A 538,834-nucleotide genomic window follows, 5' to 3' on the forward strand; every position below is an offset into this window, starting at 1 on the left:
GCTTCTGGGTCCCACTGTGACATATTAGTAATAAATCCTCAGAGCCCATTCATCAGTGTTGTGGGGGGAGGACTTTGTGACAGGAGTACTAAGCTGCTGAATCGCAGCATGTCTGTGCTGTGAAAAGGTAAGAAAATGGAACTGACAGCAGCTCTGCTCTTGGCAAGGCAATGAGGCTGCCTTAATTAAAGCTAATTGTAGCTTTCCATCACATTAAATTGTAACACAATTTTTCAGGTTAGTCCATAGGCAAGTCGCACTAGCTGGTCCCCCTCCCCCACCTCAAAATGTTAGATGACATATTTGTTTTTCTGCCTGTACAATATGCAGAAACAGCCACTCACAAATGCCTGCATGGACAGGATGCCCCAAGGGCTGTGTCAGCCAAACACGATCCCTGGGAACTGAGGTCTGCAGGTTCAGACAGCAGTGTGCTAAGAGCCAGTTGCACATGGCAAGCACAGCTCCTGCGAGCACTGAGCAGGGCTGCAACGCTGCTGCATGGGCAGTCACATCCAGGAGAAGAACTGAGCCCTGCAAGCTAGGGAGGAAGAAGCTTAAGGCAGGTTGGGGGAAGAGTAATGCTGGTCTTCCAAGCATTAGTACAGGTTGGCTCTGTCATCTGCCTCCTAAACGAGCAAGAGATGAAGGTTTGGGTCCACTCTCATCAAAGTTTCATCATGACTCTGGATTGAGAATCTGTCTCTGTTCAGGTTTTAATGTGCAGTGAGCATCTGATCTCTGCATCGCTTTGGGGCCGTTACTTAGCTGAAGATTTGAGATCCTTCCCAGGAAACAGAGTCAGTGCTAGGGTGGGTGCAAATGCTGCTTTACCAATGGGATCTTCTGTAGCAAAAACATATTCATGGTAGATCTACACTCTTCATGGAGAATTTGGGCTTTTGCTGAAATACTTTAATGTAAAAAACCTTAAAAGTTTTTTTTCTTTCAGCCAGAAACACATGGTGGTTTCCCAGAGTTTCTTCTTCTGCAAAGTGCAGAACAGAAAGAATGATTCATTCCCCCTCAATACACAGAAAACTTTCTATGAAGAAGCTCAAGACACCCTAACACCAGACACATCTAAAGAGTTCCTGCCCACATCCCATTTCCAGCTAGTTTTGAATGATACTTATTTGCCTTATGGTGGGACCTAAATATGCAAGGCCATAGAGGATCAAAGCACTGTTATTTATAAGATGGTATCTTTTCCAGGCTTTCAGGCAATGTAATTTAAGACCAGACAAACATCTGTTTGTTGGCAATTGCTGTTCATGGTCAGGCAATTCTGTTCTGGCTCTGTCTGTGTTCCACATTATGCCTCTGGCAGATACTTTCTCCTCTTTGTGCTTCTGTATCAATGCTCACAGACCTGAGACAGGAACCCAGCCTAATTACAAGCATCACTACAGATCAGTTGTAGACTTTGTTTCCTGGCAGGATGGCCAGCCGAATGGACCACTTTGTCTTCATCCTGTGCATTTGAACTGTGGCCAAAAGTGAAATGTTAAAAAGGAGAGCCATGATTTTTATTTAATAAAGGAAGCAGTAGGTTCAGCAGAAAAAGCATCTTGCTGCAGTTGCTCATTTGATCCGTGGTGGTTGTGCATAAATAGGATTTTAAAGAGTCCAGGCAGTCCAGGGGAGGTCTTTGACTGCAATAACATTGGTGAGTGTCACCAGCAGCTTTTCTCTTATGTTCCTCTTGTGAAGGAGAAAACACAGTCAACCCCCTGACAATTGTCACATTGACCCCATTTGAACTAGCCTGGAAGTCATTAACCTAGCAGATTCTGAATGGGGGTCATTGCCACTCCCCGGAAACATTTCAAGGGACTGGTTTTCCATCACAGGCTAATTTCTCAAAATCAAGATGTCCAAATAAAACTGTTTGCCTTGTTTCTTATCAGTTTTCCAGCTATTAATAGCATTTCTCAGAGGCCAGTGGGAATTGAAGAGCTCAAGCTGAGTGCCCTTCGCTGCCAAAAACTGATTTTGCAAGTTGCTTAGACCTTTCTATAACAATTCCCTGCCTGCCATGTGGAGATGAAAATCTTGTGCTGCTTCACAGGTTGTTTCAGCTTCTGAGCATTTGTACATTGTATATTTGGCATGTTGCTTGAGTGAAACTTTTCCTGCAACAAAAGGGTGTAGCTCATGGTCTGCAGTGAGTAAGATTTCAGAGCGAGAATATATGCATATTCCACTTTCACTTTGAAATGCCCCCCAGTGCTCCTTGCTACCCCTTACATGGGCCTGCTCTGAAAGAGCTGCTTCTGTGCATACAAGTTATTTCTAGCCTTGGACTGTAACCTCTTTTGGCTGTGTAGTGCTGAAATGCATTTGAGGATGGATGGGAGCTGCACTGGACAAGCTGGGAAGGGCACCAGGAATGCCACTGTCATGGAGAGAATGTATTGCCTTCCTTCCTTAGAAAGGTGTCTCCATTAAACTTGCTAAAGAGCAATAGAAATGACAGTTAGCCCTTGAAACAGTGCCAGTCTGCTGACAGTCTCTAAAGCTGCAGTGGGGAGGTGTGGGAGGTCTTGAGATTTATTCCCAGGTCTGCTGCTGCTGTACTGTGCAGACAGAGAGAAATTATTTAACCTTTCTGTGTCTTAGCTCTCCCACCATAAAACAATTACCCTTATACTGACGTTCTAGGAGTGGTCTCAGGTGTCATGATGTGGCCAAGAAAAAGTTCTCTTGTATGCTAAAAATACTTGTGTTATATGTCAATGTCAAGCATTCCCAGAGATCACTGTTAGATGCTGCCCTTCCTCCTCTTTTTCTGCAGGTGCAGGAAGAAGAATGATGCCTTTGACCACTACTAGCTGTAGATACAGGGTGCAATACTGAGTTCCTCAGTCTGGTGGCCAGCATGGAAAAAAGACCTGTGTTGTCCTTCCACGCCTGATCCTCTTACTGGGTTCATCTGAGCAAACTATTCAAGCTGAATGATCAGAGAGCCCTTCCCATGCAAATCTTACACTACCAAAAGCATTGCATCTGCTTCCTAATGAGATCTAAATCAACATGAAAAAAGAGTCTCCAAAATTATACTAGGCCAACCCAAGTCACTACTCCCTGCTGCCCCAAGCACTTGGATTCCTGTCTAATGCATTCATGGCCAAAGCATGTCAGCTTAATGAATCACATGTGTCATTAGAGTCATATTAATTGTCTGCATGAGTGCTCTTACCTTGGCAAGTACGAAAGATTGAAAGCATGCCAGTGGAAAGATTTAAGTTCATGTATTTCCCTCTGCCTTTGATTTGAGCCAGGAACATACACATGACCAGTTACAGTGGTAAGATAGTTCTGTATTCCAGCACTGAACATGCATATCTAACAAACTGCCCAAGCTGGTCCTGAGCTTTGTTTCTGTGCCCATCCTGTCCCTGACTTGCCTGAGGACTTTTCTTTCTGTGTTCCCTTCAACGGCAAGGTCTTCAAAGCAAAGACTTTTTTCTTGGAGTTCATGGCACTCAGGAGGGGTCACCTGAGGACAGCAAAAAGGGGACCTAATAAGTTTTAGCATCAAATCTGTTTAGAAAGAACATTCTGTAATTTTTTGTTTAATTATGAAACTGCCTTGTCTCTGATTTCCTAACATGGATGCATGATTTTTACTTCTACTTTTAAATCACAGGCCCTCACTCTTTGAAAATGCTCAGGCTAGGTATTCTTTAAAAGTTAAGAGCAAATCACTGTCACTTAACAAAATAACTTCAGTTTTAAACCGTCAAGAATAATTCTCAAAGGAACTGATTGGATAGCTTTGGTTTATTGATATCTCAATCAGCGCTTCCTAGCTGCTTCTGTGATTGTCAACAGGGGATCAAAATTCACCAATAACTTCAACTCTGTCTGAAACAGAGTAGGAAATAAGTGTGAAGCATGAAAAGTGATAGTAAAGGAGAGTTTAATAGGATTGTGAAGCTGGACATTACAAGAGGATCCGTGAACAATCTTAGAGCAGAAGTGCTCCCAGAGAGATCAGCAGCGTGAGCTTATCAGGATGAACAGAGGGGAAGGAAGAGATGGGATGCAGTATGAAACCTTCAGGCAAAGGTTGCATGAGCCCTTTTGTGTTGGGAAAAGGTCTGCAAGTATGACCTGAAATGTCAGTGTATTGATTGCACTGGAGTGACTGACACATGTCAATACTCTGCCAAAATCATTGGGACTGAACTCAACATGCCAGGCAATGCATTCGCAAACAAAGGGGGTTGTCTGGATTCATCCCTTGCATTTATCTCCCTGGGGAAAAAATATTGCAATCTATTTTCAGTTTCCTTTATAGTGCAGGAGCCAAAAGAAAAGTCTTAGGTGAAAGGTGGGTTTTAGACTGACATTTTTATGAAGCAATGAGTGTGTTAGAGGCCTAATCCTAGAACGTGCTGAAACACTCTCGGACTCCTGAGGAAGGAAAACAGACAGGGCAGACAGTCGCTCTCACCGAGCATGGGCAGGGGGAGAATGGTGTTCCAGAGCCCAGTGATTCAACCAACAAATACTGTTTTAGACATGAAAATTAGAGATTCAAATAAAAATCTGTGAAGAAAAAGACTGTCCATCATTTTTTACTCCATTTTCCACAGCCCATCTTACTCTCAGGAACTTTTAGAGATTATTCTGGGAACATACATGCGCATCTCTGTGGAAAATAGCAATTATTATATGCTACGGGGTTCTACCCATCATTACTTCTGTATAAGTAGGCAAGGTAAAGCTATTTCATTCAGCCTCGCAATTAAATGAGCCCAGTTGCTGGAACGTAGAGCAGTGGTGTGATGAATGACATACCAAGTGAACCTTACCAAGGGATTAAAGCAAACTTCCAAGTCATTTACAGAAAGGTAGAGCACCATTTATTTGCTCTGTACCATATAATTACAAATAATCTAAAAACTGGAGAGGAAATTAAAGTGAAAAATCAAAGCTCTCTTTTGTTCTGGAAACAAAACAACAAAGAGAAATATTTTCCCTTTCAGCTCATTTTGGTTTCTGTACAAATATAGTCAGTGTGATAAACCTATCTGAAAGCTAAACATGGTGGTATGCCAAGGACTTGAGTTTAGCTATTCTGATCTGTGTCCATCACTGGACTAGATTTTTAAATAACCTGTCTCTAACTGCACGCTTAATTTGCTCATGCAGTTTCCATAATAGCCTATGAAACTTAGATAATGGAGAGAGCAGTACAGAAAATGAAGAAACTCTCCCAGCAGGGGAGGCCATGCTGGTCGTAGATCCTGGATGAGCCCAGGCCGAACTATCCCTCGTTAGCCATGCTGTCATCTAATTGGTGGCAACTGCAAAAAATACTGCAATTTAGAGGGGTGTCCAGGCACTCTCATATTCCTGTATCTAGTCTGTCCCACAGAATCACAGAATAGTTGGGGTTAGAAGCAACCACTGAAGACCACCTGGTCCAACCCCTGCTCAAGCAGGGTCACCTAGAGCAGGTTGCCAAGGACTGTGTCGAGTCGCATTTTGAATATCTCCAAGATGGAGACTCCTCAACCACTCTGGACAACCTGTTCCAATGTTCAACCATCCTCACAGTCAAGAAGTGTTTTCTTATGTTCAGTGATTTCACCAAACACCTGGTGAATAGAATTTGAGCTTCATGGGCATGAAATGCTATTAGGTGTATCTATACATGCAGTTTAATCTACTTCTTCCCATTACACAGGAAACAGGTTACCAGCTAGTTAGAGACCTAGAGCTAGACACTCTGAACTCCCCATGAGATACTGGAACAAAATTCCCTACAACAGCTCTGCAGTCTCTTTAATCCTTCTGTAAGTGTGCCTATATGTTTTTCCATTGCTATCCATGATTATGTGGCTTATGAAGGTGTGTGCAAGGACTTGGCTCCCATATGGAGCAGATTCCAATACAGGAGGACTGGTTTGTTCTGCAGGATCCTGGATAGCTGGAGCAGACATCAGACCTTTACTTTCCTTGTTAAAGAAGTACTTTTATGGATATGTCACTAGAGGGAATTTGACTATCACCTTAATGGTGAAGGTCATAGCTGGGCAATAACCTCTCCACAGAGCAGCTCTCCCCTCTGCCCAGAGCAGGGCAGTAGGCAGTGCTGTCGAGTTCGAGGAAGGGGGCTTCTCGCCTTTCAGCATGATTTACTCTGAAGAGTTGAAGGAGAGTATTGTGCATCTCTTGTGCTGGTAGAGGACAGATGCAAATAAAGGACTCATGGTTAACAGTCAAACGATCACACTTTTGGATGCCAGCTTGTACTGTTGCTGCTCACTTGCATTCTGCAAACAGTGATATGCCCCCTATACCTTCCTACACAATGCCCAGTGAATCTAGATGGTGTTCGCTGGCAAGAGTCCAAACAGGATGGGAACCTGAGAGTCTAAATGGTAGGATCGGAATTCGTTGCCTAATATAACTCTAAATAATGGGGTTTTAGAGGAAATTAACAGAAAAAAATCAAGCAACCTTTTATCTTACAGGGTGTGAAACTTCCATGATGTATGCTACAAACCTGAACAAACACACTTTGCAACGATGAAATGGAAGCTATAAGAATGGCTACAAAACTATGCTGGTATCCCCAAAAGGTAATGCACATAAACAGACTAGATAGCATTCCCAAGGCATACGTAAAGCCCTGAAAGATTGGCTAATGCTAATCACAGTAAAACCACGATTTAAAATGGATTTATGCTCTAAGTCTGGTCTAAGATTTTATTCAGCATAACAAGGCTACTTCTTATTCAAAAGGAAGATAGATACAAGGCGAAATAGATATTGTATTTATGCTCCCTGTAAGTCCCATTTCTGTTTAACAAAGGCTTAACTCAAAGCCAAGATTCAAATCTTTCAGGATTTCGAAATGTAGATTTCAGAATAGGGCCTTAAATGTCTAAGGCTTGACAGATTGTAGATGAGGTTTAATCATGAATCAATGTCACAGCTTACTATAGCTATACTGAATTTTAAGAGTATCATTTGGGTATTCAGAAGGTTACTGGAGAAGTTGGCCTAGCTCATTCTGAACAGGCCTCATCAAATCATGCCTTGTTAGCCCCCATGGCAGGACAGATCATTTGTTCTGAAAATGTTGTTGCAAATGCCAGGCTGACTTTATGTCACTTTCATTTTTTAATTAAAAGGTTATGACCAGTGTTTTACAGAAGTCTGTGTACCAGCATCAAGTAAACTTGTAATATATAATAGAAATTAGTTATATGAGATCCATTTCCCACAAGTCTTGGCTGATTGACATTAGCTGCATTACCCTCTGTTAACCCTTCATTAGAGATCATCAGCAATTCTGTTACTTTGACAGGTTCGCTGCAAGGTTGATTAACCTATATTTATCCAGGTCATCTCATTTGCCCTTTTCCAATATTGGTCTGTGTGAGCAGCTGTGCGAAGGTTCCAGCAGCCTGGAGGAAAGCCACCCACTTCCCCTTTTTACCTATTATGTATGGAATTTTTTTCTCTTCCAGAAAGCTTTCATTTCCCCTCTGAGCCAGGCTTTAGCTGTAAATATTTTCTCACTCTGCTGTGAAATCATAGCTTTCAGGTTATTTAGCAAATTATTCTTAAGCAGTTCCCAATTATCATTCACATGCTGCTGCTTAAACTCCAACTGGCTCATAATTATTTTGCCTTTGTACAATTGGGCTTTTGAAAGCACCACACACGCACGCATGCACATATATGTATATTTTATTGTATTATATTATGTTGGTGGTTGTGCATTACTATATTAGAGGCCTTGAAAAATCTTCCTCAGCTATCTGGCTGGTATGGTAGTGCATGGAGAAGTGCTCTTCACTTTTTCCGCTTGGTTTTAGAGTTTAGCACAGTCAGTACATTAATCATATCTCTGCACACACTCTCCCAGCTCCCCATGCATCCTTTCTGTTAGTTAAGCATCAAAGTTGTCTGGCTGAATTTTGTGAATACCAGGGAGTTCTTGTGTGCCAAAATTACACCCCAGCAGAAAGCCAGAAGGAAGCTTAGTTTAATATTTAATGTTTCCATAGGAATCATCTGTGTGTGTCTGCCATGTGATGCAGAGGTTGTCATGGCACAGAGCCTCAGCCTTGAGCAGGAGGAGAGAAAGCAAACACACATCACTCTCACTGAGTTTAGCATGTGGAAAAATCCATACAAAACACACCTTTTCATTTAAAGAGCTGGTCACAACTCAGATAACTTTCAAAGGCACTGTATATAATGGCTCAAGTTAAAAAACAACAAAAAAAGTGCCTTCACTTAAAAAAGGAGAAAGCCCAAGCGTGTTTGTGAACACTGAGTAGCTCAGATGTTTCTAATGCCCGTTGGGCTTACGTTACGAAAGTAGAGCTGCAGCTGTGGACTGACCTCTCAAAGAAACGAACTTGCAGAGTGCGGAGGCATTTCAGGCTATGGAGCTGGGCTCCAGCCTCCTTTCATGCCTTCAGAGACCCAAAGTCTCAGGTTCAACAGACAGTCACAAATATTCGCTACCTGGAGCCAATGTCTTGTGCATGTGTGTGTGCCAAAATTACAACCCTGGACATACTTTCACAGCCAGATTATCCGCCATCCCTCAAAACATGGGGAAACAGCCAAGAGAGAGGTACACCAGTCCTTTCATGAGGATTTCAGGACAGCAGCAAACAGGTCTGGTTTTCAGCATCCCAGTAGGCAAGTGGAGGAAGCATTGCCTCCAGGATACATATTTTGACACCCACACTGTTACTAGGATCAGCTTTATTCCGCGTTCATGTTCACGTGCTTGGGGCAGAGCCATGGATGGGCTGTGGCTGTTTTCGCTGCATGGGCAATGCACAGAAGCCAGAAGCCACAAAGGCAGGACAAGGCACGGCTTCAGGAACAAAAGCAAGAGGCAACTGGCTTTAGCATTGCAAGTTTGCAGGATGAACCCAGTCAAGAGGAATGACCGTAGCCCTCCAGGGTGGCGCAACCCAAGGGCAAGACCCAGAGAAACTCTCAGGAGCTGCACGAACTTTGCCAGCATTCGGACTGCAGCCGTAGCGTGAGGCCTTTTCTTGTCGTTCTTCACAACTGAAACCCTCACCACTGGCTGGGTTTCCAGCAGCATAACAGAGAATTGGGTGCATCCTTTAACAGATGTGGAAAGAAACCACCTCCCAAGTCCAGCTCCTCGAGCACGTGCTCCCAGACAGGCAAAACTCCTCTTTCTGCAGCAGGAAGGCAGAACCTCTATAACAATCTAGACACTCTGTGCATTAGAAAGAGACATTCACTCCCTTGTAGAGCAAACCCGTTTTAGCATGCCAAGGCTGCAAAGAAAACAGCAGTGGGTTTGCAGGCTGATCATTTGCATCTCTTAAATTCACCATAGGTATGTGCATTTTCTAGCTGAGTCTTGATTATTCTCCTTTTTCAGGGAAGATATGGCATTCATTGCAATAACTTTGCCCAACCTTCTCTATAGAAGAGAGAAGGCACACAGGCCCAGCATGCCCTGAACTCCTTACTGTATAGCACACAGAGTTTCTTATTAATTTGCTGCAAGCCTAGAGCAGTGTACGAAACTGTTTTTTTCCTCTTGCTCCCTGCGTGAACGAAAGCCAAGCTTTATAAATCAACTGTGTAAACAGAAATATCCTTCTTCCTTGAATACAATTATTATTTAGAAAAAGGAGGCTGTCATTTTAAGAGGCAGAAAGCCTGTTTAATCTGGAGGGACTGGCTCTGATGCCAGACGCTAGTTACCATAACAGTTTTTCTTCTGTCCAAAGTTTCAGGGTAAAAGTAAAAATATCTCATATAGACTGTTTTTGTACATTTTTGCCCTGCTAAGATCATTTTCAGTGCCCCAAACACTCTTTCTATTGAATTTCGTCTATAAACTATTTTTATATCCATACAGAAATGCACTGCAGTGGCTGGCTAACACCCCTCTATGAAACCAGAGCTCTGTTCGGTCGCACTCAGATTATAGTCTAAAAATAGGCAGAGAAGAATGGGAGAGGAGATGTGCCATCGTCGTTAGGGAGAACAGGAGCTGATCCAATGTCCCACACAGCTGGCAACAGAGCCAGGAACCAAACTCAAATCTTCAGGGTGCCATCCCAAGGCTTTTTGCATTTCTGTTTGCACTTTTGTTTGCACTGGTTCTTGTTGCAAAGACATACTCGTTGCAAAGCAGCTTCTATCTCTCAGCAAGGCTAACAGACATTATTTACTAACTGTGTATTAATTACAAATATTTGCCAGAGCCTCAGAAAGAAAAGGAAGGAAAGAAGAAGAGGAAAATTTCTGTAGTACCCACGAGGTGCTCTGTGTTGGTCAGGTTCCCAAGCAGGACTTCTTCCAGAGGCAACCTTAGCAAGACACCTGAGGAAGTCTCTCCCTTCCGCTCAGCACCTTGAAAAAGGTGTGGACCGAAAGCCAAGAGATGGAGCAGGGCACCTAGATATAAGGATGGATGGGACAAGACTAAACAAATGTGAGGTTTTAGCCCAGAAAAGAGGCAACGGAGGGACAGCAGGAGAACAGTCTCAGCAGAACAAAGGTCCACCAGCGCGACAGGCAGCGAGACTGCCGGACTGCTCGCACACGCTCTCCCTGCCCGGGTTCATCCCTGCAGAAAGCCCTGGGCCCGGAGACAAGGAGCGCTGCTCTCCGCACGGGAGCTGCGCGCGGCAGCGAGGGCGTTGCTCCAAGCTGCATCGGGATGCAAATATGGAAAGTTTCACCACTAAATACAAACTATTGGGACTTGCGAGTTGTTTCTGAGCTACCTCCAAGGATGATTTCAGACTCCGTTACTGAAAGAATGGAAAAGGAAAATAAAACTCTGCACCAGCTACCAATTCACCACAAAAAGGCAGGTTCTTGGTTGATGTTAGTGAGAAGTCATTTCTTTTCTGAGCGACTGTTTAATGTCCCTCCAAAAAAGAGGCTGATAGAGATATATTTTTTTCCTGGCTGCTTTTGAAGGCCTGTTGGCGCATTTTCCCTCCTCCCTGCGCGGACACTTCATTTGCCTGTTTCCTGGCGCCTTGTGCCTGGCATCTCCTCCCCTGGCCCATCCGCGCGCTTTCTTCGGGCTTGGGTTGGAAACCGCCGCTGCGTCACCCGCCTCTGCGGCGGGAGGGGACGCAGGCTGCGCCGCCGGGCCGGTGGGTCTCCGGGAAGCGTGGGCTGCAGGACTCCGGCAGCAGCCCCAGAGGGTGAGTAATGGAGAGCTGGCTGCCGGCTCGGGGACAGCAGGAAGCCTCTGCGTTTTCTCCTCCTCGGGCCTCACCGTCAGAGACGCTGACCACGGGAGCAGCAGCACGTGCGATGCTCCCCTCCCCTGTCGGTATCGGGGGGACAGTCCTCAGCAGCCACTGCGCCAGCTCCTCATCCCTCCTGCTGCGAATTTTGGAACTGAAAAAAGCGCAGTGCATTTTAATCACCTGGTAGCTTTATTTAACAACCCTAGCATAAAACCATCTCCCCTCAGAAGTCATCTGCAAACAATTTGAGTTGTTGATTATATAACCTGGTCCACCTACAGCTTTAAATGTGTTTTTTTTTTCCTTTAATTCTGCAAAGATATGCAAAAGCTCCTTTTCGCCTGCGATTGCTGACTTCCTGCCTCCATCCGCGCCTCCATCTATCGCCGACGGCCAGCCTCCGAGCGCAGCCCGCTCGTCACCTCGGCCCTGCGTCGGGACAGGCAATGTGAGCCGCAACGCAGAACAGCTGAAGACAGATTAAAACGCCCCGGCGCTCCTGCATGCCAGCACCTGGAGTGGAGGCTGTAAATCCTTCTGAGGACCTCAGCTGAGATGTTACCTGCCAGACTGTGCCAGGGAGCGACAGGGAAGCTCTGAAGGGGTTTTAAAAAGGTAGAGAAGTCCTCAGGACTCTCTCACGCCAAATCCTTCGTTACATAAGGCAGAGACTGTTTCCAAAAAAAGAGACATGGCCTGGCAAGCGTACAGAGCAACACCCACGCAGGCTGGTAAGGTATCAAAGCGCTACGGTCCAGTACAGGATGCGTGGCCGTGCGGGGGAACTAGCTGGCAGCTGTTTATTTAAAGCCCTGAGCGGTGGCCTTAAGTGGGGAAGTGCACCCACTTTTTCCTTCCTGGTGTTCCCAGGGCAATCAAAAGCATTGCTGTTCCTGAGGCTGAACGTAGGGACTATATGGGAGCTTGCACTAGGTAGGCTTTTTGGGTTTTATCTTATTCTTTAACAATTAATGGGAAGCAGTTAAAGAGACAAAGAAAGCTCACTTTAAACAAAAGCCACCAATGTGCTTTTTTTCCAAGGGTTGGAAATAACCAAGTTAGGAAACATCTGATAACGAAGCACAGGCACTGAAATCACACAGCGATGGTGCAGTGCTCTTTTGCCCACAGTTGGGGAGATGTGTGATTTTTAGCACGCTCTCCAACCCGGGTGCCTGTTCCTCGCTGTCCCAAGTGACTTTGCTTTTTTGCAAGGGGTTCCTGAGACAGCCAGGGCTATGAAGTACATTATTTCCCAACCAAAGGTCTGGGCCACGCCAGCACGCAGCAGCATGCCATGCTGCGTTTTGTTGTACATCTTCCACGCTGCCGCGAGCGGTGGGGAGGCAGCGCCTGCAGCCCCTGCCCTCCCCCAGCGGGATTCGCACGCTGTCCGGGTGGGCGCGTGCTGCACCAGCCAGCGAGGCTGGACGCTGCTCAGAAAATGCCCTCAGCTCTTCCCGCTCCGGAGACCGTCTCCCCACCTCCCCTCCTGTGCACGCCCTTGGCACGCACTGCCTTAATTAACTGCAGTTAATTAGAGTAGTCAGTGATTTTGTCATGGAGCTGTTTATGTGAAATAGTGGCAACTTGCTGCCTAGCCCTTTCTAGGCTGTCAATGGAAATTTTAGTGCGAAGCATAACATGAGGTTGGCCAGCAAATAGGTAGGGATGGGAGAGTGCTCTGGAAACGCCGCCTGAGAAAGGGGCACCTCTGCGCCCGTGCTGCGCTTGACCTTCGCATCCTTCCCCTTTTGTGGGATGCTAACAATTCTGCATCCTAGCATGGATGATCTGGCATAATGTTTTATCCCCCCAACTTCTGAAGCAGGGAGAAGATTTACTGTAGGAAAATTAGGATACTTTTCCAATGGGAAGATACTGCAGCTGCACATCATCTTCCTGAGATTTGCTCCAGTTCTGCTTTTATAGGAGCAAAGTGATATCAGTTGTTTTTCGGTAGGGATCCTCTTCTAGCACTTGTCCTTTACCTGAAGCCAGTGCAGAAGCAGTTTCCATTGCTGCACCACATCAAGGGGCTTCGGCCACTTTTGCAGCTAGTGCACAAAAGCCAGAGCTGCTCTTGTTCTGTTTTTTTGGGGGTTGTTTCCTTTCTCCTGCCTTAAAAGATGCTGAAATTGCCCAAAGAAAAAATATTTCCATCTGATCACAGCACTTTCTCCCTTGGCTGGAACACTGACTGTGGTTTCACGTCTGTGGTTTTTACTTTTTTTTATTTTTTTTAATTCACGAATTTTTTGGTCTTTGTTTCCATCATTGTGAGAGGCACTGTGCGACCCGACAGACTAGCTGCAAGTACTAAAGAAACTATAGCAGGACAAAAGATCAGGAACCCAGCGCAAGTTGATGCAAGTAAAGAAACAAGAAAAAAAACCCTGCTTTTGCGAACAACCTAGCTGCTGGGTTTCATAAGGAGTCGGGCTGACATTCAGTGTTTCATTTGGACTCCAGCTAGGAAGCTGCAGCAGCCACTGAAGACTAAAAAACCTGAATGAAAGCAGCTTTCATATTATGAATCTTTCTAAGCAGCAGTAAGGAAACTAAGAGACAGGGGATTCTGACTCACAAGGTAAGTTAAATGGATCTGATTAAGTTGGGGAAAAAAATGCCATTGATATAAGGAACAAAGTGTTCCCGCCCTGCAGAAGCAGGTTGCTTGGGTGAATCATAAAAAAGAGGTGGTCTCTGCCTGTGCTGCTGTGTCTCCCCTTTTCTGCTTCTGCAGCAGGCAAAATAAGTGCAAGGCCAGGTTATCGCTGACCTGGCTTTAATTTGTTCCTACTAACACTCCTCATTTCATTAATCACCCTTTGCACGGCAGAGCGAACGCTTCTTTATAATCTGATTTTGCTCTTTGCTGCAGCTGAGCGGTGGGACGGTCGCGGTGCCCCGTCCCTCAGGGTCAGGACGCGGCTCCTGTTTGTCTGCCGCTTTCCTCTGCTGCCGTGGCTTTCTCAGCCCGCGGAGAGCCCAGACGGAAAGGGACGAGCTGTTTCCTGGAGCCCTCTGCAGACGTGGAAACTTTCAAAGGACTGTGCTGCTCCCGCCTCGCCGGGAAGCTGCAGTTATTTGAAACGCGCCGCTCTTTCCCGAGCGGCGAGCAGGAATGCGCCGCGGTGCCAGCAGAGCCTGCCGGAGCCATCGGCCAGCGCGGAGGAGCGCCGGGACGGCCCCGCGGCACCCAGCACCCCTGCAGGGCTGGGAACCAGGGTCCGGGGCAGCTCCCGTGCACCTGAGGCAGCAAAGTGTTTTCACTGCCAAGGGGAAACCTCTCCTCGTGCGCTGCTTAGGCACGTAGAAAGCAGAGTCCCCAGCGCGACTGAGTCGGTGATGGCAAGTCACGGAAAAATGACGTTTCCGCTGGAAAGAGCAAAGGAGCGTTGGGTCCAGGCCAGCTTACTTCATCTGAGAAGTTGTCCTGCAAATGACTTAACTGTAACGTGTCTTGTGGCTCTGCGAGGCAGGGCTGAATCACCGTCTGGGCTTGCTGTGAAAACAGGACCGCTTTCAAGGACCCACCTCGCCTAGAGCAGGGCCACTTCCAGGACGCTGCAGACACGCTCCTGGCGCGGGAGATGCAGGCGGGGAAAGGAGAATAAGAGCAAGAATTATTTGTTTAGGAACCAGCAAGCTTCCTTTTGCTCCATGTTTGTGCCGAGATAAGGGTGACAACGGCCCCTGTCACAGGCCAGGAAATGCAGCACCATAGGAGGATTTAGGTGCCTGCATGCACATAAGCACTTCCATGCCTACACGCCCTGGTTTTCCATATAGCACCTGTAGGTCCTACGTGAAAGCCATACAATTCATGAGTTTTAGATATGTGCAGGTAATAGGAGGGGCAGTTTGCTCAGGAGCCTCATCGCTCCCAGTGGGCAGGATGTGCATGGGAAGACATGGTTGGTGGGACATGCAGTGACCATCAACTGCTGCTGCTCGAGGGCCACACGCTGGTGGAAGTGAAGGCATTTTCATAGGGATGTAAAAGCAAGTGCAGCTCCTCACTGGACACAGGGATTAAGGCAATTTACCCGCATTGGAAACAGGCTTCTGTTAAAAGAGCACCAGAAAATAGAAAAAACTACCCAGGTAATTAGAAATGGAGCAATAAACTCACGGACCTGTGGCTGACTAAATGCTCACCTAGCCCCTTACAAACTGCGGCTGCAGATCAATATTCCTGCATCTCTCCGTGGCCAGATCCTAGCTTTGCCTCCGTGCCTGCCCAGGGCGCGTTTGCTGCATGAGCCGTGGCCTTGCACTGCCTCAGCTTTCCCAGCAGCGTTTCCAGCGCCTATTCCGAAGAGCTCTGGCATGTTGTATAAACACTGCGGTCAAGAGGGCGTTAATGGAGGTCATCTGCAAGTGACTGCGGACAGTGGAAATTTTTAGACTACATTGCTTTTGGGGATCCAAATACTCCTGTCTGCAAGCTCTCATGGCTGCAGACGTGCTCCTTAAACTCCGTTTGCACTGAGGATCTTGGCTGTGGCTCTGGCTGAGGCATCGCGTCAGAGAGGAGCTGCCCCGCGTCGTGCCGCGAGACGCTGCGGTCAGACGAAACTGCTGAGCTGCTCGGGCTCTGCCTTGGAAAAAAGTACAGGCTCTTTCAGCGTTTCGTGGCTTTTCTACCATGAATTGTTCATGAAGAAATTTTAGATTCTCCTGGGGGAAAAAAAAATCCCATACAAACCGCCTCCAAGAGGAAGTCCAGCGTTCAGACGCAACCAGCCCTACCGATCCTTCGTTTCCTGCCGCTGAAGATGCGAGGCAGTCTGGAGCACTGAGGAGGTTGGGACTTGCAAGAAGACAAAAGGTAAAAAAGCAGAATTGGAATATTTTCCGTCTTTGGAATGATGCCGAGGTTCGAGGCTGACACATCCATGTGTTTTCCATCTCCACTGTACAAGAAGGGTTTTAGTCTTAACTGCACTCTTGGGTTGCGAGTCAAGATTTATCACTAATTAAAATGGGCAGTGGCTGATGTTGTCCTGTGTGCAGAGAATTTAAAGCAAAGATAGTCATAGATTGCTTTACCGAGTGAAGTCCTAGGAATAACAGAAAGCAGAATGTTAGCAGAAAATTAAAGAGCCGTTCAGGGATCCAGAAATTCTTTCTGCCTCGTGAATCCTCAGTATTGCAGTGTGCGATCTCAGCACACTTATTAGTGGCATTTATTCTCAGGGCGTCCCTGCGAGGGAAGGCCACGCTTCCCCTGCGCCCAGTGAAAACGCAGGCCTGGAGCAGGTTAGGGCAGAGCTGCGCCTTTAACGTGCGAGACGACAAGACCTCCGAACCCCATAGGGGCTCGGCTGCTTGCAGTGCTCAAGGTAACGTGTTATGTCTACAAGGCAACGCAGACATAACTGTCATGTTTTGGCCCAGGGTTAGGGTTAGAGTTGCCGACCCTACGTTGCTAACTGTGGGGAACATCTCTTGGTCAAGCCTCCGGGCTGACCTGCTTTGCATCCGATGGACACAGAGACGCAGGATCACAGGGAAGGAGCCCCGTTTCCTCTGTTTGCAGAGCAATTAAGCTACTTTTGCAGGTGTTCCTGGGGTTTCTTATTGTTTCTATTGCCCAGATTTGTTGTTTTATATGGAAGTGTTAAAATTCTTCAAGTGCAAGGGGTCTTTAAAAAGCTCTGCATGAGTAAATACATCTCATACATAAACTGCCTACTTTGAACTTTAAGATTAAACTTGATCATGAACTATCAAAAAAAAAAATCAAGGTGCTCTCTCTAGTTGTAATAGTGTCAAGAAAATATATTTGAATAAGAAGCTGCACACAGGAAGAAAGAATCACTTCATTTAACACGCTGAACTGGAACTAATGGTTTCTGCACTTCCCTAGCAGTGTTTTTGTGGCATCTCAAAAACCCTGCATGGAAAGAACTTAGCTTTTTTTGCTGGCACAGACACTGGGAATGCCAGGTGTTGCTGGAAAATCAGCACTTCGGATGCAGGTTGTTAATAGCAGGCAAAAAATGGGTAAATAAAAAGCTTGTTGGATTATGCTTAAGGCAGAGTACTTTCAAGGTCAATGTAGAGCAAAAATATACTATTCAGTCGTATGTTCTGGCTTGGATTGAACTTGATAGTAATGATACAGCAGTGTCCTTAGTGCAATAGGATCCTCACCAGTATTTATGCCTGGGCCCTGCCAGTGCAGGAGGCGTTAATGGGTTTGTATTGCTAGTTCTGTTTAGAAAGAAGGGCACACGCGTACAAAAGGGTCTGAACAACAGGAATGCTTGAATTTAATGCAAGAAGACAGACATTTTCATTAGACTTTTTCCTCCAGCTTTGGGCCAGGCAGAAATACCTGAGCACATCCCTTTTGTTAATATTTTAACATTGTCTTTCTATTCAGAAATTCAGAGGAGAAGAAAAGGGACAGAAGAATCAAACAGTATTTTTAAACCTTAGCTAAAGGGAATTTGAATCAAAGGAACTTTTTATTGCATTTAAATAGTCCTCCTTCAGTAACATGTATTCTGATTTTATAATGAAGACAAACAACCACCAACCATCATCATTGTCATATACCCCCTGAGCCATAATCCATTGAAATTAATTGCCTTTTCATCAGGTTCAGATGTCTCATTTCATGGTTCATAACTTTTCATTTTGTTTGCCAAAATATTGTTAAAGGCAGATATGGCCATTTAGCACACACAGAATTTCTACTTCCTTAATATTAGATTAAATTTACATTTGGTTGTTGGTTTTTGTCCTGTTTCTGCTTCCAGAGGCTGTGGGCTGTGCTATGTTTCATGCTTTTGGAGTGAGGAGGCTTTAAAGTGTTACAGGAACAGCAAACTGTTCACCTTGGAATTGTCTATTGTAACCGAATTAACTGAGAAACAGCATCAAAAAGCTTTTTAGCGAAAATCTGATGCCCCACTTTTATGGTGAGGATGCATCAATGTCAGAGCCCACAAACAAGTCTGCTTTGCTCTCAGATAGCAAACATAAAGGAATTAGCAGCAAAATCTCCAGCTGACAAGAAGTTTTGGGGAAGTGGGAGCTCCTCAAAGCGCAGATAACAGCTCCATATGCCTTTCCATATATTATTTCTGAAAATCAGTGTTTGACATGAGAGCTGGGTCTAAAGGGCAGGACCTGAATGCCCAGCGCCTGGGAAAGTTCAGAGACATAGAGCTCTTGTCTGGATGTGCAGCGTTGCACATGGCCTTCTAGTGAACTTCCTGCGTTGCAAACATTTTGCAAAAGTTTCAGAAACCTCAAAATAATCTCCTTTTTTCTACATATTGCAGCAAGCTTTTCAGCTGAGACATTTCAAACGGATCATTAATCAAGTATTTCAAAATGAACCCAAGCTAGAAAAGAGTCAAAGAAACTGAAATGGAGAGAAAAAAACAAACAAACAAAAAAAAACAGTTTTGAGAGAGAGAGAGGGCTAAGATTATCTTCTGGTCCTCAGGTGAAACATTTACAGACTCCAAAGTTTCTGAAGACAGGAGACCAGTTTTCCTCCCAGCCATTGCATTAAGATGTCTGTGCTTGTTGTCATCTCTGGGTTTTTCCTCCTGACAGGAAAAACGAGTTCTGAGACAAACCAGGTTGCAATTTGCAGGTTCCTGGTAGGGAAAGCAAAGACAATAATTTATACTTCCAGTTTTGATCAGTTGCTTTCAGGATGTTCCTGTCTGTCTCTTGCGAGGTATCGTGAAGGATGACCGAGCAGGAACGTACTCAGCTCTGCAGTCTCAGGGCATTCAGTGCGGTACTAATGCATCATTTTCGGCACTAACGAGCATGTCACATTGGTGTGTGAAGGAGGATAGATGTCCCTCCGGTGCAGGAATCTGAGTGATGTTCAGAAGAGACAGCCTCCCAGATCTGTACTCTCTGGTGAGGCATGCCCGTATTAGACCGAATCAAAGTCTGTCGTTTGCAGTCTTCTGGAGAAGATAAACCTGCTCAGCTGAAGTCAAATCCATCACTGCCACACATGACAAAATAAGGTCACAATAATTATCTCTAAGGAAAAAACCCAAATGGCTGAAAATGATCCCTAGCTTTATCTCACAGATCTTATATTTTTAATTCCATCTTCCTATCTTTTACCTCTTTTTTTGAGGTGTCACATTTGACTTCCCTACCACCATGAGGGTTATTCTTGCTTCTCCTCTGAAATTCAGCTCAAATCATTTTTCTCCGGACTGATATGAATCCCTTACAAACCCAGGTTTGTTCCCTTTGCTTTTGCACATTTTGATCCCTCTGTTCTGAGGTTTTTCCTTCATCTGATCTCTGGTTTTATGCTAGATGTCTTTCAAATCTAATCCTGTATTGTTGAATTCATTTTATTTTCCTATAGCCATGACTCCTTTCTCTCTCCACTTCTTTTTTCTTTTTATTTTACATCTTCTCCTGTCCTCTTCTAACTCTTATGAGTAAAATTCTGTTTATTGGCATCTATCATTAGGGTTTCACCTAACCACAGATGTTGCAACTAAATACATGCTTCTGCTACTTCATTAGACTACTCAACCACCTTCAATATGCAGGATAATGGTTGATATATGCACAGAAACAAGGCTTAGGTTGGCCCTACATTCACAGATCTGACTATTTCTGAAAGATTACACCATTTTGGAATGTAAAAGCATGAAGGAAAATGGGGAGGGGGGAAGGAGAATCAGCTCTAGGATGTTCGGAACTGATTGAGGTTTTTGTCTGGTTGGCCTCATTTTTCCAAAAGTAATTTCTAGCCAATAACTTGAGTTATTATTCTTCATGAATCATGCAAGTAACCACGATTTCTTCAATGGGTGCTCAGATTATAGTAATATAAAATGTGCACAAACTGAACAGTGATTTTTTTACCTAGACTTTTTTTCTTTAAGTCACTTGGTGTATGACTTCTAAAAATAGGAAAGTCATTCATCTTAAGGAGAATAATGGCCTATAAAACATGGAGGTAATTTCTTCATATTTATGAATTCTTTCCCTTCCACCCATTATGAATACCCTTCTTAATGAATACTCTTTCTCCTTCATGAAGGTATTATGAGCAAGTATGTCCTCATATTTTAATGTTCTGATAATGTAATCAAATGCCCTATACTTCATTCCCCGGTTTTTGACTACCCACACTCCTGAGAAGGACTAAATACTTTCTAATCCCATGGACAATGTTGGTCCCAATTGCCTGGAACTCCTAGTGCACATGGGATCTTCCTTAGACATTATGCAAATGCAAAAACTCCAGTCTGCTTCAGAATAAACCCTTAAAAGAGTTTGTGGAACCCAAATGCTCTCTGCAGTGCAAGCTTTCTGTTTTGGTCCCATATGGGTTGCTTAGTTAGGGCCTTCGAGCCATTTAGACTTACATAACACCTCTGTTCCTATTTGGCAGCACAAAGATGGCTTAAAAAATGGAATGAAAATTAAAAAGGACTTAATGAAAATAAGAATTCAGGCCCTGAACACTGATATAAAAGGAATATTAATCCCTTCTCAGACTTGTACCTAGAATGAGGTGCAATTATGAATAGAAAGATCATTTCAAGTTATGACAGATTTGATGAAAGAACATTCAACTGCTGTCAAAAGGAAAGTTATTATATTGCTGCTAATAAGTATTCATCAGGTTTCCGGGGAGTTAAATTACACCAAGTAATAAAAGGTGTGAATGACAGTTCTTTTGGGGCAGGTAAGAACTAGAAGAAAACATCTCCCAGGAATGCCGGTATAATCCAAACACCTTGCCCCTATTGACACTTTTTTCCGTATTCTCTTGACTAGTCCATTTTCTGCCCAGTGAAGCTTTTGTAAAGCTCCAGCCTAGGAAACCCTCCATCCTCTGCCTCCTTCACAATGGTCCAAAACCCAGAAGAGTCCTTTTGTGTGCACTGTGTTCCTTCTGACACCTAGGACATCTAGCCACTAACTTCTCCACCTATCCCAGGAATTAAAGTTAGTATGAGAGGAGCTATAAAAGCCTGTTCCCAGCCTGAAGTCAACAAGAGCCCATCTGACTAATTGGACTTCGGATAAGGTCCAAAAAGGCATAATTCCAAAATCTGTCTTGTGTGAAACACCACTGCAATCACTAGAACGACACTAATTATGCATGGTATGAGGATGCCTTCTCCTATCTCCGTCTCTGTTCCCGTTTCAGGAAGGAGGCTGATGAGGAGCTGGTGGAAAACTCTCCTCCTGTTCTCCACCTGAAATATGTTCTGTCTGTTCATTTCATCCACTCTTCAGGGTCTTTGGAGCTTGCCAGTAACAGCTGAAAATATGATAGCAGAACTCGAGAACTGGTGTTTGTGCAGAGCAAATCCCAGTTTGGTCTGTGTTTGTTGTAGCTGTTTGGCTTTCCACTCTGCACACTGAAAAATACAAATAGAAAGTTTACACAGAAATTCTCCTAGAAACAGCAAATGGATATGGCCAAAACCACAAACTACTTGGCTAGGTCACCTTGGAAAGCAGTTACCAGCAAAAGATAGAGAAACTATTCAAAGAGATAAATTCTTTTCTTTTCTTTTAGTTTAGTTTAGTTTCTCTTCAGGTTTGTCCTCCGAAAAATCAGAGGGTTTGGTGGGTTTGGTTTGATCCTTATTTAAATCAAGTTTCATTTCCTCCATCTGATTTTGCATTTTTCAGGATGGTGACACAAGAAATGGTAACTAACAGTAACGCTTTGTGTATTTTACCCAGTGCCTTTTGCAACAGCAAGGCAGCATGCGTGCCTTGACCAGAGCTTGCTACCAATTTCTTCAAGCATCTCAGCCTTAGCTTCTTATCTCAACAGTCTTTCCTTTTGTGTACCTGCACCTGTGTGTGTACCTTTTGTGTGTCTTTCAACAGATACTTCAGTTGCAAGTAATGCAAGATGGGGATCGTCTTTTCTGTTGCTTGTAAACAGCACACAGTGGGGCACCACTGCTGCCCAGGGTCTCTTGGTGCCACTACAAGATAAGCTAATAATTAATCAGAAGTGCACCTTGCAGTAACATTAACAGATGGCCCATCAGTTGCTCTGATTTGAATCACCACATTAATCATTTTATTCCTTTGCCTGGTCCAGCTGGCTTAGCTGAAGGAAGATGAGTGCTGTGTTTCTCGTGCTCTTGGTGTCCACTGCAAATGTCGGTGCCTTGCTGGAAGAGGGCCAGTTGAGACGGGAGCCTCGGCGCCTGTCGTGCGTGCGGTGCTGCCGGCCTTCAGAACAGCCCGTCCCCATTGCCTCCTCGCGGTACACGAGGATGAGCAATGACCCTGCCTATTCGCTTCCCAAAGTCCAGCCCACAATAGATATCACCATCCTCAAAGGTGGGTAAAGCTGACTACCGTGGTGACGTCCTTTTTTCTGTCTTACATGTTCACACTTGTTTTCCAAGATGTGCTCCTCCCCCATGCTGAGAAACCTGTTTTATATTATTTACTGAAAAAAAGGTCAAGGGGTGACATGACAGAGGCTGTAAGTGTGTGCAAGCGAGAAGAGATGGCAAAAAGCTCTAATGCATCAGGAAAAGGCAATGTGAAACTGCATCATTGGAAGCTTAGGTTAGACCACACTAGAAACCAGCTGCAAATGTTATCTCAGAATTACTGAACAGTAGAATAAGGTGTAAAGAACGAACGCAGACTCTCACTCACTTTTTCCATGTCACTTTTTTGTCTCATTAAGGCAGAGCTCAGAGAAAGTTAAGCACGTCAGAGACATCACAGGGAGTTCTGCAAGCAGGGATGTGCAGATAGGACAAACCCAACAGCCCCCAGGCCTAAACCAGACCTCAGTCAAATCTGTAAATTTTTCTTGCCCTTCCCTCTGCACAAAGGGGCTGTTGATCTAACGGGATGCCTGTAAACAGTCCGGCCAGGCAGTGGAGTTTCACTATTGGAATTATTTTGAACATTGACCTGACCTCAGTGGAACCAAGATTTCACCTGGCATTTTTTTCCTTTTTGTTCCATTCTGCTGTTATTCATCTTTGCATTGGCATTTTTTTCCTGTCCCCAGAGAAATGGACCTAAACTTTGTAGATTAATGCCAGAATGGAGGCACTGTTAAAAACCTCACTAACTAGGAGCTTGTCAGTATACTTAGAATTGCCCACGCCTGGAAACTACAGTCAGAAGCGGCTTGTTCATATAATGAGTGGCCAGTCAGTGAGAGAGCATCATCTCACAGTGATGCAAAACTGAAATTTAGAAGGGGGCCAAGTCTGACAGATGTGTCTAGATACCTGTTTTTGTCAAAATGGTATTTTAGCAGGTACTTTGATAGTTGTCTCCAGCTGGATGTGTCTGCAGCTAGGGCTTCCCTTGCTTGTGTTTGACAAGGTTTCCCTTTATGCTCACAGGTGAGAAGGGTGAAATGGGAGAAAAAGGGTACCCTGGAGCAGTGGGAAAGGAAGGAGAAAGAGGGCTACGTGGCTTTAATGGACGAAAGGGCCAGAAAGGCCAGCCTGGCCCGCAAGGCCATTCCTGCAAGCAGCTCTATGCTGCTTTTTCAGTGGGTCGGAGAAAACCCCTTCATAGCTCAGACTATTTCCAGCACGTCACTTTTGACACAGAGTTCGTGAACCTCTACAAGCACTTCAACATGTTCTCGGGGAAGTTCTTCTGCTATGTGCCAGGAGTCTACTACTTCAGCCTCAACGTCCACACGTGGAACTTCAAGGAGACCTATCTGCACTTGATGAAGAATGAGAAAGAGGTGGCCATCCTCTATGCCCAGCCCAGTGATCGGAGCATCATGCAGAGCCAGAGCCTGATGCTGGACCTGCAGGAAGGAGAGGAGGTCTGGGTGCGGATGTTCAAACGAGAGCGAGAAAATGCCATCTATAGCGAGGAGTCCGATGTTTACATCATCTTCAATGGCCATCTAATCAAGCCCGCTGTAGAGTAGCCGTTCTTCAGCTTTAGGCTCCAAGCTTTGGTAGGGTTTTGTCAGATGCATTACTGTTTTCCCTCTTAGAAGTGCACATGTCTAGCTCCACTTGGAAAGATTGTGGCTGGCAGCGTCTTGGCCTGCAGATGGGGGTGTCTGTACAGGCCGAGAAGAAGGTGCCTGTGTGGATGGAGGGGGTGGTGTTTCGAGGCGATGCAAATTGTGTCAGTACGGAGAAGGCTTTGGCCCTTACGTGCCCCTGGAGATGAAGCACACAGAAGGCCCCAGTCTGCAGCCCTGTAGAGATTCCCAGTAACATCTCTGGCTGAATAGTCTGCCAGGTCAGCAGCAAAAAATTAACCTCTTTGCTCTGCTTTAAAGAAGACATTTTAATTAGATCTAAGGACCATTTTCAGATACCAGTTATCTGGGTGCTAGTTAAGGAATGCAATTACTCCTACAACCTTACTAAGATATCTTTGCAACGTGCAGTAACTGCTAATAAAATGAAGTGTCCACCCACTGCCATTACTTACACCAGCTCTGCTCCACTCAGGGGGGCAAGAATGCAGCACCGTTAAGAAGAATATTTTGCACAATACATTCACCCTAAATTATGTTCTGTTCCATTTCATGTAATATTACATTGAGAACATAATACGAGAATTACATAAATAAGAGCATACTTATCTGGAAAATCTTTTTCAGAGGCACACAGTTTCAAGCATAGGTGTTGCCGCACGCAATAACTTTGCTAGACCACTGTATTCTTAACAACACTTCTCTCACAAGAACATCCAGCACTGGTGGAAACCTGTATTTTCCATTTCAATGAAAACTGTGCACCCTACCTTAGGATCTGATTTATGAGTGCTCATTGCCGAGTGGGAATTTAAGGACTTCAGCACGTCTGAACACTACTGTCTTATAGCACCCTCATTTCTAGAAATTGGAGAAGAAAATCAGGAAGAAAAAATACTTTATTGCACAAAGTGATTTTTGGTTTTTGTAAAATTTACTGACATAACAGTGGAAAGGTACATGCAGCAGCAAGAAGCCTTGTTTTCAGCAGTTCCTCTCCCCAGTCCCCCAGTCTTGTTTGCATTGTGAAACATTTGTATGAAAGACAGAGCAAAAGGTCTTGCTATGCAAACTGCTTCACTGCTGTACCTCCTATCCATGGCTGTATAGAAAAGTAGCTAAAATAAAGATACTGCTTTGAGTACTCTGCCTTTGTTTATCTTATTTCCACATGCTTTTCACAGTACAGGACTAAAAGCAGTAAACTGAACATCCAGTCCCACATAATCATCTAGGGTGGCAATTTTATTTACTTTAATGCCAAAGGACTCCAGAAGCTAGAGTGACACCTTCAGTTCCTTTCCTTGCAGGGCAGTAAACAGCCATCATCTGGTATCAAGATGGGGAGCCAGAGAAGTTGATGACCTCTTGCTGAAAAAACAGATACCAAACCTTTTAAAGGTCTCACAACCTTAGTGAAGATAGGAACTTTTAACTAGCCTATCTGCAAAGTAAATGCGTGGTGAAAATGGGTCCGTGGGCCTTGAAACATCGTGTCAACCACTGCTTCCATCACAGCCCGCAGCACCCCTGTGAAGGGAAAGTGGGAAACTCACAGCTTTAAAAATGCTCCCAAGGGGCAGCAAAGATGTTTTATGCAGATCTTCTCCTGACCTGCTGTCAGATACCCCAGCAGCTTAGGCCAGACCACTGCACAGCATTTCCTTTTTCTTTTCTTTTTTTTCCCCCTCCCTCCTTAAAAAAAGCTTCCTAATCGGCAGTTTCCATTAGGGTGATGGTAAAAGCCCTAAGGGCTGCATTGCTTAGTTGCAGCATGCCACTTAGCACTGAAAGCACTAACAGGGAGATGCCAGCCCCGAGCAAACACGCACAAGCAGAAACGCTCCCACCGCATCGGACTCAGCGATGGCATTTGCAGATTGTTTTTCCCTGGCCCTTCACCACACAGGAGAGAGCTTAAAAGCTTTTTTTTTTTTTTTTGCTTTGTTTCTACTTCTGACTCTCTCCCCAGCCAGGCCTAGATTTTGCAGCTGCGGAAAGTCCTACCTTTCTGCAGGGCTGGGTTTAGGGCACCGCTGGTGGAGGGACACGTGGGCCGCGTTGAGATGCCTGTGGCAGAGCGGGGATTATTCAGCGAGGCCGAAACCGCCGTGGGGCTGTCTAACATTCTTCACATATTGAGTGGTTTCACCGCAGCTTCGTCTTGCCCTCTCTGTAACTTGCCGCATTGACTATGATTAAAAAGAAAAAAAATGATCTAGACCTCTTAAAATGTCATACCCAGCTGGAGTTATTGACAGTGCTTAATCCAACGCTGGAAAAAAAAACACAGAGTGTGTTTATGCTCAACCTGCACTGATTCTGGACAAGTTACTTGCTACCAGGAAGCAAGGAAAAATCCATATATACATATCTATATATACATATGTATATCTTCCTAACACCTCCGTAACACACAATTAGAGAGAATCTGATTATCTAAGTGACAGCACACATTCAAAATGATCTTGACTGATATGTCAGTGTTACGAGCAGGTAAATCACTAAAGCCACATTAGTTTCAGGTGCAGAATAACCTTTGGAACAAATAAAAGTGGTTGCTGCTGTATGCACATTAATACTGTTAGTTGTTTATATTAAAGAACTGGAATTCTCACTTCACAACATCAGAAACCAAAAGAAAAAACACAACATGGAACTAAGGGTTGCACTGCTGGTGCTAAGCAGCCTGTGCTGCAAACAAAGCCCCTGTTCAGCTTGGCATTCAAATGCACAGTTTCTAATATAGATATTTAGAGGATACAGATGCACTACTCATATTATAGAAATACACACATCAGGACAAAGTTTCTGTGAGGGCTTTATTGGCTCTGTTTACACATGCTTAAAAAAAAAGCTTTCCTCATTTTTGAAAAAAAAAAGAAATATCTAAAAAGCATCATGTACAAAGAAATTCCTGCAGCCACCTTTTGAATACATCTATCATTTTTTTCCAACTTCAAGGGCTGGAATAAGCATCCCTATTTGGAGAAGTTTAATGAGCCAAACCCAGAGTACAAATATTTGAGATCTGCTCATCAACATACAGGCAGGTTGCCAGGGCCTCTCATATAGTAGAATTGAAATTCCTTCTTTCCAGCAATACGTGGCATGGACAACTAGCCAAAAAAAAAAGCTCCAAGTTTTCTCTTTTGAGGAGAAAAAGATAGGGGAGGTTAGTGCTGAAATCTAAATGAAAAGAAAATAAAAAAATACTTAATTTATATTTCTTTTCCAATTATTTTCCTTAAATTGGCACTTTTCATTTCACCCTTTGGAAAAATCACCAGGGATCTGTCAGAATTTTCCAAGTCCTGCAGAGAACAGTATTACACACAGAAATGATGAAACTACCTCAATCACTGTAAATCCCAGATACATTTTATCAATAAATTTTAGCTCTCTTACAGGTCCCTTTCACCTAAGAATCCTTGCAGAAGATAAAGTCCCCATGATATGAGGCACTAGTAAACCAAATTGCCAAAATAATCTTTTTCCCCTCGAGCACAGCCAGAAAGGGCACAGGCAGTGAAGGTCAGAGGAACAGGGGAAGCAGGTGGACCGGTTTGAGCAAATGCGAAGAGCTGGGCAGAAGCAGCTGCAGAAGCAGGACCAGACCTTCAGAAACCAAAGTCACAGGTTAAGGAGAGCATCAGGTTAGAAGCAGCAACCTTCAGAAATCTCACCTGGTTGGCATGGGAAGATGAAAACAGACTTGGAGACACCACACCACTTGTTTTCCAACCACGTATCTGCACATTTGCACTTATTGGCCCAAATGCTGACTATGGGGAGGAGAGAAACTCTTCTAGCATCCTCCTCTGTTTCTTCAGTGCCAGAGCCCTCGGAGCAGCACATCCCAAGGAGAGAGTGTGTGCATTATCTGTCCTTGCTTGCAGTATGATGACAGATCGGGCTGAGTTTGATCTGCAAGATCATAGACCTAAAAAGTAATGAATGGGAGAGAGCAAGCAAATGACCTGCTCTGTATCCACCCGGGAGAGGGTGAGATTTATGTTCAATATTAGGGAAAACCATTTTGACTAAAAGGAGAGTCAAAGTCTGCAAGTGGCTGCAGCAAGAAAGATAAGCTCTCTATCCCTGGAAGCCTTTGAAGGCACCCTAGATCCTGCTAGAAATGATAAAGGTAGTACTAGGTGAGGACAAAGGAATGAACTATGTAGCTGCACAATATCCCTTTAACCTTCTTTTTCTGCAGGTTTAAGTTTCAGCCTTTTATTCTAGAGGAAAGTCTGAAAAAGCCACAAGAAATAATATCCCCTAAAATTTGCCATATGAGGAAGTTAAACCAAGCCTGCCTTTGCATTGCTTTAATGTGTTCCAGCTGTAATTTCCAATATTGCAAGCCCATGCATAAGAAACCCTGCAGCAAGAGCTCAGTAATTCCTGGGAATCTATCTGCCCCATTGAATCCTACGCTTAGGTCTGTCTTATGACTTCCAAATGTGCTCATTCATTATCCTTTCTTAGATGATTGCACCAAATGAAGCATTGCATTATGATTTGCAGGACTGCTGCACAGCCCTTACCTAGCTACATAATTGCTCTGCAACTTGCTTTTGCTCATTTTCTTAGTTTTAACTCCTGCACAAGTAAGATAAGAAAAAGCCCTCATGCCATGCAATAGACTTGACCTAAAGGAAACCATTCCTTCTAGTTCAAACACAGAAGCATCTAACTTCTAACAGAGCCTGACCCTCTTCCTATTTCCCTATAAACTTAAAAATAGTGCAGGCTTTTTCTTCTGAAGTCTCTTTTCCCCTCCCCCCCCCCATCTTTTTTTAAAGCAGAAGAGAAAAGAGGTGAGTGAGCTCTGCTTTATGCAGAGAGGCAGCAAATTACATTGTGCACACCTGTGTCTGCCTTAACGAGCTGAGGGACTAGATAAGGCAGCAGCAAAGCTGTGATGCCTTTTGGTGTTGCTGGGGGAGAGGAAGGGGGGATGCTAGGGAGAAATTGCAGAAGAGGATTTTCCCTCCTAATCTCAGAGGATTGGATAAGGTACTACTTCATTTACTACTTTCAGACTTTGGCTGCAATGTCTTTGCTGACTCAGCAAATAATTTGCTTTCCTGACTCTTCAAATAACTCAGTACTTCCTCGTGCAATCTTTAGATGATGCTGTAACCACTCAGAAATGCTCTCAGGAAAGAGGTGTTAAAGGGCTTATAAAGCTGGCTGTGACAAGCAACTGGTGTAAGGGTTAATAGCTCTTACAGTGCTATTAGCACTCAAGATACCTGGCAGAGGTGGTGACTGCACCAGCATTTAGTGGTCTCAATGTTGAATGGTAGCAAGGAAACTCAAATCTTAGTATGTTTCTTGTTTTCTCCCTAACGCTTCTGTTCAGCTCCTGCTGTTCTCTGCTGTTGCCCTTGTCTAAATTGATAAAACTTCTAAGCTAGTCATTGACTCTGTGAGACTATTTCAGTGAACCGCAAAATCAAAGCAAAACTCATCTCCTTTAACAGGCAGCACTTCTTGTAGCACTTTCCATACCTCAATATATAAAGCAGCAGGTGAAAATTAGGACTTAATCTTGCTGCAGAAGGCAGTAGGTAGGTTTAGGGGTTAATCTGAAGCATGGCTAATTGCCTTGCTTGCACCTCTGTGCTAGCAACTCATCCTGTTGTCAAAGCCAGGCGAGAACAGGGCTGAAGGCTGACTCAGAGTGGCCCCAGCCAACCACGAAAGTGATCTGGCTCCTTTCCAGCCCCTGGGGCAGCTCAGCTGATTTCTGGTGCTCTGGCTGCTTGTCCTGCCCCTGTGCTGTCCTGGAGCGAGGATGCCCTCGCCCCGATGCGGCTCCCTGAGCCAGCGGTTAGGGTCAAAAAGCCTCATGTCTTGAGCCTCGCTGAAGTCTTTCAGCTGTCCTTTACACTGATAAACCAATTCCCTGACTTGATTTCAGCCTGGAGCAATAAGCCATCCCTTAGTAATTGCTGTAATCAGGCAATTCTGTTGTTCTGGCTCATCATAAGCTCCATAAAGGTGGTGAACTGGTGTGATTCAGGCTTTTGCTAGCCAGATCAGATAGGTGAAATCCCTGCGCTGCCAACTTTCTCTCCAAATGTTAAGTTCCCCTGAACTCCAGCTTTCTGTATGTTGTTTTTTTTTTTCCTCCTGGTAAATACTCAGAATGGGGCCTGACAGCAACTGTGCTTCTCCCCAGCAAGCTTTTGTTGTAAAACCAGCCCAGAGCTCACCAATACAACGGTGACATGAAACAAGAAGGCTCAAAAATCCTGCAGGCAGCTTTAGAGCACAAGCAGCTTTTCTCCGGGCAGAAAACCAAGCTGGATAAGCATAATGCTAAGATACTGCTAACGGCTGCTGTAAGCCGTGAGCTTACATCTTAAAGGTTGCCCAAGTTGTCTCAATAGCTGTCAGATGTTTGAGCCACTGATCCCAGAGGATTTGTGGTATGTTTAGCTTTTATTTTTAATACGAGAAGTAAGCGAGGGTGGAAAGGAAGAATAGACACAGAAAATAGCAGTCATTCACAACAGTGTCTCTATTCCTTAGGCTGCACATGCCAATAAGTTTCCAAAAAAAAAAAAGGGTTGCATTAGAAATACAAAAGACCATGAAATCTGTTCAAGCCAGGACTTCCTCGAGGGATGAGCAGGCTGGGGTATATTTCATGGCCCTTTACACAGTTAATATAACTCTTCCCCGAGTGTCTTGGCACGTGCGCTCCGTGTAACTGAAATGCCATCGCTGACAGCCGCTTTCTGTGTCCTTCTCTCTGCTCTCTTCCTTCGTGCAGCACACGTCAAAGCTAAGCGCAAGCTCCGGCTCTGGAGCTCTGCTTGGTCGTGGTTCCCACGTGGGCAGCACCTGCCCGCCCCACTGCGCGTCCCCTCTGTGCCCAGCCTGGTTTTGGGTAGGGAGGCTGTCTCTGATGAGGTTGCATCCCAGTCCGTTGGGGTGAAGACAAAAGGAAGCTCTGCCCTCAGCAAACTGGCTTCTTCCTCTCCCTAAGGAAACCTCTTTTATTTTTATTTATATATATATATTTTTTTTTTACAGTAGGAACAGGCAAATAACATCAATGCAGATAAGGAAACCGGGCAACAAATAAAGCTAAAGGGTTGTATTTAGATGAGTTGAATGCAACTTAATGATTCTAGTAAGAACCTGTTCACTTACATAGATTTAAAGTAGCAGATAAAATGCAGCAGATAAAATATGGAAGTGTTAAAACAAATAGAAACCACTTACAAGCCAGGGGATAATATATAACCAAAAGGCTGGAGACTTTGGACTGCACGTGCTGTACAAGCGTTGATCTCTTCCCCCCCTTGCCCTTTAGTCCCCTTGGGTGGGAGGCTTTGAATGACAGTTCACAACCCCTTGGGCTGCATTTCAGCAGGGCAGTGGCGATGGTGACCACCTGCTTCCCGGCTCTTGCTGCAGAGCGTGTCCCACGGTGGTGCGAGCCAGAGCCTGGTGATGCCCCTCTTGCCCCTGCCCTGTGCTCGTTTGCCATTGTGGTTTTAGCTTTCGGGGCCAAGCAGCAGCACCTGTGAACCCGCGATCTCCCCGTATGCTTTTGCTCTCCAAAACTGGCAGAAGTTTTCCTGACAGTTTTCCTGATTCATGCCCCAGCTGAGAGCTGCTGCAGAAGATCTGGGCACCTCAGCAATTGCTGCCATACGTTGGGCATGACAACCTAATGCTATTTGCAACCCTTTTGTTCTGGGCAAAATTGCATTAAAGCCAGCTCACAAAAAAGCCCTGCTTCCTCCCGTGGTCGAGGGGGAAGCAGACACCTTTGTGCTGGTTCATGGTCCTTCCTGAATGCTGCAGGGCGATGGAGGGGCAGATCTCTTCACTTTGGCACTGAAAGACCGTTTAAGGACCAGAATTGCTCCTTAAACCCTCATTGCAGGAACAGAGGAATTACGCCAGAGTTTGGTTTTTCGCTGATGCAAAATGCCAGCAGAGTACGACAGGCGAGAAGCTGCACACGTGTGTATCCAGGGAATCGCGTAACCCTGTTTCCAAGCAAGGAAGGACACAAATCAATTACTTGGCAAGGTTATTCTTCCCTCCATTTTTCTGCCCGTGCTCTTCATACCTCCCTGAGGCAGAATCCTGTCTCTCCCACTGATCGCAAAGGCATTTGTACGGGGAAGTGTAAATCGCACCCTGCAGTGCAGGTCTCGGACAGCAGGTCCAGGCAGGCACCGACTTCCAGGGAAGCAAGCAGGGTCTGCCTGTTTTCCAGGACCTGCCGCTCTTATTTACGCTCCCGGATCCCATCGGTGAGAATTTCTGTGATAAAGCTTAGGTGGCCTGAGCAGGAACCGTCCTCGCTCCGGCTTTCAGTCCCAGCTAAAGGCAGCGGTGAAAAGAGAAGGGTAAAAAGCTTTGAGCAAACAGAACCGAACAGATGCCTTCTGGCCCCAAAACCCGCTCCTCTCCGTAGGAAATGCTCCCGCAGCTTGGTGCGCGTGTCGCCGGTGGTGGTTCCCCAGGGCAGAGGTGCGAGCTGACAGCGGTGCTCGCTGGGTGCGAGACTTCCCTGCTGGTATTTTTAAGATCCGGCAGAAAACAAAAGGGGAGGCAGGGATGGGTGCCAGGTCCTCCCTGTCCTCCGCTGCCATGCGGACACACGCGGCTTTCCAGGCCCATTTGGCAACGGTGCTGCGTGTCTGGGCTTTAGTGTGCATTGCAGAGGGCCTCGCTGCTACCCTGGGCATGGAAATATGTGGCTTGGAGGAGGAGGTAATGCAGGAAATGTGAAAAAACTGCTGGGCACGTTCACTCTGGGATGCTGCAATAAGCATGGTGAGTCACAGGGGTTCCTCATATAACCTTGGCTTTAACAGCGTTGCTCCGGGGTGGACGTGACTTCAGTCGCTCTCCCCCATGCTAAAGCAGGACCTGAACAGCTCATGCGTTAGATTATGTCTTATAAAGAAAAGGAAAAGCTTGGTGCTCTCAAGACCCGGAGTTGAGGTGGATCAGAGCTAAGGTCGGGTGTTGGCAACAACTTCTCCCCCCCCAGATCTGTGTCCATGTCTGTGAAGGTAAAAGGAAGGGTTGGTGCTGGAGTGTGTTGGCATCCAGGACCTCTCCAGGCCGGGGGGGGATTTCACTTCAGATGGTCCTGAAGTGGAGCCCATATCGTTTATTTGGTATATTAACCTCATCTAATTGAGTCTCTTTGCTTGTTAAGAAAAGCAGTTATAATTTATTGGCTGTAAAACCACCAAGCATGTCTGCTTAATTGCATTTATTAGGCGCTTTGGGGAAGGAAGCGGCGGGTGTTGGCAGCCGACAGACACCCCATGCTCCGTAAAACCGAACGGCTCCTTCCCAGCTCGGCTCTGCCGCAAAAGCGGCTCAGCTGCTTCGCGTGGCCAGAAAAACACTTCTGCCCATGCAAGGAAATTTTGGCGCTCAGCTCCCAGAGATTTCAGCGTCAACCTAATGCCGTCGATCCAGAGTGTCACCAGGCAAAGAAAACTAGGTGTGCTGATCCCGAGGTCGGCACAGCCCTGCCGCGGGTTCGCTGTGGCCTGTTCAGCAGCAGCAGAAACCGTCTCGCGGGTGCTGGGCTTCTTCCTTGCACGGCTGGTGCAGAGGTGGTGGGACAGGTTCTGCCTCACTGTCCTGGCTCGTGTCGCCTATGGCTTTGCTAAAAACCAGCAAAAAGAAAAATTCCCACGGTTTTCGTTGTTAGGTGACGTCTGTCAGCAGACAGCGTGGCTTGCAAGTCAAGTATTAGATCTTTAAAATGCAAAAAGAGCCGTGGCACTCGATAAACGATTTTCAAAACACATTTAGTCTCACACCAAGCAACACCCTATGGCTCTGCGTAAAACATCGCTCCCAAGCGCTTTACGAGTTCAGTTTGCTGCTGCTGTTGAAGTTAATTTCAGAATTTCCCTCCGTGTCTGAGATGCGTTTTGGACCCCAGGGCGGTGTCCTGTAACACCTCGTCCCCTGGCTGCTGGCTTGCAGCCTCAGCCGATCGCTAAGTAAAGGGAGCGTGTGTTAGTGCTGGTAACCGAGTTAAATACAGCACCGCTCTTCGTGCACGGTGGCTTTTTCTTGTTTTGCTCACGTAAGTCCTGATGCAAGGAACTACTTGAAGGAGGCGCTCGGAGTTGCAGGTGTGACAGCGTGCGGAGGGCGTGGAGCGAAGCGGTGCTTCCCCGGCCGCCTGCTCCGCTAGGAGTTGCTTCAGGCTGCGCGAACCTGCTGTGATCGTGACTCACTGGTAACGACATCTGCTAAACTGTCAAAAAACTGCCACAAATTTGTATTTTCATTTCCCTGCGAAATTCATTTTGACAGGAGAAGTATGAGTTAAAGCCTGCGTATACGAGCTCTTATTGTACTCATCACCTTAACACTTGGGTTCACGAGAACTTAACGTTAACAGGTGGTTTTAGTCTTTATCACTATCGGCAAACTCGGATCTGTGGTGTGACCCAGCAGGATAAACCCCCCCAGCAAAAATAACGCCTTTGGCCCAAACAAGGGCTACACTGAATTCCTGGTGGACCCCTACAAGCAAGGGTGGGCTAGAGAGGGCTGGACGTGCTTCCAGGTCCCAGCCTGAACGTTCACCATGTAATTCGTGTCCCCATGCTCAGCTGAGCCCAAATGGCCCCAGAGCGGGTTATTCCTGGTGCAGATCCGAGCCTAACCGCAAAGCGCAGGCCAGTGCTGAGCTGTGCTGAGCCCTGCTGACCTGCGCTGCCTCCTCCGAGGGCTGGAGGAGCCAGCAGCGAGCGTCAGCAGGACGTCGCTCGGAGCTAGAGGCTTTATGGGTCCGTACGGGGAGAGAAATATGTAGAAGCGGATTATTCTCTGTGGTTTTGGTTTTGCTTTGAATAGGCAGGCAAGGGGCAAAGTGGTTGATATCTGTGAATTTGGAAGTGTGAAAATCTGAAAGTGAAGACGGTGGAGTTGCCCAAGGGTTGGCTGTAGTAGGTGGCATGGTTTCTTCTCATACGTTTAGCGCCCAGGACCGCCTCTGACATGATGCGGTGGGCGCTCGCCTGAAGCACGCTGTTGGTATAACCCATGACCATCGTCACCTCCAAGGCTCATCTCTTCCAGGGCATGTGTTGCTCAGCGCTTGCCCGCTCCAGCCATGCTTTGCAGTGGCAGAAGCCCCTGCCCCATCCCTTGGGACTCGGCGGCAGCATGTTGTCACCTTTCAGTGACCCTCCTTCAACCAAGATCTCCCCAATCCCGGTGCGAATGAGAGTGCTGGCAGTGGGTGGTCAAAAATCTTAGAAGTATTAATCAGGCTGTGCAGAATACACCAGGCTTTGATAATTTTCAGCATTTTAATTAGATGATTAGGATGAGCTTCAGCCTTCAGGTTGCTGCTCTTATTTCAAGGGTTGAAGGAAGGGGGAGGGTTGGAAAGGGTGGGGGGGGAAGAAAGCGAAACAACTTTGTACGTGGGCTTTTCATACAATTTCCTTTTCCACATTCTCTTTTTGTGCTCTCTGGAAATTGCAAATGCTCTTTGCTAAGTGGGTCTCTCTGACAATGCCGGCTCCTGCTCACTGAACATTACCAAGGTGTTTTAATACCTTATTGGACAATTTCTCAAGGGGTTCACAAAGGATAAAATCTGCCCCCGTGCAGCCAGCCGGCACCAGGTCCATCACCGTGAGACTTGCGGTTCATAGACTTGGCTCTGGCCTTTTGCACAGCAGAGAATTTCACCTAAATGAACTGCCTGAAACGATCTGAGACTAAATTCGTGCTCGTTTTAGCTGGTATATATTAGGCAGGCTACCAGTGCTGCAGAGTCGGGTCGAGGATCCCAGACTGGAGAGGGGGGAGAGGGGCAAGGCTGATGTTACCTGTGATAAGTTTGTCCTTTGCAGGGGTGCAGAACCCCCTGTTCACACTGCTTGGCTTGGCTGTTATGGCCCAGCTGAGCTCCACATCTGCATCGTGGCTACTGCCAGCCTCAGCATTGCGGTACAGTTGCCAGCTCCCTCAACATAAGATGTTGGAAAAATCCAAATGCCATTTGGTGGCAGGAATTTATTCTGTGTAACTGTGCTATCTGAGTACTGGCTGGAGTAGACAGGCACATGCATGTCAAAGTGTCTGCACGCCTCGGGTGTGCAAGGCTGGCAGCCCCAGCAGACCGCTGTGTCTGTCACCTGGCATATGGGGTTGTGTTCGCACATGTGACAGCGGAAAGGGAATGCAGCCTGGGGTGTGAGCTGTTATGGTGGTGCAAACAGGAAAGCAGAACGAGCGCATTAATTCGGGAAGCCGCACAATTAATTCCCCCTGCCCCTGGGACCTGCTGTCATCACGCCTCCGCGGAGCCCGCGTTCCTGCTCGCGACACGGCGCTGTCCCGGCGCGCGCCGGCTCTTTGTTCTGTTTGTCTGGAGCAGGAGTTTTGCAGAGAGAAAGCCTGAGTGTGCCACGTGCAAAGTCTCCTCCGCTGCACGGAGCTGCCGTGGACCCCAGGTGCTGTGAACCAGAAGTGTCCGCCCGAGGCTGCGAGGGAGAGCCTGTGCGGTGCAGCGCGTTATTAATCTGAGAACATCTGTTTCCGTTGGTCCCGCTCCTTATTTTGCAATAGTGATAGGTTCATGGGTTAGATACCAAAGCGAAACACAGAGCAAAAGCCGTTTTCTGCTGGAGAGTGAACTTCAATTAGGGTCCTGGACGCCTCCAGCCTTAGCCCGTCTATGTGGTGCTGCAAAGGGCCTGTCGCCTCCAGCCTGGTTTTGTCTAAGCCCGGGGCAGATGCTCTAGGTTCGAGGTACCTGTACCTCTGATCCAAACACCCTTTATCTGCACAAGCAATATAAAAACCAGATTCCCATTTTGCACCTTAGGTGCCTGGTAGAGGCACATCCTAGCTGCATGTGAAGATATAGCGAGACACCCAAGCTGACAGTAACGCCAGGACCCCAGGTGACTGCAGGTCTGGCCTGTGCTGGGCATCCACGGCAGCAGCACTGGGATGCTGGAGCCGAATTTAGGTGCAGGCTGCCCTGTTGGCCTCACCTCATCCTGGATCACTGTGAGGCGGGAATATGCATCTCCTGCAGCACCTGCTTGTTTTAAGGGGTATTGCTCTTTCATCACCCATGTTTGGAAAAAAAAAACCACTTCAGCAGCTTTTGAGGTTCTCTCAGGCAAACAGACTAGTCCAAGGGATAAGGACGCATCTGATGTTTGGGAAGATTCATCACTTGAGCTCAGAAACCTGGATCAAAGGCTTAAAGGCCCAGGATATAGATGGTAAGAGAGCAAGCTGAGAAAGCTTTCACCTTTAGTGACTTTTCAGGGAAAGATGAAGAGATACAGAGGATTAAGTGTTACGAGATTACAGCTGGAAAGAGAGAGAACACAGAAACCCCAGAGCATCATCCATCTCATAGCAACAAGGCTGGATTTAGATAGAGATATTCAAACAACACAGAAATGCCCAGGAATAAATGTGATGCGAAAAAAAGTGCAGCTTGAGGTGACAGGCTGAGACGTTCAGGGTGACTGTGATGGAGCTGGATAAGCCCTTCTGGGAACAGACCTCAGGAGGCTAGAATGAGCCACTTCTCACCTTGCTTCTGACTGGTGGGAAGCAGCAGCTGGAAGGACTAGGTGAAGACCATGGTTTGCATGTGCCAGAGCGGCACAGACAGCTCATCGGATGAAGCCAGCCTGGTGCTTCGGGCTACAAAATAGCAAAGGCCCTGGTTATATCCTTCATCTCGTGAGCACCCAGCTTTGGGCAAGTTGTCTTAGATGAGGTGGTTTACTCACAGTGAGGCCATTTCAGCTGAATGCGGACCCTGGTGACCACCCAATGCCTGGAGCCAGCAGCATGCAAAGCCTCAGGGAATACAGAGCTGGTTGCAACAGATGGTCTCGTAGGTCACAGGGAGGTTTGCATTAAGGCATGCATAAGCAATATTGATCTCAGAAGTTAAAGTACATTTAGCTGCGACTCAAAGAGGGAAGCATTAAAAATATCACTGCTGGCTATGCTCTTACTTCAATGTAAATCTACTGGTCTCTGCAAATACTCCTGCCCAAGGCCCCAAGTCAGAAATGTGCCCAGACATTGCTTAACTTAGCAACCAGAGGGAAATTCTGAGGCTGGTGAAGTTGGTAGTAACCCCACTGAAATCCAAGGGGCCACAAGTGACTCACTAAACGTTAATTCCCAGGTCATTCCTGACCCCTATGAGAGATCCTCCTGGAAGCTGCCATTCAGAATTGTTGCATTCTGTAAACGGTGCTTGTATGTAGTGAGTGTGTGAATTTTTCCCTCACTTCTACCTGTTTTTATTAGAAGAAAGAGCGATATATTTAAGAAAAGTAGCCCTTTATCCCCGTTCATTGTTTGTTTTCCTTTTGCACATATACTTCAGCAAAGCCCCTTGTTATCCAGAGATTGAGAATCTGTTTATTGAGTGTCTACATGAATCTCAATGAATATTCATAATTGGGGACTTAAACAGAAATGGCAGTGAGCAAATATATTTTGCAATGTTGTGAAGGTCAGACGGGCACAGGGCAAGGTTTCCTCAACATATATGTGTGCATGGGAGTGTTTGTTTTAAGCAGTGCAGCGGAAGAGCTAACATTTGTTATCCTTTAATGGATCAAACAGTTGGCCAAGAAAGGAGTATTTAAAGCTGAATGGGAAGTTTTAATTTGCAGAATTGTCTGCTGAGGTATTAAAAATGTCAGTCAGTCCCTGAGGCTTAGAGACAGGATTTGGAGCATAGAAAAAAAACTATGTTGGGGAGTGTCTCTTCTGTCTCTTGCTTTCTGGGATCGGCTGGCTGGGAGGACAGATTTTTATCTGAATTTGCCAGTCTTTGTCAAAGCATGACACTCCTGGATGAAATGTGTTCAGGGATGCTGTCAGCTTGCCTGACTCCTCGGAAACATGCTGCCAAGCTGCTGGGGAAACCCCCGTCTCCCCGAGGGCAGGATATTGGCCTCGTGGAAGAAGTGAGTGGAGCCTCCAAAAGCACAACTCGGGGCTGAGAAAAGGAGGAGGACGGGATGCTATGGGGCAGCGGCTGCACGGCACCACAGGGATGGTCTGCAGGAACCATGGAGAAGACTTGGGAGGAGCAGAGCTGTTCCTGGAAAGAAAGCGCTGGGCTGGGGCAAGAGTGACCAAATTTACACTGACCAGCCTTATCTGGGCCACACCAAGACGACTATGCCTTAGAGCCCGCCAGGCTTTAAATCAGGGGCTCGGTTCTTCTTGGGCATGGGGTCCGTATGGAGACCCTATGTGCGCTATGGGCTACCGCTGCATACTGTGCTTCCTCCTCTAACCTCGGCTAGGGACAGGCATTCATTATGAAATTAATTCCCCAGACAGTCGTTTGTTGGAAAGGTCATTTGGCTGTCTTATCTGAAAATTGATGCATTGAAAGCTTTCCTAAATTTGCTCATTAAATATGATGCATTGCGATATTATCAACAAAAAACGTTGGCAGGCAGGTTTCTCCCTTGGAACATCTATTTCCTGGGCACTCAGGGCCCTAATCCTGGCCCGGGGGTGGTGGAAGCGGAGGTGGGTAGGTCTGGCCCCTGTTTGAAACCAGGAACGGTTTCTTGCCTCCTCAGACCGACTTTCTTTGCAAACTCTTGCAATACATGACACCGTGACTGTAGTTGGTGCTGTTTCCCTGTGACAAAGCTTCCTAGATGGCTTGAGACAGGCCTACAGATCCCTCCAAGGGGCAGGAAAGATGCAGAAGGAATACGACGGGGTGAGATTAGATCAAAGGAGAAAAAAAAATAGAAGAAAAAAGGGCAGAAGTTGCAGAAAAGACAACAGAGCTGGGAAAAGAGGTGGGGGCATGTGTGGGTGTATCTCTGGGAACAGGGAGGACCAGGTGCATCCTGAAGGAAAGGCAAAGCAGTAAAGGCAAGTGCAATGGGGAGCGAGGCACCTGCGGGAGCTCCCACGGGTCCCTGAGGTGTTTAAGTCACCACCACTCTCCTGCTCAACCTAAACTCTGCAGGTGCAGGGTGGTGATGTGAAAAGCTCTCCGCGCGTTCCTGCAACCCAAGCACGAACTCTGGCTGTTGTGTCCTCCTGCGTTGCATGCTTTAATTTAGAGGTTGCATGAGGCCTTTGTACCTGGTATATATGTCAAACGTTGACTGGCATGACTCCCCCCTCCGATGACTATTGCTTTTAAGAGTGACTTCCCGGCTCTCTCCCTTCAGTTTTCCTTCAGCATCCGGCAGCGAGCGCGCGGCGTTACAAACGGTGCCCCCTTCCCCTCTCCCCACCGCCAGCCTCTCGAAGCAATTTGTCAAGCAGCGTGAAAGTCAGGAACAGCACCAAAACGCTTTGCGTTGAGATTTTCAATTAGGGAACACAAAAGCCTGTTTAATAAACTCTTAGAGGCTTGTTAGCTGAGACATAATTAAGATTAATGTTGACTTGGGACCAGAGGAAACAGGGCTGGAAGTGAATCAAAGGCTGGTAGACAGTTTCCACCATTAGGATAATGGAAGAACAAGCGTCCTCCCGGCAAGAGCGAGTCGTGTCGGGTGCAAAGGTGATGTGAGAAATGCCGTGCCGAAGGGAAACGGCTTATATTTCCCCAGGCTGTTAGAAGAAAAAAATTAAAAGGGGCAATAAATGTTTTTTTCCTCTTGTTCTCCATTACACCAGATGGAGCATATCTCATCTCCAGGGTGAGTTTAATCTCTGCAAACACATCAGGCCTTCGGAGCGTGTTTCAGACGACGCTGGGGGCAGGCTGCGAAGTCTCCGTGGCTTTCGAGCACGAGTCTAGTGCGTTTTGCGAGGCTCCGGCGCCGCGTCTCGTCTCTGAGCAGAGCCGGGGAGCCAGTCTCGCGCCACCCCGGCCCCGCTCCCCTTGGGCAAGAAGGGCTATTTCTGGTCAAGAGGCACCGTGTGTGTGTGTTAGCAAGGCTTGGGAGCGTGGAAGGTTTCCCCGTGCTGCCTTTCCCCCCTCTCTGTGCAGATGAGCTGTGTCAGGGATCCCTGAGCGCTGCCACCCAAGCTGGCATCGCGGGCAGGCAGCAATGGGGACTTATCCCCTCCCCACGTGGGATAATTCCTGCCATCTCCTGCCAGCTGGGCACAAGGGTGAGGGACAAGCTGCCTCCTACCAGCTCCTTGTGCAGCAAAGGGGTCGGGAGTCGTGGGGGCTCAGAGATGCTTGCAGCTTTCCCACGAGCAAGAGGCAGGGGCTGTTTTTGCAACTTCTTTGTGCATTCAAAGCTCATGATATTTTACATTGAAATGTCCATCAAACAGTGAGGTGAGAGCAGGGCTGGAGTAAGCTTGATACTTCTGGTTGGCAGCAGGCTGGCTCTTCGGCCAATTGATTTCTAATGCTTCCCCGAGCTGTGATTGCTGGTAAGAAAGATGGTGAAATTAGGAGCTCCAGCACAGAAGTGCAATTACTGCCTACTTTATCACCCAGTCCTTACCCCCGCCTTAGCCAGCCTAACGAGGACACAGCTCCGCACAAGTGCCAGACAGACTGAGCTGTGGCCGTGGACGCAGAAGGACTTGGGGCAGGCATGATTTCTGCATCCTCCGCTTTCCTATCTGTTCTATGAACCTATTTTTTAGGTGTCTCTCTATTCCTTTCAAAGCAAACCTTTCTTGGCTAATTCCAAATACGATCAAATTCTCTGGAGGAAGGAGAGAAATAATCTTTGCTCTCTTAATGCAATGCCAGGTGTTAATTTTTTTCCCCCATACATCCTCATTTATTAAAGTCCCTTTCCGAGGCAGGAGATGTTCCTGGCTGAATTCATAAATCAAGCCAGGAGAAGTGGATGGTGAAACCCACAGGCAGCTACGCGCTGATGCCGGTGAAACAGCCCTGTCACTCCCTCTGAGCGGTATTTTCAGGGCCAGCGTTTGCAGGCAGTTATTTTTCAAGTTTAGCGTTTCACCATGTCACGCTTCCGCTGAAGAGGAAATCAGAAACACTTAGTACAAGACTTCAACTTTCTTGAACGGTGAAATTTCACATTTAGGCTTTGTTAAGGTTAAGCAGAAGAGGAAACACTTCACTGCAACCGTGTGCTGCTTCAGCTGACGGGGCTCGGTTGCCCAAACCTAGCGTCTGGAGCGGGTCTGGGCAGCCTGGTGCCTGCAGGTGATTCAGCGCAGCTCTGTGCGCCCGGGACTGGGACACGCACGTCTGCGCTCCCGAGATGGCTCCAGGTAGATGCCGTTTCACTGTTGTGTATCTGCACTGGGAAAGCAGGAGGGACGGGTTGCTTGGGGGATTTCTCCAGGAGCCCAGGGCAGAGCAGGTGTCCCAAGAACAGGAGGCGGCAGCAGGGACTAGGAGAAAATTCAGCCGGGACGTCTATTCTCCCCAGGGAGCAGCAAAACCCGCGAGTCGAATGCTGAAATCTGCAGCCGTCCTCGCAGGGAGATGGGGAATTGCTATGCCGCTGCTGCCCACGCTGCTCCCCGACTCCCCCAGAGCTCCGGAGAAAACAGCCCCCTTGCTGCTGGCTTGGGAGGCAGGAGGCTTTAGTCTTTTTTTTAAATTTATTTATTATTATTTGTTTTGTTACCTAGAAGCTCGAGACATTTCTCATTATAAACTATGCACATACGGAATGAGCTGATGGAAGGTTACTGATGTTAATCGCAAGCCGTGTGGAGACGGAGGAAGAAATAGATGAAAACTGAAATGCGTGCAAGCTGCAGGAGTCCTCCCCGCTGCCCGCCTTCCTGCCTCCCCCCCATCCCCCTCCTGGCTCTCGCATTTGCATCTTTTTCAGGTAAAGGCCAAGTGCTGCTTTATGCTTCCGAGGTGCACAAGCACACCAGTACCGCCCCGTCCTCCTGGGATGCCCCGCTGCTGCCGTGCCCTGCCCCACTCCGTGTTTGTGCAGCTCCCAGCACAGAGCAGCACCGTTCTCGGCGCACAGGTGCTACGGCAATAAACGTTGCTGAATTTTCATTGACATTAATCTTTTGCTGCTGGAAATCGGTAGCGACACCAACACTGACCGGAAACGTAAAGTCGCTGTCAAGGACAGCCAAGTTCTTGTCCACGTCCTTACGTGGCTGGACTTGCACAACGGCTGATTTAGGCTTTAGACAGGGTGATACAATCATGCCAGACCAATTTGCACCTCTGGTCTTTCCCATTGCACCTCCTTCTGGGTGGAGTCATGTGGCCTCCAGGGGCTGAAGTCTCATAAAATGGCCCCGTCTGTAGTTGCCCTTCCATTTCTGGATGGGTTTGGTACCCAGCTTAGTGCCATGCCATGAGTCGTCCCTTTCACAAAAATAAGGAGCTTTACTAAAATTCCTGTGATCAGCTCCCCTTCACTGACCTCAGGGCCAAATTCTCCTCTTAGCTGCCTTCTTGAAAGTCCAAGACAGTTTTCCTGCTGCTCTTGATTTGCACGGATGTAACCTGAGGACAGAGCTTAATTCACCGTGCACTGACTACGCCTCCTTTGATCACTCAGCCAAACTCTAGTGCATGATCAAAAGAGAAAGAAAAGAGAAAAAATATTCAGAAAATGGTTAAAAAAGGAGGCAGGGAGGGGGAGTGTGACTATCTGTCACCAATACCGTGTAATGCAAGAGCTGTGATAGCACTGATTTATCAATTGCTAAACGCAGAGGAAAAAAGCTGTACAAGAGTCACCAGCCCATTTCAGTCCAGACGAGCGTTTCTACAAGAAGTCTCTGCTAACCTGTCCAACTTGGGCTGCGATGGCCTAGGGAGGGCTCGCGAGAGCAGCAGGGAGCCGGGGCCAGCTCTCCAGCAGCCGTAGCTGTCTCAGGTGGCTGCACAGCTCAGGTCCCCGCTGGGCGATCTGGTCCTCGTGCTGCTGCGCGTGGCCGGTGCTTAGCGCATCCGGACCCTTCACGTGCCTGCGCTTTGCCAGCCGGCACGGGCAAATCAGCCCGGCTCCTGGGAGCAATCTCGGGAGTTGGCAAACAGAGCGTTAGCACCTCTGTGGGACCTCTTCCATCAGGTTCTTTGGATGGATGATGGATTTCATGATTAATAATATGCCCTTTCTCATCATCTTTCAGAGCATAAATCTTGCTTGCAGTGGAGCGAAAGGCTGAACAGACTAACGGCTGCATACAAATGCCTTTTGGGCTGGACAGGGACATTTCGGTGCTGCTGCTCAGTTTGATATGGTTAACAGTGGCCAAGGAAAAGAAATATCTGCTCTTTTGTTCCATCATTATGGAGAAAAAATAAAATTAAAATAATCTATATCCATTCCTAACTGGGCAGCCTTTGGAAACCTTGCTTTAGCAAGAAGTCCTGAAGCGCAACTGTTAGCTTAGCTGACTGCCCTGTGCTCGAATTTTAGAGCCACCTCACATGCCTAAGCTTGTCTAAATGGTCCTGATCCCCCATCACCTACAGTAGGAAGTGGCTAGGTGGGACAAAGTCCTTTTTAGTTTTCATTTGTGTGGAAACAAATGGGGGAGAAAGGGAGAAGGAAGGCTGTAGAGCCAGTTTTCCTCCCAGTATTGAGTTGGGTTGCAGCTGGATCTGAAAGCACTTCTCTTCCCGAGGTTTCAACTGTTGAAAGTATCTCCTGAAGCCCTCCCTTTAGCCAAAAAGACCTTACCCATTCATCCATCGTTCCAGATGTGGCCCTGCTCATTGCTGCCATACCTTTAATTTTGCAGGCTCGTTTGTCGCTCGCTGAGCTATGCATAATTGGGTGACTTTTGCCAGCTGATGGAAGCAGCCAGAAACGGCCCTCCGAGTCTCAGTTGTCCTGCCCTCCTCAAACCAAGCTTCCCTCTCTTAATTGTTTCCTTAATGGTTTAATTCATTAATGGGATGGCCTAATTGCAGTTAGCATTTCTTCACTGTCACCACTCTGTCAGAGGAAAAGCGACAGTCGTTGATCACGTCCAGCACCTTTGGCCCTCGCTGAAGGTGCCTGAAAGGCACAAAGAGGTCCCAGCAGCCGGGAAAGGTTTGCTCCGAGGAGGAGTCAGAGCCGGCTCTCCCCGGCGTCCCCCACCCTGGGCAGAGGCCGGGTACCTGTACGGCCACTGGCATTAGCTGAAAGGCTTCAGCTTTGCTGTGTGAGTTGCTGGATACCTGCAGCTTTTTGCTCTCTGAGGAGTCATTAGCATCTGTCGGCTTCTATTTTCCCAGTTGTCACCTCCGTGCTGCGTCTGGGGCCAAGCTTGCGGGTGGTGTAACTCACTGAAAGGCACCAAAGCGAGGCCACCTGGGAGCAGGGCCAAGCTGATCTCTCCTCCTGGTCCTCCCCAGCATGCTCCTGAGCTCTCAAAGCTGAAAGGGATGGTGCCACCTAACAAAAACGTCGTCTTTCCGTGCCTGGGCTGCCACGCCGGGTCGATTGTGCTCCTCGGTGAACGCACGCCTGCAGCTGAAGCTCTGGCTGTTCGCAGCCCCCGCTGAAGCTGCTGTGAGTCCTGCCCTCAGGTCTAGCCACAGCAGTTTACACTCTTTTTTCCTCCCTGTTCTTTACATGCCCAAGGAGTGAAAGTGCACCGAGAGGCCAGCAAAACCTGGATGTTGGGGTGCAAACCATCACATGTCTCATCGTGCAGCACTGCATCTCCTTCAGCTCAGTCCACAGAAATGTGGGCTTATAGCACTGGGGATAGCAGAGCTGGCCAGTAACGGCAGTTGCGTTATGCTGAGAAAGACGGCATGGACGCTCTTAAAATCAGGACTTGTCTAATGCCGGGGGGATTGGGTTGCAGCCAGAGGTGTGACAGACGGCCTTGCAAAGTGATGGTTGTTCTGTCTGGTCACGCTTTGCTTCCAGTGACACCCCGAGGACCATTGGCCTGAGCAGAGTTACTCTGGATTTTCTCGAGGGCACGAGAAAGCAGGGCTTGCTTTGCCCCCGCACCCTGATGAAGCTGGAGGCAAGGAGCAGCCCAGGGTTTATGAGCATGGCCTGTGCTCTCAGGAGATGAGTCAGTTCAGCTGAAAACCTGCTGCATGCTCTGCTCAGCCTATTTAACAAGAGACTCTGTTCTAATGCAAATTAGAACCCTGCCTAATTTTTTTAATGTATATAAAGAGAATTTGGCAGAAACATTTCCCTGCCTTTTTAATGTTATTTTAGCAACAGAGATGACTTATTTCTCATAGATCATGCTGTCACTTTATAATCCTTTCTGTATTTTCAAAACACAGTCATTTATTTGCCAATCATTAGCAGCCAGCAGAGAACAAAATCAGTCAATACTATTTAGATAAGACATGGTTGGTGCTGGCAGACTCCTTCCTCTGGCTCTGCCTTGAAATCAGTCACTGGTATAACCTGGAAAATGCTGGTTTGTAACTCACCTGCTGAAGCTCTTTGGCATTGTGGCCCTGTTGGAGAGAGTTTTCTTACTCCTACAGACTGGATGGTAGCAAGATCTCAAAACAGACTGCGGAAGAGTAAAAACTGTATTGACTTTGAATGTGAAACCTTTCATAAAGCCAGGCTGACTGAGTGCCCGGCTATAGTGGAGATTTATGGGGAGGGAGAAAGGCAGGATTCATTTTTCTCTTTAGTTTCAATTCAGACGTGTAGCACTTTTGAGGAATTCTGGATGAACTGTCTCAGCGTGAGAAGCCCAGCAGCACTCTGGTCACGTATGTCTGCTCGGAGGGCAGGAAATATGCCAGTGGCGCGGAGATAGGAAGGGAAATTGCAAACTAGGCTGAATGCGATTGAACACAGCAAAGAGATAAGACCGAGCTTATATCAAGGGTGAGTCTACTGCCTACAGAGCACCAACACAGGCTCCAGCAGCCTGGCTTTCATCCCTGTTTCAGCATTCAGTATGTCAAAGACGCTACTTCATGCTGTATGCTCTGATGCTCCTTCAAGTGGTTCAGAGATGTGATTTCCCAAGGCTTTACCTACCCATCTTTCATTCCTCCTCTTCTATCACCATGTACAAATTACCCGCATTTTCCCCATGAAATGAGAGTATTATTCCTAGCCTATACCCCCCACACGTAGATAATCCCTAAAAGCTGGCGGAAGCTACCTGGCTCATATGCCCTTTGCCTAATCGATGTTGTAGACATGGAGTATTGCACACGTCTGGTATCTGTGACACTGAGCGCTTGCACGGGGTTCAGCGGGGCATTGCTTGGCACGGCTTAGCATCGCCATGTGCCGCTGATGGATGGTGTGTGGACATGCTGGATGGCCCACGAGGGCTTGGGCTGTGTGATCTATTCAGTCCTCGGTGCCCCGACAGAGAGCCGTGCTGAAACCCAATTTTCTTCGGAAGTGGTCCCTCTTGGAGGGGTTAATGACAAGCGGGCGCGCAGTGCCCAGAGCAAGCTGCAAATCTGCTGTAGACGCGTTGTTGATGGGAGCCACCTGACAGTCCGTCTAGCACATCTTTCACCAGCAAAAAGCCCACCTGAGTATGGGAAAGGAGGTTTTAATCTCAGAGAGACACAAAATTAATGCACCAAAACTTTTCCTTTTCGAAAAAAGCGACTATTCTAGCAGGGCTGCGACAAAACAGACGTGAACTCAGTGCCACCAGGCACACTGTGAAGGGCATTTTATATGATATCTCGGCAGTGTAGGACAGGCGGGAGAAAGGAAGCGTTGGGTTAGTTTTACAGATGGAAAACTTTGGAGATCACAGCCTGCCTGACATCAGACAAGGCTTTAAGATCCTTCCTCTGGAGTCCTAAGTTGAGCTTTAAGCACAGGCCCCTCTTTTCTTCGCAGGCAGTGCATGACAGTACAGAGTCATCCTTTCTTCATTAGTTCTGATGCTTTTATAGGAATATACTACATTAAGTTAAATGTTTTCACAAAACAAATACTCCTTCTGAAATGCACGTTTATTCATTCACTGGAGCGTGACCATTACTGTCTGCTTAGTAAATAAAATTAGTTTTGATTTTTTTTTTAATTATAACACAAATCAGTCATTACCCTAATGGAAAGCCTTTTTCAATCTCATGGATAAATGCTGCACACATTTCTAAAATGCTATCTCTTTTTTTTTACGGCAAATTTAATAGAAGCCAGGCCCTGTTCCTCTGCTGCCAGTCAAGACAGGAATCAGAAAGAAATTAAGGCACTTCTGGGTTTCTCCACCTCCTGGTGCCATTTTTGCAAGGAGTTATTCTTCAGCGCTTTGTCAAAACAAGTCTCCTTTGAAATCAAGAGAAAGAGGATCGCTGGCTTGATTGGCAGGCAGATCATGCCTTTCAGCATCTTCCGTGTTCTTCTGATCATCACTTGTGGTCAGAGGATCAAACGGGCCATTGACAAAAACCAGGTGATTGGGAAAGTGTGTCCCTTCCTGCTGCCCTGCAAATCTGATTTCACACTGAAATCAACACTGATTTCCTCCACTTCTTTTCCGCCTTGTTCCGGGGCCACACTCCGGGCTTAGCACGGCCGTGCCGCCGGAGCGGCGCAGGGAAGCCCCAGCGCACCGGACGGCTGGAGTCTCCGTGTCCCCAAGCGAGCGGGCCTGCGACCCACGAACGGGCTGGGGCCGACACGACGAGCCCACACGGGTGGGCTGCCGCAGGTTTTTTGCAGTGGGGGAGAGAGCCGAGAGCTACGGTCGCAAGCGACAGCCAGATTGTTTGAAAAAAGGCTTTTTAGGACTTGGAAAATATGCAAACAATTTTGGGGTTGTTTCATTCAGTGCATAAATTGTATACTATTTCCCGAATGCTTTAACAGAGGAAGGTGAAGACAAGCTCTTTAATATAAGCCTGAAGAAAAGAACACGTTAGGTTATTAGCGCATGGTAACTCTCCATAATGTATGCTGACTTGACATGCATTCAGAGAAAAAAAACAGGGAAAATTTAGCTGGGTACACAGAGAGCTTGTAGTTTACACTAAACTCTTCCTCTATGGTAAAAGACGATGCTTTTGTTAGCACAATATTAATGTTTATAAAGCGCCTTGGCATGAAACACTGTTGGCTTTCCTTTCCGGTATGTTATAAAATCATCACGGAAAGAAAAACAGACCATCCCTAATGCACCGCTTTATTGTTACACTGGTATCTCCTGATACTGCACAGATTAACGTGACAGAGCAATAAAACGCGGGTTCTTCATCTGTCACGTCTCTTTAGCGCTCTCCCCTGCTCAGAGTGGTTTGAAATGAATATTAGTCTTTTCCCCTGAAGAGAAAATAAGAAGTTACCCAGAAATCATTGATATTTCAACTCTGTCAATTCTTACTCAAGCGTTGGTCCTGTGAGTATTCTTCAGTTCTTCTGTGTTCTTACCTAATCCACTGAAGAGTTTTTTTTTTATTTTCCTTGGTTCTGGAGTTTGTTCTTCCATCTGCTTCTCATTATATTTCTTAATCTCTAGGTGCACAATTTATTCTAGCAAAATGGTTTTGGTTTTGTGTTAAAGTGACACTCAGACAATCCCTGTGGCACTGACAGGCCTGAGCCTGAAATACGACTCCAAGGGGTGCACGAGACTCCGATGAAATGTCTGACGGGGCATTCTGGTTTTGCAGTCTGCCCTCTTTCTCCAGACCGCCGCTCTAACTCTCCAGGTAGTTTTGTCTGACTCTGAATTCCCCCTTCTCTATTTTGAACAGCCTTCTGGTAAGCCAATACCCCTCTAGGCCATAGACCGGTCTCTGTCCCAGCTGTAAGTTTTGTTTTGTTTTGTTTTGTTTTTAATGTAAAAGGCCAAGAATGAGACTGTTGTTCTTCAATTTGTGACCACGCTTTAATTCTGCACGAGGTGCTGCCGATCCCAGCCACGCCAAAGGTCTCTGTGGGACTGCTGGTTCCTAGGCTGTGGGGTGCCCCGCTCCAGGTTTGTCAGGTATCCACTTCTGCATTCCCAAAACAAAGCGATTTCCCTTGGAAATTAAGACTGAGATGCTCAGACATCCCTTCTCTCAGGTAGCCTTAAGGAAAATAATTGTGAGGACTGGCAGCGATGTTGCCCTTCCTCTTCTCATCCCCTACGCGTTGTCTCTCTCCCCTGACTGCAAGGTTGATGTAGCAGAGACGACCAGCTCTGATTTTCGTACAGCTCTAAGCACTTTGGTAGGAGATAACAAATTAAAAGCTTTTTATTTGATGCTTGCTTTCTGCCTTAAATGCTCTAATGGATGTCAGTACCATTATCACCACTTTTATAGACACAGAAACTGAGGTACAAGGGGTGAAGTGACTCAGGTAGAATCTCACAGCCTTCGGGACACATTCCTAAATCTCAGCCTGGCATTTCAGCTCTTCACTGCTACCTCTCTGCCCACTCCTCATCTCACAGCTGTCTTTTGTTACTTCCATGGCAAATATTAATATAGCACATAGCTGGCGAGAGCCACCAGCCTTGTTCAGCTTTGCTGCTATTGTGAACGCCGCTGTGATTTCTTTATTCTGCTAAATTCCCCTGTGCGGAAGAGCTCAGCTCCTCCAGAGGATCAGGCTGGTGATGGATGAAGGATGACATGGATGCACTCAGTAGCACACATTGATTTGAATCCTGCCTCCCTGCACCTCTGCAGAGCAGGCTACAAATTCTGGATATTCTGGACACCCTCCCTCTGTGAGAGCATTAATTATTACTGCTGCTTGCAAACTGATCTGTGAACTAAAATGGGTTTTCTAATTCTGTCACTGGAGAAGAACTTTTAGCTAATCATCTGGAGGCAGATGGAATTGGCAGAGATGGCATAAAGGCCTGCGCTAATTACTCCACGTGTCTCCAGAACTGATAAGAGACTTGATTTATGCCTGGAACAGCCTGATAATTCCGGAAATAATAGATATTGCATGACTTAATCAATGTAAACCTGGTAGCACTGTGCTTTTGTGTTACAACTGTGTTATAGCACAGGTGTGTGGAAGGTGGGTTACAGCAGCCGCTACCGCATGAATGTACCTACTAATGGCCTCAGTCAGGGACAAGGCTCTGGATTTAGTCTCCAGCTGTCTCTTACCACATCCAGTGGGCTCTTGTGCTTGGGGAATGTAAGTCTGGCCAGGTATGATGGCGCGTGGGACCCAGCCACGGTAGGCCAGAATATATGTCACTGACCAGAAACATATGCTTTTCCCAGCTATGTCAGGAGTCAATTAGCAATATCTTAGGTATAACCATAAATCCTCAAAAGGACTTGCCTGTTAGGGCTGATGGAAAGATAGATGGCTCCAGGGCCAGTTTTAACCTGTTAAGAGGCCTAATGACAAAGTGTCTGGGCATGGATTTAATTTCTCCTCCCAGTTCTGCTATTGGCAGGTCATGTGGTCTTCAGCAAGTCACATCATCTTTATGTCAAGTCTTTAAAATGAGGATTGTGATACTGCTCTATATTGCTTGCTTTGACACAGGGTGATGCTATAGGTTTCTGTAGCTTTAGATTTCTCCTTTTGTGTCAGATGTGGTCACAGGAGGTTTTGTGCTGTGAACACTCTAACCTGGACTAGTCACTGGAGGGGGAGTATGGTCAAGTTGGGAGGTTGGAGAGCACAGTGACAAGCTGAAAATGCTTTGGAGCCACTTCCTTCGCTGACGTGAGCAGAGGATGCTGGCTCTGAAACCTAACAGGCGTGTGTTGACAGTGGATGTTGTCTACTGCTTCTCTTCCTCCTCCATGGAAAACTTCCATGACTGGACTCCTTGCCTTTCCAAAATGCACTGCAGAGCAAGGCTGCCCACAGCTGAGCCCTTCTGGTCAATCAGAAAAGTTCTACAACAGTAGACCAGTGTGAAACATTTTAAGGGGAAGTGTTTGTGTGCCATAATGTCAGATGTTTTAATGAATTATACCAGCTTGTAGCACCTTACAGCACAGGTGAGCCAACACACGGGTAGATCTTGAATGGTGCATGTCAGAACATAGATGGCACTGAGAAAGGCAACCTCTTGAGAAGGACAGCTAAGAGAAGGAGCAGAGCTCAGCTCCCAGGGAGTTCTGAAGTCCTCAGTCAAGAGGATTCATGTGGAAACAAGCTACTGCAGACTAGCTAATAAAACCAGCTTGGCCTTAAAGCAACATTTTCCAGCTCCTCCTCTGAGCTCACATAGCCTTTTGGGAAGCAATAAGGCACAGACAACTGCAACCTGATGCCTCATCTTTGGAAGGTTGCCAAACTCCAAAATTTCAATAATTTCAGCCCTAGATTTACCTAAACACTTTCTTCCATCCTTCTCTGGGATGCAATCTAGGGGAGAATTATATCAGCATCATGCTCTGTTTAGAGCAATTTGAATAATCTGTCTTGCCTGTACAAATATCAGGCTTATATTTGCTGGTAGTACTGGGGCTCAGCCACATCCCCTTAGAGATACTGTAGAAGGTCAGCAAAGGTTGGAAGGACAAGCTGAGATGCCCTCTCTTCTTGCATCTACTGCCCTGCTTTCTACCGCATGCAGATAAATTTCCTTACAGAAGGACTGTTTGAACTGTGTGACTGAACTATGTGGGTGACAGCAGTGGCAAGAAGCTATTCCAAAACAGAATAAATAGTTTCTACCTGGGTTAAAACAAATCTCTAATTTGCTTTCCTCCATTCAGTGTACGAAGATTCCTCATTTTATGTGGCAGGTAGCCTGGATCGTACTGGGCAGGAATCAGGTCTGGATGCTGTTCCTAGCCCTCCTCACTCCGCTATATGGTCTTGCATTAGTAATTTGATCTCTATTTATCTATTGAGGTCACAAGTGCCACGAGGCACCACGACTCTCCTTTTGACGTCTGAGCTGGACAGAGCCCCACGGGTCCCTGTACTCAGCCCTACGGTGCGAACCTACATTGCATCTACGAGGAGGGTAAGCCTCAAAGACAGAGCATCTCTTTTTTGTGCAGTGCCTGGCAGTGCTTAGAGAAGCTATGAAATTGATAGTCAAAAGGGTATTGGACTTGTTTTAATTTCTGAAAATACAGTTTAAATTCACGTCCATACTTACATTCAGAACCAATAAATGTACACAACAGCTTTCCAGACTTCACAATCATTGTCACTTACATAATAGTAAAGTGGTTACATTACATTTTTATATGCAGTTTGGTATAGAATGTAAAAGTGTTAGGAATACATTGAGTCCTTTCAACATTTTTTTATAGTCTTGCTTTTATTCTTTCTTACTGCGTTTGAAAGATTCCTGAATACTATGAGTCTCTTACATGGGTTAATGACAGTGAAACAATGTAAATGGAATACACAGCACTGTAAAACCATGGCTTGTACATAATTCCAAGATCAGCGCTGTGGCTTATTTTTTTTTATAAATCTTCCTCTTAAGATACAGTGTTTTTCTTTTAAGAAATCCCCTTAGAGACTTTCAAAAATATTTTCAGCCGAATTATCTGAGCTGTTTTCTGCTTTGAGCTGATGCTGACAATGCAAAGCAACCATAAACTCAGCTTAACAAGGTAGTTAAAACAGGTTTAGTGTTGTTTTGCATCACTAGAGCAGTACAAAGCAAGCAGTGTGTACCAGTAAATCAGTTCTCTAGAGTATAGAAAGTGGTAACACACATCTGATGGCCTTAGCTAAAAATGCCATAAGAACTTCACACAACCCAGTATAACCCATAACACTTTTAGCTGGGAAAGGGAGGGGAGTGAAGAGAAGTCTATGTACATTTATTTTAGCTTGTGGGTCTCCAGATTTTAGCTTTGCTAAGATTTCATCTCTCCTTTAAGTCCCTAAAGTCTCCAGTTCTACAAATGCTTTGCATTTCCAAGCCATGCCCTTACACCTTACTAGTCTGCATATGTCCATTGAATTCAATATTTCTCTGGGTTAGCATTGATTCCTGCAAGCGACTGCTGTTCTCTTGCCTGTGTTCAATGGGGTCACCATCCTCTATGCCATTGCCCTTCCGGAGGCAAAGAACTTTCTGAAAACTCTGCTTGAAGTTGTCAGAAAGAAATCCATAAAGAATGGGGTTGGCACAGCTGTTTGCATAGGACAGGACCACCACAAAGAAGTACACCCCTACCAACACAGGGTCTTCTGGCAGTATAAATATCAAATTGACAATGTTCATCATGTAAAATGGGAGCCAGCAAAACACGAAGACGACCACAATGATCACCACCATCCTGGTCACCTTCCTCTCTGATCTCCTGCGTCTTGTAGACCCAACTCGGATCCCCGAAGATTTGACTTTAATCACAATCAGCAAGTAGCAAAGACAGATCACCAACAAAGGACCAAAAAACCCGAGGACGGATGTGTAAATGATGAATGCTGCTGACCAGATGTTGACAGGATCGGGCCAGTTCATGTTGCAGGTGTGAAAGACTTCCTGCACATCCGAAAAGATGATGACTGGAAGCACCACCAAGAACGAGAATGTCCAGACAGTTGTACTGATTAGCTTGGCCACTCTCGGACGTCGCCACTTGGTTGATTTGATGGGGTGAACTACTGCCAGGTAGCGGTCCATACTCATCACAGTCAAACAAAAAATGCTAGTGAACTGGTTAATACCGTCCACGGTCATAACCAGCCTGCACAAAAAAGACCCGAAAGGCCAATAGGAGATGGCATTCTGGGTAGCCAGGAACGGCAGGCCCAGCATGAAGAGTACATCAGCAACGGCTAAATTCAAGATGTAAATGTTGGTGACAGTTTTCATCTTGGCATAACGCAAAACCACGTAAATGACCAAAGTGTTGCCACTGAGTCCAACTGCACATACAAGGAGGTAAAAGATGGGAATCAGGACTTTGTGGATATATTTGAATGAGGGCAGCTCTGAGAGTGTCCCATTTTCTGTCACATTTGTCAGCAGTGAGGAATTTACATCACCGGAACTAATTTCCATGCTAAATGTGTTGGAAAAATATAAAGGATCCATAGTTTTATTCTCCAGTTTTTCCTTTAAGGCCAAGAGAGATCAAACTTCATGAGCATCTTGTTCCTAAAAAGAAGAAAAAAAAGGGGGGGGGGGTAGAAAGAGAAAGAAAGAGTGAATTCAAAGTAGACTAAGATTTATACACCATGCAATTTTCTATCTATAGCCAGAATTTGTGTTTGAATTATGCTGTTAGCATATGCGCTAAGATTAAGGCCTTAACAAAGGAATCCCGTGCTGAGGGAGCCCAAGTGTCCACCCCAGCAGATGATATTTTGGTTTAATTTTCAGGAGCTCTGGGCGGTGGGGATACAGGGCTGAATATGGCCATGGAGACGGGAGGCTGCACAGCAGTGACACGGAGCGTGCGTCCCGCCGGGCAGTGAGGGCAGACGGGGATAGCCCAGGCAGCCACTGCGCTTCGAAACCAGAGACGGATTAAAAAGTTCGAAAGCCCTGGCATTTGGGTCTTCTGGATCTAAAGCTTGTTGGTAACAAGACCAGTCCTTTCTCAAGAGAGTTGCTGATGATAAATTAATTCCTGCATATATCTTATGCCATTCGGCAAGAAAACTTTACTATTTGACTGTCTCACGCTCCTTAACCTGTCTCACAAACCTTTTCCTCCTTCCTGAAATCAAGGAGCAGGGGCAATATTCAGCTTGCATAAAAAACAAATTCAAAACCCACCTCCCCTCCTAGCTTTCTAATTAAAAACTGAAGCAACTGAAAACTGAAACTGAAAACAATTTAGGGAACAATTCTGCTTACAAATATGAATGTCTGAAGCACAGCTTTGGCGTTAGTGCCGCAAGCTTTAAACTCGTGCTTGATACAATTCTGCTGTAGTTTAGCCGAGGGTGCCTGGAGTGGCTGGGGGATTGACTCAGCCGTCTCACTCCTGCCCAAGCCCTGGGTGCTTTTATAATCCAGAGCCAAATATAGTTCCTGGCTTTTCGCATCCGAAGCTCCACTGAAATGTTTCACAGGTCTCCTTGTTTACACAGGAACAGTCTGAGCTGATACGTTCAAATGCCACTTACAGCCTGGCAGAACCAGTTGAAAACCCCCAGAGAACATCGGCAGCTGTGTAGGTGGGGAAACAAAACCCTAGGAAAAAATCAATGAACTCCAAGATGGAAATGACCATGCCTGAGAACATTTCTCCACTGGGCCAGTCCATGCACACACGAGCACAAAGACTCTGCAGCGGAAAGGAACAGACTGTTTCTTTTCCATCTCTCAAGATTGTCCTTACATTAGCGTTTCTGAATTCCTTTCCTCTCACCCCAAAGTGAGCTTTTTATCTAAGAAATACCTTTCTTCTGCCCTAAATCCCACATGCAGCAGGCAGCCTCTCAGGGCAAGGAGAGCTGAACTGATCTGGTGAAGGAATGTGTTTATTCGATAGTCTGAAAAGGGTTGACATTTCCAAAGCTCTGTCTCTGTGGTGCGTCTAGTTCATGTGGGTATTTATTAGTTTGCTCTTTCCCTGAACATGGTCTAAGTAGGTATAAAGATTTCTACTTTAAAATAATAGAAATGCAAAATACCAGCCTGACCCAAGATCTCTCCCAAATCTAGGCAGCTCTTCACACCAGCACGGTGAAGATGCTCAAGGAGGATATGCACAGCAACTGTTGCTCCCATAGCATGACGATTAGGTGACCATTACAATATAAGGGCATGAATGTGAATATAATGTTATGGCAAAAACAGCCAGCCCACATCGCACCTATGCCTTCAGGCAAAACCAAAATACAGCATCATGTGAACATGCAAAAGACTATTTGTCTCCAAGGGGAATGCAAACACCTCCATGGGCTGGTTGCTGTGCTTTCTCTTTCAGTGAGAAAAATGCAGTGGGTGAGAATAGAAGTTCCCCCAGCTACCAGTAGTAATCAGAAATATGCTGTTCGGATTTGGAAATGTGCAGATGGGGAGTAGGTGTCTCACATGTAACTCCATGGCTGGGGGGAGATGTACCAGAGAAGTCAGAAATCCAGGGGGGCTGCGATAGTAAAGCTGAGAAAGCTGCTAAAGCTCAAACGAATGCTGAAGATGGAGATGAGAAACAGGGGGGGAGGAACTGCAGGTTCTGAACAAGCTAGCACAGTGTTTTGGGTTTAGATGCTGTAGTCATGGGTAGGCTGCAAAAATCACTGCAAGGACATTGCAGTCCCTAGTAGTATGTTGCAGGGAGAGGCATCGGCTGAGACCATGTCTCTTGTGAATTAAACAGGACTGGACTTGGTACTTAAATAAGAAATGGAAAACTCTAAATATTTCTGCCCAAACAGTGGAGTTTAATTTTAAAATTAATGTCAGGAAAAACTTATTTTTATTAAAACTCAGGCTATTTGAGGGGAGACTTAGAAGAAGGAAAAGCAGCACCACACTCCTGGGCTGTTAGTGTTGTGACCATTGGAAGTGATTGAATTTTCTTTCAACCCAGATGCAGCGTGACCCAGCTGACTAGCCAGTATCCTTGAAGGGAAGAAAGTAAAGAAAATGGGAGGAGAGATGGTGCAGTCAGGGTTTATAAGCTCGCATTCATGAAACAACTGTGTCTTTAGAACTGAGTATGGCAATGAGGACGGAAGGCACTTCTTTTCACCTAGAGCAGTCCAGACTGAGCTAAGCAATGTCCAGTCAGGGCCAAAAACCCCCCACATTTTTGTTCAGGATTGCAAAAATAGCAAGACAGTTGAAAACAAAAACAGTGCTGTCATTCAGCCAGGAGGAGGTCAGGAAACACAGTGGCATGCTGCTTTCATCCCAAAACTTGAAAGGAAGGAGGATGTGTATCTGTCTTTTAAAGTTACCTCCTTTCTCCCCAAAGTACACACATTACATATCCTTGAAATGGTGCTTATAGAAGTAACAGAATAAATTCTTCCAGCCTGTTGCTTCTTCCACTGCATTTAGAATGAGCCTTAGAAAGGGCAGCAAGGAAGAAAAGTTCCTCCATGAAGTCTGGATGCTCTCAAATTCCTCGGGCCTCGGGTTCTTCCAGCCCTCTGTTGCTGGTATCCCCGATACACTTGAAGGGGTTTCTGAGGGAACCTTTGTGCATCTTCCAAGAGTGGGGGCAGCTTCTTCTGTCTTCTTCAATAGCATCCCCCATGGTCTGCTCCCCCTGCAGTGGTGTCTTCAGGGGGTAGTGGTACTTCAGCAGTATGCTGGTCTGATTTTTTTGGCATTTTGGGGTCCCTCTCTTGGTTTCATGCAAGTACGAGTCCTTATTCTCAGGGATTTTTGTTCCATTTGATGAATTGTGCAGTTTTCCCTTTAGTTCCAGGTGGATTCAGAAGGAAATGCATTTGCTGGGTCTATCATGCAAGGTCTTTAATCTTTCCAATGGGTGAAAGCCTGCAGGTTGGCAGCATGGACAAGGACCTGCCATCATCTGAATGTCTCCTGTATACTGGCTGTGGATATGATGCGCTTAGAGTCATCCAGACCTGAAAACTGAGCCCAGGTCTCCGGAGTCCCAGTTCAGCGCTTTATCCACTAAGCCATTCAAACCACATTGCCTTGTAGCCACTGATATGTTGGGCTTCATTGTAGCGTGGCAACAAAAAAAATTTGAACAGCTGCAACAGCGTGTTTTGCTGGCAGCCTGTGGCAAGCATAGATTTTTCCCTCTATCTAGCCGCTAGCCTTGCCCATCATCAGTGCAATTTTCTCTGAACATACATTGCCACTACAGCAGTTAATGTCTATGAACTTCAAAAAGGAATAGCTAGATATAATTAAGACATGCTGACTGATACGTTATTTGCTTGTTTTGGTATCCTTAATTAATAGATTAATGAAACACCACCTTTTGGGGCCTTCCACTCTTCCAGATTTTTTTCGCTTTGGCTGTTTGATCTGAAAGCCGTCACACTGAGATACTTCAAACATTATGTGCTTGCTGCTTAAAATACACAAACCAAAAAGGAGAATGGACCTAAGAACACAGATCCAAAGTAATCACTGGTGTAACTCCAAGCTGTCCCTTTACAGAGCCTGAAAAAACAGGCATCCATTGCAGCTGAACAAATTTGACTGCCCATGTCTGTGTCCAAGAAAATGGAAAGACAGAAGAAATGGCAGAGAAGTCATGGTACAGACCACGCTGCTCGGAACAAAGTGTTTAGACTTCGGTGTCCTAAACAAACATGCTTTTGCTGGGCGCAAGGGTAGGCGTCAATCTAAAAGCACACAGCAGCCCATTAGTGCCTGAAGCATCATCACTACATAAGGAAGATGAAACCTTAAAGCTTTCCAGGCAGATCAAGGTTGAAATTACTCCTGGCTGTAGTTACAATACCAAAACAAAAATAGCTCAGTGAAGTGCAATGCATCAGGGTAACAGTTGGGTATAGCTGGGATCAAGAAGGAATTGCATAAAGAAACATAATTTTGCATGACAGGATTTGATCTTGCTGCCTGGAGTCATAACTGTCTCTTATGCAGCATCAAGCATAATTGCTGTGAAGACAATTACAATAACAGAAAGGTAGATTACTGCTTCCAGGTGCAGAATAACTAGCAGGAAGAGAAAATGCTAATCCACACAAATCTGCCTTTAAAACAGATTGTCTTAGGACCAATGGGGAGAAAAACACCTGGATAAACAGCCAAGAAATACCAAATAGCAGCAAAACTTCATGTCTTTTCCACTGTCCCACAGAGCTGACCGTGACGTGTTAGTGGAGCTATTTGCTTTAGTGAAGAGAAGAAAAACTCTGCTAGTCCTTTAGTAAAACTCTGCTCTTTTGGGGATGAATGGTCATTGCCTGTGTCCTCAGATATAACCCTCAGGGTCCTCACGCTTTGCATTGCAGGGAAGGGGCAAGCAGGGGGTCTGCCCCGCTCCTTGTCTAACAGGGTTCCTGCTGCAGCAGGGAAAACAAGGTACTTGTCTCAGAGGACGGGCAGGGAGATGGTGGTGGAAGCTGCTGTGACCTGGTGTAGCCGCTCTGAAATAACACGAGCAAAGCCGAAGCAGGGGTCTGCCCGAGGGGAGTGAAATGCAGCATCACGCCAACATCCGCTTCAACTTCTTACAGCAGCAACAGTGTTCTTGCACTAAATCAGTATTTGCACAACAGCATAGCAATCTCAGTATTTCATACGGCAAATCAGTTAGGATGGGAAAAATTCTGACATTTTTATCCCCCCCATCCCACTGCCTGAGGAAAGAAAGCAAAAGGAATGGGAACTTCTTCCTTATTAAAATCTGTCATTTGATATTTTTCAGGGTGAGCTTTTCACTCCAAAAAATGGGGGTGATTGATTTTTCTCTCCAGAAGATATAACAAAAAAGCTTTCTTACACAACTTAGTTCTACTTTGACTAGCTTTGTTAGTACTAAACACTGATCAACTGAAATCAAAGCTGGGCAATACCTTGCCACTTTTAACACTATCAAAATCTTTAGGAATTATATTTTCAAGTTGGTAACACTTTCTTACCACCCTGCTCTGGCCAGCCTGGTGTTTCCTAGAGCACTCTGTAGATGTGTTACCTGATGACCTGGTCCTGTTTCTAGTTTGCAAACAAACAGCCCATAAAACACTTCTGCTTTTGTCAAATATTTGCTCAATACTTTTTTCTCCAAGCAAATTTCAGGCTCTGTCCTGGTCAGAGATTACTCACTTTGGTTGAGCTGGTGCTGTTACACGAACACTCATGCAAGCCACATGCTTCTGGTTTTGCTCCCAAATCAGTAGATTTAAACAACTTCAGCTGGAAAAAAAAGTGTGCAGCCTGACACTTCCGTGTTTGCACCTGTACAGGTGTGTTTGTGGAAAAACTCCAGCTACTGCGCTATCGGAGTCATCAGGGACTTTTAGAGAAATACTTCTCTTCTGCTCCTCTCTCCTCTTCATCCATTGAAAAGAAACAGATTTCAGGGATGTGCCAGATTCAAAGACAGCTCAGTCGAGGAACATTTTGACCACAAAAAAAATGCATCTGCGTTCAAGCTCGGTTCCTCTCTGCAGCACAAGGGGGAAGAGCTCCGGGGGAGGAGAGCCGGGGGGCCTTTCCCGGGCAGAGGTCCTGGTGCCCGTCGGAGGTGCAAGGTCTCCGGCTCGGAGCCGCGCTCCCCGCGCACACAGCGCAGGTCTGCTCCAGCTCCACGGTCCCCCGCGAGCTGCGTCTCCCCGTGTAAGCACGAGCCGGCTGATCCCCGCACCCTAGTAACTGGCTGCCTGATGCGACCTGCATGTCTCCTCCCTCGCAGAACTGTAAAAAGTCTCCAGTTTACCCCAACACAAGCCTGCAGTGTCGGAACACCGGAGCTGGGATATTTTTTTCCTGCTCTTTACTGAAAAGGTCTGGGCACAGCGGGAACAAGCCATAACCTGACTGAGGTCACTGGGAGCTGCAGTAACGATCAGCAAGGTGCAGGGACACACGGTGCTGCCCAGACCAGACGGACCGTGACTCCCGAAACTCCTCTTTGCCCTTGACCATCCACCTTTTGCTGACTGTCCTGGAACCCATCCAGCCCCCTGCACTGCCCTGCTCACGTTTTATCAGAAAGGGGCATCGTGCTTTCAGCTCTAGCCACCTACGACTTTCAGTGCATCGCGCTGGACTGGGAAGGATTAGGGGCTCTGCCCCCTTTCTGGGTCACGGTGTGGGCATCGAGCAGCGCAGAGCAGGATGCGGGGTCCGGCTGTCCCTGCGCATCCTCGCACAGGTGCCTTTCTCCTCTCTCTCAAGCGGCTGTTTTAAAGCAACGCTAACGAGATTGTCCTGCTTTAAACATCGCGTCCCCGATCAGCCAGCGAGTCCCTCTCCCTGCTCCGTCCCAGCCGGGATCCGGCAACTCCACTCTCCCGGTTGTAAAAGCCCCACAAGGAGAGAGGAAAGGAAGAAGAAATCCGGGATGCTTGGGGAGACCTGCAAACAAAATCGAACGAGACTCTCCCTGAGAGCAAAGGTGCCCTCAAAATCAGGGTGCGCTCGCCAAAGCCCGTGCCTCCCCGGTCCCCATCCCTCCCTGCCTCCCCTCGCCTTCCCATAGCCCAACCCTTCAGGGTCCCCCAACCCGGACCCCTCTGCCGCTCCCCTTCCCCTTCTCCCAAAGGCAATAATCACCTGAAGCTCCAGGGATTCCTCGCTGCCGCGGGAGGCATCAGCCGCCCGGCTTCCTCCGGGGCTGCGCGACGCTCCGGCCGCAGCGAGCGCGGCGCTGGGGGGTCCCTGCTCGCCGGGACAGCGCGGCGCCGGGGGTCGGGAGCCGGCCGGGAGCGGGGAGCCGGCAGCCGAGCGGGGGGAGCGGGCAGCCGGGTGCGGGGAGCAGGGAGCCGGGTGCCGGCCCCGCGCTCCGCCGCCCCCGCGCTCCGCCGCCCCCCCCTCCGCCAGCGGGCGGGGACGGGGCTGCTCCCCCGGGGGGAGGGCCAGGGCCGCCGGCCGATGCTGCCTCCCCCTCCCGGGAGACGGAGCAGCGGCAGGGGAGGGAGCCGGGAGGGGACAGCCCTGGGGCCACCCGCTTTGCCCCCCCCTCCGAAGAAAGTTGGGCTGCAGGGAGGGAGCTGGAAGCAGCCCCCGGCGGGGTGCGCTGCCCCCCCCCCCCGGCATGCCGATCCCCCCCTCCCCCGGAGCAGGGACACCCTTACCTGGCTCTGTCGCCTCCGTCGCCGGCCCCCCGCGGGGCTGCAGCGGGCAGAGCCGGCCCCGCCGCCCCCCTGCCCGGGGTGCGGGGTCTGCGCCGTGCGAGGGGGGCGGCTGCTCCTGGAAGGGGCTGTCACAGGAGACCCGCATTTCCTCCCCTGGTCTAGCTCCCTTGCAGCTCGGACAAGTCCTTTTAAAGACTCCTGCAGACTCGCCGAGCGCGATCCCCCCTCCCAGAGCGCAGGTGACTGCACTGCTCGTCCTCGGGAGGGGAAACACCTGATAGCCCACGCTCCTTCGGGGGCAATGAGAAGAGACTGGCGTGTTCATCGCATTTATTTTATACCCCAGCTCTGAGCACCGAGCGCAGGGGAAGACTGAGCGGCAGGCTCACACTACACATCCTGCCTCTCGATGGGAAGCAGGAGCTGAAATCCCATGTGGGGATGTTTTACCGCTGACTCCAGCTGGCTGTGAATCAGGCTCTAAGTTTATTAGTTAGCAGAGAGATGCAGGACTTAATATTCAGACTCTCAAGCATTTGATTTGCTCCCTCTCTAAATCCCATTGACTTCACTGCGGTTCTGCTAGGCAGGAAGGGGCTGAAATACCTCGTCCTATGAATGCAACAAGTGAATGAGGGAGTCTGTATAGCTCCCCCCCGTCTGCACCCCCCTCCAGTATTACACATGCAGACACTCACACCAGTTTTATGGAGTCCTGCTTGCTCAGGCGTTTGTCCCAGTGTACAGCAAGGTGTGATCCGCACAACTGCTGTGTGGTTAACCCAGCGCAGGGCTAACCCGGTCCCTGCCAGGCGCTCCTGGATTCATCAGCATGCACAGGGTGTCGCGCTTTGTAATAATGTATATGATCTTAATCCACTGCTGAGGCTTTTCAATTAGAGATCTGTGATTGAGTCAGATGTGTGAATGCAAAAAGGAGAGGCGAAAGCTGCTTTTGGCATGTCGCTTTCTAATTCAATCTGCTGATGTATTTATGGTCATGTATTGCTAAATTGAACTAAGACTCCAGTCTGCTCTTGCCATGACAATAGGGAGAGTCATCTGATAAAAATAGAGTTGGGATGATAAGCAGAAGAAAAGAGGAGATGTTGATTACCTTCTCTGAAAATGTGCCAAGCAAAATATGATACAATAGTCCCAGTGTGAATATCAGCTTGAATCAAAATAGGGCTAATTTAATGAATTTCCTTCATACACTGAATTATCATATATAAAAAGTTGCTGAGAATACACTGAAGCTTCTAGGTTTCCCTAAGTAAAACAAGTCTTCTACTAAAGAAACACCTGCAAAAGCATTTTTAACAGGTTCTGTACTATGATATAGACAGGATTTTCAAAAGCCCTCTAAGTTGTCTAATTCTTTAGTCACTTCAGTCCACAATGACACTCCGTTTCAGAGCTGAACGGAGCGAACACAAAGGCTCTCTGAGAACGCTACCTGTTATCATGCTTTTAATGGCTGAAGTCCATGCTCAGGGACTGAAGATCAGTTGTGACTGCCACAGAATAAACACGGGGAGGAAAAAAGAGCCCCTGCCGCACAAAAGCAGGCGCCTGAGCCCAGAGGGGCACGCGGCGCTGCGCCGCCCAATGCTCCATGGAGACCTTTAGAGGCGCGTGGGCAGTAGGATGGCCCAGATTTGTCTTGGCACGGGTTGACGTGTGAGGCGGATGAGCTGTGTGGAAGACAAGCATGTAACTGTGATATAACAGTACTTTTTTAGTTCTAGTTGGCCTATCATTTTTGCTGCATGTGATAATTTATAGCGGTATATTCTATACATCTTCTAGCATTTTTATGTTGTGCTTACAGAGAGGGGAGTTATCTTGTATTGAGCTGAAAGCCTCAAATTACATTATTTTGTTTTGTTCTGCTTTTTGTGTAAAAACACCTCTTAAAGAGCTAGAACTTGGATACAAGTCTATTTATTTTGCCATTCCTTGTCACATACAGAAATTCAGTGTCATAATATGATCTGTTAATGGTGGATTTCCTACTGTAGTCTTGAATGATGATGAAACTGCTGACAAATGTAGCAGTAGTAATATATTTTAAAATGGTGTAAACGTGCAATGTGGAGGAGGTGACTGCTCCAAGGGAGCTGTAAAGACAGGTTGAATGTGAAGCTCCTTCTGTGCTTTTGAAATTGGCTTGTCAAAATGCAGCTGAAACAGAAAGGATGAGTTGTGATCAATATTTTTAGATGGAAGAAGTCCTGGGGAACTTATGTCAACAGCCTTCCCTGTTGAACTTGGCAGCAAGGAACAGGGACTGATTGCCAGCCAGAGAGGAATTATTAGTGTATAAATCATCTCAGTGATAGACTTGGGTCCAGGCCTGACCTGAATTACATGCAGGTGTTGAACCGAGGCCTTGGGGTTGGATTGCCTCTGATTAAAAGGGTCAAAGTAGTGCAATGGAGGTACCTCTCAAATTCAGAGGAACAGGCAAATGAGAAGGAGCAGAAGACACGTGGTTTGCTCCCAGTTCATTTCTGGAGCCATTGCACTAAAAATTCATTGTGTGCTAAGGATTAGATTCAGGTCTTGCGTAGCCACAAGAGGATTATGGTCAAAACCAATGAAAGCAGTACCAGAAAGCAGGCATATCTGCATGGCTTTGCCTGGCTGGAAGAAGAATCCTTGGCTCTTCAAAATCTTCCCAAAAGGTGAAGTAGCATCTTCATTTTCCAAAACAGGTGTCCGAAGCACTGGTGAACACGGAAGCATGTTGTTGGTTGCATGGCCGGTCAGAGCTGGGAAGCATCAGTTCATCACCTCTCAGGACTCCGCGACGCTCGGAGTGGTGGTGTTGGCAAGGTATCAGCTCTGCCAGGCTAGAGCTGCTGAAGCTTCGAGAGTCAAGGGGGAGTGAAACTGTGGCTTCTGAGTCTCATTTCTGGCCTCTGATGAAGGATTTTTAACATTTTCTTTAACATTACCAGTTTGCAGGAAAAGGAGATGTATGGCATAAAAGTACTAATATACTACTTTGAATGAAAAGTATCAAGCTGCCTGGGTGAGAGAGGTTGCTCATCACTTGGAGTTTCCAAACTCATCTGAGATTTAGGCTATAGCTGAGCCCTGAGTTATTCATGTTACCATAGAAATAGATGGATCCATTTGCTGCCGTTTGCTGTTCAGAGCCTCAGAGCGCACTGGCTGCAAACATCTATCACCCTCCATCTCCCAGCGCCAGCCCGAGGCCGTGGCTTTGGGGCTGGGTCTCCACATTTTGTTTCTCCCAGGAACTCCAAATGCAGCAGGGATTTTTTTTTTTTTTTTTTTTTTTGATTGGTTTGTATTCATCTCAAACATTTTCGAAGCTCTCAGCAGACATGATTCAGCTCTGCTCCTGAGTGGAAGACAGTTACTCTATTCAATTACGTTCACAGTTTGGCTGGCTGAAGCCGAATGTTTTCACTTTGCCTACGGAATACGCTGTGAAAAGCCAGGCAGTGGGAATCACAGGGAGGCTGAGGTGTTTCTTTGTTATTCTCCTTAGGAGGAAGAAAAATCAATGGCTTTCAAATCAGTGCATTAGAAATCCTTCAAATAGGCTGTAATTACAGGCCCATCTGTTGTCGAATTGCTGAATCGCCTGAGGGCTGTTGCCTGCGGTAGAGACGCCTGAAGCTCTGTCCGGCTGGTCGTCACTGAGCTGCCCGGGGTTAATGCCACCGCAGATGTCCCCACCGACCCACAGACGTCTCTGCCTCTGGGAAATCCTCGCGAAGGAGAAGCTCGGCCCAAGGAGCTGCTCAGGTTTCCTCATAATTACCTCGAGCGAACATTGCTCAGCTATTTGCAACCTGATTAGGAAAGAAAACCAATTTTCTTTCTATGAGATTCAAATGAACTGTTCTCAGTAGCCACGCAGCAAACACATCACTCCTTCAGCGCTAGATCTGGTAGCTATAATGTCATTAAATCCTTTTTCCTGCCCAAACCTTCTGGTAGAAATATGTGTCTTTTCACAGAACTTAATCTGCTCTGAATAAACCTGTCTGGAACACTGTAAAGACATTTCAGCATTGTTTTCCCAGCAGTGAACAAGTCTTAATCTTTAGCTGGTAAAAGTTCACATACAGCAGTTCATTTGTATTAGCCGCTTCTTGCCTTTTTCAGCTGACGTATTTCCGGCATTTTAGTTTTTCAACAAGAAGCTAATTTTCCATCGAAAGTACTTTACCAGAAGGGATTCTTTCCTTTAACCAGCCACCAAAATCAGTGAACGCTTCCTGCTGCAGTGACCTGCTTGGATGGCAGGCACTTGAGCTGTTCTTCACTCTGCCCACTGATGATGAAGGCTCCTGTGAGCTGCCAGAGGTGCATTGCTGAGCTGGCTGGCAAGAGCAGAAAGGAGTGTCATACTGTCATGTGTCACATATTCACACTGATCCTGTTCCTTCTCCTTCTTCTGTCCTCAATGCAGTACTCTGAAGCAGCAAAAGTGGCATTGGGCAAACAAGAACAGCCCTGGAGCCCTGATTCTGTAATCTTCTGGGATCATGTTTTTTAAAAATGAATAATTCATTCAAATAATGTTTGCCATATCCTGCTTCTCTCTAATCTTTGTTTGGCACCCTGTAAGAGTCTCTCAGACAGGCTCAAGTGATATTTGAAGAAAATTTCACCATCACATTGAAAGGAAGAGGAAAACTGCAGGTTCTCAGCTGCAAATCAAATCCATTCAAAAGACTTTCTGGAGTTCCATCAAAGGAAAGAAGCAGGAAAAAAAATTAGAGGTGACCAACGGTTGACTGCAGAACATTTATAGGAAGAATTCTGGATGTATACATTTTTTCCCGTTTTAAATCAATGTATTTTTTCTGTATTTTTTGGAACAGTTTAAATAGGTTTTCTTTCATAGACTGTAGTAAAACCCAATTAGGTGCATTTTCATTTAATTGAGGGGCTTTGTTTTGAGTGAGATGGTGTCTAAGCACTATATTTTCTTGAGAATGTGACTTTCTTCTGCTAACCTTTTGCATACATCTGATAGGAGAAATGTGAGATGCTGTGTTTTAAAAAACAAGCAATTTTCAGACCTAGTCCTGTAGCTCTGATGAAGTCCTCTGAATTACATACCTTGTCCTTAGGCAGCACTTTTGTAAAAGGTTCTGTCACTCTGCATTATATGGCCATGCTAAATAAATGTTAGGATCACACAAATAAAAGGTATCCCACAAAATACACGGGGAGATCAGATCTGGGAGAGTTATGCCAAGAACAGACTGACCTTCCCCAAAGCTTGCTTGTCTCCTACCCGTGCAGTGAAGAGGCCGTTATCGTTAATAAGTAGGAAGCATGCAACCCTTTCAAGATATTTTCCCAGGACAGCTCAACATAATTGTTCAAGGTTTAGTTGGGTAAAATTTATGTCCTCCTCCACTAGCACATAAATGTTACTGAGGTTCTCAGAAACTGAAACGGAGATTACACTGGTCCTGGCACTTTCAGAAATTTCCTTCGTGGGCTGAGGACTGGAGCTGGTGCAATCAGCAGGTCTCTTGTGACCTCCGTGGGTAGCTTTTTGTTGTGCTTTTGTGACTAGGAAGCAAAAAGATGAGGTGAGTTACTTAATGATTCATTATTCATTTTGGAGTTATTAATGCGAGCAGCAGCTAGCATCTCAAGCCTCCAAACTTGTTTGGTTTTCTGCCAGATTCCTCATTATGCACATGTAAACACCGGCAAATCATTTAATAGAACAGCCTTTATTAAATAAGGAGAGAAGCTTTATTAAACAGAAAGCTCCAGAGCCCTAATGACAAATGTTTACAAGCTTGGGAACTTGTTGCCGGATTGGAAATGATAATAGCATCAAATTAAGTATTTGGTAAAATACTGCATATTTTAAAATTCAAATCCAGAACTTGCTGTTCTCTGTGAGGAGAAGGGTAGGAAGATGATCTTTGCCTTACAAGTGCCCTCCAGCTAAAAGACATGGAGTGTAGAAAAATATCGTTCCCTAGCATCCAATATACCCATAAACAAGCTTTTCTTCAGTGCTAGCAAAGAAAATCTCAAAGCTGAGCAATAATGCTTCCACTGATCCAAACCATTCTTTTTTTTTTTTTTAATTGTTGAGCCACAAAGACTTGCAAGAATTGGATTTTTGTTCTTTCAGGACAGCCCAGGAAGATTCCCAGGCATTCAGAGCTATCTGTGATAGACCAATCCATATCTCAACCAAGCCTGTACTGCAGTCTCGTTTTTAGGTACTCATTCTCAGGGGAAACAGGTTATAAGCTGCTTAGGACAAAACCCACGTCAAGTTTTTTTTGTGTGTGTGTGTGTGTACTTAGCATGTTGTCACCACCAAAGAGCAGTAATAACAAAAGCAGTACCAGCCGAGAATGAAAACCAGTAGGAAAGTAAGAGATGTTACAGGTATTACAAAAGCCTGCAAGGAATACCTGCATCCTCTGCGCTACGGGTGCATTAAAGGCACTTTGAGCAGTTCAGATCCGCAGTGATGCAGCCCATGCGCTTCCAGCACAAGAAGACCTCAAGGAGCCCTCTCAGAGAGCAAGCGAGGCAAACCAGATAGGCTTGTTCAATACTGATCGCTTCCCACGTTTTCCAATGTGTCGATGAAGAGGCAGCCGTGGGCTGGCAGATTTGGTCTCCTGCCTTAAGGAGACATACTGCCTGTGAGGAACAGCTGGTATTTTTGGCTTTTCTCTCGTCTTTAAAACAAAGCTTAGCCATTCCCAGGAGAGGTGGGAGGAATTAATGTAACCTACTGCCCTGACTATTTCAGGCCTGGGTATTAGTGGTGTGAGCTGATACGCTCCTACAGTACTGCTTGGCCATAGAGACTCTTCTACCTACCTAGGTGCACTTAGAGGGGACATCATCTTTTAAGGTGGGCTGCACAAGGCATGAGGGCCATGCAGACATCCATTTAGATCTTATTTATTTCCTAAAGTGACATTTTGGACACTCCTTCCGGATGTTCAAACACAGAGGACTACCTATGGCTCTTGCATTTGCGTCTCCTGCTCAGACAAGCTAGAAGCAGTCCTGCTCGTGTCTGTAATAGTATCTGCAGTATAATATGATTCACCTTGTGTTTTCTGCATGTATTCTTTCTCATGGTGTCTGCTAGCACTTTAACTGCCTTCTAATGGAAATGACTTTCAGCCTTTGGTCCTGTTAGGAAATTAGGTCTGAAGACAAATTCACTTCAATTTATTGCTTTGCTTTTAATGAGAAGCAGACACAAAAAATGAAATATTAAAAGCATTCTCTGTGCGCATGTGCCATTTTGTGGAATGTAATAGCCTCATTATTAAATTCAGCAGCCAAATTTGCTTCAGCACTGAAGTGAGCCTGTCTCATTAGCAGGCTAGCTATTGCTAGCAAGTGTTTAGTTAATAGATGGAATACATCTTCTTGGATTCTTCCCAGCACTTTTCATATCTTGCTGTATACAAAACAACTGTTATACAGCTTTTCATAAACTACAATGTCTTGTACTTAAAATATTTCCATTCACCTTTTTAAAATGCTCTATCAATACTTATTTATTTTCGACCCGCAGAGAGTGTTATGCTCATTTTGCTGGCACAGTTTGTTCTGCAAATCCAGACCGTGAGTTGATAACAATGCTAAAAAAGAATCACTGATATTTTCCCTAGCGCTACATAATAAATGTCAGGTGTTTACTGAAAAAGGCTCTATCGGAGTGATCAAAAGGTTTCACTTTGACGTTTGGAGTTTTTATGAGACCATGATTTTTGAGACCAACATTTAGAAAGCATTTTTGACTGAAAGTAGTAAATAAAACATAAATAAATATTTTCTTCAGGTTAAATTGGCATGTTTTGTTCAGTCATACTGATTTCTGGTAAGGTTTTGTTTTGATCTTTTAAGTGAAACCTCGTTTTTACAATTCTAATTTTGCCTTCTTATTTTATGCTTCAGGGATTAGAATACGTTCTCCTCTGAGAGACTAAGAGACAAAACTTTGTGATGAGGAATATATTTGTCCTTCTAATGTTGCATGAAATTACTTTGGAACAATGGCCCTTAAAAGTATCCAAAATTCCTACTTTTAAAAATGCATGGAAGTGCATTACCTGCGATTATTGCTACTGCTAATGCACAAAAGAGCAGGACTCAATTCTGGTTTTCAGAATATTTCTGATTTGCACAGCAGCAGCCTCAAAATACTATTTTTTCCTCCCATGTTGATAGCCTGCCTTTGCAAGTGGATTCAAGCATTTGGAAAACCAGCTGGGGGGAAAAATACAAATTCAAACATAGAAAACAGAACTGACACGCACTGAAGAGTTTGATGATAGGTGAAGGGCTGATCTTCAACAGTCTGATCATAATTTCCCCTGAAAAGCAACAGATGAGGTAATGCAATATACCTTTTTTGCCAGGTGTGAAGCACCAACCTTAACAGTTTTTAGCAATCACTCCACTGAGTAACCAAGATTTGGAGAGATTACTAAAACCTGTTTAGTTAGTGGGCTGTGGCTGAGGTCTCTGAGCTCATCAGAGGTATGTGACTATGTCGTTTGCCATGCACCAAAAAGGCAACAACCCAGGGCTTATCACTTAAATCCACATGGCCCAGCTGGCCGTCCCCAGCCTGCAGCCAGCGTATAGAGCTCCCTTCCCCTCTACCTTTTCCTTCAAAGGAGGAATGGAATAAATGCACACAGCCCAGCCAGCACCTCCCAGTGCTGGGCACAACCCAGCACCTTGAGCCCAAGCTGCTACAACCATCTCCCGTGGGTCAGCTGGAAAAAAGGCTCCTGGAAATCAATAGCTGAGTGCATGCAAAATGTTAGCTGGAATTAGGATCTGATCATGACGGATCTGTTGGACAATGAACAATCTAACTTCCTTTAGTTCTAAGACAAACAGCCTGAGCTCTTTGACATGCCTTCTTCTGTTGTATGAGTCTTTCAAGGCTTTGATTTCTGCATGCTGGAAGTGCTGTATGCAGGCTAAATATTGTGATTATTATGGTCATTTGCACTGAAGAGAGTCCTAATGAAAACATGAAGAGCCATGACCTTAAGCCAAATTAGCCAGGCTGCAGTAATAAAGCAGCAGCACATTCAGAGAGATCTCTCAGCCTTCACCTCGTCGTGAGTGTGAATGTAACACTTATTATTTCCCTGACAATGAATGAACAAGCTACTGGGAGACCACGACTCACCCTGGCTCTTCCTTGGATAATTAAACTTATTTTTATTCTGTATTTGCTCGCTGTTGCATCTCAGGAATATGTGTGGAGTTTAAGCCGTGCAACTCCTGCTGACTTCTATAGTCACTCTCTGAAAGCAAAGCACTTGCCCTCCAGTACGGAGGCTGGGGCGAAAGGAAAAAAGGCAGCACAGAGGGCAGCCTGCAGAAATGTGCAGTTTTTATGTTTAACGCTTCTTTCGTTTGCACCTTCCCCTCCTGGGAAGTTTTTTCCCCAGTTTTCTAGCAGTGAGCATTGCAGTTGGTGACAACAGGTGCTTTCCCTTGCTCTGCGCCCCATCGCAGCCTGGGCTGTTTGGCACAAGGAGGAATCTGGCCCTGGCCCTTGGACAGCCAGGACAGGTGGCGCAGCATGCTGGCTCCCCTTGCCTTCGAGGAGCCGGGATATCTCAGCAAGGGCAGCTAGCATTGCTGGAACGAGCCTGCCCTGTCGCACAGGAGGGCAGAAACACTTTGAAAGCGGAGATGATGTCTCCATGGGCCCTCTTCAGTAGAAGTTTCAATACCTGGACTTCATCCTCCACCTTCCTTCCTTCTTTCTTCCTCTTTCCAGCAGGCACTGTGTCCTTGCTGAGGTCCGGGTGCAGCTTAACCTTGGTCCTGATGCACACCAGTGTCTGCCATATGGGCAGCACTGCCTTAGTGCTCAAGGCACAACTTTAAACAAGTGTTAAGTCAACTTTATGGTAGACATGAATCTCTAGAGAAGGGCGTATCTAGTCCACATTCTTTTTGTTTTAAGTTTTGTTGGTTTTATTTCATTGTTCCTCTCCTTCAGCTTCGCATCAGTTAAACTTTATCCCTTGGCTGTTACACTTAAGGAGCAAAGTAGCTTTTCCCTTAAATAGAAGAAAATTGCTCTTGACAAGTAGGATGTGTCAGATAAGTTTAATTTGTCACTGTAACATCCTGTATAAGAGCACAGAGATTCATAACTTATATGTTTGTCTTCTCCCAGGTCTTGTTTTCTTCTTATTATAGCATTTCATTGAACTACTCTGGGTTGGTAATTTTACCACTGCTTATCTTTGTTCAGTTTTAACAGTTTTTTTTTCCTTCCCTCTTCAGAACAAATGTCACAAACATAATGACAGATTTCCCAATGAGATTCACACACAGTCAAAACAACAATTTCTTATAAAATAGTGTTTTCTTTAAATACTTCAGTATTTGCAACCTTCAACAGGATATTACATCAGGTGACATAGGATTTATTATAGTAATTTTGCTTATCCATTTTACACAACATTCCCACTCTGTGTTGAGAATCTCTGCTTTTTTTTTTCAAGAACAGGTAATCATGATAAACTCACCAAGTGCTATAACTTTTGTGAGCAACCATTTTCTATCACTGTTCAGAAGACAGGACATGAATGAGTCAGTGCATTCATTTCTCTCTTGTATCTCTTCCCAGCTTGCACTTAGCTAGTTCTTGCCCTTTTTTGTTTTCAGAAGTTTAAGACATGAGCTATCTAGGAGCCTTTGTGGCTCTCAGCATGTCAGTATTTGAGCATCTTGCACCTACTGGTATTATTTATACACCACTCTTGGGATCTGGGAAAGTGTTCTCCTCTTTGACAGATGGGGAAACAAAGCACAGAGTAAATTAATTGATCTCCCCAAAGACACACAAGAATTTTGTGACTTATCACTGTTTCATGTCCTTAGTTTAAGAAATTGGATAGAAAAATCCCTACTATTACTATTTGTATATGCAGGTGAAATGCAAAGTAAAACAGCCCTGAGATTTCTCAAATTATTTTACCTCCAAAGGTTTTATAGGAAGAAAGGCATTAGGATAGGACATAAAATATTTTAAAAATTTAAAATTTAAAAAACAAAATATTTTAAAATGGATATAAAAGATATTTAAAAGTATTTTCTACTGTACCACTCTCTTGATATTTTGCTTCTAATATTTTCTTATTCTTGTTTTCAAGTAGCAGGAGAGATGTCTCCACTTCCATAGAAACTGAAGTGCAACCAGTGAGAAAGGAAAATGTCAGGTCAGATCCTGGAGTGGTTTGCACTTCACTCCAGAGATACTTTGGCTTTGGAGCCTCTGCCACAAGCCAGGAGAGAACCATACAGTCTCGGCTGTTGTTTTAGTCCCCTGGGATCTTTAGCTGATTCTAGGAGCACTCATAGGTCTTCATACAGGGAGGCGAGTTATCTGGCCAGCCTCCTCTGCAGCAGGACAGATGCAGATGTTCTCCAAGGGTGGTCTGGACAGCCTGCCTCTAGATCTTGCTCCGGATCAGCTTGAGGGTGTCTTTTTATGTTTGGCTAAAAATGGAGCCCAGCACAGAAAACACCTGGGTTTACAGCCTAAATGTAGACAACACAAAAACTTTTCTATTGCGGCCAGCAGAAGTCCTCAGCCCATTTGGAGCCCGCCAGGGGTCATATAGCAAAGACAAACAGGTACGTGCTCCCATAGATTTAGATCCACAACAAGCACCTCATTGCTTCCATTTGAGTGACTTCCCTGGCTCTGTCACCTCCTGAACACTCTCAATATCCAGCAGGGAAGCAAATTTCTTCCGTGTTTCCCAGTAAGAACATACTGTCCAGTGCTGGAGACTACAGCATTTTGACAAAGCCTATGAAATTCTTCCCAGGCCCTCTTTGGAGAGTGGCTTCTGGATGGAGGCCAAGATAGAAGCAGCCATTTTATAACTAACTAGATTTGTTCCTGCTCCCCTCCTTCTCCTGCCTTCGTTCACAGCTTGCTGCAATGAAATTCAGTCATTTATTTTGTTTATGTTGAGGCCACGCTACCCAAAGGCTTATCTCCAAAGTGCAGCTGGAGAGAGAGTGGACAGGGGATTTGCCCAGAAGGAGGGAACCATGAGCGATGGACAGGGAAGCCACTAACGCATGCTTGAGAGATCAAAATTCGTCATCTAGCCCATCTCAAGCTGCCAAAGTAAGCATGTTGCAGAAGATTCAGGGGAAAATCTTTGGAGTAGTTTTTAGCTCAGTTGGCCTGAGTGCATCTCCTGTCAATCATTCTACAAACGCCTCCCGCTACCCTTCAGGGGAGCAGTGGGATCTGACAGCAGGTCGCTCTTAAGATCATCCTATGAGGAGGAAGGGTGCCAGGAAATATTGATGTGCTCCAGGGCTTGCTCTTGCTTTTCTGTGCTCACAAACTGGCAGGACCTTTATGGTACCAGAAGATGTCAGATCCTCCCCTGCTCTTTCCTGCTGTCCTAACGATGGGATTTATTCTCGGCCTCAGAGCGGGTGCTGGCAGCACAGGCGGCAGCACAGGCTGCTCTCCCCAGGGACAGTTCCTTGCCGGCCAGCGCCGTGTGGGACCACGCGGCACCGCAACAACCACCCGCGGGTGATGCTGCCACCTTCCACTGACATCACAAGCTGTCAGTGCCGGTGTCTCCCTCTGAAGCATCAGATCTCTTCAGAGCCCAGCCGTTTGACCGGTTTGAGTCTCACTGGAACAAAAGAATGAGAAAGTGGTGAAAAATCCGAAGGGAATAAAAATCAGGAGGGAATATAGATGATCCTCAGATGTCACATTCAAGCTGTTCTCTTTGAAGATATGTTTTACAAAAACAAAACCTCACTACCTATTATTTTATCCATAAGGTTTTTTTTCACATGTCAAGAAAAAAAGAACTTTGAAAATTTGTATTTGGTGTTTTAAGGTATATCCAGTTTTAGAATGATTGCAGAGTCTCCCAGCTACTGCTTGTTTTACCTTTTTCCTCTCTCTCTCTCTCTCTCTCTTTCTCCTTTGCATTTTGGGATCATAGTTTTGGTTTTACACAGCTGGAACAAGAGTACAACTGAGATCAAATGATGTCCATGCTCCCCTGCAGTCCTTCACACACCACTCTGCCAAGGGAGTGAGTGGAGTTTCTTACTTGACACTAATTGACTTTCTTTCTCTTATTCCATATCAAATCTAGCTTCCTTCTTCACCATTTTAACTGTCATCTACTTTGGGACTGTTTCCGCATTGCATTCACTAAGCTGGCAAGCCATTTTATTCCAGTATGAACTCAATTTGCTTAATGTCAGGCTGCAGATACACAGAAATTCACCCTGAATTTCCAGCTTTCTGGAAGACTAGAACTGAACACCAGCTAATGCGAACAGGCTTGCGTTCATGCTCTCTCCACTTTCAGCAAGGGCAGCTGTTTGACAGCCACGATTATTATCTGCCTCGTTTTTCTTCCTAGCTTTTATTTGGTGTATTGACAAGTTGGATTGGATTTGGAGGGGGACAGGGAGCCAAGCCTGAACCACCAGAAGAAATCCATTTGATCGGCTGAGTCACTGTACAGCTCACTCACCTTCGCTCTTCTCATAACTTTAACAGCACAGTTCTGAGTCGATAGCTACGCGGAAGAGAAGTTTGAACCAAAGTATTCAGATCTAGGGAGTGTCAGATTTTTCAGGGCCCAGGCGGCCAGTAGGATTATCCAGACTGCAGTGACACAAAGCAAGGAATTTCCCCAAGCAAGTCCTTTTTTTCAAAAGCATCCAATCTCAATTTAAATCTTTATAGTGTTGGAGAATCCACCCTAGCCTTCAGCAGTTTGTTTCAGTAGACAGGGATCACCATCACAAGAACACATGCCTTGTTTCTAGCCTGAATCTGACCTTCTCCAGCATTCAACATACATCTGGACTTGATCTTTAGTTCAATGCATTATACTGGGTAAGAGTACAAGGATGAATGAGATCTTTGAGAATCACAAGCTATTCTGCTGCAGACACTGACTGTGTTCTACCAAAGATATTCCAATTATAGCAGTTAATATTTAATTCATCCAATGTGGTGAGTAGTATAAAAATATCCCTTCGGCTATTTTTCTAAGGATTTTGTCAAATCCAAATTTTAAAATCCCACGTGCTCAATATTTTCCAGTACTTCTATCCCATTCTATCCCCTTAGTGATATCCTATTACATTATTTCATCTCAGTTCTCTCTCACACTTTTGGGTCATTTGGGTCATTCATTCACTATAAAAAGCACTTATCCCCAAATGTGCTAGATTTCAGTGGTACTTACATGGAATCCATCTTTCTCTGTGAGGCTGATCTCAACAATTAATAACATAGGTTTCAAGAGAATGACAAGTTTGAAAAAATGCTCCTCAGTACGAGTAAAGTTGCAGTATATATCAACTTTGAGAAATTTGTAGGGCATTAGGTTGCTTTTTATCAAGCTTAGTCAAGCTATGTTTTATTTATCTCAGTTAATCTTTCCTGATAAATAAATTACTTCAGACTCCAAGTCATGTTTTTGTTACCAGTGTGGGACAGCACTCTTAGTTCAAAAACAAAGCCCAACAAAAACACACTCTTATGAACATGAAGAGCCCTTAACTCTGTTCTCTCAAATACCACCATACACATCTGAAAGTCTTATCGAGCCCTAATGAAGGATGCTGTCTCAGTTGTGTGACCTGCAGCCATCTCTCAGTACCTTAGATCTGAAATTAGATCATGCTGAGACCAATGCACCAGAACTTGCCTTATTAGGTAATGTACAGCCTTGGCTTAAGGACCTTAATATGTGTATGTCTGCATGTGGCACTCAGGATAGAAGTGTGTATTTAAAAGATTTTTAGTTAAAGTCCATTAAGCCCAGGATGGATGTTCTTATTCAAAAGCACAATGTCTACATTAGTGGGGAGGGAAGAGGGGGTAAACCCTTAACTTTAACTCTCCAAAACTTTAACTCTTGCATTCAGTTAACCCAACTTAATTTTCCCATATCTTCTCACAGAGACACACTGGAAATGTAAACACAACACCACATATTTCATTCCTTGTTGGGAAAGGATGTCCATTTTTTTAAAGGATTCTGTTTACAAAGATTTGTATAATTTTGGTAAACTATAGGAATCTGTGCTTGAATGCAAAGAGTTTTGGTGTCAGTATTTCTCTGCTGCTGTAGGACTGGAAAAGGCTGTCCTGTCCTATTGCTCGTGTGCTTTTAAAGCTCTGCTGTCCTCAGAGTGCAGAGCTGTTTCATGGCTGGTCTTGAGGGCTGGGAGTTAGGAGCTGGCCTAGGCTCCACTGATATTGGGATCTTTAACAAGATCCTAATGCCTGAGGCTTTGGTTATGGGAAAAACAAGTTCATGATCAGGTTAAGTGGACAGGGTCCGAGACAGAAGATAAATGAAGTTATGGCCTGGATCACACTCCCATATATATTATGTATTTGCATTTAGATAGGAACACAAGTCCCATGAGACTGGAAGGGAACATCACATATATTCCCCTGCTTTCAGAGTCAATTAGTCTAGAAGGGTTCAAAAAAGATATACACCACAGGTTAGAGAATCCTGATATCTAATAGTAAATTTAAGGCCGTGGTAAAGATGAAAAGCTGCAATATCAGTACAATATAAATGAGAAGTATGCAGACAAAACACTCATTTTTATACACAATTTTAGATCTTTTTGCATTTCTACCATTGCATTTCAGAGTCCATATAAATATGCTCAGCTGCATCTCTTCATGTTCTTCTTAATTAACATGGTTGCTCAGATGAGTCTTGTACTAACAGAAGAATTACACTGTCTGAATGTTATAGCTGAAATGCAATACAGAGACTGCTGGTATTGGAAAGTTGGCTGTTTATACAAGGTCCGTGTGACCCTGCACTACTAATAAAATGTCACGCTCAGTAACACTATGATATTATCAGCTGAAAAATAATTACTCCATATCTACATACAAAGCATCGAAAGGGTAAGGGAAGAATATTCAATATGAGGCACCACTCACTGCTCCTTTTATCTGTCTTGCTGATGATGTTGAAAAGAAGGAGGAAACACAACTCATGTTCCTCCAGTTACCAGCCACTGCAGCCGTAATAAGAAAATATGTTTTAAAAGGAATAGAAGCTTCAGGCACAACTGAGGCAGTTACTGTGTGCATCCCAAACCAGGCAGGCAAAAATTTCCATCCTAAACAAATTGGAGACGATATCGACAATCTCAGTTGCGCTGTGGGGAACTGATTTGTCAGGAAACATGGGCAGAGCCGTGGGCAGTTTTGCTCTGTGGGAGGCTTCTACGCCTGAAAGTTTTTCCACTCCCCCTGCCAACTGCGTCAGCCAGTCTCATAAAAGACGTCACTTCTCCCTGCATACCTTGCCTCCGTTTGGCTGAGTGACAGATGATATCAAATGAAGGACAGTCTCCAGGTGTCTAGAGGATGCACCTGCCATTGTTAATGCCAGGCTGGGAGGCAATTAAGATATGTTATGAACGAGATCAACCCCGAATACGAAAAGGAATCAAATCAGGAGGGTTCAACACCGAATGGACCAGACATCTGGTGATGACCAGTGCCATCACTCCCATTCTGGGACTGCTACACTTCCAGCCAGTTTCTCTTGCATAAATTGTACAGGTTGAAAAAATAAAGTCCAAAAACCAAAAGACCCTGAACTTTTCTGCTTGCGTGCAACAACCTCTGCTACCCTCTCTATCAGAATTGAGAGTATAATAGGTGTTAGACAGCAACAAAAGATCCTCTAGGGCAAAAGAGCATGATGATCTTCCCAGGAGAAGCTTGACCTGCCCTTATATTCTCTGATTGTATTTGCTCAGCTGTAATGCTGTGGCTGTTAATTGCTCTGGCAGGAGGCAGCTCTGAACAAGCCCAGCCTGCTTAGGAGGCTGCAGGACACTGTGATGCCCATCATTGTTACTGAACATCAGTCTTGTTCTAACATGAGTGAGCAATTCTGGAGAGATTAACGGATCCACAGCAAGTGCCAACTGTATTCTTGCAGAAGGTTCTTTGTCTCCAGACCATCACTATACCTAAGGTAAGAGGCAGATACTAATGATGGTGATGGAAACTACAAGCTTGTCAGGAAATCCTTGCCTGAAATATCTCTGTGGTAGGGTATGTTAGAGTCTAATTTGGGAAATGACAGTTTGTTCATTCACAGCAAAAAGCTTGTCTGACTTTGTCATACACTTCACTTCTGTAGTTAGCCCCTGGGTAGTACTACATACTTGATAAACACTCTGCAATACAGAATGGATTAGAAACAGAAAAAAATACCAAGAGATTTTACTTTCAAGTTCAGTGGGATTTCAGAAAATTTCAGACCAAGATCCTCAGCTACAGTTTATTTGCTCTGGGGCAAAACTTTCAGTAGTATCCACCTGACTTACCATTTTCAGAAATGGCTTATTTAAGTTCTAACTTTGGATCAGAGTGATAAATCAGATTACTGCATATCAGCTGAGCTATTTGTATGCAATCTCTTCACTGTGAAATCAACTTAGTTTAGTCCTTACTGGCAAAGGGAGAAACTAAGTTATATTTTCCCACAGCATGCTGTGATTTTGAAAGAGTGTTTAACTGAGGAAATTTCCTGTAGAAAAAGAATGTAAGTCAGAAGTGCTATGTTGCTATGAAAAAAACAAACCCCATCTCTATGTATGAGTATTATATAATGCTTATATATAAAAACATGAAGAGAAAATACAACCTGCAAAACACAGGAAGTAATGCACTATCTGGAATATGGTTTGGGTATTGCACTTAAAGAAAGATGTGAACTGATTGGTGAAAATCCAGGAGAGAGACAGATGGGAGGTTCAGAAACAAGACCTACAAAGAGTAAATAGAATTAGTAAGGTTTGTTTAGTATAAAAATAAAGGACTGAGGCTGGACAAAAGTGGTCTTAGGGAAAAAAGAGAAGAAATTATTTTATCCCACCCACATAGCCTCACAAAAGCTCCTAAATCAGTCCCACCCGAGCTCTCTTCCACACCAAGAGGCACTGAAGAGCCACCAGTGGACCCCTTAGCAGCAACCCCTTAAAACAACTAATATTTTTTCTATTTTTTCCTTGATTCTACATGTTTTCAGATCATCTGAGCAACTTGGATAAGGACAATGTTTTGTCCAGTGAGTCATATGGAAGTTTCCAAAAGTTTGAAAGGCCTGTACCTATCCCACCTGTTTCTTCTAGTCCGTTTGCATCAAACTGTTCAGAGCATTTCTTGATAAGAGCTAGTGATGTTGAGAAACCTTGTGATTGAGTGGTGTTGCTTGAGTGCATGACAGCTGACTCAAGAACCATATGTCTCTTTCTGCTTTCACAACTGAAGTAAGGATGAGACATACTCCATCAAATTCAGACATGAATGCAGATTTTTGTCCCCTAAGTTATGCAAAAGTTACGCTCAGCTCATTCAAACTAGGGAGAATTCTTGGATCTACCAGATTAGTTTAGATAACTCAGTAAGTTTTCATCAGCTGACTATGGTTTTGCGCTTGGTTAGGAAAAATGCTGCAAAACTTGTGCTATTTTTACATTTCTGTATCTTAATCTTACCAATAAAATATGTAGGTCAAAGAATTTTTTTTCTTCTGGGGAAAAAGGCATTCAAATAATATTTTTAGTATAAAGGGGTGCATTTGGTTGGAGAATTTCATCCTTATTTAATGCTAACTGTTTTCCCCTTTTTCCTCTGAAGCAGACTTCAAGAATAGTTGAACGAATGCCTCCCAGAAACTTACTAGTTACAAGAATGGGATAAGTGGTCACAGTCTTATCAGTGATTTCAAAATATGCACGGTATTCCTTATTGTTTGTGCTCTTGGGACTCAGTCTCCCTAAAGAAGCAGATGACCTTTTTGTTTCTGTTTTTTAATTCTTCCTGCAGATCTGTCTTTCTCAAGTACATTGAGATGCAATCTTATCATTCTGAGAGAAGTCGCACAGGAGCTCACAGGAGGTAGTTAGAAAAAGACCAATGTACACTGACAGTCCTATAATTCAAAATCCAAGTGCTTTGGGTTCTTATGCCCTTGGATATATACAGGCATCTTCTTTTCTTGTTTCCATAAATGACTGCCTGAAAGATTCTGATAAGACCCGTTGTTTTCTTTGCAAGGCAGAAACATTTAGCAGATATATTTCAAGTGGCTCTGCAAATTTAAGATAGCCCCAACAACCAGCATTTGCTACTGCTGAAGATAAAAGCAAGAGCACAGGAGTCATTTGCAGCCATGCTCTGTGGAAGGGAAATCATTCTGTGAGAACATTTGACTTTCAAATGTTAATAGCCTTTGCTTAGTATTATTCAAGGAGGAGCTTTCCCCTGAATACGGCATGGGAATCCGAGAATTGGTGTTGCCAAGCAAACTTTGCCCCTGTAGCAACTCCTTGAAGGTGAAGATACTGTTGACACCGAGAGTCATAGGAATTAGGGGCAGTAAGTCAGTCCGTGCTAGCTAAAGTCAGAGCTCAACCCAGTCTAAACTAGTTGGTGACTTGGCCAAGTAGGGACCATGAGCCTACTAGGAGGGAGTTGTGGTCTTGTTTAAACAAACCCTTGATGATCTGGGGCTGAACTTCCCTCCAACTAGTCTTCAGCCTTTGACAGCCACCCCTTTTCCAGCAGAGTTACATCTCATATCCCAGCTTTTGTCTACGCTCCAGATGACTTCTCATGGAGACAGTTATTCTGTTCACTCTTTCCAGGTGATGTTCAGATTTCATAAAATGGGGTGTATAAACCTCACTGTTAGTCCATTTTGTTGTAAAGATACAAAAGCGTCTCAGTCACCTAAATGTGTCATTAAGGAATGATTTCCTAAACCTCACTCCAGAGGAGTTGAAAGTAACCACTCAGACCTGTTCCACTTCCTTTTGACCAACATGTAAGGAGATGAAGCTATATTCTGCCTACTGTCCAACTGAAATCTCATCTACCCGCCCTTAAGTGCTTGGATCCAGGTCCTGTCATTCTTCCTTATGTTCTCATCTAGTTAGGGCAAGATAACTGATTGAGTTGTCAGAACTGGCTTCAGGCTTGCTTTTGTTGCATTTCTTTTCACATCAGTCTCCAGCTACCAGGATGTGTTTGGTATGTTTATGCTCAAAGCCAAAAATATTATATTGTAGAACATGAGAGCGAATGTTCATGGAAGGCCTGTGCTTCAGGATCTTATTCAACACCATAATTAAATGTCACTACCTTTATCTGTGTAAGTGTTGTTGTTTGAAGGAGAAAATGAATAACATTTCAGCTCTTCTAACAATATTATTTCAGATTTTAGAAACATGGTGACCTAAGTATTTTATAGAAATATGCTCTAGGGTCAAATAAACTTCAGATGAAAAATGATTTTTCACTGAAAGGAAGCTAAGCTCAAGACAAAATTTGAATAGCAAAATAACAAGCTGTTTTTGCCAAAAGCAAGCAAATAAACAAAGAAAAAAACCCCATGCCTACTGAAGATCCCATCATAGGCCTTGTTTTCATCATTTATTGACACTTCCATCTCCAATGTAATTATAAAAACTTCAGCCTGTCTGCTGGACAATAAACATTCAGAATTATGGTGTTACCTTAATTTAGATGTTAGAGACCACAACTGACCCTATGAAGAAGTCTAGCATAAAGCCTGTGAGTCATTTAAAGCTCTAATACTGTCACTGTGAGCATCTGAATTTATTCTCTCCCTTGCAAGTTAGGACAGAATGAAACCTCATGGTATGCACTGTAAGATAAATTTCATTATGGGTATTTCTTGGTCCCACAGAATTCTAGGCTGCTATGAAAACAGTGTTTTTAAAGCAGTAATCTCATTTATTTATTTGCCAATTGAAAGAAGAAGATGTTTGCAAGTGAATACATATTCTGCTCGACTATCTCTACAGGTTGTTCAAGACCTAAAGAATTCATTGCTATGTTGGGTTGCTTTGTTTTGTGTTTTAATTTGGAAAAGAAAGAAAAATTGAGGCAGCGCTGCTGGGCGGTGCGAGCGTGCCGCTCTTCTGCTGTCCATGGTGCTGCAGCGAGCAGGCCCCTTAGCCAAATATGCCACTTTTGGCCACATTTTTACACCAGCTCTGGCAGTAGCAGTTTATTTCCGGTCTGAAATCTGCACTGACCTATCACCAGCACCTAGCATGACACGATGAGCCTTACTCCTGCTGCATTCCCATACTGTACCTGCTTTAAACTTCTTCAGACTGTGTATTATTTTTAACTTAAATTATGCTTCCAGCAAGTAAAGGCAAAGGCCTAGATGGAATTCATCTTCTAAAAATGTGTTTTATGCTTGAGGTATCTGCAACATATTGAATTTGTATTCACACAAGATTTGTATCAAGCTATTCTTACCTGAAATTTTTTAATATTCAATGCCCTTCAGATTGTATCTCTAAATACAGCAAAATTGACACTCATTAAAAAAAAAATCTTTTGTATAGTATCCTGTCTTCAGTGCCTCATAAACATAGTAGCACTTGTGGAAACATATCTGCTGCTGAGTTAGAAACTTAAAAAAAATCAATTATAGTTATGGTCTTAACACATCATGTTCAATTTTAAAACATTTTTTCCTCTGCATTGACCAAGACATTTTAATAATAGCTATTTGCATTCACATGCAATAACTTAATGTATGCCAAACCATTCTCTCCCTCAGGAGATTAACTATTCTTAAAAAGCTTCAAGTTTGAAATGATGCTCTAGATGGAGGATTAGTACTTTTCAGTGAAATTCAAGATAATTCAATTAGGTTTCTCAGACAAAATAGCTAAAAAGATTACAATGGATTTTTCCAAGGCCTTTTTTTTGGTATCATGTAACAATTTTAAATCAGCAAATATACTGCTTCTGACTCATTTGGTGGTGGATCAGGTCCCGTTTCATATGAAATTTCTCTCTTAAAAAAAATGTTCTGTTCTGTGCAGAGGCTAAAATCTGGGCGCTTCTTTCTGCAGTTGTTCATATGCATAGCCTAAGCCCTTGATTTGCACCCACCATTTCTTACAGCTTCCATTGGCTTGGCAAGAACAGGGCAGTGGTTTTTTGTTACCTTTGACTCCTTGTTCTTTTCAAAACCTTCTTTACTAAAGTTCTTAAATCCATATGTAGAGTTCTGAAATAAAGCCAGAATTCAATTAAATTCTTACTCATGAAGTAATTATGGTGTGACTTCTGAGGAGTTACTCACAGGTAGACAGTGACCACTTGGTCACATGGACTTGTTTACTGCATATTGTAATAGGGTGTAATTTTGGCCAGATTTGCAAAAGCACTAAATAATTTCAGTAACTACTTTCCAGAGTGCAAGCTGAATATGCCAGATGCTCTGAGGGTATGTTCAGAAATCCACTTACAGATTCACTAGTCTGCTTCTTAAAATCTCAGCAGTGGAAACTGTCCATCTTCTAAGCCATGCTTAAGAGGACATCTGGGTAGCCCTCCCAAATCCTGGCAAGTCCTTGCACCTGAGCATTTCAGCATCACTCATTTCAGTAGGAATTAAACTTACACAGGTCTACAGACTGTACTAACATGACATCTGCACCTGCTTCAAATCCAGGTGCTTGTCACACTGTGGTCTGCAGAGGCTCTCAGAGCACTTGAACATCTGGTTCTGTGAGGTCTTTTGAAAATCCCATTTCACTTGCCTCACTGGAGAAGTAGCAACTTTGCATAAGCTCAGGCCTTGGTAACTATTTTAAGTTGTTTTTTGAGGAGTTTTCTAAATTCTAAACTCTCAGCCTCATATGGAAAACCTAGTGTTATTCTGAGCTAGTATATTCACTCAGATTATTGAAAACAAGTGTGTGGGCATCTTTGAGAGAGAATAACAGGAGTCTATGAAAACAGTGTTTGATAAATGCTTTCCCTCACTGGAATTTTTAATTAATTTGATGGCCTGAGGCAGTTTAGATTTTCTGGCTTGTGATAAGAACAACAAATGATGAAGTAGTTTTTGTGTCAAGTTTGTTACCATTTGTGCAGTGCCCAAGGGGCAGTCATAAATTAACTACTCTGAGGAGCAACAAGATTGTAGTCACTTAGCATATGCATTATTATGGGACTTCCATCTGATGCTTATTCTCCTTTAGTCTCTGATGATACTAGAGATGAATACAGGCTGTGCTGAGGGGATCATATTAACTCAAAATCATAAAAATATACATAAAATTTAGCATGATCCAAAATGAACAATTGACTGGCACATGGAAATCTACCTGTTCTGAGTCAAGATCTTCTTTTGACCCTGAAAATTACCTTGGAAAATTCCCCATCCACTCCCATTTTGCAATACAGGAATCTCACCATGATCACAACCTCCTGGCAGCTTATCTGCACTTGCCCTGGGAGTTGACACAAAGCCATGGTCACACATATCAGCCTGTGCACGCACGACATGAGACCTGTAAATCGGAAGAAAAATCTTATTTTTGTTGTCATAGGTTTAAGATCGTTTTAAATGAGGGGCTTCATATAAAGAGCTCCCATTCATTCCTCTTGGATTTTCTATCCTGGGACACCTTGTCAAAATTTACTATTCCTGATATTGTTTGGTGCATGTCACTGCACATTCGGGTGGTAACAGCAAAAAAGATTTTTGGTGAGGAACTTTTAAAAAAAAAAAGAAATGGAATAAAGGGGCTGGATTCAGCTACACCAATAGCTAGTCACAAAAATTGAGTCAAAACATGGTAAACTTCCCAACACCTTGGGAGCCAGGATGAAGCTCAATTCTGTGTAAGTGGGAAGATTATGCCACCATATGGTTGATAAATCATATAGTTTTGCACGTGGTCCTTCTTCATGACAGAATAGTACTGAGGTCTCTTAAAAAATAACAGTGATTAATAGCAGCAAATTTCAGCCCAACCTGTATTTAAAGTAAAAAATGACTTTGAGGTTTCATTTTACACTTGTCTCCAGCAAACAAAATGCATCTCATTGCTTGTATGCTAAACATGAAGCCCTACTTAGCGACATCTTTACCATAACCAACAAGAGTTTGACTAAATAATAGGGTGAAATTTAGTGTCGTGCAGAAGGACTACTCTACCAATGCATTCATTCAAGACCATTATGCTGTCAAAACAGGACTGAAGGATTTAAATGGTGTGTAGATTGTCCTGTAGCCCTTTGCACAGAAATAACTTTGATCCATAGGGATTTAGTGAGTTTTACATCTTGCCAATTCTCTACCCAAGGTGAATTTCAAATAGAAAGAAAATGTCTGTGTGTACGTGCATAGACTTTGAGGGAGTATGGCCCTGATATTTGTACTAATGCCTCTTGTTGTTTTATAACACAATTCCATACTTTATTCCTCTGAACGGTGCTTTGATGTAAGGATTCTTGACTGAATTTTCTTCTGGCATTCAGGCAAAGGAGCTAACATAATTGACAAAGCAAACTTTCTCCATCATTGCTGTTTTAAGCTAGTTTAAAATGAAAATAGCAAAGCTGGCAATATCACAGATTTTGGTGCACTATATTTTAAGATCGAACCAGTCCATATGCTCTGCTATTGTAAGAAATTAATCTGAAATAGATCTCTCTTCTTGCCTTGTTTTCAGTTCTTTTTTTTTCCGGGACTGTCTGATGCCCTCTACTACATTAAGTCATCCTCTAATGTTTTTATAAATCTCTTAAAATTGATACAGGTAGATGTGAAGGATTTGTAGTCAGTATGAATATGATGGGCAAAATTAGCCACATCTACCTTTATACAAAGTAGAAGATGTGATGACACAAATCCACTGGAAAAAAAAAAAACTTAAGGTCTATTTGGAAAGGTAAAGCTAAGCAAAAAAATAAATCTATTTTATAGCTGTTTTCTTGATACCAGTCTTTGAAAATGTCATGGTCCTTTCTGGAATAAAATTCAAGCTACAGAATAACTCATTATCGACTGTCATATTTGATAGGAAAATTGGTGACTGGTTCACAACATTTTTTTTAAAACCTGGACAGGTTAAGAACTCAGAATTACAGCCCAAATTCATAAGTCTCATTAATTAGGAATCTAGAAGCAGCTGTAAAGTTCTCCCTACCCTCCTTAGAGGGGATTCCAGCCTTGCAAAGTAAATGCCATTGAAAGGGTTTCAGCTCATGGAAAAATAAATTCTCTCTGACAGAAGAGAAAATTTGAAGGCCCCAAGAGTGCAAGAACATAAAGTCTGGCCAGAGTGAACCAGATCTGTAATATATTAGACCTGAATCATAGTACTGAGTCATGCTTCACACTGAAGCAAACCAGCTATTTAGAGTTCGATCATGAGGTCCCCATGCTCAGATTTTACTCCAGTAATGCTCTCTTTGAGGATTATATGTAATAGGTTTACACATTTGCTTAAACTTACCCACTTACTGGTCATAACCCCCAGTCTGAGTAAGCAAGAGCAGCGATTAATACTGTTGGATATCAAAGGCTTCTGAGACGGCATGAAAGGGAGGTGAATGGAGAGCTCCACATTTTATCCTGGCCTGGCGTGTCTAAGTGTCTCAGGCTCTCAATCACTGCAGAGCCAAAATAGGAAGATAAGTGAAACCAGGAGAACACAGTATTTCTGTGCTTTATCTGCCCACAGAGATTGTACTATTATGTCTTTATTTTCTAGATTTTTTTTCCTCCCTACTCCTAAGCTATGAATTGTGTTTTTACAAAAGGATCTTGGCAGGCTGAATTTCAGCTTGCCAGCATGGTTTCCTTTGACAGCAGCACAATGCTTGAATTAAATACCAGATGTAGTCTCAGTTCAGTCATTCTCCTAAGCAGATTGGAGACCAAAATTTGAAAGCACTTGTGTTTTTGAAAGTGGAACACTATATGCCAGTTTACCATATCTGCTGTTTTTTACAGCTATCTCTATTTATTATAAGGAATATTTTCAGCCTTACAGAGCTAGTGTATATAAACTAATATAGAAAATGTATAGGGATATAAGTTTGTGTGTACAAATGCATATCACTGTATATAATTGTGGATCTATATATGTAAATATGTTAAAACGAGTAGGCCTGTGAGGAGCAGCAAAACCTAAGCCTGGTTTATGATGTCTTTTTTCCTGCGGGAATTTTCTGATATCTGATAAAAGTTGAACCTTCTAACCCTTCTTGAACAGAAACTCCAGTATACTCTGTCTTGCATCCAGTTTTTGCAAGTTTCTTGGGAATAAGTGACTGAATTGATCTGGGATCTCTCTCTTTCCTCTGGGTTTGGTTTAAATTAAAAAGCTGGTCCAAGAGTTACTGGAATCAGATCCACTTGTCATTCATGAATTCAGTACGCACTGCACTGCTCCTGTGAAGCCCAGTGCTGATAGCTGTGTATAGCTTATGAGTTACTGTACTCATTTTTGGTCACCTTGTTGCTAAACTGATGCTTCAGCAGGGGAAAGTGTGGTTTAGGGAGCATCTTTCAAACCAATTTGATAGATGGACTAATGACGCTCCCTGCCACATGCTAAAGGCCAGAAACAATTCCTTTAATGGAAAGTGACAAGTCTACAGTTTTGGAACACCTAATATCCTTAAAAAAATATCCAGGCTTGTTTCAATAGACAGAGGGGCTAGTATGTACATTGGTTATCTATGCAAATGTCTAATCAGCATCATTAAAAGTCTGAAGCCCCCGTAGCCTCTATTTGATCTCCTCATTGCAGGGTATAAAACCATGAAGGAAACATGGAGCTGCCATAGGCACTGGCTCTCTCTCTGATTTCAGATAGGTTAAAGAGCTCTCAGCTGTTCTGAAGTGTCAGTATTTACCCTTTTTCTTGGTCAAGAAACAGAACTGCAGTCTTTGCAGCTTTCCCCTTTGCTAGTGCTACAGCAGTGACATCAAGCTAATTACACTGATTACAAGAAGTGCAATTAAACTGCCTATCCAGAACCTGGCTCCAGTCTAACCCAAACAGCATTTCACTCAGGTCACCTTGTTTAAATCAGAATCTCAGCACACATCAGACTTAGCGAAAGGGGGTAAAAGAAATCACAGTGGTTCGTTGGCAGAAGGTAGCAGAGGAAATTCACAGACGTCCGATGTGTAAATCCAAGCTCTGAGATCTTGGCCACCTCGCAGGGATGTGCGAATCCTTGGATTAGCATTCTCTGCTTCAGCTGTCAAGTGACATTCAAGGAAGCACCACACAGTTTTATTAAAAATCGTTTCCTGGAGTACAACATGCATCAGTGTCACTGCCGCCAAGTACTCAGAGCTGTAGTTATTTGCAGCGTGTCGTACCGATGCACTAAGCTGTCCTTCCTTCAGAGCTTCAGTGGTTTCCACTTCAGTCCCTCATCAAAGTCAGCAGAGGCCTGCTTGTTCTTTAATGGGTTGTTCTGGTTTTTGTGTCGAATGGTGCAATAAGTGTAACTGGGCTGATTCCATGGCAGCCACAAGGCCTGGCAAAATGATTGACCCATTACAGTGCTCTTCGTGGAGGAGAGGCGCAAATAAAAAGCCGTTAATTCATTCAGGTGAAATTAAGCGACAGCTCTGCAGTTCTTGCTCACGTGAATGGAGATTTACTCAGAAAAGGAACATCTGATTCTACCAGGAGAGTCGAGGGATGAGTGCACCCATCGGCTCTCCGTCCTGCCAGTCCGGCTCCCCGACGCCAGCTGAGCAATAGGGTGCTCCAGCTGCTGCCCTGGGAACCAGGGTCCAAACCGTTTGGCCAGATTAATTTGATGCATTAGGCCAGAACTCCACTTGCACAACGCTTCTGTGTGGCTATTCAAGCACCTGATCTAGTTGTCATTGAGACAGAATCACTGAGAGCTCATATCTAATTCTGAGAAATGGTTCCCATAGACTGACCCTTAATTTAAATCAGTGATTACCAAGATGTGGCTCATAGGTTGCCATGAGGAATTGGACGAGAACTGAGCTGCAGGAATAGGTTCAGTAAGAAATTAGTTCAAACTAAAGAAACTGTCCAGGAAAAATCACTGTGATTTATGAGAGAATATCAGACCTATGAAGGAGAACTATGCCAGCAAAGTCCAAGAAATAGAGCAGTAAACACTGTGTTAATTCTAGGGACTGAGCAATAAAAACAAAATAATTAGCCTCTCTATTGCTGCAAAAATGCAGTATGCGCCAAAGAAAAAGCAATAAACATGTTCTGTAACTGGACTGCAAGAAATATGCAGAACAGGACAGAATTGTCAAGGGCAGCAGGAACATGCTTAGAAGAGAGGGCAAATACAGCTAGCCTCAGGCTGGGCTGGAAACTGCATGGCAACAAAGGTAAATTTGGATGAGAGTTAGACTATGCATATAAATACATCTTGAGTTTAAGCATGGATATAAGATCTGTTGACATTAGTGCTCATTTGCATTTAGAGACGTTTGAGCAATTTGTTGGTGTTGGTCATAGCACAGTTATCTTTAATAACTGTGCTCCCTTGGGAAGCTTTGCATTTGAGAAGCCCTTTACAGTTAACAGATCTTGCAATCAAAATTCAGTTATGATTCCCATGTTAGCATAGGTCGGTATTCCAGAGGAAAGGAAGCACAAGAGAAACATCCACAGGTTGACAAGGGTCTAGCGGTAGATTAGCAAGGCCTTCTTTGCTCCAACAAGAGGTTCTGCTGCTTATTTCCTTCTGTGTTGAGGTTTCTGCAGTTTATTTTGTGTTTTAAAGTCATCTTTCTGGAAGATTTACGTCTTCAGCCTTTAATGCTCCATGACCTTCCCGAGGCAGGCTCCAGACCCAGGCTCACGGGAAGAGGAGATGCGAGTGCAGCGGGTGCCTTGCACTGAGCCGGGGTGCCCAGCTACTGCTGGGCTCAGCAGAGATGCTGGACGCAGCTTAAAGCTGAGGGAACCCCACCAAAACACCACCAAATGGGCTTAGAAACTGCCCCTCTCCGTGGCCGCTGGGCTCCTCCGCCAGTGCTTGTTTGCGATGTTTCAGAAATCCATCCCCAAGATAAGAAAGCAGGGTAAGCTGGCTACATTAGCTGGGATTTCCACAGGAATTAAGGGATCAAGAGATCCGAATCCCTTAGGCTCCAGCGCAAACAGCAGTCTTTATTCGCTGCTTTCAACAGCGCTATGCATTTTTTTTCCCCTCAGTAAAAAAATACCAGGTATTTTGGAGAAAACAGATATAAGAGGGAACAACGTGTTTACCACCTTTGCAGATTTTTGCCACTGAATATTTATTCATAACACAATAGATCAATGTAGCCCACATCATCCTGGATTAAGTTTCATTTATTCCCAAGCAATTGTGTTTATTTAATTCTCTCCATTTTCCACATGTGGAATATCACAGTCCCGCTACCCGTCAGCAGCAGATGTTCACTGAAACCTGATAATACAATCACAGCAAGGCACGATGCTACCTCATATTTCACCATTCAGAGCAAAGGCTTGGTTTTAATTTGCTCAGGTTTTACCTTATTTAACATACCCTTCTTGTATTAGACAGGTAGGGAGAGCTCTTTACTCAAGCCTAGAAGAAAGCCAGGCTCTTTTGCTCGGCTAGGAAGAAGGCAAAGGAAAGGTAGGAGCATGACTGCGGCTTGCTAGAGAAACTGAATTGGAGCAGATTAAATTTTCTTCCACCCCAGCTCTACCATGGGCCTTTATGCTTCTAACTGCTTCAGAGGAAAGAGTAAATCTCATATAAAACACTTAATATTGAAATCATCAGCTACTGGGGGAAATTCTCACCTTCACCCCTGCTCAGGAAGTCTGAGGCAGAGGCATGCAGTGAACCAGGTTTTCTGAGTTCCAGCTGAGTTTCCATCAGCAAAGGCCATTCTTTTCCAAGCTGCAGCTCCGGAGTTTAGCGGGGTGCTTGGCCCCTCCCTGATAAAATATTAGTCGTTTGAAAATAAGGTTGACTGTGGGATAACTATTAATACTTTCCTGTACAGCCCCAGCGCATCAGCACCTAACCCCAGATGTAAGAAGCCACAGATCCTTGGCTCCCAGTATTACTTATTCTCTTTAGGGATCCAACTGTGACCTTTCCCACTTGACTTCAGAGGGACTCATGCCCTAAAAGTAGAGAAAAAGGAGAGCAAATCCTAAGTGTAGGGGCTGGGCAGCCCTCCTGTGGGTAAGCTATGGTGTGCACAAGCAGAGCAGGGCTGAAGGAACGCATGCACCAGGAGAGGGCAAGGTGGGCACTGGCAAGTGGTGGGACATTTCTTGTGCCAGAGCCCACCTCAGCCACGGCTCTGAGCATGCAACCACCCTGAATGAATGACCCAATGCCACGGCTGTAGTCCTATCTGTCTTGCCACACAGCTTGAACGGGGATCATGGTTGCATCCTCTGGCCCATCTCCCTCCCTGTGGGAAAGTGCCCTGCAGTAGCACAGAGCCAAGTAAAACCTGCTCCACCAAGAAGTTGCCCAGCTTCCCTATGGATTTTGCAGCCCACCGTGAGCTCTATGCCTGCTAGTCTGGGGCAAACCACAGGTTCAGCGAGAACCGTTGCATAGCCATGCCCTGCTCCTACTTCTTCCCCTGCCAGCCTTTCCCTCCCTCTGCTCCCCTCACCCACAGACCTCCTCCTCCTGCCTCTCACACTATTTAACTCTCTGTTGCAGAACACGACCGCTGTGCTGCATTATCACTTTGATAAAACCGCTTAATATCCAATTTCAGCTGCTGATTTTGCTTTGCTCCAAGATGCCAGTTCAGATTAGGAAAGGGGAGACAGCTTGCTAGCAAGAAAGAACATAAAAGCAAGTTTGTCGCACTTGTACTGTTCCTGAGCAATACACAAGCTTCAAACATTTTACCAAGATGTTGAGACTGCATTCTTGCTTAGAGGCAAGCAACGTGATTCAGAAAGACACATTAAAAACAGCCTCTTTATTCACTGGGGTAGAGTTTTGGACACACTTCCTCATGGTTCAAAATACCTGAACAGCCTCTTTGACTTCATGCAAGAGCTAACGCAGGCAGGTTTAGAAGCAGCTGGTCCAAAGTGTTCCACCCTGAACTCTACGTAAACGTGCAAATCATTTCTACGTCGGCTGTGCAATCAGTCCATGGCATCAGAGAGGCATTTGTGCCCCACCTTGCATGTGTGCTGCTCTGCTCAAGTGTAAGATACATTTACCCCGGATTTCTGACCATTCCTCCATCCATATTGTTGTCACCTAAAAATCTGGCAGATCACAGTCAAAAGCAGCAGGGTAGAAATTTACTGCCCAGTTTGGTAAAATCCTGAGATCCCTGTTCTCTTAGGAAGGTGCACTTTGGTCCCCAGCACGTCCAAAGCGCCTTAAGTCCTGTGCATGTGAAAGGGCAACATGTTACTCTGACGTCTTGTCCTGAGCAGCTGATCTTTGCTCCGTGGAGGATGCTCACCCCGAGCTGACAAGCTTCATGTGAGGCCTGACATTTAAACTTGTCTTGACATTTTGCTCCTCTGAGCAAGAACAAGACAGACATACAGTAACAAGAGTCAACAGGAATCTGCTGAACCTCTTGCTGTCTCACAGAGGCGTTTGCCGTCAGTGCTTCAGGCTGAACTGTTTGCAAGGCAGACAGTATAGCACGCTTCGTGAGCAGAACAGCCCGGACTGCAAAAGGAGGGCAGGAGAGAAGGGTCCTGCTCTGCCCAGCCAGCTCCAAAACAAGCACATGCAAATGACGCCCAGCTCCCTGGACCTGTGCACTGCCTTTCACGTTAGTCCATGCTGTATGTAGTAATAAGACGTCTGTGCCAAGACCTCTTGTGAGGTTGCAGTGAATACCAGTTGAGACAGCTACATTTGCAAGATGCAGGGATTCTAGCAACACGACACATGCCTCAGATTAGCCCCTTGATATCTGCCTGTAAAAGGATGCTGTTGCTCTCACAGAGCTGCACTCCGGCTGTGCAGGCTTCTCTCTTCCTTCATTTTGGATAAATCCACTTTGCCTAGTTCTGTTTTAGTCCTACGTGGGAGGATTCAGCAGACTGAAGAGGAAAAACACATCACTGATGGCCCGTTAAAGTTTGGAAGGTACCCTAAATGAACAAACACGTTGTCTCTTTAGGGGCCAGCTCTCCAGGGAGCTATGCACTGGTACAGCTGCGCAAACATCCGTGCACAAGCAGGTGTCCTCATATCACGCACGCCTTTTCTGATGCATAGAGGACGATGCCCTGGTTCAGGCTCCTGCTCGCGACCCCGCGCCGCATGCAGGCCTGCGGGCTTGCTTTGTGCACCCTGGGTAAACTCCTTCATCTCTCCCTGCCTCACTTCACAGAGGCAATGTAAGGACAAAACCACTAAAGTTTTGTGTTTCACTCATTCATCAGAGAAACAGGAGATGACAGAAGGATTCATATTAAATTTTTTTTTGGTCCATACAAAGTGGAGATGTGATAGACCCATTAGATCTTCCCCATTTGAGTAAGGTTTCATCTATTTATTTGCTAATGCTTGTCTACATTATTTTAGAGTGGTTCAGGTGGCAACATTCCCAGCCTTCTCAATGTAATCAGTGTAATGGGACAGAGCTCTTCAAAAACACACAGAGACTGACAAACCTGGGCCATTATTCTTTCCCTACAAGATGAAAATGGATTGGTGACACAGGTGTTTGCACTGCAACAATATTCCTGTATCTTACTGATGTTCCACATGCAGACGCACATGTGCTTTATAATGGTGCTCTTGTAGCAGTTTCCCTCCTGCCGTAGCATCACATCAGCCTGGTCCAGCCCCAGTGCCTTCATCTGCTCTTGTTCCTGCTCCTCTCAGTGTCTGCTAGGGGCGATGTGACCTCTTCTTCCATCCCAGCCCACCTGGATGCTCTCATACGCTTCAATGAACTTGCGGATGGTCTGCAAGCAGTAATCACTTCTGCAGCTTTTTATGTAGGTATTTTGCTTTCACTGGGTGCTGTGACATACAGTACAAGATACCTTAGTGAAGCTAGTTCAGTTTTCTGTTTGGGAACTCAGTCTCTATTTCACCATAGATTTCCTCTGTGGCCAGTTCTTGTATCCTTTCTGCAGTCACAGTTCCCATTTGAAAAACAGGGAGAATCATTATGTCCTGCTCTGCCACAGGGAGATCTTTGCCGATGGTGTGAAGTGTCTATAGCAAAGGGGACCATTTAATTACCTAAGACAGAGAGCATATTGCAACAGAAAAATCACACAGTCAGTTTTGGTATGTACATTCTGCAGCCAGGTGTCCTGCGTGCCAAGTCTAGCCTGCAATACCATTTTAAAGACAGCATTTTATTTCAATAGACTAGTGTTAAAATGTCACACACTATAATTTATGTCCAATTTTCCCCAGTTACTGAACACAACTGACTCAACTTCAAAGATCAGCACCTGCTCCCTGCCTTCCCTTTATTAACGCTTAGTGTTTACAGCAGTATCTTTCATCTGAGCTCCTCAAAATGCAGCTCTATACTATCAGCTTCCCTATTTTCATGAGTCAGGAGGGCACAAGGTGAAGTTTTCCCTCTTATTAGTGTCCCCTCAGTCTGACCCACTAGAGCCCTGATACCTGCATTGATGGACGGCTATGATCACTCACGGCTTGCTCTTAATTAACTACGCTGGAGACTGGGTATAGAGGTGGCAGCAAGACTGGCCCAGTCCTGCACAAAATAGAGGAGCTCTGGTCCAGGGGAATGCCCAATGAGGAGCCACCACCTGGTGGTTAAAAAGAGCCAGACCTCTCCTGCGTGCCCGCATCTAAGCTGTGCCCAAGTCCTGCCAGGGGAAGAGGCTGAGCCCGGCCAGCAGCGAGGGGCACGTCCGGGCTCAGCCTGCAGCGGGAGGTTATAGGAAGGAGGAGGCTCAGCTGTAGCATAAAGGAGGCTCAGTTATCCTCACCTTACCTGCTGGTTGCAGGAGCTGTGAGTAAAACCAGGGGGAGGAGACCCTGGGATTAGCCCCGTTGGTTTCTAGATCTTTCGACTTTCTTGCCAGGCTGAGGTTTACAAAGCTGAATTTCCTGCAAGTTTCTTTTCACGCATTCCCCACACCTAAACGGTAGGCGCCTTGGGTCAGGTCCTGTAAAGGAAATGAGAAGAAGTCTAAAAGACATTATCAGTGCTATCGTGTATCATGCACAAGCATAAGGAGCTGGGCTGGAAAAATGGCAAGCAGTTGCTTTAGCCTTTCAGCGCTTAACCAGGAGACATCCCCATGTGCATTTGTGGAGATGCTCTGACTTCTCTAAAGCAGTCCTCATGTGGGGTGGCCTGCACCTTTGGGACCTCTGCAGGAGGTATTCTGTAGACGCAGCTCCAGTTAAGGAGACTTTGCTCGGCTTCTCTGATGGCCAATATTACCGTCCTTGTCTTCCCAATCTCCTAAGCGTCCACATTATCTCTGGCACATATCTTGTATATTAATGAATTTATCCTTTATCCTGTGAGTTACAGGAATAGAATTAACATTATTTCAGAGACAGATGATATTATTTGCTTGACATCCAGCAGGGGACTGAACTTTGATCTTCTGCATTCCTGCTCTGTGCCAGAGCTATAAAGCCTGTCCTTCTCCTCTCTCATTATTTTCCACATTTGTAGCAAGTAGGATCTAAACTCATAAATACAAAACCTACATATAACCAAGTCAGTCTCTTCTCCCAAAGAGGTTACAATCCAAGTTTGTAATAATAGCAAGCAGATGGCTACAGCAGACAGTCGGGTAGCACGGGGTTTGCTGTTGTTGCTTGTAATGTTTTATTCAGTCCACGTCAATTATCATATGATCGGAGCCTTATCCTGAATCTCGGACTACAGTCGCCTGTGCTTCATATTGATTTGCAGCAACGAGGAAAGATTCTAGATTACAGGAATCTGTCTGAAATGGCAAGGCTAGGAGGGGAAAATGTTTTTTACTCTCTGTTCTTGTCTGTACTCAAAGTCCTTTGCTGTGCATGTATTTCCGTGAGAGCACACACCTGAGTTCAGAGAAGTCTGAAGGGCCTCCAATGTGCTCAATGGTCTGTGGTTTTGTGATGCTTTTAGTCAAACCACGTCCTTCAATGTGAAAGGCAAAGTGCATTAATGCTCTCCCTGTGCCTTCTGCATCACCCCACAGTGTCACGGGTATGTGCTACATAGCATTTCCACGTACTTGCTCTCCATGGCAGGTACCTGCCATGTTCTAACTACCTCCATATAGGCAGAAAAAACACAAAGTGTGAAAACTATGTAAAGCCCAGCTTTCATCTCCCCTTCCATCCCCAGCAAAATACCATGCAATAATGAAGGCTGACTAAAATTAGCTTTGCAAGAGCCTTAAATCAGAATTAATTCCTGTGAGCTGCACTTATTAACAGAACATCATTTAAGATGGGGAAACAAGGTTTGCAATTATTTAATTAGAAACCCGGTGCTGGACAGCAGAACAGGACGTGCCCTGGGCTAATAGCTGTCGGACTCACAGCTCCCCATCCGCGGCGTGTCCCCCCCCCTTCGGTGTGCCTCCAGGCAGAAGCACGGGAGGACAGGAGCCAAACGACACAAAGCCACGAATGCCTCACAGCATGTTTTATTCCCCAAGGAGCTGCTCTCACTTCAAGCCTGTTGTATTTTGGCCACATGTTGTGATTGAATTTTACGTGACATGGCTGTCCCCAAGGGAGAAACGAGGGCACCAAATGGGACAGGCTATTGCTGTGCAGATCCTTTCAACTTTAACAAACTAGAAGATCCTCAGATCATCATTTTCCCTTTTGAGGTTTTTTAATTGACCAAGAGGACTAAGGAAAGGTCCTGCAGACTCAGCCAGGGCTGCTCCAGAGCTGATGAGGAGGCTCTTTCCGGGCACTTTTCTTAGCCCACCTGCAACGCTCAGTGCAAAAGTGACTTTGCCGAATGGATAAAGCTCTCGCGCTGTAGGGACAGCTTGTTCGTTGGAAGGTCAGGGGAAGATCGTTGTGCACCTGAGGAAAATCTGGCTGGGTCATGCGTGACCAAGCACAGTCCTGGGACAGCTTTGCTTGCTATGAGCGAGTGGTGGGGAGCGGGCAGCGATTCGGCGCTTTCCTCCCGCGCTTCTGTTCATCGCTACAGCGAGGGAAGGTGACCTTCCTACCGCAGTGACTAGCTCTTCCTCCCCAAGTCTCCGCTCCCTTGGACCACTGAAAATGTGCTTTGTTAGGGGAAAAAATGCCTCCTCCAGCCTGGCGTGGTGCAGAATTACAGTGCAGAGGCTTGGGAGCGAAGCCCGGGCTGTTCCTCCCACGAAGCTGCTCACCGCAGTGGGGTTACTGCTCCCGCGGGAGGTGGAGATGTTTCCGCAGCCTGGGCTTTCGCAGAGCTGCTCCCTCGCGGGTCGCTGCAGCAAGGTCCGGGGGCTCCTGCGGTGCGGGGGGACAGCAGCAAGGCGACGGCGAAGAGTCGGGCTCCGTGCGGATGCGCAGTCGGGGAAAAGGTGCCAACTTTCAGCCGCTGAAGCCAGATTTAGACTTTCCTGTAAAGCCAGGAACTTGGAAAAGGTGGCTGTGCGACTTTTCTTCTGCACTTTTTCTTCTTCTCCTGACTGAAGGGTTTGCACTAGAGAGAAGTGATGCCTTTTGTGAGAGCTACGGTTTTGAGAAGTTCTTGCCAGCCTGCCAGAAAACAGCCCAGCTTTTTGCTTTCGTTTTCAAAAGGGAAGTGCATGATTTACTGCTTTGCCCAAATCTCCAGAGCGGTTCTTGTCATTGTCTTCTTTGGCATGATTATTTATCATCATTTAAATTCTGGCTGAACCTGAGAAAGAGGGCACAACAGTGAATTGCCAGGCAATCCCCTGCAGAAGTGAGGTGACCGGTTGCCAACAAAAAGGGAAATAATACATGAATACTTAAAAGTAATCACTTGGGATGATTGGCCGCCTGATTAAATCTTGTCTTACTGCCTCAAGAAACAAGCTTTTGTGATGCCAATAGGTGCTTGCTCTCCCAAAAGCTGTGAAGCTGTGGGTGGGTGGAAATCGAAGGCTGCTGGTCCCCTCTCCCTTGTCCCCGGTGGGAGGTGAGCGCTTTGGGGTTAATAAGCGTGATAGCATCCTGGTCTCGGTAACTGCTATGCCCTTTCAAGCTGCCAGACAGGAGAAAAACTGCCTTTTGCGGTGATTTTTTTTTTAATAAATTGGGGATTTGTCAGAAGGACTATTCACCTGTGACATTTCTCCTGTTACTTATAGCTGAGCGCTCGGAGCTGCAATCTTCTGCTTCTGCGAGTGCACTGTGTGACCCTTGGTTGAAGCAGGGCGGACATCTGCTCCAAGCAGGCAGCTTTCCTTGGCTGCTTGGTCCATTACTGCTCTGCAAGAAATAAATCTGTTCCTCTTTGCGCCTCAGCTCCCCTAAATATGTGAAATGCAGCACGCTGGAAATAAAGTGCAATAAACTCTTCCAAAACAGGATGCTAATTGCCAGGCAGAGTTTTGGCAATACTTCCCCTAAATGCTCTGATCTAAGCTTATCTGTATCAGGGATCTTTTTAGAGTGGTAGTTTTTATGTTTTGGAAACACCACGCTGGCTGTTGCATGCCAAGCAGCGATGTCTTCATGGCAGGCACCGTCCCTTTGGTATCTGTGCCGCTGCTTCCAGACCACAGTGGGAAGGTGATGGCTTTGCTCGTCCGAGCTTATGCTTTCTCACGCAGACAATCTTGGAGCCAGAAATGGTTTGCATATAACAACACTGTCCGTGCAACCTGTCATTAGATCCCCTGGGAATACTGAAATCAGCACGTGCCACAGCCACCGGTCCAGGCTGTCCCCACTCAGTGACGTTGTGTTTGGTGGCAGGGAGGGGACAGACGGCAGCGGGGCTCTTCCCAGCCCAGCATCCCTGCGGAGCCAAGATCCCCGGGTCCCGGGAGGGAGAGGAGAAATGGGTCACACTCAGCCCCTGCCCTCTCCGTCAGCCACAAAATGGGGTCAGAAACAACGAGCAGATCCAAAATGATGTCGTTGTTGATGAGAACCAGCCTTCTTTCTGCTGGTGTTTCTGGGAAACGCAGGGTCACAGGACACACAGCCCACCCTCCCAAAGCAAGTTCAGTTCAGCGCTGGGAGGAGCAACTCACTTCCTACGTGTATTTTCTCTGGTATTGGATTATAATTTGAGTTGATCGCAAATGGTAGAGGAGAAAGAGTGGAGAAAATAATCATTTATCAAAAAAAAAAAAAAGACTGCAAATGACTGCATGATGGAAATGAGAAATATGAGACATAATGGAGAAACAGGACCCGATGGAGAAACAGGAATAATTACAGATTTTTTATGAAAACTTTGTTCTAATTCTTAACTCATAAAAAAACAGATATTTGGAATGCATATCATCTCTCATTGTAACAGGAGCTGGCAAATGTCAGTTAACAGCATCAGATGTCCCAAATGATACCAATTCACCATTTCCATAGCTTTAATGTAAAATTGGCTTTGAAAGCTCAGGACCAGTAAGAAGCAGAAAAGCTTTTGGGTAAAGATGTATGAAAGGGATATATTCTCAGAAGTATATTCTTGACATTCTTAAATTATCTCCTAATTATGTTTTATTACACACTAATAAGGCTAGGCTCTTTCTTCCCGTATTATTTCTGTTTAACGGAAGTGATGCCTGTGGGGAAAAATGACTCAATAAATTATACCACTAGAGGCCACTGTTGTAATTTAGCAAGACTCTTCAGGGTAAAATATTGCTGTTAACTCCATTGCTTATTAATTTTTTAATGAGGTGTTCAGGAAATACAGATCAGAGAGCCAAGAAATGGGATTTCATTTGTTTGTGTTTCCTCACTTCAGCTCTAAAGACAGAGTTTGCATAATTATCTGGAGGATTTGAGGGGAGGGTTAAACAAATGCACGCTTCCCAAAAATCCAAATGTCCTTAAGATCTGGTGTCGAGTTACTCCTAGTTAACACTTAAGGGCCAAAGGCTGACCCACATGTGACAGCGCTCCTCTTCCCCGCGCGGTGTCCCGAGGCCAAGCGGAGCCTTGTCGGAGCAGCAACCGGCCCATCCAGCCCCAGAGCCTCCCTGCCCCGGGATGCTCCCGGCAATACAGCTTCTCTTCTTTTTGGTTTTGTCAGTGGAGTCAAAGCCACAGCTGGGATTTGTGGACCCCCAGAGTCAGCTTAACCAGAGTTGCCACAAAACCTTAAAATATATATATATATTTTACATTTTACAGATGCCAGGTTTTTTTCCCCCAGTTTTTATTCCCTCTCTCCCTTCTCTCTTGGATTTTTAACACCTCTCCCTTTTGCCAGGGTTGCCTTAGAGGACGAAACTGGTAGACCAAGCCCCCAGCTGGACCCTTGCAGGGTAGGAGGGGAGAGCACTGCCCGGGGAGCTCCCTCTCCTCGGGTTAGAGGTGCTCGGCTGAAGTCGGCCTGCTCTTGCAGGAGAAGAAGTCCCTTCGGTTTCAGAATAGCTTCCCTCTGGCAAACTACTCCACATCCCCAGCCCCTCTTTAAGGCCGATGACGCTGATCCGCGTAAGCTGCTCCACTTCCCGGTTACACCAACTCCTCTGCAGTGACTCCAAATGACTCCTGAGTTCATGCTCCAGAGAGTGACAGGCAAAGCTCTTCCAAGACAGCATTTCGTAACTCCCTTGCTCATCCAGGCTGAACTGTCAGTTGGAAATGCCGCCTACGCCAGGAGTAGCTGGCGGATATGCCAGGGCGCAGCAACGGCCCTGCTCGAGAGCATGTCCAGATTGCAGCTTGGAGCCTCCAGAGCCAAAGCACGAACTTAACCACACAGGCAAGAGGTCTGTCCCCTGAGAAAGCAGCCGTATGTGGACCCTGACATGTCTTTTGTGGATAGGCCACTAGAGGGGAACAAAGATCTATAATATTTCCTAGATTTGCAAAGAGAGCTGAAATGTCTCATGCAAACTGGAGGTCACAGTGCCTGCCTGGAGATGACTTCTGCATCTGCAGCAAATGAATGCTTCTCCTTGTTGTTGCTGAATTATATTAGCTGACAAAAAAAATCAATCTAATTTATTAACAGCATTTATCACAAGCAGGGTGAAGAGCAACAGTAATTGTTTCCACGGATGTGTGAATTTTACTAAATACCAAAACCTGCTGCAGGTGAAAAACAGTGTAGCCTTTAGAATACCTTTTTCTGATAATACTATCTCTAAAGTGCATATTTGTGAGATATATGGGATGTACATGTGTTGAAAATAAAGAAATTAGTTCTAAACCATTCATACTTTAAGCTGAGGGTTTCATAAATGAAGTGCATGATCATTTCTTTGCAGTTTATCTAGAAATAATGAAGGTTGATAACATGATTATTATGTTATTCATTATGGAAGCATCATTCATTTGCAGTAATCTGGAGGCGTTAAAACTGACGATCTCTAATTATGATGCTCTTAAAAGAAACATGCATAAAAGAAAAGTAGGGGGTAGCTTGTAATTCTCTCCATAAAATTAGTTCCTAGATGAAAAGAAAAGGGTCAGAAAATTAGTTAGTGACTTAATTAGTTTAGGGGAAAACTGTAAACTATCTAAAACATATTGTTGGAAAGCTTTGATGCACTGAGAGAGCTAGTAAAATGCAGAATCACAATACAAATCTTGTATTTGGCAAGTGATTTGATTAGCGTGATGGAAACACTTTTGACATTCAGAGAGGACGATTGCCATTGATTTCTCTCAGGGTCCGTTTAAAATTTGAGTGACTGGTCAGAGGAACACGTCAGTTCAGCCACAACTCATGCACTAGTTCCTAGAGGCCATCAGCAGACCTCTGCTGGCCCAGGCTGTGTATGGAGGAAAGCTCAGGAGAAGTATTTTCACACCAGCCCTGCAATAGAAATTGGCTGGTATCCTTTCTCCAGGTGCTTTCCTAAACTCCATCCAAAGTGGTATCAGAGAGCTTTATGATGATGCCTTGGTTATTTCAACCGGCACAAAAGGAAGGTGTGAAGGCGATACATGCACACATGTAAAATCTCTCGCGCGCACTGCAGTCTCCTTGCTCGGTTAGGGTACCGGTCGCAGAGGAAATGCAGATTTCTCTCTCACTTTAGCTTACTGTGAAATGTAAAGTAATGTTCAGGAGGGAGGTGGCTGGGTGTCCTTGCTGGGATTAACAGAAAAGGGAAGCATACATGCTTGTTTGAACATAAAAGTTACGCGAAAACCCAAAGGGATAGTCACTTCTTGTCCAACTGATTTCTTTACCAAAAAGTACATTTATTTCCTGCTCTGTGTCACTGGAAACCTCTGCTCCCAGCGGCACAAAAGGAGGACTGGAAGCTAGCAGAAAGACCTGAAAGCAGGAACAGGTACAGCCTAGTACTGGACTAGATCCAGGTTTACCTCTATTGTGTGGAAGGGGTTTGAATCTGAATCTACCTCCAATCAATGTGTGACAGAACAACAGATCTCCACTTTGAATTGTGCACTAAAAAGTTCTTAGGGAAATTGTCTCCTTGAAGAGTCTATACACTGCCCTTGTATAAATAAATCTCATGAGGTTTGGATGAGATGTCCATGGTGGAACTGGACCTGGCAACAGGTAGAATTAAATGCTTATTAGGAGACAAGAAATCAATAGGCAGTGGGAGAAAATGGTGGCTGGACTTTCCAAATCTAGGGGCATTCATTCCAAAACCTTCACAGGACCAAAAAGCATGCACCACATTCACAGTCAAGGAGCAGAGAAGAGTGGCCCAGGAAGGAGGTGTAACAGCTTTCCAAGGCCGCATAAGTAGGAAGAAACTAGCTAGACTTGGGAACCACACCTGAGACCCATGGCAGCATGGTCATGTCCATCCTCCAAAACAAGGTCCTCCTCAGTAAGTTTGGCTCACCTCCTTCTGCAGCCTGGGGTTTGGATTACCCAGCAGCTTCTGCCTTTAGACACCTTGCTCCTTCTCCTGTGATAGGCAGAGTGCTTCTCCAGAGCCATCCGTTGCCCTTCCTGTGGATACTACCTTGATCCCACTCCCAGCTGTGAGGCTGGCATTCAGAAATTCCAAGGCACAGGCTCTCTCTGAGCTCCCGTCAGCAAAAATACGATTACCAACAGGCTTAGCAACACTGAGAAAGCTTTGGGTGCTGCTCCAGACTGCAGAGCCATGGTTTGCACCATTATGGTATCTGAACTCCCCAAAAGCATGGCAGTCTCATGTCCAGGTTAGAGTCCGGACCACAGTCCAGATCTGCTCTTTAGGGGGTACACATGCCTTGGCCATTGCAAATAAAAAACACCATTGGGCTTGAGTCTAGATTGGCTGGAAATGTCTGCAAACACTTTGTTTTGTCCTTGGCTAAGTCATTAATTGCTCATAACCCAAAGAGCGGAGAGATTCCTAGACTTGATAAGGTATAGGCCGTCTGAGCCCCATGGCCGGTATTATCCTTAAACGCCCCCTGCAAACACCCCCACACATAGCTTCCCCATTCTGTCAAAAAAGGTCTACCTCCTCTCTAAAACCAGAGAGATTTGTTCCTTCCAAAGCACTTGGGTGGCTTAATCTAAACCTCCAGAGCTGGAAAATATCCACAGGTAAATACAGTGAGGTTTTCAACCATGCTGTAAACATCTCTTAAAACTATAACAAAAATACAGCCCTCTGGCCATGATTAGGTTTTTTTTTTTTTTTGCGGGGGGGGGAATGACTTCCCTCCCCCCAACATTTCTATCGTAATTGCTAAAAACCAATAAGCAAAATGACCCCTCAGAAATGATATTTGTTCCTTGCACCTTATTAGAAAAGGTCCCTGATTTCTGCCAGAAAGGGGTGACCTTCTCTGATGTCTCCCTGCCTGGTGAGGAACTGACATGTCTCTTGTCTAACCAGGCTGGACTCATTTGTATGGGACACTGCAAGTGATTCACTGCAGAGTTATGTTTCCCCAGAGGTTTGGAAAATAGTTGGACACTAAATCTCAGTGTAAATCAGCCAAGAGTTAATGTTTATCTTCTATCAGAGTAATGGGAAAAGTTCGAGGCAAGCCGGTTAGATTCAGGGTGAAGTCTAACTCCCTAACTTTCTCTTAAATTAGGCCCAGCGGGGGCGTAAAAGCATCCTTAGGGACCACAGTACTCTGCAGGAAATTATGCCAGATCCACCAACTCGTGTTCATTATCAGTGTCGCTCACTCATGTCACCTCCACAATTATTTTAGGACCTGTCACCAGGAACGTTCTCCCACTAACAAATGTTTCCAGCACACTCTAATGGGGAGGCTGAAGTTCCCAGCAAAAGTTACCTCTGCACCTACTCCTTCTCACTTACTGCCTTTTTGCACCCCTGCTGAGCAGAAAGCAGCCAAAGGCTCTTGCAATTCGGCAGCGTCTGGCAGCTGACAGGAGGCAGCTCAGCTCTACTTAGAGTGACGGAGTTGCACAGTTTCCTGTGCTCAAATAGAGAAGTGGAGGTAGGAGAGGTGGGACAGAAGGACGGCATCGAACTCAGAGGAGCGGACCCAGATCTAAGCTGGGGTCTGTAATGCAGAAACTTAATGCACAAGCTCTAGAGTTAGAAAGAAAGTAACGTCAGTCTCCTGGCTGGATGCAAATAATGTAGGGAGAGGTCAGAGAGGACAGGAGAAAGGTCTACCCTCTTATAAGGCTATCATCTGAATTCAGACTAGATTGGGCATGTTTGTCAGCTTTCAGAAGATTTTTGGAATATTGTAGAAAGCAGAAGAAGAAAAGACCAATTTCACACAACCACAGAATAATGTAGGCTGGAAGGTACCGCACAAGTCTCTAATCCAACCCCCTGCTCAAAGCCGGTACAACCTCAAGGTTAGATCAGATTGCCCAGGGCAATTGCTTTGGTCTGGCTGAGTTTTGAATAGCTTCAAGAAGGGACACCACAGTTTTTCCCTGCCCCCGTCCCAGGACTTAACCACTGTCATTGAGAACAATTTTTTTCTTATGTCTTCTCTATATCTAGCTGCAAGTTTGCTTATCGCCTCTTCTCCTTTCACTGTGCACCTGTGAGAAGGGTCTGGCTCTGTCTTTCCTAGAAGTCCCCGTCTCGCTTTCTCTTCCCCAGCTCTCAGCCGTCAGCAGCCTCCCCACTCTGCCGATGTAGGAATGGTCTCTGCACAGTGGCAATTTGTCCCACGCTTCCCTTGACTGCTTTCACTGTGAAATAGCTCAAGTTGTGAAAGGCGCTGGCTGCAGCTCGAGTTCAGATGTGAATATGCCAAAGGAACCACCATCCGAACTCTCCGAGGCTCCTGGGATGAGCACTGTGCTGGAAGAGAGCAGCTTTGATTAAGTGGATTATGCTGGAAATAAGCACCAGACAAAGCACTGAAACGTTGACATGAGCTACAGCAATGAGAAACGGCAGTGATTAATAAGCCGCAGTACTGTAACTAATCAGTGTTTGCAAGCACTTTGGACCTGGAAAGCATCTGCTAAGGACTGTTCCCTGTGAATGTTTCCTATATAATGTTGACAAATCATATTGATATCTTCACGGCAGAGAAAGGGGCTGATGTCTCTTTTGGTGGAAGAGCCGTTTCAATGACAGTTCCCTCTGCAGAAGTGCTCTTGTGGCGGGAGAAACATCCTCGCTGGAGTTATTTCAGTGTGTCTTGAAAGCGGAGCACAGAGGTGGCCGAGGGAAACGTGCAAGCTTGGGAGACGGCAGTGCTGGGCGCTGCTGTCGGCAGCTTGAGGAGATGGAGGTGGTGGCTGTCGGCAGGCACTCCATGCCCTCACCACAGGCCACGGGACATCCCTCGCTCCGCGGCAGGTGGCCACAGTGTTACGTGAGCCTCAGAGAACATGAGCTTGAGCCAGGATTTCTGCTACATCCCTTCCAACTCTGTCTTCTTCCTTGCATCATGTTCTTCATCCAGCAGGCAACTTCCCGGGTTTAACGTGAGCAGTGCACATGGATCTGGCAATAGACTGCTATCAAATTTTCTCTCATGCCAAGCTGAGCTGGAACTCAATTTTCTAGAGAAAAACACATAACTGTATTATTCTGTAAGCCAACGAACAAAAAGCTGCTTGCTCATGAGAAACCTCTGTCCGTCTTGCAAACGTTTCTGGGAGAGGAGTCCTCCGAGCCAGACAAAAGGCCCTGTCTCAGCAGCCCCGGGGCAGACGTGTCCCCTTGCTCTCCAGACACCCTGCCCTGAGACAACAGGTGAAAGGCAAGTTCACGGAGAATTTTTTCTTCCTTCAGTTTCCCTTTTCTTTTTCCCCCCTCTCTTGCATGCGTGCCTTTTATAGTGTAACATATGTCAGGGTTCATGTAACAAAAAGAATTTCCAGTGTCAGGCAAATAATTTTTCCATCTGTGGTTTTTTTCCCCCCATTTTATATTTTTTAACGGAAGTGGCATCTGTGAGGTGCTGGCTGTAACTGATACGTCCAGAAGTCGCGCAGTTCATTATCAGCAGCCCGCTGTCGGCATGCCATTTTTGGCTGCTCCAGCTGTTGTTATGGAGAGGGTATGCATCAGCGCAGTTGACAGCTGCAGACTTGCAGAGAAAATGAAAGCTGTTTTTTCCTGTTCAGCAGTTGTCTTATCCACCCCAACACACCATGGTGTTTTCTAGTAATAAGCTAAGGTTAGAAATCATGAAAAACGTGCACAAGTGTCTTCTAGCTCTGAACAGGTCAAACCCTGCTTCTCCTCCTTCCTATTTCCAGAAAGGTGCATGTACAAAGGTGGTTGTGTACGAGTCTGATTCATCTGTGAAATGCTTGGGACCCTAAGAAACCCTAAGAGCTGCTCTGGGTTGTGATGATTCGCAACAGTTAATGAAGAGCGTGATGAGAAGTGAAAGTGAGCGCGCTGGGGAAAGAGGTCCTCCAGGTCCAGTGTTAGAAATGGTTCTCCCAGAGCAGCTTTGTCAAGCTGAAATTCAGGCACTGGCGTTACTTCCCAGAAATACTGGAAAAGCATTAAAGAGAGCTGGACTGAAGTGTACAAGCCCTGCATTTCTTGCTGCTAGGTTACTGAACTGGATTGTCCAGTTCTTGTGGGAGGTGTATAAGAAAAATGATGGCAATGCTTCACCCTCGCGTGGCACTTGGCATCGGCCGCTCGCAGTGCCCTCCAGGAAGGATGCAGTACCGTCATCCCAGGTTATCCCTGGGGAGCACCCTTCAGGCATGCAGAACTGAGCAGAGCTTTCATCTTCTGAAGAATCTGGGAAATACTGAGAAATGAGGGCACGTGGATACGGACTCTCCCACTGCCCGAGGGAGCCAGCCCTCACTGCAGTGAGAAGCAACTTTGTCAGACCTCAAGCAACATGTGCATGTCATTAAAGGCATGTTAATGAAGACAAATCTTTGGATGTATACTGAAACCCTCCCTGCACAATATAAGGGTAACAGCAGCCACAGTCTGACAGCCCTTCCGTTTGCACCACCTTAATGTGACCAGATTGCACCAGCTACTTGGCTCAGATGCCACCAGCCTGAATGTCTCAGCATCTCCAACCTCAGGGTATTGCCCCAGCCAGGCACAGGAGCCGGTGCAACGTGTCCCTGCAGCCAAGTGACGGCTCCAGGCGTTGCAGCCTTGGATCTGGCTCGGGTGCGGGCACCCACGGGTGGTCCCCCACTTGCACAGCCTGAGGGCTTGACTATGGGGCCTTCAGAGACACCTCACTCCGGCGTCGAAGGAGGGGCTGGTTTTTCGTTAAATGCCTTGTGGAGGTGGAAATGCTCCTGCCATTCCCTTCCTGCCCACGCTCCTCCTGTGAGATCCCACACATGTGGCAATCAAAGCTACGAAAGCATCCCAACTTCCCGAGTGTTTCTCACAGCCTTCCCCCTCACCCTGAGCACACTCGTGGGGGATGCAGCTGGGGTACAGCACTGAGGGCTTGCAGCCACCCAGGCTCTCCTGTGCATTGCTCCGATTGGCACTGTGGTTTCGGGGCTCGTGCCTGTGATGGGAATGGCAGATTGACTGGCATTGCTTACAGAAAACTGCTTTTGACTCTGAAACAGCAATGCAGGAGAAGCATTTCTCCCCAGCAGAGTACTATAGGGCAAAAAGAGAGAATATTTGTTTGTCTTTCCAATAAGGCGTCATGGGAGAGTTAATTTTCTACATGCTAAAATACAGACTGTATCACACCAAGAAAATTGAGAGAATGTTGCTCATCTATCCCTCTGTAACTGCTGAGGTATTTTCAAGCATCCTTCTTTTATTAAATGCCACCTGAGACCTTTTTTAATACTACATAAAAGAAAGGTACTTTATTAGGTAAATATAATGAAATAACCATGTGTTGTTTCTCACTTCATGGCAAATGTTTCTACTTCCTGACAGTATTGATTCCAGATCGAAAAATGCTGCTTTATCCCAGCACCATTCACCTTTCGCACAATCTGGTAAGTGCAGCCTAGGATCTGTGTAAAATTTCCTTTTCCATTGATTTCCTCTGACTTTATAAGTGCAATACTTGTGGATTCAAAAGACATTGCTCAGGCTCACAAATCCATTTCAGTCTGGTGTTTTCTCTCTTCCTGTTTCCTTTTTCTGTGTCCCACCATTTGCACACCCATGGCAAGAGAATTTTCAGCTTAAATTGTGGAAAACACACGACAAAGTACACTTGGTGGCAACATTATTCAAAATGTGCAAGGTGCTAATGATAATCATGCATGACCCAATGAAGGACTGAATGCACTTAGTAAAAGATGGAATCCATGAAAATTTTAACGTTGGAATGCTTGCAAAGGGCTTGTCTTCCAGGCTTAAAAACTAATTTCCACACCCAAGAAGCCATGGCTGGAAAGACACCTTGGACCAGCAGAAGAGATGAGATTTCTTCCACAGAGACTGCTTGAATTCATTACCTGGAATTATCACATCCATGCTATTTTTAATGAATGACATTATTTGGGGGTAAGGTCTATCAAGATCACATTAACAATTTCCCATGGAAACAATGTTGATCCAGTTGCTGATAGAAATTAAGATAAACATTCAATCCATTGTCACAACTATTGAAAACATGAATTTCAAATGATGAGGGATTGTATTTTCCTTCTGATAAGCAACCAGAAAGCCAAAAGCTATTATGGACTTGCCCAAATCTGATTAAGCCGTCAGGAAGGAAATCTTGTGATGACGAAATCGGGTGTCTTCTCTAGGGAAGGTGGTGATTTCTGATAAGGAAAAATTTCCAAGACCTTTTTGCACCCACCGGCACTGCGGGTTTACCCCAGGTCCCGGTTTCATCTTGGCTGGTCTGCATGCACGTGGGCACCATGCAGCCTGCCATGGAGATTGCTGCTCGCATGTGCAACCAAACATGCCCTAATCCATACATTGTGCCATGTAACATAATCCCATATTCGTTACTGCTTATTTCCTCCTTTTTGTCCCTTTTAGCCTTTCAGACACACACAAATTCTTCACCTCCTACATCAAATGCATTGCGATCCAGTTCCTCCAGCCACAGACCCCAATCGGGGAAAATTTGGCACCAAGAGCCCAGTGCAGTAAGATGATTTTTTGTTGTTGTTTTAAGCAGCTTTAACCTGTTGATTTATTTAAGGCTCCACATCTTCCCAGAATCACCAAACATCTGATGATTTTATTTCGATTGCCTGGTTATTCATGACCAGCCTGCTTTTCCACTCACCCAAGCCTCTTTCAGTTATGAAAAAAATGAAATGGTGGATGTTTATTTTATCTGTTTTCCCCAGAGAAGGAGTTTAATAATTTAGCAGCAGATATGAAACTGCTCCATGAGGAGTAATTTGTTTTAGGGGGAAAAAATGAGATGATTTTTTTCTCTCTCTCCCAGTTCCCCATATATAAAGGTATGGTTTGCTTTGGATCATATTCACTCTCTGAAGACTTGGTTTTGCTATTAAAATCTTTATTTCACTACAAATTATTCTACCATTCCTTTGTCTCTCTGCTATTAGTCTGCTTTTGGTATGCAGCTGTCACCATGGCTTTTAGTAACCTGCTTTCTATTGGTTCCCAGAAATGGTTTATATCCCCTTAGAACAAGCCAATAAAGGATTTCAGGTGCTTTCTAACCTGCCAAATGCAACTCATCAAGCGATGCATGGAAAGGAAGGGCAGGAAACGACAGATTTTTGTCACAACTGTTATTTACCAACCCTGTATTTTGAGTTTATTGCTTGCTTTGCCTCTTCAAGAACACTTTTCCCCATATGAAACAAGCACCTTTATGCTTGTAGTGACCAGCACAGGGCTGGACAAGTCCAGTGTCACCAAGTGAAAAATACCCATGCATCCCCATGCACGCAGTCAGAAAATGGGGCACTAAAAAGGCATCCCACAGGGAAGAGCAAGGATGAGGAGAGATGTCCCTCCCCACGCCTGGGCTCGGCTCTCAGCACAAGGACTCTCTTGGGGAGCTGCTTGCGAAGCACCTGCTAAAGGGCCAAAAGAGTCACTTGGCCATGGAGTCCCAGTCCAGCTCCCGTTTCCGTTCAAAGCTAATTACAGAGATCCTCTCACAACCAGGCCCTGCCGGCTGCTGGATGCCATGTCCCGCGTCGCCCTTGGGCTCCAGCCCTCACACTGGTCTGCTCATGAAGCTACTCAGGGCTGCGCGAGTGGGACTGCCCGGGACGATCTCTGCCTGACTCCTGCGGACTTGGCCCGTGGGGGAATGCGACTCGTGTGAGTCTCGGCAGTGGTAAACGTGCTCAGAGCAATCCAGCCCCCCAGGTGGAGATGTCCACGAAACGATCCCATCTGTGCCAGCGTTTGGGCACCGGGTGACAGGAGTCACCTCCTCTCTGTCCCCTCTATTCTCGTATCTTCACCCAAGTTCTCCCTGCTTTGCTTTTGGGAAGTGCTTTAAGTGTGGAGCAAAGCCTGATCTATAACGCATCCCCTTCGTTCACCCCCGCCGGGCTGGGAGTCAGGCCCGGGATTCATGGGGATCCCCCTCGGCAGACACTCGGGAAGAAGATGGTGCCTGAAGACCCAGCGGGTGCAGGGAAGCCCACCGTGCAGCAGGAGCGGTGACGGCACCATCCTCTGCTTCCACCGCAAGGAAGCCACTGAGGAACCAGTTTCCGAGAGCACCTTAAGACCCTGGTGGTCTTGTCACTTGATGTCCATCTGCCGGGGTGACGTTAGCGATATCTAGGGCAGGTCCTCTGGCCCTTTCCGTGGCAACGGCATAAGCAGGGCTCAATAACTGCATTTCTACACCGGGGATTTTTATAGGCCCTTACATATTTCCCAGAAATTTTAGAGGTTTAATGACCTCTGAAATCACCAAGATCTTCCAAAGATCTATTCTCAGAAGACCTGTAAGAACTCGGTATCTTGCCAGCCTTGGCGTCTCCGTCAAACGGGGCTGAAGTTGACTGAATTATTGCAGGAGGTGCAGACAGACGGACAGATGCGTTCACAGCAGCCACACAGGCCTCCTTTCACAAACCAGGTAAAAAAAACACCGCCCTGCGAGCCCCCGCTCCGCTTTGTCCCGGGCTCCGGGGAGCGGCAGTCCCGCGCCGCCTGGCCGCGTCTCGCCCCGACGCAGCACCAGTCCTCCGCAAGCCACGAGGCTTTTCCTAATGGGAAAAGCGGGATTATATAAACAGCAGGTTCTGTAACTACCAGCTCCTAAACAGTATCTTTCTTGGCAAAGCTGTTTCGCATTCTGACCAAATGGAAATTCTTCTTTATAGCAGCAGATTGGATTTTTTTTTTTCTTTTAATTCACTCTTTTTTTTTTTTTTTTAATAGTTCTTGTGGGTTCTCCCCTTCGGTCATTTTTAATGTGCGCCACATAATAATATGAAGCTAAGGACACTGTTCTGATAATTCTTTGAGCAGCCTTAGCGAAACACTATCCAGATGTGTTGCTGTTTTTCTGCAGGGGGAATGCATTGTGCTTGTCAAAAGAAAAAAAAAAGCAACTTTCCCCTCCTCTTGGCCTTCAGTTTTAAGTGAAGTGAGGTAGGCCACCATTTTGGGGCTAGAAGATGAAAACCAGCACACCCAACCTGTCCAATAACCTAATGAGGAAGGATTCAGAAGAGTTCATTTGAGGAATAAAAAGTGGAAGAGAGAAAGAAAAGGAGAAACAAAAAAAAAATCCAGGCTTAGGAATCAGGAGCAGAAATATGAGCCTTGTTCCTTGTAAGCTTGGATAATCTAAGTCAAAAACCACATGAATCAATTCAGGCTGAGTCCAGACTGCTGTTCTGTACACACATGTACACACACACACACACACAGAGCTTTTGCTGTGTTTTATAACATTTTAGCGGCTGCTGCTTTGTTGGGAACCGTTGGAAAACACATTTGCTCTGTTCCCACTCATGAGGAGGGCTGAAAACGTTTTGATTTTATAATAATTGGACTTTCACACCCTGAATGTTTTCAATGCACTGCGCAAGCATTATCTAATAATCCTCAAGGCAGCTCACTGAGGTAGGTAAGTCAGCATCGTTATCCTTTTTTTACAAACTGGGGGTGAAAACGAGACAGGGGTGATACATGCTTTGCCCAAGGCCACACAACAAGTCTAGGGCAGAGATGGGATTAGTGCTAAGGAGTTCCTGGCTCCCAGCCCGGGGATCAGGGCTCCGTCCACTAGACCAGGCTTCCTCCCGGGACGGAAATGCATTTGTGTGTGTGAGCGCAAGAGGGGAGAAGAGGGAGGGGGGGCAAGATGTGCAGAAAATATGTACTGTAATGAGTTACACAGGGGTACTTTTAGCACCAAATGGATAGACTCGGTGCAGCTCAATGGCGTTTCGGATGTCCTGCAGGCAGAGGACACTCTGCTCATGGTCAGCAGGAGGGAATGAGCTTTTCTGAGAGAGAGGTTAGTTGGTTGGTTCCTTTCTGACCCAGCTCCTTCAGCCAAAAAAGGGCTGAATTCAGAAACAGAGCGAGCAGCAGGTCTCTGCTAACCGGGCTCTCTTGGACAGAGATGGATGAGGGAGCACTGACCCACGCGGTGCTGCTGGCAGGGGAGCAGTGACAAGCAGCTGGTAGTTGCAACTACCTCCCCCAAAACAGCTGGATCTGAGGGAGGACATCTGGATGCAGTCTGGGTGGTTTGCGAGAAACAATGTCCACGGAGTCACTGAAGAGACTGAACCTGGGTCTCTGAGATACAAAACACGAGACATCCTGCTTTAGCTGCAGAAACGAGGCAAAGCCAAAGCAGTTGCAGATACAAACGGGGCCTCCCACGGCGCAGAGGTGCGAAGGAAGAGCTGCATTAGGGGTTATACACTCAACCCTGCCCCATGTCAAAGAACTACTGCGGCAGATCAGATCTACAGGGGAACCACCAAAATCCTAGAAAACTGAAGGCACATGCAGAGATCTTGCAGTCGACAAATGTACTAGGGCCAAAGTGCCAAGCAATGAAGAAACAAGTGGAAAAAACCTGCTAATCTCTCCAAACCTTTCCTGTGGCTGCTGGGACCAGCTGGTCTAAACTGCCAAAGGCTTCTGAAGCTCCAAGGGCGCTTTTTTCCCGTTCAGAGGTAGGTCTGCCAAGCCCGCATCCCACCGTCGGTCGCAGCTGTGCCCAGGGCCTTGCTGGTGATGCTACCCTCCAGCAAAGCACCTGAGGGGCCCCATTTCGGGAGGTTTCCAGCCTCACGCTCCAGATTTCAGTAGCAGGTGAAGCTGAAGCTTAGCACCCTGCTGAGGCGCCTGAGCTGGCTTTGAAATTGTGCCAGATTTGCCTGTATTTCAGAGCAGATCTGCTTTGAACAAGTGACAAGGGGATTAAGCAGTGAACTGTCGCAGGAGCACTCTTTACTAGCTTCCTAGATAAAAGACAGGATCCAGTTCAAAGCCCAGAGTAGTCTCCTCCTAGCTATAGTCCGATGTATGTAGTTTAGCTTATGCTTTTTCTATGAACTGATGCGCAATTGCTTGGACACTTATTAGGCCATGGATGAGTGGGATCCCTCTTCCAAATGTTATATGCCATATATCTTGGGATATTCTGTCACTGATGTATCCACAGCCCTGGGTTACTAGGGCTTTATTGCCCTCCTCATGGCAAGGCCTGTATGCATCCTTGGCTCTCCATTTTCACTCTTTGCCCTAAGAAATATTCAATAAATTTTAATTTCTCTGAGGCTGGAATCTTAACACTTATAGCACAAGGTAACATGACCACCTCTCTCGTTACTCGATTGTGGTCACTTGTTAAGCACCAATGCCAAGCAGTGCTCCATTTAGACAATTCGCTGTCATTTATGTTGAGCCTTCCCTACTCCAGACCTACCAATTGGCTTCTTGGAGCAATATTGCAGTGCTGCATTCCTGAAAGAACTGCGATAACATCAGGCACCAGAGAACCCACCTAGAGAGAGCCTCTGTGGATGCTTCATCAGGGAGGAAAATTCAGTCATAGCTTGCACCTTCTTAGACAGCAAAACTTTGGAATTGCTAGAAACCAGCATAGGAAACCAAGTTTTGCTCATTCTGGTGCTCAGAGTTGTTTCTTACCAAGATCATAGAAAATACATTTGCAGTGTCTTTCTTCACATCAGCAGGGACACTGCTCACAAGATTAAGTCCAGGTCCGTTTCCTTCAGAATTTTACATTTTGCAAAGCACTTGTATAGTTTGCATAGAACCACAGAGTTTTCTCTGTGAGAAACCAGATATTCCCTGTTTTGGGGAGCCTTTTACCTTAGGTCACAAGTGATGGTGTGCAGATGACTAACCTTTTGCAAGCCAGTTTTCAGTTCCAAGAGACATCTCTGTTCCTGAAGTCAGCCTCATGACTGTAATACCAAATCTGCCACCCTCTCTCGAACTGGAATCAGATCCCACCCTTAGGGGAGCTATTTATTAAAGAGCAGCTTCAAATGACAAGTGCGTATGACAAGGTTTCTGCATGAGTCGCGCCCCAGCCTGGTCTCCTTTGGTCACTGGTACTACACTGCGTGGTGTGTCCAGAGCTGTGGCCATTTCGCACGTAACTCCTGAGAGAAGGAGTCCAGGAGTTTCCAGCTTTGGCAAGAAGTTCATCTCAGTTCATAACAGCTTTGTTTTACCTTTGTTCTGGTTCCCTACGCATAAGCCCGTGGCCTAGAGGGAGAAACGCTGCTTGAATGTGCAGGAAACCTGGGCTAGTTTCCCGTTCTCTCGCTCCTTCAACTACTTGAAAAGGAAAAGGAGTGGGGTTTTCCAGCCACATGCATGTCACATTCATGCATTTCAGCAGTGCAGCAGCGAGGGGATCTTGCTTTCTAAGCTTCATTACCTTTTGTCTCCAGTTCCAGGAACAGTGCAGACTGTTGCCAGACCGGGACATGCAACATTTATTCCTTAAAAATCTTTAAAGGATTTAAACTTTGCACAGGCATTTTAAGCAACCGCAGCTGCCAATTCCACATGAGACAGTCTTAAGATAAATGGATGTTTGTAATGATCCAGGTGCTGGCGTACGAAAGATTCACCACCATTCAGGTAACCGGCTTATTAAATTTACCATTGCGTGGAGATGCCCTAGGCCTGGTTGCACTACAGGGTCCACCCTTAATGTCTGTCCACACTTTCTTACAGCACCGTTTCTACTATGCTCAACACTGCAATTAACTTGATTTATATTAAGCATTGTTCTTGCTCCCTTTTCCTGTGTTCTTGTCTTTGGGAAGCCTGGAGAGTTCTGACAGGAAGAAACCATAACTAATAGTAGCGGAAGATGGTCCAGCGAGTGGGGATCTGGGTTCTACTCCTCCTGATGCCACTGACCTCCTCAGGGGCAGCAGATAGCCTAAAAAAATGGGAGCTGGTTTAGCTTGGGCAAAGCCACAGCAAATGGCTGCTTCTGCATCTCGGCTCCTGCAGAAGGGAAGGAATGACTTTCCCCGCTTGCTTTCGCCTTCCTTGCAGCAGAACGTTTGGAGCAACACTTGGGCGGTGCGGGTAGAAATCACCTGGCTTGGGGATTTCTTGGCAAACCCATCTCGCAGGCAAGGTTTGCTGCGTGGGATGCATCCTTCTGAAGCGGGATTTGCTGCTAGGCAGAGGGCCAGCTCCAAACTGTGAGAGCCCCCAGGGCCAGCTTAACCCTTGTCTTGCACCCTGGGCGCTGAGCCCACGCCGCCGCTCCGCTTTGATACGGCCTCTCTGCGCCGCCGTGCAAACAGCGCACGAGGGCATCAAACGAGAGCCCTCGAGCCTGCAGCACCCGGCCTGGCCGCTCTCCGTGGGCGCCGCCGGCCACCAAGACCGTGGGGCTCCCTCCTCCATCCTCACAGGGAGAGCGCTTTGCCCGGAGTCGGGATGCAGGTGCAGAGGTTTGCAATGAGAGTCTCACCCCACGTTTCTGAGCAGTCTGCAACGTCCACTTGGTATCTGCTGCTCCTGCGAGTCTTGCTGCCAGCAAGCTCATTTGCTAGGATATTTGCAGCAAGCAAGCGCACCGGGCGCAGCAGAGCAGCCAGAGTGAATCCGTTTAACAGTTCAAGCAAAGACTCGCGGAAAACGGGGCTGCCATTTTCACCCAGCTGTAGCCATGACCTCACTTAACCGCACTTGGCCTTCTCTGAGCTGACACCTCATGGCATTTTTCCCATACATGTTTGTACTTAACTAAACCGACTAAGCGATAATGCAAATTTACTGCAGCCAGACAAGCAAGAGATGATAAAAATGCCTTGTGTCTTCATCCTGTAACGGGACCGGGGAGAATGCAAAAGCCACTGATCTTTTCTTGGGACCCGGTACTAATTGTGGACAAGTTTCAGAGGGTCGCGTTGACCCTAGCGGACAGGACAGCTAGCCTCGGAGGCTTGGGTCACTCTTCTTGCCCTAATCCACACTGGATCAGCTGATTTCATTTCTAATTTCCTCACACATGTGCTCAAGCACAGCTGTGGAACATGAGCCGAGTCTGCAGAGGAAATCCTGAGATTTACACAGGCCCCAGTGGATTATAAAAACCTGGAAACCGGACAGATAACACTCATGTAACAGACTTGAAACATGCTGAGGAGAAAAAAAATCACAATAGATTAAAACCTGCTGTTCTCTGCAAAATGTAAAAGTGTCTTTTCTAACGCTTTGAACTACTGTGTTAAAACTTTGTAGGTAGCTATCGTTTCAAAGGTGTAATCTTCAGGAGGACTTTTTTTTTTTTTTTAATGGATTTGGTAGAGTTGCAATAAAAGAGTTCTTAAAAGGGCTTGACCTGGAGGGCTGTAAGTTTTTTGCCTGGTGAGGTTCATTTCTAAATTGTGTGCAGCTTTCAGGAGCTTCTGAGAACTTCCAAAATCTGAGCTAGCTCTTGCTAAACACACAAGGTAGTGGGAGTAAGAAGTAAACACTTCTTGCTGGGAGATGTTACATTTTCAATCCCAGAGGAACCAGTTGGACAATGTGTGGGTTTCTGACAGGGGAGAGAAAAAACTATTTTCTCAGCTTCTACCTGCCTACGTACAGCACAGGTTTTGAAGTTGAGGGGCTGGCTTCACCGCATCCTGGGAGATGACCCAGCTAGAAAAGATCTTACTGGTAGGTTAGATCTCAGTTGATTTCATAGCATGGATTCCCATGATGGCTGTATCTTGTGCTTTTCCTGCCCTCTGCCTACAGAAATACTTTTCTTTTTGACTGCAAAGCAATTCTGGCCCTAGCCACCGCTTGCTTTAGGAGACAGCTTTGCCCTAACTCATGGTTTCATCTCTTCCCATTGTCTCTGTTTCTGTGTATTTGCTGTTATACCTCTTTAACAACTTAAGCTAATATTTGATCTGGAAGTGATGGCCACTGTCCTGAACAGACATTTTCACATTCTCCATATCAACAGTGTATGAAGGACTTTTTCCACACATCTTCCTGTTGGCTATTGGCTCAAAACTGCCTTTTTTGCTCTCATTGAAGCCTACAGCTGGTTCACTGTTGAATTCAGTGGGATCAAGAACAGGCACAAGGTCAGACTCCTTTTTCTTATGCTGTCAAATGTGATTTATTACTTTTATCAAGACCAATGACTTAAGAACTTGGGATACCAAGCTGTGCTGGGTCACTTCCATCCAGGGTGGTTAACAGGGCTGGAACCTCTTATTTTATGGCCCCTGCCTCTTCCCCCAGGATTTTGTGCGAATCTGGGTTACATTTTATCTCAGACATCAAAAGAATTTGAGGAGGGGTCAGATAAAAGTTTGGGGGCTTTCCTGCCTCATGTCTATTAAGAGCAAACCAAGATGGTTTGGGGTTTGCAAAAGCAAAGCCAGGTTGATCTGGATCTCAGATCTAATTTATCTCAGTCACCAATCTTTCATTTGAATTTGGGGTTTCCAAACCAAAACCCAGCTAAGACTTTGTAAAAAACAAACCTGAAATCCAGCCTCCTCCACACATTCCAAGTGGTTGCTAAGAAGAATTCTCCTTGGAGTTCATTTTAATCAAACTGTGACAAGAAGAAACCTCAGCTGACATCCAGCTCCCTTGAGAGGGAGTGAACCCAGTCCTGAGAGGGGCAGAAAGAAGAACAGAGTAAAGCAGACAAGACCTGATTTGGCTGTCTGCACTACCAATAAGCTTCAAGCCTGTGCTATTAAAATGCAAAGCAAAAACTGCAGGCCAGACATCTCCTGACCTTTAGAATGGCTTGAGACACTGTGAAATGCTGTTGTAAGTGTCATATGACAAGACAGAAGAAAAACTGCAATGATTTGCCAGGACTGCAGAAGCTATTGGGGTAGCCAAGAGAAGAAAGTGGTTTTGGCCTTGGTGCCTTACAGGATCAGCGAGAAGGTGTAAAGTTGCAGAGTGCATTGCCTTAAAAGCTGATTGAAGGGTGGGGTAATGTTCATCTTCAGAAAGGGAGCCACTTCTATCAAAGATAGGGTTAATATTGCAAGATGCACAAACCCGGTGCATGCAGGAGACAGAACAGCATGCTCACTTTTAAAAGGAGGTGTTGAAGCATTTGTATTTTGAGCCCTTCTCTTAACATCCAAAAAGAATCAGGGCTTGGCAGATGGTCAGTGACAAAAAAAGGAGGAAGTCAATCTATGCAGGTCATTTTTTCCACCAGTAACACAATCCCACAAAAAAAGTAGTTTCCATCCTCTCCCCCAGGAATCTATGTTTCTCCTATTGGATCCAACTCCTTTAAAAAATTGTTTCCCATTTTAAAAATGGATTTCCTCAACTCTAATTTGTATGCAAGTCCCTTCTATCGTGATTTCCAAGGTATCTGTTCTGCTCTAAGTCTCAGCTATCGTTCCCAAGGGTTTTGTGACGTGAACTGTGGCTTTTGACCGAGAATCAAAGTTTCCTGGGGTGAGAGCTGTGTGTTTTCTTTTGTATTTTGCAGATCTCCAACTTCCCTAAATAATAAGTAGCCAAAAGTGAAGCTACTTGTTCTGTGCAGTTAGAACACATTCACGCAAAAAAATCTTTTTATGGTACACCTATAGCATTTATTTGGTGCATGTCACAGGCCAAGTTGAACAGGAAAGTAGAATGAGTCATAATCTGCAATGGTGTCTTTATTATTTAGTTCAGCCTTTCAAAATTATACTATGCCTGATCCATGGAGCAGAGTCCTTGAAATGGCCCCGAGAGCTCCCGTGTGTCCTAAACCAATCATCTGTAGCACTTCATCCCTTTACCTGCTTCTTCAACACATGAGCTATCTTGCCCAGATCTCGTGCTGGCACAAACTCACGTGTGCCCTCATGCATGTGCCTCTTGTCCATGCCCACCCAGTGTTTGTTCTGATATAGGCTCATCTGAGTTCACAGTACGCTGCAGATGATATCTACACAGGCAACCCACCCCTTCGCAGGCAGAGACACACATCGACCTCCAAAGCTCTGCACAGCGCTTGTGTGCACGCTCCCTAAAAGCGCCCGTGGGATTAGCACAGACGCTCTCGGCACGATGGGCCCTGCAAGTGCGCTCGTTGCATGCTGACACACATGGTGCCAAACTGCATTGGACACGCTGCACTTTTACATCTATCCAAGGAGGATCGTAACGCACTGTGACAACACGTTGGAAAGCCAAAGGCCCAGACTTTGGGATTTTATTGGACCATTAACTTGGACAATGAAATTCTTCAGGGAGGATATTTCTTGAGACAGTTTCGTCAAGCAGCTTTTTCCATCTGACCCTGGGCCTGAAAGTAATGACAGCCCTGAACACAGAAACGCTGTTTGCTGATTGGTACCACAATCCCATGAAAGTGAACCATGAGCCTGGTGAATTTTCCTTTTTTAATTAGGTGTGAGAAGTCAATGGAGCCTTGTGGCTCTCGCAGGGGAATCGTAGCTGGGTTGTTCCATGGACAACTCCTTTCCCCTCTGCCAGCAGCGAACGCTGCCGCGGTGCAGACCTCACCCCTTACAATCACCCTTTGAAAGCGGGGCCGCAGCTACAGCCCAGACTTCCCTTCTCCAGACCTGGTGGCAAAACGGGGAGAGTGTGTGCTTGGAAAGCCTGTAAGCCCAGGAGAGCCGAACGGTGTCCGACTACACTGCATCCTCCAAAGGCTTCTCTGCTTAGGCGGCTCAACTACCAAAATCGCTTCCAGGCTATTTTTACTTTGCATTTCAATACCTCTTTTCTGTCTGAGATTTGGAAAATGCTCTGTGCGCAGGGCAAATATCGTCTTGCAGTATTTGTGATGCAGCGGGGAGGATCGCGGTCACTTACAGAAGTAGGGAGACTGAGGCACCGGGTCATCTTTATTTCAGGGTTTCAAAAGAGCTGTAAACCTATTTAAATGCCAAAATTAGTGCCTGTATTCCCAAAGCAGCTCAGTGCAACGAGCTCCCTGGAAAGCTTGTTCTCGTGTGAGAAGAGGCCCGCCTGTCAGGCTTGCAGGCGTTCACCGTTTCCCTTATAAACTGCAGCCCTGCAACAACTTCAGGGTTGTACAGTACAAATAGCAAGACTGAGAGGAGGTAAAATTCCCAAGCAAGCGCGAGGAAGAGGAATGTGTGAAGGAGCAGATTATTTACAAGTGAGAGGAAGGGTGAGGCAGAGAAGTGCAACTGGCTATCCTCATCGGATGCACTTCCAAGGGAAAGGCTCTCCCTGGTCCTGCGCGGGCGAAAGGAGCAAGGTTTATTGCTCGGGGAAGCTCTCTGATGCTGTGGGTTTGTGCAGCATCCAGCGCAACAGCTTTCCAGCCAGAACGCTAATGAGCCGCAACCCTTCGAGAAGAGAAAGCAGGGAAGGAAGGAGAAAAACTAGGTCACTGACACCAGATAATTTAAGTCCATGCAGGGCTTATCCACCAGCGAGAGATCAGCACCCTGACTTGGGCGGTTATCGTCAGATAAAATCCTCAAATCTCATGAGACTTTGGATCATAAACTGCATAAAGTCTTCACGAAAAGTCATCCTTGCTCTACCAGGAGACCTGTTAGGCAGGCAGTTACATTGACAAAATTAAAATATAGGCAAGGGATTACAATTCATTCTTAAAAAATAAGCAATTTTTTTCTTAAGAACACCCCCACACACACCTCCCCACGCAGCAATACATGGTTGCAGGATTTAACCTTCCACATGTTTCAGTTGTTCTAGTTCAAGTTTTAAGTGACTTCCGCTGCACCAGTGGGGAGAAAGAGCAAGCCAGCAACAAAATGTGAGCAACCTCGTAAATCTATAGAAACTGAATCTTGGGAGGATTTTACATGGCTAAATGCAAAACAATGCAGCGTGTGCAAAATGAAATAGCGCATCAAAATCAGGCAAGGAGGGTATTTTGTACTGCCTTCAGCATTATAGCTGAGAACATGTCTCCATGGTGTGGTTTCAGTGGCTCGTAACAACACCCAGTTTTGCTGTAATCCAGCTAACCTGAGGACAGGAGTAAGGACAGCTGCATTACTCTGGCATCTGCCTGACTCTGCTTACCTTGCTATCAAAGCTAAACAGCTGCTGCTGCGGCTGGAGCGAGCACAGTTATTACCACTAGTATTAACAGAAGCATTGTACTAATTCTTATACCAATATATATTATTCAACATAAGTCAGTACTGCATATTGTCTGCCCCAGAAATACACAATATAAAGACCTGATGAATTAGGCAGAGAGAAGCAAGTTTCTGCAGAAGAAACAACAGCTCTAGAAGGGCTCCTCTGTGAAGCACTGGACCAATGAGTTTGTAAAGCAGAGTGAAAGCTCAGACTAGACTGCTCAGAGCATGGGGTGAGCAATGCGCTGGGACTACAATCAGGCTGCACCATGCATGATGCGTGTTCAGGTCAGTCAGCTGGAGGAGGATGCAGAAAATGAGCAAAAAGCCATTATCATATATACATCGCAGATAAAGGCTTCTGCATTGCTGCCAAAGATTGCAGTTTTCCAAGGAACTGTCTGGTCCCCAAACCAAGGGCTCACAAAGTCTTCCAGAAATCTGCTAGGAACCACACCATACACTTCCTGCCAGGAGATGCAGTGTCTCCTGCTATCTTTAGAGTATTTTAGATGTCTAGCTTGCTGTGATTTGGTACATGAGTGGACCCATCTAGCCCATGGAGCGATAGATGAGCCTGAAGCCTCTGTCAGATTCCTAAGATAACCTAACTCAGACGGCATGAGCTCTCCCTGCAGCTACCAACATCTGCCTTGGGGCCCGAGCTAAAAACCATCACAGAAATCTCTGGCGAACTCGTGATAAAAACTGAATGAATCCGAAACTTTGTGATACGTGCCCAAAGAAAGTGGATGCCTGGCTGTGCAGCCTCACAAACACGGTGCGCTGCCATCTGGGAGAGGACTCCGAAGGCGAGGCATGAGCACATCTGTAGCCGGGGCCCCAGCGAGGACCACCCCAGGGGATGTGGGAGCAGTTGCTCTTGGCTCTCATTTTTCCATGCAGGAAATCGCAGACAGAAATATGATGCATCCACCATACGGCAAGTCCAAAGCGTCCTGGACGACCGAGCTGCACTCCCAGGCCGGGTGTGCGGGGTGGAGCTCCAACCCCGGTAGCTCCTTTCCCCTCTCCCACCTCCAGTACAGCCACGCCGGGATCAAACCACTGCACTTCACCAACACAATGAACTCAAACATTCCCCCTTCCGGAGAGGATGTGGTCAGTCACCACACACATCTTCTGGGGCCCGACCACAGATCCAAACAGTCTGGTCACACATCACATGTAATCTCAACAGCAAACTTTCTGACATGCAGTTCAGACCTACCCCTGTCCTTGTGGGATATTTTCCTTATATCTCCATGATAATAAAGAGTGAGACTTGCTCAAAATATTAGTATCTGGGGAGAGAGGAAAAAAAAAACGCTTCAGCAGACTATGACTCACACAAGAATTCCCTGAACCTGAGATGTGGGTAAGTCGTTAAAAAGAATGAACTCATCACAGCTCAGAGGTGAAGTGTCAGGATCTCTTCCCAAGCTGACGTTTCCAAAGCCTTCTCCAAGGAGGGCCCTTACTGGGGGGGATTCATGCTGGCACTGCATAACAAATCTCACCCACCATGCAAGGCCTTGCAAGCTGGGAGATGCTCTCAGACACCGTGGTGGAGCCCCAGGCTTGGAGAAGGGCTCCTTCATAGGATGTAGCCTATTGAGCACATCTCATAGCGAGGGATCACATCTAAGGCCACCACCTCACGCACCGTGGCAGGACATCAGCCTGGCAAGGATGTGGCCACACCTGGAGGTGACCATTTCCCTCCCACCGGCTGCACCTTGAGGCACTCCAAGCTCCAAACTCCTCTTAGGTGCTTCCTCACGCACTGTCCTGGACACTCATGCAAATTCTGCAGCTCCTCAGCATACGCCAATGTCACTGCTACTTAAAAAGGGCTACGTTTCACATAGCAGTACTGTCCTGAACATATTACTGCCCAGCTTCCGACATATATGAATAGATGTGTCTGTATAGAAGAGCAAAGTTACATCTTTCCAGCCAGTTTTTTTTTTTCTAGCAGAAATAATGTTTATGACTAAACCTAACTTTCCACATTTTTCATTTCCATTAAAATCTTTGGATGTGTTTTTCCCCTTTATATTATTTGTTTGACTGAAAACTTCGATCTGGGGCAAAAAGTGATTTTCTTTTTAATCTGAAGATGAAAATTCTATTTTTTTCTGATTAGTATTTTGCAGGAAATGTATTAGAATTTTGTTATTTTGCCAATGAAACTTTCTACAGTTGGGTGAAGCATGTTTTCTCACAAGCTGTGACATGTATATCCACACATCCATTTAATTAACCTGCAATTTCCCTGATTAATATATTTTGGTGTCTATTAAAATCTAATTGTTATAATAGATAGTCTCCATCTTCCAGCAGTTAGCCCAGAATATCACTTATTTATCAGTTTTTCCACCTATGCTTGCAGTTGCAGATATCCACAGTAACTATTTAGTAATGACTTCCTTATGGCTTCTGTTGCAGATATAAAAGCTTATAATGTCAAAATGATTGTTTTTTATCTGTCAAAGTATTTTCCAATCTGCCCCATTTCCTCCACCCACATATTTTGTTTTGCACGAGGAAAATTAAATAAACAGTATCCATTTTCTCAGTGAAAACAAAATCAATCTGCTAGTCAAAATGAACTCCGCCAGTGGACTTTGAACATTTTAAAGCTATTTCTCTGCACGTGTTAATGAAGAATTTAAAAGTTTAGAGGGAACAAAATCGCCACGAATGACGCATTGGAAATCAAGCCTCTTTCATGCTGTATCCCGGCTTCTGTCGTGGCTTTCCCAGAAGGGCTCTTCCTGCCTCCTGGAACTGCAATGGGCAGCTCAGCAGGGAAGCCCTCTGGAAGAGGTGGCAAGAGCTGCAAAGGGCCAGAGTACGCTGAATATTGGTGACGCCAACATCACGGGGCACCTGGTGGCACCCTGGGCAGGAGGACACGGGATGGGAGCTGGGAAGGGCCAAGTCCAGGAGGGCAAGGCAAGGGGCAACGAATCCCAGGACACCGGCTCCTTGGGTCCTTGGCCACTTCCCTGGCTCTTGGAGATGGAGCTGGGAGAAAAACTTCCCCTCCTGTGAGCCATGTCACTGTCTGATCGCTCTTAATTTCTCCTGGGCTCTCAAGGGCCCTCATTAAGGCTGACCCCAGAGAAACCAGCCTGGCTACTAGCCCCGCAGCCCTGGCCCGTGGCCCAGCCCCTGCACGTGCAGCGGACGATCGTCCAGTTGCGTTCGCATCCCTGCCTGAAATTCTAAAGTGGCTCATGCCCAAGAAAAGGTCACTTCCCCCCCGGACTAGAGGAGCCGAGCGCTCCTGCCTCCCTGACGCTCCCACGTCGCTGGCCAAGCACAGACCATGACGGACAGCTTTTTTTAATAGAGGCGGCCGACAGGCCAGCAAATTGCGACCGGAGCCACACTGAGACCTGAACACGTGGCGTTGTCCCGCGGGTCCCTGGGGAGGACGCGCAGCCCCGCATCAGGGAGGGGGGGGTGGCAATTACGGGGTTTCCTTGAGGGCTCCTCACCGCTTGGGACTGCTCCGGGGTATTTCTCCATGGGGAGGTCTGCTGACAAGGCTAGGGGGAGGATGCACTGGAGCAGCAAGTGTTTCCTCAAAAAAAAAGGAAAATATCTAAAAACGTTGCTGAGGGTACAGGCAAATTTAGAGGGCTGGAAAGCAGGGAGGGGGCAAAAGCAACAGGTTGTCTCCGAGCTGCTGCTGGCACATGCTCCCGACCGCCTGTTGCTGTCTCCGAACAGATGTGGGCAGTTTCTCAGATGATGAAGTATTGAATATGTTTCTCCTTCAGGGATTATTACTACTAAATAAATCTGCAGGTTTATATGTTTAGCAGCTGACGGAGATTCTTTTTCCCTCCCCTTCTACTTTATATGATTCCTTGCAGCAAGAGCCAAAACAAGGCTTTTAAGCCAGGGAGAGGAGGGAGAATGACCAGGATATGACTTGGGAAATTTTAGAAACAGTGCTAGACCAAATGGAGGCAAAATATCCTACCCAAAACATAGCTCATTTATACATTTAAGCTTGTTTCATGGTGTATCTTGGACCCCATGAACACTGGTTTAACCACCAGTTCATAAATTCGTCTGGTATCTTTAGAATCTGTGGCCTGAGAAAAGAGCTTTCCCTCTCTCCTGGTGGCATTGGATTTATTCTGTTTTTATTTCTTTTTCTCTGAGCTGAGTTTTAGCAACATGGGTTTTGGATTTACAGTGTTTTAAGTTCCGCTGACAATATTCTCTGATCAGCCCTGAAATGAAAGACAGAGCGAGTGTGATTAAAGAGCCCAAATCCGTTTGCAGAGCGTTCCAGCTCCTATTTGGTAATGGCAGGTTGAACCCAGGGCATGAGCTGAGTCATGCAGTCTTGATATTTTGGCTTCTACATGTTTTTTTTTTTAAGAGTCCCAGCTTACTTGACTGCACCTCTAAATCCCGCCTTGAAAGGAGGCTTGGTGCTGCCCTGTGCTGTTACTGTGGCCTCTGTGCTCGAGGCCAGAGACAGTCTCCTAACAGAGTTGCAGGACTTCCCTTCCCAATTCCTCTTTCCAGTTCCCAGCTTGTCCTCGTCTCACAAAGAAGAGCTACAGAGCAGTAAGGGACGTGCAGGAAACGCTTGCCCACATACAGCCATCTCCACACCCGAGCAGCTCCACGGCTGCTTTCACCTGTGACGGAAGGAGGATGTTGCTCGTGGCCCTTCCCTTCTTCCTCGGGTGCAGTCCAAGGGATGGGGACCCCCGCAACACCCCAGCGCTTGGCTGCTCCATTTCAGGGGCCAAACCCAGCAATCAGCCCCTGGTCATGGAAGCAAGGCAAAGGTGGAAGGGGCAGCGGCCACCAGCGAGGATGGTGGGATGGGGAGAGATGCAACGGCACGTGGCTCCAGTCCCAGCACCCCAGCCCACTCTGCAAGGGGATTTTATCCCTGCGGGAACTAGTGCTGGAGGACACGGATCCCCTCTCTCTTCTTCCCAGTGCCATTGCTGCCGGGACATTCACTGAAAACCTCAGGAGAGAGACCAGTGGCATGGGACATGACTGCTTGAGGTGGACAGGACCCCCCCCCAGCTGCTCGCTGCTCCGCAGAATAATATCTCCATAAGTATCCCCTAGTTAAGTCAGTCAGAATGAGTATTTTTATAGGCTTTTTTTTTTCCCATCACTCAGGAAATGCATCGTGTTGTTTGGAACTTTCTGCTAGTTTGACCAAAAATTTAAAAGCTGAGTCCTCTGCAGGCCAAAGGCGGGTGCCGTAAAAGGAGAGGGCGAAGCACAGGCGAGGGTGATGGGGACAGTCGTTTCGGAGAGCAACGACGGGCAGTCGCTCTGGAGAACGACGAACGCTACGCACCAGGCTGCCAACACCACCCCGGCAGCGAGGGACACCCCCAGCTTCGGGCGCCGAGCCCCGCTGAGCCCCGCCGGCCCCGCACCCCGAGGGGCAGCAAGTGCTTCGGGGGCAGCTCGTGCAGCGCTTTGCAGAGCCGTGAGCGAAAAAAAAGAGGCTGCTCGGAATAAGTCTGGTACAAATCGCCTCTCAGCTTGCAGCTTTTCGGACAACATTCTTTGCTGCCTTTTCCGCCTTTCAGGCATGAGCTAATTAAACCCCGCAGCAAGCTCAGCGTCAGATAAAAGTCACGGCATCCACATGGAGATGGGGGGGGGGGGGAACTGTCGGGATCATGATTGTATTTCTAATTTCTGGCTCCTAGTTATGGTCAGGTCGTAGAACGTGTCTCCGAAGGTCTCTCCTTGGTTTCCACCATGCGGTGAGCATATGCGCGGAGCTGGATGGGCTCAGGCTTCCCCTGCACTGGGAGACCTCACTGAATCACCGAGCAATTAGGTAAGAATAAGTCTGAAATGGGCTCTCATGTTACCGGGGCAAAGCCAATGCAAGTAGTACAGAGCAACTTACATCACAAGTTTGAGGTTAATGTATTTCACAACAGCACATGAAAATCTTTTAACAGATTGTTCTTTATTTAATGGTAAAAATTGGGAGGGGGGGGATACTCTGTATAATCCGGCGGTCACGGGGAGAAACCTGCTTACAGACTGATTCCCCCCTCATCTCCGTGCAAAGTTGAGGAGGAAAGAACTATTATTTCTAGTATGTTTTTGACCAAAATATATATTTTCTTTATTTTTACATCCCAGTTTGTGTGAATGAACATGATATTACACTGGTTTTAAGAGAACTTTGGCAGCTTTTTACTGCTGTTTTACAGCACAGTTGTTCTTAGAAACAAAAGGTTTGAATTAATGGTGTTTTAATGTACAGGATATGACAGAAATGAAATGCAGAAACAGTTGGCTTGCACACTGGGATCCAAGTCAAAATAAAATTTGGCCATAAGCCTGCAGGGCTCCTCTGGGACACCCAAAGGGGTGTGAACATTAACTCATACAGCAATAACCCTGGTGATCATGAGACTGCTTCAGACTCCCACTAATGCAATAATTGAATAAAAAGCATCTTCAATTGTCGTATTAAAAAGCAACCTTGCTCACTGGATAAAGACGCAATAGCAGAACAAGCGGGATGTCCTGAGTCACTTGAGGTTCTGGTTACCTGCAGTTTTCCTGTTCAAAGGTGAGCCTCCTGCAGAGTCCCAAGCTTTGATTTGTATCCACTAAGATTTAACAAACTACTCAAAAAAAGCACTGCAGATTTTCCTTTTTTATTTTTCTCAAGGCAGTACAAATCCTCCAAGTACGCAAACCAGAAGACAGGGATGATTATCATCAAAACATCTCTGACATTTACTTCAGGGTTTTTGAAATACTCAAGACCTCTTTCTATCTATGCCAGTGCCTTCCTCAGCTGCCTACAACCATGTGCCTTAACTCCTCCATCTCTCCAGCCTCCAACTCGTCTCTGATGTTTCATGCAAGAAGGATGCATTGTGTAGCTGACGATTGCTTCATTGTGGTGCCAGCTTCTTCCATGGACTTCACTTTTTTTTTTTCCTTTTCCCCTTTTTCTTCTTTTGGTAATTGCTAACAGGCAGAAGTTTGGGTATTAAAAAAAAAGGAGCGTTCCACATAATTTAGAGAAGTTAACGAAGCGTGAAACTAAATAAAAAACACCATCCGGTGCTGATCTCAACGTTTATAAATGCATGAGTGCATATAGCCGTATAGAATATATTTGAACTAGATCCCTTTTTCCGAAAAAAGCTTGTTGCCTTTGCAGTTGCTCTGACATTGCACAGCATTTTGAAGGCTATTTTTTGACCGGATCTTTTTTTCTGAGCCACAGTATCTGCTAGAATGCCTCAGGCTTTCTGTACTTTCCTGGTGTTCTGGGATATTTTGCCATGTTAATGGCAGATCTCTAAATTATCACGGCAATAGCTGAGAAATGCAGTCCCCTGGGCATTTTCTGGAGGTCTGATTAGCTGCAGTGGACACCTTTCGCAGCCTCTCCTTGCCTTCTGCTCTCTCTGAAGGTCTGAAAGGCCTATAAGGAGAAGGAATTAATTAGGGAGGAGAGTTAACGAGTCAAACTTCCTGCGTTCATTGGGTTGCTCTCACGTAAGAGGGTGAAGCAGCGCAGGGGAGGTGCTGTGCGCCTCAGGGAACTGGGAGGTCTAGAGCTCGACGTCGTAATTCGATGTTGCCACCAATGCGATGCCACCAAAAGGAAAGGACTCGGCAGATGCCTCCAGGTTTCCCAGGGGCCCCGGCCGCTGCCTGGGGCCGTGGGTGTGCCGCCAGCGGATCTCGGCCCCAACGCGCGGAGCGGTTCGGTCAGGTTATGCCTTCAGCGTTGACACCAGCAGCTGGCTCTTGTCTGTCAGTGGGAGGCTCAGCATAACACGGTAAAAATTGATTCCTTCTACATTTCTTCTGTTCCTACCCCAAGCTCAGATTAGACACATGCTCAGCCCCTTTCTAGCAAAGTCGATTTCCTGGTTGTGATTAGGGATGGTTTACATATATTTCCTATCATTGTTTTCCTTTTATTACTATCATTTAAAGAGATTTCTGTGCATCCTTGCTTTTTTGAAACATCTGCACTTCAAAAGATCCTTGCCAACTTTGGTCCTGAAATGGGATGTTGAAATCAGCGCAGCCAGGAAGACTTGCACTAGCCGAGGCTTTGACCCAAACAACTTCCTTCTGTGAAGTCTCAATCCTTCTGTCATCCTCGCACTTCAAACCCTTGAGCTAGAAGAGGACCGCAGGAATTAGAGCACGTTTAGCAAAGCACTTAGTGGAAAGTGCGCTATTAAATCACTAAGTAAGAAACAGCCACCACGATGAGTAATAACGAAGTGTGAGGTTTCCACTCCTCCTCTGCCCCTGGACGAGGGTGGCATGGAGCCGGGCCAAGCCGGGCATGGCAGGGAAGGAGCCGTGATGCCAACGGTGCGGCTCCTTCCTTGCTCTCCCTCCCTCCAAGGAGAAAGCTGGTGGCTGCTGCTCAAGATCTGCTGCAGATTTCTTGTCTCTCCTCTCCAGCTCAGTTAACCAAAATGCTTTCAGCAAGAGTCTGACCCTCCCTTACCCATCTCCACGGCTCTGAGGAGTGAGAGAGAAGGCAAAAGGGAAACTAACAGTCCCAGTGAGCTCATTTTTCCCTCCTGAAAATAAGTCATACTGCTGAGTAAAGAGGTATGTTCACTTCTTCCATTAGTCCCCTGCCATGGTACATGGGTGAGTGAAACTCTTCCCTCCAATGCTAGCTCGGTGCCTGGCATTTATCTACCATGTGTTTCGGGCACAGCTTCACCTCCTTCAGTGGGGCTGTGGAAATCTATTCCTTGCTGAAAGCGGAGCAGGACTTTCCAACATATTAGTAGGCTGCACACTAATGTACATCTTGGTCATTTCCAATAAGAGGACCCCAAAACACTGGCTATGTGAACTGGCATCCTGGACTCCCTGGGAATGCCCAGTCCTGCTTTAATTCTTCTTGATGAGGCACCAGAGACAAGGCTGGCAGCTCCTCTTCTCCACCCTCCTGCAGGACAGCAGGAATCAGCCCTTCTGCATTAAGACAGACCTTCCCCCGCTCTCGTGAAGGTGCTGCCCTTACTGCTCAGTTGAGAACATGTTATCCCAAATACAATCCTGGAGGAAACAAGGTTGTTCAGGAAGCATTAGTTCTGCACGGCAATTGAGTGGCCTTCAAGGGCAGAGCTTAGGGAGCATCCAGCCTGCTGGGAGAGCAGCGTGGGTTCAGGAGCAATATTTCTTCCCTCCAAGAGGACCTGGGAATGATGGTGAAACTACACCCACAGTATCATTTTCTTCAAACATTTGCTCAAGCGGAAATGCTGCAGAAGTTGCATTCTGAGTTTTACCTCCTATACCATAAAATAGTCAAAATATTTCAACATTGCATTCCATTGTGAAAGTCCCACTCATGCAGCCAAAACAAAATGTTCTGACCTTATTCACACAAAATTACATCATAAGCTTTGATTCCTCCTCTGCTCTTCTTGCAACTGTAAACTTTGCTCAGTCCTTTTCTTTTGGCAGTGTCTCTCTGGTTTTATGAGGTCTGTTGGGGGTTATTAATGCAGTTCCTGGCTCCCTGGCAATCCCATAGAAGTATTGATTTTTCTACCTGAAAAACACTCTTCCAGTCCCAGCTGGTCCCACAGAAATGTGTGGCATTCAGACACAAACAAGCTACATGCCTGAGCACTGCCATGTTGCACTGAGAGGAGTGCTGCTTTGGGGGGATGCTGCAGGGTCCAGGAGCACTGCCTTTGCTCTAAGCCACTGCTCGTCACCAGGGAAATTTCTAAGCCGATCTCCTTGTTTCATGTTCTCTTCTCCTGCTCTATCCTCCCTACTTTTCTCATTTCCATTTGATGGATACCTGCCATTATGCTGCATGCAAACTGGCTATTCTGCTGTGAACGATGGGCTTAAGCACCTGCCATGGTGTCTAAGGCTAATAGACCCTGAATCCCTATCCAGCTAAAGCAAGTTAAAAATGTAGGTGTGACACCTGAACTAGTGCATGTAGAAGGTGGGGGGGTGATTGCAGCCCCTAATTCTCTCTCTCCTAGTTCTTCGGGGAGTCAGAGCCACGCAGCCCTACAGGGACGATGGTTTGGATCACTTCATGAAATATATTCCTATGTCCATCTTGGTCCTACAGGTAGGGTTGTAATAGCCCATGAATCTTCCCATAACAGGTCAGTCCAAGTTTATGTCTTAACTGTAATAGGTGAGACAGGGCAAGATGATACCAAGGAAAGAGTAAGAGGTCATACTGGTAACACAGATACAATGATAATGGGCAATTAAGGGGAGATGTGCCAACAAGTTAGAAATGGGTATTTGTGCAGAAATACTGGGATCAAAAAACATGCACTGTAGCTCAGTAAGTTCTCATTATCCACAGATATATCCATTCCTCTCTTGAATTTTACAGTCATTGGCTATCAGGTGATCAGACTCAAATTGGAGTAGTTACCTGTTTCTTGCTTAATGACTTCTTTCTCTTTCCTGCCTGTGTACCAAGATGATAAAGAGGGAAGAGCTTAGCAAATCAGAGACGGAACAGGAAAAGCACCTAGATTTTTGTCCTTAGCTGTAATTAGTTTCCCTTGCTGCTGTGCCACTGCGGGGTCAGCAGCATTGGTCCTGCAAAATCTCTCTTCATTGACCCATCCATAGAAAAACGGTGGGGAGATAAGTTTTTAGGTGCTGCATAGCAGTTAAGTTCTCTGTTGCACTTTGACCAGGTGCAGGAGAAAGGGCTCTCCCCACGCACGTGTATTTGAGGAATACATTGAATGATGGTGAGATCCTTTTGGAAAGCCAGGTAGAACTGAGAAGATATTAAGGTCCAATCTATGTATCTCTGGAGCCAGAGAGACCCTCCCACTGATTTTCCAAAGGCCACTGCATCACAGCCCTGCCCAAAGGGACACGTTGGCAGAGGTAACGCAGCCATGCCACGGGGCCTGGCCTCAGCCTGCCTTCCACCACGCCACGTGGGAAATGCAGATGCGAGGAGTTTGACACCTCTCCTCCCACAGATGTTAGTGCCTTCTCTCTGTGGCAACAGGCAGGGGTGCAATTTCCTTCAGCTTCTGTGCACTGCATCCAAAAATAACAGTGAGGCAAAAAAAAAAAATCACGTTTTTTAAAATGTGAAATTCTACAGGCCTTGTCCATAAAGGGTGGATATTCCCTCAAACAGGAGAGGGCTCGGTGGAGAGTGTGGTGTTATGTTTGCTGTAGCAAAGCAACAGTAGCTAATGTGAAAGACCGTTCCAAGGCTGTTTTTTATTACTTGAGGTCCCTTTGAATTAGTGTTTTAACAAGCACTACTGACTCAACTGGTAAACATGGTAACTGTTGCTAACAGCGTGCAACAATTAAGCAAATTAATCGCAACACAGCCACATGCTGTCCTGCTCACAGGCCTGTTAGTCTGGCTTCCACTGTGAAATCAGAAGGGCTTTTTGACCCCCTCCTTGAATTAAGTGATGCTGTTTTTTCCAGCCAAAGTGTGAGCTCAAAATTTTTGAGAGTGGTTGGCTAAGGTGCTTTTGCAGCCTGACCTGCCATAGGAAAGAAAACTGCCCTTCCGGCTGGGGAGCCAAAAAGTGACAAAATGGCACTGAATCAAGGATGAGCTCTGGTCCTTTACGGTGATCCCATCAGCTGACCGGAGGCAGCAGAAAAAGCAAACGAGGTGTTTGAGGCGTTCTTTATCTGCCAGGCTGTCATGGTGCCCCTGGGAAACACCCGTTCACCTCAGAAGGTCTTTAAATACAGCCAAAGTGCTAGCGAGGCTTCTGGTGTAAAACCTCGCCAGGTGTGGGCTCCCCGGTGGGTCGGCTTGCTGCCACGCTGGGCTGGTGGCTGCGGCTGCCGCGGGCAGCGCTCCTCTCCTGCTGCTGCTGGGACCAGGGTGAGGACTTCAGCGCCGGGACCAGCGCTGTCAGCAGATCTGGTGCTCAGATGAAGCACCATAGGGGGACCCAGTTCTTGAAAGTTAGCAGTTTTGCCCAACTTCTGCAACTGAGGCTTTTCACGTCTCCGAGTTTAGGTTGCAGCAAACCCAAGTGTTCAAAAGCTTGAGTCATTTTTGGCAACATAAAACACAGAATCGAATGACAGCCCAGTGCCAGCAATGTAGCTCAGCCTATACCCATGGGCAGGATGAGTGCAGACCTGCCAACCGTCAACATTCACCACAACTCCATCACCTTTCCTGCCACCAACATCCAGAATGAAAACATTATTTTTTCTGAATCCAAAATAATGCCTAGAGACCTACATGCACAGGCAGAGAGCTGCAGAGCTGCCAGAGCTCAGCTGATGCCCCCAAATTCACCAAGCCATGAAAACACCTCCGTGTTACTAACTTCTAGGTTCCAACCAAAGAGATGCCACCAACAAAAAACTGAGAGAGTGCCCAAGGAGGGGATGAGAAGACTGTTGGAGATGACGCATGTGTGCTAGCTGCATCTGTTTAACTAAGCTCTGTTCAAAGGAGCACCCTATTATTGCACAAGTATCGCAGAATCGTCCAGGAGGTCAGTCAGCTACCCCTTCCCCTGGACCCTGTATTTCTAAAGTTTCTGATGTCCACCAAACCACTGGGAGAATAACATTTAACCACATGAATACACAATGTCCTTCTCTTCCTAACAGAAAAGCCGAAGGTGGCTTATGGACTGAAATTAGGGACAGCTTGTCCAGCCTTCACAAGAACGAAGGTAGTGAAATCCAGCCCAGCTCAGTAGACTCAATAAAGACCTTAAATAATACTTCGTTTTTATTACTTATAGAAAAGCAAAAAACCAAGATGTTAAGCGCCAAGACATTTACTAGGAAATTCTTGGCACTTCTTCTTGGAATGTTTCATGATCATTCTGGGACATGGGTTTTGAGGAAAACACAGGGAGGAAGCATATTATACAGGGAATGTTGCAATGTCACACAGCTTTATGACCAAAATCATTTACAAAATATAATTACAGAAACAAACAAACAAAAAGAAATAAAGAGCCACTGCAGTCTGGCCGAGATAAGGAAACTGAGGCACAGAGAGCCTAGCTGCCACGGACTCGTGCAGGTGAGCAAGAGGGGCAAGGATGACCTGCTGCGTGGCCTGAGCAGCTACACTTGTTCGGAGAGCCCGTGCTGGCCAGGCTGTGCCCTCCCTGTGCAGATCCTGCGCTATGGGTGCTTGCAACAGCAGCAACCAAGGGGTGAAAGTTGGAGGTTGCAGGGGTATCTGGCAGCAGCCCATTGCTGGGAAGTCAGAGCGTCCTGTGGCAAAGCGTGGCCATTGGTGGGAGTCTGACAGAGCAAGGGGCTTCAGAGAAGAGCTTAAAGATGAGCCAGGCCACTGATCCAATGCAACTTCGGTCTGAATAAAGGCTGAGAAAAGGCTTCAGTATTTGGCCTTTGACAGTAGAAAACCATCCAGATGAAAATCTGCGGTCAGAAGCTCTCGAGCTTGGAGGTCTGCAGTGGAGCAAGTGAGCTTTTCAGCAATGCAACATGAACCTCAAGCAGATCTGCAAGGAAATCATTCTATGACAGTAGCTAAAAATATGCTGGAGCACAAAGCATTTCAAGGCAGGCCAGGGCCGGCTGGAGCACCCTCTCCCCAGCAGACCTTTCCAATCACTCTAGCATGCTTCCTTTTTTGTGTTTTTTTTTTTTTTTTAAGTGAATTGGATGGGACATGACTTCCTATTGCGACCAAAATCGCTTCCGTAGGACTGTGGGGGAGAAACCAGAAAATAAATATGTTAATTTTTCCTCTGAGGCCAGAGAAGAATAAGAAAAGAGAGGCTGGATATGCAGATGGACAAATGATTAACCAGGCGCTGTCCTTTATCTGTCTGGAAGTGTTCTGGAAAATAAAGGTTAAGAAAAGAGTACAGAAGCAACCGGCCATAGATGTCATTAATCTGTCTCTTTCTGTTGGCACCAGCCAGGTAGTCGGACCCCCAGGGGCTATCAGCATCCACTTTTGACATATTTCTTTGACAACCAATGCAGTTTTTCATGTCCAGCAATGACTAAGTGGTGGATTTTGCACTGTTACCTTACCTTACCCCCAGTGTTCTCAGATCACAGGACAACAAAATAATCAGCTTGGCAAAGGAGTTCGGCTAGGCAGCACTTTTAATATGATTTCCAGAAAGAAAAAGCCCTCAAGTTTGTGTGAGAGAGAGCCTGGGCTTCTAGAGTTAAATAGTAAGGGAGAGCAGAAAAGAGAGGGAGGCATCTAAAGACACGACTCTCCTTAACGAGGGAGTCTTGACCAGCATAGTCGTTCTTCTTCCAAGTATTTTCATCGTTCTTCTCCATTAAAAAAACAAAAAAGCAGCCTATGTTTCCAATATGCCGTATACATAAAACCGAGAAAACCCATCACAGGGAGGATGCGAGGCTGCTCACATCATCCTCTCCTGCCCGGCAGCGGTTGTGCAACCTTCCTTCGCGGCCGTACTTTGCACTTCGCTAGAAGCCCTCGCGCCAAGCTCGCAAAGCGCCTCCGGAGGATTAACACCCCCAGGCCACGTCCACGCTACAGCACGTTCCCAGCGCGGCAGCCGTCCCGCGGCGCTCGGTGCCAGCCACGTCGAACCTCCCGGTCCCGCGAGGGCACGCGGGCGACGGGGACATGGTCCTGCTCTCTCTGGCCAGCTAGCTCATGGAATCACAGAGGCTCTCCAGCAAGTCTGAATGAGGAAAATAAGCAAACACGGAGGGGGGAGAAATGAAAAGAAAATCCACTTTTCCCTTCTTTTCATCGGGGTGTCGTTCCCATTGCCGGGGCTGGTGGCGGACGGTGCTTGGGGAGGGAGGAGAAAGAGTTAAAGTGATCTATCAAGCCAGAGATCACAAGAGACCCCCCTTTGTCAATCTGGAGTGCTTGCCAGATATTGGGTTGAATAATTAAACAGCTACTTAACCCTCGGACAGCATGTCTCCCCGCGCTCTCCCCTTGCTCCTGACGGTCTGTACTTAAGTAGCTATGGCAACGGTTTGGGCGCCAGCCTGTTGACTGAAGGGTATGGAAATCACAAGGATTTAATTTTGCTGTGGCACAAAAACTTGTTTGATCTGAGGGTTGTGGCTTTTCTGCAGCTTTCAGCAAAGAATAATTTCTATATTCATATCTCCCATTCAGATGTCAGTTAACAACTCCAAAAAAAAAAACAACAAAACCCAAAACAACAACAAAAAAAAAGCCCAAACGATTCTCAAAAAAAAGTCTCCTTTTTCTGTGCTGATTTAACGCTTCGGGTGCCAGCCGGACAGGGAGCTCACTTTGCTTTATACTGACGTCAGACGGGCCCGAGAGGCGTCTGCCCGGAGCACGTCCAAAGGACTCTTGCAGGGTGGCGTGGGTGGTGGTGAGAACTGCCGCAAGGGAACAGCCAAGGAGGTCTAAGAGGACATCCAGGAAAGAGCCAAGGAGAAGAGAAGTCATAGAAACTTCAGGGGCTGGTAGGGTCTCAAGGGGCACCCAGGAGGGCTTGAAGAGAAAGACAAGAGGGAAGACCGGGCCGTGCATAGCAGAGGAGGGCGGTGGGGTTGGGTGGTGAGGGGTGAGCAGAGGACCTGAGCAGAGGACCTGAGAACATCTGGGTCTGCAAAGTGATGCGGCAAAGCCGCAAAATGAGGGAATCCCTGCAGCAGCCCAGGAGGCAGCAGCAGCTCTGATGCTGCCGGGAAACAAGACCCAAGGCCAATCTCAGCGCTGAGCTGGAGCCAGGACATGGGATGTCGGAGCAGAGCTGCCAGCTGGGGGCAGAGGATTCATCCATCACCGCTGAATTTTTTCCAAACGCGGCTGCTATCAGCCATTGCCGAGCAGACTGCAAGTGGACAGATCAGACCCTGATAATCTGGCCGGTTGGAACATTTTGTTTCCAGGCCTGTTATTTAGAGGCTGCTTGGATTATAGCCACATGAGGAAGACACAGGAGGAGGAGAACAGGAGTCTAATTGTTTTCATCCCATTGCTCTACCTTGATAAGCCCTGCCTGGCAGGAGGGCTCCTGGAGAGAGCCCCATTCCCGTGCAAAGACCAAATGCATTTAGCTCTAGCCTTGGGGAAAGAACCCAGGAGTCCTGCTTCCCGCACCACTGCCCTTATCATGGGTTTTCCTCTGTACCAGGTTGCATCTCTCTTTGAGGCTGCTTTCCTAAAGGAATCGATCAATAACCTGAGTTAATGAAGGAAGAATGATAGAAGTATATAGACATCAACTGTTTGCTAAGAATTTAGTACTGTCTAGTTAAAGGGATGGAGTTAAACTGTTCTTGCTATTTTTGTTTTATCTTTGTTTTATGTCTGAGGGGTGGAGGTTGAGGCCGAGAGAAGAGACTTAAATGCAAAATGCTGAAATTCGAAACACATGGTATCAAAAAAAGTCATAAGCATCAAAGTGTGCACAGTTGCAGCCTACTGAAGCCAGCAAACCTTTGCCATCAGCAGGAATGGAAGCTGGACCAGCCCCAGTGCTTGCACACGGGGCGCTCGGGATGGACCCGGGCACAGTCCCATCCTCACGGATGCGGCAGCTCACCTCCAAGGTGGAAACGCAGGGCAGGGACGTGGCCTCCTCTCGGTCACCGAGCTCCACTGAAAGGGGAGTCAAGAGTATTGTAAAGAGCCAAAGCGGCCAACATCTCTGATCCTCAGAGGGCAGGATGGCACCAGCAGCATGCAGCCACCACCTTCGCGAGCCCAGCTTTGCCCGTGGAGAGCCCGCCTCGCTGCCAGGACTGCGTGATGCTGGGGCTGGTGGGAAGAGCTTAGCCCTGCAGCGTGATACCGCTACAGAGACAGCCCCTTTGGATGCGGGATCCAGCACGGTAGGGATCATAAGTGCTACAGAATTACAGAAAAAATCATAATCATGGCACTGTGGCTTCTCACCAGTGGAGCCAGTGGGCAGCAGCTGACTGCGCAAGCTGCCAAGGGAGCTAGAGGATATAGCAAATGGGAGAGCTAAAGCTCATTTTTCTCATCCCCAGTAAATCCACCCCTTAGTTAAAAGCTGTAACAGCATGAACCAAAGAGCACAGGCTCTGCAGCTGCTGGCTGTGACAACTCGTGACCTCTGTGGATTGGCAAAGACGGGAGGCTCTTGTAACATGCACCCCAGGAGGTTGCTCTGGCTCCTACGTGGGCTGAGCGCCTCAGTCCAAGCATTATGTTGGAGCTGAACTTTAAATGCTTAGTGCAAGAGATCCCTAGGGCTTGGGGGGGTCCCTCCAAGGTGCTGCTGCAACGCGAGAAAAATCACATGGTTTTTAAGAATACACTACACGAGTAATAACTTTCACCAGGTCAGCTCACCGTTTAAAAGGAGGAGGATTTACAGGAGCACCCCAGTGTCTGGCCCCCTCACTGGCCCTGTCTTCAACCACCCCAGTTTTAAAGAAGTCAATGGGGTATCTCACAAGAGTAGGTTTTCCCAGGAAAATTCAGGTCTACTTTGTCTTTTGGAAGTAAGCAAGAGACAGAAGAACAGCCCTCGTAGGAATAACACAGCAAGTTTTTTGAACTGGTCCAAGTCCAGATATGCAGAATTTTGTGGAAGATTTTGGTGGATGTGTCAGGAAAGGGGGAAGGAAGGTAGGGCCTGAGCTATGTTAAATTTAACCAAAAGTTTCAGATACAGCGTGAACTGGCAGCAGAGGTTTCTGGACAAATAGTCATTTCTAATGTCTGCATCTTCTATTCCATTCCCAGAGTGAGGGAAGATCCTTAAGGCTCCCAGAGTCAGTTCTGGTCCATTGAACACATTAATTATCCTGCATTTCAAAGTTGCCTGAATAAAACACAGACAAATAGCCAGCTGGCCTGTGGACCCTAACCTCATGCTGTAAAAGGTTTCCCCTTCTCTGCCATCTGCCTTTTTTGCTGTCCATAACTATCTGTCTGCTAAAAGCAGAACGGGTCAAGCTTCATCACAGGCCATCCTTGAGACAAGTACTGCATGAGAGTACCTCACCGGCATCCATCCAAAAAAAAAGTCTCTTTTCTAGGAAGGCAGCAGAGCCTGGGCCAGAATAAATGTCCTTCTCAGTTCCCTTTGTAACAGCTGGTGAGGGCATCTCCCTGGTCCGCCGTGGTGGCCTGAAATGTGTCAGCTGCAAAGAAAGAAGTTCAGGAATTAAATAAAACCCAGGCAATTACCTGACCTTGAAATATCCACAAACCCTAGAGATCAGAAGCCTTGGAACAATGTCATGCAGTCATTAAAGCATTGACCAAACAATTTGCTGGTGGCCTCAATTTGCTTGAACAACTCCCAGATAGTCCTGCTCAAAGACCACCTATCTGTCACTTCTATGAACAGTCTTTCACCCATTACTGAAATAAATGGGCTTAAGTAGATTACACTGCACACGAGCTAATTCCTAGGGAACAAGCTCTTGACCAGACTCTGGACAAACTTAACAGGGACGTGCCTGTGAGCAGAGAATGAAAAACGTACCCAACCATGGGGTTGTTACACGCGTAGTTATCTGTCGGAGAGGAAGAGTCTCAAAAACCAGATTTTCAATTTACTGGAAATTCCAATATTTTTAAGTGGTTTTTTTAATCCCAGAATGAGGCAAAACTGTCAAAGGTGGGACAGCTAAATGAACAGCATTGAAAGTTCTAAATGGACATATTTATAAACAACAAAACAAAAGCAACAAAAAATACTGACATTTGCAATTAAAATTGCCAATTCAAAAATTGTATAACCAAGAAATGTGCAAAATTGGGGAAAAAAATCACCATTTTTACTTGATAATTGATATTTCAGTGAATTCCCATGTATTCTCAGAACATTGTTTCAGCCAGTATATTTCAAGTGCCATAAGCAAGCAGCAACTGAAAACAATTTTTATTGACCCTTTGGTACCCAGAACAATTTAATTTCCCTAATATAAGCAAATTAAGACTTTCCATAAAATAGTATTCAAGAGTATTTGCTCGAAAAAATAACAATAAGTAATACGATTTCAGTGGAATTTTTCCACTGGCCTGACATATTTGTAAATACTGGTCTGTCCGTGGCCAGATGAATTTTGCCTTTCCAGTCTGTGAGTTTATTGTCCATTAATAATTATCGGGATCCATTTCATTCTGTAGGAATGGAGGGATTTAAGCGCTAATGTGTTAGTGTAAGCAGCACTTTGCTGTTTTCTTGGACTGGAGAAAATTATTCTGTCTTTCCATGTCATCCTAGCAAGGCTGGGGTGGATAGATTACACGACCCCATGAAAATTGCTCGCGGTTCAGGAGTTTAGGCATGCGCTGGACCGCAGGGAAGGCGTCTGCCAGGCTGCCTTTCGCTCTTTGGCCCTGCAGCCCCTTACCTGCTCACGGCTTAGCCTCAAATTTAAGTCTGCAGCCCCGGCAAGCCCACAGAAGTGACCTTTTCTTCCCATGTTTTGTACACACCCTTCAAAGCACCTTTTACTTTTCTTCTTTCCAAACTAAACAGCCTCACTCAAAGTCTTTTTACATCCTCAGTCATTTCTGTTGCCCGTTGCTGGCCCCCTTCCAAAATCCTTGGGGCTTTCTAGAGACACAGTGACTGAACTGTAATGCAGTTATTTAAGCATAATTCATTCTGTGGCATGACATAGCAACGTTAAAATACCTTTGGTCTCGTTTTCTTTAGATATTGTCATATTGTTAGGCTATCAGGTAGCAATACTGCTCTCAGCAAAAGAAAGCCAGCAGCTCTCTGGCCTGTGCAGAGTCCCGTGCTGCCAAGCAGAGATTATCGGGAAGGGCCATGGTGAGCAGCGGGGTGGGTTGCAAAGGCTGTGATTAGACTTAGTTCCCAAGGCAGAAGAACTATTTGGAAAACGGGCCTTGATTGTGCGCTGAGATTCCTGGAAGACGGGATTGTCTCTGTTCCAAGACTGGTATCAATAAGATAAATAAACAAATGATACCAAAACAGCAACCGCGCTCTGTGTTAGAGAAATGAGCTGTGAAGTCCCAGGTTTCTGTTGCGGCTCAACAGACTGGAGCAGAGTGACGGAGTGAGATGAGATACCAGAGGAAAAGACCACCCAAAGGAAAGCTGGCATTTTAGAAGGCATTTAGGGAACACGACTGTGAAATCTGTACTCATTTTAATTAAATTTAATAGGTTTTGAACACCAAAATCCATCTGGCAGTTTTGTAATCCTGTACTGTACTAGTTGCTAAGTTCCAAAGTTTCATTTGAATATTTTTCTTAGCTTCTGGAGCACACAGAGCGGAAGTTTGCGTTGGGCTGTCCTTAGCGGTATGGAGGCGTTTGTTCTGGGTGACCAAAGCTAATGTGACCCCAATCACATGCAGAAGTTTCTCCAGAAACGCATTGCCTTGCGTTTTGAGAGGTTTCATTTTACAGGTCATCAGACAGCTCTTTCCAGCTGTGAGACAGTTTCATTTTAGCCTTATCTGGTCTGCTAGACCCCAGTATAAGGGCTGCAACCAGCCGCTTTCCTTGCAAAAAGCCGATGAGCAGAAGAAGGAGCTGCTGCGCTCTGTTCTGTGGCAATAGTCCCCAAAGGCAAACTTCACCGGCTGATCCTTGGAGCCTGTCAAAACCATGCCGGTGCCAAGCCGTGTCGCGGTACAAGCCTCAGCCGGTCCCCATAGGGTCTGTTGCTGCACAGGGAACACGAGATCCTGTGACACAGATTAAATCGGGTGATCTGTGGGTTTTCATTCAACTCTAGCCTGAATTGTCCTTTTTACTAATTTTTTTTTTTTAAGAGTAGGGGGGAAAAAAAAAAACCCTGCAAGCTCTTTGAAAGGCTCAACCCCCAGCTGTAATTAGCTGATAAGTTTCTTTATCACAAGTAGCAAAGTCTTGGCTGAGGCCAGGTTGATATTTTGTCCGATGAAGTATCTCTGCACTGATGCCAGGTACAACATCCTCTTAGATCTGAGCTGCTCAGGTCCATAAGGTAATTTGACCACCACCAGGTAAGTTTTACCCTGGTACGCTGCGTAGCCCTGCAGAGGTCTGCTTGGGGAAACGGAGCCCACCAAGTTCAGTCCATAGGGTCACCAGGCACAGCATCGGTGGGGAGAATGCACTTCCAGGAGTCACCTGCACTGCAGGATTTAGGGAAAAGTGGAATAAGGGAAAGCGACCTCTGAGATGTCCCTTGTCAGGGACCTTGGTAAAGGCCAGGAAAAGGTTACCTGCGGTTCAGAGCTGAACCATAGCCACACTCTGACCAGAGTCTGGTCTTCTACTTTCATTTGCCCTCCTGCCACTCTTACCAATTTATCAGTTCTTGTCCTGTTGCTTTGTGAGACAGCTCAGAAAAGGGGCATTCAGGGAACCCTTCTTTGTGGTGCTGTAAAAGAGACAATAGAGCAATTTAGGAAGAAATGCTTTGGGACCGTAAGGCTCCAATGGACCAACTCCAACATCCATGCCAATCCCTTGACTTTCTGGTAGAACAAGAGGCATTTAGTCCAGGAAGGATCGCAGAGCACCACTCCTCACACACCCGTTCTTCACTGTCGCTAAGCCCTCCCAGCACCTCGTAACACACTGGAGGACGCAGCTGTAATGGGCAAGAGCATCACTAACGTCAAGGTCCCTGCAAAGGCAGGAACTTGTTAGGTAAAATCCTTAGTAATCCTATGCAATAGCCCATCTCCGTTTTCCAAAGGAACTCAGTAGTCCTTGCCCTTCTGACCTGATAGAAATGATTTCTGGACCCTAAATCTGACAGTTTGTTTAACCCAGAGCATGGAAGAATGATCTATCCACCAGGCATCCAAAAGATTTTAATACCACTAGGAGCATAAGTGCTTTGCTCAACATCCTGTTTCTAGCTGTGGCCAATTTCCACTGTTTCAGAGGGGAAAAAAAAAATCTCAAAACCAGAAGCTAAATCATGCTAAAAGGGTCAGAAATAAATCCTTCCTTGTCCCTGTGGACGAGCAGTAGAATCCCTGAAGAATGGGATTAATATAATATAAAAACAGTGCAAACAAATTTGAACAAACAGCTAGAGTCTCCTTTTACGTCTCCTCTCCATCTAGAGGATACATCAAAACAGGGGATTTTATCAAAAAATAACCATAGAATTTTTTTCAAATTGTCTTCATACAAACACACTTCTGATTCACATAGCGCTTAGTAGGTCACAGAAAACAGAGCATAACTGGCCTCTTTCTTTCACGCATAAATCAAACTGCTGCCATGTGTCTCTCTTTTATTGCTTCCCCCATGCCAAACAGGCATCTTCTGACACCAGCCCTACATATATGTTTTGGTGTCCCCTGGTCAGGTTAGATCTACAACGAGCATTGCCTGAACATGTTCCTATTCCTCCATAAGAGACCAACTCATTTCCCCAGCACCTCCTACGACATATATTTTATGAACTAGAGAAGTCCTTTCTGGATACAAACCAGAGGCAATTACCTTCAAGTCTTGCAAATCCTGATTCTTTGCAACCCGGCAGATCTGCATGCATCCCACACAACCTCTCATGCAAACCAAGGAAAGCTTGAGCACCAGTTGCTCCTACTCAGGAAATGAGGACTGTATGACCCTTCATTTCTTCTCTCCACCCAGACACCCACAAGACAACGGTAGTGACTTTATCTATTACCCAGGAGCCTTCAAAAGTGGGTCTCCACTGCTAAAGCGAGTAGATAACAAACAGGCACATAAATATTGTTCCATTCTTCAGACTGCCCAGGGCGGATTTTCAGAGTCCCTGCGGCTGGCGTTCGGTGGGACCTTCTGTTAAGGTGCGATGAAATTTGATAACATTATGTATAATTCTGTCTCTATATACATATACTCCATGTATATATATTATGTTTATATATACTTTTATATATACATATATTTATATTATATATATATTTGTGAGTGTATGTGCATATCCACGCATACACATTTATAGGAAGTAACCAGCAATTACAAGAGAAGAGCCACAAGTTAATGTATGTAATCATGTCAAATCCCCAAAGCAATAAAGGGGAAACCGCCTCTGCTCGAGGTTTTCGCTTTGTGAAGTCAAGCAGTTAGCCGTGCAGCGGAGAGCCTCTCCGAGATGCTGCCATTCCCATGCGGATCCCGCTCCCACCCGGCAGCCACCCACCGCTCCCGGCGTCAGATGCCCCCTGGGCACGTCCCCGCGCAGCCGGCCCCGACCCCGCGCAACCGCCGTCTTGGCTCCCTGCTCCTTCCCAAACTGCTCCAGGATGCTGTGGCCAAAACATTTCCCTCCGACTCTCTGTGCAATCTCCTTCCCCAGCCCCCTCTCCCCTGAAGACCAGGGTAATAAAAAAAAAAATTTTTTTTTTTAATGGGACATGAGCTACTTTCGGAAGCTGCAAGCCTGGAGCCTGAGGTTAGCGAGAGAGAGGAGAAAAAAACGCACCTAATTATAAGTGTGCGAAAAAGAGTTCGCCTGTAGGAAATGGGAAGATTACATGCTGAAGGAATTGGCAAATAGCTGCAAGACAGGCAGTCTGAAATGAATTATGTCTCGGCACGGCGACTCCCCGCTTGTAACTATTTTCATTTAAAATCGTTATTGTCTTCCTTCCTGACAATCGTTCAGGGGACTCCAAAACACCCCTCGCCTCAGCATCAGCTTGGAAATTGCTGGCTAGAAAGCAGGAGGATGGGGACGAGGGGGAAGACAGCACGTTCAGCCCTTCCTCTGGGCCCTCCCGGACAGGGAGAAGTAAAAAAAGCTGCCGGATTTCTCAGATTTGGGAGCCAGAAGGGAGCAATAGGTACCTGTTGCTGCAGACACCTGGGGACCTCGCTGCCCGCCTGGGTGCTGAGCCCAGGGACTGGTCCCAACCCCAGCCGGGAACTCGGGCTCAGCTGCATCAGTCCCTGCGGCTGCACACGGAGCCGGCGGGAAACGCGGCTCCGGCCCCTTTGGGAGCAGCAGCTGGAGAAAACTGCACCCCGTCCCCGCACCGACCTCACGTCAACCCAAAACGGGCTTGGCTGATGGTTCGCAGGCATCTCAGGTACAGCTAAAAACAACTTTCCAGGAACCTGACTGGGCTGACAGTCCCAAATTAACCACCTAGAGGTCAAGTTAAGTTTGGAGCTAATTGAAGAAGACCCTGCCTAATTATGACTTACCTTATCAGGGAAACTAAACCTTTTTCTTGAAAACATCTCAATTTGCAGTAAGCCCGAGCAGGCAAAATAGTTGCAATTAGGCATGGCCTATATTTTTACACGCTCACAAATACCAGCTTCTCTGCGCCATGCACCAGCATAACTCAGCTCAGAGGTTCACTTGAAAGAAAAACTGCTCTCTCTGTTGAGAACCACTCTCATTCACTTCAGAGCTTAATCGTTTTCCATTTGCCAGGCTGTTTCTCTTCTTTTGAATGAAAAAAAGATAATTCAGCCAGCAGACATTACAATGATGAGCAATAGAGGAAATGGACAAACAGCTGGGTTTGTGCATGGTATTTTTATGACCTCTGTCTTACTGGTATTCTCTTGCCATCAAATCCTCGTTATTGGATTCCAATGCCTTCCCCTCCATATGAAACTGCAATTATTAGCTCTGCCTGTGAATCAACCACAAATATGGCATGCCTGGGAAAGTAAGCAGGCTCAGAGATTACTGAAATTCATACGCAAAATGTATTTAATGATTTGAACCTTCACAAATATCAGTGCATATTTAAATACGACAACCTCAACAACATGTTTGGTAGTAACTGTATCAGAATAAAACCACTGCAGGAAACCCAACTCCGAACAGAAACAACCAACCCATTTCCTGCAGCAAGCTTTGAGTGTGGGATTCAACCTTTCTACTGCCCAAGTAGTCTCCAGGTTTCTCTGACCAGCAGTGGCATGGGTGGTTTGAGCCAGAAGCAGCCACAGCCTAAGTTAATTTATCCCATGGATTTACCCCTATCAGTGACAGGAAGAAAACACCTCTACCTTGGCTACTGCCAATGGAGACCGGTGGCTTTCCAGGCAGTTGTGGTATTTTGGTCTTAGCCAAGTGCTTTACTGAGCATTTGAGCAGTTACCCTGCAAATCCCAGACTTCAACAGCAGACCCTGAACATTGCGTTATTGGCTGCCGAATAAGGCACGACATAGAGCGTTAGACCAAGGCACGACAGCTCCTGAGCTGTTCCTGTGCTGCCGCAGGGTGCTTCTGCTCCGCAGTGAGATAGCATTTACACAAGGGTTAACTTTGGAGGAAGGAAACCGCATGCCAGAGGCCGCTGATGGCAATTCCAACACTGTTAGTAACAGCAAAGACAGGCACATCTGCTGGATGAAGAAGCTCTGCAAACAGCAGCATACAAGTCATATGCTATTGCCATTGAATCATGGAAAACAGGGTGGATCGGACCTGAAGAGTCACCGAGTCCATCCTCCTGCCCCAGGCAGGATCAGCAGCTCCTGAATCACGGCTGACAGCTGTTGGTCAAACCTGGTCTTAGAGAGCTTGAGTGATGACGACTCCACATCAACCCCAGGCAGTTTCTTCCAGCGCTTAACTCCTTCCAGTCAGAGCCATTTTTCTAATTTAAAACCTCCTTGCTGCACTGTTAGCCCATCACTGCTGCACCTATCCCTGGTGGACACAGAGGAAAGGCTTGTTTCTCTTTGCAGCAAGCTCTTGCATATTTGAAGTCTTAATAATATAAAGTGAATTCTCTTTGGCTTCAGCTGGTGATAGCTAGCTTAACAATTAATATTCGCATTGGCCTGGCGTTCATTCCTTCCTTAGTACTAGCCCCTTTCAGGCATCCCCCAGGGATATACTTTCAAGTTTTAGGAGCTGGAGGGTGAATCCCAGAGCCAGGTCCAAGGGCACTGTGTCCTCCTCATTGGCGCAGTGCTGGCACTGCAGCTCCGGCTGTTGCTGGTTTCAGCCTGCTCCACGCACCGCTATCCTTGGTTCACAGGTCCCCTTTGCATCTGTTTGTTTCTTTAATTTTAGAGCTACAGGAAAGAAAAGAATGATGCCTCTGCAGCATTTCTAAGAAGCTCATTTCTATGCAGTGGAGGTGTCACCTGTGTCCCACTCAGGTCTCCAGCCGTGGGTTCGCATACCAGCGCGGACAAGGAGGAATTGTTGCAGCAGCTGCCGTTTTCCTGCGGGCTGGCAACTCTTTTCCTGCCCACGAATCAGCATAGAAAAGTCAAGTGTTGTGGGCTCCAGCAAGCACAGAACTGTAGATTTTGAGACATTTGGCCCCATTCTTCACAAGCCAAATATGCCTTGATAAATCAGAGCCAACTTCACATCAGGAACATGCAGGGACCGTAGAGTTTATGTTTAATTAATGCATCTGGTTTTGCTCCGCTTTGGCTCTTTGTTTTTGCTTATCAGAATAAGAAACAAGACTAGAGTTTCCCCAGGACCCCAGTAGAAATAAGGAGTGTTTTTCCAGGAGAGGCAATCTCTGCAGACCATCGGTCTATCTGCAGGCTGGGCAGACTGGTGTGGCCTGAACATTAGGCAGGATAAGGTCAGAGCCACATCTCTCACATGAAGGGGAGAAGACCCCATGTAAATAACATTGCTGTCCCTTCCAAAGCTCTGGTTCTTCTCTGGCAGATGCAGACCCTAAAGGCTACTGCTGCCCGCAGCAAATATTCATGCCAGTCTTCTGTAAGGGGGTGAATTTAATCCTGTGCTTGCAGGAGGAGTCAGTGGGAGCTGATGGGGGTGTCCCAGGTGCATGCAAAATAACAGCTTCCCTTAGTGACAGCTCCTCGGATTTTATGAAAAGCCAGTGCCTTCGCCAGGATGGGTAAGCAGGAGAGACGGGAATCCCTGTCTCCCCCCTTTTTCTTCCGTCCCTGCTTGACCTGCACAGCCCATCACCTTCACGGCACCATTAATACGGGGTTATTGGAGGAATGCAAGAGAGTCACATCTCGGCACCATCTTTCCTCATGGCTTTTCTGAACAGAAGCGTTTGCTTGCTCCTTGATAATGAAACAAGGTTAGAAAGAAGCCTAGCGCTTCAGTAAACAGAGGAGAAAAGGGTCAGGTTGTTGCTGCTGCTAGGGTGCGATCCCTCTCGGCGCTTGGGTCTGCAACGGGAAGGGAAGAGGAGGAGCATCCTCGGCTGAGCCCTGCTGGGTACCAGGTATGCGTGTCACGCATCTTGCCGTCGATGCAAATTTTTGTCATGGCAGCTTCTCTTTGGACAGACAGCTCTGGCTGAAGGGCAGGGGTGTCAGTGGTACTTTTCCAAAGATTTCCTTGATGTCTCTTGGTTTCTACCAAGAATAGAATGGAATAGAAAACCACAGAACAAGACAACACACACACACACCCCAATTTAACAGCTTTATCAACCTTAGAACAGCATTTTGCCAGAACAAGGATGGAGAACACTTGCCAAATTATTTGTTGTCATTAAAATAAATTAGGTATCACGTTATAAAACAATAGCGTGGTGACAGAAAGCTGGAAAGCGGGAGCAGTCCTAATCAGAGGCAAACAGGCTGCGTGTTCTGGGGCTGGGAGCGCGGTACTGCGAGAGCTCCTCATCCGGAGTGAGAGCAGGGTCTGCAACCCATCTGCCGGCCCCGACGGCTGGGAAATTAACTCACAGGGACTAATTACTCCACAAATGGAAGGGGAAGAAAATGCCACGCACCGTTTTCTCTGAAGATCTCGAAGCACGCTGGGAAGAGCGGCTGCAATGAGGGCGCGTGATCCCAACATGCTGGAGCTGGGAGCCGTACGTGCCGCTCTGCCTGCAAGGGCTCACGGCCCCGGGGGAGCCAGCCACGATGACGGTGAGGAAGAGGAAGTATTGCTGCCTTCTCCTTCGTGAGCACAGATCCTACAGGAGATTAAAGGATTTATCAAACTGAGATTGCAACCGTTGGAGGTGTGCACTGAAGACTTCCAGAGGGAGAGGCGAGGAGGAGGCTGAGCCAGGCGAGATGAAGGCTTGCACATCTCCTGGACCAGGGCTGGGTTGCATCTCGCCGGCGGGCACCCGAAACCTCCATCTGCAGCCTCTCGCCGTACAAATCCCGCATCCCCCTTGCATTTCGGGGTCCCAGGTCGTCCCACGGAGCGGGCGGCCCCAGCACCTTGCAGGCTGGGCCCCGCGCCCGGACCAGTCCGGGTGCCCCCCGGCCACCTTGGACCGGGCAGCTGGCGCGCGGCGTGTTGTGCAGACGGATTAGCAGTGGCGCGCATACAGCTGTGCTGATCCGACACACCGGGGCCGCATTCGCGACGGGCCGGGCTGGCAGATTCCCTGGGAAGGGCTGGGGGAACGGACACCCGCAGTTGGTGCCCCCAGAGCTCGTCTCGCTGCACCGGCACTAATTCCCGCAGTAATCCCCCCGCACAAGAGGCGCAGTGTTGCAGCCGGGCGGCCCCTTGCCTCCCCGGCTGACCCCGCGGCTCGCCAGCTCCGCCGCCCCGCTCCGCAGCTGGATGCCGTCCCCGGGGAGGGCACGGCGGGGTGACGGGGCCGCACGCACAGGTGCTGCTGCCAGCTGCAAGTTTTCGGTTTCTCGTTGATTCGGTAACAGCCCGTGGTTATTTCAGGAAAGCAGGAATGGCCGAGCGGGCTCCAACAAGGACAGGGAGGCAGTTTCCTCAGCTGATGTTCAACAGCGACCTATGGGCTATACCTGTGTGTTATAGTAAATGCCTGGGGCATCTTTTCCTCCTCAACAGCAACAGCAGACCCTGTTTGTGGTCCTGTTAGCCTGCAAAAACCAGGATGCAGAAAGCTTTTCTTCCATTTCTCTCCTAGGATCCTGTTTAGCTTTGAACTGGCCTGCACACCTTGCAGCCGCACGTGTGACCCCAGAAGTTTTGCCGATGTCCCATCTTACCGACACCACTGCACCTATTTTATCTTCAGTACCTTTGCAAGGAACAACTTTGTCCAGCTTCCTTATTGGAAGCAGACCCAGATTGGCCAATATTCTCTGTGCTCCTCTCTAGTGCCCACAGACATTTATCACGTGATAGATCATTCCCCAGAAATGTGCAAGTGAGAGCCACATTTAAAAGACGAGCCAAAATATAATCCCTGATCCAGGTTCAATATTAGCTGAGGAGGTAGGAACTGGGCCAACTTTAAAATCTGTACAACACCAAAAATCTCGGTTTCCAGCATCCACCAAACAGCTGCTACTCAGTTGAGCCAAGAAGTTCAAAAACAGCCAGTGAGTTGGAGCACTGCCAGCATTAGCCATCAAAACACCTTAAAAGTGTCTGATTTTCAGAGGCAGAAACTTCCTGGAAAATGTAGATCTCTGGTGAAGTATGCACAAGTCAGAGACAATATATTCTGCTGGTCACGAGACAATCTCGCTGCCACCGAAACAGCTCTTCTCTAAGCAGATGCTTTCCTTTCGAAAAGTGCACAAACGTCTAAACAGTGCACAGACTAAAAACAAGGGCAAGGAGAGTGCTGATTTTTCTCTGAATTAGAGATTTATACCTGGTACCCTGGATATACGCAGTAAAATCCGGCCTTAAAAAATGTGTTTGTCTTGGAAGGAGCCAAATACAGTTGTAACATAGCCCCCTTGGGGGACCGAATCGTATAACTCTACCGGAGCATGGCACCATGTCCAAATCGTTGTCTGGGGGCGCTGGCGAAGGGCTCGTCACTCATCACATGGAAACGACTTCCTAGGTATTTCTTCTTCGTCTTAAAAAAAAAAAAAAAAAAGAAAGAAATATAAAGAAGATATTCATAATACACAGAGTTTGAAGTGATAGCTAACAACCAATGTCAAGTTTCCTCTCTGTTTTTTTTTAGCTGCATCCCTTTAACTTGGGCACCAAAAGCTTCTAAGGATCCCCTTTAGATCTCTAGCATCTCTGAAGAGTCTGAAACATGATCTGATTCTAAGGTTGTGATAAAGCCTCAAAATGAATGGTCCTTTAGTAAGTTTTTCAATTTCTTTTTGCTGTCAGGTACATACCGGACTAAAATTAGAGTTATTTTCCCCTTTTTCAGCAAAAATTACTATTGGATTTTAGCTTTCCCTTGCAAAATGTGTATTTCCCACATACTCTGAACACAAGAACAAGGAAGTAAAAGGCTTCAAACTGGCCAGACAAGTTTCACTGCCCAAGCTAAGTAAACTCAAAAACCGAATAAACAATATCCTTTTGGCTAAGCCGGGTTTTCTGCAGATCCAGGCACAAGCTCTATGCACTCCTTATTTAATTCACTAGCCTTTTTCCAGCTAAGACTGTGCTTGCACCCCACTGTAACAGGGACATTTGATTTCAAACCTGCTGTCCTTCCTGTGTGACACTGTAACATGAGCCCATTGAAGTCTTCTCTTTAAATCATTTTTTCACACCAGTGCAAACAAGAATGAGAATAGAAGGCAAGTCATTAGGCAGAATCTAACAATAGCTCTGGTTGGTAATTAATTAATAGAAATGGGAAGTACCTTGATTAAGGAAAAAAAATAGAGTTCTCAGGAATTAAATTTCCTTTGAAGTCACTGTTACTGATTCATCTGCTGGCCACCAGGATTTGTTTCATGAGAGACTGGAGAGATTTCCCCAACGCAAAGCCTTAGTGAAACATTAAGAGTACGAGGCAGTCCCAGCGACCGGTCACTGCAACACTCCAGCGATGCTGTGGCTTCGCCAACATAACTTGGAATGGGGAGAAGGAACCATGCAACAGATTCAGACACGGGATGGACAGCCGTGGAGGACGGACAGCCATCTCCCCTGAGCAGAGGTCCCCTTTCCATACAGCCTAATTTCTGTAGCACATGGAGGAGTCCTGGTTAGGGACATCCAGGCTGCTTAGCCCCCCTCAAGTACTGAGAGGGAAGAAGGGTTAGGGGGAGTAGGTAAGCCAACGCTGCCTCTTTGCAGAGTGAATCTCAGTAGCTGGAAGCTGTTTGAAGTGTTTTGTGCGTTAGATTCGGGGGGCTCGGGTTTTTTTGTTTTTTTTTTCCCCCTCAATGAATTTCTGTGGAATGCTCACTGGAGACAGGAATGTTGGTTTCCCTGCTGCCCTTCCCAAGCGTGCAACGGTATTTGGATAAATTACACACGCAGCACTTTTTTTTTTTTTAAGCTCTTTCTATTCTTTTTCTAGCTGGGTTTTGCTTGGAGTTGGCCAGCAGTTTGGATTAAAAGCAAGACGCAGCTCCTCTCCTGCAAGGGTTACTCAATTGTAGCAATCAGTATACCAAGGCTTCCAAAAATATTAAATGTTGACTAAACATAAAACAATAAAAGGGGTAAGGAATGTTTGCTTCTTCTTTCCCCCTGCGAGTCTAATGGTGATTAAAGGTACCACACCAAGAGCCCTAGAGAGAGAAGCCTCCTAATTCTCTACAGAAGAGCATCACTGAAAATTTCCCCATCAACATGCTTCAGCCCTGAGCAGGAGCACTGAGCTCTTATGACGCATGCCATTCTCGTCCTGCTTGGCCAAGTCTGCCAGTCAGCAGAAAGGCGGGTGGTGATTTGTGATACAGGCAATTGTACAAAGCAAGCTGGACCTAGACCCGCCGAGCCTGTAGCCCACAGGCGCGTGCAGCTACCATCAGACTGGCTGCACTTGTCTGGTCCACCTAGGTGCACTCTCCCCACTGTATTTTTCTCAGTACTACCCGCTGTACTACCTCTAGACTATATGAACGGCCATGTCCACAAGAAATTTAGGATCTGGGCAAATCACTTGCACTAAAATTCACAGAGACATTTAGGATCATCAGTGTCAAGAGCTCCAGGCCTTCTCTCCACCGTTTTTCCCTCTGTTCAGCCCTTCGATGCTGTCTGTTCAAATGGAGAGGGGCACACACTTTAGTAAAGCGTGCACTGCCGAGCACACCATTGCCCTGACCTCAGCCTGCCCTGCAAAGCGTACAGACAAGAAGTGGGGATAAAGGGCCTCCTTCATGATGCCTTAGTCTGGCAAAGCTGGAAAGTCATCCAGTGCGTGGCTTCTTTCTTGGTGCTAGGTCTTGTTTTGGACTGTTCAGGTATATTTATGACTAGTTTTCATTTAGTTTGAACTATTGAGAGACAACACATCAGTCTGTGTCAATTCACCAAGACTTCACTGCCAGGTGGACCTGTCTGGACATAGCTTTAAATTGACCAAAGCTAACTCAATACACTAGCATGAGGTGGCCTCAAGACCTGATCCACTTCTTATTGGCACTCGTTTAGAAAGTAGGTTTAACAACAACCTTGGGAACAGGTTTGGCAAGCGGCTCTACGGCTGTCCTAGGAGACCGTGGAGCAGGAGATGGTCCCAGATGTGAGGAGCTAAGGAGGAAGGGTGCCAGAGTCCTGGTGCTCTCCATTGCCACCCCTTTCTTCACTTTTTAAGGTTTTGCAGTTCTTCCTCTCGTTCTTCATGTCTTGCCTATTTAAAAAGTACATCCTAGATGCAGGGCTGTGATATTCTCAGTTTGTACCAAGCATAGCACTATAGGTCCCCACTGTTAGGTGGCCCTTTATCACCCCTGCAAACACACGCAACTGAAAAAGGCTGCCAGCTGTGGATGTTGGCTTACTGCTCACATCCGCAGGTGGGGAGCCACTGTCACCTGCCCGGGCTTCAGGGGATTAGGAAAAAAACAGTGGGACATGATCTTCCCTGCAGGCAATGGGCATTCATGCAACCTTCCCTCCAGACAGTGCACGGCAACAGTAGGGACAGATACACCTGCTCACTTGGATTTAAGTCCAAAGCTTGTTTTCTTGTCCAAAGCTCACTGGAAATTGCAAAATCACTTGGGTCGGCAGAACGGAGTCAGAAAGCTGTGAGCAAGGGCACGATGTGTGTGTGTGTGTGGGGGGGTCATCTCTGGCACCTCCTCCTTCTAACGGAGTTTCTTTTAAACTCTTTCCAGCATAATCCCCCTAACTATGTGATCTTTGTCCCAGAGGAGCTGTGCTGTTTCTATGGAGTCCCAAAGATACTATCCATTTTCCCTTTGAATTAATTTCAGTCGGTTCAAGAACTCGAGCAAAACAGCAAATACTCCTTAGAAAGCTGCTTCGGCGGTTGCCGAAGCGGCAAGAAAGGTGCGCGAAACAATAGGTCTTGACTTTGCAATTCTCTACGCTTCCTACCCCACGGGGCACGTGTCAAAGGCTGAAGATTAACACCCGCCGAGTGCTCTGCTCGCATGCAAGGCCTCCCTCAACTCCAGGCAATAAAAGCTCAGCCCCGAATCAAAAGCTAAGCTTGCTGAGACTTCAAAACAGCTCGCAGCCTGGGCGCTCAGCCCACACTCAGCTCAGCAACGCGCAGCTCTGCATACAGGTGCGAAAGCCCGTGCCTACTGCCAGGATAAACCTCGCTGAGACCCACAGGCAGCTGCCCGACAGCGGCGCGAAGCCATCAGAAATGCGGAGTTTGTCCCTTCAACAAGCCCAGAAGCCCCATGGCTGCATCCTTCCCTGCTCCATCTCTAGCAAAGACGGCCAGAATAAGGCACTCTGCTGATCTAAAAGCTCTTCCAGTTGAGAATCTCCAAGTGGCTTGAAAGCCCTCAAGCTAATTATCTCAGGCCTTCCATAAGACAGGAGATTAACAACCATATTTTAGATGCAGGGAGGCACTGAAGGGAGCTGCAAGACCTCATAAGGAAGAGGGTGGTTTACTGACAATTTTGAAAGACTAAGGAAAAAAAATCACTTGGGGCTAGATCAAAACCAGGCATTTTTTAAAAAAAACTTTTGGCAAATCACAACCTGATAGAAAAGTAGAGTGGGTCATATAAAACATTGTTTCAATCAAATTGAAACCATTCCTCTCATTGATTTCTTGAAAATGTCTTGGAGCCACTTATACAATTAAAGGAAAGCTTGAAGTAGGAATTGAAAGGGTACCTTTTGAAAATGTCAAAACAAGACCTTTGAGTGCTTTTACAGAATTATTTTTCAGCTTTCTCCAAAGCTAATCACTGGGCAAAATGATCATAAATTCATTACACGTTTCACTGTAATGGAATTTGCATTTTTCATCAAAAAGGGTTTCAGGAAAAGAAAACAGATTTCTCTCCTGATGCAGCCAGTCCAACAGGAGACTTCAGCAGAACCCAGAACTCCTTCATACCAATCCAGAAGGCAAACACGGTTTGAGCTCAAACAGAAATATGTTCCCGGAGATCGTAGTGCCCAGTGGGTATATCATTGGCCTAGCCACTGCATCCTCCTCTTCCTTACTTTCTCGGTCTTTAAAACCAAGAAAATAAACATTTCCCCTTTTTGTAAAGCATTTTGAAGTATAGATAAAAAGCATGATGGAACTGCTAAATATTAATATGTCAGTGTAATAGTCTTCAATTCATGCAATCATCATTCCTATTCATGGAGCAATGGATTGATGATAGATATTATTAAATATGCAAAAACCTTGAATCTTTACCATCAGAAGATCCTGCTCCACGTTATTTCTGCTCTCCACAACTTCCTTTACTCCTGCTCCAGCTCTCCAGTCCTTCCACTGCTGAGAGCTGGGGACACCGAGAATCCTGCAAGGACGTGGGCCCAATCCTGCCACTCGGATCCTCGCAAGTCATTTCTCAAAGGAAATTAGTCTCATTAACCAAAATAGAACACTTAACTGGAGTAAACACTCCTTGCACAATCAAGTCTTCCACTAACGCATGCTTTGCAAACCCATAGCTTGTCTAAGGGCTCAATTACATTTAAATTACAAAGAATGACCCATAGCTGCCAAAGCCATATCAAAGAACTGCGATCTCATTTATTTGTTGCATTTAAATCTGCAGAAGCATTTTCTAGCTTCTCTGGATGATTTGATTTGGCACAGCTGGGACAGGAGAGAACAAATCTCAGACATTGGTTGAGGGGGAGGGTTGGATTTTTTTTTCCCCCCCTCCACCTAACTGCAAAACCAGCAGCACAAAACAAGACCACAGGGTGGCAATTAAAGTAATTATAAAAAAAATTAGATCCCTCCCCCTTTTTCCCCTCACATAATGGCAGGTCATTAAAGTTAATAGTCAGGATCACATTTGTACATGTCAGCAAGAAGTCATTGCAGCATCTTTCATCTTCCCTACGGCACGCAGCTTCCCTCTCATTCCTGCAGTCTCCGAGGGCGCAGGACAGTATGTCGGCTTCTGGCTTTGGGTTTTCTTCATATTACACCTGCTGCTGGGACTCGCCAGGCTTCAAGGTGCTAAAACTAGTCTGTGGGGATAGGAAAGCTTTCAAGTGCTCTGAATATTTCTAGGGCAGGGAGGAATTTGTTAGCCGCAACCCCAAAGCAACTCCATCCGGAGCCCGAGGTGGGGAATTCAGCAGCACAAGGGGAAAACCAGTGTGAACTGCTTTTGGTTCTGGTGTGCTGGTTCACAAGGCCACCTCCATCCCAAGGATGCAGAGCCCACGGCTGTGCCGTGGCTGCCGATCGCTCAGGTGCTGTGCTGGATGTCCCTTTGCATAGGGTGGCCCCGGTCTGGAGCCTCCTCCGCCACCGCTTCCCGGGGACTGACCCACCGCATCCTGAGAAGACCTCGGGGGGTGTCTCAAGAGGAGAGGCCAGGTGCTGGCGTTGCATTGCAAAGGGATGCCGTCAGCGCCAGAGCTCAGCGTGAGCCAAGTGTTTTCTACAGGAACGGTTGCGCATGATGAATTTCAGTCCCACTGCCCGCAGATGGGAATTGCAGCCTGGACCAGGAACAAGCCCTGTGCCAGATCAGACACAAAGGGAAGAGCCTTGAGGGAACCGGAGAGCAAAGAAACTATTTAATTTCAGCCTTTTCCCTCGCAGCGCTGTGAACTCAAAATAGGCATGTGAGAATAAAGGAAACATGCCTCTTGGATAAGGAAGCCAGGGCAGGAGTGTCATTTGGGGTTCAGACCGAACAGGAAAGTCCATGGGTACTGCGGCTGTCATGTTTGATTAGCACAGAAATAGGTCCATTCGAGGTACGCTTACTGATCCCTTCACCATAAATACTGCGGCTTGTTGCAATAGTCTTTCTTCTGCTCTTCTAGCTGAAGAAATTCTCTCGTGTTCCCGCTTGGCATTTGCAATGCTTTGGAGCAGAGAGAAAGACTTTGTCTAAGAGACACAGGCATCGGGGAACAATAATCACTAACAATAGCATAACTACTACACGCAGTGAACACGCGGAGAGATTGCTGATTTTATAGTGGCAAATGATACTAATAAATACTTGGGGCCCAGAGGAATCCGCCGTCACAATGGAGGTTCCAGGTTACAAACCACCAGCTGCTCCGTCCGATCTGGTATCCAAGCACAACCCAAAAAAAAGGATTCTTATTTTACACTTGATCCCAGTGAGATGGATAGCGTCTGCTTTTGCTGAACTCATCAGCGGGCCTCTCTCGACGGCTGAATATGCCAGAGGCTGTTGAATGATGCAGACTTGATGTTATCCTAGGAGAAAATTTCATTTCCCCGTTTTTATGCTGGAACATCTCTGAACTATTCCAGCTGTTTGACAGCAACAGCTTTTGGGGAAAGATACACCTCAGTCACACTCATTTTCCTCTCAAAAGATCAAAACTGGCAATGAAACAGCAGCATGAGGCTTTCTAAAAGGAGGAGGGAAGAAAATCCTGCTGTGGGTCTTTAGGGGTGAAACATTATGAGTGCAGAGAAGGGTGCCCAGGAAGAGCAGCGAGGAAGAGGAAGGGTCTGCTCTCCTCTGTCTGCCCACATGGCGCTTTGGCTGCATTTCCAAGCCTCGTGCCAGGCAGGGACATCAGGAGTCCCTTTGGAAACACGTCCTATCCTCCATTGGGGAACTGATGTGCATGAACTCACGGGCATGCTTGACTTCATGTAGGAACCCAGGTTCAAGTCCCTGTTCTAAAATTCAGAAGAGAATATGGTTTTGAACCCAATCTGATATGTTCCAGGTTGCCACCACAGGGGGTCATTCCCCTGAGGACCGCTGCTGAAAAGCTCTGCCTGCACCCGCCCACCTCGGGGGTTCACATCTGGATTTGTCTTTTATTCCTCTTTACGCTTTGCGTAGCAGTATGTCTTTTGCAGCCAGGACTGCTGCGGCGCTTACAGCTCATCGCAAGCCTGGCCTGTGGCTTCCAGTGGCCCTAAAAGCTGCAGGCAGTACGTGCTGGAAAGTCCCTCGCCCTGCCTGTGCTTCCCCTGCACAAGTCACTGTACCTCCCATGTCATTTAGCCCTCCCTCAGCAAACTGCTATTGTGCATTTGATACTTTTATCTTTTAACAGTTTTCCTTTACATTTTTCATCTGCTAAATTGCATTTTTGTGGGCTTCTCTCTCTCTTTTTATTTTAGTTTATGTTATTTCTTTCCCTAGTGTAACTGTACTCTTAGGAAGATTTTAATTACCTTCCTTTAAAGCCAAATGACAAGTAGAGCATGTCATTTGTAGCTAAAGTATCACTTGAAAATGCAAAAGCCCTGGCTTTATCAGGCTTAAAAGCTTTCCTGGAATATGTTCAAAAACTGCTGACTGGGCAAGATTAAACATCGCAATGTTAAGTAAAAGATCTCTGCATGTGGTATTCTTTTATTCCCCCGGGTGATCAAGTTAAACTGCAATGCAGCCCTCAAGCCTTCTTCTAAAATATTATTAATTTTTTTTTTCTCCTTTGTGCAATAGGGAGAGAGGTTGGGGCTTTGGCGATGAGAATCTCAAAACAACTAGACTCATAGGCACAAGGGAGTCAAAGCCACGAAGCCTTCAAAGAGATCAGGTGTTTCTAGAGCAAAGCCGCGACAACAGAGGGCACCTGAGGAGCAGACCCCGACCAAACACACTGCCCAGACACGTAACACGGAGCAATTACCCCCGGGAGCCCGGGCGGATGTTTAATCCCACAGCACAGTAACAGCCCAACTGCATCAAAGCGTTAGGGAAAACGATGCGTTAAGATGATTTCTTGTGTGGGGGTCAGCAAAACCAGCGGGGGACCCAGCCTTTTAATTGCCGGGACAAGGAATGGGAAGGGAACCACGGCGCAGGATGAACCGGGCGATGCAAGGGAGCCGCAGCCGGGGCAGCTCTGGGGTGCTCACGGGTGCAGCCAGCATTTTCAGGGCAGGGGACAGCGAGCAGGGTCGCTCAGCCTGCACCTCCTGGGATCAGCAACGGGGCTTGCACCTTGCACCTAGGACGCTGCGTGCAGACGCCAGGGAAATAGCCCAGCCCAATAGCAAAAGCAGGGAGCAGTAAGATACACCGATTCCTTGCAAAGATGCAGCGAGGTGGACAGCTGGTGCAGAGAGATGAAAGGACATGGAGATGTCCTGGATGCCCATGCACACGGCAGACAGCTGTTACACGGAGGTGGCTCTCACCAGGCTCCGAAGCACAGCAGTGATCTGCTATGTGCAGATCACCCAAATCCCCTTGGAGGTGTGCTGGGAGCAGAGAGAGCATCTCTGCCGTGGTTTAAGCAGCACAACAGGCAGCGAGCAGCCCGTGCCAGGGTACACCAGGGTATTTCAAAGGCGCTTGAGCATAACCCATCGCCAAGGAGCCACGGGAAAGCCTGGAGGTGCGAGGGGAGCAGGCATCGCCCAAGAAATAGGTGGGAACGTCCTCACCCTGCAGGGACACGGGCAGGAAACGGGAGGGCAGGACCGGCCGCTCTCGCCCACCGCTCGCGGGGAGGCTCACGTCGGGTTTCCCTGCAGCCTGGAGGGTGCGGGGGGATTTCTCGATTTATGGTAACAGGTTTTCCCCTCCCCGAATGCAGGGAGATGATCCTGATCTGCCGGCCAAGAGCTCCTTAAAAAAATGTTTAGAAAAGAGGATGCTGGGATGCAGAGGGGAAACAGTTATGGTTTAAAAGGCACATTGGACTTCCAGGTCTGTCCAGATTGTCTCTGAAGAAATCCTCCAGAGAGCTTGGATTACTCATTTTTAATATGAACAGGAACCACCTGCCTGCAATCACGCACACACACAAACTGTTGGTTACATCTCAATGAAAGAGCAGCTCAAATGCTTCTTGCTGTAACGTTTAACCCACTGTGTGTTTTGGACCTTTTTCTTCTTTTGATTGAAAACACACTTTTCAGATGCGAAACGTGGTCTCCTTTATCTCCCCAAATCTCCTGAGGTAGGAGCGGGTCTGAATCCCAGCAGCATGCACTCCGCGCTCGGAAGTCAGGGGATTTTGCTTTGTCAAGCAATTACGGGACGAGCGTGCAAACAGCGCCGGCACGGGGCTGATAAAGCGCCGAGTGCCCCCGCCGCGGGGCTGAGGCACGTGATAAAAACGCACCTTTGACCGCTTCACCTGCTCGCTGCCGGCTGCCCTGCGTTTCGCTCTCGGAGCGGTGATCCGTCTCCCTCCGAGCCGCTCCCGACTGCACAAACACCAAGCGCTTTTTCTCTTTGCCTTCCTCCTGCCCTAAACCCCGAGAGGGCACCATCCTCCTTTCCCCCCCCCAAAAGCTGAATCCTCCCAGCCTCAAACCGCCCAGGCAGGGACCTCAGACAGGCGGCAGGTAAAGACTCGGTACAGCGAGCCCCATCGGCACCCGGGCTAGGACTTCTATAGAGAGGGGAGGGAGTCCCCAACAAACCCCCTTCTCCACCCTCACTACCTATTTTGCATCACTCGGCATCGATCTCAAAGGTTTTTTACTTTGCTAAAGCACCTTTCAAAGCATGCTGCAAAAAGGAGGCAGGTAACTAAATAGCAAGAGAGAGAGAAAGGTGGGGGGGGGGCAGTAATCTTGGGGAAGGATTCCCAAAAGGTTTCCCCTTTTTCTTTCTCCAAATCTGTTGGACCTGATCAAGCCTTCCAAAAATAAATAAATAAAAAAAGAGACTCTGGATTTTTTTTTTTTTTTGGATACATGGGCCAAGCAGTGCTCATCACCCCAAATTTTCACCAGCTGAGAAAATACAGGTCTCAATTTGAGCCAAACATCCAAACATGGGCTGTTCTGTTGTTCCTTCCCCCCCCCAAACAGGCAAACGCAACAGTTTTGCATCCTTGACCTCTGTATGTGTGCACGTAGCTGTGGGTGTTTTAGCTGCCAGAGTCGGCTTTTGTCCTGTTGGGTTTCCATAGGGACTGAGAATTCCCTTCAATAAAGGGCTCCAAATGAATGTAGCCTTCTCAGGGATATCATACAACCAGGCCTGCAAAAGCCTTTTATTAGAACATTCACCTCTGATGGGATAATTTTACCTATCGGATCACATAATCTCTTCCCCTGATGCTGAGCCAGGAAATGAAAAAAGACCAGTGGGGAGATTTTTGACTCGAGCGCCAGATTCTGCTGTGATGACAGCCTTGATTACGTGGTCACCGTCTCCTTAAAAGACGGAGTACATCTAGCAAAGCCTGAAATTACAATGCGCAACTAGACAATAGGTGGGGCAAGAACGAGGGCAGTGACTAGACACTTTTAGATCAAATTATCAGCAGATCATGCAGTTTAGTCTATTCATAATTATTTTAGCGGGTTGGTTAGCTAATGGAGCTCCTTTGGCTGCAAGTTACGGTATCTTCTGTTGCTCAATTTTTGTCCACGCTGGTAATGCTTGATGCAAACAGAAGTGATTGAAAAAACACAGAGGTTAAGAGGATTTGGGAGAAGAAGATCCAGATTAGCACACAAGCAAACTGAAACGTTAGCCTTCCTCTGGTCCCCATGCTCCGACTTGTTACCGCATATCCTTTTTCATTGGGTCTAAGAGGAGTAACATAATCATAGGAAAGCAAAAGGCTGCGCAGTCCAGTGAAAGGTAACTAACAGATACCTGCTTGCAAGAATACACTGCTTCCCCCCAGAGGAACGGAGCCTGGGCTTCTGCTAAAACCTTTGGATGTAAATCATCGGCCCCATGAAAACAAAGCTACTAATCACCGGATCAGGAGCTCTCCGGAGCCAGGCATGGAGCTGCACGCTGCTGGTGGGGAGCTTGCAGGCACGGGCTGTAAAGAGGGGACGGATGATCTTACTGTCACCAAACCAGCCCCCGGGAGCGAGGAAGAGGTTGGTTATTCCCTTCGGCCCTCAGGCAAGATCAGTTCTCCGCTGTCGTTTCTGACTAGTCTGCTTTTAAAGACTTTCAGCAGGTGAAACTCGACAACAGGAGGTCTTTACCACTGCATCACTATTTTCCCCCCCTCCCTTAACAGCTTTCAGCAAAATTCAGTCTGAACCTCTCTGATTGAAATTTAAGCCCTTTCCTTCTCATCCTCTCCATCACGCATGTGGAGGACTGATCGTTCCCTCTTCTTGCAGCAGTGTTTTGAAGATTGGTCTCATCTAATCTTTTGGTTTCCTCTTTCTGAGGCTAAACCACCCTTGTCCCTCCAGTCTCTCTCCATCAGGCTGTTTATTACAGACCACAAGCTGAGCATGAATCATCTCCAGACCCTTCTCCTGAAGAGCTACAGCTTGTCTAGGTTTTTTCCAACCTTTCCATTTGCCCATGGGTTATTCCTGCAGTACCTTGCACTTGTTCAACACATCCTATTTTTTGGGCCACACATTCAGTCTTGCTAGAGACACTTTGAACTCTGATCTGTCACCCAGCACTCAGGCAGTCCCTCCAGTGCTAGGGTCACCTGCAAATCTAATAAGAGCATTCTCTGTTAGAGTGTCCTGATTATCAATTAGAAGACTGAATAGCAACAGACCTTGGGCAGACTCCTCAAGCACATCAGTGGATACAAAATGCCATTTCCAGGTGAAACACAATTAACTCCTTCCACCAAGTTCCTTGTTTCATACCTGCTAAAACAGATGGTGGCTTTGGAAGGCCAAATAGCAAAACCAGTCTCATATACCTAGCAACAACTGAAAATTAAGTACAAAGTAGGTAATTTGCTTCATGTTTTGCACTTGTCACTGCACCTGAACAATCAGACTTTTGAAAGATAAAGCATTTCCCTTCCAAAATGCCATCATTTTACAGAAAAATCAGTGGCTTGTACTGAAATCTCACTTTTGTTCTCCCAGAAGAATTTCCTCTGAGACTTTTCAGAGTTAGATCCCCTGAGCTGCTTATTAAAACACCAGCTGTGCTCCTATTAGCATGTCCAAAAAGGCTAGGTCCTGTTCTTCCATTTTCCACCATAAACATAAAGACATATCATTGTGCTGCAAGCGAAGTGAAATGCATACTCTGGTTGCAGAATTCATTTAACTCTCCAGGCGCACCAGTTAAGAAAACATCACATTTCATCTTTTTAAACTGAGCATATACGCTAGAACAGGATGGCCAGCCTTTCTCACCCCTTGAGCCACCATGCAAAATCTCCACCACAGCAAGAGCCACACGATACACATCACGTGCCTTAAAAATCCCCAGGAGGAAAAAGAGCTCTGGGGGCATCATAAGGACGACAGACTGGAGGAGCAAAAAAGGAGAACCATGAAGAATACCTCCCTGATGGAAGCCAGTTAGGTTCATTGACCCTGGATGGATTCCAGATCACCTCCACTGAATTCAAAGGCATTACTCCACACTGGCAGGAGTGCCACTTGATCAAAAATGCTTGTTTATAGCTTGTGCTTATTGGAGGAAAGCCCTTTCTTTCATTGAAAAGCTGTACCTATTTACAGGAATCTGAGAGGTGGCAGACAGAGACTTTCTTTGTGCTTACTATGGATGATAATTTCTGGGAATTCCACCTTCTGCTTGTCCTACAAGTTCATTATTCACTTATTATGGGGAAGCAAGGCAAGGCAAAGGCATGCAATCCCCTGACAAGTCAACTCCTCGGGTATTTTCTAGTCCAAGCAGGAAGTTGCAGCTGGGTAGGCAACAAAGACATCTTCCCTTTGATTTCCTCCCCCACCCCCAAGCCATTCCCCGCAGCCTCAGCTTATTCCTCCAGTGTTGATCTGTCATTTCACCTTCACTGTGAGCCTTGCTCAGGAATATTCCTGCATGAAAGAGAACTAAAATCCACTTGGGACATGATTCTTTTAAAGCCAGACAGGACCATTACGATCATCAAGTCTGGCTTCACACGTAATACAGGACATACCTTTCTACACCAAGCTTATAACTCCTGTATGAGCTGTCACAGATCTTTATGAAAAGCTCCCAAAGTTAAAGCCTTCAAGTGACAGAGAAGCCACAGCTCACCTGGGTAATCCTCCAGGTGCTTCTGCTGGTGTCCAGAGCTTGCAACTCCCAGAGAGGGCGAGGACAAAGCAGAGGCACAGATCCTTGCTCCTGGATGTGAGGAATGTTTGAATCAGCTGAACAGCGCTGAAGATGGTTTCCGTTCCTAGAAGGATGAGAAAATCAGGCTCACTGTTAAGCTGCGTATCATTTATCATGCAGAAACAGCCTTTTGAGATGTTTGCAAACTAATCCCTTTGAAAAAGAATACATTCATGAACTGCAGTGTCTGAGTACTCCGTGGTGGAAACACGAATTCAAAAGGACACAAATGAACTTTAAGACATACCAATAGGAGCTATTTTCCATATCATTTCACCCCTTCAGGAAACCCCAGAGTACCTCTCTCAGTACCAGGGAGGCAAATCAGCCCACCTGCCCTTAATGACTCCTTAAATGAACCCACAAACTGATTGCTCTCACATGTTGCCTCCCCCAGAATTAGCTAGCAAACAGCCCACGGCTGGGACTGCCCCGCTGACGAGCAGCAGCGGCCCTGCGGATGTGCAGATTTGCACACACCGCTGTGCAATCGCATGCATCCCGGAGCGGATCATCACCAAATGTTGCCTTATCGCCTCCTTCCTCTGGAGCATCTCAAAGGAGTGCACATTGGGTGCCGAAAGGGTTAATCGGGGCTATCTCCCGGTTCCTGGCGGAGGCTGGAACGTGCATGCCGGTGACCGATTAATCAGACCGGCCACTTTCCCCCATTTCGCCAGCTGGGCCGTGTTATGATCCTGACCGCAAATAAAGACTGAAAGAAAGAAAAACATGAGCTTTCAGTGTGGGAGATAACGCGGCCTCTATTCCCAGGCAGATTCGCCTGCTATCAGCCCGAGCGAGGCGGATCGCCCCCTCTCCCCGGCGCGGTGCAGGGTTCAAGCTCATTAGCGCACACTGAACGAGGGCTAATCGGGGAGGAAGTGCTGCCGTCAGGGCTCGTCACCGGGGAACACGCAGCTTGGGGCTCCCGCATCGGAGCGCGGCCAGTAATTAGCTCCCCGACGAGCCCTGGGCGCCCCTGCCCTTGCACAGCCCCTCGGGCCCCCCGGCAAGCTGCAACGGGAGAGGGGCAAAGCCAAGGCAATAGGTTTCATCGCGGGTTGGCTCTAGGAAACAAGTCGCCTTTCAAGGGCGACACAGTCTTTGTAGAAGCAAAAGGACGGGGTGAAAGCGGGGAGTCCGCAGAGGCCGGTGGCCAAAACCACGTGGACTTTATCGAAGCCAGGAGTTTAGCCTGGGGAAAAGCCAAACGGCAAAGCGGAGTGACTTCATATCGTCCGCACGGAGCTATCTTATCACCATGTGAACGCCGCCGGCTGTTCAAGGTTGACCAAGGGTCCCCCCACAGCAGAAGGCTTCATTGCTTTGAAAATCATTACTGAAAGCTGGCGGGGTTCAGCAGTCCAGCCCGTAACAGCTTAATGCAAAAAGGGCTGCTAAAATGCACCATTTCAGTTCAGTCCAGCTGGGTCCTTGTGTCGCATTCGTCACGGTGGTGTTGGATGGCGGCGCAAGGGAGCGACACGGAGAGGAGGGGGAGAGACCGGACTTCCAGGCATCTGCCATGCAACCCACCCACAGCCCGGCAGGAGCATCCAAAACCCTGTATTCGCTGCAACGGCAACACTTGGGAGCACCAGCCCCGCTGCGTGCACGCAGTCCCCCGCCAGCGCACGCGTCTGTCACCCCCAGGGTGACGTGCCCAGATTGGCCGGGTCTCTGGGACCATCACCTGCGCCACCAACCATCCCCTGACAAAGCAGGAGGCACGTATGGGGACCGTGGGCATCCAAGAGCCCTAGCCCAGAGCTGCAACGGGGTCCTGTCACGTGCGGTAACCTCAGGAAAAAATCCGCAGAGTGACACGAACGTATTGCTGCGGGGGCAGGAGCGACCTTCTGAGCCCAGGGGGAAACTGCAAAGTCCTGAGTCTACTCGCCCAGCTCACCTGTGGCTGGGACGACTCCTAAGGCTGCCGAGCCAGACTAGGCAGGAGCCCAAGGAGCACAAACAAGCTGTTAAAAAAGGGCAGAGGAAGGGCTGCCCCTGGCTGGGCGCAGATGTCCAAGCGCACCCGCACATTCCTCGCTGAATTCAATTTTATGCTCCTCGGCCAGGGCTCTGGAGAGCAGCAGCTGCCTCAGACTGCACCTAAGATGCATATAAATAGAGGCATAATACCTTATTATAAAGGAATGCATGCATAAGCAGGAGATACAGTTACCTTCGGAGGAGGAAGGGGGAGGAGGTGAAACACTGTGCAGAGGAAGGAAAAGCGGGCTGACGGGGATCTAAACTGACTAACAGCAACGAGGCGCTGCCAAGATAAAAAATCGTATTAACCCCCTCCCCTCGCATTACGGCAGGAGAAAGGGCCAAGCGCTGGCGCCCTCCGCTTTTCCCCGTTTGAGGGAGGACTCGGGGGCTTGGTTCCAAGATGTTAAGGACCGAGGACGAGTCTCTGGGCTGTCCTCGGCTGCGCGGCACAACCGCGCGCGGGAGCGAGCGCCGCACTGCTCCCACGACCCAGGCCAAGGCTCCCCCGACCCCTGTGCAGAGGGGTGGGGAGCGAAAAAGGTGAGTTCTGGAAAACTGTCACCTCCACACTGCAAAACCTGAGACTAAGTTTTAATTCACGGCCTGAAAATCGCTCTCCAGTGGGTCTTCCTCTAGCTTATCTTGGGCACAGGGGAGCTTTCTGCCCGTCTGGTGCGTACGTGGACGTGGGCACCTGAGCACCCTTCGTCCGTAGCGGGACCCACGACACGCAGGAGGCAGCACCGTGTCCCCACCGCGTTCGCCGGGAACGGCGACAGCCAGGCTAAGTGACTGGGCAGAGGTCGCGTGAGAAGTCAGTGTCAGAGCGAGGACTTGCACGTGGGTCTCCCACGGTCTGATTTTTGTGCAGTTCCTGGGCCGTCCTGCCTCTCGCTCGGAGCCAGCAAGCGCAGGCTGACTTTGGGGCTTCAGACCTGGCAGAAATCCCAGGCGGCATAAATCACAGCCAGGGGGTAATGCCCAGGGAAGGGGATCGGGCTCCGACCCTGAGAACAGCCCTGCCGCGTGCCCCGTTCCCCCAAAACCGCCACCGCGGCCCCGCTGGGTTTCCCTGCGAGGGCTCTACTGCAATCACCCTCCTTTCTGGAGCTCCCGGCGCCGCTTCCGCGGGCTGTGCCTGCAGCGTGCCGCATGCACGACTGGTCAGGTAGGTTAAAAGAGAAAAGAATCCGTGCTCGGTTGAGGTTGCCAGCGTTTCGGCTTTGATCTCCCCAGCCTGCGACGTGATGTAACACCTGCAGAATTACACAGTAACGAATGAAAAGAAAGTTTCTGGCAATTAAGCAGCACCAAAAGAGGGGGTTTGGAACCCGCTCGGCAGCCCCAGCTCAGCCCAACGCGCTCCCTGGGTGTCCGAGGTTTGGGGACGTGGTTTTCGGAGGGATTTTTAAAGTGTGTTTGTTTATTCTCCGGAGACCCAGCGCTACGATTTTCCGCTTGTGCTCCTGCGCCGGCCTGGGCACCAAACCCCCCGCGAGAGATTTCTCTTCTCCCAAGTCAGCTCTTCGGGTCACGCGTCACGGAGCAGGGAAGAGCCGAGACGCAAACTTGGCCGCGCTGCCCGTCGGCCGGGGCAGAGCGAGGGAGCTTCAGGCCGCTTTAGCCCCCTCCGGTCCCGTCCTGCAGTGGCCGCTTTGCACCCCCTTTCGCCGTACATAAAGCGATTTGCCGAGAGCTGCGTTAACATTTGCCGAACGGCGGCCGCGGCAATGATCTGCCGGCGCGAGCGGGCGACAAGCGCGGTGCGGAGCCCTCGGGGCGTTCCCGCTGGTCCCCCGCTCTCTCCGGGGCTCCCGTGGTGGAGCGAGCGGCCGCGGCACATCACTGGCCCCGGCTCTCCGCGAGGCTCAGGCCCGCGCCACTTGTTTGGGCAACTTCTGAGGTTTCCTAGCAATCTCATGCGCTTCCTCAGACCATGGAAAACACGGCTGTAGAGCATCTACTTTAGAACAAGGGCAAACCCCAGGGCCAGGAACCATGGAAACCCTAGAGAAAACAACTGCAATTCATGTTTATGTGCAGCTCCCGGTAGCTGCGGGAGTTGGGTTGCGGCATGAAAGCCGGGCTTGGGCGGACGCCGGACGCGCTCACAAACTGTCCGGCTGCGACCTTCAATCGATCCGCTATTTATGAAAGCCAGGCAACGAGGGGAAATGTAAAGCCCTGCGCTCCCTGGTCTAAGCTTGCAAAGCACTTTGTAGTACTTGGAAGCCGAAAAACCTTGTACAAAGGCTAAATGTTAGTCTTTTTATGGATATCACTCAGCAAATTCAGGTATCGGCAGCTTTGGGCTGACCAGGGACCGACTTCAATGGAATTACGGAGCTGCAGAGGAAGAGTAGGGCCTGGTCTGGTTTAGTTTGCAGGATTTACGTTGGAATAAAGCAGAGTGAAATCTAGCCTGGGAAAGGCACACGAGGCTTTTACCGGCTGGGTCAGAGACGTGAAGGAAATTTCCAGATTTAACCCAGCCAGACCTGTGGGTCCTTATTCCCTTGCACCAAAACTGAATTTAGGCAGAGCCTCCAATGCAAATATTTCTGTGTCCCTGACAGTAGATCGAGGTTGCCATCAGCAGAGACGCTCCACTTTACACCACTCGAGGACATGGTCCCCAGCTTCTGTAATCAAATGTTCTCAACCTGGATCATCTTTGCATTTGCGAGAAGGCTTTTCAGGGAGAGGAGTTGGTTTTCATGTTAAGAGTCCTTCCATTTCTGATGATTTGTGACAAGCATAATCCCATACTAATTAGATTTCAGTGCATGTGTTGAAAGCACTGTGCACATTTGGATCGGTTGGGGTTTATGGAGACTCTTGCTTGTTCTGCACAATTGTTTCAGAATTAATCCTTGGAAGCCAGTAAGCTCAGACCAGATAGAGGAGCCAGAAGTCCAACAAAAAAAAAAAAATCACTTTTTGCTTTTTAATTCTCCTGATCTGGTCGGGTACTAGGCAGGTTGCAATTTCTGACATTACGCTATCACTCAAAAATGTCCCAAGCTGTCTACTTTCATTGCATCAGTGATATCAGCTGTGTTGACCTGCTCTTAGAGAGTTTTAATTCTGTTTGCTCTTGGCTAAACTCCATTCCTAATCCTATTTTCACCCATTTCTATCCAATTTAATACAGCTTCTGTAAGTCAAAATTAATTACTCCATGTGTTCTCCCAGCCCTGTGGTCTAAAGGAATAATAGAGAAATCCTGCCTCACCGTTAACGGCACCTCATGGCTGCTCTCATCCAGGGAAGCTGGGAAAGCAAAAGGCAGTTGGATAAGAAAATCGAACACTTTGCTGCTTTTTGCAATTAGTATTTCATTATCCCAGCTCTCTCCTCGGTAGGAGTCTCCACATGCCCATTCGCTGGTTATTAGATGGTGATACTGGGAACGCTAATCTCCTGGGGCAGAGGAACAAGTCAGCACCTCCAGGTCACCTTCTCCCTCTTCCTTCACCTACTCAGAAATATTTCATTTGCTTTTCATTTGTAGTATTAATTACTGCCTCTGTCCGGCCTCTGCCAGTGGAGCTCCCGCGGGGAGCAAGGATGACCGTCTGGTCGCACGCTTCTCGTGTTTCTTCAGTGAGGCCTCCTGGATTACGACTTACCCCACCTGTAAATTGGGTTTGTTCTTTACAGGGATGTTGTAGATCTGAATTAATTGAGATTCATGAAATATCCCGAAGACGTGAAGCAGAAATCCTACTAAACACTAGAAAAATCATTTTATCCCTGGTTTACAGGCACCTAGAAACTCCGCTACATCTCTGATGACTATTTATCCCTGGGTTTTATTTGTAATTGTTTTAGCTTGTGTGCATTCTCACATCCTTCTTTTTCTCCTCTCTCTCCATATAGATATAACATCCACACGCTGTGTAATTCGGAGGTATCTGAAATGCAGGGCTCGTGCTCTGGTTTGAACTGCATGGCAGGACAGGCAGCAAACCCACCAAGGCAGAGACGGCGCCAGCCGCCCGGCAGCTCACGTGCGTAGGGAAAACCGCAAAATCACCCAGGCGCCCTGGGTAGGAGCAAACATTTCATTAATATAAGGTAATAAAGAGACTACACATGTGAATCTCCTTCGTGCAGAATGGCTAGCGTGGATGACAGAAGTAAACGTAGCTCAGTAACGGCAGTTAAAGGTTTCAAATGACAGGCAAAATGAAGACGTCCTGCCTGGTCGGCACCGTGCCGTCAGGATACCGGCCTTTCGGCCAGTTCAACGAGGGCAGACAGGATTTGGGTGATGTTTATGGACTGTACACAACTTAAGTTTGCTGCCAGAATAAAACACAGCGGTCATAATTTCGCTTTTACTTCTGTGGATTTCTTACTCCAACAGCATTGATGAAGATACTTATAATTAAGCTGTTACAAGTGAAAACAGAATTAGGAGCAAGTTATTAAAAAAGAGCAGCTGTCATGCAAAGAAATGACAACATATCAACGTCCCACAGCTGATTTTAACAGAGACAGACGTTCAATTTGATTAACTATGGTGTCCCAAGTATCAAGAAAAACGTGTTTGCAGGCTAGAAATAATCTGTTTCCTATATCACTATGTTAATTGAGGTTAAAAAAAATGAAAATGAAAGCTTCTTAGAAATTAGCTTCACTTCCATCACTCCATCGCCGTTATTTCGGCTGTGTTGTGTTCCTTTCAGCCTCAGTAAATAGGTCCTCTTCGAATTTTTCAGTAATGAGCACGAAGGTATGCGCTGGTCAGGAAGCCGTTACAGCATTTGCTTGCCACAGGGCAGGAGGACAGAAACGGGTGGAGCAGTATCGCAAGGCGTCGCGCGTCTTCCCGAAGTGCCTGGTTCATACGGAAAATAATAACATACTGTTGCTACTCATTAACAGCGTTACCCCTTCAGCTTCAACAGGAGAACTTCATGTTGCACGGCTGACGCATTTTGCGAAGGACGGGCCAAAAAATTATGTTCCATCATAACGAAGAATGTCAAAGTTTCGTAAGTCCTTTTAATCCCCACCAGGATTTTTGGAAGCTATTTGTGAAAAGATGCAAACAAGAGAGAGCCCCTGGCTGACCCACCCACGCCGCAAAAGCCAGTAGTCTCCTTGGTGGTAAAGCATCTCCCAAGGGAGGCAAAGGCCACAACTGCTTGTTATATTTCATCTGTTAACAGAGTTGTGCTCCTTAACGATGATATGTAAGTGCTAAAATACAGCGAGCACAAAGGTGCTCTTTCATTCGTGGGAGCCATCATCTTAAACTAATTAACTAGGGATTAGTACGAAACGATGCCCAAACAAATGAGAGACGGAAAGGCAAGAAATTATATTCCTTTCCCGAGCCTTGCGTTATGTGGAGCGCTGCCAGCGCAAACAGCAAGGAGAACAGAGCGTTACATCTTGTGAATAAAGTAAAAATAAGATTGGCAATTAGGGGTGGATGGCTGTTTTCAAAACAGAGCCCCGCGGGGGCGGGCAGCGCTCCGGCTGCGCCTGCAGCGCCGTCGTCCTCCGCTGCCCGCTTCCCCGAGAGCGCGGCCTTTGCTGCCTCTCCCGGAGGAAGCCGATGCGGATTGCATGGGACCGGCTACAGCCTCTGCAGCTGCAAATCAAAGCCGATGTCAACAGCATGTCAGCAGCATGAAGGAATACCACTGCTCCTCATGCTAACTTTTCTTCTGGCAATCTCCTCCTTTCATTTGCCTTTTCGTGACCGATGCATAATTCAGGCAGCAAGCACGGGAACGGTGGGTTTCCTGGAAATAAAGCTGCATCGTCTCTAGTAGTGGGGAGGTTTTATCATTGCAAAGCACCCGAACAGCGATGCCGTGACAGCCGCCCTAGGAAGGGAGCGTAGGAATTGCTCCACCACCATGTCCAAGGCTTGCCGAAACGTTCTTTGGAGGAGAGGTTTCCCAGACTGGGGACCGCTCTGGCCTTGCCCCCAAGGGCAAACCTGCCACGAGCTCCCGTGGGCTCAGCAGCTCACCCGGATAACATGCCGGCTCCTTGCTGAACTCGCTCCGTGCGGAGCCGTAAGGAGCAGCGCCGCGGAGCAACGCCATAGCCCAGCACCCCGGCTCCGTAGGCAGCTATAAATCCCCAACCTGTGCCGTGTGCCGGCTCAACCGCCACCGTAAATCCAGCCCCTGCTTCGCCCCGCTGCAAGCCGGGCTCCCCCGGCCAGAGGCCAGCGGTCGCCCCGCGAACGAGCCCAGCTCGTTGCAAGCCCACCTGGAGGAGAGGGAGGCGAGCCCGTAACGGAGCGTGCGGCTTAAGGGACTTTACGACCAGGCTTCGCTAGGAAGCCAATAAAAGGAGAAAACACAATTGCCGTGTTTTAATTAAGAAGCTAACATTTAAATGAGGTGCATCATCTGTTTGTATTAAACGTGTTTAATTTAATTTGTTTTAGTACACTTATTAAATAAATCAGCTTTATTGAAACAGCTATGCCGGTGGCATGCCGAACAGAAGTGAATGGGGAAGAAACCGAGTCTGGAATTTTCTTTCTAAATCAAGGAAGGCTCTGTCTGCCTGCAGTGGCACTCAGGAAAATTAATTCCAGTTAATTAAAGGTGTGAATTTAGAGCAGATCAGTTCAACCACCCTAAAGCTCCGCGCAGACCTCTTCATTCACAATTCAAATGCCTTTGATTAGCTTCGCTTGCTTCACTTGGTGCGTGATGTAAGAAATTGAATTCAGGCCATTTTAAATCTGAATGAATGTCAGCGCCAGCCTTTCTGGGCCTTTAATTTGTCCCCTTAATTTTTCTGCGCATCTCCGTGCAGCCCGGGTACCTCCAGCGGGGCAGCGGGTTAGGTCCCGTGCCGCTTCCGCAATCTTCAGCCTCGTTAGGAATCGCCGGGAGCCGGTAAGCGAGGTGCTGGCTGCGGTGAGCTTCTCCGGATGGCACCGTCCGGCTGATCTCCCTCTGCTGTGGAAATGCAGGATATCAGTTCCTTGCTACGGGAGACCCGGTATAGCGCTATTAATACATACCAGCTGGGAAGAAATTCTCCTGTGAACGTCGGCCTCCGTCCAGACCGCAAATCACTGAATTTAGCAGTTCCTGGGGGCCCGGACTCCTGGCCTGTCCACCGGTAGCCGGCCTCAGTGTTTTGGCCTCCGCATCACGGGTGATCTTCCGTCTCCATCACTCCTTCGACAGCCCCCCACGGGAAGCCCCTCTGGGCACGGGGGCTAGAGATGAAAGTCCCGGTTTTTGTAGACCCGCATGCACTCCAGCATCGGACGTTTTGGAAAGTGCCGCTGCAAGACGCAGTCTCTTCCTGGCTCAGCTCCGTCCCCCTGCGCAGTCGAGGAATACCTTCGTGTCTCACAGGAGAGCTAGGAAAGGTTAAAAACCTGCTTGCAAACCCCTCTGAGCTCCTCAGCCAAGACGAGAGATGCTGAAGCATCGAACGCTAGCGAGCTCTCTCACCCGGTCCCTCCTTTCTGCTCCGAAGGGGACCGGCACGAGCCTGTCCCTGCATCCCGGCATCGCCTCCCGCGGCGCTCGGCGCTGCACGCACGCAGGGACCCTCCGTGGCGCCCGCGTGGGAACCAGCCCCGGCAGGGCCCGCTCGCCCCGCCGGAGGGCAGCGAGGTAGCCGGTTGTCATCCCGTCAACTTTGTGTGCACTTTTCCTTGGAGGAAAACGAAATTCTTGCCTTGGAATTGGCGCCGCCGTGCCAGAACTCCAGTGACCTCTGTAACCACACAAGATTTAGTGGTTACTTTATTTCAGCTGTAATGAGGCTTTGTAAACCACTAAAAGCCAAATGTTTTCTTCTCCTTTAACTCTTGGTAGGGCGCGCGAAATAAATAACAGAGCAGCCACGCTGTCTGTGCATGAATTGAGAATTCACTTAAAATTACCCGGCGTCTGAAGTGGGTGAAAGAGTGGTGCTGAAGCCAGGTAGGTGCTGAGTGAGAAGCTATTTGGAGAAATGAGCCCTGCGCTCCTTCCAGAGAGCAGAGCTTCGACGGTAGGAGGAGACACACCAGCTCAGCCGGAGAGAGTTGCATCTTCTGCCCTGCACCAAGACTTGGGGCGATCTCCTCCAAGCTGCGCTCAGACATACAAGAGGTCACCTAAACTCAACCAGTGTCTCCGGAGAAGCGTACGCTCATCCTTTTAATTCTCGCCGCTAGCTTCGTCTTTGGGAAGGCTCTTGCATGTGAGAAGCAGTCCAGGCTGCAGCCTGTCCCCGCTGCAGTCTGTCCAGCTTCATCCAGCCAAGGACGCTTCTCTTCCTGACATGCACAGGAACTTTGGGGGGGGGGGGGGGGAACGGGAATTGCAACCCATGCAGCACAGCAGCTTATATGCCCCTTCCCAAATCTCGATTCACGTTTAGGATAGCAGGGACACAAGGGGTTTCCGTGGACGCTGGGGACTCGGGTGTCAAGAGTGGAAGGTCTACCTGAGGACACGAAGTCTAATAAATAATACAGCTGGTGTAGCTGTTAGAGGGCACGCTTTTAGAGACGAAGCACTCTTTGAACCAATGTGCCACCGCTTTAAATATACTCCTCATTTCAGAGCCTGCTTCAGCCCGCAGTAAAGCCACTAAAACTGCAGTGATCAAAATGCATCAGCTCACCGCTACTTTTTAAGGAACTTCTCTTACCCTCTGTTGTTAATAAGTTGTCAATTTTTGTGCTTTGGAACAAGTATCTGGATGAGGGAGTCCCTACAAGCAGGTATTCGCCAGTCGCAGTGGACGGGGTCCAGCGCGTGTGGCCGGCAGTCACTCCGAAACCCGCAGCCGGGCAGGAGCAGAGGGTCCCTCGGGAAGGCGGCGCCGGCCCCTGCCGTGCTCCCAGTCCCGCTGCCGGTGCGGGAGTCCAGCCTCGCCGCCCGGGCGACCCAATTAATTTGGAACAACGGGAAACGTCTTTCTCCAGTTTTAATTTGCCGCATGACTGCATCCCGCCTGCGTGATGATTTAACGAGGGAGGGTGGCAGGGCCCGGGGCGGGATGGTGGCACGGAGACAAGGAAATGAGGTCTAGCGGTGAGGTCCCATCCCCGGACCGGCAGCGTCCCTGAGGGCGCCCGGGGCCACGCAGTGACCGGCCCCGCAGCCGCTGCCCGCGAAGCTCGCCGCGCCGAGAAAACAGTGTCATCTTCTAGGAAGGCAACTGCAATAACCTGTGCCCGCTGATGCCCCGCACAAGGTGAACGCGGCTGCCCGGTCTGTCCCTCGCGGGAGAGGGAGCAGCTCTTCAAGGCAGAGGCGTCGGGAGGCTGCAGAGGGCGAACCGAAAGTCGGCATCCTGCTTCTGAATCCCAGCTCTGCCCCCAGTAAATAACACGGAGCAAGGAGCTCCGGCTGGGGGCTGATCCACTCCTGCCCCGGGAAGATCAAGAATTTCCATTAAATTCACCTTGCGGGTGTTTTGTGCCCAGCCCTCTGCTTAGCCAATACTGTGCACTAAACTGGTGGTTGCAACGGGGGCTGGTTTCAAAGTGTTGGAGGGATTAAGCAGGTTTTTTTTGTTTTTTGTTTTTTTTTTAAAGTACATTGTCTCTTTGTTCATTTTCTGGTGAACTAATCCAGCTTGATATTCTAGTTTTTGTTACAGCCGTGACCTTTTCTATTCCAGTTCACATGTACAAGTCTAACTATTTTGGCATCTGTCAAGCTATTTGCTGTAACAATCTCTTGCATCAGTAAGTTCCAAAAGTTTATAACCTATTGTATTGTATCAATTTTATTTAAATAGATAAAGTCAGATTCTCACCTGCGGTAAATTGAAGTCAATTTATGCCATCAAAGAGCTGGCCCAAAGTTGTAATTTCATCAAAAGCCTCTTTGATCTTCTATTAGAAGAAAGGGAAAGTAGAAGCATTTCATAACTAGGGGGGTTTATGCCACACATTTTATCTTCTTCTACCTCTTAATCTTTCAAAATGGCACTGTGCTGCCCTTTTCAACTGTTCCTAAAAGAGGCAGGAAAGTTTGGGAATCGCCGCTCTGGCTTGAGCCTGCAGGACAAGCTCCCACTGGGTTAGCCATTACGAGACGAGAAGACACCTACACACTGCAGACGGATTTTCGGAAAGGCAGCAATTTATTCCACGCCTGCACGGTGTACCTTGCCCCTTTCCAGCAGCGCCTGGCGCCAGACACTCGAAGACTCTGAACTAGATGGACCTGGGTCTTATCTAATCTCGCTACTTCTGTATTAATCACTGGTCCATGAGTATAAATTAGGTGAATAGATGAGATTAGATTACCTCTCTCCTCACTGTGGCAAACTCCCCTGAAAAGTGGGTCTGAAAAATCCATATATTCCATAGGCGAGAGTTATATAACTGACTAAGCATGGAATATAGTGACTAAATATTCACTAGAAGCTTTTCCTCTCTATATCAGCTCTGTCCCTGACCCTTCGTATCTGAACAGACTTTAAAGACACAGCTCTCCACAATCTATGCATACTTTGCAGAAGGACTTTATCTTGTCTTTTGCTCTTAGTACCAGAAACATTTTCTCTGCATCTATGGTGCCTCGTACGTGATAACGAACAAAGACTCCACTGTGCAATATCCAGTAGCATTTTCCTTCTCATCTTCCTCTTTGGGACCTCCCTAAACCTCCCTCGTGTTCCCTTACATAGGTCAGTTCTAGTCCCATCGAGCAGCCCCCCTGCAGCCGAACGAATTCCTTATTCCCATTCCTAATGTCACTGCTTCGCGATGTGGTCCTCAGGGAGAACAGGACCCAGGGAAGCTGGACAATCCCCTTCAGCTTTCTAGGAAGGCTTCTTTAGGCCTCCATGGCTGAGTTGGCCAAGGAATGCCATACGAGAAGGCATTTTTCCAGTTAGACTTCTGGTTTTCATACATTCTTTTTGGTGTGAGTTCAGTCTGAACAACTGAAAGGGCCTGAAAGCCCAAACTAGGTCAATGTGCAAAGCTTGCATCATTGCATTGCTGTCTTGGTGATAGGTGTCTCACCAAGGAAAAAGCCACATTGCCTAGGCCTCTGAGCTACCATCTAAAGCTAATCATTTTCTGTCTTCACCAGCCAGGGCTAGATTTGAAACCCCAGGCAGCGATAAATGCACGAGCTGCCTACATGGTAAAATAGCTTACCTTGGAGCCGCAGGAGTCCCCATGCTGGGCTCTGAGCTACAGATTTAATCGAGTCGGGTCTCCCTCGTCTTCAGGAGTGACTCAGGCCACCTGCTTGAGAGGAAAGTGCAAATAGGCAGCCATGGACCAGCTTGCCCTAAAGGGAAATTATGTCCTTACCTCTGTTAATTAGAGCTTTGCAGAGCACTGAAGCATGAGAATTTATAACCTTTTCCAACTATTGCTTTTTGCTTTCTTCCAAGCCTCACCAGCGCAGGGTGCTGGGGTTGCATCACTGTTCCTGCTCCTTTCAGGAACTCCTCGGGGCTCTCCACTCCAGCAACAGCTCTGGATCACCTGCCGTGCCATGAGACATTAGCAAACCCAGCCAGGAGTTGTGCAATAAGCTGCTGGAAATTCTGAAAGGTTAAAACATCCTTATAAACAGAAGAGGGGCTATAAAAGTTGTATTTCCAAGCCTCAGCCAGCATAGCCTCTCCCTGGGTGCCTTTGAGTCAGGTTCTTTAAGGCAAGGCATAAAAAATCAGAGCTTTTAATTTGGACTCGCTGTGCTGAGATCCACTCAACATTAGGAAGAGATCACTGGGTTCCCTTCTGCCCTTACAAAACCTGCACATGGGCGTGAAAGACTTTTTCTAGGGAATCTATTGATTTCAGATGCCAAAAACCAGTGTTTGTTGAGATTTTTATACTGAGTTGCAGCACTGCACTGCAGGAGTGGGGAATGGAAGCCCCAAGGATCCAGCGCAGGAAGCTTTTGAGTGCGTTGCACGCCGTGTCAGTGAGCTCAGCAGGACCATGTCCGTGTGTGAGTACCACCTGGCTTGAACGACAGTTACAGAGTCAGGGTCTAAGGGAGAATGAATATGAAACCCCAGAGCATGCACCAGCAGCCGCCATGCACACACCGACCAAGGGCAGATCAGGAGCCTTGAGGTTCAGTCCACTTCACATCAAGCCTGATCTGAACTCTACCTGCTGACCTAGTATTGATGCAGCGTTGTAAAACCAGCTCAAGCTTTAGACCTTGACTTTTATTTTACGCTCCCTTCAGCTAAAGCTGAACTAAAGCTGCATCTCCGCAGACAAAACAGCCAAGTTTAAGTCAGGCTTAGTTAATTCATTTTAACCAGACTTGACATAAGTCTGACTTTGTCTAGACGAAACCAAGAACGGACTCGCTCATGGTGTTTAAGACCATTGCCAGGCATATATCTGGAGTAGCGGAGGCTGCGACAAGAGCACGCAGGCAATTACCACGCAAATATAGCTGTGACCCTCAGGAAGACCCTGCCAGGCAGAAGCTACTCCCTGCGAGGACGGGAAAATCCATTGCAACCGTACGTGAAGTAAATCTGCACGCTGAGAGAAGGTGTCTGCCGCTTGGCTGTGCAGCAGCAATCACGACAGAAGTCCCTGGCTTGTGAAGTTGTCAAACTGTAAAGTTAATGAGGTAGAAATGAGAGTTTGGTGCAGGCGTCTGAATGCTAGAATTACTCCCCAACGGGTTCCCCCTCCTCTTATTGCAGCCTGCGTAAATGAAGTGACTAAGGGTCTCTTTGGACTCTGGCCAACTCGCCACTGCTGCTGCAAAAAGTATACAGGCTTGTTTTGCAGATTAATAAGTACGAAGTTGCCAGCGAAGGAAGAACATGTGGTTTCTAAGAACTAGACAAGCAGGAAAAGCAGACAGACATTACTACGCTCCTTGTCCTGGTGAAAAAAAAAGCCATACGTGCACAAAAACCCCTCCACCAAACCTGGGAAAGCAGTGTTCCTGTGAAACAAAGCAGTTGTGTTTCCAGGAGGCTGGGGGATGCTGCGGGAGACAAGGGCTCAGGTGCTAGATGGAAAAAGTTGGAGACTTTGGTGCTTTGCCACTGAAAGAGGAACTTAAACTGAATTAATTTTACTGGACTTAAGTCTTGCGTCGCCTGCGTGGAGAGACAAGTTAATGAACACACAGGTGACATGCCAGCAGGAGAAACCACCTGGTGAAGAAAGACCTTCCCTTTTGGTACTAGTGAGTGGGTGGCTCCAGAGAGAAACTCTCAATAAGTATAGGTGTGCCTTCACAGGAGCCCAAAGGCAGCAAGAATAGCTCAACAGGTGGAAACAAAATGAACAGACCTATGTGTTATGGAAAGGTGAAGGATGAAATGAGACATTTACAAACAACCTCACTGGCTGGCTAACTCATATATCCATTTTGGAGCCCCACCAGCTCCCCCCGCAACACTATACTGAAAATATTAATTGTAGAGAGTAAGCAGTAGATCCAATCCTGCAGAGGCCTGTGACTATGAGATTTTGTTTCTGAAAATCCCACCAAGTTCGCATGGAGAAGTAGGTCATGGCCCTCATATTCTCTTCTTTCTATAAAAGAGATTTGTATAAGGCCTTCATGAGCAAAACTGAGCAAAGAGCAGAGGAGCACACACTGCAAATTTTGGATCGGTTTCCTAACTGCTAGAAAGCTTAGAAGAATCTGGAGCTGGAGCTTTGGCTGTATCACAGCTTGAAGCACCGACGTAACTAGAAAGTTCAGGCCAGGACAACACAGATGGGCTGACAGAGGTGTGCTGACGGTGGCCATCGGCTCAGTAAAAAATCCTCCTCTTGAAATGCATTGCTTCAGATAAATCTTGTCTGTCCCTTCCCTATTGCTAAGGTGATGAGGGACCCTATTACAGAGCAGGGGCTCAAGGAACAACACTTAGATGAGGGTACAAACAAGTTACAGCATATTTGAAAGTGAAGGCCAGGGCTGGAAAAGGCCTTTCTGCAGAAATAAGACCACAGGAGAGAGCTACTTAGGTTTAAAAGAGGCATTTGGGCCCCATGACTATTTCTTTCCCACACCGGAGGAACTCTTCTATATGTTGACTTTGAGAAGAGCCATCCTAGAAAACCCAAGCTATTACGGACATGCCGATTATCATGTGAAACGGGCCAGACTCTCACTGGTAACATCTGTACACTCTGCACCGTCTGCATCATCTAGGCTCCTATGCTTAATGCTCAGATCCACTCTCAGAGTGCACGTTGTTTTGATGAAAAAGCAGCTGTTTAGATCCAGTTTCGTATTCAGTGCGCAGACAAACACATGCAATGGCAGCCCAGGGGTAATCCGCTCTCTCCTGACGACACATACAGCAACAGGGATATTGTGAAGATCAATTTTACACCTAATTTAATATGAGTTAACATGTCTCTGTAAGTTTGCTAATGTAATACAGTTGCACTGTGTGTCACTTACAGCTGTTTCCTTTATTTTGTGACTTCTAAAATTGCTGACTTGTGACTTTAGGAAACTGCCAAGCTGTGACTTTGGGTTTTGCCGGCTCGTGCCTTCCAAAAGGCCCTGGAAAGGCTCCAGGGAAGCTCTGCAATGGCTCTGGAAAAGCTTTAAAGTGTCTCGGGGGGGCAGGGGGCTGTGGTTTGGCTCTAGATTATCTCCAGGGAAGCTCTCAAATGTCTCTAGGGCAAAGTCTATCCAGACTCTAGGATGCTTTTAAAAGGCTCTAGGAGCTCCAAGAAGGAGTCTCCAAAAAAAAGTTCAGAAAACTTTATGCTCATTCCAGGGGTGTGCTGGAACAGCTCTGTGGGCTCCCAAGCAGCTCTAGAAAGCTCTGGGCTGCCTCTAGGAAGGGTCTGTGGTTCTCTGGAAAGCTCCAGGGAAGGCTTCGTTTGCCTCTAGAGCAGCTCTGGTAAGGCTGTAGAGAAGGTCTGGGGTGGCTCTGGAAGAAGTCTAGGGGAGCCCTGTGAAGGGTCCAGAAAGGAGAAGGGTCTGGATCTACAAGTCTCTAGAAATGAGCAGACGTCGCAGTGTCACAAGACCTGTCAAAATGCAGAGTCACAACTCAACAACTACGCAAAGGTGCCACTTGGCAACGTCAGGAGATTGTAACTGCAAAATCCACAGCTGCAAATCAGCAAATTGCAGAGTCTGTGATTTATTGCGTTTTACTGCTTTTTGCAAATGTTTCACATTTGTAGGCTACAAATATGAAATGTTGTCATTTGAAGGGTAATTTTAATGCAGCCTTCTGTTCCGTTATTGCTGCTCCATCATTTCCATTGCTTCCTTCACTTCATTATTTTCTCTGCGCTATCGGCGATTTTCCACCCATGCAGAGCGCAACGTTCTTCCAAGTTACTTCCTCATGACTAATTACTTCTAGAAAGTCAGTACTTTCCTGTCTCCCCTTCTTCCCCCATGATAAATGATGTTTTCTTACAGGTTTCATACTAGTGTCTGTGGGCACACATTTTCTTCTGCCTTCCCTTTACCTTCCCAGGCAGGAACCATTTGCATCATACCTCTGTGTTTGCTTTCTTTACATGTGTAAACACAGGAACTCATTTCAGTTTCTCTTTCGCTGACACGCATCTCACTCTTTGCTGGCAGCAGCACCACGATATCCACTTTCACAAGCAGCTGCGCTACCACGACTCCTCCACGTCCTTCTGCTTCGCAGTTACTCATTGCAGGAGGTGTTATCGTGCACGCTGCCTCCTGAGAGTTATAGAGATACGGTCCTTCCTCTGGGAATGGGTTGAGTGAACAGCATAGTCCAGAACAGAATTAATATAGTGCAGTGATATTTTGTTTTGACATTCACTGCCTATCTCCCCACCCTGCCTGTTTGTGTAGTTACTGCATGTAACTGTGTAAACGTGCATGCCGGGAGGGGAGAAAGTGGCGATGAGTAGGACACCGGTAGCACGAGGAATGCAAAAGATTCCTTCCACGTGTCTTCCAAGTCTTGCTGGATTTATGATTTTAACTCGTATTTGGCTAGTAAGGCATTGATGCAACATGACGCAATAACCTGTAAAGAACAGGACTTCACGAGAGGGATTGCAGAAAGAATCGGTTTGAAAAGTTAGTGTATCAAGCCTGTTGTGCATAACTCCGACATTTGCTTTCTAGTCTTACTTAGGACATTTTCCCCAAAGTGCATTTTGGCCCCTGTCATTCAAAAATACACCGGTGTCTCATTTCCACAACGCGAATCGTATGAGAGATGCCATTTCACGTGAGCCAAGCCCAGCAGGTCGGTTTTGGCAGGACGGGCGCCCCCAGTCCTGTTCGGTGCTTCGCCCCATTGCCAGACCGGCTGAACCCGTCTGGGGACATCCACCCCCTTCGCAACCGCTGTGCCTCCCCAGTGCGTGATTTTGGAGGGGGCGTGCTGCCAACGCCGGGCGTTGCCTAAGACACACCTCCCTTTAAACCAAGCTCTTCCTGGACAAACTTTACTTTCTGCCTGTCTCTGGTACTATAAAACATCGCAGAAGTATAAAGCTCCAGTTCTCTTGCAAGTAATAAAATCGCTGCGAGAAAGAAGCAACACCAACAACGTGAAGAGAGACCAAACATCAAGAGACACCAAGCGGGTCTGCTGCGATGGGGTGATTTTCCCCGGGTTGTCCTGATGAGCCCCAAAGCAAGCGTAATCCTCGTCTCGCCCCCCCAGACACAGTACACACCGCAGAAAAATCCTCTTTCTGGGAGCCAGCTCTCTCGGCAAACCAAAGCAGAACATGCCATACCAAGGCTAATCCAATCCCGAGGTGAACTCCTCCCAAAGCTCTTCCCATGGGTCTCTTTTTGCCAAAGCCGGTCCTTCCCCTCTCATATCTGCCCGCTACCTGCTCCCGGCTCAGGGAAGCAGCTGGAGCTGTGTAGCTCCCACCCGGCAGCACAGTCCCGGGAACAGGGCAAGGAGGTTTGCAGAAAGCCCTGTGACTTATTTCTAATTGCTGTAACTGAGAATTGTGGGTTTTCTGCTGTGTCCAAAAATTGATCTTACATCATGATCCATAGTCCACGTGCCAAAATCCTCCTTTACCCAAAGAGATATCTTAGGCACAGTTTGCATTGCCTTCCACCTCTCCCATGCCTGTATTTTTCTTCTTTTCCTAGGAGGGTCTTTGCATATAGGCTGAGCCACCAGGAAAAACGCGAGCTGCCTCTCAGCTCCTTGGCTCCACTGTATGGATGCTGGGATTACGTTGCAGATGTTGCCTGCGCTGAATGTATAAGGATACTACATTGCGGTGTCACAGCTGGACATCCCATTAATAGGAACAATATTTGGTTTGAGCCATTTTAATTGAAACCACGGCTGTAACAGCATGTATTTTTTTCTTAATCTTACGCAAACGTGTTCCACTTGGTCCTCCCCTCCTCCTATGCGATAGTTATTGCTCTAGGACATCTGGTTTCACAGTTCTACAAGCACAGGCATATTTCCACCATGTAGTTCCTCGCTTGTTGACAGGGCAGAATTTTTTAATATGGGGTTACTATCATCCAGACTTCCTCCACCTCCTCATTTACGTGACGGATACCTCTAAACAGTCCCTCAGCTCCTCCATCTTCAATCTGCTGGCCCAGTTTTATTAGCTCACATACATGACACCTAGATGTCTGATTTCCCGCTCCCCTCCCCTCCTAGGTGAAATCCAAGCCCCAAACCTGAACCGGACCTAATACTTTTTTTTTTTTCCTTCTTTTTGTCAAGGTCTGTTCCATAGAAGCAAGGCCAGCAATTCAGAGCCCCCTAACACTAAGCAATTTGCAAGTGGTTGTAACGGCAGGATGAGACCTCCTCCCCGTTCCTGGCCGGGGCTGTAGGAGAACCAAGAGCAGAGCAGCTCCGTAACCTGCCTCAGGGTTTGCACCGAGCCCTGTGGCGCAGGGACAGGGTTGGGGGGTTTCTCAGGACGGCCTGGATCCCCCTGCCCGCGCGGTTTGAGGAGGTGTCAGGGGTCAACACCGCTGGGTCCGTCAGCTTGTAGGCACGGGTAGCCGGAGGGGCTGCTGTGCATCTCTGTGCCGTCATCCTGCAAGCGAAGGCCACGGGTCCGGCGGCTTGGGCTTTCCCAGCATCCCGGCCCGGCCGGCTCGGGCGTTATGCTTTGCAAACGGCGGCGACAGCTGCGTGGATGCCAAGGGCCGGCGAGCAGGAGGTGGGCGCTGCTAGCGCAGCACGCAGAGCTGCTCCGTAGGCAGCATTTTTATGGCAATGCCAGTTGCCGAGGAAGCTGCCTGCCCGCAGGCATGATTCAGCCACCGGTGGAAAGGCTGCCGCGTGTCCTGGAAGGCGTTGGCGTGCCGGGGCGATGAAGGCGGTGCAAGGTTCGGAACAGGCAAGGGCGACGTGAGGATAACATCCCTCCTGCGTCGAGCCCAGGGCTGCAGCCCGCTGGCGGGGCACCTGCGCTCCGTGACGTTTTGCATCACGAACGGCCCTTCCAGGACGTGCCACCACCATTGACTTCACCTCCCCGGTCCAAAAAACGCCACCCCGCTTGCAGCGAGATCCGGCCCGGCCTGATGGTTTCCCCGGGGGACTGATGTGCAGGCGGGACGTCTCCCCTTCCGAGGCAGCACATTCCTCCCGACCTCGCTCCCTCGGCTGTGCCTCCTGCAGCGAACAAACCTGCTCTGCCCAGCACACCCCTGCCTCTGCCGCCCGCCGCCCCGGCTCCTCTCCGTCCCCAGCCTCCGCAGGCTCGTGCCAGCATCTTGGGCTCACTCCAGCATCCCATCCTCGCTCCAGCATCCCAGCATCACTCCAGCATCCCATCCTCATTCCAGCATCCCATCCTTGCTCCAGCATCCCGTCCTCGCTCCAGCATCCCATCCTCATTCCAGCATCCCATCCTTGCTCCAGCATCCCATCCTTGCTCCAGCATCCCGTCCTCGCTCCAGCATCCCATCCTCGCTCCAGAATTTCTCAGCGACACCAATCGGTCTGGCCAGGCCGGCAAGAGGAGCAGCGCTGCTCCACATTGCCCTCGACTCAGCTTTGCATCCTCCCATCCTGGAAGATTTTTCTAAATGTGAATTAACCCTTCCCGCGCTGGGCGTGAGCATGACGCCGCTATAGACACGGACGGCTGGGAGGCAACTTGCAGCGAGCTGAGTCTGGAGGAGATTTGAGTTACCAGCAATAAGGAGGCATTTTAGACTGCGAAGACTAAGTTAGTTTACACAGATCACTGAGCAGATCAGAAAAAGCAGGGTTTATATCACGTTGCACTGGAGGAAACCTGGTGGCAAAGCTGGGACTAGAACCCAGGAGTCCTAACGCGTGAAACCATCCCATTTCCCAGCCAAGAGCAGTATGTAAGCTCTGCTATACACCTATGAGTTAAATCCATACACAGCCTGCGATAGCTTCCGGTCTGATTCGCAGAGGTGCGCTTTCACGGGACCCGTTACACCTGCTTACCCCAGCTGGGAACTGGGCTTGCTCTTGGGCCTTTTATTTTTTTTAGGCTTTATTTTTCAAAAAAGGCAAAAATCAGAAAAATAAAGTTATTGGGTAAGGTAAAAACAAACTTTACCTTTCATTCTTGGTTTATTGGTTACTGGAAAATAACTTTTACAAACTATCTCTTGCAAAGGACTTGTTTTCAGCTAGTTTATATAGTAGCCTTTGTTCACATAAAAATTTAGAAAGCCACTTTCCTCTTCTCCTTTCCCCCCCCTCCAATACTTAAGGGAGGTATTACAGTGTGAAATATATCTACCGCTAGCAGGGCTGTGTTGTGAAGCTAAAATGAACACAGTAAATTCTGAGAAGGAATTTGTTTAACCTATAACCTTAAAGTAATAAGTGGAGTGCTAAATGTTTTGGCTCACACTGATATATTTTTATAACACTTGGCAAGGCAGCTCGAAGCCTGAAAGAAAAACTCGAGCGCTGGAGGAGCGGCTCCCTGCTTCCCGGCTCCGGGCGGCCGTGGCGTGGGCCAGCGCGGGTGACCCGGAGGCTCCGCGCGCCGAGGACGCGGCGGCACCGGGGCTGCGCTCCCCTCCCTTGCCTGCTCCAGCCCTTATTAGTTGCTTTTTCTCCCCGGCATTTGATGCAAACGCCTTTGGAGGGGTTTTGCAAGAGCCGGTTTTGCCGGGCGCTTTCGCCGCCCTCCGCCGGGAGCGACCTTGGGGCCGCCGCGCTGCCCCTCTTCCCCCTCTGCGCGCGGGGAACAGTAATGACCCTCCTCCTTCCAGCGTGCAAGCACGCTTCTCCAAAGATTTAAAGGGGATGCAATATGCAGGCCTGGTTTTCCTTCATTAGCACCCGTTTGACATGGATTTCAATAACCGCCCCCCCTGCTTGTGCCACCGTCAGGCGGGAACCGAGCTCGGAAGCGCTGAGCTATTTGGCTGCAAAACCCCTTCGGCTACGCGGCGATTGCATGTCCGAGGCGGAGGGCAACCGGCTACCCTCGGCGCCCGGCCGCTCGGTGGAAACCTGCCGTGAACCGTCCCGAAACCGCCGAGCGGCTCCAGCGCGCGGCGGAGACGCAGAGCGGGATTCGGCCGGTCGGCTGGCCGGAGCCCAGGGTGCAGTCTAGCCCGCGGCCCGCCCGCCTGTGTACTTTGGTTGCGAACCCACGCGCCGCGGGTTAAAGCAAATCCTTCTTTCTTTCCAGACAGCGTCACTCCTGTCACACCTCAGCCCCAGGTGATGTTTTTCCTGGGGGGGAGCCCAAGGGCGCAGCGCTTCACCGGGTGCCGGCCGCCCCGACGCGGGGGCTCTCGGGCAGGTCCTCGGGCAGGAGGGAAGCAGCACCGACTCCCACGTGGGAGCAACGGGCACGTAGCAATGAGGTCTGCCATCCCTCCAAAACTGTCCGCCGGGGACACGGAGGGACCCGTCTCTTGAACTTGGGGTACTTCTCCTCCCATCAGCAATCCCTCAGGAAAGCAGCCTCCTCCCCCGGGAAAAATGCCCCACCGAGGCACCGTCACCCCAGGGAGCAGCAGCAGCTGCAGGAATGTTTTATGCCCTTCGCCCTCCTCTTTTTTTTCTTTTTTTTTTTTAATTTGGCATTATTAGTCTCGGGGGGGACATAAATAACCTTGCTCACCCCTTCCCCCCCCTCCACCTCCCAGATCATTTACTGCGGATTAATATTTGCTCGCTCGTTTGCACAGTAGCCTGTAGATTTTCAGCCTCCTCGCTGGAATGATGTTGACTTGCAGAGAAATTACAGGGGCTTTGCCCTGGCACAAAGCAAACAGTGTCTGCTGTAATCAGACTCAACACCTCAGCAAATAATGAAAAGAGATATTATGCGGCTATAATTTCCACGCGGGATTAGGTGTTTGTCTTGTAAAGCATTCAGGTGCCGCCGGGTGTATAAATGAGTGTGTAATTATGGTCATCGGGTTAAACAGAGGGAGCAGGGATCCTGCCCGCGTTCTGGGCACGCACACACGGGCCGGACGGTAGCTGCTAATTTGCAGCTATGAATGGCTCTTACAGGTCTTGAATATTTGAGTGACTTGGCTGCTATTTATGGTCCCTGAAAGCAGAGGCCCATCCAAAGCCTGCGAGAGTCCCCGGGAGCCTTTCCGCTGCCTTCGGACTGAGCCCCCTTCAGAGCATGTTTTGCTCGTCTGGTTTTCGGTGCAAATCAAGCGTGCTAAAAGAGAGCCTCTTTCTCCCTCGCAGCGGCACGACGCGGGGGGTTCTGACACGAGGAGGAGACGGATCTCCTCCGCCTGCACGGGTTTCATACGAGATGGAGGAGAAACGCCTGGGCGAGGAGGAGCGCGGGGAGACACTGCTTTCCCGCGGACGCTTGGCGTTGGTGGCTGTCCCAGCCTGGCTCCTTGCTCTTCGGACACACCCTGGAGGGCTTTCGGGGATCGGATGGGAAGGCTCGGAGTGGGACGGGATGGGACGGGACAGGATGGGAGCACACATTAAATCTCCTCCTGAATCACTGCCTTGTTCCCTAAAAGCTGGAGAGGGACCAAGCCGTTTTCCCTTGGCCAGCTAACAGCCGACGGCTATCCCTGCAAAACAGCTCAGGGACAACGACCAAAAGGAGACAAGAGGTCTGAGGACTGAGACGTGACCACAGGGCAGAAATGTTCACCCGCAGCCAAAAAGCCGGGCAGCAACGAGCTCTTGCTAACGGACACCAGCAGGGCCTGGCATGGGAGAAGCAAAGATGGGAGTGGAAACGGGGAAAACTCAGGCTGGGCATAGGTACCGGTTTGGGCTGGGAAGACGTGTTAGTCGCTGCCGTGGACCTGATGAAAAAGCGATGGACTTGCCCTCTCCGGATGTGTTTGGGAGGGATGGGCTGCTTTTGGGGCAAAGAGCCGCAGCCGAGCTCTGGTCCTTGGGCCCAGCATGGAGATAGCTTGATGGCACAGCATGGCCAAGAGATGATCAAACGCTCTCCTGGCCTTTGGCCCTATGAAATCAGTGAATTTTCACCTGAGCAGGCTGCGACTACCCAAGCAGGTCCGGGCCGGCCATCCGGTGTGCAAGCATGGAGCCCCTGGCGCTGCTCGTGCCGCCTCTCCTGCAGCGCCCGGAGCGGCGGGAGGGCAGCCACCACCCCAGGAGGCTCCCGCGGGACCGGCAGCCCGCGGGGGACGGAGGCGGTTCTGCCCAGGAGAGGCTGCTGCGAGGCGAGGGCCGCTCAGCGCCGGGGAGCCGGGCAGCGCTCAGCCCAGGCACCGCGCGGGAAGGAGCGCCGGGAAGGCGGAGCGGTCGTGGGAGGAGGCCGGGAAGGCGGGCTGGCTGCCCGGCCGCGACGCCTTGGCCGTTCCCGCAGCCGCGCCGGGCTGCCTTCCCAGGGCTCTGGCACGGATGCAGGAGGCCGCGGGTCCGTTTTGCAGCTCCTGGACCGCCGCGCTCCCAGCGCCGCCTCGAGCCAGCCCAGCGTGGACGCATCCGGCAGGCGAAGGCAGGAGAGCGACAAACCCCTCCAGCCCCCCGTGCTCCCCTCCTTTCCCCCAGCCCGGCCCCGTCACGGGGGCGCCGGGTTGGCGTCCGCAACGCAACCGGTCCGCGGCCCCCCCCGCCGGCGCTCAGGCACCTCGGCGCAAGGGCCAAAACGCCTACGCCGCCCTCACGCCTTCCCCGAAACGGCGTCGCTGCTTATTATAGCAGACGTTATTGCAGCGGCGAAAGAGGCTGCGTCCAGGAGCAGGCAATATCCTGCCTGCGGCGCTCAGGGCCCGCTGCCACGTGCGCATTCCTCCGCGGCGCAATTAGGGCGGCAGGCGACGAGTGGCTCGGGCCGGGGCGGCGGCTTTGCGGGAGATTCGCCTCCGCCTGGGAACACGCTGGTTTATTGAACGCAAACGTGTTCCAGAGGAAATCGTTAAAGCGGGGTGGAGCGGCAGAGCTCTCCGTTAATGTCACCGAGGAGAAAAAGGGAGTCCGGAAAGGAAGGACTCGGGAAAGCCCTCACGGCCCCATGCGCTCGTGGCGAGCAGCGGGGACGCGAAGGTGATGCTCTCCCAGGGAACGTCCGCTGCAAGCTGATGGTTCCTGGGATCGGTGCAAATAAAACGCGGATGCTCTTGAAGCGCAGACTGCGCCCACGTCTTCCGGAGCCCGGGCTATGCCTTGCTCACAAAATCGTCCTTCCAGTCGGAAGTTTCGACTCTCCCTTTTCAACGTGGTAAGATTTCCCCAGGGCCCACAGATCCCTCCTCGTCGGACACTCGCGCTTTCCGAGCGGTTTTACAGGAAAGGACCTCGCGGCTGGAGTCACTGGTGTCGGATGAGGTTGGGCTTCCGACCAGCCCTTCTGGTTGCTGCATTTGTCTTATCTCCTTCTCCCACGCAAAGCCCCTGGTGCTCAGCAGGGTTCAGGTTTCCCTTAACGGAGACAGGAGCAGGATCTCATAAGAAACCGGGATTTGTGCCCTGCGACGGTACCCGTTCCCATGGGCCCATTCCCAGGGTGGGCTGTGCAGAGACCTGCAGATCTTTGGGCCCATTTTTACCCTAGACACACCATAGGAAACGAGCTCTGGGGTGGTCAGAAGGACGCTGGAGGCCTGTTTGACCTAGAGTCAGGACACCTGGTGCCTGAAATAGTCAACAACTTCGTATCTAATAATAACTCACTATTTAAGTCCACTTCAGCCAGGGAAACGCAGACCTTGAACCCAGACGAAGTAACCGTAAGGCCCATCTCCTCCGATTTCCGAAGAATTAAAGAGCTTAGGGGGCAATTTTAACTCCTGAGTAGGCTTGTGTTTGCTTAGGAAGTCTAGAAATAGTTTCTCCATTCCTTCCACTCGAGGGGGGCATGCGGGGGAAACGCGGTACCCTGAGCGTTGCCCTCGGGCTTCGCGTTAAAGCATACAGTTAATATTCAGCTTGTTGTTTTCCTGCTTCCTCTCCGGGGTGACCCAGGCCCTGGGGAGAAACTTCCACAGCTATTTCGGAGCCCGGGGATGTGACTCACTTCAAGCAACCTCTGCAAACAAGCAAATAAGCGTCTGTCATGTCTAACCTCATTAGCTGGAGGAAATCCGTCACGAGTTGAGCTCCTCGGTGTAGACCCCGCTGCGCAGCAGGTTCCTCCCGCCGGGCTCACACGTGGGGGCCACCAAACCACTTCTAGGCGTCCGCCTGAGGGTAGTCGAACCCTTAGCCCTAGCTGTGGGCAAGGTTGAGGACCTCAAGCCACAGGTCCCTTCCCCAGGATCTGTTCTTTGGAAGCCACAGCCTTGCATTCCCATTGCAGCAGCCTCCCCCACAAAAAATAACCCAAAACAACATAAAATACACGTCCTAGAGAAAGGACTGTGCCTCAGCTAGACAATTAATAGCTGCTTCCCAGCTTCTGCCAGTCAGATACTCCATAAGAGGTCTGGCAAGGAGCAATAACAGCGGATGGGCCGGGGGGGGAGGAGAGATGCCGTCAAAGCAGTGTCTAAACAGTGGCCTGTGCCTGCTCCTGCCGGTCAGGTTGACCCGGGCGGTGGTGTTTGTCGTGCGGACGGTGGTGCATTAGGCACAGGCGACGCCGTGAAATGCTGCCCGAGGTGAAGACCGGGGATCAGCTCCCTGCTGCCCCCGGCTTTCAAAATCCGCTTTCCCTCATCCCAAATTGTCGGGCGTTCTCTCGGCAAGGACAAATGCGCGCCGCGTTCCCCGCCGGCCTGCAGCTACGCGGGTCCGTCTCCTTCAGGAGGAGCTAGAGAGACGTGGGAGAGACGCAGCCCAGCTCCCGGCCTCGCCCGGCGCCGCGTCGCTTTTCCAAGCCGCGGGTGCTGCCCTGAGCCCCTCGTGCCAGCGCGGGTCCACGGGGCCCTGCGGGCTGCGACGCCCAGCACTCGTGCGAGGGCTGAAGGGCAGAAGAGACATTTCTGATGACACACTGCGACCCTGGACCCGGGCCAAGGAGCTTTATTTGCTACGGGCAGAAATGTTCTTCCCTATTATGTAAAGCAATATTATCAAGCTCGGTGGAAAGGCAGCCGCCTCGGGAAACGCTTGACTTAACCTTCAGAGAGCAAGTTTGGGGACTTATCCTGAGTCCCGCTCCCTTACCCCAGCATAGCTCCAGGGGGCAAGGAATTGCCGAATTCATGTGAGCTGGAGGAGATTCAGAGCTGTGAAAAGAACGGAAAGAATATGTTAATCAGTTAAAACTCAGGTAATTTCACGGTGGCAGTATGTAATTAACAGAGAAAAATCTGGCCAGCTAACTGCAGTAAATGCAGCTGCACTTGCACAGAGAGGAGCAGGAGTTTATAAAGTTGAAGAGGCAAAGCACTAAGGTCGGGATCCTCAAAACTCCAATCCCAAAACTCCTTTGTGGACCCAACAGCAGAGACATTTATGACTGTCAAGAGAGCTGTAAAACAACTCCCTCGCGCCTTGGTACAGCTCCAAGCAGCCTCCACATGGAGCAAACGGTGCAAATCGGTGCCCCTCTCTTTTGCATCTCGCCCGCAGGCTTCCTGCTGCCCGGTGCAAGCTGCAACCCTGCCGCCCTCGGCGCGGGGCCGGGCAGGCTGCTCCCTGCTCCGCAGCAGAGCCCCCGTGCTGTGACCTGCAGCCGGGCGCTTCCCAGCTGGGATGGGGACGGGGCACGGGCGCCGTCCGGTCCAAGCAAGGCTCCAGCTCCCGAGCCGGCAGCGTCAGCCGGTCTTTTCCTTCCTTGTCTCCTCCGTAGGAGCTGACATGCTTCAGCTTTGCTCATCTTTAAGTGAATGAAGGATGATGGATCCTGGATAAGGATCCTGAATAAGGATGTCGTGGTACCAGCCAGCCTAGCATGGATCAAAGCTAGGAGAGGAGCAAAAGCCAGGACAGAGCTGGGAGGGGGTGACTGACGTGAGGAAAGAAATCCCTGGGTCTGGATGGGAGTGAGAAAGAGGGCGGTGAGCTACTCAGCCAGCAGGAGAAGCCACTTCGTCTCACCCTTCCTTGTTGCTGTGTTTTGTCTCCCGCATCCCTCCTCAGAGAAAAGGAAAAGCGGATGCTCGCAGCGAAAAAAGCCCCTTGGCTTTCGGAGAGGTCAGGCAACCAGGCATCGCTCCGAGGGAGGTCCGCAGAAACGACTGCTCCCCTCTCCCGTGATCCCGGTTATGGGCCTGGGAAGCTTCCGAGAGGCGAGGTGCCTGCAGCGAGCTGCAGCGTCCTCAGCAACAAAGCCGGGATCGCGGGGCCGGGAGAAACACCGAGGGGGAAATCACAGCCCCCTCCTCCGAGGGAGCCCCGAACCCGCACGCTGCTGCTTGCAGCGGCCGGCAGGCAAGGCTGCACTCACAAAACTTTCGGTTGGGATGATCACGTGGCCTAATAATATTAATAAGAGTAATAAAACCCCGCTCCGAATATAACGGCAAAGCTGGAGTGTGGAAGAGAGGAAAAATTAATGCAAATGAGGCTTATCGACTGATCAGAATAACAAGTGAACTTGAGCTGGAACGGGGCAGCCTTCCTGGGTAATGAGGATTATTTACACATGATTTGCCTTGCAAATCAGCAGCACGTTCCCGGAGCCGGCAGCGCGCAGGGTGACGCTCGGCTCGGCTCGGCTCGGCTCAGCGCCCCGCGGCGACCGCAGCCTCGCGCGGAGCCGTGCCGCCGGCACAGAGCCCGCCGAGCGCCCCGGGCACCCTACGAGGCCTCCGGCTTCTTGCAATAAACCCCTGGCCCTGGACTGGGTGCTGTTTAGGGGGGTCAAGCCAGGTGCCTTGCAGACACGTCGTTTTGGGTTTTGCAGCCACATTGCGCATGGAAAATGAACGGGTTAATGCCGTCCTCAGTCTCTGCCGAAGAGGGAGTTGCAAGCCGCCGAAGCGAGTTTGCACTTTGGCAGTTAATGGTGTTTGTAGCTATTTTTCTCATCATTAGCGAGCAGAGCGTCTGTCCTGTATCATGGAACATCACTTGCCAACGGCCTCGAAATCCTCCTCGGCAAAGCCTGCGTCCCAGCAGGCCGGTTGTCCTGTTTCCGAGGCTCCGAGGGATAGCCCTTTATTGAATCCAGCTTCCAAGCATGTTCACAGAGCCGTCTCTTCCAGCGATTTGGGTCTTACCCATGCTTTCAGGGCCAGGACTATTCCCATATGCATGTTGCATGTGTTCCAAAATATTAGTATATTGGAAAGGTCCTAACTCAATTTCACTCTGCGTTTTCCAGACATTTATTAAAACAGTGAGCTGTGAAATTCTGCTGCGGATTCCCCCCGGCTCAATTTATGTCTGGGATGGAAGAACCTGAGGAATCCCAATCCAGCGTGTGCCAGCGCAGGGAACGCCCTCGCTGGGTGCTAACGGGAGTCTCCCGCAGGGACCCCAGTGCGCTTGGTGAGATAAATGCTCTTTCCTTCTGAATATTCAATATAGGACACAGGGAAATGTTACAAATAACTTGGACCTCATTGTCGCTACAAGAATGATGTTTGTGGGACTCTCCAGAGCATCACGTCCTTTTTCCTCAAGCCTCCCAGGTCTGAGCCTCTGGTTCATCTCCCTACCTGAAGCTGCAGTGCTGCTCACAGCCCCGTATTTCACTTTCCATGGAAGGGCGAGTTTGCTGTTGCCTACACTTGCCCCAGGGTCTGGAGACCCCTGCAGTCTTCTGCTGCCCCATGGGAGAAGCAGATACCTGGAAGACACAGAGCGGGTGTACCACAGACGTTGTCCGCAGGTTGCCAGAGATGAACTGCGCTCCAGGGCTGGCCCATCCTGCGGCTGTGTATTTTCTCCCCAGTGCAATCTCTTCCCTTCTTCTGGGAGCGAGTGATCAAGGTGTCACCTGGCCGTGTGATCCCATTATAGTCAACTTATCAGCAGGGCTCTGGAATGAGCACAAAAGACCTCTAAGATAAGGCTCCTAGTGGGCAAACACAGTTTCTGGGGTGCTTCAGCGGGCAGAAATCCAGCTCTCCCAAAGAACCCTCCTGCTGAAAGGCCTGAGGTGGGATGGGGCAAGACCTCCCCTCCTTCCCGTCCCAGCTCTCTCCCAGGGGATCTTCCGCAGGACAAGTGGTTGTGAGTCTTTGTGAACAAGGCTTCGGCTCTAGACCCACCTGGCCAGAGCTCTGTGGGTGCTTCCAGGGTAATGCTGTACTCCCTTCAGTGCAGAAGAGCCATCTCAACCATAGTGAGGGCATGGAGAAGTAGGGGAAAAGGGGAACAAAATTATTAATGCCATGTGAATATTTTGGGCAGTAACCCAAGTGTGCCAGACTCAGAGTGCTGAAACCCACCACACCCATGCCCAACAAGGCATATTCATCTTGGCGTACCGGGGGGGGGGGTTGCAGTGCAGCCGCTCACATGCTCATGATCACACTTTGTTTCGGAGCATCATGCTGTGGAATTGAGGAGTCACAGCGCAAACATTGTCCCATTGTCTTCCTGCCCCAGCGTTCCCACAGTCCGGAGCCGCTCTCCGAAGAGCGTATAGAGGAGGAAGTTCAGGGTCGTGTTTCCAACCTTGAGGCCATCTGCACGACACAAGCATGGAAAGTTCAGCCTTTGCTCACCCCAATAACCTACGGAAGGCTTTCCACCAGTGTTAAAAATTGAGAAGCTGCCTTATTACAGGAGTTTAAGTTCAGTGATGGTTTCACCATGAGTGGCCATAATAAAGAGATCTGTGCTTTATGGGCTCCAGGTGTTAAAGGACCAGGAGACCAGTGATTCTCAGGCGACGTTCAGCTCTCATTACACGTGTGTAAATCTAAAGCAACTTTCCTGGCATCGGTAAGGATGCTGCGTGTTTGGAGCCTTAGAAATGAAGACAGGATTTGGCCTAAGATTGCTCGCTACAAACCCGTCTCGTGTAAACATGGCCATTTTGCACGCTCTTTGAATACCAAATTAATACACGCTATACTGCTCGGTCGGTCTCCCAACTCCAGCAGGAACCCACCCGCTGGGTCCATCGGCACCCGCTATCGGCACGCGGTTTTCCACGCGCCTCCGGCGCGAGGGCTGTATGCTGCTGGCGGCGACTCGGCTCGCTGCAAAGCAGGGTTGCTCTGCCGTCACAGCGGTAACGAAGCCGGCTGGGGATGCCGGGCGGCCAAGTGTCGCCCGCGCGGGAATGCCTGACCAGGGAGACTGGGAACAGCAGCAGAAGTCAGGATGCGGCAGGGAAGCCGGGAAGCCCACAAGGAGCTTTGCTCCGGCGGTCGGTTGCGGAAGAAGATGCTCGAGTATTACAGCGCTGGGGGGGGATAAAACCCCAAGACTGGGCAAATGACCGTCAGGAAATGCTGCTAAGGGCTGGCATATTTGCGTGACGCCAGCCGTAACCAAGGCGCGGGTGCCGCATCGCCCCGGCGCTTCAGGTGCGGCGAGGGCCCGGCGCTGCGTGAATCTGCTTTTGTCTGGCTCCGAGGCGCGCTGATCCCGCTGCAGCTGGGAGGGGATTTCCCGTCCGCTCCAGCCCAGCTGCTTAAAAAACTCCTCCACTAAGTGAGCTAATATTTCATGAATAAATTGAAGTGGTCAAGTCCCATTTTGTGCAGAAAGCACGGTTCCCTGCCGATTAGCCTCCTTGGTACTTTCGGAGATATAAATAACTTCACAGGCTCATTCTCTGCGCCTTTCAAAATAAAAGCAACATTCAGTTATTTGATTTTTTTTTTAATTTTATGCAAATGATCTTCTGTTCTGTGTTATTATGTAAACGAGCCAACTGAAATGGTAATGAGGGAACCCAGAAGTATGCATATATTAACTGCCGCTATGGAGCTTTACACCTACAGAAATGGCCCTGAATTACATTTCCAACGGGAGGGACAGGTGCCCTGATGGTGCAGATTTTATCGCAGGACTTGGTTACTTCCAAAACCCCTGTATTTGAAGGCTTGTCCCAGTGCAGAAAAGTCAAACGTTCAACCCAGAGAGCAAGTCAGTACTTCAGTCTGAACTGGATCATTTTTAGCGCGAGAAAACATGCTGCATCCAGTTACCCTCAGCCGGTGCTGCAGCAGTTTGGGGGGGGAGGTTTCGCCCCAGGTCCCAGGCAAGAGTCACCCCCTCGCTTGGGTCTTGTGGCCTTATCCCAAACATCTCTCATGGGATGGTACACATATAGGAAGACACATACTAAGAGTAACTTTCCAGGGGCTTATTATGGTAGAGGCACAGCCCGTTTCCAAAGGTGATGCAGGCTCCAGGGAAGTTGATGGCAAAACTCATCAGCGTTAGAGGAATGAAAATTTTCCTGCCTCTTAAAGCACGTGCCAGCGCCTGCTCCGCACTCGGCCGCTGCCCCGTGGTGTCCGGTGCTTCCTCACCCGCAGCACGTTGCACAGGACGCGCTCCGAGCTAGCAAAGCTGCCGCGGGAATAACGACACAAGCAATAGTTTTATTTTCTGTGCCCTTCAAGAACATTCGGGGGTTTGAACCAAGGTGAAAGCATCAGCTTCTCGTGTTTAGAAAATCCCCCGCCAGCACTGAAGCTGAGCTCACAAGGGAACAGATGCCTCAAATCCTTCCTAATTCCTATATTTAGCAGTGATGTTTGAAGCGATTAGAGGCACAGTGAGCACCATTCCCAGGAAGGTAGAGCAGATGTTGCACACAGAGGTGTATTAAGCTCTCGGCTGTAGCCGGGCTGCGGAAATCTTGGCTGAAGTCCATCTCAGTGTGTCTGAATATTGCGGCTCTTTGGCTCCAAAGGCAGCAGATTGGACCTGCGACATAACAACGCGGATCTGTTTTTCACAGTTCGTGAACTCGCTGCTATGGCAGAAGCCAGAGAGAAATCCGGGGCCTCCTGAAGGCCCCGGGAGCCTTGGCCTTGATTGCAAGGGAGCCGGGAGCTCCAAATCCGCAGCTTCTGTTTAATGGTTAAACGAGAACCAGCAAATAATGGGTAATTTGTCATAGCAAAAAACCAAACCAAGAGCATAGGTCTGATCCAAAAGCCCGTGAAAGGCTTCCACTGAGTTGACTGGATCTTGGAACAGGCCCATAGTGGCAGTAAAAGCAAATCCCGGCAAGGAGGCAAAAGGGGGAATCCAAAAGATGCTTCCTGAGCCATTTCGGGCTCCAGATCTGTATCACGGGGGTAAGGCAGGGAGGAAGAGGAGGGAGAGGGGAAGGCTCCTCCCGCTGCGCCGGCCCCACGCGCTGGCAATTCCCACGGCAGCTGGGTCGCCCGGACGCACACCAGCCGAGGAGACATCGCCCGCTTTGGGGAGAAATTTGTCCCTTGGAGGCACAGCCCAAAAGGCCGGATTTGCTGCTCAGAAACCAGGAAACCTTGACTTTTAAACTGATTGCAAAGTCCACTTCTTACACCGGGATGAGACAAGCGTCGCCGTCATTAGCACCAAGAGTATATTGGGCTCCAACGTGGAGTCAGAGACAGGGATAAAATTCTACCAAAATAGGATATTTTAGGTTTGGAGCTGAAATACATTAGACGCTTTTAGCAGACTCTTTACACCACCGAGTAAGGTCTTTTGGTGAAGTCGGTCAAGCACAGGCGATGCGGAAAGGGGTGAGGAAGGTGGGGGGGGGACCGAGCACCCTCACCATCGCCCGGCGTGTCCCGCAGCGCGGCGGGGCAGTGCCCCACGAAGCCATCCCCCGGCGAGCCAAAACGGGATGAAACGGCAGACTTTCTCCACTCAGCAGCGACAGGTCTCCCAGCCGCAGGCAGGGGCGAGACGCGGGCTCGCGGGAAGGTTAGACACGTCCACGGAAAACGTGCAACTCGTAGGCACGGCGTTCGGAAAGCGCAAGCGTCTTGCAGCGAGCGCTGGTTGCGGGAGGCCGGCAGAGGCCGGGAAGGGCCCTTCTACGCCTGCCCTCTTTGCGCCTCCCGTCCGGGGCGTTTGCTGCCGTTTCTGCGTGGCCAACCTGTCCACCTTCGCTCTCATCAGGTTCCGGCGTTCCCGGCTTCTCCCGAGCAGATCTGAATTTCTAAGCAGTTTGGGACTCTTTCGTTCTTTTTTATAGTCTTTTTTTCTCTGGGGGGTTCAGAGGACCTTCTCTGCACGTTCCCGAAATAGCGCGCAAACAAAACGGATGTTTTGTTAAGTTATTTTCATTTAAAAAAAACAAACTTGCTTCCATCTGGGAATTATGTTAAGTGTTTTAGATACGTTTTTAACTTCTCTGTATCCGAGAAGCAGCCGTGGATTTCTGCCAGCTGTTCCAGGGCTTGAACACGCGGATCTTGAGGGATGGTCGAAATCTGGCTCCGAAACCCTCCCCTGCCTTCGCTGGGACGAGACGCCGCTCCGCGCTCCTCTTTCGCGGGCCTGATTTCTCCCAAACGTTGGGCGGATCTGGGTCCTCGCCTGCAGTTCGGCAGCTTGGGTCCAGCTTTTCCCGCCTCTCACCTGGTGCCCGGGGAAGCTCCCGCGGATAACCAGCCCCGCGCGCGGTGGCGGTGGCCCGGCCACCCGCGTGTCCCCGCCGCCCGGCGTCGCGCCGTTCATAGCGGCTTTTCCATTTGCCTCCTTATTAGCGGCAGCAGGAATGGAGCAGCGCAAACGGCAGTGGTGGGTTGTTTTTTTTTTTCGCTCCTTTCACAGCATTAAGAAGCTGAAGTCTCGGGAGGAACATTACAATTTCCAGTGGAACTAGCTACCTTCCCACCTCCTTTTTTTTTTTTATTATTTGATTTTATTTTTGTTTGACATGCATGCCTTTACTTTCCCGATCGAAGAGTGCTACTTAAGTACCTCTTAAAATATTACTACCGAAGGGCTGTATTCTACTGAGAACGGCATTTTTTGTAATAACCCCATTTTCCTTCTCACTTATTCTTACCTAAAAAGTTTCAGATTGCAGCTCATCCATCTCTCTGACACCCAAATCCCCTCTCACGTTTTCAAATAGCGAGAGGGAGAGTTAACCCGTTCTTAGCCCAAAAAAGCAGGCAAGCGCCGAAGGGCCAGGGCCGGGATGCAGGTGAGGGGCTGCTCCGCCACCTCGGCCCCTTGGAGCGCCGGAACCGAGGGCCGGCAACGGCGGAGGGGGAGAAACCCGGCGGGGATTTACCGAGGCCGCCGGGACCAGCGCATCCCCCCGGGATGACGAGCGCTGTGCGAGAGCAAAGCGCGATGGTTTTGTCGCAGCCGGCGGAGGCGGAGGCGGAGGGAGGGAACGTGCGCATTTGGTTGGCAAAACAGCACCGAGGTTAGGCTGCAGCCCGAGGACGGGGAAAACGGTGTCGAAAACGAACCCGTCCTCTGAGCTTTTGAGCAAAATTAAAAATGTAACCTTTACCTTGCAAAAAAATCTCTAGCTTGCGTGAAGGTGGCAGCTTTCTATCTTCGTCATGCTGTAATGAATCACTCGTAGGAAAAAAAGCCTCATTTTCTTTAAAGTTTCTTCTTTTCCCTGAAACTTTCAATATCGGCGGTGTGCACACCTGCCAGTAAACTGCTATCCTTATTTGTTGTCCTCTTTAAAAAAAAAAAAAGCGCATTCCTCATCAGAAATCACACCTACCCAACGTGCGCGGCAGTTTTTCTCCTCTCCCCTGCATGCGTGTGGGTTTTGTTACGACGCACCGGCGGCTGCTGAACAACAGCAACGCAACTTCGGCAGAGGCCGGCTCAAAGGATGCGTGCACGAGATGTTCGGGGAACTTCCTAGCTACCGATAATTCCGGCCGGCTGCTTCTCCCGGAGCCGCATCCTCCCGGCGTCGGGGTGTGGAAGCGGCCAGCGCCCCGTCGCCTGCCGGGGCTGCGCCGGGCTTCCCCGAACGGCGGCTCTCTGGGCGAGGGGCAAGTGAAAGAAGTTTATTAGTTCTTTTTCCTTCTATAGATGAAGCTGCTTCTCTCGAGTCTAAATATTTACTGCCATTTCTGGACACGGGGGGGAAAAAAAGAAAAAAAAAAATTGATAAAACTCGCCATGTAGCAAGATTCCGATTCCCAATTATTTTGCCTTTGCAAAGTTAAAAAAAAAAGGAAGAAGGAAAAAAAAAACCCAACTTTGTTTGCGCATTCTTATTGCAAACACAATGCCGACAATGGCTAAATAGACAGCATAATAAATAGCACCACAATGCCGACATAAAGGCCTTTCTGGTACTGCATACAAAATATAAACTGTGCCATGCCATTATTATTCCGGAGCCCTTGCTGAAACAGTGCAGTTGAAATTCCACCCCCAATGTGCACCTAATCAGCCATTCAGAGCCCCTTAATGACTTGTCAGTTCTTTGCCCTGCCATTTTCTGTCCAATTAATTCTTTTATTGTGCACCGGATAAAGGAAGACAAAGGCCTTCCCCGCAATAATGAATCATTAAAATTCAGCAGCTCCTCTCTTGGGCGCTTGGCTCCTCACCAGCGATTCAGGCTGTTTCGCATTCGTTATGTGTGTGGTGGTTAAAATTCACTCTACCTCAAACAAGACCTTTCCGAACGCTTAACCCTTTCCTGGGTGCGGACCGCCGCCACTCCGTAGCGAATTTAGACCCGGAAAAAAAAAAAAGGAAAAAAAAAAAAAAAGGGGGAGGAGAAAGGCAGGCAGAGGTATTTTGGGTAAATGTTTTAATATCGCGTCTCCGCCAGTCACAATATTGCCTGCGCACGCAGGCACAAACAGCCGCGGGAAGCACGGGGCTGCCGGGGCGGCCGCGGGCCCGGAGCGCTGCCCGCCCGCGCACGGCGCCGGGAGCGACCCCCCCCCCCCCCGCGCCTTAGGAGGGGCTTCTCCTCCATCCCTAATTGGGTTGGGATAAACCGAAAGGCGCCCGCGCGAAACCCCAAGAAGTGTGTCCCACCGGCTTTTTTACGCTGGCTTTGCGAAATCAGGTCAAACCCAAGCGCGGGGCGAAGCCTGCGGGAATGGAAACGGGAATGGCGGTGGCGGCGGCGCTCCGGGCAGGAGACACCCAGCTCCCGGGCGCGGGAACGGCACTTGGCTTGCCGGGGCGCACCACCTGCTTGGACGGAAAGGCCTCGCCGCCCGTTCCAGCTCTTGCACGGCTCCGAGAGAAAATAAACTCCCTTCCCACCTAAGCCAGGGAAGCAGCCGGAGCACCGGCCGCATCCCAGCTAATCGCCCATTGCTGCATGCGCCGTGCACCGCTCGCGCCCGCGTCTCCCCGCCGGCTGCACCGGGACTGGGTGATGCCAGCCGGGCGGGAGCAAGGAGGGAAGCAGCAACATTCCTGGGAATCCCCGTTGGGGTTTCGGAAGCTGGTCCCCAAGCCGGTTGCGCTGGCTGGGATTGCCTTCAATCTCTGCTGTTCCAGCACGGGATGGGGCTGCAGAGTGGCAGGAGGAAGAAGCGCTTGGCAATATCAGCGCCGTTTTTCCCCGTTTTTTCAGGTTTTTTAATTTGGGAGCCGCACGACGAGCCCCCGAGAGCAGCTTGCGGAGCCCCTGCGGCGCCCAGGGGACGCGCGGGAGCCAGGTGAGCGGCAGCGGGTCGGGGCTCCCAGGGCCGCGGCGCCCCGGCATCGCCCACGGCACGGGCAGGACCCGCCGCTTCCGCTCCCCGCTGCCGAAGGGAGTTCGTGGCCCCGACGCTGGTGAATCAGCACTTACGAGTTTTGCAAAGAAAAAGCAAAAGCAAAGCAAACGGCTTTTGCTGCCCTCCGGTTGGCGTATCAGCAGTGTCCTCTCGTTCGGAAGAACGCCGGGCTTTCCTACCTGCTTGGTGCCTTAGAGCAGCCGGAGAGCAAAAAAGGGTTAACGCAGACCTGTAAAACACACCCGGCTGCACGGAACCGTCCTTCGCCCGCGCCGCAGAGGCTGCGAACCCGCGCACGTGCTGCAGGAAGTCGGGAAGGGAGAAAGCAACTTCCCGCGAGGCCTCCCGCCCCCGTCGCCCTCCCGGCGCGGGACGCGGCGGCAGCGGCAGCTCTCCCGGCGCATCCCGCCGCAGCCCGGGGCCGGAGCGATCCCCGCTGCAAACCCCACGCCTGCGCGCCCAGGCGGATGCGCAGGCAGAGGGACCCGGCTCTACCTAGGCGGAAGGTTATTAAACCTGCACGCTGTCGTAGGAACCTCACCGAGGAATTTCTCTGCCATAAACCTAATACCTGGCTGTAAAAAATGTGTAATGAAAGCTGATATCACTCCAGGAAAAATTATAATAAAGAGGATGGGAAGGGACTTTTTTCCCCCGTGCAGAAGGAATGTGGATATGGTCTATAAAATTAATTTCCTCTTTCGTGCTAACCAGCGCAATCTGAGCAACTCAGATAAGTAGCAACATTCAGTATTCCCTGCACCGAAAATAAAAAAGAGGAACTTTATTCGCTTGCGTATTCCTGTAATTATCTTCAGAGCCCTTTTTTTGTTGACAGCCAAGGGTCACAATCCGGTCTTGGTCTCACCTGATGGCGTTGACTTGTGCAGAGCCATCCCGGAGTCACGCCAGCGTAAGCGCCGTCGGAATTAGCTCGAGGCACACAATGCTGCCATTCACGCCGGGAAGACGCTCGGCTCATGGAAAATCACTTCTGCTTCTGCAGACTGCATCTAAACGCAGAATGGAAGCAAAGAACAACGCACGAAGGAAAAACATTTCTACAAACAGCATTAATTTCAAATCAAAATGCTTTTCTCTGCCTATGAACTGTACAGCAGATCCGTGTTTTTCTGCTAAGAAAATGGAATGGGAATCTGGTGTGTTCAAGTGTAAGTCTAGGCGCAGGGAACGAACTTCTGGCGCTCTTAGAAATTTCCAGCACGCTCTGAAGTCTGAGTCACCGGGATTATTCAGGGTGATGAGTTTTACCTGCCTACCACCATCTTGAACATCCATTTTCTGGCGTCTTTGCATTTTACTCAGTAAATTTGCAGTGAGCGTCACCTACTCCGTGGGCTGACAAAAAAAAAAAAAAATAAAAAAAGAGCTGAACGTCCCTCTTCAGCGCTGGCTGCTCCAACGAGAGCTGCTTCGGGGCGCTGCACCGCGGCCTCCCAGCCGTACGCTGCCGCTTTCACCTGCCGGGCTGTGCAGACGCCCAGCACTATATTTCTGCAAACGCCAGTAACGCGTTGCATAGCTGCTTCGAGCTCACCATTGCAGCGAGAGCGGCCGAGCTGGGAGAAAAAGCTCTTCTGGGTTAAATTAAACGTCTCCGGCTCGATACCCGGCGGTAGCTGCCAGCAGCGCCCCGCGGCGCAGCCGGCGCCGGTGCAACGCGGTGCACGCAGCAGCGCGGCGCGAAGCCGGGGGCACCGAGCCCCCGCCGCGCAGCCGCTCGCGGAGCAAACCCCGGAGAGCTCGACGCCGGAAAGCCGCAGCTGGGAAAACACGCAGGGCGGACGAGGAGAAGGCGCGAGGGAAGCGCTGGAGCCCGTCCCCCGCCTGTGCGTCCGCGGGTCCGTCCTGCAGAGCCTGGGCGCGTCGCTGCGCCCCGCGCGTCCCCCGGGAGCTCTGCAGCAGCTTGGTCACGTTCCCGGGTTTATTCTCCCCAAAAGGCACCTACGGAAGCGGTTGAAGGCTTCAGCACCGGGACCAATCCTGCTGGGTGCAGAGGCCCCGGCTCGGGCCACGTGCAGCCCCCAGCTCCCCTCCCGTCAGCCGCGTCCCCCGGCGGGAGCAGCTCCGGTGCAGGCTTTAACGTCAATATTTAGGGTGATTTACATCACATACAGATATTTCAGCTCCGGTTTGGAGCTGACCCAGATGTCAGTGAAGTCACTGTAAATTTTGCTGTTAAAATTCAAGAAGAAAGTAAAAACAAGCACTTACAGCCCCATCTTACTATTGCACTTTTTTTTCTCTCCTCTCCATGCCGCTTTGGGGAGGAAATCCTGCATCAGCATGCAGAACAGGCAAAGCCAAAATGCGTCTATTTTTCTCTCGCATGAGCTGGGATAAGACTTGAAACCCGCATTGTAACCGGAGGGAGCAGAAAGAAGAAAAGAAAGTCGCCTCTCCAAGCTCTTCTGCAGCTTTGGCTTTTAGTGCAATAAAGTCATTTTGCCAGCAGTTTTGTAAATGAGCACAGAGAAAATGGTGTCCAGTTACAGACACTCTGGCAAGATATGTCTTGGCAGCCCCTGCGAGCAGCAAGTTTGCTTTGGGACTCCGTTGTTCAGACTTCGTTAATGTTCTTGAGCTTCATTAATTGTCATCACATTTATTTTCCCCAAGTTAAGGCGTTTTCCACGGTGCTGCACCGCAGCCGAGTCGCGAGCGTTTCTCAGGCAGGGGCTAGCGCGAGTGTCCCAAACCCAAAGCTTTTCCTCCCAATTAGGCCCCAGCCCGACAGTCTTGCACCAGTTGGTCTGAACTGGTGAAACCAAACTGAAACTTAGTTTAGATAACCAAAAAAAGTCACAAATGTAGCTATTTTAATGACTGCATTTAAAAAAACCACTACATGCAACATATAATTTGGTTGCTATCATAATTAAGAGGTATTTACAAGAGCTCGCCAACCAGAAAACAGAATCTGTTACTGTAAAATTCCTACGTGCTGGGCAGAACAAAATGAACTGGGTTTAAAACCATGCCGTTTGACCTTGCAAACCCTTACTCACGTGAGCAAGCTCAATGAAATCCTTGGGATTATTTGCATGGAAATATACTCCAAGGAAGTTAAAAAAAAAAACAACAACAACAAAAAAAACCCCAAACACAACCCCAGCACTTGTAGTAAGACACAGTCTAAGTACAAGGGTTAAGGAGCTGGAGGGAAAAAAATACATTAGGAGAACACAGAAACCCTTGGTCAATGTATTTAATTCTGCATAGTCCAACTGTCTTTCAGTGTTCTCACTTTCTTTTCAGCACAGAAATAAGCTCAAATAGAAAGAAAACATAACACATAGTTGATAAAAAGCAATTTTTAATTTTATCAAATTGATCTGTACAAAAGTTAGCATTGCTTAGTCAGAAGCTAGTGAAGAGAACAGATAAGTAACAGCCAAAGTCTTTCAAACTTTATACAGAAAAATAGATTGCATAAAAATGAGTTTTCTGTATCTTCCCCCACCCCCACATCCCCAAAAGGAAATATGCAAAAAATATTTTTAGAAAAAGTAGGAAACATAGAAAAGGTAAAAAGATGATAACCTCTGAAATGTGTTTTTAGATTTACAAAGTTTTTAAAGGCACAAGTTACCATAAAATAGATGGTTATTATATGCTCAGCATACAATGGAAGAAGTAGAAATATATCGATGAAATATTAGTCTAAAACTAAGTACCTAAACATTTTTTTTAGTGGAGAAGATTTTAGTTTCACAGCTTGATGGATGATATCTGGTCCCTAGAAGCCAAAATTAAAGCAGAAGTTGATAATCTCTCATTAAATTACATCTTTCTCTAAAGTAGTCCTGGTTCTAGAAGTGTACAACGATTCTGCAATGCCTTAAATCCAATTTTAACATCTGAAAGCAGGTAGCCAGAAAAAAATCTCATTGCCTGCTCCTTTTTGCAATCATTTTAGCCTCCAAGTTTAATTAGTAGCATTTGCAGCAAGCCCTGCACGTTGCATCCCCCCCCCGTTATTTTTCATGCCCGTTTTATTTCCGTGTCCGTGACCGGCTCTGTGCGATGCCGAGATTCTTTCAGGCCCTCTAACACGACTGCTGCAGCGGTTCGAAACAAAAAAAACCCCCAAACCACAGAAAATCTATAGACTCATAACACCATTTTATTGTATCATCTCCACTATTTTTATGCTCCCTCCCCACCCCCTCTTTAAAATCTTTTAAAATTCTACTTTTTGCACAAAATTACTTCATTAATTAAAGGACAAAATAATACAGAACATAAATACATATTTAACAGATTTAAAAAAAAACACTTTAAGCTTCCAAAAAACAAAACAAAATGTTAATTACAGCCAAACCTTGCTTAGAAGAACTCTTGACTAAAAAACAAACACTTCAGACATTTAATTGGTTGGTCCCACCAGACTTGTTTGTTCCCACAAGATTGTTACACGGAATAGCTGGATTTTCCTTTCTCCTACGAGTTGGTCCTAGTGAGTTCTTGCCCTCAAGGTTGGTCCGTTTCTCACATTGCAATAGACCCTTAAAGTCTTGTACGGCTTTTTTCTTCCCCCTCCCTCCATTTTTGCACTTGTCAACTTTCAAGACGAATAAGTTCAGTCCAGTCCTCACAGAGGAGTTGAATGGTTTTGTCCTTCATTTCTTCAAAAGGAATTACCGGTCCTTTTTTTTTTTTTTTTTTTTTAGCTTTTTTTATTATTTTATTAATTAAAGAAAAATAGAGCTCTGTCCTTTTGGAGAATCTCAAAGCGAGGGGACATCCAGTCGCAGCGAGCAGAGTTCCCAGTGGCTCAGGAGGCACTTCGGAAACGAACACGGCACTCCGCCTTCCTCTTCTTCATTCCTTCATTAGTGCATATTTTGGGGAAGACCTCGGGGAACCCAACGCGTCCTTTAAGGCCTCGTCAGGGTCGTGTAGACCGGCTGGTCCCAGTTAGCGGTGGGGCTGTGGGCCGGCGGGATGGACAAGCCGTTCAGGATGGGCGTCGCGTAGGGGCGCCGCGACGAGTGGAAATACGGATACTGGTAGATGCTGGAGGCGTAGCCGGGGTAGGGGTTGTAGTAGTTGGAGCTCTGGAGGTCCGTGTAGTCGCACTGGGAGCTGGAGAAGGAGGCGGCGGCCGTGGCGGTGCTGGCGGTGGTGGCGCAGGCTTGGGCGCTGTAGGAGCCGTAGTCGGAGTGCGCGGGGGAGCCGTGCGACTGGTCGCTGTAGTGGCTGGGGCTGAGCTGCTCCGTCTTGATGTGCGGCCGCTGCTGGCCCGAATCGGCCGCCGACGGCGAGGCCGAGGCCGAGCTCTTGTGAGTCCACACCTGGGCGGCCCCGCCGCTGCCCGGCGCCGAGTGCGAGTAGGAGGCGCCGTAGGAGCCGCCGGCGGCCGCGGCCCCGTGGTCAACCGGCACGGCGGCATGGCCGTTGAGCGGCAGGTACTGGTCGAACTCGTGCACGTCGAAGGTCTCCATGTTGTTGATGACCTCGCTGCTCAGCTCCGAGATGTCCACGTTGCTGAAGTCGATGTTCTGGCGGCCGCTCTCCACGAGGCGGCGGCCCTCGTGCTTCAGCTCCTGCTTGCCGCCGTGGTGGAGGTCCGTCTTGGGGGTGGTGGGCGGCGTGGGCGGCCCGTGGGTCTGGCCTGGGGACGGAGGAGAGCGGGGCTTTCACGGGAGCGTCCGTGCCAGCCCTCTGCCCGGCTCGCCAGGAGGCCGGAAAGCATGCGCACGCGTTTCCCCCCCCGTTATTGCAAGAGGGGAAGGGGGGGATTTAAACCTGCGGCCCCATGCCGGAGCTGGCTGATGCCCCCGCAATGACCATGCCGGGCACCGAGTCCTCGCTTGGGGCAAACTGCCTGCAAGAGGGACGGTTTCCACCAGGGAGGAGCCGGGGACCACACGCCGGCCCATCCGCGGTCGCTCACCAGGGCATCGCGGGAAATCCCGGCCGCCCAAGCTGGCTCTCGACGGGAAGCAGAATTGGGTGGGATTTGGAGGGACCCAGCGCAAAGCGAGCCCCGATTTCGGAGAGGCAGCAAAGCCCCTCCTGGCGGAGCGGCGAGGGAAGGGGCTGGGATCCCGCAGACAGGCTCGGTAAGAGCCCAGGCATGTCTGAAGTTACCGGACGTTAGCAATCCTCTTGGAATCTGTCAACACTCACAGTTTGCCAATTCAAAGCTCTGCCGGGGAATCGGGAAGCTTTGGGGTGAAACGCGGTCTCACCTCCAGGGGCTGCTCCCCGAGGCATCCCGCGCAGCGCCAGGGCATAATTAACCCTTATTCCCTCTCGATTAGTTCTCCCCGCTCCCAGGCCAGCTGGTAAACCGGGATCCCTTTGCGCCGTGGGGATTTCCTATCGCACCGTTGACTATAAGCACTAACTAAAACCGTGGCCACGTTGATGGCCCGGTGCAAAAATCACAGCTCTTGGGGCAACGACTCCCAGTTTTGGAAGGTCCCAACCCCACAATTTTTCATGCACATGCATCCGGGGGGGCAGCGAGCCCGTGCCTGCCGCAGGCTCGTTCCACAAACGAACATCTCGGGTAGCCAGGAGCTTTTCTGCCCGCGGGGCCCCTTTACCTGCGTGATCGCCGTGGTGGTGGGAATCTGCCATGCCTCCCAGGCTGCTGTCTGCCTTGTAGATCTGGGTGCCTGCGTGGTGGCTCAGCTCGGCTCCCGAGTCGGAATCGCTCTGCCCAGCTTTTACGCTTTTCCTCCTCCGTGGCTGGTATTTATAATCCGGGTGATCCTTTTTGTGCTGGACCCTGAGCCGCTCGGCTTCTTCCACAAAGGGACGTTTCTCATTTTCGCTTAACAAACTGGTTTGAATTTTTTTTTAAAAAAAGGAGGAGGAAAAAAATCCAAAGTTAATGTCTTTTCCTTAGAAGCTCTCGGTCTATTTTCAGACTTATATCCCCACTTCCCATGCACTGACTTGGGCAAACAGAAAGCAAATTGCAAAACAAATTTTCTGTGACAAAAAAGAAGCAGCTAAACCATGCCACAAAAAAAGTATTAAAATACTAGAGAGGCATGGAAAAAAACTTCCACTATGGACATTGACAACAGGGCAAAACAAAATCCCCCCCCCACTCCGTTTTAAATGCCACTTTTTATCCCTTTGCTAAACATTATTCCCATGTTTGTCCCAGAAATGCCATCCCCTCGCCACGACAAACAGCGTCGTTTCCAGCTTTGTGTGGTGCTTACAAAGAAACCACAAAAGCAACAGTGGTGGGATTATTTCTTTTAAGACTCTCTCCCACCCAGACCTCTCTGTGCAAACGGGAGCCACAGCGGGAACTGCGCCGGCCGGAGCGGGCAGGAGACGCAAGTCTGGGTGCAGCGAGACGCGCCCGCTGCAGCACGCGGCGAAGCGCAGCTCGTTGCGAGCCCGGGGCGCGGAACACGCTCAGGTGCTGCCCAGCAGGAGGGTTTGCAGCGGTGGGTAGCACGGAACAGGTAAGCGCACAGATAACAAGGGAAGTTACAGAGCAGAATAAAGTAGCTGCTAAAAATCGGCTTGTTTGGTTGCAAAGCGGCAAGCAAGCAAGGAACATAGTTTCGGAAAAAAAAAAGTTGTAAAAGAAGCAATAAAAAAAAGCAGTTTCCCAGCAGCAGGGATGTGGGAAACCCTGGCCGCGAGAGGAGAGGGTCCAAGGCTGCACATCCCCGAGGACGGAGCGGGGAAAACCCGTGCGTGCCCCAGCGCCGGGCCAGCACCGGGACCGCGACCGGGACCGGGCCGGGCTCGGGCGCCCCGCCGAGCCCGCCGCCGCTGCGGGCGCCTGCACGGGGGCTTTTCTGGAGCAGGGACCGGCCGGTCCTTTTGCAGGGTGCCGACCGCACTCCGGGGGATTTTTGCACTTCAGTTTGAAACGGCTCAAGAATCCCCCGCGGGCAGGGAAAGAAGAGACGGATGCAAAAAAATAAAAAAAAAAAAAAGAAAAGAAAGAAAAGAAAGTGGTGGTGGTGGTGCTGGGAGGGAGAATCCAGACGCGCATCCCGGGCTGCCCGCGGGGTCCCTGCGGGAGCGGCCCCAGGCGCGGCCGGCGCCGGCTCCCCGTACCCCCGGCCGCGCAGCGCAGCGCAGCGCGCGAGCCCCGACGGCGGCGCGCGGAGCGGCGGCGCGCGGAGGGGGTGCGCGGCGCGGAGCGGTGCACCGCGGGGATGCGGAGCGAGGCAGCCCGGAGGACTCACCGCCACAGCTTGCCCAGGGTCTTGCTGAGCTCGGCGTTGTGCAGATGCGGGTACTGGTCGGCCAGCTTCCTGCGGGCGGCCTGCGCCCACACCATGAAGGCGTTCATGGGCCTCTTGACGTGCGGCTTGGCCTTGAGCGATCCGTTGCCGCGCACGGGCATGGGCACCAGGCTCCAGTCGTAGCCCTTGAGCACCTGCGAGACGGCGTCGCGGATGCAGGCGGGGAAGCGCTCGTCCACCTCGGCCGCGTCCACCTTGGCGCCCAGCGGGGCGCCGCCGGGCGGGCGCTGCGAGGGCGGCGCGGGGGCGCAGCCCAGGCCCTCGGAGCCGGCGGGGGACAGCGGCGAGTCCGAGTCCGAGTCCACGTGGGACATGGAGCTGGTGGTGCCCGCGGGGCTGCACGGGGGCTCCAGCGCTTTGTCGTGCTCCTCGGTCATGTTGAGCATTGGTGGCGGGGGGGGAGGGGGGGTGAGACGGGGAGGGGGAAAGGGGCGAGATGGGGACACGGGCAGGAGAAGCCCGGGCGCGAGAAGGCGGCGGGGCAGCGCGGTGCTGCACGCAGGGCCACGCGCGGACCCCTCGGCGGGCGCCCCAAAAACGAGATTAAAAAAAAAAAAAGAAAAAAAAGTAAATTCAGAAAGAAAAAAAAAAAAAAAAAGAATCCCACAGACGCGTGGAAATCAGCCGGAAAAAACTCTCTCCTCGCAGTTCCGGCGCGCCGCGCCCGCCGCCCGGGCTCGGCTCCGCTCCGCTCCGCGCCCCGCGCCCGCCGCCCGGCCCGGCCCGGCCCGCCGCCGCGCTCCACGTCCAGTGCGAAACGCGGCCCCCGGCAACAAGTGACTTTAAGGCGAGGGCGAGCGGCCCCGCCCCCGGCGCCGCTGCCCATTGGCGGGGCGGGCGGGGCTCATTTCCATACGGGGCGGGGTCTCCCGGCCGCCCCGCCCCACCCCTCCGCGCCGCGCTCCTGCCGCGCCGCCGCCGGGACGCGCCGCGGGACAGGGGCCGCCGCCGCCGCCGCCGCCGCGCAAGGGGCCGCCGGCAGAGCAGAGCAGCGCACAGCGAGGCGGCTCGGGGTCCGCGGTGCCCCGCACCAGCACCCTCCGCGTGGCGAGGGGGCGGGCAGGGACCCCCCGGTTGCGGGATGTGTTTTACACCCTCCCCGGTCGCGCATAGGGGCCTCCCCTCCGCGGGGCACCGGGCAGCGGGGTGCGGGCCGGGGCCGAGCCCCTTTGCAAGCTCCGCAGCTCGGGACCGCCCCGGCGAGGAGGTGCGGAGCGGCTCCCGGGGCCGCCGGGGATGCTCGGGCGGACGCTGTCCCGGGCTCAGCAGCGCTTCTTCCCAAACCCCCTTCCCGCGGGGCGCGCAGGGCTCCGCGGGGGGAAGCCGGGCTCGGTGCGCGGCGGCGGCGGCCGGAGGTGCCCGGGGCTCCCGGAGCCGCCCCGAGGCCCCGAGGGGCGCCCGGGAGCCGGCGCGGAGCCCCCGTGCGCTGCCCCGCAACACCCCAGCGCGTAGTTTCTCCTTACTTTCTCCAAACTGCAGATAGCGGAGGAAAGCGGCGAACTGCTGGAAAGCATCAAAACGAGCCGCTCCGCTTCCCCGGAGCCGCCGGGCGTCCCCGCTCCCCGTCTCGTTTCTCCTCTTTCTGCCCCGCAGCTCTTTCCTCTCCGACGGCGGCGGCGGCGGCGCCCCGGCCCTGCGCGTCCGCGGCCGAGGAGCGGATCCTCGCGGGGATCCTCTCCCCCTGCAAAACGCGGCTGCGGCGCCGGCCTCTCCGCGAGCAGTCCCGCTTCCGAAGAAAAATCTCCCTCTCCCGGCTTCACTCGGAGGGTTTCCCCTGTCGAAGTGAGCCCTGTTTTCCAGCATTTATTTGGAGCATTTGATTCTAATTATCCGCGGAATCCAACCTTCTAATTGTGCCTGGAAAAAAGCAACTCTAAAAATTCCAGTTTTATCTGCTGCACCCCTCCACCACCACCACCCCCTGCCCCTGCCCCACTACCCCTGGAAACACGAGGTCAAATACAAGATTTACAGAAAAAGATAGAAATCCTGCAAATGCCTCAAGCATTCCAGTGTTTAAAAAATAGCAGCAACACTGGTTTTTTGAGAGCATTTTATTTACTGCAACGTATAATCATCTTGAAATAAAAAGTATGCTTTGAATTTAAGTGTAACACCAATTACATTTGCGTGTGCCTGAATATGTGTATCCATACTATGGGAAAATGAATATACTCCGATAAAGTACAAACCATGATTTTGTTTTACCGAAAATTTTTCTCATTTCCTTATTTGGGTAATTACTCTAGGTTTCAGCTTTCAGCTTGCAGAGTCACCAAGTAAGTTACCTTTGGACAGAATCTTTTTTTATTATTACTTTACAAAGTATAATTTTAAACAAATATTGCCTTTAAGACTCAAGACATAGTATATATGTTGGACTTGCAAAACGGGAACAACTGAACGTCTCTTCCAGGGCCTGATACAAAGCTGCATGAGGTTATGGAGGGATTTCTGTTGACTCCGTGGGCTTTGGACCAGTGGTTTTGCAGTGCTGTTAGACACTTGGCAGAACTTTTTTTTCCTCAGCTGACAAATACATAATGGACATTTCTATAATGCCTCTCTTAAAGATCTCATAGCTTTTTGACAAGTTCACCTTACTGAATTTCTGTGAGTCAGGCAAACTGTATTATCACAGAGATGGCTGAATCAAAGCAATAACATACTGGTTTTAGTCCACCTTTTCAAAAACAGTCTCTTCTATGGAGTATCTTCTTCAGAAGATTCAAGCTTCATTGCCTGGCTGAGGCTGGGACAGGATCTACGGGACACTCCAAGCTTGGGGCAAGCCCATGGAGGTAGCAATGGAAACAAGAGGCCCCATACTCTAATCTCTGCCTTCAGCTACAAGGCAAATTCCTGCAGCAGACGTCCCCAAGAAAAGCAGGGATTAGAGATACCGTTCTTCTTCATACTCATGTGGTGGGCGCCTTGCACAGCTCCGCAGCTTTGCCTGGGGCAGGGAATTGCTTCAATTCCTCACCATTACAGACTATTTTCCAGCCCACGCACACAAATCCCTCCTTCTTAAATGCAAGTAGAAGGAGGACCACGCTGGAGTTGCTCCCTCTTATTCCAGAGATGAGTATGTGGAAAAGTTAGCGCCTGCAGCCTGACTGAGCAGTTTACATTTCCTGCTTTGCATCTGCTTAGGTGATCTTGCACAAACCATTTCGTGTCTCATGAGCTTCAGTTCTCAGCTGAGCTGATGGAGGGAGCAGCATTGCCCTGCCCTGCAGGCTGACCTGAGATGTGGATGGCTGTGAGAAGCTGAGGTGACACAGGGAGAGGAGGGGGTGTAAGACACCACAGGTGGGAACACTGGGGAACTTCAGTGGCTCCAGTTTCACGAGAGACTACACTGGGATGACGAGGAGGTTCCGGTGGTGCTATTCATCTTATGGGGCCTGAGGTTCGAATTCTGTGTGTCAGAAGAGTCAGTAATGTGCTTCCTCAGGTTTGCACAGGAATGGGCAAATGATGGGGCTGCAGGACAGGTCTTGCAGTGATCCCAAATGATGTGTCCTCCACGCTTACCCTAATGCTTATCTGTCTTGATCCAAAGAAGTGATACTAGGATAGTAAAGCAGAAGAGCTACACAGAGATAGGATGAAACTATCAGCTGACTGGGGAGAAGGCATCAGAAGGGGAAGAAGGACTCAAGAGGGGCTGAAGGATCAAGTACGGGTAAGCTATGGTTTCAGTTCAGCAGGAGAAGAAAGTGGGAGCTTATTTTTCTCAGTAATTTTGTTTGCCTGTGGGTTCTGGCTCATGCTGTGTCCTGGTTCATATCCCTTAGACTTTGGCAGAAGGAAGGGGTTTTTCCCTCACTGTTCATGGCTTCTGAGGCCAAAGAAGAAAGAGAGCAAAAGAAAGCAGAAACCCCTGAAAGCAGAGTGCTCTGCGAGGAAGTGATAGGATGACCCACGTCTCAGATTTCCCTACTTGTTGTCACTGAGGTCATAATTTACATCTTGAACCCCTGAGGACAGAAGATGATATAAGTCATTCTTCCAACCAGTGTTTCATCAGTCTTGTAGCGTCTGGGAGGGCCAAGTTTTGGTACAGGTCTGCCCTGCCCCAATTCTTTAAGGTAACAGGGCTCTTTTTGCTTCTCCCTTCTCAGCTGCAGCACAGTCAGCATCATTTCTTCCGGGGAGATCTCTACAGGTCCGAAGGGAGGCTGGTGCTGCAAATCCTGCTCTGAATTTCCCTCTCAGAGAGACCACAGCAGAGCACAGACCCCTGGAGATGCAGATGGCAAGGTACCGTTCCCTGGCCTGCTGCAGGGCAGAGCCCGACATCAGCGTTTCCAGAAAAAAGACAGAGATTTGGGAAGGAAGCACCAAGATTCCCTTTGCCCTCAGAATTACCACGAGACGGAGGTGTCCTGACCTCCCATCCTGGTTCCTTTTTACCATGCCTGCTTCCGTTCTGCAGGAATACGCATGCGTGTGCATTGCCCTTAGGGAGGACAGAGCCGACCTAACGCTAGGGAAGGCGACATTTCCTCTCCAGTGCAAGACGGGGAATCATTTTTAGAGCATGAGAGCAGGTGGGAACATTGCACACGACCGGGTACACGATGCCGGTTTCCTGCAGCGTGCACACGCATTGCGTTCCCTCCCTGGCTGGGCGGATGCACAACCCAAAGGTGGGCTGTATTGCCAAAGGCTTAATCTGATCAAGTGGTAAAGTTACCATTTTTCAAAAATTGGCTGCCTTTGAACTGTGAGCTGATTTTACATGGGAATTTCAAAGAGCAAATAGAAAGAGCCTTACAGGGAGGAAAAAAAACAACCCCTGATCAGATAAGCATAACCTATGCGTCGTGTTAAAATAAGCCTCTGACATCTGCAGGATTAATGCTTTGCCCAGAGGATACAGCAGTTCAGCGGCAGCACAGAGATTTCTGTGAAACAATGTACAATCCTTTTTGGGAAAGCTACCGATTTCTAACAGGAAGAAAAAGAACCGTGGTAATTTTCAATTAATTTCAATTAAAATAGCAGCAGAAGAGCCGAGAGCTTTGCTCCGCAGACTGACTGTAACATTGGGTCCAATCCCACGCTGTGTGCTTGTGAAGGCTCCAGCACAAGACCAGTGCCTGCTCATGCAATTTTAGGACTAAATTTATAGAGCTTAGCTGCTTGCAGATCACCCATTTAGGTCCAAAATTTGTCATCCATTCGCATGAGATGAACCGTGCTGCTCCAGCTGATTCTGAAATCCACGGAGCCATCTCAGGAGTAAGATCCACTTGGAGGAGTAAGGATGACAGAACCTATTTGCAAATTTTAATAACACATCAGATTTTTAGTCCCAGGCTTTTCCACAGCTCCCACCACTGTGCTGAGCTGTGCTCTCAAAATCTTTGCTGTCACCTGCACAGCAGGAGTGCAAAATTACTGTATGCTCCCTCCTGTTTCTGGATGGAATAGTTTGGCAGCTGCAGGACAACCGTGATGCAGGATCACGTCCCCCAGCAGCTCTTTTCCAACCCCTGAACATTTATCTGGCATTGGTACAAGAAATGCTGCACACCTGCACTGGGCAGGACTCCGCTGAGCTCTCTCCTGCTCAAAAGGCACATGGAGAGGATTGCATGCGATTCTTGAGCCCTCTTCCAGGTTTGACCTTTGCAGGAGATATTAGTGAAAAAGGTCCATTATTTTTAGAAAGTCTTGATTACCGTGCGAGTCAATGGCAATGAGAGGTTCATGAAAATCTTTACATGTTACATTTGGTCTGGAAAGGAATTTCTGCAAAAATGTAATAAAATAAACCCTTACTAACAAATGTTTTTATGATTATTAATTGTTTAATATCCCAGCTGAAAAAGTCAAAAATGCAGAACAAACCATAGTTATTTTGCAGCTTTCGCAGCCTGAAGTTGTGCACTGTGGTGCTGGCACCCGAAGAACCAGAGGTGAAAGGGATTACAAAACTGGCAGGGACAGCCTCCTCTTTCACTGTTGGAAAAAATGTATAGGTGAAACCAGAAACAGTGGAAAGGAAAAGATATTTAAATGTGTTATTTCTGTTCAAATATTCTAAGATGTTACCAGCGACACAGAGAATATGCTTTTGAGAGATCTACGACACACATGCAGGTATCACACTTTTAAGGCCCGATGAGACACTGGCAAATATCTGCTCTGACCTCCTGCATGACACAGGCCAGACCACATCTTTTCAGAATAACAGAGAACCACAGTTCTATTAATTACGATTATTGTGATTATGAATGGTGTGTCCTATGCTACTGCGTAGGAACCCCTCTCCCGAATCAGCACCCCTTCACCCTCCGTTATGGAGGAGAAAAATGGTAAACCTTCCTTCAAAAATCCTTTTCCATCTTAATCCTGCTAACCCTGGAGTTAAAGATCAAAATTCCATAGGGAAGGATCAGAGATTTTAGTGGAAAAAATTATTACGGCTGGAAAATTCTTAAATAGTAGAAGGACTTTCCCACATTCTTTGTGAGACCCCATCTTTCATTTAGCAAACACAGCTGAGCGTTCAGTGGGATTGTGTATAACTGTATTATATATAAGTGAATGTATGTTTTCTTTAGAGAAGCCTCCAAATCTTAGCGCTGCTTTACAAAATAGCCATTTCTGCACACATTCGCTGTCTCTGTTTTATTTAAACCCAATTCCTGGCAGCAAGAGGGGCAAAAGACTAGACCTGAATGAACACAGAGCAATTTAGGGTGCCAGGGACAGCAGGGTTGAGGTGCTAGTGGGGACAGCTGCTGGGTGCTGTGACAGTAAATGCTTGTTTCGCTGTCACTTTTGCAGCTGTTTGGAACACAGCAAAATAGGGTCGGGCCCGGGGGCGGGGGGACGTGGCAACTCGTATTTTGCTGAATGAAGATCAGCATCAATGATGTCTTAGCGCCGGCCCTGCGAGCCCGACATTTATGAATCACTTTCCCTTTGAGATTTCAGACGCAGAGCCTCACTCTTAAATATCTTGTTTTGTTACTCACTTGGTTTTTACGTAGTTTTCTTTTGCGATACCTTAATTAGAAAAGAAGGAATGTGAGCAAAAATCAGAACATGATATCTAAAAGTTGACAGTAAATAAATGAGCGGAAAACCAAACACAGACGACATTCGCATGAAACCGTATGCAAGTATGCACTCAGAGAATATAGAAAGAAGGTAATTGAATGTTCTAATTTATCATTTTATTAAATGTTTTCCTTTATAGCTTGTTCCATCTCCCAGTAAAGCTAAAGGAAAGGTTTTTATTGCCTTTTATGAGAGTTGGATCAGTCCTTTAGAGTAACAACATTTTTATACAATTTAATACACTTAAAACTTTGCAGCTCATATTGTTGAAAGGTGCTATTGACACAAGCTGTCCCCTGAGTTCGGCTTGGTTTAGTTCGGTGTTCACTCATGCTACTGTCCCAACCTGCGTAGCTGGAGGTTTCAGAGGGATCTTTTGCAATGAAAACTGATTGAGTTCAACGTTCCCTTCCCAAGTCCAATTATTCCTTTTTTTGCGGAATCTTTTGACTAAATCCTCCACTTTTCCTCAGTAATTTCCTCAGTTATCCAGTTTGTTTTACAGACATTTACATTTAATGTGGAATTTGCTGTAAAAGTTTCATAAAGACCTCACAAAGGAAATCATTAGTTTACATCAATTTAAATTTATCTAGCCAAACCTTGTGGCTAATCCAAAGGGAGAGTGAAAGAGAAAATCTAATATAGCAGAGGCCTTTAACAAATAGGTTATTTTTCTTTCCCTATACAATGCACCATTATGTACTTTTTTTCTAGCGAGAACAATGCAAGCAGCAGTGATGGGAAACTGGAAAAACAAAAGAGGCATTTATAGGGAACTGGTTTAGAGTCTGAAAAGCATTGAATAATGTTACACCTGATAACAGATACTTTCTCAGAGACCATCGAACGATTTAACACCACGGTATTTACTTAAATAGGATACAGAATGCAGCTCCGAACCCATCAATTACGACTGCTGAGCCTCTGGCTGTTTCATTAAAATGTTTTTGCTAAAAAAGACCCCCGATATATAGAACCTCAACACGGAGTCAAGTGTTTTGCAATTGCACACAAAGCAGAAATCGGGGGAGTATCGTAAAAAGCAAACCTCAAAAGCTGGAGGAACTCAACTCAAAGCTATTCTTGAGGGACAGACGCCAACGCAGCGCCGTGAGCCGAACGCACGGCAGCATGGGCAGCCTCGGCGCTGCGTGTTTTGGCTTGGACGTGCTGCGTGACGCGCGCCCACCCGCCCGCGGCACCGTTTCGCGGTCCCACACGGGCGCGAACACGGACGGTGCCGGCGAGGTTGCCGGGACCAGGCCGCACAGGGCCCCTGCGCCTGGCGCTGCCGCGGGACGCGGGAAAGGGGCTGGGGGGCAATTCCGCTTGGATTTTAGGCTTTGCGCTTGCACACCGCTTTCCAGAGATCGTTCTGAACAAAAAAATAGTTCTTTTTTTTTCCCCACAGATACGCCTAGAGTTGGCTTTGGTGCAAAACGGTTGATTCTTTTCGCAGATACATCACTAACCGGCTTCGGCACCGACCCTTTCTGTCACGGTTACACGCGTACGTGGCTGTGGCACCCACCCGTCCCTTTCTGTCACGGTTACACCCGTACGTGGCAGTGGCACCCACCCGTCCCTCTCGCCACGGACACACCCGCACCCCCCGCGGCGGCTGCGCAGCGGGAGGAGGCCCCGGCCCCGGCCCCAGCCGCGGTCCCGGCGCGGGTGGGCGCTGAGGCGGCCCCGGGGCCTCCCCGGCGCGGGCGGGAGCGGGCGGGCGCGGGAGGGGGCGGGGGGGACGCGGCGCGGCGGGGGCGGGGGTGGGGGCGGGCCGCCCCGCACGCATGCTCGCTGCCGCCTCCGACATGGCGGCGCCCAGCGCGGCGCTGAGGCAGCGGCCGGCGGCAGCGCGGCGCGGCGCCCCCGAGGCCCCGGGGCGGGCGGCGGCGCCGGAGCCCAGACCGGGGCCGGGCGGCGGCGGCGAGGCCGCCCTGCCGCTACCGCCCGGCACCTTCTGGCTCACCCGCATCGTGCTGCTGCGCGCCATAGCCCTGCTTTACCGTGAGTCTCCGCCGCCGCTTTCTCTCTCCTCTCGGCGGGGAGCGGGCGGGAGGGAGCCGCGGCCCCCCCGGCCCGGCCCGGCCCCGAGCCGCCCCCGGGGCGGCGGTGCCGAGCGCCTTCTGGGGACCGGCGGGGCTGGGTGTCCCCTCCTGGCCCCCCCCCCGCCACCCGCCGTGCGCTCGGGGGTCGCGGCGCTGCGGCCGGGCCCGGGAGGGGACGTGGCTGTGGTGCCAGAGGGCCCTGCCCGCGTTTTGCCGCTTCCCCTGAGGTGCAAGCGGGCACCTGTTTGCAAGCCCAAAGCTCGAGGGGATGGACGAGGCGTGGGACTGAAAGAGCCTCTGATCTCCCCACCCTTCCTTCGCTGCTGGGGCTGGGGCTCCCGGGCCAAGCGAGCGGCTGAGGGCGGTGTCGGGCGACGACCAGACCGCCCGTGTCGGTGCAGGTCGAAGGAGGTTTGACCACCGTCACGAGGCCTCTATCTGCTGTCAGAGCCTGCATCTGGTGCTCCTCTTTCTGCAAGATCGCTTTTGTGAACATCTTGTGCAAAAGGGAGACTCGGCGTCTTAGGAGATGCTGAACATCTCCCGCTCCTGCACCTAGGCCCGCCGAGCAGTTGCTGGCAGAGGCAGCCAGGCCCTAACGTTGACCTTCTTTAACGCAAAATGATTAATGGTGGAACCAGTTTCCAGCTGTGGCTTTGCTCGTTTGGCTCTTGCTTTGGCAAGAAACGCTGCGAGCGGTGCTCGGAGCCCACTGGTGTTCTGCTTAAAAAAATATTCACAGTGAAACTTAAAATGACATGTAACACGCTATGTTACAAATTCTAAACTTGCCCCAGATTTGTCCACAAAATCGTTAGGATTTGTAGGCTGCCAGCCTGCTTAGATTGTTTTGCATCAAAACCATGTAGAAGTTGTAGTTTTGTATGGTTTTGACACGTGCTCTGTTTCTAGTTTGGTTTCGGCTCTTGGAGAAATGCGGGGTTATGACTCTTTCAGTCAAAATGAAAGTGATTTTGATATTCCCCCATGTGTAAATCCAGACTGCTGAGTTTCCCATAGCTCAGTTTGCCATTTCCTTATGGAAAACTGATTAGCGTTCTCCACTGTGTGTTCTGGGGAGGCTGCTGCTTTCTGATCATTGACATGGGGTTATAAATATACTGTGCCCTGAACTAAATACTGTCTGGTTCTGCATGAGCTGTGAAGAGGCTCCTTTATGCTGGGCACCCAGAAGAGTTTGAGAGGCAGTGCGTTGGGACAGAAGATGCAACACTCAATCAGACTGGAGATAAATGCAGCGGATGGTGGAGCTGGTGATGCCAAAGGAGGTGGGGAGAGATCTGTAGTAGAGAAAACTAGCTCAGACACTTGGGGGTGTGAGGCCAGGAGAGTGGATCAGTCTCAGCAGTCACATCAGGGAGAGAAAGGGTGAGATAACAAGTCATCAGGGCTGTAGGATGGTGGTGTGGGAAGGACTGATGGGGGAGGTGGGAAGGGGCCAGGTGGTGGCTGGAGGGATCGGACTTGGTAAGGGGCTGATGAGACAGAGGACAGCAAAGAGCAAGTTAGATGAATGGGGCTGTCTGGTGAGTAGGAGACTTGGTTCAGGACTACAAGAGCAGTATGAAGAGAGGAAGCATCAAATTCGGGGTCGGGTGAGTTACAGCAGGGAAGCAACTGAACCTAACAGACTGCATGGAGGGAGGGGGAAAGAGCATGCGTAAACCAGCAGATGAAACTGAAATGGCAGGCTGGTGAGTGGACGTGTGTTGACGGCAAATAGAGGGAGAAGAAATGGCAGACAGAGTAGGGAAGCCCAGATGTGCTTCCATGGTCTGTGGCAGGGAAACCATTTTCAGAGATGTATCTGCAGAGGAAGGGCTTTGGGTATAAGGGGCTGGAAGGAGCAGGGTGGGAAGGTGGCTCTAATCTTAATCATGGAAGGAGTACCAGAGAAGAAAAGTTCACCTGCTTGTTATTGCAACTGCTGTTTGATTGCAATCAGGTAACAGTGATTTCAGCTGTTTGTACTGGTTGTGTAAGAGCCAAGTGACCCTAAGCCAGAAGCCTGGCCTAGATTTGAGACAGGTCAAATTCCAGTTGTGACCGTCACTTCCAGTAGCGTCGGGGCTCCAGCTCTGATCCCAGCATGGAGGAGATGCCGCGCAGCCTACAACCGATGAGCTTGCGGAGGGGAAACTAATTGGCATCTCTTTGAGACAGAGAGATTGTAAACAGGCAGATTCCTAACTGCTGCCAGAAGTCTGTCAAAGGCTGCAGAGCCCTGACATGGCTGTAAGGGTGGGATGCTCTCGAGGGAAGGTAGGTTGCCTTTTGATCTCCTTTGTGAGCCTGAGTTTAACAACAGCAGAAAACAATTTGAAGCCTCTGTGCCAAACAACTCGTCAGGCCTCTTTTCTGAGGATGGAACCATTTACTTTGACAGATTTTTTTTTTTTTTTTTTTTTTCCCCCAGCCGCGGCTATTCTGCACACACCGAGTCTCAGGCTTGCTGAGGAAACGGTTGATGCCGTTGTGACAGTTTGGCATTCCTCAGTCGTGGGATGTTTTTCCCCCTTCTTTCATTTCACCCTTTTAAACATAATCCTTTCGTTCCTGCTGTGTTAAGAAACAAATCCTCCAGGGAGACCGCTTGCTAAAATGTGAAGGAAAGTGGTCACTCCCTGACGATTACAGCTCCTGCCTTTTCATGCAGCTGCGTGAATTGAAAGCTCCTTCCCCCTCATGAGTGGAAGGGGAGGGATGGGAGAGTGAAGGACCCTCCTGGGTTAGCAGAGAGAAGCATGATGTGGGGTGTGTAGTGATGTTGAGATTAGGGACAGAATTGCGAAGCGTGATTTGGGGGCCTGTCACCTCCTTCCTCCCTGCTGCTCCAGTCCTCTTTTATTGCTGGGTGCTAGTCCAGGAGATGCTTTCCCTCTGGATCTTCCTCTCCGCAAGGAGGACATGCAGAGCAAGGCAGGTGTGAGGTGTCCTGCTTTGTCCCCTCCTTGCTCCCCCACCCCTGTTTGATAGTAACAGCTCTCCCCTTCTATTTTTTGAAGGGGGTTTCCAGAAGCAGCTAGGGCCTGGGAAGTCCCTGGCAAAGTGACTGTTGTCTGAGAAGCAGGTTAGAGATGGGAAGATGTGAAAGGATCTGATGATCTGTGGAGCCCAGTGGTCAAAACCACCTGCTGCTTGCAGGAATGGGAAGGAAGGGGAAGATAGGTCTGAGCTGAAAACGTTCAGGGAGGCTTACTCTTTGCGTTAGGGCTATGCCAATGGGGTTCTCCTACTTGAGTGTGAAGGTACATGAAGACATGCATGTTCAGTACATTTCTATTTTTAATAGTAACTAGTGTGGTGCAGTTGCAAATTAGGTGATGCTGAAGTTGTTATAGCTGACAGCAGTCTGGGACATTATCAGATCTAGGGCCTCTCTCCACTGAGGTCTTCTCACTTCAAATAAATGTGGGCAAACCAAGTGGTGAAACACTTTCAAAGCAGGAGATGAGTGTGAAGTAAAACAGAATACAGCCTAGACTTTGGGGCAGACAATGTTTATGTATGTTCTGCCCGGTGCACTGCTGACCAGACCTCTTGCTCTGTTTCTGTAGAGGCATTTTCATCCAGTACTGGTATGCCTGTTAAAGAGAATTGTCTTGGAGACTTCCACTGCTAGGACCTGTCACTCAGTGGCTAATTGCAATCTCTAATATAGTAATTTGTGGGAAAGGGAGACTTGGGGAAACGCAGTTCTGAGTTTTGAGGGCTTTCCATCCTGGTCTTGAAGTGTATGTTTGTCCTTTATGGCAGTGATTGCCATTTGGTAAATACAGAAACATGGGTCTTTTTGGAAGTGCTGTTGCAGGTAAATAGGTTATTGCTAGTCCCAAAGTTCTTAACAACAAATGTGCATTATTTGATCCCTTTACCCTCCTTCTAAATCATTTTTGAGAAGTGCCCTTTCTGGATAATTAATTGAACTTCTACATCTGGAATCTGATGGCAGTAAATAGATACCACCTTTCCCAATTTCAGCCATGCGTCGTGGAGTGCTTTGAAATAAACACTTTTATGTAAATCCAGTTTATCTTCCTTCTCCCTTTGTATTGTTTAATAGCAGTATTTTCTTTCCCCAGAGCTAGGACTACGGGAGGTTCAGGCTGCTGCTTCCGAATTCTGAAATCTAAAGCCTCCTCCCGGGAGTTCGACTTCCTGTAGGTTCCTGACTCTCCCCTTGTGTCCTTCCTCCTCTTTTCCTTTGCCATCTCCCCTGCTTTGCCCCTTCTCTTCCCTTAAGAGGCTCACAGTAGCTTTCAGATTGCCTGGTCAGGGTTATAGTGTATCTTCTGACATTTTCTTTCTCCCCTGAAAGGTTTTCATTTCAGCGCGGTGCTTGTTAGCAAGTCTGCGAAACAAAGGCAGTATGTTAGCACTGTGTCCTCCTAGCACGCTACATGCCCCCCGTTTCACTCCGCAAGAAAGAGCTGCGCAAGCGAGACAGAAGCATGGTTGGTACTGAACAAAGCACTTTCGCTGCAGGAAGATAAATTAATAGCAAGCGCTGATAGTTTCAGGGAGATGGTAACAAGAACCGAGAAGGAGAGGCTCTGTCTCCCGGTCTGCCGCTTGCCTGGAGTTGGTGTGGACTAGAGGGAGCTTTTCAGCGTGCTGTAAGTTGGGCTGCCAGGACCTGGGTCCTGTGGTGGAACTTCTTAGCAGTGCCACAGCCCAGCCTTGTATTTGCTTTCATGCTATTTCAAACAAAGAGACAATGGGGAGATAAGCGCTTAAAAAAACCCCAAACACATCCACCCGAGAGTCTTTAGCTTTGCTGTTAATGACAATAAAAACAGCAACAAAAAAAGTTAAGAACAGACTGTACTTTGTGTTTATTGATGTTGGTAAGCTTTCGTGATGGAAAGGTGGTGCTTGGTTTCACTCTGGCTCTTTGCTCAGTGCTAAGGTGCTGTTGCTTTTGTGCTGCAGAACTTTTCAGGGAATTTATCAATCGAAAACATTTTTCATTCATTTCTCTAATAATAATTATAAGACCTTGAACATTCTACCCCCTTCTCCTTTTTAGTAATAAAAGCTCAATTTTGCCCTACCTTAGCTTGCCGGCATCCAGCATAGGGCCTTTTCTGAATGCCTTGTTGGGTCAAAGGTGCACTTGATATATGGCTCCAGGCAGACTTTGTTTTGTGTGTGCAAAATGTAGTTTGGTTTTCATGCTGAGCTCTGTGCTCTTGGTTCATTTCTTCTTGTGGTTTGGGCTTTAAGTAAAAGTTAAGACTTTTTTAATGGGGGGGGGGGGGAAGCCATATGACCGGAAAGTTTTGGATTTCACATCTTTAAATCTTTACAGAGCATGAAGAATGGGATTCTCTCATTCTCTTACCATGACAGGCTGAGCCTGGGCTGGGGGAAAGGAACTGAGGTGACAGGGCAATGTGGATAGACCAAATCATTTCAGATGAGCGATTCTTATGTTGCATGCTCCAGTTGTGTTTATTGGTAGCATGTGGGTTTGAACAAGGAATGCGTTCAGTTTGGGGGGAGAGAGGAGGCTGAGAGGGGAAGGAGAAGGTGGAGGGGGGAGTTAATGGAAAAGTACAGTAAAGCACCTTCTGAGGTGAGAATAAGTAGTGAAGGTCTATTAGCAGTTGATGACAATTTACATGTATTACTTATGTAAAGCTCCGCTCGCATCAGGTAGGGGAGCGTGTTCCCATGTGAGCTGTCAAAGGTTCTGTCTGCCTCTTGAGTGGGAGGGAGCATGGGAGTCGCTGAAGCTGAATTTTGAATCTGCAAAGGAGTGAATCGTCTGAAGAACGGCAAAGTGCTTCAAGTGGAAACAAGAGATGGGATGGGCTGAAGATACCCACATCCAGGAGGTTTTGGTTTTAAAAAAAAAAAAAAAAAAAAAGTCCAGGCAATGAGCAGGGCGATGGGGGGAAAAATGGCAGGTTTTTGTGCCAGGAGCGGAGACTTTGAGGTATGTCCAGGTGTGCTGGGAGTCCACAGGGGATGTCCCTGGACTGGGAGCCCGCAGCGGTGGGCTCACCCCTGTCCTCGCATAGTTTCCATCAGTGAGGTAGGAAGGGATAACTTTGGGAGAACTTCAGCTTCTGCATCCTCATTGGAAAAGCATTTTCTGAACTGTTGAAAAAGCTCCCTTCTCAGCGCCTCTTATGCTTTGTTTTTACAAGATGATACCAGAAAGCGAGAGCCAGCACAGTCTGAGGGGTCTGGCCTGTTAAAGTGAAAGGTAGGAGCTGGTGTTAGTGACTCTGGATCAGGCTCTTTGTCCGCTTGCCCCATCCTGCACGTCCGTGCAGGTGGGGCGTGTGCCGTAGGAGCTCTGCAGCGTGGTGCTTGCACTGAGCTCAAGGGTAGCAGAGTGCCAGTGGAGGCAAGCTGCCTAGTGCATGGGAATCTTGTTCTGCAAGTGCTTGCGCAGTTCCTGAAGGAAAAATAAATCTCGAGCTGACAAGAGATGCTGATGAATGCATTGCCCGAGGCTTGCAAATTCAGGAGCTGGGTTCACTGAGGAGCGAGAAAGCCTCTCTCGAGCGGGGTGCACAGTCCTGCAGCTCCGCTCGTCACAGAGGCACTGCCCTCGCCTCCATCGCTGTTAGCGCGAGGATGCTGGCTGCCAGTTTGGACGCTTTTTTGCCTCTAGAGATGAGAATACCCTTGGGCTCATGTGAACCTTGCAAATGCCCAGGAGCACAGCTTTCCGAGGGTTTGGAGAGGGTTTGGAGAGGCTGAGACGGAAGCAGCGAAGTGCTGTCGCTGGAGCAGGCTCTGTGCCTGCGACCCCGGGGACTGCTTGCTGTAAGGCCTGGTTGGACTGGAGCGTGCTGGGGAGCTGGGTCCTCCCCAGCATTGACGGGCTCTTTAACCAGGGAGTTCTGGTTAATATAACAAAATTGCCAGGAAGAAGCTAGAGGACAAATAAGAGAAGCTGTTAACCTTGCCCCGTGCCCCAGCGGTGCGGTGAGCGTGCTAGCGAGTGCCCGAGATGGAAGCAATCTCGTCTGACCATGTTTACCTGAAGGGAGTGGGAAGATGGAGAGTGGAAAATCCCCAAATACGAGGCCAAAGGGAGAGAGGTTTCCGAATAGGGGTTAAGGAAGAGGAACGAAAGCACAGGCTTTGGGGGCAAAAGGGACTTTTCTTTCTGACTAAGCCAAGATCAAAGGGAAGATTCCTGGAGGAGGGAGCCGGATCTGTGTCTTGGACAATTTAAGGATACTGTTTCTAGAGGGGGGGGTCTGGAGAGAGTAAACAGACAAAGCTGACACACAACTTTTTGCCCTGGGTCTGTGTATCACCTGTGTTGCTGAAATCGTTTGCAGAACCTGTCTTAGCTTCAGCTGTTGCCTGTGTCTGTGTGGGCAAACTGGGAACCGCTGCCTGCAGGCAGAGCCTCTGGAAGGGATGCGCTTAAGGTGGCATCTTGGAGACAAGGTCCAAAAGGTTTAGCAGAGGGGTTTCCAAAAAGCGGGCGCCGTGTGTGGGATTCGCGCTCCAAGGGTGCCCCAGCAGCTCCTGCGGCAGCGCCCGGGTTTTGCTGCGATGGGAGAGCTGGCGGCCGGCGTGGACCCGGCAGCCGGGCAGTGTCCAGGAGAGGGAGCTGGCTCAGGGCTGTGCCAGCGCGGCTCGGAGATGCCGGCCGCCCGCGAGCGCTGCGCAGCGCCGCTCCGACGCGGGTGCCCATGGCTTGGGAGGGCGGACAACAGCTTCAGATGTGGGTGGAACGTGAAGGGTCTGTTTTGGATTAGATGAGTTTTTCATCAAATTAGGACTGTTGCTGGTGGCGTTTCGCTGTGAAATCGTTACACGCGAAATAGCAGGAATTCAGCATCGTAGGGAAAATCTGTGTTCTGAGAGAAGACCACTTTGGAGCCCAAGCTGTATGATCTTGCGATGTGCGGTTCATGCCAACTTATAATGCAGTCTTTGCTGCTTTTAAACTTAAAAAGGCTGTACAGTATTTTGTACATACAGTGTGTACTTTTCTTCAATTGCTATAGTTTGTTTTTCCTAATTTACCCTTTCCTTGTTTATCTTGCATACCGTGCAGGGGTCTAATTTACATTTTTAGAAAAAAAAATGCTTAGCAGTTATGGGTTGAGGCAGCAATTTCTGTAGCATTTAGAGGGGAATTTGATTAGCACTTTTGGAAAACTGTGCAGCAAATTGCAGTGCTAATCAAGGAGAATCAGGCCATGTAGTTTTAAGGCAGAGTTGAGTTTTTTATTTATTTATTTTTTTAACCAAAAATGAAGATATTAAGCTGTCTGAAGCTTGAAAATATTGTATTTCTGCTGGTTTCGTGTATCAGGTTTTCTGATTACACAGTTTTACTGGACAGAGTATTGGTAGAAAAAATGTATTCTCTAAAATATAAAACATTTAATTTGCTGTCCAAAACTGACTCTTCAGTGTTGTGACCAGTTTTCCTCTTGTCTCTGCCTGTCTGTAATTGAATAAAAAGTTCTCGTCTTTATCAGTTTGAGTGAAATCCTTCACTGTGTATCAAAGACAAAAGGAAAAAGAACCAACCGATTAAAACCCCGACTGACCATGTTAGCAGTGTGGTTCAGGATCTGTTGAAATCAATGGGAATCCGCTCAGGGACCTCAGACATGCATTAGATTGTGCAATTTAGTGTTGGTTTTAAATTGAGAACAAAATACATGCCGTGTGCAAAGAGGTGGCCTAAGTGTTAAGTGGATTAACTGAAATCCCCTGGAGACCTTTGTGTGTGTTTGGGGAGAATGGGACATCTATTTATTTATTTATTTATTTTCCTGGGTTTGCAAACTTTTGCTCATCAGTCTGAACTTCAAAGAAATGGGAATCCAGGCCTGAGCTCAAGATACAGTTTCACACTTGCAACCAGTGTCGCCCATGAAGGATGCCAACCACATGAACACCAAAATTCTTGTTTGCTGAATGGCAGTATTGAGATAAGGAAGGAAACAGATTTGATCATTAACTAAGGAGGAGTGGAAGGAGACAAACTGGCTTTTTGCAAGACTTCTGATATTGCTGTGAGTGACGTGGCTAGTGTTTGGATAATGTTTGAAATGTGTAAGTTAGTTGCTGGGAGCAAAATGTATGGAGCCTAATCAGGAAATGTTGGCCTTCATCATTTTTCTGAGAAATGGAGATTACTGCAGTTACAAATTGCAAATTGGTAACTGGAGGAGATTCCTAAAATATGAGATAATCCCTACAAACTGACCAACTTTCTCTGTAGAACATCAAATTCTAGGTCTATAATCTGTAATTAAATTGCTTATATGCTGTTAAAAAAAGCATCTGGCTGTTCTAAGATTGTCCAGTGCAAGAGCGTAGCTACTATAAATGAGAGAGCTGTAGTGACATGTAAAAAGTAGCAATTTAGGGCACAGGAAAATATTAAGTCTTTGTATTTCCAACCTACCAGGATGTGAGAGGATCCAGAAGGTCAACCCATAACATAACTGCTGTCTTGTCCAACTGGAATGCGTAACCGTTAACCATTGCACTGCCAGAAGAGCGAGGGCTTCTTTGGCACCACTCTTGAATACTGCATATGAGTTTATGCTGTTTCATTAGCAATATTTTGAAATATTAAATATGTTCACTATGAGGAAAAGTTCTAATACTTGATATCTACACAGATAGCGTTATATGCAAGTGGGGATATGTTGTCCTCTAAAGTTGGAGCATAATATTGCAGGTACAGCTGTCTGTCTGTCATGGGTTATTTGTGCTGGGAGCAGCAGATACTGTAAATTACTGCCAACAGCATTCATGATGGAGTTGTTGTCCGTTTGCACAGTAAAGTGTTCTGTGTGGCAGAAAGAGGGGTGCAGAAGTGCAGCTGTTGCTTTGCTGCCACAGAGCAGAAGGGAGTTGCCTCTTCTGGCTGCTTAAATTGTGCTCCCCAGTCTCTGCGCCTAACTGAGAATTTCCCTCTTGGTGTCTCTTCTTCAAACACTTTTTGTAGAAAGCAAATCCGATCTGAATCTTGAGAAATAGTTTCACTCTTGCTCTGCAGTGTAATTAGGATGTTTTCCTCATCGCGTTAGGAGATGAATAGTGTATGTGACTAACCTAGGGTCATGCGGAGAGTCTGAGAGAACTGGACTGACCCTCTTGTTTCTATATTGGGTTAGGTTGCTCCGTTGCAGGGAGCTTTTCCCAGAAGTTTGTTGTTGAGTTTGTCCGCAGCAAGTGACCTGTCCCTTACAGCAGTTGAGGAGAAAATTATATCTCAAAACAGCCTCTGTGCCATTTCCTGGTGTGAGGGCAGATGGCATTTATAGAATTCCCATGCCTTCCATGTCACAGTTGATAGAAATGACTGTCTTGTATTTTCATAGAGATGACGACATGTGTGAATAAATTCCTTCCCAAGGCATGAATATACTTGTGTAACGCTGGACTCAAAACATGTACTTCTGCCTGGATAATTTGTAATACTCTTTTTTTCCCCTTGTTTTCCTCTAGTTGTGGCCTTCCTCGTGGCTTACCATCAAAACAAGCAGCTGATAGGAGAAAAGGGGCTGCTCCCGTGTAAACTGTACCTGCAGAATGTCAAAAGATACTTCAAAGGGAAGATAAGTCTGGATGCGCTGAGCTATGCCCCAACGATCATCTGGTTTCTGGACTGGTCAGACATGGACAGCATCTTGGACTATCTCTCTGGCTTTGGCCTGGCAACTTCAGCCTTTGTATTGGTAACTGGATGTGCAAACATGATCCTCATGGCCGTCCTGTGGATTCTCTACCTCTCGCTTGTCAATGTTGGACAGATCTGGTAGGTTAACAATCTCTCTGCTTTGATTTCCTCCGTAATGTCTTGCTGTTCATTGTGTACATTGAATTTCTAGTTCCTTGAGGTTGGTAGTCTGGTAAGCAGTGATATAGGCATGTCAGAGAAGGAACATATTTGGCAAAGGAGTGTTTCACTTGTAGGTTATGGGCATAACCCACTCTTTCCTGAGACACCTGTCCCAATTTGCCTCCTTTCCAGTGAAAGTGGGATCAGCTGTGTAACGTATTGAGCTACACGCCATCCCTGCTGTGGAGTACCTTCCCTTATGGCTCTTGCAAGAGGATTCCCCTAATAATTACCTTTGAGCTGGTTTATTGATTTCCAGTTCTGTCCCGAAGACAGCCAGAGCACTGGAGATGAGTACATAAAGCCTGTGGGAAACGGGAAAGGGAAAACAGTGAGTGTCTGTATGGTTTGCTCGTATCGGGGAAAGGCAGCAGTACAAATGCAGGCTAGAAAAGCCTCGTCAGTGCCCCAAACGGAAGAAAGGCTTTAGCTGGGCCTCGCACCTTTTAAGGCCCCAAATATGCTGATTAAGAGAGGATGAGCCTTTAGGAAATCAGACTTCATTAGTTTACCTCTTAGGTACCTGTGCATCACTCTGCTGGTAGCAGAGATGATGCAAGTAACTTTGGGGATGGAAAAGGCCATGCCAGGAAGCAGTACCCAAACTGTGGCAGGTGGGGACAAGCAGTATTGCTGTGTCACTGGGATGTTCTGCTCTAGTGTTCTGGCTCTACAATATGTGACAGGAGGCCTTCCCTGCGGATGGGCTCAGTGATTTTAATTTTAAGGATTTGCATGTTTTCGAGCAGTGCTGCGTCTTGTACTGTCCCATTCATTCTTCTCCTACTCCAGATGGTATGTAAGTGGGTGAATGATAACAGTTTCAGATCTCTGAAAAGCTCTGTTCTCTGAGCTCTTAACTCAGTGGGAAATTAAAACTCTGAAAGAAAGCCACAACATTTGAAAAATAACTCGGTTGATAGCTTTCTGTTGCCCATTCTCGAGTTATTCTAAAATCACTTGTCTTTTTTCTAGGCCTTTTATGTTACCAGGCAAGAATTAAAGTGTCTTCCTGCTCTCATTTCCAGAGACATAGGAGTTTGGGTCATTGTAGTAGCAAAATTTAGATGCATTGCTTGACTTCTTTCTGTTTGCCTTTGTGTAAAATAAACAAAAGCATTTTTAAAGCTGCAGGATCTTGTAGCTGGAAGCTGGACCTGTATTGGCTTCAGATTTGATCTAGCTTGCTCCTGAAGGAGTGGGCTAATTAAGAAATTACCATGATAGACCTGCTTCTTTAGTACCCGTAAGGCACTCTGGAGTTTTCAATGTACTGGTGCCACGGTTGTAGCAGTATTACTGTGTCATCATAGTTTTGATGGAAGAAGTGACCAGAATGTGTTCTTCATGTCTTGCTGGACAGTTGTGCTTTCTGTGCTTCTCATCTGCTCCCAACTGCTTTTTCTAGTAAAAAGCATGCTGAAAGCAGAGATGTGACCTCTTCTCTGCAGGTGTTGGAGGAGGTAACATTCCTGCAGAACTCTTGAGCTTTTGCCAAAAGAAATCCAGTTGTGCCCATTTAACTCTTTCTCTGAGTGGCTGCTTTGTCTTCTTCCAAGTCTTTAAGGGAGAGGCAAAGGAAAGGGGGGTAGAGAGGGGAAACTTCTACTCGTACACTGAGCTGCCACCAGCAGACTGTGTCCAAATGTCTCTTCCTGAGTGCATGTAGTGGGCTTAGCAACTCACGGCCGAGCTGCAGGTTTCTTTGCAACTCTGAAGACGATGACTCGGCCAACAGGAATGCAAAGAGAGCACAGAGTTTGCATTTGGTGGATGCTGTGTTTGAAAGGAATTGCCTCTTGATTTTTGAAATAAGGCCATTTCTCCCCCTTCACTGCTTCAAATTTGGAATTTAAAAGTTATGTTGTCACAAGGAAGTAACTTATGGCATATAGTAGTAGCCTGCGAAGAGGATGGGACAGGTTCTTCTGGAGGGGAAAGGGTGAGAGGAAAAAAAGGTGGGAGGATAAGAGGCGTTGCCTCAATTTCATCTCTTAGTTGTGGCATCAAATATATTAAACAGGAAATTAGGTTCTTCATGTAAAGGGGCGGGGGAAGAGAATCAAAGCAACCCAGCACTGCAGTTCATTCAGCCGTGGTTGCATTTTTCATTAGATCCTCTGAAATGGGTCACTGGGTGGTCAAAACCATATTATTATTGTGCATACACTGTGACATTCAATTCCATGGAGAAGGGGATGCTGGGTGGCTAGGTGCTTACGGTGCAAATAAAAGGCAGGAGGGAGAAAAGGGGGAATTAACTAATTTCTCACCATCCTCCAAAGAATTCTGGTGGCACTAGATACGAACTGAGGGTACCTGAAATCTCATGAATTCTGCCGCCGATCATGAGTGAATGGTGGCAGCATTGGCCTTAAAACTCCCTTTCCACACTGATTTGTAGAAGGGGATTATCTTAAGGTGTCTTGGGGAGGTTGCATGCTCATACAGGCATCTCTCCACGTGTCTAGGACAGCCGATGGTCTGTCTTAATGTTCCTCTGCAGCCTGGAGGTGCCAACTCCTGCAAGAGAGCACTGCTGGGCTGAGCATGGACCCAGGGGCTCATCCAGTCTATCAAATCCTTTGCAATTGTTGATTGGGAAACCAGTTCAAGGAAGATATGGGATGCTGAGGAGAAAGAGTTATCTTTTGTAGGCCAGTGAGGAACAATTTATTCCTTTATCGCCTTTTTCTTCTATTTTAATTTTAAATGTTTCTATTTGTTTTGGGCTGGAGTTTCCAAATACCAGGCGATGCTGAAGGAGTGAGTCTTTCAACTGCTGTCCAGCTGGCTTGGGCTCAGAGTCAGAGGAAGCTTCAGAAGAGTAAAGTGTCTCTTTTGAAAGGCAGGACACTGACTGCCGGCTCCCGATACCGCCGACTGCCACCTCTTTGAGCCACAGCAGCTGGGGAAAATGCTCTGTGCCGGGGGGAGCACTGAGCCTTGCTGCAACAGCACAGCAAGAAAAGAGTTAAAGGTCTTTGAGGGTATTAAAACCCCTTAATTTGGTAAAAATGAAACATGATTTAAAACCCATAGGGAGAAAGATGCCAGACTGGATGGCAAAGGAAGCTGGTTAATGACTGTGGGAAAGGGGAGGTTGGGGGTGAATGAGGCGACTGGTGTCTGAGCACTTGCGGGGGCAGCATCTTCGGGGGAAACGGCAGGTCTCAGCCTAATTGCGGGAGGATGGAGCTGCTCTTTTGGGCTGTGCCTGGTCCTTTTAAGGCAGTTGGATTTGAAAAGCTTGTATGTCGCTGGGGTTACGCAGGGAAGAAGGCAGCTCCTGGAGCCAGCTGATGCGAGCCCTTTGTGACGGATTCCTCAGGGTGAGGGTTACTGTAAGGAACTTTGGGAACTTAAAATCCTGAAAACTGGGGCCACGATGTTGTCCTGGACCTAAATCCTCAACTTTGCCAGTCTGCTGTCAGCTCTGCCAAAGCGCGGGTAGATTGTCTGGGATAAGATGTACTGGGGTTGAACTAGGCTAGCTTTTGGAGAGTGGCATGTTAATTTTGGTACCTGTGAAACGTGGGGCCAAGATTGGCTTTGTCAAACTTAAAAGTGGAATTCACAGGGAAGCTTCTGCAATTCTGGGCCCTCTGTTCCCAAAGCATCTGTGATATTCAGGTTCTTTTCAGATGAAATCTGGACACGTTCCCTGCGTCACAGGGCATACGTATAATGGTGCCACGCTCACATCGCAAGCTGAGAATGTCTGCGTCTTAAAATACTTTTTTTTTTTTCCCCCCCTCTGCCATTTTGAACTTTTCCTTTTGAAATAGAAGGAGGCTGTCAAAAAGCCAAAAAACTGCCAGTGCACAAAAGAATATTTAAAACCTGACCCATAGGCTGGGTAAAGAGCCGAATCTTTATTGTTAATTTTAGCCTTGATTTTTTTTTTTCTCTCTTCACTTTTGCAAAGTATCTCTAATTTGAGTAAAATAGTAGTAAAAAGCAGTCCCAGCCTGACTATAATGGAAGCTATTTAAGGAAGCTAGAGATCCTTGAAAAGATTTTGTGGGAACTCCTCATACTTCAGTGTCCCTTTTTGTATACTACAAGTCCTACTTGTCTCGATTCTGTCATTAGAAGAACGATGCTGCTTCTCAGGTCAAATATGAATGTTCCTGCCTTTCTCCCTGCTTCTTCCCTCCTGAGTATTCATATTGTATTACATTTGAACAAGAATGCAAAAAGTTGCCCCCTTACTTAAAAGCAAAAATACTTTCTGAGCTTGTTGCAGGTGACCTCATGAAACCTCCATTTGTGATTTATTCCCTGCCATTTCCGCCGGGACATGTGTATGCAGACCTGGACCATCAGCAGCAGAGGTCCTTTGTCAGGACAAGCTCTCTGTGAGAGGCATTCTAGCAGAAGTTGACTTTTTTTTTTTGTATCAGAACAACTAATGCACTTCCAAAGTGAATTCATAATTCTGGAATAAAATCACTTTTATCCCAGAGCAAGGTGCCCCCAGAGAGCTATTACGTTTTCTTATATAAACAAACTTTTAAGCTACTCTGCCACTGATCTCCTGTTTCTTCTTCTGTTGTTTCCTCATTGAACCCCCTTGACATTTTCAAATATCGTCTGAAAACCCTCTCCTTTCTCTTGGCTATTGTGCTGCTTCATTTTACAAAATATATTGTCCACTGTTGGAGAGCATTCGAGGGTACAGTTTGCAACACTTGATACAAAAGCTAGAATTGTGGTTTTTTTAAATCCCGTTGCCTTTTTCTTTCACAATTAAGATTCTGGTGTGGTAACAAGAACTCAAGGGAATAGGTTAAACAAGCCAATAAATAAAACGTTATAGCATGAGGTGGCCACCACATTCTTTTCAGTGTGTTCTTCCCTTGTGGAAAATGTTGGTGGAGCTACTGCAAACAGGTATTTAGGATAAATTAAGACTAAGCAGCACAGCCTTTTTCTACATGGAAAACCGAGCTGTGCTTCACTACCGTACCACCCCGAGGCTGTTGGTGAATACCATTTGAATTGCGCTCACGTGCCCTTTGAAGCCACTGGGCCCAGGTGGTTTCCAAAAAGTTGCAGATGCTGTAGCACTTAGCTAGAATACAGAAGAGGACATGCCTGTCTTTCTGGCTCCAAATGTCTTCTGTTTTTTTCATGTTTAGCTGATTGAACGTAATATTAATGGCCTTTGACTTTAATATTAAAGGACTTATTAGAGGGACAGGCATACTGCAGGTCGTGAAAGCATGTCTCTGAGGCATGTAATTTAATTGCAGTTAAATTACCATCCTTAGAAGTTCCTTTACAATAGAGAAAGAAGAAAGACTTCTATGTCACAGAGGTTTTGTGGTTTATAAGTCTCGTTAAAAACCACTTGACCTATGCAGGACTTTAATCACAGTCTTCTGTCTGCTAGCAGATGAACTGGTGAATGGCTCGGGCTGAACTCCATTAAATGCTAGGGGGCTGATGAGATGCTCAGGGCTGTGTTTTCGCTCTCCAGGAGGGCTTTAGCAGCCATTAAATGGACCATTTCCCCATGTTCTTTCTTCTTACGTTCTATAATTCTTTTTTCTCCCATCTAAAGGTCCTGGGTTTTTGTCTAGTGTCATCTCATCAAAGAAAGGTTAGAAACAGATCTCTTCTGAATTTCTTATTCCAGCTTGCAAATCGGGCGGTGTGTGAATTGTGGACTAGGTTTAGCAAACTTTTTTCCTAATTTCAAGTGTGCAAGTTTGCGACTGTCCATGACAAGGGCACAGTGCTCGTGGAGATCCCTTTTAGCCGTAAGCTGGGTACCTAGTGTGACGTGCAGAATACAGAATCATCCTTTGAGACTCCAGCAAACCAGAGCCGCCTCGAGTGTGAATGAATGTCTCCACGTGGGCTTGGTGCATATGAGCTAATGCGCCTTTTATTCCCTAGTACAGGTAATTCAGCAAGACTTTCTTGACTGCCCTGAGCCAGTAAACACTAAAAGATCGTGAGCTGTGCAAGCAGGGAATAGAAACCTGTGTCCTGAGTTTCCCCGATGTGCTTGAATCGCTTGGGGAGTTCACTGAGACCTCGGTGTACAGCCAGGAACTGATGCGTCGGGCTGTACTTGCTGTGTGACTTTGGCAGGCTCTTTGGTTAGCTTATGTCCTGCTTTATCTGCCTGTCTAGAGGGTGATACAAGGGTGGTACTGAAAGACTGTAGGGCCTAATTAATATTGCCCCTTCAGATATTAATGTTTGAAATACAAGTAAAAATTGTTATTGGACGTGCATCTAGCATGTTGTTTTGCATAAAAAAGAAAAAAGGTTTTTATTTGAATCACATTAAGATAACAAATATCACCTTGACGTGTATGCTAAATTGGAGTCATTTGAAGTTTGTTATGGGCTTTGCAAATAATCCTCTTGCAAATAACCCTTTTCGCAACCTGACTTTATTTTTCCAGCTCTCTAAAGTATCCAAACAACAACAAGAAAACGTAGAATATCTTATTCCTTTATCTGGCCCTTGCCTTGGCAATAAACCTCAGGAATTTCTTTGTTATTGTGGATCACAGTCTCACATCCCTTCTGCTCTGAACTTGCCTCCCTCTTTCCCCAGAAAGAAAAGATTATCTCTGGAAACGTAAACCAAAAGCTGAAGGATCTCAGGGGGTCATCCTTCCTGTAGAGGAAGCTGCTTTTTGGCACTTCCTACTCATACAGAAGAGAGGGAGCATATCAGTTTCAAAGAATGCTGCGAGCAGACATGAGCAGTTGATATGACATATTAATGAAAACAAAGATTAATACCATGTGACACTGTTGCCTCGCAGTACAACTGGGAACTAATGAGGCTAATGAAAACCGTATTTTTGTTTGAGAGATTAAAATTTAATCACGGTTGATGTCAGAAATGAATCATTTAATGTCCCCCCCCCCCAGCGTGTTTAAGGTTTGCCCTCCCCACCCTAGGCTGGCTTTTAATTTAGCAACCGTCCTTTAGCGAGGATAACCCCTTGCTTTCTGCTGGCCTGGCATTTGGCATAGCTGGACTCCAGGTCTCTTCAGGCTAACATGGAGAAGTAATCTCAGGGTTGACTGCCCTTCCTTAGTCCCTCGGACCTGTAAATGCATGTTCCTGGGCTTTTTAAGCAGGCAAGAAGGAGCAAAGAACATAGTTTCCATAGGGAATCCAAGGAGATGTGAGTGCCTTCCTGCCCACCTTCTTTAAAAACCTTGGTTTGTGAGCGTGGAGCGGATTGAAGGCTAGGTGGAGATGAATTGGGTTAAGAAGCCAGGTCTAGTTATGACATGAATTTTGGAAGATCTGCACGAGCTGTTGGTAAAGGAAGAGCTGCCAAATGCCTTCCTAACAGTTGGTGGCTGGAGCAGTGAGGAAGGCTGTCGGGTTGCAGCTTGCATCAGGTCTCGTCGTTGCCTGCTCCCGTGGACGTATTCTTGGGGAAGAACTGACCCATAGCAAGTCTAACGTGCCATTGAGAGAAAATATGAAAACCAGCAGAAGTGGCTTTGATAAAACTGCACGCCAGCGTTTCTTGAGCAATTGCAGAATGGGAAATTGCAGCAGTGCTGATGAGGCTATTGATTTTTGAAGCAAGTAGTGCCCCTAAGATTAATGCCATCTGAATGATGTGAGTGCTTGCAAGAGCTTAATACATTAAAAAGGGGGGAAATTAAAGAGGAATTTAAATCTTTTAAATTGGTTCTACTTATTGTTTTGATTTACTGTAATTACTAGTTCTGCTTCACTCAATAGTACTTTTGGAGGATTTGGATTTTTTTAAATTTAAATCTGTTCTAAGATAGGCAAAGGTCTACTAAAACCGTTAATTCGCCATGTATGAAAGAGACTGTATCTCTGTCTACACTAGAAGACTGTCATGTCTAGGATCCCCTTAAGCTGTCTGTGGCGGCCGTAGGGTTATGTCCGTATTGCCGGGTGCTCCAGAGGTGTTCGGGTGCTGCCTGCCGCGCCTGAGCCAGTTCTGCTGCGTGCGTCCGGCCGCCGAGCGGAGCTCCTGACCCGGCGCGTGCTCGGGGGTTAGAGGTGCACTTTGACATCGGCCAGCGAATATCCTGGCTGATAACCTTTTCTCATGTTGGTTAATCCCAGTAATAGTTTCTGTCTAAATGTCAAGACCGTTAGCTGTATGTAGCATTGGGAAAGCGTACAGTTGCTTAGCTCTGCAGAAAGCTTGACAAAATAACTTAACCTCATCGAGCTTAGTGCTTTGATAACACAGCAAATGTTAGTGAAAAGCATATAGTGATATTCTTTTCACCTCCTTCCTGCTTCCCCTGCCTCTAACTCGATTTCGTAAAAAGACCGTGTTAAAACATCAGCAGCAATTAGCCTGGAATACGGGCTAACGCAGTCGTGCAGGGAGGTGTAGGTAGTGGACAGGCAGTTAATAACACCCCACCGTTCCCTTTGCCTGCACGGTCTCTAGCTTCCAGTCACTTGTGCAAATCGCAGCCCATGAGAAAGTGAGAGCAGAGAAATTATCAGAAGATTGTGTGGTTGGTGGCATGGCTGTGCGGTGTCTGATGTACCACAGGGCTTTGCCAGACACTGAGACAAACATTTTTTAATTGCTCATTATCTGGCACGTCCAGTTGCCAGCTGTATCCAGTTTGTAGACTTCAATATTGATTCCACAGCTGAAAGATTTAAGAAAAAAATGAAAAATGTTTTTCATCTTTTTTTTTGTTTCGTTTTTTTTTTTAACTACAACTTGCCAAATAGCTTCATGCACCCAGTCTGGTCCAGCACACGTTCATGTTGCTTAACTCATCTAACTTCTCCAACAGCTGTGGTTGGAAAGAATGTTAAAGTGCTGATCGGTACAGCCGAAAAGCAATCAAGGGTTCGGGAAGTGTCCAAGCCTTGGTGGAATCCGTGTTTACTAACCTCCCTAAGGGTCTTAATCGGGAAAAATATTCTCGAGACTAGTGCTCGCTACTAGTCATGCAGGCTGTTAACTGGGCTGCGATTACTCCATAACAGCAATTACTTGCTGCGTTGAACCGTGTTACTTGAGAAATGTTCCAGGTCTGTTTGGCCGAACAGAAGTCCTGCCCTGGAGAATGCAAAACTACGAGAGCTCTCCTGGGGGAACGCTCCGTCGCAGAAAGTAGATGGAAACTTAAAGTAACTCGTGTCTTAAAGAACTTAGTGTAGAAGAAATTAGCCTGCTTTCACAGGAGCCTGCAACCCTGCTGCGGACCCTTTCATTTAATAAGGAATTACACTCAGTCTGTAGAATGGTTGGCGGGGGGGGGAGCAACCTTCGAAGAGGGATTAATTAATGCAATTTAATGATTCCCCCCCCTCCGGCATGGCTAGAATTTTACATTTTTATACAGTGCTACCTGTCAGCCTGTCGGCAGCTGAAATACAAAACCTTCCTGCTGCTGCGTCCTGACAAAAGCTGAACTCCAGCGCCTGTGTCGCACCTTCTCCCTGTGTGCGCACACGCATAACCACCAAAACGCTGTAACCGAGCCGTCCTCGCGGGCTGGGGTTTAAACACACTTGAATTGAAGCTGATCCCTTTATTTCCCATCACTACCTGTTCCCACCTGCTGTGCACGTGCTTTCGTTTGAAGGGATTTTCTCTCCAGGGAAGCGCGGTGATTTCGGCAGGTCGGGCAGCCTGGCGTGGCTGCTGCTGGACTTGGGCAGGGACGAGCAGCGGCGAAGGGACCTTGCAGCTCTTTCCGCCGCCTCCCTTTCTGCATGCTGCTCCGATTCTTGCGTTTTCTGCCTTTGATTCACAGTCCGGTTTAAGGAGCAGCTCAAAGTGGGATTCTCTAGGCTGCCATTTCAGCATCTGGTTTTGGCACTGGAAGGATTTAACCAAAGCAAACTTCATTTGAGTTTGGCAAATTTTGTAGTTGCCTAAGCCAGGGCTCATTATAACTTTTAGCTTCGGAAATGAGCACAGACAGAAAACTTGGCGAGCGCCAGGGCTTAGTTAGGTAATTCACATTTTAGATGTCTTTTAACCAAGCCTTCTTCCCTGCCTTGCAATGGGAAAATAAAATGGTGCGTTGCTGCTTCGCTGGATTAGTGCGTGGGAGCCGACGCTTGCTCAGCTGTGCAGGGCCCTGGCGGCAGTGCCCTACCACGGAGCGGCTGTACGCGGTGTACACGCGGCTGTGGGACGGGGTGTGGGTGTAGCTGAGCAGCCAGCATTGCTCCAGGAGGAAGGCTGTGCCTCATTCCTCATCTTTCTGGTCCGTTGCAGCTCTGTGCAGGCACCTATTCCAGCACCATGTGCAAAGCAAGGAGCAAACCTCATCTTTGAGCACTCTTTTTTTTTTTTTTAATGTTATCCCTGTTCCTTCCATTTAAATGTGGATGTTGTAATTACAGAGCACTGAATCCCAGTTTTTAGAGATCTGCGACCACAATAAAGTGAATCCAGAAACCAGACGAGTGGTTTCATTTACTACCATTCTAGCTTATTTCCTCCCCCCATGACCGCTGCGCAATACTAAAGGCTTGGCAGCAACTGAAACCAGCTGTCAAAAATGTTTCTTACCCCCACACTTTTAAGTTAATGATGCTCCGAAATTAATGGTGTACTGGACTAATTTTGTCATCTCATTTTGATGGACTATCAGCATTCTTGGTTTCTGGCATGTGATACTTGCCAGCTGGCTTCTTTATTTTGAGGTAGCACACTAAGGAACTGGATTCACAAGTGCAAGGTACTGTGCATTTTATTTTGTGTGTGTGTGTGTGTATATATATGTATGTATATATGTGTGTGTGTATATATGAAAGATGTTCCTTGTCCTAAAGCGTTTACAGCTTTAATTTGGTTCGTATACTGTGGTTCACTAAACAAACTTTCAGGTATGTAATCCAGGAACTTTTTAAAAGGAGCGTCATGTGCAAGGCAGCAGTGGAAGAAGTTTTCCACTTGGAGCTGGGAAGGTGTCAGCCAGCATCTTGCTTCTGGTTGTAACATTGCGTTTGAAGTGGATGTGGCCCCATGTCAGGCAGTCAAGAAGTCCCAAGCCTGAGCAGAGGTGCAGAAGATGGCCTGTTGTGCTGAAAGGCTGAAGGAGCTGAGCTTGATTAGTCTGGAGAAAAGAGAAATTGGGAGAAAGGATAATGATCTTGCAGTGCATGAAAGCAGCAGAGAGGAAGGAAATAAGCTCTTCTCTATGCTCGCTATTTCCATGTGGATAGGACAAGGAGCAATGGTTTTACATGGTGGAAAAGGAAATGCATGTTAGACATAAGAAAAAGCCTTCTAAATACAGGTATGGAGAAACACTGGATTGAGTATCTGGAGAGGGAGGTGCAGTTTCCATCAAACAAACATCTCTCAGAAATGATTTTTGTACGGTCAACCCTATCTTGTGGTGGGTGGATAGACCATGTTGATTTTTAATGTTCCTTCCAGCCTCATTTTCCATGCTTGCATGGTTTAGCCCTGTTTCCCTTAAAGCAATGCCCAGACTTATAGCAGGCAGCTCATCCGGCCTTCCCTGTCACTGAAATTTTGGAAGGAAACTCTTAACTCCATTAATTGTGTATCTGTTTAATTCCCAGCTGTGTTCTGAGGATGCTGCTGTCCCCTCGGGAGACCATCTTCTACTTTCTCCTCTCCCTGGCTGGCTACCTCAGGGAAGACATGGATTGTGTCATGTGTCTCGCTATACCTCGATTACCTTGTTATATAGCTTCTACCTCATTTCCATTTTGGAGAGATGCCGCTGTGGAAACCTTATTCAAGCAGACCTCGGAACCTTAACTTGCTGGAGAATAGAAAATGTGTCTGTACTACCCAAATATCTTTTTCCCCATCCCAAGTTATACAGCCCAGGGAATAAGTGATTTGTCATGGACATGAAAGTTGACATCTGGGTTCACTTTCTGTAGAGGATGTTCTCCGTGGAGATCAGTGAGAGAAGCTGTTAACACCATCTGCGGATTAGGGGTGTAGTAGTCAGTTATCCTGCCGGTGGAAGCCAGTGTAGTTGGAAGGATCTTGGGCACTGCCATAATGTGAGTGGTAGGTAGGGCTGGTTCTTTTTTTTCCCTGGTTATAAATACAGATGTATTTTCCTAGTGAGCATCAGTAAAGGTGAAGATAAAAGTTCCTGTGCATGTTTAATATTATTCATTACATTCTGTATAGAAGTTTGTCATGTGTTTCACAGACTTCTAAGAGGAGGAGGCGCTGCTGCAAACAGCTCTTGTGTTAAATAATCTGCGTAGCAGTGGGGTGGGCAAGTGGAGAAAGCATGGAAATTTATTGGACAAATCCGGCCAAACCCTTTTCCTAGGTTAGCATCTTAAAGAAAGAAAGGCTTCCAAAATCCTATTCTGTGGCCAAATAGAAACCACCATCGTAAGTGCTTTACACGCGAAGGAAAGGGTGTGTTTATGCAGAAAAGGGGCAGAAAAGCAACTGCCATGAGGAGTGTGAAAAGCATTCCTGGGCCCTTCCTTGGCAGCAAGGGAAACGACACGGATGTGCTTGGACCGTTAGCCAGCGGCACTGGCTGGCAATCAGGTAGTGCATCGGCCGTCTGGTGTTGACAGGGCAACAAGTCCTAACGCTGTCGGCAAACGTGCGGGCGAAAGGCTCTAGCGCGACCGCTGCGACGCGTGGCAGAGCCTTAAGCAAGCACGTTTTTTGCCTGGCCAAGGCTGATGTCTGGTGTGGACGGTTCTTCTCCCACAGGAGCTGTTGCATCCCTTGGTTGGTTATTTGCTACCTGGATCTGTGGTGTTTTTATCTGGTTTTTAAGTTCCCTGCCCGGGTCGGCTGTTCATTTGCACCTCCGTGCCGGTGGGAAACCTTCAGACCCAACTCTGCTGAACGCTCGCTCCACCCCGGGGACCCATGGTGGGAAATACTTTCATCAGAAGTGATGTAGTTTAGTGTAGTTTATACTACGTTTTGCTATCATTTTTAATTTCTGCTTTCCACAAATATGCTGGAACTAGAATTAATTGGTGTGACAATGTGATGAAAACAATTTAAGCCAAATATTTGATGATGCTTATGATTCCCAGCTGATTTTTATAGTATTTCTAAGTGTGATATGAAATTTTGCCTTTAATGACAAGTCATGGCTAATTACATTGTTTCTCCAACCAGAGAATAGAAATGACATCACCTGATTTTTATTTAATTTACAAAAGATGAGCAGAATACACACTGAGTTTGTAAAATTCCCAGTTTTGACAATGTGCAGATCAAAAGTTACTCTGTTGCAGTTTGCCAAAAAGCCAAACCCACAAAATCAAATCCATGTTTTTACTTGTCATTATCTTTTGGTAACGTTTCAAACAAACTCCAAGGCAGGCAGTAGAAAGAAAAATACTTTTTTTTTTTTTAATAAACACTTCTGTTCACTATGTATAAGCAAGGAAGAGGACTTTGAAAAGGAGGAGTGGTAATTAGGCTCCAAACTACAGTCTGGAGTCCAAGGGAATTAGGTACCTGCCTGTTTGTACCTATAAAAAAAATCCCTGCAAGAAGCCCTGCTGCTTTTATGTATTTGGACTTGGCCATTTGGTTTGGTTTCCTTGGCATTTGTATCGCAAGCTTCTTCAGAGAAATAAATTCACAAGTGTTTGCCTGTCATCACATGACAAGTTATGGAGCCTAGATTGATGTAATCAGCAACAGACACACGTCAGAAAACTTAATGTGGTTCAGAAGAATACAATATTTTATTAATTCCTCATTTGGTGTGTGTCTGTGTGTGTGTGTGTTTTAAATGAGCCTCAGGGGGTTCTTTACTTCTGCCAAGAAATAACAATAATTCGTACAAGTTCATGTTTAACTGCACCACAGCTATGGTGGAGAACGGTGAAGTTAGGTTGCCCTTAATGACAGCTATCTTTATAAAGAGCCGCTTTTATTAAGAATGTTAAAACTTAGTGTGCATTTTAAAGTTATTGCGCTCTATGTGTCAGTAGCCCTGTATGAAATTGTTGTTAAATATGTAGTAAAATATTTAGATTGATAGCTTTTATAACTATTAGAACTACATGCGCACAAATGTAAAATTTGCACACCTCAGTAGGACGTTTTCAGTAAGAGAGAGAGTCTTTCTGAACACCTTTAAAAGACTTTTTTTGGTTGTTTTTTGTGTGTGTGTGTGGGGGGGGTTCTTGTTCTTTGGTTTTGTTTTTTAGTGTAATGTAATATGCTGCAGATAATAAAGCCCTGATGTGGGACTGAAACCGTAGTGGGAGTAAAGGCTTTAGGGAAGCCTGAGTGGACGTCAGCCGTAACGATCCCGTGAATGCGCATCCAGGCTGCTGGTGCTGGGAGCTGGGTGACCATATCCATGTTCACCTTAGCTCTGCCCTTGCAGCGCCGGGCCGCTGTGCCGGGCACCGGGAGGCACCTAGCTGATTCTCGCTGGGTTATAAAGTAAGTAAAATTAATCAGACTTGTGCTGGTGGAGCTGCGGCTTTGTGTTGCAGAAAAAGGTATCAAAACAGACTTCCAGGGAACGTCGAATTTCTTAGGAATATGGATGGACCTGGGAAGTTTGAAATAAGCAGCGTGCTTCTGCAAGGTGTTGAAAAAGAATGGTATATTCAAACCTGTTAAGTTTTAGGTTTTGCTTTTAATTGGAACTGGCAATCTTGCATGAAATCACTTTGTTGTAGCTAAGGTGAAAGGAAAGTCCAATGAAGAACATCAGTTAGAAAAGCAAATTAAATGGCGCACCAAAAAGCATGGCAAACATTCACGTGAAAATGGTACAGTAAGCATGTATTGCTTTCCCTTAGACACCGAAGCTTGGCCAGAACCTAGTACATGGTACCCAACTAGCAGACTGGAGTGGTGCTAAATAGACTTTTCTGTATTAAAAAGGAGGGGGGAAAAATGAGGTACAGTTCACCTGCAGGGAGAAGTAACTTCTTGCATTTCAGCTGCCTGGGCTTCATCAAAGCGAAAGCATCCATTGAGTCCTGCGTCTTTAACAACTTTGGTATAGCCTGCTTGCGTTCTCTCTGGGAAGCACTTAGCATGCGTTGGAAACCGTAAATAAATAATCTTGCTGTGGAGCCTTGTTAAGCAGCGAGACCAACTACGTTGCTCGCTCAGGTGAGTGTCACAAGTCAGAGAGCAAGCGAGGAATTGCTCTTAACAAGGCTACCACAGCCCTGTTTTACCTGTTGTGATCGGGTTTTGTATGCGTAGTGCACGGGGATGCAAGCGGGAGCCTTCTTCAGTGATGAAGTCCGAGTTTCCCAGAAAAGCTAATGTTCTCGGTGAAGGCAAATGTTGGGAAGTGACTTTGCCTGTGACAGGAGACTGGGCCGGTTGCCTCGTCTTTCTGCGCTGTTTCCTTTGGGTATGCTGCTTTAGCATCTTTATTGAAAGATGGGTGGCCAATTGTGTGGAGTGCTGGTAATGACTTAATTCACCCCAAAAGGGGTGGGTTTGCGCTTCTTACACTTCCAGGTAGCGGGCCACCTTGAGCAGCACTTTGCCATTAGTGCTTTTGAGTTGCATAGTACATAGTTAAATGATTTAGGCAAGTTTTTTACTCCTTGAGAGCTGTGTTTGGAAATTCAAAGGTTTGAAATAAAGTTATGAGCCATATGTCCAAGAGACTGATCAACTGAGATTTTAATTTCTTTGCTTTTTCTTCATTTTGTTTTGCAGGTATTCCTTTGGTAAGTGAATATAAATGAGAAACTCTGCAGTAGTAATTTATTGGTGCGTTTGTGGGTATGTAGTTTTTATGTTACTCTAGTTTTCTTTCTCTTTCTTTCTCTCTCAAATATTTAAGCTACAATTGTCTTTATTCTCCACCTTTCATTGAAATTCTTTCTACCTGCGTGTTCTTAAGAAAGGAAAACTGGTGTAAAAATCTGTAAATTGAGACTGAAGGAAGCTTGGTGGAAGGGTTGTGTAACCACCACCAGCAGCATTTGGGGGTGAGGGATGACATTAGGAATGAACAGTTAAATAAGCATGGGCTTACAAAGTGAAGCAAGGTCTGAAAGACAGTTCCTGGGGGGGGATTCGGTAGGTCCCAAATTCTAATTCTCTTTCCACCAGCGATTTGTATTAGCATCAAGAACCTCATATTCATTTCACTTGTTTTCCCACTGGCACGCAGGTATTAATCAATCTCCCAGACCTCTGAGAGAATAATATTTGTTACAATGCTTTGCACAGATTTGTTTTTGTTTCAGCGCTAAGTATTCCTACCTGCAGTCAGATGTCTAAATGGAAACTTAGAAGTCCCAGTAGAAAACTTGTTCCTTTTAGTAGAAATATTAGGAAAACTGCTAGTATACATTTGATTTTCTGGGAAGTACTGGCATGGCATAATGTCCTAAACCAGCCTGTTTTTGACTGCTACATAGTGCCTTCTCACCCTTCCGACTCGGTGCTCGGTCGGTTGAACAGGTTGGGTGGAGAGGCATGCTGTGCCACTGTGTGGGTGAAGAATAGGTTCGTGTTCCCGAGCTGTCACTAGCCAGTCACAAACAGAAATTTGTTTAGCCTAATATAAGGCACTCAGATAGCTAAAGCCATTTGTGTCTATGCATTACTGATGCTTGCAAAGCTGATGACTGAATATTCCTCCCTCCTTCAAGGAATTGCACCCTCCTCCTTGTTTACGGATCTTCATCTACTGATCATCTTAATAGGTTGTAAGTGGACTTACCACTTTGGTGTACTTGGGATCATTGAGGAGATGCTTTGCCAAATGAAGAAGCAGAGGAGTGTGGAGAATTGTTTTTACTCCTGTGTATTTTTGATAATACTTTCAGGTCTGATGTGGATCTTTATTTTAACCAGCTGGACTTTACAATATGAATGCACGCTTTTGTTAAGTTCGTGGGGACACCCATCTTAGCTTTAACTGAAGTCATTCATCTCCTGTGTGCGTTTTCCACTTTCATTGATGGTTGTAGGAAAAAGTGCTTTTCCCAATTGTCTTTTTTTTTTTTTTATTCTTTCTTTTTTGCCTCCTGACTTTGGCCTTTCTTTACGTCCTGACTGGATAGCCACCCTAAGAGGGTTAGTAAAGTCCTTTGTTCGCAGTAGGGTCTCTCCCTTGTTTTTGGCTTAAGTGCTATTTCTGAATAAGATGAATGAGATGTAAATCTTAAGCTACTTTTGTTAGAATACAGGAAAACCACAATATTTTTGTTATAATATAGCTGAAACAACAACATTGTCATCCATTGCTGTAGAAGTACATTAAATATTGCTGAGCTCTGGAAGCCTTATTCTTTGGTAGCATCTACTTCAAAGAAGGATCTTAAAAAAAATTCCCGGAGAGATCTTTGTAAATGCTGACTGTTTCCTGTTCCCCTCCAGGAAGTGTGCTTTTTTTGATACATCTTAGGATGGATTTTGGTAGCCTCTATTAAAACTGCAGGCTGTCCCTATGAATTTTAAAGAACTCCAGAGTCTGGAAATAACAACAAGCTGTTAGGCCAAATGGGATCAACTGGTATTGCCACAGGTTTTGCTCTTTGCTCTTGCTGCTGTCAGGTAACAGTTATTAAAAACACCCCTCACTTCGGGGAATGAACTGTGAAACAGCCATGCAATAGCTTTCACAATGCAAAGCACAGGCCTGCGTTTGACTATTTATCTTTAAAAGGTGAAGAGGTGCTCTGCAATGCAAATCCCGTAACGGGCGCTGGCCTGGAAATTAGAGCTGTTCCGAAATTAGCTGAGTTGTAATAACTTCTCGGCTTTATTTATTGTTATTCAGATATAAATTTGGCTTTAGATTTAGTGTGGCATGTTTTAGTGAGCTTGCGGTGCTGAAAGGACCGGGCTGACCGCTCTGGCACCTGGGCAGGTTTTATTGAATCCCTCCCTGCGGACAGGCACAGGCGAGAGTCCCTGCCAGCGGAGCGGAGCGCGGGCTTCCGCAGGGCCTTTTCATCCCTGTTTTCTGCAGTTCAGTGCTCTGCTTGGCTGTTAAGCACGGCTTCTCCTCTGGCAGGACTGCTCTGTGGCCAGGGTGCTCTGAATTGATTTGGTCCTTCCTACCAGGGCTGAGACTGCTGAGAGTCTTGATGGATGGAGCCACTCTGTCCTCAGAGGAGCACACCTGCAGGGCCAGTGGCCAAGCTCTGTGCCTGGGGAGCGGAGCTTTCATGGCAGCTTAACCATAAATCTCTGCCCTGAGCTTTGCTGTCCCAAGGGCTTTCCTCCAAGGCCTTCTCTGTACAAGCCTCTTGATGGCCTGTCTTGGGGAGCCCCTTTCTAGGTGCACATTGGTGACCCACCATGAGCCAGCTGACCCTGCTCAGCACCTTTAGGCCTGGCTCAGCTCCAGCCAAGGTGGAGCCTCCCTCTCTCTGCGGGTTGCAGCAGTGGTGCAGAGACTTGGAAGAACTGGCAAGGTCAACTCATTATTTTGTCCTTCTTAAAATGAAGGACATCTTTTTCTGCTGGCTTAGAATGAGCCTGAAACTACTCAACAGATTCATGGATAACCTTGTGGTGTGGACAGCTTTGCTGTTTCTGACCCTTTCTGAACAAGGCTATCCTTTTCTAGAGCAATAGCTCCTGATGATCTTGTTTCTGTTAGAGTTACCCCCAAGGATGTTTTTTTCCATTTGAGGCCTGATTTAACGTAGTGACCTTTTTTAATGTTTTCAGATTACTTCTGTTCTAACAGAGGCTTTGGCAAAGATGCTCTTTCGCAGTCCGTCTTATCCTCTTTCTTCTATTCCGCCTTATTATTGTGCTAAGTAGCCCCAGATATTTGGAAGACAGTTTGGCCTGATGTACATCCTGAGATACTACAGCAGTGATGCTGCTGGAAGGAGATGCTGGTGGAGAGCTAAGCAGTGCTGCAAAGATCGTGTGACTTGTAATGGACAGCTGTGCCTGTCTGTAGAATAAAAATGCAGATGTGGTGTGGGAGAGTGATGCAATCGTTTCGGGAGGTGCTGACTCCACATTGTCCTCTTACGTGGTCCTTGGATACCTCTCAAAATAGCAATTTTGATTCCCAGCAAGGAACAGGTAGACCTGTTAAAAGACAGAAGTTTGGCTGTTTACCTTTCAGTTATCAATGGGATCACTAAACAGAAAAAATCGAGAAACGGCTGATCTTATTTGACTTGTGATGCACAAAAGTGTCCTGTTTAAAGCCAAAGCAAATGTTTCCCTGGGGAGAGTTCCAGAGGACTTTGCTTCTACGCTCTTTGCGGGCCAACCGTATGGACAGAATTGGAAGTATATTTTAAAAGTAAGAGTGACAGTTTTGTTTTTTTAACAGTGACCTTGTTGTTAATTTCTGTAGGGAAAGATGACAATTAGAAGTTCACCAAATATAGAATTAAACTTGTAATTTTTCCATTATCCGTAAACATAGAATTAGCAAATAAGTTAGTTCATACCTAGACTTGCCCCCAAATTTTGTATTGCATCTATTATCTCAGAATTTAAGATGAACCATGTTTTGATTAGAAATAGAATAAAAAGTTGAGAGCTGAATGTACATAATTCTCCATTACTTGTTAAATCCTCACTCTTTACTTCAATGCAAATTGTTCCGAGGAGGATTTTCTTTTAAAAGGTCTTCAGGGATCTTGAATTTTAGATGTGCATTGACAGAAAATGAAATGGTAAAGTGCACAGCTGGGGTTCTGGCTTTTGCTGTTGAAGATTGAGATGTTTTTCCTTTGTGAGCGTGTGTTTCTGAGGCAGGGGTAAAGCTTTCATATTTGTTGCACTAGATTAGTGAGTATCGCTGCGGTCGTGGAAGAAAATGGGAGTGAGTAGAAAAGACTAAGGTCAAGCTTCACTAGTGGAGTTCCAAAGCTTAATTTAAAAGCATACCGCGGTTTCCTGCGATGGGGATGTCTGGTCGAACCGTGCCCCAAACTGAGCAGTTTGTTGCTTCTGGCCCACCTCGAGGTTGTGTGAGTGTCACACTAGGGGTTCACCAGAGAAAGGTTTGGGTTTTTTGCATGGTTGCACATAATACCTAAGTTAGCCCAGGGTGGCATTTGTTACTTCGGTAGCTTCCTGTGCGTGAAGCATGTGGACGAGGAGGGACAGAGGGACACTGGCGGTGGGACGTGGAGGCTGGGTTGGTTCACGTTGTTCCTGGAAGACTTCGTGCCTGTTAACAGCACGAGGCCATGGACCTGCAGCCTGAGAGTCCCAGCAAGCCCCTGGGAATCGCTGCCGGGCTGGAACACCCATATGGCCGTACACTTCGCTTTATCCTCCCGCACCCCAAGATGGGAGGGACTGGCTTACGGTTGTTCCTTTTCCTGGCTAATATCGTGATCTGGTGTTCCTATTTCTCGTGTAAGAGTGGGAAACTTTTCTCTCTGTCTTATTAAATCTATTTTTCAAGCTGTCACTTAACCAGGTCTAGTGACAGAGTCGGATGTTTATGTGGCCCTGGACACTTGAACTCTGGTGTTTTCAATCACAACAGCACCTTTTGCCAGCCGTTGTGAATTAAATACTCCTCGTGACCTTTTACCCTCGCCGCTCTTAAATTCATGCTTTAAAAACAGCTTAATGAGGGGTTTACTGGCCCAATTGGAAGTTTTTATTAAAACCTATTAGTGTGCTAGAGTAGCCTGCCTGAAGGAAACGATTAGCCCAAAGCAACTAAACTCGGAGCTGGCCCCTAGCCACACCAGGTTTTCACTAAACTGTTTCCAGACCCACGTTAACCCTAACACTGCAGCTTGCATGGTATTCATATCCTCCGGTTTAATTTATAGCTTGTCTGATTCTCTACCCAGCCTTTCCCCATGTTCACGAAAGCATTTTGTTTTAATGTAATTAGACCTGCATTAAGGGGCAACGTGCCTTTATCCAGGCCTGACTTGGTTGAGAACCTAAATTAGGTAGAATTGTTCCCCAAAAGTCCAGCCGGGGAAGAGCTTCCCTACACATCAGGCTTGGAGCCCGCTTGGGCAAACGCGAGATGCTCCCAGCCGAGGCTCCAGGGAGGAGCATTGTGGCATCGGGAATGCAGCCGTGATGGCAGAAGACCACTGAGGTTGGACACGAAGATGTCTATGTGAAGAACACAGACCTGAGGTTGCACCCAGGAGCAGGAGGGTGAAATTCCAGCTTGCTTCTACCGCTAACTTGCTGTTGGATGTTAGTCTTTTTGTAAACCGGTGATTTATTTTCAAAGATGGGATAGTGATTCATGTCCATCTTAAAAATCAATTTTATAATGCTGCAGAAGCCCTGTGGGCCTTCCCTTTTGCATTCCTGTGCTCATGTTTCTGGGTAGCTGACCAAAGCAGGCCAGAGCTCCTGCTTCTGTTGTTTGAACTTGTTTAGAAAATTGATATAGTAGGTCCAACGCCACCAAAGTGCTGGTGAACTGTCAATTTTGTAAGTATTCTCCTGCCTCTGTGTGCCTGGCGTGCTTGTCCAGGCTTCCTGCGATGTCTCCTCTCTTAAACCACAAGGGCTTTGGAGAAGGGGCTTCTGATTCTGCTTTCTTTAAGTGCAATACCCTGCCTGTTCAGAGATTTCAGCAACTACTAAACTAGAAGCATGAAATAATACAGAACTTGTAAGCTCCATTTAATGTTTTGCTGGTGGTTTGCCTTGTTGCCAAACTGATGAAATGGCTGTCAACTTGTTAACGATACGTCCACCAAGCCCGGGGAGTCAGCGCTGTGGGTGCAGAATGCTCTTGTCAGGCTTTATAGTTTTTGTTGTTAACCCGTGATCAGGGAGGGAAAGTTGAAGAGTGAGACATGGACTCTAATTTGCAAGACCTGGAAAGAAGCCAGATTCCCCCATAATAAGATTGCAGATAGTAAATATCAAAATTGTTTAGAAAAAACTAGGTAGTTGCCGGTGTACCCACCAGGGTGGTGCTGTTTAAATGACAAGGTCTGAGATTCTGTGGTGCTTTATTTCAGCCTAGTTGTGATGCTTTACTTTCCGTAAAGTGGTCTTCCATAAACCAAGCACGAAACAAAAGGAGACGTGGTCCCTCTTCGCACCAGGCGTTTCCTGAGTGTCACCTTTCTTTATTTTTGCACCCAGCTTGGGAGGTGCCTTTTAAAAAGAATGTTTAAGGAAAAATCTGCCATTAAAGTTATTACTGTAAAGTAGTGCCTTTGATTGCGGCAATTATGCAAATGATTTTAAGGGATAAAATACTTCTTAACGAGGCCTGATATAAATGGTGGTGCTGGCATGAGCGCATAACTTCTTCAAACAAGATTCTTCTGTGTAAGTAATTTTCCTTCAACAGTTTGCCATGTTGACTGGATGTCGACCTGTGTAACTGATGATTGGCCTGCGGATGTGATCTTATTTTCTCTTGATCCAGGAATGTAAGTGGGTGGAATGGGAACGCTGGGCTTGCAGAAACTGGGAAACCCTTTCCCTAAGCAAATTGTTTCTCCGCAGCTCTTGTGACTGACTTTTGTCCCAGCCTTAATAGAAAGGAAACAAACAAAAATGCTTTTTGCAGGCAGAGATTTTCCTAGGAAAAAGCCCCGTTGAATTGTCCGACTCGTGAGAGCAGAGCTCTCCTCCTTGCCCCATATTTCAGGAACTGTTCCTAGACCTGGTGCCCCTTCTGGGGTACTTAATCCCACTTTCCTCGTCACTTCTGGAGCGTTTTCACTGCTCAGGAAATTAACTGGTTGTATCTGTGTCCTCTTGTGTAGCTCTAGAAAGATAGAATTTGACTCTGAAAAATTACTACTACAGGTTGGGGAAGAGGTCTTCGGATATTTAACTTCTCACAACGCCCTGGAAAGATCAGGGCAGGAAAGATTAGGCAGAAAATCTAGGCTGAGCAAGCACAGTACTCTGGTCATCTTCAGAACACCTTGATGCATTGCCAAAGCTAAGTTAAATTAATTTATCTTTCTCCCATATTAGTATTAAAGCAGAGAAGTTAAAGCACTTTGTCCCACAGTTTGGAAAAGCATTTGCCATAATGAGAAGAAGGGGATCTGTTGTTGGTCTGGCAGAGAGCTTTATCTCCTATTTCAGAGTCTGGTGCTTGAACCGGTGTGTCGGTATCTCTCCCGCTGCTCGTGGTCCTGAGGCCAGGCCCTCCGGAAAGGCCAAATTTGGCTGTGTGGCTCTTGGGGCAGCAGCGTGATGCCACGCAGTGCATAGCAGCAGGTACGTGTAGGTTCACTCTGCCGGTTCAGACTTAACCCCCAAGGGTGCTGATGGGTGGTCAGTGCCTTGACTTTGGACTAGGTCAAGGACGCTGACACTGTATTATGGATTAGTTGTCACTGGTCCTCTGCACCTGGTATGTAGCGGTACGCGCTGTTGGTTGGTAGGTAGGAAAGTTGCTGCCTCCCTTTGAAATCCCGGCATTAAAGGCGCAGTGGAAATGCAAAATGATTGTGTGTTTCTCTTCATTAGTGATGTCTCTGGTCTGCTTGAAAGCCTGCGTTGTGGGGAGCAAACAGCAGGAATTAAAGGCAACAAAACAGAGGCCCTGGAAGTCCCTTGGCAGAGGTGTGGTGGATGTGTCGGGAGATGCAGTCGAGTGCAGGGTGTTTCGTTCATTGTCTGCTTCAAAAACGGACCCAAAGTCTTCATGGCCATGGAGCAAGCCTTCACCTCTACCAACAGCAGCGGCAGGAAGCACCGTCGTCTGATCGGTGCTGGGATCGCACGCGTGTGCTGCTTCTCCCACGAATGCTCTGATGCTGCTCTGCGGAGCAAACGAGAGGGCCCGACTTGGCTGGAGCAGGTGTAGGGACTTGCAATCATAATCATAGCTTCTGCAACTGCGTACAAATAGCAAGGGGATTGTATTCAAAGCTTTAGAACCTTCATATTTTCCATATTTTCTCCTAAAATTCATTCTCTGCTTTTTGGGGCTCTTCTTCCATTTTAAGGAAAGGATTTAATGTGCTCATTGCCGTGGTGTTAATGCCTGCTTCGAATTTTTTTTTTTAATCCTTCTAACAATCTAGAGATTCTAACTAATGAAAATGTATGTATGTGTGTATTTTAAATCTGGGTGTCTCTTTGTAGTAGGAGAAAGACAACGCAGCATGAATTTGATTAACTTTAATTGCTGTAAGTATGCGAGGGGGCACCTCTTGGCGGATACCCCTGAGCAGGTCTGCCCTGGCGTGGTTCCCCTGAGCGCCTTACAAAGCAGCCGCTTGTTCTCCTTATCTTCCCTTCGCACCTCCGCGACCTGCTGCTGCGAGCTCACGCTGGATTCGGGTTAAGCCTTCCCGTTAACCTGTGACTTTGTGCAGTGTTCCCAGTTGCAGCTCCCTGCGCAAAAGGCAAAATAAGAGTAGGATTAATAACGGCCAGTTGTTCTTAAACCAACAAACAAAAAAACTTCCCAGCACCCTTTCCATAGAGAGGCACATCTGAACAAAACCACTGGCTCTGGACATCTTTTGGGGAGGATCTGATTCATGTGCAAGCATCCCAGCTTGGACTGGGCGCTGCTTGCTTGGGTGAGGTTTAGCGCTGTCTGATCATCACCCGGCCAGGGCACAGCACGCATCAGACAGGGCAACCCCAACGCGATACCCGCTTGTTTGGGGGATTTCGGGAGGTCGGATATAATTACCCAACTGGAGTGTGGCCAGGGGAGCGTGGTTAGTTTGCCTGTTCCTCCGGGAAAGCCTGGGTCGGTCGAGGGGCCCCGTCCGCCAGGGCAGCGCCGCCGCGGTGCTGCTCGCGCCGGGGCTGGGGACCGTTGGCGGGAGGCGCGTGTGCAGCGGTCAGGGGGGTCCCCAGCAGACCCCCAGCCGGTTCCCACAGCACAGACAGGTTTTCGATTTTAAGAGTTTAGGGGCTTGCAGGGAGCATCAGCTTTTTTATGTCCTCCCCTCATTTATGGGTTACTGTCCGTGTCTTCTGCTCGCATGGTGCCTTCTCTGTCCGTAGCGCTCTCCTGCATGTGTCCGTGCTTGAAGGCTCCTGCCAGCGCTGCCACAGGCTGCTGCGGCCCCGCTGCTGAGCCTCAGCAATGCTGCTGCTGTTTTCCCGGCAATATTTGTCAGCTGTCCGAAATGCCAAGAGTCAGCGTAACCCAAGCACAGTCCATCTACCTGGATTTACTTTTTAGAAAGGAATCTGTTCTGTCAAATGTAAGTGCTGCAACCCAAAAGGGCAACACAAAAACATAATACACCTGCAAAGTGGAAGACGGTAATTTTTTTTTTCTCCTCTCTAATGAGAAAGACTAATGGGGGAGAATCCAGTGAAAACAATGGATTAGGTTCAGCAAGGGGCTATTTAAATTACATTGTGATATCGCCAGGCTTTTGATGGAAGGAGGGTGAGAGATGGGTACAGTTGTCTTCAAGGCATGTTTCGATCAAAAGTTCAAGTTTGGCATGGCAGAGCAAGTTTTAGTTTTATTTTTCTGTTTTTCTAAAGTTGAACCTTGATGTGCAGAATAACCATAGAAGAAGAATAAAAAAAATCCGATTGATGTCCAAGGAACTGCTGGAGGTGTTTTTTTTTTTCCTTCTTCATTAATCACACTGTCATGTCTAATGTGCACCTGATTTATTTTTGTCTGCTTAACCATTCAAATGCCCCTTTTCTGACCTGATATAACACTACATAAAAGTTTTACAGCAGTAATTTATAGAGCATGATTATAGCTCCAAATATAAAGTTTGAGAGCTGTTCTTCTCAGGGATGGTTAGGACTTGTCCCTGGTTGGATGTTCCCGAGGTAGCTGGTAGAACTGCAAATTAAAGAAGGGCCAAAGTTTTAGGATTTGATACCTCTGAGCAGCAAAAGGAAGTTGCATGTTGACATCTGAGGAAGCTCAGTGAGAGCTGGGCACTAAAGTTTGGGTGCTTTTTGAGGAACCTAACTCTGTCAGGATAGTCTTCATCCTTCCTTTGTTCTGGACTTGCTCTGGAGCGCGGAGGTTTTGGAATGACGTTCTCTAGGTTTCAGATGCTTTCCATTAGCAATGTTTGATGTACAGAAATGCACTGCAGTTGGGTCAGATTAAAGCTCTGGTCTAGATCTTGTGTCTCGTTTAATCAATCATAGGATCTATAAAGCTCTTTCTATGGAGCTTATAGGTAAACTGCACCGTAGCTCATAGGTAAAACTGCAACACATCCTTAATGTCTGTCTGTGCCAAATCCCAGGTGTGCAAATACGGATGTGGAGAGACCATTAACAGCATTGCACTGGAAATGGCATTTGGGAGGGAAGAGCATTTCAGTATTCCTGCCTGTTGGTATCTGGTATTAACCTTTCTTTTGGCCAAGCTTTGAAAACCAGTGATAATCCAGGGACTTGACCAGTGAAGTGAAGGGCCAGTTTCAGGACACTCGTCCTAGTGCGCCCTGAACTATTCTGTGTCCCCTTTTCCTTGCTGGGAGGAGGAGGAGGGGTAGTACTGTGTGATGTTTTTTTTTTCTTTTCTTTTCTTTTGAAAGCTTCTTTTTAAGGGTATTTATTTGACTGTTCAGTGCTACTTAGGGCTAAAGAGGTTAATGTATTTATGCTGGCAGTGTCCCTTTTTGAAGCCTGTGTGTTTCTTCACAAGTCTGTATTTTGAAGTTTATTGCATTTTCTGGGTTCATTCTATGTATAAAGACGGGTGGGATTACTGGCCTTGGTTAATGGAATAGGAGACAGAGGTCAAGTCTGATCTTCCTCTAAGTGCTGGACTCCTTGATCCCTCCTTAGCAGGGAACAAACTGTCACTCTTCACTGTCTTTGCAGAAATTGATGCAAAAGTAAGTGACCACGTGAATGGAGCCGGCTAAAGGTTTCTTGTTGCTCTTCCTTTGTCCAAAAATGTTTCTGTGAAATGGAAATTTTTCTCGGGAGTGCACTAGTTTGGACAGCTTTCTAGACCAGACAAATGAAGTCAACATTTTTGAAATTGTTGAAAATTTTTGTCTTGCCATTTTTTTAATTTAAGAAAAAGATGTTTTGTAGATCAGAGTGACTTAGTTTGTAGAAATTTAGAAATCAAGCGTAGTTATAACAAAAAGTGCTCTTGCATTAGTGTTTGCACATGCAAAAAAATGGAGCTGTGCAGCACCTCAGAATCAAGTGAAGATCAAATCTGTAGGCTTATTAGCAACCAGAAATACTCTACTTCCAAACCCTTTCCTAGTCCAGGATTTAAATGTGAGCAAACTCAGACTGATTTATGTGAAGAAAATGTTTAGTGAGCTTGCATAGTTTTACACTTGAATCTTTGCAAAGTTAATGGTTTTGGCTGAATTCTGAGCAACATCTGAAATCCAAAATTCAGTACAAATCCTTTCAGGAAAGAATGTCCAAAATCTCTTTGCACTCCCACTCTTTCATTTCAGGAGACAGCTCTGCCCACCGAATTGCGGTGAATGCTGTCCTAGGGGAACCTGGGCCATGGAAGTACCAATTTTCTTACTATCCAGAAAATATCTCATCCTTGTACCATCAGTCTAGTTAAGTTTGTTTGACGTACATCTCTGCAACAAATTTACTGCTGCAACTGGGAGTTCTTGAAATATCTTGTGTATTTTAATGTTACTTGTGGCATCCTTGCACAGGAGCTGAAGCAGATGCATCTGCTCGCTGCTGAACCTTGTGCACTGCAGCAGTGTTCTGCCTGGGGCGCCTTTATTTTCTTAAATATTGTACTAGCCCTTGAGTTTTACAGTTCTACATATATTGGTTTATATATATTTGATTTACATGTATTTGATTTAAAGAGAATGCCACATGGCCAAATACTTTTGACTACCTCCTCATTGGATCCACCATGTTCCCTTCAACCGTTTAAAAAAAATCATTTATTTATTTTTAGTCTGGCGAAATAATTTTCTCATGGGTTTCTCTTCCGTTTCTAAACTGGATGAAACCGCAGTGTGAAGCCATCCTCTTCCCAGTCGTATATAGGAAGTGAGCGTGAGCCAAGGTACATATTTTATGTTAGTCAAAAGAGATAAGTGTCGGGATTTCAAAGCAAATCCCACCCTGTAATTTCCAGTGCTGAAGCCTGCTCTGCTGTACCTTGGCTCTCGTGCCTTGATTCAGAACAGTTGGTGCTTTTATTGTAACTCTTGTATTTTTATATTCTTTTGTGTGTGTGTGTTGGGGGAGGGGAGGGGTGCCTGCACGCATGCCAAAATTATCTGTCCGAGCCATAATCTCTCAAGGAAAAACCTCAAATGTCAGGAAAAACGATGGTAGCAAACGCCGAGGCCCTGCAGGTCTGAGCGCCGCAGGTGCGACGCTGGGAGGAAGGATCCAACGCCGTGCTTCAGCATCTCGCGGAGAGAACAGCAGCGGCTCCCGTCTTCTCGCCGGAGAAGGCTTCGTGCCTAAAGAAAGCGGTCGCTGCCCGGCGCGGGTGAGCCGTGGCCGGGAGGGGGCAGGTCGCGTTGTCCGCGGGGAGCAGAGGAGCCGGGACCCCCCGGGCAGAGGGACGGGCGCCCCTGCTCGTGCCTGAGCTGCGTCTCCGTTCAGCCGAGCTCCCCGGCCCGTTGCCCTTTGCGCAAAATGAGGATAAGCCTTTCCCCAAGGTGCTTCCAGATCTTTATGGAAAGCTGCTGCGTAAGGGCAAGCGATCGCTGTTCGGTTAAGGCACGGTGCCTAAAACAACAGTGTTTTAGTAGTGGGATTTTGATTCCTATCCTATGCTTTCAGGCTATTAGGTGATTAAACCACCATTAAAACCGGACTAAACAGCTCCAGGTTTCAGTGGAGCAGGTAGCTGAGGTGTGGAGGTTTATGAGGTTACTTTTGATTTACCACTTATTGGGACTATTTAGCAGGGAGGAGATAGGGAATAATTTTCTGCTTTGTTTCGTGCTGGCCCAAGCCACGTTGGATCGTTTCCGATTCAGCAGCTGAACTCAAGCTCAGCTGGAGCACTTGCAGGCTGGAGCCCTTCGCTTCTGCAAGTCCAACGGATGAGGAATCTCATGTGTCAGGCTATGGTTTAAGACTTGCAGACCAGGCCTCAAAGAGGATTGCACAACTTCTTTGGAGCTGACGTGATCCTGGCCGGCTCGCTGTGTGGGCAGGTTGGGCTCGGATCTGCCTGCTGAAGCCCATGCAGAAACATCTTCCAAGAGTGTGTGGGAAATGGCAAAGCTGGGAACGGATTCTGGATCCTCCAGCTCCAGGCTAGTCTGCTCTTGCCATCAGCCACCTTGTACGGCTATTGGCTTTCCCTCGGCGCGGGAGGGGTGCGGAGGTGGCGCAGAACGGCCGCGCTCGCCCGCGATGGAGAGCTGCTCGGGAGCCGAGTGACCAAGGGGTACGGGGAGGGGAAGAAAAAGTGATCCTGCAATTCTCCAAAAATATGATTTTTCTTTTGTGTGGGAGGCATGAAAGTGCAAAGATAATTCAAAAAAAAAAAAAAAAAAAAAGGAGGAGGGAGGGGGAATAAACAAGCTATGCAATAAATAGGGAATGAGCAATCCGGGTGCGGGGGTAGGGATGAGAATTTAGGAAGGCTCCTTTTGGGGAAAGGAGCAACGAGAAAGGTGAAAGACGCGGGCTAGAGGCTGACGGGGAAGTCGCTCTTGTCCCTTGTTTCTGCGCTGAGCTAATGCTGTTATTCTCGCACAGAAAGCTCCCGCGCGTGGCAGCTCCCCGGCGGGACGGCTCCGCTCGGCCTCGCAGCTGCAGCAGCGCCGCTGGCAGCGACGGCAGCGACTGGCTGCGATAAAGGTCGTGCGGCCATTTGTCAGCGCCGGTTGTCACGGGGGCAAACACTGGCGGGGTTTTTCCTGCAGTTTGGTAAACACGAGCGCCGAGGGCCGGGCGTAAACCCGGAGCAGCCTCGCTGCGGTTGGGGCTGCCCAGCTGTGCTGGCCTAGCTGGCCCGCGGGAAAGCTCGGCTCCGCTTGGAGACTGCTAAAAACTCCTGGAGAAATGGGAAGGGGCGGCAAGAAGAAAGGGGGATGCCAGGAAGGTGTATGAAGGGATAAAGCAAAGTTGTAGCTCCTCCCATTTATTCTCCCTTTTGCCAAGCTTTAAATTGCCCCTTTTTTTTTTTCGCCTTTGCCATTTGACTGATGAATAAATTACACTCTCATTTACATGGTTTATCTCTTAATGTGACCTCTTCTGGCTCAGCTGGCGTATTCAGCTTTTAAAATAGACATGCCTGATAATTAATGGCCAGGGGAGAGGAAGAGGAGGAAACCACTTTATATTCAGAACAGAGCTGTCAGAAAATAGAGCTGTAATAATTGACATTTACGTAGAAACACGTGTGCCTGATCCCGAGGCTCCGGTGGGAGGCGAAACCCGCAGCCCCGGCAGGGCCCCTCTGGGGATGCCGGAGTCGTGCGGGCGCCGAGCCGCCCTCGGCCCTGGTGGGAGCCGAGCCGGGGCCGCGCGCGTTGGCTGCGGCAGCCGCCTCCGAAGCCGCCCGCGTCCCGGCTCCCAGCAGCAGCATTGCTCCACACCGATTGCCACACTCGTGCGCGTCTGCGGGCACAGAGCTCTTGTCCTGAAATGCTTCGCCGCTTTTCCCCGCCAGTCAGCTGTGTTGGTTGTCGAGCCCTGGGGAAGGGAGTTGGAGGACTTTCAGCGTTTAGAGGCGTCTTGCTGGTGTCCGTACCGCGGAGCGGGTGAGGCGGAGGCTGAAGTGCCGTTTGGGTTCGACACATGTACCCCCAGATGCAGGAGCAACCTAACCTCTGAGCAAGGATGGATCCGCTCTCCTGGGAGCGTTTCTCCCAGGCCGGCAGACCGCGGCCGCTTGCGAGTGGTGCTGCTGCTGCTTGTGTGTCGGGACATGGTGCGATTCATCGTATAAATCATTGCTCGTGTTTTGCGGCGTTGTCAGCCCTACAGTGTAGCTCAGAAGCTGATTTTATTTAATTATTTTTGAGAGTGTGTCTTGGTGCGTGTGGGTCAGTGTTTGGGAGCATGGCATCCTCAGATCTGCGCAATGAAAATGGTATATAGGTGGTTAAGCAGGGGAATGTGGCCAAGGCTTTCTGGCACGCAGCTTGGACAGTTATAATAATTTATTATAATATTTTCCCATCTGTTTGTTATTATTAAATATGAAGTACTGAAGTTGCACAATCTTACCTTTTGGATTTATGTCCAGAAGAAATTAGTGTACGTTTTTATTGAATACCATTTAACTCCAGCTTATGATTATGAACAGTGTTTGGAACTTCTCCTCCTTTGTCAGCTTCAGGTAAAATAAAATTAGAAAACTCCTGACACATGCCACTCCTTAAGGGTCAGCACTTTCTGTGTTGAAAATTAGCCCGTACACGGATATCTTTCTCAAGTGTTTTATTTCACTCCTAAATCCGGGGTTGCCAGCAGCTTCTCTGTGCGCTTGGGTAGCGTATGAAAGATTTGTGTCTGCCCGTGCACGCAAGGAGGCCAAAACCGTTCACGTGCTTCTGGGGCCCCTGAGCAGCCCCAGGTATAAAACTGTTGGGAACTGCAAGGCTCACCTGCCTGCCAGAAAATAACTCCATCCGGCGTGCCGCATCGCCGCTGGACCGCCAGTACCCGCTTTCTTAGCCCGGGGTCGGCCGGGGCAGGCGGGAGCTGTGCGAGCAGGTTCATCACGCCTGCGGCTTGCAGGGGTCCCACGCTGGGACACCCCCGTGGTGGAAACGTCCCCAAATACCAGCGAGCGTCTCCCAAAGCGCTGGATCCCTGCTCAAACGCTGCAGGGTTCTTACTAGGTTCTTTTACGTCTGCCTAGCTAAACTTTTTTTTTTTTTTTTAAGTTTTATCTTTAATATCTGTACTTATCCTCCAGTATAGTCATTTAAAGTGTTGCAATGTGTCATGTTAAAAAGCTATTGATCTCTCTCTTAAATGGCTTTCTAGATCAACTGAGCAGTACTGCATTTATTAAAGAGGATAAGGAGTAATTTTTCGTATAAAAGTTTACTTCACATGGAAACGTTTAAAAACTGGCTATTTTATAGAGTAATTATTTTGACAAATAATGCAGATGCTTTAGAATTGCTTTTGGTTCCCTGACTGTGTTTCAAATGATTTTTAAATAAAACATTTTTTCTCCTTTACATTCAGGGATTTATTGGTGTGAGCATACCAAAACCTCAGGTGTATGATAAATCACCGGAGTAAGCTTTGCTTGTGTTCGGGCTACCTTCACAGATGTTTCCAGTTACCTAAGTTTCAGCCCTTGGCTTTGCTGACAACTTTCCCATTAATTATTGAAAGATCACATCAAAGGCTGGATAATTATTTTTATTAATAAAAAGAATGTGTTCTTTGAACAACTATTTGAGGTCTTCCCATTCACTTGCAATTTAAGCATTAATTTAAAGAGTTGCATGATATTTTTCCCTGCTTTGCGAGAGTATTGATACCATTTTAATGGTAAGTCTGCAAGTAATACCCGCTATTTTGTGTTTCAGGGTTGGGTTTACGTTGCTGAATGCTTACAGACTACCTGATCCCTTGTTGGATGACTCTTTGCTATAGAGCACGCACACATTTTCAACCTGAATTAATAACACTTTAGACTGAGGATGGAAAAGGCAATGATTAATTCATGTTTGACTTCATGCACTGAAGTCATTTGGATTTCTTACAGTGGGGAGAGCTGAGCGGGTGTGTAAGTCTTGTGGTATTGGGACATATGTGAATAAATGTTTAATATCAGTTGTCACTATTCTGCAAGACTTTTTTAATGTGGTTGGTTTCAGTGGCTTATATAAAAATATAAAAAGGTTTTTCTTCAAATTAGAAGCAAAAATTGTAATTATATGCTACAGAATATCCTCGCAAGTGAATTTGATGTCACACGCGTGGGAAATGCACCACCCATGTTGCAGGCAGCATAATCACGCTTTGCTGCTTTGCAGTGTTTCGGGGGCGGAAAGAGGAGAAAGCAAAGTCTTGCCTTGCACCGTATTATGTTATCGTCAAACTTTTGAATCCTTCCAACTGGCAGCTTCTCACTGGAACTGGGGGAACAGCAATATTTGTGGGAAAACATGTTTCTCTCTTCCCCTCCTTTCTTTAACGCGAAGGCTTCGCGATTTTTGCGACGGTTTAGGGAAGGGGGTGTCGTTGTGAAGTTGACTGTAGATAAATGTTTGTTGGAATGCTAAACCCACGTCTTTTGTCAGAAAAGCAATGATGTAGGATCCATTGGGGGACAAGAGAGCCCTCTCGCTGGGGTAACCTAAGTCAGGGCTGGGAAGAGAAGATGCTCGAGAGCGGGAGGTCTTTAGTAGTAAATGGTTGTTGAGAAGTGTATGAAGTAGGGAAAGGGCAAATGATTTTAGAAATGCGTTCCTGGGGGGAAGGGGAAAAAAAAACACAGCTTGCCAGTTAAACTGTTGGACAATTTGAAATGAAAGATTGCATCCTGCATGTGGGTTTTTTTATGCTCCTCTGGCTGGAGGAGAGGAAAGATGGGACTGGATTCTGGGTTGTCCTTTTATTACTGTGTTTTGCTACTGACTATGGTATGTAGACATGAATAAAAATAGAAGTGTGAGGCTTAAAATGTTAGCTATTGCTTCATGAAGTTATTGTGTCAGGAGTTTCAGGCTTCTTTTACAGCTCTCATGGATGTAGTGGCAGCAGTTGCCCAGACAGTGCAGTTGGAGGGTACGGGATACCCTGGGACAGAAATAATTAGTGTGCTTAATTCCTTGTCAAAGGAAAATGGTTTGATGGATGGGGCAGAAAACGAGGAATCAAGAGACTTGCAGTTTTGAACCTCCTGGTGCTGCCGTTACCCTCTTCTCTTGAGCAGGGTATTTCATCTGCATTGCTCCGGTGCCTCGCGCAGCGGTGCCCGACGCTTGGATCCTTAACGTTTGTGTAACGCGTGAGACTGAGGACAAGGAAGAGCAATAGTTGTATTCATGGAAAATAGTAATTAAAATTCCCAGGCAACTGCTTTCTTTCCTTTTAAACTCGGATACTCATGGTTTCCAGGTGCTATCCTCTACTCCTTGGCATTAGTGTGAGACATTGCATGCAGATGTGGCAATAGCAGCAGCTCCTGTCTGGGCCCTTGGGTCAGAGAGGACCTGGCCACCTCTCAGCCAGCCTCCAGGCATCGCTTTTCTGTGGTCCGAGTACCACAGTTTTCATCAAACCGGATAGCCGTTTCTAAACGGCTTGTTTAATTTTTTTGACACCGTGTTATTATGTGGTGAGGGGCTTTAGGAGGACTGGGGACAAGCTGCACCTGTGTCACCTTGCCCACCTTTCAGGCAGAGGGTGTGAATCCAGAGCTCATCTGGTGGAAGCACATGGGGAGAGACCAGGGGTAATGGAAAATATGACAACAGCATGGAAAGCTTAGGGAAGTGGAAAAGTGATGGCTCCCCGAGCTCCCCTGGCTAAGGGCAGGTACGGGAGCCATTGGAAAGTGGGTATTGGGAGAGGTCCATTCGGGTCCAAAGCAGTGCTGGTTGCAATGGCTTAGTGGTGGGACTGCCAACCACTCTGGGCCTGGAGGAAGAGATTATGCATGGAGGAGGCCTGGGAATCATTTGTGCTAATGGAAGGCTGGAAGGGTCTAGCTAAGCGTTACTTGATGCTAATCATCATTTCCAGTAAGAATTATAGCACAAAGCTGCCTGAGGTGATGGTGACAGAGGTGGTAAACTGAGGCAGTGGCCCTGCCCGAAGCAGACTGTGGAAGACCTGAGACTTCCAGCAAAGCACGCAGTGCGTGCTGTCTTGCATAGTCATTTGTGAAGAGTGCAATTATGTCGTTACTTCGCCTTGGGTAAATATAGATTTCAGCTAGCACGAATTTGAAGTGAATTTTGCAATTTTGGGAACATATATCTGTTTTAATTTCCTTTCCAAGCTGCTTGATCGCTCCCTTGACACTTCTCCCATCAAATTATTCTCCTGACAGTTGAGTGTGACAGCTTAGGTCTCAAGTATATTTGCTCCTGTCCCAGATGAATTTGTGCTTAGAAACTGCCTCGGGGGGGACATGTGAGGAAAGGTTGCAAGAGCAGGCGCTTCTGTCCTGCTGGTGGTGGTGTGAGGGGAGGAGAGGGAGAGCCCAGGCCCCCAAATATTCCTATTTTTCTTCAAGGCGTGTTGCCAAACTGTCCTGATCTGCGAAGTGCTCCGTGAGGGAGTATGTGCAAAGTGTAAGCACAAGGCGAAGCGCAGCGTTCCCCGAGACCGTCTCTAGCACCCGTTTTGGGTGCGCTCAGCTGCAGGGTCCTGAGGCAAGTGGTGCAAATGCCCGGTAGCTCTTCCGCCCCGAGACCTGGGCCTCGGGGCAGAGAAAATGCAGCTCAGCAAGGCGCTGTCACCCAAACCCCATAATTGCACTGTATGGAGAAGGGTTTACACCAGGATCAGCTATCCCATGCCGAATGCCAGGGCATCATCACGTTTCCCTGTGCAGCAGGAGACCAAGACAAGGCAGGAGAGAGAGAGGGCTGAATCATCCGCTTTGAGTAGTGTTTTCGGGCTGCTTAGGTGATATGGTTGATGAAGAGGTTGATTTATCAGGAAAAAAAGTCTAGATGAACTAGCAAAAGCTGTGAAGTGGCCCCAGTTTTTTTTAGTTTAAAACATATCAGACAAAGCTGCTTGATTTCTGCATAAGTGCCCAAGCAGGGTTTAATGCATTATAGGGTACCAGCTGTGGTTACTTGGAGCTCATGTGCATCACCGGGTTTGCCCTGACGGGAGGCATTGCCCCGTGTCAGCCGAGCTGCAGAGCCGTCGGGCGCGCGGCTGAGCAGAGGCACGTGCGGGGGGCACCGGCTGCCTCGTGCCGTGGCGAAAGTGCCCGACCAGCAGCAGCTTGTTCACCCCAGCAGTTAGATCCTGTCTCGCAGCCCTTGGGTTTGGCTTTTCCAAGTGTCTCCGTAAAGAAACACTCTTGTTTATGCAGGTAGGCAGTTCGTGCTCTTATCATTGCATTCTGCTCTAGTATCACTGCTTGAAATTTCTTCCTTACCTAACTAATTCTAATTAGTTGGATTTAATTTAAAAAAAAAAAAAGGGAAACACAAGGCACGTGGTATTGCATGTGCAAAGATGTGGGAAGAGCTGAGGAGTAACAGGGCATTGCCACTTCACTTGCTGTGGTCAGTATAAATCCTGATGGATGCTGACCACGTGGTGCTCACGTTATGTGTGAGCAATGGGTCTGTGTGTTCAGACTCACGGTGGTGCCTTTGCAGAAGCTGTAAATGATGGAAATTTTAGGAGTATTAAAATAATATCTAAGTCACTGTTTTTGCAAAGTTTGATCTTGACTTGTGCCTACTTGGCACCTGAGCGTGGTGCAGCATTGGAGACCTCCTTTCCGTGGAAGGGCCGTGTGAGCTGTGATTGACCGTCCGGTCCTTGAGCACCTCCCGGGCCTGAACGTCCACACAAGGAAGAGACAGAGGAGGATCCGGCCTTTCCGTTCATTTATTTTGATCGTTTAATGACTATGAGCGAGCTAGATTTAGGGTATCTGCAGAACTGTGTGCCGATACGTATTGGATCTAAGCTATGAGTCGACTTAATGGAAAAACGGATGTGAAACCACATACTAGTGCTCTGTTTTCCTCTCATTTCAATGTTTTCAAAACAAAAATAATGTTACTGAGAAATTTATGCTCCTACAGAAACAGGCAACTTTGGAAGTTTCCATGTTATTCTTATGTTTAAAAAAAACATTTTTTTCTTCCCCCACAAAACTGTGCTTTAAGTTTATAAAGACAACAGGAATTTGCAAGTCACATATCTTTCATTTTGAGTTTAATTGCTGTGAAAGTGTGAACTGCCGCAGAGTACCGTGGCCTGAAAGTTTAGACGAGGACGGCTGGAAGGAGCTCGGGCAGTCGGTGGGGCGCGTAAATGCTGCGCGGGTCTTTCTGCGGGACCGGGCCAGGGCAAATATATTTATTATATATTATTATATAACATATAATAAATAATTATTAATAAGATTAAAAATAAAACAACATAACTGCAGGCATTAGCCTCGTAAAAAAGATTGCGACGCCTCTGTGACCTGTATGAGCAAAACGGCGTTTTTTCAGTCAAGACCGCTGGTTTTGATCGATACGTCTATTTTTGTGTCAGTGACATCCTGGCTCATATTTTTGGCTGCTTCTTTTTGGAAGTCTTTCCTCCTCTTTCCCTCACGGTTTGGTTTTTCTTTCTCTCGCCTCCCGTACAAGTGTTTTGTTTGTGACTGTATTTTTAGCGGCGCTTTGCCCGGTTTTCGGTGTCCCCCCCAAGAGAAGGCGAAGCCGCTAACGTTCCGGCTGGAGTGGGGCGGTTTGGGCCGCGTTGCTGGGTCGGCGTCGGCGCCGGGTAGGGCCTGCCTGCGCATTTTAACCGTAACTCTTTGGTTTATTGGGCTCTTGGTGAGTCATTTTAAGGTGCATCAAGGTATAACCGACCCGTTTTCAGGCGCAGGAAATAAAAGGCCTAGAAATGGTAATTTATCATGCCCTTCAGGCGTGCGCGAGTTAAATATTTGGAATATATTAATGCTAAATAGCCTGTGTTGCTAAGTCTAATTTCCGCTGAAGGGAAGCATGTTCATATTTATTTTAAACCAATAAAGCTAAGCAGGGTCATTACTATGGATACTTTTCTCAGGCCGGGCCAGTGACACCTGTATGGATTTAAGCAATGGAAGCCATCTGTGAGGAGGAAGCGGGGTTGCCATGGTTTCCCGGCGCTAACAAGGACCATGACAAAAGCCGAGCGGGCTCCGGGGTCAGGGCGGTGGGCGCCGAGGTCCCGGGGTCGCTTCCGCCCCCGTCCCGCGCTCGGGGGGCGCCGGGGACCCCCGGCCCGCCGGGCGCTCCGCGGCGGGGCACGTGGCTCCGTGCGATCCGCGCCCCATTCCCGCGCGGGCCCCGTGGGCGTTCGGCGCCCGCTCCGGTGCCACCCGGGCCGGATCTGAGGCCCGTCCGCCCCGCCGCGGAATACGCACCCTTCCCGAGCGCGGCTTGGGAGCGGTTTGCCGCCGGGCCGGCCCCGGGAAGGCGCCGGGCCCCCGGAGCAGCCCGGGGACGTTTCCTCTCGGCGCCGCAGCAGATCGCTGACGGAGGACGCTGAGCCAGGCTGGCTTTACTAAGGCTTCATTATTTTTAAGAAAGGGATTTCAGTGGTTCTTTTAGAACTATCATAAGCAGTTAAAACAACTAAACCGCAGCTGTCAAAATAAATAACTATGCTTTGTGTTGCTTTATCTTTTTGTTTGCTTACGACTCTGAAACTTGCTTATTCCTAAAAATGGAATCCACAGTAATTCTAACAGCTGCTGGTTTAAATTAATAAGGGTGTCTGTCTCTCGGTCTGTCTTGCCAGCATCTAAGATTTTGAAGTTTAACAAGTCATATCTATACATGTTGCAAGGAAACGTAGTGATTGGAATGTTAATAAGAACAACATTTGATGAATTCCCCATCTGGCTGTTTTTCAACATAACAGTTAACTTGATTTATATTTACCATTTTTTATCAGCTGAAGTCTAAAATTTTATTTTAAATGCATATTATAATTGTGTATTTACTCCTGTAATTTTTGTAGGTAGTAAGTGAAACTTGTTTATTCTCGTATTTGATACAGATGAAAGTGTTGTTTATCCACATGTCTTAAAGGAAATAAAATATTATGGAAAGTTCAGAAGAGAGTTCGAAGAATGACCTGAGAGCTTAAGACTCGTGTTTTATTTCTCTTTCTTCTCAGTTTATCCCGATGGAGACTGACAGGTAGTTGGATCATGGTAGAGAATTGCAACGGCAGCCGAAAGAGCAAAGGCAAAATGCAAGTCAACATTTGGGGCTGCCTTATTGCCAAAGGCTAGATAAAACGGTATGGTTTTTAATAGGCTACTTAATTAGAAAAGTGTCTGCGGGGTGTGGTGGATCATGATGGTGGGTTTTCATCATCTGAAATCTGGACATGAGGAGGGCAGGGTGCTGATGGCTTTTTCTCTGTTTAGCCTGGCCGTGAGAGGTTCCCGCGGAGGCTCCCAGCCAGGCAGTGCTGTCCTCGTGGTTCTTCTCTCCCTTTCTCCCAGAAAGCCGTGAATTCATTGGCCTTAAAGATGTCCTAAGGATGGTTTTGTTGGCCTTTTTCAAAATGAATAATGATTATTAGAACGCAAACCTCTCCAATGGATAGGTTTTGTTTCTGCTGCTTGGTAAATCATCTATTGGACGTGGCAACGGGTTAGCTAGGGCAGATGGGCCGCGCTGAAGCTTTCGTGTTTCCTGCAGAGTGATCGTCAAACCGGTCCCGTGCCAGTGTGGAGGTGAAAGTGTTGCTGTGGCTGAAAATAATTCTGTCAACGTATTTCTGATTTCTTTTACTGATTATAATTTTCTGTGTATTATATGTCAGTTTAGTTGTTCCGGCACTGAATTAAATGCTTGCTGATCTGGTTAATTTTTCTTTGTATCAACAACAGAATTGCAGCACTCGGAAGGGCTGGCCTGTAGTCAGGTCTCTGAACACCAGCATTTCTGCTTGTTTATATATTTGCTCATCTCTTTGTACTGTGCAGGGAGAGAACAACTTCCTAACGCAGTTGACTTTTTGGCATTTGTCCCGTAATTGCCAAAAAACTGCTGCTCCCTCCTACGTATCCATCAGATCTTCTTAAAATCAGATGGGTTTTGAAAGCAGCTTTTTGATTTCCTGAGATCCGCATTTGGTCTTCCTTCCTCCTGCTCCCTCTTTCTTCCTTTGTTCTTTGAGGTTAAAGCTGTGGGTGTTGAGGTCCCATTAGTCATTTTGGCCACTTCTGAACTTTGCATGTTGAAAAATGCCTGGATTAAACCGTTCCTGAATTACAGCAGACGTACGCTGCTGAAGCTTCATTCAAGTTAGCTGAGTTACTTCAAAGTGAGGTTGCTGCACTGAGTCTAGCTTGTTTCTGCTGGAACTGAGACTGTCTTAAACACAGCAAAAATGGTTTTCTTATCTAATTCTAATCCTGAAAAATAGCCTTCGCTCTCAACAGAGAAAATCCCCTTTTAGAATCAGAAAATTTGTATTATAGATACTGTAGTGATTTTGTCATGCTGGCTTGTGTAAACAGTGCCCTGCATTTTGGGGGGGTGGGCTTTTTTTTTTTTGTTGGTAAGGTTTTGAGTGTAAAAGATGGCGAAGGAATATAACTGAAAACTGTAAGTGTGGGTTAAAGTAGATTCTGGTGTTCCCCACCACCAAAGGAAATGGGCTCTGCAGTTTTCTCCCTCCTGATGACTGTTGGCTCCAATATTGTTGCTGTTTTATTAGATGAGCGTGGTCGGCGGGATCAAGGCTGTGTAAACACTTAATCTCGCCAGGCTTCAGTTCCACACCTGTTGCACGGCACTAATGATACCTCCCTGCCTTTGCTGCCCCATGTGTAATTGCACGTGGATGAGTGTTGGTCATGCCAAGTGGTGAGACCTTGGTCATGGCCAGTGGCTTTGGCCCGTGCACAAGGGGAAACTGAGGCCCGTGCCCATTAACTAATATGCAAAATTGGGCTCTTCATGACTTTCCTTTCCTCCAGCAGGATGGCCTTTTTCATTAAACCTAAAAGCTGGGCATAACCTGTTCGTAGTCTTCTCATTGTCAAGATGACACCTCTATTATCACTCCTCTGAGCCCATGGTGGTTGTGGGGTTGGATGGGTATATCTGACTTGAGAGTAATGAACACTTGTGGAGAGGACAGTGGGTTTTTCCTCCCCAGTACACAAGCTGTCCTTTAAAGGCAGTATATTCAAAAAAATTTAAAGAGGGAGAGAAAGCTCTAAACAACAGGTCCAATTCAAATTGACACTGGTCTGCAGGGGAAGCAGGATGAGGGAGTTGTCCTTCAGTCAATATTTATCATCATACAAAAGTTAGTGTTAAAATGTATGCTTGCACGAGGCTAAAATGTGGTCTCTTAAGGGCAATGGGAATCTTGCCTGATACAGTAGGAAAAATTTGTCTGATGTGCTTTTTGTTTTGAGACTTGTTCTGTCTGCTAGCAAAATAGCTGGCCAGGTGCCTTCATGGTATTGGTTTTAATTTGTTCTTGCTTGAAGTGTACAAGCGGGAAATGATAGTTTTGAAATGGTGAAGAAAGCGGGCTGGTTGAGCTGTTAGGCTCCTATGTTGCCATGCTAACCATGTTAACAGCTGCTAATGGTTTCTTAAGCTGCCAAAGCAGCCTGAAGATGGATTTAACACCCAACAGACACCTGTTTTTAGCAATTTAGCTCTGCAGGCACATGGCACGATACTGCAGGGGTCCTGTCCATAAAGGACAGATAAAATGTGTTCAACAGGTTGCTTGGGAAGCTGGAAATGGCTGGCTCTCTAGTTCATATTAGGGTTTTCGTGATACAGAGTGAGGAGGAAAAGCACGGTAAGAAAGAACTTAATCTGGAAGAGACAAGCATTAAAGTGATTATTTGATATTTCAAACTCAGCTCTGTCTTCCAAAGCCCTTGGTATCTTTATGTCAATTAAAGGACCCTCGTTCCCTTGGTCCTAGTGTCCTCCCAAGGTTCAAAGTGCTTTGCAAATGGGAATAAGGTGCAGCTTCTCCCAGATGGTTGGAAGCGCCTTTTCCATGTCTGAAAGGGTCCATCTGTAGCAAGATCAAGCTGCAAAATGACCTTCACAGCCATCCTAGCCCCGAGGCAGGGTCAGAGTTCCTGCTTGCTGATTCCTACACTGCTTTCCTTAAGTTCCCTGAATGACTGCTTATCCTCAGGCCCCTTCCCACTGCTCCAAGTGCTGCATTTTTCTGCTTGCCCCTTCTCTTGATGCAGCTCATCCGCTCTGACCGCAGGGACTCCGGCTGCCACCAAAGCAGACCAGAGGCTCTCTCCCTCCACGATCCCTGCCCATGCTGGTGGGATCATGGCTGGCTCAGTTGCAACAATTGCTTTGCCATCCTGAGAGGATGGAGAAAATGGTTCATACGATCTGTGTAGGTTAGCTCAGAGCCAAGGCCTGGGAACTGGGAGGCTCTCCCCATAAACCTTGCCTTGGCACTGGGAACGCCCATGGCTCCAGCAGCTTCGGTGGGAGAGTACCTGGGGATGCTCACGGGAAAGGAGGACCAGGTCCCTGCTGGGAGAAGCAAGCTGAGCTAGGAAGAGTACGCTGTGTGCAACAGCTATGGCCTTTTGGTATATCTGGATCGTGCTGGGGCAAAATTTCACTTCTGACCCAATCAGGCCCATATCAGCACCTCATCAGTGCTGGGAGGAAGGTGTTCGCTTCCCTGCCGAAGAGGGCTGGGAGCCAAGACTCCCTCTCTCTTACTGACGCCAGGCTTCAGACCCACTGCTTCAACTTCCCAAAGCTTTGCTTGACCCTTAATTATAAGGAAGGGTTTTTGAGTGGTTTCACTCACTAATTTGGCATGAGCTTCATGGAGGGAAGGTGTTGCAAATGTCCGTACAGGACACCTGTATATGCCTCCCTGCCGAGAACAGCATTGCACTTGCAGAGCCCTGTATGAACCAGCTCAGAAGTGAGCAAATAGGATTTCTTTACATGAAATGGGTTTCAGGCTTTTTCATTGACATGGCAGGAATGTGTATAATAATTACTGGTTCCTGAACAAACCCTGACTGTCTTGGTTTTGTAGATGAGGGTTCAGTCTTTGCTGTTCTTGTCCTTTGAGTATATTCTGGTTTTACTTATTTTCTTTTAAGCCAAAAACTCCTGACTCTGTGCACTTGGCTGTGCCATCAGGTATTCTTTTCATGTGATCAGTGTGCATTTCCAGAGTGAAAACTCACCAGAAAACTGTAACTGGCTTTTAGTTCTATCATGAACTTCAAAGAGATCAACAGAGAAAGGATAATTGGAAAGAAAATCCCTCCCAGGTTATAATTATTTGTCCCAGGAACCAAAGTTCCTTAGTGATGATACATATTTTCCCTTTTATTTTTCTAGTGCCATGGGAACCTGGCAGTAGATAGTCTCTGCTGATACGTGTAGCGTATACCTGAACCTCAGCTCAGGGGAGCGCAGAAATCACGATACTGGATTCAAACCAGTGATCCATCAAGACTTGTTTCCAGCAGTACCGGAGCCAGCAGCTTCAAAGGGGAATAGAGCTCTGCAGTAGGCAGGTTATCGGTTTCACAGGGAAAGCATCCCTCAAAGACTCCCGTCAGCCAGGGATTGTTCTGTGCCTTGAGGCTTTTTGTTTCGATCCTTTAAAGTCGCTTTCTTTTCTTCCTCTGAGAATTGGTTGAGTGGGAATTCATAGCCCTCGCAGAGAACTCTGCTGTGCCCTAATGCAACGTGGAGCACCAGTATTAAAGAGCTCGTCTCATCTGGCCGTGGTTGTATCGCTTTGTTTCTTGGCCTCTCCTTTAGTTCTGCTTCTGTTCCCAGCTCTGTTCTTCGGCATCTTGTTTCACAATCAATCCTTTCTGTCACTTCCTATTTTATTTAAGAAGTTGTGTGTGGCATGTGATTAGTGGACCGTTGCAGGATGCTCTCATGCTTGTGACCAGCCCCAGTCCTGTTGACGTTTGTCCTAATTTATTGACAGCCCAGACACTGGCGATGGTGACTCTCCTTGTAATAGTCTACTGGGGAAAATGGGGCAAATCCCCCCACCGTGGGAGTGAGTCCAGAGGAGCTGGTGTCAGGTCCAGAAGTCCAGAGGAGCTGTTAAAGTTGGTGTCAGGTTGCACTGGGGTCCAGCACCATGCCAACCTCAGCTGTGCTGCAGGAGGCCAGCTGGGTACCCTAGAAAGCTACTGTCATCTCCTGGCTCTGGAGCACTCCTGGTGCTCACCCCCTTCAGCTCACCAAGGTTGGTAGCACGGGTCCTGTGGCTGTTGGCCATGTGAAGGTTTTGAGGGATGGCTTGAGCAGCTGAGGAGTCCGATTAGTGAGCGGTGGCTGCTGTGGTTACAGCAGCCTCTAGAAACAAAACACACCTCAGTGCCAAGCAGCAGCGCTTGGATGTTCTCCTTGCGTTGACGGCCACGCTCAAGAGATACTGATGCCAGTGAGTTCATATGAACACAGATGAAATTATTTTAGTTTCTTTAAGACAGAGTAATTAAATACAGTATATACGGATCCCTCAAAATGACAGCCGCCCACAGAGCTAAAAACAGGAAATCCATTAACTTCATTATTTAAAAAATAAAATAAAAATCTTCCCAACTGATTCCTCTGTCACTTAAAGTTCTGCATGGAAGGAGGGCTAATTTAACGCTGCATTAACTCACTGTTATCGCCCTCCTGTTACCTAAGTAGTTTCTAATGACTACCCTGGAGAGCACTTGGAAGCTTTTAAAAGTTTTTATGCTAAATTTTTTTTTTCTGGGTGGTTTATACTTTAAGAACAAAAGTTATTGATAACATCTTTCCAAATTTTTCAACAACATCAAGAACTATTCTGTTGGCTGCAGAACTGTTAAGTATCACTAGTCTGTTACCTCTTTAGCAAATGAGAAATTTGAAACATTTAATTTAAGTGGTACTTGAGAAAATTGGTGCAGCAGAGTTTTGACTGTGGGAAGCTAGTTCAGGGCGTGTTGGTGTCCGCAGCAGCAGTGCTCCAGCTGCGGACGGGGCGGCACCGGGGACTCTGGCCTGAAGCTCTCTGCCGTCAGTTTTCATATCTCTGGAAAGACCTAAGACCCTGTGGGCAGAAGGCTTGAGAGACGGACCTCTTTGTTCTGAGATCCTTCAGTGAAAGGCACGACAGAGCTGAGAAGTCATTAATCATTTTCTTTCTTCGTTGTCTTTTCCTCAGAACTGGAGTGGACTGACTTTTTCTTTTCCTTCTTTTTCTTTCTTTTTTTAAATCATCTCTCCTTGTTTCTCCGTCCAAGTTAAGATGCCCTTCTAGGGTTAGGGTCAGCACTCTTTGCATTTAGGTGCTAGAATATGAAAGCCTTGGGGTTTTTTTTTGTGACTTAATGAAGCATTCTTGTTGCTCTGCAGTATTCTCAGGTCCTAAAGTTGAAGCTTGTTGCCATACATGAGGTGAAAAGAGGTCTTTCCTGTACTTAAGGCATTTGAAAGTTGTCAGGAGTCAGTCACAGGGCTGAAGGGCACCTCCTCTCTCCCGTTGCAGCAGAGCGGAGGTGCAGAGCATGGTGTAGAGGTGGAAGGTTGACCTTCCCGGACAGAGCCGCAGTTAAAGCTGTGGGTGGCCATACACTGTGGAGCAAAGATACAACAGGCACGCTGCCTGTGCAAGGGATTTCCATGAATTTCAAAGAAAAACAGTGTCTTAGTAATGAGTTGGTTTCTCAGAGCTCTCTGAGTTGCAAGCTATGATTTGGGATGCTGCCTGTGAGTGAATCTGTGCACGATGTTAATGCCCAGGACTTAACTTTCCTTGGGTAATTGGAAGACCCAAAGTGCTCTGGAGTTCAGCCTTGCATGCATGCTTTGCCTGCTGATGGAGCAGATTCAGAACTGCTCTGTGACATTTTTAACAGGTTTTTCATGTTTATAGAATGATTATGTAACTGCATAGAGATCTGGTATTTCTATTAGGAATTGCCAGAAATCTTTTCCATAGGGAGCCCTGGGAAACCTTTTAAACTTGACACAAACTTGAACGTGTCTCGTATGTGTTCTTTGTGCCTCTGCTTTTTAGTGATATTTGGAAAGCCAGAGGAGGAGGTGAGTGAGTCTTTATCCCTTCGATAGATTTGTTGCCTTTCTGAAAAAGGGAAAAAAGACTGCGAGGAAGACAAAAAAGGGGGCAATGCCACTGCTGGCAATGCCTTGTGGAGAGCCCAGCGCCTCTGGGGTTCAGATCGCCCACCTGGTTACGACTGCAAACTTCTGCACACTGGGTTAAAGCGAGTCGCTGAACATGCTCTGCTTCTCAGAGCTTTCCTTCTTCCATCCCGTTGGAGTTGGTTAGATCCAGCTGTTGCCACCTTTATGCCTGAAATGGCCCAACAGCTCCAACAGGTCCTCTCCTGTCGGACTTTCACAGTCATCTTCTGCACCGCGTTGGTCTTCCCTGCTTTGGGGCTGGTTGGTGAGCCCACCCCACGACAGCATCCCTTTGCTCTTGTCTTCAGCAGAGAGGGGAGGAAAAAGCACATTTCAACAGGTGGCAGCTAAGACATGTGAAACCTTTGCCTGAAAGCCAAACCCGGCTGAAGCTGGTGGTGATTTTGCCATGGATGTTAGCGTGGCCAGTAATTCACGCTGAAGATGAAGGACTTTGTAGTTAGCTGACAGGCGCAGGATTTTAACTTACTGGAGAACGGGTTAGTAACACACTTGAAAAAGATGCAGCTCTTTGCTAGGATAGATGGGACCTCTGCTTCCCTTTAGGAAGCTTTTACTGTGGGTGATGAAAGCTGTAGTGATTTATGCAGTATTTTGTTTAAAGAAAAAAAAAAGCAAGGAAAAAGTAGAAACACTTATCTTCCAGCGTTTCTTGAGGTTTCCCTTTCGCTGTTGGAAGAGAGGGCCACGTTTGCCCTGACGGTCCTCCTTTAAGACAAGATGCACTTACATGAGGAGTATTTATGTCAGTAAAGTTCTGCATGTTCCTAATTTGGTTCATATTGCTGTAAGCGAGGAAGCAGTTTGCTGGGCGTCCCGGGGGGGGGGACGCAGCCAGCGCCTTGGCCGGGGGCACGCGCCGGCAGGCAAGCGCTCCGCGGCTCCGCTTGCCGCTCCTGCCAGGCGTGAGTCCATTTATTGCGGTGAAGCTGCCGGAGGTGGTTGCAGCGAGTGTCTGCAGGCCGAAGTCCTTATTCACAATATAATCATTAGCCCAGCACATCGTGTTTTTTGAAAGGCGTTTCAGCTCTGTAGTTTATATTATATCATACTAAATTTCAGGGAGGTGGAGAGGAGAGGCTCAGTAGCAGTTAATCTAATTCCATGATAAACATGTCCGTATTGGGTATCTTCCTTGCTTTGGCTGCCGGCGAGCGTGACACACAATATTCATAGGAAGACAGCTGCGCTAGCGGCTCCGCGGCTCCTCTGCGCGCTGGCTGCAAAAGAGAAAGCTGTAAAACGTGCGCACGCTGTCGGAGCATTTGTCTGTGCCGTGCAAACGTGCCCTCTGTACGCTTTGTGCGTGTACGTCTGAATATACAGGGAGAGCTGGTTTGCCGCTGCACCTTATCCCATATTTTAGGACAAAATGGGAACTAGTAAGAATAAATTCTCTGAGCTATTTATGTTGTTATAGCTAGGTGAGGGGTTTTTTGATTTCGACCAAAGGATTTTCTGGGGAAAAATAGGTTAACTGAAAATAAGAAATATCCTTCTCTTTGGACCTGGCTGCTTTGTATTTAGCTTTGAAGGCTTCCTGGCCTTCTCTGCTGTTGTCCATGTAAATAGCAGGTTGCGGTGGGACCCCGGGAAGCCAAAGGGGCAGCGTCTGGGGCTGCATAGAAAGGTGGCGTCGGGGCTTGGCTCTGCAGCCGTGGATGAGCTCCGATAACTCTGCTGTTTTTTCCATCAGGTATTTGACAGTAAATAACAAAGAAGAAAATTGGAAACCTTAATGATATAATGCTGTATAATCTATATCCCCTTAGAAATAATACTGCCTATAGGGAGCCATAACGGTGCTGCTTTGGACTCTTTTGGAGAATGTTTGTACCAAATTGACTTTTTTTATATGTTAAGTACCAGTAATGTTTTCTGCAGTGTATCGGCTGTTCCTGCCAAAGCGTGCGGTGCTTCCGCGGAGCGCCGGTGAGTGCTGCACCGTGCCGGCGCTCGCGGTTCCCGGTTCAGGCAGCAAATGGCTTTTGGCTCTGGAGATCAGTTCATGTCAGCTCCAATTCCTAGCAGCAAGTTTAAACTTTTGGAGGAAGGGCTTTATCTAAATTTGAAGCAGCAAATCACGGGAAAAGCTTAAAAAGGAAAACGGGAAAGCTTTTCTGCGTTTTCCCTGGCCCGTTTTCCGCTCGCCTTCGTCCCCTGCCCCCTCGGCACATCCTCTCTGCCGCTTGCCGGCGCCCTGCCGCCCTCCCCCTCTCCCCGGCGGCGATTTCAGAAAACGCCAAACTCCGTATTTTGCTGCACCGAGTTGGGAGCACGTAGCAAACATTTGAGACGCACGTGGGGCAAGCGCAGCCACCATTGGCAGTTTATTTTATTTCATTTTTTTGGGGGGGGGGTGGAAATAAGAAAAAAAACTCGCGGACGCCTGTGCGGCGGCGCGGGGCGCTGACAATGGCGCTCATTGTGCCGGCCCGCAGCTGCTGAAACCCGACGAGATCCAACTGCCGGCAGCGGGAGCAGGTGGGTCAGCAACGTGACCCCGGCGTTCCCAGCAGTATCAGTGTGCGCCGGGGGCGGCGGGGGCCGCGGTGCGCCCGCGGTGGCGGCCCCCGCTTGGAAAAGGCGCCCGCGAGGACGCCGTGGCTCGCGGCTTGAGGGCCCGCGTTTCGCCTGCGAGCTCCCCCCGCCGTCCCGAAGCGCCGCGGGATTAGTGGTGTCCGCTGCCATTTGTAAAAAAAAAAAAAAAAAACAAACCCCGTTGGTTCGTACAGGTCTGGATTTCGTTCCTAAAATACTAGGATTGGGAAGCGTCGCTACGCACGGTGAATTAGCAACACTAACGGCCAGCAGTCGTCTTCGCTCCCTAAGGGGCACCGGGTGTCTGGGTTTGCGAGCTGCTGCGAGCTCCTCGGTTTCTCTTCTGGTGCCCTGGAGGTGCCATTGAAAGCACGGGGTGCCCATCGCGTGCCGCAACGCCCATCGCGTGCCGTTCCCTCTGCACGGCGGGGGTTGCTCGACTCTCCCTGGGCCTGGCCGGGGCGGTGGGATGGCCTCCTCCATGTCGGTGCTTTTGCCGTGCTAGAAGCATCCTGAGAAATGCCGAGGCTGGGATTTTCCGCAGCGTGTCGGAGGGTCTGATATGCGGTTCCCCTGATGTGCAGTGGTGGTGGCGGATGCTCTGGTGCCTGGCGCTGCCTCCGGTCCCCCTGGCAGTAACGAGTGCATCTCCCTAATGAGGATCATGGGGCAGCAAAAGCAGGAGGGTGAGGTCGGGAGAAGGATGCTGTTGGAAAGCACCAAGGAGCAGGTAAGGAACTGTTGCTCCTGCTGCATTCCCCGCTGGGGCTTGCAGGCTCAGCTGGTTTCGTGCAGGTGCCGCCGTGCCCTCGGGCTTTGCGAGCCTCAGAAGCGGCATTAGAAGGTGGCGAAGCTCCGGCTCAGCAATGTGCAGCAGCCAGGTGGCTGCCGCCTCTGTGCCTTGCCAGGACTGCGAGGGATGCTCGAGTCCGAGGAGGCTTTTAAGGGGTGGATGTGAACAACTGCTCATAAGGCAGCAGTTAGGAGAAATGCAAGGTTTCTGCTGATGGATCTTATAATCTCGCTTTCTGATATCAATTTACTGTAAAGTGAATCCAAGATGGAGCAGAGCTGCCCCCCTTTTCCCCTCTGCCGTAGATACAGTTGTGGTGTTGAACAGCATGCTCACTACTGCCAAAGCCTTCATGATTTAGCTGTAATTTTTAGAAGAAAAGACGATGCACTTAGCATCTCCGGTAATCCTGCCATACCAAGTGCTTTTATTGCAGGTGGAGTGGCATCAAAACATGCTTCATTAGCGCGTGATTCTGCCTGGAAGAGGAAAGACAAGTTACAGGCAGGGATGAGCCCGTGTTAAAAACAGTTCACACCTATGTCTGATCTTTCACCTGAGCTTAAGGCTTAGACCAACCTGTAGTTTTAAGCCAAAATGCAAACAGAAATAGGTGACTGACTTTGGGAGAGAAGGTGAAAGTGGGGTAAGCAAGTGGGACAGGAGTTTGGGAAGACCGTGGACAAGGGAAGTGGGGCTGCTGACACGGGGAAGGCTAATGTGAGAAGAGGCCACGACCAGCTCGGTTTCCAGGTGAGCAGCACTGGGAGAAATGAAGTGCAAAGTAAGATGGGAAAGGGGAAAATGTAATATCCAGAGGCAGCAGCGAAACTGGGGAAGCTGCAGAATTTCCACCAGAAGTAAAAAATGGGGGATAGAAGTGCAAGTCAAACCAGGAAGGGGAGAGTTTTGGTGTTTGGTAGGGGGAAGAGGAGGAACCGGGGCTGCACAGTGCCGCGACCCGCCGGCGCGAGGAGCTGCCCAGGACGGCGTACACGCCTGTCGGGGCGGTGTGTGCCGGTACAGAAGGCCGATCCGTGTGACCACGTTACCAGCTGCGGCTCTTCGGGAAGAGGGCTGTTAATAAATCGGAGGCTCTTCGTGCATTTCTGCATCTTAAACTTATTCCCCTTAGCAGGAGCTCGACTCTGCTCTGCTGCTGCCGACCTTGCTACCAGATCGGGGCAAGTTCAGCACAACGCTCGCACTTCGTCTGCGCTGGCAAATCCACCCACTGCTGCCAGCCGGTGCTGATCAGTCGGAGCGGGAATGAGCTGCGAGCCGAGGAGGTTCGAAAAAAAGGGAGACTCCTGAAACAGTGCTGACCCTAGTTTGTCCTTGGCTGCACTTGCAGTTAAACCCCGCTCGGGGCCGGCTTAGCTGCGCCCGCTGCCAGCGCCCGGTGTCGGCAGTGGGTAATTTAAGAGGTTTCTCCCAACAGCTGGGGAGCGGCGTTTGCTCCTCCGCGAGCCAGCCCCGGCCGGTGGCTGCGCGGCTGCTGGAGCAAGGGATGCAGGTATGGGCCGGACTCGGATGTGTACTGGGGCTGCTGCGGCTTCCCGTGCATGCGTGCATCCACGTGCACGGGCAGCGTGCTTGTACGACACATCCCACGCACGAGAAACGCGCCGCCTGGATCGCTTTAGCGCGCTTTCCCCCCACGTGCACCAGCACCTCCCTGGGAGCTTGGCTTTCAAAATAAAATAAAACCTGCCGCCGCGTCCTGCCGGGCGAGAGGCGACGCCGCTCGCCGCGGGAAAGGGCGAGCGTACGGCCCTGCAGGGCGGTCGGAGACGCGGAGGCTCGCGCCTTCCTGCTCAGCGACCCAGCGCGCATAGGATGCGTCTGCAGGGGAACACAGCGATTAACATATGAAAACGCCGATAACAGTGGGATTCTTGTGCCGGCAGCAACGCGCGAGATATACTACCGTTTTGGTGCCAGTTAGCCCCGTAACTGCTGCTCGTGGCTGGGTTTAGTAACAATTAACCTTTCACATTTTGTATTGGCCATTGCTGTTCTGGTGCAGCTGCTTGTATAACAATATACTTCGCTTCTCTTCTCAGAGGCGCTAATTTTGGCAGTTGGAGGATCTGTTCTAGAAACCACAGGATATATGGAGGAAGAATGGGGATTTTTTTTTAATAGCTATTCAAAGTACAATAATCTCTTTTTTAAAAATCGTTACGTTTTGATTTAAGGGACCTCGTTCGTATTAAGAAAAAGAAGAGGTTCCATTACTGCAGCTAAAAATATTCTAAAGTGAATTCAACATATTTATGCTTGTGTGACAACAAGCCAAATCATGAGTTTTGATAATCTAGACCTGATGTGCAGTCAGGTGTCTCGCGTAGAGCTATGAATTCCTTCCAGCTCCAAAGAGGTGTTTTTCCTACCTGTTTAAGCAGAGCTGAAGGGAAGGTGATGATTACGGACCAAGCTTCGCCTCTGCTGCTTTACAGCTAGGAAAGTGCCTGAAGGGCCCTTGGGAAAGTGCACGGCTGCGAGCGATCCGCGGCGTTACCTGCTTTCTGGCATGTAGGTGTGTGCCACCTCCAGTCGCTGCGAAACAAGCTGCGTTTCGGGTCTTTGAACTTTTATTTCTTGCAGTACTGTAGCCAGGTTTGCCAAGTCGGATGCGACGTGTGCAGGCACAGCGAGTGCAGGGCGGTTTCGGCAATGCTTGGCCACGAGAGCCGCGTGTATCCGTAATGAGCAAGGATGCTCTCCTGGTCCCCGAGCAAGTCCCAGCTACGGTGGTGGTAGCAGACAGGTGGAAAGAGCAAGGTCTCAGATGGCTCCAGCCAACTTGGTGAAGTTTCAGAATTGCTCTGACTTAGCCCTTCGCCATGGCTTCAAAGGGCAATTGTTTCACATGGAAATATTTAAAAATTAATATATATATATATATAAAAACCTAGAGGTAGGATAAAGTTGGTGCAGGGAGCTTTAATTAGTTTTTGGCATCACTATGTTGTTTCTTAACAATGTGGTGGAGGTCTGACTTCACCTGTCCAAACATAACTGCTGTGTTCTGGCTCCTTCTGAATGAGCATTTCAATATTTGTGCTGTATGCTTTGCTGGGAAAATAAAATGCAAAGTCTGATTTGCATGAAGTAGGTTATAGCCAGTCTTCTCCAAAGTGTTATAGTATCTCAGGTAACAGGTTTATCATGTGGTTATAAGCCTGTGTTTTGATCTCCACTATACTGGTATTAAATCTAGAGTAATTACACCAAATCCAGTAGTGTGGAAAGCAAGCTTGATGGATGATTTGGACTTCTTTTCATTATGATTTTTCTTTGTGATTAAAGATTCAGAGCTTCTGGTTGCACGTTGAAGCTGATGATGAATAAGACTTAATGTGATTTTAATCATCCTCTCTTGAAGACAGAAGCCTGCCCTTTCCTCCACCTGGCGCGACTCCAGCGATGTCGCTGGAAATGGGCCGCACAGGCCAGCAAAGACCTGGCTCGTTCGCCTCTGGGGCCTAGCAGGTTCACAACGAAAATCCTCCACGCACGTTTCTCGGACACTGCCAGCTTTGGACAGCGGTGTGCAATGTGAAAGTAGATTTCCAGCCAGGTTTACAGTGATGGTTTGCACATGCTCGCTAGTTTTCCGCTTTCTCCAGTTTTTCAGGTAAAAAAGATTGTGTGCCACCAGTTGTGTTACAGGTGGCTGCATTGATGAATCCATGCAGAACAACTTAAAATGCCAGAGTTCATGTGAGGTACCGCCTTTCTCAGTAGGAGGATGGCTGCCTTCTCTGTCAAAGAGAGAGGAAAAGGTGTCGGCATGCTCCAAGCTGCCGCGCTGGTGTTGCAAGCGCCTCGGCACGACGGCGCGGAGAAGCCTTTTGCCGCTTTGAGGAGGTGGTGCTCCACGCTGCAACCAGCAAGTCGCTAAAAAATACGTGTTGGTCTGCACAGAGCCGCATTAGGGGCACGCGGTACAGGACTGAAGTTCTAAGGTTACTTGGAAAGACTCGTTTCTTGCGAAGCTGGTTGTGCAGATGGCAGTTCGCGGGCGGTAACAGGCCTCCTTAGATGTTGGCTGATGCAGTTGTCGTGGTGTGAGGTTCTCTTCTTCCCTCCTAATGAAGTTGCTTTGTGGATTTATGTTTTCAGTGGCTCACTCAATCCATAATCTAAAGCGATCAATAGTGGCACTAATTAGTTGTGTCCCTGGGTCATCTTGCCAGTTCCCAGGGTGCTGAAAGTTGTATTTTTCCTTTGCTTCATAAAAGTACATTTTTTTCCTCTTTTTTCATGCTGCATAAAATAACCATGTAAACAGCAAAGAAATGTGACAGATCGCACTTGGAGAAAAACAGTGCAGCCAAATTCACCAAACGTACTTGTCGTGTCATCGATGGATAAACTGAGATAATATGGTCTTAGATATTAAAGATACTAATAGTGGGAAATACATTTACAGGTGTACAGTGATGTATTTTACTGAAGTTGACACTGTCTTGTAAATTGTTTTAATTTTGTGTAGCTTAGTGTGATACGTGTATTATAGCTAATTTGCCTCAAGTTAAATAAAACAGAAAAAATTCTTCTTGTGTATTTAAAACTTGTGAAAAGATAGTTTCTAAGATTTCTACAATAAATATATATATTTATTTGTTTCTTGCATGTTGGCCCTACAGGATGGGAATCACAGCTGCTGGAAACAGGGTTCCTGGGGATATTCCTTTGCCCGCTCTGGACCCTCTCCCGACTGCCCAGTCACACTCCGCCTTCCACCATCGTCATCTGGGGCTTTCGGTGGCTGATTTTCAGAATTATGCTTGGAGCGGTAAGTGCAACTTTCCATTTTTGCTCTTTGGTGGTGGCAGCAAAAGGAGTGTCCCAAAGCGTTAGGGGCAAGATTTATTTCAAGTGCTTCGTCGTAGCAGAAAACCCATCGCTGGTACAATGTGTTGGAATCTTCTAGTTTAGGATTTTTTCTAGTTCAAAAGGAAGGAGAATGCATCAGGAAGTGCTTGATGTTTCTGTTTCATAGTCTTTCAATGTCTTTTTATTGCTGTTTATTTTTAAGGAGGACAAACACAGGGGTAAGAATATGTGCGTTGACATGTTGGTGCTGCACTTGTGATTGGCTCTTTAAAAGGAATTAAAGTGAAGTTTAAGACTTGGGCATTGTGGCTTTTTGATAAGGTAGTTGGGAATCCAATGGGTAATTCCCAGGAACCTGCAGCTTTGCACTGAGTTATTTTTGCTTTGTGTGTGCTTTACTGAAATGTCATTCTCCGCTCCGTGCGTTCAAAGCAAACAGTCGCTGCATTCCTGTCCAAGTGCTGATGGAAATTCCCAAGTAGCTTATGAAAGCATCCATCAGGAAGTGACAGATCTTTGTTAAAATAAAGATGTGGCAGGGTGCTATCCTGTGATCTGCATCAGGATTTTGGGCCTTTCAAAATATCCAAAATGTTAAGTCAAGGATCATCTTAAGTCAAGGATCATCTTAAGTCAAGGATCATCTTAAGTCAAGGATCATCTTAAGTCAAGGATCTTCTTTTTTAAAGACTGAAGGCAGGTGGGGTGGATATTCCTGTGTCGACTTTCTCTAAAACCTTTCTCTCGTCCCAGCTCTTGAGAGGCTGGAATCTGTAATCAAGCTCAATAAGCTCTTAATTCTTCTTCTCACCTTAAACATTAATAAATAAATGAAAGAATAAGGAAAACATTTGGGGTCTTAACCTTACTGTTACCTATTTTCAAGGCAACTTTGTTAGCAGAGAACGTGGAATTGCTTTGGATATCCTTGGAAAATCATGTTGCATGTTTGCTGCACCCAAACGAGGCTATCTGGCTGATGGCTGTTCAGGAAATTCACCTTCAAAGAGCAGAAAAAATGCCTCTTTTCTATGCATCACACAACTGGTGTTTCAAAACCCACTATTTGATGCTATTTTTTTTTTTTTTTTTTTTTTTTTTGGCCATGTCTACTGTGCAGCATTGCCAAATTTTGCACTGGTAAAATGTTTCCTAAAGCTGGAGGGATTGGTTCCTGTAATTCTCACTTATGATTAATTAAATAGATCTAGTCCTGCTGTGGGGCAGTAGAGATGGATTAAATGACTTCTTAAGGTCTATTCCAGCACAGTTTTCTATGACTATAAAATGTCTGCATGTGTGGATAATCCCATAGATTTTAATGCAACTGCCTGTTGAAAATGTTCAGTAAGGGTTTATAGGACTAAGTCACATTTGTAATGCTTTTAAAATGCCATAAGCCTTTCAGTTGGAGTCCATGTGAATGGTGCTGTTCTGATGTGGGTTCTGAGCATATAGGATGAGCTTCATTTTTAGATATCAATCTCTTAATATAGAGCAGAAATAAAATTTAAAAAAAGGGCAGGTGTCAGAGAGCAACTAAACCAACCTTCATACGCAGCTCTGAATGTCACCATATCCTAGGGTTGAGGCGACCCAATGCATTTGTAATTTCCACTTTACTTTAGATAGCAGAAGCCCAGTCTCTTAGGAAAGCTGACTTGGGTAGAGAAGAGGGTCGTCTGGTGCTCCCGAGATCGGAGGGGGACATGGAGCTAATGTAAAGGTCTCCGTGCAGGGCTGAGCAAACAGGGTCAGGACCTTCATGGCAAACAAGATAGTCTGGTTTGGTGGGTAAATGAAAAACGATTTCAGTCTCATGCAGTCTGTTCCATGGGATCTTTTCCCCGGATAGATGGGAAAGCGCTATTGGAAAAACGGCTAGAACGGTTCCTAGCAAAGCTGCCGATAGGAAGGACGCTGAGCCGGGGAGGCTCTAGAGCTTTGTTGCTGGCTATGGGTAAACGACATTAGAAGGGAAGTTTGATAGCCAAGCGGAGAGCAGCGAATGAACTCGGGAGGGAATAAAGGAAAACGATCCCCCAAAACAGCCTGTCGTCAACTGTGAGACAGTTCATAAAGCTGAGCATCAGCTCTGCTGCGGCATCAGAATCGGTGCCTAGAGCAGCAGTCGGGGTCCTGCCGGGCTGGCGTCACGGCGGGCGCTCGCTGCCCAAAGCCTCCGTCTTCGTGGAGGCAGGCCTGGGTTCGGAGGGATGTTCCCTGCTCAGTGGCAGTGCTGCACAAGATGGTCCACGAGCTGCTGCTGACCGGGTGCAGAGCTCCCCGGGGACCATAATTGGCAGCCCATGTGAATATTACGAATGTTCAGATCCTGGTCTGTGTGCAGTTAGGTCAGTGTGTCCAGCACATATGAAAGGTATTGTGTTAGGCTAGTGAAGTTTTATTGAAGCTTTTTTGGATGAGAAATTAGTTTTTCACTAGCATTAAATTTTTGTGGGAATGTGTCTGTTTTTCCTGATGTTTTCCTGCTTCTCATTTGGACAAAGAAGCCCATTACGGTATTTTAATTTGGTTAAAATTCAGATTTTCAGAAGTTGGCTGGAGCAGGTCCCAGTCACAACTTCCCTCGATGGGGCTGAGGAGGTCGAAGTCCCCAGGGCAACTGCTCTCCGTCTAAGGAAGGATTTGTACTTTAAAGCAGAGCTCAAAGCTTAACGCACTAGCCAAAATTGACGCATGGGTTTCATAGTAGTTTTCAAGTATTTTCACAGAATCACAGAATAGTTATGGTTGGAAGGGACCTCTGCAGATCATCTCATCCAACCTCACTGCTCAAGCAGGGTCAGCTAGAGCAGGTTGTACATGTCCATTTGGATTTTGAATATCTTCCAGGAAACGGAATTGAAGGCTTGCTGCCTGCCAGAAATGCCCCTCCATGTTTTATTACAAATTAAATTTCCTATCCTCTCCTTTAAACGCAGAATAATTACACAGAACAATAACTACTTTAGTAGCTGACCTGCACGGTTTCTTCATAAGACCTTTGCTGTCCACAAAGATATAAGTTCTTAAAGTTTTGTAAGTGCAATAACATGGTGCCAGCTGGCCTTTAATGGTGTTGTTTGGGACTCATGTAGCTGCCCTGTGACATGAGAGGTCCCAGGGTCCTCTAGAGCTGTGTGACCCATGGAGTGATTAGTGAGGAGCTGAGATTAGATCCCGTAAGGCTGCCTGTTAATCCTTGGTGAAGTCCAAGATGCAAGTTACACTTCACTTTGACTGCAGGGCATGTGGGGCATGGGAGTGCTGGGAGCAACTTCATTGTTGGTGTGTTATTTGGGCCATTTGACACCAGCTGACACTTGGTGAAAATATCAAGGTAACCCCTCTGTCCCCTCTGAAGTTTCTGTTCCCAGGAGATGGAGACTGGCTTCTGCAGTCTTGATGCTTCTCAGCTTCTGCAACGCTTCTTCTCCGACGTGATGTTGATTATAAAAGAGACTGACAGTCCATGACACAAAGTGTAGAGAAATCCATCTATTTTTCTTAACAAGTTACATAATCACCAAGTTTGTATCCAGCTTTTCTTTTAGAATGGAGTTTGCATCTGCGCTTTGCTCCGTTCCTGTTAATTGTAATATATATTCTAAATTATGGGACAAGTTTGATATAAAGCAAAACCATGCTCATGAAAGAGCTCTGTTATTGTTATCTCTGCACTACTTCTCAGTTTTATCTAGAGGGTAATAACTCAAGTTATTTTGGAGAGAGCTCGCTGCAAAAGAGATGCCGCCCCTCGAGTCCTTTGTCTGTCTTGGTTGCTGATATATAAGTAACAGGCATGGTAGAGTAAAACGTGGAAAGGTCATTAGAGGGGGATCTGCTCCAAGCAAGTGGAAATCAGTGATTGATGATATCTTTAATGTTTTGTGGCCCGAACACGTGTACGTTTCCTTCTAGGCTGGGGTAATGACGCTTGCAGGCACTGGGAAGCAAGTTTAATGCGTGAAACCAAAGTATCCTCCTAGAGCACAGGTGCACCTGTTCAAAGGCAGTCTCTGATTTCTCCACTAATCTGGGCAGGAGCTGAAACATGTGCACAAATGTGGAATGAGGAAAGGTTTCCCATGGGTGGGATTGGCAGTGATTATATGTTACACAGAAGGAAAGTTAGACTTTCCTCCACAGATCTCCAGAGATCCTTCTAGCTGGTTAGGGTAACGTTTCCCTTGTAAAATGCCATCTTCCAAGCGAATGGCATTCCCTCAGGTCAGCTCTGCGTTTCTCACCTTGTGCTGCATGTGAGCTAAGCAATGCCATATGCAGTTTTAAAACTTGCCTTAAATAGGCAAGCTTGCCTTTCTTTTGCAATGTGATGGCTCCCAATAAAGCCTCTTTTCTCTCTTTTCTCTGGGCAGTGCTCTGCTGCGGCTGCCATGCCCACCTTGGTGCCAGGGAAGGAGGGGTGGGCATCTCAGTAGAGTTGCCTGCCCATGTCTGCAGCCGTCTCATTGCCCAGCATCACATGCATGTACCTGCTGCTTTAGAAGTGTCTCTTCTGGTGGAAGTGTGGTCACTTCCACGTGGTCTCTTAAATCCTAACTCTGAGTTTTGCAACTTTTGCCTCTGAGACTCAAGTGAGGAGCAAAGGGTGTATGCTGAGTTAGAGAATTTAGCTTGTCATCCCAGAGGTTTGAAACAGTGTGGTCAGCCCTGGGAGTTTCCATTCTGGGTTTTGCTCTCTTGTCCAGGACAGCAGCTCCTCTCTTCTCCCAAAGATGATCTGCCTTCAGAATGTCAAGATCAGTTGTTTACTGTGACTGTTTTTGTCGAATTTTATGAAGACCAAGTTCCATGGCTTTTCTTTTTTCTGAGGTTGGTTCCTATATCATGCCCAGTATGAGGGTGTGACTGTCACTCTTCAGCTCTCCCCCCCCCCCCTCCAGTGTGTTGCATTTGGGTACCTTTTCCCTGCAGGGCTCTAGCAACTTCACCATCTACATTTCAAGCCTTCACATTTGCATGTAAATGCTTAGAATTTGCACCAACATAAGCGCTGATGTTTGCTGTCCCTTTTGTATTAACCCATGAAGGAACTGAAGATCAAGGTCAATGTTTGTTGGATACAAAATAAACCTGCCTCTAAAGAAGGGGAGGCTGGACCTAAGGGACCAAATTCCCTAACCCTGAGTTTGCGTACTTGTTGTCATTGCCCCCACTGGAGTATATTAACCATCCTCTCAAAAGCTTCCCATATCCTTTCACCCCTCAGGCTTCCTTGCAACCTCCCGGTTAAGAACTGTTGGAGCAGTGATATATGTTTATACTTTTTAGCACATAAAGCATACAAAAGAAACCTACAGAACCGGTGGAAGACATCTAAGCAGCTTGTGGACCTCACAGATGTAGCATGTCCGCTCTCTTGCTCTGCCACTGGTTCTCCTCTTGTGTCTTCCCATGTAGCAGGTGGATGTTGCCCGGCTGTTCAACAGCATCCCCAGCCCAGCCTTGCTCTCTCCTCGGCTGATCTTAACCGTGTGTTTTGCTCCAAAGTGTGTGAGTGTAGTATTCCGGATCAATATTAGTATAAAACAGTCTTGCTCCTTCCTAACTAGTCCTCCGAGCAGTCCTAGGAAATATGCAGTTTTATCCACATCTAAAATATCAGTCATGCAAGTTGTTCACATCTCGGAACAGTGCCGTGTTTGAGGGGAAACAAAGAGGAAAAGTTTGAGCTCTTCTGCCTCGGGAGCGGATGGGGTCTGAAACGTGCCACGGAAGGCTTCGTGGTCCACACGTCCCATCACACGGCGCACGCGTGCACGAGGAGGGCGGCTCGCAGCGAGCCGCGAGCGGCTCCGATCCCCCTTCCCTGGGAGAGCGCTGAGGCTTGGCCTGCCCGTGTTCGAAGGAGCAGGATGCCGTCCCTGCGTGCTGCTGAATGGGTGCCAGGCCCGGAACGGCATGCAAGGATTGATCTCTCTGGCACGTGGCCTCTGGAAGTTCAGGTTTAGTCCTTTCCTGTGAGGGTAGCAAATAAATTTCGAATTAGTGAATTATATGCAAGGCCTTTCTGCGAAAGTCCTTGAAAAAGTATTTGTGGTCAGATCTTGCTTTATCGTGCATGCCTTTCTTGGGATCGAGTTGGGCTTTCTTAGGAAAGATGCAGCATAAGAGAAGTAAAATACTTCCTTTGCCACAATTCCAGAAGCGAGGAATACATTCATCCTTTGCTTCTGCAGTTTGATTGGCAGCAAGCGCTGGGCTGAGCTCAAATATTGCTGACTTTTTAAAAGGCGTAATTATGTGATTCAATCTATATGTTTGATGTTCCTAATAACCCATTAGTGCAGGATGTAAAGACGGATGTTTTAGGAACACGCAGAGGCAACAGAAGAGCGGTCCCTTTGTGCGAGCGAGCAGCTTATTAGGAAATAAGTGATACAAACAGACTTTTATGCTGCCGATTTGCCTCAGAAGTACTCTGTGGCTTGAAGTTTTCGTCGTTTTGCTCGGAGCTCTCTGCCGCTCTGATTTGTGGAGCCGTGGGAGATGCTCCGCACGGCCAGCTCGGGGGTCTGGCAGCCCTTTAGCCCGACGGCAGGTTTCCATAACCACCCGATCTCCGGCGACGGGACATGCCGGAGGAGCAGCTGAGCTTCCCTGGCTGGTGGAGCGGCGTCTCCCCTGCACCTCGAGGCTTTTTGAGGCCAAGTCACAGCTGTGTGTTGGGATTCGTGCTCCGTCCGTGCTGCTGGGGAGCTGCTGGTTCCAGCGACGGTGCAACACTAACCGCGGCCGTGCACTTCGCCTCTTAGGTGGACGAGTTTCTGTTTGGTTTGATTTGAGACAGCAGTACTGCCTGCGAGCTCCCCTTTTATCAGCACCGAGAAAAATAATTTGTAGCTAATACTTTATTCAGCAAATGTTATTCCCTTTCCTTTTTTTACAAGAGATTTGAAAGTAGATGACAACTTTGTCGAGTTTATATGTGCTGTGTAGTTACCTGTTGTAGGTGAAAACCGTGCTGGGGGAGTCAGAATCCCGGCCCGGCGCCTTGTGTGCTGGGGAGCAGTCGCAGGCTGATGAGCTGCCAGCATCATCTTGCTTTAGGGTGGATCCCGAAGGCCATTAGTGACTGGACAGGTAGACCATAAAATACAGTTTCTGTTTCTTCATTAGGTAAGTGTTCAGGAAACGTAGTGAGAGCACTTGTTCAGAAATGCAAGAATTTGATTTTCATCAACACTTGCATATGCAAGTGTAGTTGCATTGATAAAACTTAATAACTATAAAAAAAAATGTAAAAGGATAGAAGTAAGTGAATATGATTTTAAGTAGATTTTGGGGAGGAACCTTAGTCAATGTGAATCCTGTTGAGCCCCCTGTAATCGGCCTCAGTGGGTGAATCACGACAGCGCAGGATGCCAGGGCACCTTCGGGTCTCCCTGCGCGTGGTTTTCCTGCAGCGCCTTGGCTGTAGCGCTCCCAGTCTGGTTTCCAGAGTGATGCCGGGGCTGCGCTGCTGCGGGAGCTTGCTTTGCATCGAGCTGAGGCTTGGCTTGCAGAGGCCGACGCTTTTGACTGTCGACATGACGGTGATGATTTCTTTGCTGATGCTCCCGAGGGTCAGCTCTGCTTAGCATCCATGGCTCCTCAAATCTCACATCAGATTTTTTTTTTTTGGCAAGAAGTAGTTAAGTGTGGAGATGTGACCTTCTACCAGCACATCTTTCCATCAGTAAAGCAGATATAAGCAGGGAGACAAACGTGGAGCCTGGCACCTCCCCGCGTTATGTACGGTTTAAGGCATCGGTGTGAGCGTGTGTCAGAAACGGGGATCGGGAAGGTTAAACACCTCGAGACTCCTGCCCCGCTCGGTCCCGCGAGGCTGCTGCATCCCTGTTCGGTGGCCGCGGAGGTGAGCTCCGCCAGCAGCCGCCCCGGGCCGGAGGGTTTGCTCGCCGTTACTGTACAATAGTGGGCTGCTGCTCGGATTTGGCCGTTCTGGTCCAAATCTGTCGGCTGCAGTTCTGGGAGCTGAGCCAGTCGTGCGGATGCAAGGTGCTTCCAGACCCGGTGAGCGAGGGGGGGGAAGCCGTGTGTAGTGTGTCCCTGAAGCAAGTGGAGAACCGACGTGCGCTTTCCTTTTATCCCCGTGGTTTTTGCGTCGTGCGGCCCTCCAGGTAGGAGATCTACCTGGGAGGGCTTGTGAATATTGGCAGCTGCTCTTTTTTTTTTTTTTCCCCCCAGAAATGGCGCGGAGTGCGGGTTATCGCAGAGCTGGGGCACGGGCATGTAAAAGGTGACGGAAACGCATCGGTCCCGCAAGCAGGCAGGGTGCCGAATGTGCTGTACCACGGCCGGACGGCAGCGGGGGCCGTGTCCCTGTGGTTAGCTCGGAGACGCTGGGAGTCTCCCCCACTTCTGCCCAGTCTCTTGCATGATCGGGGGCTTTGTGACCATCAAGTCTGATTTGCAAAGCGACTTCTGTGGGCCCTTCTTTGAGAACAGGACCCCCCTTAGCTCACCTCTGCTCATGCTGAGACCACCATCCCGTGCGCCTTGGGAGCCGCCTGCGCTCCTTCCCTGGCACCGGCGTCCACTGCGCCTCTTCGCTGGGTCCTTCTCCGCGTGCCGCCATCCCGTGGAGATCCCGGAGGGGCCCTGCAGGCGCCGACGCTTTGCAGGCATGGCGCGGCGTGCGCCCGCATGCGTGCATCGCCGCCTCGTCCGGCCTGCGAACGGAGAGGTGGTCCGGTCGCTCCTCCAGGGTTTCTCGTAGGTATTTTATTTTGCGGCGCCCCGTTGGCGGAGAGCGCGCAGCGCTGCCGGGATGCTTCACGGGATGCGCAGCGTGCAATGACCGATCAGCCGATGTCTGCAGAGCTGGACGGGGCGGCGTGCAAGCGACCGTCCTTGCCGGTGATGCCGTTGGGCGGTGGGGGGACTCGAGAGCCGGGCTGGACCCCCGCCTTGGGAAACCAGCAGCAGATAGGGAGTTAAGGAAGGGCTTGGGCTCGCGAAGGATCGCGGACATATGGAATAAGTTACCAGGGAAGGTGACTGGAGCAGAGAGTGTAAGTGAGTCTGAGACATCTTGATTAGTTTCTGGAGGAAAGGATTGAGGAGTGTAGTGAAAAAGCAGGGAAACAGGATTTAAAGCACATTACCACTTTAATTTAAAAGTGCCCAAAGCAAGGAAATTCGGGTTTAAGGCTGCCAATCTCTCCGTCGCTCGCGCAGGTGTTCCAGCTCGGAGACCCCTGCGGTGTCCGCGCGCGATGGACGGGCGCCCGGCAGCCCGCGGCTCCCTGCGGCCGGGCCCGGCTGCTGCCACCGGCCACGGGGAGGCCACCGAGGCCCGGGGCATCCCGGGCTGAACCGTGGCGGCCGCCCCAGCCACGAGGCCCCGGGGATGGCCGCGGGAGCCGGGCGTGCGACCCGCCGGCGCATCCCCCTCCTTCCCCTGGTTCCTTCTTCCTGCGATTCCCGCGGCGCTGCTCCGGGGAGGCTCCCGGCCCCGCGGCCTCCAGCGAGCCCTGCGCCCCGGGACCGCAAACCCCGGAGTCCCACCTCGGCCTCCGAGCTGCTGGAGCGAAACGCCGCGGGGCGAGCTCGCGGCAGCCTTGCTGCAGTCCCCCGGCGCCTTTTGGCAGGCGCAGGCTTGCAAAAAACCTTGAATCCGCTGGTGTTTCAAGCATGCACAAAAGATGGGTTTTCTCCTGTGAATCTGACAGGAAGAAAGGAAGAAAGATCATTTAAGGGGATAATCTCCAAGAAAGAAACAGTGCAAAGAGATTTATAATAATTAGCAATAAATTCTTCCACTAAATTCTCGTGATTATTTTATAGTAAAAGATGTTGCCTGTCCTTCATCCAGTGATACGTGTTTTCACAGAAGGAGGATTAATTATTTCCAGATTATGTGCCTATCACTATATATATATATATATATATATATTTTTTTTTTTTTACAAATAGAAAAAATGCTTCTTTTAACTAACTTTAGTGAATTATTTTAGAAACTAGTGGTTTATGCTAAAATCCTCACTTTTTTGTTTTGTTTTTCCTTAGATTCTTTTAAAAGTGTCATAACGTGGGTGGCATTTTAAAGGTTACTGGAAAGGGTGGGGACGTGATTAGCTAATAAGGGAGATTAACTTTCTGGCAAAAATAATGAAGACTTTGAAGCAAACAGAATCTGGATGCCTGTAGTAAAATTACATTAGATGTAATGAAATAAAAGTTGGAATTTGGGAGATCTTTGTAAATACAAAAAGGGGAAAAAAAAAAAGAAGAAGAAGAATCAAACGGATGTAGTTGTCATTTTGGTGACAAGCGTGCCCTGATCCTGGGCATTATGGCTCTGAAATTGAGAATAATTATTCTAATTTGTTTTATTACATTAGCGTGGGTAGGAGGGAAGAAAGGGCGCTTTCTTTTATGGCTTTCTCATTATTCATAGGAGAGCTCCGAAGGGCCAGACTCCTGACTCGAGCGCCGGGGCTTCATGGGAATTTTTGGAAAATGATGTCTGCAATGTTCTGACCTTTGCCGTCCCAGCTGCAGCCCTCCTCCTCTCTGCAGGGATCCCACACTTGACTCCTTAGCAACCTCCTTTGTGCCTCTGATCTCTCTCCATTTGTCTAGTAATAGCCCTTGGCAGGAAGACTTGTTGTTCCTTCAGTGGCTTAAAAAGGCATGGAGCCGTTAATGCCAAGTACTTTTCAAAATCCCTTTCACCCACTCCTTACAGCGAGTCTTCAAAGTCAATCAAATGCTGATGCAGTCATGGCTGGCTTTCAAAGGGTCTTTCTGGTAGCAGGGGGAAAAACAACAACAAATACAACAAAACGAAAATCAACAGCAGTGACTTCTCCTTCAGAAATGTGCTTTTCGCTCCCGTCTGAATTTTACAGGGAGTTTTGGTGCTTTTCTGTCATATTTGGTGGTGACTCTGGCTTAGCTTTTGCACTGAAACACTTGCTCACGTTGCGACAAAATCACTAGAACTAGGTATTTCCTTTGCTGCTGTGTTGGATGTTTATTTTCTTGCTGATCCGTTATGGGCTGTGACAGCGGGGAAGGAATTGAATTACCATCCAGGACCACTGTTTTCAAAACCAGTCCTGCAATAACTTGTGTTGATTCTGTCCGAGCGTGGGCAAAGCGTTGCTGGAAGAGAGGCTTTAAAGTCCTCTGTGTCCCGTAGCTGCCTTGCTTCCCCGGCGCAGTGGTAGAGCCGGGGTTTGCAGGGCAGGAGCCAGCCTATCTGGAAAGCTGCCGTTCGAGAAGTGTTCGGCATAATGTGCAGCTCAAATAACCTTAGAGAGGTTTTGAAGCCTGGTCCTTTAACCTGCTATGCTGGGCCAGAATTTAGGAATTGGGGAGGTCCTGTCATCTTGGCACAGGCTTGAACCTGGACTGCTAACACAAAGGTTCATGCTACTAAGTAAAGGTATTTAAAGAGCAGTGTCATTTGATGAGCATAAATTTGTCATTTGCTGGCTAAGTGGTATTCTAGCCCATTAATTCTGTCTCTGCGTGGAAGGAGGAGGAGAGGTTTGAATTATCAGCTGTTAATTTAATGAGAGGTTTGTGTGAACATCAGGCACGGCTGTAGCCTGTAGTTTGCTGCTGTCAGAGTTGTACTAAAAAGTTTCCAAAAAGCCTGATACCTGTGTCACATCTTTACTGTGTGACATTTCTAAAAGAAAAGGATAAAATACCCCTCTGCGGCATACGCAATCGGACCATTCTCCCTGCGCTCGTGCCGTAGAGCTCGAGCGCCCAAGCAACGTGTGCAGGAGCCGGGAGGCTCTGTGCTCCATGTCCGCGCTGTTCTGGCCCGAACCGAGCCTCTGGTACCCGCGCGCCTCTGCAGTTGAAGGCTTAGACTCATAAATTATACAATTATTTAAAAGTACGTAAACTCTTTCAGAGTCATAATATGAGCCTCAAGGCAGAGAAGAACTGTAGAAAATGTATTGAATTTTCAGAAAAACTGCAGCCCTACTTAGGAGCTGTTCTTGTGAGCTAAATATTTTGTTCATTATGAGGCATTTGGGGGGAAAAAATGTAATCAATAGCGTGGAATTCAGAGGGCGAGCATTACGCCTCGGCGGGAGGACTGCTACCCGCTGTGTTACGGCTGCGGTGTCCTGCCCCCGGAGCATCTTTCCCCTGATGAACGCTGCATTCAAAGGTGATGCTTAATACTGAACTTGAAATAAAAGCCAGAAATTCTTCACGACTTACCTTTCAAATTCAGAACAATAGCTGGAATAGTGAACGGACTTGGGGTGGATAACAGCAAGAAAACGGGGGACGTAAGCGCCGTGGGTGAGCCCTGCCCCGCGCGCCCCTGAGCCCACCTGCACCGCTTCTGCGGGCAGCGCTCCGCTGGCTGTCGGCTTGCTTGTGCACAGCAAACCTTGTGTTTTCGTATTTCTGTCGCATGTTAAAGGAGTCGTATGTCAGGTCCTCCAGATCTCCCAGTGCTTTAAGCGCTGGGGTCCAGCTTGGTTTAGGAGTAGCGTGGCTGGTTGTCCCGTTGGTCGTCCCGGGTAGCAGAGAGACCCTCTCTCTTTCCTGGCACATGCTGCAGAACTAATGAGGGACGCGGACAGGTCCCAGCTCAGGTTATCGGTAAGCTGAGGTGTGATCCAAAGACAATCTAAAAGCAATCAAAGAATATACACTTCAGAAAAAAGCGCACTATTTGCTGTGAAAATGCACTTGCCTTCAGCGCTGCGGCCACGTGGTGACGGTGCAGGGAGCTTGGCTTTGCTGGTACCGCTGCCGTTGCTTCTCCAAGGGGTTGCGCCACGGTTCGGTCCATCAAGGACAGGCTGGTCCCGGGGTTGTTTCTGGCTGTTTCCACTCTCCAGCCCTGCTGCCCGAGTGGGAAACTGCTGTGTTGGTGTTGCAAACCGTGCAAGGATAAGGAGTGTGCAAATCCAAGTTGCAAAGCAGTTTTTGTCGTGTGTGCAAGCAGCAAAGCAAGTCTCCTTAAATGCATTGCTTAGGTTAAGTCTGCAAAGCTCCTGACTCTCCTGTAGGCATTAATTTGGATGCTAATTACATTGCATTAGCTAAACTATCTAAATTACAGCTGGTTTGTCTTTAAAATATATTTGTATGTATTTGGCTTTTAAAAGATATTGAAAGCACTTTTTCTCGGGGGTAACACAGTCGGGGGTCAGGACGTTAAAAGGCAGCACGGGTTGGTTGATCAGTTGAGACTCCAAAGTGCAAGACAGCATTTTCGATTTTCTCAGGAAATGTTTAATATCACAAGATAAAGTAAAAATCCAAAATTCAGGATTTCCCTTCTTTTGAGTTTTTTTTTTCCTTTTTGCCCATCCTTTGTAGTGTTAAGACACACAAAAAAGGTTTTTAGATTGACTCTAAATTTACAACTCTGGTCCCCGTACCCCACCCTGCTCCCCAGAGCTGGTATCAATAGAATTTTTGCAGACATAGTTTGAGTCACCAGGCTTTTTCTCGGCTTGCCGTGCTATTGGCCTGTCTGTACCATTTTTTTCAGAATTAATTTTGGGCTGAAAAAGTCTCAAAGAGAGCTTTGTTCCTCTTTGACACTCACTCCGGAAAAAAAAAAAAAAAGAGAGAGAGAGAGAAAAAGAAAAAACCGTGGAAAATCTGACATCTGCATTGTAGAGAAAAATCAATAGATAGGGAGGAATATAATTATCCCCCACTCCTGAAAGAATTTTTAAGATATTTTTTGTAACAGTGACTCATATCGGCTTAGAGCTTGAATGACATTTTAATTATTTAGGCTTTTTTTTTCATTTTGAATCACCAAAGTACATCAGCCTGAAAGGGGTACAGTTGGGCAGAGTAATCTGCGTAAGATGAAAAGGAAGGATTTCGCGTGTCAAAGTTCAGCCCCTTTTCTTCCCGCGAGCCGCGTCGCGGCGGCGGTGAGGCCGGGTGATTCAGAGGCGTGCAAAACAGGTTCCTCCGCCTGCACGCTCACCGGCCTCGCGTCGCGGTGGCAGATGACAGATCCTCTTTGGGTCTGTGAATCACTTCTCCTGGCGTCAAGTAAATAAGGGAAGTTTATCTTCTTCTGAGATGTTTTGCTCCTTATCCAAAGCGCAGAAACCTTGATGATTCTTCCAGGGCGGCGCCTCAGTATTTTGCTCTTAAACTGATCGTTGCGCCCGGGCTCGGTCCCTTGGGGAAGCGGGGTCGGGTGCAGGCGCCGGGGCGGCTCCGCGGCCGGTGGGTGCCGCCGGGTGCACGGAGGTGCCTGTAGCTGCCTCGGCGCCTGCTGCTGATCACGTTGAGGATGGTCGTGCTGAAGGACCGGCTGGAAGCGAGCGCCTGGCGCATGTAATTATAAGGGCATCAGCTAATTAGGGAGTCAATGGAAAGGAGAGTGAGCGCGGGAGGGACAGAGGGGCAGGGAGGAGAGGGAGAGCGAGGTCTGGGATCGAGCCTCCTTTGCACGGGGCTGACGCATGGGGAGCAGCTCCGCGGCACGTCTGGGAGGAGGGTGGTTGTGCTGGCTTGGGTCCACGTGCCCCGTCCCCGTGGGACACTCCACCTCTCTTCCATCAGCGCGGCCGAGGGGCATCAAAGCAAGGGGACTGGACTGGCAGCCTGGAGTCACGTGGTGGTGGCTGGGTGAGGACCCTGGGAGGGGAGGGATGAAAAATGGGTTCGTGTGGTTTCCACTGGGTCCGTGGTTGACGTGGGCGTTGCGGGAGGACTCCTGTCCGCCTCTCCTGGGGCAGAGTTGCGCGGTTCCCGCTCGGCATCTTCCTTCACCTTCCGCTGGGGTTCTGGGGGCTCCTAGAGAGCCTCTGGCTGGTGGTAGCAGCGACCAGATGGGCTTCACAAGCCAGCGTGTTGCTTAATCCTAGTAGTAGGAGCCAGGGATGATACAGTAAGGCAGGAGCCTAAGGCAGCTCTCTCCAGACATGATGCTCTCCCTACAACATCTGCCCTCCGGAGAAGGGGCCAGGTTCACGCTGGAAGTGGTGCTGTGTAGTGAGCTAGGTAAGACGCCTGTTCCTGTGAGCTTGCGATGCTTGGCTGAAGGCGGGGAAGTTCTTGGTGACATCTTGGCCCTGTGGTTCGGGAGCTTGCCCCGCGGCCGGGCTAGCGCTGCCCTGCTCCTGCCACCCCGACCTGCACGTGGAGCAGGGCTGCTCCAGCATCTGCAAGGCTTCCCGAGCACCTGCGTCCTCGCCCGTTCAACCCGGGGGCTTGCCCCAAGGCGGTGTGGCAAGCTGCATGCCACCGAACGGTGAAGTGCTTGGCAAGGGTTGCTTCTCCGCATGTGCTGCAAGTTCCCACTTCTGGTTTGTAGCATGGATGTAGCCGTGGAAAGCGCTGCCGTACGTGGGCTGCGGGAGTGCTGGCCGGCCCCGTCAGGGCTCCAGCAGCCCCTAGGAGCGTCCAAGAAAAGAAAATCCCGTAGGAAAGCAAGGGCCGATCCTCTTCGTGTATTCCTCCTCTTTGTGGATTCAGAGCGCGGTGCCCAGCACGCTACCGTGCAAATTCAGGTTTCGGTACGGTGATACCCAACGGAGACGACGTCTCCAGCAGAGCGAGCCAGCAGCTCCCCAGCTCGCGTCCCTCCTTCGTTCTGCCTCGCGCGCCGGTGTTGGGTTTCACGTGCCACTGTGTGCGGCGGCCACGGGTTTGGGATTTTTGCCATGATTTAATCAAACTCGTGAAATGTAGAAATTGAAAGCTGTTGGTAACTTCCCTCTCTCTGGCTTAATTTCCACTGAAATCCCTGCTGTTGGATACTCTTTCAGAGATGGGGAAGGGAAGGGGGCATGTGAGGTTACTTAATCAAGCAAAACTGGAATTGATTCATTAGGAGCAAAGGGTTGATTTGATTTCCACCCCCAAAGCCCCCTCGCCACCACTTGGCAAACTTTGCAAATATCTTTGCAACAATCTGCTTGGTTTGAAAGAGAATTTCAGTCAAAAATAGCTAGTTTTCGGCTGGCATAATTGCTTTTATAAACGAAGTATGCTTAAGGACTGGTTAGTTGACTTGCTAGCAGTACCGAGTCCTGCGGCAGGCAGGCGGCAAGAGGATGAATTTTTTTCAGTGTGGGTTTTGCCCAGAATTTCCTGGGTGACAGTTTTGCTTTGGGTCGCAGTGTAAATCACTACAGCAACGCTTCTGCGTCCACTCAAGTTACTGCCCGGTGGTCTTTCCTTTAAAGCTGTAGTTCAGCTGTTGAATCTAGTGATGGTGCTTGAGCCAGAAGAGGATCTTGCTCCATGCACTGTAGCTGAGAAATAAAATGAAAGTGCAGCGACAGAAGCACTGTGCTGTTTTTCAGACGTCACCTGCAGTGCATCCAGGGAAAAAATCAGATGCTTTGGAAATGGCATTTACGCACGATTTTGAACGCGTGGATGCCGATCAGGGCCGGTGTGTAGAGCAGTGCGTGGGGATAAGGGGGGACGGCATAGCGATTCCGGTGATTAAAACCAGGCATTTTATTGAACATCATTTAAGGGGGAAAAAAAAAAAAGGCTTAAATGTAGTTTTCCTCCCCCTGTGAAAAATGCTATGGAATTTAATGCACCTTGGCTGTGGGAGCCGGGGCGCCCGGAGGCTGGCGCTGGGAGCAGGTGCTGCGTCTCCGTCCTTGCCGGGGCTGCTCAGCCGTGTCCCACGGGAGCGGGCGAAGCCGGCGAGGGGGTATTGAGCCCATATTTCATTCCGGCTGCTAATTCAATCCAGGGTGAACGTGCGATGGCTCCCTGCGGACAGCAGCGCTCGGAGACTTCGGAGGGGGCAGAACGGCCCGGAGACGGAGTCGGCTGTAAATCAGTGTGACAGAGATCTCAACTTTCCCCTTCTGCAGGCCACGCTGGCTTATTACCCGAAAGGGCTGATTTGTACGTCCTGGCTGCCACGAACTCGGCTGACGGGATCAAACCCCCGTTTCTGTGGAGGCACCATCCGATCAGCATGAATTTAATAATTCTGCTCGGAGCTGGATTCAAAGCAAGGCCACGGAGGGGAAAGGGCAATTGCTAGTTCACTTAGCCACCTGTTGCCTTCCCTTTAGCTTCTATTTAATTTGTGTTGCCGAATACCTTTCCCTTCTGATACGCAACGCTTTGAAAGTCCCTTCACCCACCCCGACGTGCAAACGGAGCCGGCAGCTGGGGGGTTGCGTGGTTTCTCCTCGGGGTGCGAGTGTGGCCGGGAGCGTGCGTGTACCTGCAGCGTGGGGAAAAGAAAGTCAACTTGGAAAGCCACTTCCCTCCCCCCCAATGCACACACGCTTTTTAGTTTTATCTGATGATCAGAGCTGAGCATAAAAAGGGAAAAATTAGGCAATGTTTCTAAAATCCCCTGCTTCCTGCCTGCTAGTCTCCTATCCTTGCTGCATTTTAAAATAATGCAGAAATTCAAGTTTTTAGCTAATGCTCTGCTTGCTCAAAATTGGGGAGAAACTTGCCAACATTAAAAAAAAAAAAAGTCATTTTGGAATTTAGATAATGAGAAACAAAATAGTGCATTGAACTTTCTATAGCTTATCTTCTCCTGGCATAACTTTTCCAAAGAATGGCATCAACCCTGGACAATATTAGAAGCCTGCCTTATATTCTGCCGGGTTGGAATAATTTAAAAATATGTGCAAATTGAATTCCTGTAACAAGAATGAGTTGAATTAACAGAGTAAAGCCGAATCTAGCAGAAAATGGTTTTCCCTGCTTTTCTGTAGCACCCATAGAGATCGATGCTTTATTCTGTATTTGTGCAGCGCCCACCACGACGGGTTCCTGTTTCATGAGATCAATTCATAGCTGCTATCACAGTGCAAATAGTAAAAAACCGTATGTAGTACGGAGTCAGGTGCTGTTTCAAATTGCCTTGAAGCTTTAGGTTTTCTTTTCTTTCAGACTCGGGAAACGCAGTCGGCATGTTGTAGATAACCATGAATAACGACGTTACCAGCTGGCATGTAGCCCCCGCTGTGCGCGCAGCCTCACCTCTCAAGTTTAATAAAAAGCCAGCAAGATGGTTGTGTTGGACAAGGAGCTGAAAATGGGATAACAGAGGCTTTCCCCTCCTTCGTGGGGGAGTCTTACTGTATTCGCATCTTCTAGAGGTCTCAAAAGGGCCGTAAAAGCTGGGATGGTTTAGTCTGTTTAGGAGCGGTCCAGTGGCACTGCCTGCATTCGTTCTCCAGTGACCGAGGGCCGGTAGGAACCTGCCATGCGCTGCGGCGGTGCTTTCTCGGGAGTTAACGGTGGCTGGACTCGGGATATATTTTTCTGCTTATTACCTACCTGCAAGCGTGGCCACGCACCTTTTGGCAGCGTTAACTAGCGCAGAGCTAATTGATCTGTTCTGGCGTCATGTGTAAAAACGCAGGGCACCTAAAGATGCTCGAACACCACGGGGAGAAATTGGGAGGGGCGGAAGGGGACCGGGTTTAGGGTGGGTGTCCCGAACTCTGAAAAAGGTGGAGCGGGCTCTGAAATTGTTGGGTTTTTACATTTGCTTCCTGACCCTCAGACCTAGTCTTCAAAAAGACTAGAAGCTTGTGAGAGAGAAAGAGATCCAGCCGGAGATTGCCGCGCTGGGTGTACGAGAGCGGCTGATTTGGGTACACCAGAGATGCACTCAGCCTCTGCTTGTCTGAGGGCAGGGATGGGGATTTTTCCCTGTGCTTTGATCTGTGCTACGGCAGCATAATCTGCTGCAGCTGTGGAGTCTAGGCCAGCTCAATATACACAGAGAAATCTTGAAAATGGATTGGGAATTGTTAGCAGACTGAAAGAAATCCAGTGAACGTGAAACTCCAGCAGATGTAAGGATCAACATTTCCTCCCTTCCCTTCTGTCCTCCTGTTCCTATGCTTGGTTGGACCCCTGTCCTCCTCTTAATTCACTTTTCTCCTGATGCTTCCCTGGATGCTGCCAGTTGGAGCAGTTAATGTGTGTGTTAGTTTATAGGACATAAACACGTCTGCATTCAGGCATTTTCAGCCACCAATGTCTGAAATTCATGTGGTTCACTCTAAATACCTTGCATACAGTCAACAGCTGCTGCGTGAGGCCACACGCTCGTAGCTAGCCAGTCCTCAGTGCCTCCACGTCCATCCTTGTGATGTGCTCAGCAGTGCCTTTGCTGTGGCCGTGCACACACGATGGCAAACACCAGCTGGCTTCTTGCTTGACACCAGTCCCATAGCAAGGAGATGCTCTGCTGCACCTTCTGGTGGTCCCATGCAGAAGGCACAGCCAGAAGGTCCAAGTGGAGTTTTCCTCTGCATCTGCTAGTGCTGGGCTCTCACAGTGGTCAAGTTTCTCCATCCTGCAGCTGCAAGACCTGTCTCCCTCCTCTGACCTGTCTGCTATGAGTTTGCCAAGGAAAAAAAAGAGGGTGGCTAAGAGGAGATGGTCTTTTCAGGGTAGCATGCTGCCCAGCTCCCGGGAGGATTGTGTCTATTTGAGTGAGGGTTTCTTACCGCCCCAGAAGGGAAACTCAGCCACCTCTGGAGAAGGCAGTGGAGGAGGAGTGACTTCCACAGATGAAGAAAATAAGTGGCAAGAGCTAGATGTCTTGGTGTATTGACACAACGTCCTTTGCATCTGACTGTTGGCTTCAAGTGACAGCTTGTGGCATTTTGATGTGTCGTTGCAAAGCGGAAGAGCCCCAGATGTGCTGCCGCTTACTGTGGTCAGGGGAGCTTCATTGCTGCCGTTCAGTTTGGCTGGTTCTGGTAGAGGCAAGAGTCCGTCGAAGTGGAGGAATGTTGCAGGCTTTCACGCTGTGCTGGAGTCAGGTCTGCCACGTGTGCTTCAGGCGAGAGAGGCTAGCTCACGTACCTTAAATGATCTCCCTGCAGTAGGCTAGAGTTTCCTAACGCAGCCCTTTAGTAGCCCCTGGGGCAATAGTGTGATAAAACTGCCTGCAGGCCCCAGGGTTCGTTGTTTATTCTTGCTGTATCACTTAGTATATTTAAAAAAAAAAAGAGAGAGAGAGAGAGGAATGAAATCCAATCCCTATAGACATTGTCTCATTTAGTGTTACATGCTTATATAATAATTTGGCAATTTTTGCACCTAGAAAGAAAAACACAACTTGCCCTCTGAATTCTTTCTCTGTTTAAGAGGAAGCTCGGACCCGGGGATGCTTCCAGAGGCTCTGCCAGTCGTGGCTCCTTCAGTCCCTTCAGTGACTTTATACTGTCCACCCAAGTGGCTCAGGTGGTCTCTACTGCAACATCCCTTCTACCAAGGAGGATGCAAAACATTAACTTCCCCTATTGAATGTGTCAGTCGTCATAAAACCAGTTCCCGTGTAATCTGATTTGCATACTTAGTTGATATAAGATGAGCTATTTGAATTTGAAGGCAAAAACCTGTTACGCTCCCTTTGCTAAAGGCCTCCTTTTCCTTTTGTTTGCATGTATTTACTGGGCTGGGATAGCAGCCCAAGGGATAGGACAGACGTGTTCTGCAGGTAGTCACCTGAGACGGGTTGGAGACTGCACGGCACAACCTGTGGGCAGCCAAGGGCCAGCCTGCTCCATCTGCCTGCAGACAGAGATGGTCTCAGAGAAGCTGTGCAAATGCGCAAGGGAGGCGTATAGATCTCATCTTTGCATGTCTTGAGACTGAACCTAAAACAGTTCATAAGGGTGTAAGATCGTAGGACTTTCCACAGGATAGTGTTTCTCAAACTGTGGGTGCATCTTCAAGAAAGCAGGAGCTGGCTTCCAAAACTGGCAGCACAAACCAGATCATCAGGGGAGAGTGTGTAAAAACAGAGTTCCTCTGCGCGTGGAGCAGTGTGGTACGTCGGAGCTCTTACTGCGTGCGTCCGTACACGGAGATGCACAAATCCCACAGGGGGATGGATCCTCAAAGTCCTCCACGCAGCCACGCAGGGGGAGATACGCTTTGTCTTCCTGCGGCGGTGGCAGGGTGGGACCAGGTCTGGACACGGGGTGGGCAGTTTACCTTCACTGCATGCAGAAAATACAGAATTTACCCATCTTGTATACTAGACAGCAAGAGTGCAGTCAGTTTTATTCGATGAGCCAGGGCTGCTTGGTGCCGTGGTCCGTTTGGCCGCCTGGGGAGCCGGGATGGGCTACACCGTGGTCGTGGAGGTAGTGTTGCAGGGCCGGTCTGCACGGCACACGTTCTCATTTCGTGGCCCTCCTCGGAGGAGATGAAACTACGGAGCACTTCGATTTTCAAGCGCTCTGTGCTCTTGTTTCCTGGCCCAACTTCATTTAAAAACTGGAAAACTCACGTGCCAATGTGGGTGTGAAAGGGGACCTTAAAGCACCGGCAGCGCGAAGAAGACATGAAACTCTCCGTAATTATGAGTGTGGGAGTTTTCTATACTGAAAAACAGATTTGATTTTAAGAGCTTTAAGTGACTTTTCTATTTGAAAGCTTTATAGTAAACAAAATGTGATTAACTCACTTGATGACTCATTGCAGGAGAGCTTTAGATTTTTCGTATGGTGTGTTCCTGTCATAGACTCGTTTTAATTATCCTTACTGAATAAGAGAGCTTGATAACAGCTTGGACAAAGTAGGAGGGAAGGTCATCAAGATAGCTGTCCGTTTTTAATATTGCAGCATTCTTGCACAGAGCCGTTCTTGACGTCCGTTCTGCCGGTGACAGGGCTGTCAGCCGCGGCGCATCCTGTGAGATGCTATCAGCGGATCCTGTAATTTTAGAAAAGGTTCCAGGGGCAGAGCGAACCGTGGGTGATTTGGGGGGGGAGCTGAAGCCACGGCTGATGACAGGGAACCTGTCTTGTCCCTTCCTCCCCCCCCTGCTCCTGGCCTCTCCGGCAGTAATGTAGGAAAAGTGGCAGGTCTGTTTTATACCTCACCGGAGTGAAATTGCAGCGCGGTCACCTTTACCCAGGCCGGCTCTGCCAGCGCCTGCCGTGCTTTCCCATCCCGCTGCTCTTATCCTAATGTGATGCCATTTTGTGGCCCTCATGCTTCGTCTGTCCCTTTTGGACCGATTCTGCTTGGGTTTGGTGGCAGTGGGGTTTTTCCCATTCGTTTTTTCGTGATGACCCTGAGATGCAGCCTGGTGCCAGGGTATTTCTAGATCTGAATTTCTGGCGTGAGGCTATCGTGGACGCGCCTGGAGCTGCCCCCAGCTCTTGCTGCTGGAACTGGGGTAGAAAGAGGCATTTGTTCACCTACCAAAATTGAGATCTGAGGGTGGCTGGAGAAATATTCCCATTTTACTTTTTATTTATTTATTTATTTAATTACTTGCTCTCTCGTACTGTTAGGCAGGGCGTCAGTGTTTGTTATCTGTATGGTAAGCGTGCACGAGGTCTGAAGGTGCCTCTTCCCTCCTGAGGCTGCTGGGTGGGTTCTTATGTAGAAGGACTCTGTCTTTGTGGAGCTTTCCAAAAGATTTATGGATCTGGAGGCCAGAAGGGCCACGCTGGGCACCTGCGTTGTACAGGGCACCCACCATCCACGATCGGAACGTGGGCAGTGTTGGTTTTGTACCGTTCCCTAATTCCCCTGCTGTGCAGAACCAAGGCAGATGCTGGGCGGAGAAGTCTTTGCATTATTGTTATCCTCTTTTTTAATCACTTTTGCAAAAGAATTAATTATTACTCATTGCTGTATCTTCTAGATCTTTCTCACTGATCACATAACATTCATTTGCTCTCTTGCATCTATAGCATTTGCCACTGGTTTTGGCTGCGAGGTTATGGTTTTTCCTGCTGCCAATAGTTTATGCTAAGAGCTTGTACTATCTATCTAGTGTTTTCTCGGTTGGCCACAGGACTGTGTTCCTAAGAGTGGCCTGGCAGGTGGTGGACTGTCTCTCATCTTGCCGTATGAGATGCCCTGTGAATACGCTGGGCTTTTACTGCCTTAACTGTACTGGGTTCTTCAGGTTCATTCTTGGCTAAAATTTACAGATGTAAATTGTCTGGACTCACTGATTTTGAAATTGTTTAATAGTTTCTGTTTGTTGTCCTCTTCAGCTAACATTGGAATGAAAAATATTTTGGTTTTGTATGAGTGGAAAAAAGAGGAAAAATAATTTGGAGCAGCAGATGGGCAAAATCTGCTTTAACTTAGCAAGGTGCCTGATAACAGATATAATTTAAGGCTGTAAATAGCCCTACTGCAGACTAGTGGGGTCACCCGTATTCACAAAGACATACATGTCTAAACATCATCTGGTGTAAGGCTTAGATCCACAAAGGTATGTTGGTGCCTATTTCTTATTAATTTATGCACCAAATAAGCTCAAAACCATTTTTGTGGATCGTTGTTTGTGTAAGAAAGTCTATGCTGGGTTAGGCCCAAGGTCCAGCTAACTTATTATATCATCTCAAGTAGCTGCCATTAGCAGATGTTCAGGAAAGACTATAAAACATAAAATGATCTTCTCCGCTCCTAGCAGTCAGGGGTTCGGGGACTTTCCAAGGGGGAGGCTGTGTTCAGAAGTTACCCTCAAGCCTGTCCTCTGAGAATTTAATTCCTTTTGAACCCATTCGTACTTTTGGCTTCCACAAAGTAAATTATTTGCTATGTGGCAAAGTACGTCCTTCTGTTTGTTTCTAAACCAGCTGGTTGCTACTTTCATCAGGTTGCCCTTGCATCTTACATTAGGAGAAATGGTGAATAATCATTCCCAGTTGACCACCTACATATTAGTCATGAGTTTCTAGAGCTCTGCTCTCTCCTCTCCTTCGTGGTCTCTTTTCCACACTGAACAGTCCTAGGCTGTTAAACGTTATACAGCTCGTATACAGGATTGGGAGCTGTGTGATGTTGGTGTTTGGGCAGGTCACTGGATCTCGTGGTGGCGACATGGCCCCATTCCTGGAGGCCTCCAAAGAGGGGAGTGAGGTCTGTTGTGTTGGTGGTGGATCTCCGCCATCGAGAGGTGCAGGCGCTGGGTTTATTTTCTCTCTCGCTTTCCTGATACGTCGATGGACTGCTAACCAAGACTTTTCGGTTTCCCTCTCACTAGAGGAGGGTTTTGGGGGGTGTTTGTGGATATTTATTTATGAGCTCTGGACAGTTGTCAGAGGTGTTTAACTCCCTGGAATCTATGATTCTCTTGAGCCCCAAAACCTGCTAAATAATGCTGTAAGTAAAGAGTTTTAAGCAATGTGGATGAAACTGATAGGTCAGGGTATGCCTTAGTGCTGTGATCTCCTTTGAGCTCCCAGATTTTGGCACTGAAAGATCGCTGGTCTTTTCTGGAAAACATTTCCTATTAAAAATGTAAAAAGCTTCAGGATGCTCCCAGTGCAGCCAGCAATGGATCCTTAAAGAAACTCCATGTCTTTTTCTACTAAAGAAAGCAGGAACATTATAATTAGGGGCAATGTCAGAAGGTAGGCAAATATCCCCTAATTGTATGCAGATGATAGAGCTGGTCTCAACCTTTTGACTAGTGAAGCCTTCCTCAATTTGGGATATTGTGATCCTAATCAGAGACCTTTAGCCGTACATCAAAGGCGTCACGGTGAACCTGCATACCTTGGGGCTGGCACGGCTTGATTGCACGGCTTCCTGCTAACAGACTCATCTCTGGCCAGGTGTCTTTCCTGCTGTGGACGACTGATTCCTTTTCAGTCTTCATCACTGAGGCAAAGAAATTTAATCCCAATATTACTGCCAGCCCTGGAATGGACCCACTGGTTTGGAAATTTCACCCTCTTGTTGCCCTGAAATATCAATGCAGAGCAACCTCCGATACCTGCTTATTTCGTTGCCAACCTCTAACCTAAGGTAGAGCAGACCTGTCATTAGTGTATTCATCTGTGTTTAAATCTGTCAGCTTCCTTCCCCTTCTCCTCTTTTGTTTCTCTAATTACTTTGATTGCATCTCTGTATCCAGCTCAGGGCTTGGGCTGAGCTGGGAAGGCCGCGTGGTTTGTCCTCCTCGGCTGCAGAGCGTTAACCTTTCTCTGAGGGACAGAGGCGGCTCTGCCAGAGGGGGAGATTTGGGTCTGGGTTTTGAAATTCCTCGTGCAGCTGCGTTTAGGTTCGGAGGGAACTTTTCACATAGAAAACCGCCTCAGTTGCAGAGCCTGGTTTCAGACCCTTGCCGTGGTTGTGGTGCTCTGCTCCTCCCTCCGTCTTGCCGGTGCCGCGGGAGGCAGGCGCTGGGAGCCCGGGGCTGTCGGTAGCCTCGCTGCAGCGACGCTGTGGCCCCATGCGGGCAGCGGTTTGAAGCCCTTGGAGACCTGCGGTCTGCATTAGGCACCGGGCATTAGGCTAATAAACCTTGCAAGCTGGTCCTCGCTCTCCTGCATTTTCCTAAAGTTGGGGCTGGAGGTTGGTTCACACGATTCACGTGAAAGGTGCTGAGTCAGCTCGTTGGGCATCTCACACCCATAGCAGCATCTTTCACAGAACGGGTGCCGAAACTGCAGATGCCGCCTTCAGCTCAGGCCCTTTTGTGGACTCATCAGGTCCTGAGCTCTTTCTGCTCTGTAAACGCAGGATTAGTTCCTCAGGTTGGGTTCAGATAATGAAGACATCCGTTTCCCTGACAAGCTGCACCCCTTCCCTCTTGCTGTGCAGACATCCATCATCTCAGTGTCTTCCGCCACCCTTTAAACAACATGTCATGTTCCACCAGGAATGGATGTCAAATTACTGTCAATAAACAAGCTGCGGAAGGAGCGTGTTGCTCAGGGCCCTGTCGGAGCGCTCTGGTTTGTTATGGTCTCCAAAGGATGGTGGACAGACCTCGGGTGCAGATGTGCAAGGGATTCAAAGGTGGTGCTTGTTCCAACCTCTGTGGTTCCCTGCTGTTACTGGATAAGTCCCTGGAGTTTAACCAGCATAACTGACATCTTGAGATGTACCTTGATGTTTAAGGTAAAGGAAATGAAACATTTGTGACTATTTTTTTTATTTTTCAGGGGTTGATTAAAATTCGAGGAGATCGCTGCTGGAGAGAGCTAACTTGCATGGATTATCACTACGAGGTAGGCGATCCACACATCAACACCAGTTTCTCTCAACTGCTTCACTCTGCTAGAAAAATTTGCTCTAAACTTTTCTCCTCTACCTGCCAGTTCTCCATGTTGTTCTTTATTGTTGCCTTCTGTCTCTGGCAACTCCATCAACGTCCATGTGCCAATTCAGTGATGCTGTTTTTCCCAGCCTTAGTCTTTTGAGACCAATTTTTCTGCTTTTCCTCCCTTGATGATGGATTGAATCAGGAACAAACGCGAGCTCCACCAAGAGCTCCCGTTGTCCAAATGGTGCGAGGAGGGACCAGAGAGGCCTGGTCCATAGCAGCGTGCTGAGTGCTTTCTGCTTACTCTTCCAAAACGCAGGCACGTGGGCAGAAAGAGAGCATCTCGGTGCTGTTCAAGATGCTGCGCACTAATCGTTGGCAGTTCAGAATTATACGGTTTTCTCTTCTTGACATCTGTTTCAGTGATTACGTTACATTCTGATTATAAACTGTGGTTTGTGTGCTGGCTCTGAGTATCGTCTCTTCTTGGATTACGGAGAGAGGGAGCTCGGCCTCCCTTCTGTGTTCTTTTACCTATATTTTGGCATTTGAATTTGATATGAGCAGTGTTTAAAAAAAAAAGAGAGAGACACTATGTACAGTGGCACTCAGCTGAGCAAGTAGCTCTGGCTCCATAACGAAGTAAACAAAACTGCGAGCAATATTCCTTTCTGCAGATTAACATCAGAGCTGCTGAAAATGGCACACTAAATTGTAATGCCTCTGATCTCTAATGCATTTCCATCTGATGAGCTGGGGAGCGTTCGGCATCGGCTTGCGCAAGGCTGCAGAGTCTTCGTCGTGCTTTGCTGGCGCGGTGGCTGGTGTCGTGTGGGTCCAGTGTTGCTGAGAGCTGCGTACGTGTTTGTGCTTGAACCAACCAGTCATGTTCGGATGGGGAGCCTGAGCTGTCGATCCCTGGACGTGTACATTTGGGGTGACGTTCTCAGCGGACCTTCATCGTGTCTGGAAACCATTTCCCCCTTCCAATTAAATCTGACAGCGCCTGACTTCCCTGACCTTCAGAACGTGTTCCAAGGTGTTGCCTATGAATTGCTTTTTGCTGGGGGTAGGGACGCTTAACGGGGAGAACGGGGAAGTTGTTGCAGCATCTCTTTCTTTCCACCATGGCATAAAGAGAAATCCACGCGAATGCCAGGGACCGCGTTACCAATCCTGTTATAGGATTAGGATTTCTCTTTCCAAAATAGGAAAAATTGTATCAGTTTCCCAGGCACTGGAGCCTTTATCTTTCACTCCTATGACCTAGTTAAGCGGTTCCACTTTTTGAAACGGAATTTTGCAGGTCTGGAAAGCAGTGTCTCCCATTCCGATTTTAATGCTACTTTTTTGTTATTATTTACTTTTGCTATTTTTTGCCCCCTGACTGCAGGGAAGGCCTATGAACAGCACTGCTCGCTGAGCTCCCAGCGGACTCTGGGGGTCCTGCTGCTTTCCGAGTCCAGCTTCAGATGCAAAGACCCTTGAATGCTGCTGCCGTTAATCCCGAGCACAAAGGCGGCCACGGCGGATCGTCCCGGCTCCGTCTTTGCCTAGCAGCGAGCGTGCCCCTCTGCTCCGCATGCTGCGAGGCACCTGGCAGTAGTCAAAGAAAAGCCGGCTCAAGCTGAGCTCCCCCGAATTCCCCGGCCGGCTCCGCTGGTGACCCCAGCCCACAACAGTCAGCCTGCGTAATCCCAAATATTTCAAATCAAAACCAGAATCAGTTCTGTAGCCCAGAAGGCTAATTAAGACCATTCCTGTCATATCCATAACGCAGGATTCCCGGCCTGCGAAAGTAATTGGGAACAGGGGCACGGGGCAGATCACATTATCAATATCAATTATTTTAATCCGCACAAAAGAAGCTGCAATAAAAGGAAAATGAAAGAGGCCGAACTTCGGCTGCTAGCGGCAGCAGACAAAGGGCTGCAATTCACCTGTTGATCCGAGTTTTCTGCGTGCCCCGTTCCCGCGAGCCGCGGGACGGGTGGGCTTTCGGTAACGGTTCAGCCCGTAGCCAGGGCTCGCTGCGGGGGAGCACAGCCCTTGCCGCCGCTGCCGGCGATCGGGGCCGGGAAGGGAAGCCCAGGCACGTCGGGAGCTGTTAAAGTTCTCAAGCGCAGAGAATCCGGCTCCAGCCCCGGTGAAGTTTCTGTTTAGTTAGCGCTTGCAGGCAGCTTTCCAGGGGAGCTGTAGCCATAGACTGACCGTCACCGACTTCCACAGATATGATCGCATGAGGCCGGTAGAGGGGAGGGGGGGAAAAAATCAGCACAGAGCTCTGGGCTCTACCTGTGCCTTCGTCATGCCGTGGTCAGCTCTTTGCATGGCTGTCTCTACCTGGCGTCTTCTCTGATACCTCTCTTGGTACGGGACCATTATAAAAACGGCCTTAATTCCTCCCTTTTGGGCTTTACTCGCGCTCACTCGGCAGGGGAAGCATGTGACGGCGAGGAAGCCACTCGCAGAAATGCAGCGCGGAACAAGCCCGTCCAAATCAAACTACCCAGTGGGAGGAAGAAATGGGTGAAGCTGAAGATACCTCTGCAAGGGAGGAAAGGAGCTAGGAATCTGCTCGTAATTAGAAGGATAGACCTGGGTATTGGACCAGCTCGTACATGGACCTGGGCCAAATGGAGTCTGCTGTGATGTGTGTTGGCCACCCCAGCTCTCGTATTCCAGTCCTGCACTGCGGTCCAAGATCTACATGTGCTCCTTTGCCAAGAGAATTAATGAAAACACATGGCCTCCATCTCTTGCATGTTGAGCGCACCCTGGACTATTTATTTGTAGTAGAACCAGCAGCTATGCTTGTGGAAAATAACATTTCCGCTTTTGTCAGGAATATTGTATAAAATAGTAAAATGTTGTTATGGCTTGGGTAATTAAACGGAGCATATTTTTCCTCCCTTTTTCCTCTCTTATGTATAGGGCCTTAATCCCAACCTTTATGGAGATCTGTTCTTCAACTGAAGACCCTCTGTTTAGAGGACTTACGATCTGTAACATTATGTAATTTGGAGAGGGAAATGGCAGAATGCATGGTTTACATAGGAAAGGTATTTTCCTACCAGCCTACCACTCCTCTGATCCCTGAGGAGTAGATGGACTCCAGTAAGTGTGGAAGAGAAAGCAGAAAGACCCTACCAGAGATGAGAAGTTCGATCCTTGCTGCATGCGCAGCCTGGCGCATGGAAACGATCAGGAGCAGGAGATTGAGGGTGAGGGTAGAAACACTCAACAGACTAATCCTGGGTCTAAATGCCAGGAATCCCAAACTCTGCTCCCATGCTGGAGAGTTACCACAAGCAGGGGATTCGACCTCTTTCTGCATTAGTGCCCTTGTTAAAAGGGGCCAGAGGATCCAAGCTGGGTGCGTGCGATTGCACCCTGGGGTGACGCAGGTCGGGTATCCTGATGCCCGGTGTGTGCCAGCGGCCAGGTTTGGCACGTGAAAATGGCCCCGCGCTGTTGGTAATTGGCAGGTGAAGTCCTGGGCTCTGACATGCAATGAGCTTTAGTTACCGTTCATGGGCATCGCAGGTGTTTCGCTACTGGCTGTGGTTGGATGGCTTTTTTCCTATCTATAAGAAATCCCAGTTAAATCGGAGGCTTTTAGGCCGTGCGCAGTGGAACCTGTTTATGACGCAGTTAATGCAGAGGGAAGCCGCTTCTGTGTTTTAGGTCTGTTTGTCATCATTATTATTAAGCATTTATCTACTGTGTACACAATGGTTTACAAATATGTATGCAGCGGTTTGCAAACGAGAGCTCGATTTCTGCTTCCCCTGGAGCCCAGGGCAGGGATCCCGCCGCCTTCGGTGCAGCCCTGCCTGTTGGGCAGGAGAGAGGTGGCCTCCGCTGCCTGCTGAGCGCGTCCCTGCGGTGGCGTTCCCACCCGCCGCGGAGCGCGATCGCGCTGGCCGCCCTGGGGAGGAAGCGTAGCGAGAGGCTGTTGCGGAAGGTTTTGTGCCGCGTGGGGCCGTTTCTGGAGCGTGCACAGCTCGTGGGACATTGCCAGGGTCTAGGCTGGAGCAACCATCTGACCTGCTCCAGGAGGTGCCGGCACCGAGGGCCAGGCGAGGGAGCAGGGAGCACTAGCTGCTCCCCGGGGGCCTCTTACCGCTCGCTCCTCTGCCAAGCTGTATCTGGCCGCGGTTTGCTGATTCGGGGTGTGCTGCTTCGCTGGCGTAGGCACGACGTCTTAACGTGCTCCAAATGGAGAAAAGCCTCTGTGCGAGACCCGTGTTTAAGATCTCCCCGGCAGGCCCGCGGCTCTCCGAACCTCGCTCTCGGACCGCGGAGCACCTTGCGAGCAGATGTCTTGGCACCGCCAGGGTCGAGTGGCACGGGCAGGAGATGCGCCTTTCTGACCCGCAGCCGGTCCAAACGGGGCCTGTGTTTTTGGATGCCGGTGGTGGTCTTGGCACAATAGTTAAGCTGAGGGGTTTGGAAAAGGGAAAGTCCTACGTGGTCGCATCTAGTCCGTCCCCTCGTACCCGGCGCAGGACTCTTCCGGGGGCTGTGAGCCAGCGATGCGTCTCGCCGTGGCTGCCAGAGTTTTGCTGCTTTTTAATTGCAGCCACACAGACAAATATCTTGTAAAATTCAGCCACCAACTGGTAGGAGCAGCTGCCGGAGCAGCTGCCCAGGCAGCCCAGCGCGTAAAACAGATCCCCGCTGGGCGCCTTCCTGCTCGGCATGCCTCGCGCTGGACACGGCGCGGCAGCGGCTGGCCGTCCCCGGGGTCGCCCGCGTCCCGCCGGTGCCCTCTGCCCGGCCGGGCCGTGCAGCGCCGGGGGGAAAGCACCGGCGGAAGCGCGGGAGGTGCCAGCCCGCAGGGGCAGCAGCAGCGTCCGCCAGGCAACGAATCTGCGGCTAATGTGCACTGAATGGAAGGGAGCTGCGTTTTGTTTTTTGAATTTTGAATTTTCTTTATTTTTCAAGTGACGTTTTGACAGCGATGCCTTTTAGCGAAAAATCTCTCAGTGCTGTGCATCCATTCCTGCAGTCAGCCTTGCAACCTGCTAAGGAAGGCAAACTTACTGCTGATGCAAAAATGAGGCAAAGGGGTTAAAAAAAAAACAACAAAAAAAAAAGCAGAAGCAAAAGGTCTTTGGCAGTGTTGGAAGTGGGATCCGGGATTTGTTTCCCCACTGTGGAGTTACCCGAAGATGCTCAGGATGGGCAGGACAGACTGAAGGACTGAACCAGACGCCAGTTAATGACTGAGTCGCATTTTAGGTCTTCTGAATTTGAGAGCGCCACAGGCAAAAAGCTCCCTTCTTTCCGTGCGACACTGCACAGCCGCAAAGGTCACTACTTCTAATTCCTACAAATTGCTGCTAATTATTCTATAACTTGTTTCTCCTCAATAGTTGCTGTCAGCCGGTGCTGCAGCTCTGAGCATGCAGCAGGTCTCCCTGCGCTGAGCAGCTCCCCGAAGCACGGTGGTGTCTTTTGTGCCTAATGATGTGCTTGCTGACGGAGAGCTGTGCCGATACGGAGGAGGAGGAAGCTTTAGCAGCTCTTTAAATGCCTCTTGTCTTCTTTTCTCCCTTCTCTTCTCCCTATTAGAACCTGTTAGACTTTTCATCTACCTTTGTCCAACCTATTAGGACACAAAAAGTAATTAAATACTCATTATCTAGCAATTAATTTAGAAACATAAGAAAATGATCTGCTTGTCTCATCCCTGGTGTCTCAGGATAGGCTATATCCCAACAAGGTTTGTATTGCTGGGAGCAAAAATGCTCCGAATGCTTAGAAGCAGGAGGTTGGAGCTCTTGCTCAAAGTACCTTTTTTAAAGTTGCAAATGAGGGTGAAACAAAAGGTGCTGAATTAGGCAGGAAATAAGATTATTTAAAACATGTTTGAGAGTGCCATGAGAAGCATTTTGGAGATCTGCTTTTTAATAATGTGTTATGAAATATTTATGTAGCATCATAAATTTACAATCATTGGCACTTTACAAAATTTCCTCCATTCTGAAGAGAAGAAAGGTGAATCCTAGCAGAACTGATAGTCACAGTAATAAATTATTAAAGCCAATAAACAGTCGCAAGCTCTTGCTTCACTTTGAAAGTCCTGTCTTGGCCTGGATATAGGTATGATGGACAAGCTTTCCAGAAACGATGTATTCTAGGGACGGCATAAATCTTGCCCTTGTAAGGAGCACCAAACGGAAGACGAACACCCGCCGGTGGGCATTTCCAGCCAGGCGCAGCTGCCCCTGTGGGCTGGCACCCGCTAGGGAGAGCAGTGGGGTGGTTTTGCTGGACCCGGAATGATGCGGGTGTCCTCCTCCCCTCGCTCAGTGCCTGAACCTGCCCGGTTTTGCTGATGGGGAGGTTGGTTATCAGCAATAGGAGAACAACTTCCTTCCGTAGAGCCTCTTGTTAAAGCATTGCTGGTCCATTCAGGCCTTTGTGTGCCAGCACTGGCATCAGTGAATGGCGACGCTAAAATGAGATGGAAATCTGTTTCCGGAGGGGAGAGGGAATTTTTAGCAACTGCTAGGGGAAAAAGGAGAGATGGCGAATGAGCTTCATGTTCAGTTGAAGCTATAGAAAGTAAGAAAAGAGGCTCTTTCTTGCTAGGTGCCGAGACGTACGGCTGTTCAAGCAGCTTCATCAGAGAAAAGGTGTTGAAAATCCAGTGTCGGGTGAAGCAGAGCAGATCAAGAGATGCTTCTAGCTTCGACCCCGCTTGCAGCCCCTGGAGCCTAGTCGCGGTCGTTGGGAGTTACCGAGGTTAGGGCTGCTTCCGAATCCCCGTGCGGGGTTTCCTAGTGAACAATAAAATTGGGAAGCAAGACAGACGTGATGGTCCGATGATAACACACGATTCAGCTCCGAGCCAAGGCTATTGACATGCGGCTTTTTGGTCTCGAATTATTGCTCTCTAGCTGCTGGGATGCCAACCCAGAGGTCTCTGAAAGACTTTGAAGTCGTCATCACCGTTTTCAACTTGTCGGACAGAAATTTTGCAGTTTTCCCAAGGAGAGGATATTAGACTAAAAGTCAGAATAATTTAAGGTGATCTTTGAAGCAGGGAGCACATATGTTTTTGTATTGGCAAGGGGCGTTTTGAGTAAGTACTAGCGCTGCTCCCACAAATGGGGTTGTAGAGGAGCAGCGTGGCGTGGGAAGGACCATTCTACATGTAAGATTTGTCTATAAATCTAAACTTTAACCTAGAAGGAGATTTCAGGTTAAGTTTAAATACAAGCTCTCCTCGTGCTAATTCAACATTAGGGTAAATGCAGACAACGAGCCATGATTACGTGCGCAGGGAGCGGTGGTTGTAATTGTGAGCAGAGTTACCAAAGTTGAGTTTGATCACGCTGCCTGCCAGTCATCTTTGCTCCATCTTTAATTAATTAGGATTTTTCCTTATGAAGTCCTTTTAACTGACAATAAAGCACTAAAATGCACAATTACCATTACCGGTCAGCTCTGCTTCAGTGTACGGTATTGTTCAATGCCCTGAAGACCTCTCCCTAGGGTTTCATAGTGCTTTTTTTCTTCTTTTTCATGCAAAATGGACTTTATTGCATAAACCATATGTTTTCAGACGAAGCTTGCCACAGAATTGATTCAGACTTGGAGGAGGAGGGACAAGATACAACCTTGACTAATGCTTTCTACACAGGGAATTTTACAGGTCAGGTTTTTCCAAAAATATTCAACTTTCCTCTGGGCATGGGGTGTCCGGCGGTGGGGTGGGCTCACCGCTGCTGTGGTTGGGAGCGCAGCGTGTGACGGGCTGCCCTCAGCTTTCGGGAAGGTTGTGAGAAGCGGCCGTGGGATCCGGTAGAAGCGCCAGGGGTTTCTGGGATGGTGCAGAGCCGGTTGTTCCTCAAAGCAAAAGTTCAGTCTCTGGAAGACATGTTTCTGTGAAATCATGGATGAAGGGAGCTGTTTCATCTGTATCCTCGCTGGACAGCTTGCCTTGCAGACGCTTTGGGCTATCTGTGCCTAAGGCTGCTGTTGATTCGTTTTCTGTAAGGGGAGCAACACGGAGGAAATTGGATTCTGCTCATGGTGGATCATAAATGAAGTTTGTTTTCACCTGTTGTTGTAAAAACACAAACCAACTGTTCTTTGAATTAAGACTGATACCAAAAGGAAGAGCATGCTTGTGTTCAGCTTTTGTTTTTTTCAGTTGGTCATAAGTTTTGAAAAATGACCTTTTCCGAGGCATAAGTGAAAAACCAGTCGTCCCCATTCACACATATTGAAGGGCCATTTAGTGGGGATTTGAAGCTAAGGATTAGGTGCTTTCTTCTGTTTTTTGGTGATTTGCATGATGTCAGTGCTAGCGCTGGAAGAAGGGCTAATTCTTGACCTTGCCTGTGATCAATTAAGTAACAAGATCCATCATAAGGTAAGTGCATGAAGCAATAATATTGGCAGATAAACGTCAACACGACATCAAGAGCTTATTACACTGTATCTGGATTTTGTATCAGGCTGCTGCATGAAGGTCTCTATCTAAGACAGGTTTTCAGATGAATCCCAGGTGCTCTATACTGAACGCAAGATGTGTTTGAGTGGGATTTTGCTGGAAATGTTTGTTATTCCCAACTTTGGGCTGGGCTTTATTGTTCTAATAATAGGTAAATACACAGGTCGCTTAAAAAGACAGGGAGAGAAAGCTTTTAAGGGTGGAATTTGTGCTCAGCTTTGAAGCATTTTGGAAGACAGGAGTGTGAAGTATTGCTTGCTTTACACAGGTCTGATTTACTGGCAGAAGCTTACTGGAGCACAATAAGAGATTCAGCGACTATAAATTTCAGCTGAACGCTTCTAGGAAAGAGGCCCGATTTTCCAGGGCTTGGGCCCTGGCAGCATGCTCCGCTGCAGATGATCAGCACTTCTGAAAATGAGCTCTGAGCTCTCCAAAGCTGCAAAGTAATAAATTTTCAGAAGTGTAACCTTCCTTGCGGAGTTACAAGTTTAGAAGCCGCAGTGATAAATACTGACGTTTATGCCCAGTCGTGTTGCTCTTGAAAGCGCAAAAAGGAATACCGGTTTCCCACAATCAAGCGATGCTCCAGAAGGACTCAGGTAATTAGTAACGTTGGACTTTAATCAGAACAAAACCAGATTTCTGCCATCTGCAGGGACATGATGGGTGTAGCGTGAGTACGGCAGGCGGGGAAGCTGCCTTCCAGCTTGGCTTTCCATCGGCCAACGGTTGGTCCAGCGGTCTGGCTTGTATTAGCCTGAACAGCGTACATGAAAGGCAAATGATACCTGGATTCTCAACCACCTTAAAGTCAGCATCAGTTCAGCTTTTCTCCTCGCTGGGACCAGGATCCCAGCAGTAAATTTAGAAGGGGAGAAGAGTGTCTGGTCGGTGAGCTATCGAAACCAAAGGCAGGGCTGCAAATCAGCATCGTAAAGCAGGCGTCCCATCTCCGGCCCGCGCTCAGGAAACCACACACCGCTGAAGTCAATTGGACTTAAGCAGGTGCTGAGAGAGAAATTTTCGAACCCGCTTTGAAAGGAAACCAGTGGCAGGAGTTTGTGGGATGGGGTAAGAAGGCAGTAAATGATCCCTCGCCGGCTCCAGCTCCCACGGTGTGCAAAGCCCGCGGGTTCTCTGCCTCGTTTTTCCTCATCTTTTTGGTTCGGTTTAGGAATTGCCGCCTTCTGGGCGTGCTCCTGCTGCAAAGCCATCAAAGATAAAGTGAGTGACTTCTGTGATTTTTCACATCGGTATAAGCCAAACCAGCTACCGGCACCTGTCCCTTGGGTCACCCCCCCCCCCCCAGCCGCCCCAGCTTTCGGTTGATTTCCAGCGATATTACCACAAAACGGGAGAAACTAGCACGAGTTTAGTGGAAATGGCCCCCAGGGAACTTTCTGTTGTGAGTCTTTGGAGGCTTTTGAAGCGTAGGAAGACATTATCCCCTCTCCACCGCCGGGATCGGGAGCAGAGCTGTCAGTCACACGCTGTAAATGCATTGGTAATATGCCAATACCGTTTTCAGCAGTAATACAATTCCTCTTCCTGGATTCTTTTCTGTTTTTCTTAAGGATTTGTTTTAAGCCGGGTGAAAGCTTCCTGTACAACGATTGGATTTCATCTCTTCGTTACACTCTCCCACTGTTTCAAACTCGTTTACAGACCACCCAGGACCCTCGGCGCTCGCCGGCAGCATCGGCGTCTCCTCTCCTCCTGCCCTCGCCTCGGGGCCTTTTCGGTGCTCGTCGGGTTAATCCACGCACCCCGCTTCCCGGCCGCGTCCCGGCCCCCCACGACCTGCCGGCGCTCGCGCGGCCTTCGGGGCCCGGGAGGGTCGTCAACATTGCCGATAACGGAGGGAACGCGCCGACGGTTATTTAAATTGTAGTTTTACGAGCTCGTTAACGGTGCGTTTGAAGGAATCTGCGAAGAGAAGCAAAATGGCAAGTTTCAACGCGGAGAGGGCAGGGGCGGCAAAGGGAGCCGAGGAGCTGCGCGGCCGCCCCGCGACGTCCCCTCGCCCGGGGGCGCCTATCCCGGCGGGAACTAGTCTCCGCGGCGATAATTCCACTAACGATTTGCCGCCTCGCGCGGCTGCTCGGGCGTTAGACCCTGTCTCGCCCGGCCTCCCGCGCGGCGGCCCGGGGAGCGTCGTTCCTCTCCCGCCTTCCCGGTGCTGGTGGGGGATCGGCCGCCGCTCCGGCCCCCTGGCTTGGGAGACCCTTGGGGCGCAGGCTGCCGCCGGCCAAATCGCAGGGATCTTCCCTTGCCTTCGCGTCCCGGAGTCTAAGCGAAACTGAAACTCGAGCACACGCAATCGAACGTACTATCAGCGGCGGAGTGCTGCGTGTTCGGCTCCAAAATGCAATTAAATTATCAGAAAAAAGTTGTCTGCGTCTCTGCCATCTGCCTTTCCCGGGAAAGCAAAGCACGTACATGCTTTTAATTGCAGATGGAGTTTAAACAAATAGGGCATTTGTTTACAAGCTGCTGCTTTCTTCTCTGGAGATCAGATTACATTTTCAGCAGATTATGAAAGCATGCTACTGTTTCTTCTCTTTCTTGGACTATTAAATGTGTTAAATTGTTTAATGAATTTTCACATAATAGGGAGATAAATCAGTCCTAATTTAATAAGTGAAATATTAAATTTGTTGCCTGCAAAACAACAGATACAGAAAACTTGCTTCAAAAACTGCATTCCCCGTGGTGGATGTGTTTGTGCATGTTGCTTCCTCTGTTCTTGTACTAGGGTTTTCTCACGGAATAACCGTAAGAAATTTTTGCACTTCTCAGTTTAACACCATGTTATTTGTTGTTTGCATCAAAAGTTTTTAATTCAGCTTTAAGTTTTATTTTCACAGAAATGTCAGACTGTACAGGAAAAAAACCCATCCATGGGCAGAATTTCCTAAAGTGGTAGAGCCCTTTCTTTTGCTGTTAAGTTTGAGCCGTTTGAGTATTTTAATTTATGCTGTTTCCATTTAATTGTCTATGCATTTCTCCAACTTTGTGTTGAGTGAGCAGCTGATTTGAATTGTAACATGCAGGTAATGTCCCCTCAGTAACCTGGGAGGGGTTTTTGCCTGATATAATTATTATACATATTTCCCTTTCTACAGTGAATCTGGAAAAACTCCATTTATTTGTCCAGTACAATTTGTTTTTCTTTTTTTTCCTTGCAACTCTTACTGTGCTCGTAGGAAGCCCTGGTAGCCCCCAGTGTCTGCAGAAAGCAGAACGTGGCATTAAGGTGGTGCATGAATGAGTTAACAGAACTCTGTGCTGTGGTGTTTTGCTCCAAAGTCGTGTGCGCCAAACTGACCTTTAATCTTGGAATATAAATCACTTTCCAGTCCTATTATTTGTAAAATCCTACAGACTTGCAAATGCACAAAAGAAGCCTTTGTCTCCTATTAATTTAATTTATAGGTTAAAGTTTCAAATCAGTGGCAAGCAAAAACTGATTTACTATTCACTTCAGGAATTGCCATTCTGGAAAGCATTGCATTTGCTAGACTGCCTAAAAATTGTGATATGTAATTAGGAGCTTCTGTAATTATATATAATGTAATATAATTTGCTTATCTTTTTTGGTATGTACTAAACATAAATGCTGGGAGGGTAACTCAATGTGAATTAGCTCTTTCAACCCTAAAAACTCGACAGATCCTTAAAACCACTGTTTTTTGTCTCATTCTATTAACATTGTGACAGCATCAATATTGTCAAGCATTTAAAGCTGCTGCCTTTTCTTTTTGTGTATAGAATCATACCTTCATCTTTTCGTACAATGCCATTGTGCAGCAACAAAAAATAGTCAGTTCCGTGATAAAAGAGGAAAAACAACGCAGTTGTTTTCCCATCAGCTTAAAACAAAACAAAATCCTACTTTTTAATTTAATTTAAGCTATGGAATTCCAGTGTGGAGACAGAAGTGCAACTGTGGTTTCCCTTCCCCAAGTTAGGAGTGTTCCCATCTGCAGCTCAGACCCATTCCTTACACTTCATATTGTGATTTCCATTTAAGTGATTTTGTAACCAAATTGGAAGGGTGAAAGAAAGTGAGTTTTCCCTTTTCTAATCTGTCTCCCATTAACTCAAGAGACAAAGAGCTAAACCTTTTTCATAACCATGTTGTCATATCACATTTGAGTTTAAAAGGTTTGATTGCACAAGGTGTTTAGTAAAAGCTTTTACCTCTTGACCAATTTACAGAAAAGGGCAGATTGTGAATTGTTGCTCTTGCAAGCATTATGGAAATATTTGTATTAAGAATGGCACTTATCGTACTCATATTTATGAATTCACTTATCTGTATTTTCCAAGGATCATATTCTTCCTTTTCCCTCTCAGCCTGCATGTCTTGATGGCTAAAAGGGGTTTTATTGCTTTAGCATTAATCAAGACATTTGACAGAATTGAACTGGATCCTGTCCAATTAGACTGAGACAATATTGAATTTCGAACTGTCATGTTGGATCCATTTTAATGTAACACAAGATTGTCGGGCTCTGCAATCAATACATCAATTTAATAATCCAAGCCCGGAGCGAATGAATGCCCACCTTTGCCCGTGGCGGATACGGCAGCGGAGGTTCGTGGAGCTGGGCTGGGGCTGCGTGCTAGGGTTTCCACGAGACTGGTGAGGGCACGGAACAAAAACGGCGGCGGATAAGCCGGGAGCAGGGATTTTTCCCTTCCTAGAGCCGTGCTCGCTGAACTCTCCTTCCTTAGGAACCTGCTAACATCTGGCGTCGGGCTGCTGGTTCCCCTCTTCCCCCGGGCTCGGAGCTCAAAGCGCTCGGCTGCCTTGGCGAGCCGTGGCCACCACCCTGTATTCACCCACGTTTTCCCTTAGGAGTAATGTTGTTTTTTTAACTTCTGTGTGTCAGCCCATCCCAGTTTATGCAGAGGAGAACGCCGGGAGACATTAACTGGAGCTAAGCAAATGCTGCTCAGCAAATAATACTGTATTAAACAGCATTTAATGAAATATAAGATGTGAGTTGGCTTTAATACCCGCTAGGCCGACTGTATCACTTCCACACAGAATACGTAGGTTTGTTGGTAGTTCAAGGGCCTTGCAACGATCTTCATCTTGTGTGATAAAATTTCCTGTCATCTGTCTAAGGAGTAGAAATAGTATCCTGTGCAGGAGGTGGCCCACGCTCTGTATGAAATGAGAGTTATGAGTGGTAAGTCCTTAAGGCAATAGTTGCAATAAACAGTTTGCAGGCAGCCCACAATGGAAATCTGTTTGAATGTGTTACCCTTGGCCTCGAGGCAAATAAGTGAAATATTTTAATTCAGGGAGTTAATTGCAATTTTAGGAGCCTTTCAATATCAAATTTGGCAGATGATGTGGAACGTTGTCCTGCTCTACTCTAGGCCAGACGACCAGCAACACCAGCGCAGATGTTGAAGGCAAACATGAGCAAGAACAGGCTGGGAATGTTTCTTGAGTCGTTATGTTGTTCATTAATGATTTTTTTAGTATTGCTGCCACACTTGAAGTTGGTGCAAATCGCCATAAAGAATAATTCCAGTGACTGTGGAACAAGGGCCCCATGAGCAGATGATCGTGGTGCAGCCCTGAGATCTCTAACCTTTACTTGCCAGCTCCAAGTCCCTTCTTTCGTTTGTTCTTCCCTCGCTCACTGGCTCTGTTGGTAAACAGGACTGATGGACGTTTCACAGCCTTTTCCTCCTTTTGAACATTGAACCTGAACTATCTCAGTGCACGAGGGATTGACAGGAGAGAGCAGGAGCCAAAGAAAACTGCAATAGCCTCTTTTCCTTGCCAAAAGAAGTGAAAGAATAATGTAGCATGTAGTTATCAAAGGGTAGTTTTCTCAAAGCCGGTCAAACCTGACTTTCCTAATTGAACTTTGGTTTTATTATATACAGAGCAACTCTCTTTTGTAACTTACTGGGATTAAAGTTCACATGAGGGTCCCTTTCCGAATTTCTGCACCCTTGGTCTTGTATGCCGACTTTGGTTTTGGATGCTATCATTTGTGAGACTTCTTCCAGCAGTTCTTGTCCCAAAGTTGCTTTCACCAGAGGGTGCTTGTGAAGGTCCTACACAGGTTGCCGGAGTGAGACTGAGGGTGCCGGGGCAGATCACCCTCTACAGTGGCCTTTCTTGAGCAATCACTACTCATATCCATGTTGGCCTAGCCCTCAAGCCTTGCCAATCCCCAAACATGTTATGGGTATCGCTAACCTCTATCCTCTCCCCAAAGTGCCTTAGCTCAATGCTTGAAGCCTTCCAAGGGGAGGCAGCTGATCCCTCTCCACTTTAGGGTGCCCCGTTTGCTCCCAGGGCTCCTAATGGGCTGCTCTTCTGCTAGACTCGGCTTTCTCCAGCTGTCGGCCCCCGAGTGGCAGCTTTGCAGGACTAGAGGCAGTTGTGAGGTGCCAGGAGCTCGCAGTGTCTTGGTCCAGTCCTGCTGGGAAGCTGCTTGTAAGGAGTGCTGAGCACTTCTGGCAGGTCGATCCCTTTGGTTCCCAGAAATCTGCATGCACAAAGTTATAAAAGCGTAATCCTTTAATTCTTTAAACCACCAATCTAAATTTCACCATGGTCTGTGAGGTTGTGATCATAAGATTTTTCTTTAGAAGTTTTGTAAGAAATAACTCAAAAAGGTTACCAGAAGTATAGCTTCAAAGGGCATTTTCCCTCCATTAATGCTTTTCGTTTTTGAAAAATATTTGATCATTAGTATCCCTCCGTGTATGTGTGCATGTAATCTTATTAATGCTGCTCCTGCTGTACATTTTTCTAACCGCTAGCAGGATCTAACAGTGCTTTTTATAACTCCCTTCTGCAGTTATCTGTGCCAAATATGTAGCAGTAAACACACGTGACCCAATTGTACTAACAGAAGATAATCATTAGCTGATTACCTTGGGGGGATGTAAAGGCCAGCAGTAGTTAGCAAACATGGCTGTTTAGCTCCTTAACTCTTGGAGATTTGCTTTATGTTGTTTTATTGCTTCTGTAAGTCTCTGCAGTATGATTAGCATCAAAACCATCATTTTCTTCATTATTGTAATGAGAGCTTATCAAACTAATAGCCAAGGGTGGAGGGGAGTTCCCAGAAATGATTGAGCAAGATCCTGCACATAAGTGAGTCATGTGTGTTGCATTATGTCATTAAATGCAAATCTTTTGCAAATAGAAAGTACTTTTGAGATTTGTAGTTGATATCTTTTCTTGTTTGTGGGACAGAAGATGTAGGTAAAAGAAAAGGCTGCTATCAGACTGTAAGAGACACAAGTGATTTTTTACTTCTGAAGTAGAAGACCTTCTGGAGGTGGCAGTTAAGCAACTTGGGTGCTTTTAAGGATATTACGCATCGCTTTGTCCTGTTCAGGGTCCTCGTATCTGTGGCCTGTATGAAGCATTGGGCCTTATTCTTCTTTCTAGCCAGAGTAACGTAGGAGTAGCTCGTCGCAGAGCGTCAGAGAGCAGCCAGCACAAAGCAGGCAGGAGCAAGACCCTGCAGGGTCGGAGAGCACAAAGGTAAGAGCCATAGTCGCAGCAAGGGTGTTTATCCGCAGATTTGCCTTCTTGCTCTGCGGGATCTCCTCCAGCTGCGTCTCTCACAGGGATGAGTCCAAGCTGCGTTTTGTGTGATTTGCCTCCAGCAGATCTCAGAGCAGCTTATGCCAGCTTTGAAACCTTTCAGCCCGAATCCCTCTGAGAGCACTTTCCTAGGGCAATAATACGGGCTTTTAGCAGGGTTGCCTCTACCGACATCGAGTGTGGTATGGGTTTAATTTGCTAGTTAAGATGTTACTGACTTCTCCTAGATTTCTAATGTTTCCCCTCTAAGAAATCTTATATGTCACCTAGATGGGAGCTGTTTTGGCTGGGGGTTTTTAGGAGAACACTCAGGAATTTCTTACTGTTTCTCTGGCACTTTCAGTTCAGTTTACACTGTACACCGAAGAAATCGTTCCCTTTGGGTTCGGCTAGGTTACACGCGCCGCGCCGTGGAGGAACAAAGGCCCGTCTGTTAGCGCGCCTCCGGGTCGGGGCCAGTGGGTGCCGGTGCAGACGGGGAGGATGCGATACCGGCGTCTTTGTGCGTGTTTCCCATTTCGGGGTTTGACGAGCAGCGAGAACGTTGCAAAACGGGACACAAACGACCCCTTAAAATCCTGGAAGTGTCGGAATAAATTAGAGGGATAAAACTCGGGGTGTTTGCCACGTTGCTGTTTGCTGTAGGGACCCTCAGCAGCTCTCGGTGGTTTCGCGGGGCTGGATCCCAGGGTCCTCCTGCGCTGAGAGGGGCACCGGCCTCGGGGTCCAGCCTCTTACCCAGGTCTTCATGCAGAGCATGATGTTCTTCCTTTCCTTAAGTTCTCCTGGAAGGTCCCCAGAGTACTGCGCTTTTTGCTTCTTTTTGTGCCAGAGCCTCTCGAATTGCTGCAGGGTGATACAGCTCAGCCTCGCGTTTCGGTGACGGGGAGCCCTGCATAGGGCGTGCTTTGAGATCCCCAGAAATGCAAGACACAATGTCTTGCATTTCACTGTATAACCGTAACTGTGATGCCTTTCCATTCGGACTCTCAGTCCACCTCTGTGCCAGAGCCCCTTGGAGATGGGCTCCGTAGCCTGGCGTTCGTGTTGCTCCAGTACTTGCATACCTGCACACAGTAGCAGGCCCTGGCCTCTTTTCCAGGATTTTTCACACTGGGAAAAATGAACCCCCGTGGACCCTTAATAGGTGTTTTCATATTTGGTTTAAGTCGGCTACACAACATGCTATTTTATGGGTATTGCATTTGTGTGCACCAGAGCTGGGTTTAGGGTCCCTCTGGGATGAATGGCCCAGTTGCTCCCTCCAGTCCTTTCTTCCAGAAGTTGTATTTAGAGGGAAAGCAGCTGTAAAATTGTATAATCTGTGTTCTGCCACAAGTCACTGCTGCTGGTGTATAGGATTGAAGGCTGAAAAGATAGACAGTGGTAAGCAGTGATATTTTACCCTGGAACAGTGGTTGAAATGATGATCTGAAGTATGTTTCTCCTGCTGTTACCATGACCAATGCCTTCGATCCCAAAGAATACCTAGAGCAGACCTAGCCATGGATTGCTAAAGGCTGGTGGATTTTAGTGCCTGATGCCTTCTGATTAGAGCTGACGTCTTCCATCTCTTCCTCCCCCTCTTGGACAATCCCAGGCCCATGCCCTTATGCTATACCTGGTTTTGCCCAGGCAGACATCATGCAAACATGGATTTTCACTGATTTCATTGGGGCTTTGCCTGGACTTAGAGGCCCAGGTCTAGGGAGTCATTTTGGAGGTTCATCTACGTGATGACCAAAGACCATGTTCCCTTCCCCTGAGAAGCCATCCGGAAAAACGCCAGCGCTTGTCAGCCCATGGTAGCCTGGGTAGTCAGCTGGGTTAGGCAGGAACAGAGAAGGAGCGGAGGCACAGAGTATGGCTTATCCAAGTAAGTGCTAGCGAGTGTCTACGCTGATGCAGGCTGGGCTGCAATGGGAGATCTGCCCAGTAAAAAGGGGAAAAAAGGTGTTGCCTAAACATCCTCAGTGCTGTACGGGTCACTGTACAATGGGAGATCAGTTGGATTGTGGAACCAACAGTCCGTATACGCATGATACGTGCCGTACGGTACGTGCCAGAAAGGTGACAGCCAGGTACCGTGTGAATATTTGATTTTTGGCTAAAACGTGCTCTCATCCTGTTTGTAAAAGCCTCTGGTGAAGTACTGCTTGTAGCATGCATGTGTTTGCCTTGGGCTTGAATGTACCTGTTGCCTGCCATCAGTGCGTCTAGTCTGCTAGGACTCAGTTGGATGTCAGTGTGTGGTAATTAATTTGCCATTTAACATCTTCACGTGTTTTTAGGGGGGGTTTATGGTTTGTGAGAGAGCCTGACTCTTGGCTCACTATTTCTTCATTGCAGTCCATTAAGAAAACCCACTTCAGGATTCAGTTTTACCTGCTGAAAGAATTTATTATAAAAGATATTGAGAGCTTTGTCTTGTTTCGTTTACAGATTTCACGGGATAAATTGTATCCATGTTATGGGACCATGAATGGATATATATGACACCAGCTGTTTTCGATAAACTATAAAATGGCCTGTCTCAAGTAAATTAAACACAAATTTTACGAAACAATTATGTATCGGACTTTTTATTCCCTTCCCTTGGAGTTTGAATTTAATTTTATTGCTTCAGATTTTGCAGAAATTTGATACTTTATCTTCTACTTCTGAAGACTGAAACAGCTCGTCAAGGCCCAGCATGCTTTTGGCTGTACGGTGGGTTTTTGGTTCCAAGCACACAACAGCTTATTGCCAACTTTAAGTTACTTCTGTACCCAAGCTGCCCAAGTTTAGTGGATGGTTAAAGCTTTTGAAGTTTACTCAAGAATGTGCTTTACGTTTAGTTGCAGGGCAGGAAAGATTCCTCCTTTATAATTTTTCATTTAAGGCAGTCTTTTGGTCAGAAAGCCAGACTCAACCAACATGTCATGAGTCACTAATCTTTTAAGATGTTGGTTTGGGGCTGCAGAGGTATCTGCTTATTCAATAAGGAACCAAGACTTATCTTTATTGAATGAAAGTAATTTAGACCTACCGGTGCAGCACTTAGTCATGTGCTTATTAGTTGAGCATCTAATGTGCACTCCGGTGGGGGATGCGATCCCCCGACTTTGCTCGTGATAGGAATTTCATTAATGCCTGTGGGGCTCTGGTGTATTAAATACTTCCATGTGTGAAAGTTTTGACAGTTCAGGACCCAAGTTTTATAGACGTTTCTGTATAAAAGCATCCACCAGCTCAGGATCATTTATTGTACAGTTAAAACAAAATATGGTCAGAATTGCTGGAGAAGGAAAACCAGGGCACGCACGTAGAAGGGGAGGAAGGTTTAGAGAATGGTGTGGGCATGGCTGAAGGCATGGGAAGCCCTTGTGTAGGGTGGTATTGGGGTGGTGGGAGATGTGGTGGGGAGAGAGTCAGGGTTACTGAAGGGCGATGCAGTGGAAGTGGAGAACAGACGGAGGTGGTCGGTATGAACCGGGCTTTGGTGGTTCAGCTCCTCGTGGAACATCTCACGTGGTTTTCTGGGGCTGGTTGCTGCGTGCAGGAGTTCTGCATCCAAGGAAGTATTTCCATCAGAGAAAAGAGGGAAAGCAGCTAATCTTGTTCAGATATTCAGTAGATGCACCAGGGAACTGCATCACAGATAACACGTGGCCTCCATACGGAGATGGGACTGCTTTATGCGTTGTTGAGCCCAGTGGTTGGGTTTTCTCTAGGAGTGCCATCCAGTGCTTCCCCACAGTAGTGGAGAATCCCAAGCTCTTACCTTTGGAGGAAGCAAAGCCTCAACTGACTTGTTTTCTTAGAGAGGTTCCTAGGGCCAGAGCCCATGGTTCTGCCGTCAGCACAGCGTAGGCGCTGCACAGAAACGCCCCTGTGCTTGGCTGAGGATGATGGACCCCTTCCCTGGCGTCGGAGCATGAAACACGGGCAAGTGCAGCCAGGCGTTGAGGCTGCACAAGACTGGCGTGCTAGACCAAGGGGTCGTGCAAAGTTGGTTACTTTTGTTCTAAATTTCTTTGGAGGCTGCGCGGGACACGAGGTGGAAATCTCCTCAAATAGGCTTACACGTGGGCTGCAAAAGCAGCTTTCACTGCTGTCCTCGGTGTCCGAGAGAGGGACTCTCCCTGAGGTGGCTCAAACGATGGTAGGAGAAGGCAGATGGTCCTCCCTTCCTCTGACTGCTGGGTCACAGCAGGGGGCTGCAAGCGGGTGGTGGGATCGCGGTCCCTGGGGTTCACAGCTTCGCCACGAAGGTTTGCTTGCTGGAGAGCAGGTTCTGCTGCCCGGACGGTGGCCAGACCGTGCACACGCTCCCTTTTGGTGACGCAGCCGGTCGGCGGCTTTTTGAGGTGCTGCTCTATGAAATTACCCCCTCAGTCTTAACGCGGTGGGGTAAAACCGTTGGCTTCAAATGCTTGTTTCCAGCCTGCTCGCTCAAAGAACGCTCTTTGTTCTTCCAGGCTAACGCGGTGCCGTTCCCGGGGAAGGATAGCGCCCTGGGCTGTTTCACAGGAGGGCGGAGGTGGGTGGAAGAACGATCGCATTATTCCACATAGACGTGCGGTGAGCCGCCGCGGAGCGGGGCTGCGGCTTGCGTCTGCGGGAATGCCGGGGTCCTGCTGCCTCGCCGGGGGAGCAGGGGGGCGAGCGGTTTGGGTTTGCCCCGAAGGGCTTCACCCCGAAGGTTATCAAGGTTTTGTAGCGTTTGCGTTTGGCGTGTTTGGCGCTCGCGTGAAGGTCCCTAATTCCCCATTGACACATTCGCAGGCCACTCTGAATTGCGTTGCTTTTTGTGAGCTGGTGCCAGACTTGTATTATTTTAATGTGGTTGTTAGTGTGTAAATCTGTCCATATTGCGGCATATAAACAACTGTGTTTTCCCTTTGCAGTTTTAAGAAAACACGGCATTGTTTATTCCTCTGTTTCTCATCCAGTAACGCTGGGTATCTAGCGCCTGGATGGAAAAGACTGAAAAAATAAGCCCCACTTTAAAATGCAATAGGAGATTGTTTGTCTTTTGGTATTTCAAGTAATCCCAGTTTTAGTGCTTTTCCAGAGGACGTTCGTAGGTAGGGAGTTCACGCAGGGATGACTCGATTAGAGGTGGATGATAGACGCGAGGGCTCTCGGGGACGGGGACAAGGCTTTGCTAGCCGGACGCTCCTTTGGAAGGTCCCCGAGGCGTGCGGCACTGTCAGCGGAGCCATTGGGAAGCCGTTAAAGGTGTCACGCTCCTTATCTGCTTTCTGTTTATTAAAAAAAAAAAAAAAAAAGAGGCTACAAATAAAGCAGTGTCACAAGATCCCACTTGTAATTGAGGGTCCTAAATTCATTAGCTACGGTGAATGTTCTGCATGGCTTTCTCCGCTCGCCGAAGAAGGACCCCTTTGTGCGGCGCGGCCCGGGCAGGAGCCGCGCATGGAATACCTGCGGCTATCGCCGGGCCTTTTGCTCCCGCGCTTAGTTTCACACTCTTCTCTTCCCGTTTCCCTGCCTGTCCTTTCCGATTCTTTGCGTGGCAGGATTTCCTAACATCTCTTTTCAGCGGGGCTTCCTCTGCAGCTCCCGGCCGGTGCCCTTAATGCCTCCAAAATCAACGGTTGCTTTGTGCCCCTTTCTTCAGCTGTCTGATTTAGCCGTGCTTGCTAAAAGCGAAGGAGAGACTAACGGGGAAAAATACATTGGGAGGAAAAAAATCGCGGCTGAAGCGCTAAAAGCAGAAGCGACCCGGCTCCTTCGTCGCTGGCTTCTCGCCGCATCGCTGAGCTTTCTAGCAAGCGCATGCATTTGCTGCAAATTCATTCCGTTTAATATTAGTATTTAGTATTTTCTCAGTGCTTTAACAGCATTCAGATGTGTTTCCTCCGTTGCTGGATTTTGCACTTTCGTGCTGGTGTACGAGGACGGAGGGGCGATCCGAGGCGGCGCGGGTGCGTGCCGGGGTGCGTGCTGCAGCGCCTGGCACCGCTTCTTTCACATCTCCACCCATCTGCCCACTGCAACGGGCATATTTTAATGATGCGCTTCTGGCGTTCCTCTCTCCTGTCCCGTGCCACTTAATTTGGGGCTTACTGGATTCGCGTTAGACTTGCTTTTTGTAGCGAATTATTAAACCGTCCTTTTTGCGATGCTCAACAACGCTTTTTTTGCTCTTTGTACGTTGACGGAGCTATTGCTTGCGAGAGTATCGTTAGCAGCAAGCCTGGACTTTGCTAGCGTTGCGCTTTTCAACCTTTTTCTATTTGGTCTCTTCAGTTTTTTTCCAATGAGAACCTGACTGCTACATTACCAAATTGAAGTCTACTGACAATAGACTTTAGCCTTGAAAATTTAATTATATTTTATGTAATTTGTATTATTACGTAGAGTATAATTTTAAATCATAACTTTGAGTAATCGGTAATGGCTTCAAGGCCCTCCTAGATTTTATATTCGATTTGTGCTTCCCCATCGCCAGGGACTCGGCTTTGCACCCTCGCAGTGTGTGCTGCCTGCGTGGGGAGCTGCGGCAGGAGCGGAGCCGGGGGCAGCCGAGCAGCGTCTCCGTCGCGAATCCAGCTGGGAAGTGTGTCGGGGAGCCGATCCTCCAGCTGTCCTCCGTCGCGCGGAGGCAAGAATTGTGCAAGCGACCAATATAGCGAACGCTGGGATTTTGGCACTCTTGGGTTGCGTCCCGAGCACCCTCCAGCATCAGCAGGGCTTTCTGATTTCTCCGCTCCGCCGGGAGCTCTTCCCACCCCTGTGATGTTGAAAAGTGGGCCAAATCTAGTGGAAACCCACTTCACCCAGCCACCGCAGCCCATGCGATCTGGGAACCTGCCTATAATCTGTTCCGGTTGTAAACCTGCCGTCAGCCCTCACCCTACCACCCTTTCCCTGCTTTGGGGGCTGCTTGAGCTAAACCTGCTCAGCGTGAGCGTGATCTTTTTTTACTGTTGAACGCAATGTTGTTGCAAGCAGGCCGGGCTAATTAAGCTCCAGTCGCTTGTGTACTGACACTTTTGATAGAGTAACCGGAGTAATTCATGTTTAAATGCAGCAGTCGGCCGAGCCAGGCCTGACATCGGAGACATATTTCATAGGGCAGTAATGAGCCTAAATTTCAGGTATGCGTCCTCTTCCCCAGCCCTCAACAACATGGCCGCGGCACAGTGTTTACTCAAGGAAATTAAAGCCAGCAATGTGCACGCTGGGGTTTTTTATTTGTTTTTTTGTGTGTGCCTCTTCGGGTTGTTGTTGTTAAACCACACAACACCCTGCCTGACTGTTAAAGTTTGTGCGTGATTGATTTTAGTGGAAGCATTAAAAGAGCAAATCTTTTCTGCCGCGTTCCCAATCGTACACGAGCAATCATAGGGGAGACGTTTCTGCCCCGGGAGTCGGGCGTACGTTATCCCGTGTTTAATTGTGAGGCCTGGATGTGTGCAAACTGCTTCTTAACATAATTGGATGAGGGTCACTGGCTGCCCTTAGATATATGGGCACACTAATCAGAGAATAATTTCGACCAAGGTTGAAGTTGCCAGTAAAAGTTGTAAAAGTTAATTTTATAGGCATTTGTACAAAATATCAGCGAGCAGTTGTGTAGTTACGGTTTATTTGCTTTGTCTAGTGACATTTTTATTATGTTTTATTATTATTATTTGTGCTTTAAATGCAATTTGGGGCAGAAGGGAAGAGAGAGAAGGGAGCATTGACCTGATTAGCAGGCAGAGCAACGTGTGCAGATGGATTGACCCAAGTGGGGGAATTCATAAACTGCCACAAACTGCCCTAGTCAAAGCCCGGACAGAAAAGGAGTCACAATTAAATCAAGTTGCGTGATTTATGTATTTTACCTTTACGTTCTGTTGCTTTATTTCCAACAAGCAGCAAAGCTCTGCTAAAGTGTATTTATTAAGTGGTTTTGTATATGCCGTGGCCTGTTGCTCCGTACGGATGAGACGCCTCGTCTGAGCCCGTCGGTGAGCGCGCGGCAGCGGCGCGGTGCGCGTGGTGCGAACACGCAGACTCTCGGGTCTTTGCACGACACCAAACTGTGCACGACACAGTTCCCATTAGTATTAATAGACGTGGTTGAAACCCAGCATCGCTGGGTTTGATTGTTTCCATTTATGCAGCTATTCTCATTTCAGGTGAAATGCTTCATGCTTGGATTTTTGCCATACGTGCCTTTTTTCCCCTTGAAGTTTTAGCAAAGTCTGTTGTTGAGTGGTGCAGATGCATGCTTCTGATTTTAAAGAATTTGGTAAGGACCTAATCATATGTATAGGCATGCAGATAGCCCACAGTAAAAAAAAATTTAAGCCTTGCCCCATTTTGAAAACATGTAGCTGAAGAACTGGGAATTAAGCAGCAATAGAAGTTACCCTGGAGCTCGCTAAAGAGAAACATGCCCAGATGTCAGCAGACCTTCAGTGGAGCCCTCTCGGGCCATATCTTCAGAGTCGTCCTGCCGAACACAAGCAGGCGCCCTGCCAGGAATGGGCTCTGCTGGGTACTGCACCAAAACATACGGTATAAAATGTTATAGCCCTTATAAATGAGTAATTGCTTTGGAAAGAGCCCTGTTAAAAGAGCGAACGATGTCAGTGCAATGAAGTTACCCATTAAACTGGAGAAAACACCTAGAGAGTTCGGGTTAAGTCGCTGGCCAACCCTGACAAAGCTCTGCTGGGTTACAGTTAAGCTGTTGTCTGCGCTCTCTGCTTGAAAGTCTGTGCTCTGGCTTGAAATACGGCTCCTTGCTTTTTCAGCAGCATGACTTCAGTGTACTTTCTCAAAATAATTTTCTGTGGTCCTGGAGAATCCCCTGAGCTTTGCAGTTTAAATAAAAGCCAGACCTCAAATGAAAGCTTTGTAACATTTGAGCAACCCACGTTGACGGTTTCTTCAGCGCGTCACGACCCTTTTTCCAAAAGCAAACAAGATGGTCATACTTCTCAATGAAAGATTTGGGGCTACTAAATAGCCTGAAATACATTTTGATGCCCGTCTGGTTACATTTGCATTTTCTCCTTCCAGAGTGAAAAGTTTGGTGTCTGGAGGTGCTGTCGGTGTTTTGGGGCTCATGCTTGCCCTGTTCCTAGTAGAGATGTTAGTGTTCGGTGATGAGATTTGGCATGACTGTCTCATGAAAGGGGCCGTGGAGGATACTGAGCAAGGATTTGGAGGTAGGTTAGGAGGGAAACATTCATAATAGTCTCGTTATGGAAAGAGCATCCTTAGTTTGAGATAGTGTTTCAGCCGAGCTGCGTTTGTCCAAAGCTGCCAGCACACCAAGTAGCGTTGTAGTCCAACAGGTTGGGCTCTGGGAAGGTTCTTCAGAAATGCTCTTGCCTGGTTTATTTACCATCTTTTAACTGATGCATTTTGAGCAGAAAGTCAGCAGCAAAAAAGCCAACTGAGCCAGCTGGCTCGGCGGCAGCGGTGCCCATCTCTGGGTGCACATGCCTGACGCAGTGGTTGACCTCCTCCGTTGCGATCCAACCTTGTGACAACACAAATGTACCCTTTAGCAGAGGGAAAATGGGATGAGTAAGTGCAGGTAGCCGTTAATCAAAGACCTCTATGCACGCAGGTGCGGTGCTGAGCTTCCCTTGCTAGCAAAGCCCGATGCGAGCGGGGCGGGCGAGCGGCCGCCGGCGCGTTGCCCAACTGCTCTGGGCTTCCAGCCTGCCCGCAGGCTGGGCAGCGCTTGTGTTTGTTCACGGTCACTGGAGTTTTCCACAGTCGCTTCCCATTAGGCGAAAGTCTGCCTTTTCGAGCGGGGGATTGTGTAATTGGAATTGTTTTGCAGAGAGCGTTGCGAGCGCCGTTCTTGTTCACCTTCCTGTTATTCATCTCACCATGTAATCTGATCTTCAAAATCTCCATTGTGCTCTGCTGGGCTCAATCTGGTAGCAGAAAAATGACTTAGGATAGACCTCGGGGGATTTCATCACTAATAATAAACCGCTGGAGGAATCAGCAAGTATTTCTGCATTGGCATTCAACATGAAACGGGCATTTTGCCATTGGACTTCAGAGAGTAGCAGCTTTGCTTTTCTTTTTTTGGGCTCGTTGCGTGTACACTGAGGCTGTAGTGCTCAGCCTGTTCAGCTGCACCTTATGCAGCCGTTTGCCAGGTGATTTTTTTTTTTATTACATAGGCCCGATAAAATCAAGTGTAAACAGCATTTGAAAAGTGTTTGCCTTGTGACCCAGTACGGTTTTCCAGTGTGGACTGTAGAGTGGGAGTTCAGATTTGTGCGTGTTATTAGCTGCAGGAGAGGCCATTGCTATTAAAAATGACGACCTATGGGTTTTGAAGGTCTATTCAGTATCTGCAGGACCGGTAAAATGTAAGGGCCCTAACAGTTGTTGGTTTTAATGTCCCAGAGACAGATGCATTTCATTATTTGTGCAAACTTTAATTAATAAGGTTCTTTGTGTAATTAAAGAGGGAATTGTGTTTGTAAATTTGAGAAACAGGGAGGTCACTATTCCCTTTCTAACATCTATAAAATGTTTGGCCACAGGCCTTATCCCCTGTATAGAAAGAGGCATAAAGGATATCTTCATAATTTATGAATTAAAGCAAATTTTCTCTTTAGGGTAAGTATGACTATATTGGGAAATGTGCTCTTTATTCTTCTCTTTATACATTCACGCGCTGTGACGTTGCCAGCTGTCCCCATCGATGCCGCAGGAAAGGGGCTGCTTTTTGGAGTGGTTTAGCTGCGTGCCGTTGCCCCCTTCCCTCTGCCTTGTCCCCATCAGCTGCCGGTTTTCCCTGCCATTCCCTGCAAGCTTTCCTTGCCATAGGAAGCAGCCCACGTCCTGAACCTGCGCGAGGGGGTTTGAGCTCCTGGCTGGAGCCGGGCTGCAGTCGCGCCCCCGGTCTGCAGTGCGGGTACAAGGATCGCAGGCAGTGTCAGCGCGGGCAGATGTGAAAAGCTGGAGGCGACCCCAAAAACAAATGCCGCTCGGTTCTCTTTATGCCTCGTATTGACATTGTTTAATACGGGGTTTCTGGGTTTTAGAGTGACCCTTTCTAATTTGCTTCTGTAGAGAAGGATTCGTTACTGCACTGATTAGGGAATTCTTGAACTCTTTCCCAGCAGTTTTCTTCATTACTGCAGACGTTAAATTCCGGGAGCCGGGCTATAAACAATATCAGGGCAGGGATGACAGATGGACGCCGTAATTTTGATGCCTGCTCTGTGCGAGTTTTGATGCTGAAGTTTCATTAACTGGAGCAAGAAAGCAGCAAGGGGGGCAGAGGAGGTTTCAGGGTGAAGGCACGCGCATCTCGTGAGCGGGGTGGCGGGGGCAGACGAGCCCCGTCGTCTCCGGGCCCCCGGGCTGAGCCGGAAGGGCTGCGAGTGGCTGCTGGGGTGCCTGAAATGCTGAAACGCCCGTTGCAATCGGGAGCAGGAGGGACGCGTGTTTTAGGTTAGTCCCCCCGTTCCCTCTGCATCTTCCCTCCAACTCTAGTGCAGTCCTCGCTTTTGCAGGTTTGAGCGAACGCTCGAGGAGGAGAGAGATCTGGCACCGGCAGCGGCTCCTTGTCCTGCTTTTTAGCTGATTAAGTCGTAGGCCTAAGGCCAGGATCAAAGCTCTTGGCAGGTCCCGACCTGATGGGAAGGCAGTGCTGAGACGTGGACGTGGGCCTGGGCCCCGGACCCCAGTGTCGCGCCAGCCCCCCATGTGAAAAAGCAGAGCAAGAGCTCTACGACCCTGCTTTAATTAAATTCAAAAGTGCCCATAAATTCCACTCGTTCTTCATTAACATACAGTATCAGGAAACCATGGTTTTGGCACTCAGACTTTAATAAGGAGACCGGCATAGTCTGTCTCCTGTAACTTTTTGATGGCTAAATCTATTAATGGGTGAGAAATTACTTGATTTGACTCTTCTGTTTTATCTGACGTTAAACAGTTTCACAGCTCCAGTTCCTGGGTTCAGGAAAATGCGTTTGATTTTCCTCATCCATCTATGTGATTTGTGATCCGTAAAGATACTTCTCTCAATTAAACAGATAGCATCAGTATGGGGCCCGCTGATATTTAAGAGCGTGCCTGTCCCAGTTCTTATTTATTTATTTTGCTTTTATGTTGTTACAGTGTAGGTCTACTCTAAAGAGCTCGGTCCTAGCCCTGGGCAGTCCACATGGAGGAAACAGTTGAGTTGGAATACACCACTTTTATTTTACGTAAGAGCTGGTTTTGGTTTTTGACATGTGTTATCAGTTAAAAAAAAAACAGAATTCCAGATCTTAATGAACAAAACTAAGATGTATAAATTCCACCTCTATTGCTATTTAAAGAGTGTAGGGGGCACATAATGTGACGTGGCTTTGCAGTGTGTGGTCTCGCCACGTCTGATTTATTTATTTATTTCACTAAAGTGAGACACACAAGTATTCCTTTTATGTCCTCAGCGTGGACAGCAGTGGATTGAAGGACACTTCTGCTTTGCCTGTTCTTGCTTATTCTACTGAAATTCCTTTATCAGGGACGATGCTCTTCTTCGGGGTGAACGTGAAATGCAGCTTTTCTGTTTGATAGTTCTTAATGCTAGTCTGAAGCTGTTGCAACAGAAGTGCTTCAGTGAAATTAAAATAGATAAACGCATTTGTTCTTTTCGAGGTGCCAGTCCAGGGTTTCGTTGCAACGTTTGTTATCCAGCCCCGGGGTGACCGAGACGAGCCGGGAAGAGCGCGAGCTTGCGCGGGCTCAGCCTGCGCGCAGACCTGCTCCTCTCCCCGCTGCATCCGCCGAAGGGCTGGGGGAGGCGTTAGCGATTCGGCAGCGTCTGCAACTATTACCAAACTCACCCAAGCGTAGGAAGCAGGCCGGGGCTAAGGTGGAATGAAAAAGTCTTTACAGAATTTCTTAGTGGGGAGGAAAAAAAAAAAAGTGCTTTTAATTATTATGAATGGGAAAAAATATTTGCATTATTGAAAACATCTGCATCCAGCTGGGATTGTTCTTATCAAGTAAAACGTTAATTGCTTATGACTGAAGCAACAGTATGTTTATTCAAATATGCCTTGCATTTTGGTGATACTGTTAATTAAATCCTTTTTTTTATTTAGACAATTATGTCCAAACAGTTGCGGAGTTACGGTAGCTCTAATTTAGCTATTATTTTCTTACCTATTTAAAGATTACACGTGGCTTTGAAGAGAGATAGGTGGGGCCGGATTTATGTTCCAGAGGGTTTTAAACCCCAGAATCTGGCGTGAATTGGTCAACTCGCAGTCGCTGTTTATAACGTTTACAGGTGCGGATAGAGAGTTTTGATTTAGTTTCAATTTTTAGTGGATTCCAATTTCCACAACCGTGTATCGATGATCTGGATGCGTTAGCCGTTCCTCCCGTGAAATGAAGCTGTGCTGCTGGTATCCTCGTTCCGTTGGGCGGAGACTGGGACCGCGGTTAGGTCTGGGGGAAAAACAGGAATATGCCTTGGATTTGTTTGCAGATCGTTCCCAGTGCCGTTGAGTGCCCCCTGGTTTCTGTTCCCTTTTCCTCCTCTTGCCGCTTCCTGGGTGCCCTGGACGTGCCAGGCGAAGCCCGAGCCGGGGTTCGCATCACTCGGAAGTGCCCGGGCAGAGCAGGGTGCCTGATGGACGGGATCGAAGGATCACTGGGGGGAAATAACCAGCTTTCTTTTGATCCTTCCTTTTGGATCGCCTGCTTTTGCTGGCCCGTCTCGCTGCTGCTCCTCCGGTTACATTAATACCAGCTAGCCGGAGCGCTGCTAAGCTCACCGGAGTTGCAGGAGAATGACTTTCTCCAGCCCTTTGCTCGCTATTTTGTTCCTGTTTTTAGGAACGTTGGAAGGAAAATAGGATCCTTTCTCCTCTGTTCACCAGACACCCACTTCCGCGTCTTCTCGTGATGCCGCTGCCTGTGCCTGGCACCTGGAGACCCGGGAGCGCTCCCGGATGCTCTAACTCCTGCATCCGCAGCCTGCCGGACCAGCTCGCTCTGCCGCTCTTTTCTTGCACTTTTTACTATATCCCTCTAAAACGAAGGGAAAAAATCCCCCACTAGTTAAATATGTCTTTCCCCTTATGCTTGTATTTATAAATGTGCCTGTTTTCAGTGTAATTAATAATTTACAGCCCCACACTTAGCTTTTTCCCTTCTCTGCTGGCTTTCTTTGCAGCAGTTGTGAGTTTTTGGGGGGGGGGCTAGTCCTCTCTCCCTGCTTGTTCCCTTTTCCCTTGTCGTGCCGTTTCCATGTCGGGGACCAATCCGTGTGGTCTGAGCCGCGATGCCCCCGCCAGGTCTCCGGCGTCTCCCCGGAAGGGCGGCGGTGCCGGGCCCAGGTGCCTCTGCGGAAGCGTCCCGCGGCCGGAGCCCGGCCCGCGACGCATCCGAGGCGCGTTGGCGTTCCCAGCCCCTTCCCGCACTGCTCTTTTTCGGTGCTTCGGCTTGAAAGATCGCCGTGAGGTGAGAGCGTGGAGCGGCGGAGAGGCAGGGTTTTCCGACTACTGCATCAGTTTAGTAACGGGGATCAAGAGTTGTTTTAACTACATTTCCTAAACATATTCCAGGTGTGAAATCACTAACTTTGCTTTCCTCCTTTCCCTGCTTTTCCTTCCCCACCCGGGGCGCTGGGCTGTGGGTTTCTTTCTGGCCGCGGCTCAAAGCCTCTCGGACGGGCGCCGGCCGTGCCGGGCAGCTCGGAGCGAGCGCCGCTCCTCCAGCATCACCTGCCGGCGCTGCAGCCGGACCAGCACGTTATTCCTTGTGACTTCCAGCGTGGATAAATACCTCGGAGCCTTTTGGATAGGGACACGGTTGTGCTAAGTGCTGGTCAAACGTGGAGCAGCGTGGGGAGGCTCCCGCCCGTCTCTCCTTCAGGCTGGGAGCTTGTTCCCATTTTTCCTGAATGTCACTGCCTTGGGCAGTCGCGCGTTTTCGGCAGCGGGGGCTCGGGGGTGCGAGCCGGCCGCGCTGCCCAAGTCCTTCTTGCCGTGAAACTCGTCTCTGTGGCTGGAGCGGTACTGGCTGCGGGAAGGGCTGCTGCCGCCTGACTTCACCCGGCCCCGCTCTGTCGCTGAGCTCCAGCACATGCACAAATTAATATAAATAACAAATAAATATAAATAACAGCGGGTGTGCAGCGGGGTGGGGGGGAGAGGCTTTGAGCCTTACAGGCTTGTTTGCAAGGAAAAGCACCCGAAGATCTCCCTTGCCTTTTCCATCTTGTTTGTAGCTGCGAGACTAGTTATTAAATTAAAAATACCCGTGCCCTCCGGGCTTAGGTCTGTTTTAAGCACCGAGGTTCGTATTTTAAAACCTCTGTGGTCCTTGGAAACGCGGGGAGCTCCGGCCACATCCTTCGGTCGCTCCCCGGCCGCCCTTCCCGGCGGGTTCGGACGTGCCAGGGCGCCGGGAGCCACGGGGTCCCCGGGAGCGCGCGGGAGCCGCAGGTGGCCGTGCCGGCGGGATCGAGGGCTCAGGCGCTGTCCGAGGGGCGAGGGAGGGCCGGGCTGCGGCAGGTGCAGCCGGAGGGTCCCGCCGCGTCCCCCTGCTCCGCAGCCACGCGGGGATCCCGTGCTGTGTTTGCCGGGGCTGTCGCAGCGGTGATGGATGCGGCTGGGAAGGTAAATAATCCCCCGGGCCGGCGCAGGGACCGCGGCGCCCTGCGAGCCTGCGGCCGCTATCTCGGAGGCCTTTCGTTTGTGACGTTCGGCTTGACAGATTTGGGTGATCGCTCAATATTTTCGCTCTGCTGCGGACCCGCACTGTTTATTTCTGTTAGAAGTTACTTAAACATCCCAAATTTGTTCTTCTTAAACAGTTGCTTCGGTTTGTACAGGCGTTGGGGCAGCAGATTCCTCCAACTTTGCTTGCAGCATGAAGAAATAAATAATCTGCTTCCAGGATTTCCAATTTAGTTCTGTTTATTTTAACACACGCACGCACACACACACACACCACGGTGATGAACTGAGTTAGTTTCATCCTTTTTTTTGTTTAAAAGCGCCCTGCGATGACGTCCCCAAGCAGGGAGGGCCGAACACGCTCGCGAGGTACAGCCAGCACCGTTAAAGACACGGTAGGTTACGAGAGCGCAGCGATGTCCGTGCCGGTGCCGAAGCCCCTGCGGGGCGGGATGCGGCTGTTACCCAGCGCCAACGCTTCGGCCGTTTTCCGGCAGGGCCCTGAATTTGCTTCAGCCCCGTTGGCCCCACGGCGATGCAAAGAGGCGTAATCGTGACTGAAGCAGTGGCCGCGTGATATAATTTGTACTCGGGAGAGGAAAGCCGCTGCTGTTTAGCCGTGGTACCGCGAAGCTGGAAGGGGACGGGGCTAATGGCGCTAACAGCGGCGCGTGAAACGCGTACGGCTGCGGCCACGGAAAAGCCGGGCCAGGATGATTTCCAGAAACCTCGCTGGCACGGCCATGAGGTCGTTCCTTGTTGTTGGCCACAGCCATGCTGTTTTGGGGCAAAGCGCGCCGAGTTTGCTCCGCAAGCGGCACGGGGCGGCGAGGATGAGCGGGAGGAAGGCACGGGCCGCCGGCGCAGCTCGGAGCAGCCCTGGCTGGAGAGCGTCGCTCGTCCGACGCCGGCACCGCTGAGCGCCTAGGAGCTGCTCGTCCTGATTTAGGTACAATCCCGCAAGGTTGTTGCCCATTGCCGGAAGCTGGTGGGAATTTCAGACGCGCAGGCGCCCGTGGCGAGGGCTCTCGCTGGGCGGGCGCGGGCTCAGAGCTGCCCAGCGGTAGGACGGGTGACGCAGGGAGCAAAACCGCTCGGGATGACATTTATAAGCACCGTAACCTGGCAGCGCGGATAAAGCCGTGCAGCGTTCCCAGAGCAGAAGGGCTTCTAGTGCCGAACGCCGATTTTGCTTGGTTTGACGCGGAGCGCGGGGCGGCTCGCGTGCCGCAGCCCGGCGCTGCCTCCCGGGCGCGCTCGGCTCCGCGCCTCAGCCGCCCCAAACGCCTCTTTCCTAAGGTCCTAATGAGACCCGGCGAACGGAGCTCCCGATATTTTGTTTTATTTCAGGGCTCCCAACAAACAAGCTAATATCTGCCCAGCGCCTGGAGCCATTTGGAATTAGATTAAAAGTTTTCGTCGGCTCTTCTTAATAGAGCTGGATAAACCAGGCTAATAGTCATGTGTTGAGTTATTGAAGGGAAGTTCAGGTAATACGCAATCACCTTTAACCCTCGGCTTCCTCGGACCTCCTGCCTCGCGATTGTTTGTCTGCGGTGTAAACCATGGTCCAGTTCATAAATTATTATGTAGTTCCACTAACCTTAATGCAGTGCAGGTTTCACGGTGTTTCATTTTGTGGTGTAAGCTAATTCTGGCTGTGCACACAATAAAGCTTGAACGTCGCTAGAATTAACCCCTTCCCTGACAACTAGCGCTGTGCCGGCCGGTGAATTATTGCTTAGGTGCTTGTCCGTATTTTGTTCTTGGGCACAATCCAGCTGTAACTCTCTTTTATTGCGGGTTCCTGGTGAACCTGAAAAATTCCCTGTGTAACATGTAGCAGAGAGTTTGTATCTAAAAGTAATACTAAAAATTAAGTTGTCCTTTCTAGAATTCGAAGTTGATAGCACCGTAATGATTTGGACCTAAAATTGACAGCTAATGATTTTATACCAGGGATGTTAGAAAACGCATTTCACTGTAATGCCACGTACATTAGTTGCCTGTTATTTTTAAACCAAATACCAGCCAATAGATCGAAATGCCATGTGCGCTGTGCAGGGTATTCTCTCCTGACCGTGACAAAGAACGAGCCCCAAAGGATATTCAGAGGTTGAGTCTCTCCGCTTGAGCGTGTCTCGCTGTTTGAAACGCTAGAAGGTGAAGCTGATCCCTTGTTGAAACACTAACATCTGAAATCCGTCTAATGCCAGTGCCATCCACACATAGCTGTACATTTGGATGTAATTTGGATAATTTCACTCTAAATTAATCTAGTGTGTGTACTTCTACCCTGTACTGGCAAATACACTCGAAATAACAGGCTCCAGACAATTCCTAATTCCTTTGTTTTGGTGATGGTTAGGCTTCGCTGTCGTTTGTGCAGCATTGTTGCAGGAGTATGACAGATCTTGCCCACCTAAAGGCTCGTTTCAGGCTGCTAAAATAGGAAGTGGTAAGTCTTGGTGGCGCGAGGGCTGCGGGAGGCAGGGCTTGCAGCAGAAACCCATGGCGGGGATGCTGGGATGTGGGGCCATGGAGATGAGAGGCTGTGAGGATGCAAGGATGCTGGGATGCAGGGATGCGGGGCCATGGGGATGCCGGGATGCAGGAATGAGGGGCCTCAGGGATGCGGTGCTGCCCTCTGGGGGAGCTCAGCCTCCGGCCAGCCAGCAGCCAGCGCCTCACATCTCTCCTTCTCCCTTTCTCTGTCCTCGCTGCCTATTTTTCTCTCTCTTCCTGCATTCATAAAGCCTTGCATTATAGATTGCAAAGGCTTTGGCCGTATTTTGGGATCACGCTTTGGAACGATCTGATAGTTAATCATCAAAACTGGAAAATAACATACAGCAATATTTTTCCTGACATAACCTGAAATAGCAGAATTAGCCCAGCATTCATCAGCAGTTTCTACTTGTGTATTTTGTGCCCCAAGCTCCCCTTTGCCCCTGCTGTCCTGTTTTTTGGGCAGGGTCACAGGCTGGACTGCTGCCAGCAAAACACAGCCGCTCTGTCTTTCCTCCGGAGCCTGCAGGATGGGGGAACGGGCTCCTGCATAAGACTGGGAAGGGGGAAGCACAAGTTGTCCATATGGCAGAGCATTTTCATTGATGTACAGCAGCCTTACCTTTCATCTCCCCCTCCTGATACCTTAGAAATATAACTTAATAGATTCATATTGCTTTAATAGTAACAGTGCATTGATATGATGTACTTAGAACTTGGTTGTGAGTGATGATTCTTCTTCTTTCTTAAGAACATCTATGGAAATTTCATTTACGTTCATGCAAATTTTTTATCACGGTTTTTCTGAATTCCTTTCAATAATTCCTCCTATTCATGAGTTATGTTTTTCATTCAAGTAGCAGATATGCTGCATATCAGCAGCACAAATGAAGGATAAGAAAAGGCTGCAAACCTTTTGCAATGAACAGCAAAGTCGCATTGCTTGCAAGGACATCCAAGTTGCTCTAAGAGAAGGTTGTGTGGACTTGCATTTGGGGGTGTTTATGCCAGGCTGCTCGACAGGCTTTTACATTCAGCCATGAGGGATGAAATTCAGATATCGCTGTTGCACACAGTGCTGCTGATCCAGACACCACAAAGCAAACCTTATGCAGGAGCTGCCGCAGCCCGCCGTGATGGGAGAGGTGCACAGTGCCCTCTGCGCCTGCCTTCGCTGCCGCCGGCGTTTGTAGCGGGAGCAGTGAGCTCTCTCTTCCAAGCTACTGCCGTTCACCACGGTCTCCAGCAGACTTGTGCACTGGCGTTCTCGGCGTTCCTTGTTTTTGGAAAAAGTTATTGCTTCATTACCTCTGCAGGACCTGGATTGTGTCCATGAGGTAGGAGATTTGCACCAGAGGAACTGCACTGCCATTGAGGCCTGCTTTGTGTCTGATCTCAGGCCAGCTGGCTTTGGGAAACCCTACGCTTTTTTGGTCCCTGGTTCCTTTTCCTAGAATGGGATTCAGTCCCCCACCCTGCTCTGCCAGGTCGGCTCACCTGTGATACCATTTGGACCCCACCTGGCCAAATACCCCAAACCAAATCCCCTCCTGCTCCATGGGGGTTAGCCCAGACCACCTTGCACGCTTCCCATTGCTCTCGTTCCACTGCGCCCCAGCTTGTGGTGCCCCTCTTGTATTATCTCACTCGAGCGTGTAGCACAGGCCTTGCTCAAACCAAACATGAGTCTTGTATGGTCTCTTCATCCCCCTGCAGCCAGGCTTAAAATACAGCACTGCTTCTCACTAAAGAACCCCCTGATTTGTCTGCTATTCCTACTGGTCCAGAGCTCTTTCGTTAAGATTCCTGGCACTCCGAATTCCTTCTCCTCTTCTTCTCAGATGGGTATCAGTCAGCCTTCCCCTTCTTCCCCCATCCAGCCAAACGGAGCCTCAGGATATCCTTGGAGTCTGGCGGTGGGTCAGGGCATTGCAGCGTCTTCTGGGAGAGGACTCTGAGGCCCAGGCCCTCTTCTCCTGCACCCAGCACCTGCAGCTGACTCCGGTACTTGTGTGATGACCTGGCCTTGTGTCTCCTTTCTCTTCATCTCCTCTCTGGCCAAGGGCTCAGTCCCCTGAAGCGAATTCCCATGTGTGACGTTTTGCAGGTTCTGCTGGCACTCCTGCGCCCTCTCTAGAGCTCCTTTCAGCTGTGGCATTTAGTAACATGGTTATCATCATCCTCTGCTGATACTTGGCAGTGGATGGAGGTAAGAGACTCTTTAGGGTCGAGTCTAGTCCACCTCAAAATCTGATTTAGAAGTCGTTTGGGATACTCCAGCCAGCCAAGTCCACGTGCCTTTTTTGTTGTTGTTGTTGACTTCCTTGAGTATTTCATCATCTCCCCTCGCCAAATTTTATTTTCTGCTCTAGGCGTGGCACATTTGCAAACACAGCAGCAAATAGCCATGACCATACCAAGGCCAATATGTAACTGGTAATTCAGAAAGTGCCAGGAAATAAAAGACATTGCTCAACTCCATCCCACCTCCGTAGACTTTTCCATTTTGGTGGTGCCAATGGGTCATTTATCAGGGCAGCAAGTTTTTTAAAAAGCTCAATTTTGAGGAAGAAATGCGGTTACCAAGTTGGCTTTAAGTTACGCAGGGTCCCCAAGTGAGTCTGTGGCAGCTCTGCGGACAGTTGCAAGGGTAAGTAATAGCAGCAGTTTCCAGTAGCAGCAACATGAATAATCCCAAGCAGCACATAAAGTCACAAAACGCGGTGACACGGCTGCATCACGCTGTGTAAATGGTACCGATGTGGGTGCAGAAGACGTGGAGACCATGCGTGCAGGGGACTCGCCAAAGCTGGGTACAAAGTCACTCCTATCTACCTAGCCGCTGTGCGTCTCCTCAGAGCCGCCCGGAGTTTTTTTAGGAGTCCGTTTTCCTCCGAGCAGCAGCAGCCGCCGCCGGTGTTAGTTTTTCCATAGCCACCAGGAACCACGCTCGTTAAAGCCGCTGCAGGGCGGGAGGCGCGGAGGGCTCCGGTTCCTTACAATAACATGCCATGCAGCTCGCAGTAGGCACAACGCCGGAGCGAGCAGAAAACATTGACCCATTCAGTAACGCCGCTGCCGACTGAGGCACAAACCTGGGAACGGCTCCCGGTCTCCTCGCTGCAAACTGACACCTCTCGGCACGGTCTGCACAAAGAGGTGCCTAATAATTCGAGCACCCCAGAATAAAAATGTTGGAGTTGTGCTTGTGGTTTCGTCGGCGTCTCCGTGACCTCCCCGGGGAGCCCGGGCCTGGAGTCCTTCGAGCGCTGAGCTACCCCTGCTCCTCCCCTTGCCTGCGCTTGTTTATCTGTATTTATCAATTCATCCAAGCCTTAACGTAATTTCGAGGGGTAGTTGCTCTTTATTTTTCCCTTGAAACTTATGGGAGGAGGACACTGAACTTCTAATGAGACTTGCTCCAAGTGTTTGCTGGCTGTTGAAGTCAAAGCGCTGAAAGCAGGAATCCATGCAGATCTGAATTTTAAAACCTGACTGACTTTGAGTTCCCTTCGCAGCGACTTGACTTTCGTTCTCCTGAATCTTCACACATCATCATTTTGGTAGTTTTCCAGGTGTCAAAGTTTCCTGGATTACTTAAGACCTGGTTTCTCAAAGTAAGAAAAAATGATGATAATTCTGTCCAATGTGTCAGACATCTGCCAGTGGCTTACTGGGGGTCCTGTCCTCACGGGCACGAGCGAGAACATTTATTTACATCCAAAGCTCCCGGCCTCCTCCGTCAGGACATGGCATTATTTTCCTTTCTTCTTCGGTCATATAAAATGGTACTTCGGTGCACAGCTTTTTCTTCTCACCTCCCACATGTGTTGTCTTAGGGACCAGCTGAGCGTTTGGACTTACTGTAAGTGAACAGGATGTTAGAAACCTTTTTTTTTTTTTTTTTTTTTTGAGTTCAGTCCTTTTTAAATCAAGATACTCGTTTCAGTGGATGAGAACTCTTGGATGAGAAGTTTATGTAGAATTGCTTTAGCCTTTGAGCTTCCGCTTTACAGTACAGCTGCTTTATGTGCAATACGGGTGTATTGTAGCAATCTGTAGAAATCTGAGCTTCCAAAAAGGTGTAAGCAAATGTGTGTGTGACAGCACAACGCTTTTGTACCTGCAGCTGTGCATTGTATCGAGCCGCTGTCTGGGCAGTCACTTAGTTAGGTTTTGAATACGGTTTTACATATTTGTGTGCCTGTGCGAATATCAGCTTTTCACCTAGAACCAGGCTTGCGTATTGTAACCATAGCCAGTGCAAAGGCTTTTTTGTCCAAGTAATCCTGGCACCCAAAGTGCTTGGGAAATCAGGCTGTGAATAAAGTGCCGTTTCTTTACAGATGGGGGATAAAATCCTAGAAGCAGGACTGATAGGGCTCTAAGTATCTGAGCTGAACCCGCACAACAACCTGGTCGTATACGTGCCCAGAGGGATGTTGCGGTGGACTCGAGATGGACTGGCTTGACGGGCCGCCAGGTGACGAGCAGATGAGCGTGTGCGTAGAGCATCCACTGCTTTGGGAGGTAGGGACTATGAGAAGTAACCTTCACGTGTGCTGCGTATTGAGACGTTTTGCTCTGGGCTAAGGCTGTTGAGGCCTCTCTTTTTATTTTTAGCTGTAAAATCCCAGTTTGTTTCTTTATTCACATGGGACTGCCTTCAAATAATTAAGTTTTATAAGATCAACCGCAGTAATGTTTATACCGAGCAAATGCATTTGAATAGTTTTGATACACACGCTGGCAGCGAGGCGAGGAAGCGGAGAAGGCTGCTCGCCGTGGCGGCGGCGCGGGAGGGTCCGGGAGCGGGTCCGCGCCTGCGGGCAGCCCCGCTCGGCAGCGCCAGCCTCCCCGACCCGGCTGCTCCAGGGCGGTGGCGGATTGTAGAGCATCGTCATTACGGAGCTGAAGAGCTCCCCGTTTCTGAGTCCGATTAAAATTACTCCTGTCCGGAATGAAGATCACATTTCTTTGAGTTTTTCCTCTGGCCTGAGAGATGCTGAGGACTCTCCTGTCTGCATGGATCCAGGGGGATCAGCTGAACGGAGATTTTCGGTCACGTGTGACCGAGTGGTTGTTAACAGTGGGTGCCAGGTTAGAACAAAGCAATGTTCTGCAGTTCGTAACTGTTTTTTCCTCTAAATATGGGAGAAAATTGGTGGCTATGGTGAACTATAGATGTTTTAATGGCAACTGCTGTTAAGGAGTTTTACTTCCTGGCTTACTTGTTTGTAAATTTTATTTTAATTAGTGCATCGACTTGGAAATGTGTTTAATCACTAATACGTAGGTTCTAGCAACTGTTTGCACTGGTGCATACTTTTAGTGCACTGAGCTGCTTGTGTGGGCGAGAAGCTTACTTTTTAAATATTTTATGCAAGGCACAAAGTCTCAGAGGTGTTTTATGTGGCAAGCTAAAGATGTAATTTAATAACAACAAATAGTTGAGGGGCTATTTGGGGAAAGTTTGCCTCTCTGCAGAGATGCTAAAGGAATGTAATGGAAAATGCAAGCTGCCCCTGCATGGCGCACTGCTTTCTGTTGCCCCCCAAAACGACAAGGCAGTGGCTTTATTTCATGCGACTCCTCTGTTTATGGTAGAGTCTGATCCTCAAATCTTTGCTTTCCACTGTTGGGTTCCCGTAGAGCATCGGCTGGGTGGCTGGAGGACATCTTTCATTGCTTCCGTTGGTACCCGGCTTTCAGGAGAGGTTTCCGGGGTAATTCGAAGCGTCGGAGCCACTCGCCGTTTGCACATCCCGTGCAATGCACCACATCGGGGTAGATCAACAGTAATTTTTTTGCTGTTTCCAAAGTCCTTGTATTGGGAGACTTACTGAAAATTTGTATTTCAGCGAAAAAAGGAAAATTGTTGTGTTTTAAAAGTCTTTATAAAAATTTCCAGAAATGTTTTTTGCTCCCGCCAAATAGCCCCCAGCTTCTTGCTAACTCTGGCCTGGAAAAGAAAGGCACAAACCCTCGCTCTTCCTTTCCTCTGCTTTTGTGCGCTGAATCGGGGATGCGACAGTGACCAGGGCTTTGAAACGAAATACCTGAACACTGCAGAAGATGCATGATCAGCCCGAGCTGGGAAGCAGCTTTTTCCTCCTCCGCTGCGCTTGCAAAGTCGCTTCGCTAGTCGTTTTCCCTGCCAAGAGCACGGTCCCCCGGGCTCAGCGGGATCGCTTCCCTGCCGCCAGCGGGCTTTCGCTCCCGCCCGCAGCGCTCGCGCGTTGTGTGCTCTTGAGCTCTTTACTTGGCAGGAAAACAGCAAGATAAGGACCAAAATCTGCAATAAGCCACCTCCCTCCTTTAAAAGCAATGCAGCAGGTCCGGCAGGAGCGAGCCGGTGGCGGCGGTGCCACCGCACCGCTGTGCCGAAGGGGCTCGGCCCCGACCTGCGAAGCGGCGGCGTAATAACCCGTGCGTCGGGTTTCGGCTCCCGCTCCGATCCCGTAACAGCGTTACGCCTCTCAAGGAAGAGGGATTATAAAGGAAATGTAAAACGAGTCATAGCAGAAGTGGCATGAAATGTCATTACGGGAGAGGCGAGTGAGGAGCACTGGGAAGCTCGGAGACCTCTCCCCCCTTCCCGACGATAGTGTTGATTCAATATACGAGTTTAGGCACGTCACTTTTTTGTACTTCTTTCCCATCTTAACTTACACCTCGTCTTTATTTGGCTTTCCGCACCGATCTGCCGCTTCCCGGTTGTTTCCCTAGTGTTCAGCACAGCTGGGTCCCAGACGGGTACAAGCTGGTGCCCAAACAGATTTAGGGTTTCTTTGCCCAAACAGCTCTGGAATGACCAAACAGGACGACGGCTCGGAGCCGACTCTTGCTTTCGTGTTTGCTCCTTCTCGGCAGCGCAATTCTCACGGCTCTGCATAGATGTTTGGAATAATCCATAAATTGTGGGCAGTTATTGACAAAAAATAGGGCATATTTCACGGGGCTGTCTCGTTGCTGGCTCTAGCGGTAAGCGGCTTTGTGTAATAAAGCTGTATGGCTTTGCGCCGTGTTACAAATCAGAATTAAATCCGCGGGCAGGCAGAGAGATATGCGGCGGCGGCCTCATCTTAACATTGCTCTTTTGCTCTCCGAATTTCTTGCGGACAGTCACGTTAGCTTTATTTTGCCCTTGATTTAAGTACAGCTGGAAAGGCAGCTTAGGCTGTATTTAATAACTAGTCCTTCAACACAGAGAGGTGCGGAAAGTAATTTGTCCCCTTGCCAAGGAGCAGGAAGAATGGGCATTTTGTTCTGGGCTTCACGGTGATTTTACCTGGGTGTATTATGGAAAGAGAGAAAGACTTGTGCTACTGTTACTCTGCACGCTGGGTTGATTTATTGAAATTGGAGCCGGCAAGTGCAGCGCGCGAGGCACGTTAGGACATGGAATTTCTAGGAGAAATATACAATTGGTCTGGTTATTATTTTTTCCCTCCTCCTTTCGCTTGGGCGGGCTTCCAGCTTTTTGCGCTAAGGAACAAGACTTCGAATTAGTCTTGCGTTTTAACACAGTGCAGCACTGCGTTCTTCTTCCCCGCTTTTTTATTGTAAAGCGTCTGCGCTCGCGGGTTCGTCTCGTCTGTGCCGCTTTTCGGTGTGGGCGGCTCGGTGGAGTTGCAGCCCTGGGCTGCCGGGGTCCAAGGGGAGCCTTGCTCACCTGCTCCGAAACGGAGAGCTTTCCTTTTCTTATTATAAATATACATATTATATAGTATATAATATATATTATATAACTTATATATATATATATAACGTATATATTATTTATTTATAAAAAGAAGCCGGAGGCAGTTGCAGGGTCCCACCTCCTGGCGTTGTCTGTCTTCTGGGCTGAAAGCGTGGCTTAGCTGAGGCTTAAATTTCACCCTTCTCCTTTCCCCGTGCATCTGCGCGAGCAAGAATTACTTTTGCAGGTGTGCGCTGTCGAATAACCCGGCACCTTTGTACGGTGTCTCTCACCCCGGCCTTTCCGAGGGCTTGCGAGTGGTTAGCCTGGAAGCCCTCAAAATTCAGCAAAGCGCTAAAAAGCAGCGGCTGGTGAGGAGCGGCCGGCGGCGGAGCGGGGCGTCAGCCCGGGCCGGTGCGAAGGAGTCGGAGACCGAAGGTAGAAATGCCGAAGGCTCGATGAACGTAGGTGACGGCTCGGCGAGGTGTTCTGCTAAAAACGGCCCCGGTTTCTGGGGAGCTGCTGTGCGGCACTTTGCTCAAAGTGGGGTTTTTTCAGGTTGTTGAATGGGACCAGGCTGCTCCCAGCGCGCCAGAAATGCTGCAGGTGGGAAGAGACGTTGGAGGTCGCCTGCTCCAACCCCGCTCAACGCGCGGCCTTGGCAAGCTGCAGAGAAGCAGGAATATTTTCTCAAGTTCAGAAAATCCATGTAATTGCTGTAAAAGCGTAATATACTGGCGTCGCGGAAAATGCTTTCTGTGGCCACTTTACTTACCAGATTAATGGCGAAACAGAATAAAGTTGTTGTGCTACAACAGGCCTTTTTCTCCGCTCTCAGCGAAAGCCCTCGCCAAAGGCAGGCGGAGGTTTGGTGGGCGCCGCCGCGCAGCTGCCGGGGCTTTCTTTCCTAGAGTTTTGTTTTGATTTAGCTGCTCGCGTTTATATATAACTTTGCGTGCGTTTCCAGATGCTGATTTAGGTGTTACGAGCGCAGCGGCCGGACAAGGTGAGGATTGGCAGACGCAGCACGGCGGCGCGGGAAGCTGCCATCCTCGCAGCCGCCCCGAGGTTTCGCGTGCCCCGCGGAGGTTTCCAGCCGGAGGCGCTGAATTATGTTCTCGCCTCCTCGTCCTCCTATTAAAAGCGTCGCTTAAAATACATAAATGCGTTATGAACGGGGGAACGGACACGGGGTGGCTGAGCGTTGGCCCACGTGCGGCAGCCAGATGTGCGCTGGCGCTGGCGGGGGCTGGAAGAAAATCGAAGCCCTCGAATGTTGCGGTACGGCCCGAGAAAGCGCGTGGCGCGTCGGTTACGGAAAAATCGACGCCGACGAGAAAACCACGGGGAAGGAGTCATCGTGTTACCCGTTTCTAAGATTTGTGAGAAGAGTAAATTCCCTGATAGCAACTCCAGTTACTTTATTTCCTCTTAATTTGCATTCAAATATACAACAACAAAAAAATCCTTTTCTTAATATTGCCGGCACTGATGTATTTTTTTCGTATTCCATTAGTTTTCAAGCAAGATATTAGTTTGAAATGGATCTTTTATACATATTTTGCATCTCCTTATTAGATACCTACAGTGTTTCTACTCCAGCTTTAAATCATTTGCTGGGCAGGTTTTAACTCTGAATAGATCCAAAACCTGTTTGCAGCGTAACCCCGCTGGCTGCAGAGTTTTGGATCTGTTCCCGTTAACTAAGGCTCGACAAACGAAGTTGGGATTCGAGTATTCCGGTGCTTCGAAACGTTCTGGGTTTTCCCTGCGCCTTGCTGTCAGCGGAGCAGGTCGGCGCGCGCTTGGTCTAAACCCGCGAGCGGTGGCTGCGGCACGGCTGGGGCCCTTCGCCCCGGCGGCCGCCTGCCAAGGGCAGCGGTCGCTGCGCTGGGACGGCGACGGGCGGCTTTAGTAGCGGCCCGACAAGCGTCGGGATCGCGATTCGGGGTTGCCAGCGTGCAGCAGCCGCGAGAGCTCAGCCCGGGCCCTCTGCAGGCTTCCGCTGGCCTTTCCTCGGATTCGAGCGATGGCACCGAGGCGTCTTCGCCCGCTGGTGAAAGATGGGATCCCGGGTAACCATGTCCAGCTGTACTGACAAAATGTGATTGCTCATCAGTTTGCTTGATGACTTAATCTGGGGCTGATTAGCATCTTGGAGCCCGGCCAGACAATCAAAAACGATGCAGAATTCTGCTGCGGGCCACGGTTTATTTAACGTTTTAGCATCCCTTCGGCTTGCGCGTCGGCGCTCGGCGCCCCGCTCCTCCGCCGTGCCTGCTCCGCATCCGGGCGTGCGGCGCTTGCCGGCAGGAGATGCTGGTCAGCTGCTTTGGGTCCCGCGCACCCGGTGTCCGCGGCGCCTCGTTTTGAAGGGTTTGCCGAAACACGGGGTTATCCCACCGCAGCGGGGCGGCCGGGGGCACGTCAGTGCCCGGGTTGTGCCCGGAGGAGGGGAGAGCATCCGTGCTCGCCGCGGCACGGCACCCCGGCACACATCTTCGGTGCCCTTGGGGTAAAGATAACCCTTAAGAGCAATACAAATCCTCCCCTCCCCGCGCACGAGCTGCTTCCTCGGGCAGCTGGATGCATCGTCCGTCTCCCTCGTGCCCGCCGCCGCTTGCGGACCTTGGCGCCAGCCCGGATTTTTGCTCCAAGCGGGGCTTTCGGCAGCCCTGCTGCACGGCCGGGCGGAGGGAAAGGCGATTTTTGAGGCTGCGTTGCAAGCTGGGCCCCCCCGGGCGCCGCGGCAAGGGTTAAAGCCGGCGCGGGGCCGCCGGAGCGGAGCGGCTCGGCTCCGCTCGGCTCAGTTGTTTTGCATTAGGACGGGGCGGCCCTGGCTGCCTCCCGCGCTCGGGGACTCGGGGGCCGAGTCCCCCGTGTTAAATCTGCGTAACCGATGCCGTACAACTGGCACCAGCCTTGACCGCAAGTGGCCGTTAAAATAAACATCCCGGGGCTTGAGTGACAGGCGGCCGCGGGCAGAGGCAGGCCTGCATGACGGGGAATATTAAACACGCGGCGCGGGGCGAGCGGGCGGGCGAGCGGCCCCCCCGGCGGTGGCGGCGGCGGCGATGCCGGTGCCGCCCGGCCCCGCGGCCTCAATGCGGCTCTGTTCGGGCAGGCAGCCGTGCAGAGCCGGGCGCCGAACGCCCGCCTCGGGGGAACGGGGCGAGTTGCAACGGCAAAGCGAAGGGCCGGGGACTGAATTGCAATTAAAAAGCGAAGGCCTTGGGGGAAGGACGCCCGGGCAAACGGGCTCGCGGCAGGCGCCGGAGTGGAGCCCCGGGGGCCGCGGTGCACCCCCGGCGCCGGCACCCTCCGGTGCCTCGGGCTCCGGGACGTTGTTCACCGTTAGGAAAGGAGGTAAAAGGCTGCATTAAAAATGAGGCATTTGGCACAGGGCGGCGTTCTTATTTATCCCGCTGATTTGTAAGCGCTCCAATTCGGGACAAGTGTGAGGCCGTTATTACGTCCGCGGGGACAAGGGAGCGACACATTTATTGGGTGGAATTTATTTGTCTACAGGATTTATTTATTTTCCTTAGAAAAGCATAGAAACGAGCTCTGCTTACAAAACAGGCAAGGCGACTACACGAGTGCAATGCTTCACGAACCGCGGGGCAAAAGGACTCGGACGTGCGGATGCGCGTCGAGTGGCGCTGGGAGGAGGCGCTGCCCCAACCCTGCAGCAGCGCTGAAATCCCTCCCGGGTTAACGAGCTGCTCAGGCACGTGCTTAAAGTCCGTTAGGCTTTTGGGCCTGACGGTGAGCCAGGAGAGTTATTAAGAATGTACTTTCCATTCCTAAATTTTGCTTAAAAATATATAAAATTACTGTTTTTACCCCAGGAAGACCTTGAGCAGGAAGAGGACATTTATTACAAACATATGCTTTTATGTCCAATTGTCCAAAGATGTCCAAGCCTGCTTCCTGGGATCAGCAGAAAGGTTTAACATTTCTATCGCTTCCACTGCATGTGTGTATTAGTATTGCTTCCTAGCGAGTGGGCATGTCGTTGCAAGGAGTCACCATTTTAAACATTTGGCTAAAAAAAAGAGAAAAAAAAAAAGTGGTTTGATTTATTTCCGCACATGAAGGTGCAATACTTGTTTAAATGACTGTAGAGGTGCAATTTGTTGGCAGCGGAGACCAGAATTGGCTGTTGAATTCAACTCACTGTTGAAGAGTTTGTGTATCAGCTCCTCATGGCAAAGGCATTTCTTAATTAATTAATTTTATTGTCCTAAATTCTTTCAGACTGAATCCTTTGTTGCTAGGGAGAAGTCCTGAAACAGAACTAAGTTTTATGAGGTTTTTGGCTGCATCTTTGGAACAACTACCTCTTTTTTCTGTTTTATTAGGGAAGAACTTCAAATGGTAAAGGTAACAATTTCTGCTTCCCAGATTGTTACACTTGGGCAGATCTTTTTTTCTTTTTTTTGAGGAAACTAACGAGTCGTTTTTATTCCATCTGTGCTATAAGTACTTTTAGATGAATGAAAGATAGAGGCCTCGGCTTCATGACTGTTTGGAGCGGAGCCGGGCATGGCTGGAAGGTGGTCCGGATCCACGATTGCCCTCCGTCGTCCTTCTCTTGGTTTCACCACAGCACAACAGCGAGTTGATGCCTCTAACAGAGTCAAGCAACCGTGCTGTGAACATCATTAAGTACCCAGTTCAAGGGATGAGTAATTTATATGCCCAATTAAAAGGCTCTTTTGCATTGACCAAGCGCTGCTGAGAAGTCTTGAGGCCTCTTTACAGGTTGCGCAGGAGCTGTACTAGCTTCAGCTTCGTACAGGAGTAGCTAAAATGGCAAAATACTGTGCATTAGAATGGACACAGTTATGCTGGTGTTTATACTACCGTAGTTTCTACAGAAAAATGGCAATAAGATGCACCACGTGTTATTTTATCTGTGTATTCAACTTGGACTGAATTAGCATAACCATTTTGGATTAAAAAAAAAAAAGTTACATCTTCATTTATCCATGCAAGACCTGTCAGTAAATTGGAATGCGTACGTGGCAGAGTTGTCGGGCATTACTGCTTAAAACGGAGTGGGAGAACATATCAAACAAGATCAGAAAATGTATTAGAAATCTCTATTTCGATATTAAAAGCAAAGGGGTGAGGTCTTCAGGAGCAGAGAGGTCTTCTGTCTGCTCTGCGAGGTACTTGCATAGACTTTCCAATACAGAAGAGTTTCCCCATAGCCTGGGCTTTTGTAAATCTCAAGGACCTTTATTTTCTTCTTGCCCTTAATGATCAGATAGTAAAGGCATAAGAATTTATTAACCTGGTTTCTTGGTTGCCTTTTGGGATCTGCTCACGTAGTGACCGGAGCAGCGAGGAGCGGACTTCCCTGACAGTACTGCGGGAAATCCCATGCCAGAAAGCTTGCCCAGGCTTTCGCTGTTAGGTAAGACATGTATTTCCCTAATGATATCAGTCCATTTCTGCCCCCCTCCAATGGAGCGAAGAGGCAATGCAGTTTTTATTATTATTTGGAAGGATCTGTTTTAAGTTACAGTTAACGGCTTCCCGGGAACACATGGCAGGTCTTTGTACAAACAGGCAGGATGGCTGGAGCTGACAATCTTCAGCTTGTTTCACCCTTTCCAGCCTTGTGCAAACATCTGATCAATGCGGTTGCCAGTCACTGTATGCAGGGGCTAGATTTTCAACCAAGGTCCCCAAGGTGAAAGCCAGTCTGCTTTTTATCTGAAATCTCTTGGGAGGGCGTTTGTTTTTTTGTTTTAATATGAAAGTTACAATTTACATTATTTTCCTGCTTTTTCTGACTTGGCTCGGAGTCTTTTCAGCAATGCCCAGGTGACTCATCGAGCTAAGCAGCACCAGAATGCCTTTCGCAAAATAACGCCTCCCCTTGCGCTCCTTGGAGGTTGCATTTGCAATAGCGACCGCTCAAACCAGGCGGTTGGTTGAAGCGCCCCGATTTGAGGTAGGTGATGTGCACCTCATCCTGTCTTTCATGTCATCGGAAAGTTAAACCAGGCAGCCGGCGGCTCTGAGTTTCCCCCTCCTTCCCCGCCGGTTTGATTTGGCTCGAAGCGAGGCGGTGTTGCAGTTCAGAGAATTCGAGTGACCGTCCAGGTAGCGACTTCCTAAGGACTCAATTTACCCTTTGTGAACGCACTTTATGAAAGATCCCACTGTTTGTCTCGAGTTGTAACTCTCCCCGTGTGGGGAAGGAAAAAAAAATATTAAAAAAAAAGTAAATGTCCAGACCCCCAGGCAGCCTGACCCGACCATGGGCATGAGCCGTAGGCTGCTCTTGTGTGCGCTGCCCTCCGACGTTGCCCGTGTTCCTTGGCCTGGGGCTCAACGTCGTGTTTATGAGCGCGCATAGCGAAAAAGCCCTCAGAAGGAGACTCGATTCTCATTTTAGCCCTAGATTTTTAAAAAGGAAGAAAGTGAGGCAACGGGGCCTTTGGGAAAGGAGCCTCAGCGCGTTCTTAGAGCGGTGGATGGCGGGTGAAACGCCAGGTTCCCGGGCGCGAGGGAGCAGGCGCAGCCCTTGGAAAGGGGTTTTACCACCCTCTCCGTCCTCCTGCGCGTCGGCCCTTCCAAGCACGCCGCCGAAGCAAGCCGGGCAGGTGGAGGACTGACCCCTCTGCACAGCACGAGCCTTTGAGACGGATAGAAAATAGGCAGTGGCTGTTGTAGGAATGACGCGCGGTTGTGGGCAGGAGGCTGCGGGAGAGCAGCCTGGTGGCACCTACGGCTTTGCCGGCCGCCTTGAGAACGGGGATGCGGGAGCCGCGGGTTCACTGCCCGCGTGGGAGCCTGGGCTCCGACCGCAGCCGCTTCGTTTTGGGAGGGTGAATCGGAGACTCTGGAAGGAAAGGCCTGGAAAATGCGGCGTCTGCAAGGCTGGCGCCGTTCTGCATGGTCCTTCGAGGGACCAAAGCTTCCCCTGAGCTTGACCCCGGCCGGATCCGTGTCGGAGCCACGCGACAGAGGAACGGATGCGCTTGGTGCAGCTCCTCTTCCCGGGCCCCGTGTTGGAGCAGGTGAGTGAAGGAGGCTGCGGGTGCTCAGCTGGGAGCCACCGTCCGTCTCCGACGTGCTCCTGGAGAGCACCGTGGGCAAGGGCACCATGGCACCAGGTGTCCTGGCCCTGCATCTCCCTTTGCTGATCTTCTCACCTGCTCGGGCCTCAGCACGCAGCACCGCGTGCCAGGAGCCCCGGGCGAGGATTTGCCTGTAAATCCTCAGCAGGGAGAGCACGCGGTGCTCAGGGCACATGTAGTTTGTCCTAACTGAATGCAAGCTTGTCTTCTTTTTTTAATACCAATATTTTTTCATCCTCCTCCTCCTCTGACCATCTTCTACTCTGGAGGTTCAGCCTCAGCTGTTTTTGGCAGCCCGTGATCTGTATTTTTAGTAGTTAAATCCAAATTGAATTTTAAATGCTCTCCTGACCCTCGGGTAGTTAAGCAGCTCTATCTGTTGGCAGCAGATCACTGTTACAGTGCAGGGCTGTGCGACTCCTGACGGAAAAGAGAGACCTTTCTTTTCCAAGCAGCAGACCGAGGTCCTGTGGTGGCTTTTGGTCGCTGCATCCGTGTCTCTGCTACACCCGCAGGTCACGGTCAGCCTCTCCCACTTCCCACGGCCGGCGGCATCCTGCTGCTGCGTCCAACCATCGCCGTCGCTCTGCTGCATCCCGGGGCTGCCGCAAACCCAAAATAATCACCGTGTTTGAACGTTGCTGTGAGCTTGGACCAGAACTGCTTTCTGCCTGCATAATCAGTTTAGTTTAATGCTGTCGTGTTGCCTGAATACCTTTTTATTTGCAAAGTGTTCTAAAAACGTGCTGATTTTGACGGCTGCGTTATCAACTGGAGCGTGCCAAGAACTTTTTGCTGAAAGGGTCTGGTGAGTTTTTTGGTCAGAAAATCCCAGTTTGTTGAAAATTCTCTCATAAAAATATCTTAGTAAGACTTTGTCGAGAAGGTTTGCAGGTCTCGGTGGAATTTGGTGGGGCACAAATGCAATCTCAGGCCACGTTACAGCACCATGATGAAGACACTAGCATGGGATACAGGAAACCCATCCCAGCTTCGAGCCCTTCTTGGGGGAATCTCTCTCTGTCACTTGGATCCGTGATGTTCACTAGGCTACTTATCCATGTTGGGTGACGTCTCTCTTTGCTTCAGTTGTATTTTTGCATGAAAAAGGGCCCTGGAAAATTCGTGACTCCCGGCTTTCGCTCGCCTGCTGCGTATCTCTGGGACGCGCAGCAGGGCACAGCCCGTTTGCAAACCGCGGGACAGAATACCTGTTTCCTGGCATCTGATTTACCAGTTGCTAAATAAAGGTACCTGGTGGGAGCTGGCAAATCCATCAGCATGTTCATGTACCAAAGCAGTGCCTCTGTCTTATGGGAGAAAAGACTAAATGAACCCAAAAGTAATGTATATTAAAAGAAAATGTAAAATGGCAGAGGCCATATGAACTAAGCAGAGGTATTTTCTAGCTGTCTAGTCTAACGTTTGGTATCATTTTTCTCCAGGATTACAGGGGCTTTCACCTCATAAATTTGTGCCTGTTTTAGGTCGTTAATCTTTCTTTACATGTTGCCTTGCAATTTTAGAGCTTTGCCACCATCTGGGATCACATTTTAAATGGAGTTTCCACTCAGTACGTTCCTTTTCATGAAATTATTTATATATATAGAAATATATAATAAATATATCAGGACTGGATTGGTTTTAAACATTTTCAGTGCTTTCGCAAGGGCTTACCTTGTGTGGAAAAACTTGTCTTCTCTAATAGAGAGCCATAACAGCGACCAATTAAAGGATCACATTTGCAATATGCTCTTAAATGGCAATTTAAAATATTGGTGAGTAACCCTGCCTCGTGATCCGCTGAGGAATGCGAGCTCTGTTGTTACAGCGTCAGACTGCGCAGTGCGTTTCTATCACTGCGTCAAGAGAAATCCTCAGCGTACGAGACACGCCAGGAAGCACCATGTGATGTCAGCTTGGTGTCAACCCCAACCGCTGGAGCCATGCCTGGGGCTCAGGACTGGCTGTGCAGATGGGGACTGTGCTGTGGAGGCGTAACGTGGGAAATACGGGAACAGAGGACGGAGACACTGGATTCATAGTTTGTGCAAGGTCTTCTGTCAGCTGGTTCATAGCAGTAGTTGAGGGGAGGGAAATGTTCACATAAGCAAGATGGAGCTGAGTTACCTGCCATGGCCAAGCTGCCGTTGCTGGTGCACATGGTGTTAGCCATTGGCCCAAGCGAGGTGGCCATGCCACCCTGCGTTCACACAGCACTGAGAGTGGCTGTGTCTTAATGGCTGTGGCTTAACACAAGAGGTGCAAGGAGAAGAGTGGTGTAAAGGACAGGGTGGAACTTCAGTTTTGGTCGTGGTGTTGGCCATTGACATGTCCATTTGGGGAAAATGTGGGGAGGGGTCACAAGCCAGTGAAAGGTGGGAAATGGGAAGGAGCCATCTCTTCTGCATGTGTGGAAGAGCAGCCGTGGCCACGTGGAGGAGTCTATGCTTTGCTGTCATTGAACCCTCCAGATTGTCCATGCAAGTGGAGGAATATTTTTCATCCCCTCTCTGGCAGCTCGGATGGAGAGGTTTGTAGACCAGATCATTAGAAATGATGATTGACAGGAAAGGGTTCCCCTTAGAGCTAATGGAAAAAATCAGTGATGTGCCTACTGAGCTTTGGATCAGGCCCCAAATCATCTTCACCCTCTTGGCATCTCCACATCCTCGGTGGCAGGGTCACATGGTGCCATCCTCTTCCAGGGCATTGCCCTTGGTGGCAGCTTTCGGGTGTTAACTCAGCACTTGCTCACTTGCCTTGCATTTGGAGCGAGCTGCAGCTCCCAGATCTCATCCCCTTGCCCACCGCGATGGGAGCTTCTCGATAAGAACTGATGGTCCTTAGCTCTGGTTTCTCACTGAGATACCTTCCAGTCTGTGCTGCCTGAGCCAAACAGGACATGTCACTGGTGCTGCTAATGAACAGGCCCTTCCCGCACGTGCGGGATCAGGGAGGGAAGGCAATAAAGAATCCGCAGTTGGTAGCCCCAGAGTCTTTCTGCCCCACCAGAGCCGAGATGTCTGTTCCAGGAGCTGCTAATTATTTTAAAGGGATTTTGAACAAATAAATAGCCTGAGCAGTTCTGCAGTTCCTTGTGTAATTTTAGCTCTGGACCCCTCCAAGAATGTACAGAATAAATAGGTGAATCTGTAATACATCCACAATTAACTCTATATACAGCAAGCAGCTCCAAGGCATGCTATGTAGGAATAGAGTCAATAAACAGGTATGCTGTGGGCCGTGGAAATGTGGTCTTTATTATTTGAGAAGGATAGCTCTGACCAGGAGGTAGGGTGCAGTCTGGAAAAGCAAACAGTGCAGCTATAAATCTTTCTGCCCCCACCCAATCTGCTGGAATTCAAAAGCTGTCATTTAAATGTACCCCTGGTAAAATATATCCCTATGAGCCAGCCTTGCTCCTCACTCACGCTGGTGTAAATCGGGGCTGACTCATCATGAGCAAAGCTTGGCTTTGTAGCTAAATGTCACAGATGTGGCAGGAAGGTTTCAGCTACACCGGTGACTTTGCAAGTGCAACTTTGTGAACACGAAAAAGAATTCCTCAGGATATTTTCTAATGCAGAGGCATAAAATTGCACAGCAGAATTTTCTCCCAAGACCCTCTCCCCTTCGGCATCTGCAGCCGCATGTGCAGCCATCATTCCACAAGAAACCCAATGCCCAGACGTGAATCATTTCTCTGATTTTTCATGCTTTTAACTTTTCACTGCTGAGGCTTCGCTCAGCCAGGAGAAGTAGGGACCTGTTTCAGCTTTGAAAAACCTTAGATGCAGGGAAGGCTGGGGAGAGGAGTTAAAAATGAAACAGCAGATTTATATATATAAAAAGTAAAAATATATGTTCTACATCTGAAGTTTATTTAGGTCCTTTGGGAGAGTGGCGCGGCACTACGTCTCTACTAAATTGCCAACATTTTATGGTTGTGCTGGCACCGAGTCAAACACACATCTCCTTGGCTTGGGTTGCTGTCTTAAAGCAGGCAGATTCCAGTATGTTTTTCTATGAACTGAATATTACTATTGACTGGACAAGGGAAGTTCTGCCCAGCAAGAACATATAGGTAACTTTTCTTTTTGATAGATCTATTGAGACTTAATTATTTTGACGTTGCGTTGCTGAAGAGCTGACCCCTTCCGACCCACCTAGACATTAGACCTCTCTGCATTTTAAAACAGATACAACTTTTTAATTTTTTCTTTTGATTTTATTTTGATTGGAACTATATTAGTAGTGGGAAGGTTTCAAAGGGGCTATTTTTAACTGGTTTAGCTGTTCTATACACAAGTATGTTAGTAGCATGCACATGGCAGCTTCTGTGCATGCGTGTATGTATAAAAATGCGTGTGCGAACACGTATTATGCTCGCACACAATTACAGCTGGGATTTACATAAGATGCTGAGCAGTTTGCTGCTCAGCTTCCTATCAGAACCGTAGCCTACCTCTATATCTTTGTGCAAAATCACGGTGTTGCTCATCAGTCAAGCTTGCTGCACCCGTAGTGCACCTACCACAAAGCCCTGCCAGCGAGGAAGGCAGAAGCTCGACATGCTCTCCCGCTTTGTGAAGAAGGGTGTTTCGCAAAAGTAGCTGGTTGCAGTACCTCCGGAGGGACTTCAGTGAAGACGCAGATCTTCCCACATGTACCAGCAGCTGTGGAAGTGACCCAGCTTATCTGTTTTCTGCTCTCCTGCCTTTGCTCTCCTGCTTGGGCCTGGGACGCCGTTGCTCAGGTTTTGGAAAGCGGAGCTTTGATCTGCAGATGCCTCAGGAGGAAGGGTCAAGATCTGAAGCAGAGCAGACTGGCAGAGAAGCAGCCTGTTGGATCCTGTTGATCAAATAATTCTCTGCAATGGAGAATCTTTTTTTTTTTTGGTCCAAAATATGAGATAACTCGGTGCTTTCCTTTGAAGATGAGTTCATGCCTCGGTGCTTAGGGAAGCTGGAGCCCTGTGCTTTGTGTTCACTGGGACGTTGCAGCAGCATGCAGGAAAGCATTTAATAATAATTCTCAGCGTGGTTTTCCATTTGGCTTGACAGGGTACTGCTGTTCTTCACACCTTTCTGTTTGTGCCAAGGACTTCCTCTCTTTTGACTGCTGGAGCCCCGGGTGCCCACACACTGTTAATAAAGTGTCTGTTGGGCAAAGCTAATCCTATTTCCTTTGACTGAATAGTTGATTGCTCTCATCATTTATTCGTGTGTGTTGTTGTTCGGTTTCCTATTATGTTTTTCAAGATTTTTCCATAGTTATCTGCATTCAGGTTTGAGTATTGTGGTTCAGGAGGTGCCTTTTCAGGTAAAAATGAATTACAGTATCCTGACTGTCTAAGAATATTTAGTGCTTGCATTGCTTTTCATGAAGTCAGACTTCTGAGATAGGCGTACAGCGCAGTGTTTTGACAGGCTGTCCTGCAAGCCATCCTTAGTGTTGTTTTAATACTAATGCCAAGTCTACTTTTGGTTATCTGAATCAATAGATCATCTGATTTTACCTTATACAAACAGGTAAAATAACGGATTTTTGTTCACCTTGTCAAGACGGATTGATTCATAACTTGACAGTATTTTGTTGAAGCCTCTCTGAGTTTGAGCTGTCGAGATGCCCAGCCAAGCACGCAAACACGACGGAGACTCCTGAAGACGTGCAGCAGGCTCGTTGTGGAGCGAAGGAAGGTAAAAGTCCATCATGGCAAAGGACAAAACTACCTTGATATGTCTCTGGACTCCTCCTCGCGTGCAGTCTGAGAGGACGTTGTCTTCCCGACGCTCCGACTTTGCCCTCAAATGCCGCGCAGTTACTGCCTGGCAGTTGTGCCACTCGCCATAAAAGAATAATACGCGCAGCCCGGCTTCGGCAGTGGGTTGCTCAAGGACAATGCAGGGCTTGTTTCCATGCACATGTGTAGGAGAGCCTGGAGATTTTCCTAGTCCGAGATGGGGTATCTAACGCTGGGATTAAATACTTCATCGGAGTTTATGTAATGCCATGCCAATAAGGAAAAAGGGGTTGAGAGGGGAGACCATGTGCATTTACAGTCCCAGAGAAGAGCGTTTACTCTGGTGTATAATAGCCTTCTGTTGGGTTTTAGTAGCATATAGTTTAGTAAATTAGGAGTCTTCAGGTACTTAGCACTTTAATGGTTCTCACTAAGAACATAATTAAACCGTAGACCCCTTAGGGAGAAAAAACAGTTTATTGTGCATATTTTTAGAATCTGTTACCAGCCCTCATAAAACCTGGTAGATACAAGCCAGAGAACATGCTTTCGCTGGCAACGTCGAATTCATTTATCAGTGCAAGCAGCCCCTACCGAATATCACCCCAAAGTCACACGTTACAAATCTGTCCCATGAATTATGGAATTAATTTTCCCCAATCTCATTTCAAAACACATTTGCAGGGCAGTTTTTCCCTAACTGCTGGAGGTGTGAGGGAGGCAGTAGGTTTATTATATTACACCTTGAGTTGACGCATAAAGCCAGTTTTTGCTAAAAAAATTTTTTTTTTTAAGCGTTTCATGCTTCACAGAGGTATCCAGAAATGTGGCTTATTTGAGACCGGACTGAACAAGGTTCCTGTACTTCTTTCCAGGGCTTGTTTATTTAGTTGGCTCGAGCGGGGCAGGGGAGCAGGACGGGCACGGTTGGTTCACGTGCGTGCTCTGGAGCAACACGGAGCACGTTCTGCAGGACACACGCGGGGCTCCTCCTCGCTCGTCCCCCCACCAGCGCTTTAACTAATTTCTGATACATGCAAATCACTCCTCTGTTACTATAATTTATTTAATTTTATGTACTCAAGATTTACGTTCCAGTGAAGCGGCTGTGGCACGGAGGAGGAAGGGGTCCTTGCTGCTAACGGCTCCAGAGGCCCCGGTGCCAGAAGTTCTCTTATCAAATGCATTTCTTTCCCTCTGTCAAAACAAATGCCAAGGAACCGTGTATTATTTGTGGTGTGTCTGCTGCCACTTTCGGCTTTCGGTCGTGGGAGCTGATGGTTGTCATTTGACTTATCTTGCCTGTCATACAGCGTTGCCCCCACTGACATCGTGATAATGTCGGTGCTGATAATGTGAAGGATGGAAATACTATAGTAACTGGGAGTGAATTATTAACCCACATCAGATTTCTTAGCTGCTTTGCTGCTTTTTTCCCCCATTTCTACTTCAGCATGAGAATTAGGTCCCTGCTAAAAGTGCAGAAGATCCATCTTCCGAACGCACGCTCTTCGCAAGTGAGCCCATGCACAGACGTCCGTTAGATGAGACGGGAACACGGGCTTTCCTTAGCTTTCTGTCCCTCCTGCACAGGGAGTTGAGGCAAGAGTTTTAGCTTTCTGTTCTTAGGCACAGCAGATTAGGGGACGATACCTGGCGTCCCAGCCCAGAGCGGCAGCAAGGCTTCGCCGGCGGGAGCCGGCGCGGGGCGACGAGCGGCCTCCACCGCAGCCGATCAGGGTGTCGGAGCGACTCCGTTACCGATAGCGAGCGCAGGTGGGGAAGCAGGAAAGCACGGGCGATAGTTAACGACGGCCTGTGCTTTAAAATAGAGCAGTGACAGCCCAGCCCTGCAGATCCGCCGTGGGCTGCACACCCGCTCGGCGCGACCGCGTTCGGCGATTCCATTGCGTGTGTGAGCACGTGTGTGTGAGCACGGGTGATGTTACGTATCCCCCGTGGTCCCAGGCCACCGAAGAGGATCGTCCCGCCGGCCGAGCGTTGCACCCGCGAGGACCGACGCGTCGAGCGGGTTCGGTTAAAGCACGTCACGAAAAAAAGCAAAAGAACCGAGGAAACGATCCGCCTGTTTGGGGAAAGACGAAAGCGTTTCTGGGCGATTTGGGAGCAAGGTCAAAAAGCTCCTCGCGAGCCTCCCTGAGCTTCCGGAAGGGCCGAAGCGGCCGATCGGCTCGCAGCCGGTCCCGGGCGGCGGGGCGGGAGCCGGGGGGGCGCGGGAGCCGCGGGGGCGAGCGCCCGGCCCTGCGCCCCCGCACCGCCGCGGCCCTGGCAGCGCTCCGGCCGGGGCCCGGGTCCGAGGAAGGAAGGATGCGGTCTCCCGTCCTGAGGGGGTGCAGCAGCCTCCAACCCGGAGAGAGCAACAGCTTTATTAATCCCAGCTTTGCTAATAAGGAATTACAATGGTTGTGGGATTTGGCAGCAGGAGCGGACTCAATTGCCGTGCATAGTACAGTATTTTCCCCGTTTTTGTTTGTATTTTTGATTTAGCTACAAATAATTTAAAGATGTGTTGTGTCTCCTTCGATTAAAATCGGTGTTTTTGTCCTCTTTTTTTTTTCTGCCAGGATTTTAAAGCAACAATAATGAACTTGAGCTTTAGTTAGACGTGCTAAGGTAAATCGTTACCTTCTTTTTGTTTAAATTGCAGCATTTTTATGGGCTGCCGTCGTTAACGTATCAGTATTTGTTCTTGTTTCCTTTGTAAAATATTGCACTGGGTGGAAGATTTCCCAGTGTCAAAAAATTTCAGGCTGATAGAAGAAAAATATTGTCACAAGGCCAGCATGTAAATATCTTAAACCAATATAGCATGTTTAGAGGAATTATACTTTCCTCTCCTGAATTATGATTTTGGAAAGCAACGCTACCACCACATTTATTTCAAATTTAAACATTCTGAAAGAATACCTCCTAGGTTTGCAAATCTGGTTTCCATTCGTGGCTCTGCGTGACCTGCTGTGTGACCCTGGGAAAATCTTTCTCTCGGTTTCGCTATCTGCAGAGTTGCTCTGATGATCTTAGCACTTCTGCAGAGTGATTTAACATCCATCGGTGTCAAGCAACATTTCGGTATTACCTAACGGTGGTTTTCATTTCAGGTGGATGGGGATTTTTTGGTTATAATGAAAAACGAAAAGAGAAAGTTAAAACTCTTGTTTTTTAAAAGATGTATTGGTTTAAAAATGCCTTTGTTTTTCATGGAAAAAAAGGAATGATTTTCTGTAACATGAAATTGCTCCGCAGAGGCAAAGGACAGCTCTTCTGTGGGCAAGCTCGGGGAAGGAAGGAGAAAGGCCAAGGAGCTCTGCAAACAGCCCTGCGGGTAGGGCTGGGAAAGGGGCTCAGCTCCAGGTGACGTGTCTTCTCCTTCCTCTTCCAGACCCAGCCGGTGCCCAACCCGATAGCCTATTTCATGCATCGCTCCCCGTGGTGGTTTCATCAGTTTGAGACGTTATTCAACCACTTCATCGAGCTGGTGGTGCCGTTCTTTATCTTCCTCGGGCGTCACATGTGCATCATACACGGCGTTCTGCAGATCCTCTTCCAGGTGAGACGCTCCTGGGTTTGCTTCCTAAGGGCCATGCCTTCGCCCAAGAAATCGCAGGGGGGTTTGAAGGGCATAAGACCTCTCCCGCCATGCATGTGGGTGCTGAGCAGCTGCAGAGGTCCTGGGGCTGTAAGCTGGGACAGGACGGGGCGGCGGAGCTGCAGGCGCGTGCCGCTAACGCCAGCTTGGGAACCCACAGCCGAGGTGCGGGCCAGGAACAGCACCTTCTCCGTCGCGGCAGCACCACGGGCTGTAGCCCGTCGAGCCTCTACCAGAGCAGCGTCCGGAGGAACTGCATCACTGTCAGGTCAGGAGTGAATCGAGATGATTCAAAGCAGTTAACTGCTGGCTTTTGGGTAATTCGCGCTGGTATGACTGCTGCTAGTGTGTTCCTGGGGATTTATTTCCCTTGTGTTTGGTTGGTTTCCATCCCTGTGGGTGGCAAAGAAATATTAGCACAGGGATCAGGTCAAAGAGTCTGATTCTGTGACGGCCCCGGCTCTGACTGAAGGTTGTGGAAGGGCTGGAGGAATATTTGCAGTTTTTCCAAAAGTCGATTTTTACAGACAACATCTTTCACTCTTTGAAGAGAATTAGATATTTAATCTTTTCTCTGAAAACGTTTGAGTTCTGATTTTTGCAACCACCAGGTTTGCCAAGGTTCGTAGTGAAAATCATTTGTTCACAAAGTAATAGCATTCACATTCCAGTTTTTCTTTTTACATGAAATAAATGAATCTGTGCAAAAGGCAGAGGACAGAAGATCCTGAATGTGTGCTTTCCTAGGTCCCATCTGATTTCCTTCTCCTCTGTCCCAGGACAATTGAAAAACTTCATTAAACCGCAGCCACTCCGACTTGCAGGAGCGCAGCTTCCAGCTCGTGCTTACTGCAGTGTTTCTTCAATGTCATTGCAGCATCATGAAATTCATACACTGGAGCTGTTACTGCTTCCCGTAAATATGTGCCATGATTAAACTGGAGAACAGCTTATAAACTGTATTGGTAAACCACAAAAATGCTGATCAGATTTTAAAGGGCTGACATAAAAGCCAAGGGATTTGTGCATTCGCACAGAGAAGGCTGCTCCCCTCCCTGCTTCTGAAACACGTCCTGTTGTGTCTGGCTACCGCAGGACGTACAACCTCTGCTTTGCTCTCTTTATACACCTTTTGGCGTCAGGGATCTTCTCGGTTTAGCCAGAGGTCCCCAGATCAGGAGCAGAGCGAGGGCAGCTGCCCTTAGCCGGTGCTCGGCTTTGAGGCGGTCTCGGGGCATTGCTCCGTTGGGGGTAACACGCCAGGTCTGCTTGTGATGGTCATCGCGGGTGATGTTTCCCGTGTAACCAGGAGGATGAGGTTCAGCCCAACCCTAAAAAAGAGAACCTGCCTTCTCTTCCGTGGACAAAGCAGAATATCACTGAGGAAGGGGACGGGTGCCGAGACAGTGCCGATGGGAACCAGGTTAGCGTGCTAGGGATCGCGAGTGGCAATAGTCTTGCTTGTAAGGAGGTTTAGGGAGGATGGTGACTGCTGTTTTTTAGGGCAAATAGACCAAGAAAGGACCGTGGTGAAGGGCCTCGGAAAACGAAGCAATGCTGCCCAATTCCAGCCCAGCGCAGTGCTCTCGTGTTCTGTTTGGTCCTGTGTTGATAGCAAAGCAGTAGCCTTATAGCCTGAGAGGACGATATTTGTCTTTGCACCCCTCTGCCAGAAGAAATTCGGGTTACCCAAAAGCCTGCCCAAATGCCGCTCTCCTCCCCGTCCTTGGCTCCGGATTTCTTGCTGTTGGAAATGCTCCTGTGCCGGGGCCTGACACGGAGCCGGGATGCTGCTGGGGGCTGCAGGGGAGGCCGTCGCAGCCAGCGCCCCGGACGCGGCCAGCGAATGCGCCCGGCTTCCCAAAGGCCCCTAAGGAGCCGTGCGGCTGCTGGTGTGCTACGGAGGTGCAGGCGGAGCCGGGGGGATCTGAACAAGCAAACTGCATACAATAAAGGCTCATAATGACATATTGTAAATGCATGCATCTAACCACCCTTTAATTGGCGCTTTATTGATAGTTTGCAATTACTGACTTATTTCTATCATGAGGGGAGTCTGCAAAGGGAAAAAGGGTCCCAGTGTAACGTGCAGCTCTGGTGCATTTATAGCATTTCAACAAAAACCTGTTTATTTAATATTTACTGCCCTTTTCTTCATTCAGAATGACTTTTATTGACAATACTTCTGCTCTGCAAAGGAAGCAATAAAGTTTAATGTTGATATACCACTTAATTCTGCTTTTCAAGATTTGAATTGACATTACATGCAAGTTTTATTGGACATTTTATAATTGTTATTGGAGTCATGGTGGCTAGCTTGAGTAAGTGTATTTTTCCAGATTCCAACTGGCCTGGAGAATATTGCTTTGTCAGGAGCCCAAAAAGAGTTGTGCTTAAAAAAAAAGTCTTTTTTTCCAAGTGTGAACTTATTCTTCTTGCCTCTTTCACGTGTATAAGGAAAAAGGCTCAGCGAGCGGGCTGCCGTCGCAGGCGACGTCGGTGAGGAGGGGCCGGGAGGCAGCCGTCTGGGCCGAGCCGAGGAGCGCGCTCGGCGGAGGTTTGTCTCCGACGGCGTCACCGGCCGGCTGTGCCGTGGGCGCAGTTTGCTGGCCGCGCTGCGTCGGGCAGCCGCGGGCCACCTACCGTGCAGGGGATTTGCGCGATGATGAACGAAACGCCCGCGGCGGTACGCGGGGGCACGCGTCTGCTCGGAGCCCTTCCTGCGCTCACCGCCCGTGGGCTCCCAGCGTTTCGTGTGATGCAGGCAGCGCGTTTAAGGGGGAAATAGTGACATTTGCTGGGCCTGGATCTTTGTCTCTTAAGACTCGTGTGCTGGCGATATTGCAGCTTCTTAAAAAAGCACAGGGGAGCAGACAGGAGATTGCAGCAAACTCTATAAAGCGCTGAGGTGGGGGACCGGCGACCCGGCAGCCTATGCTGCAGGCACAGCCCCTGTCTTCAGACCGGGATCATCGCAGGAACGTGGCCAGAGAGCTGGGATTGCTCCCGCTGGACACCCGCAGCGGCTCAGGGCGCCGGGTCCCGCGGGAGCCCTGGGCATCGCACGCGCGTGTTGCTTTGTGTGCATCCCCGGTGCTGCGATTTCGGTCTGCACGTGGGAGTGTGCTTTGGGCTCTGCCTGTGCTGACACGGCTCCCCTTAACTCGAGCTTCCGGAAATCTCCCCATTTGGCTGCTTTTTGATCTTTAATAATTCCCCAGCAAGTCCAAGAGTCTTGCTTATTTCAAGTCACTCGATATAAATAGACTTTGCTTTAAAAATAAAAATAAAAATCAAGGAGTGGGTTGAATGCTGGCCAGTTCCCATTAGAAAAATCATTATTCGTTGTTGCTAACCAGCAGATTGGGGAGGGCTTGGTGATTTACAGCTGTGGGTGTAGTTTCTGCAGGACATCTGCACACAGAGATATTCTCAATCAACTCGTAGCGCCCAGAGCACGTTTGCCAGGATCAAAGGTGAGCTGCGAGAAAATGTCATCCAAGATTTTACAGCAGCTCGGCCAGGCCCCATCAGCAGTTTTTCCCCCGGGCAGGCTCCAGCAGAGCTCCCGAGCTGTCAGCGCAGCTGCGCGCGGCGGCTGCCAAGGGCCAGGTGCCTCTGCTGGAGGAGGGTCTTCCACAGCCTGGCATGGAGGTCCTGCGAGGGCTGCCTGTGCCGCGTGCGCGGGAGAGGGAGAGAGGGTGTGCATCCTCGGCACTGGTCATTCCCTTCTCCCACCAGAAGGTTGCAATAGGCTCTTCTGACCTTTTAATTAATTGCCACTTGAAACCCCCGTCTCCTGAGAAAAGATGTTTGCACTGTGAAGAGATGGCCATGAGGATGACGCTTTGGGACAAGGCATTTCCTAGGTTACAAGAGCCTTTCTCAGCCTCACGTCAAACAGAGATCTCTAGCAAAGACTCCCAACCTGGTCTGCGCAGGTTAACATCACCCCATGAGGCTTTTTCTTCCCTTAGTGCTTGCTGGGATTCAAACCCCTTGGGTTTCTGAGACCCAAAGTAGCGCGTTGACCCATCCCACCTGCAAGGGAGCCTTCTCCAAGTATCGCAGCTGGCATAAAGGTGTTGCCAGCTGATGGCGGCAGAGTCTCCCCCGTTGGACTCCGTGCACTGAGTGCATCTCTCTGCATGTAGAGCGAAAGCTTAGATGAAGAGCAGCCAATTATAGAGGATCTCCAAGGTAAATATGCAGCATTGTTTCAAAAAACCATTCGTTCTAGCATTTACGGTACATAGAAATCCGAATCTAAAACAGAAATTAAACTAAACGGACGTTTAACTTTTCAACATCGTTAGGGATTTATTGTAAGCAGGTGCCAGACTCGACGTGCCGAGCAACACTGCTGCAAATTGTCTCTGCCAGGAATAAAACTGGAGGAGAGACTTGTAACGCAGCTCCTTTCCCGCTCAGTTCTGCACAACAGCCCTGTAAAAACAGGCTGGTGAGAAATGTCCAATCTGAGCCACAGAAATCTCCAAATAAGCCTGAGGTGGAGTTGCCCTTTGCTCATATACAACCAAGAGGGTTTCTGAGAATTCACAAAACATAGAGAGCTTTTTGCTACCATTTATTTTTGCCCTTCCTGGGAAGTATAGGCACAGTTTGTAGCTGCTGTTTAGAGGCAGAGCCGTGTTCACTGAGATGCTGGTATCCAGAGGTCGTATCAGAAACCAGAGCCTGGGGCATGTGACGGGCACGTGAAAGCTGCAGATTCCAGCTAAAGATGGTGGTGGTGGCTCCTTGTAAATGTTTTACAAATGGCTTTGATGAATGATTCTTGCATTTTGAGTCTGATGGTACCCGTTGGCCGATTTTGTGTATGTGGATCAAAAGCACACCCAAGTTCAGGAGAAACCAAGTCCAAAATGTGGTCGTTAGTATCTAGAGGTGGAAGAACGGGTCTTCAAGGTTCTTGGAGACCACAGGTGACATCTAGACCCTGTTCTACATGGTTCTGGGGAAGCGGAGTCAGAGGACCCTTCCCACCATACCACCTTGGGCAGTATCGCGTGGTCTCTCCCTTCTCTCCCCGCCGACACTGGTCCTCTGCGTGTGCACACGTTCGCCCTCGCCCGTCCCTCCGCTCAGCCACCCACGGCCGGAGAGAGTCGAGCGCGAGAGTCCGTGAGTGAAATCCGAGAGGGTGAAAAAACACGTCCTTGCCGCTTTGTGGGTGTTTCGCCCTTCTCCGTAGCTGGCTCCTAAAACCCTGAAGCTGCATGTTTTTCACGATGTCTAATGCACAGCTTACACCAGCAAACGTGTTTCTTGGCTCCCGGAGCCGGGCTGTAAAGTTACACCGCCTGGCAAACGAGCTGATGAGGGGAAGCTCGAGGAAAGCCAAACGGGGAGGAAAAAGCCACCTTGCCCCTGTGAACTGGCAGGTAGCGTTGGATTAGCGCGCGCCGAGGAGGTTCGCGCTGCCGGCGGGGCGGGGGCTGGCGGTTCCTGCAGCGGGGGGCGGCTTCGGCTGTGCCAAGTGGGAAGGAGCTTACGTCCCGCAAAGGTAAAATTATAATAAAATAAATAATAATAAAGGGAAAGGGGGGCAGCAGCTAGCAGCGTTGGAAAATCAGGGCCGTTCCGTCGCTGCCATGGCGCCACCGTGGGTTACGCTGTCACATAGGCACAGCCGGGGATTTTCAGCAAGCCGGGAGAGTTTTAGGCCTTCAGATCCCTGTGGGCACGGCAGAGGTGCCCTCGAGGAGACGGAGCGGCGAAGCCCCGCGGCCGCCGACGCTGAGCTCGCTTCCCGCGCAGCGGGCGTAAATTAGAGCCGCACTGGGCCGTTTGCAGCGGGGGCCGTATATAAAATGGAGAAGGGACAACGCCGAGAGCAACGCTGGCTCCCAGGCCTGGTGGGCGGCGGAGGGAAAACCTGGGGGGGGGCCGAGCCCCATCGCATGCAGAGCACTGACGAACTCGGCTCCCTCCGAGGGGCTGTGCAAGGAAAGGGCGGTTTGGGGCGCTGGTGGAGGGCCGGGGAGGAGACCTCGCTCGGAGAGTCCCCAGGGCTGGCGGCCAGAGGGAAGATCCCGCCGGCCTCCGGCTCCTTTCCCTCGGGAAATGAGCTCTGCGCCCTTCTGTCAAGCACCGGAGACGCCGGCCTGCCTCGGATCGGCCGGGAGCACGCGGGATGCAAAGTCCCTGTCCTGTGCCGGCAGGATCGGGCCCTTCGGATGGGCTTTAGCTAGGCGCCCGTCGGACGTGTGCGCCGCTCGAGCGGTAGTTCGTCTCTGTTGACACAGATTTCTGTCATTAGCTCGTGGACACGTTGTGCCCGGAGATAAAGTCACTTCCCGCTTTGCTGACGGTACAAGCGAAGGCAAAACGCAGAAGAGCCAGGGATCCATCCTGAAACCCTCCAAGAGAGTTCGGCCCTGTGAGTAAACTTGAATTAAGCCCGCGAAAGCCGCTGTATACGGTATTTCTCCGTGCGACGTCGCCGGGCCAGCCGCTGGTTTCACTCGCAGGGCACCCGCTTGTGCCGGCTCCGGGGGCCCTGCGGCTCGTGGGAGTCAGCGGGTGTTGGCTGCGCAGGCTGGGAGAGCAGCGGCACGCGGCCCCTGGGAAAGCACGGAGGAAATGCAGCACTCACCAAAGTCCCAATTTTGTTGATTTTGTTGTGGTCGAGAAAGAAACAACAAACAAGAAACATCCCAGGAAAATTAACACCAGAGCATGCGTTTGCTGCTCGGGAAGGAACGGTCCCGTGGAAAATAGCTTTGCAGCTCAGCTGCTTAAAAAGCTGGTTTGGGCTCCGGTCCGAGATGGAGGTACAGGGAGAAGCACTGCAAAAGATCGTATGGGAAGCTTTAAGGATTAGGCTAAGGTTATGTCGCTGGCCGCCCTTGCTCCGCAATGCAGGTTGCTCCGGCCGGCAGCGGGGTCCAGCGGCCGCAGCGGGACACCCGCTCCGAAACGCGCCTTGTGCCAGAGCCCGTCCTCGGGCTCCCACCGCCTGCCCTGGCGCGGCTCCAGCTCTGCTTTTATCAGCAGCAAAACAAAAGGAGTGCGAAATCAAAGGAGTTACGGGGTCGATTTTCGATTACATTTAAGCCACCTTAAATTAAATACCAAGCTATGCAGAAAAAATCCAACTTAGGCAGGCAGAACCCAAACTGTTGAATCACTCCCTAGATTCGCTTTCACATCCAGCTGGATGGTATGTGGGGCAAGGCGAGGGGCTGCCGTCCCGGCCACGCGAATGCCAGCCCGTACCACCCCAGGTCAGTAAATAACGCTGCGCGGAGAATGGTGTCTGGTATTAGTTAGCAACAAGTTAAGTCCTTGCATTTTGCAGTAGTCAGAGTGACTTAGAAACACTTACTGTTAGCCATAGGAGTGCATTTAATTAGCTTCTGATTCAGGGGGCTGGGGGGTTTCTTTTCTTTTCTTTTCTTTTTTTTTTAAAATCATTAAATAAAGTGTCACCCCTAGCCAGTGCTGTAAACTCTATTTTGATTGTGGCTGCAATAACCCCTTTGGGCGTCATTCAAATTGTACTAAACAGTTTCTGGAGAGCGCTGGTTTCTCTCAAAATAAACCAAAGTCCGGCTTTGACAAGCTCTAATGAAAAACAAATTGTTATATTACTTAGAAAAATAATTTGAAGGAAGTCTGAATTAGTTGTAAAGGTGGAAAAGGTTCAGCTACTTGAAAATAGAAGTTTGGAAGGTATTTATTTTAACCATTAAGCCAGCGGCCTTGAAATACAGCCTTGTTTGTTTCTGAATGCGCCTAACGAGACATGAATCATGCTGTTAATCAGTATGGGAACTTGATTAATTGGAGAGGGGACTGGCGACGGCTCCAAAAGGCGGAGTCGCCTGGCAGAGGCCTGAAGCAAAGCCTTCGCGCTGCTGGGATTTGCCATCAGTCACGCTGCTGGCACCGGGAGACGAGCGTTGGAGGGATCCCACAGCCTGAGTTTTGTGGGCCGCCGGGGTTTTTTCCAAACTGGAAATAACGTGTGGCTATTCGGGACGCCGTCAGCCTCTGACTTGCGGTGCCTCTGCGTTCGGTCGTCCAGCCGGAAAGGTGCCGCGGGGGCCTGGTTTGCCGCGGGGCAGAGGGTGGCGTGTCCCGAGCTAGGCGCCCGGCACGCGGTCGGCTCACCCTGGCTGCGCTGATAACGTTTTTGCTTGACAAACCTGGGAGACAAATTTCAAACCCGGCCCTGAAGCCAGACTTGCCCGGGCGGCCCCAAGGGCTTGTGAAAGCGCGGCAGGAAGGACCACGTTGACTGGGGCTCTTGGTTTCGGGGCCAGGAGGGGCTTGGTGAGCGCGGCCATCCAGAAGCACTGGTTGCCTTTCAGATCACCATGTAGTATATTTGCTCCTACCGCGAAAGGGTGCTGTGGCCAACACAGCTATTGGAGCTGCGGGGCTGGGGCTGTTGTATCGTACCTCCGTGCCGGTCGCGGTGACGGCTGTGCCTTCGCCGCGGTAGCCCGGGGACGCTGGTGGCCCCTTGTCCTTGGACGTATTGCTAAGCGCAGACGTTCAAAGATCACGAGTTAGATCCCACATTGTAAGACTTGCTTAAGTATAATGGAAATCCAACAAATTCTGGATGCCCTTCTTATTTCTTCCATGTTACCGTCTTTCGGGACACTCGCAGGTCTCGTTTTCTGTGCTGGCCTATGTAGGCTTTACACCCTTCTCCTCTTCACACTATATGAACACCTTCCAGAGGCGTATTAAATGACATGGCTGACGTCCACCACATGTGGTCCTTTCTTTGCCAAGGGAAAAGGTTGTGTGAGCAATGGAGTACTTAGGCTCTTAAGGCTTTGGGGCAGGTTTTTTTCCTCTTAATTTTGCATTTGATTTTCAAGATTTCTCTGAGATGCAGAAACTTTCTGCTTGCAGTGCTCTAGCAGCGTTCCAGGTGGTTGGGCTTGAAGAGCAAAATCAATTACGACGATGTTGTCAGTGAAACTGTATGAGTTGGCGAGGCTGAAACAGCTTCAAAACATCTGCACTTTCCAGATGTGGTGTGCTCAGTACTGCGCTGTAGCATCCAGGTCCAAACAAGGATGGGAGATAAAGTATGTGTTGCACATGTGACTGCATGTATGTGTAAGTATATGTTTAAAACATTATGTCTAATAAGAGCCAGACCATCTATAAGCCAGTGATGTTACTGACATGATTTTGAACGTGTGTTGTTACCATATTTTCAGTGATGGTTGTTTATTTTAGTAGGTGTAGCTACTAAAGCTGACTGAAACCATTTTGAACCATTATGTTGCCCAAGCCAAAGGACTCAACCACCAGTGCCTGTGTCAAACTCGTTTAAGGTACAGATTTGTAGAGTTTCAGGTAATGGCTTTAAGTGATGGGCTCCCCAAGTAAAGTTCTTCCAAGTTTAATCCCATTCCCAGCGCTGTATTCCTGATTCAAACTTACCGCATTGCATCTCCCAGCCTTGGCTCTCAGGACGTCTTTGCTGATGTTTGCTCGCTTTTCAGCAGTGTAATGCTGGTACTGGGGAGGTTTTTGGATTTTGGATTTTCCCCCCAATATCTAGGCTTTGAGACCCTTTAAATAATGTTTTATATTAAAATTTTTTTAAAAAGAAAAAACAGAAGAGCCTAACTGACAACAGATGGCAGATTATAAACTTTTTTAAAGGGAGTTTATAATACACATATCAAGAAGAGAATCATTTATTAGTGTCAGATACAGACATGTGAAAACAGAACATGTCTATTCGAGCAGTTAGAAGTGGAAGAGGTTGGGAGTGGGTTGTTGTCCTTGGTGTAGTGTTTTTGGTGTGTTTGAGGAGGATTTTACCACGCAGTTAACAATTACGGAGAGCTCTCCTAGCTGAAACGAGGTGTTTCCATGATTGCTGCTCTTTAATCATTCCTCCACAATCACTGTCCATTGCAACTGTTTAAATTATGTTCTTCCCATGAGTTTCTGGGCTCGGCTTAGCAAAGCCAGGTAGCCCGCCAGGTCAGAGTCCTTCGACCAACAGCCCTTCCTTGCCCGCAGGGGCGGCACAAGCCACCCCTGGGGTCTGCATGCGCCAGGAGAGGTAGCGAGGGGCGTAAAGCCGAAGCCAGCGGCTGCCGCGCGTGCTGCGGTCGGCCTCTGATGGGTCACACCACTGATGACAGGGCTGCAGGTAACAACTCGTGGACCAGGTCCTTGTTGGTGTAATTAGTGCAACTCAGACAACGTCCATCGAGGTATGATGGACCAGACGATGCCCAGTACCCCTCCAGGTAGGCAACTCTTTTTAATTATTAATTTGCATATTTCAGGAGGTGGTTTTCTGCCAAGTTAATCCGCACATCTTCTATGCATATGGATAGCTTTGTTTAAGCACACCTTGCATCCGCTGAATGTAAATCCATAAAAATGCTCACAGGTTCATGGGTGGCAGTTTTGCAAGTTTGGAGTGGGTGTGCAGGATCCCATCCCAAGACTGGTTAGCTTTAATTAAACCAGCTACAATGAATCCCATGTAATTTCAGATTAAAGGCAAAGAAAGCCCTGAATTTTGGTGTCCGGGCTGCCTCAGGGTAGCACTGAGGATGGATTTTCTTGTGTCCTGCTTAGATGAAAATAGCTCATTTGCTTGTTCTGGGCCAAGTTGCTGGGTTTAATGTTTCTCTGTAATGATGCTGCCTCCAGAGAGGTCTTATTTTGATTTGGAAGTGTTGGGATGAGGATGCGGCCCCGCGATACTTTAGCCCACACGCAGTTTACACAGCTGTATTATCTGAGTCCCCAGGCGCCACCAAAGACATTATCTCCTTGGTGATGCAACAGCTAGAAATTGCAGGAAACCTGTGTCACTCATTACTTTCATCTTCCTATAAAAACTGGGGTTTCTTGGAGCCGGTGACTCAGAGAAATCTCCGATTAGTGCAAAATCCTCTTAGAGCAGCTGCGGTTTTTTTGCCCAGCTGCCTGAAGCAAACAGAGTTGCACTTGGGGGCAGGCAGCGCTCAGCCACGCGGGGCCAGGCCACCGCCGTGAGCAGGGCGCGCGGGTGGCACGTAGGCGCTCGCTGTCGGTACACGGTGATTTTCACCCAGAGACTTCTCTGCAAGCACCGAGTTTCCCCTTTCCTTTCCTTGGTGTAGGGTCATCATTTTGCAGAAGGTTAATGGATTTTGCTTGCTGCCATAAACTGAGTCAGTGGCTGATCTCCGCCGAGACTCGAGCGCGGGAATACCTTGTTCCAGGGCTGTGTTCGTATTAGGAGGCCTCCCCGCTCTTGCTCACCTCCGAGGGACTCAGGTTTTAGCTTAGTCTCTCCCAAGAGCACGCTGAAGGTTTGTCTGTCCGCAGGAGGCGTTCTTGATTAACTGCTCTTGTTTCACACACATGCAACCCACTTTGAAGATGGGTTAAGCTAAACAGGAACAACATAGTTTTGTTCTGGAGTTGATGTCCACACAGGGAGTTATTCAGGAAGAGATATGGCACTTTAAATTTACACCCTACTTTAATTAGAAAAACTTGCGAGCAAACCCTTGATCAGTGCCAGTTTTGCAAAGCCTGGGGAAGCAAGTGGCCTAAAATAGTGTTCGCGGCTCGTCGCCGTCGGCCCATCCCATGACTGGTGCTGGTGAGAGAAGGGATGAAGCTTCCAGAGGCTTTTCTGGTAGCCATGTGGCGGATTCATTCGGAAAGCAAGGATCAAAGGAGCCGAACCCTCTAAAATCTGAAAAGCTTGTTCCCATCTATGAAACATATCATTACTAAACTCGCGCTCGTCTTAGCTGAAACATCCGTGTGTGCATAGTACAGGTTGCTTCCAGTTGCACAGATCATGTATGCAAGGCGGTACAACGGGACCTTGGCGAAAGTCTAGCAGAAATACTCACAAAATCAGCAGTAAATCCTTCAGAGCAGTTTGGCAACATTTAGGATGAGATTATGCACATGTAACATAGCGACTGGGTCTGGCAGGTCGTGTGGACTTGAGCTTGGGGTGGAGAATTTCTTTTGCCATGCAAACGAGCAAGCAAGCAGAGGGGAGGAGAGGGGCAGGTATTTGGGGGAAACCTTTCTGCTCCCGCTGGCAGGTTGCTGGCAGCCGGCCCCTCCTGCCTGTGGAACGGCCCTCTCTAATCTTTGCTGCTTTCTGTAGCTTTTGGGTAATGTACTACTTTGAGTTTGTGCCAACAGCCCAAACTATACCCGTTCTGGCCAGCTCAGCACACTAGGTTCAAGGAAGGCTTGAAGTCTCATTCACAGTCGCAAATGCTCAGTTAAACTTTTTCCCTGTGTATGTAACATAGCCTTTTTTTTTGCTGTAAAAGCATGAAGGTCTCAGGTCTGCTCTGAGAGTCAGACGAGCACCCAAGTCTCTAAGCCCGGGGACAAGCCCTGGCATTTGCACTCAATGAAGCTGTGAACATCAAAAAACGAAATGAGAAAGCAAAACCTCCCAAAGCGAATGGGCTTTCTAAAACAAGCCCCGCACGCTGCTGTTCTGCAGCAACGTGTTTCCCGTGTGCCTGCTCCCATTCAGGGCCGCGAGCTGCAGACGTGGAAGTGACTCATTATCCGTACGTTCATATCCATGCTCGCCCCTGCTTCCCCTGGGGCGCGCAGGCACCGTTGCTCTTATCAGCCTGTGTTTCTCAATGCCTAAAATGTCAGACAGGGCCTGCGAGGCAAGGATCGCTTCACTCTTAATAACTTTACTGATTGTTTCTTTCTGAGGCTCGTCTTTTTCCTGGTAGTAAGAGATTGATGGCTTTATTGTCATCCTTACCTTAACCAATTCATCTGCAGAAGCTATTTTTACCCATTTTCCAACACCTTTTGCTAGAACTTGCCTGACTGCTTGAGTCTGTGCTGTCCTGGTGCCAGGAATCCTGCAGGTTGGCTGGAACTGAAGGCGAGACTTTTCCTCTGTGTCTCCTTCAGCTGCATCGTCCTTCCTTGAAGAGACATTGGGTTTTGGAAGAGGTGAAAGCTCAGGTCATTCTTCCTGAGTAAAGTAAGAAGTTAGGGAAAGAAGGATTTGCTGAACTCCACATTCTTATAACATGAAACAAGTTGGGAGAGAAGGAAAGATAATTATTTCTCATGTGCCAGTCAACCATCACTTTATGTCATTACTTTATAGCACCTGACAGCTCCTACTGCTAGGCGCTGTAGAGGGATGCAGAAAAACAGGAACAACAGAAAATTCAAAGCATAGTCAACCAAAATTCAAAAATTTCCCCGAAAAAAATAAATCGTACTGCGTTATGTGTTTGGATGAGGGTTGGGTATTCATATGGCAGGAAAGGAGAAAGGGAAAGGGACTGGGATTGCTTTCATTGCGTCAGTAATGTCATTTGCTCCATGGCCAACCCTTGAAAACCAGTTCTAATCCCCACTCAGATCCCTCTGGGGCAGCAATGGCAAATCTGCCAGTTCTCCTAATCAAACACTGAGCGTTACTGTGGGCCAGAAGCCTCAGAAGGGAGCAAAGCCAAGGTAAAAGGGTCAGGATCTGGGGGAGGGGGCACTGGGAAACCTAATGCATCAAAATCAGCTCAGCTGCTGTGATTCAGTGGGCAGATGGGATGGTGCCAGAGACACTGTGAGGCCAATGTTTTTCTTTCCTCCCTGCAAAGTATTTGGGGGCAGGCGGTAGGGTCCTAAGGAAGTACAGAGATCATTTTCCTGTGAGTATTTAGAAGAAATGTAACCATAGATAAGAACTAGAGCTTCAGATGTTATTGGCCGTCCTATATTCCTTCCCCTCCTCCCTCTCCACGCAGCCAAAAAAAGTGAGCAGCTCACCAGCCCTGCTCGGGGCGATGGTCTGGTTGCCCTAAGCAAAAGGGATTGGTGGTGCCTGCAGTATCTCTCCAGGAGGATTTTCCTCTAGGCCCCAGTTACTGATTGCTGGAGTGTAGGGGAAGGGAGAGAGATGTTTTCATGGAAATCTGTACCTCAACCGTCTTGGCAGTGGGAGCTGAAATGGCTTGAGTCTTTTGCCCCCAACTTCATGTTTATGGTCAATCTGAAACTCCACCTGTGATCACCACATGCGTCCTCTGCAAGACTGCAGTAAATTAAAACACCACAGGGAATTTTAAGAAACACATCCTCTTCCTTCTTGGAATCAGGTTACGTCGACCTCTGAACATCTGGACTCGATGTCTCGGGGCTCCCAGAGGTTCTGCCGCACTGGAGGTTCATCTTCCTTTGTTACATTCCCGGCCTTTTCCCTTCCCCTTTGCCTCCTCCTGGTTCAGAGTTGCTTTCCATGTGGTTGGCTCCCAGTGTAATTGGTATTTTATATTCAGTGTGTAAAACGCGCCATGGAATTTTAGTTATCTCTTGCCATTGGTAAACACAGATCCATAACCCATTGCAATTTACTGTGCTCGTGGGAGAGATCTAAAATAAAACACGCTCTAATTTTTTCAAAAGCATAAATTCCTTCCAAGCTACTGGTTACCAACATCCTAAAAGAATGAAATATAATGTTGTTCCCTGGGTCACAAAACTGTCTGTATAATGGCACTTTGCTTTGAGTTTCTTTTGCCTGATCTTCAGGTTGCCCTGATAAACAGGCAGCCTTTAATTACCGTGTCCTGCTAACGGAAATCAAGGGTCCTTCCCTGTGCGTGCCCTGCGGATGGGCCTGCTTCACGTGCAGCAGACAGCTGCTAAGCAGGGGCTGTTTTGTGATCGCTCAGCTCAGAAAGGAGAGGCCCCCACTACTGCCAACCTCAAATGAGAAGCGGGTTGGGTTTTGCAAAGGGGCCAGAACGAGAGAGAGATGCAGAAACCCTTCAGGCGGCAGGAACCGCCACGGGATCTCGGAGGCAGAGCCGTGGTGGTTCCTGCTTTCGCGTGAAGGAGGTTTCCAGGTGTGGGATGTGCTCGCGGGGAGAGGGAGCAGTGTCTGTGGCCGTTCAGTCCATGTTGTGTTTGTTCGTTAGCGGAGATGGGCCAGAAACCGAGATCCCCAACGTGAGACAGGACGGGTTTTGGAGCTGGGTGCCAGGCTGCGAAGGCAATAGGGAGCGGGAGAGGGAATTGCCTGCAAATGCCAGGTCCAGATCTGGGCAGATAGGTTCTGGTCAGACGTGTCTGACAGATGGGTTGCAAGGCCTGAAGCTGAGGCTTCGCATGACCCAAAACACAAGTAGGTTTTTAATCCAGAGCTGAACGCTGCCTGTTGGTTCAATCTGAATACTGTGCGACGTCGCGTTTGGTATTCAGGAGCTGACGGCAGACCATCGGTGTAGTGATAGTGTCCAAATACTGCGGTGTAACACAGTCGAGCCTGTGTCCAGCTTTTAGTATTGAAATACAGCGTCTCACCCCCTTCGACACCCGCTCAGCCCCTCACCTACGGGAACGGTGCCTCTGTGTTTGCCCTGCGAGCACCACCGGCATTTAGCTGTTGTGCAAAGATCAACGCCCAGAAAGAAAATGTAACTCCAGCTTTCTGCCTTTCTGCCTCTCAGGCATAGGCCTCAAGGTTTTAAAGACTTACATATGTGTTTCAGTTGATGTGCTCTGAGTATTCCCATTGAAGTTAACTAAGTGGATAAGACTTTGCAGGATTAAAGCCAAATGAGTCCTCACCCACCATGCTGGGAAGTCTTGTTGAAGTGGGTCATTGGAGGGAAAGGAGGAGGAGTCAGCACAGAACTTGCCCCTTTGATTTTATCCTTCTATTTATTTAAAAGATATTTTTTTCTAAGGCAGCTTTGGGGGGAGAAAAAAAAAAGCCCCAGGCTGTGGTGTAACCACCACAGTCAGATGTTGTCATGGCTACTAAACAAGAAACCTAATTTATAAAATGAGGAAAAACACATGAATGTGAAAAAAAAGAAATAAAAGAGAGTTGATCTTAAAATATTAACTATGATGTAGAGAAAAATATAAACAGACACAGTTAGGAAATTCCATAAGGAATATGACTTGTTTAATATTAATCATAAAGGAAAAGATTATGAGAGCTCCAGTGAGTGCCAAATGAAATACTCCACACACATCCAGTATTGTGATAAGAGTCCTCCTGGCGTTTTTCTTTGGCTGCTTCAGCAGTCAGCGCTCTCGGATGTGCTCTGGCGGAGATGCCCTGGTAGGAGGATGCTTCAGAGATGCATGTGGCAGTTCTGCTATTTCTCTCTCCGTGGCGTTTTTCCTCCCTTCTGCTACAGGCACAGTATGTAATTGCATGGAAATCTCCATCCCTTCAATGACAGTCAAAATAATCTATACCTTTACTTAAAACATTGATAAACGAATTGGGAAGATGATCGTTTTTGGGGATGTGAAGGGATTTCCGGGAACAGATCAGGGCAGAAGTGGATCTGATACTCCTTAGACCGCAGCTCGCTACCCTGGTAATTGTCTTCCAAAGTTCAATTCCCTTCTGAGAGAGGTTGCTAGGGGTGTGAACAACTAGGCATATAACCTGTGATTCGTCTCGAAAGGGCTCTGCTCCCTGGTCCTCTCTCCAAAGGCACTGTATTGCACCGGGGCTCTTCTCTTGCCTCTATTTTACCACCTGCCCTTTACTGATTTTGGAAGATACTGGAGATCTGAAAGGGAAGTATTAGAGAAGTCCCAGATGCTCATGATTCAGTCATGGATATCCACGAGCTCACAGGCTGATGACAGTCCATGCGTTGTCCGGTGCAGGACCAAAGCAGGGAACGCTGCTGGTCTTCAGGACCAGGCTTAGAAGCAGGACACCTCCGAGCAGGTAGCAGAGAGCTCCTTGGGGGCTGGCCGGGTGCCGTGGCAGACGCCCGTGGTTGTATTTGAGTGTAACCGCTCTTGTGTCTCCTTGGTGGCAACGGCGTGATGGGCCCTGTTGGAGCTCTGGCACCCGTGGCCACCAGTACTGTGACAGCGGCGGTGCCACCACAAGACGCCAGAACGGAGCTGCGCTGACCGCAATTGCCGATGAGCGACTACTGGGAAATACCTATGTGGTATCTCGGGTGGAAAATCCTGGGCAGAGCTGTAATTTGCTGCTTCATTAAACTTCCCTCAGTCATGTCTGAGCTGCTCATGTATCTGTCTCGGAGCGATTTCAAGGGTAAAATTGCGCTTTGGGAGATTAATGTCTTGTGGCACGTCCTGCGCTCTATCATGTAATTTTGCAGCAGAAGGGGCTGGCTGCTTGCAGGCCACATTGGACCAGTCTCTCTATTTGGCACTCGCTTGTAAACATTTTGGTTTACAGAAACCTTAAGGGTTCATTCTCGCTGTCAGAAGAAATTAAGCTACAAAGTCATACTAAAACCACCCAAAACAATGTAGGTCTGAAGCACATAGCATCCGGGGCCAGGGTGTAAATGAAGGCACAGGAAAACCGGACCAGCTCGCAGCAGCCTGTCCGTATCCTGGTTCCTGCTGGTTTCCTGCTCCCTTCCAATCACGGTGATTTCAAACACCGTTGCAACAGCACCGGCAAGTACCGAGCGAGCTCTGGGCGCTTTGGCTCTGTGTCGTTCCCTGCTCTTGCGTCTTAATGTCACGGTGGCTGTCACCCAGCTCCGAAGAGCTCGTTATTCCGCTTTGTTAGATGAGGCTGTTTGAATCACAGGACCCAGAGATACTGGGTTTTTACTCTAGCTGTCTGTTGACAAATCTAATTTGCTGGTGAATAACGAGTAACCTTTTAAAATGAGCTGCATGGCTGATGGTGATGCACTTGGTTTTTGTGGAATGAGTCACACGCTCGCTTTGGAGCATAGGAACTTACTCATGGACAGGCAGATGTATTTCATCCTCTGCTGGAGATTATTTTGAGCTGGAAAACCTCAAGCCCAGTGCCGTTTTTTTTCCAAGAGTGCATCCCTTCTTGATAACATTGCAGCTGCCATTAGGTTCTTGTCAATTCAAAGGCTAATTGCCGAGTTACCCTGCCAGCAGCAAGACTGTACTGTGACAGCTCTGCCTGGAATATTCTAATGTACATATATTTTTATTACTCTTCCAAGGTTCATCTCATATGTAAGTGATCAGTGCAGCAGCGTGAACAGGGATCTGCTTGCAGCTGTGACCTTGAAAGTGGGTGGCATTTTCTGCTTCCTCTCCAGCATCCTCCGGGATCTACATTTCATGTGATCCCATCTGACATAGGCCAAAGCTATGCTGGGAAAAGAAGCGTGATACTACCAGGAAATACCCGCTGTACTAGGCTCTTTAGGGCTGAGGTCTTCAAAGCTCCCTGTCGGAGGAGGCTCCTTAGGCAGCTTTTGAAACCCTGCTATGCCACGTGTGCAGACCACTAGCTATTAGTTAACCTGCACGTACAGTTTATTCTTTTGCATGTGTCCCTTCAGACAACCTTGTCTTCTCTGACTTGCTCTGCAAACCTAAAAACAGGGCCCTGGCTTCTTTTGCGTGTTTTTATTGCTATGCAGTGCTAAACGGACACAGTGAGTTCCTGCGCGCGAGGTTTAGGGCTCTGCTCTAGAGGCAAACGCGCGTTGTGCCCCCAAACGCGCAGATCAGACGAAAGCGGCAGCAGCACGGCGAGGGACCCGCCGAGTGGCGCGGCCGCCGGCGGATTGCCTCCGCTCTGCATACCCTCCGTCCCACCACCGGGCCTCGGCCGTGGTTTGGTCCTGTGTGGCAGGAACTCTGCTGGGAGGGCATGGAAATAGTTGAAAGTTCTCCGTTTTTGATCCTTTCATAATTTACACCTCATTCCCCTTGTAAGCTAAATTACAAGCAAGGCGCCCGAATGCTGAAAAGAAGCTGCCGCGGATGGCAGCGTAAAAATGTGTTATTTAACACTTTTTTTGCTTTCTTAAGCATATCTGGTTTTGCCCAATGTACATTTCATTTGCTCTTTGCTTAGGTCCCCGCCACCGGCAGCTTGTGGCTTGCTCAGTGACCGTCTGGGATGCAAGTAAAATGCCCTTTTTTTCCTTCTTCTTCGTTTGGCCTCAGAAAACTTAACAAAGGCTTTGTGTTCACCAGTGGGGCACTTCAGATGATATTTTAAATATGCAGAGCAGCGTGTCAGCAAGCTGGCCCGTTACGTCAGGTATTTGTCACAATTTTCAAGCTGTTTTCCAGTGCGGCGGAGGGAATGGCTGCTCGTGCAAGCGTGCCGCGAGCTGAGCCAGCCCCGACGCGGCGGCAAGCAGGGCTGACGTTCTGCTCTGGGCGCCTCGTCCCGGCGAAGTGCCCTGGTGCCGGCATCCGTCCCGTCCCCGCCGTCGCTTCTGTCCTGACCTTCAGCGGCACGACTGGACTCGTAGCAATGAAGTTCACATGAAGATTTAGTGGCCACTACAGCCAGTAGGTGACTTTAGTTCCTTTCCATAGAGGCCTCTGTGGACATCTGTGTCTGCAAAATGCAGACAGTAACTGGTCTCCACCTATTCAAATTTTTTTTTTATTAACGCATCACTTCTACTAAAAATTTTACATTCATATGATTTATTTTATTTTTACCCCTGAGGCTTTTTCAGGTTGTCTTTATTAAAATCGAATGGTAACCAACCCCAAATAAGGCATGGGATTATTTTTTTTCTTGGTGTGTTTTCACACCACAAGTGTTTCCTATTTCACCGGAGCTTGCGAAAGCCGATGGCCCAATAATGCGGAGCTGAACTGGTGCATGTATTAGCTCCAGAACGTGCTGCGAGAGGTTGGTTGGGTGGAAAAATCCAGGTCATCTGGGATTTTGAAATCCGCCCAGCCTTGGCTTTCAGTGACACTGAGTAGCCAACCCAAGTTAAATATTTTACTGCAGATGTTGCTAAGAGCTTAGAGTTACTGAAATTATGTGCTTTAATGAGGCAAAGAAAGTAGCTGCAGAAAGATATAAATCAGAGAAGCCACCAGTGTTTTCCACCGTAGTGTCAAGCTGATCAGATATGACATCCCCTTTACTTTTTCCCTGCGTTTTCCCTATGCCTGTGGATGTGGTCATGCCCTTTTCTTTTAACTTTAAAAGGAAAAGATGAGTTTGAATCACTGTTGAGACTGAAATACCAGCACATTTTGGGACTGGAATCCTGATCCAGTTTTTGCAGCTGGCTGCTCTGTCTCCACAATTGGTCAAACCAAAACCTTGGATTTGAGTTGTTTTGAAAGAGATTCGTAATACAGATCCCATTTCCGTATGTCAGGACTGTCTGAGATTGAAGGTACTCAGCCCTCCCATCTAAGTTTGTTCCAAAGAGCATTGTTTTGCCCATACTCTGTCTTTAATACCACCTTGATCCAACTTTTGCCAAGACCTGGACAGATACTGTGCAAAATGTTCTCTATCACAGCAGATTTCTTTCTGATGCATTCTCCTTCTCTAATGCGGTTTGCTCTTACTTTGGCAATTGTTCGATTCATCTAAATATTCTAGAAAAAGTGAATTTCAAAGGAGCCTGCAGCGACTGTATGTGGAAAGGGAATTGAAGTATTTTTGCCAGAAGTATCTTAGCATTCTTTCAATCAAGGAACATAAACAGTTCCATGTGACTCCAGGCTGATCCTGGATTTGAGAGATCAGGATTTAATTCAGATCATTTCTTGCAGGGGGAATTTTGAACCTAAGTGTGTCTCGGTGAAGAATGTCCTAATTAGTAGAGAAAACGGTATGATGGAAAAGGGTCTCTCACTTTTTAGTCTTAATACTGTTCTGCTTTGTATTGATAATTAAATAATCATCTACAATCTTTTGCAGTAGAGCTCTGGACTTTGCCGTGATAACCATGAGCTGTAGTAATTTGTGCGCAAATTATTAGTTCGTTCCTATTTACAGATTGCTATTCAGATGGGATAGAGCTCAAACCATGATCATTTCTGCTAGAGTGAAAAATGCTTTTGCCAAATAATTTTTTAACATACGTTAATATTAGGAGATAATGTTTGCTCTTAGTGGAAATGAAACTGCGTCTGTGGTTTGACCAACGCACGAGTCAAACCGCTGGCACAGGTTTGTCCTTGCAGTATCTGCGCTCTGTTGAAGTTGGTGGGAAAACCTCCATGAAGCTGTACACTGCTCTCAGTCTTCTGAAACCTGCCGTGCCCGAAACGCTTGCGCTTTTTGGAGAGAAGACCAGCAGCTAGACCAGGTGCCTATCAACACAAAGGGAGCGCGGGCCGAGGCCGTGCGCACCTCTCGGCGGCGGCTCGGCGAGGCGCGCCGGCGCCGTTTCCCACGGGAGCCGGGACAGCCGGGGCCGTTTGGGATCCGCGCCCCAGCTGCTCCCGGGACTCTGCGAGCCAACAGCACCGCAAGTATTTGTCTGCGTCCGCTTCCAGAAGTGCATCTAGCCAACGGCACAAGCAGCCCATGTAACTTTTTAGATTTTTGACAGTTTTATAACCCTAAATTTGCACCTTATGGAAAACTATGACAGTTGATGATTAATTGCCGTGTTGGAATTTTTCTTATGATGTCTTAATATCTGAGTATGTAGCAGACCTCAGCAGAGAGGAAAAATAAAAACCTGCAGCAAAATGCTCCCAGAACAACTTGACTAGTCAAGTATTGCCCAGTCCAGCTAGTGCTCTCCAGAAGACACGGTTATATTTAGTATTATTTTTTTAAAGCTGTAATGCTATTTACTAGGTGTCTAGCTCAAATTTGAGACCAGTTTGAAAGGAAGCTGTGAAACAGTTCTTCATGAATGCATTCTTAAATCATTTTTTAGTAAGAAAGTTGCTTTTAATATTACAGACCAGTTGCTAATTGTTAGCCAATGCAGAGAGGAGCTCTCCATTAAGTTCTTCTGTTGTTTCACTCTGAGAATACTTTAGTTCAGTGCTAACAAGCAAAAAAAAATTCTTAAGCATGTTTTAAAATCAGATAACTGATTTTAGCTCATTTCCCTTTGGTCTGCTGTCTCGTCTCTGAGCTGTCTCTGCTCGTGCAGGGGATGGACACGATTGCTCCTGTTCTGAGCCGCTCCACCTTTGCAAGCAGGCTAATGCAGGCCAGCACGCACGTCTTCCCGGGTCCGCGGCGGCGGCCGAGCTGGAGGGCAGCCTGCAGCTCGGGGCCTTTGCTCGGGGGAGAGCAGATGCTGGAGGAGTCTCTAGCCTGACCTTATTGCTGTCACTGCGAGAAGGAAAAAGTATCAGACGCAAAATGGTAATTCTGCTTGTGAGACAGTTTCATAAGTTCAGATTTGCTTTCTTTCCCGAGCAGACCTAAATCCACATTTTGATGCTATCCTGCAAATCAGAGTGATGTTATTCAGGCATGCTGAACGGGAACCCAGGCTCCAGGGCAGCCCTCAGGCCAGAAGCTGGGTCCTTCCTAGGAGAAGAAGGACAAGAAGCATCTTCTCCAGGAAACAGGGGTCCTGGAGAAGCTGCTCAGAGCTAGATCTGTCACAGGCAATATTTCAACAAACCCTCAAATTCCAATTGAAAAAGCATTCTTTCCAGCCTGCCCTCCCAGCAGGAGATGCAGACGGAAGGCAGGACCCGCCGTCTCTCCTGCGTGCATGGCTCGGGTCTCCTTCCAGCATAATCCAGCTGGAGATACCACTGAAGCAGAGCACTTCTCCTGGACTTTAACTCTACATTTGCTATAAAAAGCATTTTTAATGAGCAGGACAGAGCTGGGTAGTCAAACTTTCGGACCATTAATAGATGTAGAAATTTTTTAATATGCTGTTTGACTTTATTGATGAAATGAGCTAATCGGAACGAGCACTGCTATTGCGCTGAGTGAAGAAATCCAGGCATGCTTTGTTGTAACAATAATCTGGTTTTCCATAGCCCTGGTGTCATGTGGATGGATCCTACAGCATTTTGCAAGCAACGTGTTCAAAGTTCTCTAAAATGCAGCCATATCTAGGGTGGGACATCACAGCTCTTCAGCTGTGTGCCAGCACTGCTGGTGCGTTGGAGGGAGAGTGTGTGAGGGCTGCAGGATCCAGCAGCAATACCGTGAAGGACTGAGGTGCTCTGAGTATAACAACCTGACTTGAAGTTAGGGTTGAGATCTTCTGCATCCTGCCCACTTCTCCTGGCTTCACAGAAAGTTCCATGGTCTCTTTTATGACCATGAGTAATCAGGAACTTGGTTTTACATCCCGTTTCAAAGTCCACACAAGGCCCCATAATTACATGCTAATATAGTTTTCTCAGGACCAAATCAGGGCCAGATTCTGATCTCATGCTGGTACAGACCAAGGAGGCCACTCGCTCTGGGTAGTTCTGCCTCCTCCTGTTCTAGCCTCTCCTGACTGAGACGGTCGTCTTGGTGCTGATCTGCAAAGTCTTTTGCTAACGGTTAGTGTATTGAATCGATGCCTCCTGCCCGTTACCTGGCTACAAGGTGCTTTTTGGTGAGCAGTCAGAATTGTTCCTGACTTCCCCTGCAGCTGTGAGCTCTGTAGAGAGGATGATTTGCCACCGTCTTTCCTTGGGATGACAAGTCTCTCCCTGGAGAAACTCTCTGTCTCGGTCTTACCTCAAGAATGATTCTGCCTTCCTTCTCCTAAGCAACATCTTAATCTAAGAGGCCTTCCACTAAAGTCAACTTTTGGAGCAAATTAGGGTAAAATCAAGAAGAAAATATCTCCAAATGGTCCCGTCTGTAGGATGCTGCTGAAAAGCTCACTGAGATTCGCTGGTCTGTGCTCATTGGCCTTTAGTTTAAGAAAAAAAAGTTTCAAAAGATTTTTGCTATTAAATGTATTTGTGACAGCTTCCCCCTTTAGGAAGTAACTTTACCGTCAAGGATGGAAAAATGTTGATAATTCAGAGCAGAGTAGCAAAAAATTCCTTCCTTCTGTAAAATTATTCTTTCATTTTATATTGTTCCAACACTTACATAAACAGTCCTTCGGCAGTTATTTAGCCTGTAATATATTAATGTGGAACACTGTAGCCTCTAGCAAAAGAGTCAATGGATCAAGCAACACCAAGAGGTATTTTACATAACAAAGCTGCAGAGTAGAATAAATGTGTCAATGTCAGTAATTCGAAGACATCTCCCAGCTCTGAAGGAGTAGGACAGGAGGAGTCAGCTTGTATTTCAGACCCAAAGCAAGCAACTGATCCTAAATTCACACACAATACTTTAGTAATTGAGTTAAATGTATAAAATTTCCTGGAATAGAAATACTGGCTCTGAGTTCTTGTGCTACATGATAAAGAAAGGACAAGAAACTAAATTTAACCCTTTTAGCACTGGACTTTTATCGCAGTGCAGATGAGGTAGAATCAAGCATGCGCCTTGGGTCTGAAAACCGTTGTTCAGTATCTACTTACGGAAACCGCTTTGTGATGATGTGAAGTTCTTCACTAGTCAATCGACTGGAGGAGAACGCAGTTTGTGTTGTGGCACTTTCATCTTGTTGTATTTATATGAACTATTATGCACCATCTGGTAGATGTAAGAAAGATTGATTTGCACAAGTTGCCCTTGATTTGAAAGAGTGACAACTTCAGAGGTTTTTCCATGCAAGTCATGGTTCATTCTGCGGAGCACAGCAAAAGCTGGAAAGTGGTTTTGGGGACAGATTGGGAAAAGGGAGGTGGGAGCAGAACCAGATTGTTAGTCAGGACCAGGTGTGAGATGGGCATTTTCTGCTTCAACTTAATGTGCCTTTCAGATCCTGTTTCCCTCACAGCAGATCCTTGACCGTAAATAAACATGGGGACTGTTACAGAAAAGGAGTTTGGTTGAAAATCACCATGTAGAAGGCCAAATTCTAGTAATCAGACTAAAATCATCCCCCAGTAGGAAGGCTCTGGACTGCTTAAAATCTCATCTAAGCCCTAAAAGGGTCTTGTGATATCTGAGCTTTGTGCTACCTTCATGGGCAGTAATGGATGTATGCAAAGCTGGAGCAGTGAAGACCACCCTTTCGATCTCATCCCAACAAATTTGCTCTATGTTTTTGGTGCTTTGGGATTTTATTTGCTCCACGTGTTTTACAGACTTCAAGGAATTCACCGTGCTGGGTCAGGCCCTTCCTCAGCATCGTGTTTCCCAAACTAGCCAGTTCTGGGTGTTTCAGAGCTGCAGCCTGCCCTGTGCCACCATCCTTGCATGGTTCTCCTGACCGCTAATCGCTGGAGATCAGGTTCAATTCCAAAGTGTGAGGTTTTTGGAAGGTTATATATAATTATTTCTCTTTCACTCTCTTGCTTCTCTTTAAAATATTTTCCATTGAAAATCTGGAAATTGTGCTTATCCATAGAAGTGCTCCTCAGTCAAATCCCCTAATCTGTGGGAACTACAGTAGGTGGTTCATATAACTCCAAATTAAAAATGAGCATAGGTTGAAACATTTATATTGCTTCACATTTCAATCAAGAACAAATGTCATATATAACAGGAATGGAAAGGTTTGGGTTCCCAATTGCTTTAGCACAATTCTGTTTGTAACTTTAGACCAGGTACTTAGGCTAAGGATTGCAAACCCCTTACAGTGCAATTTGTAATATGTCAAAATCTGACCCTGTTCAAGAACAAGTTTTGGTGAGGATTGCTGTACAATTATATTTGTGCCTCTCTCGTTATTTTATTCCTCAATATTTCCATTATATGTTTTTAAGTTCAGGGGAGTCTCTGACTGTATAAGTATTTATAAATATTATAAAGAGACTTCTAATTTTTAGGGGGTAAATATGGGTCTTTTGTTTTTTAGGATATTTTAATGTAGTTGTTGAAGCCCCCAATCATAGCTGTTCAGGAAAATAAAAATCTGTATATAACATGACAATTATAAAAATGCTTCAAATTCTAGCTGATTTCTCTGTCTCCAAATCAATCATTTGCATATGTTTAATCATCTCAGAGTGAACCTCCTCTAACTAGAGGTGCACAGCATTTGCGTACCACTGTGCAAGGGACTTTCTTAAAATACCTTTTATCTGGAAAGCTCAAAGTTCATTATTTACTTATTTCTGTACTAAATGTAATAATTAGATGTGGGTTCTCTCCTATCGTCTTGTGGGAAGGAAGTACTCAGCCCTTGACTATGAAATCATGTTCACGATATCAAATTTGGGCTATTTCGTGACTTCGCAATATTCTAAGTGAGCTGGGTAGGTGTCCTGCTATCCATTTGGGAAATCTCAAGGCAACCAGCACCTATGGTAGAGATCGCTTAGAAAGGTCCTGACTTCAGGTGTTCTCCTAGCAGGTAAAGGATGGGAAAATGGAGTTTGCTTTCTCTGCCTGAAGCTGAGAAAATGCTTAAAGGCTTTTTGAGTCCTGTATTTGGGGGAGGAAAAAGAAAAAAAAAGTCCTTTGATTTGTATATTATGTCTTGGTTGTCAGAATTTTATGGGGGGAGAAAATTAAGACACGTATTTTCTGCTGCAAGAGTGTGGCAGACAAACGGCGTGCTCCGGAGAGCCCGCGTAGGTTTAGTGTGTTACGTCCTGCTCAGATGAGAGGCTCTGGTTCAGCCTGGCTTAACCACGTTGCAATTAACTTGTTGGCTTTTCGGTGCTGTGAAAGCAAAAGCAGATTGTGTTTAAAGAAAAAAACAGAAATGCACGTGGGCTGCTCTTTGTAATGGGTATTAAGTCGAGATCGGCTAATTCACTGCATGTTCAAAAGTAAACTGAAGTCAAACCATGTGCTTCTCTCAAACCTCACTTTTGCTCCTTTTTCTCCTGGTACTTCCAAGAGCTTTCTGAATTTCTGTGGGATTCAAAAAACTATTTTACCTGCTGTATAAAACAGAGCAAGTGGACAGAGGTGATTATTTTCCTATGTACTGTTCTGCACTAAATAGCTCTGCAAAACAACGATTAAATCCTCATGCAAATATTAAGAAGTTAACAAGAGGCTAAATTAATAATAGGGGAAAATTAAATGTTCTTGCTGTTGTCATTTAATGGGAATTTTTTGCCCATGCCTACAATAACTTTTGGGAAAAACTACATATATAAGTATTTTTCAAACTGAAACCAGATGGGGGAATGATAGCCTGTTTTTCTTTGTGGGAGGCTGTGTTTTCATGGTACGCAAGTAACTGGAGGCACATTAAAATCAAATTTGGCTTTTGAGGCTTGTCCTTCCTATCTCTTACAGGAAGGACCAACTTCTGATGTTATGAATTTCAGCTTGTCGTACGAGTAGGGGATTCTTGGAGGTGGGGCTGCAGGTTTCAGAGGAGGAGAGATGACTCTTTGACCAAAACCACAGCAATTTCTGTCCACCGAGAGAAAGCTGCAATTCTCTTTTGAGAGATCCAGCCCACGCGCAGATGGCACAGAAACGCTGGGCAATGAAATCTTCCCAACGCAGCCAGTAGCACTTCTACTTTCAATTCCAGTGGCAGCGGCACGCCATCACCCATACGTCACCCAGCCGGGCCCCTGTGCGCCCAGAAAAAAGTCAGGACAAGAGCAAGCTGGCAGAGAAGCCAGAAGTGATGCTGGGGGACAGGGCAAACAGATCAAGGTGATCGATGGCCGCTCTCTTTTTCCCTTCCTGTCACCTGTCCCAACAGTACTGGCCACCTGTGCTCGAAGACAGGGGCTGGTTGGGATCATTTCTGAACTCCTCCTTCTCTCTGGTTGCCACCAGAAATGCCTTTTCTCAACAGGGGGAAATATGTCTCGTACAGGCATTTCTCTCATCTGGGGTCCTTGCCATTAGCTCCTTGTAGTTGCAGAGCAATGTTGTTGTCAAATGTAGGATGGAAAGGGATGGGGCCAGATGGTCCTGCCAGTACCTGATGCAGCTTGCTTTCCCCAATAGTTCCAGCGAATGCGGCACACAGGTTCCTTGATAGCCTTGGCTCCCTCTTTGCATCTGTTCCTTCATAAAGATCCATAAAAAACAGTTTAAAAGGCTGACTTCCTCTCTGGTGACATATAAAGTCAACTGAAGAGCATTCTTCAGTTTTGGAGATCTAGTAGCAGGTCTTTTGGGAGGAGGGATTTTAGCTGTCCCGATCAGCTGAGCTGATCCGAGTGTGTTGGATCCTCTTTGGGGATCTATGATGAAGAGGTCCATGTGTGACAGGTGCTGTTGTTCTGACAATGCATAGATGAGATGTTTTCTCTTTTCCCCAACTTTCACTAGCACGGAGTGAGTAGGTGGTTGTTTATTTTGCGTACAAAGAAGATTTACATCAGGTTTTTCTACTTAGGTTTTTTTTTTTTGGAATTGATAACTGCAGTCTGTTTTATCTTGAAATGATTTGTGACCTTTTTGTAAGGGTCATCACTAAAAAGTCACATGTGATGAGGCTGTTGGTATAATTAATACCAGTAATAAAGCAGATTGACTTCAACCACAAGTAGGGGTGAGCTGGAGAGTACTTAGCTGAGTTGGATCTTTTCAAATCATCCGAGCCAGAGAAAATCCATCTAGGACTTTTAAAGAGCTGGCTGTTGAAATCTTGTCAGCATTAGTAATTATCTTTGAGACTTCATAGAACGTAGATGAAGTAATGAAAGAATGGAGAAGAGCTAATGAAGTACCTGTCCTCTAAGAGGGAAAAAAGGAAAAAAGGGAGATTATAGGGCTATTGTGGAAAAATACTGTAAAAAATGCTCAAACAGGCCATTTGTAAATATCTCCAAAAAAAAAAAAAAAAGAGCAGATGACTACAGCCATCGTGGATTTGCCAAGAGCAGGCTGTATAAAAGCAATCTTTCCTTCACTGACAAAGCAAGGCACATGAATAGAGGATAAACAATATATGCTTTTAGTGAGGCTTTTGAAACTGTTTCACATAAAATCTCATAAACAACCCGTGAAAACAGGGTCCTGTAGGAAGTGGGAAATACTATCCAGCGGACAACAGTGGTTGGAAAACTCTATTCAGTAGTTATCAATGGCTCACTCTCAAATGGAAGGATTTATCGGGGGGGCTTCCACGGAGTCTGTCTGGTGATATTCAATGTTTTCATTAATGACGTTAAATTAGATAATGCCCATTAAATTAGTAGACCACACTAAGGTAGAGGGAGTGGGCAGTATATTGGAGAATGTAATTAGAATTCAAAATAATCTTGACAAACTGGAGGTACAGCATAAAAAAAGCATATATGGGTCAGAAGGGCTAAGTGCAATGCACTGCACTTGCGCGGCTGATTTTTCCTGAGTGCGGGAGGGGAGATGATGGCATGGGGGCACCTCCACCAAAAAGGTCCAGGTTGCTGTGAATGGCAACGCGCTCGAGGGCTGCACCCCTGCAAAAGGGGTGAATGTCCTGCTGGAATGTATAAGTAATGGGGGTTGCCAGGAAGATGCGTGAAGGAATCCTTCATGCTGGCTGTCACTGGGAAGGCCCTGGCTAAAAGCCATGGCTCAGTTTCGAACATTCACTTCAGGATAGATACGGACCAGCTGGAGAAAACCCAGAGAGCAGTGAGAACAGCCCAAGGTCTAGAGACTGGCTTCACAAGAGAAGGTTGAATCAACTGGGATCGATGGGGAGAGAAGAGGCAGTGGACGGAAGTGGAGAGAAGCAATGATGCAGTGAGTGGAGACGGCATCATGTAAATAAATTATGAAGGGGCATAAATCAACTACATTTGTTCCGAGCACCTTAATTTGGGCTTTTTTTTGCAAATTACATAATATCAGATTGCTCCGATGCCCCGTGGTGACCGTGTCCCTGTGATCTGACTTAGCCTACGAACTCGCAGCCATCCCTAGACCACGTTTAAGGGTTTACAGCCCATGGTTGTCGTTCCTGCTGGACAAATATAGTGTCTGCTACAAAGAATATGAGCTTCTAGTACCTACTGTATGTTTATAACATTCTGTGATTTAAAAAATAAAAACCAGCCAAACAAAGAAGTCTAACCTGTAAAAAAGTTATGGGTGTAGGTGCCCATTTTCTGACAGAGGGGTTTGGTAACAGTGCAGGGGACAGAAATGTAAGGAATAATTGTTTTTGGGCCTAGAACCAGGAAAACTACTTTTCCAAATTAATCCAGTGAGAGCCATGAATCCACAGTATTTCATATCACACTTCATAAAACTCCAGTCATAATCCATAAAACTGACATTATTAGATTAAAAACCTCAGTTCCTCCTATAAGGAGCTCGCTCATTAGACATGCTGTAGTTTTATAACCTTAAAGTTCCTACCCAATTACCATGATTAATACTGTGCTTTAATAAAAAAATTTTTTAAATCACCACAGGGGTTGATACCATCTGTTTGTTATAATTGTGCATTTAAATATTGTCCAGCAAGAGAAAGACACTTAGTAAATGCAAATCATGACCAAGCGAAGGAAGAGGGCAGAGCACGTCGGCCCCAGCGGAGGTGCGACGGGAGATGTGCACAGGACGGCGATCATGGCACCATCAGAGAAGGGCCAAGCCGTGCATGGTGCCAAGCTTGGTGCCTTTGGTTCTGAAATTATTACGTGACGCACAGTTCGGTGACTTACCCCAAATCCCTGGCGTCCCCCCGGCATGGTCATCTAGCATGAGGTTGTGCAAGGTCTTTGCCCCCGTTACCATGAGCCGAACTGCACTGGGAAATTAGTGTTGGCCAGGAGCAGCGAGGACCTTCCTTGATAGAGGAGCCCAGCGCCGCCGTCCCGGCCAGGAGACCCATGCGAAGCCTCAGGAGGTTCCACGGAGAAAAAGAAGAATTTAGGTCAATGCGTGCTGGCAGCCAAGGCAAATACTCGTCTGCCTCGCCAAGGATGCCCTAACCCCAGGCTGTGCTGCGCTCAGAGGATCGCGACTGCAAAGACGATGGTAACACAGCTGACACAGCTTCAGTCTTAGTGTTGGCCAGACAGATCTATCAAATAACATATGCCTTTTGCAAAAATGGCCAAGAAACCGTTTGCCGGGACAGCCAGCCATCAGCGTGTTTGACGAACTGTCTGTTTTGCTGTTAATTGACTTCAGGAGGGAGGTCCTTGAAGGTTTATTTTTGCAAAGCTCAGGGATTCACAGTATTCGTACCCCCCTCCCACCAGGGTATAATATTAACCCTTTCAGGAATTTGTTCATTGGTGCCTGTTCAGCAGTCACATTGACCAGTGGTGATCATCGAGATTCAGCTGGAATAACTGAAGTTAAAAATGTGTCAGGTTCGTGATTCCACCCACAGACCAGAAAACGCCAAACTTATATTATTTTTGAATCCCCTGATTTTAAAGGCTGGTGGAAATAAGATATCTTTGCTTCTGACTTCCAAGCAATAAAGAGAGGTGAATCACTACTGAAAAAAAAAAAAAAAAGTCTAATGGACCACCCAGTCACTCCTTATAAAGCTGTAAAATGATCCACTGCAGAAGTGGCAAAGTGGAGAATTATTTTCTTAATATTACTGCAATTGTGCAAGGCAAATCAAATCAAAAAAGGATCAGAGTTTCCTAACAAAGTAGCTAAGTGAGAATGTTAATGAATACAGGCCGATTAATATGCATTGAACGAAAAGCTAAACCACATATGGGTCAAAGAGGGAACTCCAAATGTATTTACTGCTTTGAGTACAACATGTTATGTTCAAGGACCTAACATGTGTATGTAATTCAGATTTAAATACTTTTTCCCCCTCATAATTCTGGGTAATTATCCAACTCAGGATAAGTAAGTAATTTTTTTTTTGCTAAATAGTAGTTAGGACTTTTGTTACTAACTGTAATTGGTCCGATCTCCCCCTTTTTTAGGATTATGTGACTCTGCTATTTAAGTGTCCTGCCAGCATTTTTGAAAATTATAACTTGCAAATCACTGTATTTAAAAAAAAGTGCCGATCTCAGAAGCAAACAAATGGTATGCTTTTAACATTTATTTGTTGTTACTTTTTAATGAGAAAATGTATGTCCCTTTTAACTGAATGCTGGTTGGAAGTCCTCAGACCAAAATTGTGTAGGAGCCCATCTTTTGCTCTAGAGAGTTGGGCCCCAGCAGGAGACCAAATACAGGAAAATGAGACTTTTTCTAGGAAGCAAAAGGTCACGCTGGATGAGTGCACTTCAGGATAAACCAGAGGGAAACTCTGGGGACTAGCATTTGGGCATGCAGATATTCCTGGAGGGGGGGGACATAATTAAGACGTTGGATTTATAGTTGGGAAATTTGGGTCCTATTTCTGGCCCTGCTGCAAGACTCCGTATATGATCTTGAGTAAATGCCTTTAAGGCGATATCCCCAGAGAGCGTCTTTGAAATAAGAATTAGGTGCCAAAATTCTTCCATTCTCTGCCTGTAACACAGGCATAGTAAATCCCAATTTTTATGGTACTTTGTCGTGTATGTTTAGATTTGGTTTCTTCAGGACAGGAACTGACCTCTTACAGTCTGTTTTAGCAAGCCCAAGCTAAGCTGGTCCATATTGCAGTTGGAGCCTCCTCATGTTACGTGAGTACAACATCCTAATAACAAACCTTCAGGTGATGCCCAAAAGCCCTTGGAAGCAACTGGACCAGGCTTCTTCTGAAATAAGGTGGTGGTCTCATTTCCTTGTCCCCACCAGGAAATTACACGTACGATTGGCACGTCCGTGGAAGCCATGCTCTTGAGCCCCAGAAGAGGTCTGGTCCCTCACGCAAAGCGAAGGCTAGCATAAAGGAATATGTAAAAAATATATTGCAGCAGTCGCAGACTTTCCAGTTTGTAGCCAAAGACCTGCTCCCGTGCTGTAGCAAATTGCACCGTGCTCTGCCCAGTGACTGTGTGCGGGGTTGGGGTGCGTTACGTGGTGGGTCAGCACTGCCTGAGCTCTCATCCTCTTCACCAGGGGACGAGCACCTGCAACGGTTCGGTGGGATTTGCTCTTTGCTTGGGACGTGTTTTTTTGATGTTCATTGCAGCTTTTTTTGTATACGCTAGAGAAAGTGGACTCAAGGATGGGCTCTGCAGGTGGCATAGAAAGTTTGCGATGATCTCAGGCTCCCCAGGGATTTTGTTGTGTTTGACTTGAGCCTGCCCATGGAGGGGGCTGTGTTTCCCCCACAGACCCACTGTCCTCGGGTTCGACACAGCCCGAGGAGCAGCCGTGGTCATCAGCGGTGGCAGCTGAGTCCACAGTTGGTCCTCAAGCCTCTTCCTCTTGTCATGCTGTGCAGGGTTTCCAAAAGCTTCATCGCGTGTTCAGTGCCCCAGAGGGGGAGGCGGGCTGAGGGCCAGCGGGATGGGGTTGGTGAAGGTCATTGGAGAGGAAGGCCGTTTGCCCTGCCTCGACTCCTCCTCCTGCAGGTAAGATGCTGGGGTGACACAGTTTAGTGCATTTTGGTTTTTCGGAGCCTTGAAAGTGTTCTTTGACCACAGGCGCTAAAAATTGTGAGTAAACAGTTCATAGGAAGATAAAGTTCAGCTGTGAGAATAGTGAAGTGTTCTCTAAAAAAAATAATAGTGGGACCAATCAAGGTTACAACTTTGAACCCAGCTGGAATGGGGGGAAATTCTCATTAGCTGGCCTCAAGCCTGAAAAATAAATGACTTTGTTACATCGGGGCATTATTTTTCAACGTGTAATACATTAAGTCAGCTTTATAACCTCATTTTTTTATGGGTAAGATGGTGAGACTACTTTGTTTCCTTTCCTTTTTTCCTCCTTTTTTGTTTTAATGTGTCCAAGGAACAGCTAGTTAATTAGCATAACTAGGGCTAAATTCTAAGGAATATGACTAACGGCACAAGAATTCCTATCAGTCTCAAAACTCAAATAGTCCTGAACAGGCATCAGCTGCTTTTCTTTTCTTGCCTTTTTTTTTTTTTTTTGATGGATTCCTATATATTCTTTTATGCCAACATGCTAAATCACTTATAACATGTTCCTTTTTGAACACTGCGATGGCTAGACGGTTCAGCGAGGCAGGCAGTGCTCGGAAAACCCAGATGTGTCTTCATGGCAACGGTGTTGGGTTTGGCTCCGTCTGACACATTGTTTTGCTGGCGTTTAAGCAAGTTCGTCATGTCCATTCTGCATCTGGTGCAAGTCGTGGTGTCAGCAAGGTTGAACTGGCAGCAGGCCCTGCTCATACGAAACATGGAACAATTAAATGTTTTGGCCACGTTAGGTTAAAAAACACATGCTTTGAGCATGAAAGCAAAGCAGTGAAATTTCGAGTCCAGCAATTTTGAGCATCTTCTGCGGTGTCAGCCGGGCCTGCCTCCAGCCTTACTCGGCCGCGGGCCGGAGGGGGCGAAACGCTGGTGTCCGAGGTGCAGGGTCCCATGCCCAACGTCGGGAGCGGAAACCCCTGCTCCACACTGGGAGCTCGGTGTTTGGAAACCACTTATGTGTAGAGGGACTTGAGTAGCCCCCAAGATGACTAGCGAGCACTAACGTGACACCTTGGAGGTAAAGATAAATGCGGCGGGAGGGCCTGGCACGAGGGCGGTTCTGGATAAGAAGGAGAAACGTCAGTACTGTCATGCGAGCTGCTGGCGAGACCCCTCTGATGTACTCCGTACAGTTCTTGTCAGCACCCGGAAGGACTGATTGAAATTTGTTCAGGTTCAGGAACTAGGGACTATATTGGATGGCAAAGTCAGCGGTGAGAGGAGAGCAGGACAGCTTGGCTTGCTTAGCTTAGAGCAGCAGAAAGGCTGAGCAGGGTTTTAATTGTACCATTAAAGCAAGGGTAACAGTGAACAGGTAAAAGAAAACGTGAGCACAAAAAAACAAGTAAGTAGAAGCTGGGCATGAATAAATTTAGCCGTGTGCTGTGAAGATGTGATTCGTGGCCAAGGCGAAACGGGCTGTGCCCAAGCCTGACTGCTTTATGCTCGTTAAGACGTGCTGGAGAACCGGGGTGCAAGATGGTACCTTGTATTTGTCAAGTCATTGTAATAGTAAGAAAAAATATTCCATGCCTGCAAAGCCCTTTCCCAATATGTACAAGTATTTATGGAGACTTTTCCAAAGCATGCAGATTTTCCACTTTAACTGCTTTACACATGCAAAACATTCTAATAAGCAGGCAGTAAGAGCAAAAATAAAAAAAAATTCTTAAAAAAAAGCCACAGTCCTATATTTAAGAGCTGCTCTTTAATTAGAAGTTCCAATATTTCCTCTTGAAGGGTTTCAGAAACTTTGATTTCATAGATACGTAGGCATAATCAGGAAGCGGCCAATTCCCCGGGAGCCAAACCACCGCGCGGTCCCGGGGAGCGCTATGGAAATCAAGTCACACTATACTTTGGCTGAGCTTTTTCCCACTGAAAGCAATGGCAGAGCTCACGCTGCGAGTCAGTGGGGTACATTTGGGCCGGTAGCCTGGGCAGGGGAGGAAGGATTGCCATCGTTGCTGCAATCATGAGTAAGAGGAAAATCTGCAAAGTATGCGAGACGGTGCTGTGAGCCGGGTTAACCGCCTGGGTGCCGGGGCGGAGAGCCCTCGAGGCGAATTGCCGGCTGATGTGGAAGGGCAGAAGACATGGGATCTCCTTCAGTAGGGCTCGGCGTTGTCAGGACCCGAATGCCGCTGGCACGGAGGCAACGGTGATTCAGGGAGCTGCGGCAGAAGCCATAGCTGGAGGTCCGACGGTGCTTGTTTTTCGACATTGCTTGTTTTTTCAGTCTTAGCCCCAGGCTCAGAGGACCTAGGACTGACTCCCTGCTAGGTGCTGCTTTCAGGGTATGCCAAGGTCAGCAGGAGACAGAGTTCCCTCTGCCAGGCCCCTTTTGTGTCTCCGAAGACACAAAGCTCAGGAGAGGGTTGAAGAGATGCCAACCTGGCAGGGCAGGAGCAATCAAGTGTAAATAGTCATGCGTGGGTTTTTCCAAAGCCGTTTTTAATGGGGCTTCACTGAGCATTTAGGAAAGCTCACGAGGTGGGAGCCGCTTTGGCCCAGGGGCTGTGGAGTCTCTTCTGAGCCACTGACAGCCAGAAGCAACTTGAGGCTGTTGATTTGAGGTCTGTGCAGTGGATGACCGCGGTGACCACGGAGCAGCTGGCCACTGCGTTTGCACACTCTCATTTCCTTTGTTTCCAGACCAGTTATTGCAGCAGGAATTCTTGCTGCAACCCACACTTGTTTTTAGAGAGTAAACCAGTGTGCAGGTGGAATTTCCTTTCCCTACTTCAGATAAACATTCCCAGATATCAGTGCCTGGGGAGCTAGCCAGACGGCTACCAGCATCTGCAATACCCTGTGCTTCGCTCTTTCCTGTTTAGGTGCTTCTGATTGTAAGTGGAAACCTGAGCTTCCTCAACTGGCTAACCATCGTGCCCAGCATCGCTTGCTTCGATGACACCAGCTTGGCCTTCCTCTTCAGTTCCAGGCAAGGAGGTGTGAAAGACCAGCTGGCGCAGATGCAAGTCAAGCGGGCAGCCGGAGAACAGCTTCCTCTGCGATACGGTGAGTTATTGCTGGAAGGAAAAAGTCGCAGGCAGGTGTTTTCAGCATGTTTGTCTGGAAAACTGTCATCTTCTCCTTTGGGAGCAAACATGTATGGGAAAGGAGGTAACTGCTCCTGCATGGTCCTTCTCTGTGGTTTGAAGGTTGTCTGGATCTTGCGTTGATGACAGATTAGCGCAAAAACAGTAGCTAATTTATAAATGTCTATCACGTTATTGCCACTAGAGGGCACGCTGTTAGTACAGGTATATTTACTTTGGAATGGAAAAGTCTCCACAGCTAAAATTCTGACATCTTTGCTCATGAGGGTTAGTATTCATTGCATTCACTCCAGTGAATGTCAAACTCCAGCCCTAAATAAGCAATGTGGAACTGCACAATTTATCTTGAGATTTTTTTTTTTTTTTGACTATTTAAAAGTCAGGAATGAAACACCCAGTGCAGCTTGGGGCAAGGATTTCATTTTAGAAGCTGAATGAAGCAGCTCTCGTGTTTGTTCGCTCTCAGCCCTCTCCCTTCCCCTGTGACATGGTCGTCCTCCAGCCGCTGGCACATTTTCTTCCCTGGTTGAATAAGTAGCTGGACATGAGGCCAGACTTCCAGAAAGAACAGAATTGATTGTCAATCTGCTGTGGCTCCAATAATGCTTTTGCTGACTGGAAAAGAGACCTGGCTCCTGGGAAAATGGTCTTTCTCCACTCAGCGGCCACTTGGAGAAGGCAAGAGGAGCAGCTGCCCAGTGTGGGGCTCTCCTTGCCACCGCTGGTGGCATGGGCACAGTGACCTTGTGGAGGGGGTTCCCTGAAAGCAGGGATGAGACGAACTCATACATTCATATTATGAATATAGGAAGGCAAATACAAGGGTTTTTTTAAGTTAACAGAAGGGATTATTGTGGCTAATGTACCCCTCTGAAGTGATTTTTGCAAGCAGCCCTATTTGCGAAGATTGCCTGCACAAGCAACATTGGTCTGTTTTTCATAGGGCTGCGTAACATGTACAGTTGTGTTTGTAACATTTTTATAAACCACATTTAAGCAACAAATTGACTATAATATCAACAATAATTACAGATGCTCATTTTTAAATATGCTAAACATCTGTCAGAATAGTGAAAAATGTCAGCAAGATATGCATCTGTCTCTAGTCCTTTCTCATCTACCAAGAAATACAGTTTCTTAACCAGAAGTGTTAATTCCAGCAAGGCTAATGCAGGGCCATTAAATTTTCTGTGTGTCCTATCTTACATATTTTGCTGAAAGGAGAAATCTTTAGCAGCTTTTCAGTTCAAGTACCTCTGCTTTAGAGGCTGTGACGGTCTGGGGTTTTCCTACCAACTATATTTTTGCATCCAGCCCCAGACAAGGCTCAAGTTGCACCTATGCACCGGGGGAGAAGCCAAAGGTGCCGCTTTGCTGTGTCGCTCGATGAGCTGCTGTGAGAGAGAGAGAGATCCTTTGGTGAGGAACTTGCTCCTTTTCTGTGGTGCTCCCAGAAAACCATACCAAGCCAGTAGTATCCCCGGGCAAGAAGAGCTGTCCACACTTACCACATTTCTAGAGTTTAGAGGTGTCCCTGTTCTGGGTTTTTTAAAAAGGGGGTCTAGAATTAAGGGGTAGGGTATCTGTTGTGTTCTGGTTGAATCTGGGTTTCTGGATATGCTAACAGAGCAGGTGCTGATGGGCTGTGTGGCAGAAGGCTTAGAGAGACACTCACACCAGGTCACAGGGACAGAGGACACAAGGGTTCTCCGTCAGCCCGGCTCACGACCAGATTTTACGAGGATCTGGCCACATCCTTGAAGTACATGTACGTAACTCCTGCTGAGACCTCTAATCCCCATTGCTAGTGCTCCATTCCTAAATCTCTCTGAAGATGAGAGGCCCTTTCTGTTGGTATCTAGGGGCTTCATCCTGATCCCATTGACTTGTGTCCTATGCTCCTTCCCTGAGTCCTGCTCCATTCTTTGCCATGTATTTTTTTCTGGATTAAACTCTTTATTCTGTGACTGAGTAGCTGTGACCCAAAGGGCAAGAATATGATCACTACAACGCAGTAGGCATGTCAGGACCGAGAAGGTGCTGACAGTTCATGGGCCAGACCTCCTGAATCCTGAGGTTAGGGTCATGGTCACTGGGGGAGTTAAAAGATGGGCAGCCCATGCTTGGCCATGAGCAGCGTGGCCTCCGGAGCCACTGATGCTGCCTGTGTTGTGCAGCACTTTGTGTCTGTACCTGCTCTTTATTCTCGGCTAGAAAGTTCAGCCTATCTAAAAGACAAAAAATGCCCCTGCCTGACTCCTATGTTGCTTTGCCTGGTCACAGCGGTCCTGCAGCCGTGCAGGGGGCGAGGAGACGTGTCTCAGCGAGCTCCTGTCCAAATCAAATGATTCTCCAGAAATGTTCTCAGACTAAACAATTATTAATAGCTTCTGAGAGAGGTTCAAATAAACATCCCTCTCCTGCAGAGATAAGGGGAAAGCTACATGCAATTGCTTTGAATCTGATCCTTTGGCTGTTAATGTTAAACAAATTAAAAATGGGCATAAGCACAAGAACTCTTTAGAGGTCACTTGTGCTTATTTGTTTGATTGCAATAGGACTCTCTTTGGACTGAAATGGCACTTAAATCCAGCACAGCCCTGTTCTGTTCTGAAGAGGGTCTTTCCTGCAAACCGAATGGCAAAGCACTGGTGAAGTAGCGCACTTCTGAAACCTAAAAGATAAGTAACGGAGAGAGATTTGCAAAGGAAGAAATGAGATTTGGACAGAGCTAGGGAGTGAGAGGCAGGAGCCTGCAGGAAATCAATGCTGGGTGGCAGGAGCTTCAGGGCAGCGCGGAGGAGGCAGCCACGGTGGGAACCGTCCTGAAGAGCTGGAGGCAGTCCACCTGGAGCTTAAAAACAAGGAGGGCAATTTTGAACAAGGTGCAAGTGCCAGCTGTGTTTTTTTCCCCCTATACTAAAACAACGATTAATCTTACATTTTAGACATTCTTCTTTTTAGCCCTTTCTCAGACTATTTAGAGAAAGGCAGATCTCTCAAGCGATAGCGTGTGGCCCCTTGGCAAGGTCTGTTTGATTACATAGGAGCGTTTGTCAGTCGGCCTGACGTGGGAGCTGAAAGCTGCTGTTAGCACCGCCAGGAAGGGTCCCGTCAAGCCGCGCGGAGGCTGGGGCCGCAGTCACCGGGCAGGGGCAGCGGGGAGAATCGGGAGCAGCTCTGAACTGGCTGCCAGCGGTGAAGTCACTTTCTTCTGGTTTGGTTTTGTGTCCCGAACAGGCTGCTATGTCCGCAAAGTGGTGAACATCTCGTTTGGACTCCTGATTGCTTATCTCAGCGTCCCCGTCATCCTAAACCTGCTTAACTCCAGACAAGTCATGAACACCTCATTCAACCCTCTCAGAATAGTGAACACGTATGGAGCTTTCGGAAGGTATACTAATTTTAAAGGCACATCATACAGCTCAGCCTGTCTGTCGGCAGCATGAACTGTAGTCAGATAGTCAGTCTTTAAGTCTTAAATCTAAACAGAAATCCTTCCAGTAGCAGGTAGACTTGGAATACCTGTTTATGAGGAAAAGGGAAAAAAGAGCAGGTGTCTTTCATACTGAATTAGAATTTATTTTCCTTGAGGTATTTTTAATTAGCTTGTTATATTGATGTAGCAAACAGAATAGCAGGATGAAAATATCCATAGAAAAGTTCATCTAGAGGATGGTCTTCACCGTCACCAGCAGGCTTTATTTATGGTGAACTTCTCTTCCCATGTACACACTTGTTCTCCCTCATGTAAATATTCATATAAGCTATTGGGTAGCGGGTTTAAGGCCAACAAAAGGAAGTGCTTTTTCCGACAAGTGACTTGGGGAATTCATTGCCACAGGAAACTGTGGAGACTAAAGTATAAATGGATTCCAAAAAGAACAAGAGAGATTCAGAAGATGGGCACAAGGGCAGTCTGGCTGCTGTCTTCAGCTCAGGAAACCCTACTTATGGCAGGAAAGTGGGGGACTGAACAAGGGGAAGCATCTAGATCTGTGGTTGGAACCATTCTGTTCTTTAAGCATCTGAGACCAGGCTTTCTGGAGACAGGTTACTGGGCTTAGGTGAGCCACGGGTCTGACCCAGGAAGACTGTTCTTGTATACCGTCCCTCTCAGGCTCCTCCTGACCAAGACATCTGTGAAAAGACTGTTTTTTCTGTAGAGCAAAGAGGTGGAGAAGGAGAAGATTTTTGCATGGTGCTTGCAGGGTAATCCCGGTGGTGGTGGTGGTGGTGATGGTGGTGTGCTACAGCGGGGCTGCAGAGGCGGCTGGGAGCAAGGCCACCTTACGCTCACAAGGAGCTAGCCGAAAGGATTAGGCAGCCCCTGCCCTGAAAAGCTGAGAGCTGCAAGAGGCAAAGGGGAGGGCGGGGGGGTGAAATCACAACAGAATGAGCAGAGCAGTGATTTACGGTCATCCCTTTAATTCCAGTGCCAGCTGATACCAAGAAGAGTCTGTTCAGGTCCTTGCCCAGTATGTTGCTCTTTGAGTGGCATCTGTCAGTCTGTTACTGAGTTGGTTGAGAGTCGACGTGGGTCACCCTGGGCTTGCAGGGAGCAGGAGTGTGGTCATCCTGCCGCTTGTGTGCAGACCTCCCAGGAAAGCCCAACCGCGGAGCAGAGGAAGCGGCCAGGTCTGAGGGCTTTAACCTTGCTGAAATCAAGGAACGAGAGGGCTTCATCAGAACACAGTGCTACACATCTAACAACGGGGCTAGTCTTCCCTATATAGACCTCTGGTTTTGCCCACCCCACAACCTCACTGTGGTGACCACAAGGTGTTCCCCAGAGGTTGGAGCCAGGGGGTGGGCTAGGCTCCTCGTGATTTAGTGGGCTCTGGACGCGGTCCTGTAGGAGGAGCCAACTGGAATTAAATAGGTATTATAAGAGGAGAATGAGGTTGGCTGTTGAAAACGCTGGCTGAGCAGCTGGATGAAGGGGAGGAGCAGGTCTCACTGGGAGCACTGGAGATACAGAGCACACCTAGAACCATCAAGTAATTTGCTCTTTTCCCCAACATTTCAAATAGCAGAAATTTTTGTGAAAGTGAAACTTAGAGAAAACATGATTACAAGTATCAGCACTAAAAAAGTGTGAAACAGTGAAGTTTCTCCTTTTTTTCAGAGAGGGAAAAATAACCCTTGAACCTCTTTGAATGCTGGAGTGGTGAAGCTACGGGAGATTGTTTTCTTTGGGTTGTTGTTCTTCTTTTTCTTCTTCAGTCTATGGTTTCTGTTTCAACAGTTAGCAGAACCTAAAGAGCATGTGATGAAATGCTGCTGTAATATGTTTGTAATTCCAGCCTATGTAAACCAATAAAAAGAGGATTGCAGCTTATAATGAATATACGATTATGTGAAACTTGACATATTTTGAATCACACAGTAGGAACATACTTTTATTAGTAATTTGCTGTCCCTGATTTACAGTGTGTTTCTAACCATTGGGCAGCTAGCCACGGCTCATAACTCAGCCCAGCATATAATATGGAACTTGGCTGGAGAATCCAGAAATCTATTAAATGTAGGTAACAATTATAAGCTGAGACATACAGCATTCCTTGAGTTGTGAGCATCTATCACTGGAAGTCACTGGGAGAGGACGAGGCTCTATGCTCCAAACTTTCGGTTTCTTGGGTTGAAGGAGGAAGGAGCAATATAGTAAAAAAATTAAACGTGTGTAGGGAGCTGGGCAATTTTGATAGGCAGAGTTACGCTGTTATGCATTTGTTACGGAAAACAGCTCTCCAGTGTAGAGGAGCGTCACTGACAGGTCATTGAAAACCTTGACGGTCATGTTTTCGCATGGGCTTTCTGTGGCCTGGAGAGTTTGCTGTCTCTGCTGCTCACCTTGCTGTGCAGAAACTGGCAGATCAAACAACAGAGGGAAAATGCACGACCTGTCATAAAGCTGGGGTACTTTTTAACCCAGTTTCCACACATCTGCTAGGTATGATGGGCCTTTTTTGTTTTCCTTCTCTGTTTTCCTTGGCTTGGTCTGCAATGGCTCATACATCACCTCCGCCTCCTGCTCCTGCTGAGTAATAGCTCCATGAGACCTGTCTTCCAGCCAGGACGGTGAAATGCTTGAGCACATATAGACAGCTGTTAGTGGTGCCCCGAGAGTCAGCTGCCGGCGGTGCCCCACACGGATGTAACCAATTACCCTGGACTCGCTGTGAGCGGATCCTGCCCTTTGCCATAGCCAAGAGTCGAGGGGCAACTAAGCAGCCCAGGGCCAGGGGTGCAGCAGGGAGAGCCAGGCTAGCGAAGGGGACATTGGACTTGCCCGAGCTGGAAGCTGCTCTGCTGATCCTGTGATGATCTCGCATCATCAAGAGTGTTTCCTCAGAGAGCTCTTGCATCATGGGAAGATGACCTCTAATACCCACCGATTTCTGTAGGAAGCATCTCAGTCTCTCGGGGAAATAGCAGTAGTTCACTGTGATAGAGGGGAACTTGGGAAAACAGGAAAGATGGAGTTTTCTGAGTGCCTTGGTGCTGGGGGGAGAAGATCGTGCCAGACAGAGAGCTTCTCTGTAGGTTGCTGCCCATCAGGTTCAAAACATCACTAGGCCAATGAGGTAGTTGCCTTGTTGACTCTGAGCAGCTAGCATTTTTCACCACTTGAGAAAAATAACAATATAATGATGTGTCCCACAGCATTACCAAGGAGAGGACAGAAGTCATCATTCAGGGAACGTCCAGCATGGATCCCAATGATCCCACGGCTGTTTGGGAGGAGTATGACTTCAAATGCAAGCCCGGGGATTTGAAGAGGAGGCCCTGCTTTATTAGCCCCTACCACTATCGCCTGGACTGGCTCATGTGGTTTGCTGCTTTCCAGGTACGTGTCTGTGGGTGCTCTGAGACTCCTGCGCCACCTGAACCAGGAAAAAACACAAATTCCTGTGAATTTACTGTGTGCCTGGCGTGGGTGGGGGGATATTTTAAGCTACAGCTAAGTTTATTAGGTAAAACAAACAAACAAAAGACACAGAAGGACACACAGACACCCCCAAGCCTTGCAGGTTTGTCCAGTTTTCCAGCAAATCGGGCAATTTGAATGATGTGCTGTGTTAAAGTTGCCCAATAGTTGTTTTTGTGCTGGGAGAAGAGGTGCCTCCAGCCAAAGGACTGGGTATCCTGACCCTTCGGGGTCCTCCACCAAGGCTTGTAGTCCTAAGGGATGACCAATGCCAAGGTACTAAAACTCATGGAAATTGTACGTGAGGGTTTTTTTTAATGGTTTCTCAGCAATAATAAGACTTTAAAACATTGAGGAAGTAGGTGGACAGCACCTGTCTCACAAGCAGCTGCGAGTGGGCAGTGTTATTGCTGCTGGACCAGTGTCCCAGCACATCGGTGGCTCGCGGGGACGGCCGGGGGCAACTCGAGCTCTCTGCCCTTGTGGCAGTGCCAGCAGTCACTGTCACCGCGCGTCTTGCCTACGCAGGGGCTTCGGGTCCCTCTAAGTATTTTCGCCAGGTGAAAGCAGCAAGCAGGAGACAGCTATAAATTAAAAAAGAAAAGAGGGGGGACACTTGCAAAATTAATTCTTTGATATCTTTTAGCCTTTTCTGCAAATTCTCATTTGCGTGACCATGAGAATTTGTACTGGATTTTATAAAACCGAAGCTCACAAGAGTTGCATGAGGCAAACCCATAGCAGAACATTGCAGGCTTTTCTCTCTGTTCCCGTACCCTCGCCCTGCGCTCGTCCCTCTCTCCTCTCCCCCTGCCCCAAACCTCTCTGTTTTCTTTCTTTGCGGTATTTTCATTTAGGCGCCTTTTAGATTCCTCAGTGATGACATAACCATCTCTCTTTGGCTATGGTTTTATATTTACCCCTCTAGTTTTTGTGTGCTGGAATTTCATTTAATCTGCATTAGGTATGCTTATCCCTCAGCAAGACGACAGCAAAGGTTAAAACTCCGGCCAGCAAGAGGGCAGAGCATGGAGTAAAGGTGCAGAAGTTTGCATGGGAGCTGCTGGGCTCCGTCTCGCTGTGTTTCGGGAGGGCTCCGGCACCAGAGCAGAAATCTGGGTCGCCCAAGAGGAGGCTGCGGCTGCGGAGGAGAGAAGCAGATCCGAGATGAGAGAGAGGCCGTTTGTTTCCAGGGCAGGAATATCCCTAAGGTCTTGAAATACAAAGTGGTCTCAGGTTTAAAAACAAATGAGGACAGGGCATAAATACTCATGCATCATACGCAAGTGTTGGCTGTGCTGGTGCTGAGAGATGCTGTTACACACCGGCGCGATCTTTCAGCAGACACGGCCCCTGCGCTGAGTGACAGTGATGTATGTGAGCAGCCTGGCGAGGAGGAGGAAGAGGAAATAACACAGGCCCATTCGCATCTTTCTTTCTTTCTTTCTTTCTTTTTTTTTTAATTCGCCACAAGGTTCCCCAAAGTGTTTCTATTAGCCTGTGCGCACGGGGCGGTGTTGGAAGGCATGCGTGCAGACACGGTCGTTCACAGCAGCCGGTTAACGATAATTAGTTTGCGCTGGCAGGAGGTGGATGCACGCCTAGCGCGCGGGTCAGCGCGCGTTGGAGGGCTGCGTGCATGGACGCAGATCCATCGCGGCCCGGCTCCTTCCTGAAGCACCTTCCTGAAGCAGTGTCAGGTCTTGCTTAGAAGAGGTTTCAGCAAGAGGTGCAGAAAGGAGGAAAAAAGCTCTAACAAAACGGCATGAAAATGGGGGTGACTCATGCTGCAAACGATAGGAATATAAGTAACGTAGACACAGCAGCAAACACTTGCAAGTGCGGATGTTTAAATTTAAGCATGTAAATATGTACCTAAGCATGTAAGTAAATCTCAGTTTGGGTAGCTGAATGTTTGTTTGAAAATTCGGAGCTGTATATTTAGCACAAGTTGTCATGCCTGACTGTTTGGAAAGACGGCTGTGCTGCTGCCCTGCTCCGAGCTGTTTCAGCCAGGAGAAGGCTGCGGTTGTTCGTGTGTTGCTTAAATTTGAATCACACATAGTAAATAGCTGCAGAAAGGATGAGAAACCAGAGGTTTAAACTCCAGAAGAAGTTAAGTCAGACAAGTTTTGCGAACCCCACACTGTAATTTATGGAGTCCATTAAGTCAGCTGCTTCTGCCTCTGGATTATATTTGATTTGTCTTCAGAAGTTCTGGGTGTTTTTTTATCCTGCTGTTCCCGCTCCACCCAATCGCTTCCAGCGCAGCAGGCCGGAGGACTGCTTTGGCAGCTCGTTGGAGGTGGCCAGCTCAGGATCTGACATATCCAGCTTGTGACAAGCTGCGGAAACACTCACCGCATTTGGGGGAAGATATTTACCATCCCTTTGTGCCGCTCGTGACAGGTTCCTCTTTGCACCTCATCGCCGCTTGACGTACGACGCCTTCCTTCACTCAGGCTTTCCTGAGAAACCTTCCCTCGGAGCCCGCCGGCAGGATTTGCGCTGGGGGGACGCGGCGCGCCGGAGAGAAGGGCCAGGGCTGGCATGGCCAGCGTGGGCCGTCCGGCGCAGCGTTGGACCGCACGCGTAGCTGAGCTGGAGGATTCGCTGTGGTGCTCCACCCCGACCCGTGATTCATTAGCTGACTGCTTCTCAGTTCCTGCTCTGATAGCGCCTTAATTATGTGTAATGTAATGTGACATTATTTTCCAGGAAACAATTTTCATCATGTTAACTTTATTATCTAAATATAGTATCCCTTTTCATTTGTTTTCTAAATCCCCTCTTTGTCTTATATGTCTTGACATCCCATGGGTGCTGTAGCTCTGAATTAACGTCCTTCATTTAGTTCTGGCCGGGACGTAACCAGTCCAGAAACACGTCTGTGTTGCTTCTTCCTGTCTAGAGAAGAGAAAACTGCCCGCGGCGACAGCAGGCAGCAATCCGTGCGGCATTTCCAACTGTTTCTGCTGCCTGGGACGGGATCCCCTTTGGTCCATCTCCCAGCTGATAACCATGTCACGTGTAAAGTGAGTTAGGATGGACTCAGCGAAAATACTGTTTGTCTCAAGAAAAAATTGGGCCCAAATCCCACCTGTATTTATTCAAAGACAAGTAGTTTTATCAGTTGGAGCAATACTCCTGGCGCTGGTGGCACCACTGGCAGGAGCGAGGCTCCTCTGTGGTGCCAGGCTGGTAATCAGCTGAGGAAAAGGTGCTGTCATTTCTAGATCACAGCAAGACTTTACAAGGAATTTGGCTCAGGCTCGGGCTGGACATTACACCGGATTGCTTGGGACAAAGAGGTTTACCCAAACTGTGTCTCTTGTTCCTGAGCAGAAGCCAAACTGGTGGCCCTGATGGGGCAAGGGCACTGCATGGCTTCCCCCAGAAGAGAGGAGGCGATCTACCTTGAGAGAACTGGTCACTAATGGTGGTAGAGGAACCCCAGGTTTTGAACAGGAATAATTTGGTCTCTGACAGTTGGGGTGCTCATTTATTAAACAAACAAATGTTCTCCAGCAGTCAGATCTTCATGAAAGAGCTAGATAGGCTGCAGTGTCTTCTAGTCAGAGGAGCTGATGTTCCTGTTCCTGAGATTAGTCCTGTGGATCACATCGTTGGCTGGTGTGGATTGGCCTACCTCCATCAAAGCAATTTAATCCAAGGTCTGACCCAATATATTGCAATGCATATTTTTAAGAGGAGCCATTACAAAATGGAAAGAACAGCCTGACATGCTCATTAAATTTGCAGATGCCACCACAGTGCGAGTACAGTGGAGGACAACATCTAAGTGCGTGGTCATCTTGCTAAGTTTGATCTGCGCAGACAGGAGACGAGTGCCTGGTGCTGCACACAGCAGTACGAAATGGAGCAGAGAGACGTTCTCCAGGGAAGCCTCTTGGGCTAAGGGTGCATCACAAGATGAGCAGCAGCTGGTTATGTTACAGCATTGTGAAAACAGCAAACACCACGCCAGAGATCGGCACGCAAAGTGCATGGTGTCACCCTTCCAGTATGACCAGTCAAGCACCCGAATTCAAGAAAAATACCAGCCAGTTGGAAAGAGTGCGAAAAAGGACCCACAGGCAGAGCAGAAGTCCAGAAACCTTGTTCCACAGTGACAGATTGCACAAATCCACATCGGTTGATCCAAAGAAGAAAAGGGAAGGACAGACGTTAAAACAGGTTTGGAATATGTGAGGACCTCCTGCAAAGTGGAAAGCAACAGTGTTCTCTGTGTCCATGTGGAGAAGGAAGGAAAGCGTGGACTAAATGTCAGGATATGGTTTAATCTCAGGGAAATTCAGGCTGAGTATTAGGAACAGCTTTCTAACAGGGGGATAGTTTAATGACAGAATCGATTGCTAGGAATGCTGGGCAGCTCCCAGCATTGGAGGCCTTTAAAAACCAGGTGAAACAGCTCTGAGGAGTGATGGACGTCGCAGGAGAAGGGAGTGGGCTGTGCTCCTCCTGAGGTGGTTTCTTGCCCAAGGTGCCTTATTGTGTTAATGCAAAGACACCCTTGTTTTTACAGAAGTTGATGACAAATCGTTAAACCTTTGTCTCTCCTCCAGCTACTGATGGGAATGCTCCTGTAATTATTCAAATTGTCATTTACGGTGGCGTTTGTAGCGGGAGCCCAGCCATCGTAGCCCAGCGTGGAGTTGTGCTGTGCCACTGGCACAAGAAGCGTTTTGGTCGGACTTCTGGCAGGCTGTGGATGGATTCAGCGTTGTTAATAAATAACAGCCAGAAAACAAGATACTGTTCATAGTTTATGTGCTTTAAGTTGGTCACTTTTCCTGGTACTTGGATGTCTTGGACTTTACAAAAGCTGTTTGTTTATAGTATAAAATATTTGCTCTTCGCCATTGGGCAGCAGTGGAAAGTCTTTGCTGCTCTGAATAAAGAAAAATCAAAGGGAAGGCTTTTTCCCTTCTTGTTATGGCATGAAGGTTATTTATTCTGTTCAGGTTGCGTAAGCTCTCCATAGCAGGGACTGCGTGTTTGGCCAGTGCGAAAGAGCACTTTGGTGCTTACCAAGTAATAACTATTTAAAAAATAACAAAGCTATTGCCATCTTGATATTGGTTTTTAAAGCTCAGTGTCTTGTTGCATTATACCTTGAAACTCTTCCAAAAGTCACTGACTGTTGGGGCGGTCTGTGGCCTAAGGTGTGTATCTGAAGTTCAGGTCACTTCTTTTTTGCATGATCAAGCAAACTGGGAGTTGTGTTGCTTCATCTTAGTTAGGGCAAGTGCAGTAAGCTGAATCCCAGGGATGCTGTGCAGCAAAATACTTGGTACGTTTGAGGCTTGAAGAGTGCGATACTGGATACAGCCCCAAAGCCAGTACCAGGGTCTATTTCTTCTCCAAGCGTCTCCCTTCCCTGGTCCATCTCAGATGACCTTTTCTGCATCTGCTCATTGAGGAAATATCCTAGCCCCAGCAAGGGACCTGCATGAACGTGCCGTCAAACACGGACACGCAGGCTCTTCCACCCGGCAGCACGTGTCGCTCTGTCATGGAAGGGCTCTGCAAGCCGTTGTGAAACCAACCAAATCACAGCAGTTGTGATACAGTGAGAAGAAATACGTTTTCCAGATGTGCTGTGTAAGTTTATAGATAAAATTCAGCTGACTTCTAAAGAGAAGAATGAGCAGCAGAATTGATGCTTTAAGGAACTCCTCTCTGTGGTGAAAGGGAGTTGTGACAGGAGATTTCATGTTATCGCACACAAACTGAAAGAGCTGAGAAAAAAGCAACCCCATTTATAGAGAAGACAGATTAATATTTTTATAAAATATTTTACTCAAACCTCTTTTATCGCGGTCTTCCAACCAGAAGGTACTCACAGGAGAAAGAGCTGCGTGGCAGCAGAATGGAGGAAGAGGTGTGTGTAGCATCGTAAAACCCAAACCTCCTGAGCAGTGTACTAAGTACGCTCTTTTACATTTCCTTTCCTTCCCCTTCTAAAAATACAGGCCTCAATTCACTTCCATTTTCCATTGCAGCATTCATACATTTTGGTCCGTGTTCAGAACGTAAGAATTCTAATTTTTTTCGTTTAACTCTGATTAGTTGTCTCCCTGTGAATATGAAAACTTTTCAAACCCTCAGGCTACATTCATGAAAACTGCAGGCTGGATCACATGTTGATTTACCTCTAATAGCAATATTGCAATGAAAGTGCGCAGAAACCCAAACAAGACTGTTAGCCTATCATGCTCAGTACTGTAGAAATGTAGAGTAAGACCTTGTCTGTGCAGGGAATGGTTATTGTCTGCAGTGGTTATTGTATGTCCCTGTCTAGACTCTATTCTGGAACAAAGTGACTTTTATTTCCGAATATAGAGGTGATACGGGAGCTATGCCAGGTGCACGATTTCCCCAGATAGGCAAGATCTAAGAGACGGTTCCCAAAGTCACGCTCCACTCTCTCACAACCTTTTCTTCCTCTGCCTGGACCTGCTGCACTCTGAACGACACACGTTTTCTCCTGGGACCTGCTACTTTCCCAAGCACCTTGTAATAAGGTAGGCTAGTGGATGGCTTTCAGTGAGGCTTGAGCAGCCGCCCCCATTGAAACACTATATGTTGAATCAGACCTGCTGAGAAATGGTTTGCCTCTTTGGGAAACTAATAGAAAGAAGGGGATGTGGTTGTTGGGGATAATTAGAAGTGAGACAACCTGACATAGCCTTTGACCTTCCTTGGTTAAGTCAGTTGGGTCTCAGGATGGTAGCAAATGTCTGTGAGATGGAATACTTTAGAAAAGCAAAGCATGTCTTTAGCTATGCCCTCTTTTGTGTGTGACATGGCTTAATTCTCCAGCTGGTATCTCAAGTTCCTTGCACAGTGACAGTTGAAGGCATCCAGCTACAGAAGTGTACACGCTGGTGCACACAGAAATGTGAATACATGGATAAAAACACCCAGGATGGTGGAATTCCTGCTTTACACCCCCAAAGCGGATAGGTTGTGATGCAAAAAATGCCCTTACGACATTACGCTGGAAATGTGAACCTCCCCTACCCCTCTGTCATCTCGAGGCGCGCACAGAACCTGAGGTGAAAACATGCAGGGCTCCCAACCATGCAAAATAATAATGCTGGGCTCCCGGGCCAAGTTTCCAGCTGTTTCCACATGTGTATCTCATACTTACCTCCTCCCGTGCGCCTGTGCCAGGACTGCGATTCAATAAAATGCCACACTAATCCACAGTCCTTTTTCATTAAATGACCAATTAAAGCTGGAGGAAAAGGGTTCTTATTATTATTATTTCAGTTGGGAACATGTTCCCTGTAGTGCCGTGTGGTTTTATATATATTTTTTGCGATGATTATATTCTCTTCTACTTTGTTATCTCTGCAGAGTTGCGCTGCTACTGCATTCGTTCTGCCCCCAGCTTCTTGCTGTTGCCTAGCTTCAACGATGAGTTGCTTTTTAATTCTGTAAAGCTTTTAAATACTTCTGAATACAAGTTAATGTGTTCAAGGTGCCAATGCCGTGTTTATGCACTGATTAAGGTTACGCTGTTGAAAACAGAAAGGTCAGAGAGTAGAAATAGTTAAAACAGCATTACTTCGTGGTGCTCTTGTTAACCCTGTGGCCTGCAGTGGTCCTCAGCTCCTGACGTTGGTCCATGGGGAGGCGGAGGGAAGGAGCAAGCCCCATCCCAAGGCAGCTCACCCGGAGAGCGCTGCAAGGAGACCCCGGGGAGCCGAGGCGCAGCGAGGACCCAGAGCCCTGCACAAGGCTGAAGCCAGCCAGGAAATAAAAGCTCTCGGTGTCTTAACGCCTGGCCCTGGGGCCTGTTTGTCACTCCACCGTGTTACACCTAAAGCCTAATTTAGAGAGGTCTTGAGTGCTGGTACCAGCTGAAAAGTTGTGCATGTGTTGTATATCCACGGGTCAGCGTGGACTGTCTGTGAATGCGAAAAGGCTTCTGCTTTGTAACTGCGGTAATGTTGCTTCAGGAACCTCAACTTGGGCCTGAACTGACTCTCTCAGGCATGTTTTAGTTGGGTTGGTGATGGAGTTTGTGTTTAGGTTCATAGGTTGCTTTTTTGTTTTAAAATAAAACAAAACCCCTCAAAGCAAAGGAGGGAATCATGCCCACAAGCGTGTCGGCGTGTCCCTCTCCCAGCTCTTCTCTGCTCGGGGTTGGACGGTGAGTCTGGGCAAGGTGGCATACGTGTCGGCACACTTGGAGCCCGCGAGCGTTAGCGTTGGCCCCTCCGCATGACCGCATGCATACCTTAAAGCAATGTGTGCGTTGGTCCTAGCTTTTTTTTGTTAACCGATTGGATGGTTCAAGGTCTCACTCTTCCGTTTTGCATGCTCAGAAGCGGAACTCACTCCACATGAATCTCTGCCGTCCTAAATGTCACAGCTCTGCAGACCATATTGGGGTCTGGGTCTCACCAGAGCCACTGACAGAGGAACTGTCACCTTCCAGCCTTGTAGCGTGGTGCTTCCCTGGACAGGACCCAAATCACCTTGACTATTTTTTCTCCCTTTGCCACCGTATCGCTTTACAGAGTAATGAGTTAAACAGTACAGTTGTTAATGCTGCTCTGCTCCTACACGCTCCAAGCATCAGCGGTGCATGATATCTAAGCCTTTGTGTTGGGGGCAGTGTGGGGAACTGCATTTGATGGAAATTTCTCACCGCAGACTTTGCTGGGGCCAGACATGTTGTAAATTTTACAAGAAAAACACTTTACAAACCAGAAGTCCAACTCCTGTGAGCACGGAGCTGCTAATTAACAATTTGAAGACCATGTGAGCCAGGGATCCTGTTCCACCGTTACAGAGTCTCATGGTTATGAAATCAGGCTTTCAAGATTTGGTGTTCTTCATAAAGCTCTAGCTCCTGGAGTCTGGTGATTACATAGAATTTCTAGTTACGTTTTTCTCCAGCTTCTCCCCTACTTCCCTCCAAAAAGAAACTGCCACATGTCCCAAGCCCTCTAAGAAATAGTCCTTAAAAGCATGGAGAAAAATTGAAAAAGTGAACTCTGCGGAGACTTGGGAACCTGACTCATGATGTTTGCTCATCCATGATTGCCGAGGAGACAGCCTGGGGCCAGCAGGGGATTCATGCAGGCCGTGGGTGGGAAAGTGAGCGGGGATGCATTGCGGGTTGCACCGGGCCGGTGGGAAGCCCACCGCATGTAGCACCGTGAGTTTGAGCACTTGGCTCCCAGCGGGCACCATCAGTGGTGGCTGAGCCGCCTGAACAGCAGATCAACCAACAGCTTGGTGAGAGAAGGTGGAAGCGGGAGGATGGGGAGAGGAGCCGCTTTGAAAAGCTTCTTGGCTTAAATTACTGTGGTTTTCCTCTAAATTGTGATGAGCACGGGTCAGAAACCCTGCGAGGGAGTGCTGCCTCTTGAAGGGCCTTTCCATCAGTGTTTGGTGTTTTCCATCTCATTTCTCTCATCTGTTTCCCGTAGCAACGGAAATAACAAACTTTACCATTGTAAAAGATTTGCAGAGTAACTTTGCATCAGTGTTCGGCATTAGTCACAGTCTTGCAGGTACAGCTGCTGGGTTTAGCTTTCCCACAGTGTCCCCTACTGCTTGCATTAAAAAATCCACTTAGGTACACATTAAAAAAAGGGGGGAAAAAGGCTTTATGGAAGTGTAAGGCACCAAAAATCACCAGAAGGGGAAATGCCTTCTACAGAGGCTCACCAAGACCCCCTGCGAAGGGTGCAAGATGCACTCCTTATTTCAGCGGCGGCTTAATTAAGGGTATTGCGTAGACACTGGTGATAAAGAAGGCGTGTTAGATTAAAGATAATGAAGGGGATGCAAAAGACAGGAATTTAGTAATAGAGAAGTCCCACGCTGAAAAGTCCCATGCTTCTGTTTTCTCTCTGATAACAAGGGAAAGTAACATATCTTAAAATGCTGGGTGGATTCTCGTTTTAAAACACACCATTATTATTCCTCTGTGGAATTTTGCTGCTAAAAGAAATGATAAAAATCGAGTGTTTGGGGTGCAGAATTAGCAAGAACATCTCCAGCTATATTAAAGATGTGAAGTCAAAAAGAGATTTGTGATTCGAGGTAGAGGAGAGGCAGTCACTGCTGAGCGTTAGGGAGACCATGGGGCGGTGTGGGGGTTGCCCCAGGCCCCAGCGAAGACACACTCGGGTGAATTCCTGGCAGAGACATCTCACGGGTCCATCTGGATGCGCTGTGCTCCTCATGACGTGCTGTGGCTCAGCAGTCACTCCACAAAATCTCAATTTTGGTGGACACCAGAGATGCGCCAGGCACGTGTCTGTGCCCTCCCAATGTGTTTCACGTAGGAGACCCACAAATGCGAACCCACCGAATGGGTGAAGGAAGAAGAGAGGGGAGGTAACGTGTCCCTGAGGTTCAAAACCATGCGGGGTGTTGTCGGCCTGACGGTTTGTGTGTGTCACACGGGTCTCTGGACATCACCGAACACGGCTGAGGTCCTGAGCGCCCATGCGCTGGGGCAGCTGGCCGGGTGCACGCTTGTAGCCCTCAGCTGCAAGGAGCTGCTTGAGATGATGTGTGTCACCTTGCCGTCGGTGCAGGCTAAGAGAGCATGTAGCTGGCACAGCTAACGAACGGCAGCTCATTAAGTGGTTGTGTCTCGCCTGCTCTCCGTTGTATCCGTACCCCGAGGAGCGGTTTCCAGATGAAGGGCTCCCTGCTTCCGCTCAGATTGCCGCTTTGCCTCTCCTGGAGGATCTGCTCCCTGCAAACGCCGGAGGGTCTCAGTGTGCACCTCAAGGTGTTGGATCATGTGGGATCTATTCCTGGCAACACCAGGAAATTCATCATTTGCTAACTGAATCCACTGCAATCCCTCCCCAGCAACCAGCAGAGACCGTGCAGAGTTCTTTAATGCTGATAAGGACACGTGGTAAGTCCAGCAGCATCTAACGTTGCTTCTTTTTTTCTTTCTTGCTCCTTCCCCAAGACGTATGAGCAGAATGAATGGATAATCCACCTGGCTGGAAAGCTGCTGGCCCAGGACGAGGCGGCACTGTCCCTGATGGCAACGAACCCCTTCGCAGGCAGAGCGCCCCCGCGGTAAGCCTACACTTTGGTCGAGAGCTGGGAGCACCAGGCTCTGTTCAGCGTGGTCGTTTCTGTCTTGGACATGCAAGCGTGGTTTCTGTTCCCTGAGAGTTATTTGTGTCTGGTGATACAGAGGTGGTCTTTGAATAGGACAGTTTAAATATTAGGATACCATGAAGACCTGGTGCTCTCAGCACGGTAATTTCTTCGTGGTGCACAGACATAAGGACCCTTTGGTTGAGCTCGTTCCCAGGCACGTCTGTGAAGGGCTCCGTGTTGCTTCTCTTGGACAGAAGTCTTGACTGCTGATGTGGTTTCCTGCCTGTCAGCTTTAGATTTTTTGCCATGATCATTTTGCAAGGTCAGATCACAAATACTGTTTCTACCGGGCTATTGAGATATTTCAAAGACAAAACAGTCCTGCAAAAATAATTGGTTTTGTTGTCTTGGAATTATTTGAGTTTTCAATGAAAAAACAAAGCAAATATCAGCAAGTGAAAAGTACAGATGAAAACCCAAAGGCTTTCTACAAAAGGAAATTTTTCACAAAAGTGTCTATTTTGTTGACGAAGTTATTTTTAGCTGAAAAAACATTTTAAGGGAATTTTGGATCAACTCAAGTAATATTATGCTCTTGCTAATATTTTCCATTTGAGGCTCTCAAGATGCATTGCAAGCAAGGATTAAGGTTCACAGCACCATGCGAAGTGAACTTCCCTTAGAAATAAAGCTGACGTTTTTCAGCTTTAATGCAGTATATGCCCCAAATCCTCTGAGAAGAGACTCGTTGCGTTTCTAAGACGTTAAGAACGTCCACCTTTCAGCAAAGCACTTCATTTTAGATTTCATTTCTCTTTGCAGCGCTCGCTCTCCCGTCGCTCGGTGCCGAGCCCAGCGCCGGGGCGCTGGTGGGGCGCGAGGCCCTGGCAGCGCACGGAGCAGGGAGGCTGCCCGTGGCCCCGAGCCTCGCAAGCCCAGCGGCGTGCCCGTAAATCACAAAAAATTGCTCGCGTTGCCTTACTGGGTAATGTCGCAGTTTGTTCAGTTACACAAGCAGTAGATCTGCTACACAGAAATAATTACGCCTTGGCTCGGATCCAGGAGGGTTCTCAGGGAACCTCTATTAATTATTCCTACAAAAGGCGTGCTGGGCTATACCAGCATGTCCCTCGCCGCCGAAGGATACGGCTTTAATAATGTTTACGGAGGGGTTTTCAGCTCTGATTAGCTCTGCTTGCATTAGCTTAACATACCGGGAACAGGGCGTTGATGCCATCTCATCAGCCAGCCTCGGTCGGCGATGTTACAGGGAACGTGGAGTAGCAGGCGAAACCTCTTTGACAGAGATCAAGCACCCTTTTTGGCTTTATTTTCCGTTTGCTTGCGTGCGCAGGCCGCGATGGCGGGATTGTGCGGGCACCACGGCGCCGTGGGTGGTTCATGCAGAGAGAGGTCACGGTGCTGTGTGATCTGCAAGCATGAGCTGAAATAGCGGGTACCAGAGAACCTGTGATATATGGGCTCCATATCGGCTGGATTTACTGTCCCTGCTCTCATCAAGCTTAGCTTATATCCCCAAGGTTCAGTGCTGTAAATTCATTGAGCGGTGTTCGTTGTGGGGAGTTTTTCTTGCATTGCTTCTTTTTTTTTTTAAAAAAAAAGTACATAAATAAAGTCAGTTCTGAGTGTCGGCCGACCCTAGAGATGTTTAACAGAACCTGGACCCTTTAGACACCAGGTCGCCAGATTGAATTAGGTGTCCCCTGTTGAGAGCAACCAAAAGTCATTGCCGTCTGGTGCCTGTTGGCAATAAACGGCTCGTGCGGTTCACAGACGGACAGAAGCATTTGATAATCCCAGAGCTGTTTATTACCCTGCTGTCCCCCAGTGCCATGAACATTGTTGCTGCTACTCACCAAGATTTAAACTAAAACCAACACATTCTACCGAATTAAAAATCAAGAAAATGCGTATCACGTCTTGCCATTGGAGACAGGGTCATAGATGAGCTTTCTGGGATCAGCGCTGTTTAAAAAAAATCAGGTTGTTGAATACAGGAATTCATTTAAAAATGAAAGTAATGATGCGGGACGTGGTTGGGATAACACTGCATTGTGCCGGGCGGTGAACAGTTAGTTATTGTGTTCTGTAACAGGTGAGGAAACTAAATGTCCAAGAATTTAAAGCAAAAACGAAAGCAGATCTTTATCAAAAGTAGCATCTTTCTGGTTTTGTTAGTATTTGCTGGCTAGCGGATGCGTAGCATAGAGGGGTGTAAGCAGGTCCAATAGGAAACCGCGCAGCAGCTCGATGCTGTGTGCTGAATACGCAGAGCTGCGTATCGTGTTGGCCAGCGCCTTGATTGCTGCGTTACTCTGGTTTAACCAAGCAGAGACTCTGTTTTCACTCTTTGGCAGCTAGTTTATAGTAGGGAAAGATCAGGATCCAGCGCTGGTTTTGTGTGTCAGCTGCCTTCGCTCTGGCATTCGTTTCGCTTCAGAAGTTTTTCGTGGGCCTCATGCATTTTTGGGTGATGTAAAATAAAAATAACAATTTACAAATACTCACTTTGGCCCAAACCAAAATCCAAACCCACAGTTTAACTCTGGATCCCTCTTTCTTGGTCACATTTCTGGTTTTAGTGAGCCAAATCCAAACATCTTGGGTATTGGCACCGTGTGTACGTTGGTCCCAGTGTACAGTTGAGGGGCTCGATCCCTGCCGGCACGGGGATAACAGGACCCGGATCCTACGCCGAAGCGTCAAGTCACCCATGGTGCTGCTGTTGTTCGCGGTTCTTTGGTTGTTGTTTGTTTGCTGTTAGCACTTCGCCTGCGTAAGGGAACTGAAGCGATTGGTGTTTTTTAGCTTTTATGCCCGATCGCAGTTCTGCTGAATTTACACTTCTGGCATTCGCGGCTGGCCTGTTTACAGCAGCCCTGGCAGCCGCTTCGGATCCAGCATTAGTTCTGCTCCAAACAGCTCGCCGGCTTGGTGTTTGCCTCTAAATCTCAAAACCACCGTTTCTTTGCTTGATTTTGAACATTCCCTTGCTGCATTTCAACCCAAATAGCTTCATCCCAAATAGATTCGCGTGGGAGAACCTGATAGTGAAAATGCCAGAAACGGGGTGATCTCTCTGGTCCTTCAACATGAATTTAAGAGGAGGACTGAGGCAGTTATAACTAAATTTACAGCCTATCTATCTCTTCTCTGAAATGAGACGCCTTAGCAATCTCGAACTGAGCGCCGAGTGCGGGGAGCCTCAGCATTGCCAGCCACTTGCAGTCAGGATTTGCCTTTTGGTTCCAGTTTTATTTTGGTTGTAAACTAAAAATCTTTAATTTGAGCCTGAGCAGTAACCGTTGGAAAGAAAAGATAGTCGGGGCTGGCTTCTTGGCTCCGACGATTGCCGGTCCGTGCGGAGAGCAAGAGGAGATGCTCGCCGGGGAGCGAGCCCGCGTACGACGGCCGCAAATCTGCAAGGCGCCTTCGCTCCCACCTTCCGGCTCGGTGTTGTGCCCCGAGTCCCTGCTCCCCTTCGGTAGCTATGCCGAAAAAACTCCGATTTTCCTGCCATATTTCCCCCCCTCCCCACTCTAAAGGGAATTTTGAGACTTAATTATTTTCATTCCCTGCTAGACTAAATAATTAGGGGAAGGGGCTGTTTTCCATAAGAGTGTTTCGTTCCACACTCGGCAGAGTTTATTCTGCTAATGGAAACTCTACACCTCAAATAGCCAAGGGACTTTCAAAATGAGTTAATGCCTTCGAAATGAAATTTCAGAGACCAAAGTTTGTAGGTTCCTTTACAACTCTAGAAATTATAGTATTTTTTCGAGTGTGATAAAGTTAAAATGAGAAACAGGTGAGTGATTAAAAACGAGCGCATTGTTGAGCGCCCGGCCCGGCCGCGTGTGACGCTGGGCTTCAAGCGCGGCGATGGTCATGGAATGCGGCTTTACCAAATACTCCCGTGCAGCGGATAGTTCATAAAACACCAGCCGCCGTAAATCTGAATGGTGGGGCTTTGGCGAAGAAATTAATAAGCGTTTAACACACCGTCATGGAAACAGAGGGCAACAGCGAAAGAAAACGAGATCCGATTTTGCCTGCCGGAGGAGGAACAAAATCAATTTAGTTTCTGCCCTGCAGTGCTCAGCGTCTCTGATACTAAATCACGCTCACTTAAGGACTTTTATTCCAATTATAGTAGCCCTCTGTTGAAAAAGCCCCGGCACGAAGCCTCGGATGCGTAAGCGCAGTGTTATTTAGGGAGGCAGCGCTTCCAGCCTGGTGCTACCTGCCCGGAGCAAGGGGCGACGCTCCCGCTGCCGCCGCGCGCTCGGGGCTCCTCGTTTCTCCGTTCTCCGTCCCCGTGGAGCTTCAGGTCTGCTTCAGCCTGCTGGCTGACACGACGGCGACCGTCGGTGTCCCCACGGGAGCCCGTCGTTCCGAGCGCACTAATATAGGGAGTAGCAGCGTAAGCGCCCATCCCTCCTTCTTGGGATGCGCCAAGCCTTAAAACCTCCATTTCTAGCCCCAAGCAGTTGTAATTCGCGCAGCGAGGAGACGCGGGAGCGCTGCAGGTGCCTCGTTTCGGCGGCCGCTCGCCCCGAGCGTGGCCCACGCGCCCTCGGATTCAGCGCTTGAGACTCCCCATCCCTCCACGCTCACTCACTCCCGAATGCTTTCCCTTCCTCCTTTCCCAGGATAATCCTTTCATTCTACGTTTCTTTGATTTATGGTGTGACTTAGAAGAACGTGGCTGTGAGAAATCACGGCTACCCGTGTGCTCCCTGCGACGCGACAGCGTAAGGCGGGGGGTAGATGAGCAGGGAGCCCCGGGCGCAGCGTCTCAGCCAGCCTCTGCCACGAGCACCTGTGGCTGCTGCGCCGACGGCCAAGTGTTTTGTGTGGGTTCCCCCGAAAAGCCGTTTTATCCACAGGGAAATCTTTCCTGGGAAGCGACAGTATGCTGGGGTGGTGAAAAAGTTTAAACGCCTTCTTTTGACTTTCTCATTGGGTTTCGCCACGGTGAAATATTTTATTGCTGTCCATCTCGTCTGTGTTAAAGCAGCACCTTGAATTTATCTTTAACGATATTAATGTCTAATATTATCAAAGGGAAATCAATTTCCTGAATGAATACTTGGTGGGATTTTTGGGGGGTTAAAAAAAAAAAACCTCAGTATTTCAGCACTGTTGGGGAGTGACGGGAGAGCTAATGTCACAACGCCGGGATTTCTGGTGGGATGGGGGATGTTTTCCAGCCATCCCTGCCCGGTAGCGGCAGAGGGGGAGAGGCGCCGGGCAATATGCCTAAAAGCGCTGGGTCCATCCGGGTGGCAAGTAGCGTATCCGGGGCAGCTCCGGTGTCCGGGCTGCTCATCCAGCTACTGCGGATAGCAGTGGTCCGGACACAGCCTCCGAGCCTCCGTTTCCAGCCTGTCAAATGGGGAGAAAAACCACTTTGCCACGTCTCCCAAGAGAGCTGGGAGAATCCACTGCCCGCGAGATGCTCCTGCTCTGCCGGGCCGGGCCATACAGGCAGCGCCGTTGAGAAACAACCCATAAAACTCCCATTATTCACTAAACGGTTCCCGGGCCGAGATGAATTTATGATCTCTCCAGCGAGCGGGGCTAGAATAAGCAAGAAAACCAAGGGTGGAGGCTCTGTTCCTTTAATGAATATGTACTTGCCACTTGCCACTCGCTCCCTGATTTACAGCGGAGCGGAGGGGGAACCTCGGGATTAAAAAAAATAATAATAACTCGAAAAGACGCCCCGCGTTTCGGTTTCTTTCCCCCCGCCCGCCGCCCCGGGTTGCCCTGCCAGGCCGTTAATTCTCGCGGCGAGCGGCGGGCCGGGGCTTTGCCGAGGCCGAGCCCCTCAGCTGCTGCGGGAGACAGCTGCACCCTCTGGAACTAATTACAGCTGTCCGGGAGATTTAGGCCTCCAGCGCAACAACTCCAATATTGCTGCTAATTTTTAACACGTACAGTTGGAAGATGTCATAAGCGGCTGATATATGATAGAATCTTAAAAGCGCTGCGGCGCAGCTGCTACCGGGCATCTGGCAGGGTGAGTCGTCGAATATTGATTTCAAAAAAGAAAAAAAAAATTATAATAACGCGTATTATTTTTAGCCTCCCCTGCCTTTCTGCCCTCGCCGAGGCTGCGTGACTTACCGAGCGAGGGGACGGCGGCGGCGGCACGGGTGCCCCCGGGCGGCGCGCGGCGTCCGCGGGCTCGTCTCGCCGCGGCCCTCGGCGTCCTCCCCCTTTGGAGCACCCGCGCCGAGACGGCCCGCGCCGCTCTGCCGGGCAGGTGTTGCAGCTCCTCTGCCCGGCACCACCGCGGTGCTGGGGAGAAGCTGCCAAAAGGGGGCTTTTATTCCTTGTTCTGCGTCCCCGGAGCCGCCGTGGTTATTAAGATAAACTAGCAGAGAGAGTTTGGTGTCTCCTGGAGGTTAAATGTCTGGCCCGCTTTATCTGACCGTATCTTGTTACTTGCCTCTCAAGTGCTCAAGTGCCGCGGGTGTCTCGGGAGGGACGTCGCCTGGACTCAGCTGGCTCGGGCTCCTGGTTCCTCCGAGCTATTTTCCCACCTGGCTGCAGTAGTTGGTACCTGATGCTTCCTAGCGAGTCAAGAGTAGCTCCTAGTTTTCATTCGCGCAATAAATCCTGGGAAACAAAGAACGTCCTTCCTGAGCTTCCTGATCGTCTTCTCTGAAACACGAGTACTGCTCATCCTTCTCTTAATGTGAGTGATCACCGGTGGCATTAGTCTCCTTTTAGTGCAGCTGAAATCAAGTAGCTTCCTCCTGACCTTCTTGAAGATGTTCACTTTTCTTCAGAGCAGCAAGCAAGGTTCATGCATGCAGGCAATTTCCTGTGGTTAGAGGAGGCCTCAGAAGCCTTTGGATCTCTTCCACCAGCCAGTATGTCTTTGCACGAGTCCCAAAGTTGCAAAAAATACAAGCAATTTATGATAAAGTGAGCTGTAGCCTACGGCAATTTCGTGATCTGCGGGTGACCACGTATGTGCGAGTCTCGCTTGAGTTACAAGCTGTGCAGGTCTCCAACTGATGCTTGTAAACTCCATGAGCCCTGAAATGATGGACTCCAGGGCGTTAATACTTCTGCCGTGTTACTGCAAGAGCATGTTTGCTCCCCAGATACTGGGAGGAAGGAGTAGTTACGGTGATTCTGCGCTGGAGGAGCTTGCAAATTCTGTAAACTCCAAAATGAGGCACCCAGCTAGATTATAAATTCTGGGGTAGCTTGTAAACTCTATGATCCCTGAAATGAAAGGCTCTCGTGAGTATTAAATTCTGCAGCTTTTACCTCAGTGAGCATTAGAAAGAAAGATTCACAAATGTTACACTTCTTGAGTTCTTCCGTCTTTCCTGCATAGCACTTAACCTTGGGAAGGCACGGAGAAGCTGACTGCCGAGCTTCTGTAGTACCGTTGTAGGACCTTGATATTCAGAGGTATTTCCTCTGCAGTTTCTCCATCCTGCAGCCCATGCTGGCTGCTGCAGCACTGTGAAGGCTCTTTGGGATCTTCATTGATCTTGAGGCTTTCAGATCTGGAGTCCTAGGGAAGCAATAGCAGTGCAGGAAAGCAGAGCGCCATGGGCTGTGGTGTCTCGTAGCCTTGTGGCTGCAGCCGGCAGAGCTTTCACACCGTCGGGCGAGTAGTTCGGATCCAGGAAGAACTCAGGCTCCACAGAGTTTGTAACTCTGCAGACCGAGTAGCTTTGCAGATTTGTTTTCCATGGGGCTCGTGATCCTGCCTTAGAGCGGGCAAGACCTCACTCACAACGTCTGAGCTCGCCACTCAGGTAGAGCCGGTTGGGGGAAGTGGCATGAACATGGCGTGGGACAAGAGGATCGCTGAGTTTAGAGGTTGGGGGCTTGGGGGGGATCTTCAGATTTATTTAGACTCTGAACATAAGAGCTTGAAACGTACTCAGATAGAAAGGCAAACTTTATGCCACAAAAATGCAGCTTCAATTGCATGTGGTTGCTTTAATGCTCACACGGTTCTAGTTTTACATGCCGATGCCTTTGATAGCAAACATTCTAATAGACAGAGAACATATGGGAAAAATCATACCAAATCAGATGATAGATATTATTTAATCTAGGCAGGCAAGCCCATTCGAAAGGGACAAGGAAATTTTCATTCCAGAGGGCTTATTGGACAGGCCTTGGAGTTAAGGGGAAGATGTTTCTATGTCTGAGCAGAGTCCTGAGATCTTCTAGGTTGGCCTCAGCCTTCCCCTGGGACCTCAGACAAGTCATCTGGTCTCTGTGCTCTGCGTCCCCATCTATAACATGGGAATTTTGCCAGATGGGGTTTTGCAGATAGCTCCCTCAGAGTGGGGCATACTGTTAAATGTACATTGTGGGGGTGCATGGCGACCTGGTCCACCGTGGTCAATGCCATGCAGTCAGGTAGTGAAGAAAGCCCCCAAGAGCCACAGTGTGGCCAGGAGCAGGTGGAAGGAGCTTTAGAGCGGGAGAGGGATTGACACAAAACCAGCCAGAAGCTCAGTAGCACCCGTCCCGTTCCAGCGCTGCCTTTGCTAGAGCGCGCCATGTCCCGTTCCCGCGGGCACGCCGATGGCGTACATCCTGCATGGTTCATCTCCAACAGCAGTGTTGGTGCCTCTATTTTGATGTTTTCCCAGGTTTTCGGGAGGATCTGACTGAGTGGCATCTGCCTCCCTGGTTGGCGTCAGGCGTTCAGGATAGCGGCAGCTGAAGCTCTGTTGCCTGCCCCTCTCTAGACAGCCGGTACGAGCAGATTGAAGCTTTTTTGGGAGATGGGTGTGTTTTCTGAACTCAAGAAGACAATCAACAGCACAGCTTTTAAATCTATAACTGTCTCAGACAGCTTGCAGGCTACCTGGACCCGTGTAACCATTGCTGTTCAGTAATGCTCTAATTACGAACAGGAAATTTTGTGCTTCTGCGAAGTAAACACTGTGGGAGTAACACTTCAGCCCCCGTTTGACTTTCACCAGCCTCAGAAAAGGGGGGAGAGAGGGCGTAAAAATGGCCCTGAAGAGAATTAAAGCAGCAGCTGCAGGGTAGCATGTGCGGTGATGAGATCCAGGTTTCGGTGCAGCGGCGAGCGCGGCCCCTCGGCAGCGCGGGGCACCTGGGCAGCGAACGCCGCCCCGGAGAACGCGGTTCCCGCGGTGCCCCCCGCTCTCACCACCGGAGAGGGGGCAGCCAGGGAGAGGTGCGGGACGGGGGAACACCTTCATCCCATGCTTCGCTTGGCATCAGGCCCCTCATCCCTTGTTTGCATTAGAGCTGTCTCAGTGTAGCTCCAAAAACGCTAGTCTGGGCTTTCTTGGATCACCCCTTTTTCCTTAGAGGAGGCTGAAACATCAAGGTGTCCGATTTCTCTCGGTTATTTGCACAGGCAGGAGACAGTCAGGAAGTGGATTATGCTGTCGGTTGCTGCAAATCGGCCGCAAGGGATGGACATGATTAACAGCTCCACGTTAATGTGTTTTGTTAGCAGAATCGTTTCTGTGTTGCTCATCTGGGTACCCATCAAGGTTCAAATTGAGGTGTCAACATTTGATTATAACAGAGCTTTTAATTGGGCGGCAGTCTTGCCGGTCATCCGCAATCTCCCCTGCTTCGCGTTCGAGTGCCGTCATTACAAAGGTGAGAGCTAATGGCAAATATATAGGAGTTGTCCCTAATTATTTTAGCAGTAGGAGCTAACTTTATGGCAGCCCAAGTTCCAGCCATGGGAACGAGCAGCTGTGTGAGCGCGGTGCCCTGCTCAGTAGCGGGGTTTGTATTTTAGTAGTGAAGCAAAGCAGGCTTAAATGAGCATTGACATGACTTTGACATTTTTATATTGTGGGTTATTTTATGAAGTTATCCAGCAAACGCGGCGATGCACTCCGCAAGCAGGGACCGCAGCTCCGCAGGCGCGGGGTGTTGCTCCGTCTCTTGTCAGCATGCCCTACATCAAGTGGGACCAAACCTCCGAACCACGCGGCGCGTTCAGCCTCCGAATGTGTTTCGCAAGGCTGATGAATGCTTCTTTCTGCACTGCTTTAAAATCTCCTTTTCTGTCAACTCCCAGGGCGGCCTGAAAACAGATGCGCTCTCAGCCTCGCTAATAAGCTGCGGAGCAAAAGCAACAGCCGGTGGCTGGGGTGGGGACAGAGGGGTGCCGGGGGGGTGCTGCGCTGGCGGCGCCGCGCTCTCTACCTACGAATGCCGCTTGCGCAAATACTCCGCAGTTGCTGGCAGAAAAGAGGGGAAAAAAATGTGGTTTTATTATTACTCTTTCACGCTTGGCTGTAGAGGTGTGTGCAGGGTGGGAGCCGGCGGTGGGTGGCGCGCAGTGGCGGTGTGCTAAAAGCTCCTCTGCCCGGCGCGACGTTCCGGAATTGCGCTGGGAGCAGCCGGCAAGGCTTTCGCCCCGCGCTCGGCTCCGAGGCGGCGCTGGCATTGCCGCCGGGGTTGTGCACAGGCGCCCCCGGACCGCGGGGCCCAGAGCCGGCGAGGGGCGGCGGGCGCAGGCGGGTGCTCGCGGGGCAACTGCTCTGCGCCGCTTGGGAAAGGCTCAGGAGCTCCGGCTCCGGGGGACTAGAAAGAACCGCCGCCGCCTTCCTCCCGTGCTATCCGTCCCCGCCGCCGCGGACCTTCGCGCTGCCCCGGGGCCGCTCTCACCGGCTGCGTTCTGTTTTTCCCAAGGTGGATCAGAGCGGAGCACTTCAAGTACAAGTTTAGCCGGCCGGGAGGCAAGCACGCCGGCGATGGGAAGTGGTGGATTCGGAAGAGGATCGGGCCCTACTTCCCCCCTGTGAATCTCCAGGGCCTGCAGAAGTTTTATGAAGACAGGAGCTGGCCTCACCCCGCGCAGGCCTGACGGAGGCGAACGGGCAAGGTCACCGGCAACCGGCTGCGGAAGGCAGGAGCGGTCGGCTTCGTTATAAATTACAGTTCTTGCTTCTATCTGTATTTTTTTACATGCCCTTGTTTACACATATTTTACGGTAGGTTTCCAGCCAGCGTGTCCACCTGCTGCTGTGGTCTGTTTTTTTCTCCTCTTTCTGGTTCTTTGTCCATCCTTCTGTTTGCCTTTCTCTTCGTGTTCTTGCCTAATGATTGATTTGTTTAGTCTTTCTGCTCCATTAGAAAATCATCAGCTCGGAGTCAAGAAAAAGGTGAACCAGTATGGAGTCAAATGAATACTCCTAATTTTACACGTTGCAGATCTGCAACAAGCATTTATGAAGTGGGCTTTCATAGGTCCAGTTACTCCGCAATTTTGATTTATTATCAGGAAGGTAAAACTCAAACGGGATCGAAAATTACAAAATGTGCTTTTTGGGGAAAGACAAAGCAGAGCTCTCGCTCCCTTTCTCATCTCCGTCTGCTTTGCAAGCTCTCAGGGTCAAACTCGAGTCTCCCAGAGCTTAAATGCGGATTGCAACCTGTGCAACCTGAGCCTCTGCAACGTGGAGAGCTCAGCGTGAATGCAGCGAGCGACGCGGCGTGAGGAGCCGTGTCCGTCTCGGTGTTTCTGGTCTCGGCGCAGCTCTGCCGAGCACACGTGCAGCATTTCCAAAGGATTCCCTGAGTGCCGGTGCCGGAAATGCTTCCCTGTGGGCAATGAGAGGGATACGCTAACAACCCGCTCTGCCCTGCTCCATGCGGAGCGTGCTCTGGGTTGCTGTCCCTCGCGGGTCCCTCCCGGTTTGGGTTACGGAAAGCGGACGCTTCCCAATCCTAAGCAGGCTGCAGTGTCTTCTTTCCAAAGGGGCTTGTCAAGTCCTTGACTGCAACACCGCGTTCAAGGAGAAAACGAGTATTTCCTTCCGAACTTGCCCTTTCTGCCCAGCCCGAGCAAGAGCTTTGTCCCCGCAGACTGCGCTGGTCACCTGCGCGAGGGCAGGCGCCGCTAGCCGAGGAGGGGAGCCGGGCGGCTGCGGGGTTGCAGGACGTGGGGCCGCCTCGCCGCGTGTTGCAGCCCTCCGTCCCCGTGCTCCGGGTGAGGTGAGGAGCTCACGGGCAGCGTAGCCCCAGCGCAGCTGTGCTGCGAGTCATAGCTGAATTTCCTTCAGTCACGGCTCTGAGTGCTTCGCTTTTTTCCAACACTTATACCAAAGCCTTGGAGCTTCTGCTTTGTCCATCCTCTTGGTCAGCGAGGAGCTAGTGGGACGTTGCCTTCAGAAATCACTGGTTGAAATTCCCCGGGCTGGACTGTAAGGACGGTCCCTTCCAGTCCCTGAGCCTCTGTCCAGGACAGGAGGAGTCCCTGCCCTCCGGACGGGCCATCGCTGTTTTACCCTTCATTGCGTTCCCACGTTTGGAGACCTGCAACCGCCCCGGATGCCTTGGCAGGCGAGTTGGAGAGGCTCAGGGCAGCCAGCCCTCGGGGCTCTCCTTGCTCGGGAGACCCGTGGGGCTCCCCCAGGCCGGGCTACAGCAACGGGGGCCTCCGCTCCCTGCCTTGCATTGCCTGCTCCTCCGTCGAGGAGATGTGACGTGCCCGCGTCCACGCCGGCCTGGCCCGGCCCCGGCGGCAGAGCGCTGCAACGGTGCGGCAGCCGTGCGCGGCGTTTGGGGTCTGCCCCGTGCCCCGGGACCCGGGCGCTCCTTGCGCGGAGGTGCCACGCGTCGCCGCTGTGCCCTAAATAAACCGGTCTCCGCCGTGCTGCCTGGCGCTGGCGGAGCGCCCACGAAGTCCCCGGTGTGGCTAGTTTTTATTTAAGGCGTTGCTTTAGGTCGCGTGGCGCGATGCCCTGCAGAGGCGCCCGGAGAGGTTTGGGGTGCTCCGGCGCTCCGTGCTGCTCCCCGCAGCGGGCACGGCGTTCCCTGTGGGTTTGACCGGTGGGTCCCGGCACGGGGTGCTTCTCCGCCACCCGCTCCCCGCCTGCACCACCAGCGCGAGCGCCCGGCTCCACGCGGGGCTCGAGGCACCGGGCTGCCTCCCAGCGCCGTCAAAGCTGCTTTATTCCCAATATACCTGTCCTGACGCTACCCTCTCCGTCGCCCTGGCAAAGAGCCGGCCGCCGGCTTCCGACCGCAGGGTAACGACTGGGTTGAGCTCCGTGTCCCCGGCGGGGGGGCCGCACGGAGTCCTCGCCAGCAGGGCAAGGTGGCACTGGAGGCGTCACCTGCGCTCGGCCCCCGGGGGACGCGCGGCAGAGCAGCCGGGCTGCGCTTCGGGAAGAGGACGAGGGGAACCACGCGTGGGTTAGACGAGATTAAATCCCGGAAACGCACCCCAAATTTCCTCCCCTCCTATTCCGCCGCGTTTGGGGGTCTCCCCTCTTCTCCCCTCGGTGCATGTTTTCAATGGCCCCAAGCTGTTCCACCACGCGGGGACGTTGCTTGGAAAGCGCCAGCCGCAGAGGTGAGGGGAAAAGGAGCACAGGCAGAACGGGAACAGCGTCCGGAAGCACCAGGCAACCGGCCTGGGTCGTTGTTTATAACAGTCATTGCTTGTCAGCTCGTTTCTCTGCCCGGCGGGCGTTTTTTCTTGAAGGGGAGAGCAGATCAAAGCCAGCCGCCTGATGCATGTAACTGCATCGCGCTGGGCTTGGCTGCAGAAATGCCGCAGGTTTGCCGAGACGCCCGGAATAGCTCGCGGCCGTCGCTGCCCTGCGGGCTGCGCGGTTCGCCGGCGCGGCGCCAAGGAGGAGCGCAGCCCGTGCGGCGTCCCGGCATCCCCGCGGCAGTGCCCGGGGCCGACGCTCCCGGGGCTCCCCGGGACACAGGGACTGTTTGGAAAAGCAGGCTGACGCCAGCCCGGCCGCCTTCAGACGGGGTTTGTGTTCGCGGGCCCGGGGCTGGCAGCGCGGCCGCGCTGGGCTGGGCTTTTTTTCCTGTTTGCTTAACCTGGGAGTTTATAACTGCTTCTTTCTGTCCGTGCCACCGGGGCTGAAATCCGCGTGTTTGGAGAGCTGGCGGAGGTGCCGGACCGCCCCGCGGCCAAGCACAGCGCGGGGCAGGGTGCAGCCGGAGGGGAGCACGGGGCGGCCCCGCGCCGCCCTCCGCAAAGAGCCAAACCCGCCTGGCTAAACTGGTCCCTCGGGATTTTTTCCCCAGCGCCGTTGCCCTCCTCCTTGCCGGGGAGGGAGCGCGGGGGCCCGAGAGACGTCTGCCCCGAAGCCCTGCGAGAACGGGGGGGCTCGGGGACGGCGGAGGCTGGTGGCCACGTCCGTCCGGTCCCCTCCCAGCCCAAGATGCTCTGTGAAGCAACGTAATATTGAAGGAAAAGTCTCCGAAGCGGGGAAAGCAAGCTCGCAGGCCGGTCCGTCGCGGGGATGGCGCTGCGGGCGAGCCCGGGGCGGTGGCGTGCGGGAAGGTGGGTGCCAGCCCGGGGAGATGCCGTTTCACACCCTTGCGTGGCCACCCGGACCCAAGGGGAGGACGTGCCCGGGCGGGGGTTAAAGAAAACAGCTCTTGAATAAGCGCAGGGAACTTTACCCATTTTTTCTTTTCCTAAAAGCGTTAAAAAACACAAACAGCAGCCGGCCTGGCCAGCACAGCGCGGCTCTGGGTGCAGCACCACCGCGGCACGAGCCCCGGCGCGGCCACCGCAGCCCGGTGGAGACCCCCCCGTGGGGCCAAGGCGATGGACAGACGGACGGACGGATGGACAGCGAGCGAGCAAGGTGAGGCCGGGTGGCGCCGCGCGGCAGCGTTTGCGGGAATGCTTCCTTGGAGCTGCCTGCAGAGGCGGAGGGGGCATCACTGCAAAACGGGTTCCTTCGCTCCGCGGGCGAGCCGAGGGCTCGGCCCCCGGAATAGAGCCGTTTCTAGCTGGAGCCCAGCCAAACCCGCGGGAGCTGGCTGGAGGCAAGCGATGTGTCCCGGAGCCGCGCAGCCCCCATTCGCGGCGGGCCGGGGGCGCCCGGTGCGTCGCCGAGAGCTGCGAGCGCGCTTGGCCGGGCGCTGGGAAAGGCCCGTGCGTTATCCGGGCCTGCGCTAACCGAGGCAAATAGCTTAATTGCGGGCTTGGAGCAACGTATAGGGCTCTCCAAACTGTAAATAACATTTATGACTTAATTGTGTTCTCCTAAATATTTGCCATAGCTCCAAACCGATGTTCCCCTGCTCGTTCCCGCGAACAGCAGAGGAACAGCTTGTTCCGATGAGCGTGAAGAGGGGCGAGGGCGAACGCCGCCGCAGGCCGCGTCCGCCGGCTCCGGGAGGCTCCAGAGGGACCGGGCTTCCAGCGGGTGGGAATTGGCTCTTCTCCACCCGGGATGGGGGATGTTTCCGCTGAGCTCCTGGCCTTCCGGATTTGATGGTCCCAAGAAAACAGCGAGCAAGGGTCAGGCGGCAAGCGCCCGCCGTCCCTGCTGCGTGGCGGCTTCGCGCCGAGCACCTCCGCGTGCGCCAGCGCCGGAGCTCGTTGCCGGATGTTGCCTGAAACAGGATGGTTTTTCCATCCCGCGCGGCCCCGATTTATCCCTGGGGTCAAACGTGCGCAGCCAGGGCTGCACAACTGTCCGCCCCGGCCACCTTTCCGGGGGCCTCGGGCACCTCCTGTCCGTCGGGCGCTTGGGCAGTGTTTTTTAAGGAAAGTAAGTGAGTTAAGAGCACCGCACGTCGTCTGCCTTCTCTTGAACTTGGCAGAATTACGGAGTCTCCAGCGAATGGGAAACCAAAGCGTTTTTCACCGTGCGGAAGACCGAGATGGCTCCGTTCGCTTTGCACCTGACCTCTCCCGCGGATCCTGCGCCGAGCGCTTCTCCGGCTCCTCCGGCTTCCCTCCGTAGTCCCGCGCGGGCCGCTGCAGCAGCCAGTTCAGGTGCCTCGCGCTGCCGGCGCCCCGGCCAGCCAGCAGCTTCCCGCGGCCTCCCGCCGCCCCGCGCTTCCCGCCTCCCGTCCTCCTCCCGGGGCTAATGCGAACAAGATGTCCCGGGAAAGCATTCCTGCGCCCGCTCCGGCCAGCCGCCCCCCGCCCCGACGGCAGGCGTTGGCGCGCGAGGCACGGCGGCACACGGGGCGGGCGCTGCGGGCCGGCGCGGCCGGGGGCTCCGGCTCCCGGCGGAAAGGCGCGCGCCCTGGAATGCGGCTTTTCCGACGCATCCCGCGCGCCGGTGCCAACCGACGTCCCACGGGCGTTGCGCGCCCAGACCGGTCACCGGCAGCAAATTGCGCTGCCTCCCCCCCCACCTCCCCCCCCCCATTTTAATTAATTTCTTTTGGTTCCCAACCTCTGGGTCAGGGATAATGGAACCCAGACCGGCACTGACATTCCTGGTTGCGGTGCATTGTACTTGTTAAGCCTTTTTCTTTCCCTTTTTTTTTTCTTTTTTTTTTTTAAATCGAAAATTCTCGCTCCGCTCCCGAGTAACGGCTGGAAGATAATACGCACTCAAAGGCAGCGAGGAAGGTGCAGGCAGGCAGTTAAATTAGAAACGTTTCCCTTGGACAGAATTTTAAAAAAAGAAAAGGAACAATTATTTAGAAGGGGGTTAGGAAATCGGAACCATATTGCGTTATCTGTTGACGAGAGGTTTTCTTGGAGAGGTTTTTTTTTCTCCGAGCCGTACACGGCGAGCATAGCTTTGCGGCGTTCCCGAATCAGCGTGCCATAAATCCGTTGGGAAGATAACTCTGTTTGAGGGCCGCTCTGGCCGAGTTCCTCTTCCTCGGGTGTTTTGAGGGACGCCCGCCCGGCACCAGGCAGCGGGGACGAGGGGCCGACGCGCGGCGCGGCAGCTCGCGGCATCGGGTCGTGGTGCGTCGGTCACAACTCCCGCGGGCTGAAACCTCCCAGGACAACTCCGCTGTCTCTGCCGGGTTTGCCGCGTTCCTCCGCCGCTCCGGCGTCTCGTCTCATCTCGTCTCGTCTGACTCCCTCCTGCTGCTTCTCCTGAGGTCCAGGTGGGTCCCTGGGGGCCTGAGAGCAGGGAGGCTCCCAGGCTGCGTGGCCCATCCGCCGGGAAGCGAGGGCGGCGCGGGCTGCAGCGACCGCGACGAACCCGCTCCCACCCCGGGAACGCGGGCACCCAGCCTAGGAGCTGCCGGAAGAGCCGGTCACATCAGAAATCAGCAGTGTTGGGTTTTTTCCTCCCCCCCCAGATGAAAGTTATTGACCCTTGGGACATTCCGACTGCCTCTTCCGGAAGGCACGTGAGCCTCTGTCCGCGTGCTTGGATAACGGCTCGGCTGGGAGCGCAGAGCAGGTCCGCACCTTGGGCTCGCGTCTCCTCCGGACCGTCACCCACGGAACCGTGAGAAAGCTGGAGCAAGGGAGGCACGGAGAGGACTGGGGAGGAGATACCCGGGAGAGGGACGGTGCGTCCTTCCCTTCCCGGTGCCGGGTCCCTGCGGGGAGCGTGCAAAGCCGGCATCTTCCCCGGCGAGCGGTTGCCCCCGGCGCCCGCCCGTCACACCGAGGTCGGCGCTTTGCGCTGCCGGCGGTCCCGCTGCCGGCTCCTGCTATCCAGGATTTGTTCCTCGGAGGCTGGGAGCATGCCGGCGTGGGATGCTGGGTTGTGCCGTCTGGAGGCCTCCGGGCAGGCTGGGTCCTTCAGCGGCGCTATCGCCTCGCCTGACGGGCGACACTTTGGCCCAAACCCTCGTAAATACAAAGTTGCGGGGGCTCTCGAGCTTTGCGGATCATCTCCCTGTCTCCAAGGCTTCCAGCAGGGCCAGCCCCGGGAAGTGAAGCGGAAACCTGCGCCGCGTGGTAATACGCAACGTGTTTACCCTCCCGCAGGAGCCTAAGGCTCAGCTGGGAAATCTTTAATGATGAATTTGTGTTTTAAAGTCCTGTTTCCAAACACGGCAAAGGTCGCTTGCCGAGACGGCCGAGCTTTCCACCAGCGTTAGCAGTAGCGAGTTAGTGCTACATGCGAGTGCTCTGCGCCACCGCCGAAGGCAGCGGTGCACCTCCGTTCCTGTTCTGTTTGGTTTCGTTCCAGGAACACGGAGACGTTCCCCACTAAATCATCGTTACGCTGCGCAGTGGACATGGAGGGGACATCTGCCCTCCCCCCCCCCCCCAAATCCCTCAAACCAACATCCTTCCTTTTACAAAACAAGCCCGCTCAGACTGATTTTCCATTTTACCGAGCCGGCGAGCGAGCGCCGAGGGCATCGCATCGGGCTGCCTTTCTCCGGGGGAGCCGGGAGGTGGGATGTAAAACCTACCCCCCCCCCCCCGGGAGGGCCAGGAGCCCTCGCCGCGCTCGGCGCTGGAGCCGTTCCCAGGAAAAGGGGCTGGGAGTCAGCGATGCCGCGCCAGCTGCGCGGCCGCAGCCACCTCTGCACCACGTCTTTGGGCAGTACGTGCAAAGAAATCCTAATGTCATCAGCACAAAGACCTATACTACGCCTATCCGGAGGATATAATTCCTTGTTCCTATTCATTAACAAGTTGCACTTACTCATTTTAAAGTAAGCGAGCATCAGTCTGCAAGTTCCCATAGAAAATATTCCTCTGCCTTCCCTACTCCGCACTGCTTTTAGAAGCTGGCTTTACTTTAATACATATTAAAGGAAAGAGCTTTTTTCCTTCCCAGCAGATTAAGTTTGGCTAAACAATTCAGTGTGAACTGCTGGGCATGAGGCAGAAACCTGTAGGCTAAATTACGCAGCTGCTATAAGTTTAGACCAGCATGGGATGAATTTCAGGATCGTATATTAGTTTTCATTTAATCTGATTATTCTGGGCTGGAGTTCCTGGAGGGTCTTCAGGTTATTGTCAGTCAAAAGAATCCTTAAAAGCTTCCATTTGCACTCAACTTTTCCCATTAGAAGTCTATTTTCACTATGGATCAATTTTTATTTTAATGAAAAAATGATTCCTCCCCCTCCTTTTTTTTCCAGGCAGGGTTGAAAATGAAGCAGCGGCAGCACTTTCTCGCTTCGCTCTCGGATGTGCATCCAGGGAAGGGATGGCGGGGGCCGGGCACGGAGCTGCTGATAGTGTCCTGCCAGCCCAAATGCCGTTTTCCTCCTCCGGTGAGGTCGTTGGCTCAGTTAGAAGAGATCGGGCAGAATACGAGGCAGAAAACCCAGAAACCCATCTCCTCCTAACAGCGCTTCCCGATCCCTGCCTCGTTCTTCTCGCATCCCGCTCTCCCTGGGAAAATGCTTTAAGTGGCTTAAATCCTGGGGGGTTTCTAGCTCAAAACTCTCGGAGACTAATGCAGGGCTAATGGATCTTAAAAGCCCCTTGCAGGATGGCTGCGATTCGCTCCGTCAAATTTACGACCCGGGTTGTTTCCCCCTGCCGCCTCCTCGGCATCGCGCGTTCGGGGCTGCACGTTTGCCAGGCGGCAGGCGCGCGCGGCAGGAAGCGCCGGGCTGGTGCGGAGGCGGTGTGGGACGGGACGGGATGGGATGGGACCTGGGGCTTTGGGAAAAAACAGCCTGCGAAGGCTCCCGGGAAAAAAAACCCAAACCCGTCTTTCTTCCTTTATACAGAATTTTATGTCGGAAGCGGCAGCCTGAGCTGTCTGGACTCCAAATCCCGGCCGGTTCCAAGCTGCGGTACCTTGTTGCTGCCCCAAATACTCCGTTTGGTCCGATTTTTGCCTGTTTTAGGCTGCGAGAATTTGGGGCCTCTTCCCTTCTCCGCGAAGCGCTCTTGAATCCCAACGTGCTCTGCAGCTGAGAGCATCAGACTTTCCCCTGCTTTCCCAGCCTTTCTGCCCCTCCGGGAGCAGGAGCAAAGGGCGGCGTGTTAGTCCCTGCCTTAAATTCACGGCAGTTAGTGGGATTTTGTCATGCCCTTCCCGCCGCTTAAACGCAGGGTTTTTCCCCTCTGAGCGGAGGCTGAGCCGGCTTCCTCCGCGGTAGCTGCTCGGGATAAGATTGCACGTCGCTGAGCCTTTCCGTGTGTGTAACCGTTGCTGAAACAATTACGCTAAAATCACACCACCTGCAAGCAGTTACTTGGAATAATAAATAAGTGATAGATTATCAAATAAAGTGTTCGCTTCGGATGAGGTCATCCTCGCACCGCGTCGCGGGTCTCCGAGGGTTTGCCGGCTGCTTTCCTGCCGCCGATCGGCTAAATAGCTCTTGTATCAGTCAATAAAAAAGTTGTAGAGATTAAAGAATCAATTAGGCATTAGCCAAAGGGGCAAAAGCATAACCCAAACACGCTGATAAAATCCAGTAGGTGATTATGGGAACGGTTCTTATTTCGTTGTGCTTTAAAAAGGAATGATCGCTCGCTACGAGGCGCGGAGCGGCCTGGACGGGGTACTTTCCCGGAAGGCAGCGGCAGCGTCGGGCTGAGACGCGGAGGAGGCACCGCCACGCGCCAGGGCTGCCGGTGCGGCTTGGGCGCCTTGCTTCGGGGCGCATCGCTTTGCGCTGCAGGAGGAGACGGGGGCTTGCGCGGGGGCCGCGCAGCCTCCCCCGGGACCTCGGACCCGAAGCGGGGAACCGGCCTTTGCGCTGAGCCGGGCCGGGTGATTTCAGGCACGCGCGTCCCGCGGTTAGGGTTACGGCTGGGCACCGCACGCCGCCCAGACGTTTCCAGGAACGCCTCGCGCTTCCTGAAAAACGCCGACCGCTTTACGGGCAGAGCGAGAAGGAACGCCCGGGAAGGCTTTAAAGAGCTTGGAAAACACGCGCTGAAATTTTGAAAGCGTTAAATCAACTCTAGCGTGCGTGCCGGCGCGGGAACAGACGCCGGGCAATTAAACGTGGGTCCTAACTTCCTTTTAGCAACGTCTGATGCTGCTTCTCTGCTGAGCTTGCAGGTTTTCCAAAGGCCAGGACCAGCTCTTGCCGGCGGCACAAGGACACCTCCGTGGCCAGCTTCCCTGGGTCGGGAATCTTTAAAACGTGCAAACTCGGTGCTTGCGAGTGGAGCAAAATACGTGTAGAGCCCGGCGGAGCCGCAGTCCTCCTGCAGACACTGGGCTCCGGGGTCGCACGTCTGCCGCGATCGCTCCCACGTCAGGGAACTGCCGGTTTGCATGGGGCGTCTGCAGGGAAAAATGCAAAAAACCATCTCTGGAGCGAGAGCAATGCTGGCTCATGTCGATAAACTGCACCCTCGAGTGCAGGGGAATATATATATTATGCATGACAGATGTCTGCTGTTTATACACACACAAACTTTGATTAACCAAGTAAAATCTGATCATCTGAAAAAGCATTTAGGGATGTATATATTAGAATGCTTTAAAATATTTACCATATGGCCTTCCCGTTGCCATGAAAATTCATCCGTGGCGCCAGCTCTCGCCCGTAATAGCGATACACGGTCAGGAATCGGACCGTCCCGGCAGCGCGGCTGGGGAACGTCCCATTTTGCTAACGCGCGCGAGCATGTACTGAGCGCTAGCCCAGCGCAAAGCCTCCCCTCCCGGTGGCTCTCCGGGTGCTGGCACAAGCGAGGGCACAGCAAAGTTTCGGCAGAACGTGCCATTCGCAAAATCATTTCCAAGAGAGGAAAGTCCGAGTGAATTGCTTCACTTTTTTTTTTTTTTTCTTCTCCTGTTAAGAGAAAATGTTTGGTTTTACTAAGGGGGAAAAAAAAATGGATTTCATTGTTTCAAGCTGGTTTTGTCTTCCATTTCCAAAATGGAAGTTTGATGTTTTCCAGTTGATTTTTTGTGTAATGTTCTGTCCCCCAAGAAGCTTCAGACAGTTCACTCTTCCCATTCAGAGCGCAAATGCGTTTTGCAGTGCGAGCTTCCGGGCGGCGGATGCGCCGCTCGCTCGCCTCCCCGCTTTGCAAGGATGTTGCTCTTCCTGGCTCCTGGTTTCGTGCTTTTGTCTGCGTGCAGTCGTGACAGCGGGGATTTGCACAGCAGGATGTCTTTGCACCCCAGCACGCACGCTAGAACTGATTTAACATTTTCAAAATTTCAGCGTGTGTTTTCCAAGCTCTTTAAAGCCTTTCTGGGCGTTCTTTCTCGCTCTGCCCGTAAATCCGTTTTTTTCCCTTCGCTTTTTGTTCCCCCCCCCCCCCCCCTTTTTGCAGGTCGTATCCCAGCAGATCGTGTTGCGGCTCCAGGCAGGCTGCTCGCAGTTGGTGCATTTTAGGAAGCGGCGTTGGAGAGCTGCTGCCCCTTGATCCGGGGGGGAGTTTCGCCCTGTTAGAGCCAAGGGGGGACCCAGCCGGGCCGGAGCAGAGCTGCGCCGCCCCGCGCAGCCGGCTGCACGCCCTGGGCTAAGGCATTGCCTGGCCTGTGTTTTTCCACATGCACAAAAAAAGGGGAATTAAAGCAGAGGCCCGAGGGCTGGATCCCCGGCATGTGTACGCCAGCTCGGCTCTTGCAAGGGCTAATTTTCGCCAGCTGCGAAGCAGGCCTGAACTCGAGTTCGGGAGCGGGCCCTGGCCGCGGTATCGATGGCTGCAGCGTTAGGAAGGGGAAAAAGCGCTCGCAGCTGGTGGGGGACCCGTGCGCGGCCGCTGCGAGGAATAGGGTTTCACGTGCAGAGGAAGAAAGAGCCCAGCGCTCGCTCGGGGGCTCCGCGCTGCTAATCCCCTGTTTATTCTCCGTCTAGCCCGGACGCCCGCGCCGTCCCACGCTTTTGTTCCTTAACGAGCTCCGGGGTAAAAAGCTACGCAGCCGGCAAGCACTCGGCAGAGCGGTGCCCTGGGCCGAGGAGCACGTCCTCGACCTCCTGCCCATCACGCTGGGCGACGCTTGCGCGCTCTTGGCGAAGCGGTCGAACGCTGTGAGCGCAGACATTTGATGTCGTGCAAGAAGGCTGTTGCAGCGTGTTGTTTAATACCAATACAGATAAATACCAACGTCGGTCGGTACCGTCCCAATACCGCAGCAGCAACGCTGTGCGCTAGCTGGCTGCAGTTTGCTGGCAAAGGTCTTCATCTCCCAGGCCCCGCTTTAGCTCCGGCTGCTGTTTCGAAGTCCCGGAGATGGGACATGAGCAAAATGTCCCCGCTCCAGCCTCTAGGTGTGGTTTTGCTCCCGGTAAAGATATGCAAGGTGTGAAACCCTCCCGACTTCACCGCTGCAGGAGCAGGCCCTGATTTTGCGATAACGATATTACGGCCAATGCTGAAATACGAAGGAAGGCGAGTAAACTGTGCGAATAAAAGGCAGATTTATAAGGCAGAAGGTAAGTGCGCTTATCTCCTGCAATAAAGTAGCTTTTATAAAGGCTGAGACGCTTTTGCAAGGCTTAGCCCAAAATGCTGTGCAAGGGGGCTTAGCCCGAGCGGCTGCCAGGGCCGGGGCTGGGCTCTCGCAGGTGCCTGGCCGCAGCCGGAGGCGGTGAGCGTGCCGGTGGCATCCACGTGCTTTCCGCTGGGAGTGCGCGGAACCCCACTAGCCGGGACACAGGGAGCCGCCTGGAAACCTTTGGGCCCCGTGCACGCGATTCCGGAGGTTTACTTTTCAAATCGGTGTTTTGGCCAGAAATAAGGGCTGGGTTGGGGGTGGGGGGGGTGTTTTCCGGCGTTTCTTCGAAACCTTGTCTCCTGAGGCTGGCTTGGCGCGGGGCGCTGGGTGCCCCTGGCTCCGTGCGGCGCGGAGCCGCCGAGGAGCAGCCGCCACTGCCGCCAGCCGGGGCTCGGACGAGCCGCCAGCCTGCCTGTAACCCCCTCCCGTCCTCCAGGAAGCATCCCACCGGAAAGCATCTCGGATGCAGAGCTGCACCCGGAGCCCGAGGACGGCGCCCTGGAAGCCCCAAGGGGAGCTCGGAAGAGGCAGTTCCTCCCCGTTCCCAGCGAGGCCGTGGGGCTCTTTGCAAACAGCTATCGTGAATTTGCTGGAGAACAGGTGCTGCTTCCGTCCCGGCCGTGGCGGGCGCCTGGGCTCAAGGATGGGCCGGAGCGCGGCCGTCGCCAGCGATTCCCGTGGGAGCCGGCGGCAGCCCCAAGGGTCTGCAGAGCCCGACGCCAAGCGGGACGCGGCGCGGCCCCCTTCCCGGCGAGCCGAGGCGGCCTCGTGCCCCCGTGCTTGGACCCCTCGAGCAGCTCCCCCCCCCCCGCAGCCGGCTCGCTGCTTCTCTCGAATTTCCGGGGTTTTCCCGTGAATTTCCTCTGGTTCCCGGAGGGGCGCGCGCCGGGTGCAGCTGCGCGGCAGCCACCTGCGGCCCCGCGCCAGGCTGGGAAAGGCTCCCAGCTGCGCTCCCTGGTACCGGGAAAGGCGCCGCGCTGCGCTGTGCCGGCGGGAGCCCGTCTCGGTGCCCCCACCACGGCTTCTCCGACGCGCGGAGCCCCGGGCCTGCCGAGACGGCAAATTATAGGAAAGAGCAAAACGGGTGGATTGAACCCCGCTGGTGCTGCTGCGCCCGCAGCTCTGCTGCCTCCGGTTATTTCAAGGTTATTTGGGGGGGTTTTGAGGGTCTCCGCCGTTCGCACCCCAATTTGGCCGGGCGGCGGGGAGCTCGCGTTCGCCCTCCCCGGTTCCCGCGCTGCGCGGCCCGTGGCGGCTCCCTCCTTGCCCGCGCTCCGGCGGCCGGGGCGTTCGGAGGAGCCACGCGGGGGGCGGCGATGGGGACGGGGAAGGGGATCCCGGGATGCTCGGTCCCGTGGCAGAGCCGGTTCCCGCGGGAAGCGGGGGGGCAGGGGGGGCGCCCGTGCGGCATCCCCGCAGCAGAGAGCCCCGACGCGGGAACCGCTCCGCCGCTGCGTCTCAGAACCGGTTTTCTCCCTACGGGATGCCCCGTCTTTCCTGTTTACTCGTTATTTTGGAGACGGAACAATAAATAATTTATCGCTGATTGGTTGGCGCGGGTCTGACTTGTCAGTTAAGTTGATTCTAACTGGCCAAGTGTCAGGGCAAAAGGCCAGGAACGCTGCGTTAGGGAACAGTCAACAAAACAATTATAAGATTAACACCTTGTTCGGTGGTCAGATACTGTCAAGTGGTAAAAGATTGCTCCGGCTCGTCTCTATAGAGCATCGCTCACAAATTGCCGTGTTGAGGGGGCTCTCGCTCGCCGTCCGCTCCCTGCACCTGTGTCCTCGCGTATTTGCATTCAGCCTGGAGAGGGGGCGAACGCGCTGCCCGGGCTGGGCCGAGGCCGTGCAGCTGCGAGCGCATTATTTGCTGCTAACGTATTTGCATCTCAATGAGACCCTGATTAATATTTAAAGAGCCAGCTGTCCGAGCCACCTACGAAAGAAAAAAAGCTCTGTTATTTATTTTATTTTATTTTATTTTTATTTTTTTAGGGATAACACTTACTGCCCTTTATCGAGTATGCTTCATTTTTACCCCCTATTCTTTTATGTAAAAGAAAAAAATGCCGGGGGGAAAAATATGAAACGCCATTAACGAGTTATCAGTGAATTAGTTGTGCTGCTCTCAATGCTTCTCAGTCCTTTTGTGCCGCGGTTGCAGCTGCATGGAGCCGGTTTTTACGGGTGGGAGCCCAGCACGCCCGAGCTGGTGCGAGCCCATGGGAACCGCGTCGGAGGGTAGCTCAAAACTCGCGCGAGGCCGCGAAAATCCGTAGCGCTTCTGAAGGATTCGGGTTTCGAGATGCCTTCGAGGACTGGGGCGTCTCGGACGTTTGTTTTCCTGTCGAGGAGGCGCCAAATCCAGCGCGTGTCCCCGTGTCCTTCCGCTCGGTGCCGGTCTGCGCGCGCCGTCGCTCGGCGGCGGGGGGACAGCGGCAGCGTTCCCGGCGCCCAGCGTTCCCGGCACCCGGCGGCTGCCGCTGATTTACCCCAGCTGAGGAACCGGCCCGGCGAGGAGAAAAAGCGAGGCGAAAAGGAATGGCTGGAGCAGGCTAATCAACCGAAACGCCAGCGAAAAGCTGGGAATTTGTGTTTTCTGGGCCTCCTCCGCCCTGTCGAACGTCAGGGGGGTTTTTTTTTGTTTTCATTTTAATGGGCCGTTTTCCCCTCGAACGTTTGTCCATAATCCCCAAACAGCGGAAGCTTTGTTATCCCGACTAATTGGAGTCAAGTGGGGGCTCCGATAAAGGATTTTTCATCCCGAGCCCTGGGAAAAATGCAAAGGGACTTTAATTTCCAGTAAAATACGCGGCGAAGGGGAAATCAGCGGCGGGGAGGAGGGTCGGTGGGCGGGTGGCCGGGACTGCGGCGCGGCTCAGGCGCCGGTGGCCGCAGCTCGGGCGAGCTCGTGCCGAGGTGTCCGGGCTCGGCGGCGGCCGCGTCTCTTCTTCTCCTCCTCCTTGGGGCGAACGTGCGGCACCGCGCCGAGCTTCGCAAGTCGCTGCGATCCCGTGGAAGCAGCGGCTCGGAGCAGCCGCGGCCCCTCGGGAGCCTTGCTCGAAGTTCGGGATTTGCCTCCGCTGTTCAAAGCAGGGAGGGATTGGTTGGGGTTTGGGGTTTTTTTTCGGAAAGCTTTCTTCCCGGCACTGTGCTTTTAGAACTCCCCAGTTTTGCTCTCTGTTCCCCACGCTCATGCTTTTGGCCTATTTAAGAGCAAGACTGTAACATTAAGGTGATTTATAGCAATCCCTGGAGCCGAGGGGCAGAGGGTTGGGGGTTTTTTTCCTTTTCCTCAGGTGAAAGAAAACCTACAACGTTAACTCACGAGACATTACAACGACCGCTCCTTCAGCCCTTGATTTACGAGTTCAGATTTATGAGTTAAAAATTATTATTCCACTCGTATATTTTTTCCCCCCGGCCATTTTCGTGCTTGTGAAAGGTGAGGGCTTTGACAGCTCCTGGAAACAAAAGCCCTTAACATCCCCCCGAGCGAGTCTCGCCCCGGCTAGGCGGGAGATGCCGGCAGGGCTTTCCCGCACCGCTGCAGATATCAGTCGCTTCGGCCCGGTCTGAACCAAACAGAGCAGAAAGTTTCCTTGGGATGAAGCAGGACTAATTAGCAAAGTCGCTCTTAATTTGGCGAGCGTAAGAGCGTCGATCTCGCAAAGCGCTGCGAGTTCTGCACACGAGGGATCCGCCGTCTCGGGTGTGATTCGGGATGTTTGGGATACCGGCCAGGCTAGGTTTAAATCACGGGGCTCTGCAGCATTGCCGGGATGCGCAAGGGAAGATCGCTAACGCCTCGGCGTCAGCGTCGGCATCGTCCCGGCTGCGCCGCGGGGACGGCGGGGGGCCGCGAGAGCCGGCAGGCGGGCTGGCTTTCCGGGGAGGGAGCTGCCGTTTCCCGAGCATCGCTTGCTCCTCGCCTGCCGCCCGCAGGCTCGGTCGCCGGGCTGGTTCCCTTTCCTTGGAGGTCGCTCCGGAAACATTTGTATATTTAATCGGTGAGGTACCGATCCCCTTCCCCCCGTCCCCCCAAGTGACACCAACGTTTTGGGCCTAAACGAAGCTGGCAGCAGTCTTTAAAATCTAACATCCATGAAATACCAGGGAGCAAAAAATATCCTCTTTAAAGCATACGTCGCGCAGTGGCTCGGAGAGCCCGGGGATTAAAACCTTCGCGGAGCTTGGGAAACGCTGCCAGAGCCCCTGCTGCACTTCATCAACGCACATTTTTGATGCAGCTTGCCGTATTCAATAACAATTTAGTCGACCAGAGCCTGAATCGGAAGGGACAGGCGACTGCACGGCGTTTCGTTGCGTTCTCGTCTGCAGCATTTTTTCACGCCGGTTTGCCGTCTGCTGCCCCAGCGCTCGACGCGTGGGCGAGCTCCGCGACGGGGGGGAACCGGCACCGCGCCGAGGCGGCGGAGGGCTCGGTCCGCCCCGAAAACGAGCCGCGCTTGCGCTGAGCCGGGACGCGGGGCTGTCGGCGTCCCGGGCAGCTCTCGGCCGCGGCGTCGCGGTGCCTTTGGCGCCGACCTGCCCTGACTTCGTTCGCACAGTCTCGTTTTCGGAACGTTTCTTCCGAAGCGTCAAAAAAAGACCAAGCGGAAAACGCTTCTGCTTTTACTTGCCGCAAAAGTAAAACTTCAGTCCCAGGCATTTCGAATGTCGGAACAGAAAGGGGAAGTTTCAGTGGCTTTGGCTGTTTCCTGCGAAAATTTCCATTTTCATGAAAAAGCCATTTTTTTAATTGAAAAACATGCTTGGAACGAGAAGGAGCAAGGACGCGTCAAGCCGCGCATTACAGATGTGAGTGAATGCAAATGCTCCGTGGTATCGGTCCATCACCGAGGACGTTTGTGGTCCAGGCGAGGCAGCAATTCCCCACCCCGGTGAAGGCTTTACGGACGCAGGGGGACTCCAGCATCCCACAGCGTGTTTGTGTTTTGTATTTCCAAAATGCCTAAAGGTAGTAATCCGCGTTATGGAAATTTCATTGAGAGAAATGAGCCGGTTTCAGCCCGCAAGGGCACAACGGAGCAGCTCAGATGGTATCTAACTGTTCTCATCTCCTTCATCAGCCTGCTCCTAAAGTCAGACAGATTTTTTCTTCCCATAAATTGGCTCCAAAAGAGAAAAGATTGATCCCAGGCTGCGATTTTATCTTTCAAGTATTTGGGGCTTGTTTCTCTTTAATGCAGAGGCAACTTTACAGCTGGGCCAGCTGAGGGAGCTTATGGACTTCAGTTAATATTCCACGCTCAAACTCAAGTGGCTCAAACACGGTGCGGCCGGTCAGCGCGGCAGGAGGCCCCGCGCGGCAGGTGGGTTGTGCTATGGAAAGAAATCACGGGCACTTCTCCTCCTCCTGAATCTGTCCGTGGGCTACTCTGCCTCCAGGCACGTCCAGCTTAGGGAGCCCCTGACCATGCTCATTCCATCCTGATGCTCCAGTGGTACCTGACCAAGGCAGGACACTGGGCTGGAGGATCCTCGGCTAGTTCAGGAGCATTATGTTCTCCTCCATCTGCACACCACGTGCATCTCATGGACCTCCCCTGGCCGTGGAGCTGCTCCCCCTCGTGCAGCCAGCCGAGGAGCAGCACCGTGATGTGTCGCGTGAAGGCGTGAGAGACGCTCCTGAGGTCAGGCCCAGAACAGAAATGGTCCCAGGAGACTCAAGCAGCCAGGTCCAAATACGGCTCCATCATGTGCATCTTCTCGAGGAAGAGCCGGCCAATGTTCCCACAGTCTGTGTCATGGTTCCCCGAATAACCAAGGCGTTCAGACAAACAAAACAAAAAAACCCCTCGGTCTCTCCGGAGACAAGTCGCAAACAGAAAGCCAGGCCAAGCTCATTGATATAACTGTGTGCAGTGAATCACTCGACCAGCTGTAGTTTAAGCAATTTGGGTCAAATATGCAGCCTGGCGCCGCTCCATTGACTTATCTTGCCTTTCACTTGTTCTACCTCGCCTCTGAGTTTGGCTTACAGTGCTTTTAGTTAAGTGCAAAGGCTTCAGTGTTAAAGGTGGCACCTGCTCGTGCAAATTTACCTGAGGAAGCTGCTGGTGAGGCCCCTTTCGGTCTTATCCATGGCTAATCCCTATTGCAGCTGAGCACAAGGGATAGCAAGAACAGCATTAGCAGAGAGTTTTGCTGAGCTATTAATGTTCCCTCGGGTGCGTGGGGGACTCCAGAAGTGCACAGTGTATAAACAGGTCCGTAAAACGTGCCCGGCAGCATCCCAAAGCCGCGGTAGTGAGGGGCTTCCAGGGAGGACGACCCACCTCCACGAGCACGCAGAGGGCTGAAGCCGCGGTCTCGGTCCAGCTCCCGATGAGCGCGGATGGGCCCAGGGGACCTCGCTCCAAGATTACATCAGTAGCATGAGGATGCTGAGTGTACTGTCTGGGAATCTAGAGTAAGAGGGTTTGTTTCTCTGAGATTATGTATATGATAAAGTATGTTCTTTGGCCTGTCTCGTTCAGGCAGCCGGCAAAAAGGGGACACGGTGCGAGAGCAACATCGCTCGGCGTCCCGGTACCTGGAGCAGGGGAGCGTCGCGGCTTCCCGCACCGCTCGCCGGCTTTGCCCCGTGGGCTCGGCGCTGCGTCCTCTGCCCAGCGCGGGAGCAGAGCCGGGGACATCCCCGGCATGGCCCAAGCCCTTTCCCCGGGGACGGCGGCGGCGCGAGCCCACGTGCCCCCGCGGGAGCCAGGCCTGCGTCCTGCATCGCCCCGCGGGTGCAGCGAGCTCGGGAGCGGACAGATTTTTTTTTCCTACCCAAACTGGGTGCTTCTGAGGAGCGAGGTTTCTTCCAAAACCCCGGCAAAAATCGGCTCCAGCTCAACATTTCAGCAAGAAGGTGAAATTTTTGTGGAGGAGGGGGGGAAAAAAATGGAAGAAAAATGTCAGTGGGGATCTTAGCAAGTCACTGCAGGCCCCTGTCTGCCCCAAGTATAGAGCAGGCTGGAATTGCTCCAGAATTACAGTTTTAACCAAAAGACACTAAAGCAAACAAGCAAACAAACAAAAAAACCCTTGGCCCTGTTCTTCACGGTTCCCTTCCCCCTCCTTTCGATCGTCTCTGTCTTGTGCAACCCTGGTATGGGCAGATAACGGAGGATTTCAGCCGTCTCTTTAAAGTAGTCGAGAGGAAGAATGCCGCCTTTGTGAGGGGGTTTCTGAAGTCCTCTGTTCTGCTAAGGTTGGAAATAGCACAAAAACATCCTTTCTCACTATATTGTGTCGCTTCCAGCTCTGAGCTCCACCACGACCCAGATGTTTAGATGCTGATGCTGAGAAGGAAAATAAGCCGTGGAGAGAAAGCCAAGGGAGCCGGGATGCTGTGTGAAAATTGCTGCTAGAAACCTGCACCGTTTCTAACCCGGGAAAAAAATATCAGTGCGTGAGATTCAGACACTGTGCATTAATATCTTAATAGGTGCTGTGGTGATGGCTCGTCCAGCCGTATGGCTCCTTACATGCAACTGTGTAGTTTTGCTTTAAAACAATATATATATTCAGCCTTGAGAGTATTCAGGGTTTCTTACTGTTAAGCATTTTTTTCTGCCTTTTGCTCTGATTCTGCTTTTTTCACCTTATCGTTCCCAAGTAGAGTTTTTCTGACCTTGGGCCAGTGGTCGGTGCGAGTTCACTGATCTGCTCTTAAAATTCTCCTTATTCACCAGGAGGAAGGCCCCCCCCCCTTAGCAGCACGTATGGAATAACTCTGTTATTATATAATTGATTGGACAAGGGAGGTTAAGTGTGAAACTCTTCTTTATTGTCCATGTCCTCGCTCCAATTAGTCCGTCTCAGCGAGGATTTCTCCGAATGCCCGCTCCCTATCCGCTCCCTAATTGCTCCACCTCAGCAGGGATTTCTCCCAATGTCCAAGCTCCTAATTTATTACTTCCATGAGGGTCTCCGAGTGCGGATTCGCAGGCAGCCGGAGCCGGGCTCAGCCCATGCTGACATGGAAAGGGGGTGACTCGGCTCCACTCGGGGCCCAGGCGTCCCCGGAGCCGGGCGCCGGACCCCGCGGCCAGCGGAGGCCGTGCCGGAGCGCGGGTCGCTGCAGGGGGGGAGCAGAGGGGCCGTTTCTCCCCAGCTCCTCCCGGGGATTGGTGTAGGATGCTTCAGAGAGCAGGACTCGCGGCCGCCAAGGTCTGTGCCGCCGCGGCACCGTGGCACGCAGCCACCGAGCTGCAAGCCAGCTGCTCCGGCGGGGGCAGCAGCGGGAGCGGGAATGGGGCTCGGCGGCCGGGCCGGCCACCCTGGGAACGTGTCACCCGAGCTTCCCGCGGGGACGGCCGGCGCGGGGCGCCCGCCCTGCCCCAGGGCTGGGTTTAGGTGCAGGGTCTGGCCAGGAAACAAGTGGGTTTGCTGCCTTTGAGTGCTGGCTCCTGGGTCAGGGATTGCCGGGAAAAGCCCCTCGCCCGGCTGCTGCAAAGGCTCCCGCGCATGGGCAGGTGGGTGGGGGCAGGGGCAGAGGCAGAGGCTTGGCCGTCCCAGATGGGGAAAATGGTCAGCAGCCGGCACAGTCTGTGCAGGGGCAAGGAAAGAGCCCCAAGGATGAGGGTGACCCCTCCGAGGCCTGCCCCTGCCTTGCGTTGCATGGCTTCATTGCACAGCTGCGTTGCACGGCCATGTTGCATGGCTGCATTGCATGGTTGTGTTGTGTTGCTGCGTTGCATGGCTGCATTGCATGGCTGTGTTGCGATGCATGGCTGCATTGCCCAGCTGTGTTGCATGGCTGCATTGCACGGCTGTGTTGCACCGCTGCATTGCATGGCTGTGTTGCATGGCTGCATTGCACGGCTGCGATGCACAGCCACATTGTACGACTGCATTGCACAGCTGCATTGCAGGGCTGCTTGCACACGCGTGAGCACACACAGTCAGAGGCTGCTCTCACAGGGCATCTCTTGCCCCACTGCTGCTCCCGTCACCCGCCTTCTCCCGCCAGCCCTCCTCGTGTCCCCTTCCTCCTCGTCCTCCCCTTCCTCCTCGTCTTCCCCTTCCTCCGCGCTTGCCAGCCCGAAGGCTGGCTAAAGCCGCAGCCTGTTCCCCCCAGCCCCTCTCCCGCCCTCCCTCTCCCCGATCGTGGCTAATTCAATTCGCTTCTCCCTAACCGGCTTCCCATAGTTTGACCATTAACAAATGGACTTGGCCGGAGGCCTCGGGGACCATTTGCATGATAAACCTGCTGCGGCTGCTCGCGCGCCAGGGCCCCGGGCACCGGCGCGCACAAGCGCTCGGCTCTGCCAGGAGCCCTTCTCCCCGCTGGTGACGGAGAGGTGCCAAATCTCAGCGGCGCTGGTGCCAATTCGGAGAGAAAGGGGCGAGAAAGCCGCACACAAAGAGAGGTTTATAGCCCGGCCGGGCACCTGACACGGGAGGGAGGGAGGGCTGAGACGTGCTCAGCCCTGATAATCCCCAGTTTGAGTTTAATATATATCTTTTTTTTTTTTTTTTAATCAAAAGCACAGCAACAGCTGGGGCTGAGGCTTTCCAGGAGATGAACTCATGAACAACTGTTCAAAATAACTTTATTCGTAGTGCTATTAGATCAGTCCACTGGGGAGCAACCAATTATTTGTGACTGCTAGAGGCAGATAAGGCCGGGGTGGAAAAGCAAGGGCTGCGGGAGACGGGACGGGCTGGCTTCGGGCACCTCGTGGCTCGCGGCCGCGCTCTCCACCCCCGGGACACGGTCGTGCTGGGGGCTGCTGCGGTGGGGGTTTGGCCGTGTGGCATTTGCACGGGGTGTTGCAGCCGTGCACGGGGTGTTGCAGCCATGCACAGGGTGTTGCAGCCATGCACGGGGTGTTGCATGCATGTACAGGGTGTTGCAGCCATGCGTGGAGTGTTGCAGCCATGCACAGGGTGTTGCAGCCATGCACAGGGTGTTGCATGCATGTACAGGGTGTTGCATGCATGCGCGGGGTGTTGCAGCCATGCACAGGGTGTTGCATGCATGTAGAGGGTGTTGCAGCCATGCACGGGGTGTTGCATGCATGCACGGGGCAGGCGCAGTGCGCACACGTGTGCCGCAGGCAGGCTTGCAGGGCTGTTTGCAGGCGGATGCGTGTCATTTTTGCCTAAAAAAAAACACGTGGCACTGCTGCTGCAGAGCTAAGGGGCCTGTCCGAGGCTGGCCAGTCCGTCTGGTTAATCAGCCCTTGGAGCAGGCATGGAGTGGGCATGGAGAAACACGGAGGCTGCAGGTTCGCCGCGCGCGGCCGGGGCCCCTTCGCTGCCCAGCCTGAGCCTGCCGAGCACAGCGCTGTGCGGGAAGCGTTTCCCCAGAGACATAGGAACAATTTGGAAGCAAGAACCAAAATGGGCAAATTATTTATTATCAAGGATTTGCCAGAAATCCTGGCACTGTTGCAGCGTGCACGAGGAACGGAGCCGGGGCGCTGTCCCCTAACCCCGCCGCGGAGGCAGAGCTGAGCTATTGCAGGCAGGGCTGTGCCAGCTCCTCTCCGCTCCCACGGGGGCAGTTTCGATGCCCGTTTCCATCCGTTCCCATATTCCCGTACACGAGGCCCCAGCGATGCCCAACGAGGCCCCGCTCTGCTCCCGCACTGGGCGCAGCAGGTTGCTGCTTCTGCCCAAAGCGTTTGACTTCTTCACGCTCTGCTCCCTGAACCCCCCGTTTTCTTCCCTCAGACACTCGGGGTTAAAGCAGAGTTTCTCCAGCTCTTTCATTCAGTTGAGGCCGGTGCCGGACATTTTTGCTTTCCAGCATGACATCCAGCAAACCTGAGTGTGAGATCTGTGAGCCAGCAAAAGGATCTCCCAAGGGAAGGAAAGGTGGAAGCTAAACCACGAAGAACTGGGCTGCGGGGAACAGCCTGCACTGGCCAGGAGACAGACGGCATGATCTAATAGGTCTTTTCCATTTCTCGCTCCTGTGATTCAAGAAGTCTTGTCACTGGGGATTTTTTAAAAATAGCCTGGCTGCAACACAAGGCAGTGGATGTAAGGATCAGTCCTGCCTTGGCTGGGAGACAGGTTGGTCTAACAGGACTTTTCCATCGTGCTGTTCCATGATTAATCAAGACAAGAAAAGAACAAGAAAAAGGAAATTGATAAACACAATAGTAATTCCATCCAGCGTTTGCCTTAGTCAGGTTATTATAATCCTGACATCATGTCTTGAAAAGAGGACTGGAAATAAATCTCTTTGAGATAGCATCTGGTCACTGGAGATGGAGAAGTGCACCAGGCCGCAAGGGGAATGAGGAGTTAACCACGTTTGGTGTTCCCTCGCCCTGAAACGGTGTTTCTCCCGATTTCACCGGGTCTGAAACGGGCAGAGGAGGAGCGCATGGCTTCCAGGGGAGACTTCGCACCTTGGGCTTCTCCTCCCGTGCTCCTCAGTCTGTCCTGCTAAAACACGGCACCTTGAGAAAAGCAGAAGGACATGCACTGTGAGCTCTCCTGGAAGATCTCACATTTGGACCTTTTCCATGCTATGGCTATTCCCAGCTGCCTCCATGCTCTGGAGACGTACGTTCAGGCAGCACAGGACAACTACACAATGCAAAATGTATCAGGGTTTTTTCTGTCCCTTAGGCCCTTTTCTTTACTGCTGAGGATAGATCCAAAACATGTGAGTGAGGTTGCTCAGAAACACGTCTGAGCGTGCCGAGCTCCTCTCCAGCCCTTCCAGAAAGCATTGGGAACACCAAGGTCTTGAAGGAAATCACCATTTCAGGGAGGCGAATGAAATATTCTTCTTTTTTTTCTGAATGGTCTCCATGAATGGAAGGTCTCAGTCTGGAACTGATTTGACTGCAGTCACCAGAGCTGCTGCTGCTGGGGATTTCCTCAGAGTCTGCAAGGCCTTTAATCTCTTCCTCTACAAATAGGTATGATGTAAAACCCAAAATCCTGACCACCTCGTGGTTAGACGCTTTGTGGCACTTCCAGCAAGAGCCAGGAGCGCGAGCCCTGGGGTCCTGGCCAAACTCCAGAGCGGGAATTTGCATTCTGTCTCCGTAAGTCCCCGCGGCTTCGTCCGGGCAAATCAGCGCCAGGCCCAGCCCGTGCGGGGCCACCGCGCGGTGCCCCGGAGAAAGCCGCAGCGCAGGGCCCGGGGGGGTTCGTTTGTTTAGCTGGGGATGTTTTGTTCCGTTTGTTTAGCCGGTGGGAATATGCTCCACCGGTTTTGCACAAGCCGCTGCCCCGTGCCTGCGCCCAGCCGCCTTCCTCCCCTTCTGGGGCCGCTTCGTGCCGCTCGGATGCCAAACCCCGAACAAAATCGCTCCTGTGAAAGAGAACTCCAGAGCAGGACGCAGCCCTGCGGCACCTTCCCGAGGGCTGGCCGTCGCCAGCCCAGCGAATTCCCTGGCTACCTTCCGACCTGGCGTAAGGCTGAGGGTCCCGGGCTGGAACGCGTGGAAAGAAGCCAGGCTGGAGCCAGGACTCTCCAGGGGACCCCGTCTGGGGCAGGCAGATGCTCTTCCCCCTTCCGTGCTGCCTGGGGTGGGACGGGATGGGACATGCTGGGATGGGACAGGACGGGATGGGATGGGATGGGACAGGATGGGACAGGACGGGATGGGATGGGACAGGATGGGACGGGATGGGATGGGACAAGATGGGACGGGACGGGACGGGATGGGATGGGACAAGATGGGACGGGATGGGATGGGACAGGACATGCCGGGACGGGACAGGATGGGACGGGACAGGACGGGACGGGATGGGATGGGACAGGATGGGACGGGATGGGACAGGATGGGACGGGATGGGATGGGACAAGATGGGACGGGACGGGACAGGACAGGACATGCCGGGACGGGACAGGACAGGATGGGATGGGATGGGACAGGATGGGACGGGACGGGACGGGACATGCCGGGACGGGACAGGACGGGACGGGACGGGCGGACAGGGGGAATCCGGCACGCTCCGGGATGCCCCGACGGCCCCGACTTAGCCACCCCTGCAGCGGGCAGGCGGGAGCAGCGGCAGCGAAGCATCCTGAAAAACCGCGGGTGGAGGCAGGACCCCGCCGCGCGCGTCCCCGCGCGATCCGCGGGCAGCAGCGCCCTCTAGCGCGCCGCTCGCCCGGCCCTCACCGCGGCCTCGGGGCGGCCCCGCTCAGCCGCGTGAAATCGCGGCCGTAACAGGCAGCGCCATGTGCGGCCCCGCAGCCCCGTCCCACACGGCCGGCTGGCAGCCCCGGCACCTGCTGTCTGGCTTTTTTCCCTCCTTTTTTTTTTTTTTTTTCCCCCTCCTAGAAAAAATAAACATCCTCAGGGCCACATTTGGTCCCCCCCCCCCCCCCCCCCCACAACGAGCTCCCTCCGGCTCCCGCTCGGCCGGGCTGTCGTGCTTCGGGGCTGCTGCCCTCCACCCGCGTGGGGCCACCCGCCACCCCCTCCCGTCCCGCCTCGGCCTCCGGGGCAGGAGGAAGGTGGTTTGCCTGCACAAGGACATCAAGGCAAGGCGGTGCAATGCCGCCCGGCGGGGGCCGGACTCAGCAAACGCCAAGATCAAAAACGGCTCCACGCGGGTGGGATTTGCCCTCTTGGGACGCCGGTGCTCAGCACCAGCAGGACGTTGCTCCTGTCTTTCCACCTCTTTGCTCCAGGCACCGGGTCCCGCCAGGCCCATGCACAGGTGAAGGTCTCTGCCGAGATTCGGGAGCTGGGAGTGAGCGCGCGGCGCCCCTTCCCGCTGCTCTGATTTCAGGAAAGCTGGAGAAGCCTCTTCCCTGAGGCCAGGAGAGGTGGCCGGGGTGGACTTAGCAGGGAGAGGTGCCACCAGGACGATTTTGCTGGTCTGAACCTGTCCCTGTCCTGCTGGCAGTCGAGCGCCGAGAGCAGACCATCGCCCACCCATGGAGACCCAGGGTGGTGGAGGGGCCAGGAGCTGCCCAGGATGCCGTGCACGGGAGCATGCACCGGACACGGGACCAGAAGGGTTCTCCTGGCCCCTCAAGTCAGACCTTTGCTGTAATCCCAGGCGCAAGTTAATCGAGACCCATTTTAAATTCCCTTAAGGTTCCTGCCCCGTCTTGCTCGCTCAGGAGGCCGTTCTGCAGCCTCCCTGCAGAAGATCAGAAACCCTCTTCTCCTTCCCAGCCTAAGCGTATCCGTGGCCAGCGCCTCGCGCCTCTGTTCTCGTGCCAGCGCCGTGCTGGCGTTCAGGCAGCTCTTTCCTGCTCTTCGGCGTGCGAGGTAGCAGCCCCAGCCCCGCTTCGTCTCCCTGCGATGACCCCGCGGCTCCTGGTCTCTCCTCCACAGCTGCCCCAGCAGGTCCCCTGTGGCTCGTGGATGATGCCTGGAGGTGCAAGGATGCAAGATGGGGATTCACCCGGCTCCGGGTGTTTTCTGACTAGCTCGCTATTAGAATGGTCTGGAATTGGAGTATTAAACACTCCGAGCGCGGGGTAGCAAGTCACTGCCTTTCCGCAGAGCATCCCTCTGCCTCCTTACCTGCTCGCTACGCGGAGGGAGGGGGAGTCTCTGGCAGGAGTTTAGATGCAGATGTTTAATAACACGGGGACATGTGAAGCGTTGTTAGCGTTCACGGCTATCAGCGTTGTTTAACCATGCACACGCTTATTTTCCTTGGCTCTGACAGAGAAATGGGCTCCTGGAGGACTTCTCATTAAGCAAAAATTTATGATAGAGGATGAAGATTATGTTTTACTGTCTGAGGTCTCAGTCAGTGCTGTTTCTTCAGACATTTTAGTAATTCGTCTTGGCAAGGACTTAGAAAATTTCTCCGGTGAAACGAAAATTTAACTTCTACACTGGGTCCGTTCCCCATCATGGGCCATTGGCTGCATTAATGAACTGCCGCCCCCGGGGAGTCAAAACAAAAGCGAAACACCCCACAATTTATGTCCAGTGAAAAATAACGTGTACATGATGTAAAGTGTTATTGGGATTTGATGCTAATTTTAGTGGTCACCTTGGCTGGATTTGAGGAAGTTGCCGGTGCTGCCAAGAGCAAATTTACCTGATGATGAATGAGGAACCAGAGCATAAAATAAATAAATATCAGCAACACCTTTTTTTTGGCAGATTGGTGTCATCCAAGGTCACATGTTTGCGCGTTAGGAGAACTACTGCCAGAGTTCAGTGCTTGAAAAATCATTTTTAAGTAAAGAGCAGCATCTTTAAGAGCTGAATTTAAAAAGAAAGACTGAACTAGTCTCCTAGAAATTCTTGCCCGTTGGATAGATGTTTCGTTTGAGCGTCAGTCTTGTTCCTTCCTCGTGTTCCCCATCAGGAGGACGAAACGAGGCGGGGGGAGCTGGAGACCTTTTTCTCGTCCTCCTGGGAAAAACCTTTCGAAAAGGTGATTTGCAGCACTGTAAAATGGGGAAAAGGAGGATTTTTTTTTTTTTCCAACAAAACGCAACAAATTTCAGCAAGCAGGAAAAATCTTTTGTTTCCGTCAGCAGTTTTCTCGGGGAGCGAAGAGCGTTTCCTGGCCAACGCGCCGGCTGAACTCGCGCTTCGGGGCTCGGGGCAGGCGCTGCTCAGAGTTGGGCAGAAACCGCCGGGACGAGCATCCCCGAGCCGCCCGGCGCTGGGGCTCTTCTCCGCTTCCCTCCGACGTCGGAGGACGCGTCGGGGACCGCGGGCCTGGGGGGAGGACAGCCATTCCCACGTTCCTGCGATTTCTCTTAATTGCTCTGCCTTCCCTAAGCAAACCGGGAGGGAGTTTCAGGGTTTCCAGCCTCGCGGCACCAGGGCGATGGGAGGCAGCTCGTGCTGCTCTCCTGCCTCCCAAGCCCGGTGCAAACCCGCTGCAAGCTCAAGCTAGCAAAGCGTCTCCGAGCAAAACCACCACGAGCCCTCCCGAAATGACCCTGCTCCTGCGGGTTCAGAGGGCAGCAAGTGTCACTGCCTTCGTTTCCAAGCTGGTGCTAATTACTGCGAGCATTTTTTTTAAAAAAAGCAGGAAGTTCCCCTGTTAGAAACCACAAGTTTTATTTGTATGTAATACCAGCCATTCTGCGGTTTTGGAGATGGCCTTTAAAGATTTGTTTTTTATTTTATTTTCTTTTTCTTTTTTCTCCCAAGGAGGATGCGGAAAGGAGATGTGTAAGGTTACAAAAATAACACCATCTACAAAGCGAGGCAGAAGGAAAGTTTGTGTTACGTTAAGCAGGTTCCTCAGTGCGGCCGGGGCACAGCTGAATTTATAGCAACCCTCTCAGAAAAATGATAAATGGAAGCTGTAATTTTTATTGGGGAGGAGGGCCAGATCACGGGTGAGGGAACAAAATAATAAAAAAAGCATAAATTAGAAACGTGGCTTGACATTTGGGAGCAGAAAGCGTTTGGCTCGTATATAATGTGAGTTTCTGGTGGAACATGATCCAGTGCGGTGCATGGAAATTACCTGCAAAAACATCTTCTATTAAGTCATATTACGGTGAACTTTCTCTAAAAGGGCTCCGTGGACTGATCCCCCGGGAGAGGTGGCTGCACCTTGCTTCCTCCCGTCACCGAACCGTGTCCTGCAACGGCCACCCTCTGCTAACAGCCGCCGCTCGGCTGTCCCGCGCGGAGCCGCTCCGCTTTAAAGTGTCCGTATACGTAAATGCAATTCCTAGTGCGGCGCCCGTGCACCTTTTAAGCCCAGCGGGATGCACTGGCATCCTCCTAATGGCCTTCGGAGAGGCTTCGACGGTCTCCTCAGGTGCCAAAGGGCTGAATTTCATCCCGAAGGATGCTAACAGCCTGCATGGCTCCGGAGGAAGAGCCCCGGCGCCACGCGGTCTGCACAGCGCAGCCAAAAAAAAAAGGGAAGCCCTTTCTGTGACCGCCAGACTCTCGGAAGGGGGATATCAGGGCGCAGATACTCACTAAAAGCCGGCTGTTGTGAAGGGCAGCCTGGGATTTTATTCGTTTATTTATTTTCAAATTTCCAGCCATTAGCCCTGGCTTTGGGGCTGAGCCCTGCCTGGTAGACGGGCTTAGCCCTGTCAGTTCCCTTTTCCCCCGGACGATTTGATCTCTTGATCGTTTGAATGTGTAAAGCCAAAGTAGGACAAATCCCAGCCCTAAGGGACTGTGAGTTTACGGGAGCAGCTAGAAGGAGGTCGGAGGCTGCTCGGCTTCACGGCCCCGCTGCACTCAGAGCTTGGCCCCGGCCCAGCCGGAGATGTCCTCGGTTCTCCCCATCCCTCTGTCCCTTCTTCATCCCACGATTACCAAATATTAAGCAAAGTCAACAGAAAGTGAGCCCTTGCCTGGAGGAGAGTTAAACCCAGGGTACCTTGAGCAATGCGGGGAAGGATGGTAGGACAGCCTGGAGGAAGGCAGAAACTGGAGGCATTTGTGGAGCCACAGCAGACACAGCAATGCCATGAACACAACCCCCCCCCTACGCCAGGTCAGGGGCCTCTGCAAGAGGCGTTTGGGGTCTCTGCCCGTTCCCCAGGACAGCTGGCACTGATTTCCCACCTCTTGTCTCCTGTGGACGTCTCAGTGCAAGATGTGAGATGCAGCGGACCCGGACAGCTCGGACCGGGGCGGCCGTGCTGCAGGAGGGCTCCGGGGCAGCACCGCGTCCTCCCACTGCTGCCGACCGGCAGCTTCCAGCTCCCTCAAGTCGGCGGCTGTCGGCAGCTCTGCAATCACGCACAGCCTGAGTAGCCACACTAATATTATTTCTAAATAACCCTCCTGCCCAGTCCCCCGCCTCTGCCCGGGTGCCGCAAGTTCATGTTCAGCCTGGAGCAGAGTGTCCCAGCCAAGTCCTAGATCTCCATAAATAAGTGTCTGTACCAAACGTGTTACCCTCTTGGCCATAACAGCTCGCACAGAATATCCCTTCTTTCCTTACGCTGCACTTCAAAAGGATGAGTGTCCCCGGAGGGTTTTACCGTGTGCTGTCCAAGCAGACTGACTCCTGGTCTACATGGCAAAATAAAAGGAGAGGAAAAGAACCAAACGTCTTTCCATGATACGTTTCCACCCACCGAACATGTCTCAAACAGCAGCAGACTCACAGTGCCCCAGACTTTCCAAGTCTTGTCTTGACAGCCAACTTTGTCTCTAAACCTGACCAGTCTCTTTGGGTTTGAGTCCATCTACCAATCCCTCTTTGATGCCTGATGCCAGAAATGCCTCCTCGAGCCAAATTTCCCTGGTAATTGTCCTTTGGATTAGTTTGGAAAATTGCATAAGCCCTGGGTTATAGCTGGCTGCTTCTCTCGTCCGAGTGCCTAAGGCTTCATGGGGCAAAGACTAAAGAGCTGCGAAATGCAGAGATATAACAGATGTTGACATGTAGTGAAAATACTAGACGCAGGAGCCTAAGATAATAAATCTGAAAAATTAACACGTAGGAGAACGAAAAAAGGAGCAATATGTTTTGGTAATCATTCTGAACTGCTGAACCCTTCTCCTGCAGTTCAAAAATCTCTGGTATTAAGCAGATGTCATTCAACCAATGATTAACACATTACCGAATTTCTCCAGTCGTTTAATAAAAGTTTTACATAACATGCAGGTAATTGCTTCCAAATGTCAAGGTAACAATGTGGGCTTCTATGGATGGCATTGTTTCCAGCATCAGGTGAAAACCCCTCTTGCTGCCTCGATATCAGGCAAAGTCCCACTGCGAAGACCCCTCGCCTGGCCAGCTGCTTTTCCAGTCACTCCTCTTAAAGCAAGAGACAAAGAAACAGTCTGGACAGATTAAAAGCCTTTGATGCGGTATGTTCCCTCCAAATGTCTGTAAGGGCGGCAAACAGGCCTCGTGCTCCAAAACGGTGGCGCAGCGGCATACGCCTTCTCTGTGATTATTTTTTCCTTTCCTTGCTAGAAAACTGCCTTGGTGCTGGATGCAAGTAGGTGAAGGAAAAGACATGGTGCGGGGGGAAAGCCTGGGCACCCGTGCACCGGCGACGGACACTGCTCTTGCCCGCAGCCCGGTGTCACGGTCCACCAGCCCAGCGTCTATCAGGAGCTGTCCCCTTTGCCCTGAACCCAACCCATGCTCAAAATCCAAAATTATCCTTTGTGAGAGCAGGAGGAAGGTTGTTCCAGCCAGGTTATTTGTTGGAGTGTCGTCCTACGGCGCGGCTGGGGGCACCGCCAGCTTCGGCGGGGTGCTTCGCACTGGCGCGGGATCTTGCTTGTCATTTCCAAGTGTCAGTGCTAGAAACCCCACAGCTCACGGTGAAGCGTGAGAGCGATGGATGCCCTGGGACTAGGGAGTCAGACAGGCTGCGGACTGCGTGCAGACGCAGAGAGTTGACGGCTAATGGCTTTCAAGGCTGCAAACGAGCTTCCCAAATTATTAGAGCTGCAGAACAGGCTGCTTCTAAAACAAGCAGTCTGTTAGGAGACATATACCCCTTACTGGACAGAGGCCAGCGTGACTCCGTTGGGGGGATCCATGACAAAATGTAGGAATGGCTGTAAAAAACGCATGTTGATGCAGTGGTTTCGATGGGACATTTCTTTTTAGGAAGCTTTAAGTGATTTTCCCTGCCACAGCAGGTGGCACGCGTTATCTCTATTAACCTGCACCAGGGTTCCCGTTCTGGCTCTCGCGGCTGCTGGGAGGAGCAGGGTGAGAAGCAGGGTTGTCCCGTGGTCTGCCAGGAGGAGAGGAGACTTGCCCAAGGCGTAGAAGACGTGGACGCAGTGCTCTGCAGGGTTCGCCCGGCTGCGACTGCTACTCCTGGGGGTCGATGGCAGCCTCCTTCATGCCGCAGGGACGCGGGCTGCCGGGGGATGCGGCTCCCGGCCCCGGAGCTGACACGCGGCTGGCCAGGCTGTGATTGACTTTGTAGATTTTCCTGCACCTGGGAAGTTTGGGCCTATTCCCAGCACCGCTGGTCACATCAACTGCTACGGACAGCGTGATTTATGGACACATTATTAAAACCGTATTCTCAGCCTCAGATCACGAGGTAAGCGGTGGGTGGTGCTGGAGGCAACGGGACTGAGGAGGACGGGGGGTGTTTCACAGGCCACCTGGCCTCTTAGTGGAGATGATAAACAGTAACAAGGTTGGTAACAGGTTGACCCAAATCACTGGAGAAGAGACACTCCAACAGGTCTGCCCTCGCTCAGGAGGAACGGATTAGCTAGGAAACGTCTCCCACCTCCTGCTGCGGTTAATGTCAGTCATCAGCTGGTCCTGCTCTCCATCACTGTCAGGCATGAAACTGCTGCTCGCAGATGGGCTGCTCAAAGACGGCAAGAGATAGCGATGCGGGCTGGGACGAGGAAAGGGGATGCAAATGGCCGTGAGCTAATCCGACTGTGCGCTTTCTGTGAGGACGCAACGTATTGGGCTTTTTCGCCCCAAGCCTGACCGCAGTGCGGTGCTCAGGCGTGTGAGATGCACGCTAACAGCGACACGTTGCTGCACGCTGCAGCGCGGGACAGCAACGAGACGGTCTCTCCCTGCTCACCCCAGCAGATCCCAAGCAACGCAAAGCTCGTGAAAGCCCTTTCCCAGGCTGGAAGAGGTGACAGCTCAGGCCCTGGCTAAAGATCTCTAAAGCACAAGTTTTTCCGTAGACAGCTGTTAAATTCTTTAAATGGAGACAAGGAGACTTCCTGTTAAACCCAGACTCGCCCAGAATTAATGTGCCCAGCGCACCAGCCGGTGGCTGGCTGCCCTCGGCGCGTGCGTGGCTCCGCTCTCCGACGACAAACCCTCCCTTGCAACGGTAGCGTCTGTGCGCGCATCGCCGGTCCGGCCGAATACGTGCAAAACATTCGCAGGACATCTGCTCCCCCCACCACCACCCTTACTCCTGGAGACCTTCTCCCTTCCGCTCTTTGAAAGACGGATTGCTCTCACTCATCGCTTCGGAGCTCTGGCCCTGCTCCTCCAGCCCTGCTCAGCGCGCCGCCCCGCGTGGGGGATCCTGCCTTTCAAGCGCACGAGAGCACCGCGCGATTTCAGGGCCGAGCCGGCACGACGCGCACCTGCCCGCAGGCAGCTTGGGTGGCTGCTCGTGCACGGCGGGGGCTGAAAGCCGCAGCCCGCCAGCGCGTCTGGCGAAGACGGGGCCAAGATCATAGCTGCGAAAGGATGGCAGTGGGAGAGATTGCTAGGAGGAAGGAAAAAGGGGTTATCTGATGGCAGTGGTGTCACTAGATTTCCAACCTTCTTTCATTTTGGAAAAAAAAATGATTTTTTTTTCTGTAAATATGAGCTCTTCATGTTTGAAAGGGCCTCTGGATTTTTTTATCGCCTCCATATCAACTTTTAGCATGAGTGAAAACTGAGCTCTTTTTTGTGTTTGCTTGTTTGTCTTGTGGCTAGTCTATGAAGCCATAAATCTGTATATCTTGGTTCCTGCATGTCCTTATGGGAACTTCTAGACATTCCAGCGTGCTCCAGTGATACTGGCTCTTCGTTCTCCAGCTGCCTGCTGCAGTCTGGTGCTTTACTGCTCACCGGAAGACAAAACCCACTTGCTCACCCCGCATCATCCCATCTTGTTTCGTTGCGCTAACTCAGCCTGGTCCAAGTTCCCGACTTCAAAGAAGTGACGACACGCCAGAGGGTCCAGCACAGCCTGGTGATGGGAGCAAGGCTGGGAAGAGTGGGGCGAAGGCAAGCTAAAGCTCATGGAAATGGCTGATTTGCTACCCTGAACTTCTCGGGCTTTTCTTATTGCTAACATCTGTGCTAGGGCAAGAGGTGTGCGAGTGTCTACCTGTGCATGGGCTGCCGAATGGAAATGACCTTTCCACGGGCCACTGCTGAGCTGCTCCGAGAGAGCGGGGCTCTGCAACTGCTGAAAAGGCCTGGCAGGAGGTCTTTAAATTGCTCGATGTCTCTGTACTGAAAAGCAATACCTGCTGAGATTAAACCGTTTGGCCTCCTTCCCCCTGTCTCCAAGGCAAACATAGACAGTTCTATTCATACCCACAAGAAATACATATTTCAGCATTTGATTCTTTTTGTGTGTGCTTTGTTTTATCTAGCGCCATGGTGCTTGGATGTCTTTTTCATCTCATATTGTGCTTTGGATGCAGCCTCTTTTATTCAGTCCTCTTGCTGCCTTCATAAAGAATAACAGCGGCAGTTGTTGTTTTTTCCCCTGGAGCATGGGCTGCTGTAAACCAAAGGAAAACTTCTTGCTGAAAGAGGGACCAAGCAGTCAGGACGCTGTCACATCCGTTTCCACGCCAGAGCCGCAGCCCTGCAGGCCGTGCAGTTTGGCTTTCTCAAGCCTTCGTGGAGAGCAACAAATTGTCCCATAAAAATTCTTTTCTTGAATTTTATTTTTCTAAGGAACCAGGCCCATCTTGTAAACTTGGGACTAAAATTTCCCACTCTTAAATGGACGGTATGGTCCAAGATCTATGACACCGAAATCTAACAGGGGTCTTCAGATTCTGCCGCTCTCCCTCCCGAAATCTGCATTTGGGGCTTCCTTTTTCCAGCAGTGCAAAGCCCGTTCTGTGGGTTTAACTAAGCCCCCCGCTAGTTCAACCTCTCAGCAGCTATCATAAAGCAGAAAACGGTGCAAGGATATTTCTGCTTCATCTTCTATTTGAGAAGGGACAAGAGCTGCTGGCCCAAGTGCCAATACTGAAGGACGTGGTCCAGCCTCACCGTTATCTTCCACGAGGGTAATTTTGGGTGAGGATGGGAACTGCTGCCCCCAGTCTCTTCCTCTCCACATCCAGCTTGGAAGTCATGCTGTATATTCACCAAAAAGCCAAAGGTGCAGGAGCCCTGTCCCGCCACCCGGGATATCATCTGTCTTGCTGTCAGTGGTGGGGCTGCTCACATCTGCGCGCCTCCCTGCTTATCCCATTAGCTTTGCGACGTAGCACGTGGACAAGCGCAGCCGGGATTTCAGCTCTGCGGGTTGCCAGCTGCTGATAAATCGCTTTCCGCCGGAGATCGATCGCTTCCTGCTCGCGCTGTGAAATGCCTGTGTTGCCTGCGCCGCGCGGCTCTTTCAGGCACCAGGGGAGATGTCCCCATCCTTGGTCATGCTCAAGACGCTCTGACAAGCAATAACAAAATAAGGCCCCGTGTCGAAACCATGAGAGGGGAAGGCCTGGGTTTTGGGGGCCTGGGCGCCCCCCTCTTTGCACCTTCCTCCCCTTCCTGCCTGGTCCATCCTTGCTCTGTGCCTGGCGCTGGAGACCTCCTGGGGCGATGTCTGTTTGGGGGTGTCTAAAATGCAACGACAAACCCATGCAAGGTCTGAATTTTACCGGATTCTCCAGTTTTTGTAATTTTCCACCCTAAATGTAAACAAAACCTCCATCCCCATGGTGCAGTGTGAGATGATCGTTGGAGGTGGAGGTACTAGTCAGAACGCCCAGTTTTGGTGCTGTAGCAAAAGCAATGCTATTTCACCTCTCCTGCAATGTTGTTGCAGTTGGTCCTACTTTTGTAAGGTGCTAAGCAGAAATTCCCTCACGCAGAAACCTTTAGCTGCTGGTTCCCAATCATCCAGCTTGGATTAGCTCCCAAATTGGATGCTGCTAGCAGCGCACCATCCTTTCTCTATCATCTGGCCTGTTGCCGTGGTGGTTTCCAATGACCATGAGCGATGCCAGAAGCAAGAACATCTTGTGGCAATATGTTGCCCTTGAATCCTGAGTTGGGAATCACAGTTTTAAGGCAACTGAAATCTGTGTCTGAAATGTGTGACTCCTGTCATGCTCTGAGATTAGAGAAGGGATGCTTTGAAGCCAGGTGGCTGCGTGAGCCAGGCAGAGCAGGGGGCATCAGTCCCGCACCACTGCCTGGGGGAGGCAGTGCCCCAAAATACCTTTTCCAGCCCCAGCTCCCACCAGCTGTTCCTGAACCAGTGTCAGCAGAGGCAGTTGGTGCTGATGCACCCATCATCTGAGACCGCTGAACACCTGGTTCTTCAGGCCCAGGTAAGAACTGAAATCTCTTCTTTTTCGAAAGGAAACAGCCTCTGTTTGTCTTGCACCCTGTGTCTGCCCCAGCGTAGGGCCAGGGCTGCTCTGATTCTTGCTCTCCTCGTCGCAGAGGGCCGGGATGGTGAGGGACGGCAGGTGCCATCCCAGCTAACGGAGCTGCCACCCAGCCCCGCAGGCAGCCGGGGAGAGGAGGCTGGAGCGGGGCGAGCGGGCGGCTGGGGAACGTGTCCCCTCGGCCACATGCATCTCTTCAGCTGTGCAGACCACCGAAGACAAATGACCTGGAGGAAGCATTTCCTCCGCCGGCGGCTCGCACTCGGGAGGTTTCTGTTCACAGTGTAGGTCAAGAGTTGAAAAATGAAGAAGAAAGGAAAACAGATAGGAAGATCCATCTTCCCTTATACAATCCCCAGAGCAGGGGGCATTTGGAAGTCATTTTTCACTGAGCTGAGAGCTGTTTCTGGCCCTTTAACAGACATTATTCCCACCCCCAAACCTCCTGTTTTGGGATGCGGGGAAGCACTTTCCATCTGCCCATGCGGGTGTTTGAGGAGCTCGCTCCAGGGCGGATGGGATGCCAGGAGCAGCTCCGGCTCCGGAGAGGTCGGACGCCTGGCGCAGCCCAGACTTTGCCCAGTTTGCAGTTCTCGGGGGGGTTTTACTGACTTTTCTGCTGGTGAAAAAGCCCTGAAAGATGGCAGTGATGCGAGTGGAGCATGATGATGGAGGTGGGGCAGCAGCCCCGGTCCATCCATCCGTCCGTCCTGCCTTCCCGCCACCCCGGCTGGGCACCAGCGAAGTGTCAGTGCTCAACACATTAGAGAAATAAAAGGAGCAAGTCGCCCTGCGCTCCGGTGTCCGTCATGGGATAGCTCAGCTTTCCCGACTTGGCCTCCCCGTTTAATCACCGCGTAGGCTTTGCCCCCAGAAGCCAACAGAAAGGGAGGCGAGCCAGGTCGGGCCCGGCCCAAAAACGTGCCTTAAAAAGCATGTTCCTCTAACTCCTAGTGCCTGGGAGCGAGGGAGGAATTTTCCCTCCAGGAACGTTATCCCGGGCTTGCTGGGATACTTTGCATCTTCCTCCGGGGCCTCTGATTCCGGATTTCTGGGCGCGGTGGAGCCGTGGCCATTGCAGACTGGCGCTTCCTCCCGTCCTCGGGGCGCAAACGTTTTAAACTAATTGGGGCTGAGAGGCAAAAAGCAAGGAATGGCTTGGATTTGCTGGCGCTAATGCACAGGTTAAGAAGGAGAGTTTTTAAGGGGGAAAAGCCCATGCATCAAAAGGAAGGAGAATTTCAGTATGGTTAAAGCAAATCTAAATAAAATTCCTTTCTGGAAGGAATTCAAGAAAATTATTTTCTTTCTGTGTTTCTGTCTCTCTTCTTCTGGCTTATAAAAACACCTTGGCTCAGATATTACATCAACTCTGCCTTTTATTAAAAACCCCTGCTCCGGTTGTGCAGATTTCATGCTGTTACATGAAAGTAAAATTTTATGACCAGAAGCTGAAATTAGGAAGGAAACTTTTTTTTGTTGTTGTTGTCGTGGGTTGGATTTTGTTGATAGTGGTGAGAGTTTGTTTTTTTCGGATTTTTTTTTTTTTTTTTTTTGGTCCTAAAACAAAGGCAGCCGGCTCCCCACGGTCTCGGCACGCTGGGCAGTTTTGGGGTGCTCGTGCCAGACAGGTGCTGATCCGAGCGGCGGGCGGCGCGAGGGCCAGGCACTGGCGGGCGGCTGCCGAGCGAGCGGCTTTGCGCTGCTGCTGCTGCAGAACAAGCCGCGGGCAGGAGAGCGACCGCGTTTCGCTGCAATGGGGCGCGGGCTCGGGGTGCCCGGCCGGGAACGTCTCGGGCCGGGAGATGGGCAGCAAAGCGGTCCGAGCAAAAGTGGGATCTGTTCCCTCCCCTAAGCCTCCCTTGCAAATCTGATGGAGGATGATTTGGTCTGTTTGCAGCAGCAACCGCTTGCTGGCTGGGTAGTGCCAGCTGCCTTTTTTCTTTTTTGCAGCCTCTCAGTTTAAAGATACTTTTTATTTTTTTGCATGAATTCCTCCCTCCCCTTCTAAAAAAAAAATTTCAGAAATTAAAAAAAAACAGAAGTGTTTGAAAAGGTCATTCTGTCCTTCCTCACGTGTGTCCAGGTCTCCAGGGAAGGAGAGCTGCAGGGCGGCAGGCGCGAGCCGTCGCAGTCCCCTACGGGGAGCCTGCTGCGTGTTTACCCCCCCGGCCGGGTGGCCGTGCCTCCGTCCCCGCCTGCTCCCCGTCCCTCGGGACAGGGCTCGAGGCCTCCGCGCTGGTGCGGACAGCCGTGCCGCCACGAAAGCTCGGTCCGCTCCCACGTGGCTTCCGCAGCAGGACCGCGGGGACGGAGCAGCGCGGGGACACCTCGGGGGCCTGGGGGCTCGAGGAGGGTCCCCGAGGGCACGCGGGCAGCCTGGGGGTCCGGCCGTGCCGTGGCGGGGATGGGGGGGGGATGTAGGTCAAGCCCGACGGCCTCTCCGTTTCCTTCCAGCCCCAACGTCTGGGCAGCCTGCTCCTGCCCTCGGAAGATTTACGGAGCAGCAGTAAGTATTTCACCAGCTCTTTATTAATAACACGGCAATAAAAAAAGGCGCAGCCTTTCTCCGGGAGGACTCGCAGAGCCCTTGCTAATCCAAGGAGGGATTTAGCGTGTCCCGTAGATAGCAGCCTGGTGGGCACTCTTCACGGCGCCTTTGCGAGCCGGCGCTGGTCCCCCGGCATCAAAGTGCGGACTGAGGCTCTGCGCCATAAATCTCTCCTCTCTAATCCTTTCCTTTCTCCCGTTTGCAACCTGGGGAAGGAGGGGGTGGACTGGACGAAGCAAACCAAAGTTTTAACCCTTTGCGTTTGGGGGGGGGGGATCTTCTCTTGCCGAGCAGACGAATACGGTGTGTGAAGAGGGGGGGGCTGCTTCGCGGAAGCCTTTTAGAAGCAGGTAGTTATATCCAGCAATTAAACCCCAAATGACAGCTTAAGGAGCTCCTTTGGAAGTTTAATAAGTCCACCACTGTAGGTAAGAAATAAATCTGGCTGCATTGCAATCGCTTCAAACTGCCTGAGCCATAAATGCAGCGCTCTGCTCTTATTCATCCCTTACGTGGGCAACGTTGCCTCGCTTCTCCTTGGGTTTCCAAGCCTGGGATGCCGGAGGAGGGCCCAGCCCGCAATTCGGAGCCAAATCGGCGCTGTGAAGATCGCAAGGTCTGTGGTAGGGAGGTCGGGTGATCCAGCGTTTTGGGTTGGGGCCACCTTGAATCCGAGGCTGAAGCTAAACACTCGTGGGATCTGTGCAGGTGAAGAAACCGTCAGAGTAAAACGCCCAGATTCCCTTTTACCTTGCGTTTGGCGATGTATCCGTCTCTTGACGGATGCGTATTCCAGCCTGGCTGCCTTAGGGCTCATCTTAGACGCCAAGGGGATGGGGAGACCGGGACAAGGGACAAAGCACAACGTGGGGATTTTGGCCCTCAGGTGCTCAGGCAAACGTCTTCTTCAAGGCCAGGTTTTGCTAGACTGTCACTGTCATGCCATGACGCCAAACCATTTCGCAGGCATTAGTCAATTTTTATCCTCTCAGCGCCAGTTTGAGGCAGGGAACGACCCGCATTTTACAGACCGAGAACAGGTCCAGGGTCTACAGCTGCTCACCCAGGTTTCACATGGAAAATCCTACCGCTTGGTGCCTCCGGAGTCCTGGTGTGACATTTCATCCCCTAAACCAGGGCTCCCCAACCTCTCCGGGCCCCGTTACGTTACAGCTGCCCAACAAGAGATACCTCCGGCCGGAGGGAAACGGGAGCGAGCCGAGAGCAGGATCCGGCCACCCTGGCCCAGCGCCGGGGATGCTGCCGGCACCGGCCCCCCGTCCCCTGCCAGGTGCTGCAATGCTTGAAAAATGAACTTGGGATCCGTTTTATCACAAAAGATCCCAGGCTTTTTAAGCCCAGCTTTACAGAGGGTGCTGAAAGGTGCTGCGACAGGTAGAGGTCTGCTTTTGAAATCGAACAAATTGTCGTTTTATGGCTCCCGCGTGCGGGGGGTGCTGTAAATCTCGCGGCGTTTAACGCGTCTGGCCTTTCCCAGCCGCGCTACCAGCCTCCCGAGGAGGAGGGGGAGAAATCGCTGACGTTTCCTGACAGCGGCTGCTCTCGAGGCCCCCGGGAGCTCCTCGGGAAAGTTTTTAAAGTAATATTTATGGATGATCATGGTGAATCAGGCCCTGAAAGGTACCGGGAAAGGACTGTTGTTCATTAGCGTTTGGAAACTGTGCACTGAGGATTTCCCTGTGGAGGAGCAAAAGAAATGGAGTGAAAGTGAAATAGCTTTCGAGTTAATCCAGAGCTTTTTTTAACGTTATTGTTGTTGGTAAAAATCAGAACCTTATTTTGGATGAAGGGGGGGCGGAAAAAAAAAAAAAAGGAAAACTGGAAGTTCATTTTTGGGATGGTTTTCCTTGAAATGGTTTTCTTTCCAAAATTTCATAATGAGTTCCTTAGCAAAGATATTTTTTTCTTATTGATATATGGATACGTGGTTGAGTTTTGGTCTTTTTTCATACTTGTCTCCATATCAAAACAATATATCTGCTCCAGCTAATATGCTAGGAATAACATCAATGTGATGTTTTTTCCTGAGGATAACTTCTGTATTGCCACAAATCACTTACTTTTCAATTTGATAAAAACGTTCTTACGACTTTGTACTCACAATGGCTTGAACATGATGGTCTCCAAGTACTTTGTTAAACTTCCACATCTCAGTAAATAACAGGTTTTTCACAGGGACTTGTAAAATCCCTCACTGGTAACTCAGTAGTAATTGTTCAGGTTTTATAAACAGGAAAGCTAAGCACAGGGGGATGAACGGTTTGGTGCAATTGGAACAGCATCGTGGGGTTCTGACTTTCAGTACATTTTCCAAAGGACCAAACCAGCATCCCTGTAGACTTCATGGATATACAGACTCCCTAGAGGGGAGTCAAGGCTTGTCCTTTAACGTATTTATGGGAAGCACCGTTTACTCAGATGGAGGCATGGGGGAGATAAGGCCTAATTCTTGCCCAAAACTTTGAGCAGCTCCATTTCTTTCCCTGATATCCTGAGGTTTCTCTGAGCATGCCTGAGATTAGAATCGGTTAACATTACAGAGAATTAGGGTATGCTGGTAAAGCAGATTACTCCATAATCCCTAGCCTTTGCATTTCTTGCGCCTTTGGCTTTGACTTGCCAGCCCCACTGCTGTCCTGACTGTCCAGGCGTCAGGGTCAGCGCCAGCCTCCAAAGCTGCCGGTTTGGGGTCACGAAGGCTTTTTGTAAGTGGTTTCAGGGTAACAAAGCCACTGCACGAGGCTGTTTCTAAGCGTGTGGTCGCACTGGTGTGGTCAGGCTACGGCGACGATTCCCGTGCAGCAGCAGCTGGTCTGGTAGGTTTTCTAAAGCTCTACTCACTGCTCCAACATCTGTCCAACATCTCTTTGTTAAAAAAACCCTCCATCTCTCTCGCCCTCGATTTCTGTGCACGGAGCCTTTGGTTGGAACTGGCGTAAAGCTTGCCCAAAAATAACACTGGCCGCTCTCCCAGCTGTGGGCATCGGGACTTCTGCGCAGGAAGTCTGTGATCTGATGTGTTTCATGGCAGATTTCGGTCAGCTCTGGCTCCTCTCCATCCTGGCTGGTACCACGTTTACAAGGTTCCTCTTGCCAGCTCTTCACTCTTCTCCTGGGCTCACCTCTGCCTCTCTGAGGCCTGGGCTCTGCAAAGCCACGGTGTTTTCTTGGCACAGCTGCCTGCGAAACGTGGCACAGACAAACCAATAAAAATCGCCAGTAAACGCCACGAGTTTTCTTTCCTTCGCTGCAAGTGGCCAAGACAGCGCCGCTTCCTTTGGGATGACATTAAACTGCAGCGAAGAGGGGGTGAGACTCAGATACTTTTTTTGTTGTTGTTTCCCAGCTGATGTACAATTTTTCCACTGGTGCAAGAAGAGATCTGAGGAACTTCTGAAAGAGGAAAGCAGTTACGGAGACAACTGCCGTGGCGCTGCCGGGCTCAGCCTGGGGACTCCGTTAACCAGCCTTTAAGCCAGTGGCGGCTGATCAAAAATGGAGCGAAAACCAAGGGGCTGATGCCCAGCTGGTGCAAATTAGCCAAGCTGGTATGATTTTAATGCTCTCATCATCAGATCACCCACGCTGATGGCTCCCTTGCGTGCTCCTGGCTAGGGGCATTTTGTGGAGGAGAAGGCCGTTTCGTTCCTCTCCCAGAAACCCTTCCACCTCCTTCTGTGCCGAGAGGAAGGGTGACGCGGGAACCGAGCCCCACGCCGGTGTCAGCGGGTCCAAGGACCGCCAAGACGAGCGACCGGCTGGGGGAGAAGGGCCGTGCCCCTGGGCCACCCCAGCACCCACCTGCGGCAGCCGAGAGTCCTGAGCGTGACCCTGGCTCCAACTCAACACTGCGACCCCCCCCATTCCAAGAACATCGGTAATTTCATCGGAAAAGCTCCTTTTCCCTCTCCTCTGGGTACGGCTGCCGGCTCCCCGCACACGTGCACCGCTTTGGCCGAGCCCCGCGGGCAGCAGGGATCTTTCCCTCTCGTCTGGGGAGAAAACTCGTCTCTCGGCGAACCCTTTGCCTTGGTACGATCCTGGCCTTTCTGCACCGTATTAATTTAAGATGCTGTGAAGTGAGAGGTGTGGGGGTGAGGGGGGGACGCTGTCTAAAATTTGTTCAGAGCCTTTGCTGGATAAATCCCCGTGGAATTTAATTTAAATGAGCTGACACCAGTATGAATCATGCCAGCACTACCAGCTTTTGAGCACTTCCTAACAACTGCCTGCAGAGTTCTGGCTTGCTTGAGTTGAAAGCGAAGACTAAAAGCATCTAAAACTGTTTAAGTCGTCTGTCGCAGCAGAATACTTTTTTTCCGTCTTCTTTTCAGTGCAAGGAGAAATAACATCTGCTATAAAAATCTGCTGGCCAGGGGCAGTGGGAGCGGATACCACTTATCACAATTTGGCTATATTTGAGGCAGTGGCTGGTTCTGAGCAGAAAGTGCCTCAGCGCGGCCACGTGACCCCGGTGTGTACCAAAGCGGTGTCTCATCTGTCTGCAATCTGGGCAGATTACGTGTATTTAGAGAGGACAGAGAGCTAGGGAAAAAGAAAGACTGTATCAGGCCTGGAGAAAGAGAGAGTGAGAGACGGAGGGAATTGGATGGAAAGGAGAAAGGAAATACAGGCTTCCGGGAAAGGGAAGAGCAACAAGGCTCCCATAGAGGAGAAGACAACACTGTATTTAAAAATACATACGTGAGCTTCAGTGAAGTCTCCTCAATGCTACTGGAACACAAAGTCAGGCTGCTTTATAATAAAGCAAAGTCCATTAGGTAGTGTGTCTGTTCCTGGGCTTTAGCTGAAAAGTGACATCTTTGAAGAGGTAGGAAAGTGGTCAGAAGTAAGCATGAAGCATGTAAGATTGTAGAATTCAAAAGGATAAACATTATTTGATACCTTATTTATAGGGCACCACAGGGGAAAGGTAAAGGTTTCAGAAAAGAAAGAAGCACTTTAATTTTATCTGGAGATTTTCCAACAATAAAATCTAATCCATCATTCTCTCTGTGTGACTGCTCTTAATGAAAATTTAGAGGCTGTGACTGAAATTTAGAATTCACAGGGGATACTATTAGGAAGATGTCTAGCAGCTATGCAAAACCTGTTATATCATAGCCCCTGCCAAAGGCTGGGGGAAGAGGGGAGTGTGAAACGGACACGTTTTAATTTGGCATGTGGACTCTGCAACACCGAGCCTTCCCCCTGCAGAGCGGCGGCAGGGACTTCCCGGGACTCAGAGCGCCGGTTCACCCAGTGGGCTCCCACCAGGCATCAGCTCACCAGGTAACAGCCAAGCTCCAGCAAGGGCAGATGTGGTGGTGTTTTCCAAAGAGAAAAGATTTGGCCCATTTACCTTTGCTTTCTACCTGAACTGCCTTGTTCGCCCACCAAGTTAGTCCCTCAGGGGTGAGGAGAGTGGTAGAGCTCATCTAATGCAAAGAGATCTCTAGGTGGTACTACTTGGACTGAGACCTTTCAAACTCATTTCATGCAGGCCAGGGAGCCTCAGTTAGTGTTGCTTATTCAACATGTGCACTGTCTGGGAACCATAAGGCCCATAAGCTAATGCTTGGGGCTGCACAAAGCTAAGCACTGCCATATAGGTGACCTGGCCCAGGGCTGGATGGGTGACCTAGCGGGGAAGGCGGACCATCTCTAATCATTACCAATCCTCTGCACTTTATTTTTAATCAAAGCAGATCACTAGACTGTTTCCAATACTTTTTAATGGGAAAAAAAAGGAGCTTCAATTATAAAGACAATAATGTTAAATTATATAAGGGCCTGGATGTACATCATGAATCAGTTTAATACTGAAGTCACTGCCAATTATTCAACTGATTCAAAATGAAACTCCATCACAAAATGTTAAATCACAGGATAAATCTGTCCTAGGAAGGGCTTTAGTAATCAAAATTCTCTCAAAGCAGAAAAAGCTCTCCTTAAAGCAGAGAAAAAAAAAAGGTTACAGCTTAAGCCAGACATTATATAGTAATGCCAGATGTTAAACAGTTGACTTAAATTATTGGCAACTATCAAATGCAAGATACTAATACTACTGGTTTCAGAGCTATGCCACCAAGTTTGTAATCTGTGGAATGGGCTTAAATATTCCTTTAATTTTCTGCCTATGGATAACAGGCAATTTGGATTAGCTTCCGCAGAGTAATAACCTCCTAATTCTCAGCAGATGAGCATAAGCCTTCTGCAACATCAAAAAACCAAGGCCACGTTTAATATGTAATGTTTAATGGCATATGTTTTTAAATTATATGACTCCATTAGACCTGTGTAATTAAGCACAAGAAATGCCGGAAACCACTCTGCTTGCCTCGCAGATAGAAGGCACCTAGAAATTCCCCCACTCCTAAATGCAGAACAAAACAAAATAAAATGTGTTCCCAGATTTGCACCAGGGAAGGGAAAAAGCAATCTTCCCCACCCAAAATTTTTCTTTAAAAAACGTTGCCGTGAACCCCTGTGATGGGAGAACATGGATACCACAAGACCACCTGGAGCAGGGGCTCCGTCCCTATCCGTCTGCGCATTTTGGGTCTCATGGTCGGCCTTGCAGTGGCTCTGCCTTTACCCCCCCCTCCTTCGCACACTCCTCCCATTCCACGCTGCCCATCTTGTTGCTGTTTAGCAGTGTGTGGGGGCCAGAACTGGCACCTAATAATTTGTTTGTGTGTACAGCACCCAGCCTGACGTGTGCAATTTGTAGTAACTCCAGCCAGGTGTCCTCTCACAGCCCTCTTGCATGGTGTCAGTGACTGCTTGCCATCCGTGGCTAAAGAAAACAGGGTCCGGGCACCTCTCGGCTCAGTCCAGGACGGGACTGGTGGGGCCAGCCTCGTCCCCAGAGCGGCTCAGGCCCCAACGCGGGTATTTGCCCGCTGCTTGTGTAGCACAGCAGCGAGGCCGGTCACCTCGTGCCTTCGCAGGATGAGTCTTGCCCTCTCTCTGTGCCATGGTTGGGGCAAGAAATAAACTGGGCAGAGTCGTAGCATGGCCTGTTCTCCAACTGTTGGCTTGTCAACGTGTGTTGCGCAAACCATTTAACTGCCCGGCACGTGTATGTTGGGCAAACGATGCAAGTGCCCAGCACAGCCACAAGCCTACACAGCCCTTGAGCCCCCAGAGGCACGAGGACAGCCCCCAGCCCTACTTGCTTGCTACGAACAGTAATAAAATGTCCTGCAAGTCTGAGCTGAGGCTGAAGCGTTGTAACAAAACTCAGTCGTTCCAAATCCTGCATTTGATTTTGTTTTGGTTTGCATTTTTTTTTCCTTCTTCAATTAAAAAAAGCTGCAAGCATTTGAGAGCGTGGATGGCAGGGCTGGGTTTCATCCTGCCTCTGCACCGGTGGGAATGTCCATGCTCAAAGGCAGGGAGATGGGTAAGGGGAGCTGATATGGCAGTGAGGAAAGGGTCAAAACACATCCTCCGGACTGCAAGCAAAAGAAAAATGTTGGCAGAGAAAACCTTGCCACAGGAATAAAAGGTTGTCCTGACTGTTCGTATTACTCCACATGGGGTGAGTAAAACTGTCAGTCGGACTGAAGCGTCTGCTATACAAAGGGGAATAAAAACTCATTAAAAGTCTAAAAGAAAACCCTATTAAAATACCAAATATAAAATGGAGGAGACTTGATCACCCTAGTGCTAGAGAAGTATCAGAGTTTGAATGAACCTGACTTTTTTTCCTGAAAGCAGAGGAAATGTGTTTTGGGGAAAGCCAGGTGGGATGAAGGGCAGGTAGAGTGTCAAAGAGCACTGATAATATTTCAGGGACTCACTAGGAGCCTGAAATACGAAGGGGATTTATTCAGCTTTCAGTGGGGAGGAGAGTGCTAGCAGATTTTTGAAGGCATTCCAACACGGTTCATATTCATCTGTTTCTTAAATCGAGAGCTCTTGGCTGCCGCTGTGCCGAGGTAGGGAGCATCTCCACCTCTTCTGTCTCCCACCCCAAACACAAGCTGGCTCGCAGCTGATGGGCAATTAGCGCTGGTGGGTCCCTGCCATTCTCCTGCCCTAGCCCATGCTTGTCCCTCTGAAAAGCCAACAGACCTCACCATTTTTACAGGGCCTGAAATATCCTGAGAATGATCTTTCTACGGCATCTCATTTCTACTTTATTTGGTCTTGGGGAAGGAAAGAAATTATGAGGGAGGGAACTAAATGAACCATTTTCTTTCAAGCGTAAAAAAGACCAAGTTGTCCTGTGAGTGCTGGAACTAATGAAGCCTGGTTTGCAATGGATCTGTGCCTCATGGTTGATGGACTTTTAAACTGAATTGTACTAGGGCTGCAGCAGGCATTCACCCTTTTTTAGACCCCAGAGAAGCCATGTGGGAAAAAGACATTAGGAATACCTTAACCATAGCAATTCCTGCCTGGTTAGCCACCCCAAAATCCACATCTTCTCCTGTGTGGAGTCTCTGGTGTCTCATACGCATGAATGCTATCAAGGCTTTTCCATGGCTGGGGCATTTATAACGTGTGTCCAGATTCAAAGTCTTCTCATCAAGGTGGAACTCAGAGAAGGCACAGAGGGTTTCTCTCTCTTTCTCTCTCTCATGCACACATATCTCTTCACAACACTTTTAGGGACTTGTTACCTTTGGGATTTCTACCTGCTGTCAATTTGGTTGAAACTGGCACCAGAATACAGTAATTACCAGGGTGTGGGGCTGTAAGGGAAACATGCACTCATACATGGGCTATCACCACATAAATCTCATTTCCTCATGAAACCAGGGTTCAAGCAAAAGCTTGTTTCTGGTTTAGACAGAGGTACAGAGCTGCTAGGGCAGACCCCTAGCTAACGCATGTTTCCTTGTTTTCCTTACTCTGCCACCATTTTCTTCCCCCTGCACAGTGAGGTATGGTTTTTTCAACTCCTCCTCTTTGATCATGATTTTTGGAAAATAAGGATGGTTTCCTCCCACCTTGGTGACATCGGGATACAACCGGGGGCCTGTCATTCACTCATACGCACGTTATAATCAAGTAAGTCTTGTTTCCTTATGAAACCTGAGCAGAACTGATTCCACGCAGCAGACGACACTTCATCAGTCCATTGCAATGCGCTGCGAGGCACTTCAAAGATTAAAGGGGGGGGGGGGGAACCCTCCTTCCTTCAAGTCACCATGAAAAGTTCACCTATAACAGAGGCAATGAATCTGCAGAGACGCCAAAGGTAGTGAGAAAAGACCACAAGCCTTTTCCCAGAAGCTCGGTTATGAGAATCTCTTTTACAGTTTCAGCACTGAACATCCTTTTCTGGGCCGAACAAGCAAAAGAGTCCTGAGTCAGCTCAGCGCGCCTGGAAAGATCTGCGACACCTTGTTTGGGCTCAGCAGACTGATGGATTAGCACTTGTCCATGTGGAATTGTAGGTCTCAATCCTCAGAGCCTTTTCCAGCCAATTGATCTATCCTGAGCCTTTCATCGGGTACAAATGGGCCTTTGACTTTCAACAGAATGAAGCAGCAGTAAATATAAATGGGACGTGAATATTTTCTCGAATGGACATTTTAATGGTCTGTTCGCTCTACAGCTCTGCTGTTGTGGTCGGAGACACATTCCAGTTTTACTTCAGGAGCTGGTGGCTAGAAACCCGTTCCTCCAGCCCCTCAGCAGTGCGCTCCCAGGTAGCTGAAGTCTTCTGCAGCTTCAGTTAATGCCCTGACTTGGTATAGACTGCTCTTTGTCAGGCCTGCTGGAAGCACCTACGTGGGTCCAGTCTGGGACCTGCTTGTGCCTCTCCTCTGTAAAATAAATCAGGAACATGGCAGGGCTCTGTGGAGAAGTCACTGGCTTGGTCCTAACACCTGGCAACAGCTTTACTGAAGTGCAGAGCTGTGTATTTCTTCCTTAATGTTTCACCTTCCAGCCTGCAGCTAATCATTGCCTTTCTTCCACTTCTTTATTCTGAGCTTAACAAATATCTTCAAATACACCCTGACTGGATTGAATACTGGCCTCAGAGACTGGTATTACACCGTCTTCTTGCTGTGGCTGCGGGGGTTCACTGGAAGCTCATTCTCATTTTGTCTAGGTTTCGCGCAGCTTGTGGATCGGGATGGGGAGCTGTACTTTACGGGCTCACGGAGCAGGAGAGCAGGCCCAGTGCCCCATATGCAAGAGGCACTGGCTTACAGGACGAAGACGATGAGGCAGGAGCCCGTAGTGTCAGTCTTGGACCTCGAGCTCTGCTAGGTCTGGGCGTGAAACCCGACATGGCAGAACAGGGCAGACTGAGCTCAGGCTATATGAAATTTATCCAACATATTTTACACCCACACCACTAAAAATAGGCTGCCGCCGCCAACTCTTCATCTGGAAGGAGAGGCAACACCAGCGTTGCTGTGTTTTGGATGAGATGCAGCACTGAAGTCCTGACCATATTTAGCCATAAGCTCATCTCATAGGACTGCTGCATGAGAGTGGAGTTGTAGAAAAGTTATCCTGGCCAAATGCCAGTTCTGCCTTTATTATTTCTCCCTGCTATCTCAATACTTCATTTCATCACCTAAATTGCTGTGTTGAGTTACTCTAGGCTGTTAAAGTGCTGTCATGCTACAGAGGCAACTATGTGGAGGAAATAACGTCTATACAAAAAGTGCTCCATACAGCTGAAATCAGGCCACCTATTTAGGTGTCAGATGTAGATTTTTCACTGTAAGACAGAAACTTGAAACATTTTGCCCAAATGTGTTGAAAGCTATGAAGACATTAAAGATTATTCATGGAATAAATATTCATTGCAGAGAGAGATTTTTTAACACATGAATATTTCAGGCAGCACATTGCACAGCATGCAGCCACTTATAGGAAAAGGTAATCATATTTTGAGTGTTGTTTCAATTGTTTTTAAAAGTAACAATACTAGAAATGTATGTCATTTTTATAATTTAATGGTCATTTCTGTTTAAATTAAAATACCTGCTAGATTTTCCCTGAACCATAAACTAATTACTAGTAATGAAAAATTTTCTGGGAATTAGCCCTCAAATTCTTCTCTACCAGATGCTGTAATACCTCCACTTTGCCAGTAATTTTTAACCACAAATATTATGTTACACTTGTAGTACTGAACACTAGAAAAGTGTCATTTTATTTGCAACTCCTCTGTCCTGCTATACCCATGGAAAAAGTGAGTATTTTGCCAACAGCGATTTAGTAAGTCGCAGCTTTACATCTTCAGCTTTCCATGTTTTGCAATATCTCCATTTTTTCAATAATTTTGGTCCTGCAGGCTGAAGAGGTCCAGTTTATCCTCACTGCGGAGCTCTAGTACCATCTAGTGTTACCGGACGAGCTCTTTAAAACGTGCCAGATGTGTAATCTTGCCCAAGGGCTTTTCCTTGCTTATCACCTGCTTGGCTTCACGGGAGGGGAGAGCCGAAACTGTGATGGACCTGGTGGTTATTGAGGGTGACAAAACGCAAGGAAACCCTTTCCTCCATGAGGAACCGCAATGGGAGGTCGGCCTCGGCGGATGAGGCCGAGCGCGGCCTTGGTGTGACTGGTGGGGAAGCGACTCCCTGGCCTTGAGGACATGCCTGGGCCACGGGGACACACACAGGGTTGTCCCCTGAGGGGTTTTGGTCACCGAGGGGCCTCTCGAAAGGCCACGGGGGACAAGGTGGAGGAGGTGGTGCGTTTTACCGCCATGAGGCAGGCGGCAACATCCCTCCTCCACCTCCCGCAGAGCCCTGTGCCTAACGCGAGGCAGCCTGCACGGATACACCCTGCTCTGGCGCTGATTTCACGCCATTTCTAGCGTAGGTGGAGGAAGAGGGGGCGATTTAACCGCTGTGGATGTCGCCCGGCGAGAGAACGGGGGTAGCAGAGGCGCGAAGCACGCCGCCTGCCCTCACCAAACATGGCCGCCAAGCCGCAGGCGAGCACGCCGATGCCAGGGCGGAAGTAGCGCGGCCAGCGTCAGGGCGCGGAGCATTTCCGGTGTCGTGCCCTCGGAAGGCGTTGTTAGTTCAAAGAGTGGCGGGGCGGCGGGTTTCGGGCGGCGGCCGCGGCCGGGGCCGAGCGGGGCTGGTTGCGGGTCCGGGGGCCGCGCGGTGAGCGGGGCGGCTCGCGGGGGGGACGGGGAGGGCATAGGGGAGGAGACGGAGGGTTGAGAGGGGGGAGCCGAGAGAGGGTTGTGGGACGGGGAGGGAGCCGGGAGGGGTTTGGGGAGGATTGGGGAGGAGGGAGCCAGGAGGTGGGTGTGGGGCAGGGACCCGGGGGGGGAGGGTTGGGGTGGGTTTGTTGGCTTGTTAAATTGAGGGGGGTCAGGATGGGTTGGGGGGGAGAGGAGCAGGCTCTGGGGGGCTTGATGTGTTGGGGGGGGGGGTTGGGAGAGCGGGTTAGGACCGACTCGGGCGAGTGGAGAGGAGGCAGTGGTGTGGGGGAGACGATTATGGGGCTGTGGTGGGTTTGGGGGTGAGGGGATTGTGGGGGGCTTGGCCTGGGGTGGGGGGGGCAGCTGTGGGGGGAATCCCGTGGTTAAGGGGGGAGGAGATGAGGGGAGTCGGGCTGATGGGGGCAGGGGGCTGTTATTGGAGGACTAAGGGTGGGTTATGGGGGTGTCAAGGGTGAATTGGGGGATGTAGTTGTTCAAGGTTGGGGGACTGGGACTCAGTGAGGGGTGAGAGCAGGCTGGCCTGTGCTGGGCGTTTCCGATGTCCCCAGCAGGCAATCTGCAAGGGGTAGCTAAAGTATTTGGAAAGATAATAGTTTTTATTGTTAAATAAATAGGTTTTTTTTTCAAAGGCTGTCCCACCAAAGGAATAGCAGATCTCACCCTTTGTTCTGTTCCCACTTCCTTGCTTTTAGGATTTTCTCTGCTTTGGATGGGAAGTGCAACGTTTTCCGAGCTGCTGACTCCCATGAGGGTTAAATGTTTCTGTCCCTAGAGTGATTTACTCAACATAGATGAGGAATCTGGACCTTCTGTTGAGGAAGGGACCTTCATAACTGGGAAACATCTTTCTGTCCTATTTGCTGCTGCAAAGTTCCTTTCCTTTGGAATTCAGTAAGCATGGGGCCATCAAACGGAGATGAGGAAGAGGAGAGTGTAATCCTGATCAGTGATGATGAAGCCGAGAACACACTTGGGAGTTCAGTTGTGTTAGTAGACCCACTGGGTAAGTATTGTGCTCTTGTTATCTGCGAAGTTTTGTAAAGAAACTTTTGAAATAAACTGAAGTTAAATCACAGAGTAACTTGGGTTGGAAGAGACTTCAGGATATCTCTGGTCCAACCTGTACTTTCAAACACCACAGTTTCTTGTTATTTTCCCAGCCCAATTTTGAGGACTTAGAATGAACGGAAAGTGGCAAAATAACAGACAAAAACAAACATACTTGTTCTCTTAAAGTCCATAGAAAAGACCATTATTTCATACCTTGAAATTTCTTCAACAGCACCAATTATGCTAAAGAATACTGCTGTGTAGATTCAAAAATATCACTAAGCTCTCTGAGAGTGGGCCTTTTTTGGTGTTAATTGGATCCCTTTTAATTAAATTATCTCTCTTGTGATAGGTGGAGGATTTTGTCCCAGGTCAATGTACTTTTTTTTATTGTCACCGTATGAAATCATAACAAAATCCCTGCCTTGAAGTGTTTCAAAAATAAATGTCAATAGCTGGTTTAATTTGTGGTGAAGTTGTAGTTATTTTGTGCTGATTTATAGTGGCTATTCTCTTTTCTACAGAGAAGACGGTCCTGGAAGAGGAGAAATCTGGAGAGGTTGTGGATGAGGAATGTGAACTAATGGTTACTTTCTGTAAACAAGCCAACGTTATGCCTCACGCAAGATACGACTGTACAGTACATCCATTTGAGTATGTTCAGTGATGTGGAGGATAATATGGGGGGTTTCCTTTTCCGCATTTAGTTCATCTTGCAAGTAATGCTGTTAGGATTTTAAGAATTGAAAGCAGAAGTAGAGTTGGATAGATATGTAGCCTGTTCTGTAAATAACATTTTGTTTTTCAACTCTGTAGGCGAATGGAATGTGATACATGTTCACCCCTTGGAAAAAATGCTGATATTTGTAATCAGTGCTACTGCTACATTTGTGATAAGCTAGCTTCTGAGGTAAGGAAGAGCTATAGTGAAAAAATACACAACTTTGACTAAACTGAATTCCTCAACAGCCTTTAAAAGAAATAATGCTTATGCACACTTAAAAGAATAAATGACGCATGAAATTTTGATTCTTAACAGTTCCCCTCAAATGTTGATATCTATCTGCTTCACAATACTACTAATACTTTTTATTTAGTCAATGTCTGAGGTTATTTCTAGTAGTCTGGTAAGTTGTTGGAACAGGTCTTTGCTTGATATAAACAAATGTAGCTCCTGTTTGAGGCGCACAGTGTGTTTTTTTTGCAGTCTGTTTTAGTAATCCAATTCCTTTTCACAGCAGTAGATAAAGGTCAAACTTCTAGATTTTTCTACCCTTCTGAGAATAAGGTGAGGGGGAGTTGTTGGTTTTTTGTTTCTTTGAAGAGTTCAGAAGCTTTTGAACTGTGAAAGACGTTGGGGGGGACATTCAAAAACAGTACTCTGTTACCAACCCAAAACTTGGGAGGATGCCAGCCCTAAGCATCCCTGTAAGGTGTTTGGGAATGAGGGAAAACTAGTGGTTCTTTTCCCTTTTCTTTTTAAGTCATAGTATCAAGGTATTGTGATATCGACCTTTTGTCCTGACTGTCGGAACACCTCACTGTGGCTTTGCCTAGTCATGTAAAAAATGAAGTGAATTATAGACCTTTGTTCAGAGAGGAACTAACTCTTGATTTGCTCAACAGAAACACTTTTCCTGTCTTTCGCTTTTTATGAAATAGTGCCAGAACTGGACAACCCCTTCCCTCTGTCATTGCAACGCACATAACAAAAGCAAATTCTGGAAGGACCAGCGTGATTTTGCCTTGGCTGGTGTTCTTGTAATGTTCAATTTGGAGCTCACAGACATAGATGCAGATCTCCGGCATGGTGGTAAGTATTAAGCTCTCACTTTGTCCTGGAAGACCTGTGGCTCACCATGGCTGCTCAGTCTGTGGCTTGATGATTTTTGTAACCTACAAGGACAATCTGTTTGGTCCACAGCCCTCTTTGCTAAGGCTTGGTGAATTATTTGGGTAGTAGCTTACTTTTGCTACCTTTTTCCCAGGCCATACACAAACCAGACACAAATCTGCTGGTCCAGTCATGCATTTTCCTCCTGCAGGAAGGAGCGACCAAGTTTGCCTGGCCAATAAGACTGGACACAAGTAACTTGCGAAATATTTTATATAGGGTACATGTGAATGACCTCCTGTTTCCTTGTGGTTTGGAGAAAACTTTTGCACTAACAGTTTCACGTCTCCTCTGCCCACCCTTCTAGGAAGTCTTCTAATAAATTTTATCCATGAACTTTCTGTGGAATATAATAAGTATTTGATCGGAGAAAGAATGCCTCCCAAACAACACGAATGCTTTTGTCTCCCAAAACTGCCACCTGGGCAATGCAATACCTGCAAATCACGCCGCATGGAGGTTGTATACAAGTAAGTGACAACAGAATTCGGTTACTCGGCTACTAGCAATACATATTGGTCGATGCAGGTTTGCTTTCCTTTAGTCAAGTAATAATTAGAATCATGTCTCAGTTCTGTTTCTGCTATTTCAGGTTGCCAATTTAGCCAGTGGGCAGTTAGATTGCACTTGGATGTAGTTTAAGCAACCCCCTAAATACATCTTCAAATACATCTCTTCTGTTGTGCTAAGATGTTTGGTAATATTCCTCATTATTATAGCTTAGGGAAGCATGAAACTAAAGCCCATATTTTTATTAGTCTGTTAGTACTGGGTTCCGCTTCTAGTCCACTGTTTGCCTTCAGAATGCTTAAAAGAAAACTTGTGCAAATGCCCTGTCACTCTCTCCTAGATTCTTTTCAAGGAAAGATAAGTCAAGTTGCTTTCAAACTACAGAATGGTCATAATTGCCATTTGTTTACAAAGTACATCATGGACTGCTTATCTTTCTTAGGTATTCTGGAGTTTTTGCACTGGTAACAAAGTTTTTAAATCAGGCAGAAAGAGAGAATCCTAAAGCTGCTGCTGTCATGTTTCTGGGAGCAGCTAAAGAGATAGCACTTCATAAAGACCCTGCTTTGTAAGTATCCAGTTCCACAACTAATGTGTAATCCTCATTTGCTTCCCAAGAGAATAAACAAGAAGAGAATAAGCAAGAATGCTGATTTTTCCATTTATTAAGGGAAAGGATACTGTAAAGATCACAGCCCTGGTGGCAGCACAATGAGAGGAAGATAAGTACACCTGAGAGAGAAATGAGATTGGTTACAAGGAGGGTTTGGGGGGGGGGGGAAGAAGGGCAGAGGCTGGGTATGGGAGGAGGAGAGATGATCACAGATGAGGGGAGGGGCTGGGAGGAGAGAGGGAGGAAGACAGCAAATGGTGGCAAGTGGGGATTGATTTCACAGGAGAACATGTAGGGGCAGGGGAGCTTTCCTGAGACGAGAACAGGCAAGCTGCATTGTGCAGAGAAACATCTGCTCCTGAACAGGAAGGAAGTGAGCATGTGGTTTTCCTCAGGTGACAGGTCTTAGAGCCCTCCTGTAAACTTGCAGGAAGCTGGCCTGTTTCAATGGGAGGATGCAATACTTAAAAATAAATAATAACTAAAAAAAAAAGGCTTTAAATATTTCAGTCTTTGCTACTTGTCCTGCTGTTTCTTTTCCCATTTACGTTGTGTGTGTTGTGATGCACATGCGTGTTTCATGCTTGTTTACTGCCTAGCTTGAGCAAGGTCCTAGAGCTTTCCTTTGCAAAATCTAAATATTTGGGGGGTTAAATTCAAGGTTATCTGCAAAGTGGCAGTAAATGTTTCTGACCTGTTAAACCAGTCCAGACGACAACAGCTTCTCTGCAGTTCTTTTTCTGGGGAACTGTCAGGATTTGCAAGGAGCAGGCTGGATGTATTGTTTGAGCAAGTCTCTCTCTGTACGCTTTTCTGAGTCCCGGGGCATTTGCTGTAGTCGGATGGGATGTGGTTTGATCTTCTTGTGGGGTGATGACATGCAACCCTTCAGGGCCCTGTACGGTCAAAGATGTGCACATGTTGGCCTAATAAAGCAGGGTAGGTGGTTAGGTACTGCTGGACTGTGTGTGTGTGGTTTTGGTGTGCTTTAGTTGATTAGGTAGTGCTGTAAAACAAATAGTGTTAATTCTAGAATATAAAATGTGTTTTATAATTTGAACACTTGTTATAACTGTTTGGAGTCATTTTTATTGCCTTCTAAGCTCCCAGGGCTTTTTAAGAAAGCATTTTCCTAAGCAGTTGAGTATAGAGAAGAAAGAAAGGTAGGTAGAAGAGATAATCCTTAAATAGTGCATTGTTTTTGTTTGGTTTATTTCCTTAGAAGCTGGCAGAACCTTGGTCAGACTGCTTCACTAAAGATTGCTGTCCCTTGTCTGCTGCAGAGGTGAGACTTGTCTTCTCATATAATGCTGAGGTGTCAGTGGAATGATTGGTGGCTGCAAGCTTTCTGCTATGGTACTTGTACAAAATGCATTTAAAATGACTCCTCTGCAAAGGCATAAAGGAAAAAAAAGTGAATGCTTTAGCTCTTAAAAGCCAAAAGTAAATTTGTACAAATCTAGAATAAAGATGTATAGTCTTATGGTTCTGTAGCATCAGGAACCACTATCAGGGAAGAGCACCAGAGCAAGGAGAGCCTACTGTCTGGGCGTAGAATGCAGGTGGGTAGGGACAGGCAGAAGAATACAAAGCAACAACAGCGTGCACCAGTCAGCCTCGTAGGCAGAAGCCTCAGCATGCTATGGTGCTTTACAGTTGTATGCTACAAATCAGGATTTTCAGCAGTTCTGTTGAATAGTAGTCCATTTTCTTGAAGAACAAGGGCAATATCTGCCTTGTTTAGCCCCATGTAGACATTCAAACCCTTGGATTACTTTTAAACTGTAGTCTAGGAGTGTTTTGTAAGGCCAGACCAGAAGATGGTGTCAGATAGCTACTTGCAGTTAGTAAGCCTAAGAGTATATAGTGTCTGTTCAGAGTCAAAACATCAGCCTTGTCGTCCTCCGCAAGGGGGGAGTAGTCAAGGATGTAACATAGTAAAGTTCCCCCAGAGGCTAATGAATGAGGACATCTAGCACACTTGCTTTAATTCATTTCTCATTTTAGCTTTATACTTCACCTTTAACCTGAAACTCACTTGCAACAGAAGATTAATGAAATAGGAATTAACTTTTTTAGGAGCACTCAAAAACAATTATATATCCCACCTCCTATTTGAACTAATGATAGGTACAACCTAAATCCTATATTGGTTTTCATTTTAAGTGCGACTACTTGTGAATTTATTAATTTCTTTCTATAAAGGAACAGGAAAGACAAGATTTTTTTACTCCCTCCCCCACTTTTAAAAGGATGGGCTCTTATTTGTGTCAGTGTTTTGTCTTAACTGAAAACTGGAGGTAACAAAGATTTCACTGCTCTTAAAGTTACCAGGAGTTCAGATCAGTAATCAGGTAATCATGCTGGATTGTTATATTTTAATGACACCTAAGGTAAAGTGTGAAGTGACGTTCTGTTGCTTTTACAATTTACTTCAGAAATGACATTAAAGGAAATTTTAAATGTAACTGATGTTTACTGTTCTTAGCTTTTTGCATTTCTCTTGGCATGGACAGTGATCAAGACGTATCTAGCTCATCGTATGCTGCTGCAGTAGTGTTTCTCACATACATTCAGAAATATTAAAAAATCCTATAGACTGGTTTCCCATGGGTTTAAAAAAAACAAAAAAGCCTAATGAATGATTCGTCTTCTTTAAAAAGATTTTGACTGAATTCCTGAAGGATCTAACTTTTTCTTTTTAAAACACAGGATCACAACACAACTTCAAAGGATGCTGGTGTTATGTGACTTCCCAAAAAGCTTGTATGAAAAGTTTGTTAATTTTTTTCAGTCCATATCACTTCCATGTCACTGTTTTGGCTTCTCAAATAGGTATGTTCTTTGTTTTTAGAATGTTTTTTATACAGTTGCCTGACTTGAATACAGCTGTAGAGAATAGTTCTTTCACTAATGATGCTAGAGATGTGTATTTTTGTTATAGGAAGACTTCAGAATTTGCTACTTTCTACTTGACTTGTCCTTGCCATAATGGAAAACCGGTGTTTAATGCTGTGGCTAAGCTGTGAACTATAAACTTCAAAATACTCTATTAGTAAAATCATCATGTTACTTAAAGAAAATAAATTAGTGTACCAATGAAGTGCATTAAGAATGACTTTTTTTTTTTCCTTCCAGCTTAAATGTTGTACCATGGGACCATGTATTACTGACCACTGTTTTAAAAGGCCAGAACATTACTGGCCAAAGAACACAGAAAGGAAGAAAAGTATTTCTGTGGGAAACACTCCCTGTTATACAGGCTCGAGTGGAGAAATTGGTAGACAAAACAAAGTAAGATTGGTTTGGTCTTGTTTTGGATTTTTCATTTTATAAGTTCAACTTTTGTTTTGCAGAGTATTGACTGTAGTACAGTGTTTCAGTTACGCAAAAGTTATGCGTTATGGGGAAACATAAAAAGCGAAAACATATTCAAAGCTTCTCATGACTATTACTTGTTATAAACATGTCTAGTATTTTTTTTGAATGATTCCAAACCAGAAACAAGAGCCCTTTTTGCATTTCAGGACCCTGAAAGAATAGTGAAGCGGAGAACTACTTTGTTCACATAACCTCAGTAGGTCTTAGATGCTGATATTTAACGTAAATCCTCTTGATCAAAGGCTGACTAGGTGGGAGACCACAGAAAGCATACTCTGGTCTCTGGCTCTTTAGTGTGAATACAAGTCACTTAATTAAGTTGAAAGGCAGCCTCACTTTGTATTTTGCCAGAGTACATAGATTATCCGAGAACAGCTTCTTATTTCAACTATCTACTGTATTCAGTAGTTTTTTTGGTTGTTTTTTTTTTTTTTTTTTCCTGGAACTTACTCGCTTGGAGGGTTCACTAGCAAAGCAGAACATCCATACTATATAAACCAGTATTGGTATAGTGGAGAGAAGCCTCATCTGATCAGTCCACTGCCTTGGCAGTCACTGAAGGCTCTTCCCCATATAACTTCATTTCAACTGCTAAATCCCACAAGTTTCTTATAAATAGCCCCCAGGGTAAAAGAACATGCAAGAAGATTGTGTGTCATTTCTAATGATTGTGGTTTCTTGCTGCTTTGTGGTATAGAGACATGTCAAGTTGAGGCTTCATTCAGGTCGTCATCTCTTAAGTTATTGTAAGAGTAGTGTTGTTTTTTGGATGCAGGTATGAAATAATTTGTAGTGGTAGATGTGTCTTTGTCCAGAGATTTTGCTCTTCTTGGGTTTGTCAGAAAATGGCACCAAGGCAGTTTTAATTTACAGCACTTTCATTTTGCATTTGCAGCCAACTGTCTCTTCTCTGCCAGTTGTATTTCTATACTATTTTTGCAATGACTTTCATGTGGGAAGAACTTCTGTTTTGTTTTACTAATTGTAAATTAGTAAATTAGTAAATTGTACTTGATTGACCTGTTCACAGCTTAATGCTTTCTTTCTCTCTGTCCCCCCACCCCCAGCTATAAAGAAGTTGTTCGCTACCTGAGAGCTGTGAAATGCAATGATAGCAAAGGGTAAGTGGCTTTTTTTATTATTATTATTTATTTGCCTTCAGATTATGTCCCAGTCTGTGTTTTTAACCTGCAGTAGAATGGAAGAATGAAAAGCAGCAAGATGTTGGTGGCCATTTGCTTACAGAAAGTAATATTGCATTGCAAATACTTTCTGCCTTATCAGTTGTAGTTTATTACTTAGTATCCAACTACACTTAACTATTGTAAAACTTCCATGTTAACAAAAATCAAATGTTTGGTTTTCTTCCTTCCAGGTTAAGAGACCTTAGAGATAAAATCCCATTCTACTTGTGTAAAAGTGGAGACTTCCTTGATGCTGCACATTCACTGTCGTTTCCAGTCAATAGCCTTGCATGCTGTACTGCCTGCCGCTTAACACCGTCAGAATTTGAAATCTACCTAAAGATGTTCAGAACAGGCAGTGTCCCCAGTGGAAAGGATTTTCAAGACTCTGGGCCTTGGGTTACAATTGGCAAGTATAGTTTTTTGCTTTCGTGTGTTTAGAATTGTTCTTAATTGCAGCTTTTACTTTCTTACTAAATTTAGTAACGTGCTAAGGGACTCTGAATTCAGCAATAAATTCTCCAGGCTAATATGTAGTATGTAATGCTAGGCAAGAAGTCTTTAGATTTAAGTATGAATTTGTTTAGTACACTTTACACAAAATGCTAGCTTTGGTCAGCTGTGAAATTATTTCTCTCAAAGCAATCTGGTTTAAAAAAGAGAAGAAATACGAAGCCCTTTAGATCATGACACTACCAACGTCAGTCTATAACTTAGCCTCATGGTATGTCTCAACCTTGACCTTGAGGATAAAAGCATTCTGATGGAAAGGGTTTCATGATCTGTGTATTGCATTCTGTCATTAGTTCAGCTGCTGATGACTAATGTGTCTTGGTGGATGATATTTGTCAAGAAGGTGTATTTATTTTGGAGAAGCTGTCCAATTGCTAGTAAAAATCTTAGAAGTGTGAGACTGGCAGTGTGTGCCACACTGTGCTATGATATGGTGAACATAATGAAGATTTTATTCTGGGTCATCTGCTGTGAGATGGCTTAGACTAAATTGTATTTAGTCCTTTGTGAAGCTTTCTGGGATAGCATTTTACAGTTGATGCAGGCTCCATATAGAAAAGCTGTGGACACTCACTCGTCTTCTCATTTTGTTAGAGTTGTGTAGAAATATATCTGTGATAAAAACAAGATATATTACCTTTATTTATACACTGTAGTTTTTTGGGGGTTGTAAGACATGTTTGGGTTTTTTCTTCTTGCAGGGCCTCCTTTGAAAGATGGTGTTCTAATTAAGCAAGCACTTAAACTGCTTTATAGCAATCCGTTGCTATACAGGAATGTGAGTCTGTATTAAAATTGTTTCTGTGGCCTACTGAGTGTTTCTGTACACGTCTGCTTTGTCCAAACACATTACTTCTCTGACACCAAATTTACTATCAGGATGATTTTTGCATAGTTCACACTTCCCTGAAACTTCTTTCTGTTTGTGGGTGTTTGTTTTGTTTTTGTTTTTTATCACTTGTTTGGAAAAATTTGCAAGCTTTTTTCTTTTTTTTCTTTTTTTTTTTTTCTTCCCGAGTATCATCTCTGCAGTCCCATTTCCCTAACTGTAGACCTTGGAGTTCACGGCTCCTGTCTCAAGGTGCTATGATGTACTTATCCCAAACCAGATACAGGTCTCAAGTTGTGTAAATTGTCCACAAACTCAGCTGGGACCTTACTGATAAAACTGTGACAAATGTTGTATCTTTGTAGGCATTGCAAGATTACTCAGTTCACCAGCATGACGTAGGAATGATGTAACAACAAGCAAAAGTGCCATATATATATCAATTGATGTTTTTACTCCTACGCTATTCAGCTATTTTAGGCAGTTCTCCATCCCAAGTTGTGCATGCCCTGATGCTTGTCACTGGGGCTGTAATGATTACACCAGCTACAGGTCTGTTCACGGGTCGTAGAATAGAAACATAATGGATGAGGAAAGCATTGCCTTTGTCTACAGATAAGACAAAATGGATGAGGTGTTTTGCCACCTGATAGAATTCAGAATGGGAAGCCCCAAACATCACTGTGCAATCTGAGCATATACAAGTAACGTGTTTTCATTACATAAGGGAATGAAGAAGGCACTTTGATCAGTTTGCTTAAGGAAAGTAAAAAAGAACCTGGCTGTTCTGAAAATACTGGATGCCCATCGGCTTGTCAAGGAGGCATATTCTGATTGCAAAAGGCTCTGGTTTATGTACGGTTTTTATTTTGGGTAACTTATTTACCTAGTTCAATCTGGTTGGCTGAAAGACTTCCTTGACTTCATAAAGTAAAAGTTCTGCTGTGTTTCAGCCCAAATGTTGGAGTTCTCTCATCATGATTTTGGGCAGTAGCAGTTTGCTGGGAAAAAACGGATACCTGCATCCCTTGTCACTGAAAGAGCCACCACTTGAATTCCAAGAGGTAACTGAAAAAAATATTCTAAGATGGAAGCATTCGTTGCCTTAGTTTTATATAAGGCTTTATTTGGTGTGGGTATTCGCTCATTCTTTTAAATACTGAGATTAACTTTACAGTGCAAAATCTAATCCTTTGCATGCAAAATGTTGCGACTTAGATGTCAGTTACACTGACTCAGCAAATCACCTGCTGACAACAACTGTCCTCGCATAAGACTTGTTGCAAACGTGCAGTAAAATCCATGTTTAAATTCTAGTGAAAGCTGCTTAGATTGGTTCATTTTACCTTGTGCTTTCTATGAGATGAAAGGGTGTGTAAATCCCCATTCTTCTAACTTGGTTGATGCACAGTGACCTGTTCTTCTGTGCCCAAAGTCCATGCACGTGACCTATTGCTTGAACTTGCTATGCTGTAGTACCTTTGTCACATGTATGAAGCTTTGATGCTTGGGGGAAAAGGTAAGAGCTCTTTAGGATTGTATTTAAAATGTAGAAGTCGTACCTGCTAGGATATAGCTAATACCTTAGTCTGTGCCTATAGAAGCCAGTCGACTGGGAAGCTCACTTCTCTCAGTTCCTTATATCTAAAGTATAGTGCAGATGTGACACTGGCGAGTTCAAAGAAGTGTTAAATGTTGTGGTAAATGAGTTAACTGTGTCTGCAGTTCAGTGCTTAATACTGATTCTGTATCTTCTCGTGGTGAGATCTGATAACCACAGAATAGAAAGGAAAGCAGTTGCCTTTCTTTATGAAAAATGTACTCTGATAGTCTAAAAGAGCCAATATCTGGGTATTTTTTCCTAAGTGCAAAAATAAATGTCTGCTAAGCATGGTAGGTTAAAATGAAGAGGATATGTGATATTGTTTAGTTGGTGCTGTGGAATCTCAATGTTGCCTGAGGACACCATTGAAAAATCAACCTCACCTGTAAAGGGTGCTGCAAAAAATAGATAAATGCACATTAAAGTAGTACACTGCTCAAGACAATTCTGTGATGTATATGTAGAATATCTGGGCAACCTTCTTTACCTGTGACTCATTACTACTTTTGCAGGGGCTGCTGGCTGCCAGTAATGGTCTTTTGGATGAACTGAAGGCAAAAGTTAATATTACTTTACCATCTGCTGTTTTCTCTTCTCATGTAAGTGTGCACATGGCAGTAAGAAAATTAACCAATTGTTTTATTGCACTTTAAGATATTGCCATATTGCAAACAGTTGGGTTAATATGACAAGCTTTTAAGAGGGGCTTGAAGATTTCTGGGAAGTGGCATAAGACTATTCTTAGCATAGTCTGAAAGTTAGACCGGATATCTGAAAGTAAATGACCTATAGTCTGTTCTGGTCTGACACTGCCTTCAACCCGGTAAAAGTCTTAATCCCTTGCTGTCCAAATTTATACATTTATAAAATGCAGCAGTTGGCAGTCCTCAATCCTTTATTTACTTCTCAGGTTGAGTCATCTTGCACTGTCTGATTCGAGTTGGAGGCCATCTTTTGAGACTTGGCAGTGTTGCTTGTCTCGAAACAAACATCTCTGATTTTATCAGAATAGCCTGGAATTCCCAAGCTTTTTTTGAAAGCTTTTTTTGAAAGATGACTTCAAGTATAGTGGAATATCTCTAAAGATGTTTTGAAATGGGTTATTAAATACAGTCAGAATGTTTTCTAATCTGAAGTGTGCAAGTCACAATGATTTGGAAAAACAAGGTGGATAGAAGTCATTTGTTTGGAATGGAGATGCAGTCACCTACCTAAGGAGCTATCTTATCCTGCTTGACTTGTTACTTCTTTTGAGGAAATTACATTTAACTTACTCTGTAGCTACATGACTCCCGGGCCAGAGCTTTCCTTTTCCACTTAATCATGGTTCTGCTTTACTGTGGTGGTGTGAGACCTCATGTTTTTGTGAGGACTTGGAGAGAATCAGATGAAAGATGCTATATAAATGAAGTACTCTTTCTGTTCCCCTATTTTGTGGTCTTCCTAAGATTCTTCTGGATGTAGTGTGTGACATCCAACCTTTCTGATTGGAATGGTGGTAATTTCCTGCTGATTTGAATAGATACAATGGATGAATAGTGGGAAAATAAGCTTTTAAATATATGTACTTTTTTATTGATATTTCTTCCTGTAGTTGCACCGTGAGGCTTGTCTTATTCTCGCAGTGCAAGCAGTACAGCAGATGCTTTTCTGTGATCTTCCATACTTGACTTCCTTCCTAGAGATAGCTCTGGCATTTGGGGTAAGTCCTAGTTATTGAGTTCTGTTCTAACGGATTAAAGCAAACGACACTTAAAATCCATGTAATGTCACTTGCTGGTTTTAGGCACATTTAACTCTTTCTTGACTTTGTTTTATTTCAGCTTTGCTGACCTTTAATTTCTGTGTGTGGTGTGTTGTTTTGTTTTGTTTTTTTTATGGGTTGTTTTTTCCCTTAAGAAATGACTGTTGCTGAGGTTAAATCATAGGTTTGATTTTTTTTTTTATTGCATTTTTTTTTTAACTTTGTCTCTTCCTAGAATAACTTTTGGGCTCTGAGGCTATTATTAGACCATCTTTCCTATGAAGAACATGTTCTCCATGGCACTGTCAACTTGATTTTGAGAGATCTGAATTGTCGAAAAGCAACGATGCTAAAACTGTGAGTAAGCATTTGCTTCCTGAAGTCTGACTGTTTGTTTATGGAAACATCAGGAGTGGTCCCACAGCAGTAATGTTTAGCAAAGATATAATCCGTAGCTCTTTGTAAATGGCCAACTCAGTGCTTTGGAAAAGACAAGAATGCAAATAGGATGCTAGGAATTAATAAGGAAACTCAAATAGGATGCTAGGAATTAATAAGGAAACTCGTATAGAAACTTAGTGTGTAAATGGTGCATCTGTGTCTTGAGTATTGTGCATGGTTCTGGTTCCTCTTCTCAAAAATACTGTAGGACTAGAAAAGATAGAGAAGGATGACAAGGGTGATCAGAGGTGTAGAACAACCTCTGAGAGGAATCCTTAACTTTGACACAGCCATCTGAGCCTGGGGTTGTGATAATGTTCTATAAAATCGTGTGTCCTGCAGAAGGTGTCTAAGGAATAATTGTTCATTTTCTGTTCTGCTACAAGAACTAGGGAGCGTAAAGAGAATCTAATGTGACAAAACAAAGCCATTTGAGGTTATACTTCTCAAAGCTTAGAGCTCAGTATATACACTGTATAGTTGTGGATTTTTGTTGATGCAGGATGTTGTAGACACTGTCCACAGCTAAAACTGTAGACACTAAGTTTATACAGATTGAAAAACAATTAGACAAATTGCTGGAAGATTGTCAAGTATGACTGGCATGGAAACAGCACTCCTGATGTAAGGAGTTGGTGCTTGAGGTGTGAATCACTGAAGATGGGGAGAGAATACCTAGAAGACAACGAATTTCCTTCAGATCTGTATGAGCTAGCACTGTTCTTCAGCAGCTGTCTTCCTTCAAATAAAAGGCATCCAGGGTGTCCGCTTCTGTATGTCTGGCTTGCAGAAAAGCATGATGTTTATCTTGGTTGTTGCAAGAGGCAAGATACTGGGCTAGGTGGGCCATTGACCCGATACAGTTGTTCATATACCAAGAAAGCCTTAAGACATGTGTCCTGTTCTTAAGCTCATTCCAAAGAATCTGTTCTTGGTCATCACTGGTGATGGGATTTGGAGTTAAATGGACTTTGCTTTTTACACAGTATGGTTATTCCTGTGTTTTATATTCATTAGGTGGCAAAACCTTGGTCCTCAGTATGTGGGTGAATTCCTTTGCCTGTTCCTAACTTGCAGGCATAAGAAAATGCAATCCATTGGCCTGTTCACTCTGAGTATTATTACAGAGAACCTGCATATGTAAGTGTGAATCTTCATGTATGAATAGTAAATCATTAAGTGTGGTAACAGTGCTGATAATTTTCTTTTGGTTAACACAGTTTTAACTCACAATTTCTTGCTTTTATACATCCTCATTACTAATAATAGTAAAGGTGCTGAGCACCATGTCTTTGGTAGGTTTGAAATTGTTCTGTTACCTGTTGGAAACAAATGAACTTCTAACTTCCCAGTGCCCTGTGTTATGAGAAGGTTATCTGATTTGAAGAACCATGACCAGTCATCAGGAAAACATATGATAACATATACAGTCTAGTTTTGTTACTTAAATGACACTATCCATATCACTTCATTCTCTTTAGGTTAAAAAAAAAAAAAGAATTAGGATTTACAGCAAAAAATTACTGGACTCTACAAAGGTGTAATACCTCATAAATACTTATTTAAAGAGAATATTCTAAAATAGCCCAAAATCTATATTGTTCTATATCTACCGGAATATAATGGGTGTACAGATGTCAACATTTATTTTAAATTTGTAAGAAATACTTCGCAAGGTAATGAGAGGAGTAAATCCCATAAAAGCCAGGTTCAGAAACACCTGTGCATCGTAATGCAAACTGAGGACAGCCTTAGGTTTATGCCTGTCATTCTTCTTTTAAAAGAAGAGAGACCGCTTACTCTGCAATAGCAAAAAAGCTTCAGTGAGTATTCAGGGAAAAATAAAGTTCTGAAAGAGTCTCTAAGTACTATGTCTAGATTACAAATGGTAATAAAGCACACTGTTACCTTTGAGACCACTAGCTGTTTGCTAGCATGATCCTTGCTCTCCTGTGTTATGCAGTAAAGCATAGGCTTTGGAGCGATAGACTTCAATGTATTGACATAACAGTTTTAAAATCAAATGACTCCACAGTCATATACGGGAAGGCAGAAGAATTGCCTGCTCCAGCATTTTTAATTCACATATGTAGCAGATGGCAGCAGAGTAATGTTGAGAATTCACTTACTGTAACTGCCTTAACTGGAAATCAAGGACGTGTGAATTAACCTTCTTTGTAAAATGCTTTTTCTTCTGCTTCCTCTCTTCTCCCTGAACTGTGTGTAGCTGAGAAAGTAAAATAGCTGATTTCATTCAGTTGTGTATGAGCTTGGTTACACTGAAGAAACTTACAGTTCTAATAAGTGTCTCTTTTTAGCTCAATTAGTCAAAGATTAGAAGCAACTTTTTTGTGAGGTTTTACAGTATGCTCTGTCAGAGGTCCAAGAGGAAATCTGATGAAATCCTGTTTATTGTTGTCTAACTTTGTCTTTAAATTCTTTACTTTAAATTTGATGCTGAAATCATCTCCATCTGGAAGTTGGAGTGAATTGTTGGATTAGCCTTCAAGTAAAGCATCGGGGTATGGAAAACTTAGGGAGTGGCTGAAACTGTGGACCGATCTGTCCCTATGAAAAAATGCATTAAGAATCTAAATCTAATTTTCAGGTGTCCATGGGCAAAGCATCTCTGCAACTTCTTTCACAATGCAGTAAGTATCTCTATTTTAGAATTAACGACAAAGCATTAACAACAAAGGGACGGACTTTGGTATTTGAGAGGCAAATGTGTTCTATCATTTGCTTGCAATGACTTAAGCAAGACAGTTGGCCTAATAGGTGTATATGGAGAAGCTCGAATGAGAAGCTTAATGAATTTAAGTCTTCTAAGGGTCCATATTAATACCAAAGAAAATTGTACTTAGCGTATGTTCAGACTGGTTAAAAGAGTTGGTTTTGATGGCTTGTCTGTTTGTATACCCTTGTGTCATAGTTGGATTCTGGGTTAATCACAAGAAACGGAATTGCCACACGCTCAGGCTCCTGTCAGATCGTGACTTCACTCTTCCTACTAACATAAAACTGGTTTGAATAGTTTTTGTGTATTTCCAGTAACTGAGCATTTCACTGTGGTTTTTGTCACACTGCAGGTATTCAGTAAAGCAGCCTAACAACCTTTTTTGTCCCTAAGAGCTCATCAGCTGCCTATCTAGACAGCCCCTTTGCCTCCCAGCGGGCTGAGATAAAACTAACAATATACTGAATTGCAGAGGACATCTTCTAATTAGTTGCTAGTTTGGATTTTTACAGAGAAGGTAACTTTAGTTCATCTAGTTTATTGCCTCTCTTGGGAGGAATCGTTACATGTAGAGCCTTTAGAAGATGAATTTTCCCATAGTCGGAAACATTGAAAGGCAGGCACAGCTTGAAGGGGAATAAGCCTGGCTTGTTAAAACCAAATGCCAAAAATAAGCTCACAAGTAATCTTGCCTGAAGTAGTGTCTGAGCCCAAGTTCCTCTGTAATAAAAATGACAAGTTACTGAAGTGTATTAACCAATTTTTTTTTTCCCTCTGGACAGGGACTAAGTCAGCTGCCTCTTGGCACCACAGCTCATCATGAAGTCTCCAAGTTCATAAACGTTTTGGAAAAATTGTAATTTAGCAAAATTCCTAAGGATTTTTTTTTTAATTTGTCTTAATCTAATCTCTTCCTAGATTCCCTTGCATTTTGCCTTGGTTGTCATCTCTTCCTTCCTTTAAATACATTCAGCTGAAGATTTGACTTCAAATCTAAAAATAAAATCCTAGATTTAGGTGAACAGTGGCTGTATTTCAGCAAAAGTGTTCTTGAAATTTCCTTTTCTTCAGGTCCGTGTATTAAGCAATTGTTTTAAGAGTTAGAGGTCACAAATCTAAGAAAACTCAGTCTACAGAGAGGTGCTGTTTGGGGTCGGGGGGGGGAAACAGGGATGACGTAGGAAACCCCACAACTTTCTGCTTCTGTTGTGTTGCACAAGTGGGGTTCTGGGCGAGATGTCTGCAGCAGAGCAACTGCCAAGGAAGTAGACGTTTCCCAAGTAGTGGAAACAGCACAACAGTATGTGTTAAAATGCTGTTTGCATTCTCTCTTTTATTGGATACATACTTATAAAAAACAAACCACTCTTCAAGTAGTATCTTCAACCTCCTTTTTTTTTTTTTCATACTTGCTTCAAGAAATCAGGTTCAGAAAGTTTTAATGCAGTCAATGGCTTGTTTTGTTTGTAAATAGAAAATCTAGTTTTCTGGGTTTTTCAGCTGCGGGACTCTTTTTACTACAATACTACAACAGATGACTGTTAGGCTGGTACTGATGCCTCTCTTGGTTACTTAAACTGACCATTATAAGAATTCAGCTGTTGACTTTTGAACTGTGGATTTAGAAATAGAGATGTATGTGTAGCCTGATTATACTCTCTTTTTTTAGTTGCACCGTGATACCTGTCTGCAGTGGTTTGGTGGTCAGGGGAAAAAATACTAACATGTGATGTACCATATTTTGCACACTTCAGGCTTGCAGTGGCTTTTGCAGCTTCTTTATCCTAAGTCAGCTAAATTATTCAAGTTTTCTATAAAAGTGTAAATGTATCTAAACCAAAAAGGTGTTAAATAAAAATTTTGTAGAAAATCTGTTGTCTGTTTCTTTTTTTTTTTTTTAAACAGTTGCTGTACCTTCATGTACATCTCATCTTGTCCAAGTTCACGGCAGCAAGCAGAGTGAAGTCCCCTGATGCGTGTGAAGCTGGCGCTGTTGGCTGTCAGCAGGGGTGGCCACTTGGTCACTTGGTGTCTCCTTCTAGTCCATGTTCATGAAAGATGCACACGCTTGCTTTATCTTGGTCTCCAAGACAGATGTTTCTTGCATGTTCCTGATAATATGGTCTTTCTCCCTTCACTTTTTCTAACGCACACGCTAGGCTCCGTGGTGGGCCTCGTGCGCTGTGACTGCGTTCCTCCCTTTGCCCTCAGCTAAAGCTCCCGGGCGCCAGCGAGGCTCAAGGCTCCAGCGCGGGACTCTCCCGCACCACCAGTTTGAGTGTCCCCCCTCATATTGCCCGTAGGGGGGTTACAGCTGGGGCAGAAAAGGACAACAGCAAAACCAAATCGCTCTGCACCGAAAAATGGGTCCACTGTTAGGTACAGAGGCAGCCTTAACATCAGATCAAACGCGGGAGCTGTGCGGGCTCCTCAGGGTCGCTCTGCCGGGCCCCGCGGCTGGTGCAGGACCAGGTGCAGACAGGAGAAGGCGCTGGTGAGGGAAGGGTGTGTTGTTACCACCTTGGGCCCGAATTCCCTGTCGAAGGGGAAGGCTAGGAAATGCTTGCATTTCAGTAAGCAAATGGGATGCCTATTCATTATTTATCTACTTGTGAATTTTAATGAATTATAGCAGCAAAGAGCAAAGTCTTATAGTGAGTTTTATGCTATAGATAATATAATCTGACATGTATGAGAAACTGGCTTTCTCTGAAGTTTAGCACTTTTATTTTTTTATTTTTGTGTACCTATACCTGTCTGTCCAAGGCCATGCCCAATCAACCAAAGTAGAAAACATCCTCCCAGTGTCCTGAGACTGGAACTGCTATAACCCCAAAGGCAGATTGATCTCAGCTTTGCTCCAAGTGTAACTGAGATGAACAAGGCTTACTTAAAAATTAAAATGCCTAGTTTGGAGTTGAAAATATGTATCTACAGCTGTCTGTTCCAAATATTGTATTTTAGCAAACTTGACTCTGCTGTTCTTGCAAATGTCCAGACAGCTGATACTGCCAAACAACAAAAAAAACAGTTGCAAGTAAATATTTAACTGAAAATCAAATTTTGAATAATGGAGTTGATAGATCTGCTTAAAATTTGGAATGGAAATGCCATCGTTGAGCTTGTGGTTGAACGTGTGTCTGTGGGCTTGGTTGGATGGCGGTTATCAGACCTCATTTGAGCTGTTATGGATGGGGTTTCTGAAATGCGTAGCTAAGGAACTCATGCCTCTTACAGGACAGATGTGGGAGTCTGCTTTAAGATTTAAAAAAGCTGTCTAGGGCTGGCTTTCAGTTCTTCTCAAGTGGCAATGCTACCGCACATCCCAAAGCAGTTTTAACAAGACTGAGATTTTTAGAACCTATGAAGGAAATCCGAACGCTGGCGGCATGAAGCGAGCGCAGAAACTCTCCATTCGTACGATAACGTTTTCAAGGGTTGAGTTCATGGGCAAAGTGATGCTAGAGCAGTCAGTGCCCGGGACCATCCCCAAACTCTCTGGCTCTTCCTGCAGTCCACGTGCTCTATATTTGTACTTCCAACCGTTTTCTCAGCTGAGTGGGCTGGGAGAATCGCTGATTTCTACCAAGGACACTAATTAACCTGCTAAATGAGTTTATCCCTTCGGTGTGTGCACCAGAGAACCACGTTATCTAAAATACCCTTCCAAAGAGAGCCATAATTAGCTCTGCCCGACGGAGCCGGCCTTGCTCCGTGGATGGGGGCTGCCGATCCCGATGCCTGCGGTGGGCAGTGCCTCCGCTGGGAGGGTATCATCGCCGGCGTTCCCGCAGCCCCTTCCCTTGGGAGCTGAACCGCTTCCCTCTGCTGCTGCTACCTGCTCTCGGGGCAGGGGGAGGGCGGGGGCGGTCTGCAGCTCCGGGTTTCGGCAGCCCCAGCCCCGGTGAGCTTACAGAGACAGCTATGAGAAGCCAAAAATCCAGGCGGGAGCTAGTCTGGATTAAAATCACTTTTATGAATCCCGTGGTGGTGTAGCGTGTCGCCACAGCAAAGCACCTCTGCAAAGCAGCCTGGTGCTGACCTAGGATCTCCTTGCCCAGGTCTCTGAGCCAGCTCACGCTTCTGCTTTCTCCTAACGTGCGAGAGAGCAAAGCTGCTCAACACCTTTCTGCCTCTGAGATGACTCCAGCCTCCTACATGCAGTGAGGAGTTCACGGCATTTATTTTCTCCTGCTACGCTCTGAGCTCTTCCAGGCGTGCGCCGTAGCGGGGCGTCCGTGCAGCGCCTGGCACCGGGGGCCTGCTCCACGCTCGGGGTAGCCGCTGCTCCCGCTGCTTTCGGGCTGCCTGTGCCGCTGCCCATAGGTAAGAGCAGGGCAGCGGCGCCGATCTGCGTGCAAGTCATCGCACGGTCGCCTGGGGACCCGCTGGAGCAGCTTCCCGCCAGCCGAAACAAAAATACCCGCTTTTAATAACTGGACTAAGCAAAGTAAAAACCAGCTTGTTGCTGGCTGCCAGATTAACAGATGGCTACAACCATTAATATTGCAAAACCGCAGGAGTTCATAATTCTTTAATCTATAAAGCCCATCAGTGCGGATAATGCGAGCCCGGCAATCTGCTGCGCGGGGCCCGGAGCGACCGGCCTGGGGGCGCCTGGCCCCGGGGGGGGGGGGGGGGGGGGGGTGGCGGTTCGGCACACGTCGCTTCGGTGCCAGCGGGCGACACGAGCCCATCCTCGGGCCGTAAGGCAGGCGCCGTCTCGGCTGCGGTGCGCTGGGGGAACGGCGCTCCGCTTGCGTCGCGAAAACCTGAGCTGCCCTTCGCGGGTCTCGAAAAGTGCAACCGCCCGTCCCAGGGGGATCCATCCCCCCTTCCCTGCGCCGGGGGTCCGGGCTGCGGCCGGGGAGCGGGGCCCGGAGGGGGCGGTTTGGGAGTATCGCGCCGTAGCTGCCATCTCCAGCCCGGGATGCGGAGCCCAGCCAGGATGCAGGAGGTGCCGCGCGCCACGGATGCAGCCACAGGGGCTGGCGCAGGATCTGCTCCCCCTTCCCTGGGTGAGGGCGGGCGCTGTCCCGGGAAGGGGTGCCCTTGCGAACCCCATGCCTGCCTGCTGCCATCCCCGCTCCACCGCAGGTGTCCCCAGCCCTGCTGCACTGGCGCTGTGGTCAGATTGGGGCAAAATCCGCAGATATCCAATAACCTGTGTTCCATGGCATTTTATCGTTAAACCCAAGCTTTTCCTATAATTGTCCGGAGCCAGCGCTGGGAGATGATTACGACTGATGTCAACAGCCAGATAATCTGCGGTTCAGCAGCGCTGACCTCTTTCTTTACCGGGCGGCTGCTGCCACTCGGAAACCGCAGCCGGTGCCCAGGGAAGCGGCGCCTGAGCAGCAGGCTGCTGTGCGGGAGCTTTCCTGCAGCAGAGTGGCACAGGCAAGCCCGGCACTGGCATTCCAATTATATATACACTATATATAAAAACTATATATTATATATATAGTTTTGGTCTGCTGTAGGTGAAAATACTGTGCTGCAGCCGCAGCAGGCTCGGCGTCCTGCCCTGCCTTCCCCAAGCAGCTCCACGGAGGGCTGGGCTGCCAGCCAGGCTGCCTGCAGCACGGGGCTGCCTCTCCGAGCAGCGAGCCCATTCAACGCCCTGGGGACGCCGTTACTGCTATCGACTTTTCGGGGTGGGCACCCGGAGAAGCCAGGCAGGAGCCGAGCGGCAGGGCAGCAGCAAAGGGCACCGTGGTGAGGATCCGCTCGTTGCCGGGCTCCGTGTTTTTGCGGTCTGCTGGAAGAAGCAGCCGAGGTGCGGTGCAGGCTTCCCTCCTCTTTGCTGCGCGCTCAGGGCAGCACGGGGAATTTGCTCCCACGTGGGCAAAATAAGCTTCCAATAAATGGGGAAAACCCGCAGTTTGGCGATGTCAGACCCATTCGGTGGTGTGAAAGTAGAAGAGTCTTGTGTGGAGACTGCAAAGAAGGTGCTGCTCTCGTTTTCGCTGTGTATACATACATATACACATGCACATATGTATGTGATATTTTACACACACACACACACGCTATATATGTGGAGAGAGAGCGAGAGAGATGTATATTTTATACACACACACACACACACACACACACACACACATATCTATATATGTGTGTAGCGAGAGAAGAGAGAGACGTGTATTTTACGTATAGACATATATAGAGGTATACTTTTATGCAAACATATAGATATAGCTGCATACATATGTATACGCACACACACACATATATGTGTGTATGTATTTATAAAAAAGTCAATCCTTCATAAATTCAGGGTATGACAAAGCCTGTCATATGAAATAATATCGTCCTGAATGGTTACAGTTTGAAAAACAAAATCATCAGAAGAGATGTGCCTTGAATACAATACGGCGGCGACTGTGATTAATAAGCACGGTGGTGGCTGCGGGGTCTAACGCGTTTCCGTACCGGGCACCGCTCGGCCCGGCCCGGCCGGCAGCGGGTTGCCGGGGCGGCTGGTGTCCGCAGCTGGCGGGTGGGTTTGGCCGTGAAGCCTTCGCCAGATGCCCTCAGATAAGCTGCACCCGACAGTAAAAATGAAAGTTTTGTTTTTTTTTTTTTTTCAAAGCAAGAAAGTGATTATCACCATAATTATCTATGGGTAGATAATTATCTATGGGTAGATAATTATCTAAGGGTAGATAATTATGTAAGGGTAGTATCTATATCTAAGGGGTTTGTTTTAATTGGTTGGCTAATGCAGGTTGGTTGTTTTTTGTTTTGTTTTGTTTTCCTTTTGCATTAATGATGTTGATTTTATCGGGTAACAATTTTTAGAGTTCCTCCCTTCTTAATACATAATCCCCCCCCCCCCACACACACACTTACTTACACTAATTATTATTTCTTTTAATCAGTCGCTCCTCTCCCCGTCCGCCGTCCCCGCCGCTTCGCCGCTGCCAAACGGCCGGGGCGCCGGCTGCTCCGCCCGCGCGGCTGGCTTTAAAAAAATAAAATAAATAATAAATAGATCATTATTGCTTTGAACGAGGGGCGCCACGTGCCGCGCGGGAAGCCGCTGCCTGCCAGAACGGGCCGGGGGGGGGGGGGGGGGGGAAGGGCTCAGGGCGAGGGGACCCGCGGGAGGAGCCGCGCCCGCCCCGTCCCGCCCGCTCACGTGAACGGCGGCGAGACGCGCGGCGGCGGCGGAGCGGTGCGGAGCACGGTGCGGAGCGGTGCGGAGCGGTGCACGGTGCGGTGCGGTGCGGTGCGCGGTGCGGTGCGCGGTGCGGTGCGCGGTGCGGTGCGGTGCGCGGTGCGGTGCGGTGCGCGGTGCGGAGCGAGGACGCGCGGCCCCGGTAGGTGACGACTCGCGCGGTCCCTCGCTGCTCCCTGCGGAGCATCGCGCCGCGGCGGCTCCTCGGCTCCAGTGCAGCGCGGGGCCGCCGGGCAGCGGAGCTCGGGAGACCCCCGGCCCGGCCAGGTCCCGCGGCTCCGGGGGTGCCCAGAGGCTCCTTCCTTGGAGATGATATTCAAAAGTGGCCCTGCCTGAGCAGCGGGTTGGGCTAGATGAGCTGTGGAGGTCCCTTCCCTCCTGGACCCTTCTGCGATTCCCGCAGCGGTCGCTCAAGGAGCCGGGTGCGACTGCTGTTCCTGGCTCCCACCCCATCGGTGAGCCGTGCCTCAGTTTCCCCGCTGGAGGCAAGCGCGTCCCCACCGTCGGTTGGTTACCACCGCACGGGGTGCGTGGTGTTACCTGGGTGCGGGTGGTGGCCCCCGCGCTGTCTTCACCGCGTCACGGTGCTGCCTTGTGGTGATCCCCAGCCAGCGCTGCGGCGGGTCGGGAGCAGGGCCAGGCGGTGAAATCCCACCCCGGCCCCAACCCCTGCCCTTGGGGGCTGCGGCAGGTTCCCATCGCCAGCCCCAAACCAGAGGCACCCATCCAAATGCACCTTGTCCGGGCCAGGGCTGCACAGCAGCGCGGGGAGCTTTGCCGAATCCCATCGGGGCCGCCAGGCGCCCACGCTCCGGCCAGGCGGGAGAGCGACAGGACCCCCCCCCCCCCCCAACCAAACACTGTCATTTACGGTATCCGGTGTGTTATTTGCTGCCACTCTACCTTGGCCAATACCAAAACCCAAATTGCAGGCAAATGTCACCTGCTTCTCCAGGTGAGCTATTTGCATGCGAGCGCACCTGGCGCTGCCGGCCCGGCCCTTGGCCCTCGCCGCCGTCCGCGGGGTGGCTCGGCAGCGCGGGGTAAGGGCCTGCGTTGCATTTGTCTGCTGCAGCGAAAAAGAGCCCCGAAAACTCGTGGCGCGATCGGCTGCTCCGCCAGGGCCGCGACTGGGAACTGAAGCGGGAGCGTGGCAGCTCCGTGCCTAAGGTAAGGGCACGCTGGGCATGGGGCAGGATTGCCACCACCAGCCGCCTCTGCGCCAAAAGCCGGTGCTGGGTTTGCACGTGCTGCGCGGCACCTGCCTGGACGGGACCCCGGCTTCCCCCCCCCCCCTTCTCCCCTCGGGAAGCTGCTTGATGATACTTTTATTTTTTGCAGCGGGAGGCGCGAAGGGCTGCGGGGTGGCAGGGGGCCGGCAGGGCTGCGCAGTGGTGGGGCGCGAGCCGCCTCCGTCCCCCCCCCGGCTCGGGCTCCCGGGTGCAGTTCAGCTTCGCCCCCTTGCAAAGCCTGAGCTGGGGCTCGCGCGGGGGCTCGGGATGCTCCGACAGCTCTGCCGTGGCTGCAGCCTCCAGCCCCCGTTAGAGCCGAAGATTAGGTGGAGTGGAGCGGGGATGGGGGGAGCGTCGTGCCCTGGCTGGGGCGTCTGCGCCATGTCTGCCCGGTTGTTGGCCTGAGCCGTCGGGGAGGCCGGCGAGCGGCACTCTCTCCTGCTGGAGCCGGCGGGACGGGGCAGAGGAAGAGGAGGGTACTGGCCCCGGTTTATATGCCCATGCCCTGGGGTAAGGGGCTCCCTTGGGAAAGCCGTCACCGGCGGCACGGGGGGGGCTGCCGCGGCACAGAGCAGGGCAGCAGCGAGAAGCGGCAAAGCCGTGTGAAACAGCTCCCATTTCCCTGCTTTCAGCCCCGGCCGTTTCCTCGCTAAGAAGCGCCTCGGTTGACCATGTCTGCCATGGATGAGTGGGAAGCCCCACAGTGGAAGAAGGAGATCGACAGCCTGAAGTACCAGCTGGCGTACAAGCGGGAGATGTCGTCCAAGACCATCCCGGAGTGAGTGCGTGGGTCTCGGCGCGGCCGGGCGGCGGTAAAAACCACCCAGGTGTTGCTGTAGCTGCTCCCTGTTGGGGAGAGCAAAGCTCCAGCTCAGACCCCTGAAGTGTCGGTGAGACCGTACGGACCCCCCATGCAAAGCCCGCAAGGCTTAAAACTGCAAAGCAAAGCAAAGCAGAGGCATTTCTCCTCCGTCTTTTATACCTCGCTGCTCATATAAAGCATTTTGGACCAGTCCCACCAGCCAAATCAGCCCCCAGGGCTTTCCTTGCAAGCTGCCTCCTTCTAACGGGGAGGCAGGGAAAAGAGCAACTTCGGCAAATAAAACTTCTAAAACACAACAGCGAGGCAGGCACGTGGCCGTCCCCATGCCGGCAGCCACGGGTGCTGGGGACGAAAGGCTTTTTATAGCCGGTCCCATCTGGCACTCGGCAGCCGCAGCGCTGCACCGCGCCGCTGGCGCTGCTGGTGCCGGCGAGGCTTGCTTCTGCCCAGCCCTCCCTTCCAGCCGGAGCGGAGGAGCCCCGGCAGGAGGGGGGGGGGGAGACGAGATTAGTCAGCACGTGCAGGAAAGAAAGAAAAATGGGAGACAGACAAAGCATTGCAGGAGGAAGCTGGTGGCCCGCACCCGAGCATGTACCTGCTCACCGGTACAGCTCGACTGTGCTGCAAACCAGAACGGGATACAGCCCGGGTGGTGCTGTACACCAGTGCAGGATATAACCCTGGCATTGCTAGAAACCAGAGCAGGATACAGCCCGGGTGGTGCTGCACAGCAGTGCAGGATATAACCCTGGCATTGCTGCACACCAGAGCAGGATACAACCCGGGCGATGCTGCTCACCGGTGCAGGATTCACTTTGGCCTTGCAGCTCCCCATGTTCTGCCGCTGCACAGAAAACGTTGCATTTCCGCTGCTTCGGGTGCTGCGCGCAGCGTCCCACCCCAGGGCGTTAAGCATTTGCAAATGCTATGAAGTGCTTGGCAGAATATTGCCACTTTGGTGCAAAACGTGTCCATTAAGGAAAGGGTTTATTCGCGCTGGCCCCAGAGGCGAGGAGAAAGGCCGGGGCTGTTTAACCGCCTCCCGCTCCCCTCCTCTCCGCAGGTTCGTTAAGTGGATAGAGGACGGCATCCCCCAGGACCCGTTCCTGAACCCAGACCTGATGAAAAACAACCCGTGGGTGGAGAAGGGGAAATGCACCTTGCTCTGACGGCTCCGCATCGACCTCGCCAGCCGGCAGCACGGCTCCTAGTCGCTCTCGCGTTAACACTGAATGTACATTTTTTTTAGCTAGTTTCCTAATACGACCAACTGAACAAAAACCCTACCCGCAGCTTGTCCTGTTATTTTTATTAGTAGAAGTGTTTCTTTTTTACAGCGGGTAAAGAAAGCACACCCGGGCTGGGCAAAGGTGGTTGAGAGCTGCACCGTTTCGGGGAAACACGGGTTTGCATTGCAGCCGGGACCTGGAAGACGTAACTCCAAGCAGGCAAAGGTTTCGCTTGGCTTAGCCTGTAGTTTCCAAGTACAGACTTCCACCTGCCTATGCCAATACTTCTGTAAACGTGACGGCTTGCTTGAACTTGTAAAGGAAGAAAACTTTTATAAAACGTTTTCAGTAATTTTAGGTATTCTTTTGCATACTGTAGAATATACAATTTTGCAGCAAAACAGGCAAAATATGAAAACTGAAGGTTTATAAATGAAATAAACAGAGCAATACTTCATGTTTTATTTATTTTTATTTTTCTATTTTGTCAATTATTTATTTTTACAAAACAGCTGAGTACAAAAGAAAAAAAAAAAAGATCAGGACCATCCTCACACACCACATCCGTTCCTGGAAAGCTGCACGTCAGCTTCTTCTTTCTGTTCTGCACGTATTGTTCCTTCGCTTTCCCTTCTTTCGCGCTAGAGCAAGTCCTTAATGTAGATATTCCTCCTGACCGCGTTGGAAACGCCTTCGTTAAATCGGAACCAGACGTCGCTCCTCCCCACGGCCTTCCCCATCTGCTTCTCCACGGAGTCCTGGTCGGCGGGCTGGGAGGCTGCGCGGCGGGGAAGGGGGGCGAAGCATGAGTGACCAAAATTTGCAAAAACCCCAGGTTTAAGTTGCAAACCCCGGGCACAGCCGGCTCCCGGCAGCGCCGGCCCCGCGCTCCCCACGCACCTACCCGGGGCCGGGGCTGCCGCCTTCCCGACGAGCGGGCGCCCAAAGAAGTCGGTCTCGGGCTGCGAAAAAGCAAAAGGAGAAGGTTAACGCAGCGCTGTCGCTGCCCGGGTTTAGAGCACGGATTCGGGGACGGTCAGAAGCAAACGAAAAGCGTCGCTGCCAGCTCCGCGCGACGCCAGACGCCCGCTGCCCCAGGCGGCACCGCTCCGCTCCCTGCAATCAGAAGCCGAGGCAGCGCCAGCTCCCGTCCAAAGGCGGCTCGCAGCGACGGCTCGGGATGCTTCTTCCCCTCCCTGCTCGCCGGGCTGCACCCGCCGCGTCCCCCCGCTCACCCGCGCAAGCAAACGGCCTTCGCGGGAAGAGGAACCCGGCCGCGAAGCGAATGCAAATCGCTGCAAGAAGGGCGAGCGGCCTTGGTCACATGCAAACAACATTCAAAATCCCGGGGGGAAAGGACAGAGCGTGAGAAGGGAGATGCTGAAACCAGCAGCCCGGCTGCGCTGCGAGAGCCCCAGCACCAAACGAGCCCCTCTGATCTCAGGCTTGGTTTTAAACGTGGTTTTGGGGTTTATTCCACGTCCTTGAGGCTACAGCGCTCATCTTCCCGGCAGGACACGGCGGCCCCGGGCCGGGAACGTGGCAGCGCTCTCAAAGCGGCGATGCATTTAGGGGAAACGCTATCGAATCCGTTCGCCCGCGCCAGGAGGAGGAAAGGGTGGAAACACGGAGCCCGGCCTCGGTGCCTTGCGGCCGCCCGCAGCTCCCCCGCCGCCCGCGCTAAATCCCCCAGCGCCGGCAAGGGCGACGGCCGGGAGGTTTCCTGGTTACAGCTGCTCCTCCGTAAACACGGCAGCTCTCGCCGGGGACCGACGCCGGGGCGAAGGCCACCGCGACCTCGCTGACGGTAATTGCGCCCTCGGGGCCGGATTCTCGGCTGTTTTATCCCACCGGATTCTATCGGAAGAGGCTGCAGCAAAGAAACGGAGGGAGGGAGCGAGGGCGGGCGCCAGCCGCGAAGGGTCCGGGCTTTGCGGCAAGGCCGAGAGATCAAGCGTAAAGTATTAACCTTCGTGCTGCGAACTGCTAAGAAATTAGGTAAAAGCCGCGGAAGCCGCTCTGCGCTCAACGGCAGCGAAACCTAGGGGGTTAAACCTCATTTCGTTTTGGGAGGCCGCCGAGACGAGACGTCGGCATTGCTCCGAGCTCTTAGGCCCAGCGGTCGGGGCGGCCCCGGCGGCTGCCTCACCTTCTCGCCCGCGGCGGCTTTCCGCATGATGTGCTCCAGGCGCTGCTCGTGGTTGCGGAGAGCGGCCTGCGGTGCTCCGAGCTTCGCGTCCGCCTTCGCCCCCGTGCCAGGCTCCTGGAGGGAGAGAGATGGGCTTGAGCGAGGCGCCCTGCCGCCGCGATTGCCCCTTTTCCCTGCATCTCCGGGAGATGGGGCAGTGCCCAAGCCAAGACGCCTCCGCTGAGAGCCTCTATCTTTTTATTTTCACAGAGTTTGTCACCCCTCGGCCCCTCTCTGCCGCCCAGGCGAGCGGGCAAGGCGCCGTGTTGCCACATTTCTGCTGCCGTATCCCCCCCGGCATCTGTCGCCATCGATTCGGTTTCCAATATACCAGTGACCTGGCGAGTATTTTTCAGTATTTTCTGTCTGCCAGCAGTAACTCTGGATCAGGCCAAGGCAGCGCTTCGAGCTCGCGCTTTCCGCCCCTTTGCCTTGCACTTCGAGGTCGGCACTGCGTAAACAAGAATCCTGCGGAGAGGTTTTTGCACCGTCTCTCTGCCGCACGCGCGCTCCCCGAGAAACACGCTCTGCCGCAGGAGGGACGCCGGCGGATTAATGAGCTCCCGCCGCACCACGGCGGGGCTCGCCGGCAAGTCATTAAAATCACACCAGCTGCAGCGAAGCCATTTCCAAGCCTCCCCATCGGCTCCGGGCGGAGGGTCCCTGCCGAGGGCTGCAGGGGGGGAAGGACGGACACGGACGCCGCTGGGGAGGGGAGCAGCTAAAAAGGGGGCCGAGTGCCACAAGCCTTAAGTGCCTTCGGGGTTCGCTCCTCTTCCTCCGTGCTCCCAGCGGTGCCAAAAGCCTTGCCGGCACCTAACCCCTGTCCCGGGGCTTGGCTTGCCCCTCCGGCCCCGCGGCGCCCGCCCTGCCTCTGCCCACTCCCGCTCCAGCTGGCGGGGAGCACTTATTTGCAGGATTCGCGCGCGGAGATGAGCCCTTCGCATGCAAAGCTGACCAACTCCGTTGCGCACACCGTAAGGCAGAGACAGATGTGCAAGCACGCGGGCTCCCGGGATTGGGGGGGGTGGATTTTAATCCCGGATTTTCGTTTGCAGAACGAAAGCCGCCAGCCCGCAGGGCGCGTTGGAGGGAAGGCGCCGGCCGGTGCTTTTCCTCTCCTTTGCTGCCATCAGCGGGCAGGGGGGCGGCTGCTATCAGCCAGGGCTGGGACGGGATGGGACGGGGGGCAGCGGCGTTTTGTAACCCCAGACCCGTGGCACAAGCCGGGCTCAGCTGGGATGTCCCAGCAGGTCCTTTCCCAGCTGCGGGCAGCACCGTGCGGCTTTTCAACGGCACCTCCGCGTGCGTTGCTGACAGCCACAGGTTGCTTTAGAAAGACCACGGCCCCAGCACGGTCCCAGGGCCGTGTCCCCGGTTGTTCACCAACACCCCAGGCGACGAACCCCCCACACCGGGTGCCGAAACCCCGGGACGCCTGCGGGCGAGCCCTGGCCCCGTGCCCACCTCGCCGACGTCTCGCGCCTGGAGCAAAGCCTCCGTCCTCCTCATCTTTTCCAGCTCGATTTCCCGGGCTATGAGCTGCTTGGCTTGGTAGGTGAGCTGCCTGCGAGCCGGGAGGTCGGGGAACCTGCAGACGTCTTCCACGTTCCTTCGTTAACGGGACGGCACGCGAGGAGGGGGAAGAAAACAAACAAACAACAGACAAGAAATCAATATTGACAATTTTAGGAAGCGGTCAGTCGGACAGACTCGCCGCTCAGGCACTCGCTGCATCGCAACCCCGGCAGCAGGACGCGGCCCCGCGCCGTGCCTCCCCGCCGCGAAGCCTCGCATTCCCCACCTCTACCCCTCCGAGGTCCGCGGGCACGACCACGGTTTTTAGGAGCGACCCAGCAAAAAGTGCTGCAAGCACAGGGACGAGACCCGGAGCGCCAGCGCGCGGGAGGGAAGGCAGCCGCGGAGCCGCGCAGGGACTGAGCTCCCGGCACCAGGTCCGGCCCACGACAGCGTTTCGCTGCCTCCTTTTTCTTCCCGAGCCATTGCACCACTGTCCAGTTCAGCATCCTTAAAAACGGCCTCACCTCCTGCTACAGCATCCTTTGCGGCACCACGGGGAAAAAGGAGAGAAAAAGATTATGACCAACTCCAGCGTTCACTTTTTTGAGACGTAGCTGTGAACAGTCATTTTGGCTAAATCAGAGTGCTTTTATCCTTATGGGGCTGGCGCACCTGATCTGGAGTTAAGCCTTTTTCAGGACAGCTGGAGCAAACACAGCTCGAGCACTTCTTAGAAACCAGCTGATTCGGTTCATCTGACAGTTATAAATATTTCATACCTTATCTGCATTTGATATTATTTCCATTAAAACAAAGGGAACAAATGCACCTGTCAGACGGACTTGCAGTCATTTAGAAACTAGCTGTCAAATCTATTTAAAAAGCCATTCCTCTTCCCGTTTTTCCTCACATGGTCACTGAGCTGCCGTTAAAGAAGAGCAGGAAAGCAACAAGGTAGGCACTGAAACCTGCCGCTGCGGGAGAAGCAAACTCTTCCAAAGCCCAGCTCTGCTTTGAAAACATCACTCTTGCTTCGAGCGCTGCAGTCCGCGGGAAGAGGCAGCGCGCTGCTCCCAGCGCCCCGCGGTTTCCGCGCTCTGCAGCTCTCGGACTAGCAGCCCAACGTGGGGATGGCTGGATGTCTCGCTACAACTTCGGCGGGTCCCTTAGGCGTTTCCATGAAAAAATAAAACGCTTCACTGTAATTAGATACAGCTGTTTGATTTAACAGAGGCTAATTTTTTTTAATTAACTTTTTTGCACCAGGAAGACATTAGCATTGCTCCAAGCTATGGGCCAGGTCTGTGTTACTTTGCTGCAATGTTTCCTCAAACCCTGGAAGCGGTTCCAGCTCCGCATATGCTTAAAGCACGAAGAAGGCTGGAGTTTAGTGATGACACGCTATGGATATACAGATCCAGGAATAAGACCTATAGAGCCAGCCTGGTGTGTCTCACCCTGACGCAGCACCCAGGAGCTCGGCCCAGCACGACGGGGCCGAGGCCGGCAGCCGGAGGGGAGCTGCGAAGCGGTCGGGAATCACCTCGGCCTCCGGAGCGGCAGGGATGACACCTGAGCTGCTCTGGGCGCGTGGGAACGGGGACATCGGTCACAACCCTGCAAGAACCTGCCCCTTCGCTAACTGACACCAGCGTCACGTTTCGGATACATCCTCAACACTTAACCCGCTGCGAGACGTTTAGGGCAAAAGTCCTTAGAAAGAGGCTTTGCTTTGCAAAGAGGGCGCGTGTGGCCGAGCCCTAGGCTTTCCTTCACTCCTGCTTTTTGGTGGCGAGACGCGAATCTGCCTGGGCAACGCGGCCTTTGCTGACCAAGTCGAAGTGCACGCTGCCTCCTCCCCCCGGCAAAGCCTCCGGCACCTGTGGTCCCTTCTCTGCCAGCTCTTGGCATCTCCAGCAGGAGCCAAAAGCAACTATTTCCTTTCCTTTAATCCAATTAAAGCAAAACCAGTCCCCCTTTGGCATCAGCATGACCGGACAAGCCGGCAGCATGGGACTCGGCAGCTGTCGGGTCTCGCGGCGGAGGCAAAACCCAGGGTGGCAGCGGGCAGCGGGGGCTGCTGCTGGCGTCTGAATGTGCTCCTGGGAAGGAGCAACTCAGCGGTGCGAAAGAAGGAGGTAAGAACCGTCACCAAAAGAGAGGGAGAAAAAAATGGGTATTTAGATTGAAAAAACCTCACTAAGCCCCTTAGAAGAATGTAAGGGATTTGGCACAGCAGGGCGTTTTTGTAGCATTAACCTCAGAAGCGCTTTGCTATTATTATTTTTAATATATATAGGAAAGAGTCACATCGTTATAATTTAGGGCGAGCATTTCAAAAGTTCCTAAAAGACGCAAGAGATCAAGTCTCTGCTGGGGTTTCTGCTTTTTTGTTCGCGACGTCTTACCCGTCACGGAGAAGAAGCTGTTCCCGGCCGCCCGCCTGCTAACGGCGCGGCAGCCGCGCGGGAGAGGGGCACGGCCCGGAGACGCCGGCAGAGAGCCCGCCGCGGCAACGAGAAGACAGGCGAGCCACAGAAAAGCCAGATCGGTGGAAGTTAAAGAGGATAAAACCAGGTCTGAGCAGCAAGGGGGGAGGCAGCGAGGGGCGGGAGCGCACGCGGGGAGGCGATGTCCTTGACGTCAACGCGGAGATGAGCGCATTTGCTCTTTCGGCTGGTTTGCCATCTGCTCCTGACCTCAAACATCACAAACGCCTCTTAAAACCAGGTTTTCCATCAGAAAGAGCAGCACAGAAAGGGGACTGCCTAGATGAGATGCTTCCTGACTGCGGCAAGGACCAGGATGGCTAGCATTAAAGGTCATCGGGTCGACCATTTTTCACATCATCTACTAAACCTCTAGCTGTAGCTTCTTCTCTGAAAACAAAGAAATGTCCTGGTCCAAGAGGGACATGGCGTGACCCGGGAACACTCAAGAGTGACACAGCCACATCCCTGGCTTGGATCAGGGCTCCCAGGAGCTAACCCAGGTCTCTCCAGAGAAACCTTTAACCACTGGTTGTAGGAAACCAAGCCAATGCCCTGATGCCTTCAGGCTCCAATTTCTCCCTGAACACTTTCATTTCTCTTATTTACCATTTTCAACCCAACCACCTTCTGTCTACCCTCTTAAGCGTCCGCCAAGTCCCATCTCAGTCAACGCCTCGCTTCGTCCAGCCCCGTCCGAGGTAGCCCCCATCCATTTCCACCAAGCTGCCCGCAGATCATTAGGGCGACAGATCTCTACCAGCGGTGTTTCACGGCGCGGCGCGGCTCTGGGCACACTTACGGGTCGAGCTTGTAGACGTACTGGCCCTCGGGCGTGCGCTCCTGGTGGTAGGTGAGGTTGTAGGCCAGCATGGTGCTGATGAGGTCGGCGAGCTGCTGCTTCTCCTTGAGGCTGTACAGCTGCGTGTTCACCTGGGAGGAGAGCGGAGCTCTTCAGGGGACGGCGCGGAGGTTAAGTAAGGGGAGAGCACAATTAATCTGTAAAAACTTCTACATACAAAAATAACCTGAAGCAGATATTTTTCCTTGATACAAGAAAGGACAGTTAATACCCGTGAGGATCAGACCAGGGAGAAAAAGATTAGTTTCCTATTAGGGACACCATGTACTTCGCAGAGCTGGGAAAGTCCCCTCCGTAGGCCAAAAGGGTAAATGCACCATCAAACGCAGCCCCGCCGGGTGCCTCACCGGTCGGAGCTTCGGGGCGATGATATCCAAGAGCAAACAGAGCACCTCCAGGACGACAGCCTGCTGCCCGGCACGGCTCCGGGCGCTGGGCGTTATCCCCGAGATCATGGACACGATGAGGTTCTGCATGTGGTTCAGCTTGGCCAGGGCCTGGGGCGAGAGAAACGCTTTAGCCGCCGCGCGGCGAGCGCAGACGCCGCCGGCCGCCCTCCGTCGGCAGCGGGGCCGGAGCCAGGCGCCCCCCGGCCCTCCCGGTACTCGCCTCGTGCTGGCTGTTGGGATACGCCAGCCGGGGGATGCTGGAGGCCGCGAAGAGGAGGTGGAAAGCCACGGGCAGGAAGGGCAGGTACCTCATCAGCTGGAAGCTCTGCCCGTGCAGCACAGCCCTGCCGAGCACGTCGGAGAAGCCCAGCCACTCCAGGGCCAGGCACACGGAGCCGAAACCCGAGTCCCTCAGCTTCATGTTGAGGAAGTTGTCGTACAGGCCCTGCAAGGGACCGTGTGGAAGCGGCGTCACCGACGGCTCCGGGCCAGCAACCCGGCCCTTCCGAGCTGCGATTTTAAGCATCCCACGAAATTCAGCTCCAGCACCGCGTGTCAGCTCGATACGCCACCCAGAATTAGCACGGAGCGAAGACGAGCAGCATCAGAGCGCTGCACGCTTGCAGGCCACTGCAGGGAGGAGTTTCTGAGCCACCGACCAGCCGTGACACCCGGGATCCGCGTGCTCTGCGCGGCGCGGCAGGGGAGGCACCTGGCTTTCCCGGCCGGGCTGCTTTACCTGGGCGAGCTTCTCGTGCTCCCCCGCGGTGACGGCGAGGTGAAGGATGCGGTGGAACCTGTGCGAGGCCGTGTTGAAGGTGGCCTTCGCCCCGAGGTGCAGCAGGCCGTCGTCGCCCCCGAGGAGCTGGTTCGGCAAAGCGGGGTCCGTTCCTATCCTGTGCCTGGGGAGAGCAGACAGGAAGGCGCTCAGGACGCCCCGCTGAGCAATGAGCCCTTGCAAAAACAGGGCAGGCTGGCGCTAAATGGGCCAGCAAGGAATATCTGGACCCTTTCAAACCAGACTGAAGACAATACTGATGTCAAATTATCGGGCAATAACGAGAGCAACCAAAGGGAATCTGGAACACACAAATCTGCTTAAACAAAGCCCCGTCTGCTGCAGGACAGACCGTCTGCCCAGGGATGGTTCAGGTGTCTCCACTGTGCATCCCGCAAGGAGATTATGCGATACCACAAAGCACCGTGCACCAAACAGACTGTTTCCCAGGCTTCTGCACATGCTGGTGATCTAATAAATTCCCCTGTTTACCTTTGAACCTTTGGGAGCTGGAAAATCTCTTGCCAAATGGAGAAGAGCCCCTTGTTTTGGTCCTTCAAGCCTATCTTCATCGTCTGCACCATCTGCACGCTTAGCTCCTTCTGGCCTCGGCCGTGCAGGAACTGCAACACAAGAAGAGGTCGGGCTCCGTGAAGGGAGAAACTCTGGGATGGAAATGGGCAAAGGGAAAAGGGGGATGCCGACATAGTTATCCGGCTCTAAGAAAAACATGAGACAAAGGCAACTTATTCTTCCTCACTTCGTAGGGGAACTGAGCTTCCCTCCCGCTGCAAGCAAAGGCGTTTCTGCCATACCTGCAAGGTGTTTATGCACGAGCGGATGTCATTCTCCGTCTTCTCGCACAGCGCCAGGAGCGCTCCCGTGTCCACCTTCATGCCCTGCCTGAGGGCGATCTGGAAGAGAAGGACTTCCTCAGACCCGCTCCCGTCCGCGACGCAACCCCGGGGAGAGCCCGCGGCCCGGCCGTACCTCCGAGAGCCGCTGGGCCAGCCGGGACGGGGCCGTCTGCGGGAAGTTTAACAGGAACGATTGCTGCCGCAGCTGCCTGAGAGACGGGACGTACCTGGCAGAGGGAAACACACGGATCTCTGAGCAACCCCAACAGAAGAGGAAGTCCAGCCATTAAAAAGAGAAGTGTTATTTAATAGCTCTCTACACAAAATTGTGCATTTGTGTGCACAAACATCACCATACGTTGAAACCTGGCAGAAAGTCACAGCAGCAGACACCAAACTTGATGAGTTTAAGAAAAGCTGAGTGCATTGCACTTTTACTCTTTGGCAAGCGTTTCTGATCCGAGGTCTGGCACCAGCCAGCTCAGCGCAGGGAGGCTTCGGTGGAGGGTGCCCTTTCCTGCGAGGCTGAAGGCGACGCTACTCCTCCCCACCAGCACCACCGCGACCACCTAACCCAAGAGCACGGGCTGGTTCCAGCTCATGATCTCTCTCCGTTTTCTGACCTGGCTGGACAAGCATTACTAACTGGTCGTTGCAGATGCAGATGATGGGTCTGAGCAGCAGGCCTCCTTCCCTCCTCCTCCTCCGGCCCGTGCCGGGTGCTGCCTCGGCCTCCACTTCCTTACGGTTGATGATATTCAGCAGCACATTGATAGATGCCTTAGGAAAAGTTATGAGACAAGAAGAAACACGTGCTTGCTGTTTAGAGAGACAAGAAACAGTTGGCAGAAACGGAGCAGGGTCGCAGCCAGGGAAGGAGCTGTGGACACGGGGTGATAGCCCAGAGGGCGAGGGCTTACGGTGGGCGCGCCGTCGATCTCATCGATAATCAGGCAGTTGGGCTTCTCGTTGGCGCCCAGCACGGACTTCATCTGCGTGGCAGCTTCAATGCGGGTTTTGAAAGCCTCCGGGCTGCGGTCATCACTGCAACAAAAAAACCACTCCGGGTTGCTCCCGCACGGCGCCATTTCCATCGGCTTTTCGGACGGAGCAGGGCTGGGCAGCCCGCACAGACTCACCTGGCGTTCATTTCGACCGCGTTGTACCCCGCGTGCTTCGCGATGACGTGGGCCAGCGTGGTCTTTCCTAGACCCGGCGGGCCGCACAGCAGCGCTGCCTGCAGAGAGGGTGACATCAGCCACGCGCGCAGCGAGGCAGGGATTTATCCGGCACCCACCACGCCTGCGATATAAGGGGGCCTGCAAACGGCTCCACCTTCAACCCCTGCAAGCCGCTGCGCTGATGTTTGCGGACATACTGGGAAAAGGGACAAGCAGCTGCAAGAGGGGAATCATAACTGAAACTCTCAGAGGGGACAGAGCCACCCCAGTGGCAGCTGCATCTCTCATGCACATGAGGATTCGCTTAAGTTTTTAGTGCAAGGCTGAACAAAAACCTTTCCAGCATTATATGCTGGAGAAGCAATACTGTTAGTAACCATTTCTGTTTCCCCTTTTTTACATCCTTTCATTGCGCAGGTTAAAGGTGGTAAAATGGCCTGGGTGTGTTATCTCTGGTCCCTTTACTATCTCATCATCATTGCTCTTTGCTGGATGCAGAACTTCTTGCTCAAAGACATGTCACGTCTGCCCCAAACAATTAAAGTCAAGATCAACCTCTCCATAAAAGGGTACATCTTTCCTCAACCTGTCCATTTAATCTGCCTATGTTCTGCCGAAAAAATTCTCTTGAAACCTGTTCACCTTCCCGTTACCACACTATTTAAGCTGAAACAGAAAGGAAAATGAGGAATACCTCACATTTGCTAAAGGAGAAACAAGAAATCCAATTTCTCCTGGATTTGTGCTGAAAGAGAAGACCCTGCTCCCCACCACAGTGGTGGGATTAGGGGGACAGGAGAGGAAAGACCTATCGCAGCTGCATCTTGTCCTGCTCACCTTGTACTTGGGTCTCTTGTGCTGGTCTAGCTCAGCCTCCAGAATCTCCTCTGTGAGCTGGGCCTTACTTTTCCACTTATTCTGCTGCTCCTTGGGCTGTTTGAGCGGAGGATGAGCCTCAGTGCTGGGCTTCACTTTCTTCACAGGTTTCTCCTTGCCGAACACCACCGTGTCCCAGAGCTTGAGCCACTTCAGAAGGCAGCGGTTTGTGTACTGAATGTTGGACGCGAAACAAAGCAATCAGCATTTAATCTCAGAAGCGTCCATCCAAGGAGAGAGAAAGGCCTCTCCTGCGTGGCCTAAAAACCTGCGTTGCACGCACAAGAACGAGCCGAGCTGCGCAGATGCCAGCCTGGAGGAGGCAACGCGTCTGGGCAGGCAGACCTCGAGCACTTGGCACTTTCCCCCTCTCCGTGCGAGAAGCTGGTTGGGTTTCCACAAGGTATCACTGTGTGATAGGCAAGGCCAGAAATTGGGAATGCAGCTTCCCTTCCCAGTTCAGGCGGCATCCCATGGTGGAACCGAGGACAAGTCCTACCATCTCGCTCTCTGCTCTCCCTTGTATGCCTCAGCTCAGTCCAGTGGTTTCCAGCCTTTCCCAGTTTGCAATTCCAATTTCCTACACGATTTCCAATATAGGTTAGCTGGCTAAAGTCCGCCCAATAGTCTTGTTTGTCTTGGTTATCTTTTATAGACCCTTTAGTCTGAAGGTCCACAGACTATAGCTGAAAAACCATTGCTGTGAGCTCTCCGAAGCAAAAGCTGCCCCTGACCACCTACATGGGGTGTAACACAAGCAGCGTCCCCCAGCCAGCATTTCCAAAAGTCACGCTAGCTCGCGCTGCCGTAAAACCTAGATCCCGCAGCATTAAAGAACAGTTATAAAAATGGTAAACCCACCCCAACCCCGCTTATACTAGCACCTCACATCATCACTGAGCAACTCGGTGTAGCGCCGGGGAGTAAACCTATCCACCCAGAGGCAATGCAAGGCAGACTCCTCCTCGTCGTCTGCCATCTCCGCATCCTCGCTAGGTTTCGGGGTCTCATCACCGGCCTGGCTCTCAAGGCAGCTGCAAGAGCCACAAGCGAAGGGAAAGGCTCAGAGCAGAGCTCTGCAGTGCACCATCCCTTCCACTGAAGCCCACACAGGTTACAGCGCAGCAAAAACCAACCCGTATCTTCCCAAGTGACAGCAAGAGAAGAGAGCCCCCACCCAGCTCAATCCTAGGACCCATTACTTGCTCCCTTCAGCACCGTGTCCCTTCAGTGCCATCCAGTGTTATCCCCATGCTCACAATTCCCATTCCTCCAGCTCAAACCCTTTCAGCACCCAGAGCAACGCAGCTGCAAAGCCGCCGCTCTTGACAGAGAGGAGCAACCACGGTGCTGCATATCAGTATTCCCATTTACTCTTTCTACTACGGAAGTCCTTAGGGGATGCTCCGAGATAAGGACCTTGCAGCATTAGCACTTGCATACTCCCAAAGTAAAAGACAGACTCTCTCCCAAAGGTCAGAGTCCAGATGAACGAGGCGCCTGTCAAAGACTTGGTGAAAAAATTGTCTTTGTTTTATAGTGACCTGCCCCAAACCACACAGGGAGCCTGGGCAGAGCTGGGAATTAAACCCTGGCTCCCCAAGCTGAGGGTGCTGAGCGCCAAGAGGCTCCTCCGCTCACAGGTGCTTTGTGGTTGGGACCTCAGCAGGAAATCTCCACTCCTGGATCCCTCCCAAGAGCCACATCCGAGAGTGCAGCCAGGACGGGAACTGCCAAACAACTCACCTGTTTATGATCTCCGTCAGCTGCTGCGAGGCCTCCAGAACATGCCTTCGACGCTTGAACATAAACAGGGCGAGAGGGAAGTCAGAGATGCTCCGCTAACCCGCGGCTGGCCAGCGAGCGGGGACGGGAGAATCAACACTTCCCTGTGGGGCAGGGCTCCCCCAACCTCCCTGGTGGGGGAAGCAGCTTCTGCAGTCCCAGGGAGTTTACTCAAGGGCTAGCAGAGAAAGTCTTGAAGGTAGGAATAAGATGCAATACCTCCTCGTTCACTTGTTCCTTCAGGTAGGAGAAAGGTACCCCCAGCAAGTAAAGCGGCCGGTGCGCGTTCCAGCCCAGGGAGTCGGGGAGCTGCAAATGGCACACACGTGTTCACACCGATGCACGGCGCAGACACGCGTTTCGCGCTTCATTAAAGATGCAGCCCTGAACCAGAGCTCACAGATGCAGCTGATGTAAACAAGTTCATCCCCCAACCCCTCTTACCTCCACCCCTGTCCTGGAGCAATCTTCCTTCAGAACCAGAAAGACTCTGGTGCCCTCGGTGGACGTCACGTTGACGTAGTCCTCCAGGATGGGTGGGCGCTTGAGAACTCGCTTTGGATTCTTCTCGGAGGGCGGCGTGGTTTGCAGAGGAACCATGTCACTCATTCCCAGGTGGTCCAAGTTTGAGAACATCAAGCCCCTTTAGAGGGAGGCAAGAGAAAGTGCACTTCAGTCCCCACCCTAAGAAAGAAATTCAGTATGGAGCCACTTGGGCAGCAGCACCCTGGGGGCCTTGGTCCACCCAGTGCCACTTGGGGAGACAAAGAGGAAGCAGCTGAAGGTGGGAGGTTAACAGGTCACAAACGGAAACACACTAAATTCGCATGTGGACATCTGCATTCAGAAATAAAGCAGCCTTAATTCTCTGTAGCTTAACCATAGGAGGATTTCCCCCATAACCATAGGGGATTAAACTGCTGGAAACAACACGCTACTTTATTCTGGATGAACACGTTCCCGTGCTTTAACTTAAACACGCTGCCTGCACGTGGTTCGTTTATCCACCATCACCCACCGAAGCATCTCTGGGTACGCAGGGCTGGCTCCAGCCACTGCTAACCTGGAAGACAACGCTGGAGCACTTCTCCAGCAAACCCAAAACACTTCCAAGTGGGAACCGCTCAACCCCTGTCCCTCTCGGCTCCCCGCAGGCTCCTTGGCCCGACCGGCCAGCACAGCTCGAGCAGCGCTTCCCCGAGGCGCTCTGTTCCCGCACCTACAGGCTCAGCTCCGAGCCTCCCCAAAATTCAAGCGACAGAGCAGGGCATCTCTCAGGGCCACGCTTGCAGGAACAAGACCTTATGCAAGGCCAGACCTAGAAACACTTGGACCCGCTGATGATGTCCCGCTAGCTCTGCCCTGGTGCTCCAGCTCCTCGGGTCCTTCAGCCACGACTGCAGCACCCCGAGGCCCCTCTCCTCCCCAACATGGGTCTTCAGACAACAACTACTGCTCCTGAAGCGAGACACCAGTGTACCCAGGGCAAGCGCAGACGCACACTCCCGGGGACCCAGCCGCAGTCACCCTGGCCCCACCGCTCCCCTGAGCGAACGTGGCCTTCCAGAACAGAAACACAACAAGACCCTTCCACCACCAAGCCCCTTTCCCTTCTAACCCAGGTGGAGATTCAACGGACCTGTGGTTTCCAGTGGTAACGCAGTTTGTAGCATTAACACGGTTCCCAAATTTAACACAACTCTACGCAAAACCAGGAGAAGATGGCTAACCTGGCATTTTGCAGGGCAGCGGGTGCTGCCGGGTAAGGCGGCAGGGTGACAGTGTCCTGGGGGAAATCAGGAAGCAACTCATCATCCGCACCGAAGTCCAGCTTCTTGACAGCTTCCAGTCGCTGCCGCTTTGGCTTCGGAGCTGCGAGAGGCAAAAAGGAAGAGAAAAAGAAGAGAAACAACGTTGACCAAAACATGAAAGTCACAGTGAAAGATCACCGGGCCACGTCTGCCCCCACCCTCGAGATGGGCACGGAAAGCCCTGGGGAAGGAGCCGGGCTCAGCCTCCCTCTTCAACAGGGGAGGAACTGCGACACCGAGAGACAACGCGGGCCATCCCCACCACGAGACCCCCGGCTAAGGAAAGCTGCTTCCCTGCAGGAGGGAGCGATGGAGGGATGGAGAAGCCCGGGCACCGTGGCGGGACCCGCCACAGGCGCACGCAGCCCCTGGCCCACGCGTGTGTTTTGCAAAAACCTACTGAGCGCTGCAGAAGGCGGCGGGGGCAGCAGCCCCCCCGGGGACGCCTCTTCCCCCGCCAGGCGTCGGGGGCTGCTCAGCTCCCGCTTCTTGGGGTTGGCGGCCTGGGGGCGACGAGCCCCTTCCCCGACGGCTCGGGGGCTCGGGGCACCTCCGGGTGCGGCGGCGTCCTCCCGCGTCTGCTTTCTGCTGCGGAACTGGGAGATTTTGGGGGCCGCAGGCGGGGAGGGAGGATCTGGAAGAGATTTTAGGTGAAGCCTTTGCCCTCGCCAGGGCCGCGCCGCCTCCCCAGCGCCGCGGCCCCTCGCGTCGGCGGCCCCGACGGGCACGGCCTGGCCCCCCGGGGCAGGGCACGGTGCCCGGGGCACGGCGCGCCCACCTTCGAGCTCGGCCAGCACCTCCAGCTCGGCCGCGAAGCGCTCGTAGAAGTCCTCCTCGGCGCCCTCCGCGGGGTCCCCGTCGGGGTCCTCCATGGGGCCGCGCACCGGGGCCCGCCCGCGCCGCGCTTCCGCCGCGCCGCGCCGCGCCGTGCCGTGCCGGGGCGGCGGCGGCGCTGATTGGCTGCGGCGCGCCCGGCCGGGGCGGCGGCGGCGCTGATTGGCTGCGACGCGCCCGGCCGGGGCGGCGGAGGCGCCGATTGGCTGCGGCGCGCCCGGCCGGGGCCTGGCGCCCCGGTGGATACAATGTAGCCGGTCGCCGCCGCGGCCCGGCCCCGGCCCCGGGGGCAGGAGCTGCAGGTCGGCCCGGAGTGCGGCGCCGGTGGCGGGAGGCGGGCGGGCGGTGGCCGGTGCCGGTGCAGGTGCCGGTGGCCGTGGCGGTGCCGAGGAGGGCGGATCGGGGCTCGGGGGTTGCACCGGCCGCTCCGGTCACGGACATCGGCGGCGCCTGGTCCCGGCCTGGTCCCCGCTGGGCGCTGGCGGGGCGCGGCCGGGCCCGACCCCGCGGACGGCGCGCACGGGCCGAGGGGCGCGAGGCGGCCCCGGCCCGGCTCCCCGGCCCGCATCGCCCCGGCCCCGGCGCGGTGTCAGAGCGGTGCGGCCGCGGGGCCCGCGCGGCGTGGCACCGGTGCGGCTGCGGGACCGGTGCTGCGTGACACCGGTGGGGCTGCAGGGCTGGTATGGCGCGGCACCCGTACAGCTGCAGCACCGGTACGGTGTGACGCTGCTACAGCTGCGGCACCGGTACGGCGTGACACCGGCACGGCTGTGGCACCTGTACAGCCTGGCGCCCGTGCGGCCGTGGCGCTCGCTCACATCACCCACGTCCCTTTCAGTTACGCAGAGTCACAGCCCGGGACCTGCCGTGACACCCCTGGCCCCTCTCGCTGCTGGCCTTGCTTCTTGCCATGCTCGTGGCTGATGGCTTCGGTCCGTCTTGCTCTTGCGCCCCGTTCTCGGGCGCCTGCTGAAGCGCAGGGGCAACCGTGGCGGTTGCTTTCTCGCAGCCCTAGTGCATGAAGCAGCTGCGAGGCGCAGGTCACGCAGCCCAGCTCGCTCTGATTCGTGGCTGTTCCCCGCAGGGCTCGCCATGGAGCCGGGCACCATCGATAACCTCTCCATCCTGTACCAGAGCCCCGACTTCATCGTGGTCAACAAGCACTGGGACATCCGCATCGACAGCAAGATGTGGTACGAGAAGCTGACCCTGCAGAGTCAGCTGAAGTACCGATTCCCTGAGCTGGCCGACCCGGACACCTATTACGGCTTCAGGTAAGCGCCTGTGAGACTGAACGGACCTTTGGTTTCGCTGCTCACAGCCTCCTTGCTGGGCGCCACCACGTAGGAGCAGCGATGGGCACCACCGCTGCACGGGCTGTCCGAGGTCTGGGGACACACCAGGGCTGGCGTGCCACCAGCGAGTGACACAGGAGCTTAGCTAGGGGATGCATGGGGCAACACCCAGCCACAGGCCGAGCTGTGCCGTGCCTGCCCCTGCCTTCGCTAGCTACAGCCTCAGGTTGGCATCTTCCCCTAACTTCCCCCAAATCCGTGTCATGAGAAGAGCAGTGCGGGGCGTTCCTCGTGCTCCCAGCCTAGGAGCGTTTCTCTGCTTCAGGGTTATCACTGGCAGGGCAAGTTGGACTGTCCAAGAGAGTCAGGCACACAAACTTAGTGCCCTGCCTCGAAGCGGGGCATGTGTGAAAAGAAAAGAAAACCGCAGCTGCCAGGAATCCCCTGGAGGACATTCCCCATCCGTCTCCTCCGCAGGTTTTGCCACCAGCTCGACTTCTCCACCAGCGGGGCCCTCTGCGTGGCGCTCAACAAAGCCGCGGCGGGAAGCGCCTACAAGTGTTTCAAGGATCGGCTGGTGACCAAAGCCTATCTTGCCCTGGTAAGTCCGGCCGCCAGGTCTGCTCCGTCACAGGCTGCCGCAGCCACTGTCAGCCCCTGTCTGATCTGTGAGTATTAGCTGAGGCGGGCTGTAGGCCAGCGAGACTGCGCAAACCACAGGGTTTTCCAGCCTGATCCTGCTCCCAGTGACACCCGGAGTCCAGAGTCTGGACACCCATCCTGCAGCCTGGTGTTTTGCAGCAGTTTGTTCACTGCCTCCGGGAGTTGGACGCATTTTCTGAGCGTGCTAAACGGGGTCTTGCTCCTGGCGTCCTGGCGCAGCTGAGCGGCGAGGCTCAGGGCTCAGTGTGTCCGGTGAACCAGGTTTCTCCCCTCCGCCCTTCAGGTCCGGGGCCACGTGAAGCAAAGCCGGATGACGATCCAGTACGCCATAGGGAAGAACACGACCGAGGGCATGACGCACATGATGTGTATCGAGGGCACGGAGGGTAAGCACCCCAGAGCTGAGCCAACGCTGCCCGAACAGCGTTCGCCCCGCGAGCTGACCCCCTTCCTGCTCTCCTTCCAGGCTGTGAAAATCCCAAGCCTTGCCAGTCGGAGCTGATCGTTCTCGAGCACGGATCCTACAGCGGGGACCCCGTAACCAAAGTGCTGCTGCAGCCGCTGACAGGTGGGAGCCGGCGGCTGGGGTTGCGCGAGCACGGAGCGGGATTTCTGCACCGGGAAGCGGTGGCAGGAGCTGGGGGCTGCGGTGCCGGCTAGCTCTGGCCCTGCTGCTCAGTCGGGCGCGGCTCGTCCGCTCGAGCTGGTAGGAAAAGGTGCTGAGCCGGAGAGAGGAGCCGGAGGCCCTGCTGTTGTCCTGCACGTGCCGCCTTGGCCCTTGGCTGTAACGTGGTTGCATGGTGCAAAGCAAAGTCTGGAAAGGGCTGAGCTGAAAGCTGCACTCCGCTCATGGGGATTTACGTTCTCTGATGGGGGGGACAAATGCGATTTGGTGCATTGTCACCTCGCACCACAGGGCCCTCAGCTGGGTGGTGCAGTAACTCCTATCCCTGATGACCCCGCTCCTGGTTTCCCCCTAGGGCGGACACATCAGCTCCGGGTTCACTGCAGCGCCATCGGCCACCCCATCGTGGGGGACTTCACCTACAGCCACAAGAAGGACAGCAGCCCCTACAGGATGATGCTCCACGCCTACTACCTGCGCATCCCCACCGGGAAGGAGCTCATCGAGGTCTGTGCGCCCGACCCCTTCGTGACCGCCATGGACAGCAACTGGGTGCCTCACCACGTCACTCACCAGCTGGATGAGACCATCCAAGAGCTAAAGGACAAGATGATCCAGAAAGGGGAAGAGGAGGAGAGCCAAAAAGCCATGCTCAGTGGCAGAGGAGAGGAGACACCGAGCAAAGCCGGGAGCGCGGAGACAGAGGACCAGCGAGCCAAGTGTGAGCAGTGGTTGGCGGAGTGGGCTTTGGAGTGAACAACTCAAGTTTCTGCATTTCCAACCCAAAGCTCCATTTTTGTCCTAGTGGGTCCTGGCCGGCCTCCCCCGCAAGCCCAGCGCTGACCACACCTGCACTTTTTGTACGCCATCGTTTCCTTCACTTCTGGGACTGGGATAAGACAGATTTTAGCAGCAGCTAGAATTGGCTTGCTTTTTAACGTACCCGTCACCTGTGTGAGCCCTGGATGCCCCTTCCCTAACTCCCTGCCTCAGCAGCAGAGTTAGCGTGTCCCGCACCAGCCTCGAGCACAGGTCGGACCCAGGGTATCCGCCCCGTCCCAGGGCTCAGACGCAGCTGGGTGAGCACGGACACGAGCTTTGCCAGTAGAGCGATGGCGATGTCCGCAAACCCGTAGCGCTAGGATGCTAAAACGCGCCCCGTCGAAGGGAAGGGAGAACGCGAATCGCGCGTCCCGCTGGGTGCAGCTTTGGGATCTGTTTCCCGCGTTCCTGCAGGCTGGGTCCCCCCAGGGCAGGCGGTGAGGGGGCAGAGAGGGGGATCGGGAGGCTGCTGGCCAGGTCGGGGGCCGAGGACAGCCCAGCGCAGGGCTGCCGGCGCGGTTTCTCTGGGGCAGGTTCCCGCGCGGCCGGTGCAGAGGGGCGGCTTTCCTGCTGACTCGGCCTCCGGGCACTTTGCCCGCCGAACTGAGACGCGCGGAACAGGAAAGGTCCCCTAACCCCCGCAGAGGATCGCTGCTTTCCCCTCGCTGTCCTTGCCGAGTTCCTTGCTGCATCAGACCACGTGTATTTTTTTAAAGCTTTGTTGAAGATGAGTGAATTAATACTAATAGATTTTAAACTTTTTTCAAATTTCTATGAAAAGAATCTAGTCTTTTAGCAGTTCTGAAATACCGATGGTCTCAGAAATGCGTGTATTTTTAGTACTTGTATCCAAGATAGCCAGCATCGCTAAGCTATTTTTAATAGATCTGATTATTCTTTCTACTAAGATCTCCTTTTCTTGGCACCCGCTTTTATCCTGGATACGTATGCAACCCCTGCGGGGGCAGAATCGGAAGGTAAAAGCCTCTTTCTGCTTTTCCTTGATGTCGGGGAATAAGGATCACGTTTTTGTCTTCCTGCTTGCATCCCTCGCTAGCAGGGTGCCGGCACTAGATGGTGCTGGAGACGGGTCCTCCAGCTCGGCAGCTCGCTAGGGCCGCGGCGGGGTGCGAACAGCGGGAGAGATGGCCGAAGCTGGAAGAAACGCCGAAGACGGGTGGGAGCAGCGGGAAGGAAGCTCGCGTTCGAAGCTGGAACTCAGCGTTGCAGCATGCAAAGAAAAGTTGGTCTGAAGATTTCCTTGCTTTGCCGCTCAGCTTCATACTGCCTTTGCGCTCTAGTTTCCACCTCGCTTTTCCTCTGCAGCCCTTAGAGGAAGTTTTGAAAATAAAGAGAACAGCTTGGCTGGAGCGGGAGCACGAGAGACAGCGCTGAGCCTACTGAAGGACATCGGTGACTGTGGCCCATTAAAGAGTATAAAACATCTGCTTTTATGCATATAGAGCACCGATGCCCTGGAGTACGCAGCACTGAGCCGTCCCATCAGCGAGCGTGCGCAGAGCCCCTCGGTTCCCAGCCCGCGCTCTGTGCGGTGCAATAAGCCCTCTTATATTTAAAATACACCCGACAGCGGTGTCCTGGTACCAAAATACCTGCCGAGAGGGGTGAACGAAGAGCACGCCGGCTTGCGCATCGTGTGTCCCCGAGCCCCGCGTGCTCTTTGCCCTTCTTGTGCCGCGGAGCCGGCCGGCCGGCCGGCGCGTGTCACCCGGGGGCAAGCGGCGGAGGGCTCCTGCCCCGAGCGCTTCGCGCCGAGCTCTGCAAAAGCCAGGAGCCCTCCGCCGCTTGCCGCTTGCGCGGCGGTGCCTGTTGGCTCCTGCGCTTTCCCTGCCGAGGGAGTTACCGCGCGGTCGTGCACGCGGCTGAGCCTTGCTCGGTACAGGAGGCGCGCCGAATTTTGTGCCATTAATTGCTCCGCGGGTCCCAGCGTCACCTTCCCTGCCTCCCGAGCACGGCCGGAGGAGCGGCCTGAATCCGGACGTTAGCGGTGGGTGCCTGCTGGCTAAAGAGCCCGCTGCACCGGTGCGCGCTGGAGGGCTTAAAAATTTTGGGGTGAAACCTGCCGTGGCAGGGTCGCAACACGCGCCCTACGGGCCTGGCGCAGGGGACAGTCCCCGCTGGGATGGGGACGTCTGCGAGCGAGGGAGGGAGCTGCCTGAGCCGGTCCGGGACAGAGGCTGCCTCTTGTCCCTCTGGCGATGGCATTTAGGGACACCGATGCAGGTGCACAAGGGGCCGGTCACCTAGACAGGAACGCTGGAGGAACCCCAGCACCCATCTCAGCCCTCACGTATCGCACTTTTACCCCGTGTTGCAGGAACCGGAGATAAAATATATATTTTCCTTGTCTTGGAGAGAGGTATTTTACGGTCGCGCTCTCGCCCTGCTTTCCCTCCTTCGTGCTGGCGTGCAGCGTTGCTCCGTCCTGATCGCGTGGCTCCTTCCACTGGGTGTTTCGCTGTGTCTCGTGTGAATCCACTTGTGTGTTTAAAACGTGGTTGGGGGGGTTGTGAACGGGCGTACGTGTGTGTCGTGACGTTCTGCGCAGCTTGGGGTAACTCTTATTTATTGTTGCACATTCGTGGACATTACTGGAGTAAATCCTTACACGTGTATACGGCATTTGAACTCGTGGTCTCTTAATTTGCCCGGCGTTGCACGGGAGCGTGGCAAACGCCGGCAGCGTGCTCAGCGGCGGCGGCCCCGACGCACCGAGCGAGGGGCTTTCGGGAACGAGCACGGACCGGCCCGGCGAGACCAGCGCTGGGGCTCCCGCCTGGCGAACCTGCTGGGCGAGCACGGGCTTAAATCCCCCCCCCTCCTCGCCCAGGTGAAATCCTGGCTGCCGAGACGAGCGGGATTACCCACCCCAACGCCCTCCTGGCCGGCAGCTTCAGGAGGGCGGAGGAAACTCGAAGAAGCTCCACCGCGGAAGAGGATTGAGTAAATCCTGGTGATTTGAGCGAGGATGCAGGCGAGGAGGTGAAGGCAGGTGTCCTCGAGCGACGCTGGCCCTGCTCTTTCTCCAACCCGTCTCTTCCCACCTCCGGCCACAAGCATCCCCGGGCCGTTTGCCTTCCCCTGCTCTCCCCCGGCCCGCAGGGCAGTTGAACATCTCGTGCCGCCCTCTGTTAAAATAAAAGCCTGCTTGTCCGTAAAACGAAGGGAGAAGGCTGGGGTGAGGCCAGCCTTGGGGTCGGCCAGCTCCTAGCCTGCTTGGCCGGCGGGGTGAGTTATGCCAGTGCTTTTCCAAATCCGACCCGGGGGCTCCTCCAGTGCATGGAGTTTTGCACCAGCTGGTTTCACACATTTTCTTTCAACCGAAAAAACACCACTTTTTCCCCCCCCCCTCCAAATGCCTTTCCTGGGGAGAAGGCTGAAGTATCCCCCCTTCCGGAGCAGGTTTCGGGAAGCCCAGCTGTGCCCATGCCCCCCCCCCCCCCCCGGCACAAGCTGCAGGCAAGGCCAGGGCTGCGGCGCGACAAGTCGGCTGCTCTTCCAGCCCGTTTGCTCCCTTCCGCCCCAGGGACCTTTTCCATCTCGAATACCTGCAGTTCAGCCCCGTTTTGCGCTCGCTGCCCCGATCCCTGATCCCTCCGCACCCCCTGGCAAGGCACCTAGGACCTGCTGTCCAGCCCCGTCGCGGCGCCGGCCGTTCCCGGCCCTCGGCAACCCGTGTTTGCACCTAGACCTCTAACAGAAACTGGTTTTGGTTTTCCGAAAACAGAAAAACGCGGAGTCACCCAATAAAACACATCTGACTGACAACAGCAGCAGCTGCTTTCGTCCCGAGCCGGATAACAAGAGGAGGAAGAAAAGCTTTGCCTGATTTCAAAGTACCGCAGACCTCCGCCGGCAAAGGAGCGCCGGGAGCAGAGCGGCTGCCCCGGCAGGGCAGGCGGCACCGGAGAGGTAACGTGCTTTGGGGGCTTTACTGCTGCTTAGGTGCTTCACAGCGATGAGCGCCTCCACGCATGATTTTTTTTAAGAACTCCTTTATATCGACAGTTCATTCCTCAAAATGAAGCAGCTGGAAAAACGAGTGATGATCACGAGCATTGACCGTCAAAATGCAAACGGGGACGAGCCTTCAGCCTTTGGTTGCTGGCACATATAGAACTGCTGGTGTTGGCTCCTGCGATGGGTCTGCCACGGCCCTTAATTTTGTCTCGGGGCCACGGACTTAAGCTCCCGGCAAGGCTCGGTGCGCGCAGTGACCCCCAAGGTGTCCTGATGCCTCCTTGCTCTCCATTCCCAGTTCACCCCTGGCTGCAGAGCCCCAGGCGAAGGCCCGGCCCATCAGCAGCCTCATAGCAAACAGGTTTCTGCAAGTCCACCTCTCCAACGGGAGCTATTTTTGCAGCAGATCCTTCCAAAATAGAAACCAGAAACATCGGCGAGCTGCTGACCAACACCTTGCTTTGCAGGACCGGTTCATCAGCTTCGCCCGCGGCCCTGAGGAGCGGCCGGGGCGCGGGGCTGCGGCGGGGGGACCGCGAGGCTACCGGGGGGGGGGGGGGGGGGGAAGGTGCTCTCGTGATGCTGGAGCGAACGGATGCGATTCAGATCCGGGCTCTAGCTCAAAACCCCAAGGAGACACTGGGGACCACCCAGGCTACCGCAACCGGGAGCTGCAAGGAGGGAGCAAAACCTGTTTATGGCTGCTCCGTGGTTTGCAATGACTATTTGCAAAGGTCGATATACCCCAAACCAATGGAAGAGTTGTTGCGGCCAAGCCGAGGAGCAGGGCGGCCGGTGGCACAGCCCCGGCCTGCAGCGCCAACAGCTCGCTGCTGAGCCTCAGCCCTTTCCTCTGCTTTTCGGTCACAACACCCTTGGAAAGTCTTTGCTTTCTTTATTCTTAGTCTGTTTTTTCGTGGCACATTCCGGACTGTGTTTCAGAACGTGATCAGAAATTCCAGGCAGAAAGCTGCAAAAAAGTAAATGGAGATTGTGCACATCCAAGAGAAAGCTCACAAGGGAAAACAAGCTCACGGAGGGGTACGGAGCCGTAACTGGAGGTTGTTCTAGTCTGGGTCCTGACTGCCCTACAAAATATATCCCGAAAGAGTTCAAAGATTTTTCACTATCTTCAGGGAACTTTCGTCTCCGTAAGGAATGCTGGACTGGCCCAACTAGAGGATTTAATTCATTTGCCCCAAGTTCAAACTGACCCTTATAGGAAAAAAAAACAAGAAAAAAACAACAACAAAAAAACCCCAAAGCTGCTTTACGAAACCCTGTTGAGAAACTGCTTGTGTCACACCCCCTTTTCCAGAGTGCCATCCCCACCCCGGCGAGGCGCCAGCGCAGACCGGCTCCCTACGGCTGCTCGTCCCCGGCCACCAGCGCCCAGCGAGAGGGGCTCCGCCGCCGCGCCGGCCGCACCTGGGTGAGCACCTTCCCCTCCCGAAACGCGCTTAATTCCGAGGCCCCGGCAAATCCCACCGGATCAACGGAGGCGAGGAAATGAGACCGCCTGGGGAGCTCAGGGGGATTTACGGAACATAATGAGACTTAGCTGAAAAATTGGGAGCATCTAGTCCGAAGGTCAATAAGCTAATTGTTCTGCGGGATATTAAATAGCCCATTGATCTAATTTCTAGATCTAGAATCTATTTTCTATTAGGGGTCTCGAGCTGCTCGGTGTGGAGTTAGGAAGCGCAACACCTGCTTTGGTCTTGCACTGGGCTTGTACAGGTACCTGCATCCGCGACAGCGGATTTCTTCCAGTCCGTGCCGGTGCGGTG

The 538,834-nt window shown here is 49.1% G+C and overlaps 7 protein-coding genes across 13 annotated transcripts; 4 read left to right on the forward strand and 3 right to left on the reverse strand.

Annotated features, from left to right (window-relative positions):
* Positions 1-22,360: 22,360 nt before the first annotated feature.
* C1QTNF8 (C1q and TNF related 8) lies at positions 22,361-24,232 on the forward strand. The gene is made up of 2 exons (XM_013962267.2): positions 22,361-22,586; positions 23,621-24,232. The coding sequence occupies exons 1-2, from the start codon at positions 22,361-22,363 to the stop codon at positions 24,166-24,168; spliced, it is 774 nt and encodes a 257-aa protein (XP_013817721.2). The 3' UTR covers positions 24,169-24,232.
* Positions 24,233-53,949: 29,717 nt separating this feature from the next.
* Positions 53,950-55,062, reverse strand: SSTR5 (somatostatin receptor 5). The gene has a single exon (XM_013953950.2). It carries the CDS (start codon positions 55,060-55,062, stop codon positions 53,950-53,952), a length of 1,113 nt encoding a protein of 370 aa, XP_013809404.1.
* Positions 55,063-207,882: 152,820 nt separating this feature from the next.
* SOX8 (SRY-box transcription factor 8) lies at positions 207,883-213,206 on the reverse strand. Its single transcript, XM_067306197.1, has 3 exons — positions 212,761-213,206; positions 211,141-211,379; positions 207,883-210,200 (listed from the first exon to the last, which is right to left on the reverse strand). Exons 1-3 carry the CDS (start codon positions 213,204-213,206, stop codon positions 209,464-209,466), a joined length of 1,422 nt encoding a protein of 473 aa, XP_067162298.1. The 3' UTR covers positions 207,883-209,463.
* An 8,604-nt stretch (positions 213,207-221,810) lies between these two features.
* On the forward strand, positions 221,811-455,988 carry LMF1 (lipase maturation factor 1). 6 transcript variants are annotated; one of them, XR_010885826.1, is made up of 12 exons: positions 221,813-221,916; positions 232,434-232,743; positions 286,469-286,617; positions 312,545-312,610; positions 370,825-370,992; positions 407,055-407,238; positions 410,520-410,673; positions 413,946-414,129; positions 425,192-425,304; positions 436,036-436,337; positions 439,802-439,967; positions 455,709-455,988. XR_010885826.1 is itself a non-coding variant. In XM_067306327.1 (10 exons), the coding sequence occupies exons 2-10, from the start codon at positions 232,728-232,730 to the stop codon at positions 455,737-455,739; spliced, it is 1,065 nt and encodes a 354-aa protein (XP_067162428.1). In that variant the 5' UTR covers positions 221,811-221,916; positions 232,434-232,727; the 3' UTR covers positions 455,740-455,988. The 6 variants fall into 6 exon arrangements, 4 of the variants coding, with proteins under 4 accessions (XP_067162428.1, XP_067162426.1, XP_067162429.1 ...); XR_010885827.1 differs by lacking the exons at positions 439,802-439,967; positions 455,709-455,988 and adding an exon at positions 444,142-444,159; XM_067306327.1 differs by lacking the exons at positions 436,036-436,337; positions 439,802-439,967 and having other exon boundaries at positions 221,811-221,916.
* Positions 455,989-486,973: 30,985 nt separating this feature from the next.
* On the forward strand, positions 486,974-505,461 carry LOC106493848 (uncharacterized). Its single transcript, XM_067306559.1, has 20 exons — positions 486,974-487,056; positions 487,814-488,124; positions 488,696-488,825; positions 488,988-489,081; positions 489,834-489,984; positions 490,373-490,535; positions 491,018-491,143; positions 492,411-492,473; positions 493,901-494,023; positions 494,327-494,482; positions 495,637-495,690; positions 495,945-496,162; positions 496,968-497,044; positions 498,049-498,159; positions 499,211-499,297; positions 500,293-500,400; positions 500,678-500,799; positions 501,901-502,023; positions 503,492-503,534; positions 504,403-505,461. The coding sequence occupies exons 2-20, from the start codon at positions 488,019-488,021 to the stop codon at positions 504,478-504,480; spliced, it is 2,133 nt and encodes a 710-aa protein (XP_067162660.1). The 5' UTR covers positions 486,974-487,056; positions 487,814-488,018; the 3' UTR covers positions 504,481-505,461.
* A 9,079-nt stretch (positions 505,462-514,540) lies between these two features.
* On the reverse strand, positions 514,541-529,733 carry CHTF18 (chromosome transmission fidelity factor 18). The gene is made up of 22 exons (XM_067306276.1): positions 529,603-529,733; positions 529,225-529,458; positions 528,744-528,885; positions 527,458-527,656; positions 527,233-527,322; positions 526,975-527,027; positions 526,118-526,262; positions 525,190-525,402; positions 524,311-524,408; positions 524,092-524,215; positions 523,818-523,951; positions 523,305-523,398; positions 523,130-523,228; positions 522,807-522,937; positions 522,276-522,438; positions 521,757-521,981; positions 521,495-521,644; positions 521,088-521,218; positions 517,743-517,887; positions 516,237-516,350; positions 514,992-515,049; positions 514,541-514,865 (listed from the first exon to the last, which is right to left on the reverse strand). Exons 1-22 carry the CDS (start codon positions 529,694-529,696, stop codon positions 514,729-514,731), a joined length of 2,973 nt encoding a protein of 990 aa, XP_067162377.1. The 5' UTR covers positions 529,697-529,733; the 3' UTR covers positions 514,541-514,728.
* A 201-nt stretch (positions 529,734-529,934) lies between these two features.
* On the forward strand, positions 529,935-535,706 carry RPUSD1 (RNA pseudouridine synthase domain containing 1). 2 transcript variants are annotated; one of them, XM_067306479.1, is made up of 6 exons: positions 529,935-529,960; positions 530,743-530,932; positions 531,431-531,554; positions 531,900-532,002; positions 532,083-532,184; positions 532,597-535,706. In XM_067306479.1, exons 2-6 carry the CDS (start codon positions 530,751-530,753, stop codon positions 532,995-532,997), a joined length of 912 nt encoding a protein of 303 aa, XP_067162580.1. In that variant the 5' UTR covers positions 529,935-529,960; positions 530,743-530,750; the 3' UTR covers positions 532,998-535,706. The 2 variants fall into 2 exon arrangements, with proteins under 2 accessions (XP_067162580.1, XP_067162581.1); XM_067306480.1 differs by lacking the exon at positions 529,935-529,960 and having other exon boundaries at positions 530,696-530,932.
* Positions 535,707-538,834: the final 3,128 nt, after the last annotated feature.

This window comes from Apteryx mantelli, chromosome 16 (genome assembly GCF_036417845.1).
Source record: "Apteryx mantelli isolate bAptMan1 chromosome 16, bAptMan1.hap1, whole genome shotgun sequence".
Lineage (NCBI taxonomy): Eukaryota > Metazoa > Chordata > Aves > Apterygiformes > Apterygidae > Apteryx > Apteryx mantelli.

Coding starts and splice junctions, on each gene's coding strand:
- C1QTNF8 (XM_013962267.2), top strand. CDS start 22,361: ATGAGTGCTGTGTTTCTCGTGCTCTTGGTGTCCACTGCAAATGTCGGT. Junction 22,587..23,620: donor AGATATCACCATCCTCAAAG/GTGGGTAAAGCT, acceptor TTATGCTCACAG/GTGAGAAGGGTGAAATGGGA.
- SSTR5 (XM_013953950.2), bottom strand. CDS start 55,062: ATGGATCCTTTATATTTTTCCAACACATTTAGCATGGAAATTAGTTCC.
- SOX8 (XM_067306197.1), bottom strand. CDS start 213,206: ATGCTCAACATGACCGAGGAGCACGACAAAGCGCTGGAGCCCCCGTGC. Junction 211,380..212,760: donor ACCCTGGGCAAGCTGTGGCG/GTGAGTCCTCCG, acceptor AATTCAAACCAG/TTTGTTAAGCGAAAATGAGA. Junction 210,201..211,140: donor CCACCACGGCGATCACGCAG/GTAAAGGGGCCC, acceptor CTCCGTCCCCAG/GCCAGACCCACGGGCCGCCC.
- LMF1 (XM_067306325.1), top strand. Junction 370,993..407,054: donor TTCTGCAGATCCTCTTCCAG/GTGAGACGCTCC, acceptor TTTCCTGTTTAG/GTGCTTCTGATTGTAAGTGG. Junction 407,239..410,519: donor ACAGCTTCCTCTGCGATACG/GTGAGTTATTGC, acceptor TGTCCCGAACAG/GCTGCTATGTCCGCAAAGTG.
- LOC106493848 (XM_067306559.1), top strand. CDS start 488,019: ATGGGGCCATCAAACGGAGATGAGGAAGAGGAGAGTGTAATCCTGATC. Junction 488,826..488,987: donor TGTACAGTACATCCATTTGA/GTATGTTCAGTG, acceptor TCAACTCTGTAG/GCGAATGGAATGTGATACAT. Junction 495,691..495,944: donor AAATGCAATGATAGCAAAGG/GTAAGTGGCTTT, acceptor TCTTCCTTCCAG/GTTAAGAGACCTTAGAGATA.
- CHTF18 (XM_067306276.1), bottom strand. CDS start 529,696: ATGGAGGACCCCGACGGGGACCCCGCGGAGGGCGCCGAGGAGGACTTC. Junction 527,657..528,743: donor GCTGCCCTGCAAAATGCCAG/GTTAGCCATCTT, acceptor CTCCCTCTAAAG/GGGCTTGATGTTCTCAAACT. Junction 522,938..523,129: donor CGTGCATAAACACCTTGCAG/GTATGGCAGAAA, acceptor CTTGTGTTGCAG/TTCCTGCACGGCCGAGGCCA.
- RPUSD1 (XM_067306479.1), top strand. CDS start 530,751: ATGGAGCCGGGCACCATCGATAACCTCTCCATCCTGTACCAGAGCCCC. Junction 530,933..531,430: donor GACACCTATTACGGCTTCAG/GTAAGCGCCTGT, acceptor TCTCCTCCGCAG/GTTTTGCCACCAGCTCGACT. Junction 532,185..532,596: donor GCTGCTGCAGCCGCTGACAG/GTGGGAGCCGGC, acceptor GTTTCCCCCTAG/GGCGGACACATCAGCTCCGG.